Below are 549,661 nucleotides of genomic sequence, written 5' to 3' on the forward strand. Positions count from 1 at the left end.
GGAACACAATCTTTAAATGATACATTCAACAGATACACTTAATTGATATTTATAGGACATTCCATCCAAAACAGAATACACTTTCTTCTAAAGTGCTCATGGAACATTCTCCAGGATAGATCATATCTTGGGTCACAAATCAAGCCTTGCTAAATTTAAGAAAATTGAAGTTGTATCAAGTATCTTTTCCAACCACAACGCAATGAGACTAGATATCAATTATGGAAAAAAACACAAATACGTGGAGGCTAAACAATACACTACTTAATAACCAAGAGATCACTGAATAAGTCAAAGAGGAAATAAAAATATACATAGAAACAAATGAAATTGAAAACACGATGACCTCAAACCTATGGGATGCAGCAAAAGCAGTTATAAGAGGGAAGTTTATAGCAATACAATCCTACCTTAAGAAACAATCATCTAAAATAAACAACCTAACCTTAAACCTAAAGAAATTACAGAAAGAAGAACAAAAAAAAACCCAAAGTTACTAGAAAGAAAGAAATCATAAAGATCAGATCACAAATAAGTGAAAAACGAGGAAATGATAGCAAAGATCAATAAAAACTAAAAGTTGGTTCTTTGAGAAGATAAATAAAATTGATACACCATTGGCCAGATTCATCAAGGAAAAAAGGCTCAAATCAACAGAATTAGAAGACTCAAATCAACAGAATTAGAAATGAAAAACAAGTAACAGCTGACACTGCAGAAATAAAAAGTATCATGACAGATTACTATAAGCAACTCTATACCAATAAAATAGACAGCATGGAGGAAATGGACAATGTCTTAGAAAAACAAAACCTTCCAAGACTGAACCAGGAAGAAACAGAAAATATAAACAGACCAATCACAAGCACTGAAATTGAGACTACAATTAAAACTCTTCCAACAAACAAAAGCCCAGGACCAGATGGTTTCACAGCTGAATTCTATCAAACATTTAGAGAGGAGCTAACACCTATCCTTTTCAAACTCCTCCAAAATATAGCAGAGGCAAGAGACTCCCAAACTCATTCTTCGAGGCCAAAACCACCCTGATAGCAAAACCAGACAAAATGTCACAAAGAAAGAAAACTACAGGCCAATATCACTGACGAACAGAGATGCAAAAATCCTCAACAAAATACTAGCAAACAGAATCCAACAGCACATTAAAAGTATCATACACCATGACCAAGTGGGGTTTATCCCAAAAATGCAAGGATTCTTCAATATACACAAATGAATCAATGTGATAAACCATATAACAAATTGAAGGAGAAAAACCATATGATCATCTCAATAGATGCACAAAAATCTTTCCACAAAGTTCAACATCCATTTATGATAAAAACCCTCCAGGGTGTAGGGAACTTACCTCAACATAACAAAAGCTATATATGACAAGCCACAGCCCATATCGTTCTCAAAGGTGAAAAACTGAAATCATTTCCTCTAAGATCAGGAAGAAGACAAGGTTGCCCACTCTTACCACTGTTATTCAACATAGTTTTGGAAGTTTTAGCCACAGCAATCAGAGAAGGAAAAGAAATAAAAGGAATCCAGACTGGAAGAGAAGAAGTAAAGCTGTCACTGTTTGCAGATGACATGACACTATACATAGAGAATCCTAAAGATGACCAGAAAACTACTAGAACTAAACAATGAATTTGTTAAAGTAGCAGGATAAAAAATTAATGCACAGAAATGTCTTGCATTCCTATACACTAATGATGAAAAATCTCAAAGAGAACTTAAAGAAACACTCCCATGTACCACTGCAGCAAAAAGAATAAATACCTAGGAAGAAACCTATCTAAGGAAACAAAAGACCTGTATGCAGAAAACTATAAGACACTGATGAAAGAAATTTAAGATCATACAAACAGATGGAGAGATATACCACGTTCTTGGATTGGAAGAATCAACATTGTGAAAATGACTATACTACACAAAGCAATCTACAGATTCAATGCAATCCCTAGCAAACTACCAATGGCACTTTTCACCGAACTAGAACAAAAAATTTCACAATTTGTATGGAAACACAAAAGACCCTGAATAGCCAAAACAATCTTGAGAAAGAAAACGGAGCTGGAGGTATCAGGCTCCCAGACTTCATACTGTATTAAATGCTACAGTAATCAAGACAGTATGGTAATGGCAAAAAACAGAAATTTAGATCAATGGAACAGGATAGAAAGCCCAAAGATAAACCAACACACATATGGTCACCTTATCTTTGATAGAGGAGGCAAGAGTATACAATGGAGAAAAGACAGCCTCTTCAATAAGTGGTGCTGGGAAAACTGGGCAGCTACATGTAAAAGAATGAAATTAGAATACTCCCTAACACCATACATAAAATTAAAATTAGAAAGGATTAAAGACTTAAATGTAAAGCCAGATGCTATAAAACACTTAGTGGAAAATATAGGCAGAACACTCTACGAGATAAATCAAAGCAAGATCCTTTTTGACCCACCTCCTCGAGAAATGGAAATAAAAACAGAAATAAAAAAATGGGACCTAATGAAACTTAAAAGCTTTTGCACAGCAAAGGAAACCATAAAGAAGACGGAAAGGCAACCCTCAGAATGGGAGAAAATATTTGCAAATGAAGCAACTGACAAAGGAACATTTTTTTAATAGTTTCTTTATATATATATATATATATGTATATATATAAGTATATATTTTTAACATCTTTATTGGAGTGTAATTGCTTTGCAATGGTGTATTATTTTCTGCTTTATAACAAAGCGAATCAGCTATACATATACATACACCCCATATCTCCTCCCTCTTGCGTCTCCCTCCTACCCTCCCTATCCCACCCCTCTAGATGGCCACAAAGCACCGAGCTGATCTCTCTGTGCTATGTGACTGCTCCCCACTAGCTAGCTATTTTACATTTGGTAGTGTATATATGTCTGTGTCACACTCTCACTTCGTCCCAACTTACCCTTCCCCCTCCCCATGTCCTCAAGTCCATTCTCTACATCTGCATCTTTATTCCTGTCCTGTCGCTAGGTTCTTCATGACCATTTTTTTTTTTTTGATTCCATATATATGTGTTAGCATACAGTATATGTTTCTCTCTTTCTGACTTACTTCACTCTGTAAGACTGACTCTTTGGCCATCCACCTCAATATAAATAACTCAATTTTGTTTCTTTTTATAGCTGAGCAATATTCCATTGCATATATGTGCCACATCTTCTTTATACATTCTTCTGTCGATGGGCACTTAGGTGGCTTCCATGTCCTACTAGTTATTGTAAACAGAGCTGCAATGAACATTGTGATATATGATTCTTTTTGAATTATGGTTTTCTCAGGGTATATGCCCAGTAGTAGGATTGCTGGGTCATATGGTAGTTCTATTTTTAGTTTTTTAAGGAACCTCCATACTGTTCTCCATAGTGGCTGTATCAATTTACATTTCCACCAACAGTGCAAGAGGGTTCCCTTTTCTCCACACCCTCTCCAGCATGTATTGTCTGTAGATTCTTGATGATGGCCATTCCAACTGTTGTGAGGTGATACCTGATTGTAATTTTGATTTGCATTTCTCTAATGATTAGTTATGTTGAGCATCCTTTCATGTCTTTGTTCACAATCTTTATATCTTCTTTGGAGAAATGTCTGTTTAGGTCTTCTGCCCATTTTTGGATTGGGTTGTTTGCTTTTTTGATATTGAGCTGCATGAGCTACTTGTAAATTTTGGAGATTACTCCTTTGTCAGTTGCTTCATTTGCAAATATTTTCTCCCATTCTGAGGGTTGTCTTTTCGTCTTGTTTATGGTTTCCTTTGCTGTGCAAAAGCTTTTAAGTTTCACTAGGTCCCATTTGTTTATTTTTGTTTTCATTTCCATTTCTCTAGGAGGTGGGTCAAAAAGGATCTTGCTGTGATTTATCTCGTAGAGGGTTCTGCCTATATTTCTTCTAAGAGTTTTATAGTGTCTGGCCTTATATTGAGGTCTTTAATCCATTTTGAGTTTATTTTTGTGTATGGTATTAGGAGTGTTTAAATTTCATTCTTTTACATGTAGCTGTCCAGTTTTCCCAGCACCGCTTATTGAAGAGGCTGTCTTTTCTCCATTGTATTTTCTTGCCTCCTTTATCAAAGATAAGGTGACCATATGTGCGTGGGTTTATCTCTGGGCTTTCTATCCTGTTCCATTGATCTATATTTCTGTTTCTGTGCCAGTACCATACTGTCTTGATTTCTGTAGCTTTGTAATATAGTCTGAAGTCTGGGAGCCTGATTCCTCCAGCTCTGTTTTTCTTTCTGAAAATTGCTTTGGCTATTTGGGGGTTTTCTGTTTCCATACAAATTGCGAAATTTTTTGTTCTAGTTCAGTGAAAAATGCCTTTGGTATTTTGATAGGGATTGCATTGAATCTGTAGATTGTGTAGTATAATCATTTTCACAATGTTGATTCTTCCAATCCAAAGACGTGGTATATCTCTCCATCTGTTTGTATCATCTTTAATCTCGCTCATCAGTGTCTTATAGTTTTCTGCATACAGGTCTTTTGTCTCCTTAGGTAGGTTTGTTCCTTGGTATTTTATTCTTTTTGTTGCAGTGGTAAATGTGAGTGTGTCCTTAAGTTCTCTTTGAAATTTTTCATCATTAGTATATAGGAATGCAAGAGATTTCTGAGCATTAATTTTGTATTCTGCTACTTTACCAAGTGCATTGATTAACTCTAGTAATTTTCTGGTAGCATCTGTAGGATTCTCTATGTATAGTATCATGTCATCTGCAAACAGTGATAGCTTTACTTCTTCTTTTTGATTTGGATTCCTTTTATTTCTTTTTCTTCTCTGACTGCTGCGGCTTAAACTTCCAAAACTATGTTGAATAATATTGGTGAGCATGGATAACCTTGTCTTGTTCCTGATCTTAGAGGAAATGATCTCAGTATTTCACCATTGAGAACGATGTTGGCTGTGGGTGTGTCATATATGGCCTTTATTATGTTGAGGTAAGTTCTCTCTATGCCTGCTTTCTGGGGGTTTTTGTCATATATCGGTGTTGAATTTGGTCAAAAGCTTTTTCTTCAACTCTTGAGATGATCATATGGTTTTTCTCCTTCAGTATGTTATATGGTTTATCACATTGATTGATTTGTGAATATTGAAGAATCCTTGCATTCCTGAGATAAACCCCACTTGGTCATGGTGTATGATCCTTTTAATGTGCTGTTGGATCCTGTTTGCTAGTATTTTGTTGGGGATTTTTACATCTATGTTCATCAGTGATATTGGCCTGTAGTTTTCTTTGTCACATCTTTGTCTGGTTTTGCTGTCAGGGCGATGGTGGCTTCGTAGAGTGAGTTTGGGAATGTTCATCCATCTGTTATATTTTCGAAGATTTTGAGAAGGATAGGTATTAACTCTTCTCTAAATGTTTGATAGAATTAACTGTGAAGCCATCTGGTCCTGGGTTTTGTTTGTTGGAAGATTTTTAATCACAGTCTCGATTTCAGTGCTTGTGCTCGGTCTCTTTATATTTTCTATTTCTTCCTGGTTCAGTCTTGGAAGGTTGTGCTTTTCTAAGAATTTGTCCATTTCTTCCAGGTTGTCCATTTTATTGGCCTAGAATTGCTTGTAGTAATCTGGCATGATACTTTGTATTTCTGCAGTGTCAGTTGTTACTTCTTTTTCATTTCTAATTCTATTGATTTGAATCTTCCTCCTTTTTTTCTTGATGAGTCTGGCTAATAGTGTATCGATTTTGTTTACCTTCTCAGTGCAACAGCTTTTAGTTTTATTGATCTTTGCTATTGTTTCCTTCATTTCTTTTTCATTTATTTGTGATCTGATCTTTATGATTTCTTTTCTTCTTCTAACTTAGGGTTTTTTTAATTCTTCTTTCTCTAATTGCTTTCAGTGTAAGGTTACATTGTTTATTTGAGATGTGTCTTGTTTCTTGAGGTAAGATTGTATTGCTATAAATTTCCCTCTTAGAACTACTTTTGCTGCATCCCATAGGTTTTGGGTCATCGTGTTTTCATTGTCATTTGTTTGTAGGTATTTTTGATTTCCTCTCTGATTTCTTCAGTGATCTCTTGGTTATTTAGTGGTGTTCTGTTAAGCTTTGATGTGTTTGTATTTTTTACAGATTTTTTTTCCTGTATTTGTTATCTAGTCTCATAGCATTATAGTTGGAAAAGATACTTGATACAACCTCAATTGTCTTAAGTTTAGCAAGGCTTGATTTGTGACCCAAGATATGATCTGTCCTGGAGAATGATCCATGAGCACTCAAGAAGAAAGTGTATTCTGTGATTTTTGGATGGAATGTCCTATAAATAGCAACTAAGTCCATCTTGCTGAATGTATCATTTAAAGCTTGTGTCCTTATTTATTTTCATTTGGATGATTTGTCCATTGGTGACAGTGATGCATTAAAGTCCCCTACTATGATTTTGTTACTTTTGATTTCCCCTTCTATGGCTGTTAGTATTTGCCTTATGTACTGAAGTGCTCCTGTGGTGGGTGCATAAATATTTACAATTGTTATATCTTTCTCTTGGATTGATACTTTGATCATTATGTAGTGTCCTTTTTTGTCTCTTGTAATAGTCTTTATTTTAAAGTCTATTTTGTCTGATATGAGACTTGCTACTCCAGCTTTCTTTTGATTTCCATTTTCATGGAATAACTTTTTCCATCCCCTCACTTTCAGTCTGTATGTGCCCCTAGGTCTGAAATCGATCTCTTGTTAACAGCATATATATGGGTATTGTTTTGGTATCCATTCAGCCAGTCTATGTCTTTTGGTTGGAGCATTTAATTCATTTACATTTGAGGTAATTATCGAAATGTATGTTCCTTTTATCATTTTCTTAATTGTTTTGGGTTTATTATTGTAGGTCTTTTCCTTCTCTTGTGTTTCCTGCCTAGAGAAGTTCCTTTAGCATTTGTTGTAAAGCTGGTTTGGTGGTGCTGAATTCTCTTAGCTTTTGCTTCTCTGTAAATTTTTAAATTTCTCCCTTGTATCTGAATGAGATCCTTGCTGGATACAGTAATCTTGTTTGCAGGTTTTTCCCTTTCAGCACTTTAAATATGTCTTGCCACTTCCTTCTGGCTTGCAGGGTTTCTGCTGAAAGATCAGCTGTTACCCTTATGGGGTTTCCCTTGTATGTTATTTGTTGTTTTTCCCTTGCTGCTTTTAATAGTTTTATTTAATTTTTGATAGTTTGATTAATATATGTCTTATATATGTCTTGGTGTGTTTCTCCTTCTGTTTAGCCTGTATGGGACTCTCTGCACTTCCTGGTCTTGATCGACTATTTCCTTTCCCATATTAGGGAAGTTTTCAACTATAATCTCTTCATATATTTTCTCAGTCCCTTTCTTTTTCTCTTCTTGTTCTGGGATCCCTATAATTTGAATGTTGGTGCATTTAATGATGTCACAGAGGTCTCTGAGACTGTCCACAATTCTTTTCATTCTTTTTCCATTTTTCCGCTCTGCAATAGTTATTTCCACTATTTTATCTTCCAGGTTACTTATCCATTCTTCTGCTGCAGTTATTCTGCTATTGATTCCTTCTAGAGAATTTTTAATTTCATTTATTGTGTTTTTCACCATTGTTTGTTTGCTCTTTAATTCTTCTAGGTCCTTCTTAAACGTTTCTTGTATTTTCTCCATTCTATTTCCATAATTTTTGATCATCTTTACTATCATTACTCTGAATTCTTTTTCAGGTAGACTGCCTATTTCCTCTTCATCTGTTTGGAGTGGTGAATTTTTACCTTGCTCCTTTATCTGCTCTGTGTTTCTCTGTCTTCTCATTTTGCTTAACTCACTGTGTTTGGGGTCTCCTTTTCGCAGGCTGCATGTTCGTAGTTCCTATTGTTTTGGTGTGTGCCCCTAGTGTGTAAGGTTGGTTCAGTGGGTTGTGTAGGCTTCCTGGTAGAGGGGCCTGGTGCCTGTGTTCTGGTGGATGAGGCTGGATCTTGTCTTTCTGGTGGGCAGGTCCACGTCTGGTGGTGTGTTTTGGGGTGTCTGTGACCTTATTATGATTTTGGCAGTCTCAATGCTAATGCATGGGGTTGTGTTCCTGTCTTGCTAGTTGTTTGGCATAGGGTGTCCAGCACTGTCCTTGCTGGTCGTTGAGTGGAGCTGGGTCTTAGCATTGAGATGGGCATCTCTGGGAGAGCTTTCACTGTTTGATATTACGTGGAGTCGGGACGTCTTTGGTGGACCAATGTCCTGATCTCGTCTCTCCCACCTCAGGCTCAGACCTGACAACCTGCTGGAGCACCAAGACCCTGTCAGCCACACGACTCAGAAGAAAAGTGAGCAAGAAAAGGAAGGAAGGAAGAAATAAAGTTATTAAAATAAATTTTTTTAAATATATAAAGTAAAACAAATTAAAAATTAATAAAAAAAAGAAAGAAAGAAGTGAGCAACCAACACAAACAAACAAACATAAAAAACCAAAATAAACCAGGCAGACAGAACCCTAGGACAAATGGTAAAATAAAGCTATACTGACAAAATCACACAAAGTCCACTGCCTCAATTTTGGGATCATTCGTTGTCTATTCAGGTAATCCAGAGATGCAGGGTACATCAAGCTGATTGTGGAGATTTAATCCGCTGCTCCTGAGGCTGCTGGGAGAGATTTCCCTTTCTCTTCTTTGTTTGCACAGCTCCTGGGGTTCAGCTTTGGATTTGGCTCCGCCTCTGCATGTAGGTCGCCCGAGGGCATCTGTTCTTTGCTCACACTGGACGGGGTTAAAGGAGTAGCTGATTCGGGGGCTCTGGCTCACTCAGACTGGCGGGGAGGGAGGGGTACAGAATGTGGGCGAGCCGGCAGCGGCAGAGGTCGGCATGATGTTGCACCAGCCTGAGGCATGCCGTGTTTTCTCCCGGGGAGGTTGTCCCTGGATCACTGGATCCTGGCAGTGGCAGGCTGCACAAGCTCCGAGGAGAGGAGGTGTGGATGTTGACCTGTGCTTACACACAGGCTTTTTGGTGGCTGCAGTAGCAGCCTTAGCATTTCATGCCCGTCTCTGGTGTCTGCATTAATCCCGTGGCTCGCGCCTGTCTCTGGAGCTCGGTTAGGCGGTGCTCGGAATCCCGTCTCCTCGCACACCCCGAAACAATGGTCTCTTGCCTCTTAGGCAGGTCCAGACTTTTTCTGGGACTGCCTCTCAGGTAGCTGTGTCACACTAGCCCCCTTCAGGCTATTTACACGCAGCCAACCCCAGTCCTCTGCCTGGAATCTGAGCCCTGAAGCTGGAGTCTTAGCTCCCAGCCCTGACTCATCCTGGCAGACGAGCAGACAAGCCTCTCAGGCTGGTGAGAGCCGATCGGCACCGATCCTCTGTTCAGGAATCTCTCCGCTTTGCCCTCTGTACCCCAGTTGCTGCTCTCTCCTCCATGGCTCTGAAGCTTCCCACCCACCACCCACCCCCACATGTCTGCCAGTGAAAGGGCTTCTTAGTGTGTGGAAACTTTTCCTCTTTCATAGCTCCTTCCCAGAGGTGCAGGTCCCATCCCTATTCTTTTGTCTCTGTTTTTCCTTTTTTCTTTTGCCCTAACCAGGTACGTTGGCAGTTTCTTGCCTTTTGGGAAGTCCGAGGTCTTCTGCCAGTGTTCAGTAGGTGTTCTGTAGGAGTTGTTCCGCATGTAGATGTATTTGTGATGTATTTGTGGGGAGGAAGGTGATGTCCACGTCTTACTCCTCCTTCCTCTTGAAGGTCTTTTTTTATCGCAACTGATGGAGGATTAATCTCCAAAATTTACAAGCAGCTCATGCAGCTCAATATCTTAAAAACAAACAACTCAATCCAAAAATGGGCATAAGACCTAAATAGACATTTCTCCAAAGAACATATACAGTTTGCCAACAGCACATGGTTCTGAAGAACCTAGGGGCAGGACAGGAGTAAAGATGCAGATGTAGAGAATGGACTTGAGGACACGGGGAGGGGGAAGGGTAAACTGGGACAACGTGAGAGAGTGGCATGGACGTATATACACTACCAAATATAAAATAGATAGCTAGTGGGAAGCAGCCGCATAGCACAGGGAGATCAGCTCAGTGCTTTGTGACCACCTAGAGGGGTGGGATAGGGAGGGTGGGAGGGAGATGCAAGAGGGAGGAGATATGGGGATATATGTATATGTATAGCTGAGTCACTTTGTTACAAATCAGAAAGTAACACACCAATGTAAAGCAATTATACTCCAATAAAGATGTTAAAAAAAAAATCCCTCTTCATAAGATCATTGAAAGACAAAATTCATTTCTTATAAACACTTACTAAGCATCTATTATATATCAATAATTCTTGTAGTTTCTAGATAAAAACACAATATCCATAAAAATACTTCATTGATTGGCCCAAAGTAAACAATAAATGATAGTGATCCTATTGTTAACATCATCTTCAACTACCCCAAATTATTTTTATTTCTCTCTACTATCTAGTCCTTCATTGGGCACTGCCTTCTATTAGAGTCTTTCTTAGTAAATATAGCTATTCCAATGTAAAACCTTGGAGTATCTGATATCCAGAAACCAGTATCTGATATCTTTCTCTTTTGTTGTTCTTTGTGTCCTTTACAATGTACATATGTATCCAATTTCCATGGCAGGGAATTTTCTTCCTCAGATTTCTTCATTTCTACAAATATAATAAGACATGATTATAAATGTTAGTCCACCTTTTTAATTAATCATGTCCTTTATTGGTGCCTATTATGTACTAAGCAAAGTTTTTTGTGCTTGGAATACCTCAGTGAATGACAACAATAAAAAGAAATCACAAACTTCATAGAGATTACATTGTAGTAGAGGGACATATATCATAAAAATAAGTATAATAAATAAATGTATGTCATAAATATTTTACTGTATCTCCCTAGGAATAAATTATAAATATACTCCTATGTATATCTACTATTTAAGAATCATTTCCATTTTCTACTGTACTAATACTCAAATTTTACACTAAAAAAGAAAAGATAAAATATTAGATGAATATCTAATTTTTCCCCTGCATTCAATGGATTATTTTTCACACCATTTCTGGTTTGCACATGTTGCATTAGAGATCAATTTGTAGTCTATTGAAGATAAAAACAAATATTTGTTTATTAAAAGATAAAAGAATCAGTAAGAAACATTTACAAGTCAATCTTAGCATGATATGCATGATACTTATTTGGTTTATGAACAATTCTATCATAAACAATACCAAACAGAAGTACCACAGAAGTTAGTAATTCAGAGTATTATAAGTGATGGGCTGTCAGTTTTTGAAACCAGTATCATTTTTAAAAACAAATTGCTAAAATTTTACAACCCAACTTTTACAGTTCTAAAGTTAATGTAAATAGATCCATACTCTGAGTTTCATTTTTGCTCCATTAATGGAAAATAAACCTGACTCTGCTTCATACGAATACCTTCCCTGAGAACTAGAATGTGGCTCAATTTGACTATGTCAGAATAACCTATGTTTAAATTGCTATGATGGGATTTTTTGCTGATGCACGTATCACCATGTGTGAAAGTGGCAGTTTTAAGTATTAAAATGTCTCTGAAGTGACATGACCATATTAATCTCAAATTTGTTAGACCTGAAGCAAAAGTCCATGTGAATATTATAGGCTATATTATTATATGCTTAACCCAATACCTTGTGCTAAATATTTGAAAAAATGAAGAATTAGTAAATAAAGACTGATATTCATTCTTGTAAATTACATTTAATTATCAGAGAGAATTATGTTGGTTATACCTTAAAATTTATCTCAGTACCACCATCACCCAGGTCCAGGCCACCAAAACCTCTTGCCAAAATTGAAAATAAAGAATTCTAACTGGTATCTCTGCATCTGCCCAGCCCCTAATCTCAGTTGTGTGGCTCATATGGTCCTTTAGAAACAGAGCCAATCACATTACTCTTGCTCAAAATTAACTAATGTTTCCTTCTATCTCACTTAGAATATAAGCCAACGTCTTTGTACTAATGTAGAAGGTCATATGTGATCTGGTCCGCATTACTTCTTTGTCCTCATCACTTAACATTCCTTTCCCTCTCCCCCATCATAACTCACTCAATTTCTACCTTGGTAATCTTACTGTTACCTGAATTTGTCAAGCACAGTCTTATTTCAGAGTTTTCACATTTGCTGTTTTTTTGTTTGTTTGTGTGTCTGCCTGCCTGGAATACTTGTGCTTTAGATATCCATGTGACCCACTATCTCTCCTCCTCCTGGTCTCCACTCAGAGGCCTCCTCAACCACTTTATATAAAATAGCACTTTTCCCCAAACCATCAATCTCTAACCACTACCCAGCTTTATCCTTCTTTATAGCACTCATCAAGACATGACTTATTTTATGTGTGTGTGTGTATACAGTTACTGTCATTTATTGTTTATCTCCATTATGTTAAAGTATAGTGCTCCAAAGTTTATAAAATATGACTCTCAGACAAATATTAAAAGAAAACATTTCCAGAATGTTATCCTATTTCTTTAAAAATAAGGCAACCAATATAATGTTAAAATCATTTCAAAAGCTTGGGTGACACTAGGTACTTTAATAAAGAAATGTCAGGATAGGATTGCTGGGTTATGTACAGAACTGATTAATGTCTTACAAAGAAATAAAATGTAACCTTTGGCACTATCTATTTCATTGGACAGAAATTATTTGATCTCTTCTGGACAAAATTTACAAATTAACCTCTGCTCCAATAGAGTTGAAAAATAATCTACTTTGATGGTGGGTCAAGCCCAGGACTGCACTGAAAGGACACTTAGTAATCAATTTTGCCTATTTCAAAGTTGCAAATAATTTTTCTGACACTTACAAGGTCAGGTAATTCTTTTTTTTTTTTTTTGCTGCTATATCCCCAGATCTTTCAATAGTAATGGGCAGATAGTATTCTTTTGTCTTAGTTTAGGTTCTCCAAGAAACAGATCTTGAGGCAAGGATTTGAATGCCCATAGTTTGAGAAGTGATCCAGAAAAACTGATAGGAAAGTTAAGAATTGAGATAGGGAACAGAAGAAAGTCAAGAAGAGCATGACATCAGGCAGCTGTCAATCTGAAATATGAGAATTCAGTACCATGGTGTAACATGAGACATAGTGCAGAACATGCCTCAGAGTTATTCCATCCAAACAATGTAGTGCTTGGGGGTATTTTGTCATCAGCTCTGACTGTCATTTATTGAGGGCTGCTTCCAGGAAAGTTAAGTGTATCTTATATCTAGTTTGCCCTGTGTGCAGGCTGATATGCTTCTGAGGCAAAACCAAAATAAAAAAATAAAAAACAAACAAAAATACCTTTCTGGTAGAGAGGACAGAAATACCCAGTAGCAGTTTTTAGCAAGTGAGTTCCAAGGGGATATAGGTGGGTCATTGACAATGTCTGCTCTGGTGCTCCATTTTTTTTAAAAAGTATTGATTGAATGAATATACAAATAAAATGTTTTCAAAGATCTTGTGAATTGCATCCTTAGTTTTATAGGGCCCCATAGAATAAAAGAGATAAGGTAAACATCACAGGAAGTGATATGAAGATCTTGGAAACAAACCAGCTTTTTCTGCCCAGGTGATAGAGCAGGAAAAAAAAAAGCATAGGATTTGTTATGAGACAGACTAGGTTTATTTATGCCATCTAACTATATGACCTCCATCAGGTGACAACTTCTCTAAGAATTAATTTTCTCACCTCTAAAATTCATATAATTAATCTCAATTCTCCAATTATGAAAACATCACCAAAGTTTGAATGCATAGTTACCATAAAAAGATAGAACCTACACTTAAGAAAAGCTATACTCTATTTAAAGAGTTAAAATATCTTAAAAATATGATGAGCTGAATGTTTTGGTCCGTCATAAACACTGAACATTAATGGTTTAGTTGACAGCCCTGTTCCTCAAGTGGGGAAGATAACCTCATACCATTAAGATGAAGAACATTTTCTAAGATCATCTAACTTATTTCTTTGGTTTGACAGGAGACTCAGTAATTGTATTTCTGATTATAATTGTCTTCCAATGTAAATATTATCCCAATGAAAAACTGTGAGTGTCGTTTTCAATAAGAGTATTTTATTCCTAGTCAAAGTTGTATGTTTTATATATTAATAATTTTAAAAACTGCAGTTTTAGCTTGTCCATTAGTTTCTGTGGGTCTGTGAGAGTTATGAACATACAATGCTGAGGATAAGAGCTGAACTTTGTTAAATTTCACCTTGCAAGGAATTTTAGAAGACATTCAACCATTTTTGCCTTGTGCGTTCATTAAAAACTTCAACAATAAATAGACATGGTGCCCAAGAAATGAAGCATGTTCCCAATTTAGAAAAGAATTGGTGAAGGGGATATATAAGCATCCCAAGGAAAAGATGTAGAAAAACCACCAGCGTTATCTCACCTGAAATAAGACAAGTTGTGCTCAATAATTTGGACTTTCTTATTTTGGAGGAAAGCTGAAGAGAAAAGGAGAAAAATCATAATCACCCAGAAGAATCTCTAGCAACAAAGGAGGATCCTCTGCGGAAGGAGGAGGAAGAGGAGAAGGGCAGCCAAAATCTTAGTTTCAGTTTCTTTTCTCAGAGATGAATGAATCTTGGTGCAAGTTATTATTCAAGTATAAATATACTGGATATACATTCTCAAACATTCAAAACTATCATACCCTAAAAAACCCTTGAGCTCTTCCCGACAAAATGAATAAACAAAACAAAAACAAAACAATAAACTACAGATTGACCATAGCCAGGGTCTAATGGACTGATGGTGATCACTGGGTCTACTTAAATGGGGCACTAAGTCAAAATATAGGTAAATATGGTTACAGAAAATAAACATTATTAACGTAGATGATTTTTAAATAAAAAAAATAAAACCAAAACTCAGTATATTAAAGGCTGGAAGAGGGAAGATGCTTCAGGACAATAATTTTCTAGTCTGACTTAGCAGAATTTAGCTGTAACCTGAAGTGAAAGTCAGGAAATACAGGCTAAGTTTGCTATTTAAAATCATCAGCAAAAAAACCGAATGAAAACGCTCTCTCATGGGGGTGACGGGGCTCATATTATCTAAAAAGAAAATAAATTGAGAGTCTTACATGTGCTACCCAAAGTTTGAAAGGTAACTACTATAAAATGGAAAAAATAGATTATATAACAATCCAAATTACCCTTGGAAAGTCACTCAGCTCCAGCGGAAAAGAAACTTTTGTCAGTTTAGTTCATTCTTAACATTGAAGCTCCTACACTAGTATCACCCACAAACAGTAGGTGCTTAATAAATAATGAATGGTGAGTAACAAGGCAAAATGTAAGCAATTCAGTTAGCAAAATATAAAAATCGAGCTATTAAAAAAAGGAAATATAACATGCTAAAATGAAAGGTTTAGAAACATCTTTTTTAACATCTTTATTGGAGTATAATTGCTTTACAATGGTGTATTAGTTTCTGCTTTATAACAAAGTGAATCAGTTATACATATGCAAATGGCCCCATATCTCTTCCCTCTTACATCTCCCTCCCTCCTAGCCTCCCTATCCCACCCCTCTAGGTGGTCACAAAGCACTCAGCTGATCTCCCTGTGCCATGCCGCTGCTTCCCACTGGCTATCTATTTTACATTTGGTAATATATGTATGTCCATGCCACTCTCTCACTTTGTCCCAGCTTACCCTTCCCCGTCCCCGTATCCTCAAGTCCATTCTCTAGTAGGTCTGCATCTTTATTTCCGTCTTACCCCTAGGTTCTTCATGACCTTTTTTTTTTTTTTTTAGATTCCATATATATGTGTTAGCATATGGTATTTGTTTTTCTCTTTCTAACTTACTTTACTCTGTAGGACAGTCTCTAGGTCCATCCACCTCACTACAAATAACTCAGTTTCATTCATTTTTATGGCTGAGTAATATTCCATTGTATATATGTGCCACATCTTCTTCATTGATTCATCTGTTGATGGACGCTTAGGTTGCTTCCATCTCCTGGCTATTGTAAATAGAGCTGCAAAGAACATTTTGTTACATGACTCTTTTTGAATTATGGTTTTCTCAGGGTATATGCCCAGTAGTGGGATTGCTGGGTTGTATGGTAGTTCTATTTTTAGTTTTTTAAGGAACCTCCATACTGTTCTCCATAGTGGCTGTATCAATTTACATTCCCATCAACAGTGCAGGAGGGTTCCCTTTTCTCCACACCCTCTCCAGCATTTATTGTTTGTAGATTTTTTGATGATGGCCATTCTGACTGGTGTGAGATGATATCTCATTGAAGTTTTGATTTGCATTTCTCTAATGATAATGATGTTGAGCATTCTTTCATGTGTCTGTTGGCAATCTGTATATCTTCTTTGGAGAAATGTCTATTTAGGTTTTCTGCCCATTTTTGGAATGGATTGTTTGGTTTTTTATTGAGCTGCATGAGCTGCTTGTAAATTTTGGAGATTACTCCTTTGTCAGTTGCTTCATTTGCAAATATTTTCTCCTATTCTGAGGGTTGTCTTTTTGTCTTGTTTATGGTTTCCTTTGCTGTGCAAAAGCTTTCAAGTTTCATTAGGTCCATTTGTTTATTTTTGTTTTTATTTCCATTTCTCTAGGAGGTGGGTCAAAAAGGATCTTGCTATGATTTATGTCACAGAGTGTTCTGCCTATGTTTTCCTCTAAGAGTTTGATGGTCTCTGGCCTTACATTTAGGTTTTAATCCATTTTGAGTTTATTTTTCTGTATGGTGTTAGGGAGTGTTCTAATTTCATTCTTTTACATATAGCTGTCCAGTTTTCCCAGCAGCACTTATTGAAGAGGCTGTCTTTTCTGCACTGTATATTCTTGCCTCCTTTATCAAAGATAAGGTGACCATATGTGTGTGGGTTTATCTCTGGACTTTCTATGCTGTTCCATTGATCTATATTTCTGTTTCTGTGCCAGTACCATACTGTCTGGTTTTTTTTACATCTTTATTGGAGTATAATTGCTTTACAATGGTGTGTTAGTTTCTGCTTTACAACAAAGTGAATCAGTTATACATATACATATGTCCCCATATCTCTTCCCTCTCACGTCTCCCTCCCTCGCACCCTCCCTATCCCACCCCTCTAGGTGGTCACAAAACACTGAGCTGATCTCCCTGTGCTATGCGGCTGCTACCCACTAGCTATCTATTTTACGTTTGGTAGTGTATATATGTCCATGCCACTCTTTCACTTTGTCACAGCTTACCCTTCTCCCTCCCCATATCCTCAAGTCCATTCTCTAGTAGGTCTGTGCCTTTATTCCTGTCTTACTCCTAGGTTCTTCATGGCATTTTTTTTCTTAAATTCCATATATATGTGTTAGCATATGGTATTTGTCTTTCTCTTTCTGAACTTCACTCTGTATGACACACTCTAGGTCCATTCACCTCATTACAAATAGCTCAATTTCGTTTCTTTTTATGGCTGAGTAATATTCCATTGTATATATGTGCCACATCTTCTTTATCCATTCATCCGATGATGGACACTTAGGTTGTTTCCATCTCCTGGCCATCATCAAAAAATCTAGAAACAATAAATGCTGGAGAGTGTGTGGAGAAAAGGGAACACTCTTGCACTGCAGTTGGGAATATGAATTGGTATAGCCACAGACTGGGAGAAAGTATTTGCCAAAGACACATCTGATAAAGGACTGCCATCCAAAATACACAAAAAACTCTTAAATCTCAGCAGTGAGAAATCAACCTGATTAAAAAAGAAAAACTGGCTAAAGACCTTAAACAGACACCTCACTGAAAAAATAAAAATAAAAAGATATACAGATAGCAAATAAGCATATGAAAAGATATTCCATATCATATATCATCAGGGAAGTATAAATTAAAACAACAGTGAGATACCATTACATATCTATTAGAATGACCAAAATCCAGAACATTCACAACACCAAATGCTGGTGATGATATGGAACAGCAGAAACTCATTCATTGATGGTGGGAATGAAAAATGGTCCAGACATTTTGGAAGACATTTTGGTGGTTTCTTACAAAACTAAACATATTATTAACATCCAATCCAGTAATTACAGTCCTTGGTATTTACTTAAAGGAGCTGAACATTTATATCCACACAAAAACCTGCACAAGGATGTTTATAGAAGATTTATTCATCATTGCCAAAACTTGGAAGCAGCCCAGATGTCCTTCAGTGGGTGATAAAACTGTGGTACATCCAAACAGTAGAAATATTATTCAACACTAAGAAGAAATGAACTATCAAGCCATGAAAAGATATGGAGGAACCGTAAATGCATAGTACTAAGTGAAGGAAGCCAATCTGAAAAGGACACATGCTACATGATTCCAACTATGTGACATTCTGATAAAGGCAAAACTATAAAGATAGTAAAACGATCAGTGGTTTCCAGGCATTAGTGGGGAGGAAGGGATGAATAGGTAGAGCACAGAAGATTTGTCGGGCAGTGAAAATACTCTGAATGATGCTATAATGGTGGATACAAGTCATTATACATTTATCTGAATCCATAGAATGTACAACCCAAGAGTGAACAGTAATGTAAATTATGAACTTGGGGTGATAATGATATATCAATGTAGGCTCATCAGTTGAAACAAATGGACAACTCTGGTGGGGGATGTTGATAATGGGGAAGGCTGTGCATGTGTGGGGGCAGGGGGTATAGAGGATAGCCCTGTATTTTCCTCTCAATTTTGCTGCGAAACTAAAACTGCTTTAAAAAAGTGAAGTCTGTAATAAAAAATAAATATCATTTGATGTTTATCTGATATTTAAATACAGCCATGTGTCCTTTTTTTTGCTTTCATTTAACTGGCAACCTAAATATGGTTTATCTTGGTAAATGTTCTGTGTATATTTGAAAAAATGTTTCATATTCTGTTATTGTCTACTGGAGTTTTGGTAAAAATTAATCAACTTAAGTTTGGTTAACAGTGTTTTTCAGTCTATTATATTCTTAACTGATTTTCTGCCTACTTGTCCTATTAATAATTGAAAGAGAGATATTGAAATCTCTCATTATATTTGTGGATTTGTGTATTTCTTCTTGAAGTCTATCACTTCTTGCTTTGAGTATTTGAAGCTCTGTTATAAGTGCATAAGTGTTTAGAATTGTTGGTTCCTCTTGATGAATTGACCCCTTTATCATTACAACATGAAATTTTTTGCCCAGAGTAATATTTTTTCTCTGAAATCTACTTTGTTGTTGTTAATATAGTCTCTCCAGCTTTCTTTTGATGAGTTTGAGCATGGCATTTTTTGTATTCTTTTATTTTTATTCTTTTACTTTTATCCTATTTGTGTTTAAACTGAGTTTCCTCTAGTGTATAACTTGGTCTTGTTTGTTTATATCCATTATGCCTATATCTTCCTTATAATGGAGGTGTTCAGACTATTTATATTTGATATGATTATTAATATGATTAGGTATAAGTCTATTATCTTGCTATTTGTTTCTGTTTATCTCAGCTGTTCTTTATTGTTTTTTTTCCCATTGATACATTTTATCTTCTGTGTTCCATGTCTTTAACTTATCATAGTCTACCTGTAAGTGATATTATACCATATCGTGTAAAGTATAGGAATCTTAAAACAGTATACTTTCAGATTTTCCCTCTTCTTTTACTGCTATATATGTCATAAACCCAAAACTACATTCTCATTTTTTTTGTTTACCCTAAACTATAAACCCTCTGAAGACAGGTGTTATGGCTTCTGGGCTTACTAGTGAATGACCACTGCCTAGCATACAGCTTTATATGAAATAAGTACCCAATAAATATTTTGGGTATAAAGAAATAACAGAAAAAATAAAAAGACAATATTTTAATTTTAATTAATTTTTTGTACTCTTCCTCATACTCTGAAGGGTTTCATGGACACATTTTTGAGGATATAAAATTCAGTGACAAGAACTATTTTAATATCATTTTTTCATTCTTTCATCTATGTCAGTTCTGGGTCAGTTTTAATTCACTCATTTTTCTGTTCATTATGATTCATATTTTCCTGCTTCTTTGCATGTCTGAAAAACTTTGGTTGTATGCCAGGCATTGTGGACTCTACTTTGTTTGCCACTCCATAGTTTTGTGTATCTATATCTATATCTATATCTATATCTATATCTATATCTATATCTATCTGTATCTCCTTGAGCTTTATACCGGGACACAGTTGGGTTACATGTTAACAGTTTGATCCTTTAGGTCTTTTAATATTTGTTTGGTGGGACCAGAGCAGCATTTAATCTAGGGCTAATTATTCCTCATTTTTTAAGCAAACCCCTTCTAAGTATTCTAACCAGTGACCATAAGTTGTGAAGTTTTCCCCTGTGGCATTTTGGAATGTACACTGTTCCCAGCCTTATATAAGCACTGGATACTCCTCCTTCTAACTCTTTTGGATGGTACTTTCCTCTACTTAAGGTAGTATTCTCAAATGCATGCACTGATTGGTATTCTGCTAATCACTTGAGAGAACCCTCTGTTGATCTCCAGAATTCTCTTTCTGTTAAGCTCTTTCTTTTTCATTACTCTCTCCTATGAACTATAGCTTCCTGGGCTTCCCTGGACCCTTAGTTCTGTCTCTTTCAACTCAGCCAGATCTGCCTGGTGCTGAGTTCCCTCTCAGAGCCCTTGCTTAGGAATTCTCAAGGCAGTAATCTGGGGCAACCATGGGGCTCACTTTGTCTTGTGCATGTTCTGATATAATGGTGTCATCCATCCAGTATAAGTCATTCAGTAATTTGCTTTCTTTACTGAATAATATAACTCCCAGTTTTTCCTACGTTGATATATGTGGAACTAACATAATATTTTAGTCACTGCATCATAGTCTATAAACTGACATAATATAGTCATTTTGCCATTATTTTTGATGAACAGTTTGTTTTTTCCTAATATTTTGCTATTGTAAGCTAGATATGATACATACCTGTATATATGCTTTCTTATGCAATTATGTGGGTATTTCTCTAGGGTAGATAATCATAAGTGTCACTCAAATTTTATAGATTCAAATTATCTGTCATGGTGGCTATATTAATTACACTCCCCCAGAAGAATATAGAAGTACCATTTATTCACAGCTTCATCTCCAATTAATATAATAATTAAGTTTTAAAACTTAGTTAAAATTATGCATAAAATATCATGTATATTTTCTCTCCAATTAAATATATATTCACCTATTTGCCCATTTTCAGTAGGGATGTTTTATTATGATTTTCAAAGGATATATCCTTTCTGTTTCTATATTTCTAAATATTCATGTGTTAAAATTGTTATATATTGCAAATATTTTCATGCAGGATTTCACTTTTTGTGTCTGATTTAAGAAGGTTTTACTTGCTTAAATTTCATAAACATATATTTATTTTCTTTTAGTATGTTTTGGGTTAAGATATATACATTTAAGTTTTGAATACACCTATAATTTACTTTTCTGAAAAGTATGAGCTAGGGCTCTAAATTCCTTTTTTTCCCTTTAAATGTATAGGTAATTGTCTAAATGAAATTAATTGAAAAAGGCATCCTTTCTTCACTGATGTGAAATGTCCCCTTTATTTATGCAAAATCCTCATAGACACAGCCACAGATTTTGAAGGTTTTCATTTACATTCTCTTTGTTTATCCTAGCTGTGGTACTGTGAGGTGAGCTCAGTAGACAGTATTGGTGCCTCCCTTTTCTGTGTGAAGAAACTGAGGCTCAGAATTGTTTGCTTAAGGTCAAACAGCTCTTACCGAATTGAGGAAGAATTTAAATTACAATCTTTGAACTCCAAAGCTCATGCTCTATTCCCTACTCTAAGGTCACGTCCAGTTTGTTTCTCTGATCTCTTGGCTCAGTGATTTTTATATAGTTTCAAGTTCTGGACAGAGTTGTTCTATTTCCCCTTCTGAAAGTACCTAATCTCAGATAACTTTTGATAGCATGTCAAAAAGTCTACATTTCTCTTTAGATTCCACCAATTTCAGGGCATAAAGGCACAGACACAAATCAGTATGCCAGGTTCCAAGTCCTATACATAGAAATTAAATAATAATTACTCAGGGGTTCCTTATTTATGCACATTGTGGATTCTTTCCTTTTCTGTGAACGTTTATAGAACTTGAAAGATATAGCTAAAAGAAGTTGGAAGGAAGAATGAAACTGTTTAACTGCCTCTTAAGACCATAGTCCCAGAAGCTTTAATGAAAGTGCACCTGTAAATGATTATGCATCACCATCCATTTTCACCCATATGTGGCTGATGAGTAAGTGAAATGGAGGTTCATTAAAAATAAAAGCAAAGCAATTAGAAGGACTGCAACACAAAGATCAACACCCATTATCAGACAGAGGATATGGTGTGCTGAAAGAGGTATTTGCTTTTCAACTAGTTTCAATCAACTGCAGGCTATGAAATGATAATCTCTGCTTATTTTTTTGCCAGTAAATGTCAGCTATGTCATTTCTGTTTACAGATGAGTGTGTTTCAATCTTGAAATGTTTATTCTCCACCTCTATTATAGAAAGAAAAAGATTTTTCTAGCTTGCCTCTGGGAAAACAATACTGTCTGCATTTGAATTCTGAACTAGACTAAAGGAAGCATTGAAACAGGGAATTACTCTATGTGTCTGATTAGATTACAGCTTTGGGAGCTGCAAAGCAGATTTCATGCTAATAAAAAAAAGAGCAAGCAAGCGAGAGAGATTATATACTTCTCTACTGTGGAAGAAAGGTAACATCCAAATTGTAAAATGCACGGATAAATTGTTTTCTGCACTGATTTGTGGCTTTCTATCTCAACCGCCATCCTACTACATTAAGTTGAATATCCAACTCTTGGATCCAGATATGGAAATATTTATTATTGTGCATTTTTGGACCTAGATTTTTAAAGTCTATCTATTAAATATCCAGTACTATATAGCTGAATTTGTAGAAAAAGAAAATTAACTACAATTATACTACTGAAATGAATTTTAGTATTGAAAAGATAGTTTTCTCCTGCTAAATGGTAGCATAAGACACAAGCAAATAATAGCAACCATATTGACAGTTATTTTGATATTGATAAATAATTAAAATTCTGGCAAATAAATGGAGATACACCTAATCTGAACTTATTTTAGTTTGCAAAACCCAACCTATGGTTAAATAGTTTCAGGTTTGTCAGGGTGTAGACAGATTACTTGCTTAAGTGTCTTTTATGGATAGACTTTGGATAATAGTATGAAGTATACATTTGCAGAAGGAAAAAATTGTTAGTAGTTAATCTTTTCCATTAATAAGTAATTGGTTTCACTTTAAAATGTGTTTAAACTACAGAAGGAAGAAAAATAAATGTATATGTGATACTATCTTTCAGAAATGAACGCTGTATTGTGGTAAAACTGCTTTAAGTCTGTATTATATATTTATCACTTAGAGTTGCTTAGAAAACTATTTACAATGATAATACTTGCTTATTTTAGCTTGTTTTATAATATAAATATTTTCATGTCAATATAACTTTTTGTAAACCATAAAATATTTCTTTTGTAAACACATAAATATTTTAATGGCATTATGGTTTCTACCAGGAGGATATACTATAATTTATTTGGTCCTTATTTTTGGACATTTAGTTTGTTTAAATAAGCCTCTAACTTATAAATGATGCTACAATAAACATCCCTAATTATAAAAACTTGACAATTTTTTTTTGAATTTTATTTATTTTTTTATACAGCAGGTTCTTATTAGTCATCAATTTTATACACACCAATGTATACGTCAATCCCAATCGCCCAATTCATCACACCACCACCACCACCCACCTGCCACTTTCCCCCCGTGGTGTCCATGTTTCTTCTCTACATCTGTGTCTCAGTTACTGCCCTGCAAACCTGTTCATTTGTACCATTTTTCTAGGTTCCACTTATATGCATTAATATACGATATTTGTTTTTCTCTTTCTGACTTACTTCACTCTGTACGACAGTTCCTAGATCCATACACGTCTCAACAAATGACCCAATTTCATTCCTTTTTATGGCTGAGTAATATTCCATTGTATATAAGTACCACATCTTCTTTATCCATTCATCTATCGATGGGCATTTAGGTTGCTTCCATGACCTGGCTATTGTAAATAGTGCTGCAATGAACATTGGGGTGCATGTGTCTTTTTGAATTATGGTTTTCTCTGGGTATATGCCCAGTAGTGGGATTGCTGGATCATATGGTGTTTCTATTTTTAGTTTTTTAAGGAATCTCCATACTGTTCTCCATAGTGACTGTATCGATTTACATTCCCACCAACAGTGTAAGAGAGTTCCCTTTTCTCCACAGCCTCTCCAGCATTTGTTGTTTGTAGATTTTCTCATGATGCCCATTCTAACTGGTGTGAGGTGATACCTCATTATAGTTTTGATTTGCATTTCTCTAATAATTAGTGATGTTGAGCAGCTTTTCATGGGTTTCTTGGCCATCTGTATGTCATCTGTGGGGAAATGTCAATTTAGGTCTTCTGCCCATTTTTGGATTGGGTTGTTGGCTTTTTTAATATTGAGCTGCATGAGCTGTTTATATATTTTGGAGATTAATCCTTTGTCCGTTGATTCATTTGCAAATATTTTCTCCCATTCTGAGGATTGTCTTTTCGTCTTGTTTATGGTTTCCTTTGCTGTGCAAAGCTTTGAAGTTTCATTGAGTCCCATTTGTTTATTTTTGTTTTTATTTCCATTACTCTAGGAGGTGGATCAAAAAACATCTTGCTGTGATTTATGTCAGAGTGTTCTTCCTATGTTTTCCTCTAAGAGTTTTATAGTGTCCAGTCTTACATTTAGGTCTCGAATCCATTTTGAATTTATTTTTGTGTATGGTGTTAGGGAGTGTTCTATGTTCATTCTTTAAATGTAGCTGTCCAGTTTTCCAAGCACCACTTATTGAAGAGTCTGTCTTTTCTCCATTGTATATCCTTGCATCCTTTGTCATAGATTAGTTGACCATAGTTGCGTGGGTTTACTTCTGGGCTTTCTTTCTTGTTCCATTGGTCTGTGTTTCTGTTTTTGTGCCAGTACCATATTGTCTTGATTACTATAGCTTTGTAGTATAGTCTGAAGTCAGGGAGTCTGATTCCTGACTTTTTTTCCTTCAAGACTGCTTTGGCTATTCAGGGTGTTTTGTGTCTCCATACAAATTTTAAGATCTTTTTTTCTAGTTCCATAAAAAATGCCATTGGTAATTTGATAGGGATTGCATTGAATCTGCAGATTGCTTTGGGTAGTATAGTCATTTTCACAGTACTGATTCTTCCAATCCAAGAACATGGTACATCTCTCCATCTGTTGGTATCGTCTTTAATTTCTTTCATCAGTGTCTTAGAGTTTTCTTCATACAGGTCTTTTTTCTCCCTAAATAGGTTTATTCCTAGGTATTTTATTCTTTTTGTTGCAGTGGTAAATGGGAGTGTTTCCTTAATTTCTATTTCGATTTCTCCTCATTAGTGTATAGGAATGCAAGAGATTTCTGTGCATTAATTTTGTATCCTGCAACTTTACCAAATTCATTGATTAGCTCTAGTAGTTTTCTGGTGGCATCTTTAGGATTCTCTTGTATAGTATCATGTCATCTGCAAACAGTGACAGTTTAACTTCTTTTCCAATTTGTATTATTTTATTTCTTTTTCTTCTCTGATTGCTGTGGCTAGGACTTCCAAAACTATGTTGAATAGTAGTGGTGAGAGTGGACATCCTTGGCTTGTTCCTGATCTTAGAGGAAATGCTTTCAGTTTTTCACCATTTAGAATGATGTTTGCTGTGGGTTTGTCCTAAATGGCCTTTATTATGTTGAAGTAAGTTCCCTCTATGCCCACTTTCTGGAGAGTTTTTATCATAAATTGGTGTTGAAATTTGTCAAAAGCATTTTCTACATCTATTGGGATGATCATATGGTTTCTTTCCTTCCATTTGTTAATATGGTGTATCACACCGATTGATTTGCATATATTGAAGAATCCTGGGATTCATTCCTGGGATAAACCCCCACTTGATCATGGTGTAGGATCCTTTTAATGCCTTGTTGGATTCTGTTTGCTAGTATTTTGTTGAGGATGTTTGCATCTATATTCATCAGTGATATTGGTCTGTAATTTTCTTTTTTTGTAGTATCTTTGTCTGGTTTTGGTATCAGGGTGATGGTGGCCTCATAGAATGAGTTTGGGAGTGTTCCTTATTCTGAAATTTTTTGGAAGAGTTTGAGAAGGATGGATATTAGCTCTTCCCTAAATGTTTGATAGAATTCACCTGTGAAGCCGTCTGATCCTGGACTTTTGTTTATTGGAAGATGTTTAAGCACAGTTTCAATTTCATTACTTATGATCGGTCTCTTCATATTTTCTATTTCTTCCTGGTTCGGTCTTGGAAAGTTATACCTTTCTAAAAATTTGTCCACTTCTTCCAGGTTGTCCATTTTATTGGCATAGAGTTGCTTGTAGTAGTCTCTTAGGATGCTTTGTATTTCTGCACTGTCTGCTGTAACTTCTCCTTTTTCATTTCTAATTTTATTGATTTGAGTCCTCTCCCTCTTCTTCTTGATGAATCTGGCTAATGGTTTATCAATTTTGTTTATCTTCGCAAAGAACCAGCTTTTAGTTTTATTGATGTTTGCTATTGTTTTCTTTGTTTCTATTTCATTTATTTCTGCTCTGATCTTTATGATTTCTTTCCTTTTGCTAACTTTGGGTTTTGTTTGTTCTTCTTTCTCTAGTTCCTTTAGGTGTAAGGTTAGATTGTTTGAGATTTTTCTTGTTTCTTGAGGTAGGCTTTATAGCTATAAACTTCCCTCTTAGAACTGCTTTTGCTGCATCCCATAGGTTTTGGATCGTCATGTTTTCGTTGTCATTTGTCTCTAGGTATTTTTTGATTTCCTTTTTGATTTCTTCAGTGATCTCTTGGTTATTTAGTAATGTATTGTTTAGCCTCCATGTGTTTGTGTTTTTTGCGTTTTTTTCCATGTCATTCATTTCTAATCTCATAGCGTTGTGGTCAGAAAAGATGCTTGATATGACTTCAGTTTTCCTAAATTTGCTGAGGCTTGATTTGTGACCCAAGATCTGATGATCCTGGAGAATGTGCCATGCGCAGTTGAGAAAAAAGTGTAATCTGCTGTTTTTGGATGGAATGTCCTATAAATATCACTTAAATATATCTGGTCTATTGTGTCATTTAAAGCTTGTGTTTCCTTTTTTCATTTTGGATGGTCTGTATTGGTGTAAATGAGGTGTTAAGGTCCCCCACTATTTTTGTGTTAGTGTCAATTTCCTCCTTTCTAGCTGTTAGCAGTTGCCTTATGTATTGAGGTGCTCCTGTGTTGGGTGCATATATATTTATAATTGTTATAACTTCTTCGTGGATTGATCCCTTGATCATTATGTAGTGTCCTTCCTTGTCTCTTGTAACATTCTTTATTTTAAAGTCTATTTTATCTGAAATCAGTATTGCTACTCCAGCTTCCTTTTGATTTCCATTTGCATGGAATATCTTTTTCCATCCCCTCACTTTCAGTCTGTATGTGTCCCTAGGTCTGAACTGTGTCTCTTTTAGACAGCATATATACGGGTCTTATGTTTGTTTCCATTCAGCAAGCCTGTGTCTTTTGGATGGAGCATTTAATCCATTCAAGTTTAAGGTAATTATCAATATGGATGTTCCTATGACCATTTTCTTAATTGTTTTGGGTTCGTTTTTGTAGGTCCTTTTCTTCTCTTGTGTTTCCCACTTAGAGAAGTTCCTTTAGCATTTGTGGTAGAGCTGGTTTGGTGGTGCTGAATTCTCTTAGGTTTTGCTTGTCTATAAAGCTTTTGATTTCTCCATGGAATCTGAATGAGATCCTTTCTGGGTAAACTTGGTTGTAGGTCCTTCCCTTTCATCACTTTAAGTATATCATGCCACTCCCTTCTGGCTTGTAGAGTTTCTGCTGAGAAATCAGCTGTTAACCTTATGGGAGTTCCCTTGTATGTTATTTGTCATTTTTCCCTTGCTGCTTTCAATAATTTTTCTTTGTCTTTAATTTTTGCCAGTTTGATTAGTATGTGTCTTGGCGTGTTTCTACTTGGGTTTTTCCTGTATGAAACTCTCTGCACTTCCTGGACTTGGGTGGCTATTTCCGTCCCCATGTTAGGTAAGTTTTCGACTATAATCTCTTCTCTTCAGATATTTTCTCTGATCCTTTCTCTCTCTCTTCTCCTTCTGGGACCCCTATAATGCAATTGTTGTTGCATTTAATGTTGTCCGAGAGGTCTCTTAGGCTGTCTTCATTTCTTTTCATTCTTTTTTGTTTATTCTGTTCTGCAGCAGTGAATTCCACCATTCTGTCTTCCAGGTCACTTATCCATTCTTCTGCCTCGGTTATTCTGCTATTGATTCCTTCTAGTGTAGTTTTCATTTCAGTTATTGTATTGTTCATCTCTGTTTGTTTGTTCTTTAATTCTTCTAGGTCTTTGTTAAACATTTCTTGTAACTTCTTGATCTTTGCCTCCATTCTTTTTCCAAGGTCCTGGATCATCTTCACTATCGTTATTCTGAATTCTTTTTCTGGAAGGTTGCTTCTCTCCACTTCATTTAATTGTTTTTCTGGGGTTTTATCTTGTTCCTTCATCTGATATGTAGCCTTCTGCGTCTTCATTTTGTCTATCTGTGAATGTGGTTTTTGTTCCATAGGCTGCAGGATTGTAGTACTTCTTGCTTCTGCTGTCTGGTGGATGATGCTAAGAGGCTTGTGTAAGTTTCCTGACGGGAGGGACTGGTGGTGGGTAGAGCTGTGTGTTGCTCTGGTGGGCAGAGCTCAGTAAAACTTTAATCCACTTGAGTTCTGATGGCTGAGGCTGGGTTCCCTCCCTGTTGGGTGTTTGGCCTGAGGCAACGTAACACTGGAGACTTCTTGGGCTCTTTGCTGGGGCTAATGGCGGACTCTGGGAGGGCTCACGCCAAGGAATACTTCCCAGAACTTCTGCTGCCAGTGTCCCTGTCCCCACAGTGAGCCACAGCCACCCCCCACCTCTGCAGTAGTCCCTCCAACACTAGCAGGTAGGTCTGGTTTAGTTTCCCCTGGGATCACTGCTCCTTACCCTGGGTCCCAATGCGCACACTACTTTGTGTGTGCCCTCCGAGTGTGGAGTCTCTGTTTTCCCCAGTCCTGTCGAAGTCCTGCAGTCACATCCCACTAGCCTTCAAAATCTGATTCTATAGGAATTCCTCCTCCTGTTGCTCTACCCCCAGGTTGAGAAGCCTGACGTGGGCCTCAGAACCTTCACTCCAGTGAGTAGACTTCTGTAGTATAAGTGTTCTCCAGTCTGTGAGTCACCCACCCAGCAGTTATGGGATTTGATTTTACTGTGATTGCACCTCTCCTACCGTCTCATTGTGGCTTCTCCTTTGTCTTTGCACATGGGGTATCTTTTTTGGTGAGTTCCAGTGTCTTCCTTTCGATGATTGTCCAACAGCTAATTGTGATTCTGGTGTTCCGCAAGAGGGAGTGAGAGCACGCCCTTCTACTCTGCCATCTTTGTTCAGGGCCCCCCAGACAAATTTTGAGAAATAAAATTACTGGGCATGAGGTCATTGGAAGTTTTAAGGTCCTTGATACACAGTAACAATCGAATTCTACTATACTTGCCACAAGTGGTGTCCACTGTGGCCTTGATCGTGTGACAGCATGAAACTGAGGTTATCCCTGTGGTTTCCTCCCACACGTACTCAGAAGCATCCTTGCTGGAAAAACAGACTGATAGGAGAGTGTATTCTTTGACTTTTCAAAATAACTTTTAAAAACTATCAATGATTATAGTATTGAAAGCCAAAACCTTTCATTTTCAAGTCATGTTTTTTCAGAGAAGGAAATAATTCAAAACAGAACAAAAACTCAGACTCTGGAAAAATAACCTGTAGTTTCCACATATAATACACAAACTACCCAGTCATATATGCGAGCAGGTCCTAGGATGCATATCATCTTACACACACCTCCCTAAATTCTATGTCCTTTTCTAATTATTTTTCTTTGCATTATATAGGTTTTAATCCAGTTTTAATTTTATATTTAACCCAATTTTACCTCTAAGGAAGAGTAGAAGAGGCTCATAAGAATATTGTCCTTGAGCCATTCTCTTTCTCAGGGAGACATTTCCAGGGTAGACAACCTGTGATATGAAATGCCTTGCTCAGGACATCAAGGCATTTGCTCAGATAATAATTTATCAGTACATACTATGAAATAGCATTTCTTTTACAAAAGCAGCTGGTATCAAGGCAGTGTGTATACGCACCCAAAAACTGAAGAAAGGGGATTTAATTTAATAAAGTAGTCCATGAACATTTCCACCTTTAATTGCTAGAGACAGGGGCAAAATTTCTATTTGTGCCTTATGGTTCTGCTACATTGTAAGTGCTCAACCAGCAGAAAATTGTAACAGGATGGAAAACCTCTTTATGACGATGTGGTATAAGTATGAATTTGTTGTTTAAAAAAATGTTCATATCAACGAAAACTCTCATGTGTCTAAATATATCTCCCTTTATTTTTTTCAAAATGAAATCTTTACACAATCTCTCTTTTTTGAATCATATGAATCAGCTTAAACAATAAATGATGTTCATTTCACATATCCAAATATAAAAAACTAAGCTTCGATACTACCATGCATTGGATAATTGGAGATGTCTTATTGGAGATTGTTTTTGTTAAACTGTTGTTAGCATAGTGATTACTAACTTTAAATTTTTCTATAGAAAAAAATATATTTTCATTTGAAAATGTAAAGTTTGAAAGACTAGTATACTGAAACATGACTTAACATTATTGTTGAACTATGGTAATTAAACCAGGGTGGCAGAACCTATGTTGAAATGGATAGAAATTGGAAACTTTGGTTCCTACTTAGAAAATGTTCCAGAAAGCTTATCTGTCTTTATGGTGAATTGACTCTTAGTGAAAACCTTTTGAAGTTTGTTACTGTGTGAATGGCTTGAGAATGCGCAGATTTGACAGTATGTCCCAAACTGAAAATTTTTGTCCACCTTATCCACGAAACCTGTTTGTTTTCCATTGTTTTCCAACTCAGTTAGCTTTAGCAGTCTACCTTTAATAGCTCCTGCCTGCAATTTGACAGGCATTCTGCGCACCTCCATTTCCCTTCCTTCCCACAGGCAAATACCAGTCTTACATTTCCACGAGGGATTCACATCCATCCACTTCTTTATATCCTTGAAATCCCTCTGCTTGACCAGGTCATCTGAATTACTGCACACCTCCTGCCTCTAATTGATGTTCCTCTCTCCCATTTGTGGAATATGACCAGAGCTATTCTGTAACATGCAAACATGATCATATCTTCCTGCTTAAAACTATTTGGCAACAAACTACTGCTCTGAAAATATGCAAACTTCATGTCATGGCTTGTAAAATATTTGATAGCTACTTTCTACCCTGAATTAAGCCCCATCCCTGGTGTTTCATGCAGCCAACAAACCCCACTTCCTCCACACCTAACTTTTACAGCTTTTCTGAACTTCTTTCAGCTTCTAGAATTACACAAACTTTCATGCCTCTGAGCATTTGCACATGCTTTTCTCTGCCAGCAAAACTCCCGGTCCTGCCAGGAAAATTCTTAATCCTCATTTTTGATTACCTAATTTCCATTCATCCTTTTGGCTAGTGGATTTCAAACACATTTTTGGTCATGACCCATCTTAAAAAATATATTTTACATCCAACCCAGATCTCTCTCACACATAGACACAAACTCAACTGAAAAGTATTTCATGAAACAATATTCATACATTTTATTGCAATTCTACTCTCTTCTACTCTAATTGATTTACTAAATTGATTTTACAACCTCAAGTTGAAAAAACACAGCTTAAATTCTCTTTCAGAATTTTCATCATTAGTGTATAAGAATGCCAGAGATTTCTCAGCATTAATTTTTTATCCTGCTACTTTACCAAATTCATTGATTAGCTCTAGTAGTTTTCTGGTAATGTCTTTAGGATTCTCTATGTATAGAATCATGTCTTCTGAAAACAGTGACAGCTTTACTTCTTCTTTTCTGATTTGGATTCCTTTTATTTCTTTTTCTTCTCTGATTGCTATGGCTAAAATTTCCAAAACTATGTTGAATAATAGTGGTGAGAGTGGGCAACCTTGTCTTTTTCCTGATCTTAGTGGAAATGGTTTCAGTTTTTCACCATGGAGAATGATGTTGGCTGTGGGTTTGTCATTTATGACCTTTATTATGTTGACGTAAGTTCCCTCTTTGCCTGTTTTCTGGAGGAATTTTATCATAAATTGGTGTTGAATTTTGTTGAAAGCTTTTCCTGCATCTACTGAGATGATCATATGGTTTTTCTCCTTCAATTTATTAATATGGTGTATCACATTGATTGATTTGCATATACTGAAGAATTCTTGCATTCCTGGGATAAACCCCAGGAAACACTCCCATGTACCATTGCAACAAAAAGAATAAAATACCTAGGAATAAACCTACCTAAGGAGACAAAAAACCTGTATGCAGAAAACTATAAGACACTGATGAAAGACAATAAAAATGATACAAAACAGATGGAGAGATATACCATGTTCTTGGATTGGAAGAATCAACATTGTGAAAATGACTGTACTACCCAAAGCAATGTACAGATTCAGTGCAATCCCTATCAAACTACCTATGGAATGCTTCACAGAAGTAGAACAAAAAATTTCACAATGTGTATTGAAACACAAAAGACCCTGAATAGCCAAAGCAATCTTGAGAAAGAAAAACAGAGCTGAAGGAATCAGGCTCCCAGACTTCAGACTATACTACAAAGCTACAGTAATCAAGACAATATGGTACTGGCACAAAAACAGAAACATAGATCAATGGAACAGGATAGAAAGCCTAGAGATAAACCCACACACCTATGGTCACCTTATTTTTGATAAAGTAGGAAAGAATATACAATGGAGAAGAGACATCCTCTTCAGTAAGTGGTGCTGGGAAAACTGGACAGCTACATGTAAAAGAATGAAATTAGAACACTCCCTAACATTGTATACAAAAATAAACTCAAAATGGATTAAAGACCTAAATGTAAGGCCAAGCACTATAAAACTCTTAGAGGACAACATAGGCCAAACACTCTATGACATAAATCACAGCAAGATCCTTTTTGACCCACTTCCTAGAGAAATGGAAATGAAAACAAAAATAAACAAATGGGACCTAATGAAACTTCAAAGCTTTTGCACAGCAAAGGAAACCATAAAGAAGATCAAAAGATAACTCTCAGAATGGGAGAAAATATTTGCAAATGAAGCAACTGACAAAGGATTAATCTCCAGAATTTACCAGCTGCTCATGAAGCTCAATATCAAAAAAACAACCCAATCCAAAAATGGGCAGAAGACATAAATAGGCATTTCTCCAAAGAATATATACAGATAGCCAACAAACACATGAAAGAATGCTCAACATCACTAATTATTAGAGAAATGCAAATCAAAACTACAGTGATGTATCACCTCACACCAGTCAGAATGGCCATCATTAAAAAATCTGCAAACAATAAATGCTGGAAAGGGTGTGGTGAAAAAGGAACCCTCTTGCACTGTTGGTTGGAATGTAAATTGATACAGCCACTATGGAGACCAGTATGGAGATTCCTTAAAAAACTAAAAATAGAACTACCATACAACCCAGCAATCCCAGAACTGGGCATATACCCTGAGAAAACCATAATTCAAAAAGAGTCATGTACCACAATGTTCATTGCAGCTCTATTTACAATAGCCAGGACAAGGAAGCAACCTAAGTGTCCGTCAACAGATGAATGGATAAAGATGTGGCACATATATACAATGGAATATTACTCAGCCATAAAAAGAAATGAAATTGAGTTATTTGTAGTGAGGTTGATGGACCTAGAGTCTGTCATAGAGTGAAGTAAGTCAGAAAGATAAAAACAAATACCATATGCTAACACATTTATATGGAATCTAAATAAAAAAAAAAGGTTCTGAAGAACCTAGGGGCAGGACAGGAATAAAGATGCAGATGTAGAAAATGGACTTGAGGACATGGGGTGGGAAGGGTAAGCTGGGACGAAGTGAGAGCATGGCATGGACTTATATATACTACCAAATGTAAAATAGATAGCTAGTGGGAAGAAGCCACATAACACAGGGAGATCAGCTCGGTGCTTTGTGACCGCCTAGAGGGGTGGGATAGGGAGGGTGGGAGGGAGACACAAGAGGGAGGAGATATGGGGATATATGTTATATGTATGGGTGATTCACTTTGTTATAAAGCAGAAACTAACACACCATTGTAGAGCAAGTATACTCCAATAAAGATGTTAAAAAGAAAAATAAACACAGCTTAAATACCATTTCCTCTAAGAGGTCTTCCTTCTCTTTTTTTAACTTTTTATTTTGCGTTGGAGTATAGTTGATTAACAATATTGTGTTAGTTTCAGGAGTAGAGCAAAGTGATTCAATTATACATATACATGAATGTATTCTTTTTCAAATTCTTTTCCCAACTAAGTTGTTACAGAATATTGAGCAGTGTTCCCTGTGCTATACAGAAGGTCCTTGTTGGTTATCCATTTTAAATATATCAGTGTGTATATGTCAATCCCAAACTCCCTAACTATCCCTCCCCCTGCACTTTTCCCCCCAGTACCTATAAGTTCATTCTTTAAGTCTGTGAGTCTGTTTCTGCTTTGTAAACAAGTTCATTTATATCATTTTTTTAGCTTCTGCATATAAGCAATATCATATGATATTTCTCTTTTTCTATCTGACTTAGTTCACTCAGTATGACAATCTCTAAGTCCATCCATGTTGCTGCAAATGGCATTATTTCATTCTTTTTAATGGCTGGGTAATATTCCATTGTATTTATGTACCACATCTTCTTTATCCATCTTCTGTCTGTGGACATTTAGGTCGCTTCCATGTCTTGGAAGAGACATAAGGCTGAACACTCTTGGGGCCGAGAGGATTGGTGAGATTGGGTGAGCAAACGCCGACCCTTAAAAGTAATACTGTGGCTACCCATTCCATGGGTCCCAAATCTCCAGGTTCAAGGGAATCTTCCTACAGCTAAAACATGCATAGGAAACACAGAGGATGGTACACCGTGTGATTGGGAAAGGTTTCTAAAACGCACCTCATTTTCATCTCCTGGTGCTCGGGTTCGCCATTCCAGCCACTTAACTAACAATCTCCCCACTTGGAGAATCAGCACCTTTAACCTCCTGTTTCGTACAGTTTGCAGTTTGTCCAGAGGGTGAATGGGAAGAGTGGGGACCAATGAGAGACCAGCTGTAGGTGTTTGGACAGGCACTTGTCACTCTAATTTCCAATCAGGAAGAAGAATTAACCAAAGGCTCAGCCTCCCCCCAGAACAAGCATAGGGCCTGAAGCAATCCTGCGGTTTTATGACCAGCTCCCAAAGAGGCTAGTTGAAAAATAGAGCTCAGGGACGGATCAAAAAAGACATTGCTGTGATTTATGTCAGAGTGTGTTCTGCCTATGTTTTCCTCTAAGAGCTTTATACTTTTCAGTTTCATATTTAGGTCTTTAATTTTGAGTTTAATTTTGGAAGTCTTAGCTATGGCAATCAAAAAAGAAAAAGAAATAAAAGGAATCCAAATTGGAAAAGAAGAAGTTAAACTGTCACTGTTTACAGAGGACATGATACTATACATAGAAAATCCTAAAGATGCTACCAGAAAACTACTAGAGCTCATCAGTGAATTTGGTAAAGTTGCAGGTTACAAAATTAATACACAGAAATCTGTTTCATTTCTATACACTAACAATGAAAGATCAGACAGAGAATTTCAAGAAACAATCCCATTTACCATCGCATCAGAAAGAATAAAATACCTAGGAATAAACCAACCTAAGGAGACAAAAGACCTGTACTCTGAAAACTATGAGACATCGAGTAAAGAAATCAAAGACAACACAAATAGATGGAAAGATATACTATGTTCTTGGATTGGAAGAATCAGTATTGTCAAAATGACTATACTACCTAAGGCAATCTACAGATTCAATGCCATCTCTGTCAAATTACCAATGGCATTTTTTACAGATGTAGAACCAAAAATCTTAAAATTTGTGTGGAGACACAAAAGACCCCGAATAGCCAAAGCAATCTTGAGAAAGAAAAACGGAGCTGGAGGAATCAGGCTTCCTGACTTCAGAGTATACTACAAAGCTATAGTAATCAAAACATTATGGTACTGGCACAAAAACAGAAACATAGATTGATGGAACAGGATAGAAGTACAGAAATAAACGCACACATCTATGGTCAATTAATCTATGACAAAGGAGGCAAGACTCTACAATGGAGGAAAGACAGTCTCTTCAATAAATGGTGCTGGGAAAACTGGACAGCTACATGTTAAAAAAAAATGAAATTAGAACATTCTTTAACACCATACACAAAAATAAGACGTCTTCCTTGAACCTTTAAGCTAGCTTGATGCTCCTGCTCTATGATCCTGTTGGAACTTGTACTTCCCATATTACAGCCCTAGACATAGTTTTCTGTCTTTCTCAATGACAGAATGTATAATGAGGGCAGTCATAGTGTCTGTCTTGCTCCACATCATGCAATCTGCATGACTTCAGTACCTGTCATATGTTAAGTGCTTACAGAATTCAAGTTGAATGATTCAATAAATAAATAATTGAAATTCTGATCTATTTGGATTAACCACACTAATAAATCAAGTTATTTTTTTAAAATTCTAAGTAAGAAACCTAGAGGTGAGTGATTTCCAACATGTCTTTAAGAAAAGAAAGAAGCACAAGAAAGTTTTAATGAAACATTTTAAAATTATAGGCATGAAAATAGAAAACATGTCTTTTTGGCAATTCTAAAGATAGCTATATTTCATCTTGTTTATACTGTCATGTGTGGGCTATGAACTGCAAAATGCCAGCCTACACTTTGAGGATATCCTGAGAGCAATATATTTTCTCTACCTATTGTTCTGCTGGAATGTGTCCCAAGAGAAATAAGGCATGTACTTTAACATTTAAAAGTTAAAACAATTAGTCTTTCTTTTTGTACAAACATCTCAAAACAGCTACATTCCAAATTTATGAGTCAGAGGGTGATCATAAATTTGCTTACTTTTAATTCTGAGTATGAGGAGAAGTATGGCTCTTTACCCAGGCTCACTCTATATTTTGATGTGACCTGCCAAGATTTTTCATACACATTTGTGACCTTGATTTTAGCTATTTATAGCTCCTTCTTAAATTTCTTAAATTTAATAGGGAATTGACTGAGATTAGAAAACAGTTGTGGATATCTTCAGTAACATTTTTGGATATCTCTTTTTTTATTAAAACAATATTTTCTAATCACTTTTATTAGTTTAAACACTAATTTATGGTAAATTTAATCCATATGTTTTTACTTCATATCTCACCAAAATATTGTTGAAAAAGAACTTTACAAACAGCTGTCTCTTCTGCAAATAATACAGTCAGGTTTGAAGAACCGATTTTTTGAGTTAAAATTTTTTGCCACACACCAGGTGCATAGTCAGATAAATCAATACAGTGAAATGGATGCAGTCCTATGCTATATATTTCTTGAAATCACCATGTACAACAATACATGTTATTAATACAAATTTATTTCTTCATATAAAGAAATAATTTGCTTGAGGCCAATTCATATGGAAGATGTATATATATTAAGTAAAATTCTTTAACTTTCAGCTAAATAATAATTTTCCGATCTGTATCACTTGGAACAGTGTCTTCTTAAAGAAATGAAAACTTTGCTGAAACTTGCATAAACAACAGGGAAATGTGTTTATCTCACATAACAAATTCAGAGATAGGTTGTTTAAAGAAGAAATTCAATGATGTTGTAAAATCTTTTCTTTCCTCTCTCACATCTGCTATCTTCCTTCTTTAGACTGGTAGCAAGATGGCTACAGCAGTTCATTCTATGATAATGCCCAGAAAAAGAAGACTCCATCACCGGTTGTACATCTCTCTTAGTAGTGAAGAAAATTTTTCTTAGCATCCCCTCTACCCCAGCAAATTTTTCCTCAGATCTCACTGGTGGCAGTTGGGTACCATGTTCTTTTGTGAATCAAGAGCCGGCAAGGAGAATGAGATTGCCTTTAGACTAATAAGACATACTTTGGTTGTAGATGAAGTAGGCTTTCTCCAAGGGTTATGGCCAACACAAGAGTAGATATCTGAATAAAGCTGGAGATTTGGGGGAAGGAATATTGGGAATAAATGCTGGATAGGCAAAAGAAGCACACATACACACAAATAAGATGCCTGCAATATTGTTCCTTATATACATATCTAAGGGCAGATGAATGTCATTAAGGCTTCAGGTAATAGTAATTACACACAGACTATTTTTTGTAAAATGCCATGAGTTTTATTAAGTTAAGGAAATTATTATCTCCATGTGAGTTTCTTTCTGCATCCTCAAGCCAATTTTTCTGGGCTGTGAGCAGTCAGTTACAAGTCAGAAAGGAGAATAATTAGGTAAGTTGAGGAAAAAAATTGGTGAAGGCACTCAAAGCCCATGGTTAGAAGTTCAGAGTTTATTGCAGAACCGTTACTAAAGAGTATTTGGAGTGGGTATAGACCCATGAAATAGGGAATTTTATGAACTAAACATGTGACTAAGGTGACTTTTGCCATGCTTCCTCAGTAGAGAGACTCATCTTGTCTAATCCACCCATCTGAATCCATTTTTGGCTTCAGTTGTTGATTTTCATCTTTTAATAAGAAAACAGTGAGAACTTTTTGGATGACTTTCTGATTCCACTTTCCTCTCTCCCACTCACTTGGCTAAAAGGATAATTGAAAGTATAAAATGAGAGGGTATTTGCAAGTGTACTGGAATGTTCTTCCTTGTCCTATTAGATTTTTTAGACTATTTTGAATGTCATAGCAATAATAACCTGTTTCTATAAAATAAAAGGTAAATATAAATTTCTTCAATACCATTCATTAGTCCACTGATAGAGACTAAAGCCTATGAAAGAATGGGGGAAGAAAAAAACAGAACTTTAAAAATAGAATGGTCACATCTGTAAAATGTGGAAATTTGATCAAATGATCTCTGTTCTCTTTCAGGTGTAAAATTTGATGATTCCACCTGAGTAGGTCTGTTTTAAAGAAAGAAGGAATATTATGTATTTTCTATCACTTTTATTCTATCTAGAAAAGTTTTTCAAGTCAATTTTGAAATTCACTAGATGATTCACACTTTACATTAAAAAAAAAAGATTTTAGCCTAGTTTCAGTGAATTAAAACTTTACCTAAGAAATGGGAAAAAAATACCTGCTATTTTCAAATTCATAAGATTGTCCCAGTTTCCAAAAGAACTCAGTATAAATAATAGAGTTATATCTGATTAATCATACTTACAATTACATATAGGAAAATACATATTTAACATCTGATTAACATCTATCATAATTTAAAATAAAAAATGCAAAGTGTACTAAGTAAAAATTACTATTCATATTTATAGCCTCATTGTTCTGGAATTGTATCTGTGTGTGTGTTTTTGCATGTACATGTGTGTATTTTAAACAGGGCTTTAAAAAGTAATTATAAATTATTTAGTTTTTTTTTCTTTTATTCTTTATTTTTTATTAATAGTAAAGTCAAGTCAAAATGACCAAGACATTTGCAGGGATATGCCAAATTATCTAAGCATAGAGGGTGCTCGTCACCAATAGTATTCTCAGTTCACCATTGCAATAGTGTTATGCAACTATTGGAAGTAAGAGAAGAAATGTATTTTGCCTGGAGTGCTCTTTACTTCTTATTTCACCCAGGTAAATCCTTATCATCTTCAGGTTTCTCATCATGAGTCTAATTCTGAAGGTTTACACTTATTTGGGAGCTTAACTGCCCCTAACAAAATATCTATGGAGCCATTTTCTTTTTCTTAGCAATTCCTTCTTTGCTTATTTAATTGTTTGGGTGGAATCTGTTTCACCCACTAAGCTCTGAGACAAGCACTACGTCTACTGTGCTTACTATTTTACATACATTGACTAGCATACAGCTTAATATGAAATAAATGCCGCCCTCCCCCAATTTTTGTAGGTGAGGTAAATGAGTGAAAGAGAATATTTTCACTTTTTAAATTAATAATGTCTTTGTGCTGTTCTTCACAAAAATAATCTGAAGCAGCTGATGCACTGTTTACCCCATAAGGCTATAATAGACGTTTTCTAACATTTAAAATCTTAATGTTCCAGCACCCTTAATGCCAAACACAGATATGCTAGTATAAAATAATCTATCAATTTAATATTTTATAAATAAACAAAACTAGTTACCGACTTCATACCTTCCTTTTCACCTTTTATGTATCTCCTCCCTACACTTACCCACTGGGAGTATTCAATCTTTATTATTTCTTTATTTCATCCATCCCCTGCCTTCCCTATTCTGGCTTGCTTTGCTTCTAATCTGGACTCAAAACAAGAACAGATTATCTGATCTCTGCATCTCATTTATTTCTCCTTAATGATCTTGAAATTATTTTACTAAGACATATATCTGTTCAGTATTTTCCCTTGTCTTGCCCACAATTCAGCATGATACTCATAACTGGAATGATTTAAAGACTAATCATAATTTAAATATCTTTTCACCCTCCTCGCTCTCCTGCAAATTTTACATTCTACATTTTAGCTCAAACTTTTCTTTTATTCCCAGATCCTCTTCATTCTTCCAGAACTGTTCTTTCTCCCCTTAACTTTGTTCCTAATACAAACTCCTTATTCCTTAATGCTTTGTTTAATGGTATTTCCTCATTGAAGAGTTCTTTAGAGCAACAAATGACAGGAATAGTGAAGCAAAAATCATATGACATTTCAAACTCTGTACCTATGTGACTGAATCTTAGAAGATTTTTTCTGCAATATGAAACCCAGTTTCCTCACATGTAAAATGGATACTTAAATACAAAAACAGTTATGAAAAATAAATGGTAATTTCACTTTTCTTCTCTGATGTGCTCCAAAGAGAAAAAAATCAATCCCTTCTGTCTCTAAGGTATTTTATTCAATATCTCTCCTAAAGTTTTTGTTACATGTGTAATTTTTTTCTTTTTTCTTTTTTCTTTTTTTTTTTTTTGCGGTATGTGGGCCTCTCACTGTTGTGGCCTCTCCTGTTGTGGAGCACAGGCTCCGGACGTGCAGGCTCAGCGGCCATGACTCACGGGCCCAGCCACTCCACAGCATGTGAGATCTTCCCGGACCGGGGCACGAACCCGTATCCCCTGCATCGGCAGGCAGACTCTCAACCACTGCGCCACCAGGGAAACCCCAACATGTGTATTTTAAAGCCAGTTATTTGTCTGACTTCATGAGATACCTTGTGAAGAAAATCTGTATCTCACACTTGTTTAACTTTTCATTATATGAGACACATAGCAGATATTTAATAAATTATTGCTCAATTTAAAAATGAACAATATCACTAATAATTTGTCCAATCAAAATATTAATACATATTGATACATGCCAAGATGAAGGTAGTCAAACATTTTATTGATTCTAAATTCATTTATATTAAATCACTTTACCATGTAGTTTTTAATGAATTACAAACACCTTTATGAGTTGCAAAGATTTAGGATACTAAATATGCTTTCAACATTACGTTTATTTGTTCTGTTAATGTCAACTCTAAAATCTTCCAAAACTTTCAAAAAATATATTGTTAAATTCATCTGCATAATATTTTCTGAAAAACATTGTCCCCACAATGATATTCTATAAAAATTTATTTGATTTCATGAAATGTATATTGCTTGACTTCATAATTAATACAGTTTAAAATAGTCTCTAACATAATGCAATATACTTTTCAAATTACAAAGAATAGTGTGCAGAGGATTCTCTGTGCTCCAACATAAGTGGAATTATAAAAGTAAAAATAAATATGATTGTTCTGTAAATCAGAAAGAGCGAAAACATCACAAACCTCAAGAAATGGCATTAAAGGGCTTCCCTGGTGGCGCAGTGGTTGAGAGTCCGCCTGCCGATGCAGGGGACACGGGTTCGTGCCCCAGTCTGGGAAGATCCCACATGCAGCGGAGCGGCTGGGCCTGTGAGCCATGGCCGCTGAGCCTGCGCGTCCGGAGGCTGTTGCTCCGCAACGGGAGAGGCCACAACAGTGAGAGGCCCGCGTACCGCAAAAAAAAACAAAAAACAAAAACCAACAAACAAAAACAAAAAACAGTAAGAAATGGCATTGAAGATAGACTTTTAAAAAATTTAGGCCTTCAGGAGACAAACCAAATGCAAGATTTAGATTAATTTTACAATGGCTATAATCTACTATTTTAGCTACTGGAAAAAAAATTAAAACCATGATTGAATTTGGCTGAATATGTACAGTCATGTTGGGTATAATAATAACAATAAGAAATGTTTCTCTCTGAAATGAAGCTGTACTAATTATTAAACAGTGCTCTAAATTGCAACACTGAGAATCTCCTGTATTGCTATTTCTATAACATAAATCATTTTTTCTGACTTTTGTTTGGATGTCAAGGCCAATATAATTTTATGGTCAGTTTAATATATATTATTCTAATATGTGCATTGCCAGCTTACACTGGAGAATTCCTAAACTGACCTGTGCCAACACCCCTAGTTCCTTAGTGTGGGCTGGAGTTATAAATAGAAGCCAGGAAGTATACAGGGAAAATAAAAGAAGAAACACAGAATTTCTGACAAATAACCAGTGTCTGGTTTCAGTTTTTCTTAGTTCTAGTTATATGCCTGTCTTTGGCCTACATTAGCCACTTCTGTATCCTTACAATAACTACTCTAGTTTTCTTAACCTAGATCAAGTTGCTTTCTGTTACTTGCAGCCAGTCATAACTAACATATTCTCTGTGTCAGTTTTTAAAAGGATTAGAGATAATCTATTTAAAATGTTTTTCACATAGTAGATATTCTTCCTTACTGTGGTAATTATTCATATTTTAGAATGTCTACTTTGTGGAAAAGATTAAAGCTAGACTAGAGTTCTGTCTGGATGTCTATCCTAAAATTACCAGCGGTAAAATAAATTGTTGGTTGCTAGACATTCCATGATCCATTAAACTTGGCATTAAAATACTTGTAGAGAAGCAAATGGCAATAGCTCTACCTAGTTTTCCTCAATAACCCTTCTCCTCTTGGATGGCTTGTCTTTCTCTCAGTTTTATGCTGCTACTAAGGGATTTTATGAGAAAAGAAGACAATGATTTTATTTTGTATATTTCCCTTTGCAGTATACAAACCTGAACTACTTTTAGGATCCCAGGGTTCCAGCAATAAGACTGTAAAGGTTAGTGTAGTGACTCTCTGTGTGGGCTTCATGCCTCTGAAACCTGAAAGAATTATAGGTCCTCAAAGAGTCTAGTACAATAGCAAGTGAGTACATAACATAAAACAGATAACATCTAAAATTATTAAAATTTGATTTAGTTAAATATTTGTTAGGAACTTACTATGTGGCAGATGTTTGCTTAGAAAATATGTACAGCTTTAAATATGAATATTAAGAATATTTAAGGACTTCATGGTCTAAATGAGAAGAAAGCTGATAAAAATGATTAGAACGCAATGCAACAATTCTATAATAGAGCTCTGGTCAATAGGTAGTGAAAACAGATACAAAGAAATCAATTTCTGGTAGCCAACAGTAAGTTGATGTTTAAGTAAAAGAATTAACACTTTCCTTACCTATTACTATTTAATTGTATGCTTATGGTCTGCCCTCTAGGATGTCTGTTTGTGGGAATACAGTGCTTTCTATATAGGACTGTTGCCTTCAACTGGTATATAAATAAATATCAAAAGTATAAGCCAGAACACTTGAAGTTGTCACAGGGGAGCAATAATTGGGTTTGAGTGTACAGGGGTTACTATTTTTTTATATAAATGTCTTGTAAAAGTATTTGTCTAATTAAACTATATGCATAAATAACTGATAAAATTACAAATAAAAATTTTTAAAGGAGAGAGAGCCAGTGAAATGAGAATTGAGGGGTGAAGTAGGAAATCAGAACAAGAGGTGGCAAGTGAAAACTAAGAAAAAGTAAGAACTATTCTTTGCCATCCTCAAAATGTTGATGATGATATTGACTTCCCATATGGAATGAGAAATCAACTCATTTTATTTATCAAAAGAAAGGCAATTTCAAAAAGCTATAGGACTCAGGTTGGACTTGCTTATAGTAGTACTTTTCTATAATCAACATATGTCAGGATTTCAATGAATAGAAGTCATCCAAGTTAGATGATTTAAAAAAAAAAATCGATTCAAGTGATTCATGAAAAGTTCAAAGTCTAATTATATGTTTCATTATTAATTTTTTAAAACTTAAAGCCAAAATATCTAGCAACCAGAAACATGGTGAAAAGCAGATGCTGTATGGTGAATTAAAAACAAATTTAAGTAATGCAATTAGACTGATTCAACCAGATTCTGTGATTTTTTTTCTTGTGTTTTTGACTCCATTTAAAATTAGAGGGAGAATTATTTTTTGACACTGGTATCTGGTAGATTCAGATGAACGTAACTTACCAAACTATCTAAGATTCACCTATAGGAAAGAATCTACACAGAATTATGTATTAGTTCTGCTCAAGAAAGAAATACAAAATGTCAAAGTTATTCAACTAGTTTGTATACCAAAATTAATGAGAGATGAAAAGCATTAATGTGGTGTGTTATAAAATAATTTTGGTAAGATCGACATACTTTCATTTAATAAAAATAATTTAGATAGCCATCAAAGTTGATAGTTTTTTATGGTATAAATAATATGTTACTAGTTTCTTCTTTTTTTTTTTTTTTTGCGGTACGCGGGCGTCTCACTGTCGTGGCCTCTCCTGTTGCGGAGCACAGGCTCCGGACGCGCAGGCTCAGTGGCCATGGCTCACAGGCCCAGCAGCTCCGCGGCATGTGGGATCTTCCCGGACCGGGGCATGAACCCGTGTCCCCTGCATCAGCAGGCGGACTCTCAACCACTGCGCCACCAGGGAAGCCCCACTAGTTTCTTCTTATACGTTAATTCTGTTCATATCCAACCCCAAAAAAGATACTGGAAAATCTAATAAAATAAAACTTTTCTAATAGATTAGAAGTAAAATTTGTATTAAAATTAGTAAAAGAGCTTTACCCTATCCGTTGAGTTTTTAAAACTTCCTTATATCTGTTTTTTTAGAATCATTGCTTATTTCCTATTTATGGAGGTAATGCACTGAGAGATGTACTTTAAGGATTAAGAAATTATTTCTGTGCAATTCATGAATAATCATTTTTTAAAGTGCTATAAAGATAACTTGTCTAGTAAAAGAATGCTGACCATGTGAAATAATTTTAATGTTGATCTTTAATCTCATTGTCTCAGCTATGGTAAGGAAGATAAGAATGGAGCTATCAGTTCATGCCTGTGGTGGACATACCCTAGGGTGGTCTCCATGATTTTTGAAACCTAGTATCCACCCTTGAGATTTGGCAGAAACTGTGATCTGCTTCTAACCAGTAGACTATGACAAGGGTGACTGGCTATCACTCCTGTAATTGTGACAAGTTGTAATGCCAAGGTAAAGGGATTTTTTTAGATATAAAAGTTGATTTTGAGGTAATCAAATAGATTATTCTAAGTGGGGCTCACCTAATCAGGTGAGTCTTAAAAAGAGGACCTAGGCTTTTCCTAAAGGCAGAGATGCCAAATGAGAGATATCTTCTCTTTTTATGGTTTTGAAGAAGTAAGCAGCCAGGAATTTCATAGTCTCAAGGAAATGAATTCTGGCCCAAACTGAGAGAGCTTGGAAACTGATCTGTTCCTAGTCCAGACTCCTAATAAGAACATACTCCAGCTGACACTTTGAGAGACCCTGACAAGGGACCCTGCTAAGCTGTGCCCAGACTTCTGACCTACACTGTGAGATAATAAAATGAGTGTTGTTTTAAGTTGCTAAGTTTTTAGTAATTTGTTACATAGCATAAAAAACTAATACAAAGCCTCTTTAAAAAAAACTAAAAAAAACCCAGATGGCCTTACATTTCCAAAGTAACCCTAAGCTTCTAAAATGAACTATTTTAATGTTTCATCAATCCTCATTATAATGTCAAAACAGTATATTTTTGCTGCTAGGCAACCACTTTCCTCAGTAATTTATGCTTAAAAATGTTTAATGCTTTTCAGCTCTTTCTCATTATTTAATGCATATTGGCAAAAAAAAAAAAAGTCCAGAAAAATTTAAAAAGGAGGAAGCTATGGGCAGAACCTCATGGTTTTTATTTCTGTTCCTTTCCCCTTGCCTAGATAAATTCATTTCTAGATATTTCTCTTGTTATTCACCTCAGATTCCCAGCACATCCCACAGGCCATTTCATCTTGATTTTCACTCAGTTTCTGCCAAGTCATTTAGACGCTAATGGAGAGATCTAGGTAATATTATTTTTCTGCTTGTCAATATAAACGAATTCCCATCCATCAATCAATCCTGGGAAGGCCTATATGCTGATTAATCAGACTGACATGATTTTGAGTACTATGCTGGTTTCTAGCCATGTGACCTTGGAGAAATTGTTTAAATTTTTCAAATCTGCATTGGGATAATAACACCAATATCATACTGGTGTTGTGATTAAAATTCACAAAATATTTACCGGTGCCTGACACATATTGAGCTCAATATAGAATAACCATTGCTGAATACTATTTATCAGTCACTGGGCTTGGCTCCCCTCTCCCTCTCCTGCTCTCTCAGTAAAGATGCACTTTTAATTATCACAGTAATTATTATATTAAGGATGCCAGATGAACCTTATATAGATGAAGAAATTGAATCTAAGAAAATGAAGGGTCCTTCCAAGTTGACATGAATAGTGAAGTTCACAACTAAGAAATGAACCTTTTTCATTCCATTTTCATTACAACTGCTTCATGCATGTCCTCTCAACATTTTGAGTCTATACCTCTGAAACAACCTATTTCCAAACAATATTCAATTCTTTTTTAAAAAAAGTACATATCCTAATAAAAATTAACTTCCCCAGGTAACTTTTAAACCTAAAATAAATTTATTTGGAACCATATATGTAACCACTTATTATTGGGTTCTGTTAATTGAGAAACAAGTTAAATATATTGAAGAGACTAATTCAGATCATGAAATCATCTAATGTTTATTTGCTATTAATACATCAGCAGTATTGCTGTTAATACATCATGGTTTGATAGTGTCATCATTCCTGCCTTATCTGGGTCTGGCTCTGATGTGCTTTCTCTGTCTCTTAAAATTGTAGGGTTTTTTGCCTTTTAGTATGCCTTGTAATTTTTTGCTGAAAGGTGAACTTGATATATTGTGTAAAGGGAACTGTGGTAAATAGAACTTTTGTGATGTAGTGGTAAGGTGTGGGGAAGGGGAGTGCCCCCATCCGGGAAGATCCCACATGCCGCGGAGATTAAGTGTGTAATCTTAATCTATGATTAAGTGTGTAATCTTCTGATGAGCCTGTGACCCTGTTCTGTGAACTTCACTGGTGCTTCTCAGTATGTCCCTCCTCCCATTAGGTGGGAAAGGATGGCTAGAGGGGGCTCGAGTTGGGTATTTCTCTTTTCCCAAGTGGAAGGCTAGATAGAGCTGGGTGTTTCCCTTCCCTCAGGTCACGTAGGTTCTGATAAAACTCCAGCAGGTTATTTTCTCCCACGGGCAGGTATAGTAAAAAACACAGAATGCTCTGGTGTATTTCAAAATGGTTATATTTCCTCTCCTCCCCTCAGAAGCATGAGGAGCTTTTCCCTCTGTCTTCACTGTGAGAACAGGTAGAGTTCCTGGAGATAAAACTCACAACATTGTAAGTCACTCCTCACCCCTGTGACTGGGATCTCCCTGGAGCTTTAAATTCTCAGAATTGTCCACACTGAGCCTCTGGCAATTTGTCAGTTACAATGCAGGCTTTCTTACCCTGGAACTGGTTGTGGAGGTTTCTGCTTGTGGGTTTCTGCTACAGTAAGTTATGGTTCTCTGTGTTTGCTTATTTATCTCTCCAGTTTTGGGGGTAGTGATTTGACTTGTGGCTTCACTTCTCTGACAGATCTAAGAAGTGTTGTTCATTTTTCAGTTTTTTCAGCTTTTCGCTTATTGTTAGAATATAGTGGCAAATTCTAAGTTCCTTAAATGCCAGATCAGAAACTGGAAGTCAACATTTACTAATGTTTTATAAATCAATACTTTTAAAATAATTTCTACCATTAAAATGAGTAACAGTTATAATTTATATATATATATATATATATATATAATCTGACATGCAGAATGGGTTCCTCACTAACATCAGGAATTTAGAGTCACCCAATTTCAGTCTTTCACATTTCACTGTTTCCCAGGATATTTACAGTTTTTAACAAAGAAATATACACTTAGCTCAAGGGATTAAAAAAGTAGTAGACAAACAGAAAAGATGCTAAGGTATCCAGTGTTCCCATTTGTAATCTCCCACCTGTTATTCTGAAGTGGAAGAATCTCAAGATCTGAGCCTTTCTATCTGGGATAAATAAGGTTAACAATGGACTCAATGTTGACAATTCTGTTGGACCTATCTATTCTTGGCTGCATATGGACCCCCCATTTTCAGTTGCTGGCTCATAGCAGTTCCAGTAACATCATTTAAATTCCCTAGAGATAATTTAGCATCCCTTATGGTTAGGAACATTAGCCTCCCCCCCATAAGCTGTCCCTGCCACATTCTTCCTACCGGTCTCCATCAGAGTAAGGCTACTCTTAGGGGAATAAGAGTGGGAGATATTTATCTTTGCAGTCTCACTTCAGGACGTTAGATTTGACATTACTAAAAACCAAATATTTCTCTAGACAGCTCATGAAAACTAATACAGAATGGTCTGCTCTTCATTGTGCCCTTGAAGACACAACATACTCTTTGAATCCAGCACGTTAATATCATTATGACTCCCATTTTCAAGACTTGGGCAGGGACATGAAGGGGGAGAATGAATTTAATAAGTTTGTTTAAAGGAAAAAACCCAGGGCATAAACATAATATTTCCTTCACTTCATCCCAACCAGAATTAAGTAGCAAGAAACAGACTGTAGGTAATTTTATCTATAAATTATTATCAATATCTTAGTATGATAACTTGAGTAGATGTTACTACTTTTTTAAAAACAATATAACAAATAAGTGACATAAATTACTTTACAGCTTTCTTAAGGTCATACAATAGGTGGTGAAGTTGGTACTCAAATCCAGATATTATGAATCTAAATTTTGTGTAATTTCTACTATTCTACTGACTTCCTAACACCATTAGTATCTTCTCTTCAAAGTATAATGGTCAAAATGCACGTTAGTAGATGGCTGTAAATATAGGTGAAAAGGTAGTTTCATTTAAATATAACATTTACACAATATACTCTGGTCCATGTCATCACAGTACTCTATGCATACATCTCTTATTGTACTTCTTATGTTTAATTATATCTTTATGAGATAGTTTTTCTCACGTACTGTCAGCTTCTCCATGCAGTAATTGCATCTTATTCTGGCACTTTTCATAGAGGCTTGCACAGAGCAAATGTTCAATAAATATTTGTTAGACCACTTAAATTGTAATTGTCATGACCTATATGGCCACACATCAAAAGTCTAGTTAATGGAATCAAAAGACTTACAGAATAATCTTGACTTTCCTTTTGAGTCGAATAATACTGCCTTCTTTCTCATAAGATGAACAATGTTCATGAGTTGAGTTAGATATTTGTACATTTTCAGGTTAAGAAATTAAGACACATAGACTTTGATTTAAATGCATTTATGTACGGAGTTCAAACACTTTTTGGCACCTCAGTCTTTGTTCTGGACCAGAAAAACTTGGCATATTAAACTCACAAAAGTCATTAAACTATAAAAGCTAAGGAATTAAAATACCTCTCTACAGATTTTCAGAAATGACCAAAAACATATGGTAATATTCAATTTGACAAATATATTTGAACAGTTATTTTTTATTTTTTTTCGGTACGCGGGCCTCTCACTGTCGCGGCCTCTCCCACTGTGGAGCACAGGCTCCGGACGCGCAGGCTCAGCGGCCATGGCTCACGGGCCCAGCCACTCCGCGGCATGTGCGATCTTCCCGGACCGGGGCACAAACCCGTGTCCCCTGCATCGGCAGGCAGACTCTCAACCACTGCGCCACCAGGGAAGCCTCTGAACAGTTATTTTATATGTAACGTAATATGGTTACTGAAAGAAGCCTTTGTCTTTATGGAGTCTATAAATTCATTGAGAAATGTGGACTCAGAAAATACACTCATTACAAAACAGTGTATAATATAGTGCCCAAAGGCACTAATCTATAATAATAATAATGATCTAGTACCCCAAACTACAAATATAAATTCTATAGAAGATCAAAGACATAAGAGATTAGCATGGGATGGAGAAATCAGGGAGAAAATTTGGAGGTTAGAAGGAGAATTAATTTTGTAAGGATACATATTGATGGGGAAAGAAGACATATTTTAAGTAAAAATCCGGCAGTAGTAAGAGGTACAGACAAAACGTGGAAATAGAAATGAATGAGATATTTACAAAAGAAAATAAGAACTTTGAACTTGTTAGGCTGGAAGATTATGTAGGAAGCTTAGCTGGATGTATATTTATAGAGAAACCATGAGGGCAGTTTGTAGAGATCCTCAGAATCTGGCTAAGGCTTTCAGTTTAAATCTTTGAGATATTTGTCTTTTTGCAGCCTGATTACAAGCTTAGTTCATGGGCTTGCTCTGAGGGACAGAGAGGAAAGGAAAAGATGAGGCAGTGATCATAATCGTCAGGCCTCCTAGTGGGAGGGAAGGTGCCTGGATTGTCCCCAAAGGAAATTAGGCTTCACTGAGGAACAGGGAATTGATGGCAGATGCTAATAATTAATACCCATCCACTAAAATGACAATCTGCCTGTATACCTTTCAAGTGTTAGCTTTTAAAGATTGTATTTTTAATTGAGAATATGGATTAATTAATAAAAGACAGTAATTTGAACTATTGGCTTACAACCTGATGAACTGTTCGAGATAATGAGGGATATTTGTAATAACCCCAAATCATTTGTAGTTATTAAAGATATGACATTGTCCACAATGAGGACAGCACCACAACTGGCCAATTAGAAGTAAGCTGCTGCCATCAGTCTGTGAAAGCACAGGCAGCTCTGAGATTGCTCCTTAAAATATGTTTGGGCCCAAACATTGTTTTTTCTTTCTTGATAATTGAATGACATGATCAAAAATCAGTTATAGAAATATTTAAGAAAAACAACCAGAGTGTTTTCACCTTAAAACTGCATAACACTCTGGGCAAGGAACGCATAAAATATATATGTATAAAAAAGTAGTAAGTGTCGCCAGAAACATCCTCCAAATTCTCTTTAAGGGTTACCTTAGAAAATGACACTCATATAATTAGAAGAGATGGGCATAAAGGATCAATTATGTTTAAGGTTAAAAAGAAGAAGCCAAATGTAAAATATTCTTCTATCAACTGATATGCAAATAATGGGCTCTATTTAAGATATAAATAATATATTTTACAATACGTTAGTAGTTACAATTTAGTCTATGCCTTTTGTTGGAGGAGATCATTGAGAGGACTTGACCGCCGGTTGACCTGAGAGCTGGGCTCAGGCAGTGGGAGGCTCCTCACCTCCCTCCCCTGCTCTGCCCATCATTCCCACCCTCGAGAGAGCAATGTGTTGTTGACACCATCTGGACAGTCTACATGACTGAACCCAGTCAAGGCCTCTACATGGATTTTAAAGATTCTGGCAGGCAGGTGTCGAGATCTGCATGTATTGTAGCCACCCAAGACAAGCTGTGTATATAAATCCTCTTGCTTATTAAACTTGCCACCTGTCAGTCTGGAGTCATCTGCTTCTGTCTTCAGTCTCTCCTTGCCCTCTGTGTACAAGGGCCAATTTCAGATTTCACCAGGGAAACTCCCGAGGTTTCAAACATCTTCTTTGTAAGAGTTAGAAGAAGAAAATAGGGCTTTTGCAGCATTCTTGTTCATCAATTGCAGTATTTTTAAAGATATTTTCTATGAAGATAAACCTATTATTCAATCCCTTGATCGCCAAATGAGTAATGTGTCAGAGGGAATCTCTGCAATTAAATTTGTGGCTTCAAATCCCAGCTATGCACTTATCAGCAGAGAAGAGATGGGAATGTTACTTAACCACTTTGTGGTAAATAGAAAAATGTCTGATGTCCAATGTTAGATTTTAATGTGTTTATTATTATTATTATTTGTTTTTATGTCTTGGTGTATGTAGGGGGAGAGTATAAATGAAATAAAGCAGGTGAAATGTTAGGTACAATGGCTCACAAGTAAAAAATGTTAAAATTGTAGCTCTCATTACCATTGAAAGATATTTTCAACAGCCTATGAATTTATCAATGTGCCTGGTATAAAGTAGAAAAAAAAATTGTGGATAAATGGTTATATGGGGCTAAATATATGACAATCACAGTGGAGAAACTGCTAGTGTGTCCAACCTCTTACTTGGCAGTGTTAGAGGCACTGCAAGTTACTTCATCATTCCCTGAGATATCTCTTCTCCAAAGGTCTGCCTCTTGATTTTCTCAAGGTATCCATGAGATGACAAAATAATAAGTTTCATAAAAGAAATTGTATGAATATATATCTCTTCTAAGCAAAATTGTAAAGAAATGGAGCAGGAATTTAAAAACTTGGCTTACTTCACAACACACGAATATATGCTTACTTTGTTGGAAAAGGTACTGGTCATAGCTTTCAAATTCAGAGTTACATTGTCAATTTTCTTAAATGAAGAAAAAAATTCTTCAAAACAAATGGTAAACAACTGGTTATGTGAATTAACTCATTGTTTATCTTAATGACATGAGCAATTAATTTAGTAAATTTTCTTTCATTTTTGATCATCCTCTATCAACAGCTACAAGGCACAATGTGAAATTTTTGTACTTGACAAAATTATGATAATGAAATAAAGTTGGATAGTTGGATATACTGCTATGGTCTTCAAGCCTATGAGTTACCTAAAACTCTTTATGTGTGATGATAATTAAAGCACCCATGATAGAGTAAAAATCATCAATCCACCTTCATCACTAAAAATGTCCCTAAGAGAGAAAATCAAACTGATCAGTGGATCAGAGACATTTTTAGCTTATTATACTATATAAGCAATATTGTGTCAAACCACTGTATTAGCATCATTCTGGACATCTCTCCTTGGTAGGTGCTCTGACAAACTTGAAAAATTATAATGTTTCACTTAATGCCATATTTATAAGGCTCTGGTTTCACAAAATATTGTAAAATTAAAGCAAAGATAAGAAATTCCTGGATAATGGACTTGGTAGGCCATATCAGCATTCTTCAGTTAAGTCTTTTTCTTTCTCCAGAATGAATGCACTGGAAGCTACAGCATCACATCTAATGATGAAGAAGAAAAGTAGAATATGTTTACTTTTTGCAAGTAAGTAAAACATTTAAATTAATATAAACACTTGTAACCCAATTGTTTCCTGGGCTCACTACTTTTATGGCCATACATGCTTATCAGGGCCTGATAATGAAACAACCTGTTGTACAGAAGACTAAAGAGGGAATGATCTTTGTAACTTCAGTAATGAGAAAAGTTTTCAAACAGCAACAGGTACTTAAGGTAAATTTTATCACATCAAAAGATTTAAGGGAAAGTGCATTTAATATAGAAAAGAATGTGTGTTGCTGTGGGGCCATAGACTCTCCACTCTAGTGGGGGGGAGGGGGGGAGGGTCTGTTGAGGATACATGGGAAATAGAGACAGAAAGGTGTGTGATGATGGACAGGAAAGAGTCACATGATGCCCTATTGGGTAATCTGGACCAGAGACTAGGACAATTTGTCAAGGCTGATGATTAACGTAAGTCTGAACAGGTAAATATATCCTCCCTCGAGCTTTCTGGTATACAGTTCATTTTGTTTCCTTCTGAGTGTGACTATAATATTATTTTTAATCTATAAATATAATACTACTAGAATATGTCTTGGGTGTGGAATCCAGTGAAGATATAAAATGATTATTTCTCTCCTCAAATAATTTTCATTGCATCTTTCACCATAAATTATTATACATTATTAAATATTTCTTTAGAAGAAAACAGAGCAAAGAAAATATAGGCAATAAGCAAACTTTTTTTTTTTTTTTTTTTTTTGCCAGAAGAAATCTGTCCCAGAATATTAGGGAAGAACAACAACAACAACAACAAAAACAAAAAGGAAAAGTTTCTATGTCTAGAAACTAAAAGCCTTAACTTGTTTCTAGGACAAATGAATAAAAGGAGTATCTATCTTGAAACACATCTGAAATTTTTAAATGTCAAAAGTAAGGAAATAATTCTGAATGCATCCAAGCAAGAAAAATAAATTACCCACCAAGAACTAAAATCAGGTTAGAAAAGACTTCAGTAAAACAAATTTCATAAGACAGAGAAACAATGTCTATAGAGTTTTAAGGGGGAAAATATTTTAACCCAATAATTCTCTAGCTACAAAGTTATCTTTTCTGAAAAATTAAAAGTTTCTATTAGGCAAGTTGTGGAAGAAAAGGACTGGTAGTGAATGTTGAAATATATTAAACTTGAAAAGATCATGTGTCAAAAGCATATACTACACATAAGAAACTGCTGATATTGATAAACTCAAATGTGAAAATTTATTTGCTCATTCAATAGAAATTTAATGAATGCTTACTATATGTACTATATGCTGGATTATTTTATTATATATATATCTTGGTGTTGCATGGTTGAGCCAGGGATGTTTGATTTATGAATACATAATTAGTAAATTATTATATATTTATTCTATGACATTAATTTTCTTGCCTCCATTATAACAAAATCAATCATATTGTTATTATCAAGATTGTCACGTAATCTGTGTTCTATTGATAATAATGTCAAATTAATCTTCCTTGACTTTGTAATTCTTCGATAATTTTTAAAACTTAATTTAAATTTAGAGAAACTTTGAGACTTCCCTGGCAGTCTAGTGGTTAAAACTCCACGCTTCCGCTGCAAGGGGCGCAGGTTCGATCCCTGGCTCGGGAACTAAGATCCCACATGCTGTGCGGCATGGCCAAAAAAAAAAATTTAGAGAAACTTTGGACCACTAGAGATGAATAAATTCTCAAATAAAACTTGGAAATGTACCAGGACTTTTACATACTGTTTTTAAACATTAAAATGAGGTTGCATAAATTATTTTTATCAGAGCATATGTTGCAAAATGTTAATCTTATCACATAAACTACTACCATTTTTATAACAATTTTTACTGCCTGGTAAAGCAACACCGAGATCTAAAAACCAATGTAAAGTACAGGTAACATGTTTCATGCATATTGCCTCTGGAACAACACATATTCTATTTTAAGAGAAATATGAATTGTTTAATATTATAAAATATTCCTCAGGTACCATGTGCACCTATTGAAAGTATCACATTAATTTTTGAGTACTCTTAGAATTGTAAATTAGAAGAGAAAGAAAAATAGTCAACACTACTATAAAATGATACTTCATTTTATGCAAAATGTATTGCATTCATGTAATCTGAGGGGAAGAATTTTGAGTTAATTAATCTGATTAATTATGAGTTAATTAATCAATCTCTACCCAAAGATTTTCATCACTCAAATTTTCCCCACATTCCAAAGCAATGTCTATTGCTGATGAAGGAAGAAACCCAATCCACACATTGTCACAGTCCTGGGATGCAGTTGCCTTTTTCTCAAAGACATAGAGCAAGAGATATGGAGAAGCATTTTTCTGGGTCCTAAACTATACTAGTCATGACAGTGTAAATTGAGTGCTAGTCTCTACCACTAGAATAAAAGCTCTGTTCAGTAAGACTTATTTTGTTCACTGCTGTCAGCATCATCCATTGATCCAGACAAGAGAGGCCTCTGCTTTGTGCTCTGTACATCAATGTACGTCTGTTGCTTTAAAAAGTCTGACGTAGTTGTTACTTTACTCTTTGAATATTTATTAAGTGAATAAACAAATAGAGAACCAAAGGTAAAAAAAAAAACAACCTTGATTCTCTCTAAGAAATACAAGCAGTTACAATAGAATGTCACAGGAGGTAGATGCACCAAGGGGGAGTCCTATAAGTGCAGTTAATTGTGATATAAATAATTCTTTAATCATTGAAGACACATCCCTTTTCCTCCCTTGAAATGCATAATTGTTGGTTACAATGGGCCCTAAGAAGAATGTGGCTGGATCAATGACCACCAGTCATAAAGGAAAGCAAGAGAAAGTACCTTCCATTGAAAGTGAGACTCTAGATTGGGAAAAGCCAGCAGATAGATTTGTAATGTAATCTGTATGATTTACAATTCACCATAATCTGAGCTCTGTTCGCAATTTTACAATCATTCATCTGTAAGTCTGTTGCTTCCTCTGTACCTCTCAAAAATCTTTTCTCTTGGAATTTAAAGAATCTAAGTCTCGCCACAAAGCCATATTCTGCACATCTTCCCTTAACTCCCCCTGAGACAAAAGAGAGTGCTCCTTCTGCAGTTGTTTTATAGCCAATACAACACATAGCAACATGAATGACACTTGATCTATGTAACACTTTATCTCCCAATATTAGTCTGAAATGTTGTTTTCATATTTCTACCATTGCAATCCTTTTTCAGTGTATAAATATTTGAAAAACATTTATCACATTGGATTAGAAGACAATGGTTGTGTAATTCCAATATTCTCCAGAGGTTTCTGGTTAAAAGTAAGTTGGAACAAGTGTCAGGATTCCAATAACATGACTATCCAAGAGCTATGTAATTGTTGTAATGTAGGGAAATGAAAATCTCGAGAGAGAATGTATACTTTGGTTGTAATAATGAACCATAAAACCTAGGGGGAAAGGGTCATTGAGGATTTTAATACCCTCTTTCTATAGATATGGAAACTGAGGTCATAAAGGTAGGGAATAGGCTAAGACTCCAGGGATCCTGACCCTGTAATCAGTGGTTTTCTCGTCCTACTTGGTCAAGTTATGTGTGTAAATTACTGACAAGGCCCCCAGTTTTAAATTAGCTATTTAATAGTTTGGTCTACTTTGAATTTTTTTCATATTCTGATTATATTCTCTAACTTTAATTGATTAAAGTCATTGTCTTCAGATGTCTTATTTAGATTTTGCAACCACAGAACTTTGTCACTTCTGTATGATCATGACATTCTAAATTTGCTGGGAGAGTTATGGCATTGGACAATAGGATATCTTAAAAATCCATCAAAATTCAACAGCTTTTATTTTTATTCATGTTTTTAAACTGTTCTATTATGTCTAGTTATGAGGAGATTAAAAAACAAAAGGCATATTGCAAAATAGCTTTAAAGAGTCAAAATAACCTACTGTTAATTATGTTAAAAATACCAAGCATTTGTTAACATCTCATTAACATCTTATGGAAAGGAGAACAAGCTCTATTTGCTTTAATACAAAAGACTTTTAAAAATCAGGTATGTGTTTTTGGCACCTTTAGAATAACAAATATTGGTATTAATTAAAATCTTGCTATGACATTCTCTAAATATTAGCAATTCTTAAGTGAAGTAATGCTCTCTGCTAATAAACTCTTCTGCTTATATCTTAGAAAAGATCAATTTCACAATAGGGCCTTAAATTAATATATATCAGAATACTAGATCTGTTGGACAGCCATGATATGGGGTCAATTTATTTAATGTCACATATAAATTTCTCTTAATACTCATTCACTTTTTAGACTTGTTTCAGTCTCTATTCAGAGGTAGAACTTACAGAGCTGGAGGTAATGTGTAGGAAAAAATAAATGTGTTAAAAACAATTTCTCTATGGAAATTTTCAGTAAGTAGTGGTATTCAAAGTGATGAAACAAAGGAAGGGAAATAAGAAAATTTGCTCTTTCTATCTGAGCATGACAATGGCCCAACATAATTGAAACTAAAAAGAGGGCATGGCCACTAAACAAATATTTGTTTCTCTAGCAAAAAGATCACAATTTTCTACCTTATTCAAATATATAGAACTTATGGCATTTTTTCTCTCTTTTGAAAGAGTGACTTACAAATATTTCCTCATTTTTTAGTCATAGAGAAATCCTGAATTTATAACCTAAGCTGCAGTTGATAAAGTAGAACAGAAATGTCACACAAGACAACATATTACATACTTAAAATTTAATATTTTAATTTAATCATTCATTCACTCATTCTCCACAGAGTTATATAAAGTATTTAAGACTGCTGATTTTTCTCTGTTTTTTGTTATCTTTACTCATGATCTGATACCTGTGATACTTTCTCTTCAAACTCAAAAAAGATTTCAACCTAAAAGAAATTTTAGTAATCACTTAACAACTTTGTCAGTTCATATTCTGCTAACATATTTAGGTGAATATACAGAAAGTAAAAACCAGAATTTAATTAATATATTTTTTGCTTATTTATTTACTCAGTGTTAATATTAACACAACTGTTATCCCTTTTTATGAGCTGTTTTCTCCTCTAAAAACCCATGAGCCAAAATATGTACTGTGTCCCAAGGAAAGTTTATCAATCAAGTGGCATTATAACATTTAAATACTATAAAAAGTTAACTTTTTGTGGTCATCCAAGCATAATTGTTTTATCTTCAGTCTTCTAGTATTCTAGAGCTATCCTTCCTTTTATTATTTGGATAAAATAACTTGTGAAGTCTCCCATTCAAAATTGTGGAAAGTCCACCATCCTTCCCAATATCTCCATGGATACTAGGGAGAATTTGCTCTTACAGTTTACCTATTATATGTTGCTTCTTCATCCTTATTTATTTCAGACTGCCATGTAATTGGAACCAGGTTGTTCCAGATACCTTGGTTCTCTTTCATCTTTTTTTTTAATAGCTCTTTTGTGATGTGATTCATATACCATACAATTCTCCCATCTCTTAGTTCTCTTTTGATAACAAAAACATGAGAACAATCTTCTCTTTCCCTGGGGCAGCAATTTCTTGAGGTATAATAGACAGTGATAGAAATTACTGAATAATTTAAAGTACAGTGTAAGATGCCAATTTTCTTAAATATCTGTGGGTATTCCTGCTCTAGAAGAATCCAGTTTGGACCTCGTTTTGTCTGGAAGTTCTAGCTTCCAATCCTGTTAATAATATATGTGCCTTCAGAGAGTCTTAGTTCAAAGAGTCTGTGAGTCTGTTTTGTTGTTTTTGTTATATTCACTAGTTTGTTTTATTTTTTAGATTGCACATATAAGTGATATCATACAGTGTTTGTCTTTCTGTTTGACTTATTTCAGTTAGCATAATACCTTTCTACGTCTAGGTCTATCCACATTGCTGCAAATGGCAAAAGTTCATTCTTTTTTTAAGGCTCAGTAGTATTCCTGTGTGTGTGTGGGGTGTGTGTGTGTGTCTCTCTGTGTGTGTGTGTGTGTGTGTGTGTGTATACAAATCTTCTTTATCCATTCATCTGTTGCTGGACGCTTAGGTTGCTTTCATATCTTGGCAATTGTAAATAATGCTTCTATGAATATTGGGTGCATGTATCTTTTCAAATTACTGTTTTCATTTGTTTTCAAATATATACCCAGGAGTGAAATTGCTGGCTCATATGGTAACTCTATTTTTAGTTTGTTGAGAGACCTCTGTACTGTTCTCCACAGTGGCTACACCAATTTACATTCCCAACAACAGTGTAGGGGGGTTCCCTTTTCTCCATATCCTTGCCAACATTTGTTAGTGTGTTCTTTTTGATGATAGTGATTCTGACAGGTGTGAAGTGATAACTCATTGTGGTTTTGATTTGCATTTCCCTGATGATTAGCTATGTTGAGCATCTTTCCATGTGCCTGTTGGCCATCTGCATGTCCTCTTTGGAAAAATGTCTATTCAGTTCTTCTGCCCATTTTTTAAACCAGGTTGTTTGTTTTTTGATGTTGAGTTGTATGAGCTGTCTGTATATTTTGGATATTAACCCTTTCTTGATCATATAATTTGTGAATATTTTCTGCCATTCAGTAGGTTGTCTTTTCATTTTGTCAATGGTTTCCTTTGTTGTGCAAAATCTTTTAAGTTTAATTAGGTCCTGTTTGTTTATTTTTACTTTTACTTCCTTTGCTTCCAAAAAAAAATATTGCTACAATTTATGTCAGAGAGTTCTCTGCCTATGTTTTCTCATAGGAATTTTATTGTTTCTGGTCTTACATTTAGGTCTTTAATCAATTTAATCCTATTTTTTAAATGTATGACTCAGCAGTTAATCAATTAATTCTCATTGCTATGTATTTCATTGTGTAATTATTACTTGATATTTTGAGCTACATTTATTCACTTATCTTAATTTTTGAAAGAATATATATAGAAAGCTATACATGTAAATATAAACTTACATGTATGAATTTCCAAAAAGAATGAAAAATTATGAAAAGTAAATTTCCTTACCACTCTTGATACCATGGTAGTGTATGTTTTATTTTAACTCTCTAAATCTAATTTCTCTGAGTTGTCTCCCTATATATGTGTTGACTAATAAATGAAAATGACAGGAATTAGGAATATTTTTTATATGACTTATTAACTTGTTACTCCTATATCTGTAACTAAGAATTGGTATTTATGGTTCTTTTTTTTTTTAACATTTTTATTGGAGTATAATTGCTTTACAATGGTGTGTTATTTTCTGCTTTATAACAAAGTGAATCAGCTATACGTATACATATATCCCCATATCTTCCTCCCTCTTGTGTCTCCCTCCCACTATCCCTATCTCACCCCTCTAGGTGAACACAAAGCACCGAGCTGATCTCCCTGCTATGTGGCTGCTTCCCACTAGCTATCTGTTTTACATTTGGTTGTATATATAACTCCATGCCACTCTCTCACTTCGTCCCAGCTTACCCTTCCCCCTCCCCATGTCCTCAAGTCGGTATTTATGGTTCTTGATATGTATGTTTAACTCATTATATTTTACCCAATGTACTAACACATTGCAGTTAACCACAGTACATTTTAAGGATTTCATTTTAATCTGTTGGCTTTTTACATACATCTCTTTGCATTATTTACTATAGTGCCTACTCTAGAGGTTAGAGTATGCATCTTAAACTTTTCACAATCTACTCAGAGTTAATTTTGGACCACTTCATAGAAATGTGAGCATTTAGTATCTATTTACGTCTATTTACCATTTCTCTTGTACTTTATCATAAGTATTTTCTTTTTATATTTTAATTGAACCACACAATAAGCTTGGTTTTCTCTGTATTTTTCCTGTTTGCAATTTGGTGTGTTACTTGAAAAGGTAAATTTATTTTTTTCACCAAATTTGAGAAATTTTTGAGCATGAATTTTTCTAGTATTTGTTCTTTTTTTTTGGTCCAATCCATCTTTGACTCCATTGTACTTATATTAGACCTTTTGATATTGTGTTTCAAGTTTCTGAAATACTGTTTATGTTCTAATGTTTTTCTCTGTTATTCAAATTGGACAGTTTCTATTGATTTTTTAAATTTCATTGATTTTTTTCTGTCATTTCCATTCTGCTTTCAAGTCCATCTGATGAATCTCTTATTTTTCTGCTCAAATTTACTCTTTTTGCATTCATTTCAAGCTTATTTTCCTTTCCTTAGTTATAAAAGCTCTTTTAAAGTCCTTGTCTGATAAGGACTTTATTCAACATGTGGGTCACCTTGGTGTCTCCTTCTGTTGATTATATTTGATATTTAGAATAAGTCACATTTTCCTTCTTCATATTTGAAGAAACTTTTGATTATGAAGGTAAAATTTTGAGAACTTTGTATTACACTCTATTTTTCTGAAGCTTGCTTATATTTTTGTTTTAGTAGGTAATTAATTTGAATAAATACAAATTGCAAAACTAGTCTTTAGAGAATCTGCTCCAAACTTGGTTTAGGTCTTTTATCTTTAGCAGAATCCTTTTGATTATGTTCTGAGTATGTCTAGTTCAGGATTCAACTAGAGAGTTGGCTGACTTTATGCTGAAGCTCCTGTTCTGGCTGTTTTATACCTAGGATTGACCCTCACTTTCTGGTAACTGTGGCTACCCTGTTCTTTGTCCTATGGTTTCTCAGGCCAGAAAGACAGCAGAATTTCTTTGGAATTTCAGTCACCTTGACAACCATAACTTGTCCTCAGGCCAAAGCTTACAAAACATGGTACTTACCAAATGTCAGTTCCTTCTTCCAAGTATCAACTGCCCTTCAAGATATTCTTTCATTCATTTTTGGTGAAATTATCCACTTTAAAGGCCTTTGTTATTAGACAATTTGGTAGTATAAAATAAAATGTATACTATATATATTGTAGCATTCCAAGTTCTAATTAAACTTAGGAATTAGTATTTATAAAGATAAAAGATTTCATCATTGTAGCATTTTAATATTAATTGGAAACAAACCAAATTCAGTATAGGATTGGTAAACTATTATCATCCACACTTAAAATTGAAAACTATGCAGCCATTAAAGTTTAGATAACAGACCTATATTTATTGATGTTTTAAAAATCCCTGATATATTGCTGAGCAAAAAAAAATTAATAAATACTAGGTATCATGTAATTCATATTATGTAAAAGAGCATATATAATTACACATATATTGATGTTCTGAGAGATGAAGAATTTTAAGTGTTGACAGTGGATATATTTGGTTGGTGAAATATCGTGTTATTTTTTATCTCCTTTCAAACTTCTCTAAACTATATTTGTTATAGCCTTTTACAAAAACTATATAGCTCATAAAAACTTTTCTCTTCTTACCTCTACCTTTTAAATGCAATTCCCAATTCTAAGAGTACCCTGTTTCTATGTCAACCTATTTGAATCTCACCCTTTGAAGGCCATCTCAAGTAACACTTCCTCTAGGAAGCTTGCCTTATTTAGGACCACTATACAAAATTATTCTTATGCCTTGCTTCTTAGCTTTGACCATCTCTTCTTCTAAGTCTTTTGAGTACCTAGGCTAAATACTACTTACCTTTTCTTTCCTTATAGATCTAAGTACCATTTATATGATAGACAAATTCCTAATGAAGTAGATTAAAAGTATCATCATGGGGCTTCCCTGGTGGTGCAGTTGTTGAGAGTCCGCCTGCCGATGCAGGGGACACGGGTTCATGCCCCGGTCCGGGAAGATCCCACATGCCGTGGAGCGGCTGGGCCCGTGAGCCATGGCCGCTGAGCCTGTGCGTCCGGAGCCTGTGCTCCGCAACGGCAGAGGCCACAACAGTGAGAGGCCCGCGTACCGCAAAAAAAAAAAAAAAAAAAAAAAAAAAGTTTCATCATGATTTTACTTTGATAAAATAAGCAGAGAGAAAAATGCTTTTCTCAATGTCAAAAATCCAATTGAAAGACCACTAGCAATGGTCTTATATCACAATAAGCCACAATAAAGGACAACAAAAACTTTATAAGATTCAAAACACATGAGACTCTTAATTTGTAAAACATAGTTAGATAAAGGTTGTGTGTGTGTGTGTGTGTGTATATATATATATATATATATATCAGGTTAATTTAATAAAGACACTGGTGAAATTAATTAAGAGGTATATAGTTTAATCATTAGTACAGTTAAAATGGTTTGGGAAACTCCACATATAATAGTTGCAGTTAGTAACTTAGGAGGTATGAGGAGGAATGAAGCTTATCTTTATTATTATATCAAATATAATCATTTCCCTACCCACATTGTGTCATTTAAACATATTAAAACACAGATTGAAACCATCCTAGAGATGATTTTATGATTTTTAAAAGGAAATAAGACATTTAGTTGCCAGAGAATAACTATTTCCAGTTGAAGATGGTTCATTTGTTTTGTCAGTTTGAGGTTGCACTTGATAGTCATAGAATCTAATTTTAGTGCCCTGTAATTCTTTACCAGTTGGGGTTCCTGGTTGCAAAAACAGAAACTAAAGCTGATTAGATTCAATATAAAAATATTTATAACTGGGCTCACAGATTTAATAAAAATAGCCATATAACAGAGCTAAGAAAATGGCCTTGGAAGAAAATGACCCCAGATAGCCAAGAACATAGACTTATTACCCCAGGAGAGTGTCAGTGATAGTTAGACTGTTTCTCTGGTTTCACTACCATCGGACACTTTTATCCTTGTGGCTAGACTCCCAGTTCCACTACCTACCATCACTGCTAGACCAAATATACTAGATTTCTCCACTGGAATAAACCTTAAACTTTCCTTCTTCTTATGACTTCTGTTTAGAACTGAAGTTTGGGGTGGAGCATTCAACTGACAAAACCTATGTAATATGTTTATATTCTTCATGCCAGGGGTTGTGGAGAACAAACAGTTTTCTAATCAAGACTCAAAGGAATGCAGATTCATTTTTCAATCAAGAGGAATTTAATCTTTGGTAGAAAAAATATGTCACAATAATTTTTCATTTTCAAGGTGACATTGTGCTTAAATATTTCAATACACAAATATCTTCATTTTACAATATGCAAACTTATTTTAAGGTCCCCTAAAATAAATTTATTTTGAAAATTTAAAGGTAAGATTTTTTTTCTGTTTAAATTTATATGTAAACCATTTCTGATAAAATGTTACATGAATGACTAAGATTGCAAAATTTTAAAACATATGTAAAAATAACACGTTAAAATATTATTTGCAACAAGTATTAAGTGGTTGTGTTTGAGCCATCAAACTAGGCATTATATATTCTTCTGCACATTTTAATTTTCCAAGTTATATACATATGCCATATACCTACATTGTTTTAATAAAATATAAATAAATTTTATTTCATTTAAAAAGTATTGAGAAAAAAATGAGATAAATCTGATAAAAATACTTCTTCAACATTTCTAAGCAAAATAACTTCATAAGATATTAGGAAAAAAAGGTATTTTAAAAAATCACTTCTAAATTAACAGAGCATGTAACTAAATGAGATAAAATAGAAGGAGGCAGGAGGACTGTGCTTTAAAGGAAGCATGAGATTATGCTATTCTATGAGAAGTAAAATTGTTTTGTAATACCAAATGTATGGATTGGGTTGTTTGTTTTTGTGGCATTGAGCTGCATGAGCTGCTTGTATATTTTGGAGATTAATCCTTTGTTAGTTGATTCATTTGTAAATATTTTCTCCCATTCTGAGGGTTGTCTTTTCATCTTGTTTATGGTTTCCTTTGCTATGCAAAAGCTTTTAAGTTTCATTAGATCCCATTTATTTATTTTTATTTTCATTACTCTAGGAGGGGGATCAAAAAAGATCTTGCTGTGATTTATGTCAAAGAGTATTCTGCCTATGTTTTCCTCTAGGAGTTTTATAGTGTCCACCCTTACATTTTGGTCTTAAATCCATTTTGAGTTTATTTTTGTGTATGGTGTTAGGGAGTGTTCTAATTTCATTCTTTTACATGTAGCTGTCCAGTTTTCTCAGCACCACTTACTGAAGAGACTGTCTTTTCTCCATTGTATATTCTTGCCTCCTTTGTCATAGATTAGTTGACCATAGGTGTGTGGGTTTATCTCTGGGCTTTCTATCCTGTTCCATTGATCTATATTTCTGTTTTTGTGCCAGTAACATACTGTCATGATTACTGTAGCTTTGTAGTATAGTCTGAAGTTAGGGAGCCTCATTCCTCCAGCTCCATTTTTCTTTCTCAAGATTGCTTTGGCTATTCAGGGTCTTCTGTATTTCCATACAAATTGTAAACTGTTTTGTTCTAATTCTTTGAAAAATACCATTGATAATTTGATGGGGATTGCATTGAATCTGTAGATTGCTTTGAGTAGTATAGTGATTTTCACAATATTGATTCTTCCAATCCAAGAACATAGTATGTCTTTCCATCTGTTTGTGTCATCTTGATTTCCTTTTTCAGTATCAGAGTGTTCTGAGTACAGCTCTTTTACCTCTTTAGGTAGGTTTATTCCTAGGTATTTTATTCTTTTGGTTGCAATGGTAAATGAGATTGTTTCCTTAATTTCCTTAATTGTATAGGAATGCAAGAGATTTCTGTGTATTAATTTTGTATCCTGAAACTTTACTAAATTCATTGATGAGCTCTAGTAATTTTCTGGTGGCATCTTTAGGACTTTCTACATATAGTATCATGTCATCTGCAAACAGTGATAGTTTTACTTCTTTTCCAATTTATATTCCTTTTATTTCTTTTCCTTCTCTAATCGCCATGACTAGGACTTCCAAAACTATGTCGAACAATAGTGGTGAGAGTGGACATCCTTGTCTTCTTCCTTATCTTAGAGGAAATGCTTTCAGTTTTTCATCATTGAGAATGTTTGCTGTGGGTTTGTCATATGTGTCCTTTATTATGTAGAGGTAGGTTCCCTCTATGCCTACTTTTTGGAGAGCTTTTTATAATAAATGAGTGTTGAATTTTGTCAAAAGCTTTTTCTGAATCTATTGAGATGATCATATGGTTTTTATTCTTCAATTTGTTAATGTGGTTTATCACATTGATTGATTTGCATATATTGAAGAATGCCTGCATCCCTGGGATAAATCCCACTTGATCATGTTGTACAATCCTTTTAATGTGCTGTTAGATTCTGTTTGCCAGCATTTTGTTGAGGATTTTTGTGTGTATGTTCATCAGTGATATTGATCTGTAATATTCTTTCTCTGTGATATCTTTGCCTGGTTTCAGTATCAGGGTGATCGTGGCCTTATAGAATGAGCTTGGGAGTGTTCCTCCCTCTGAAATTTTTTGGAAAGGCTTGAGAAGGATGGCTGTTAGTTCTTCTCTAAATATTTGATAGATTTTGCCTCTGAAGCCCTCTGGTCCTGGACTTTTTTTGTTGGACAATTTTTAATCACAGTTTCAATTTCATTACTTCTGATTGGTCTGTTTATATTTTCTGTTTATTCCAGTTTCAGTCTTGGAAGGTTGTACCTTCCTAAGAATTTGTTCATTTCTTCCAGTTTGTCCATTTCATTGGCATACAATTGCTTAGTCTCTTATGGTCCTTTGTATTTCTGCAGTGTCAGTTGTAAGTTCTTTTTTCTTTTTTTTTTTTTTTTTTTTTGCGGTACGCGGGCCTCTCCACGCTGCGGCCTCTCCCGCTGCGGAGCACGGGCTCCGGACGCGCAGGCCCAGCGGCCATGGCTCACGGGCCCAGCCGCTCCGCGGCACGTGGGATCCTCCCAGACCGGGGCACGAACCCGCGTCCCCCGCATCGGCAGGCTGACCCTCAACCACTGCGCCACCAGGGAAGCCCTGTAACTTCTTTTTGATTTCTACTTTTATTGAATTGAATTCTCTCCCTTTTTTACTTGGTGAGTCTGGCTAAAGATTTATTGATTTTGTTTATCTTCTCAAAGAAGCAGCTTTGAGTTTCTTTGATCTTAACAATTGTTTTTTGCATTTCTATTTCATTTATTTCAGCTCTGATTTTTATGATTTCTGTCCTTATACTAGCTTTTGGTTTTGTTTGTTCTTCTTCTCTAGTTGCTTTTCGTGCAAGGTGTTTATTTGAGATTTTTCTTGTTTCCTGAAATAGGATTGTATTGCTATAAACTTGCCTGTTAGAACTTTGTTTGCTGCATCCTATAGGTTTTGGGTTATCTTGTTTTCGTTGTCATTTGTTTCTAGGTATTTTTTGATTTCCTCTTTGATTTCTTCAGTGATCTCATGTTTATTTAGTAGCATATTGTTTAGTCTCCATGTGTTTGTTTTTTACATTTTTTTTTTCAATTCAATTTTTTTTTTCAATTACTAAATCAATTAGTAATTGATTTCTAATCTCAGAGCATTGTTGTCAGAAATGATGCCTGATATGATTTCAGTTCTCTTTAATTTACCAAGGCTTGATTTGTGACCTAAAATGTGATCTATCCTGGAGAATGTTCCATTTTAACTTGAGAAGAAATTTTATTCTGCTCCTTTTGAGTGTAATGTCCTATAAATATCGATTAAGTCTATCTGGTCTGATGTGTCATTTAAAGCTTGTGTTTCTTTATTAAGTTTCTGTCTGGATGATCTGTCCATTGCTGTAAGTTGGGTGTTAAAGTCTCCTACTATTATTGTGTTACTGTTGATTTCCCCATTTATGGCTGTTAGCATTTGCCTTATGTATTGAGGTGCTTCTATTTTAGGTGTGTAAATATTTACAATTCTTACATCTTCTTGGATTGATCCCTTGAGCACTATGTAGTGTCCTTCCTTGTCTCTTGTAACATTCTTTATTTTAAAGTCTATTTTGTCTGACATGAGTATTGCTACTCCAGCTTTCTATTGATATCCATTTGCATGGAATATCTTTTTCCACCCCTGCACTTTCAGTCTGTATGTGTCCCTAGGTCTGAAGTGGGTCTCTTGTAGACAGCATATATACAGGTCTTGTTTTTGCATCCATTCAGCCAGTCTGTGTCTTTTGGTTGGAGCATTTAATCCACTTACATTTAAGCTAATTATCGAATGTTCCTATTGCCATTCTCTTAATTGTTTCGGGTTTGTTTTTGTAAGTCTTTTTCTTCTCTTGTGTTTCCCACGTAGAGAAGTTCCTTTAGCATTTGTTATAAAGATGAATTATTGGTGCTGAATTCCCTTAGCTTTTGCTTGTCTGTAAAGCCTTTAATTTCTCCACTGAATCTGAATGAGATCCTTGCTGGGCAGAGTAATCTTGGTTGTAGGTTTTTCCCTTTCATCACTTTAAATGTATCCTGCTGCTCCCTTTTGGCCTGCAGTGTTTCTGCTGAAAACTCAGCTGATAACCTCATGGGAATTCCCTTGTATGTTATTTGTTGGTCTTCCCTTGCTGCTTTTATTTTTTCTTTGAATTTAATTTTTGTTAGCTTGATAATATGAGTCTTGGCATGTTTCTCCTTGGGTTTACCCTGTATGGGACTCTCTGTGCTTCCTGGACTTCGGTGGCTATTTCTTTTTCCCTTTTTGGGAAGTTTTCAAGTATAATCTTTTCAAATATTTTCTCGGGTTCTTTCTCTCTCTCTTCTCCTTCTGGGACCCCTATAATGCGAATGTTGTTGCATTTAATGTTGTCCCCGAAGGCTCTTAGGTTGTCTTCATTTCTTTTCATTCTTTTTTCTTCATTCTGTTCTGTGGCAGAGAGTGCCACCATTCTGTCTTCTAGGTCACTTATCCGTTCTTCTGCCTCAGTTATTCTCCTGTTGATTCCCTCTAGTGTATTTTTCACTTCAGTTATAGTGTTGTTTATAGCTGTTTGTTTGTTGTTTAGTTCTTCTAAGTCCTTATTAAGCATTTCTTGTATTTTCTCAATCCAAGCCTCCATTCTGTTTTCAAGCTTTTGGATCATCTTTACTATCATTACTCTGAGTTATTTTTCAGATTGTCTATTTCCTCCTCATTTATTTGGTCTTTCTTGTAGGTTTTTACGTTGCTCTTTCATCTGTAACATATTTCTCTGTCTTCTCATCTTTCTTGATGGGTGGGACTGTGTTCCTGTCTTGCTGGTTGCTTGGCCTGAGGCATCCAGTACTGGAGCTAGCAGGCAGTTGGGTGCTTGGGTTTGGTGCCGAGATGAGGACCTCCAGGAGATCTCACACTGATTAGTATTCCCATGAAGTTCTCTGGTAGTCCAGTGGCTCGCACTTGGTGCTCCCACCACAGGGACTCAGGCCACATGGCCCGCATGGCAAAAAACAAACAAACAAAAAAAAGACAAACAAAGCCCAAGGCAAATAATAAAAACAAAACCGAACAAACAGACAAAAAAAAAAAGAAATGAAAATAAACAGAAAAAAAAAAAACCCAAGACAAATAAAAAAAACAAATCCAAGCAAACCAGCAAGCAAACAACAACAAAAACCAACAAGGAAAGCAAAAATCAAAAAGACACCCAAACAAACAAGAGAGCGTAAAAGCCAAAACCAGTAATAAAAACGAAACGAACTTAAACAGAAAACAAAACGAAAATTAAAAAAAAACTAAAAGTAAAGCTAAGTGAACAAAAGCCCAATACATAAAAATGACAAAAAGAAAAACAAAAATTAAAAATACAAAAAGAAGATAAAAACAAAATAAAAACAAAATGACACAAAACAAAGCAAAAATGTCAAAAGAACAAACCAAAAACAAAAACAGACAACAAACAAAAAAGAACAGAACAATAACAAGAAATAAAAAAATAAAAGTAGAAAAAGAAAAAATATATTAGCAAAAATAAAAATGAAACAACAAAGCAGAACAACAGCAAAAATAAATAAATTAAAATAAATTAAAAATAAAATAAAGAAAAACTCCCTAGTGCCTCCATTATCAATGTCCTTGCCCCCACGGTAATCTACAGCCAGCTCCCGCCTCCCCAGGAGGCCCTCCAAGACCCCTGGGTAGCTCCCTGGACCCACTTTGTCAGCCCCACCTTTTCATGTGTTCCTCTCACCATCATCTGCTCCTGAAGCTGGCCCAGAGCACACATGCCCACATAGGCCAGCTGGGGCTCAGCAGGACATCTGGGGCTCCTTAGATGTGGCCACAGGGCCCGGGGCAGCCAGAGGAGGCTTTGCTGGGAGCAGAACATAGGCCCAGGACCCCTGCAGGCTTTCCAAGGGCTGAGTGGGTTGGGAAGAACCTGGCTTGAGGTGTGGGCAAGTCTTACCAAGGAGGCTGGGCCTGCAGTTGGGGTAGAGCATTGCAGTGGTGGCTCTGCCCTTTTCAAGCCACTCAACAATGGGGCCTCAGTTCCATGGTGGCCTGGGCTTCCTCCACAAACTTCCTGGCTGTGGAGGCCTTCCCTCCTGCTGCCTCAGGCTGTCTCCTCACCGCCAACAGCTGCCCCCTTCCTGGGTCCACTCTCCAAACCCCACTCTCCAGCACCCAGCCCTCCTCTGCACCAGGAGACACACAGTTCAGGCTGGGGTGCACAGGGCTGCAACACGAACTATGCACATAGGTCTTATTCTGTCGTGCCTTCTACAGACCAGTTGCTGCATTCCCCTCTGATGCCCTGATCTCCTGAAGGTCCTTCTCTGTCTCCACTGACCCCCCCGCCATGAGTGGGCTTTTTGGAATGTGGTAACCTCTGCTCTCCTTTAGCTCCCCCTCAGGGGTGCTGGTCCCATCCCATTTCCACTTTTCTTCCCCCGTTCCTTCTTTCTTTTATTGTACCCAGTTGCATGGGGATTTCTCTTGTCCCCTGAGGTGTCTGAGGACCTCCACTGGTGTTCAGTAGGTGCTCTGTGGGAATTCCTCCGATACATTCTCAATGTACTTGTGAGGAGATGTGAACTCCATGTCCTCCTATTGCACCATCTTGACTCTGCCCCCATATCTAACCATTTCTAATCCTCAAAGGTTTACCATTTAGTTGAGGAGATAGATCATATAAAAACTTCTCCTAAGTTGAAAGTTTGGTGTTACTTTTAAAATTCACACAAAAGAGTGGTTAGTCTGCATTGGGATAGTCAAGGAAAATTTCTCCTGAAAAGCATTAACTTGATCCAAAACTGGAAAAAACAGGGACAAAGATATTCTGTGAGGAAGGAAGATAACATTCATTGAAGGAAAGAATCATAAGCAAGGGTGCAGAAGATAAATGGTTTATCTAAAAGAAGAGTATACAGTTTTTTCTATAACATAAAAAAAGTACACTAGAGGGACTTGTTCAAGATGGTGGACTACAAGGAGGTGTGCTCACTCCCTCTTGCGAGAGCACCAGAATCACAACTAACTGCTGAACAATCATTGACAGGAAGACACTGGAACTCACCAAAAAAGATACCGCACATCCAAAGACAAAGGAGAAGCCACAATGAGCTGGTAGGAGGGGTGCAATCACAATAAAATAAAATCCCATAACCGCTGGGTGGATGACTTACAAACTGGAAAACAATTATAACCACAGAAGTTCACCCACTGGAGTGAAGGTTCTGAGCCCCAGGTCAGGCTTCCCAATCTGGGGGTCTGGCAATGGGAGGAGGAATTCTCAGAGAGCAGTGACCCTATAGGAGATTGAACTAGACTTACCTGCTAGTGTTGGAGGGTCTCCTGCAGAGGCAGGAAGTGGCTGTGGCTCACTATGGGGACAAGGACACTGGCAGCAGAAGTTCTGGAAAGTACTCCTTGGCATGAGCCCTCCCAGAGTCTGCCATTAGCCCCACCTGTAGCCACCAGTGCTAGGTCGCCTCAGGCCAAAAAACCAACAGGGTGGGAACTCAGCCCCACCCATCAGCAGACAAGCAGATTAAAGTTTTACTGATATCTGCCCACCAGAGCAACACCCAGCTCTACTGACCACCAGTCCCTCCCATCAGGCAGCTTGCGTAAGCCTCTTAGGAAGCCTCATTCACCAGAGGGCAGACAGCAGAGGCAAGAAGAACTACAATCCTGCAGCCTATGGAGTGAAAACGACATTCACAGAAAGGTAGACGAAATGAAAAGGCAGAGGACTATGTACCAGATGAAGGAAAAAGATGAAACCCCAGAAAAACAACTAAATGAAGTGTGGTAGGCAACCTTCCAGAAAAAGAACCCAGAATAACGATAATGAAGATGAACCAGGACATCGGAAAAAGAATGGAGGCAAAGATGGAGAAGATGCTTAACATCTTCTTTGTTAAATGTTTAACAAAGACCTAGAAGAATTAAAGAAAAAACACCTAGAAGAATTCAGGAACAGAGATGAACAATGCAATAAATGAAATGAAAACTACACTAGAAGTAATCAATAGCAGAATAACTGAGGCAGAAGAACGGATAAGTGACCTGGAAGATAGAATGGTGGAAATCACTGCTGCAGAACAGAATGAAGAAAAAAGAATGAAAATAAATGAACACAGCCTAAGAGACCTCTGGGACAACATTAAATGCAACAACATTCACATTATAGGGGTCCCAGAAGGAGAAGAGAGAGAGAAAGAACCCAAAAAAATATTTGAAGAGATTGTAGATGAAAACGTCCCTAACATGGTAAAGGAAATAGCCATCCAAGTCCAGAAAGCGCAGAGAGTCCCAGGCAGGATAAACCCAAGGAGAAACACACCAAGACACATAGTAATCAAATTTATGAAAATTAAAGACACAGAAAACTTGTTAAAAGCAAAAGGGAAAAATCACAAATAACATACAAGGGAACTTGCATAAGGTAAACAGCTGATTTCTCAGCAGAACTCTACAAACCAGAAGGGAGTGACAAGATATATTTAAAGTGATGAAAGGGAAGAACCTACAACTAAGATGACTACCCAGCAAGGATCTCATTCAGATTCCATGGAGAAATCAAAAGCTTTACAGACAAGCAAAAGCTAAGAGAATTCAGCATCAAAAAACCAGCTCTACAACAAATGCTAAAGGAACTTCTCTAAGTGGGAAACACAGAAAAGAAAAAGGTCTACAAAAACAAACCCACAACAATTAAGAAAATGGTAATAGGAACATACATATCGATAATTACCTTAAATGTGAATGGATTAAATGCTCCAACCAAAAGACACAGGCTCTCTGAAGGGATACAAAAACAAGACCCATAAATATGCTGTCTACAAGAGACCCATGTTAGACATAGGGACACATACAGACTGAAAGTGAGAGGATGGAAAAAGATATTCCATGCAAATGGAAATCAAAAGAAAGCTGGAGTAGCAATACTGATTTCAGATAAAATAGACTTTAAAATAAAGAATGTTACAAGAGACAAGGAAGATCACTGCATAATGATCAAAGGATCAATCCAAGAAGATATAACAATTACAAATATATATGCACCCAACATAGGAGCACCTCAATACATAAGGCAAATGCTAATAGCTATAAAAGAGGAAATAGACAGTAACACAGTAATAGTGGGGGACTTTAACACCTCACTTACAACAATGGACAGATCATCCAGACAGAAAATTAATAAGGAAACAAAAGCTTAAATGACACAATATACCAGAGAGATTTAATTGATATTAATAGGACATTCCATCTGGAAACAGCAGGTTACACTCTCTTCTCAAGTGCTCATGAAACATTCTCCAGAATATATCACATCTTGGGTCACATATAAAGCCTCGGTAAATTTAAGAAAATTGAAATCATATCAAGAATCTTTTCTGACCAAAATTCTGTGAGATTAGAAATCAGTTACAGGGGAAAAAATGTAAAAAACACAAACACATGGACATGGCTACACAATACATTACTAAAAAACCAAGAGATCACTGTAGAAATCAAAGAGGAAATCAGAAAATGCCTAGAGACAAAAGACAATGAAAACACGACGACCCAAAACCTATGAGATGTGGCAAAAGCAGTTACCTAAATTTACATGTAAAGCAACTAGAGATGGAAAAACAAACAAAACCCAAAGCTAGAACAAGGAAAAAAATCATAAAGATCAGAGCAGAAATAAATGAAATAGAAACAAAGAAAACAATAGCAAAGATCAATAAAACTAAAAGCTGTTTCTTTGAGAAGATAAAATTGATAAACCTTAGCCAGAGTCATCAAGAAAAAGAGAGAGAGGACTCAAATCAATAAAATTAGAAATGAAATAGGAGAAGTTACAACAGACACTGCAGAAATACAAAGGATCAAATGAGACTACTGTAAGCAACTGTATGCCAATAAAATGGACAACCTGGAAGAAATGGACAAATTCTTAGAAAGGTGTAACCTTACAAGACTGAAGCAGGAAGAAATAGAAAATATGGACAGACCAACATAAGTAATAAAATTGAAACTGTGATTAAAAATCTTCAAACAAACAAAAGTACAGGACTAGATGGCTTCACAGGTGAATTCTATCAAACATTTAGAGAATAGCTAACGCCCATCCTTCTCAAACGCTTCCAAATAATTACAGAGGAAGGAACACTCCCAAACTCATTCTACAAGGCCACCATCACCCTGACATCAAAACCAGACAAAGATACTACAGACCAATATCACTGATGAATATAGATGCAAAAATCCTCAACAAAATATTAGCAAACAGAATCCAACAACACATTAATAGGATCATACACCATGATCAAGTGGGATTTATCCCAGGATGCAATGATTCTTCAATATATGCAAATCCATCAATGTGATACACCATATTAACAAATCTAAGAATAAAAACCATATGATCCTCTCAATAGATGCAGAATAATCTTTTGACAAAATTCAACACCCATTTATGACAAAAACCTCTCCAGAAAGTGGGCATAGTGGAAACCTACCTCAACATAATAAAGGGCATATACGACAAACCCACAGAAAACATCATTCTCAGTGGTGAAAAGCTGAAAGCATTTCCTCTATGATCAGGAACAAGACAAGGATGTCGACTCTCACCACTATTATTCAACATAGTTTTGGAAGTCCTAGCCATGGCAATCAGAGAAGAAAAAGAAATAAAAGGAATACAAGTTGGAAATGAAGAAGTAAAACTGTCACTGTTTGCAGATGACATGATGCTATACATAGAAAATCCTAAACATGACACCAGAAAACTACTAGAGCTAATCAATGAATTTGGTAAAACTGTAGGATACAAAATTAATGCAAAGAAATCTCTTGCATTCCTCTACACTAACAATGAAAATCAGAAAGAGAAATTCAGGAAACAATCCCATTTACCATTGCAACAAAAAAATAAAATACCTAGGAATGAACCTACCTAATGAGGTAAAAACCTCTTCTCAGAAAACTAAAAGACACTGATGAAAGAAATCAAAGATGACACAAACAGATGGAGAGATATACCGTGTTCTTGGATTGGAAGAATCAACATTGTGAAAATGACTAGACTACCCAAAGCAATCTACAGATTCAATGCAATCCCTATCAAATTACCAATGGCATTTTTTACAAAACTAGGAGAAAAATCTTAAAATTTGTATGGAGACACAAAAATCCTGAATAGCCAAAGCAATCTTGAGGGAAAAAAATGAAGCTGGGGGAATCAGCCTCCCTGACTTCAGACTATACTACAGAGCTACAGTAATCAAGAGAATATGGTACTGGCTCAAAAACAGAAATATAGATCAATGGAACAGGATAGAAAGCTCAGAGATAAACCCATGCACCTATGTTCAACTAATCTATGTTAAAGGAGGCAAGAATATACAGTGGAGAAAAGACAGTCTCTTCAATAAGTGGTGCTGGGAAAACTGGACAGCTACATGTAAAAGAATGAAATTAGAACACTCCCTAACACCATACACAAAAATAAACTCAAAATGGATTTAAGACCAAAATATAAGCCCGGACACCATAAAACTCTTAGAGGAAAACATAGGCCAAACACTCTTTGACATAAATCACAGAAAGATCTTTTTTGACCCACCTCCTAGAATAATGGGAATAAAAACAAAAATAAACAAATGGGACATAATTAAACTTAAAAGCTTTTGCACAGCAAAGGAAACTATAAACAAGATGAAAAGACAACCCTGAGAATGGGAGAAAATACTTTCAAACGAATCAACGGACAATGGATTAATCTCCAAAATATATAAACAGCTCATGCAGCTCAATATTGAAAAAACTATGCAATCAAAAACTGGGCAGAAGAAGCCCTAAATAGACATTTCTCCAAAGAAGACATACAGATGACCAAGAGGCATGTGAAAAGATGCTCAACATCACTAATTATTAGAGAAATGCAAGTCAAAACTACAATGAGGTATTACCTCACACCAGTTAGTATGGGCATCATCTGAAAATCTACAAACAACAAATGCTGGAGAGGGTGTGGAGAAAAGGGAACCCTCTTGGAGGGGATATGGGGGTATATGTATACATATAGCTGATTCACTTTGTTATACAGAAGAAACTAACACAACAATGTAAAGCGATTATAGTCCAATAAAGACATTAAAAAAAAAAAAGGAACCCTCTTGCACTGTGGGTTGGAAGGTAAATTGACACAGCCACTATGGAGAACAGTATGGAGGTTCTTTAAAAAACTAGAAGTAGAGCTGCCATACGACCAAGCAATCCCACTACTGGGCATATACCCAGAGAAAGCCATAATTCAAAAAGACACATGCACGCTAATGTTCATTGCAGCACTATTTACAATAACCAGGTCATGGATGCAACCTAAATGCCCATTAACAGATGAATGGATAAAGAAGATGTGGCACATATATACAATGGAATATTACTCAGCCATAAAAAGGAATGAAATTGGACCATTTGTAGAGATGTGATGGACCTAGAGACTGTCATACAGAGTGAAGTAAGTCAGAAGGAGAAAAACAAATATTGTATATTAATGCATATATGTGGAATCTAGAAAAATGGTACAGGTGAACTAGTTTGCAAGGCAGAAATAGAGACACAGATGTAGAGAACAAACGTATGGACACCAGGGGGCTAAAGTGCAGGCAGTGGTGGGATGAACTGGGAGACTGGGATTGATATATATACACTGATATATATAAAATAGATAACTAATAAAACCTGCTGTATAAAAATAAATAAAATAGGGCTTCCCTGGTGGCACGGTGGTTGGGAGTCTGCCTGCTGATGCAGGGGGCGTGGGTTTGTGCCCCAGTATGGGAGGATCCCGTGTGCCGTGGAGCGGCTGGGCCCGTGAGCCGTGGCTGCTGGGCCTGCGCGTCCGGAGCCTATGCTCTGCGGCGGGAGAGGCCACGACAGTGAGAGGCCTAGGTACCGCAAAATAAATAAATAAATAAATAAATAAATTCAAAATAAATAAAAAGTACACTAGTGGTAAAAAAATAAAATTAAAGTGAAAAAATTATTTTTCTGATTTATTTATGGTTTTGCAGATTTGTATGAGCTGTCCATTGATAACAGATGAATTCACTGCTAAGTTCTATGATTATTCATTAATTATACAATCATAGGTTTTATGCTTTCAATTTAAGCATCTGATATATTTTGAAGTATAGAATATCAGGGATAAATATTGAAAACAAATCAATAATGAGAAACAAATTCCAATTTTTAATGATGTATTTAATTACCTGTTATTTTACTATACACTGTGAATAATCTACCTATGTATCACCTAAAGAGAATACCTTATAACTATGCTCCTTGTTCACACTAACCCTTCTGATACTTACCATTCTGAACCCCCTCACCTGTTCTCACCGTGCATCTTGCTCACACATACCTATGTTCTTCTAGCTCTTGACTTCTATCTTGGATTCTTATTTTTAACCTCTCAGATTTTGTATATGTTAAAATATCATGCTACTGATCCTTAATTATCTTCCAGTATCATATTTTTAATCTTACTCTAATGTCATTTTCATGATACACCTCACTCTGATCCAGCCTTATAATCTGGGCCGCTATTTTTCTCTGTCCTTTGCAGAAGAAGTATCAAAAAATTATAAAATTGGGGTTTCCCTGGCAGTCCAGTGGTTAAGACTCCACGCTTCCACTGCAAGGGGCACTGGTTTGATCCCTGGTCAGGGAACTGAGATCCAGACTGCCATGTGGCATGACCAAAAATAAATAAATTAAAAAAAAAAATGCGCCCCCCAAAAGAAAACTATAAAATTCACACTATGCTTCCCTGACCATGTAGTTCTTAAATTCCATGCACAGTAATATAAAGAAGTGCCTTGGGCTTGAATTCTGGAGTCAGCCTGAGTTTGATAGCAACTGTGCTACCTGTAAACTGTGCATCCTTGGACAAGCTACTTAATGTCTCTTTGTCGCTCTCCTTCAGTAAAATGGATTTAGTGATATTACTGATCTCATAGGGTTATTGTGGTATTAATTGAAAAATTCAACATAAATTTCTTATTAGAGGAGCCTGACACTTTCACATATCAGCCATTCAATAGGATCAAGATTACCAGTCTTGACCAAGTTCTTTTAAAGAAAAGACAAGCTCATTTGTAGTTTTGAAAGAATTCGTCACAGAAGAAAAATTTATGGGATCCACTTAGAGCAATACATCTTTGTCTTTGATCCATGCTGATACTTTAAAATCTCAGTACATTAGAACTTGACAGAAGATCTAGTTTCTGTGCCTTGGTAACTAGAACTTTATAGATCCAAGGGATTTTTCAAAAATATTGTTCTTTTTAAGGGATTGTACATTGTGAAAATTCAAAACTCCCTGCAGAAGAAGGTTTAAGAACAAACAGTTCTGGAAAGTTTCTTGTCCAGCTGATTAGCTTTGCCCTTTAATAATTTTTCTCTTACATGTGTATTCACACACACGTTATGAATCGTCCCTCACTGGTCGCTTTTTATGCACTAATTTTCTAAATTACTAAAATAACAGCCAGCATTAACACAATTACATATGTTCATGGTGCTTCAGATGATTACAATAATCATTTTTTCATCCTTCTAAAATATTAATAATCCAACGATTATAATCATCATTAATTACTACTAACTTCATAGTCTACCACATAACCCCAGATAATGCAACACAGAAAGATGACAAAGAGAAGACTGCTCTGGATTCTTTTCTTCTCCAGAAGCTTATTTTAGTGGTTTAGAAGGAAAACATATGCATGCTAACTGCACTGAAGCTAACTGTTCAAGTTCTCCTAGGGAGGTAATTTTTTCATGCAACAATATGTCTATTATTAGTTCTTAAACATTAGCCCTTAGTAAATAGTATTTATTCTGTCTGCGTATCTTGACAATGACTTCTCCCTACATTTGCAGCCACCCACTGAGACAATCATTGCCACCATTCAGGCACACAACAAACTAAGGTTTTATTACTTTAATTTTCCCAACAAATTGCACCATGCTAAATTACAACACATGGAAATAATTTTTAAAAGACAAAGAGAGCAGCAGACTTTGCATTTTTATTAACTGAGCTATCTGTAATTTCAAATAATGGCATATATTAAGTATTGTCCAAATGTGCACACACATATGTGTGTGCTGAGTGAGTGTTTTAACAAGCCTCAAAATTTCCTGAACCCTTTTGAAATTAAATGGAGAGAACTGTATAAATTATTCTTATTCTGGTATTTTTATAGCTCAATAAATTTGAACTTAAGTAACAGCTGGTAATCTCAAGGTGTGTGCATGCTCCAATAGTATATTTGTGTTTGGCAATTTAGAATCCATATATACATACATATATGCATATACATTACATACACACACACACACACACACACACACACACACATTAGTAAAATCCCTAACTTCAAACGATAGGATGCACTTTTTATTTTTTACTGCTAGAGCTGTAAAATAGTCTCACAAAGACTAACAGAATTGGTCCTGAAGGATTATTTGATATTTGAATTGCTACAGAACAATGTTAGATTAAGAGTTCAGATGTACTCTGAAGATTAACAGTGGGAGATTACACTAATATCAAAGAGCCCAAAACAGAAAATTTCCTTTAACAAAGTTTCTACATTTCTCCAGTACTTTTAAGAGAACGGCCCAAATCTAGGGTAAGATGACTAAGTATACCATATACTTTTAGGTTGGAGAAATTAGGAAAATGTTGTCTAACCATTATCATTCCAGTCACACTAATTTTCACGGTGTTTTAAGAACAAGACTCAGCTTTGGAAACAAAACAGTGGGAACTTTTTAGGATACTAATTCAAATGCCACCCAGCTGAGTAATGATCTGGTTGTTGTTACCAAACTTATTATTTCAGGGCTGCTCTGTGAATAATGTCACTTGAAATTACTATATCCTTCAGTTCACTCCCATATGGACAAATGCCACCATTCAAACATCATCATCATGTTACCAGTTTGTCCTGAGAAGCTATTGAATACTTCAGTGTTCTCTTCATGTTTAATGAAAGATTGAAAGAAAGAGGGTTTCTGATGTTATTATTTATGCCCCATGAGAGCAACTGAATATTGCTAATTTTCATGCCCCTGTAGTGTCCATTCAGTGGTTGATTTCAGGAAAACTTAGAGCAGCTGGTCCCAATTCTGGCCCGTATCTGGAACCACCTAGGGAGATTTTAAAAATATATTTTACTGGGCTTTAACCCAAAGCTACTGAATAAGAATCTCCAGGGGTTATTCCCATCAAGTTATATTTAAACATGCTCTCTAAATAATTTTATTGAAGCTGTCCGTGGACTGACCTTTGGGATCCATTGACTGAATTTTGAAATCAGCCTCAAATTTTAGTTCTGATGTTTTTAGCTGAATGATCCTGATCAAATCCAAATAATCTTGAACTTCTACATCTATAAAATGGAGATTATGTCCATTTTAAGTTGTAAGGACTATATAAGAAACACACAGATTCTGTCTAGCACAGTTCATAGCACACAGTAGGCCTACAGTAGGCTGTGGAAGAGACCAAAATCCATTGCCTCTTATTTCTGGACATGCAACTAGCTTGCATTTCTCAGCACATCTTGTGGTTAGTTGTGTTCATGTGACTAAGTCCAAGCAAAAGGAATGCAGCAAAAGAAATGTGAACCACTTCCAGATTTAGACCATAAAGACCTCCACAGTGAACCTATAGTGATTGTTTCCCCTCTGGAAAACTAAATAAGATGACCTACAAAGTGACATTGGAATCTGAATGTTGATCATGGGAATTCCACAAAATGGACAAACCAGGGTTCCTGAATGCTCATGTAGAAGGCTATCCACCAATAAACTTCATTTTGGCATCTGTGATTTGGGGTTTACCTATTATAGCAGTTAGTACCCTATGTTTGCTGTTCAATTATTTTAGTTTTCTTTTTAAAATAACAGTAACATTTGAAAGATTTTTTTTCTCTCTTTACTTATCTATTGTGATATTGTCCTAATTTATCAATTGTGGAAACTGCCAGGAATTTCAATGTTCATGAGATACAATGAGCACTTTCCAGATTCCTGCAGCAACAATAAGAACCCTCTGTGTCAAGGGATTGTCCTGTCCTTTAAAGATGATCATGTGCCACCGGGCACCATGCTGCATGATCCCAGTGCATCTCTCCTTCAACTTTTAGAAAGAGCAAGAAAAATACACATAGTAGATTATATTTAGGAAATTTATTAAAATTCATAAAGGATACTATACTTGTTTGGGTTCCAAGCCACTACAAGCACCACTCATCATCATCTATGTGTCATTTATCTATGAACGACTATTCATGAAAAGTTGATCCTAAGACCACAGTGATTACATTCCTCTCTTCACCATTGCTCTTTGGTATTTCTTTCCCTTCTCCTCTACCTACTACTTCTAAGTAGCCCCTACATTTATATCAACTCTAATATCCTAATATTACACAGGGCTGGTCAAGAAGGATGTTACTTTGGAACAAACAGGAATGACTTGGAAGAGAGTGTATAGGGGAGAATAAAAATAAACTTAAAAAATATATTCTCAACGCCTCTCCTCCCCACCTCCAAGTTCTCAGGGTAGCATCTTCAATTCCCTATACTGTTTCTCAGTTCACTCATACTCCCTCAACATTTTTCTACATCCTGCATTCCCTCATATTTGGCTCATTTGATGCCTTAGGAAGACAGAGCCTCTGTTTTTCTTCTTCTTCTTAGAGTTAATTAAATCTTCAGTCCTTGGTATACTCGAAAACTCATTTTCGTGAATTTCTTGATTTGATTTTTCCCATAGGATCTATGTTGGAGGTCGCAAGTATAGTTCACCTCACTTGCTACCTGAGAAATCATTAGTGACTCCTTGGAATGCTATGTTTAGAAAGGCTTGACACCAGTGCATAAGAAAGAGCATCCTCATCAATTAGGGATGTCTTTCCCAGTTGCAGGAGGAGAAGCAGTGGCATTCATGCAGGAGTTTGTCTTTCAAAAAAATAAAATGAGGAGGATGAACATTATTAGGAGCAATTCTTCTTGTTTTTAGGAGTGGTGGGGTATGGGCATGCCTTCTCAGAGTTAAGAAAAAATCAGTCCTCAGGCATACTTTTGAGATCCAAGTATATTAAAAACCAAGGAAGTACAAGACAATATTAAAAATATGATATTTTAAATGTTTAAATTTAACAAATAAAGGTTTCTGAGTGCCATCTTTCAGTCCTTTCAATGTGTTCTCATGACTGTATGCATAAACTTATTTGATGATAAAAGTAGAAGTCAAAATTTGAGGTCTTTCATTCATGGAGACTTGGCCAAATGGCCCTTGAATTTGACTCTGAAAATGGGCTATATAATCAGATTGATTTCTTTCCTCCATTGAAAGAGAGAATGAGAAACATTTGTCAGAAGGAAGAGTGAAAGAATGAAATAGGGAACATCAGGCCAATGTCTAAAGCAAGTGAAATAAGAGAAAGGAGGTGACTGCTAAACTATTTCAAGATGTAGACACATGGTATCAGGGGTCCCTGAGACTCATAATTCCTTAGGCCTTTTCTCCTATAGCCTTCTTCTTTGATGTTTTCCTTAGGTCCTCTTTCATCAAAGGGTTGACCACTCAAGCTGCTAATTCTTAAGTTACTTGCTGGATTCTTAACCCCAGGTGTTGTCAGTCACTACCAGAATCTGTAACTGGAGATATCTTTCTCCTGGTGCTTGATAGAGACAGAGGCTGTGGACAGAAGTTCTTGACCCATTGCTGCAGGCGTGTTTAAGTGTGCCCCAAAACTAAAATTGATATCATATGGCATTGATTTTCTGGTAGCACTTTCATAATTTGAACAGAGGTCTAAACTTTGGACCCAAGATATGAATTTAATAGACTTTCCTGTGCTGAATGGGTAATAACCATTGCATATAACATTGTGTCTATGGAAACATATCTGTCAAATTCCAAATAACTGACTTCCAAAGAACATTTGCATTGTACCAATTTGTAATTGGTAAGCTCATTTCCCTGCTTTCCTTTTTTCAGTTATATAATGAAATTGAATGAAACAGATGTCAGATCCACATCTCCCCAAACACTCATTTTTACCAGTTCAGAGAATAAATAAAGAAATGAATTTAATGATGCAAAGGCACTGACTTAGTTACATGTGTCCTATCAGATCCTAATAATTTCTCACACTAATGCATTTCTTTATCACCTTCATATTGCTTAAGAAGAGACAGAGCCAAGGAGTGAGTAATTGCTTACTAGATCATGAAAGCTACAAGTTTGGCTACAGGTAACTAACACAAATTTCTTGTTTCATGTTCTCAAATATCTTTTTAATGAAAAGGTGACAAAAAGGGAGCTTTTCTCTAAATGTACTCTATGAATAGGCCTAGCTAACCTTGTCATCTAACTTTATTGTGATTTTACTTATGATTTTGGAGAACTGAGGAAGTGAAGTGCTGTGTATGATATAAGGTTACTAATTTAAAGCACATACAACACAACGTGATTATGAATGGTATAGATATATGTAGTAACAGCATAAAAAAAATCCACAGAAAAGGTACATGCTGATATCAGACTGTAGTTCCCTCTGACAAGGCAAAAGAATGGAGTGCTGGGAGAGGCTTTTGTTGTTAGCTGTATTTAGTTTTTGAAGATGAGATGCAAGTATGAAATATATTAACATTTTGTCTGTTATATTTTTTGTATATTTAAATATTTTAAGATTTTAAAAATATATTTTAAAAATGAATTATAAGATTACAAATATTAACAAGTTCTATTAACTTCTTAAAAACTTTCAGGCAGTAACTATTATATGTGAACTGAATCACTCAGTTACTTAATTTAGGTTTAAAAAATCCTACTCACTTTTTGGAGCTAATTGTGAGTTGAATAATCTAACTTTCACACTGTCTTACTATTTTGACTCCACTTCATCTCTCTTAATAGGGTTACATTTGTTACTTCATGTAAATTTATAAATTTTAAATATGAATTTTAATACTAATTGTCTTAGTATTTTTAAATTTAGAAATAAATTATTTCACTGTGAAATATACATATTAGGGCTCTTTTTCATGTTAAGTTATATCAACTAAAATGATACTGAGGGTGATAAAAGTGGATTGTCACAATTATATCACTGCATCATTGTAGAATAGCTCTTATTTCAGTTAGATTCCATAAAGGCATTATGGTTATTTAGGAAAAAACTTGGAAAATCCATGAAATGTTTTTCAATTTCTTTCCTTTAGAATAGACTTCAGGTAGTTTAGAAAATTCTCTTAAAGTATGAAAAACACATTAAAAATTGGTACCTGACCTTTTGAGGACAAAAATTATAATAGAAAATAAAATTAATACAAATGTTAGCTTTTTCATTCATATAAATGATGATCTTTAATAGAAAGCCTCCAAACTTCCAATTAGCCAAAAACATTCAAGGACTAAATAAAAAATCTTTCAGAGTTAAAATGAATCACACTCTATCTTGAGATCTAATAAAATGGTGTTTTCTTTTAATTTTAGTCTAGGTGTAACAAAAATTGTTCAAATGCAGATTTGGAACTTACCAGTGTTCATATAGCTTAAATGAAAGTTATAATCAGAATTCCACTGATTTAGTACATTGCTATAAGCAACTGATTAACATCTACACTGATTTAAGAAGAGCTTTAATTGCATATGTGGCTGCATGAGATAAAACAGAAAGAAAACCAATTAGAGCAATTACCAGCATCTTCATCATTATGCTCATCTTTATCATAATGATGAGTAACATTTTTTTAACTCTTCACAGATCGCAAAGTGCTTTCATCGCCAGTACCTCTCAAATGTTGTAGACGCCTTGAGAGTGGGTAGAACATGTGTGATTTATTCTCCCTAGAGTTGGAAAGCCTGAAAAAATACAGAAAAATGAAAAGCAATGATAAGAAGACGTTTATGTTTTTTCTATGTCAGGTAGCATTTTTAAGAGATGAATGCAGAAGGGTCCATTATGGGGGAAGAAAGTCAGGGAGATGTGTTGTGAGCTCAACAATTGAATTATGTTTAACTTAAGATAATTCCCCACAGATCTCTAATGTTTGGTTAGAAATAGCCCAGATGACATTAAAATACACGGAAAACTATATATTTTAACTCATTATTATGAAAACATTTGAATTGTTATAAAAGAGAATGTTATAATAAATTCACATATATCCATCACCAATCTTCTTTCCTCTACATCCCCACACTCTCCCCACATAACCCATATTATATTATTTTGAAGCAAATCTAAGACATCATATCATTTCATTTAGGAAAACACAAATATACTTTATAAAAGAAAACTGAGTCCATTTGAAGTGAATATGACTTTAAACGGAAGAAATTATTATTTGATTGACTCAAAATTGTTGTTTTTCTTTGGAGATTTATTTATTTTCAAACTCCTGGATGAATTTAACCCTTCTTCTGTGTGAATAACACATTCTGCCTGAAATTTCATAGTCTTGTAAACTCTCCCTGGGACCAACCAAAAATCTTGTACATTTTTATTTATCTGACATAACCTCGAGTAAAAGGGGTTCAGATAAATGTCCACTGGACGACTGATTACATGGATAAATTGATTTAAACATGGCTAATTTTTGGTAGATCATAACAGCAAACAGATGGTCATCTTACAGTTTCAATGGAAAGGATTCCTATTAGCAAAGACACCCAGTTTTTAACACTGCCTGACAGAATGTGCTTTGTGATCTTGAGCAGGTCAGATAGCTTTTATGGATCCTTTGCTCTCACTAATAAAATAAAGGGGTTGTATGTTAGATTACCTCTAAAATATATAGATAACATGCTATTAAACTGTCAGTTGTGTTATTCTATCTCTGAAGTACTTCATTTCTTACTTCCATTATACACATTCATCATTTTGAGGCCAGGAATCCATGTTCAACAGTGACTCTTACCTTATTTAAACCCTATGCAAGATAGGGCTGCCAAATCTAGAAAAGACACAATGATGAACAGAAAGTTGGCAGTAATTATAGTGGCAAATCAATCTTCAAGGACAAAACTTGAACACTGAAAGCAAAACCATTATATTGATCCAGTCTGTGGAGTCACATAATTTGAGCTTTCTTGAAATGTTGGGTAAAAATTGACCCTTATTAATTTATTTGGTAATAACTCATTGTAAACATCTGTATCATTTTATTAATATTAAACTATAAATTTTTGAGGTTGATAAGTGAGCTTTTTATCTTTTTTTTTGAGTAGACATTTTCCAATTATTCTCACTGCTGAAATCCAATGTGAAATAGAAACATTAAAAATATGGAGAGATTGGATTTTAGAATTATTTTTAGAGATTGTTTTTAGGACATATTGTTTTTGAAGAATCTATTAGTTTTTGAAGAATCTATTCAGAAGGAGAAGCCACCTATTGCCTGAAAGTTACTTTTAGGAAAGAGGCTTAGCAATACTGAGTTACATCATTGCCTTTGATAATGAAAGCCATAATGCTTCCTGAAGGACTTTGAGCATCCATTTATTAAATACTTATTTAACATATATTAAAACATTTAAAAGAAATAGGAAAATACTTTCAGTGCCGTAAATAACATTAGCTTTCATCCATGTTAGTTTTACCTGACCTAGTAATCAGTTACTGCAAAAATCATTACACTTTGCCATATTTTCCTGTATGGCTAAGAGTCCTAACACCAAACCTCATTTCCCAAGAGTTGAGAATAGAGGATGTAAAAATTAGTGAAGCCAGAACTCCTGAAAATACTTTATACACCTACAACCAAAAATTCCAGAAAGGAAATGTTTCCCCTTTGGAAACAACAAAACAGATGCATATGTGTACTCAAATACACACATGGAAACGCACACACACACACAGAGACACATATATTTCTAACTGCAATTCAGCTGGACATGCTTTTGTCTATAAAGAGAGAGAAAAGATATAATTTGATAAAAATATTCTTGGTCTCTGACTTTAGTGTGTCTCTACCATGCAGACATGATACATTGTGCTAAAAAGTATCACTAGGTAACTTTTGAGGGATTTGAGCGTGTACTAAAACAGTTATTGTGGGCAAATATAATATTTTGAGCTCCTTTAATATAATTTAAATTATAGAGATGTAAGACATGGCCTTGACATTTTAGCATTCAAGGTGTAATCTTAGGCCTCTCGAACTTCTGTAGTAAAGACTTAAAAGACCTAAAATGTCTTAAACTTGAATGTAAAGACTTGAAGAAAAAGACTTTTGCATCAGGTAGGTTTTATCAGTTAGCTGTCTTAATGAGTTGCATCTTTGATATTATTTCTTGTATAACTTATAAAATTATTTTAGCCTTGTGTAGAAAATTACTCTTATCCAAAAAAATAGCTTTAGACTGAATATCCTATATGTAACAAAAGTGAGGAATTACTTTTAAGAACATTATGAAACCATCTTTTTTAAAAGAAAGAGTGATGTGGGCTAATATTTAGGAGATAAACTTTTAAGGAAACATTTTATCCCAGTTATTTCCTTTTCAATTATTTAAGGTTAGGTTGTATTTTATAACTCAAGTTTGAAACTTCTCCCTGAACTTTAACCCAAATTTTCACGTAATAGTGCATTAAGGCTCTCTGAGTACTACAAGAATACTTAATCACTTTATCATTGAAATAACTTGAGGGAAACATCAAAAAGTCTTTTGAGAATGACATAATAAATTGTGGTAAACAAATGACATCTTTTATGATATATGTGAAAATCCTAAAATGTTTATTTTATGAGAATAGTGAGAGAATTAGTAGATGACAGTGTTGAGGTATCTGCCTCCGTACCTGAATTCACAACACTTGTCTAAGAAGTCTGAGTTACTAAAGATACATCTTTATTGAAAATCCATTGTGTACAGAGCTTTGTAAGAAAAAAAACCTATGATATTAAGTGCTTGCTGAAGTCATAGCAATGCATTTATGGTGGCTATATGAGTAAGGGCTAAATGACAAAGCTAAAATCTGCTCGAACCCTCTGTGTCTATCAAACATCTAGAAACGAAAAACTGGATGTTGTCAGCTAATGGCAAATTGCTTTGAGTAAATAAATTAAAGCCACATCTTGGTGACTGCATTTCTATCTCATGGGACTTACAAGACCCTGTGTCTATCAAGTTTTTCTTCAAGCTTAATCCTATTTACACCATTTTCCGTCTACCCCCAATATTTTCTTACCTCCGAAACCTGGTTAAAATAAATGTGAATAGCCAACTTCAATCCAATAACCAAAAGGCAGTAAGTAGCCTGAGGGAAGTGTTTTCTGGGTAAAACAACCTCATTCCCTTGGACTTGATTACCGTCATAAACCATGCATCCTAGTAGAACTATCTAGTACTACTGACAGTAGAGCTAACTACTGGCTTCATTTATTTCATTAAGTCCTTGAGTTAATTCAATTTCCTGGCCCTGGAAATGGCTTCAGTTGACCATGGACTGGTGGACAGGCATAACATGCTTTCAGCAAAATGTTCACTTAAAGAAGACTACCTATATAGCTTCAAAAGAAAATAGTTAAAATAATAAGAAAAAACTTTAACTTGTAGCCACATTATGAAATAATTGAAAAAGGATAAGGGAGGTATAAATCCTCTTTACTAGAGCTTCCCCCTCCTTCCACTGACACAGTTACTTAAACCTGTCCAACTCTTGTGTGCATATGGACACTCCTTAGAAAGGAATAAGGAAAACACACCCACATACACTAGATAATACAGTCTTTCTTAGCAGTGATATTCCTTTCTCAGGAAAGGGGAATAAGAGCCAAGATAATGAAACTACAAAAGGGTAAATGGCATTGTAATATCATTTATAAGAAATATCTATTTGGTCTTCATCCACAGTTCATTTTTTTTAGCTCCCAAAAACCTTTGAATATCCTAGGTGTCAAAAGTGATAAAGGTGTCTTTGTCACATTTGTCTGCAGCACTTTATGTTAGCCAGGTGACTTTTGAAAAGCACCTATGGATGGGGGCTGGTTGCCAGAACCAACTTTCAGTTCCAGCCCCCGATAGCCAGGGAAGGGAGAGGGCCTGGAGGTTGAATCAATTGCCAATAGGCAATGGTTTAATCAGTCATAACTATGTAATAAAGCCTCTGTAAAAACCCAAGAGGACAGAGTTTGGGGAGCTTCTGGGTTGGTGAACATTTAGAGGTACTGGGACAGTGGCTCCTGGAGAGGGCATGGAATCTCCGTGTCTTTTTCCAGTGCCTTGCCCTGTGCCTCTCTTCCATCTAATTGTTCCTGAGTAATATCTTTTTATTATAAACTGGTGATCTAGTAAGTACAATGTCTCTTTGAGTTGTGAGCCACGCTAGCAAATTAGTCAAACCCGAGGAAGGGGGCATGGGAACCTCTAATTTATAGCCAGTGGTCAGAAGTACAGGTAACAACATGGGCTTGCAACTGGCATCTGAAGTGCGGGGCGGGGGTGGGGGCAGTCTTGCAGAACTGAACCCTTAACCTGTAGAACCAGCTGCTAACTCCGAGAGATAGTGTCAGATTTGACTTGAGTTGTAGGATATGCAACTTGTGTTTGAGAATTGCATGTTGGTATGGGGAAACCTCCACACATGCACATGCACACACATTGGACTTGGGTCCAGGAACCTAATTTAGTTATGCTAGATCAGGTCAGTGATTTTCACCTAGCCCTCGTATTTTTTAAATGTGGGATGCGTATTCTTGGTTGTATCTGAAATTGACAACAAAAGACATGGCATTAAATAACGTTGACTCACATAGTGAGGAATATTCAATTTTCTATTCTCTTAATCCTTTGGTTGACCTCATAAGTAGACCGTGTATTTTTTATATTTTGGGAATATATAGTTAATACCTCTTTATTTAATATTTTCTAATTGTCCTTTATAACAATGAGAGACCTCAGCTCAGAATCTCCTTCAGGCAATGGCATCCAGTTAGAATTTAATGCTTCAAAAAATAATTATTTTAGTTACAGTTTTCTATTTATTTTACTGACTATACACAATCTTCTTCAAAATAAATAAGTTGGATACAGAGGAACTGGATAATAAGTCAAGACTATATTGACTCTTCCAAAATGCTGACTTTTGAGGATGTGAAATATGAATAGTATCCTGACTTTACTGGAAAGATAATAAAAAATAGAAGCTACCTTAACCAATACTAATTATTTCTTAGCTAGAAATCCTATCTTATATTATTTTTTCAGGCTAGAAATGAATATTTTTTAAAGTCTCGTTCTAGTTAAAAACTTCAAGATTTGTAACTTGTATATCCAAGGTCTTAAATTTATACCTATCTGGTACTGAATACTTAAAAGTCATCCCTCATTTGCTTTCTTCATCTTCTGTAGCACCTCCCAGTGTGTCAACTAATAGCTGAAATGTCTATGGGAAGAACCAGAAAGCTGGGACTACTGGAGATCAGGAATAATCCCATTCATCTAGTCAGTCATTTTTTTTTTTCAATCAGTCAGTATTTATAAAGCCCTCTTATGTGCCAGTTCTATGTTATAAAATTAACTCAAAGTAAAATATGATATGTGATCCCAAGGCTGTAGTTGTTGTAAAACAAACTCATTTGACTTACAAATATATTTTGTTTGCCAAGGAAAGCTATAAGAAAAACTGAGTATCAGAGTTTTCCCTGAAGGATGTGCCATGTCTAAGTCCATAGCTCTCCACCATTTCCTGTTTACTACACCTGAACTTCTACTAGTTGTATCCCCTTCTTGTCCCCCTAAAGGCAATGAACTGATTATTCCCAGTTTAGAATATATTGGAGAGTCTTTATTTTTGGACTCTTTGTTTAATTAAACAAATTGAATAAATTGGTCTGCACAGAGCACTGGGTACTGTGGGAACATGCAGAAGGGCATCCTAGTGATCTTGGTGTAAATTAAGACTGAGATAAATTTTGAGAAGCAAGTAACTGTTATCCCAGTGAAAAAGAAAATAAAGAGAAAAATGTTCCCCAGGCAAAGGGAAGAACACATGAAAAGATGTAGCAGCTAGAGGCAGATAATGTTGCAGCAGAGCACATAATAAAGTTTTATGAGAAAGAGAGGCAAAAAATGAGATGAAGTCTGAAGGAGAGAGTCTGAAGCCAGATTAAGAAAGGCCTTTTACACCATAATAAGAAATTTGGAACTTATCTTTAAAATAGAGGGTTGGTACAACTGGTAACTCATATCTTCCCAGGTAATAGCTAGCTTGAAGATAATCAAGGGTTTGATGATGACAATGTCTACTGCTCTGGGTCCAATCCTATTTGGTTTGCAGGACCAAGTTCCCCTAGTCCTTCATTTACTTGTAGATCCTGAGTTAATTTCATACTCCCCCCTGAGCATGTGCTCTCTTGGGCTTCTTTCTCTGGCATCCTTCAAGTGATTCATCCTTAAAGTGGCATCCATCCCGCGGGAGGGGAGCACTCCAAATAACTGAATCAGATATCTTGGCCTCTAAGTTGCTTTTTCACACCAAAGCCCTGGAGGCACATTGAAAATTAGATAAATTAAGGTTCAAGGTGACTGTGATTCCCACTCATTTCTTCCTTCTCTTTCTCTATTTTTCTTCATATTTTCTATCTACCTACTATTCATGGAGGACTAGAAGGGTTTTTACTCTATTTTTGTAATCAGCTGAGTGCTCTTCCAAGGTACAGCATTTCAAAAATTGAATTGGAAAAAAAAAAGAGCATGCTGCCAAAACCGAAAGAGATGATATGCTCCATTATAAAATAAAATATTCAGAGTATCATTTATATGTTTAAATTATTCATTACAATGACAGAAAATTAAGATGATTATTTTCTTCCTGTGGTGCATGTCATGTTTCTCACAACAAGTGGAAAATAAGACAGTCAGTCCTTTCTGTGTCAGGCCTGAATTGTTTCTTCTCTTAATGGGTTTAGTGAAATTTTATAAGCAGTTGCACTGATTTTAAGCACCCTGAATAAAAGATTAATAAGAATTAGGAAAACTGTCACTTATGAGTGTACCGTCACAGCTCCAGAAAGTCTTCAAGAAACTCACAAAATGTATGGGCTTCTTTGTCATTTTAGAATAATATTTCATTTGTGTTAATTTAATCTCAAATTTCCACCCCCTGGCTTGAAATCTGTCATTGGTTCCTCATAAACTTCAAGATAGACATAAACTCTAACCACGGCATATAAAGGTGTAATGACTCATTCATTCATTGATTTAGCCATCACTCAACAAGTATTCATTGAGCAACTATTATATGTCATACTCTTTACTAGTTGTATTGCCCATCTGGTTTCTAGTTAGCTTTTAGGCTTTTATGCTGCCATGTTCCCTCTTACACTCTTTATGACGGCCATCCTGACCTGCTTGCAACTCCCAGAACAAGCTCAACCTAGTCACACTTCCGCATCTTCCCTATCCTATTTCCATGCCAAGAATGCCCTTTACCTCTCATCTTTCTAGTTCAGTGTTTCAACAATACAGCTCGTCTTCAAAATCACATGGGAGATTTAAAAAATACATTACAGGTACCCAACCTCAAAGATTTGGATTCAGTAAATCTCTAGTGGGAACTGAAAATCTCATATTTACAACAGAATCACAGGGGATTGAGATAATCAGGGTGATTTTGAAACACTTGACCAATTAATATCACCTTACTGTTTATGGTTTGACTTAGGTGCCATCTCTATTAACAATACTAGTTGACCTCATCTGTTTACTTATGTGATCCTATCATGTATTCACTAAACAGCATTTGTATTCCTCAAATTATACTCAAGTTATTCATATTTTAGGGTTGTTTTTCCTAGACTGTCAGCAATTAGAGTATCTTTTTCATTCTTTATTCTCACTCATAAGCAGTGTCAGGCATGCAGAAGCCTGGATCAATGTTTGTTCAATAAGTGAATGAGTTTAAAATCAATTATTTTTATTTACATTAAGGATGCCTTGAAAATAGGGAAGACTTTTCAGTACCTAGACAAATATTACTGACTTTTGTGGCTTAGAAGTACAATTCCCATTGAGCCATACCATTTAATACACTGTAAAATTATATATGTATATATATAAAATTATGTTATATATAACAGAATATATAAAGAATTACAAATCAACAAGAAAAAGGCAATCATCTTAAGACCAATGGTAATAAGAGAAATTACATATTAAAACATCACAATGAGGGCTTCCCTGGTGGCACAGTGGTTGAGAGTCCGCCTGCTGATGCAGGGGACACGGGTTCGTGCCCCGGTCCGGGAGGATCCCACATGCCAAGAGCGGCTGGGCCTGTGGGCCATGGCCACTGAGCCTGCACGTCTGGAGCCTGTGCTCCGCAACGGGAGAGGGCACGGCAGTGAGAGGCCCAAGTACCGCAAAAAAAAAAAAAAAATCACAATGAGATATCAGTTCACACATTTAAATTAAAAGTCAAAATATCCAGCAATGTCAATTGTTGGGAGATAATGTGGACCCCATGGGACAGCTGTACTCTTTGGATGAGTGGAAAGTAACTTGTCACAATGATTTTGGGGAACAATTTGGCAATGTCTAGAATACTTGAATATGTTCCTATCTTACAACTGCATTTCCACGGCTAGACAAAATTTTGCATGAGTACACAAGGCGATATAAAAAAATATTTATAACAGAGTTGCTTATAACAGCAAATTTTGAAACAATATGAATAAAAGAATGCATAAACCATTTAAAATATATTATACAAGATGGGACGCTTTAAAATAGTTACAGAAATTAATGTCACCCATGTGACATCAATTTGTACAAACTTCACAAACATAATCCTGAATAAACAAAACTAAATTGCAAAAAAGTTCACATTAAGAAAAAAATATGTAAAAATGATAATGACTTTACATGCAGAGAAGAAAATGAAAATACTTTTCAGCAGTATATATAACAGAATGTCAGATGGACTTTAAATCTCCTTATACATTTAATTACATGGACATAAGCCAAATAATTTTTTGTGACGCCTCCAACTCATCCGTACTATGTTTTTGGCAGCACTAATGGGAGCTGTTTTATGAAGAATCCCATCAAAGCTATATTTTTTTTTTTGGTTCTCTCTCAGGTTTGTTGTGAAAAGCAGAAGTCTCCAAGCCAGGAAACTTTTTATTACGATTTTCATCTTTGGAATGCCTAAATTGTTCAAGAAAATTAAAACCAAAATATTGTCAAGTAATTCACAGTAAAAATAAAGAAAAACATTATTAATGTGGAGAAACTGTTTTCCTTTTTTCAGAAGTTAACTACCCATTTTTATTTCTGCAAAAACTCAATATAAAAATTATGATTATCTCTTCTCTTTTAGTGTTTACATTTTAAAAATTAAACTTAGTGAGAATACTATGCTTCCAGACACTTTCATGATTTTATTCATCTTTATGATAGATTAAATAAGACCACAAATTCTTTGTAGCAACTAGCATCAAGAGATGAAGTCTAATTCCTCATGCCTTGAATATTGGCTGGCCTTGTGACACCGTTTAACCAATAAATTATGCTGGAAATTATGTTGTGTGAGTTCAGTAGCTATGACCTCAAGAGGATTTACAGTATTTGCCTTTGCTCTATTAAATTACTGCTCTAAGACCATTGTATAAGGAAGCTGGTCTAGCCCAAAGAAAGACAAGAGACAACTGGGAGAACCAAGTTGTCACAGAGGAGAGACAGCACCAACTTTTGGATAGGTGAGTGAAGCCATCTTGTACCTTATAGCTGAAGGGTAGCAGAATACACCACCCCCAAATATGCCACTTTGGCGTATTGATTATTTTGAACTACAGGCACTTGAAAAACAGCAAATGCAGAGATAGCCTTACTATGAACTCCCCTGTCTAAAGACATATGTTTTAAAAGGAGCTCAGTTTTCTTAAATTCCCTCCCTGGGAGTTTAATCAACCAGAAAAGATTGCTTCTTATCACACCAGAGGAGACTAGAAGTCTACACCACACCCAGAAAAACTGTCACAAACTATCATGTCTTCCATCTGTTTTTCTGAGGGTCCATTTATGTTTCCAAAAAGTCATTTTCTCTCCCCTAAGAGGCCTACATATTTCCTTTCCTTTCTCTCTTAAAATGACATTTAAGTCTAAATTCTGAGCTACCTCTTTGAATTATTTATTTTTTCTGGGTATCTCCCAGGTATTCATGATGTATACATTTTCATAACCTTATATTCATTTTTCCCTTTTTAATCTGTCTTTTATTACAGGGACTCAGTAATAACTAGAAGGGTAGGTGGAAAATTATTTTTTCTCCCTTACACAGCCCAGTTTATCCTCCAGTATCCATTGAGGTCAGCCAGGTAAATCAGCAGGGAGATCACCTGCCAACCCACAGGTTGATGAGAAATGATAAATATTTGTGGTTTATGCCACTCACTGAGTTTTGGTGTGGTTTGTTTTGTACCAATAGTTAATAGTTATAGAAACTAGTACCTAGAAGTTGGGAGCTACTATAACAAAATCTTGAAATAATTGTGCCATTGATTTTAGGACTGGGTGACAGGAGAACTTGGAAAAGCAGCGAGAAATCTGTAAGCAAAGACAGGGAAGATGGCTGGAAAAGGTACTGTTGGAGGCTAGAGAAAGGGTAATCCAATGTGATGTTGTGGAAGAACAATTAACAAAAATATTGACTACAGGAACTGAAGGTAGAATATATACATAATAAACAGAAAACGATAGAGGACAAATACAGACAGAAAGTTGAGAATGCAGATTGGTTTAGAGTGCATAAGATATTGAAAGACAAAAAGAGCTGAGGGAGGAAATGATTTGCAATTAAAATTTAGAAACAATATAGAAGTCCCAGAGAGTGTGCTGGGTTGGAAGTAGCTGCTTCCATTCTGCCTAGCAGTAAAAAATCCTCAACATAAAATGAGCCCAAGGGACAAAGATGTCACCATGGCTGTGCCTATAAGATTTTTAAGACCTCTGAGAGATTTAAATCGGTGCCTCATTTACCTTCTCAGTCTGCCAAAAGTGTTTCTAAGGATCTTGAGGGCATTGTATCTCAGCAGTTTCAGACCCTTGAACAATGGGCTAACCTTCTGACTTGCTTTGGCCAATAGAAAATGATTCCAAGGCCTGGGCCTTAAGAGTGTTTGCGGCTGCCACTCTCAGCTGCCATGAGAATCACCATTTAGAAGCCAGTCAAAAATACTGTAGGATGGAAGGCTACATGGAGAAGAACTAAAATGACCCAACCAAAAGTCAGCTCTGACTGCCTAAAAATTAAGTTAGGCCATCTTGCATATTCTAGCCACAGCTAACCGTCCACCTGAATGCAGTTGCTTAAGAGAGCCTGGGTGAAATATCAAAGGAGCCACCAGCCAATTTACATATCACTGCAAAATAATAAAGTGCCTTTTTTTTTTTTTTTTTTTGGTATGCAACTCAGGATTGGAAGGGTTTGTTACAGAGTACTAATTGATAGTTAATAGTCTGATGTGATCTTCATCCCAGAAATCAGTGCAATGACTGCAAATGCAAATGCTAATAAGTTAACACAACTGGTAGTGCTACCGACACATTTTTCTTTTTGCCTTTTTTTTAAACATCTTTATTGGAGTATAATTGCTTTACAATGGTGTGTTAGTTTCTGCTGTATCACAAAGTGAATCAGCTTTACGTATACATATATCCCCATATCTCCTCCCTCTTGCATCTCCCTCCCACCCTCCCTATCACACCCATCTAGATGGTCACAAAGCACCGAGCTGATCTCCCTGTGCTATGCAGTTGCTTCCCACTAACTATTTTACATTTGGCAGTGTATATATGTCCATGCCACCCTCTCACTTCGTCTCAGCTTACCCTTCTCCCTCCCCATGTCCTCTAGTCCATTCTCTACTGCTGCATCTTTATCCCTGTCTTGCCCCTAGGTTCTTCAGAACCTTTTTTTTTTTTTTTGGATTCCATATATATATGTGTTAGCAAACGATATTTGTTTTTCTCTTTCTGACTTACTTCACTGTGTATGACTGACTCTAGGTCCATCCACCTCACTACAAATAACTCACTTTCTTTTCTTTTTATGGCTGAGTAATATTCCATTGTATGTATGTGCCACATCTTCTTTATCCATTCATCTGTCAATGGACATTTAGGTTGCTTCCATGTCTTGGCTATTGTAAATAGTGCTGCAGTGAACACTGTGGTACATGAATTTTTGAATTATGATTTTCTCAGGGTATATGCTGAGTAGTGGGATGGCTGGGTCATATGGTAGTTCTATTTTTAGGTTATTTTTGTTGTTTTTTTGCGGTACGTGGGCCTCTCACTGCTGTGGCCTCTCCCGTTGCAGCTCCAGATGCGCAGACCCAGTGACCATGGCTCACGGGCCCAGCCGCTCCGTGGCATGTGGGATCCTCCCGGACCAGGGCACAAACCCGTGTCCCCTGCATCGGCAGGCGGACTCTCAACAACTGCACCACCAGGGAAGCCCCTATTTTTAGTTTTTTAAGGAACCTCCATACTATTCTCCATAGTGGCTATATCAATTTACATTCCCACCAACAGTGCAAGAGGGTCCCCTTTTCTTCACACCCTCTCCATCATTTATTATTTGTAGATCTTTTGATGATGGCCATTCTGACTGGTGTGAGGTGATACCTCATTGTGGTTTTGATATGCATTTCTCTAATGATTAGCGATGCTGAGCATCCTTTCATGTGTTTGTTGGCAATCTATATGTCTTCTTTGGAGAAATGTCTGTTTAGGTCTTCTGCCCATTTTTGGATTGGGTTGTTTGTTTTTTTGATATTGAGCTGCATGAGGTACTTATATATTTTGGAGATTAATCCTTTGTCAGCTGCTTTGTTTGCAAATATTTTCTCCCATTCTGAGGGTCATCTTTTCATCTTGTTTATGGTTTCCTTTGGTGTGCAAAGGTCTTAAGTTCCATTGGGTCCCGTCTATGTTTTTTTTTTTCCATTTCTCTAGGGGGTGGGTCAAAAGGATCTTGCAGTGATTTATGTCATAGAGTATTTTGCCTATGTTTTCCTCTAAGAGTTTTATAGTGTCTGGCCTTACATTTAGGTCTTTAATCCATTTTGAGTTTATTTTTGTGTTTGGTGTTAGGGTGTATTCTAATTTCATTCTTTTACAGCTAATATAGCTGTCCAGTTTTCCCAGGACCACATTTTGAAGAAGCTGTCTTTTCTCCATTGTATATCCTTGCTTCCTTTATCAAAGATAAGGTGACCGTATGTGTGTGGGTTTATCTCTGGGCTTTCTATCCTGTTCCATTGATCTATGTTTCTTTTTTTGTGCCAGTACCATATTATCTTGATTACTGTAGCTTTGTAGTATAGTCTGAAGTAGGGAGCCTGGTTCCTGCAGTTGTTTTTCTTACTCAAGTTTGCTTTGGCTCCTCCAGGTCTTTTGTGTTTCCATATAAATTGTGAAAATTTTTTCTTCTAATTCTGTGAAAAATGCCGTTAGTAGTTTGATAGGGGTTGCATTGAATTTGTAGATTGGTTTGGGTAGTATAGTCATTTTCACAATGTTGATTCTTCCAATCCAAGAATGTGGTATATCTCTCCATCTGTTTGTATCATCTTTAATTTCTTTCATCAGTGTCTTATATGTTTCTGCATCCAGGTCTTTTGCCTCCTTAGGTAGGTTTATTCCTAGGTGTTTTATTCTTTTTGTTGCAGTGGTAAATGCGAGTGTTTCCTTAATTTCCCTTTCAGATTTTTCATCATTATTGTATAGGAATGCAAGAGATTTCTGTACATTAATTTTTTATGCTGCTACTTTACCAGATTCATTGATTAGCTCTGGTAGTTTTCTGATAGGATATTTAGGATTCTCTATGTATAGTATCAAGTCATCTGCAAACAGTGACAGTTTTAGTTCTACTTTTCCAATCTGGATTCCTTTTATTTCTTTTTCATCTCTGACTGCTGTGGCTAAAACTTTCAGAACTATGTTGGAAAATAGTGGTGTGAGTGGACAACCCTGTCTTGTCCCTGATCTTAGTGGAAATGGTTTCAGTTTTTCACCATGGAGAACGATGTTGGCTGTGGGTTTGTCATATATGGCTTTTATTATGTGGAGGTAAGTTCCCTCTATGCCTACTTTCTGGAGGGTTTTTATCATAAATAGGTGTTGAATATTGTCAAAAGCTTTTTCTGCATCTATTGAGATTATCATGTGGTTTTTATCCTTCAATGTGCTAATATGATGTATCACATTGATTGATTTCCGAATATTGAAGAATCCTTGTATTCCTGGGATAAACCCCACTTGATCATGTTGTATGATCCTTTTAATGTGCTGTTGGATTCTGTTTGCTGGTACTTTGTTGAGGATTTTTGCATCTATGTTCATCAGTGATATTGGCCTGTAGTTTTCTTTTTTTTGACATCTTTGTCTGGTTTTGGTATCGGGATGGTGGTGGCCTCGTACAGTGAGTTTGGGAGTGTTCCTTCCTCTGCTATATTTTGGAAGAGTTTGAGAAGGATAGGTGTTAGCTCTTCTGTAAAGGTTTGATAGAATTCAACTGTGAAGCCATCTGGTCCTGGGCTTTTGTTTGTTGAAAGATGTTTAATCACAGTGTCAATTTTAGTTTTTCTGATTGGTCTGTTCATATGATTTGTTTCTTCCTGGTTCAGGCTTGGAAGGTTGTACTTTTCTAAGAATTTGTCCATTTCTTCCAGGTTGTCCATTTTATTGGCATATAGTTCTTGTAGTAATCTCTCATAATCTTTTGTATTTCTGCAGTGTCAGTTTTTACCTCTCCTTTTTCATTTCTAATTCTGTTGATTTTAGTCTTCTCCCTTTTTTTCTTGATGAGTCTGGCTAACGGTTAATCAATTTCCTTCATCTTCTCAATGAACAAGCTTTTAGTTTTATTGATCTTTGCTATCATTTCCTTCATTTCTTTTTCATTTATTTCTTTTCTTATGATTTTTATGATTTCTTTCATTCTGCTAACTTTGGGTTATTTTTGTTCTTTTTCTTATTGCTTAAGTGTAAGGTTAGGTTGTTTATTTGAGATGTTTCTTGTTTCTTGAGGTAGGATTATATTGCTAGAAACTTCCCTCTTAGAACTACTTTTGCTGCATCCTATAGGTTTTATGTCATCATGTTTTCATTTTCATTGTTTCTAAGTATTTTTTGATTTCCTCTTTGATTTCTTCAGTGATGTCTTGATTATCTAGTAGTATATTGTTTAGCCTCCGTGTGTTTGTAATTTTACAGATATTCCTATAATTGATATCTAGTCTCATAGCATTGTGGTTGGAAAAAATACTTGATATGATTTCAATTTTCTTAAATTTACCAAGGCTTGATTTGTGACTCAAGATATGATCTATCCTGGAGAATGTTCCATGAGCACTTGAGAAGAAAGTGTATTCTGTTGATTTTGCATGGAATGTCTTATGAATATCATTCAGTCCATCCTGTTTAATGTGTCATTTAAAGTTTGTGTTTCCTTATTTATTTTCATTTGGATAATCTGTCCACTTGTGAAAGTGGGGTGATAAAGTCCCCCACTATGATTGTGTAACTGTTGTTTTCCCGTTTTATTGCTGTTAGCATTTGCCCTATGTATTGAGGTGCTCCTATGTTGGGTGCATAAATATTTACAATTGTTATACCTTCTTCTTGATTGATCCCTTGAACGTTATGTAGTGTCCTTCTTTGTCACTTTTAAGCGACTTTATTTTAAAGTCTCTTTTGTCTGATATGAGAATTGCTACTCCAGCTTTTTTTGATTTCCATTTACATGGAATATCTTTTTCCATCCCCTCATTTCAGTCTGTATGTGTCCCTAGGTCTGAAGTGGTCTCTTGTGGACAGCATATATATGGGTCTTATTTTGGTATCCATTTAGCCATTCTATGTCTTGTTTGGAGCATTTAATCCATATACACTTAAGGTAATTATCGATATGTATGTTCCTATTACCATTTTCTTAAGTGTTTTGGGTTTGTTATTGTAGGTCTTTTCCTTCTCTTGTGTTTCCTGCCTGGAAAAGTTCCTTTAGCATTTGTAGTAAAGCTGGTTTCGTGGTGCTGAATTCTCTTAGCTTTTGCTTGCCTCTAAAGGTTTTAATATCCCCGTTGAGTCAGAATGAAATCCTTGCTGGGTAGAGTAATCTTGGTTGTTGGTTTTTCCCTTTCATCACTTTAGATATATTGTGCCACTCCCTTCTGGCTTGCAGAGTCTCTGCTGAAATATCAGCTGTTAACCTTATGAGGATTCCCTTGTATATTATGTGTTGCTTTTCTCTTGCTGCCTTTAATATTTTTTCTTTGTATTTAAGTTTTGATAGTTTGATTAATATGTGCTGGCATGTTTCACTTTGGATTTATCTTGTATGGGACTCTCTGCGCTTCCTGGTCTTGATTGACTATTTCCTTTCCCATATTAGAGAAGTTTTCCAATATAATCTCTTCAAATATTTTCTCAGTCCCTTTCTTTTTCTATTCTTCTTCTGGGACCTCTATAGTTCGAATGTCGGTGTGTTTAATGATGTCCCAGATTTCACTGACTGTATCCTCAATTCTTTTTATTCTTTTTTCTTTATTCTGCTCTGTGGAAGTTGTTTCCACTATTTTATCTTCCAGGTCACTTATCTGTTCTTCTGCCTCAGTCATTTTCTGCAACTGATTCCTTCTAGAGAATTTTTAATTTGATTTTTGTGTTGTTCATCATTGTTTGTTTGCTCTTTCATTCTTCTAGGTCCTTGATAAACGTTTCTTGTATTTTTTCCATTCTATTCCAAGACTTAGGATCCTCTTTACTATAATTACTCTGAATTCTTTTTCAGGTATACTGCTTATTTCCTCTTCATTTGTTTGGTCGGGTGGGTTTTTACCTTGCTCCTTCATCTGCTGTGTATTTCTCTGTGTTCTCATTTTGCTTGCCTTACTGTGTTTGGGGTCTCCTTTTTGCAGGCTGAGATTCGTAGTTCCTGTTATTTTTAGTGTCTGCCCCCAGCGGGTAACGTTGGTTCAGTGGGTTGTGTTGGCTTCCTGGTGGAGGGGACTGGTGCCTGTGTCTGATGGATGAGGATGGATCTTGTCTTTCTGGTGGGCAGGACTGCATCTGGTGGTGTGTTTTGGGGTGTCTGTGAACTTATGACTGCTCAGGGGTGTGGTTGTGTTCCTGTCTTGCTAATTGTTTGGCACGGGGTGTCCAGTACTGGAGCTTGCTGGTCGTTGAGTCGAGCTGTGTCTTAGTTTTGCGTTGGAGATCTCTAGGGGAGCTCTCTCCGATTGATATTATGAGGGGCCACGAGGTCTCTGGTGGACCAGTCCTGGACTCAGCTCTCCCACCTCAGAGGCTCAGGCCTGACATCTGGCCAGAGCCCCAAGACCCTGTCAACCACACGGCTCAGAAGGAAATGGAGAAAAGAAAAATAAATAAAATAAAGTTATTAAAATAAAAAATTTAAAAAGAATTATTAAAATAAAAAAAAAAGTAATTTTAAAAAAGGAAGAGAGCAACCAAACCAGGAAACAAATCCATCAATGATAACAAGTGCTAAAAACTATAGTAAAAAAAATGTACAGACGGAAACCTAGGACAAATGGTGAAAGCAAACCTATACAGACAATATCACACAAAGAAGCATACACATATACACTGACAAAAAGAGAAAAAGGAAAAAAGAATATTTGTGTATATATATTAGAAAAAGGATGAAAGCCACCAAATCAGTAACCAAATCTACCAATGATAATAAGGTCTAAATACTAAACTAAGATAAACATATAAATCAGAAACTAGTCAGTTGCATACAGCAAACCCCAAGTCTGCAGTTGCTCCCAAAGTTCACTGACTCAGTTTTGGGATGATTTGTTGTCTACTGACATATTTCCCAGATGCAGGGAACATCAAGTTGACTGTGGAGATTTAATCCGCTGCTCCTGAGGGTGCATGGAGAGATTTCCCTTTCTCTTTGTTTGCATAGCTCCTGGAGTTCAGTTTTGGATTTGGCCCTGCCTCTGCATGTAGGTCGCCCTCTTGCATCTGTTGTTCACCCAGACAGGAGGGGGTTAAAGGAGTGGCTGAATAGGGGCTCTGGCTCACTCAGTCCAGGGGAAGGGAGGGGTATGGAATGTTGGGTGTGCCCGTGGCGGCAGAGGCCTGCATGAGGCTGCAACAGCCTGAGGCGTGCCGGGGAAGTTGTCCCTGGATCACAGGACCCTGGCAGTGGCGGGCTGCATAGGCTTCCATGAGGGGAGGTGTGGATAGTGACCTGTGTTTGCACACAAGATTCTTGGTGGCTGCAGCAGCAGCCTTAGCATTTCACGCCCATCTCTGGTGTCTGAGCTGATAGCCGTGGCTCGTGCCCATCTCAGGATCTCATTTAGGTGGTGTTCTGAATCCCCTCTCCTGGTGCACCCCGAAACAATGGTCTCTTGCCTCTTAGGCAGTTCCAGGCTTTTCCCCGGACTCTCTCCTGGCTAGCTGTGGCACACTAGCCTCCTTTAGGCTGTGTTCACGCAGCCAACCCCAGTCCTCTCCCTGGGATCTGACTTCCCGAGGCTGAGCCTCAGCTCCCAGCCCCCACGTGCCCCGGCAGGTGAGCAGACAAGCCTCTCAGGCTGGTGAGTGCTGTGAAAAGGAGACCCCAAATGTAGTAAGATAAGCAAAATGAGAAGACAGAGAAATACGCAGCAAATGAAGGAACAAGATAAAAACCCACCAGACCAAACAAATAAAGAGGAAATAGTCTACCTGAAAAAGAATTGAGAATAATTTTGGTAAAGATAGTCCAACATCTTGGAAATAGAATGGAGAATATACAAGAAACATTTATCAAGGACCTAGAAGAACTAAAGAGCAAACAAACAATGGTGAACAACACAATAAATGAAATTAAAAATTCTCTAGAAGGAATCAATAACAGAATAACTGAGGCAGAAAAACAGATAAGTGACCTAGAAAATAAAATAGTGGAAATAACTACCACAGAGCAGAATAAAGAAAAAAGAATGAAAAATAATTGAGAACAGACTCAGAGACCTCTTGGACAACATTAAACATACCAACATTCGAATTATAGGGTACCAGAAGAAGAAGAGAAAATGAAAGGGAGAGAAAATATTTGAAGAGATTATATTGGAAAACTTCTCTAATATGGGAAAGGAAATAGTCAACTAAGTCCAGGAAGCACAGAGATTCCCGTACAGGATAAATCCAAGGAGAAACATGCCAAGACACATATTAATCAAACTATCAAAAAGTAAATGCAAAGAAAAAATATTAAAAGCAGCAAGGGAAAAGCAACAAATAACATACTAGGGAATCCCCATAAGGTTAACAGCTGATCTTTCAGCAGACACTCTGCAAGCCAGAAGGGAGTGGCAGGACATATTTAAAGTGATGAAAGGGGAAAACCTACAACCAAGATTACTCTACCCAGCAAGGATCTCATTCAGATTTGACGGAGAAATTAAAACCTTTAGAGGCAAGCAAAAGCTAAGAGAATTCAGCACCAACAAACCAGCTTTACAACAAATGCTAAAGGAACTTCTCTAGGCAGGAAACACAAGAGAAGAAAAAGACCTACAATAACAAACCCAAAACACTTAAGAAAATGGTAATAGGAACATATATATCAATAATTACCTTAAATGTAAATGGATTAAATGCTCCAACCAAAAGACATAGACTGGCTGAATGGATATAAAAAGAAGATCCATATATATGCTGTCCACAGAGACCCACTTCAGACCTAGGGACACATATAGACTGAAAGTGAGGGGATGGAAAAAGATATTCCATGTAAATGGAAATCAAAATAAAGCTGGAGTAGCAATTCTCATATCAGACAAAATAGACTTTAAATTAAAGACTATTACAAGAGACAAAGAAAGACACTACATAATCATCCAGGGATGAATCCAAGAAGAAGATACAACAACTGTAAATATTTATGCACCCAACTCAATACATAAGGCAAATGCTAACAGCCATAAAAGGGGAAATCGACAGTAACACAATAATAGTAGGGGACTTTAACACCCCACTTTCACCAATGGACAGATCATCCAAAATGAAAATAAATAAGGAAACACAAGCTTTAAATGATACATTAAACAAGATGGATTTAACTGCCCAAAAATGGGGAGATGACCTAAATAGACATTCTCCAAAGAAGATATACAGATTGGCAACAAACACATGAAAGAATGCTCAACATCACTAATCATTAGAGAAATGCAAATCAAAACTACAATGAGGGGCTTCCCTGGTGACGCAGTGGTTGAGAGTCTGCCTGCCGATGCAGGGGATGCGGGTTCGTGCCCCGGTTCAGGAGGATCCCACATGCCGCGGAGTGGCTGGGCCCGTGAGCCATGGCCGCTGAGCCTGCATGTCCGGAGCCTGTGCTCTGCAACGGAAGAGGCCACAGCAGTGAGAGGCCCGCGTACCACAAAAAGAAAACTACAGTGAGGTATCACCTCACACCAGTCAGAATGGCCATCATCAAAAAATCTACAAACAATAAATGCTGGAGCGGGTGTGGAGAAAAGGGTGCCCTCTTGCATTGTTGGTGGGAATATAAATTGATACAGCCACTATGGAGAACAGTATGGAGGTTCCTTAAAAAACTAAAAATTGAACTACCATATGACCCAGTAATCCCACTACTGGGCATATACCCTGAGAAAGCCATAGTTCAAAAAGAGTCATGTACCACCATGGTCATTGGAGCACTATTTACAATAACCAGGACATGGAAGCAACCTAAGTGTCCATCGACAGATGAATGGATAAAGAAGCTGTGGCACATATATACAATGGAATATTACTGAGGGATAGAAAGAAACAAAACTGAGTTATTTGTAGTGAGGTGGATGGACCTAGAGACTGTCATACAGAGTGAAGTAAGTCAGAAAGAGGAAAACAAATACTGTATGCTAACACATATATATGGAATCTAAAAATAAAAAATGGTCTGAAGAACCTAGGTACAGGACAGGAATAAAGACGCAGATGTAGAAAATGGACTTGAGGACACATGGAGGGGGAAGTGTAAGCTGGGACGAAGTGAGAGAGTGGCATTGACATATATACATTACCAAATGTAAAATAGATAGCTAGTGGGGAGCAGCCACATAGCACAGGGAGATCAGCTCGGTGCTTTGTGTCCACCTAGGGTGGTGGCATAGGGAGGGTGGGAGGGAGGCTCAAGAGGGAGGGGATTAGGGGATGTATGTATACATATAGCTGATTCACTTTGTTATACAGAAGAAGCTATGACAACATCTTAATGCAATTATACTCCAATAAAGATGTTAAAAAAATATAAAATAAAAAAAATAAACATTTCCCGCAAAAAAATAAAAAATAAAATGGTACTACAAACAGAAATGAGCTTTTTGAAAATAGGGCTTATATCACATATTTACAGTTGGATTTCTCTGACCACTCTTCAAGATTTAAATAGTCATGAAGGACTGAAAAAGTCTTCCACTTCTGTGTTTTTCTGCTACTTCTTTGTATTTCCTGCTAATTTTTTTCATGTAAATGATGATAACTTATTGAGGGAGTAAAATTCCTTTACTATATACTCTTGTAATTCTGATGATATATCCATTGTGATACAGTAACTTTGATTTCATGCATTTGGCTTTGATTTTGATTGCATTCATGCTTGTAAGGCAGAAATCACACCTTCACCAAATTACACTTGCAACCCCCCTAAATTGTCCATGTATTTCATGTACATAATTTTATTTTGTATATAAAGTAAGCACAGTAATTCTTATGCACACTGAAGTTTGATAAACAGTAATCTGAGAAAGGAACAAATTATCTCTTTGCAGATGTTCAAGTAATCAAACCATTCTGCATTCAGAATAACCTTCAAATTGCAAAGGAGTATGAGGATGGGTGGAGGACTTCAAAATGTTTCTGTGTGCCTGCAGGGTGAATTTTATGCTGTTTCAGTGTTAATCCTATATAAATATTTTTTAAAAATTAACAGTTTTTTTTAATGAGACATTGGAGTACATCTTATGGGAGGTTAGCATCTAAAGGTGTCTCCTGAGTTAAATGCTCTTATGATAAAACTCCATGGAATTGTGATCCCCGCATTCTTTTTGTTAGCTTTTTCCTATTGTATTTTTGTCCAACCTTTTTTAGAGAGCTTTATTATGAATTTACACTAAAAACAGTATATATATTTAAAGTGTTAACTTAGATACATATATACATATATGAAACTTAATGAAAGGATCACCACCATCCAAAGAATTTATATATCAATCACCTGAAAAGTTTCAACACCCTTCCCTCTTCCTCTCCGCATAGCCGGGCAACCACTGCTCTGACTCTGTCACTATCATGTTTACATCTCCTGTTATAACATGTACTTAATTTTGTCTGTCATTTTTCATTCAGCATAATCACTTTAAGTGATTGTCATTTCATAATTTTCACCAGTTTCACTGGGAAATACGTCATCGGAGCTCCTCACACTGTCAACCAGAAATGGAGCTCTTTCCTTCACTGCTTAAAGCATGGTTTCCTTTGGTTTTTTGAACATATTTATAGTTGCCTTGAAGGCTGTCTCCTAAATCAGACATCTGGCCCTCTCACATGCTCTTTCTGTTACTTGCTTGTTTTTCTCCTATGTATGGGTCACATTTCCCACTTCTTCGTGCGCCTCATAATCTTTTGTTGAAAACTGGCTGTTCAGATATCATGTTGTAGTAACTCTGGATGCTGATCTCCCTTGTTCAGGACTTCTTGTTGCCCTGCTTGCTTGTTCATTTGATTAGTGTTTTGGCTGGATGATTTTAGTGAAGTCCGTTTCCCTGCAATGTGATACCTCTGATATCACATCTCAGAGAGTGCAGGCTTGGATATGTACAGTCAAAAATGACAGCGTCTTAGCAGAGCTCTCTTTGACTCTTCTCCAGTTCTCTGTGTTAAGCTATCTGCCTCTTTTGATATTACACCCAGTGGTTAGGCTCCCTAATTGCCCGCTGATTGCTCTAAATTTTTGGCAATGCCTTACAGTATAAATTGCTCCATGGTCTGATCCAATTAAAAGCAGGTCCCTTTTCAGAAGTAGTTTTTAAAGGCAATTTTGAGGTTTGTTCTGAAACTAGAAGAGATCATTTTAGCTGTTTCTTTCCCTGATAAATAACTGGCCTATGTTTTACCAGATTGCTCCCTTAGAGCCTCCAGCCTCCTTTTATATGCTAGAACTCCAAATCCCCATTGATTTTAAGAGTGTAATTAGGCTTGAACTTTCTCATATTCTACTCCCAATAAAGTCAGTTCACCTGAAGGGAGTTTTGGAGCCTTCTGGTCTTATGGCTTGCCTCTCCCCATGGGCAAACTCTGAGTCATTGTCCCAGAACTGGGGGAGAGGACAATGGACCACTTCTCTTGGGGTGACTCTTCTACTTTATGAGCAGGATGCTCAGTGAGCATGGTAGCCTCTGTTTTTCTCAGCTTTCCTCTACCAGCATGGAATCTCTGCCCCATGAGCAAGCTGGGGCAAGGACTTATATTTACAGTATTAACATATGGGGTCCCATTATTCTTAATCTGCCTTGCCTGGGTAGGGCCTCCACCCTATGAGCGAGAGCTGAATGGGGGAACAGAGCCCTCTACCTCTTGGCTGCATTTGTTCAGAATTCAGCTTCTGCAAGACAGAACTTGGAAGGATGAGAAATGCTTGCTGACTTCTCCTCCAGGGGAGATACTGTAGTTTCTGATAAAGATCTGGAGCAAGATAAAGCCCCATCATCTTGGCCACACCTGACCAGAATGGAGTTTCTGTTATGCTGAGCTGGGATTGGAGAAAGAGGAAACAGGGCATGACTCAAGTGCCACCAATGCTCATTGTTCTTACTGACATTTAGATTTTATTAAATAAATATTTATTTAGTTTCTGTATATCCTTAAGACAGTTTCCAGTGAGTTTAAAAGATAGGGGTTTTTTGGCTTTTATAATTTTTACCATTACAGATGTTTCGTTGAGGAACAGGTTCACAAAACTGTCATTCTGGAAGTCCTGTCTCCAGTTTTTGACTATTACATAGAAAGCTATAAGAAATTATTGTACAAGTCTTTTGTTTGGGCATATGCTTTTTCTTCACCTTGGGCAAATATCTAAGAGTGGAATGACTGGGTTATAGTCAGATTGTAAGGCAGGTCTGTGTTTAACTTTTTAAGAGACTATCAAACTATTTAAGGTGTCTGCAATATTTTACATTCTCATCTGAAGAGATTAAGTGTACTAGCTGCCTCACAGTGTCTTCCATACTTGGCATGGTGAGTCTAGTAGTATCTCACTGTGGCTTTAATTTGAATTTTCCTAATGAGTAATGGTGATGAGCATTTTTTCATGTGCTTACTTATTATCTTTATATCTTTGGTTAAATGTCTTTTCAGATCTTTGGTATATTTTTTTAAACTGGGTATTTGTTTTCTTATTAATATGTTTTTAGAGTTCAGAGTCTTATTTTTTTGTTCCTGTATTTTTATGTTAGTTAGGTACGTTGCTTTACATTGTGAATTCTTGCATGCATCATGTAGTTCAAATTTTATTTTAGTTTAATTAAAACTTTCTTCTTTCAATAGCTGAGCTTAGTTCATTTTCTTATAAAAAATAAAAATAATACACAAAAAGCAAGTAGGAAATCCAGTTGTACAAGTTTGTACAAAAGTACTTGTGATGAAAGCCAATTTCCCCTGTCCTTCCTAACCCTCTGCATTCTCAGGCCTTTTTTGTAAGAGGCAATCCCTTTAACCATTTATGACTTTAGTTGTAATGAGGGGTCCACACGTATAGAGGATTTAGATGAAGCTTTATTTTTATTGACTTATCTTTCCTTTTGATCTTATCTATCCACTTTCTGTTGTGCGAGTTGAGAATTTAGCTAACTTTCAAAACACATTCACAAATATTGACAATTAAGTACCTTTTATTTGACATAGTTATAGTTACAATACATTTAAATTTCTATTTCTTGATTTCTTAAGTTCTTATTTATAAATATTTCCCAAATGAAGAATTTTCCATCTCTAGACTTTTGTCAATTTTACCAAAAATTTGTGTTAATATCAGTAACACATTTAGCTTCTGGCAAAATTGGCAAATGAATCCTCCTCTCCTATATTCCACCAACTTCCTCAAGTAATGTCTTTTCTAGTTTGCATCAGCTAAAAGTGATGACTTTCTTGTATAATTATTTGTGGTAGAGTTGGATATTTCTTACTGCCTTTCTTTTATCTTACTGGGAGAATAAAAGGAAAATAAAGCATGCACATTCTTTACTCTGTTACTAATGTCTTCCAGTTTCTTAATCATTTTTCTGTTGCTTGGGACACATTTTTGAAGAAATCCTTCTTAGATTCTTGAAGGCAATTTTTTTCCCACCATGTGACCAGTTACTTCACAAAATACACATCTGTTTCCTTGAACTTCACTGTTTCATAGAGTTTTATGCTTTTTTTTTTTTAAATTCAAGCTTTTGCTCTTTCTTGATTTACTCATTTTACTTGAGTACCTCATCAAATGAAAAAAAAAGGTGAATGGGAGCTACAGTAATACACGTTACTTTGGCTATGAGTAAACGTTAATTTAACTCAAATTGTCTAAAGCATAAAGGAGAGTTATGTATTAGTTCAAGAAAAGTCCAGGAAGACCATATTTGTGTCCAAGGTTTTAATAATTTCATATAGCTCAGTCTCAATTTCACTTTCAAGTTTGGCCTTTTTAAAACAGTCTGTCTTCTCATGATGGCCACTGAAAGATCTAGACTTATAGCTGTCCAGGCTTAAGTACAGAGAAAGCTTTTCTCAGTAGCAACCATGTGAATATGTAAAAGCTACTAAATATGTCTCATGGCTGAAGGTGGTCATGTACTCACTGCTGATCGAATCAGTATGGGCAAAGAACATTAGCCCCACCTCATGGAGTTGGGACTTGTGCATAGAATCACCCAAACCATTTGAATGGAGCTTGGAAAAAGAGTAGTTCCCAGATGAAAATCTCTTTGCTAATAATAGAACAAAGCGGAAGTGAATGCTGAGATTACAATAAATTTCCTCCTCATGGGGTAAAAGTCCTTTTTATGTATTTTCAGTTTTGCTATGGTAATAAACAGTCAAAATCTCAGTGACTTACAACAGCATATATTTATTTCTGTCTCACATCGTATGAAGGCTGTGGATCAGCTTCAGCTCTGCTTGACTCAGCGTGGCTCAACATGGCTCAGCAGCTCAAATCTTATCATTCAGAGCCTCAGCCTGATAGAGTATCCCCTGTTTAGGATGTGCATTCTCACAGCAGAGGGCAGGGATGCAAGGGTGATGTCAAACCAAATCACACAGTAACATGTAAAGCTTCCAACTCAGATCTGGCAAATACCATGTCCATTCACATCTCAGTTGCCAAAGCACATCTACGTGGTCAAAATCTGTGGTCAGTGCCATGGCAACATATGCTCAGAAAAATCACAGGTCGATTGATAGGGATGTATAATCCTATTATGTGGAGAGAGTGAATATTTTTCAGTCACTATACAATCTACCACAAGAGTATAGAATTCTAGATTACAAACTATTTCCCTATAATTTTTGAAGGTGTTTCACTTTTTTGGCATCTATTTTTACTGATGAAAAATATGAAGTTGATCTGATTATTATTCTTTATAGCTTATTGTATTTCCTTTAGAAGTTTTCAGGATAGACTCTATCTCAGTTTGGTGAAGTTTTCATTTGCATTCTTATCAGATGTTTTGTTCTGCTTCGAGTATCTAAGTCTAAACATTTTATGTGTGTGTGCGATTTAATGTGTGTATCCTTTATTTTAATTGGTTTTGCTATTCTTTCCCTTCTATCTTTGCTAATTTGGAAGGAATATAGTGTATTCAATTGTTCTTTTCTAAATGTGAGTATCTCCATATCTTTAAATTACATTGCCTAAACTTTTCTAGTTATCAGCTACAGAGAGTAAACGATATCCTTTGACTCCCTGCTGTGGAAAATTAAGGACTATTATACCCTTCCCTGTCTGGCCAACTCTCCCAATTTTGGGCACACTCTGGGATATTTTTGCCTATTATTTTTCAATGTATTAACTTTTATTTCTATAATTAAAACACATTCCGTTTTGCAACTAGTTTTTATAATTTTTAAGATTTAATGGTATGCTTACATGGATTCAGAATTCTCTTCTAATCCTTTCATTCTTTGACTTGTTGATTTATTTTTTTAATTTTGATTCATTATGTATTTGACTGCATTGCATTTTCATATAGACTTTTCAAAAAATGCTATATATATTAAATTCATTTATATTTAAAAATGTCTTTTTATTTTCTTTTTATGTGAATGCTGCCCTTGTTTAGAACATATTTAAAATATTTCCCCTGAACATTAATTAGATAGTGATCTTTGTTCTAAGTACTTTAATGTGCTGGAACAGTCTGGGTGCAAAATGATAGCTGCATATTATTTTACGTTTAGAACATATACCAGTTTATGTCTTATTCTCAGGGGTTCTGTATTTCTTTCTTGTTTTTTTTTTACATATGATAAACTCTCCATCCACATAACCAAGATTTGCTTTGCAGCAAATAGCTCCTTCTATGCTTTATATTCTGTTTGTTCTAATTGCTTTATTAGGGATATCTCCCTTTATATTTGCTCCTACTCTTTTCAGTATGTTTTAATTCTAGCAAAATTTTGCCAAGAGTTATTCTTTTCTTTTAAAGTGTTAATTTTTCACATGTTTGAAAAATCAATCTTCTTTGCTTCTGATAATTCCATAGGCATATATTTCTTTGGATACCACAAGAATATAACATAGTAATTCAGTGTTACATTGGAAAGGATCTTAGAAGCTACATAGACATAGTCCTCCCTTTATAACTAGGACCAGGAGGAGTTCAGAATGAAGAAGTTATTTACATATGGCCTCGCAGTCTACTACCTCCTAGCTGGGTCCAGACTACAAAGACACAAACCAGAAATCAACCAATGAGGAAAGGAGAGTGGTTCTTTATTACGCCCTTCTGTTTGTTCCTTGTCTTCAATTATCAATATTTATCATAGTTTTAATTGATGGGGAGCATGGCATCATGATAGCCACTCCTTATATACATAGTACATCAAAGAACCAAGTGAATTTTATGGAATAACTATAGCAAATTTTATTTCCTCAAATCCTTTCCATATAAATACAAGTTATCCTGAGTGAATATTGTTAAGAGCTTCCCTGAATTCATTATCTTTCAAAATGGAAAATATAATCTAAGTTATAGCAAAAAGCCAGGAAACTTAGATGACTCAGGCTTAAGCCACAATTTCTCCAGCATATTGTAAACAATTGGTTCTCTAGTCTATCTCTGATATTTATTAACAAGATAATAAAAATGGGGAAAGACATGGTTTGAGAAAATGCTTTGCTTCATATTAAAGAATTTTAGTCATACATGTGCCAGTTCAGTCTCATCAGAAGGAAATTAGCCACATAAGTTTCCATAAGGAAGATTCAACATTTTTTAAAACGTGGGACCAAGAACCTTTTTTCATTCTTCAGTTTATGGAGCCAAACTGACACATTAAATAGTTATCCTGAAATTGTTTCTTCTTTCTCTGTTCATCAGCCAATCCTCCACTGGCTCACTTTAGTGGTAATCCTGGATAAATCTTTGCAACACAGCAACAAAAAAGGAAATGAAGTACATATATATATATATATATATATATATATATATATATATATATATATAACATGTGATATGTGTGTGTGTTTCCTCTAAAACATATATTAAAATGTCAATAATAGAAAATTCAGTTTATGGAATTATGGATCATTAGATTTTACTTTTTCTTCTCTGATAAACCCTAGGAATTATTAAAAGTGCAAATAATTATATTATGAATTAAGCTTATGCCACATAAAATCACTTAAAGAATTATTAATAATTACTGTTACGAGAGTACACAGCTTATAAAACTTAAGTTTATAAGAAAGCACCCAAACTTACTTTTTTTTGCTTTCTTTTACTTTTAAAAACAAGGGTTGGCTTAGATATTTGGCTTATACTCAAATATGTCCCTCTTAAAAAAATGACTGTATTATACTACTTTATTTTCTTTGCTGGATAAAATACCATTTTATTGGAGAAAATGATTTGATTCTTATGATTGCTGGAAAATAAATTTGAATTATATGTGAAGATATTTTGGACTATTTCAAAAATATTTTAACATCATTCTAAGCTTCTTATTTAAATGGTCATGGTGATTTACAAAATAAACATCCAGTCAAATATGTTTCAAGAACATTATTTATCCATTCTCCCAAACACTATATATCAAAATGTCCTATACACCCATGTATTTACCACAGTCTTGGTGATCAGCTTTTCCACAGCAAAACATTGCTGTTGCCAAGATGTTGGATTAATGACTGTGTTTACCTTCACAGTAGTGGAAAATATTAAACAATGCAACATCTTAAGCTTGGAGGTCTGACTAATGCTGTAGAGCTAGTTGAAATTTGCTTAACTCATGCAGTGTGTATGAGAAGAATAACAACTCTGAGTCTTGTTCTTTGCCAGTCGGTGTCAGTAAACATATTTTGTACAAGCATGACTATTTTTGTCCTTCTTTGTATACATTAATTCTATATTTTTGGGGGGATATGCAATGTAAAATACAGGATTTCTTTAGATATGATCATAATCTGAGCATGTTTAGATATGCCGAGTTCTCAGTAACATGAGCAGTGGGGTGGGAGAGAGAGATTATTGGGTTTGTACAGTATCTAAAATAAATGTGTCCTCCCTTAGCTGGCTTGTTTAAGGGCAGGTTGTTATGACAGTGAGCCATGTACAAAGGGATGAAAGTTCAGACCTAGTCTAGGCAGGTTTTGGTGCATGAGAGAAAGATCTATTAACCAATTAAAGTTGGCTTTTCAGATTATGGCTAACACTCAAAGTCAGTGGTGACTTTTTCAAGGAGGACCCTAGTCAGGCATTGGATAATGGAAATAGGCCTCAGTTCCTGGGAGTGACAGTTTCTTCTGGTTACATGGTTTTAGGACAGAGTTCTATTCCTAGCATATCATTAAAGGATCAGGTAGAAACATGGAAGAAAAAGTAATAGTCATATAGATATGTCCACCCAGTTGGTGAGGGAAGGAAGGAGAGAGAAGAAGAGAAAGAGAAGTTCTGGTGATATTTGCAAAGCTAAATAAGAAGCTCATAGGTAACAAGAATTTACCTAAGATATTGGCCTCATTGAAGAAAGACTAATCCTAGACTATATCCTCTAACAGAGGTTGCTAATTTCCTTTTGTCTTGCTCAGAATTGACTTAAGAATTAAGAAAGACTAATTGGATAAGGGCTGATTTGAGCAATTCTAACTATGATGAACCTAGGAAGTCAGGGGGAAAAATCAATAAAAATATCCCATCTACTCTTGTGATATCTCATTAGGAGTGGGAACATGATGATTTATAAAACAGCTAAATCTATTTTATAGGCAATGCATATGTGGGTTTGTTAGGAGTTAATGAATTGTGAGATAATTTTCCAAAGTTTGCATTTAAACTCTGCTGTAAAAAATAGATTCTGAACTCTACTCAATGTTCTGTAATAACTGATATAGGAAAAGAATCTGAAAAGGAATAGATATATGTATGTGTGTAACTGAATCACTTTGCTATACACCTGAAACTAACACAAGATTGTAAATCAACTATACTCCAATATAAAATAAAAATTAAAAAAAAATAGATTCTGTAGGGAAAAAAGCTTTGTTATAAAGTATCAGTTTCTTTTTTGTGTGTTTTTTTGGTTTGTTTGTTTTGTTTTGTTTAGTATCTATCAAGTCTCAGTAACTTTCTGTATTTGTGCATCTCACTGCCATCACTAAGCACGATCTCCATGAAAGGCTGTCTTTTTCAGCTGGATACTCAAAACCAAGAACTGGTTCAGAAAAAAGCCTCAAGCAAGATGTGTTGAATCAACAATATCCCATTACATGCTTAGGATGACTTAGAGTAATGGGACTTCTAGGCATTCATCAAATGCAAGTATCTACGTTAAAATTTATGGTTGCAGCACTCTCTTGGGTATGCATAGATAGCCACCTCTCCTAGCCCCCATGCCTTTAGTATAGTACTTAAAATTTCTTTCTTTATCCCTATAAATAGTATTTCTCAAGGCGTTAAAACTTTGTTTTTCATTCAGACTTCTTCACTCCTTCTCTTACTTACGTGCTCTAAGGCATAAATAAATTTAAAACTTAAAGTATATTTGGAAACAATTATTTTCTCTTTTCTGTATTTGTCATTCTTGTTCACAAATAAATAGAGAAGTAGATAGATAGAAACTATGAGCTTTCTGTATTGGAGATATATTATTTTCTTCATCACTCACACACACGCAAATGGAGAATTCATTAGTCTTATATTAAGTAATATGCTTTGTTCTGGGAAGAGTGATATGTTCTGAGAATCCCAACATTAATTAAAATCCACTTTCTTTAATCAAAGAACTCACAGCCTGGTCAGTGAAACAGAATTGTAAAGAGTAAACAATAAGATAATCAGATAAAAACTAAAATAGAAGGTTAAAAAGTGTTAAGAAAGAACTGATTCTGTTATCTAATGCTCCACAGTCCTACTACACCTTCTATAAATTTCCATTTTGTGATTTGGTCATTCGTGATCAAAGACTCCCTTATTAGTCAGTAACAATGGAATTCAAAAGAAAAAAGTCAGTTTGCTATGCAAATATTACTTGTTTGATTTTCTTTGGCAAGTTGTCAATAAGTTATAACACACTTTTAAATAAAAGCAGTTAACCCTCCCCTTTCCTTATTTCTTTGAGAAGTCACTAAAAATGATCATCAGACCCGAAGTGGGAGAGTTGATTATCCATATGATGCTAAGCTCTTATTGTAATTACTACACAGCATGTGAGAAGTCTTTAGACAAAGTTATTGAAATTCCCAGGTCAGTGACTGCAGTAAATGTGTACATACTACACACGTTGTTAAGAGAAGCACTAATTACCCACTTCTGCCTCAATAGAGTTTCACTGCATTGCCCAGGTATAAAAATATTAAAAAAACACCTCTGGGTCTTTCTTCCAGCCCTTACTTGACCATACCACAGACAAATCAGTAAATTATCTAGCTGGTAGAATTAATAAAGTCTCATCTCTCTTACTCTCAATGTCTCTCTTTCATTCTCTGAACCCATCTCTTGAACTAGTCTTCCTTAACGAACATAAGCCCTCTCTATTCCTATACTCCATGCAAAAAGCAACCAAGCAAGATCTAATTGTGTAAAGCTGTAGTCGTGTGATTTCTTTGCCTGAGGTAAAATTATGAAGTAATTGGGCCTTCGGTCCAAGCTGGGTTTTCATACTCCAGTCCAGCTTTCCAAGTTATTATATTACTCCTGTGTTTCTATCATAATTGGTTCTGAATTCAGAAGAGAGCAAGTTATGATTTGTCATCTAAACATCAACACACTTTGATGTGAAAAAAAAGTTAAACACTGAAGTGTATACAAAGGTTAATTCAATATGTGCCTTCTCAGAGTCTGTGATCTAAATAGGGATAAAATTTTTATCCACAGTTATTACCCAAATAGCTGCAATATCAGGACAAAAATGTCTAAAAGCAGAGAATATAGGTTGTTACAGAGACTGCAAGTTGCCTGCTCCAGTTTCCAATCTTCCCTTTCGGAATGTTGACTGTCAAGAAGGAAGTTTACATTTCCCGACATCCTTTCGGCCAGGTGGTGTCATTCGCCTAAATACATACTAATCAATGAGTTGGAAGTTGCAGTATTATGTGGATCTTTCAGGTAATTTGTTTAAAAGAGAACCAGAATGTGTCTTTTGTCTTTCCTCTTTTCTCCATCTTACTGTTTAGGATGCTCCTTCTGTACGTGAGTCTATTTTGGTCTATGGGGACCTGGGTCACACCCTAGTTTTAGTGAAACATGAAGCTAGAAAGTCATCATTCCCACCCTAGAGACTGCTCAGATCTAGACTTCTTACGAGAAAGGTTTAAACTTTTATCTTTGTAAAGCACTGTTTCTATGATTTCTGTTAGGCACAGCCAAACTGACCTTTAGATAATAAATTATGACATAAAGGAGAGACATTTTGAGGATGATGACATATGAGATAAGAATGAATGATGGGTAGGAATTATATATGATGCTAAATTGCTGGCAGGAGAGTGTGTTGTGTTTCGGATTAAGGAGAGAGCATGTGCTAGAGAGCAAAGTGGCTTTTCAGGAATTTTAAGAAATAAAAATCATCTAGCTTTATGAGAGTGGAGATGTGAAGAGGGCCAGGGTCTGGAGGGCCTTGAACCCAGACTGAAAAATAATAGATGATTGAGTAAGCAGAGGCTGTTAACAGGTTTTCGGATCAGGAGAGACCTAATTATTCCATGCTTTAAGAAGGTAAATATGGAACTCACGAGTGGATGGATGTAGAAAGGGAGACTCAGCAGAAATGTGACAAACAGATGTGGGATGGTTGCACAACTAGGTGAATATACTAAGTCCACTGACTTGTATACATTAAAAGAGTGAATTCTGTGAAGAGTTTGGGGGCACATGAAAAGGAGTCCAGGCAGCCTGTAGGAAAAGAGAACAGCTCCCAGCTCCCAGCCAGCCTGGAAAGAGGACCTCGGAGCCATAGCCATAAGAAACTGGATTCTGCCAACAATCTGAATGAGTTTAGAAGCAGGTTCTTCCCAAGAGCCTCCGGTTGGCGCTACGTGGCTTGTGAGATCTTAGTTCCCTGACCAGGGATCAAACCTGCTCCCTTGGGACTGAAAGCTCAGATTCTTAAACACTCGACCATCAGGGAATTCCCCAGAGTCCCCCACTTCTTACCACCTCTGCCACCCTTGTCCAAGCCACCATCATCTCAGGTTTATCCACTGAGAGGGACTGGGGGTGGCAACATACCAAAGCAAGGAGCCCACTTAGCAACTGGATCTTAGATTCTGAGTGCTAAGAAATCTAGCAGAGACCATCTTCATCAAATGAATCAAGAAAACAAAGTTAACATCACAAGGAATGCAACAAATTGAAATTGTGCATGCCCTGATAGGATGCAGTAGGAAGAACACAGCATCATTGCGTGATATTCCTGACAAAGTGCATCACTTGAGACCTGTGACTGGCACGAGTGGCACCTCCAGTAGAATCCTGTGGGACAAAATTCATTTTCCATGTGGATAGGAATTATCAAAGCAAAAACTGCACTGGACAAAGTTAAAGAGCCATGTGGCTGACAGGGTCTTGGTGTTATGGGCGGGTATCACGCCTGAGCTTCTGAGGTGGGAGAGCCAAGTTCATGACATTGGCCCACCAGAGACCTCCTGGCCCAATGTAATATCAATCGGCGAGAGCTCTCCCAGAGATCTCCATCTCAATACTAAGACCTAGCTCCACTCAATGACCAGCATGCTCCAGTGCTGGACACCACATGCCAAACAACTAGCAAGACAGAAACACAGCCACATCCATTAGCAGAGAGGCTGCCTAAAATCATAATAAGTTCACAGACACCCCAAAACACACCACAAGATGTGGTCCTGCCCACCAGAAAAACAAGATCCATCCTCAACCACCAGAACACAGGCACCAGTCCCCTCCACCAAGAAGCCAAAACAACCCACTGAACCAAAATTACCCTCTGGGGGCAAACACCAAAAACAACGGGAACTATGAACCTGCAGCCTGCGAAAAGGAGACCCCCAAACACAGTAAGGTAGGCAAAATGAGAAGACAGAGAAATACACAGCAGATGAAAGAGCAAGGTAAAAACCCACCAGTGCAAAAAAATGAAGAGGAAATAGGCAGTCTACCCAAAAAAGAATTGAGAGTAATGATAGTAAAGATGATCCAAAATCTTGGAAAAGAATGGAGAAGATATAAGAAATGTTTAACAAGGACCTAGAAGAACTAAAGAGCAAAGAAAGAATGATGAACAACACAATAACTGAAAATAAAAATTCTCTAGAAGGAATCAATAGCAAAATAACTGAGGCAGAAGAACGGATAAGTGACCTGGAAGATAAAATAGTGGAAATAACTACCACAGAGCAGAATAAAGAAAAAAGAATGAAAAGAATTGAGGAAAGACTCAGAGCTCTGGGACATTAAATGCACCAACATTCGAATTGTAGGGGTCCCAGAAGAAGAATAGAAAAAGAAAGGGACTGAGAAAATATTTGAAGAGATTATAGTGGAAAACTTCCCTAATGTGGGAAAGGAAATAGACAACCACGTCCAGGAAGCACAGAGATTCCCATACAGGATAAATCCAAGGAGAAACACGCCAAGACACGTATTAATCAAACTATAAAAATGTAAATAACAAAGAAAAAATATTAAAAGCAGCAAGAGAAAAGCAACAAATAATATACAAGGGAATCCTCATAAGGTTAACAGCTGATCTTTCAGCAGAAACTTTGCAAGCCAGAACAGTGTGGCAGGATGTATATAAAGTGATGAAAGGGGAAAATCTACAACCAAGATTACTCTACCCAGCAAGGATCTCATTCAGATTTGACGGAGAAATTAAAACCTTTAGAGGCAAGCAAAAGCTAAGAGAATTCAGCACCACTAAACCAGCTTTACAACAAATGCTAAAGGAACTTTTCTAGGCAGGAAACACAAGAGAAGGAAAAGACCTACAATAACAAACCCAAAACAATTAAGAAAATGGTAATAGAAACACACATATAAATAATTACTTTAAATGTAAATGGATTAAATGCTCCAAACAAAACACATAGAGTGGCTGAATGAATACCAAAACAAGACCCATATATATGCTGTCCACAAGAGACCCACTTCAGACCTAGGGACACATACAGACTAAAAGTGAGTGATGGAAAAAGATATTCCATGCAAATGGAAATCAAAAGAAAGCTGGAGTAGCAATCCTCATATCAGACAAAATAGACTTTAAAATAAAGACTATGACAAGATAATGAAGGACACTACATAATGATCAAGGGATCAATCCAAGAAGAAGATATAATGTAAATATTTATGCACCCAACATAGGAGCACCTCAATACATAAGGCAAATCCTAACAGCCAGAAATGGGGAAATCAACATTAACACAATCCTAGTAGGGGATTTTAACACCCCACTTTCCCCAATGGACAGATCATCCAAAATGAAAATAAATAAGGAAAAACAAGCTTTAAATGACACATTAAATAAGATGGACTTAATTGATATTTATAGGACATTCCATCCAAAAACAACAGAATACACTTTCTTCTCAAGTGCTCATGGAACATTCTCCAGGATAGATCATATCTTGGGTCACAAATCAAGCCTTGGTAAATTAAAGAAAATTGAAATCATATCAAGTATCTTTCTGACCACAATGTGCTATGAGACTAGATATCAATTACAGGAAAAAATCTGTAAAAAATACCAACACATGGAGGCTAACCAATATGCTACTAAATAACCAAGATCACTGAAGAAATCAAAGAGGAAATCAAAAATTACCCAGAAACAAATGACAAAGAAAACACCACAACCCAAAACCTATGGATGCAGCAAAAGCAATTCTAAGAGACAAACATATAGCAAGACAACCCTACCTTAAGAAACAAGATACATCTCAAATAAACAACCTACCCATACACCTAAAGCAATTAAGGAAAGAACAACAACAAAAAAACCCAAGTTAGCAAGGAATCATGAAGATCAAATCAGAAATAAATGAAAAAAAATGAAGGAAATTATAGCAAAGATCAAGAAAACTAAAAGCTGGTTCTTTGAGAAGATAAACAAAATTGATAAACTATTAGCCAGACTCATCAAGAAAAAAAGGGAGAAGACTCAAATCAACAGAATTAGAATGGAAGAAGGAGAGGTAACAACTGACACTGCAGAAATACAAATGATCATGAGAGATTACTACAAGCAACTATATGCCAATAAAATGGACAACCTGGAAGAAATGGACAAATTCTTAGAAAAGCACAACCTTCCAAGCCTGAACCAGGGAGAAATAAATAATATGAACAGACCAATCACAAGCACTAAAATTGACATTTTGATGAAAAAATCTTCCAACAAACAAAAGCCCAGGACCAGATGGCTTCACAGTCGAATTCTATCAGACATTTACAGAAGAGCTAACACCTATCCTTCTCAAACTCTTCCATAATATAGCAGAGGAAAGAACACTCCCAAACTCATTGTATGAGGCCACCATCATCCTGATGCCAAAACCAGACAAAGATGTCACAAAAAAAGAAAACTACAGGCCAATATCACTGATGAACATAGATGCAAAAATCCTCAACAAAATACTAGCAAACAGAATCGAACAGCACATTAAAAGGTTCATACACCACGATTGAGTGGGATTTATCCAAGGAATGCAAGGATTGTTCAATATATGCAAATCAATCAATGTGATACACCATATTAACAAATTGAAGGATAAAAACCATACGATAATCTCACTAGATGCAGAAAAAGCTTTTGACAATATTCAACACCCATTTATGATAAAAACCCTCCAGAAAGTAGGCACAGAGGGAACTTACCTCCACATAATAAAAGCCATATATGACAAACCCACAGCCAACATTGTTCTCTATGGTGAAAACTGAAACCATTTCCACTAATATCAGGAACAAGACAAGGTTGCCCACTCTCACCACTGTTATTCAACATAGGTATGGATGTTTTAGCCACAGCAATCAGAGAAGAAAAAGAAACAAAAGGAATCTGAAACAGAAAAAAAGTAAAGCTGTCACTGTTTGTACATGACATGATGCTATATATAGAGTATCCTAAAGATGCTACCAGAAAACTACTGGAGCTAATCAATGAATTTGGTTAAGTAGCAGGATACAAAATTAATGCACAGTAATCTCTCACATTCCTATACAATAATGATGAAAAATCTGAAAGAGAAATTAAGGAAACACTCGCATTTACCACTGCAACAAAAAGGATAAAATACCTAGGAATAAAACTACCTAAGGAGACAAAAAAACTGTATGCGGAAAACTATAAGACACTGATTAAAGAAATTAAAGATGATACAAACAGATGGAGAGATATACCATGTTCTTGGATTGGAAGAATCAACATTGTGGAAATGACTATACTCCCCAAAGCAATCTACAGATTCAATGCAATCCCTATGAAACTACCAATGGCTTTTTCACAGAACTAGAACAAAAAATTTCACAATTTGTAATGAAACACAGAAGACCTTGAATAGCCAAAGCAACATTGAGAAAGAAAATTGAGCTGGAATAATCAGGCTCCCTAACTTCAGACTATACTACAAAGCTACAGTAATCAAGACAGTATGGTACCGGCACAAAAACAGAAATATAGATCAATGGAACAGGATAGAAAGCACAGAGGTAAACCCACACACTTATGGTCACCTTATCTTTGACAAAGGAGGCAGGAATATACAGTGGAGGAAGGAAGCCTCTTCAATAAATGGTGCTGGGAAAACTGGACAGGTACATGTAAAAGTATGAGATTAGATCACTCCCTAACACCATGCACAAAAATAAACTCAAAATGGATTAAAGACCTAAATGTAAGGCCAGACACTATAAAACGCTTAGAGGAAAACATAGCCAGAACAGTCTATGACATGAATCACAGCAAGATCCTTTTTGACCCACCCCTAGAGAAGGGAAAAAAACACAAAATAAACAAATGGGACCTAATGAAACTTAAAAGCTTTTGCACAGCAAACGAAACTATAAACAAGACGAAAAGACAACCCTCAGAATGAGAGAAAATATTTGCAAACAAAGCAACTGACAAAGGATTAGTCTCCAAACTATACAAGCAGCTCATAGCTCATGCAGCTCAGTATCAAAAAAAACAAAAAAACCAATCCAAAAATGGGCAGAAGACCTAAATAGAAATTTCTCGAAAAAGATATACAGATTTCCAACAAACACATGAAAGGATCAACATCACTAATCATTAGATAAATGCAAATCAAAACTATAGTGAGGTATCACCTCACACTGGTCAGAATGGCCATCATCAAAAAATCTACAAACAGTAAATGCTGGAGAGGGTGTGAAGAAAAGGGGACCCTCTTGCACTGTTGGTGGGAATGTAAATTGATACAGCCACTATGGAGAACGGTATGGAGCTTCCTTAAAAAACTAAAAATAGAACTACCATATGCCTCCGAAATTCCACTACTGGGCATATACCCTGAGAAAACCATAATTCAAAAAGAGTCGTGTACCACAATGTTCATTGCATCACTATGTACAGTAGCCAGGGCATGGAAGCAACCTAAGTGTCCATTGACAGAAGAATGGATAAAGAAGATGTGGCACATATATACAATGGGATATTACTAAGCCATAAAGAGAAACGAAATTGAGTTATTTGTAGTGAGGTTGATGGACCTAGAGTCTGTCATACAGAGTGAACTAGGTCAGAACGAGAAAAACGATTACCGTATGCTAACACATATTTATGCAATCTAAAAAAAAAATTGGTTCTGAAGAACCTAGGGTCAGGACTGCAGTAAAAATGTAGACGTAGAGAATTGACTTGAGGACACATGGAGGGAGAAGGGTAAGCTGGGATGAAGTGAGAGAATGGCTTGGACACATATGCACTACCAAATGTAAAATAGATAGCTAGTGGGAAGCAGCCACATAGCACAGGGAGATCAGCTCGGTGCTTTGTGACCACTTAGCGGGGTGGGATAGGGTGGGTGGGAGGGAGATGCAAGTGGTAGGGGATATGGGGATATATGTATACGTATAGCTGGTTCACTTTGTTATACAGCAGAAACTAACACACCATTGTAAAGCAATTATACTCCTATAAAGATGTTAAAATAAACAAAAACAGATCAAAACAAAATAAGGAAGTGAATCACTTGAATCTAGACATAAGATAAACCCAGATCAAGGGACATTCTACTAAATAACTGGCCTGTTATCATCAAAAGTGGTCATGAAGGTCAAGGAAAGACTGAGGGTATGTTCCAGGGTAAAGGTAACTAAAGAGGGATAAAAAATCAAAAGCAAGGTATAATCCTGGGTTGGATTCTTTTGCAAGGACAATGTTGGGACGACAATTGTCAAAACTTGAATGGGCTCTGTAGGTTAGATTGTAGTGAAGTGTCATTGTCAATGTCCTTGTTCTGATGGTTGTGTTGTACTTCTTGCAAGAGAATATTGTGGTTTGTAGGAAATACACACCGTAAAGTATTTGTATAGGTGACAGGGCATATTGCTGGCAACCTACTCTTAAATAGCTCAGGACAAAAAAAGTTCTGTGTGCTAGTCTTGTAATTTTTCTGTAAGTTTAAAATTAGTTTAAAATTAAAAGAAAGGTAAAAATCTTATTTTAACCCCTGATACAATGGGGGGTAAAAAAAACCCATAAAACAAAACTGCACAGGTAAAAATAAATATATAAATAAAAGAGTGAATTTTATGGTATGTGAATTATATATGAATAACACTGTTATTTAAAACAAAACAGAGGGTGGTAGACTACAAAATGGGAGAACAGCTTTAACTTGGGGCTTGACAGTGAGAATGGAAAGCAGATACACATACAATAATATCTGACATTATCAAATGTATTGAAAGTGTTTTCTAAGGTAATATCTCCAATCCTCATAATCACCCACTCTTTAACCCTTTATAGTTTTGTTCCAGCATGCCACTGGAACTCCTCTTATTTAAGTTACCATTGATGAAAGATTATTATTCACTGGTCTCTTCTCTGTTGCAAAATGTAGGGCTTTCTGTAGCATTTGACATTGTTGAACACCTAATACGTCTTGAAACTCCATCAATGACCTGGAAGGTAATCTCTCCTGGGTTTGTTACTACCTTTTTTAGCCATTTTTATTAGACTCTGTATTAGGGTTCTCTAGAAAATCAAAAACATTAGGATATGTGTCTGTGCAGTGTGTGTGTGTGTGTGTTTGTGTGTGTGTGTGTGTGTGTTGTAGCTTGAGTCTGAAGGCAGTCTGGAGGTAGAATTCCCTTGTCGTCAGGAAACCTCAATCTGGTTTCTCTTAAGACCTTCAACTGATTGGATAAGGCCCACCCATATTATGGGGGATAATCTGCTTTATTCAAAGTCTAGTAATTTAAGTGCTAATCTCATCTTAAAAAATATCTTCACAGAGATATTTGATTGGTGTTTGACCAAATATCTGGGTCATAGCCTAGCTAAGTTGATACAAAACATTAACCATCACAGACTCCCTCAATAAATATGCTTTTGCCCACCCATCAGAGTAAGTCTTTTCTAGTTTTTACTCTTTAGTTCTCTTTGTTACCTAAATAATATTTACCTTTTATTTAGAAATCATTTGTATATGTAACCCTTTAATCAGCAACTGCTTGTATAATCACATATCTGCTATATTAAAGTTGATTTCTGTGTTATCTGCATTGAAGAGAGAGATGAGGTTAAGATGTCGATAATATGATTATAGAGAAGTAAAGAGCTTCAAAAACAAAATCATGGAGGGAAGCCAAATTTGGAGAATAGGAAGATAAAAATAGCCATAACAAACAAGAAGGAAAGGGAATAAAGGCTGATGAGTCAGATGGTGACACTAATAAAATGAGCCAACTATAGTGTAACTGGGGATAGTCTCAGGAGTAATGAATCAGAAATCTCAGAGAAGACAAAAACTGAGATAAAGGTAATCAGATTTGGTGACTAAAAGATAAATGGGGATATTATTGGAGGGAGGAATGGGTGCATTGAAATAGAGATGTATAGGGAAAAAAATGGCTTCAAAATTTAAAAACAGCAACAGTAGTTGCAAGGGTGGAAAACTTCTAAAATTATAGTGCTTGGATGACATACAAGTTAAATCATTCTGCTTATGAGCTATAAGAACTTGAGCAAACTAACAAACCACTCTTCCTCAGTTTCCTCCTCAGTAAAATTAGTATATATACATATGTATATATACTTATATATATATTAAGGTGGGTATTTAATATACATATAATTTGTATAAATGCATATTAAAGGATTGTAGTAAATAATAAAATAAGGTCCATCAATTGTTTGATACATAGTGGGACTACCTAGTCTATTGGCCACTTGGGATGATGGGATTTCCTATGCAGTAATTTTCTCCACAGAAATACAAGTGAACTTTCTCCACACTGTCCCTATTCTTTCTGTCACTGAAGCTAAAAACAGCAGTCAGCTGTTTTACTAGTCATAGAGATATGTATTAGGTGAAAAATATCTGTGTATTATGTGAAGTGAAGGTAGGATCTTCTTCCATCCAGAAGACTGTGCTTGTCTCAGTCTTCTGTGTACCAACTTGGGCTGGTGCATGTTTGTTTCTCAGATCAGGACTTGATGACGTATAGTTAGGATCACATTGGTTGAACACCTCACAACAGGATACCTCAGTTTGTAAACTATTGACATTTTGGGTTAGATAATTCTTTCTTGGGGGAAGGGGAGGCTGCTCTGTACATTATTTAGCAGCATACCTGCCTTTACTAACTAGATGTAAGTAGCAACCCCCTTTAATGTGACAATCTGAAATGTCTCCAGACATGGCCAAATGTCCCTAGAGGTAGGTATAAAATCTCTCCTCCCCCTCAGTTCAGAACCACTGCTCTGTAAGCACTCAAATGCAGTGCAAAACTATTCTTTGCATGGCTTCATTTTATGGATGCTTGTATGCATGTATGTATGTATGTATGTAGCCAGTAGAAAGCATTTTGCCTTTGGTTTACTCAAAATTCTCTGTGTCTTTTTCATTGACTTGTCTGGCTAGTTACTAAGAATATCAGTCCATAGGTAGTGATGGGGATCGTAGTACCATCTTTATTTTAGTAAAGCATTCCATTAGCAAGAACAAATTAAGATTTTCAATTGTGTGAATAATCTCTTGCGTCTCAAATAACTATATTCAGTAAATAATCCCTGAGTAGCATTCCCAGAACCATTTATATTACCATCTAATGGTAGTTGCCAGAAATACAGGAAACTCTTTCTTAGGGAATCCCAGACTATGGTAGGACCAAACATATCCTACTGTGTTTAGTGATGGTGAGTATCACACTCTGTGATATTTCTGTAATAGAAAGACTGAATGTGTTGAAAGTCCATTAACAAAATGGCAAAGGATGCCCAACAGGTTCACAAATACTTCAGCTTGTATCCAAGCATGCCCATGTCCAAGCATATCAGCTTCTCTATACCCTCCAAAAACTCTTGAGATATATTTGTAAATTTTTTTTTTAACAAAACAACCTGTAATAAAAGAGTTTATTCTATTCAACTTCCTAGTTCTAAATGCTTTCCTTTAGGAACCTTGAATTTTAAAGTCTAGATTCTTACAGGGATTGGATATTAATTCTTTCAAAATAATTTAAAACCCATAAAAAACTAAAAAGAAGATTATTTTTAAAAAATCAGTTTACCTTCTTCAGAACCTATTGTTCAGTGTAAGTTGAAAACCTGGCAAGTGCTGAAATGGTAGCAGGATTACTTTCTGTTCTTTAGTAGTATTAGAGCAGGCAGTCATGCAATTACCCTGGCTGAAAATCCTTCTCTGACAATTCTCCTTCAAGATCAAACCCATACACCGTTCTTGGGGCTCTTAATGACGTGCCCTCTATTTGCCACATTTCCGTTCTCACTTCCCTTACTCACCACACTTCCTTTATATGTTACACTCAAGCCACCTACTCTACATGGTTCCCTGAACCTACGGTGCACCCCATGCCTCAGTGCCTTCCCAGTTTATGTCTTCCCTTTCTTCTTCATGGAACTAGCTCGATACAGATTCATGACACAACTCTAGTGTGAGTTACTCTGGAGAGTCCTCCCTTGTTTCAGTTCAACTCTGGATCCAGTGTGCTCCTACTGGGTGGCGGCCCTGAGGCTGTGTCTGGCAGACCTCCCACTGCAGGGAGCATCCTTGACTTAGAATCCAGCTGCTGTGCTCTATAATTCATAGCTGCATCTGTGCCAAGGCCACACCTCTCATAGGCCATGTCCAGTCAATGACTGAGCAAGGTAAGATGAAGGCAGACCCATCCTGGCAGACACAGGACCCTTCAGATTCTGGCTTTGCCTCAATGACTCTTGTGCCTTGTTGGACCTTCCTTGGACCACACAGAAGTCCAGGAAACTTTCACCCACTCGTCCCTTCCTCTCTTCTTCGCTCAGGGTCAGACTTGCATCATGATCTGACTGCTTCTCAAATTTCTCTGCTTTCTCCTTGTGTTCTCTCACAGGCATTCCCCTTAGGGAAATCTTTGCACATTTAATCTTGTCTTAGCATCTGCTTCTTGGAGGACACAGAGTAACACATCCACGCCCCTGTGTATATCTCTAACTAGGCACCCATTAGGCTGTATGGCACTTGCACATTTACCAGTTGGTCTTCTGCACTAGACTGTCATCTTTTTGTCGCTGGAGATTGGGCCTTTTTTTTTCTCTATCCTCAGGGCAATATTTAGTAAGGATTCAATATGTGTTTGTCAAATGAAAGACTAAATCACTCCCTTTACTGAGCTTTCAATCCTACAGACAAATATGACTAAATTCATTTTAAAAATTGACTTACTGCAAGGCACTCTGGTTGCTATAGGATACAGAAAGCTATTAAGAGTTCCCCATTTCTCAGCTTATAATTTTAGATCTGGAGACAGAAAAATATAAATACATTATGTTCATATAAAGGCATGTGTGTGTGTGTGTGTGTGAGAGAGAGAGAGAGAGAGAGAGAGAGAGAGAGAGAGAAATGGTGCTCTAAGAGGTTCAAAGAAAAGAGAATTCATCGTAGGTTGGGAAAATTGCATGTTTCCTCAGGGATAGTATTTTACTTGGCAATGTACAGATTGGTAACCTAGGTGAAGAAAAGAGTATAAAATAGACAAGGAGAATGAAAAGAATAAAATCTTGAAGATGAGAGTGCTATGGAATCTTTTGGCATGAGCATAGTGTTAATTGACAGAGTGTTTGTAGAGGGTGATTAGACTAAGGATACCTTTAAATGCCAGGCTAAGGAGTTATTTTATAAAATCTTTCCCCTCATTTTCTGTACAGTAGCCACCCACACTGTCTTTCTTGCTGTTCCAGGAACATTAAGCATGCTTCTGCCTCATGGCCTTTTCACTTGCTTAGCCTTTAGAATCATTAACTTTCTTTTTTTCCAGTTTTTACTCGAGTCACTTTCTCAATATCTCCTTCCCTGGTCATTCTACCCGAGGGTTCAAACCTCTTACAACATTTTCTCTCATGCTCCATTAGCCTCATCACTAATATTCTATATATTGGACTGATTTAATATTTTTATATATTTTTTAAATTTGTTATATCTCCATTAAAACGTAAGCTCAATGGAAATGGAATTTTGTCTCTTTTGTTCACTATTATATTTTTCACTCTCTGGATTTGTAACTAGTACATACTAGGCATTCAGGGAATATTTTATGAATAATGAAAATCAAGGAATTTCTAAAGATTCCTAAATGAGGGTGGGAATATCATGTACAATATTGTGAAGCGATGGCTGAAAAAATTCCATGAAGCTAAAATTAACAGACATTTGGGGAGACTTGACATGTGAAAAAATAGTAGTTCCATTGAAAGAAATAGGGAAATATTGAAAAATAATTAGAAGGGGAAAAGATAATATTGTAAAATCATATGATCACCAGCTTATCTATCTCTATTCTTATGTATACACACATTTATTTGTTAAAATTTTTTTAGTGTTGTACAAGTTTTTCCAATTAAATTAATTGTGTTTGATCTATTTGTTGAAAATCAAAGTGACAAGTGATGCAGATCAGAATATTTGAATACTTCAGGGCCTCCTGTCATCAGTTTCCCAAAACTTAGTGATATTTAAAATCATCTGAAGCCTAGTAATAGCTTTTGTCAGAGCTCCATGATCTTCATAAGATATTTGGTATTATCTTAGATCTGAATTTTTAAAGATGAGAAAGATATCCGTGAAGAATATCTAAACCAAGATATCTAGTATAATATCTAAATGACAATATTTTACCAAGAATCAGGGAACTAAGGTGTACTCTCAACAAATATTTAAAGAGAAAAAGGATTTGAGTAGAAAAAATATCTGTTGCATTTTCCATTATAGACAGAAGCTAAGAGAAGAAAACAGTAAGAATCCCATTGGTATTTTTTCCAAGTTTGAGGATATTGCTGTCAAAAATATTTATAGAAATTAATGGAATTCCACAGGCTCAAGATTGTTTGGCATTACCAATGGGAAAATCAGCCAGAAAAAAAAAAGGCCTTTCTGTACTCTGAGTTTGTTATTTTCTCTATGATTCTTCTGAACCTTAATCAATACTTCAAACCTCAAACTTCAGTAGAATCTTGTCTCCTTATCTTGACTCACCATTTCTATAGATGTACATAATAACAGTTATTTTAGGGACCATTCTTTCTAAATGCTCATGCTGCTAAATTACCATGGAAATAATTTAATTCAAAGAGTGGTTTCACTTAGAAAAGACAGAGTGCTCAGCTGGCACTTATTCAAAAGCCTACTGTAGTAACTGCTTCCTTTAGTTCCCATTGTAATCCCAGGCTCCTCACATATTTTAATGGATACTGGAAGTAAAATAAATATAGGTTTATTTGATGAGTGCCTGCTTGGAATTTTCAAATGAAAAGAACAAAAAGCATCCTAGTTTTCATTTCCTCATCAACTATTTCAAAAAGCATACAGTGAATGAGATGGATGAACATGATTCTTTTTATTGCAAAACTGAGCCATTATTGTTTTTGGAATATTAGCTTTCCTTTCTCATAATGAGTTTTCACACTGAATTAAAGAGGAGCATTTCAATTCAATTTCATTGATTTATTTAACAGGTGATTTTTGTTGTCCCAGAAAATTGCACTCTTATATTCTGACTCCCCCAATCTTATTTTTTTTTTTAAGGATCAAGTATTCTGAGAAAAAAGTTTTGCTTTATATGCCTAACTAAGCCTCCTCCAAGAAAACTTCAGAGTCATTTTCCTTTTATCAATACTTAAAGAACCAAGCACAGAAACAAGTTCTACAAATCTTCAGCCCTTAATATACCAGGTTATAGGGGAAAAAAAAAAAAAACAGACTCGCATGTCTGTGCTCAAATGTATAGACAGTGTGCTCACTAAGAGCAAGTCACCCCATCTAAGGACAATTTGCAGTCATTCTATTTTCTTATATCATTTTGAATCCCAGGCAACAGCCTTAATTATATATATATTGTTTCAGTAATGAGAAAGGAGATTTGAGAAGAGAACAGATAAAATGCTGCTTCTCAGAGATGTCATCAGCCCTGGTTGCTAAGAGACATTCAGTTTTTCTTAAACTACCAAATTAAGTGAAGTCTTGGCCAGTTATAATCTTTACAACTAAAACAATTTAAAATAAAAACATAATTCTGACACATAAGTGAAAAGTTTCCCAATGGATCAAAAAGGACTAGACATAAAAATAAATTTGCCATTGTTGGACATGAATAATTACGACATTAAATTTTGTTTTTAATTTTTGCCTGATTTCTCTTCCCATATCTATTATCTAATAATCCTAACCTTTACTGAGTGCTTCCTTGTGCCAGCATATATGCTAAGGACTTAATGTACAAAATTTTACTTGATATACAAAATTACCTAGTGAAGTAGGTACTATTATGATTGCCACTTTACAGTTTAATTTTTGCCTAAAATCACACAGTTATTACAGAGGGAAGCTTTAATTCAAAGGGGGCAGTCTATTTCCAGAATTCAAATTCTTAATTACTTCATTATATTGATCAGCCTTGTGAAGATATACAGAATTTTATAGTAACTTTATTTGAGGGTGATAAAATGATATAATTATTAAATAAAAGTTATTAAATTGCAAGAGAGCTGCTAAATAATAGATATTATTTTACCTTTGTATTATGCATTTTAAATTAAATTATGTCTTTTCCTTTAAAAAATTAAAACATTGCTATGATGAAAAAGCCTTCTTTGACCATGCTTCCCTGAACACGTTTAGGGTAAACACTTTATCTGGTCAAAGGTCTTGTTAGTAGGAATTCTGGAGACACCTGTGAAATTTAGGAATGTACCCACACTGAATTGTCCTAGCTTGGTTCTTTCTTGGTTTTATTGTGTCTCCTATCTTGCTGTATACGTTGTGTACAAGGGCACACCATCAAGTACTCTTGACCAATGTGAGGTGGTCTCTGGTAAATATCTAGACTAGACTAAGTACAGGGCTACTTTTACTTTACCTGGCTTGGAGGCAGAGATTTATGCTTCTGAAGGTCTGGAGTTACTCTAAGTCATTCAAACATTATCACTTGCAGTTGTGTACTTGCTGGTGAGGTGTTGCAACAAGCAATTATCCTGACTATGCTAATGTCATAAGTTATAAAATTTACTAATATCCTACTATATAGCTGATATGTGCTTTCCAAACACACAGGGAAAGATGACATTTATCATCATTAAATCTAAGAAGTTTTTATCAGAAGAAACTGACAAAAGTCAAGTATCAAGAATGTGTAAATAATTCTCACAAATAAAGAAGCTTCAAGAAAGTGGCATTCATTAATCAAAATGCAATAAAATTGGAAACAAACCTCAAAAAGTAGAATTAATTTATGTAATTGATAATTTTTAAAAAATCTAGATAACTCTTTGGTTACTGAAAAATGATGTTTTAGTAATTTAATTATAATGAAAGAAATATTTCTTAAAAAGTCTGCAGGTTGTAGTCAAAGAGTTAATCAGACAAATACAGAATTCTAAATATAATTATTAAAATAATTGAAAAAAACTATATTTTGACATAAATAACTGGAGCAATACAATAAAAGTGTTAGCACATGTGAGATTATCAGTGAAAAACATAAAGTTGAAATCAGAAATTAAGACAAAATAAAGTTGATTGATAAATTTAAAAGGTATAAATTTAAAATTGATAAATTTCAACTTCTTTGAAAAGACCAGAAAATACATATGTTCATCTCAATAAAAGCAGAAAAAGTCAGCATCCATTTATTAAATAAATAAATAAAACTCTTAGAAACTGAACAGCTCACTTCTAAATAATCCATGGGTCAAAGAGGAAGACTCATGGTAATTAAAAAATGATACATTAAATTGAAGCAAAATTTAAAAGGAAATACATCATAACAAAGTTTGTGTGACACAGTTAAAACTACTTAGATGGAAATTTATAGAACTAAATGCATACACTAGAAAAAAGGGAAATCTCAACTCCCACTGCAAAAACCTAGAAAAAGAAGCTCAAAATAAACCCTCCCAAGGAAAAGGAAGAAAATAATAAATATAAGAGTTGAAAACAATGGAGTCAAAAAGAGATATACAAAGTAAAAATCACTAAAACAAATAGCTTGTTCTTTGAAACGATTAATAAAATTGACAAACTTTTATCAACATTGATAGAGAACAATAGAGGACACAAATTACTAATATCAGTAATAAAACAGAGAGTATCTATACACACTGCAGACATCACAAGAATAATCAGGAGTTATTATAAACTCTACACATATAAATTTAACAACATAGAGGAAATGGACCAAAGCAACACAACTCATTGAACTGAAATGAATAATTTGAATACCATAATAATTAAGGTCATTGAATTTATAATTTATGAACTCAAAAACAAAAGGGAAAATATCCAGGTTCAGATGATTTCAGTGCAGAATTCCACTAAAGGTTTAAAACATAATTAACACCAGTTTTACGTAAACTCTTGTAGAATATCTATTGGGAGAAATCCTTCCCAATTCATTCTGTGAAGCAGGTATTACCCTCATACCAAAACTAGCACTAAAGCAAATAAATTACAGACCAATATTTCTCATGAATATATACACAAAAAATCTTTAAGAAAATAGCAAATAGAATTCGGCAATATATAAAAAGACTTATACATCATGACCAAGTGGGGTTTATTCCAGTGACACAAACATAGCTGGCTCAATATTTGAAAATTAATCAATACAACCTACTGTATTAACAGACCAAAAAAGAAAAATTACACAATTACAACACTTAATGCAGAAAAGGTATTTGATAAAATTTAATACCCATTCATGATAAAAACACTCAGAGGCTTCCCTGGTGGCGCAGTGGTTGAGTGTCCGCCTGCTAATGCAGGGGACATGGGTTCGTGCCCCAGTCCGGGAAGATCCCACATGCCGCGAAGCGGCTGGTCCTGTGAGCCATGGCTGCTGAGGCTGCATGTCTGGAGCCTGTGCTCTGCAACGGGAGAGGCCACAACAGTGAGAGGCCCGCGTACAGCAAAAAAAAAAAAAAAAAAAACCTCTCAGAAAAAAATAGAAATAGTAGATAACCTCCATTCTTGATTAAAAAAAACATTTACAAAAAGTCTACAGGTAACACTATATTTAGTAGTAAAAGACTAAATTCTTTCCCTTTTAGATCAGGAACAAAACAAGGATGCCCACTCTCACCACTCTTATTCAACATAACTCTGGCAATTCTGGCCAGTGCAATCAGGCAAGAAAAGGAAATAAAAGCTACAAAGATAGAAAAGAAGAAATAAAATTCTCCCTATTTGCAGGAGACAATAATTCACAGAGAAAATCCCAAAGCATCTACAAAAATGTACTTAGAATTAGTAAATGAATTTAACAAGGTCACAGGATAAAAGGTAAACATACAAAAATCAGTTGTATCTATAAACTAGCCATAAACACAGGGAACTCAAATTTATTTAATTAATTTATTTATTTATGACTGTGTTGGGTCTTCATTGCTGTGTGCGTGGGCTTTCTCTAGTTGCCGGGAGCACTGGCTACTCTTCATTGCAGTGTGTGGGCTTTTCACTGTGGTGATTTCTCTTGTTGCAGAGCACGGTTTCTCTAGGTGTGTGGGCTCAGTAGTTGTGGCTTGCGGGCTCTAGAGCATAGGCTCAGTAGTTGTGGCAAACAGGCTTAGTTGCTCCGCAGCATGTGGGATCTTCCCGGACCAGGGCTTGAACCCGTGTCCCCTGCATTGGCAGGTGGATTCTTAACCACTGCACCACCAGGGAAGTCCAGAAACCCCAGTTTAAAACGCAATACCATTTACAACCACTGAAAGATGAGAGAGAGTGAGAGAGAGGAAGGGAGAGGGAGAGGGAAAGAAAGGAAAAGGAAGAGGGAGAGGAAGGAGGGAAGGAAGGACGGGAGGAAGGAAGGGGGAAAAAGGCTTAGATGTAAGTCTAACAAAATATATATAGTGCATTGATGCAGAAAACTATATAATTGATGAAAAAATCAAATAAGACCTAAAAAAATAGTCATATTGTGTTCGTGGAAGATTTAACATAGTAAAGATGTCAATTATCCCCCAATTAATACACAGGTTTAACGTGATTCCTATCGCAATCCAGGAAGTTTTTCTTTCTTTTTTTTTTTTTGTAGACAAAGAAAAGATTATTATCAACTTTATACGGAAAGGCAAAGCAATTCTGAAAAAGAATAAACTTCAAGGAATCAGCCTACTGATTTCAAGGCCTATTTGTTATATAGCTATAGTATCAAATTATTAGCATGGGGATAGAAACATAAATCAATAGAAAAGGATATAGAAGCAGAAATATACCACACAAATGAGCCTAACTTCTTATTGAAGGCAAACGTGCTAAAGCAATACAGTAAAGGAAGGATAGTCCTTTCATAAATGTTGTGGATCAGTTAGACATCCATAGGCAAAAATGGGCCAAAACTTAAGTGTCACACTTTATAAAATGATTACCTCAAAAGGGATCACACCCTTAAATATAAAATGTAAAACTATAAAGCTTTTAGAAAACATCAGAAGAGAAAGTCATTGGGATCTAGGGCTAGGAAAGTATGCTTGGCTCTCAGACAACACCAGCAGCACAATCCACAATAGGAAAAATTGATAATTTAAACTTAATCAAAATTAAAAATTTTGTTCTATGAAAGATCCTGTTAGTAGTATAAAAAAAGACAAGCTACAAAGTGAGAGAAAATATTTGCAAACCACATATCAAACAACACCTAGTATCTAGAATATGTAAAATCTCTCAAAACTCAGCAATTTTTTTTTAAATCTCACTAAGTAATGTACAAAAGACATGAAGAAACATTTTACCAAAGAGAATATACAGATTTCATATACAGATAAGAGAATATACAGATAAGCACATAAAAATATATTCAGCATTATTAGCTATTAGAAAAATGCACATTAAAACTGTAATAAGGTATCACTACACAGTTACTACAATAACTAAAAGGAAAAGAACACAGCAACAACACCAAATGTTAGCCAGGATGTGTAGAAACCAGATTGCTCATACATTGCTGGATATACAGGATTTACAGTGGGATGTAAATGCCAGAGGTACTCTAGAAAACACTTAGGCAGCTTCTTAAAAAGCTAAACATGCAACCACCATGTGACCCAGGAATTGTACTCCTAGGCATTTATCCCAGAGAACTGAAAACTTACGTTCACACAAAAACCTGTACACAAATATTTATAGCAGCTTTATACATGATAGCCACAAACAATACAACCCAGATGTCCTTCAACAAGTAAAAATACCCATAACCATGTGACAACCTGGATTAACCTTGAAAGGATTATGCTGAGTGGAAAAAGTCAATCCCAAAAGATTACATAGTGTTTTATTATATTTATATTATGTTATTGACATAACAAATATAGAAATTGAAGATAGATTAGTGGTTGCCAGGGATTGGGGGGGAGGGAAGTGGGTGTGGCCATAAAAGGGCAGTATGAGGGATCCTTGTAGTGATGGGAATTTCTGTATCATAACTATACCAATATCAATATCCTAGTTGTGATATTGGACTATAATTTTTTAAGATGCTACCACGTAAGGAGACTAGATAAGTGTATACAGGATTTCTCCGTAAAATTTCTTAGATCTGTATGCAAATCTACAATTATATCAAAATTAAAAGTGTAATAAAATATAAAGATATAATCCTCTCAAAATTATTAGTGACATTGAGCACTAAGATTAATCAATGTAAGTGTCTTAGAATAATATGGTTATAAAACTCAATGAAACATAAATCTTTATAAAAGCAGAGCAATACCATGAAATAATTGATAATGTAATAATAATTCTATAAACATAAGATTCTAGAATTATTAACAGAGCATTAATTGTAGTAAGGATGGTGATGGAGGAGGACAGAATGCTCTGATTCCTTATCTCAGGTAAGACTCAGTAGAAGATTCTCCCTCCCATAATTCTGAGAATAAGATTTCAGAAAGTAAATATAATATTGAAAATCTTAACAGTATTCGCTGGTTGAATGAAAAATAAGACATATGCATATTAAATACCGAGTAATATAAAATCAGATAAAGCGAACCATATAGAAAAAGGTGTAAACACTGTAAATAAGAATAAAATAAAAAACAAAAATCATAATAACTGTTAAATGATATTTATTCTGTTCTAAATGCTTTACATATAATAATTCATTTAAATCTCACAATATCTGTATGATGTAGGTGTTGTTACTCACCTCATTTTACAAATGGTAAAATGTACAGTTTCATTTACTTACCTGAGATCATACACTAGTAAGTGTTGTAGATAGGATTCAAATCTAGACAGTTCATATTTTGATGCAGCCTCCCTCTCTATTATAGAACAAGATGATGGACATTAAACACTTTATGCTGATTATAATAAAAATGCTAATAATAAGCTTTTCCAATTAAACTAAAGTCCCTTAGCTATAATTACAAAGCATAACTAAACAAAATCATAGGAAGAACAAAAATTATAAATATAAAACATCATGCAAAATGATTTAAGGCAAATGTAAACAAAATAGAATCAGACAATGATTACAATAGTTATACTAAGCAAAATGTAGTCAAGGCAAAAAATAAAGATGATTGTGATTAATATTTTGTAATAATAAACAGTAAAAATCACAACAGGGAAATAATTGCCAGAGACTTTTCCAGTGTAAAGAACATGTCTTTGAATCATATAAACCATAATTAGTGGAAATACAAGAACTGAACAAAAAAATTGTAAAGCTGGAAGATATTGCATCATATAAATAGGCAAAAATAAATAATGGTATAAACCACTGCTTTCATACGTTTTAATTCAGAAAAATCCCAATATTCTTTTGCTCTCGAGGAAAATGTCATAGTTGAGCTGATGCAAACATCTGGTCTCCTTAAAAAAATTACATTTTTGTAAAATACTTAATGGGAATTTTGGTTACACACTTCAGTTTTAATGACTGTAAATCAGTCTCTCCAACTTAAATCTACCATGGAAAGTAGTTAAACAACATTTATGAATCTGCACAGGGAAGTATAAGTAGCTAAGGTACATGTCTCACCATTATGCTATTATGTGACCAGCCAGTTACTCCTCACTGCCTCCTTCTCAACTTCTGTAGAGCATATTTAATTAAAAGCTTCTAGGAGTTTGTAAGAAAGACTTATCCCAATAGAGAATTTCAGAATAAATTTTTTACCTATATTTCCTTATTTATCATAGGATATTCAATCAGTTCCCTTACTGTTAGGCTTTGGTTTGTTTTCAGACTTCAACATCTATAAATAGTGCTGTATTGATTAACCCTGAACACACATTGTTTTATATTTTTCCAATATCTTTAGTATGACATTCTTTCAAATTTCTGGAATTTGCTGGGTTTTATTAGAAATTTAGAATACATTTCAAAGGTATTTAAGATAACCTGTTTAAGATAACCTGTTTTTGTTTGTTGTAACATTTCCTCTTAAATGTTATACTTCTTTTTCTTGATGGCTTGGATAAAAAGGAATTGAGTCCAAATAAGTAGATTGACGATAGTTAGGTAGATAGATAGATGGATAAATAGGTTCATTATTCCACTCAAGAGCCTGTGGAAGGCAAAAATAACAACATGAACTGTCACCTATGGAAGAGGTCATCAGCTACTTATAAAAACCGATTTATGGGCTTCCCTGGTGGTGCAGTGGTTGAGAGTCCACCTGCCGATGCAGGGGACACAGGTTTGTGCCCCGGTCTGGGAAGATCCCACATGCCGCGGAGTGGCTGGGCCCGTGAGCCATGGCCACTGAGCTTGCACATCCGGAGCCTGTGCTCCGCAACGGGAGAGGCCACAACAGTGAGAGGTCCATGTACCAAAAAAAACAAAACAAAACAAAACACATTTATTCTTCTTACAGGACATAAAATTAAACTGTATTTTCCAGCCCTCCTTGCAGGAAGATAGACCTCTTGCCTGAGTGATGTTTAATGAGATAAGTAAAAGTATTATGTGCTATTTCCAGGACTGGGCCATAAAATCCTTTCAAGTGTGATCACCATGTTTAATCTCCACTTCAGTGGTTCTCAAATCTGGTCCCCAGATGAGCAACAGTATCACCGGGACATTGTTGGAAATGCAAATTCTTGGACTTCACCCCAGATCTGTGGAATCAGAAACTCTCAGGGTAGACTGAGTGATTTTGTTTTAACATACCCTCTGAATGATCCTGATAAACACTAGTTTGAGAATCATGGCTGTCTCATGGGCTGAATGCAGAGGACTATGGGGACCCTAAAGGAAGGCAGATCCACAATATGGAAGGTACCTATTTCTGAATAGTATACAGAAGACCTTGCTCTAATCAGGAACACCTTTATCTGTCTTTAATCTTGGCAAGAGATATTGTATGACTTCTAACAAAAACACTTGTAACAACAGGAATATATTAGTAATCAAAGGTCCTCAGCCTTTTGTTAACATGCCTAATCTCTTATTGTCTGTCAACAGTGTCCCTTTTTGATATTGCAGTATAGTTATAGATGGGGAACAGCCATCTTAAGTAAAAGAACAAAAATGGCTAAATCTCTGAAGATTAGTTGACATGACAGACAGAGCAACATAGGGTCTTAGTGATCCAGCTATTTTTTCATTTGCTAATTTTCTTTTTCTTGTTTTGAAAGTTATTTCTGTGTAAATGGAAAGCTTCTCCTAGCTACTATATATTGGTCACTCCACGCAGATGCTGTAATGTCCCTGCTATTGGTAGGGAGATGTAATGATGTCAGCTTTCCATTGGACTGAGTAGCAGGCTGTTGCCATTTTTAACATTGATTGACATTACAAGGATGCCTGATGATATAAACCGAAAATAATAATGATAACAATTATTAGGGAGCAATACAACTAGGGAGCAATACAACTCTGTTCTTTATTTTTTGCTAAAATATACTTTGGACCAAACCCCGGGTATATTTCTCTGGGTATAAATACAAATTTATGCTATGAAAAGTGAGATAGACATGCCATCAAAGAATTTACAAAGGCAAATACCAAACTTTGTTAGGTGTGTGCAAACTTATATATTCCCTCTTGCACGTGGTTATTTTTTTCTTGACTATCTCAAAAATATTGGTATTGTAGGTACGTTTTCTTTTTTAATAAAAGGCTTTCATCTGTCATTGAGTCAGAAAGTTCTGTACAGGACTGATTATCATGGATATTTAAGTATTGGATTCAAATTATTTTTGGTTCAATAATTACCCTCTTCTGGGGACATTTGGTAGAACATGTCATTCGTATAGTTAATGGGCATTTCATACAATCCGGTGAATTTAGTCGTGTTTTTCATGATGATGTACTAATCACTTTTAATCAGTGACTCAGGAATATACTGTCTTATTACGTGCTAAGTGTAGTGAGACACACTACCTCTCACTTAAAAGTAATTATCATTAATCTTCTATTCAAATCAGAAGGGGAAAGGCCATTGCCATAGAGTTGAGAACATTTAAAATAAAAATGAACAACTGAACTATATTGAACAAAGAACTGTTGAATGTTCATTGTAAGGTGTATTGTTTGGCTTGGTTGCCAGGAAATAAACTCTTGAGAAGTAATACATTACAATTAGCTTGTTAATCCAAGGAGCTCTAATATGCTCTGCTATGATTTATATAATTACATTAATTAAAGCCAAATTTATGTAGAACTAACTGCACTAAATACCCAATATCATTATTTTAAAGAAGTCTCCTGAAATATCTGCATTCCTCACAACTGAAGACAAACATTTCTATAGTGGAATTTGAACCTGCTATGTGTTCGATAATTGTCAAAGACAAAATTAGAACAAGACTGTTAAGATAAGAAAGGCTAAAGACCTTCCCTCTAAGCATCACCTGCTTTGAAATAGAAAAAAAATCTGTATATTTTTCTAAGGCCAGCTTGAGAAAATAGTACTCCAGGGTCGTGTTTGCAAGGAAATTCTAAATTTTCTTTTCAGACATCTACAATCAAAATGAACAAGGTGGTCTTCTTAACTTGGATGAGATAAAACTCAGTAGGGTATATATGTCCATCCCACTCTCTCACTTCTTTCCAGCTTACCCTTCCCCCTCCCACCCCCGTGTCCTCAAGTCTATCCTCTACATCTGTATCTTTATTCCTGTCCTGCCCCTAGGTTCTTCAGAACCATTTTTTTTTTTTTTAGATTCCATATATATATGTTAGTATATGGTATTTGTTTTTCTCTTTCTGACTTCCTTCACTCTGTATGACAGTAAAATAGATAGCTAGTAGGAAGCAGCCGCATAGCACAGGGAGATCAGCTCGGTGTTTTGTGACCACCTAGAGGGGTGGGATAGGGAGGGTGGAAGACACAAGAGGGAGGGGATATGGGGATATATGTATAGGTATAGCTGATTCACTTTGTTATACAGCAGAAACTGACACAACAATGTAAAACAATTATACTCCAATAAAGATGTTTGGAAAAAATAAAACGAATATGGGATAAAAAAAAAAACTCAGTAGGAAGATCTTTGTACTTTTGAAACTTACTACATTTGCCTAGTATCCATTCTAGGTAAATTTTCTTCACAACATTGAATTTGGAACCAAGTGTTCTTCAAAGAGACATTGTTTTTTGTACTCAGTGTTTTCTAGATGTCTTGTGCATCCTAAAAATTATTATAAAGTGCTTCGATATTTCACTAATGAAAAACCAAAATCCTTCAGCACCTAAAGAGCTTGCTTTCTTTCTTATATTAGGATCTGGTATTTGGCTTAAGTCTCTCTAAATTCTGTGTAAATCTGGATGGGAATCATTAAATCATAAAACAATTCTTGAAGGCATATTGCAAGATGATTGTCTATGATGGTACATTGCATCAAAAAATAAAACACAAGACAACTGTTAACCCATCAATTGTTTTTTTGTTTTGTTTTTTACTAAATGCTTTGCATTTCATGGAGACATGTTATTAAGAATTATTCATTAAACAAAATTAAAAGTTGATACAATTTGAGGCAGAAAGCTGGTGTTCTCTGTTTTATTAGTAGGATTCAAAACACGTAATACACTGAAATGGCGAAATTGCTAACTGAAATAAATTCAACAGAAAACAATGAAGGAAGCAACAGAAGGAGGGAAAAAACCCTAAAACTATACGGAAGAAAAGCATCAGGAGTAATTAAATAAAAGAAACACAAATAGTTCATTAGTAGGCAATAATTTTGGAAAAATTTTTCTCATTTGTAGATTATTGAGGACCTCCTTTAATTTATGTCATGCATTTCGCTTTGTGCACATCTTTTCATTCCAGTAGTGTAAGTAGCTTTTTAGTACAACAGATATTTTTTTTAAATAACAATCCCTTACATTTTTATAGCAGGTTACATTATACCCAGTTCTTTCATGTGCTTAACTTCATCCAATCCCCACATAGCCATGACTGAAAAAATGATGAACTTTTATTGAAATGTTTGTTATTATTGTTTTTAAATTAATATTCAGTTTTCATCCTGACTGATGACTGTTTTTATCTCCCTAAACACTCAGATCCTACCAATAACAAATACAAAATGACTGATAGGAATAGGAAATTTTTCCTAGCTTCTTGTTCTAGTCTTACATTTCTAACTTAGTATATCCATGTATATATAGCGAAGAAATGTCATTATCTCTTCTTTAATTAGAAAATTTCAGAATATGCCTTCCTTAGTTTTCATTAAAACACTGATAAATTATTTATATATTTAGCAGGTAACAAGCACATTATTTTTCTGTTTGTTAATTACCTCATCACATTTTTTCTTTCTCTTTTCTTTTTTTTTGCATTTCAGTTCTTATGGTTCTGAACTCTTTGAGTCAGACTTGGATTAATTTAGATGAACAGACAAAGGGTATAGGAAGATTGTAGTATGCAATACACTTCCCTTGCTAATCTGATAATATTTTAGATCTCTGTGCAAAGATTTGTGTTAATGCACAAGCAGTCAACTCCTTTTTACATTTCTCATCAACATTTCTCCCTTATAAACATGAGTAGAACATCATCATAAGGATCAGTTCTTTCTCCTGTTTTAGGTATTAAGAAATAAAACTATTTCTGTTCACAGATGACATGTATGTCTATGTAGAAAATCCCAAAGAATCTACAAAAAACTCCCAGGATTAATAAGTAAATGTAGCAAGGTTACAGGATACAAGTTCAATATATAAAAGTCAATTATATTCCTGTATACCTAAATAACTACATTCCTGTATGCCAACGGAGGGCAGTGGCATAAATGTGAGAAAATGCATATTACTCTGTAATTTCTTTTTACTTCATGAAGTATGCCTCGCATAAAAAATTATGGAGACTAATGTGACAAACACTGGTGTAACCCCTCAATTCAGCTCAAGATAAAATATATTACAGATTCAGCTGAATTTCAAGGTGTACTCCTCCTATTTTAACCTGTCTCAGAGTTGATCACTATTTTAAATTTAGAGTGTGCCATTCCCACATTTTTAAAAATAATTGTACACATGTTTCTTCACAAATAACTATTTGTGTTATTTTACCTGTTACAAAACATATATAAATAATATAATTTATTCTTTTGAAAATAATTTTTTTTAAAATTCACTATTATGTTGATGAGTTTTACTGATATTTATACAGGTGGATTTTGTTCACTTATTTTAATCAGTCTATAGTATTTATTTGTATAAGTACACTACAAGTTGTGTACCTATTCTAGAAATGACCTTTAAGTTTGTTTCCAATTTTTCACTATTGTAAATAGTGCTGCAGTAAACAGTCTTTCACATATCTCATTTGTACATAGGTAAGAGTTTCTCTAGAGCAGTGCTTCTCAAAGTGTGGACCCTGGACCAGCAGCATCAGTAACACCTGGGAACTTTTTAGAAATGGAAATTCTTGGAGCTAACCCCAGCCTTACTGAACTAGAAACACAGGTGGTAGAGACAACAATCTGTGTTTTAGTAAGCCCTTGAATTGATTCCGATGCAGGCTAAAGTTTGCTGACTCCTGCTTGGGAGAATATATCTAGGTATGAAGTTACTTCATCAAGCATGCGTACTTACTCATTTTATTAAATATATATTCTGTAGTTCTTATCGATATTACATATTTACACTCTAACCAGTTATATATGAGAGCCTCTTTTGCTCCATATCATCTCTAACACTAGTGTTTTCATATTTTAAAAATTACCACTTTTTTTTTTTTCGGTATGTGGGCCTCTCACTGTCGTGGCCTCTCCCTTTGAGGGAGGCTCCGGACGCGCAGGCTCAGCGGCCATGGCTCACGGGCCCAGCCGCTCCACGGCATGTGGGATCTTCCCGGACCGGGGCACGAACCCGTGTCCCCTGCATTGGCAGGCGGACTCTCAACCACTGTGCCACCAGGGAAGCCCTAAAAATTACCACTTTGATGTGTGTGTGAAATGGCATTCCTTTTAATGTACATATCCCTGGTTATAAGTAAAATAGAGCATTCTCTTAGGTATTTGTCATACATGTATGTCACATATTAGTTTATTGATGCTTTCTCTTATGTGAATAATTAGCTCATATTATTTGTCATATATTTTAAAAACTAGGGTTTTTGTGTTTTTCTAATTGATTTGTAAAGATCTCGTATAATTTGGATACTAATGTGTATTCAGTTATTTGTGTTATACATATCTTTTCTTAGTGTGCTGTCTTTTGTCTTTGTTGGTGATTTTCTTTGTTGGTGGTTCTCTTTTCTCATATTTTGCTATTACATTTGGTCTCTTATTCTTCATTATATTACACACATTTCTTTAAGCTAAAATATACAGATCTAGTGCACTTTATGGGTACAGCTATGTTAAAATTTATTGAACCATTTTCTTATTGATAGATGTATCAGTCAAGATCCCAGCTGGAAGTAGATGGCGCACACTCAAGCTGAAGATAATTTAATAAAGGGGCTATTTTTAAAGGTGTTAAGAAAAAAAAATAGGGTGCTAGTAGCAACAGGGAGCTAGAAACACCAGGGAACCACTGACACCAGAGAGCTTGAATGGACAAGAAAAGGGAGCAGATATTAGAATTCAGAGAAATAGCAGGAGGAAGAGTGATTCTTGACAGGAATCACTGGACCTGTGGCCTTTGGTCAAGGGAACTAACCAATCCATGGCAGTCTAGTGGGGAATGAATCTGTGAATAAATATTCTGGGTTTATGCTCCTCTTTTCCTTCCCCTCACTATCTAAACCCAACTAGAAACTTCTCTCAGAATGCAAGGGAATTCCTGATGCAATTTGTACACATCAGCCTCCCAGGTCAACAAGCAAGTAAAAAGATTGGTGAAAGGCACTGGTGTTCAAATGACCACCAGTCTTTTATATCTATTCTTCGTTATACAAACAACGGTGCAATGTGCATTCTTGTTCATTTATACAATGTATTGGTACTCTTATATTGCATGATTGATCCCCAAATTTAGGATTGTGAGGTCAAAATACATTATTTTTCTCTGTTTCTAAAGACGTAATGCCAAGTTTCTTCCCCAAAATACAGGAATTCATACCCCATAAGCAATGTATGAGAATGTTCTAAATCTTTGTGATATTTCAAATTTTACTAATCTAAATAAAGACTATAGGCACCTCATTTTTAAAATTTATACATGATGTTGACCATAGTTTATTGGCTATTCACATTTCTTCTGTATTTACCATTTCTCCTCTGTAAAGATTCTGCCTAGATACTGTTTTCAGTATTTTTTTTTTATTTCTGAGATACACATTTTAAAGTAATAACTAGAATCATGACTTATAACATTATAGCAGAACATGTAAGATTTTTAGAAATTTCACGTAATGTCTGAAACATTTATATCAACATATTTCCATACAAATAACCCAAAGAAAGTTTAGTATTAGTTGTTTTTTGTTTGTTTGTTTGTTTATACTGCAGGTTCTTATTAGTCATCAATTTTATACACATCAGTGTATACATGTCAATCCCAATCGCCCAATTCAGCACACCAGCATCCCCACCGCACCGTGGTTTTCCCCCCTTGGTGTCCATACGTTTGTTCTCTACATCTGTATCTCAATTTCTGCCCTGCAAACCAGTTCATTTGTACCATTTTTCTAGGTTCCATATATATGCGTTAATATACGATATTTGTTTTTCTCTTTCTGACTTACTTCACTCTGTATGACAGTCTCTAGATCCATCCACGTCTCAACAAATGACTCAATTTTGTTCCTTTTTATGGCTGAGTAATATTCCATTGTATATATGTACCACATCTTCTTTATCTATTCATCTGTCAATGGGGATTTAGGTTGCTTCCATGACCTGGCTATTGTAAATAGTGCTGCAATGAACATTGGGGTGCATGTGACTTTTTGAATTATGGTTTTCTCTGGGTATATGCCCAGTAGTGGGATTGCTGGATCATATGGTAATTCTATTTTTAGTTTTTTAAGGGACCTGCATACTGTTCTCCATAGTGGCTGTATCAATTTACATTCCCACCCACAGTGCAAGAGCGTTCCCTTTTCTCCACACCCTCTCCAGCATTTGTTGTTTGTAGATTTTCTGATGATGCCCATTCTAACTGGTGTGAGGTGATTCCTCATTGAAGTTTTGATTTCCATTTCTCTAATAATTTGTGATGTTGAGCAGCTTTTCATGTGCTTCTTGGCCATCCGTATGTCTTCTTCGGAGAAATGTCTGTTTAGGTCTTCTGCCCATTTTTGGATTGGGTTGTTTGTTTCTTTAATATTGAGCTGCATGAGCTGTTTATATATTTTGGAGATTAATCTTTTGTCCATTGATTCGTTTGCAAATATTTTCTCCCATTCTGAGGGTTGTCTTTTCGTCTTATTTATGGTTTCCTTTTCTGTGCAGAAGCTTTGAAGTTTCAAGTTCCCATTTGTTTATTTTTGTTTTTATTTCCATTACTCTAGGAGGTGGATCAGAAAAGATCTTGCTGTGATTTATGTCAGAGTGTTCTTCCTATGTTTTCCTCTAAGAGTTTTATAGTGTCTGGTCTTACATTAGGTCTTGAATCCATTTTGAGCTTATTTTTGTGTGTGGTGTTAGGGAGTGTTCTACTTTCATTCTTTTACATGAAGCTGTCCAGTTTTCCCAGCACCACTTATTGAAGAGACTGTCTTTTCTCCATTGTATATCTTTGCCTCCTTTGTCATAGATTAGTTGACCTTAGGTGTGTGGGTTTATCTCTGGGCTTTCTATCTTGTTCCATTGATCTATGTTTCTTTTTTTGTGCCAGTACCATATTGTCTTGATTACTGTAGCTTTGTAGTATAGTCTGAAGTCAGGGAGTCTGATTCCTCCAGCTCCGTTTTTTTGCCTCGAGACTGCTTTGGCTATTCGGGGTCTTTTTTGTCTCACTGTTTTCATTTTTACATTGGATTTTTTTTCTTATAATTTGGTGGATGTGCCGGTGTATTATTGATAGTAACATAGTTTGATTGCCTTAAGAGGTGCACATATTATCTCCTAGTTTATTGTTTTGCTTTATTTATGGTGATGAATGTGTGGAAGTGCAATATTGAGAAAGAATATTTACTATGAATACTTTAGGTGATTTTTTTATCGCTTGGACTTCATCTATATATACGCTTCAGTGGTTTAGTCCAACTCTGGCCTACATTACTGAGCACAATAAAGCTTTGTAATATTAATGAATGACACCAATTCAAACTTCATTAGTAGTGTAGTCTACTAATGTGTAGTGGGCTCCTCTTGAAATGAATAACTGACGTGATAAAGAAACTCACAGAAATTTTCATGTATGTCAAGAGGAAAGCATTATTAGTATACATTTTTTTTGCATTCTGAGGGCATGAATACCAGAGTAATTTGTTCTATAAATTAGACTTCAAACTAATTCTTTCAAAATGCAATTAACAATTGACAGCTTAATATGGAACTATGAAGATATTTTATATTATTTGTGGTATATTTCTTGTTTCATTGTCTTACCTGTAATTTTCACTGGTGTCAACAGGAGCTATTAGTTTATTGATGTGGAAAGAGACTTAAATGTCTTCACTCACTAAGTTCTCCAGATCTTGAAATTGTCATTAATTTACTGAATGTATTAATATTTTCCCCTCTCCAAAGCATTGAGTCAGTTTATAACAAAGTATAACAATAAGGTTAGTTTAAATAGAAATTATGCTAAAAATCAGAGGTAGTGCATAGATGTGAATATATTTTGTTGTAGCTAACACACTCCCCTGTATTTTTGCTTTTGAGATTCCTGATAACCAGGGCAAACCAGAAAATACAATTAATGTAAGGCACTTAGCATATGCTTTGGAAAGACAAGGATTTTCCTGTGAGATCATTCTAAATAACTATGAGGTGGACTTTTTCTAGCCAGATTGAACATTTAGCACTGGCCCAAAAAACTATTTCCATTTTAATTTTATGCCTCAATAAAACTGTGGAAATATTTAAAAATCCCAAAGCCCATCTTTTATTTATCTAACAAACATTAGGATGCCATTGGTTTTTTTCCTGAGTTCCTATTAAGCTAGTTCAGTAATACTGAGAAGGAGACAAGATTAGGTAATGTCAGAAATGCATTATGCTTATATAGTTGTTGAGAAGATAGCAGAAGTAGAACAAAGTACAAAACAATAATGATTTAATGCTATAAATAAATTTTCAAGTAAAATGTATTTGTCTTAATGAAAATATGTTGCAGTATTATGCTCTTTATTTGAGTCATTTTTCAGCTTTTTACACAATTTCAATGTTTGCATTTATAAAGAGATATTTGGAAGTTCTAATTGGTATTTCTTAACAGACAGCCCAATAAGCATACAGGAAAGCATTAAAAGATTACAGAAGAATGAGTTTAATGTTGAGTTAAATTACATGGCAAGAGGTGAAATGAAAATAAAAAGACAAACACATATGGATGAGGTGGGAAGATTAAGCATTAGTCAGAGTAAAGGTGTTTATAAGCCAAAAACAGAACAGGAACAGAATATTTGTACATAGTAGCAACCTATTCACACTGTATTTTTAGGTGGCATTGTCTTTGATCATTATTTTCATAATACTCCTTAAAATAAGTAAAGAAAGCAATGAATAATAAAGGGTGATATTATCTTAGTTATTATGTGTCAAACACTTTTCTTGGTGATTTACATGCAGTTACCACACAATCTTCAAAAATCCCTATGAACTGGGTGCTATTATTATACTAATTTCATAGAAAAAGAAATTTAGGATCAGAGAGATTAAACCACTTGTTCAAGATTGCACAGATAGTAAGTGGTAGAGCATGAATTTGAACTAAGTATACCTGATTCCAGAGCCTAGGCAGTTACTCACAATGCTATATAGGTTTTGCAAGCAACTTTTCCTGGCCAGAGACTGTACTCCACATTTCAATCATATTATCTTATTCAGTGCTCACAACTCTGGCAATTGCACATTTCTTTCAATTTTATAGAAGAGAAAATTGAATATGGGTCATTTCTTTCATGACATAAATCATGCTAGATAAGCTATAAACCCCACTTATATCATAGAATAACTATGGAATATATGTCCATTGTTCTATGCTCACATGGAGATAACAAAATGAAGCAAGATGTAAGAGGGACTTTACTTACTATTTCTAATTTGGACTAAATGACTAAATAGGGAAAGTTGACCCAAGCCAAATAAGTTCTTATTCCTTTGAGCTCCCATAGCAATTCTCTATATATTACAAATATAGCAATTAAACTGAATTGCAGTGGTTTATTTATGATTCTGGTATCATGTAAAAAAAATAATGGGAAGTACCATACTTTTTCCAGCTGTAAATTCCAGAATACGGTAAAATGCCTTGTATGTATCAGATTCTCTGTAGTGTTGCCTATATACATTCAGCTCAATAAATTAATGAATGACAACCTCTGGGGTAAATATATTGTTGAGAAGCAAAATAAGAGAAAGAAACTGACATTCTCCATGATGTTCCTATTGGATATGTAAGGTTTTTATACTATATTATCAAAAACTAAGACTGGATAAGCTGATGAGACTCTTAGTGGGTAAACTTAATGCAAGCTTTAGTGTTTACAAAGTGTTCCAGTAAGATCAAGAAACAACCTGGGTACATTTTAGGCAATAGAAATTAAAGCAAATTTTAGATAGGAGTTCCCAAGATGACAGAGTAGAACGACCCTGAGTTCACCTCCTCTCAAGACCACACCAAAATTACAAATATTTACAGAACAACTGTGGATGAAAAAGACTGGAGCCTACCAGAAAAGATCTTCTACAACTAATGATATAAAGAAAGAACCACAATGAGATGGGTAGGAAGGGGGTCGCTATATATTCAAGACCCATATGCCCAGGTGGATGACCCACAAATGGGAGAATAATTACAATTGCAGAGGTTCTTCCCAAGAAATGAGGGGTCTGAGCTCCACATGGGACTCCCCACCTGGGGGTCCTGCACCAGGAATATGAGATCCCAGAACATTTGGCTTTGAAGGCCAGTGGAGCTTACTTTTGGGAGTTGCAGAAGGCTGGGAGAAAAAGGGGCTCCACTTTTAAAGGGTACACACAAAATCTCACATGCTCTTGGACCATGGGAAGAAGCAGTAATTTGAAAGGAGCCTGGATCAGACCTACTGGCTGATCTTGGAGAGTCTCTCGGAGAGGCAGAAGGCAACTGGAGCTCAATCTGGGGACATAATACTGGCAGCAACCATTTTGAGAAACTCAGTCTACTGCGTGAACACTGGTGCTGGAAAATGCCATTTTGGAGTCCTCCTTCTAGCTTATTAGCCTCAGGACCCAGCTCTGCCCCCACCCACCAGCCTGTAAGAACCAGTACTGGAATGCCTCAGGCCAAACAACTAACTGGGCAGGGATACAGCTCCACCTACCAGTAGACAGGCTGCCTTAAGAATCCCTGAGCTCACAGCTGCCCTTGGACACAGTCTGGTCCACCAGGGGGCCCAGGACTTGGCCCTACACACCAGTGTATGGGTACTGAACTTGGAACTCCCAAGGCCCTGCAGCCAGAGACCCTGGGACCCAGCTCTCTCCATCAGCAAGCCTACTCTAGCCTTGAGACCAGCTTTCACCCACTGGCCAGCAGACAGCAGCCCCAGGACAACTGTAGCCATGGCAGGGCCCAGTCCACCCACCAGTAGTCCAGCACCAGCCCTATGACTGGCTTGGCCAGCCCCACCCACCAAAAGTCCAATGCCAGCTCTGGGACCCCTGGGCCCTGCAGCCAGACCCCAGGACCAGGCTTTGCCCACCAGTGGGCCAGCATTAGCCTCATGACCTGGCTTGACCCACTGGTGAGTGGGCATCAACCTCAGGATCTGCTGGACACTGACTTCACACCAGTGAGCCAGAAGTAGCCCTGGGACACCGCCCCCTCACAGGGTTCCACAGCCAGTCACCTTATGACCTGCCCCACCAACCAGCAGCCAGCAGCCTCCACACAAGGCAGAGCCTCGCAACAAACTGGACCACGGATGAGTCATGCCTACCGGACTGCCCACAGTAATCAGCCTGCCACAAGAGAAGGACCCACACAGCCCACATTGGGGCACTACTAGAGCACTGGGGGCACCACTAAAGCATATAGTTCTGGTGACCAGAGGGGAGTATGCTGCTGGGATGCACAGTATGTCTCCTACAAAAGGCCACTTCTCCAAGGGTGGGAAATGAAACCTACCTACCAGATACATAGAAATAAAAACAACAAGTTAGGCAAAATGAAGAAACAGAGGAACATATTCCAAAGGAATAAGATAAAATTCCAGAAGAACTAAGTGAAGTGGAGATAAGCAATCTACCCAAGAAAGTGTTCACGGTAATGATAATAAAGATGATCAAAGAACTTGGGAAAAAAATAAATGAACAGAGTGAGAAGTTAGAAGTTTTCAACAAAGAGTTAAAAAATATAAAGAATAACCAAACAGAGATGAATACAATAATGGAAATAAAAAATACACCAGAAGAAATCAATAGTAGATAGACTAAATGATACAGAGGAATGTATAAGGGAGCTGGAAGAGTAGTGGAAATCACTGAAGCTGAACATAAAAAAGGAAAAAGGAAGAAAAAGAAATGAGGACAGTTTAAGAGACCTCTGGGACAACATCAACCATACTAACATTTGCCTTTTAAAAGTCCCAGAAGGAAAAGAGAGAGAGAAAGGGACAGAGAACATATTTGAAGACATAATCATTGAAAACTTCCCTAACTTGGGAAAGGAAACAGACATCTAAGTCCGGGAGGTGCAGAGAGATCCAAACACGATCAACCCAAAGAGGACCACACAAGACACATTGTAATTAAAATGTCAAAAATTAAAGATACAGAGAGAATATTAAAAGCAGCAAAGGAAAAGCAACAAGTTACATGCAAGGAAACTCCCATAAGTCTATCAGCTGACTTTTCAGCAGAAACTCTGCAGGCCAAAAGGAAGTGGCATGATATATTTAAAGTGACGAAAGGGAATAACCTACAACCAAGAGTGCTCTACCTGGCAAGGCTCTCATTCAGATTTGATAGAGAAATCAAAAGCTTTACAGATAAGCAAAAGCTAAAAGAGCTCAGCACCATCAAACCAGCTTTACAAGAAAAGTTAAAAGGACTTCTCTAAGGAAAAAAGAAAAGGCCACAACTGGAAACATGAAATTTATGAAAGGAAAAATCTTATTAGTAAAGGCAAATATACAGTAAAGGTGATAAAGCAACCACAGACGATGCTAGTAAATTAAAGATGTTAAAGATGGAAGATATACCGTGTTCATGGATTGGAAGAATTAATATTGTAAAAATGACCATACTACCCAAAGCACTCTACAGATTCAATTCAATCCCTATCAAAATACCAATGGCATTTTTCACAGAACTAGAACAAATAATTTTAAAATTTGTATGGAAACACCCCGAATAGCCAAAACAGTCGTCAGAAAGAAGAGCAGAGCTGGAGGTATCACAAAAAGACAACCTACTGAATTAGAGAAAATATTTGTAAATGATATGACCAATAAGGGGTTTATATCCAAACTATATAAACAGTTCGTACAACTCAATATACATATATAAAAAAAGAGTAAAAAAATGGGCAGGGGGCTTCCCTGGTGGCGCAGTGGTTGAGAGTCCGCCTGCCGATGCAGGGGACGTGGGTTCGTGCCCCGGTCCGGGAAGATCCCATTTGCCGCGAAGCGGCTGGGCCTGTGAGCCATGGCCGCTGAGCCTGCGCGTCTGGAGCCTGTGCTCCGCAACGGGAGAGGCCACAACAGTGTGAGGCCCGCGTACCGCAAAAAAAAAAAAAAAAAAAAAAAATTGGACAGGACCTGAGCAGACATTTTTCCAAAGAAGACATAGAGGTGGCCAACAAGCACTTGAAAAGATTCTCAACATCATTAATCATCAGAGAAATACAAATCAAAACTACAATAAGGTATCAGTTCACACCTGTCAGAATTGCTATTATCAAAAAGATCACAAATAACAAAAATCAGAAAGATGTGGATAAAAAGAACCCTTACACACTGTTGGAAGGACTGTAAATTGATGCAGCCACTGTGGAAAACTGTGGAGGTTCCCTAAGAAACTAAAAATAGAACTAAAATATGATCCAGCAATTCCACTCCTGGGTATATATCCAAAGAAAATGAAAACACTAATTTGAAAAGATACATAAACCCCAATATTCCTAGCAGCATTATTTGCAATAGCCAAGATATGGAAGCAACCTACTTGTCCATCATCAGATGAATGGGTAAATAAGATGTGGCATATATATATATATATATATATGTCAAAGAATGAAATTTTTCCATTTGCAACAACATGGATGGGTCTGGAGGGTCTTATGCTTAGTGAAAAAAGTCAGACAAAGACAAATACTGTGCTGTATGTTATCACTTATGTGGAATCTAAAAAATAAAACAAACGGGTGAATATAACAAAAAAGAAGCAGACTCACAGATATAGAGAACAAACTAGTGGTTACAAGTGGGAAGAGGGGAGGGAGTGGGTAAGATAAGGGTAAGGAATTAACAGGTACAAACTACTATGTATAAAATACATTAGCTACAAGGATATATTGTACATCATAGGAAATATAGCCAATATTTTACAACTATAAATAGAGTATAATCTATAAAAAATTTGAACCATTATGTTGTGCACCTGAAACTAATATAAGTCAACTATACCGCAATAAAAATAAATAAAGTGTTGTCTCAGAATGAAGGAACTATAAATAAGGGAAAGCAGAGAAAGTGTGCAATTCTCATGATTAAAACAAAAAAATCTGGTTAGCAGACATTTGGTCCAGTTCAATACTTCCAGGTTCTTTTAGCATGAACCAAATATATTATGAACATTTTGGGTAGGACCAACTGTCCTGCAAGGAGAAACAGTCTGCTTACCAGATGGAAGAGGCATTCAGGAAAAATAATGTCCAAGTGAATGCATACCAAATGAGATGATATTGTTTAGTACAATTACTGTGTGGAAATGGATTTGAAATGATCTCATATATAGGATATAAAGGAAGAATTAGATAGAGAGTTATAGCTAATGTGGTTTATAATATAATTTCTGAATGATTATTTTGTTCATTCATTCATTCAATAAACATTTAATTGAAGGACTACTTTGTCCCAGATACTATTCAAAATGTGAGGGATATAACAGTGGACAAAATAGCAAAACAAGAGAATGTCTCATGGTTTTAATTCTAGCAGGGAGAGATGCACAATAAAAACATGTGTAAGGAAAATATTGGTATGTTAGGTCATGATGGATGATATGGAGGGAAATAAAGTAGAAGTAGATAGGGAGTATTGGAAAGGTGATTCTAATATAAATAAGATGTTTAGGAAAGGCTTCAGAGAGGACACTTGTGAACAAACCTGAATAAAAAAGAGAAAGCTAGCTGTACAGCTATTTGGGAAGACTTACCAGATAAAAGTTTAGTAAGTGCAAAAGTCCTGAAACAGAAGTTTGGTATCTTTGAGGACAGGAAAGGAGTCTGAGCTGACTGAGGTGGAATGAACTTGGAAAAGATAAGGGGGAGATGAAGCTATCAGAAAAATGAAAGACAAATCCTGTAAAAGCCTGGGAAAAATTGGATAAGAGGCAGGCTTGTTATCCATTCTCTCCTTTTATCAGGGAGCACCTGTGGGGAATAAAAAAGATGAACCAATCAAATATGATTGTAAACCTGCCAATAACAAACTTTCTGGCAAAGAAACTATCTGTATTTGCTGATGGGACAGTCTTTGTTTATGGAATCCTTCAGCAGGATATAACTGGTCTACTTAGGATTGCATATGATAAATTCAGAATTGATGGGTTTATAGGACAGAGGTCTGGGGAAAATGTCATGAACCTGAGAATAAAGAAGAGATATTTCATTACCAAAAACATAAGCCTTTGAGTAAATATTATATTATAGCTACTTATAGTACTTACAGATTTTGTACGTTAATCTGTACCAGATCAAATCCTGATGCAGGGCATTGTATCCTAAACCACCCACTCTTTTCTTTGCCTGTCCCTCATGATTACTTTTATCCTTGAAATTATTAGTAAAGCTTGGTACTAAGAACTTTTATTCACATGAGTCTGATTTGACAATTATCTAAGGACCTTATAGCAGACTACTACTCTTTCTCTGAATGAGATGTGATCACTGGACAGTTTTAAACAATGGCATAATATAATATAACTTGAATTTTAAAATGAATAATAGACTGATTGCAGAGGAGCAAATACAGAAGCAGGAAAAGAATATTGCAGTTGAGAGCCCATAGTGGTTTGGATCAGACTTATAGCAGCGTAGATGGTAAGGAGTGGTTGGTTTTTGGATACTATGACATCAAGAATGACAACACTCAAATTATAGCTCCTTAGGAGAAGTCTATAGGAACTGTTATTAGGTGATTCCAGAGAAGCACACAGATGTAATGGTTAGGTAGTTAAATCATTAAGGTATGGATGACAATAGATGATGTCGCTAAAGATAGCTAATTTAAAATATAAGTAAATTCTAAAGCTCTGCATTGGCAAAGCTCAAATAGCATAATTGAGCAGCAGATATGAAGGTAAATTCTGATTCTACGATAGGTTCGCTTTCTCTTTGCCCACTTTCTTTATGTGTGTGTGGAGGGATGGCATAAGGCAGGTTGGTACATGTGAGCTTAAAATTAGAAGAAGCAGAACTATATGTAAGTGAAGGGAATTTCTTTTTATTGCTGAATATGCCATTGTATGGATATACCATAATTTGATTATCCATTCATCTGTTGATAGACATTTATGATACTTTCAGTTTTTAACATTATAAATAAAGCTACTATTAACATTCATGTACAAGGTTTTTCTGTGTGTGTGTGTGTAGACATATAGGATATATATCCCTTTTCAAAATAAGTGTTCTAATCTATGACTCCTTTTTGGTATTTTTTTTCACTTAAGGTAGGCTTTCATTGTTGGTAGCTGTTTTAGATCAATCTTAGGCTAAGTCTCCTTTTCTCTCTTCTATGCTTTTTTTCCCTAAGCTGCACTGCCTCTCCATGTGGGAGAGGGTTTCATGCATAATTTGAAAATTCGGTGTTCTCTTTCTCTTAGTTATGCTGTGGGTGTGGGCTTTGCTTCATTTCTTCTTCTTCCTCACGTTTTTAAGGAGTTGTTGGAAGATTTGAATTAAATGGTCAGTATTACTTTGGCTACCATCAAGATGTAAAGAGGAAGAGTGTGACAGGCAAAATAATGCTCCCTCAAAGATATCAGGTCCACATAGAGGAGAAAGTGATGTGAAAATAAAGCCAAAAGAAATTTCAGGATGTTGGCCTGGAAGACTAGAGTCCAGGGAATGTCACAATCCAAGGAATGCCACCAGCCACCAGAAGCTGGAAGAGTAAGGAATAGATTCTTCCCTTAGAGCCTCTGGAGGGACTGTGTTCCTGCTGATACTTTGATTTTGACCCAGTTATACTGATATGGGATATCTGGCCTCCAGAACTGTGAAAGAATGCATTTCTGTTGTTTTAAGCCACCCAGGTGCAGTAATTTGATACAGCAGCCACAGGAAACTAATACAGAGATTTTTTTCTTTAACTTTACTGTGGGTTGAAGATAGTGAAGTCTAACTATAAAGCAAAAAAGAAAGACTTAAAACATAACTTCAGATACAGCTCCACTAAATGGCCAGTAGATGTGTCCATTCACAGGGCAGTTATTATTGGCAATTTTTCTCTTTAGTCTATATGTTGAAATTATGTTTCCAGGACCCTGTTCTACCCAACAATAGAAGATCAACATGTATTTGAAGGATGTAAAATGGGTCTGTGCTCTTCTGGTATAGTCTCTTACTTCTATTCCTGCAGTTCAACATTACCTCATTGATTACTCACATTATCAAACTGCACCCCCCAGAGAAAACAAGTTTGCATGATAGTAATCTCTTCAAAGAGATACCATTTTACCAGTGAAGTGAGCTATTAACATCATCATGTAGAATGATGGATTTACTAATCTGAAAAAGCCATACGTGGATTATTTTACTGACTCAGGTCTTCTTCAAGTAATGAGTAATGAGGTGGTATTATTATTATTTTTTTTTGGGTTACGTGGGCCTCTCACTGTTGTGGCCTCTCCCATTACGGAGCACAGGCTCCGGACGCGCAGGCTCAGCGGCCATGGCTCATGGGCCCAGCCGCTCCGCGGCATGTGGGATCTTCCCGGACCGGGGCACGAACCCATGTCCCCTGCATCGGCAGGCGGACTCTCAACCACTGCGCCACCAGGGAAGCCCAGGTGGTATATTTTTAGGCTTAATAATTCAGCCTCCACGAGGATAAAATAAAGAGTCTATTTCAAAGACAAATTTTAGTTCCCACTCTTAGAACTAATAAGAGATCAGGAATGTTCTAGTCTAGCTCCACAAAAATCACAAAAACATAATGAAACATAATGAAAGCAAACAAATTGTAGCTAACATGCAAACAATTGGTCAGTAGTTCCAAATTACTTTAAAAATATGGGAAAATGTAATCATCTGGTATTTAAAAATAATTTCCCTGTAGATAGTGTTTTAAGTTGATCCTTTGATTATCCTGAAAACTCTCCAAAGGATACAGGACTGTTCATAGGACAGTAATTTCACAGATGGAAAAAAAAATGAAGCTCAGAGTAGTTTGGCCTGAGATCACAGAGTGGTGTAGCTCCCTTAATATTTACATGTCTAATGTTCTTTGCACTTATAACATCTTTTTGTGACAGGTCAAATTTAGCCATACTAACACTATGAACTCACTTGAGAAGAGAGGAAATAATTCTAAAACAATTCAAAATTAGTATCCGTGCATTGACTAATGTATTAAAATTATCAATCATATTTAAATTGGACTAAAACTACCATTTTTGGAAAATCTACAGCTTTCAAATTTTAACATAGCTTCTGAATATTTGATCCTATAAAAAATTATTCAATGTGAACTCATTTTTTTTTAATTAATTAATTTATTTATTTATGGCTGTGTTGGGTCTTGGTTGCTGTGCGTGGGCTTTCTCTAGTTGTGGCGAGCGGGGGCTACTCTTCTACTCTTTGTTGCAGTGTGCGGGCTTCTCATTGCAGTGGCTTCTCTTGTTGAGGAGCATGGGCTGTAGGCACGAGGACTTCAGTAGTTGTGGCTTGCCGGCTCTAGAGCGCAGGCTCAGTAGTTGGGGCTCACGGGCTTAGTTGACCAGGGCTTGAACCCGTGTCCCCTGCATTAGCAGGTGGATTCTTAACAACTGCGCCACCAGGGAAGCCCGTGAACTCATTTTAATAAGAGTTCAAGTGTGTCTAATCATGACAATTAGTGGAAGTAGTATTTTCTTTATTAATATTATAAAGCAATATATTTTATGAAATTAATTTTTTCTAGGTCTAATGGCTTTGCTATAAACTAAGTATTCACTTAACTTTTTTTCATCTTTTCTCACAAAATGAATTAAATTCAAAATATAGACTTAAAAAATGGACACTAAGATTTGGTAACCGTAGAGAATCTGCAGAAAACTTTTCTGTTTCTTCTTTGCTTAGGAAACCCAGAAAACCGATATGAGCACTATCTACTCTGTGATTTACATTCATACTGCAGTGCAATGACTTTAACTGTTAATTGAAGTTTCTCTTCCTGAGCTATAGAATAGTAGACTGGAAAGATGTCTTTTGCCAATTGTATTGTGTAATGCAGAGTTGCTCTTGAATGCAATAGTACACGTTTTACTCCTTGGCGTTTCTCCTATTTTTTTCTTTAGCATTTCTAAACAAATAAGAAAGAATATCATAGCAGCTATTGTATGCATAAATGGGATATATGTTCTGAATATTCTTGATGCCAACAATGGAAAGGTTTATTTATTCATTTAGTTTCTTTTTTTGTTTCATTTTTGTGTGGTCTGGCATGAAATCAAATGAATCTATATCTTCACTGAATATGAGAATATTCATCCACTTATTTATTCAATAATTCACTTATTTCCAATATTTTATTCAATTACCAGTTAGTGATTGCCTACAAGTACCAAGCAGCCTTCAAAGTGCTAGAAATATAAATGAACAATTTACAGCCCCAGTTCTCAGGAGACTGAGTTTATTAGGCAGATAAGGGGACCTAATTCTATCACATAGAGTGCCACGTCAGAGGCATGTTTTGTTTGATAAAAGGGCGCTGAGGAGAAGCTTCCAACTTAACCTGAGTGTTTCAGGAAAAGTCTCTGAGAAGTAGTGTTTGACAATTCCTTAATGGTATTGATTTTGACATCAACACCACCTGAGGCTTATTTTATAGGCAATCTCATTTCATGAAATTCTTCCGTAAACAAAGAGCTGATATCCTTTGAATGCTCTTTCCGGAGGATATTTTTCTTGTCCTATGTTCATGCTTTAGGATGATATGTGAGAAACGAGAATTGAGAGGTGGAATTACTAACAGAATGAATACCTGTCTACCTGTGTTCCCAGATGGGCTTAACAGATGAAGACAGGGGAGGGCCCCATGTAAGTGACTATACAGTTCAAGCATTTTTTTTTAATTATAAGGTAAATATGTTTATATATATGGTCAATGGAAAAGGTAGCTCAGTGATGACAGTGTTCATCATAAAATATCATCATATTTAAACCCCAAAGGCACTGCCAAATAATTGATTTTAGAAACTGAAATCTAACACTTGAATTAATCATTATAATTTGGAAAGTTCATACCAATTATTGTCCTTGGCTTTTAGGTAAAAATAGATAATTTTCAGTACTCTGTATAGATCTTTTTATTTGTCCTTGGTTACAGTGTTTTGGTGCCCTCAATGACCATTCTATACATGCATTTTCCAGCACCTTGTTCAGTATCTTTGTTTGTTTCTTCTAGAGAAGATAGAGGAAATTGGGTATGAACTATCTCACCTTTCTGCTATCCGTGCATACAGACATTGATGCTGGAGCTCCCTACTTCCTTTCCTCCAGTCTCTGATGATAATGTTTCCTTCATGTCCTATTCAAGTTAACCCACCACCAATTTGGATGTTGATTCCACTCCTCTCCTACTCCTCAGACTTTGCTATGTCAGTTATCTCTTCCTCCTGCAGAATCTTTAAGCTCCCTTTTTTTCTCTTCTGACTTTTTCCCTTTGGCACTTGAACCACCTTTTTCATCCTAACAAAAATCAACAATAAAAATCACTTAACCCTAAATAAATACCTCTGGCTAAGATCCAGGTATTTTTCTTTTTTCATTACATGATCAGAAATCTTGTCTACTTTTGCAGTCTCTGTTTCCTCACTTCTCATCATGCTTAACGCCCCCCCTCCACCCGCGGTATGGCTAAAGTCCCTGTTGATTGTCATATTGCCAAACTCCATATTATGAAAATGAAGCTCTCTCTTGTATTTGGCAACCTTGCTCATTCTCTCCATTAACTGTATTTTCTGTCCTTGAAACTTTACTTACTTTGTTTCCAAGACAACTTTGTATTAACCATAAACACTGCTGTAGTAGCCTCTCAACTCTTCTCTAATTTTTAAGGCCCATACATGTCATCTCCTGAGCTACAGGAGTAATCTAACTGAAATGCAAAGCTTACCAAATCACTCCTGATTAAATCAATCAGAGACTTCCCATCACCTAAAGAGTAAAATTCTTATACCTTAAAAGGTAAAAGTCAAGTCCCTCTGGATTTTACTTTGACTCTCTCTCCAGCTTCAGCTCCTTGTTTTTCTTATATTTCTGGCTCCTAACTTTTGGTGCTCCAAGAATTTCATCCTTTATTTCCTATTTTCCTTAGTCAACCACTTTCCTGAATGACCTTATCTACTCTTACAATTTTTACCTTTTTGATAATCACTTCATAATTATTTAAAATTCACCATGTCAAACTGAAATGATCCTTTTCCATCTAAATATGTTCATTGTGGTTCATTTTTTCACTTATGTAAGTTATGTAAGTTAATTACTGTTATTAAAAACAAACAACTAATTAAACATAATAAAGTTCAATACAGGTCAGTAGTGAAGCTTTGCTTCTTAGGGTAATTCAGGGATGCAGTCTCCTTCTATCAAGTGCTGGGGTCTTGGAATACTTTCTCAGAAACCTATGCATCCAAAAGAGTGAGAGAAATAACAGCAAGATTACAAAAGGTTTGGATGAGCCAGGACCAGAAGTAGCAAATAGCAATTCTAGCTATAGTCCACTGGTCAGTACCAAGTCATAAGGCCACCTTAACTGCAGTAAGGGCTGGAAAATGTAGTCTGTCCATAAGCCTAGGAGGAAAAGTAAAGGGGTATGCTGAACACACAGCATCTTCTCTGCCATAATGGCTGCCTGCCAAATTTTTTTTTTTTCCTCCTTTACTTCTTGAATAAATTTCAAGTCTGCTACCACCTCTATCTTTAACCCAACTAAACCCATTCTCATGGGTCTGACCTCATCATTTCTCAAAAGAACTACTGCAGTAGCCTTCAAACTGCCTTCTGGTTGAACCCTTCCTATGTATCATCTACACAGCTACAGGAATAATCAAGTAAAATGAAAATTTTACCTATAAAACTCCCCTGATTAAATCCCCTTAGTGACTTCCCATTATGTACAGAGTAGAAATATCATAGAATAGAAAAATAATGTCCTCCTGACTTGGAATCTGCCTATTTCACCAGCTTCAACTCCGGATACTCATTGACTTTTACTTTACACTTGGCCAAGACTGAAACATTTCTTGTACGCTGAGCGCTCTATTTAGTGTCTTTGCTCATTCTACTTTCTAATCTGGAACACCTTTCACCTCCCTACTCCATAATCCCTCAGGATTAATTAGCTGCCTCTCATCAAAACCTGCATAATCCTGGTACCTTTATCAATCAATAATGTACTTGATTATACACAACCATCTGTGCAAGTGCCTAAATAATTCATTAAACTATGAGATACTTGAGAACAGGGGCTGTGTCTGACTTTTCATTCCCAGATCTAGCAGATACTTGGCTAATAGTAATCATCTATAAATATGTCTCAAATGAACAAACTGCTTGCGTTGAAGTAAGAGAGACTTACCTTGAAACTCAGTTCCTTTTCCTGTATCCCTTGAACCCTACTTATGTCTTGCCATTCACTTGCATAAGACTAGTTCCAGACCTTCCCTAGGCTGCTGACTGGAGTTTGGTTTTGTATGACCAGATGATACAAGATAATAATTATCACTCTATTAAATTCCCCACTCTTGTACCCTGCTCATATTATTGGATATCCTGGCACTACATAAACATATGACACTTGGGCAATATGTTATAAGCTGAGGGAAGCCCATCAACCTATTTGGAATTGGTCCCTCAAACCAAATCACTTCTTTTAGCCCATAATTATCTTGAACAATAGATTCCTGCTTGTAACCCCAGCAACCACTCTGCTCATTCAAGTAACAAATGATGTCTCACAACCAAGGCTGTTTCATATTCTAACGATAGACACTTAAAAGATGTGCATTTCTATTACACAGTGGGATCAAGAGTGTAACTATGATAATAGTGCAAAACAATACAAAGCAATTCAATTGGAGAAACAGAAGAATGTGGGCAGCAATCTAAGTGGAATTTCCTTTTCTTCTCTGAATTCTAAAATCATTGGCACCAATTGTGAATTGTATTTTACAAAGACAAAACTGAGTGGAAAGTGCTCTCCACTCAATCTTCCTCCATTAAGTTTTAGTCTCATTTCAAAATGGTAGTGCCAAGGCTGCTTCCTCCAGTACCTTGATTGATAGCTTTCAAATTATGATTCAGGACCAAGTACATTAGTAGTACTTGTACCTCATAAATAGTACATCATTTTTCATTAATTAATGCCATTGAATTAACTTGAATTATTGGAAAAAAGGAACACAAGTACATGGCTTAAAATGTCCATATGTTTAAATAAATACTGTTTAGAGGTTAAGTATCTAGAATTCTTGAATTTGAAGTAAATTTGATACCTTTTCTGATATGTAAAGAATGGATAGAAATTATTAAAATATCTAAATTTAGGAATATTTTGGGAAAATATTATTTACTTCGTGATTCACTTTTAAAGGAATGTTTATACAGTTCAGCTGAGGTATTTTTCATAATAGACAACAAAATAAAACAAAAGAATGTGTATATATGTACATACATATATATAATATATATGATATTATACAGATATTTGATATATATTATACCTATACTACTTCATATATGTCTTTGGAGACTTGAAAAATATTTTTTCTTAATCCTATTTGATTATTTAAGAATACATATGGATATAATTATACTTTTCTTTTTCAAATTATGAATTTAATAATTCAATATTTGTTAAGATATAATAAATAACTCTACACTGGGGCAAACAAATAGTATGTGCTTCATATCAAAGACCAACAAATCCATTTCCCAGGCTATGCATCACACTTTGGTCAGTTCTGCCACAGATTCTAACATTGGCCATTAATCTTCTGTCAATTATTTTTATAAATACCGTCTCTTCCGGGATTTATAAACAAATCATTTAAAACCAAAATAACCCAAGATTCATTAATTCTGTCTTGTACATTATAAACTACCAAAGGTAAATAATCATTCTTGAATTAACTCAGAAAAATAGAATATAAGAAAAAACATACTGTTTGATTCTACAGGAAAAGATCTTGCTTAATGATAACTCCGAGTATTAGGAAATAATTTGTCAATGTCAGTGTTTTTAAATCTCAAATTCCCCTAAGAATTTAGAAAATGTTCCATCATGTTTATTTTTGTACCCTCTAAACACAAACAACCCCCCCCCCACACACACAAACACACCCTAAATTATTCAAGGCTGTTAGTCAGAACTCAGAAGACATATACTCATGCAAATCGTTCTAGACTGCCCAACACAAGATCATTTTATCCATACAATAACTAAACAAGAATTAGTTGAGAGCCATAGAGCCACTTTGAGCTCTGTGAGTTCTTGGGAAATGGAAGGAAGATGGAAGCAGTGCTGAACCTCCAGAAATTTTATCCTGAAGAGGAGGGAAAGAGGATGGGGAGGCCCCAGAGTGTCTGGTTGCTTCCATAACAAAGGGAAGGAGTAGTTTCAAAAAAAGGAAGCATCAGAAAACTGTGAACATTGTTATTATTTTTACAGACATTAAATACTTACTTATAAGGCTTCATAAAATTCTTCAGAGTGTAGTCCAGGTGTCATCTCCTCTGTCAAAGGGCCCTAAATCTCCCAACCTGAGTATGAATTGACATTGATCTCCTGTGTATTTCTATAACAATAATATTTTAGGAACATGCTGCTTTAGAACACTTATCACTTCACTGAATTAAAATTCTGTGAAATCTGTCTTCAGAGATTCTGGGATCCTTGAGAGTAGGAACTGTGCTTTTTTCACCCTTTTATCACCTTTACTGGTGCCACCACCACTATTGCAGTTTGTAGCACCATGACTGGCATTCAATAAAACAGACACTAAATGAATGACTGAGACACAATCAGAGGACATTAAACGCATGTCAGGCTGAGTAATTTAATCATGGACTGTGAATAATGGGAAGCCAAAAAAGCAGGTGTCACAAATTCAGATTCCTAGTAGGTTCCCAAGAAGGTGACAAAAGTGTTACAAATTTTAAAAAAGAAAAGAAATTTTTTTCTAGTATTAAAAAGTGCTACAAGATAAACTATAAGGTTGATGACAAACCCCAATCAATAGTTGGTCCCAGTATCAGGGACACAAGAGGGAATAATGTGTACTGTGGGAATGCATTCCCTGGATCAAGAATATGTCTCTCTCATTTCCAACCTATTGTGGCAACAAGGAAATCTGGGTTCAGTATTGCTAGATGTACCAATTTATAAGAAAAGCCAGAAATTAAGTGTTTATATTTACTATTATATGACATATCACAGTATTAACATGTTGGCTTTTTTTTTTAAAAGATAAAGTGTGAGCCAAACCAAACACACTCTGTGAATGTGAAACAGAGACCACCAGAGTTTTAATACCCTCTAAGTGCTCTTTGCAGGATTGACAAATCTCCAAAAGTATTTTAGGAAGTTTAGTTACATGCCAGGCTGTCTCAGCAGTCCAGGCTAACACATAAGCATATTCAAATCCGGTTCCCAAGGTGGTGAGTCCAGAAGCATGGTGACAATAGCTTATATAAAATAATTTTATAATCTTCCACTTTGTTTCCTGTATTTGACTCTCCTGAGTGAGCACAACAATGGCACAGCCAAATCAGTTTAGATACTAGAATCTCTACATTTCACATGTTATTGTCCCTTCCTTTTTTCTTTTATTTCTGGTATTGAATTACTATTTCCTACTACATTTCCCATAATTCTTCAGCACGTTCATTCTACCCAGCCAGCTCTTTTTTTTCAAACTTCCTAGATTCTGACAAGCCACAGAAATACCTGATTTCAAAGAGATGCTTGCATTCTATACTGATACCATCTAGGAGTGTAAATGCCTAATGTCACACTGCTGAGAAAGGTAAGAAAAATCATTACAGGTCTTTATATCTTCTAATCTTTTAACATTTTTTTTGAAGAGACAGAAATGTTTTATTTTTCAACCAGTATCTTAGTTACTTATTTTTGTTACATCTGTGCAAATCAAAATGCAATAAAATTTTTGAACGATAGAGCTGGAATGTGAACTCAAAATGTGACCCAATAAGATTGCAAGGACTATTTAAAGAAGTCTTCCATAAATCTGACAATGACTCTGACTCCAACAGCGTGGATTTGAATATAAATTTTGCACAAATAAATGAACTAAGAAAACAATTAAGCTGCTATCCTGTCTGATTGATATGCCATTATAGCAATGCAAGGACAAATTCATTTAAGTTAGGCTAGAGGCTTAATTAATTTTTTCACAACTATCATCAGAAACACATATTAAGTTTCTACTCTCAAATCATTTCATGATATGATTTTTTTCTCAAATTTTGCAAATAGGGAGTCAACATTTAAGTCAAAAATAAACCCCAGAATATACAAAGAAAATTTGAATTGGCTAAAGCAAAATTTAGTTACTCTGGTAGTAATAGGATTTTTTTTTTTTAACTAAATGTGAGTGTAATCTGATAAGCCTGTTTTCCAACTAGTGGATATCATGGTTCTGTATTAAATGTATGCAGTTGAAGAATATGTTTGATTGTTTACTGCCTGGGATTTATATAAAACTGGTATATTACAATATGCCATGTGTGTGGTTAACCCAGTTGCAAATCATTAAACCATTATGTAGTAATTAGCAGTGTTATAAAAAGAATGAGATATACGCATCATTTATTTTCAATACAGCTTTGCATAATTGGAATAATATGCAATTTGATCTATTAAGATACTAATTAAATTCAAAACACTTAATATGTACCAGAATGTAGTGCTCTGAAATTGCATAATTGTCCATTGTGTGGTCATTTTCTTCACTATCCCTTTCTCCAAAGCATGTGAGAGTAATCCATAAATTACATTCAGGGAAAAGGTAATATTAAGAAACAATGAGAACCACAAAGAAGTCTTGGTCAAAAGTGTTATACTTCTCCAGGCAAGTAGAAAAATCTAATTTGTTTTATATCTCCATTCTAAGCCCCTATTCTGTGCCTTTGAAGATGTGTATACTTAATAAAATGGCCCCAAAAAGAAAAAAGGGGAGCAGTTTAAGTGCATAAGTAATTGAAAAATTGGAAATTTTAAATAAAGTATTTCTGAAAAACCAAGAGGTGGTTTTTCTGCAACTTCTAATTAAGGAGTCTGTCTTTATGAAGATTCACATCCTGGCAAGATATCAAAGTCATATATTCTTATTATTCTTTTTCAATTTAGCTTCAGTGTACTATCAGATGAAATCTTATCACTGTATTCAGAATTTATCACTTAGCTGAAGAATTTAGCACTGTCTACAATGTCAAATCCAACCTCAAACATTTCCCAAGGCCTTCACATATTAGCCCTTGCTACTTTTAGAATAGTAAGGATGATGGTGACAAAAATAAAAGCTAATATTTTTCCTAGGTATTGTGCTAAAAATGTGCCACATTATCTCATTTAATTCATAGAGGATAAAATATATGAGCAAACTCAGGCTGTGAGAGGTAACTTAAACTTGGTTTGAGTCTTACTGTTTCTGTGTTCCAAAGTTGAGTGAAATCTGAGGTTGTGTGATTCAGAAGCATTGTTCTTAACCTTTCACTATGCTACAAACTTCACAATATTCCAACACTCCTCAAAACCTCTTCTGTACTTGCTCTAAATGAATCAGACCAGACTCTTCCACGTACTTAGTATTGCCTTATTCTTTTCTCAATGCCTTAGTTTATGCTGTTTCCTCTCTTAAAGTGTGTACTTTGTCACTTAGCCAAGCATCCCTCCTCTTTCAAGGCATGAATCACATGCCTCCTCCTCCATAGCTCTTTCACCTCAAATGCATACCTCAGATCTCATTTGTATTCCCATAGTGCCTAGTATAGAGATACAAAGGTGATTATCTCTCAATAAATATATTTTCTGAAAGCATTAATAGCAAAGACATAAATAATCCATTATAAAACAAAGAATGTTGTCATGCACATTTGATTCCTTGTTATAAAAGATAGATTTGCTGCCAGACGTATTTCCTGTGCCAGATTTTCCATCATCAACAAAATTTTCAAAAAGATTTTCATTCACTTTCTGACTGCCCTTGGCCTGTGTCCAATTTTTTTTTTTTAGAGCTTCCAAATTTAATTTTAAATTCAAGTGCTACTGCTGAATACAAGCAGTATAGAGCCAGAGAAGGAGTTTTCCTTGAAGAGAAATGGGATCCATTTTAATTTAGAGGCAAATAAGGGAAGTATCCTGAGGTTGCCCCGTTACCAGGAATGGTCAGCTCCATTCCTCTGCTTTTTCACCCTGGTTTTCCTGCTCCCTTTACCCTTAGACTCAGGTCCATTCACACTCTTGGGGTAAGTCCTGCCTTGCCCGTGATAATAAAGGAGAGCTCTTCTTGAGAATGTGGTGGATTCATTAAAGCTCCAGCCAATTTTATCACATGTTATTCTGATGTCTTTACCAAAATCCTAACCTCATGATGGCCAAACCTCCTTTTGTCTCTCTGGTATTATTGGCAGGGCATGGATGTCTGCCAAATCGTCAGGCTAGTGGCAGGAAGGGCGGCTGCTTTGGACCCTAGGCTGGCAGGACCAGGAGGCACAGTTGCCATTTCTTTAAGCTAGCCAACATTAGGCATATAGGTATCATTTCAAGGGTGATAAGTTAGATTTGTGACGTAACTCTACTTACAGAAAAGGCAGTATGGTGTAGTGATTGAATGACTCTGGAGCCAAACTGCTTAAGGTCAAGTTCTAATTCCGACACTTGTAAGTTGTGTGTGACCTTGAACAACCTTGGACAACTTATTTGATCTCTTAATAACTCAGCTTTTTTCAACTGTAAAACAGGGATAATGATAAGTCCTACATAACAGTGTGTTTGTGAGGATTAAAAAGAATTAATACATGTCAAACATATAGAGCAATGATAACACTCAACAGTGTTAGCTATTATTGTTTAATATTTCTTCAGTAAGTAAATGAATAAAAATAATAACTTTATTGTATAGTAAAGTTTTTTTGCTTGTCTCTTTCTTCCTCAAGACCAAAAACTCCTGGAGGGCAGAGAGCAGTTATTAATCATCTTTGTACAGCCTCAGCATTTTCCAGGAGGATGATTCATTATTTGCACACAATGACTATTTGTTGAATGAATGCAAGTTGTAGTCATTAGAGAGAAAATGTAAAGTGAAGTAGAGCTTACCATTGTAAGAGTCCAAATTATTTAGGAATAATGAGACTATGATGTTTGTAGTTTTGTCCCCTTCAGTGTTGAAGTCACACCCATAGTAATGGCAATAAAGTGGAGAGGGGAATTGTGAATCAGATGTCAAAGTTCTCAAGAGAGAAAAAAGTATGAACCTACCTATAGAAGGAAAGGAGAACTGTAAGGCTATGAATCAGATATGAGACTGAGGTTTTAAACTGGAAAAAGCTAACATTTAATAAACAATATTTACCGGAGAAATATGGAATCTTCCCAAGAAAGGATTAATTTACAAAAAACAAATTCATCAGAAAGCAGATAAGAAAAATATTCATATTTTTATACCATACATTTGATATTTTTAATACACTAGTTACAGCTTATTGGTTTAATGTGTATGATCCACGTACTCGTGTGTTATCTCTGTATCCACAATGCTTACAACAGTATCTTTAATAGAGTACAGATGACTGTGGGACTCTGCATTTTGGGTGGTAGTTGAGAATAATGAAATGAAAAGAATAGAGGAAGAAGCTAACTTTGATGTTATAGGCATATTCAGGCTGAAAATCAAGTATTCAGACACCTGGTATGATTAATCTATACAGCAGTCCACTCAAAGTCCTAAAAGAGGTTTTTCAGAGAAGTTCTTCTGCCCAAGAGTTCTTAGGATAAACATTTGAATAACTGACTAGCACTGAGGATGCTTCTTTCCAGTGGAGTCAACAGTGAGAGGCCTCCAATGCTAAAACTGTATTGTGATCAGGGGTAAATGAGCCTTGAAGACAACTCTGCTCAGGTGATTGAAGGGAGAGTTGTACCAAGAAGCTCCCTCCTCAGAATAATTGACAGTGAAGCTTTCTGAAAAAGGACCAACCAAGATGCTGTATAAAACGTAAAGCTCAAACCATATGTGAGGCAGTAATAAGTGTATATTATCATTTTGGTGCCTCCTTTACCTTCCATGCTGCCCTTTAGCGGCAATATGAACTGATTTCTCCTGTGTGGAAATGTGAGGGGAAAGAAGACAAGGGTAGATAGATGAAGTAGTGATAAAGACTGAGGGTCATCTCAAGGGAGTGACCCTCACAAGTGCTTACAGGAGCCAGTGACCATTCACCTGCTGCGTAGAGCTACCCATGGCCAATCACGGTTACCAGCAGTAACACCAACAATCAACAGAGAACTATACCAATGGCCAGTTAAGCAAAGAGATGCCTGCCTCTCCCCACATTGATTTTCCTCAGATTCTTCTGCTCTTCAATGGAAATGTTTCTGACTAGTGAAAACAGAGAGGGAAGATGATGAGGGATGCACCTGTGAACACAATTGATCTTTCACTCAAACACCTTTTCTATTCAAAGTCTTTTGATTTAAAAAAATCCCATTTCACAGTGCCAACTTTTCTAATATACAAAGACTAACTACAAACTTTGATGTCTCCAGTTGAAATGTATAGCATAACTTTTTTCTTTATTTTTAATAGCTTTCAGTGGTCTCATTTTTTTTCAGCAATCCCTTTTATGTGTTACATAGAAATACAGCCAGATAAATGAAAGGCAACTTTTCCCCCAGAGACATAACAGGAAGGCTCTAATTTAAAGAGAATGTTAGGGTATGTACTCATGTAATTGACAAACAGAGAACCTACTCTAAGATGTGGCTTTTAGTATAAAGTCTATTAGGCAGCATCATGGAGGAAAATGCTTTCATCTGTGATATTGGAGATTTCCATTCTAATCCCAGCTGAGCTGACTATTTTTTTACATAAATTCTGGCATGTGTTATATCTTCTCTGGGCCTAAGACATATAGAATGAGGAGGTTCATCTAGAAAATATTTAACATCCTTTCCAAATATGAATGTCTATGACCACTTAGTGTTGGGAATGACCCCAGACTATTAACAGAAGTAAAGAGCCCTCTGACCATTGGGCAATTTCTCAGTCCATTGTGAAATCCCTCTAAAGGCATTTCATGTCAGATTGAAATATAAAAATGTTTCAAGATAGAACAAGCATCAACCTAAAAGGAGTATTTTAAACTTTTATTCCATATAGGAAAATACATTACAGAGAAAGGGCAAGGACTAAGTCTGTCTTATTTATTGCTCTCTTTCCAGTGCCTGGCTCAGAGCAACATGTAAGCAGCAATCAAATAACTATTGGTTGAATGAATGAATGCAGATAATTTGCTACAGTGAAAAAAAAGTGTTTTTTAAAAAAAAAGGAAAAAAAAAAAGGATAAAATACTTCGCTAGCTTCCTTTGATCCCATGTCATCTCTACCCTGTGAGGATGTAAGCCAGTGCAGTTATAAGGCAGAATGGATGTACCAATGTAGTCTCTACCTCAAAATCTCGACAGCCCAAGGCACTACGTCCATGAGTGACCACTGCATTCCTACATTGGATCCCCAGTCATTGAGTAGGGGCATTTAATCCCTGTGCTGACTACTAGGTTTCTGCATTAACCAAAGCTTAGCCTCTTTTGCTGATAATTCCCTCTAATGCCTTATTTCAGAGCCCGAGTCTTCTATCTTCCTATTATTATGAGCATCACTCAGATTCAGATTTCTGCCTTGGTCACTGCTATAAATTCTGATTTCAGTAAGTTGCCAGCTTCCACCATGTCCCAGTTGTAATTGGGGACAGGAGTAGCATTTTCAGATTCCTATAACTGTGTATAGAAGCCCATCACTTAAATTCCAATTCAAAGCAAGGCCCTGTTATCCATGGTCATCAGTTTCTTCCTTCTAATATTTATCTTATCTACCTAGAATTCTGAATATTACATACCTGCCTTTTCCATCCTGTGGCTGTTTTTGGAACTCCTTCCTATACATCTCCACTTATAGATAGGCCTGACATGAAAACCAGCTTAAAACTTCCACAGCTTGGTATAAATAAATCATCACATCTGCCAAGTTGTCCTGAGCTGTAACATTGGTTTCACCTACTGAAGCAATTAACAATGCTTTCATTTTTGGATCTATGAGAACATGATCTAACAAGAATAATAAATTAATAAATAATAAACAAGACCCTAAATTTTGAAATTAACAACATTGAGGAAAATGTTATTAGAACTTCTGATTTTACCACAGAGAAGTTTTGCGTCATACTATTTTTGAAACAAAAAAAGAAAGGAAAATAAAATTCATCCATGATCTCCTTCTTTAAAATGGTGTGAAAAAGAACTGAAAGTTTTTCCCTCTACTATTGGCTATTGCCTGGAGAAAGTGATTGTTAGTATTTATCAAGCACCTATCATGTGCTAGGAACTGTTATAAGCCCTGAAGATATAGAAGTAAAAAAACAAACAACAAAAACACTGCCTCTTCATGAAGCTTATATTTTGATTGGGAAAAAATACAAATAAAAAAAGTGAAAAAAATAATGACAAGTGGTAAGAAGAAAAATAACGTTAGGATGGAGTATAGGAAGTGTTAGGGAAGTACATACTGAAATTTTAGATTGTGTAGCTGGGAAAATTTGACAGAGGAATTGATATGTAAAACCATGCAAACCTCTGGAAAAGAACATTCCAGGCAGATGAAGTAGCAAGAATGAAGGCTTTGAGTTGAGAGTGTGACTTTAATTTTTGAGGACAGCAAGAAGACCTGTGTGGATGGAGTGGAGGGTAAAGGTAAAACAGAAATGTTATTATAAGCAGGTGGGAGTGGGGTGGGGGAGGACAAAGGATATATGTCAAAGTACTTTTGAGTTTTATCTGAGGCTGGTGAAAGATATTTTGGAAGACTTTGAAAAAAGAGTGACATAATCTCAGTCTAGTTTTAAAGGGTCATGATGGCTGTGTTGAAAAAATACTAAATGAGGCAAAGGGTGAATGAGAGAGACAACAAAAATTTACAGTAATTAAGACCAGAAATGGGTTCAGACTAGTGTAGTCCTAGGAATCCTACTCACTGAATTTATTTTTTAATAGATCTTTATTGGAGTATAATTGCTTCACAATCTGTGTTAGTTTCTGTTGTACAATAAAGTGAGTCAGCCATATGCATACATATATCCCCATATCCCCTCCCTCTTCAGCCTCCCTCCTACCCTCCCTATCCCACCCCTCTAGGTCATCGCAAAGCACCGAGCTGATCTCCCTGTGCTATATGCTGCTTCCCACTAGCTAACTATTTTACATTTGGTAGTGTATATATGTCAATGCTACTCTCACTTCACCCCAGCTTCCCCCTCTTGCTCCCCCATGTCCTCAAGTCCATTCTCTATGTCTATGCCTTTATTCCTGCCCTGCCACTAGGTTCATCAGTACCATTTTTCTTTTTTTTTTTTTTTTTTAGATTCCATATATATGTGTTAGCATACAGTATTTTTCTCTTTCTGACTTACTTCACTCTGTATGACAGACTCTAGGTCCATCCAACTCCTTACAAATAACTCAATTTCATTTCTTTTTATGGTTGAGTAATATTCCTATGTGCCTCGTCTTCTTTATCCTTTCATCTGTCGATGGACATTTAGGTTACTTCCATGTCCTGGCTATTACAAATAGTGCTGCAATGAACATTGTGGTACATGTCTCTTTTTTTTTTTTTTTTTTTTTGCGGTACGCGGGCCTCTCACCGCTGTGGCCTCTCCCGTCGTGGAGCACAGGCTCCGGACGCACAGGCTCAGCAGCCATGGCTAACAGGCCCAGCCACCCCGCGGCACGTGGGATCCTCCTGGACCGGGGCACAAACCCGCGTCCCCTGCATCGACAGGCGGACTCCCAACCACTGCACCACCAGGGAAGCCCCATATCTCTTTTTGAATTATGGTTTTCTCAGGGTATATGCCCAGTAGTGGGATTGCTGGGTCATATGGTAGTTCTATTTTAGTTTTTTAAGGAACCTCCATACTGTTCTCCATAGTGGTTGTATCAATTTACATTCCCATCAACAATGCAAGAGGGTTCCCTTTCACCACATCCTTTCCAGAATTCATTGTTTGTAGAGTTTTTGATGATGGCCATTCTGACAGGTGTGAGGTGATACCTCACTGTAGTTTTGATTTGCATTTCTCTAATAATTAGTGATGCTAATCATCTTTTCACGTGCCTCTGGGCCATCTGTATGTGTTCTTTGGATAAAAGTCTATTTAGGTCTTCCACCCATTTTTTAATTGGGTTGTTTGTTTTTTTGATATTGAGCTCCATGAGCTGTTTGTATATATTGGAGATTAATCCTTTGTCTGTTGTTTCATTTGCAAATATTTTCTCCCATTCTGAGGATTGTCTTTTCATCTTGTTTATGGTTTCCTTTTTTGTGCAAAAGCTTTTAAGTTTAATTAGGTCCCATTTGTTTAATTTTGTTTTTACTTTCATTACTCTAGGAGGTAGGTCAAAAAAGATCTTGCTGTGGTTTATGTTATACAGTGTTTTCCTATGTTTTCCTCTAAGAGTTTTAGTGTCTGGTCGTACATTTAGGTCTTTAATCCATTTTGAGTTTATTTTTGTGTATGGTGTTAGGGAGTGTTCTACTTTCATTGTTTTACATGTAGCTGTCCAGTTTTCCCAGTACCACTTATTGAAGATGCTGTCTTTTCTCCATTGTATGTTCTTGCCTCCTTTGTCATAAATTCAGTGACCTTATGTGCGTGGGTTTATCTCTGGGTTTTCTACCCTGTTCCATTGATCTATATTTCTATTTTTGTGTTAGTAACATACTGTCTTGATTACTGTAGCTTTGTAGTATTTGCACATTTAAGTATACTTTGTAGCATGTAGTCTGAAGTCAGGGAGGCTGATTCTTCCAACTCCATTTTTCTTTCTCAAGATTGCTTTGGCTATTTGGGGTCTTTGTGTTTCTGTACGAATTGTAAAATTTTTTGTTCTAATTCTGTGAAGAATGCCATTGGTAGTTTGATAGGGATTGCATTGAATCTGTAGATGCTTTGTGTAGTATAGTCATTTGCACAATATTGATTCTTCCAATCCAAGAACATGGTATATTTCTCCATCTATTTATATCATTTTTAAATTTCTTTTATCAGTGTTTTATAGTTTTCTGAGTACAAGTCTTTCACCTCCTTAGGTAGGTTTATTCCTTGGTATTTTATTCTGTTTGTTGTGATGGAAATTTGAAGGTAAAGCCAGCAGGATTTGTTAATAGTTTAGATGTGGGGTATGGAACAAATAGGGGATTCAAGGATGCCCCCAAATTTTTGAGTCTAAAGAACTGGAAAGACAGAGTTGTCATAAAGTGAGATGGGAAGACTGTTAGAGCAAGGTTGGGATGGTTTAAGAATCAGAAATTCAATTTTAGACATATTAACTTTGAGATGATTATTGTTGTTCAAGTGGGGATGTAAGTAAGCAGTTGGATATGAGTTTTGAGTCAGGGAAGAAGAGATTCAGAATGGAGCTACAGGTCTGGGTGTCATAAGAATTTAGATGGTATTTAAAGATAGAGAGTGGACTCAGTCACCAAGGAAGTGATTGTAGATGACATGAGAATTGATTTAAGGACAGACTTTGAAGTTTAGATAACTGGAAGGAGTAGAGAAACTAAGAAAGGAAAACAAGAATAGCAACCAGAGATTTAAGAACAATACTAGGTGAATATGGTAGCCTGTAAGTTAAGAGTAAAAAGTGATTTAAGGAATTGATCCTATAATTATATAGATCATATATGTGTAATCAAATATATATAGTTTTATATATGCATATGTGTGTGTCTACATGGGAGGTGGTTTTTATTTCATAAAATGAGATCATGCTGTACCTAATCATCCAAAATCTGCTTTTTTAAAAATGAATTCATTATGGAACAATTTTTTTGTATCATCTTTACTCTGAAGATTAAAGATGTTTTATTTTCAAATGTTTGACTTTCCAGCATTATTAAAACAGAATATCATGATGAACTTTAAAAATAGACATATACACAGTACAGTGAAAATATTAGCTGTGAATTTTTAAAGTAACACTTGTTCTTTTCTATTTAGCAAAAATTCCCTTTGTAAAATTGAGAAACCAAAGGAAAAAAAAAAAAAAACAAGGATAAGGGAGTAGGAGCCAAATGGGAAAAATGTCAAATTGTTCTTATTTCTTCCAATTTCTATTAGTTCATATCAGTGCATGCTGATTCTCTCTTATTAGAATGAGGAAGTAAGCTTTGAATAGAGCAGAAAGTTTCATGAAAAAAAAAAAACAACGAAACAGCTGTTTCCGCTCATTCTTACCAGAGATAAAAGTAATGTTTTTTCTAAGATTCTAACATCATTTGGTTTCACAAACTCTATGGCAAATCACCTATGTAGGGGCAGCATGATTTTCATTAGACAGGAGAGATGAAAAAGGAGTAAATTAACAGTAGTTACAATGTGTTACTATTTGCACATTTAAGACAGGAACAATATGGTGCATTATGCCACTCCATCTGGAAAACAATGAATGAGTTGAAGACATTCTATTAGAAGATCTGAATAGAGTAATCCCTCAAAGACTTCTCAATAACACCCAGATTTCCCCCATATGAGGGCAGTTTTCAAAAATGAATTGACTATGTCACAAGATATTTCGTCTACTAAAACACAAGTGATAATTAAACAAACAATTATTGATCATTGACTACATACCAGAAACTGTGGTGGGTACTTAATATTCTGTATAATATTTCAAATAATTCACTGTTGCTCAGAGAGTGGTGTATAGAAATATTCATTTTAAAGTAATTCTCTCAAAGAGAAAACAGAAATCTTATAGTACATATTTTGACTTTGTTAGTTGGAAGTAAGTACACTGGCCAATACAGTTTTTCAATCAACAGTTCTTATGATTCAAGTGTTATAATGAATTAGACATGTCATTTACAAATTTCTGAGTATTTACAGTAGACGTAAGAACAACGTTAAATTTTCCGGTATGTAAAACTATCACTGAATAAAAGCCACCAAGGTGGGAAAAGTTCGTCTTTTTGTTCTTTATCAACCGCCTACTAAATGCAGTTCTCCTTCTTCTTCATTTATATTTTTTATTTTGGGAAAATCAGCTGGGTTAAAGTAGATTTCATATCCAAAATTGTTTGTTGAACAGATTTGGAATAAACAAGTAAGAAAGGATTGCATACTGTGGAAAAATTTATGAACGAACATTCATTTGGACCAGACATATAATCTCTGCTCTGCTTCTAATTGACTATTTAAACTTGTCATTTAGGTATGCCCTCTGTTCCACTCTTCGTAAAATAAAGAAAGCAAACCATGACTATGCTTTCACTCATGAGAACAAGGCAATGGGATGCTGAGATGCAACTTCTAGATTAGAAGCCAATTCAATTAGAGAATCCTATTGTGTGTAAATACAGAATATTTTTCAGTAGCCTTAAAATTAAGAAAGAAAGTTATCAGGATATGTGAGCCTTGTTTCTGTTTTTAGGAATTATAGTTACTGTGTATAGACTTTTTTTTTCTTTTTTTTCCCTACAGAAGTAGTTTTTCTTTTTTTTTCTGTTTCATCTAAGGATTTATGTTTGTTTTCTGATTATACTTTGCAAATATTTGAATTAAGATTGCTATTAGTTTCCATTCTCTTTCCTTGCTTTTATATTTTTGTCCTTTCCCTTTATACTTCCTTGGAATTGACTCTCTGCAGCATCAAGTGCCCTTTAGCAACAATTACATATTTTAATTTCTTATATTATTTTTGGAAATAACTCTGAAATTTTTGGAATCAAGTTGTGTGTGTGTGTATCTCCTACATCACAATAAATATTTGTTGAATATTTATTCAACTTTCAGCCCTGTCTCCACTGGTTGACTTATGTTTCTTTTCTATAGATGCCAATCTTTCCCATGCAATTGATATTCTAAATTGTCATTCTAAATGTCCTTTTCCTTTCAGAAAACAATTTTCAAAATTAAGCTCTTACTCTAATTATTCATGAGAGTTCTTGCCTTTTCTAGGGCCTCATTTCATTTGTGTGCTTGGTTTTTTTTGCTTGTTTGTTGAATATTTAGAAACCCTTGGATGGGTTGTGATGAGTTTGGATCTAGAATTTGGGGGAGCTGAGAATTTCAGCCCCTTCACTGTGTACTTATTCTGCTCTAGGGTACTACAAATGTCCCCACTCAGATCTAGACCAGGAGGCCAGGTTGATGCAGAAGGATCCTAACTCACTTTGTGATATCCAGTAGAGATTTATTGAAAGTGGTGCCGGTAGACTGAGGTTCAATCTCATGCTGGTTTTTCTGACCTGGGAGATTTCCTGTTCTTTTCTATTGAATTATTTTGTGCTGGTCTCAGCCTGTCTATAGCTAATGTTGTGGCTGAACCAGCCCTTGTGGTTCTTACTATGATTGCAAGATGCCCTCAGTGATAGCCATTAGGAAACTTTGAAAGAGACAAGCTTTATTGCTTACAAGTCCTGAAATTACATGGTACACCTGGGGCCACATAGTGAGATTGTGGGGAGAGAGAGTGAGAAAGTGTGCCTATGGGCCTGGGGTTCTGCGTTTATTAGAGTCAAGGATGAGGGCCTAGGTTTTCAACGGCTCACTCTTTGTTGATGAATTTAAAACATAAGAACGGGAATTTAAAGTGCAAGAAGAGAAACAACAAGTGGTCCAAATGGTCAGCTATTGAAATCAACAAAGATCTCTCAAATAAAGGTGCTTGTAGGGGGTGGTGTGGGATTGTGGCTGACTCTTTATCTAGACATGCGGCTGGCAATGTATTTATTCAAGATAGACATTTCTGAAGTGGATGCCTCTTTGAAGTGGATGCCTTAGTAATTAAAGCTTAAGTTAGGCACTTTTATGAAAACAAAACAACTGTTAGAGCATACACTACAAGAATAAAGATATGAAAACACTATACCCCAAGCCGTTGCAGTGCTTCTGATGCTCTTCCTATCTGTCTTTCCTGACAACAGTTACTTCTTTGGCAATTAAGTATCACATGTTACGATGTGTTTCTATGTCTTATATCCTAATTCCCATCATGTCACCCTACTAGCTGTTATATCATTGAAGGAGTCCAGGCAGAAAACGGCTAATAGAAATGGATGAAAGTGACTGGCTCTGTCTGCAAAGATATGTGAACAAAAAAGGAACAAAGAGGGTTGCTCATTATTCAGTTCTACAAGGGTTAAGTTGCAACCTACTGCAGTTGCCCACAACAGTGTACCTAAAGGAGAATTCAGGAGGAAAAAAACAAGAGGAGGTACTCTGTGCTTTGTATAAAACATCCCTAGATAGTTAGATGCATATCTCAGGAAGAATTTCAATGATCTCAGATTCTTGCATCTTCCCATACGTAGAAAAGCGCTAAAATCATTAACTTGAAATATGTGTTCTCTGTGATTAGCTGTAATCTTTTGCCAAAATGTGTGCTTGACTACATGTATTTCCTATCCCTCAAAATTCGTATGTATACTGGCTCCTCCCCTACCTCTTCAGAGCAGTTCCTCAGAGCTGTCTCACTGGCTATTGTCCTCAGTAAGACCCTGAATAAAATAAAATCACAGCACTTAGGTTTTGTATTTTTCTTTAGATCGACAGTTTGTTCCCTCCTGTTTGGGAGTATGAACAATTTTGTGTGTCATAGAACTAGAGGGGTCAACAGGCAAATATCAGCAAATTGTGCTGAGATCAATATCTTTTTCAGTCTCTCTATTTTTAGGTTTGGGGAGACGGGTTGGGATGAGAAGAGAGGTGCTTCTCTGTTGTGTTCTATTTCAGGGGATGGTGGTGTGGTGAGTATTCCAAGGATATTTTTCTCAACACATAACCATTGATATGCACTAAATAGGAATAGATCCCTAGACTTTGCCAAATTGTTTTCTTTTACATTTAGTTTACTCTGCTGTTTTCAGTTCTTGACATTTTAGTCTTTTTGTATATTTTCACAAATATTTACTGTGAAGTTGCGAGAAGGCTCATCATGCACTACATAATGTTTACATGTGAACAAAAGAGCATTTGAAGCTCATCTGAAATCAAAGCCACTATTACAGTTTGCTGGTTATATATGCCCATATTTCCTCTAAGCTTTCTGTGACAGTTATTAGATTGGGCTGTAAAAATTTGAGAGTATATTGAAAAACACATAAAAGAAGCACTTTCATAGAGAAATGCAAGGTCATAGCTATAAAGAATCCAGGTCTCAACTTTTATACTAGTCTACTTCTAAGTTCTTAAACAAAAATATACCATTCCTTCTCTATAAAAGTTAAAAGACAATGAGAATTAGAGAAATTCCTTATTTAAATTTTCAAGGAATGATTTCCAAATTTTCACATAATCACGTTATGTTCTGAATCCAACTATAAATAAAGCCTTATATTATTATAAATAAATACATAAATATACTAGGCAGAGAAAAGAACTTTGAGCTTGAAATCAAGAATTTTCCAACTCCATCACCAACTACATTGTGATACTGATCATGATCATTAATTACAAAACTATAGAACTTTAAAAGTTCCTTAAAAATCAGTTAGAATAGGGGACTTCTCTGGAAGTCCCGCTGCAGGGAAGACTCCGCACTTCCACTGCAGGGGGCACGGGTTCAATCCCTGGTTAGGTCCCTCATGCCGTGAGGTGCAGCCAAAAAAAAAAAAAAAATCAGTTAGAATAATGGTTCAGTGTACTATAAGCTTTGTCTTCTTTTGATGAATTTGAAAATGTGATATTCTCTCACAGAGTATGATAACTCTTCAATGGGATATTTCCTGCTTTATATTGATAATTACTGGAATATATTTTCCTATTTAAACTACTGTAGAGGTAGTCAAGTTTTAATACACATAATTTATCTTTGGAACTGTGAGAACATAATATTGAACATACAATATAAAACTACAATCTAGAAATTTTGACATTCCATCCTCTCAGTTAAAAATATATTGTTTAGATTAACCTCTTGATTTTAGACATAATAAAAGTTGTGGCTTGATGTACAAAATTATAAAACTGATTATAAAAATGATATATGATGAACTATGAATTATGGATCCACACAGTGTTTTGTAGGAAGATTTCTAAATTCTGGGAAACAGTCATTTCTCCCAATATTTAAAATTGTTTCATGAAAGAGATGCCCAAAATAGTATGGAGGATGAGCTATAGTTTGCTAGAATAAATCTGATGAACTGATGTTCAAACTGACAGACCATGATACCCTTCAATTCAGTAATCACAGTGGTTGCAATAGGAAAGAAGAAACTATAGTAATTTTTTTACCAACATTAGTATACTTATACAGATATATAGTAAATTTATATGATATATTGCATATGATCAATAAAATTTTAAATAAAAATAAAGTGAAAAAATAAAATTGAATTTCTAGAATAGCAATATTTTCTAGGATGGGTAAAGTATTTAAGAACACAGACTCAAAACTTCGATTACACAGATTCAACTCCAGCTTCTTTCTCTTACTAGCTGTCATCTGGTAAGGCTGCTTGTGTAATACCAGAGGATAAAATTTACATTCTATTGAATATTGTATTCTTAGGAATGTGAATGTCACTTCCAGGCATTGTAAATAACTGATGCTTACGTGTTCTGTGTCTCGGTATTGTCAACTGTAAAATGGGTGTAATCATAATACTTTATCTTATGAGTTTGTTGTGAGGATTAAATGACATAATACATGTGAGGAGTTTATTAAAGTACCTGGTATATAGTATGTGTTTACTTATTAAGTGGTATTAGTAAGTGCTTCCTCCATTAGTAAAATAAATATAGACCGCTAGGTTCAACATTTCCCAATTTGTTTCCATACCATCTCTAGCCTTTCCTTCATCTTTTTTTATTCAAGCTTTCATAGGAAAAACTTTTCTCTGAATTTCCATTTGAGACCAGACATGAATCCATTATAAATATCATTTTATGTGGTATTATAAACCACCCTCCTCTATTTTATGGAACTTCCATTTTAACTATATCTGCCATGAAAAGTCAAAGTTATGGCAACCTGTTTTGGTATACATGAAATACTTGGGAACACCTAAACCCCAACCTAAATCCTTGACGCTTGTAGGTAAAGCACACACACACACACACACACACACACACACACACAGCTGCACGTGCACACATACAGATATGTATACACACATACACACTGCTTGGAAAACACTTTTAACAAAAAAATAAATTAAGTTGACAGAAAATAATAGCAGATGGCTCGTGTGCAGTAAAAATGGGTCATGCTATCAATACTATAAGTGTACTCCACCTAAATTGTACTGGTTAAACAGGTAAAGAGTTTGCCTGCTAAAATTTTAACCTAAAATTAAGATTTTTAGTATCCTACTAATATCCCCCCAAATAATCCAATCTTTACTCCACGGCTTCAGCTATACGCTATACATCTAGTTCTTCTAGGCTACCCCTAAAACTGGTGCATTTTTTAGTCAAATGTTAGGATATCAAATGAACAGATTGGTGAAAAATAGGAACATATAAAATGGGCTCTTATATTTGTTAAGTTTTGACAATTACCTTTCTTAAATGTAACTATTAAATAATTTCAGAGAATTAAGAGCTGTTTTCTATGTATAAAATTATATTTATATATATTATGTATACAATATCTATACATAAAGATTGTGGAAAAAACATAGCTGAAAAAATTAATTTTCTTCATGTGCTTTATTATTATCTCAGAAAAATGACAATTTTATCTATTGTATTCACACAATCTCAGAAAAGAGAGCAATGCAGCCATTGGGATATTTGAGCATTAATTTTTCATTGCATGCAGTAATGAAGTAATACAATAATGCAATTGTGCAATGTCTTAATGTAATTTTTCATTACATTATTGACATCATTTTTCCTATTCACACTTAACTATAAAAACTTGAATTTCATTGCTCTGACAAAATATTGATTTCAAATATTAAATTAACAGTAGCTGGTATTAATCAAGAGCACATACATTTTCTGATCATTTTTAATGGTGATTCTTTTAACTACAGAAAGAATGTCAATATTTTCATCAATGTTTTAGAGATGCTAGAAATATTATAAATGAATGGCTCTTAAAATTCTTAAATTCTTTCTCCAAAATAACTGAAACAGCTTTAGCAAACTACATTTCTTGAAGTTGTGCATCACTACTTAGAGTAGAAGGGAAATAAGGAAACCTAATCTTAAATTGAGAGTAAGAAAGTTAATGAACCTCTTTTCTTTTCTAAATTATGCTGATAGTATGAATTAAAATTAGTTTAATAGTCTGTGCAGAATATGTAGGTACAAACTCATAAAATCTATTATTAAAAATCCTATAGCTCATTAAAATTAGTCATTGAATAAGGAAACCAGGGTTTACAAATCTGGCAGTGGTCAAAAACAACAAAGATGAGCATATAATGCAATTGTTATTAGTGCTCCAAAATACTAAAATGTGTGTGGAGGGACCTTGACCTAATGCTAGATCATCCAACCAATTCAAGAAATCTCACATCAATAGATGTAGTAGGCATATCATATCTCTTTAGAATAGTTGTTGTAACTATAAACAATTTTTATATATCAAATCATATACTGTTTTAAACATTTTTAATCAAAAAAACCTTTTTCAGTAAATCTAAGAATATTAAGCCCAACATTTTTTCAACAATTTCAAAAATATAAAGCATAAGTTAAATCTGTTTTTCTCACATAATGTTTGCTGACAATAATATAAAATATTAAAATAACCTGATTAAAAATAGAATTTTCCAACTAATTATTTGGTTTTCAACTAATCATACCATTTAGGAATGACTCAGTGTGGGAAAAGCAAATGTTAAATACCTAATGTGGAAAAAGGAATGTGCTGATGCAATAAATAACTACACATGGAATGAGAGAGATGCAATTTTTTTGTTTGCATGAAACAGTATTTTAAAATACAATGTATTCTATCAGTACTGAGAGTTTGGTCCTGGTGTTAAATTAATTACTTAAATGTCATGGCTCTAAAACCAGTATTTTCATCTAAAAGGCAAACTGATTTAAGTGAATACATATTCCTGAGTACTGTTCTAAATTATCAGTTTTATTTTTCCTGTTATACAATCCAATATGCTACTGAAAATGAAGCATGAAGTATAGCTGATCAAAAAGTTACTCTTAAAGTTAGAAATAAGACTTGATTCTTGAGTGCTAAAGAGCAAGAAAAGAAGGAAATGAGGCATATAAATGAGCTCATATGCCGAGTTCTTTCTCAGACATTGCAAAGCCTCTATTGAATAACTGGGCACCTAAGCATAATAACATCACCACTAAAATCTTTATTAAAATTGAATGGCATTCTGTTCTTCTGAAAAATAGGACACCACCAAAGTTCAATTCTATCTGCTGTACTGAACAGAGAAACCATTTACAGGATATAATGAAGCAAGAACCTCTTTAAAAATACATGAAGGGCAAATGTGTTTTCTTTATGAGCTTCACAAATTTGATGCACGTTCTAATTTCTTTCTGTTGTAGCTCCCAGGGTTCCATTGATCTTGTGGCGTGGGAGGACTGTTGCGGTATGAGTCTGTTACCAGGAGCTATATGACAGCATTAATTAAGTTGTGCTTTGGGAAAATGAAAGCAAGCAAGATGAATATTTGCCTTTCTGCCAATAAATGCTTAAGTGTAGCAATATGCAGGAATTCCTGGTACGTTAATCAATTTGATTTTTCTTCTTTTGTTGTGTCTTTTATTCTTTCTTTTTCTTCCCCCCTCTCTTTCTTCCTTCTTTACTTCTTTTACTTTAGTGATGGCTTGTACTTTTGTAATACAAGGGCAGTTAGAGGGGATATATATTAGACACGGATGTGCTACAATCCTAAATTCATAGAGAATTTTAAGAAAAACACATATAATAAAATTGAGTTTCAAGAACCACTGGGTCCAGGAGAAACTTTCTTAAATACTCTGAATTTGTTATATGTGTACGGTGTTTTGTTTGCTTGTGTTTTGTTGGAAGGAGAGAAGCTGTTCTTTATACAGGAGTATGTCTTTATGAAGGATCATTTAGAGTCACTATTTTGAGGAAGGTGATCCCTCTTATCATGATCATCTGTCTAAATGTCTTTCTTCTATTCTTACTTTTATTTCAATGAGAGCTTTAACTTCATTTGCCAAGTTGCTGTTCTTTGGGAATATCTTCCACAATCTTTTTTTTTTTTTTATAAGTTCAGAGGTTTTTAGAAAGAACTGTATTTGTGCAGAGGGACAAAGCATAAGGTTTAAACTTCTTCTGTGTGCTGGCTTAGTCCTCATTTAACCCCCTCCCCAATTTTGTGTCCAGCCCTTCCTCTACACGAATTACTTATATACTGTGCTGTTTACCTGTGATGTTCCTCTTGATATGCTGTTTTCTTTGCCACATTCCATCCTCAACCTCCTTGGGGAGTCTTTTTCAAGTCTCATTTTCAAGTTTTATTACATGTGTCTCTCTTCCTCAGCCAACTCAGCCTCTCTCAAGTGAATTAACCTTTCCTTTTATTTTTGGCTATTATAATTTGTTAATGCCAGCATCATAGAACTTATCATATTTTATTTTTTCAATTATTAATATATGTCTCTAGTTGGGCTGTGAGTTGCATAAGGATAGGGTCCATGTTTGTTTAACTTTTAAAATAGATATTCTTGTTGTAATTGTTGTCATTTTACCAAGGAATACTTGCAAAAGGTTATTTCCTACATTTTTCTCCATCTCCCTTGCCTTATACTTCTATCAAAGTGAAAAACAGACATGTTCTGTCCTATGATTGTATCAAGAAATATTTATTGAGTGCCTATTGTTTGTCAGGGCAGGCACTGCTCTTGGTGATATCCACAGAGCAGTGAAAGAGACTTTCTGTCCTCCAAGAACTTCCAATTTGGTGGGGTAAGTCTTCCTCACTTGGGGATAAGTTATTTATTGAGTATGAAAATAGTTTTTGCAATATCGGGTATATCCAATATTGAACTTCTGCACAACTAGTGGAGTGCATTTGAAGAGAAGAGAAATCTCCCTTGATATATCTGTGTCACTTAAATGAGATACTTTAGTTATTAAAACCAAATGCATTATATTTTCCTATATTTAATCAGTTTGCTAAAAATAATGATACTTTTTTTACTTCTTATTTGGATCATGACTTTCTAAAATAGTTGTTTATTTTTCCTGGAATTACTAATTCCCCTTGGTTTTCTTTTGTTTCCTGATTGTTTATAGAATAAGAAATAATTACCTTCAATAAATCACTAAGTTGACCCATTGCTTAATAATATATTTGTTAAAAAGGACAATAATAGGAAGACTTCTTAGGCTTCATTAAGTCTATAATCCAGAAATTTTCTTTAATTGCAGTTTTGAGACCTTTCCAAAATTTATTGATCACTTGAGTTATTTTTGGCTTTGCTAAAGTGTTTCTTCAAATAACAATTTTTAGAAGTGTGCAGACTTTCTTATTCTTCAAATTCTAAAACTGTTGTTATTTTGCTCAAACTTGATAGTATAGCTGGGAATGGAATTCAAGATTCAAAGCAGTTTCAGTGAAGACACTGAATGTATTTCTGCATTTTCTTTAAGTGTTCAGTTTTGCTGGAGAGAAATCTGTTGCCCTTTTCTCCCATACCTACCTAAATATTAATTAAATCCTCCCACATATTCTTACCTCTAGGAAAGAAGGAATTATATAGCTCATACATTTTTTCTTAATGGTGCCTATCATGGTATTTGTGTTGGAATAGGTGCTCCAAAGAGTGTTATTGATAAGAAGATGATGATAGTAATATGTATGATTTCTTATCAGTGTTTAAGATATAACCACAAACCTTTTCCTCATCCACTCCTCCCTAATTTAAAAATTGCATCCACTCAGAAACCTGTTAATCATTCTACATCTTGCTTACACATATATCAGTTCACTTAATTTGTTAACATTGATTAAGTACCTTCTCTTGTGTGTCAGGCACAATCTAAGAGTTGGGAATAAAGTGGGTAAAGGAAAAACTCCTTACCTCATTTGAGCTTACTTTCCAGTATCCTAGCAATAATAACGCAAAAGTATCTTGAATTATATACTTCTCTGCATCTCTATAGCTGCTATGGGCTTAATGTTTGTGTCCCTCCCTCCCAAATTCATATAATGAGACCCTAACCCCCAAAGTGATAGTATTTAGAGGTGGGGGCTTTTGCAAGGTAATTATATCATGAGGGTAGAGCCATCGTGAATGGGATTAGTGACCTTATAAGAAGAGACAGACAGACAGACATGATCTCTTTTATTGCCTCATGAAGAAAAAGCAAAAAGTCATCCATCTACCAACCAGGAAGAGCGCTCTCACCAAAAATTAACCTTGCTGGCACCCAGATCTTGGGCTTCTAGTCTCCAGAACTCTGGGAAATAAATATCTGTTAAGTCACCCTTTCTATGGTATTTGTTATAACAGCCCGAGCTGATTAAGACAATAGCCGTTGTCATCTCTCACCGATAGTACTAAAGTAGCCTTCCTACATATTCCCTCCAACAATCTTCAGATCTCACTAGAACTTACAACTCATTAATCTTACCATCCTCTCACTATTCCTCTTTTACCTCTCTACCTCCATTATTCATAGTTCTTAGTTTGCTTAATTTCAGTGGTGATCCTGTTACTAACCCAAAGCGTATATCCTCTTCTCCTGATGTGACAAACTTCTGGCTAAGTCACAACTCTGGTTAAAGTTCACCTATCCACAATTCTCCTGGTACACCCATGCAGCTGAGCATGGCCAGAGACTAACACACAACTCTCGACCTTGCCACACTCATTGTCTTTCTCTACTGCCCATAACTTTCACTGTATTTTCTTACTGTTTTGGGATCTTTGTCCTATTCCCTTGACCTGGCATCTCTTCCCTCACTTTTTTATACTACTCATTGCTCTTCATTCTATAGCTCTCAGTTCAAATATCCACTTCCTGCTCAGCCCCTCTCTGGCTGACATTTTAAAAATAATACATATATATATTCCTTTATATTGATATATTTTCATTTCATATAACCATTCTCTTTCATTTTATTCTTTGATTTCACAGAATGAAAGACATGGGATTATAAAGGAAACAAAGTATATCAAAATGATTTTATTATGGTATTTAAAGAAATGTTGATGGAGTAATATATGTGATTCTTTATTAATGCGTTTAATGGAATGATCTTGCTATGGATCTAATAATTATCATAATTGCTTGGGAGTAAATGACAGCTTGAAATATCCATAACAACTACTATATAATACAAAAATACCTGTGATTTTTATTGGTGAAAAACTCAGAGGTAGTGCTGATATGATTATCAGTTTATTCACAACTGAAGGAAAAGCTAAAATTCAATTTATTTTGGAACATAAAGATAATTTTTCTCATTTAATTTCATAATTTCCATGAAATTTTCCTGAAGACTCTGTAGGATTCTATGGTGCCCTGGTTAAAAACCCTGACATGTCCAAATCCCTCATTTTGTGGATAAAAAACACTTTTTACATCCTATGGATTTGTCTATGTAAGTTAGGTGAGAAGGGAAACGTACTCTCCCTACCCTTATTCCAGTGCTGAAAGGCCAAAACACAGTCTCTGAAGAAAGTCACACAGTAGGTACAGGAAGGGCTATACATTGAAATACTGTTGGACAACATCACATATAGCAGTGCTTTATTAGGTCCTTAAAGGAATCTAAAAATTGCAAGTATTACCTATTAAATTAAGTAACAAAACTACTTGTACCTGCTCCCACCACTGTTATACTCCATCCCTCTCCTTCTACTTATCTCCTTGGGCCACTTATCACTAACTGAAAAAAATGTAGTATCTCTAATATACTAAATATCATATTTCGTGTTTTTGTTAACTGTTTTTACTGTGTACCCTACTAGACTATAGGCTTCATAAAAGCAAGGACTTTCAGTCTCTCATACCATTGTATTTCTTGCACAAACAATGTTGCCTGGCACTTAGTAGGTGCCAAAAACTGCTTGTTGAATAAATTAATGACTGAATTGACCAGAGTATAAAATCCACTTTATACAAAATGTCCTTTAATTTGCATTAAAACTGTTTTAGGGCTTCCCTGGTGACGCAGTGGTTGGGAGTCTGCCTGCCGATGCAGGGGACACGGGTTCGTGCCCTGGTCCGGGAGGATCCCACGTGCTGCAGAGCGGCTGGGCCCGTGGGCCGTGGCCGCTGGACCTGCGCGTCCGGAGCCTGTGCTCTGCAGCGGGAGAGGCCACAGCAGTGAGAGGCCCGCGTACCGCAAAAAAAAAATGTTTTAGAAATTCAAAAATAATATAGAATGACATATCAATGAGTAAAATTTAAGGATTTTTCATTGCTAGCTAATAAGGGGGTAATGCAAAAATCGTGAACTATCCTAAAGCTACTAATACAAAAATACGGTAGTAGAATTTTTATTCTTAATTATAAAGGATGAAGATTAAACTAACAAATCATCATTATATTAAATGATAAGAAGAGTTTCATGATTTATTAACACTCAATTAGGAAGTGTATTCATTTATTACTTGCATTTAGAAGAATATATATAGAATATTGGTCTTGACTGGAAAAGCAAACTTACCACTTTTCAGAGTAAGTTGGCCTGGGAAAAAATGTATCTATTTATGTACTAGTAGTTAGAATTCTCTAAGGGAATTTTCAAATCTTCATGGAGGTAGGTGGAAGATGCACTTGTTTAAAATGAAGGGAGACATTAGAAAAGCATGTAGGAGGAATGAGTGAAATGACACAGGCAGGAGCAAAAGCACAGCAGTGGGAAAGAGAGATACTCGACCTTGATGTGGGTGGTGAGGAGTAGGCAGTGAAATGTGTTATGGGAATTAAAAATAAGAGGTACTTGGAAGAAAACTGAGTTTTAAAAGACCCAGGAATGTCAAACACATGAGGAAACGACACTAGTCATTGTTCCCAGCTCTGTGAGAAGTGCTGCACACCCGTTGACCTCATAGCAGGCATGAAGAATTTGTCTGCCATTGTAATTTAGGGCAATGAGTTCATGGACCTCTCCTTCCATGATGGGCACTTTATGAAATGTAGAATTATTTGATAAAGACTAAAAAACCATGCTAGAGAAAAAAACTCTCTTCCTTCTATTGTTTCTTATTAAAGCTCCCTCTTGATTCTAATGATAATGATTAGAGTGGTTAAAAGAATAGACACTGACCTATATGGGAAAAGAATTTGAAAAAGAATTGATATATGTATATGTATAATTGAATCACTATGTTGTACACCTAAAACTAACACAACACTGTAAATCAACTATACTCCAATATAAAATAAAAATAAAAAAAAAAGAATAGACGTCGAAATTAGATAATCTTGGCTCCAGTTGTAGGTGTCCCATTTACCAGCTATGTATCACTGTCCAAGTACTTAGCTTCCCTGAATCTCAGTTTTTGCTGGGATAAAATGAGTCAATGTAAAAGCAAGCAGGGCTAGCATCAGGCCCAGCACATAGATATAATCCCCCAATAAACATTGTGAATTATTATTCTTTTTATTTTTATTCTTTTTATTATTATTCTGTGCCAGATGCAAATCTACTTGATTTGATTTGGTACAGTTTTTCTATTTTATTCTAAAAAATATTTGCATAAACTCCATGATTTTTTTGTTCAAATACCAAGAAACTAATATTTTATATAATGCTATTTTACTTCATAACTTGTATTTACGTCAGAATGGCCAAATATGTCTTTATTTACCTGAAATTCAATAATATAGAGGTTGAAATTAGTGTACTAAATATGTAGAAACAGGGCTTCCCTGGTGGCACAGTGGTTGAGAGTCCACCTGCCGATGCAGGGGACACGGGTTCGTGACCCGGTCTGGGAAGATGCCACATGCCGCGGAGCGGCTGGGCCCGTAAGCCATAGCCACTGAGCCTGCGTGTCCGGAGCCTGTGCTCTGCAACAGGAGAGGCCACAACAGTGAGAGGCCCACGTACCGCAAAAAAAAAAAAAAAAAAAAAAAATGTAGAAACAATATTACTGAATATACAGTGATTCAGGCATGTATAATGACAGTTAAGCAATTAAGTTGGCTGAATTTTCCCTATACGTAATCAATTACTGGTAGTTTCTTCCTAATCTCCATTATATTTCTAACATGACTCTTAGACACAGAAATATCTTGAAGATGCAGACTTAATTTCCAGGACTTGATTTTCCAAAAACTTCATGTGATTTCAAGCAAATAATTTCATATTTTAAAGAGATAAGTATGCTAAAATAATGATAAAGTATAATATCAAAACAACTGATCCCATTCCAAATAAAAATCCCTGCTGCTCAAAAGATGAAAGAAACAATCTCTGAATCATGAATTAATCTCAGGTGTCCAATATCCAATCTATTTTGTGTAAGAGTACCTACTTTTTTCCTGAAGATGCTCTATAAAGGGTTAGAAACTACGATTTAGTTGTTCCACCTAAATTATTGTAGGCCTTGCAGAAAAAGTATAATCAACATTTTTCAGACAGCCTGTTTGTATGACTAATTTATTTATTTATAAGTCACCTTGTTCCAAAAGAGCAAAGTCTATAATTAGGTGGAACCAAAATACTATCACTGAGATTTACACTGATAGATAGGGTTTTTTTCTGCAAAACTATGAAAACAATAAATTAAAGATTGACTGAGAATCAATTGAAGATTAAGGGTGCTCCTGAAATGGCCTCTCAACTATCAGGTGACTGCCAATTGATACCATGTATATATGAGCAGAAAATAAAATAAGTGAATACATGGATGTGTGTAAAAACAAATTCATGGTAGAAGAGGCTACAATAAAAAGTGTAAAATGTTTATCAGTATACTCAAGGCATTAAACTGCCCTGTTTAATCTGGTGGGGAAAAGAAGTTCCTTTTAAAAGGACTTAATTTATTTAAAATAACTTTTTAAAATAAAATGAGGTTTTGAAAGTCTACATTAGGAAAATGCATAAATTCCTAAAAGACAGGTACAAAATTTTTCATAATCTTACACACAATGTCCCCAAACTAGAAACAGCCTAATGTCATCAAGAGTAGTGTTTTAAAGAATGGGGTTGTGATTTGCGTCCTCTCCCTTTTTTTCTTGATGAGTCTGGCTAAAGGTTTAGCAATTTTGTTTATCTTCTCAAAGAACCAGGTTTTAGTTTTATTGATCTTTGCTATTGTTTTCTTCATTTCTGTTTCACTTATTTCTGCCCTGATCTTTATGATTTCTTTCCTTCTACTGACTTTGGGTTTTCTTTCTTCTTCTTTCTCTAGTTGCTTTAGATGTAAGGTTAGATTGTTTATTTGAGATTTTTCTTGTTTCTTGAGGTGAGAATGAATTGCCATAAACTTCCGTCTTAGAACTGCTTTTGCTGCATCACATAGGTTTTGAGTCTTTGTGTTTTCACTGTCCTTTGTTTCTAAGTATTTTTTTATTTCCTCTTTGTTTTCTTCAGTGTTCTGTTGGCTATTTAGTAGCACACTGTTTAGCCTCCATGTATTTGTGTTTTTTACAGTTTTTTTCCTGTAATTGATTTCGAATCTCATAGCATTGTGGTTAAAAAGATGCTTGGTACGATTTCAATTTTCTTAAATTTTCTGAGGCTTGATTTGTGACTGAAGACATGATCTATCCTGGAGAATGTTCTGTGTGCACTTGAGAAGAAAGTGTATCTGCCACTTTCAGGTGGAATCTCCTATAATATCAATTAAATCTATCTGGTCTATCGTGTCATTTAAAGCTTATGTTTCCTTATTTATTTTCTGTTTGGATGATCTGTCCATTGGTGTAAGTGGGGTGTTAAAGTCCCCTACTATTATTGTGTTGCTGTCAATTTCCCCTTTTATGGTTGTTAGCATTTGCCTTATGTATTGAGGTGCTCCTATGTTGAGTGCATAAATATTTATAATTGTTACATCATCTTCTTGGATTGATACCTTGATCATTATGTAGTGTCCTTCCTTATCTCTTGTAACAGTCTTTATTTTAAAGTCTATTTTATCTGGTACGAGTATTGGTACTCCAGCTTTCTTTCGATTTCCATTTGCATGGAATATCTTTTTCCATCCCCTCACTTTCAGTCTGTATGTATCCCTAGGTCTGAAGTGGGTCTCTTGCAGACAGCATATATATGGGTCTTGTTTTTATATCCATTCAGCCAGTCTGTGTCTTTTGGTTGGGGCATTTAATGCATTTAGCCAGACTCATCAAGAAAAAAAAGGAGAGGATGTAAATCAATAAAATTAGAAATGAAAAAGGAGAAGTCACAACTGACACCGCAGAAATACAAAGGATTATAAGAGAGTACTGCAAACAACTATATGCCAAAAAAATGGACAACCTCAAAGAAATGGACAAATTCTTGGAAAGGTACAATTTTCCAAGATTGAACCAGGACGAATTAGAAAATATAAGCAGACATATCACAAGTAATGAAATTGAAACTGTAACTGAAAATCTTCCAAAAAACAAAAGTCCAGGACCAGATGGCTTCACAGGCAAACTCTATCAAACATTTAGAGAAGAGCTAAAACACTTATCCTTCTCAAACTTCCAAAAAATTGCAGAGGGAGGAATGCTCCCAAATTCATTCTATGAGGGCACCATCACTCTGATACCAAAACTAGATAAAGATATCACAAGAAAAGAAAATTATAGACCAATATTACTGATGAACATAGACGTAAAAATTCTCAACCAAAAAATAGGAAACAGAAACCAACAACACATTAAAAGGATTATACACCATGATCAAGTGGGATTTATCCCAGGAATGCAAGGATTCTTCAATATATGCAAATCAATCAATGTGGTATACCATATTAACAGATTAAGGAATAAAAAACATATGATTATCTCAATAGATGCAGAAAAGGCTTTGGACAAAATTCAACACCTATTTATGATAAAAGCTCTCCAGAAAATGGACATAGAGGGAACCTACCTCAACATAATAAAGGACATATATGACAAACCCTCAGCAAACATCATTCTCAATGGTGAAAACTGAAAGCATTTCCACTAAGATCAGGAACAAGACAAGGATGTCCACACTTTCCGTTTTTATTCAACATAGTGTTGGAAGTCCTAGCCACGGCAATCAGAGAAGGAAAAGAAATAAAAGGAATACAAATTGGAAATAAAGAAGTAAAACTATCACTGTTTGCAGATGACATGATGCTATACATAGAAAATCCTAAAGATGCCACCAGAAAACTATTAGAACTAATCAATGAATTTGGTACGGTTCCAGGATACAAAATTAATGCACAGAAATCTCTTGCATTCCTATACACTAATAACAAAAAATTAGAAAGAGAGATTAAGGAAACAATCCCATTTACCATCGCAATAAAAAATAAAATACCTATGAATAAACCTACCTAAGGAGGCAAAAACCTGTACTCAGAAAACTATAAAACACTGATGAAAGAAATCAAAGATGACACAAACATGTGGAAAGATATACCATGTTCTTGGATTAGAAGAATCAACATTGTGAAAATGGCTATACTACCCAAAGCAATCTACAGATTCAATGCAATCCCTATCAAATTACCAATGGCATTCTTCATAGAATTAGAACAAAAATTTTTACAATTTGTATAGAAATGCAAAAGACCCTGAATAGCCAAAGTAATCTTGAGAAAGAAAAACGGAGCTGGAGGAATCAGGCTCCCCAACTTCAGACTACAGTACAAAGCTACAGTAATCAAGACAGTATGTTAGTAACATAAAAACAGAAATATAGATCAATGGAACAGGGTAGAAAGCCCAGAGATAAACCCATGCACATATGGTCACCAAATTTATGACAAAGGAGGCAAGCACATACAATGGAGAAAAGACAACATCTTCAATAAGTGTTCCTGGGAAAACTGGACAGCTACATGTAAAAGAATGAAGTTACAACACTACCTAACACCATACACAAAAATAAACTCAAAATGGATTAAAGACCTAAATGTAAGACCAGACACTATAAAACTCTTAGAGGAAAACATAGTAAACACATACTTTAACATAAACCACAGCAAGATCTTTTTTGACCCACCTCCTAGAGTAATGAAAAGAAAAAGAAACAAATGGGCCCTAAATTAAACTAAAATCTTTTGCACAGCAAAGGAAACTATAAACAAGGCGAAAAGACCACCCTCAGAATGGGAGAAAATATTTGCAAATGAAGCAATAGACAAAGGATTAATCTCCAAAATATACAAACAGCTCATGGAGCTCAATATCAAAAAAAACAAACAACCCAATTAAAAAATGGATGGAAGACCTAAATAGACATTTCACCAAAGAAGACATACAGATGGCTAAGAGGCACATGAAAAGATGCTCAACATCACTAATTATTAGAGAAATGCAAATAGACATCACCTCACACCAGTCAGAATGGCCATCATCAAAAAATCTACAAACAATAAATGCTGGAGAAGGTGTGAAGAACAGGGAACCCTCTTGCACTGTTGGTGAGAATGTAAATTGATACAGCCACTGTGGAGAGCAGTATGGAGGTTCCTTAAAAAACTAAAATAGAACTACCATATGACCCAGCAATCCCACTACTGAACATATACCCTGAGAAAACCATAATTCAAAAGGACACATGTACCACCGTGTTCACTGCAGCACTATTTACAATAGCCAGGACATGGAAACAACCTAAATGTCCAACAACAGATGAATGGATAAAGAAGAAGTGGTAAGTGTATACAATGTAATATTACTCAGCCATAAAAAGGAACGAAACTGGGTCATTTGTAGAGATGTAGATGGACCTAGAATCTGTCATACAGAGTGAAGTAAGCCAGAAAGAGAGAAGCAAATATCATATATTAACACATATATGTGGAATCTAGAAAAATGGTACACATGAACCTATTTGCAGGGCAGGAATAGAGATGTAGATGTAGAGAATGGACATGTGGACATGGGGGTAGGGAAGGGGAGGGTGGGACAAATTGGGGGATCAGGATTGACATATATACACTACTGTGTGTAAAATAGCTAGCTAGTGGGAACATGCTATAAAGCACAGGAAGCTCAGCTCAGTATTCTGTGATGACGTAAACGAGTGGGATGTGGGGTTGGGAGGGAGGTCCAAGAAGGAGGGGTTATAGGTATACATATAGCTGATTCACTTCATTGTACAGCAGAAACTAACACGTCATTGTAAAGCAATTATACTCCAAAAAATATATGTATGCAAAACAAACAAAAACCAAAAAATGGGGTTTTGAAATTTACACAATTTAAAGAAGAGTAGTATAGATAAGTGAATTGTAGTTTATTTTTACAATGGAATACATACAGGATTGAGAATATATACTAATACTCAAAACAATGTGAATAAATCTCATGAAAATAAGATTTAATGAAATAAATAGGTTGCAAAAAGCATGTGTGATTTATATAAAGCTCAGAAACCTGCACATGATAACATGCATTTAGAAAATCTGTGTTCTTAGAAGTTACACCATAGGTTACCCATTACCCTGAGGGTAAGAATGTAGTAGCTGACAGGGGACAGGAGAGGGCTTCCAGGTTGTTGCTTATGTTTTGTTTATAATCTGGGTTACATAGATCTGTCCACTTTGTAAAAATTCACATAGCTACACTTACAATTTGTGCATTTTTCTATATGTGCATAATAAAAAGTACTTCAACATGAAAAAGGCAGTGTAGGGTTATTAATGCTTCCCACTGAAACACCCACCAGTGTAATATGCATTATTGCCTGTGGAAAAACTGAAGGGCTCCAGACTTCTAAATGTCTAGCCTGTTCAGAGTAGGATGACCAGATCATCTAAACTAGGACTGGTTGACATCCTAAACAAAATTGGCATCTTCAATTGACTCCTTTCTGATGATTATAATATTTTAATTGACAAAATTACTTCCTCTATAGGTGCTGAGATAACTAGCAATATCAGAACAAATTCTGTGAAATGAAAGTTCTTTTCAATTCTTAATTGTTTTCTTTTCAATTGAATGGGTGAACATTCTAGCTCATGAGTTTTCATAGGTACTGTATTTTTGACTCACTGAGTGCCTTTCTTAGACAAATAATTTTGCAAGATAAAGTTCATTAGATAATATCTCTATTATGTTTATTTTAATTAGTTTGCCAAATTTAGGTGCTGTGAAATTGTAAGGCTTCTTAATTTCAGTTCCTCCCTTTACAGTATATAAATTTATCAAATTAAAAATAGGAATGCAATCAAAAGAGACTTGTACAAGTGGAACTATTCTAAAGTACAATTCTGAAATTAAATCTTAAGCACCGTGTAAGCTCTCATCATCTAATTTGTTCAGTTTCTCCCTTGATATTTTGGATATACATTTTAATGTTTGCCTGTTTTATTTTAAATAAAGTTTTGATTGAATAAAAGCTTTAAAAGCCAAAGTTATTTGGTGCTCCATTTGTTAAATATTTTGATTAAATATTTCAAAGAACTTTTATACACAATGTAGAGGCCTGATATACCAAGAAAATTAAAAATTATTGCAGTACATGTAGGTTGATTTACAAAGTCAATTTCAAAAGCTCATATATGTTTAAAACCAAATTGATGAAAGGAATTTAAGTCAGAAAGCATACAACATAAAGCTGAAGTATTCTTTTGTGTTCAACATCAATTTCACTTCAAAAAAGTTACTTTCACCCTGTATAGATAAAAATTGTTGTATATTTTGTCACTTCAACTTCTTTTTGGATTGGTATATTACAGATAGTTTCTACACAATTACAAATTAGGTGTTCATCAACATCAATTTTAAGTGCATTCCTAATTTTTAGATTTTTCTTAATTAATAAGAACCTGGTTTTGCTTTACAATGTACTCCACCCAAAATTGTATCCACACTGTCACCTCAAAAAGAAAAAATCATTTTTGATTTCGAGCATTAATTGAGTTTATGTTAGCATTCAAAATAATGTCATATTTTACCTTTGAACTAATGAATACCCTAAAACTTTACTTAGATTACATGAATTGTGTGAAACAATATCACATTTATCAGAATTAATTTTTTTGACATTCTGTTTGAAGTATCTGATGACACATAAAAATTATATTTTTTGAGTGTTTGTGAAATTCTGTTACTGGAACTAACATAATAACAGCTATTGCTTCAGTTTCCATATGTGCACAAGAAAACTTGGAATTGAAAGCAAGAAATTTGACCTAAATTCAAAATCAACCTTCACAAAATAAATTGTAAACATACTTGCTGAAGTTGTCTGGGTTTTTAAAATAACTCCTAACTTTTGAAGTAGAATGCTGAGGCTTTGCAGCAGTTTCTGGTCTTCATATGTTCAGCAATATCACTGTGGGTCCCATAGTAATTGGTCAACATCAGCAAACATTTTGTGAAAGTTACATTTTTATTATCAACTTTCTGGAAAATTAAAATGAAGTAGACATTTCACTAGACATTGACTTTTGTTTGCTTCACATTCATTGTTGCCAAAAGAGTTTACTGTAAAATAAAGATATGAGTGTTGCCAAACCAAAAATGAATAAGTATTTGTAAATTAAGAAAAATTGAGAAAATCACTGCAGCAAGGGCATCAAGCTTTTTCTCTGTAGACTGTAGGACAGGACTGCTCAACCTCTAACCTCTACATATATTCAATATACAATTCAAAAGTATAGTTTTCGCGTATTTCCCATTGGCTTCACTGACTAGTGACCAAGTGACTTAGTGAATCTCATAGGGTACAACAGAAGCCACAGCTAAACTGGTTTGTATACAGCAGGGGCAATGGAGTCAAGAATTCCTAATCCTACCTAGACTGGAAGGAATAGTTTTATCTGGCTGCTTAATTTTGAGAGCACTTCATTTATCAGCTCGCACCCTAAACACTGTTCTTAAAAAGATGTTAGCTACTTCACTTTTCCCTAACTTAGAAAAGTTTCTCTGGTCATCATTCAGGTTTACCTAGTTAAAATAAAAACTGTTCACTGTACATGTATCTCATGCCACTAACTCAGACCATGACCAAAGCTGCAGATACGTATTGTTGATCTATACAACACATCCTGTCTTATCTTAATACAACAACTAATAATAATATTTCATTGAAAAATAAAAACTCTGGGACAGATGCTAAAGTGCATGGGATCCTGGAACACCAAATATCAAGTTAAGATCTCTTTAAAGTTCTTATGTTGGAATACACATAGTCATTTCTTAAAGAATGAAATTTTCTTGATAAGAGCCTTTATACACCAAAATGTATCCCAATGGTCTCTATCAATCTCATTTTTTAGCCATTGTAGCAAATTTTTACTGTTTCACAGTTCTACTCAACATGAAAGTGAAAGAAAATAAGACACTTGAAAAGATAAATAGCAGTCCCTGAAGAAACATATGCAGATCAATCTTAAAGTCAGCCAAAATTTCTAAGTGGGTGGTAGGATAATTAGAAGGCTAATGAACTTATAATACTTTTTTTCTATTGGATGATAGATGCCATATTGCTTTATTCTATTAAAATTGACAGAAATTAATATCTTAACTATTTGATAAATGGTTCTCCAGACTGCTTTCATGGATAATTCAATGATTCTTTGGTCTCCACTTGGATCTGGTAGCTTTTCCATTGATTTAATACTTGGTGTTCAGTTATACAGACTTATGTTCCTTAGGGAGATTCTATAGTGTAATATCCTATGTCTCTTGTACCTTTGACTTGTAGGGTCAGCATAACCAACCACCTGTTGACATCTTACTTAATCTGACTGTCTGTATAGTAAAATAGACATATGGCAAAGCTAATTGTCTTCTAATAGAATGGCTCAACTATCAGTTATGATTTTTCCCCTGTGACCTCAACAATCTTATTAGTAATAAAAGCCTTTTTCTTGGCAGTGGTTTTGAGACCAATAAAAAATGCCCTATAGTATTCTAAAATATTACAAATAAACAAAAATCATAGTCTTATATTGTCTTCTGTAGAAAGAACAAACCTGATTCCCAAACTAGACAACTCTTCAAAATATATTAAGACAGTTTTTACATTTTCAGAGAGCCATTGCTTATTACTCTCATTTCCTCAGCCTGGTCCCCTCCATATATGTTCCCTACTGAAATTTAATTTAAGCACTTAAACCAATACATATCCTGTGTCTACCTTTATTTTTCAAAATGATTTTTATTTCACGGCTGTCATTATAACATGTGCGAATTAAACTGTGAATAATTGAGCATTTTGTATTATAAAAATGGCAATAATATTGGCTGATCATCACATAATCATTTGGCTTGTTCAGTGAAGTCTAACTATTAAGATGGGGAAAATAATTCACAAAATCAGTTAATTATTATTTTTTCCAGCAACCTAGAAAACTAACTAGGGCCAAGTATTTTTAAATTACTGCTTTAAACATATATTTTAAATAAAGTTTTAGTATGCTTTTTCAACATGTAAGTTGCTTAAGGTATCTATAGGAATTGGTGGAGGAGTCATGCAGTAGGGATTTACTGGGAAACTTCAGGGGAATAGATGGTCACAAGAGCCTTGGGTCAACGTTCTGATTATGCAGTTAATTTGTTCTATCATTTGAGGTAAGTCATGTCAAGACTGAGTCTCAACCATAAAATGAGGTGTTGACTACGCTCTCCAAGGTACATTCCAGATTGACATTTATCAACTGAGGTCTGAATGAGAAATTGATGTATAACTGAAGAAACTCTTAAAGTCTTAGAGTGCTCTTTCCACCCAATATAATTCCTCTTTAACTGACTAATTCTTTCTCAACCTCCAGGTCTTAGCTAAAATACTACGTCCTCCCCTTTGCCTCCTCTGTTACTTCCAAATGAGATTGGTGTTCCTCCTATGTGCTCCTATAGCCTTCTGTGCTTACTCCCATCACAGAAATCATCGGTCTCAATTAACTGCCTTTTTACTTATATATTGTCTTGAGGACAGGACCACGCCACGTCTTATTCATATTGTGTCTCCAACATCTAGCATAATGTTCAGCATTAATAACTGCACAATAAATGTGGTGAACGAATGAAATATTAAAGTCTTTATTTGTAAAAGCAGTTTTTACAAGTTCTACTTTATTTTTATTTTATTTTTTTTAACATCTTTATTGGGGTATAATTGCTTTACAATGGTGTGTTAGTTTCTGCTTTATAACAAAGTGAATCAGTTATACAACAAGTTCTACTTTAGAATGAGTACCAAGTGCAATCCAAGTAAAGTGAGTAATTTTGTACCAAATGCAAATGAAAAATTTGAATGTTACTCTTATACAGTAAAATAAAACTAGTAAATGTTGCTACTTAAGTATGCTTTCCTTCAGTTTTTTGGTTGTTTATATTGAATATATGTGGCAAAGATAAGTGAGCAGAAATTTTGTTATATTTGGGTATATCGAATGGATGCTTTCTTAGGATATTTCAAATGAACAAAACATATTATCAAAAATGACTTGTGTAAGGTCGGATCTTAACAAACGGCACCGCGAAACAGAGGAAAGCTTCAAGTGAGCTTTATTAGGGAGCGCTCCCGGGCGAGGTTCACTGGTTCGAGAGAAAGGGGCCAGAGAAGTCGCACCCGGGCGAGGGTTGGGCAAGATTTTATAGGGGAAGAAGGGAAAGGGGTGTGTTGAATCTGGGAGGGCGCAGGGTATTCCTTATTTGGTGGTCTTTTTGGGTATCCTGGGGGACCGTTAGCCCCGCCCCTCGAAAGGCGGGAAGGCTGGTCTGGGTTCAAAGTCCCCAGGTCAGTTCCTGGAACTGGGTGGTCCGGAGAATTTCGTTCTGATGCAACCTGTGAATCTGATTGTGTTCGCCTGCCTCGGGCCAGTTGGCCTTACAACTTGAAGTTATTTTCAGTTAGGAGATTTAAATGCATACATGCAATGCTTATATATTCAGCCTGAAGAATAAACTAAATACATTAGAAGTACATAGCAAGAAAGTTACTTGTTTAATTATTCTTATCTTCTGAATAATAATTAAGATGACCAGAAGAATATATAAAAACAATAAGAATGAAAAATCATGCTATTTATCTTTGTAGTAATCTAAAAATTACATAAGGCATTGACTGTAATCTATCCATAAATAAATCTGCTGGGAAGAAGATGTGCTATGAGCCTAAATATATATTTTGTTCAATTGTATGCATGCTCACAATGTTTCTAAAAATCTTTTTTCAATGTATAAAAGATGACAAGGCACCATAATTTCCCTTGCTCGATCTTTCTTGAAGTACATTCTTTATATATCAAAGGTCAAATTCACTGGCTTGCTCAGCACAGGAAATGAAAAGCAAGTTCTAAGAAAATAGGTTACCAATGTTAAATGCCTCAGGACATGAGGCATGCCCCAAAGGAATTTCCTAACAAGATTCAAGTACAGAAACAAAGAAGGAGACAATGTAAATAAAGTAATCTTAATCAGAAACATTTATGAAGGAGTCTTCCCTTGTATGATATAAAAACCTCACATCTAGAATTATAATAAATTCCTTTTTTTCTGAGAACAAAATATAAGAAAATAATATCCTCCTTATACCCTATATTTAATCTATATCTACTTTCTCGGGCTCGAATCAAATATATAATTTGCCAAAATTTGAAAAAACTTTGTATTACTATAAAGCAGACCTAGTTATTGAGTTTTCCATATTATCTGAACTTGTTATCAAATAATACTAGGAAATTCTGCTGTGCAACTCCACTATAACAAGACTCGTAAGCAATTTCTATTCTTAAACTGTCTTCAAAAGGTAAAGATAGTTATTCTAAGTGAAATGTGTAGTCAAAGTCTTAATGGCAGCCTAGTTTAAACCATTTAAGACAATTTAAATTTATTAATTAATAACCATATACTTTCTTAATCTTTAAGAAACGTAATATGCAAAGAGGAGCTAAAGACTTTTAACTCCTGACTACTCAAACACACCCCTGTAACATAGGTGAAAGCATTGAAGCAAATTTGAGTTTCTTTTGGAAAACAAGCACAGTCATTGACTTTTGAGAGTAACTGTTGTATAATGGAAGGAGATTGGTGTTGGGAAGCAATTCCTGAGTTTGCATCGCAGTCCCTCAATTTACTAGTTGTGTGATCCTGAACAAGTTACAAGATGTTCTTTTCTAAATATTCCCTATCTGAAAATGAGGATAAAACAAATGAAGCAATATATAGCAAAAGTCCTCATTCAATTTCCTTTCTTTCCTTTCATGTGCAAAAACACTACATGATTTAAATTTCTATTACTGAGGCATTAAACCAAAGAGTATTATAAATTTTAGTGTTGTAAATGTTTTTAAAGTTCTATGAATCCAACTCCATCCTTTCATATATGGCATAATACAAACCCAGGATAATTAAGTGGCTTGGCTAAGGTCACAAGTAGTGTAACCAGGAATAAAACTTGTTTCACTAAACTTACAGTCCCATGTGTTTCCCAGTTGCACCTTCTTCTGAGTTTGTATTGTCTTTGTAAAATTCCTGCATACAGCTTCCTACTTAAGCAATTAGTCTATCCAACAACACTGTCTTGAAAATACTGTTTGGATTTTTATTTTCATCCTCTCACTGGTTTATCCAGCAATCAAGTTCAGTCAAAATTATTTATGACCATCTCTTCTTCTCTAACATAGAAATAAAAATGTTGGCTTTTATAAGAATTCATTCAAGTTTTGTATTCTAGAGCTATGCACCGCATGCATCCCCAACATGGTAATGACTGGGAAAAAAATGAAAAGAGAATAAATGAACTTCAAGATTGAAATTAGAAATGTCAATGGACTGAAAAAGGACACATTAAGGAAATTCTTTTGGATGAAAGAGAAAAAATAAAATAGAAAATATTATGCAGCCAACCTAAGAACTTTTTTCTTAAAATCCCAAAGGCATTGACAGCACCCTGACATTAAGCTCTTTTTGCCTAAAATCCAGTTTTGAACTACTGCTTTGAAACTACTTATTAGAATATTGAGTATTATGTAGGACACAGCATGCAGTCTTTTTATTTTTCATGCAACTTGGAGATAAATTCTCTTCAAGCTGATTTATAGAGTCTACTAGATTAAAACTTTCCCTAAATTAAAAAAAGAAATATTTTAGAAAATTCTATCAATTATAACACACATGGTAAAGTTTCCATGGGGTATTTCTTTGTGCAAGATCGCCTCAGTTTTTCCTATATAGAATGCCCTTCCATAAACAAGACATCATTTTCTTAAAATGTACCTCTCTCCATAATATTTCATTAAAAAAATAAATCATGAGCCAAGTTAAAATATTTAAGATCTAAAAAGAATAATACAGAGTCAATCATAAGAGGGAAGAATGTGTGAAGAACATATTACAAAACATAGAATGCCCTCCACTTCTCTAAGTTTCTGGATTTAAAGCTGAATTCAAAAAATATATCCAGTTTTATGGTGATTAAATGCCAATTTTAATCTGCTAGTATGATTAGAAATGTGTGTGTTTTGTTCCAGACAAACTCTAAAGCTTGTTGAGAAATGGGAATAAATACAATAAAGCACCTTAAAACACAACAGAAATACCAAAATTTTGAGGTCTCACAGTTGAAATTATAAGTTGAAACTCAGGAGGACAAGTTTTATTCATTTTTCATGTTACTTTGGGCAAGTGGTTCCTCTCTAAACATGTGAATTTGTAAGTCTTTTTTTTTTTTAACATCTTTATTGGAGTCTAATTGCTTTACAGTGGTGCGTTAGTTTCTGCTGTATAACAAAGTGAATCAGTTATAGATATACATATATCCCCATATCTCTTCCCTCTTGCATCTCCCTCCCTCCCACTCTCCCTATCCCACCCCTCTAGGTGGTCACAAAGCAGCGAGCTTATCTCCCTGTGCTATGCAGCTGCTTGTAAATCTTCTTAATCCAACACTAACGTGTTTCCATTATAATGACATTCTTTTAACAAGTAATAATGATTAGGAATTGCATTCTCTACTAATTGTCAGGCATGTTTTTTACATTTATTTAATTTTCATCCTCAGAACAGTCCTATGAGATTTGTATCATTATTTATATTTTATAAAGGAGGAAATCAAAGCTGAGTGATAAGTGAATTATTAATATTTGCAGAACAGAGTTGGGATGATACCCAGTTCTATTGTTTTGATTCTTTTTTTATGAGCTATTTAAATTGTAATTTATTTCATATGGACATTAATTTAACAAATGTTCATTTAAGTATTTTCAGTATAGTTAAAAAGCAATCTAGTATTTATAACATGTGTATTTTCTTTTTTCACTCATTTTATTGAGATATAATTGACATATAACATTGTGTAAGTTTAAGGTGTACAACCTGTTGATCTGATACATTTATATAGTCCAATATGATTACCATCAGAGCTTTAGCTAACACCTCCACAGTGTCACATAATTCGATTTCATTTTGAGGTGAGAACACTTAAGATCTACTCTCTTAGCAACTTTCAAGTATATTGTATGGTGTTGTTAACTATATTCCCAATGCTGTATATTAGATTCCCAGAACTTACTCATCTTCTAACTGGAAGTTTGTACACTTGGACCAACCTTTCCACATTTTTCCCATCTCTAGCTCCATGTTGCCACAATTCTACTCTATTTCTATGAGTCTGGCTCTTTTGGATTCCACATATAAGTGAGATCATACAATATTTGCCTTTCTCTAACTTATTTCACGTAGCTTAATACCTTCAATCCATCCATTTATCTCAAATGGCAGGATTTTCTTCTTCCTTCTGGCTGAATGATATTCTATTGTATATACATACCGTATCTTCTTTATCCATTCATCTATTGACAGACTGTTAGGTTGTTTGCTTATCTTAACTATTATAAATAGTACTGCAAGGAACATGGGAATGCAGATATCTCTTTAAGATCCTGTTTTCATTTCATTTAGGTATATACCCAGAAGTGGGATTGCTAGATCATATGGTAATTCTATTTTCAAGTTTTTGAGAAACCTCCATACTATTCTCCATTGTGGCTGTACCAATTCACTATGCACAAGCATTCCCCTTTCTCCATATCCTCACCAACACTTGTTACCTCTTGTCATCTTGATGACAGCCGTTCCAACAGGTGTGATGTGAGCTCTCCTTGTGGTTATAATTTGTATTTCCCTGATAATTAGTAATGTTGAGCATCTGAGCACCTTTTCATGTATCCTGTTGCCATTTGTATGTCTTCTTTGGAAAAATGTCTAATTCCACCATCCATTTTTTAATCAGATTGTTTGCTTATTTGTTATTGAGCTATATAAGTACTTTATATATTTTGGATATTAACCCCTTATCAGATATATGGTTTGCAAATATTTTCTAACATTCCATAGGTTGCTTCTTAATATTGTTGATTGTTTCTTTTGCTGTGCAGAAGCATTTTAGTTTGATATAGTCCAACTTACTAATTTTTGCTTTTTCTTTTGATGTCATATCCAAAAAATCATTATCAAGATCAATGTCAAAAGTTTTCCCTATGTTTTCTTGTAGGAGTTTTAAGTCTTATGTTTAAGTCTTTAATTCATTTCAAATTAATTTTTGTGAGTGGTGTAAGATAGGGGTCCAATTTCATTTTTCTCCCTATGATTATCCAATTTTCCCATCACCATTTATTGAAGAGACTACCTCTTCCCCATGGCATATTCTTGATTCTCTTGTCAAATATTAGTTGACTACATATGTGAGGGTTTCTTTCTTGACCCTTGATTCTATTCTGTTGATCTATGTGTCTATTTTTAATGCTAGTACAATGCTGTTTTGATTACTTTAGCTTTGTAGTGTAGTTTGAAATTAGGAAGTGTGATGCATCCAGCTTTGTTCTTTCTCAGGATTGCTTTGGCCATTTGAGGTCTTTTGTGGTTTCATATGAATTTTATTTTTTTTTCATATCTGTGAAAAATGCCATTGAGATTTTGATAGGGATTGTGTTGAGTCTATAGATGACTTTGGGAAGTATGGACATTCTAACTTCACTCTTTCAACTCTATACTCTTAATATTTTTTGAATTATTATTTATGAGACATAGTTTGAGGCCAGATCCCTATGCCTTAATTGTAGATGTTAGAGATTACTTTACTAAAAATCTCGTTCCCAAAAAGTGAGAACAGAGCTAATTTCAAATTCTTGTGAGTAAATTGGCAAGTGTAATTGATGACCTGTTTCTAACAGGATAAGTGTATGGTGATACTTAGTATTCCTCCCATCCTTCTTTCTTCATTGTTGTTAAGACATATCTTTTAGTAACACTGCAGAATCTTAGAGCTGAAAGAGATTACAGATTCACCCAATCCAATCTTCCAAGCAATGTGAGGAATCTTCTCTTCAATCCCTTTTTGCCTTAGTTTAGTCATCTGAAAAAATGAAGAAAATATAATAATACCTACTTAGATTATTTTAGAATGATTGAGTTGTTTATGTAAAATGCTTAGAATAATTTCCGTTATGTAGTATGTACTTTAAAAGGTTATTTTTCTCTAGTTTAGAAATATAAATAGCCTTCTCCAAGTTGGGATAAAATTTTAAGTAATGCTGACTAAATAAAATTGGAAATTAATTGAGATTTATTCAATGAACAAACCAGTTGTATAGAGCTAACCTTAACACTTCTAATATATTTAAATGGTTTTCTACTGAAAATTATCATTGCTTGGTTCAAGGCCTGTAATGTCAAAATATTGATTTTTGACAAAATTCAGACCTTATCTTTCCAGAATTAAACCATGTTTGGCTATGTACCCAAATCAGGAAATATACAGAAATGTTTAATATACAGAAAGTTCTGCCATTTATTGATTATACTGATGTGAACTGAATAGCTTCAATCTGAATGATTGTTTTATAATAGCGTACTTCCAATATTGCAGGTTAAATAGTTTTCAATTTTGAAAACTACAAAAGAGAAATGATCAAAAACATAATCGAATGAAAGTTTAAAGTTCAGGAATGGGGATTTTAAAAGCAAATTATGATCTTATTGGTGATTTTACAGTTAATTCTGGACATTTAAATTGCAATGATATAAACTCCCGGCACCAGTTAAGAGTTTTTTGCCCCAGGTGTTCCAACCAGAGAACAGCCAAGAGAAGCTGGCCTTCCCAAAAGCGCATCGTGAAGTTCTCTTAAAATAAATGAATAACCAGGCCTCATTGACTAATCTGAGCAGCGCCTCTATCAGCAGCTTTTATGTATTTCAGTTTCCATAAGGAATTCTTGCTTGTCTTCTGATGATTTTTTAAATGAGGATATATTTTATATTTTAATATATTTTATTGTTTTGTAAACTAGATTCTATTCAGTGTGGATTGTAATTTTATTCTTCTTTCTATTCTTTTGACTAGAGTGAGCCAGCCTAAAAATGGCAGTTTCTGTATTAGATATGTTCACAAAAAGGAAGATAGGATGTCTTTTTTTTCTTCCCATGGAATAACTCATAAAATTTTCTTTTACTCCCTGGAAAAAAGTCTTCTATTCCGCTCCTAATTTGTGACTATAAACATAAAGATTGACACCTATTGACAACTACACAGAAACATGTTAAAACTTCTCCTAAGGAAGCATCAATAAATAATTAAATGGAAGAATAAATTAATATAAATAAAATTAAAGACTAAAGAGTTAAAATATGAATATAGTCTGTCATTTAGTTAATAGTATTGTACCAATCTCCCAGTTCTGATTATTGTATTATGATCATGTAAGATGTTATCGTTGAGGAAAGATAGGTGAAGTGTACATGGAAGTCTGTACTATTTTTCAACTTCCATGAAGAGTTTAAAATTATTTCAGAATAGAAAGTTTTTGTATTCAATATTAATAAGGGGCCCTACACTTGAAACTGGAATATTTTACCCTTAGGATGACTTAGTCTACATGTTAAGAAATAAGGTCATGGATCACTGTAATATTCATGATTTTCAACACATGTCTCTCGTTAGAGCCACCCCCCCCCCCGATCAATACTGTAATTAACTGAGATGGAGGTAGGTAAAATATGGTATACCTGAAAACTATGTGAGTAATATGTTGTTGTCTTTAGTTCTAGAAAATAACCAGGTAGTCCAGAATATCTCACTGAAATATTTGGAGAGTGTAGCACGATGATGTTTCTTTAACTAAGCTCTTAGGCCTAGTTTTATTTTTCTGCCTCAAAATAAACCTAATTACATTACACTCACTTCCATTGAGAAGGCATCAAAAGGATTCCTCTAGTGCATCATTTTTTTTACAAAACACTTTTATCAATGTGAATATCAAGAACAAGAGTTATTTTAAGGATCACATAATATGTATAGATGAAAACACTTTACAAATTCTAACGCAAAATATACCTTAAGGGGCTTCCCTGGTGGCGCAGTGGTTGAGAGTCCGCCTGCCGATGCAGGGGACATGGGTTCGTGCCCCGGTCCGGGAAGATCCCACATTCCGTGGAGCGGCTGAGCACGTGAGCCATGGCCGCTGAGCCTGCGCGTCCGGAGCCTGTGCTCCGCAATGGGAGAGGCTACAACAGTGAGAGGCCCACGTACCGCAAAAAAAAAACACACAAAAAACTATATATATATATATATATATATATATATATACACACACCTTAAGATGCTGTAATCCTTTCTGTTTGAATCGTTCTAACCTTGTCTTCAGAATGATTCTGAATGTGATAAAATGAAAAGTACACGGTCTCCTAGAGGAGATAGACAAGGCTTTGCAGTAGCTAGATAAAATCTGACAAACTTCAATATGCTTAAATCTCAGTTTCCTGTGAAAACAGGGATAAAGTATCTGGAATTGTGAAGATTACATTACATAATTATGCTAAATTATTAGGTCAATTTTAGAGCATATAAGGGACTTGCTTATAGCGAGTTTCACTTCCTGTCTTCCCTACAAAATGCAGAAATTAAATTATTCATTGAAAAATGACTGCAACATTCCTTGACAGAATGTGTTCTGTCCATTATTAAGCTCCAGTTTCTTGATCAGTTTAAAGATGGTATTTTGATTATTTCTGCACTGACTAAGGATTAACAGGAGCCCTGAAGTTCTGGAGACGAAATAAACAGACCATAAGTAAACCAGAAAGCCTTATAACTACACAATGATGCATTATATTTATTTGAATTTTCACTATTCTAAATTGTTTTGAGCATAACATAGCTTTCATCGAATAACAAATCTCTACTAGGTTCTACTAGCTTCTGATTATTTCAGCACTTTGCACAGTGCCTGACATATAATACTCAGCAAATGTTTGTGAGATGAATAAATGCTAAATGAGTGAAATATATTTCTAATGATATTTTCTAATGTATTTGTGAAAAATAAATGATTCAATGCATTTCTTTTATGCAACTATAAGAACAAGCAAAACATAATTATTAAGATATGTTGTAGAGTTTTATAGAAAACTTTCAAAGATCATCACTGAACAGGTCATCATTTAAATCTAGACCACATCTGTTTAAATTTATAGTCAACTTCATTTGTATGGTTCTAAGTTATTAATTTATACATACAGAAGACTGATAGCAGAAGCATGTGCTAACAGTATTAAAAAGGAAACAATTTGCTCAAAGTTACAAATGAATCTTTTTTAAAAATGACAGAATTAGATTGACTTATGTAAGACCTTAGAATTCAACACCAAATGCTTGCTAGAGAAATGAACTTTCATGTGAGTAAGTAATGAAATATTGATTCATCCATTCTTTCCCAAGATTTCATCATCAGTCTTCTATTTATACTTGCTCCTGGCTGCCACAACTGTAAAACCAACACTCCTGTTCCAACTGCAAAACCAATGCCTGGCTCTTCAGGATTTGCCCACTGAGATCTTCAGTTGCTGCTTGCTCAGGTGTCAGCATCTCCATCACAGGACAGAATAGCTGTCCTCAGGTATATAGTAACCAAGTGACTAGCCAGGCTAACCAAGAAGAAAAGAGAGAGGACCCCACAAAAAAAATGAATCAATAAATAATGAAAGAGGAGAAATAACAACTGATACCACAGAAATACAATTTAAAAATCCTAGAATAATACTATGAACAGTTATATACCAACAAATTGGATGACCTATAAGAAATGGACAAGTTTCTGGAAACATACAGCCTGCCAAAAAGTAGTCAAGAAGAAACACAATTTGAACAGACCAAACACTAGAAGTGAAATAGAATCTGCAATTTAAAAAATATTCCCTTCAAACAAAAGTCCAGGAATGGACAGCTTCACAGTTCTATCAAACATGCAAAGAAGAACATATATCTATCCTGCTCAAACTATTCCAAAAAATTAAAGAGGAGGAAACACTCCCAAATTCACTCCATGAAGCCACCATCACCCTGATATCAAAACAAGACAAAGACACTACAAAAAAAGGGAAGAAAACTACAGGCCAATATGTTTGATGAATATAGATGCAAAAATCTTCAAAAAAATTAGCAAACTGAATCCAGCAACACATATAAAGGATTGTACACAATGATCAAGTTGGATTCATTCTAAGGTCACAAGGATGGTTCAGCATACACAAATCAACCAATGTGATACACCCCATAAACAAAAGGAAAGACAAAAACTACATGATCATCTCAATAGATGCAGAAAAAGCATTTGACAAAATTCAACATCCATTCATGATACAAACTCTCACCAAAGTTGGTATAGAGGGAACATGTCTCAACATAATAAAAGCCATTTATGACAAACCTACAGCCAACATAATATTCAACAGTGAAAACCTGAAAGCCTTCACACTAAATTCAGGAATGGGACAAAGATGCTCACTCTCACCACTTCTATTCAGCATAGTATTGGAAGTCCTAGCCACAGCAATCAAGCAAGAAAAAGAAATAAAAGGTGTATAAATTAGAAGAGAAGAGGTAAAACTGTCACTATTTGCAGATTACATGATACTGTATGTAGAGAACCTGAAACTCTCCACACAAAAACTATTAGAACTAATGAACTAATTTAGCAACGTAGCAAGATACAAGATTAATATACAGAAACCTGTTGCATTTCTTTATACTTATAATGAAATATCAGAAAGAGAAAATTTTTTAAAAATCCTGTTTAAAATCATGCCAAAAAAAATATACCTAGGAATAACCTTAACCAAGGAGGTGAAAGACCTGTATGCTGAAGACTATGAAAAATTGATAAAGGAAATTGAGGATGAGGCAAAGAAATGGAAAGGTATCCCATGCTCTTGGATTGGAAGAATTAATATTGTTAAAATGGCCATACTACCCAAGGCAATCTACAGATTTAATGCAATCCCTATCAAAATACCCATGACGTTTTTCACAGAACTAGAACAAATAATCTTAAAATTTATATGGAACCACAAAAGGCCCAGAATTGCCAAAACAATTCTGAGGAAAAAGAACAAAGCTGGAGGCATAACCTTTCCAGACTTCAGACTATACTATAAAGCTACAGTAATCAAAACAGTGTGGTATTGGCACAGAAACAAACACATAGATCATTGGAAAAGAACAGAAAGCCCAGAAATAAACCCACACACCTGTAGTCAATTAATCTACAACAAAGGACATAAGAATACACAATGGAGAAAAGACAGTCTCTTCAACGAGTGGTGTTGGGAAAGCTGGACAGCTACATGTAAGTCAATGAAATTAGAACACTCCCTCACATCATAAACAAAAATAAACTCAAAATGGTTTAAAGACCTAAATATAAGATATGACACCATAAAACTCCTGGGAGAGAACATAGGCAAAATGTTCTCTGACATAAATTGTAGCAATATTTTCTTAGATCAGTGTCCCAAGGCAAAAGAAATAAAACAAAAATGAACAAATGGGATCAAATCAAACTTAAAAGCTTTTGCACAGCAAAAGAAATCATCAACAAAATGAAAAGACTACCTATGTAATGGGAGTAAATATTTGCAAGTGATGCAACCAACAAGGGGTTAATATCCAAAATACACAAACAGCTCATAGAGCTTAATATAAATAAAAAAGAAAAATAACCCAATCAAAAAGTGAGCAAAAGATCTAAATGGACATTTTTCAAAAGAAGAATTACAGATGGCCAAAAAGCACATGAAAAGTTGCTTAACATTGCTAATTATTAGAGAAATGCAAATCAAACCCACAATGAGGTGTCACCTCATATTGGTCAGAATGCCTCTCATCAAAAAGTCTATAAGTAATAAATGCTGGAGAGGGTGTGAAGAAAAGGGAACCCTCTTACACTGTTGGCGAGAATGTAAATTGATGCCACCACTAAGGGAAACAGTATGAAGTTTCGATACAAAACTAAAAACAGAGCTACCATATGATCCAGAAATCCCATTTCTGTGTATATATCTAGAAAAAACAAAAACTCTAATTTGAAAAGATACATACACCCCAATATTCATAGCAACACTACTTACAATAGCCAAGACATGGAAACAATCCAGTGCCCATCAACAGATGATTGGCTTAAGAAATTGTGGTAGTATTTATATATTTTTTCTTATTAGGTCTAGCATTATTTTTATAGATTTCCTAGGAGTTTCTTTGGAAACAATTATTATCAATTATGAATAAAGACATTTTTCATTCATTCATTTCAATCTATATCCTAGTATGGTAATTTGTATCTTCTCTCCTTTTCTGTAGGTAACTATGGAAAACATTGATTTTTAAAAAGAACCAAACTTTGGCTTTTAAACATTTTGTCTACTGTTTTTATGCTTTCTATTTCATTGATTTTTGCTCTTATTTTATTATTTATTACCTTCTATATTTACTCTGGGATTAATTTGCTCTTCTTTTCCTGGCTTCTTAAATTAAAAACTTAGATCATTGATTTAGTCCTTTCTTGCCTTCAATACAGGCATTTAAAAGTATAAATTTCTAAGAAATGCTTTAGCTATATCCACTAAATCATAATGTTTTATGTTTTCGTCATTGTTCAGTGAAAATAATACTACTTTTGGGTGGGTTTTTTTGATGCATGGTTTACATACAAGTGTATTACTTAATTTCTAAATATTTCCGTATTTCCTAGATATTTTATTGTTATTGATGTTTAATTTAATCCTATGGTTGTTTTCAGATCAGAATCTGTAAGATTTTAATCTTTGAATTAAATTTATTTTATGGCTGAGCAGATGGTTTATCTTGGGGAATCTTTCACATGCACATGTAAAGTTTATATAGTTTGTACTTGTTGAGTTAGTGTTCTAATAATGTCATTAGATCAAGATGTTTGACAGTGATGTTCAAATTTTCAAAACTGGTACTTATTTTTTCTAGTAAACTTTCCCGATTCATAGATTCCTATATCCAAATGACTGTTACACATATTAACTTCATTGTCTAAAGTATATTTTAGACTCAACAAGAAACTGCTCAAATATGTCCCTCACCAAGCCTCCACTATTTCAGTAAGTTTTAACACTATTCATCCATTTGTCCTTTGCTCAAGTCAAACACTAAGAATAATTTTCTTTACATCTTTTTTTTCTTACACACTACTTCCAACCCTGTTCTACCTCCAAACATATTAAATATGACAATTTATGAACATTTCTATGGATAAATCTATAGTCCAACCATGATATCTTTCACTGACTGCCCTTTTTGCCCCCCTCCTCCCCTCATAACTTCACATCCCAGCTGTCAAAGAAGAGACAGAAAGATCTTATTAAATCCTCCATTGGCTCTCATGTGACCAGAAAAACATATAACTCCATATCATGGCCCACTGGCCCCTGCATGTGTCTCAAACTTACCTCAAGCCACTCTTCCCCTTCTTCATTATTCTCCACACACAGTGGCTTTTGTTTTCCCCTTCATATGTGAAGTCTGAGGGTTTAGCACTTCCTGTGTCTTCTACTTAAAACAATCTTCCCCCAGATTATCTGATTCTCTCAAGGGTGCTTCCTCTCTCTGCAGAAATCTTAACACAGATATCAACTTTTCTTATGGGACTTCCTTGACTTCCCCAATTCATGTACTACCCACCATCACTTCCTCAATATTATGCTATTTTATCTTCTTCATTACCGCTTTTATTACTTGAAACTATTTATTTGTTTATACATTTATTATCTCTTTCATTCCTGGAATGTGATATTGTAAGAGGAGGAATTAGGTAAATTGCGTTCAGTGTAAATTGAGTTCAGTGTTTCTGTTGTATATCCTGTCTCTAATACAGTGCCTGATACACAGTACCCACCTAATAAATATTGATTAATTGGTTGACTGATTGAATAACTGCATTTCTCTCAGTTTAGAAAAGAGACCTAAGTGTTTAGCTTAATTATCAATGATACATATTCACAGATTTCACTAGGTACGTGACTTTCTCATGGAAAGTCATGAAGGGGATGCTTTCCATAAGTGATTCACTTTTTTAATAATCCCCACTTTTTCTGTTTAACCTAAATCTCTCCATTGTATTTTAAATCAGTTCCTCCTGTCTCTACCCAGTATGTGATGAAAAACAGCTGGTTGCCTCTCTTTGAATCCTTTCTGTCATTCAAGACCATCTTGAGGCCAGGTCTCTTTCTTCTTTCCAGGCTAAATAATTCTGCCATTTTTAACACTTCCTGAAATTCTGAGTGCCTACCCCTGAAATCCTTTCCAGGACTCTTGATTTACAGTCTTGTCCAATAGAACTTTCTGCCACATGGAAACGTTCTAAATCTGTGCTGTCCAATGCAGCAACCATTAGCCATATGTGCATAAGGAGTATATGAAATGTGAGGAACTGAGGGACTGAATTTTTAAATTTTATGTAATTTTAATTAATTGAAATTTAAATATCCACATGAGATTAGTGGCTACCAAACTAGCACAGCTCTTTTGGAAGCTGTGGAATATGCTATATGCTCCTATGCAGAAGCCTATTTTATTTACTAGTTGAAGACTCATATTAAATATGAAACAGGATATTTTTAAAGTTTGTTGTTAAAAAAGTTCCAACACAGTATTTAAAGAAAATTTTGGATCTAAGTTGTCTTAAACTTGACTTTAATTATAAAATTGACGTTAGAGCATTGGTTAGCTACGTAAAAATCTTTTTATTTATGGAAGAAGCTAACTTTAAGAACCTTAATTTATGGTATGGCAGATTTATTGTAACAACTTCTATGATTTTCCTCATATATGACATTTCTTTCTGATGAAACGAAACGTACAGAACTATTTGATTTTTCTAACTTTTTAAGGTATATGCCATTTAGACTAGCTTTTCCTCAGATACTATATATGATGCTATGTTTAAATTTCTTAATACTGATGACACCCTCTGATATTAAATTTATTTTCAGATTTTAAGGTGAGAGACGTGTATTAATTAGGGACAGCAGGTGGTATTTGAAAGTCAGCCTCACATATCTGGGTCATGGTTATGTCATGACATCTAGTGCACTTTCTGATTGAAATAACTGTGTTCATTAGACAAGTAAGTGAGATTTATGCCAAATTTAGCTATCAAACATGTTTTTGTTTCTGAATTTATATGTCATCTTTCACTTCTGATTTGGGGGATTAAAAAGAGTGTTCGCCTTTATTTTGTTTTTTACAAATGAGAAATATCTTGATTTAAGAAATGGATGTCGATTTTTTTTAGCTTATTTAGTTGAGCTCTCCTTAATACATTTGAGACTCCAAATCTCATTTATGCTGAATTAATTGAATATCAAATATAAAACCAATGTGCTTTATATTGAAATTTTAGTACTGCTGCTAGTCACAAAGCATACTTATACATTTCTATTGATATATCACTTCTAATATTTCAGCTTTATTTAAAGCAGGAATTTTTAAAAAATTAAGGGGAGGAAAAGCCTTCCAGATGTCATCTGTGCTATATCTCCCCTAGACAGGAAAGCCGAACATATGGTTCACGACTGAAGGGAATAATGGATCATCATATTTTTAGGATTCCTTGAATATACCATCTCAAGACTTCTTTTATTTTTCCTTCTTTTTTCTTCATAGAATCTAGCTATTTCTGACTCAATGTGAAAAGGTTTGACTTTTTAAAAAAGCTAGCAGTAAAGGAGATAATTCTTCAATAATATTGAAATATCATTTTGAATTCATCACATGCTCTGAAATCTTAATGAGCTAAGGGTCACATATTTTACAACCATTTCTCTTTGAATCTCTCTCTGTCTGTCTCTATCTCTCTCTCTCACACACACACACACACACACACACACACAATGTGCCTATCAGCTTTTACAAAAGTCAGTCTACTTACTTAATATCTAATATGGTCTTCATTTTTTGATGGTAGAGAAGAAAAACTAAAATCTCAATAAAATAAACATGTTATGTGGTTTTTGTAAGGCAGGAGTCTTCATATAAGTGATTCCCCCCCCCACCAACTCCCCAGTACAGAAGAGTGTACTGCTTAAAGGCCACAAATTTCATTAGTGGAAGGATAATTGAAAATTGTGACTTCAGTGCTCATAAACTGTGAGACATTTTTCACCTCCCTTCTTTAATGGTGCATGCAAATGCTAAATTTCATATATCGTGATGAATGCGATCGTGATGAATTTCATATATCATTAAGCATGCGAATGACTATGTTTGCTACTATCAAAGGTAAAATTAAGAGATTTATTAGAAAGCTTTCCCCATGAAAGTTCCAAATTTAATTAAATGCAATTCATTAGAAAGTATGGCAAGTCCCCCCCAGACCCATTTCCCACCAGTTATGTCTAACCCATTATCTGTGCTTTGTTTATATGTCCAGTTATGCTGTTTAACACATGGAAGTATGCTTTTGACATCTCTTTATCGAACCCTTAATGAATAAACAAAATAAGTAAGAAAAATGAAAAAGAAAAAGAAAGTATGCCAAAGACATTACAGAAGAAAGGAGCAACTAGTGATATATATACATATAGCTGGTGAGAAGAAGAAATAACCATATATGTAACCACACATGCACACTTTTTTAAACTTTTAAAAAAATACCTTAGACTTGAGAATTCACAAACGTCAATATCATCCTTTGCATGTACTAATATATGGCATGGCATAATCTTTGTTTTATCCTGATACTCTACACATATATAAATACACACACACACGTGCACACACATACACACACAGAGCAACATCTTCATCTTTTTCTTGCTGTAGTTCTTACATTTTTTGCCTCATATGGAAAAAAATTTGAGGGCTTCACATCTTTCTTGAAGTTTGACAAGGGACCACTCCTTAGGAACTTGAGAGAAAGAGCTTTCAAGCATTTCACTATAACTGGCACACTCAGAAAAGGTTTATTGAGCTGAAATTTTTTATCTCCCAAATAAATCAAGCTAATGCATTTTCCTCTAGACAGTTTTAAACTTAAGAGGTCTAAGGAGCAGAAATCTAAAGATAATTTTTCTTTTTGGGGGGCAAATTTTATTCTATAAAATTTAGCTTCCATATTGTTAGTCTCAATTATATCTTTAAATGCAGAATATATCTAGACCCCATGATATGTTTACATTTTATTGAGCAGAAACAGTTGTTAAATGTTTCCATATTAAGAATTGAAAGAATATAGACATTAGCTAGTAAAGCCCAGTGCAGTATTTAAATTACTCCCCAAAGGTGTATCTGTTTCTTAAAATTTAGGGTGATTTTAAGTCTTTATTATTCTTGCCAAAAGTTTATTGATCTTATTTGTCTTTTTAGTGAGCCAACTTTTGACTTTGTTAAAAATCTCTATTCTACTTGCTTTCTATATCATAAAGTCTGTTCAAAACTTTATTATGTCATTTATTTTATGTGTATTGTGATTTTTCTAACTTTTTAAAGTAAATTTTACTTCATTAATTTTCAGAAAATGTTGCCTCATTCTTTTTTCCCCTTTTCACAAATTAATATTTTTAGCACAATAAAAATAAAGACAGAAGCTAAAATTTATTTGTTATAAGAATTTTGTAAGGAGAGAAAAATATTAAACAGACACAAGAAACTTAAAACATAGTATTCCAAAACAGTTCAATAATTAGACGTAGACTTGTGCAAACGTAGATGAATTTCTACAAACACCCAATTAAGAAAACAAAAAGACATCTTCAAAAACCAAAATTTAAAAGGGCCTCAGATTTTTCTTCCAAAATAATAAATACCAAAACACAACAAATAAAATATCTTCAGGCATTTGGGAATCTCTTTATCCATTTTATAATCAGAAAAAAAACTAAGATGAAATGTAGTAAAACAGAGAATGATGACAATGAGCAGAATGAATAGTATAAAGAAATAGCAAAGATGTAGTGTTACAAAATAAATCAATCTACTAATTTAAGTTGGAGATAATAAGATCTAAACTATATAAATAGTAGACATAGGAAGAAAAAAACAACTTTGGGAGTCACTGTATATCATGAAATAGTGTCATATGGAATAAAAGGGTTAGCATAAATTCTGAATTATAAATCATTTAACTTAGCCTTGGCATATCCATCTGTTAAATGCAACCAAACTCACAGGATTATGATGAGGTAATACTGCATCTTATTTACATATCCATTTCCTCTCCATTTTTTTTTTTTTTTTGCGGTACGTGGGCCTCTCACTGCTGTGGCCTCTCCCGTTGCGGAGCACAGGCTCCAGACGCGCAGGCTCAGCAGCCATGGCTCACAGGCCCAGCCGCTCCGCGGTATGTGGGATCTTCCCGGACCGGGGCACGAACCCGGTCCCCTGCATCGGCAGGCGGACTCTCAACCTCTGCGCCACCAGGGAAGCCCTCCTCTCCATTTAATGAGATAATGTGTGGGAGGAAGCATTATAAACTTCTAAGCTATATTCCAAAGTCAGGTGTTATTTACTATTGCTTTTTTTTTTACTAAGCTAAGTCTGGAGTATTTGAAAACTTCTTTTATCTGGAAGGTGAGGAAGAAACCCAAAAATTATTCCAGGATTCTAGGTCTGAATGATTGGAACAATGGAAATATTTTTTTTTAAATAACAGAATAACTGGACTTATCATTTATTTCCCAAATAGACTTTGCTTGCCCTTGAATTCAGGTTTATGTTCAAGGTATTTGTAATAAAAAATGTGGATATATGAAAGACAGGCTGGATTAGAGAAGGAAAACAATTCATTAAACTATGGATGTGTTAACACTAAGAGCATTTTATGCTAGAACATTTTAGTAGAGATAGAAATGCTAAAGTAAGCAAGCAACTATAAATTTAAATGTGGAACTTGAAAGACAAGTTGGATTTGTTATTCCACTGCCATAGAATTTTTAAAGGTCATGATTACTTAAAGATTTAATCTACCTTCTCACTTCATAGGTACAAAGCTTAGGTAAAAGAGCAGACTTAAGAGATAAGAAAAGAGGCTTCGTGAATAAATGAAACAAGATGAATGAAATATAGTTCTGTGTGAATTTGTCTTGAAGTTGGATGTTTTTCTTATTGTTGTTTGTTTGTTTTGATTTTGGAAAACACTGAAAAGTGAGGATAGGAGATCTAGATCAAATATTAGGCAACTTAGCTAGGTGAGTCAGTCAAATAACACCAAGGAAAATAAAATGAAGCAGTTGTAAAGGCTGGAGTACAATCAGTACATTATAATAAACAAGGCAAGGTGGCAGAGTTGCAAGGACATGCTCAAAAGAACCAAAAGTAAGAGGAAAGTGAAGGAGAAAGAGAATATTAAAAATTTTAAAACAACTATTTAATTTTGGAACAAGGAAACCACTGGCAACCATTGAGAGAACAATTCCAGTAGAGCAGTGATGTTGGAAGCCAGTTGGCAGAAGGCTATGACAGTAGAAAGTGGAGAGGAAACAAAGGCATCAATCCTTGGAGAAAAGTGGATAATTTTTCAGGTTTGTGTTCTAAGGGCTTATCACATTCCCTGGCATTTAGTGGAAATACCAAAAGCATCTGTTGAAATGAAATGTATTTGAATGTGAGAGTTCAAGATGAAGAAACTGGTTAAAGGCTAGGAATGCAGAAAAAAATTAGGGAACAGAGTGGGAAAGGGCCATAGAAATGGCAGGAGTCATATTTGACATAGACCTGGGATCTTGAACCAAGTGTTGATATATCAGAGTATTATTGCATAAGGAATGTCAGAGATTGAGGTTAAAGGTGATGTAAAGACCAAAGGTTCCAGCAAGAATCTGGACAACAAGTAGAGGGATTCCCCCCAAAGTGGTATTATGCTAAACTTCTCCATCTAGTAAATTCTTTATATCCTTCTTCTGTACTGGAGCCAATCCTTACACAGTAATAGACAAGACTTTTAGAGACTTAGAGATAAGAACAGATAAATGGTATGCTTCTCAGAAAATTGAGTTTAAAGAGAAAAAAAGACCAACAAAATTTGGATTTAGTAGAAGAAAAATGGTGCTAGGAAGGGGATTTATGAATGGTACTCAGATCCACAGAAAATCAGAAAGAAATGGAATAAATATATGAAATGAAGCACTAGCCCTAGAGAGAATTTTCTTTTTCCTAGAGCCTAATGGGGAAAGAGAGGGGATAGGTAAAGAAAAAAAGTTGTCGAGTTGATGATGAGAAAAAATGCTGAATTCATGTCCGAGAACTTAAATCTTTTTTTTAATTGAACTATAGTTGATTTACAATATTATGTTAGTTTCAGGTGTACAGCATTGTGATTCAGATATTTTTTCAGATTATATTCCATTATAGGTTATTACAAGATATTGAATATAATTCCCTGTGCTATACACAGAGAAGTTAAATCTTCCTGTAGAAGTAAACTACTGAGTCTTCTGATAAAGGTAGGTCAATGGAAAGTGACAGAATTGAAGATATCAGATCAGAGTTGCTCTTGTGGAAGATTCATGAAGTAAACAGTAAAAGAAAAACTAAATGTTTTTCCACCATTAAGATAATGAGCAAGGAACTATTTTGTATCATGTATACATAGTGGACTAAAGCTATAGTGTTTTGCATCTCCTTAGATTATGGCAAGTGAACAAAGCAAGCAGTGCAAATGATCCAAGAAGGAGATAGTAAAGAAACACATTGTATTTGTGTTAGTCATGTCAAATTAGGTCCTAAATAGCTAAGTATATCCAGTATCTAAGGTTTTCATATTGGTGTCTAACTGTACCATTGTCAGTTAAGCTTCCCACATAAAATCTATTTACAGGATAGAGACTTCCAAATATGAAACTGTTGCTCTCTGGTAGTTCTCAACAAATCAACTTTTCAAAAAGAAGAGAATGGTAAAATATTCCCAGTCATCCCCTGGACAAAACTATATGATATAGATCTTCATTTCAAAAAAGTCTTACTATGACATTTGTCTTACACAGAAGTTCTACATCTATAAAGTGATGCTGTAATTTTAATCAAAGTGACTCCTATTTTAAATTTTATTTCAAACTTTCAATTTTCTTTCTAAGCTCTTAATTGTTTTCTTCATTGACATTAGGTTTCTTACAATAAAGTTTTGGTGTACTAGCTCTCAATAACTGTTAACTAAGAATTGGCATGATTTTGTTACTTTGCTTTTCCAGTTTTTTAGTTCTATGTATTTTATGGTTTGGGCTTCTTTTAAAAAATAGATTTCATAATATTTGTGCCTTAGTTCTATGTGCAAGAGATCAATAGTACATAAAAATACATAGAATTCCAGACCTCATGGACCTGTCTTGTAGGAAAGACAAATATTAATGGCTTAATAATATAGTCCTATTTACATTGAATAATTAAAGGAAGGAATATCAAAATTTTCTTTTTTGATCTCCTGAAAAGATGATAAAAAGAACATATGAACTGTTAACTACAATGGCTAATCATGTCATAAATTGCACATATGATATTTAAGATCTAAACTGATTTATATGCATAAATAGCTATAATACAGTTAATAATTATACATAAGTGATATGTGATAGATAAATTAATTTTATATGTACATGGGTAATTGTATATATAGCTATAATGTATCATATATGTAACATAATAGATAAAATAATGTTATCTTCTGTATGGGTATGTGCATTATTTATATAGACATACATGACATTAATTTAGTCTAAACTGTGAATCTTTACCTTTATCTCTGTATAAATACTTTCAGTATAAATATCCATTTCTACCTTTTACTCAAATTGAAATATTTAATACGCAAACCTCGACAATAGCCTGAATCTTTTTTTTTTTTTTTTTTTTTTGCGGTATGCGGGCCTCTCACTGCTGTGGCCTCTCCCGTTGCGGAGCACAGGCTCTGGACACGCAGGCCCAGCGGCCATGGCTCATGCTCTGCGGCACGTGGGATCCTCCCGGACCGGGGCATGAACCCGTGTCCCCTGCATCGGCAGGCGGACTCTTAACCACTGCGCCACCAGGGAAGCCCTAGCCTGAATCTTAATCAGGTTATTCTTATACAAGGTCTCAAGGCATTGTCTCCTGTTCCTTATATCATTATTACCCAGCTAAATTGCTACCCTTATTGTCATTTATTTTAAAACCAGCTTCTTTAGCATATGTTGCTTATTCAGAAAGTGCCCTGCACAATTTCATCCACAGTTATAAAAACCAAGGTGTGACTCATTTGTGTCGATTCGTAAATAAATGTAACAGTTTGGCAGAACAGGCCCACCTGTTCTGGTAGGTCCCAATCCCACCTCATATCTTCTGCAGCTTCTTCTTTTATAATATATTCCAATACATTCCCACCTTTTTTTCTTTAATTCTTTTAAAATGTAGGCACTTTATTAACACTATTATTTTTAAATTGCTGACTTTATCTCTCTTTATTTTATCTTCTTGTCAATTCTTAAAAATATTGACCTTAGAAGATATTTACCTTGAAAGAGTCACTTAACTTCTCTGAATCCCAGATCCCTCGGCCTGTAAAATGTGAATAGAGACATCTACTTTGGAGGAATATCTTGAGAATTAAGTTAAGTAATGTGTGTAAGGTGCTTAGTATAATGCTCAACATTATGGCCGTGGTAACTATCTGGTTTTTATATTTCAAAGTGGAGCTTCTTCTAGACTTCCAAGCTATGTCCCCCTTCTCTTTGCCATTTCATGTAAACTGCCTACAGCATTTCAGCTATTCTTCATTAAGTATTTCTTGTAGGACCTGACTTGTATTTTGTCCTGTATTTTGGAATCTTTAGTGTTTTCTTTCTGGGATTTTGGCCTGAATAAATATTGCCATAGCAAAATATCATCATGAACCTGATTATTTTCTTCTTGGGCATAAACTAGTGTTTCCTTAGTTTATTGACTTAGCACCTACACTGGTTATCTTGTTGTGTTAGAGTAAGGGCTAAACAAGGCAAAGACCAGGAGTTCCTTCCCTGTTTAGACCAGTTGGGGTTGCACTGAAAACACATTTCTTTCATGGCCACAGATGTGCCCCTAACCCTGACCATCTGCTTAGCAAATGAGCAGGAGGGGCAGGGTAAGTAACAGTAGTCTGTATTATACAACCCAGTCCCAGCACTAACATTGTATGCCACTAATCGCAGCATCATCATATTTAAAGACTAGAGCACAGCTGAGCAGATGTCTTGGGTGTGATCCAGGAACAACACCAATGAGGGGGGAGAGTGAGAAAAATGAAATCCTTAGACAAAGTGACATCCAACAGGGACCCTGAATACACTGATTTAGATGTACCTGTTATTACAAATTATTTTAAAAGAGTGAGCAATTTTTATCTTTAATGATTCTTCAGTTATCCTCTACAAGAGGTTCAGGCGAACATCTACTTGAAATTTTTATCCTCAAGCCAATTTTACATTGTAAAATATTATATATACATAATACATATAGATTATATTATTTAATATATATATGTGTGTGTGTGTGTGTGTGTGTGTGTATATATATATATATATATGTATATATATACGTATGTATTTGGCTACAATTTGAGTTTCAAAGTGGTGTGTTCTTAGTTGCCTTGTCATGATTTGTCTGATTTGGGTAATTTTAAATAAAATTTTCATTGAATTAAAGAATTTGAAGTATAGCCATGAAAGGGAGATTTTGGCAAACAGTTTAAAAGATCTCCAACCTCTCATTGCCTTCTGAATTCTAATTAGGCAAATATAAATTGGTTCTCTGTCAGAGCAAGCTGCCCAAAAGACAAAGCTGCACTATTAAAATCAAATGGCACAAACGTCAGCAGTACGCTGAGACATTGGGATTTCCAATGAGAAAAAACTTCATTAAAAGAATGGTGCTTTCCTCAGAGTTCTATTTTTATCCCCTGTCAGAGAAAATGATGAGAATCTCTGTTTTTTCAAAGGGAGAAAAAGGTGTTCACAGATGAATAGCATTTATATATTGGACACTTTATCTTCCGGGGACAGTTTGATCAAGTTACTGGTTTATTAGCTTTGAAATACTAATGAGATTTTTCCTTACAGAGGAAAGTAGTCTTTGTTCATAAGAAAAAAGGAATGATTCATTTATCAAAGCATTTGCTCCAGATGCTTACCTTTTTTTTTTTCATTTTTTTCATAAAAGTACATACTGCTTTTAACATTTAACAATTAAATCAATAGTCAGTGACCTTTGGGTGTGACATTCCAAGTCTTTATTTGTTCACTCTAATTTCAGATTTCATGAGCCAGCAATGTACTTTAATGATTAGGAGATCTATTTATATAGTGTAAATATTATTGCAGACAAGCAGTAATGATTTAAAAGAATTGTTTATGAAGGTTTTTTTTCTTAATTAAATGAGAGTAAAGCAGTCCACATGATCCTTGATTTTGCTTTTCTTTATAGAAGTTGCAGGAGAAAGATCACCTCTTGTGGGAGTCATTATGAGTCATAATTCTCTGCTCTGTTATTCCTAGGACAGCTGTTGGGAGCAGAGGCTGTCAAAAGGGAGCATAATGCTGTATTTGTTGGAGGCAGGTACTGTTTTATTTCATCTTTGCATCCTCTGTGCCTGGTACATAGGAGGTTTTAATAATGGCTGTTCAATAAATAAATCCAGTTTGGAAGTATCCTTTTCAGATATGTTTGTATTGAGGTACTATTGTACTGAATTACATTATTCTTTCATTTCACTATTGGCCTATTTATCTTTGCAGTCCCACCTCCATGGAGATATGAGTGAGGCCACCAATCATAGCTTCATTTCATAAAACATCTTTAATCTAACCTAATGTCTAATCATCTGCTAAAGCTCATGGATATGTCTTTAATTAGAAATACAGAATATTAACCTTCCAGACACTCACCCTAAAAATAAACCATAACTCTCAAATGTCTAGTACGTATGAAAATTCTAAATGTGAAATAAGTACTTGGGAAAGATGTGTATATTAAATTTTATTTTCTGATCAAAACAGATAACTAAAAGAATTTTTTCATGGTTTTGGCCCCAATATCTAGAAAAGCTGTAATCCTTAAAAATATTAAGGGCATTATAATTTTTAACTGTATCTTTCTGTTACTTTTATTCCAATTTTAAAATCATTTTTGAATTTAGATTACTTCAAAAGAATTAAAAGGATTATTCTTTGTATTATATATGAATTTTGTGACATATCTCAGATCCTATGGGCAATGAAGATGCTATAAATGTTCATATAGAATTTAGGAATTTTCCTTTTTGCTGACTCTGTATGTAGAAGAGTGCCTAGCACATACGTGTTCAATAAATGGTTTATAGTAGATCTGAACTAACTCAGGAATTCTATTTCTGAAAATAGAATAGAAGGGCAATTAAGTGTTGGAAATACTTATTCATAGACTACAATAAGTAAATGAGGGCCTCAGTACATAAACTCTTGCATTAAAGTATAATCCAATGGTGAAAAAGGACAGGTAAGTGTACTTTCATTAGTATGACCATCTCATTTTGAACTGAGATGAAAGAAATAATGTATTAAGGTAGCCATATCTTGCTTTAGAAGCAAAGTTGGAATTAAAAAGCCCATTTTATTTGGAAGATAAAAGTAAGTGAATTAATTCATGAATTCTAAAGGAATAAATTAGTTAAGGATTCCTATATTGTAAAATATTCTGGTAAAATTTTTTACCTTGAGTTCTTCCATAGCTGGGTGATGATGTATTATTTAGTCATCATAGTTTAATTTTGAGTCATAAATTCTGACTGTATCAGGCATGATTCACTAATAAAATCAAGTTAGAGTAAAAGGAGATCTTCCAGCTTTAATGGAACCATGTCTCAGGCTCTACAGGTAGTTCAAGGAAGTTTCCAAGTCAATATAAGATTTTGTTGTATAATTTTTTATGTTCAACTTTTCAATTATTGATATTTTCAGAAGAAAATAATTTAAACTGAAAATATATTGCCTTTTTGTAATACACTTGAGTCTATAAGCTAGAGAAATATTTGATTCTTTCCAAATATTCATGATTAAATAAATTGATAAATGTTGTCCTACTTAGTTTAAGGTTAATATTTTGCAGCATAGACAAAGAAGGTAAGGAAGTCTTAGTTTAAGAGAACCCCAGTTGAAACCATTATCTCAAAGAGACATCTGCATTCCCATATTCATTGCAGCATTATTCACAATAGCCAAAGTATGGAAACAACCTAAGTGTTTATGAACAGATGAATGGATGAAGAAATGTGATTATGTATATATGTATACACACAATGCAATATTATTTAACCTTAAAAAAAGAGGAAATCCTGCCATGTGCAACAACATGGATGTGACTGAAGGGCATTATACTAAGTGAAATAAGCCAGAGAAAGACAAACTCTGCATGGTATCACTTACATGTGGAACCAAAAAAAAAAAGAAAGAAAGAAAGAAAAAAACAAAAGTTCAATTTGGGGTACAGGAAATAGGGAGAGGCTGGAAAATGATGTTGATTCATAACCTCAGGAGTTCCCTGGTGAAATCTAAAACAGGCTCCAATGCACAGAGAGCAAGGGGAGACCAAAGAGAGAGCAGACCACTCCAGATTGGTAGGTCGCGGGTTTAATAAGCAAGGGAACTTATATATGAGGCTTATCTTGGGCAGCTGCAAGATAAACAGATCTCTGCACCTACCTGCCAGAATCTTAAAAGTTTATATAGAGGTCTTAACTGGGTTCAGTCATGTATACCATCCAGATAACCTCAACACACATTGCTCTCTCAAGGCTATGTCCCTGAAAACGGCTCCCACTGTGGGAACGACATGTACACATTCCAAGGACAGGGGAGGGGTGAGGTGCCTTTGACTGCCTGGGTCCAGCTCTCAGGTCTACCAGCACGCAGGTCCTGTCCTCTCAATGACCTCCTCTAACAAAAGGGTACAAACTTTGTTATAAGATGAGTAAGGTGAGAATCTAATTTACAACACAGTAACTGTAGTTCATAACACTGTATTGTATAATTGAAATTTGCTAAGACAGTAGAATTAAATGTTCACACACACACACACACACAAAAGGTAAATATGGGAAGTGATGGATGTATTAATTAACTTGATGGGGAGACTCCTTTCACAATGTATATATATATCAAATCATTATGTTGTATGCTTTAAATATCTTACAATTTATTTGTCAATTATATCTCAATAAAGCTTAAAAAAACCTCACAGAATCCCATGATCTACTTGATAAACCTCAGAAATATGTCACTCAGCGGTACAAACAAAGCAATTACAAAGGAAAAACAAACAAATGTCCACTTTATACTTTTACAGTTTTTCTATGGTAATTAAGTAGTTCTTATACATTAATATGAATTAAGACTCTGGATCCATGGGGCTCTGTTAGAGTACAACATATTTTCAGAAACATTTATTTACAAAGTCACCACACTAAATGAACATCTAATTGTGAAACTGAAATGATCCTTTATTTCTGAAAGCCTTCTTTTATCTCATAGTCTCTTAGCAGGAACAGAATTAAAATAAGTGTGTAACATCTTCTTTTTCCAATAGAGGATGTTTGTTCAAATGGTTAGAAGTGGGATGACACTGACACTGTCACAGTTTTGAGTTTCTCTTGAATCAACCAGGTTTGCTTTAAATTAAGTAATCACAGTCTCCATCCCTACCTAGGAAGCCAAAATCCCCGTCGTTGAGGTCTTATAATAATAATGTTAAAACTAAAAATAAAATTATAACATAATTAAATAATAAATAATTATTATAGGCTAATCATTTGCTTCATTTAATCCTCATAGTAATCGTATGAAAATTTCATACCCATTTTGCAGATGTAGAAATTGTGGCTTAGAGAAGTTAACTGCTAGCTGTTATGGGGCTAGAAAGTATCAGAACCAGGATTTAAACCAAGTCTTCAACATCCAAAGGCCATGAAATTAAGCTGTATGCCAGTGTTTCTGCTACTTAAAAGTTTGCAAGTATATTCTCATGAGTCTGAGAATTCTATCTGAGTAAGCTTGTATGGCTGCCATTAGTTCAGTATTTTCTAGTGAATAAAGCAGCAACTGGCCCCCATCTGACATCGTAGTAAAGATGAATTATTTTACTTTTACTATTCTCCAAGATATTGATTGATCAGAATATGCCAGTCACTCTGCGGGGAACTGAGGATAGAGGAGAAATTTAGCACACAAAAATGCCTGCGCTTGAAGTGTGCATTTTGGTGAGGAAAGACAGATAATAAATAATGAATAAATAAAAATGCATAGAATGTAAAATGGTGATAAGTGATAGTGAACAAAATAAAGCAGTGCATAGGGAGGAGATGAGGCAATCTCTGAGGTTATCGGGTTACAATTTAAAAGTGGGTGGTAAGTAAAGGCATCATTGAGAAGGTAATAGTTAATCCTAGAATTGATTGGCATAATCAAATAGAACAGAGTAATCCCTGAAATTATCTGGGAAAAGAACAATCCGGGAAGAGTCAGTCTAAGTAGAGAGCCTGAGCTGCAGGGTACCTGCTGTACTCAAGGACCAACAAAATGGTCAGTGTGCTGGGGCACACAGACTGAGCAAGGGGAAAGTAGTAGGACAGAAAAGGCATAGAACCAGATTAGGTAGAAATAAGGAGGCCACCGTATAGATTTAGATTTATTTTGAATATGATGGGAACCACATGGGCTCTGAGTAGAGGATTAAAGAGATGTGAGATATCTGGGGGAAAAAATCACTACTTGCACTGTCAAAAACAGTGAAGGTCCAGAATAAGAACAATGGTCAGTTAGGAGGTCAGTTAGGAGGCATATGTGACAGCATGAGTGTGGAAGAAGAGACTGAAATTCTGGATAGTGGTTATAGATAAGAAAGAGCATAGAGATGACTGATCCCTAGAGCTCTAATTTTAGAGGTCAGGGAAATTAGATAAATCAACAAAAGAAAGTGAAAAGGAGCTGCAAAGAGAGTTGGGAGGAAAAACAAGAAGAGTATGGTATATGGAAAGCCAAGTAACAAGTATGTTTCAAGAAAGGCAGTCAACTGTGGTAGATGTTGCTGGTTATTAAATACGATCAAGGTTAACAACTGACCACTAGATTCGCAATTTGGGGGTCACTGTTAACCTCAACAAGCAGTTTCAGTTGAGTGGTGGCTTCCAAGCCTGATAGAAAGACCTTTATGTAGTGTAACATATTCATTTCTTAATTTATCTAATAAAACAAAAATGTGATTTGTTATCACAGACACATTTTGTGGGTTACATTTTGGGGCACACTATTAGATTGATGGACTTGTCAAAATAGCAATTATTATATTTAAAAATTATCCATTGTACAACAAGCACAATACAGCTTTGATAATTTTATAGATTTGTTCATTTTTAATTTGAAAATCTGGTTTTACAGTTTTATTAGATCTGTAAACAAAGAGTTTATACCTAGTTTGACCATATTTACTTAAAATTACAATTAAAGAAAATTAAGTCAATATGAATGAGTGTCTGAGAATTGTTTTCTGTGGGAAGAGAGCAGAACATTGCTCAATAGTGATAAACTCTTTACCATAATATACTGCCTCTAAACAGGCACCAATCTAGGTTGGAAGGAGAGGAAACTATTATTAATGTCAACTGCAAAACTTTACAGGCCTAGTAATAAGTTAATATAAGTTTTTAGAACATAGCCTGACCATATGACAAATGTCATATGTTTGCTATTATTATTACTGAGAATTTTGGAGATATTGAGTATTCAGAGGACTTCAAAAATTATTTTACATTTAATTATTTAATAATATAATCCTAACCCTGTCTTAAACTTTTACTTCCCCTTCTTATTTTTTTTATAAGCAAAGTAAAACAAGTAGATCCTCGAACAAAATTGTGGGGTATAACAGATCCTGAACTCACTTTACAAAAAATTATATATATGTATTCTAAGCTTGGGACTCTTAACATCTTAATTTTTATCTTGATTTCTGACTATTCAGGTTAATGAATTTTCATGACTATCTTAGTTCTTTCTGTTTTATATTTCATGCCATTATATGAAGAAATCGTTTTTGTGTGCCTTAAAGTGTAAGAAATTGGCATTTGTTAGTAAAATATACATGTATTATATATGTATATTTTATAGACTTATATAACATATATGCACACATGTAACATAATATATAATATTATGTGTATATTTATGCACATATATGCATAATGCATAGTATATGTATATATATATACACACACAAATTGTGAGTGTGGTGTGGGAGGATATGATTTTGAGTATGAATATATTGTATGTTTATTTATAATCCATATGTGTCTATTTATATATAAAGTATTTGGCTTTTAGTATTATATGAAGTATAATTTTTTAATATAATTTTTTTGTGTAGATTAATGGTAAAACTTAAAAATTATAATTAAAAAAAAAACGCATTATCCGTGGTCTCTTTACTAGAGATGCCATTAATGATATCTGATTTTTGCCACTGTGATATGTTTCCCTTAGAATATAAGGTGAAGTATTTTAGATCATATAATCTATAGTATGTTTTCAGTTGTGAGTCTGAATATTTACATGGGATTCCATTTCTCTTCCCCTACAACCAGGCTTTCCTAATTATACCTTTAATGTATTTTATTTGCATATTGAAGGATAGTGTAGATTGAGGTCTTTGAAACAATTTCAGCTTCAACTCTCTGTCTCTACATTCTCTGTATTTCATGGACTGCTTGAGGCCAATTGTATGTGAAAGACTCCCAACTGTTATTACTTTGTTGGAAGAAGCAAGGGGAAAAAAGAATGTCTTAAATTAATTTTTCAGATCATACTTAGTCCAGATTTTCTTTCTTTTCATATTCTCTTCTGCTTTTTGGTATTATTGAGGTTCTTTAAACAAGGCCTTGAGCTATTCACTGCTAGTGATTCAGTAAGTGATTAACTAAAATTACGTTTTGTTAAAGGATTTCATTTTGGTTCAAGGAAAAGCAATCTATGAAACTGGCCATTCTCTTTGGAAACACCGTGATACCACTGAAAAACAAACAAATGCAGGTTTTAAACATTAAAAAAGTTTAGGTAAGAAAACATATTGCATAAAAAACTTTTTTGTTTGAAGAGTTTTCAGCCTCCAAGTCACTATGCTTTTTAGGTAAAAATGTATTTCATTTCCCATGCTTTCCTATTCAATCTTTGGGATTTTCCCTGTACAAACCTGGTTTTGTAAAAATTGTGTTACTTTAATATATATTTCCTTCAAATTAAATATTTAACAATTCCAAATCCCCATTCTGTTTTTTATATATATTTCAATTTCAAAATATGTTCTTACTCAACACAATTGTGTATTTTCTTTTGGATATCTCATATTAAAAATCTCAAACTAGCACATATACTTTTAACCTGTTTTGTATCCTGTTTCATTTGGTCTTGTTTTCTGAGCTGAGCTCTGGCACAAGCACAGGGTAGTTCTTGTCTCACATGCTTCGTACATGTGTACTGCTTTATTCCCATAAATGTAGCAGAAATGTGCAGTCAGTGTTTTAGCCCTTCGGGCACTCATCAAGCACCGATTGTTTACAGAAGTGAACTGGGTAGAGAGAATTTAAACTGCCTTGAAATCTTTCGATGATTAGCTTTCCCTTGAGTTCCATGTTACTCTGAACAGGCTTTCTGAAGGGCCCATTATATTCTTCTTCCCCTGGTACTGATCAAGGAAAACAAAAATAGAAACATCATTGAGTGCAATGTTGATTTTGAGACAGGCATTGTTTAAAAAGAGAATGGTAGGAAACTGCTATAAAGTACAAACATTTATCCAGGCATAATAGACAATGCTGATTGTTTTGCCTCAAAGTCCAGAGCTTTTTAAAAAGTCCCTTTTTCAGTGAATAAAATCTCAAGAGAAATTGCTGAGATTATTTCTCTAAATGATAAGCACATGGATGTAAACTAGTAAACTCACTTTTTCATGTGAAAAATGTTGAACGTGTTGCTAAGTGATGGCAATACTGGTTTTATGAAGCAAATAAAACTGCATGTGAATAAAGGCTGATTTAAAATTTTTATCAGTAAGAGTCTACTATCAATATAAAAAATGACCAGGCCCGTGTAACCAGTCAAAACTAGAAATAGGATCAACACTCATTGAAAAAAGGTCATAAATACAATGTGGACATTTATCATTTATTGCAATATTCTCTGAATATATGCATACTGATTATTGGATGTAAAATACAAAAAGAGAAATTTTAACTACTTACTGTAATGTTGGGCTTGTATTTGTAGTTTGGGGGCTTGGATAATTAAGCTTATATTACAATACCATTAAATGGAATCCTTTTTTCTTATTTGTAAAATAGGTGTTCAAAGATCATCAATCATTTTTTTCCCAGTAGTACTTATATTAAAGTCACTTTTAATACAGCTTCTTCTCAGTGTTATCCTTACAAATGAGAAAAATGTCCTTCAACCACCCAAATCTTAGAAAATATACAGAAAGAAATATATATTTGTTGTCCAAGAAATGAGAATGTGCTGCTATTATCTGTTGCTTAGGGTGGAATAGTAAGGAACGGTGGTTGTTAAGAGCTATTGTCATTTACACAAATGCTATAGATCACAGAGACTTCCCAGAGCCTTTTATAGGGCTTATATGTCATTTAAATATTTAATATTTTACAATGCGATAAAAGTCTTATTTCTAAATGAAGTCCGTGATCATTCCGGATACTCAGTGTAATTCTACCAGCTCAGGCTTTAGTAGAGAATGAGAACAAATGGGACCAAGAAAAATAATAGTCTCGTAAATTTTAGCCAAAAAATGTTTTTTTATGATTGTGTTTGTGGTTATGATTGTTGTCATTTTTGTTGAGCACCCACTCATGTGGCAGCTCTAAAAAGATTCTACTTTGGGACCAAATTTCAAATTATGACAATATTTAATTCAGTGATACTTGAACATATCCCACCCGTAAATTCAGTTTTCTTCCACGGGGTAAAAACTAGTTCCAATGCCTTTTGCATTTTTTGACAAATGTACTTCAATGCCTGTGAATTTCAGCCAAAAGTCATAGTCTGCCCAGCTTGTTAACTGCCAGATTAACTGAGAGCTCCAAAATCCTGTCCCTGAAATGGGAACTTGCACTTAAATTAACTTATCTGTTTATTAGTTTGTCTATTTCCTGCAAGAGTAATGGGATGAAATTTAGCTGATGTTTCCCATTCTATCAGGTGCTAGTAATTTACCAAGTAGCATTTTTGAGGTCTATTAGAATGATATGGAGAATAGCTAAGAATTGGGACAAAAGTAGATGTTACAGCCTGACTAGCTGCTTCCCTTTTTCAGTCATTGCCTCCCAATCACGCAAATAACCAAAAAATTATGTGTATTGTTGGGGAGGAAGAAAATTTCCTCTACCCTTCTAGATTCTCTGGCTAATCTAAGAATTAACGTGAGACAGATTAGCAGGAGAAAATCAAACAAAGTTTAATAACGTGTATATATGGGAGAGACCCAGGAAAACTGAGTAACTTGCCAAAATGACTGAAACCCTCACTTTATATACCATCTTCAGCTAAAGACATAAGAGGATGTTTTGAGTGGTGGTTTGGGACTTTGAAGGGAAGGAAAACAATTCATATGAAGATGGAAAAGCAAATGTTTGGTAAACAAATGTTTGTTGGGCAGGCAGAGACGATGGGACACAGAGAAGGATTTTAGCAGACTTTGCTAAGTTCCTCCCTGTCTACCACACTGTGTTCATACTATAGTTATCTGTGGTGATAGCTCCCTTCCTGGAACAGGTCTTCTATCTATATTCTTTTATTTTTATTATTATTATTATTATTTTCGGTACGCGGGCCTCTCACTGCCGTGGCCTCTCCCGCTGCGGAGCACAGGCTCCGGACGCGCAGGCTCAGCGGCCATGGCCCACGGGCCCAGCCTCTCTGCGGCATGTGGGATCTTCCCGGACCGGGGCACGAACCCGCGTCCCCTGCATCGGCAGGCGGACTCTCAACCACTGCGCCACCAGGGAAGCCCTCTATCTATATTCTTTAGGCAGTTAGAGGGAAATTCAAAGGTTCTTCCTGAGTTTTCTGGGTCTTAAAAATAATCAACCTAAATTAATCCTCCTGCCAAAGAGACATTTTGGGGTGGCAAGTTTTATTCCCTTACAGTATAACATTAGGAAACTGTCATAAATCTTAGTCTATAAGAAGAATTTTCTAATTGGGCTTTGAGAAATCCTAATGTTTCTGAAGAACGTTTTTTTCCAGCTTGGGTAGAAAGAGCAGGAACCAAGAGACAAACAGGCAGCCCCCATTTCAACCCAAGCAAGTCTACTTCCTTCTTTTACACCTCAAGCTATAGCTGCTTCAAATATTTGTTTGCTTGTTATGAAGTTAGAGAGAGAGAGAAAGAAAGAGAAAGCGAGAAAGAGAGAGAGAGGGAGAGAGGGAGAGAGGGAGGGAGGGAGGAAGGAAGGGAGGGAGGAAGGAAGGAAGGAAGGAAGGAAGGAAGGAAGGGAGGGAGGAAGGAAGGAAGGGAGGGAGGAAGGATGGGGCTCCTAATCAAAAACCAGTTGTCTAATATATGCTTTAAAATTTTTATTGATTAATTTTATTGGAAGTTTAAATTAATTGGCATACTTGGATCTAAAATCTAGCTTGTGTTATTTTTTACACATTTGATCTTTGTGTTTGTCCAAGAGCCACATCTCACCATCTGAAAAAAGAAATTAAAGAATCCACTTACAGGGCTTCCCTGGTGGTGCAGTGGTTGAGAGTCCACCTGCCGATGCAGGGGACGTGGGTTCGTGCCCCGGTCTGGGAAGATCCCACATGCCGCCGAGCGGCTGTGCCCGTGAGCCATGGCCGCTGAGCCTGCGCGTCCGGAGCCTGTTGCTCCGCAACGGGAGAGGCCACAACAGTGAGAGGCCCAAGTACCGCAAAAAAAAAAAAAAAAGAATCCACTTACAGTGAATCCTTGGATGGTGAATGAAACATTTTGCGTAATCCCAAGGACTATATCAAACCCCAGACAGTGAAAGAGTTAGTCACTGTGTACTTTAGAGAGAAAGTTAGCCCATTAGTGCTTTTAAACTAACATTGTTTTGAAAGTACATTAATGTAATTTTCTATTTTTAAAAGAAGTTATACAGAAAAAAGCTGAATTGGAGAAAATCATAAAAATGAATAAGCAAACAAATATTACTGTTGCAGGAAGTGGGACCCCTTCCAGGTCCTGAGAGTGGGCTCTTGTCTAACACTCAGAAATGAATTGTCTGAGGAGACACACGTACAGACAAAAAAAAAGACTTTATTGGGAAGGGGTGCCCAGGCAGACAGCAGCAGGGTAAGGGAACCCAAGAGGACTGCTCTGCCATGTGGCTCATAATCTCAGGTTTATGGTAATGGGGTTAGTTTCCAGGTTGTCTCTGGCCAATCATCTGGCTTGGTCCATATTTCATCTGACCCAGGGTCCTCTGTGGTATCGTGTGCATCTCTCAGCCAGGATGGATTCCAGCGTGAGGGTTTCTGGGAGGTTGGCAGGACATATCATCTCCTCCCTCTTCCTTTTGACCCCTCCCAAATTCTTCTAGCTTAGCTTTACAAGACATACTATGGGCTGGCATGTCCTCCCTCCTTTCAGCCCTTCCTGAATCTTCCCAGTTAGTTTCGACAGCAGCATGGTGTTCTTTATCAGGACTTCCTGTTGTGAGACAACTCAGGCAAGCAGTTATCATTGTGCCTAGCCAAGGCAGGAGGTTTCAGTCAATGGTTCCCTAACATCACCATATGAATATACTAATATTAGATTTCCTAAAAGCAAAACTATATTCTAAATAAAATCATAGAAGCAGAAACTTGTTTACTAGTCACCCAAATTTTTTATTATCTGCTTATAGAGAAATAATTTTTATCCATACTTGAAAGAATTTTCCTATCTTGAACTTTATAAAATTTATCTTTTTGAAATCAGGAATGGAGAAGAAATAAACTTTCAGCAGCCTTTTTTGGCCTACCAACTTATCAAAACTTTCCAACAGAAACACCCAGACTCTTTTCTGCTGTAATCAGGTTCCAGTCTAGCACATGTCTTTACTACTTGTAAAAGTGATATTGCCAGGAAGGAAGAAAAGTTTCCTCTACCCTTCAAAATTCCTCTGGCTGGTCTAAGAATTAAATTGACATAGACAGATTAACAACAGGAAATCAAATTTAATGACATATGTACAGGAACCCCACATGCATGAGCAAGTTAGAAACCCCACTTATATGAGAGGTTTAAAGACAGAAAGGTAAAATGAGGTATATATGCCATCCTGAGCTAAGGAATGGTATAGGGGCCTGGGGCTTCCAAGGACAGGAGGGTCATTCACAGGACAAGAAGAAGTGAAGATGTTTGGTAGTTAGATATTTGCCCTGCCATATAGATGGGGACACAGATAAAATTTATCTCCAGTAGTAATTCTTTTTCTGAGAAAAATTCCCAATTTAAATTGTTCTAGGTAGTCAAGGGAGTGGGGAGCAGTATTTTCTCTTGAGCCAACAGGATCTCCATTGTCTTTAGCTCAAAATAATCCACATGCCCAAATGGCACATCTTCTGGAGGCCTGTTCTGAACCCCTACAATACTTATAGAAAATCTGGAAAACATAGAAAGGCATAAATAAGAAAATTAAAACCCACGAATCACAGCACTTACCAATATTTTAGCTTATTTACTTTTTCTAAGTCATTTTACTGTGCATATGTTTTCAGTATATGTATGGACATAAATATAACTTGATTTTTGAGTTAATCACTCCTTAGTGAAGACAGGCTTAAATTGAAAATTCTTGTCAGCTGAAAACTTGGCCTCTGTGCATCGGTGCCAAATCAAATCTCAGAGACAGAGTTTTGGGTAAAGTAGAAAAGAATAGCTTTATTGCTTTGCCAGGCAAAGGGAGTTACATGTGTTCCTGCCCTCAAAACTGTGTGTCCCAGACATAGAAAATAAACATATGGATACCAAGGGGGAAATGGGGGATGGGATGAATTGGGAAATTGGGATTGACATATATACACTATTGATACTATGTATAAAATAGATAACTAATGAAAACCTACTGTATAGCACAGGGAACTCTACTCAAAGCTACGTGGTGACCTAAATGAGAAGGAAATACAAGAAAGAGGGGATAAATGTATACGTGTAGCTGATTCACTTTGCTGTACAGTATAAACTAACGCAATATTGTAAAGCAACTATACTCCAATTTAGAAAAAAGCAAAACCGTGTGTCCCAACCTGGGGAGATTTAATAAGGAATTTTATAGCGATGGTTCAAGGGCGGGTTTGCTGATAAGGATCAGTGTGTGTGCAGGGCCTCTATTCCTTTAGTCTGGCCTTAGGTGGCCTCCTGATGAGCTTCTGTGGTTCTCAAGGTTATCAAACTGTAACCTCTCTGGAATGAAGAATGCTTCATCAAGTAGTAAACATCTTCCATTTGTTGGGGGTTTTAGTTCTATGGAAGAGCCCAAAGATATTGTTATGTGTATCTCTTGAGGTGGCACCAGGACCCTGCCCCAAGGCTGCACTATTGTTTTGTTTTGTTTTTGGCTTTTTTGTGGTATGCAGGCCTCTCGCTGTTGTGGCCTCTCCCGTTGCGGAGCACAGGCTCCGGATGCGCAGGCCCAGCAGCCATGGCTCACGGGCCCAGCCGCTCCGCGGCATGTGGGATCTTCCCGGACCGGGGCACGGCCCCCTGCATCGGCAGGCGGACTCTCAACCACTGCGCCACCAGGGAAGCCCTGCACTATTGTTTCTTGACTGCTCCTCCCACTGTCTCTGCATCCCCTCCCTCCCCTGATTGGCAACGATTTGAACCTGCCCTTTGGAACTCAGAGAAGGTAATGGAGATTGAAGCCTATTCCCTATAAACAAGAAATGGGGGCCATAGAAAGACTTTCATGCCCCGGAGCCTCACAGGGTCCTGCTCAGTTTTACTGTTACTGTTTTGAACCATTTCACATCTCATAAAACATTAAGGATTCATTCCCAAGAATACATCTCAAAGCAGACATACTGTACAGAAGGAAAGCAGCCATGATTATACATGAATGTATCAATGCCTACAAGCTAGAGACTCTTGTTCATAGAGACTCTATGAACAAGAAGCAGAGGGCTTAGGCATAAGAGATTTGCAAAGTGACAGAAAATTTGTTCTTACATTTTATTTCCTTCAACTTCTGGCTTAGGTTGAAATTAGCTCATGTCCTTCAGAATTGTCACTGCTGCTTTCATACCCCAATGGACTTTTAACTTCCTGATCATTAGAGTGCTCATCGGAATTCTTGACTCAATTATAAAGTGTATCATGTCTTGTGGGGAGTTAGCATTACCCCAAAATTGGGTTTGCCTCTTGATGAGTGTCAAGCCAAAAGACACAGCCAAGCCAAAGAGCAGGAGGAGGAAGAATTTATTACTTGCAGCAAGTAGGAGAACACAGGGGATCTTTCCCAAAGCAGTCTACCCGAATAGCAAAATTGGGGAAATTTTAAGCTAAGGGTACGTGCATATTCCTAAAGGGGCTTGGGTGGAGAAGAATTCAGCAGAGAATTGGATCAAAGGTTGACAGAGTCCAAGCTGTAGGTGATTGAAGTCTCAACGATCAGAAAAAGTCAACATCATCATCCTTTAAGTTCCAGTTGATCTGGTGGTTTAGTGCTTGAGGGGGTTTAAATTCTGCAAAACAGCTCAAGAAAGTGCTTTAAGTTAAATAATTCTGTTAACAGAACTGGGAGTCTTTATAACTGATTCATCATCTTTGCTATTGTTACTTCTCTTGCCTGATAACAGTTGTCTGTTCTTCTGTTCCTTTAAGATGTTATTGCTGAGACCTGTTCAAAGGCAAGCATTGTGGCCAGGCTTAGATCACAAAATGGCTTAGACTTAAAATGGCTTCTCTTATGTCAAAAAGCTATGCTTCGTTCTTTTCCTCCGGGGACTCCCTACCTTATCTGCTTACAGTAGGGTAGATATTAAAATCTTTATGGAACATTTAGGCATCACCTAGAGTTCAGTCTGGAACCCAAGTATCCCAACACCAAAGTGTGTGCACTCTTTACTTTTTTGTGTTACCTCTTTTATAGGAAGAACCAAAGTCTCCCAATAGATAGCACATCTGCTTATGTGCTAAACCAAATAAAATTAACATAAACTCACTTCAAAAGGTACATTCCTTGAGCTTGTTTATTTCACCAGGAAAAGAAAACTGATATAATTTTCTAACAATTTTTACAATAGACTTCAAATATTTTAGAGTGATAGATATTTCAATTAGTGTTACATGACTATGGAACACAAAACAGAATTTCCTTATTTTTATTTAGTTTATATTACTAGCACAGATATTGAATAGTCAGAAGTGTCAGAGGAAGATTTAATTTGTCTCTTGTGTGCCAAATCAAAAAGAAAGATGCTTTAGCAAGATAGACCATTCCTCTCAAAATATTGCTATGCATAGGGAATCATTCTGTTTAATTTCTGATTAGCCTGATAAATCCTATTTGAGGGTGTTATGTTCTTAAACTAAATTGGAAATGTTGATTCCTGAAGGGGAGTAGAATATGCTTCCCCATAATATGCCTCTTTGGCATAAGGATTATTTTGAACTGGGTATTTTTTAAAAAAGAGCAGTCATGAAAACGGAACATGTTACTTTTTGTAGGAGACATTTACATGTATAACGAAAATCACTGTTTGTAAGGGTATCTCCTCTCTGTGCCAAAAAGAGGAGGAAGACAATCTCTAGAAACTTAACAAAGAAGGCATGGACTTAAATCTACATGACAACCATATCCTTGTTTACTGTGCTTTGCCTGATAACCTCCCATAACTGACTCTCCCCACCCCCAACATATTTCTTTTGTCTTTAGCTGGAGATAGTATTTAAGGTGATGGCTTCGGCCATTTCCAGGAGTTAGTTTTCCTGGGTATCTCCCATGTATAAAGGAGGTATATAAGTTATTAAACTTCTGTTTTGTTTTTCTCCTGTTAATCAGTCTTTGATTACAGGTTGTTCTCAGCCAAGAACCTAGAAGGGTAGAGGAAAAATTATTTTTCTTCCCTGACAACCCTGACCCTCGGATTCTCCATGGTTTGTTGCAGATACTTATAAATCTCCTCAAGCCCCCTCACTCAGATTAGGTAAGTTTCCCGCACATTTTCACAGAGTCTGAGGCCATGGGAAGATTAGGTCTATAGTTCCTCCACTTTTTCAAGACACATATTTTCATCAACACTCCTTCTTCTCTTAGCTATAGTGGGAGTCTCCTTCTTTCTCCAGGATTATTCCATAAATATCATATTTTTCCTATTTTAATCTCTATTTTTTTACATTTTACCTTCAGCTTAGATTGTCCAAACTCCTCTTTTGGTTATCAGTGCTTCATTCTCTCTGTGTTCTTCTCCATTTTCTATATCTTCTCTCTGTTACTTGAAGTCAGTCTTTTCTAGATCACCTTATCATCTGTTTTACCTTGCCTTCAACTGACATGGTAAAACATGTCTGGTGTCTTTTCCTAATTGAAATTATATACTTGTCTTTAAAAAGTTGTCAAGTAGGATCAGGGTGGGCCTCTGGGAAAGGGGATATGGATCAGATTCCTTAAACCTGTAGAGGAAAAAATCTATTACTCAACTCTCTTATTATCACACTCAGTTTCCATGCATGTTTAGAGCCAAGTCTGAGCTAATAAGTTTGATTCCATAACCCCCATGATTAACTACTATGCTATACTCTCTGAGCACCTAATTAAGGATGTTGAGATTCTGGCCATCTTTATTCGCTTTCTTTTCTTTCTTTCTTTCTTTTTTTAATTGAGCATCTAGTGTGCTTTTGCCATTTAAAATAAAAATATATCCAGGGGGGCTTCCCTGGTGGCGCAGTGGTTGAGAGTCCGCCTGCCGATGCAGGGGACACGGGTTCGTGCCCCGGTCCGGGAAGGTCCCACATGCCGCAGAGCGGCTGGGCCCGTGAGCCATGGCCGCTGAGCCTGCGCATCCGGAGCCTGTGCTCCGCAACGGGAGAGGCCACAACAGTGAGAGGCCCGCGTACCACAAAAAAAAAAAAATATATATATATATATATATCCAGGGGACTAGGTATTTGGGCAAATTTGCTGAGCTAGGATTTCAGCAAATGCAGAAACCTCAAACTAAAAGAACAGTTGTATTTATTGAATACTAGTACCCTACACTCAGAGCATGTCTTTAACATTGAGAAAAGATCTTGATCTCTACTGATATTTTGGTATTAACATGAATAGAACTTACTGTGGAGTTAAAGTCCCGATTGACAACTCCATGCTCTAACAGGTTCCACTTATCCTGGAAAATGTAATCCTCTCATGTAGGGAGAGAACAGCATTTGCATTGGCATAAAATCTTAATCAGCATTGATTTGGAGCCAAATTCTTAGCTAATAAATATATATATATATTTGCTTAAAAAATATGCTTATATAGAAAGAAATATGCAATAATAATCTCATAATAAAATAATTAACACACATTGAATATTTATTATGTGCCAGATGTAACAAACAAGTGAGATAGGAATAATCATTTCCTTTAACTTTATATGTAAATGAATTGAGGTGCCGACTGGTTAAGTGATATTTGAACACAAGATGCCTAACTCCAAAATCACACCCTTAACCATTATTATACACTGTCTCCTTGACAATAGAAAAACTGGATCCAGAATACAGTCCTGATATCCTCTTTTATTAACAATATACCTCCCTCCATAAAGCAAAATCAACTCATAATTGATAAATCAATTACAAAAATCCCTTTCCCTTTACACCAACTCCTTTTCAAGCTACTATATTTTTTATTCTATTATATTTTTAGACAAACCTTCTGAAACATGGAAGTACATTTTCTGTGTTCTTCCTCAACATCTATTTATTACTTAATGCATAAAAACTTGAATTTTTCTTCAACCACATGCCAGAATATTATATTAAGGTTAACAGTGTCCTTCAGTTTTCTTTGAGAATCTTTTTCATTTTTCTCATCTACCAATATCACTGGAGAATTTGGCTCTCTTGTCTGCACCCACTTTCCCTCTTCTTTTTCTTAAAACTCTCTTTTCATTAATTATTGCACTACTTTCCTTTACTCTGTGACTTTCTTCCTCAGAATCCTTTGTTGGTGTCTCATCTTCAGGCTCTCTGTTAATGTTGCCATCTTTTAAATTAAAATCTTTTAAAAAACATTTTGTCTTCTTCTATGACTTGAACCAAGTTGATGATTTCACATATTTATTTACAGTCTAGATCTTCCTCTTGAGCACCTGAATCATATTTATAACTGTCATGTTGGCATCTATCCTTGGATATCCCACAAATACCTTGAAGATGAACATATCCAAATTTCACTCATTATCTTCCCTGCCATACCCATCCCACTTATAAGACATATTTTAGTTAATGGTACAGTTAATTACACAGTTTCCAAAACCAGAATTTTTAGCTCCTCCTCATTCCTCTCCACACTGGTCTTAATCACATACGTCAATATTACTTTAGAAGTATTTCTAAGAACAGTTTTACTACCACCAATCCCCCCATGGATGATCTTACTTCTAAGTCAGTATATTATTCTTAACTGTTCTCCCTTTCACCTGTCGACTGCAGCCCCATCCTCTTTTCTATCTGTTGACCTTGATGCAGTCAGAATAGTTATTTGCAAAAACTAATTTAACTGTCATATTTTTTTCTGAAAATATCCTCATTGCCTATAAGGTAAAATCCAAGATTTTTATCAAATATTAATGCTCAGATCAGTTTTCCTGGTTAAGATTTCTCAAATTTAATGAAAATGTTAGCAGTTGAGTCCAAAAATGCTAATATCTCAGAAACAACAACAACAACTATTTTCCCATTTGGTCTATGTCTGGAAGAAGGAGTAAGCTGCAAAGCACTTCTGGAGTCAACCAAATAACTTAAAGAAGTCTGTAGACTATTTCATTCCCCTCTGTAAGGGAGGAAAACTTCCTTCTATCTTCTTAGGTTCTACAGTGGGCCTAAGAATTCAACTGACATAAGACAAATTAATAGGAGAAAAAATACACATTTTATTTAATTATTTAATGTGCACACAGGGGTCTTCAGAGGGAAAATAAAGATCCAAAAAAGTTGTTAGGGCCAATGTTTGTACACCTTTTTACACAAAGAACAGTGAATTGCAGGGATGTTACAAGATAAAAGGTCTCGAATGAGGGGTGGTAATCTGTGGGACAGTGACCAGGAAATATATTGTGTCAGGGGTGTTGGTACTAATGGATGATAAGGGTTATTTTAGCAAGTTTGCTCACACAGGTTCATTCTGGTGTCAACTCCCAGTCTCTGGTGATAGGAATGTTCTTCTCTTCCTAGCAGAGAAAGGGCGTCTTTCTCATGGGAAAATTTATAACTGCTTTTAGATAGAAAGGGGGAGGTCAGAGAGCCCTTTATGCATTTGCTGTTTCTCCAGCACCTTCGGGAAGTTGTATATGCATACCTTGCCTCCATGTCTCCCTATCAGTTCCTCTCAGATTGGGTTGAAATTTTCATAAGACTTTGCAATTTAGCATGAAAATCCCTCTTGAAGACAGCATATACATGTATATTCCGGTAGCCCTAGATTGTTGGTTCCTATGCTCTCTACAGTGAGGCTGGATGTCAGTCATCTTCTAAAAGCATAAAATTATGTGATTGAATTCATTACTCTGAACCATTCAGAGGTCTGTTATTGATGACTGTTACTGGTTTACCCAGCTTAGAGCCTGTGTAGCAATCTTGCCTAAGGTGCAAATTCTTCATGCAAAACCTCAGTGCAAAATAATAGTCTACCAAGCCTTCCATCCCCAGAACTCAACTAAAATATTGACCTTCACCCCTATTGTCTTACCCCAAATCAAACTTCTGATTACAATAAACTACCAAAACTCACCTCTTATTGCCTTTGCTATGAAGCCTTTCTCTTGCACAGAGTTATTAGACTCTTCTGTTTCTTCAGCATTTGGTTATTATGTCTATTATGGCCATTATGACTTTGTATTTTAATTAGTTGCTTACATTTCTGTCTCCCAACCTAGATAGACTTTGAGTGCCTGAGGATAAACTCTGTGTCCTTTAATCTCTTCATCTCTAGCACATAGAATAATCCCTGGCATACAGGAGACACTTATTATTTGTTTAGTAAGGAAAAAAAGAGGTTGAATTATTGACTACGTGAATGAATAAAAATGACCTTGTATGTTATATTTACTATTATTCCACTTTGGAGCTGAGCACATCTTCTGTTTACAGATGGCCTTACACTGTTTAAACCTCTTTCAAAATCACTTGGTATTCATAACCTCACTATGGAGCAGACAGACCTGATATTATTTGTCTTATTTTAGAGATGAGGGCATTGCATTTAAGAGCAAAAAGATACTAACTTCTCTGATATAAAACTAGACCAGAACTCAGGTTTCCTGACTTCATGAATAACAAAATATAAAGTGAGGGCTTCCCTGGTGGCGCAGTGGTTGGGAGTCCGCCTGCCGATGCAGGGGACACGGGTTCGTGCCCCGGTCCGGGAAGATCCCACATGCCGTGGAGCAGCTGGGCCCGTGAGCCATGGCCGCTGAGCCTGCATGTCCGGAGCCTGTGCTCCGCAACGGGAGAAGCTACAACAGTGAAAGGCCCGCTTACCGCAAAAAAAAAAAAAAAGAAAAAAAAATATATAAAGTGACCTTACATTTTATGCTATCTATCACATATGGATGAGGAGAAATTGAGAGGTCTACTATGAAATAAGGTGAATTATCCATCTTGAATTTACAGTAGAGAAAGAAGAAATACAAAATAATATGGAATATATCCCTGCAGGTTAGACTCAAATTGTAAATATAACAGTGAACTTTCAAGAGAATAAATTTTAAACTTTTTTGAACAGTCTGTTATCTGTGGGCAACATATCTTCAGAAAATCATTAAAATGATAAAATCATTTTAATCCATATTTGCTTCATCCTACACAATTACCTGTTGTTTCAGAATTCTTTCTAAATTGGAATAGAAGTAGGACATTAAATCTATAAACATAATTATTAGTTATGTTCATATCTCCATATTAAGCCTTATTTTGTTTATCTCTGATGATCTTCCTTGAAACCACAGAATTTAACAAGTCCCTGCTCCAGATAAATGTTGGAAGACCTAAGTCAGGATAAATCTGTGCTAAACTAGAGCTGAGAGTTCATAGAATAGGCTATAAGGAAGAATGGATAAGGTTTCAGGATAACAACAATTGATAGCTGTTGTTCTTGATTTTTTTTTTTCTGGCTGTGCCAGGTCTTAGTTGTGGCATGCAGGATCTTAAATTGCAGCCTGTGGACTTCTTAGTTGTGACATGCAGACTTCTTAGTTGTGGCCTGTGAACTCTTAGCTGCAGCATGCATGTGGGATCTAGTCCCCGACCAGGGATGGAACGCAGAGTCTTACCCGCTGGACCACCAGGAAAGTCCCGTTCTTGATTTTTTTAATTTTAGTAGATCCAAATTTCCTAAATAAGCAAATTGCATTGAATGTTGAATTCCAAAAATAATGGAAAGGATTTTTAGAATATCAGTGAGCTACACCATCAACTCTTCCAGCTGCATCATAATACACTGGGAAATAATAACAAGTAAACTGCAATACAGCAAAGGTCAGGTGGGGGGTTATACACTAAGAAGTTTCCTTCTGGTGTTCTAGAAGGAAACTAGAACTTTCCAATTAACTTCCCAATTAATTTTCTGTCCAATCCCACTTAATTTATTGTTTAACTGCTCAATCCGTCAATCAAAGCATTAATGTATGTCCCCCAGAAATGCCTGGCTCTCACTGGTTGCCCAGTGTAAACTGTTATCTTGCCTGAAGAAGGTAAGCTTTTCTATATATAGTCCTACTTTGCTGTCTACGTTTTTGAAAGCTATGTGGCCCATATCCCATTTCAAAGAGCATGCTTTCTTTTCTGGCACTTACCTAATCAATAAACATATTTCTATCACTGTCTTAAGGGCTAACAATTCTTACTACTGGAAAGGATTAAAATATGAAAATGATTAAGAATGAATTTGAATTGATATTTTCACTAGAGATACAATTCCTTTTTTTTTTCTTCCAGTTTTATTGAGATGCTATTGACATACACCACTGGATAAGTTTAAGGCATACAGTGTAATTATTTGGTTTACATGCATTATGAAATGATTATCACAATAAGTTTAGTGAACATCCATCATCTCATTTAGGTACAAAATTTTAAAAATAGAAAAAACATTTGCTTTCTTGTGAAAACTCAGGATTTATTCTCTTAGCAACTTTCATATATAACGTACAGCAATTTTAATTACATTGATCATGTTGTATGTGACATCCTAGTACTTATTTATCTTATAACTAGAAGTTTGTACCTTTTGACACATCTTCATCCAATTCTTCCTCTCCGCACCCCGACACCCACTGCCCCACCTCTGGTAACCACAAATCTGATCTCTTTTTCTATGAGTCTGTTTGTTTTTGAAGTACAATTAACCTACAGCACTATGTTACTTCTTACTACACAATAGAGTGGTTTGATATTTCTGTAGTTTCAAACTGATCATCATGGTAAGTCTAGTTAAGATGTGTCAACATACAAAGATGTTACATAGTTATTGACTATATTCCCTACATTGTAGAATTATAATTCTTAATTACAATAGATTTCATTATTAATTTTTAAGCTTTATTTATTTACAAACAATAAAACTCTCCCATTTAGATGTACAGTTTTATGAGTTTTGGTGATTGTGTACAATTGTGTAACCACTACCACAATCAATATACATAACATTTCTATCTCCCCCCAAATTTCCGCTTCCTCTTTTGCTGTCTGTTCTCAGCTGCTGGCCTTGGGCGCCACCAATGTGCTTTCTGCCATTATAATTTTGTCTTTTCTAGTATTCCTTATAAACAAAATCAAACAGTATATTCTCTTTTGCATTTACTTTACTTACAGCAATGCTTTTGAGAGTTATGCATGTTGTTGTAAGTATCAATATTTTTCCCTTTTTCATTACTGTTATATAAATGGACCAAAGACAGACCCTGTGTATTGGCTCCTAAATTGTTTGTTTCTTCACAACATTCTGAAATCTATTAGCTCAAAAGCCCACTGGCAGCAAACTCAAATTTTCACACATTCAATTGTTTTAAAAACAACCATGCTAGCAGGTTTTTAGCCATTTAAAGAGTCTGCTTGTATTATATACCCTGGGAAACTACACCCAGCATCTGCTGACCATTAATAAGATAGAGCCTATGTTTATAAGAACCCAAGACCCTATTGTCATTCAGAGGTCACTGGTCACTGATCCAGAGACTGCTCACTGTGCTGCTGAGAGACGTCACCTAGTTGGGGGAGACCTGTCTCTGATCCCCTGTCCCCTCGCAGTTCCTTGCCCTTCTCCCCTTCTGGATGGTAGACCCATCGCTGCATGCCTCAGGACAGTCTCGTGCTGGGAAGGATTTCTCACAGACAAACCTTTTAAAGAGCTACCCAATAAAGATTGTTGTGGTCATATATTTACTGTCAGATTTTTTACCTTGATCAACTCCCAAATCCTTTAAACCTCCTAAAATTACAAAGTACTGAATATTATAGATATTATCACATTTTATTCATTAACCAGTTGACAGACTTTTGATTTGTTTCCAGTTTCGGCTATTATTCACAATCCTGCTGTTAACATTTACATATAAATCTTTATGTGAGCATATGTTTCCATTTCTAGTGGGAAAATACTGAGAGTGTGCCTGAATCATATGGAAGGTATATGTTTAACTTTAAAAGAAACTGCCACATCTTTTCCCGAAGTGGCTGTATGCTTTGTATTTCAGCAAGAATGCAGGTTTTAAGTGTTCTACATTGTTTCCAGCACATGCCATTGTCAGTTTTGTTTTTGGTTTTGTTTCAACTTTAACAATTCTTATAAGTGAGAAGTGGGATCTTATTAAGATTTCTATTTGCATTTCCCTGATGACTAGTGATATTGAGTATATTTTCATAAGCTTATTGGCTATTCAGAGATCTTCTTTTGTAAAGTGCCTATTCAGATAATTTGCCCTTTTCAAAATATGTTGTTTGTTTTATTATTGAGTTGTATAAACTTTTTGGTTGTTTTTTTTTTTTTTTTTTTTTTTTTTTTTTTTGCGGTACACGGGCCTCTCACTGTTGCGGCCTCTCCCGTTGCGGAGCACAGGCTCCGGACGCACAGGCTCAGCGGCCATGGCTCACGGGCCCAGCCGCTCCGCAGCATGTGGGATCTTCCCAGATCGGGGCACGAACCCGTGTCCCCTGCATCGGCAGGCGGACTCTCAACCACTGCGCCACCAGGGAAGCCCCAAACTTTTTGGTTTTGTTTTTGATTTTTGTAAATATATTCTGGATGCAAACTGTCAAATATGTATTTTACATTATTTATTTTCTTATAATACCTGGCATGCATTTTCATTTTCTTAACTGTATCTTTTGAAGAGTATACGTTTTTAATTTTAATGAAGACCATTTTATCAAATGTTTTCTGTCACATTTTGTGTTCTTTTAATGTCCTGTTTAAGAAATTTGTGCCTTACTCAATAGCACAAATATTTTCTACCATGTTTTCTTTTAGAAATTTAATAGTTTGGGGTCTTATGTTAGGCCTATGACATATTTTAAGTTAGTTTTTGTGTGTAGTGTTAAGTAAGGGTCTAAGTTCATTTTTTTTTTATAAAGATAGCCAATTGTTCTAGCCCCATTAGTTGAGATGACAATCTTTTTCCTAATGAATTTCCTTGGCACATTTGTCAAAAATTAATTGGCAACGTAAGTATGGTTTGTAATTTTTAAGTGCCTTTTCTGACTTGACCTTAGCAATCCATTCTGTCACACTTATCCAAATAAAAGACAGTATTATCATATGAAGGGTTTCAGAAAGTGACACCCAAAATATTTTACTTTGGCATGTTGATTATTTTGAACTGAAGGTACTTGAGAAATAGCAGATACAGGAAGAGCTCTCTGACTTCCCCTTTTCTAGCTAAAAGTAGGTCATAAAATTTCCCTCGAGAAAGGTGCCCTTCCTGTACCAAGAAGGGGAGAACATTTTCAGAGACTGGGAGCCAACACCAGAATGGACCTGTGCAAACAAACTCACTAAAATATTCTTATTATCCATTAGTCACACTCCCTGTTCTCCATATATTTCCTAGTCCCTGCTCACAATATACTGCCCCAAGCCCTTTTGTTTTGTAACATCCCTACAATTTGTCCTTCTTTGTTTAAAAGGGTATTTAAGTTTTGGGGCATAACAGCTTCTTTGGGTTTTTGTTTTTCTTCATTTTCGTTTTGAAGACTCCCACGTACACTTAAAAATATTAAGTAAAATTTGTATGTTTTTTCCTGTTAATCTCTTATGTTAGTTTAATTCTTAGGTTCAGACCTAGGAAGGCAGTGGGAAGAGTTCCTCCCCTACATATGTCATTTTCCTACTTTTAATTCTTCAAGATTCTCTACTCACCATGGAATAAATCTGACACATTCACATTCTTTACTACTTTTTACAATTTTGACAGATAAAGGAGGGCAGAAAAATAAACATAAAAGTATATGATGTGCAAGGATGTAGAAAGTTTTAAAAAGTATGATAATTTCAGAGATCTCCAAGTACTTTTTTTTTTTCCTTTTAACATCTTTATTGGGGTATAATTGCTTTACAATCGTGTGTTAGTTTCTGCTTTATAACAAAGTGAATCAGTCATACATAAACATATGTTCCCATATGTCTTCCCTCTTGCGTCTCCCTCCCTCCCACCCTCCCTATCCCACCCCTCCAGGCTGTCACAAAGCACCGAGCCAATATCCCTGTGCCATGCGGCTGCTTCCCACTAGCTATCTATCTTACTATGTTTGTTAGTGTGTATATGTCCATGACTCTCTCTCGCCCTGTCACAGCTCACCCTTCCCCCTCCCCATAACCTCAAGTCCATTCTCTAGGAGGTCTGCATCTTTATTCCTGCCTTACCCCTAGGTTTTTCATGACTTTTTTTTTTTCTTAAATTCCATATATATGTGTTAGCATACGGTATTTGTCTTTTTCTTTCTGACTTACTTCACTCTGTATGACAGACTCTAGGTCTATCCACCTCATTACAAATAGCTCAATTTCGTTTCTTTTTATGGCTGAATAATATTCCATTGTATATATGTGCCACATCTTCTTTATCCATTCATCCGATGATGGGCACTTAGGTTGTTTCCATCTCCAGGCTATTGTAAATAGAGCTGCAATGAACATTTTGGTACATGACTCTTTTTGAATTTTGGTTTTCTCAGGGTATATGCCCAGTAGTGGGATTGCTGGGTCATATGGTAGTTCTATTTGTAGTTTTTTAAGGAACCTCCATACTGTTCTCCATAGTGGCTGAACCAATTCACATTCCCACCAGCAGTGCAAGAGTGTTCCCTTTTCTCCACACCCTCTCCAGCATTTATTGTTTCTAGATTTTTTGATGATGGCCATTCTGACTGGTGTGAGATGATATCTCATTGTAGTTTTTTTTTGTTTTTGTTTTTTTATTGTTTTGTTTTTTTTTTGTTGTACGCGGGCCTCTCACTGTTGTGGCCTCTCCCGTTGCGGAGCACAGGCTCCGGACGCGCAGGCCCAGCGGCCATGGCTCACGGGCCCAGCCGCTCTGCGGCATGTGGGATCCTCCCGGACCGGGGCACGAACCCGTGTCCCCTGCATCGGCAGGCGGACTCTCAACCACTGCGCCACCAGGGAAGCCCTCATTGTAGTTTTGATTTGCATTTCTCTAATGATTAATGATGTTGAGCATTCTTTCATGTGTTTGTTGGCAGTCTGTATATCTTCTTTGGAGAAATGTCTATTTAGGTCATCTGCCCATTTTTGGATTGGGTTGTTTGTTTTTTTGTTATTGAGATGCATGAGCTGCTTGTAAATTTTGGAGATTAATCCTTTGTCGGTTGCTTCATTTGCAAATATTTTCTCCCATTCTGAGGGTTGTCTTTTGGTCTTGTTTATGGTTTCCTTTGCTGTGCAAAAGCTTTGAAGTTTCATTAGGTCCCATTTGTTTATTTTTGTTTTTATTTCCATTACTCTAGGAGATGGGTCAGAAAGGATCTTGCTGTGATTTATGTCATAGAGTGTTCTGCCTATGTTTTCCTCTAAGAGTTTGATAGTTTCTGGCCTTACATTTAGGTCTTTAATCCATTTTGAGCTTATTTTTGTGTATGGTGTTAGGGAGTGATCTAATCTCATACTTTTAAAAGTACCTGTCAAGTTTTCCCAGCACCACTTTTTGAAGAGGCTGTCCTTTCTCCACTGTACATTCCTGCCACCTTTATCAAAGATAAGGTGTCCATATGTGCGTGGGTTTATCTCTGGGCTTTCTATCCTGTTCCATTGATCTATCTTTCTGTTTTTGTGCCAGTACCATACCGTCTTGATAACTGTAGCTTTGTAGTATAGTCTGAAGTCAGGGAGCCTGATTCCTCCAGTTCCTTTTTTCGTTCTCAAGATTGCTTTGGCTATTCGGGGTCTTTTGTGTTTCCATACAAATTGCAAAATTTTTTGTTCTAGTTCTGTGAAAAATGCCAGTGGTAGTTTGATAGGGATTGCATTGAATCTATAGATTGCTTTGGGTAGTAGAGTCATTTTCACAATGTTGATTCCTCCAATCCAAGAACATGGTATATCTCTCCATCTATCAAGTACTTTTGTATTACTGTAATATAGGCCATGAAGTCTGATGTATATTCATCCAATTAATAAATTTCTCTCTCTTTATTGTTTGTAATTAATTTTCTCTTTTACAAGTTTCCTCTGTACATCTTTGTAGTTTTATCTTAGTGCTGTGGTCTAGTTCAGTCCAACTCAAAATATTATTCTCTTGACAGGCATTATCAGCACTGCTTGGTAGACTGTTAGAAACACAAATCTCTGGCCACACTCTAGACCTACTTAATCAGAATTTTTGAGGGTGAAGTCAAGGATCCATGTTTTAACAAGCCCTCCTATTTATTCTTATACATGGTCATTGTTTTTGTAAAAACAAAAAAAAACAAAACAGAAACTTCAATTAAAACAGAGTTGGGAGACCAGCTGGGGGAGAATTCACATCCTCGATGATAGTAGAGCCCAACAGGAAGAAGAAAAACTTCCTCTTCTTGCCTGCAAGAGCTCAGCTAGTGAGAGACTGTCACAATTCAGCCAATGAAAAGCCACTATACTTTAAACTCTCAATTCCTCCAATGGACTCTTTGTTTACTATAGCCCTCCCAGTTTTAAAAGTCCTTATTTCCTTGTTGTATAGGTACTTTCACAAGACTAACCCAAATTGCAATTCTTTGTTGATCTGAATAAACCCATTTTTTGGTGGAGAAAAAACTGGCAGTTTCTTTGCTTTAGATCAATATTTTGTAAGACATGTCTTCTGTTTCTTTAGTGTTTGTTCTATGATTTCTAAGATTTCTTACACATGGTCAGCCGTTTTTACATCTCTTAAAATAATTAATACCTTCAGAAAATGTGCATTCAGGGAATATTCAGAAATTCTTATCTATAGTTATGAACTCTCCAGTATTAACTTTGCTAAATTAATGTGTAGTTTTCACTCAAGTACTGGATGCTTGACTGTTAATTTACTAGAGTTGGAAAACCATACTGTATGAATTCTTGAGGAAACACAGAGAAGAAAGAAAATGATAACAGCTGTGTTTTAAAAATGAGTATCATGTTCTAATACACCCTTCTTTATTTTTGAAACTTTGACAATAATGATACAAATTTTCTACTTTAAAATGTTACCCTGTGAATTACATTAGCGTATTTTCTAATGTTAAATGATTCCTAGATGAGCTTTTCTTGGCTACAATCTATTGCTACTTTTTTCTATTATTCTGTTGAATTTTATTAATTTAATATATGTAAAGTTTATGATTGGTTAGTATATTTATGTGATTCAAAGACAAAACTTTTAAAAATTTATACTGAGAAACCTCACTCTCATCTTTGTCCCACCAACTCTTTTCACCATTTTTATTAGTTTCTTATTCATTTTTTATGTAAGTAAAAACTTGTTTATACTTATCACCTCCCTATCTTACAAATGGTAGCATAAAATATACACAGTAATGCATCTTAATTTTTTCCTTCTCTTTACAGAAATATTCTCAAAATCTCTACCTATTTGTACTTAGAAATTTTCTGATTTTTTTTTTTAAACTGTATCTCTTTGCAGTAAAGAAGATAGTTTCTTTAGTTGCTTATTGCTGGATACTTAAATTGTTTCCAATTTGTTATTCTAAAGAATGCCACACTTAACAACATTGTATATATATTAGAATACTCCAATTGTTACTTAGATGACATGAGATGGGATTCTTAGGTCAAAGGGTAAATGCATCTGTAATTTCGGTAGATATTGCCCGATATTTACTTCCTTCAGAGGAGCTATTCCACTGTTTATGTGCTGGCCTCACAGATATAGTAATTTTCAAATTTTTGGATAATTTGTCCATTGATATTTTAGAATAAGTGCATTCCTCTTAATATAAGTAAATTTTTATACCTTTTCATACATTTGCCCAATGTACTATCATATTCTTTGCCTAATTTTGAAATGGGTTATTTGTGGTTTTTTCCACATAGATTTCTAGGAGTGTTTAAAATTCGAGTGAGACTAACCCAGGTCTTTGACTTAAACAACTCAGCAGAGAAAGTTTGGGGAACATGAAGGTTTAGGGAAAAGGGAGATAGAAATTAAGAGTTTGATTTTTGACATATTAAATTTGAGATATCTGTGAGACATTCAAAGTAGATGTAAATTAGGCAGTTGGGTGTTCCAATTTTGAACTCAATGGAGAGAAGTGGGTTGCTGATATAAATTTGGCAGTCATTAGCATATAGATGGTAATTAGGGTTCTGGGAATGGATGAGATCATCTAGGAAGAAAACGTAAAAGAGAAGGGAAAAGAGACTAGGGCTATTCTCTAAGATGTTCAAAAATTTAGAGTAGCCAGAGCAAAGCTTCACTGATTCCCTCCCGTATTGGATTAGCCAGACTGGGCCTGGGTCTGCTGTTTCCCCTAGGCTGTTGCCTCTAAGAGGATGAAACCACATTAGGGACTCCTCCAATGGGAGTTAGACTAGAGTGGGGTCTGATAGCCCACTCCACGGTCTATACAACTGGGAAGCATTGTGAAATTGCATGGAATTACTGATCCACCATAAAGGCTGAAAGCAGTTAAGGAGAGGCTTGACTACCCGGATATCTATCATGGCAGCTAGTTGCAGTTTATAACATTGTCCCTAGTTTGGGCAGGGTATCAGCAGAGTTCCTAGAGTAGTTCATGTTCCAGTGCCCAAGGAGCCAGATGCATAAACCAAACTTTGATCACTCACTACATCTTAACAATCTCTCTCTCTCTCTCCATATATATACATTTTTTACTTTCTATGTGCTCAAGCATGTTCTTAACCAACTTGATAATACCACAGATAACAGCATAAATTCTTAAAAAACCTAAAAAATAAATACTTAGAGCCTCTGGAGAGTGAACAAAACCAGGCAGATTCCAGAGGACAGCTGAAATTTGGAAGAAGGAAACACAAAGAGCACAAGGTGTGAAATTTTTTTTCTTTTCTTCTTCTAATTTTAGCCTAAGGGAAGGAGGTCATGGAGTCTCAGATGTGGCTAAAACTGGTAAGCCACAGTCTTTCTGGATTGAAGAACAAAACGATTCCAGAACAATCACATCTATTAGAAAGTGAGGGAAAAAAGAAATCCAGAGAGGAGGTGCCCCTGTGTTTTAAATTCTTTCCAACACTTTGGTTGAACCCTGAACTACATAAGCATGAGGCGGATTGAAAAAAAGCCCAGCTAAGGGCTGGGGAGAGGGACTGAATGTTTAAGCTGTCACCAAAGAGTTAGAGTTCACAACTTGAATTCAATCAAATTAATTGCCTGCTTGAAAAAGTATCAGTATCCTTCAGAGTAGTATAACAGGATCCAGAGTCTCCACGATATGACATTCAAAATGTCTAGTTATCAATGCAAAATTACTCAATATAAAAACAACCAGGAAGGGCTTCCCTGGTGGTGCAGTGGTTGAGAGTCCGCCTGCCGATGCAGGGGACACGGGTTCGTGCCCTGGTGCAGGAAGATCCCACATACCGCGGAGAGGCTGGGCCCGTGAGCCATGGCCGCTGAGCCTGCGCGTCCGGAGCCTGTGCTCCGCAACGGGAGAGGCCACACAGTGAGAGGCCCATGTACGGCAAAAAAACCCAAAAAAAAACAAAAAAAAACAGGAAAATGTAACCCATTCTCAAGGTAAGATAATCAGTGGAGACAACACAAAGTTGATACAGATGTTGAAATGATCAGACAAGGACTTGAAAGATGCACCTTTAAAAATAAGGTGCATCTATTGTAACTAAGCTCAATTAGATTAAAAAATGCACTCATAATGAGTGAAAAGACAGAAAATCTTGGTTGAGAAATAGAAAGTGTAGTAAAAGTGTCAGATGGAAATTTTTAAATGAAAAAGTACAATATCAAATCAAATTTATAATAAAAACATGCATTTTGATCTCTTTCACAGAAAATAAACAAGTAAGCAAATGGCAACAACCACAGAACCAAGTAATAATCTAAAGTTACATAACTACTTCAAAATTTAAACTTCCTTCTGACACCACAGTCCTTGCTACCAACATTTTGAAGAGTGTGATTTATTTAATAGAGCAGTACAATGAAGTTAATTTACAAATATTCAGGAAATAAACTTGTATCTAGATGAAAATATATGCCAAAGTTTTAACAGCAGTTTTCTTGGTTGAAATGGAATGTGATTTTCATTTGCCTCTTTTTGGTTATCTGTATATTCTTTTCTTTTTCTAGTTGAAAGAAACTAGAATATGTGACCCTAAAATATGCCTCTTTGACATAAAAATCATTTGAGCTGAAGGGAATTAAGAAACAGCCAACCTAGCCAAAGCTCCCCCTTTTTTGCTCAAAGGCAGGATACAAATTTCATTTAACTGGAGACAGACTCTTATCAACACAGAAATGGCACCAAAGGAACCTGTAAACAAAACTTACTCCCTTAGTTTCCTCCCATATATTTACCTTCCCACAGCTTGCTGCCCTTGGGAGCTTAAAATGGCTTTCCTCTGTCCTGTCACTTCTCTACAAACATATTGTTCTTTGTTAAAGATACTATAGAAGCTGGAATTCTAAGTCATCATTTTGAATAACTTTTGGTTTAGGTTTTTCCTGAGCCATGGACAATAAGTAAACAAATGTGTACGACTGTGTTACCATAAAACTTACTCTATGAATGCTGAGTTTCCTGTAACTTTTACATGTCACAAAATATTCTGCCTTTTGGACATTTTGCCCAATCATTTAGTAATGTATTCTGTGATGTGTTCTGCGTGCATTAAAAATTACTTGTTTTTCTCTTGTTAATCTTTTTTGTATAAGAATTCGAGCTGAAAACCTAAGATGGGTAGAGGTAGTTTTGTCTCCTCTGTGTAGTAATAAGCATATATTACACATGTAAAGATAGGTTATTTTTCTTTACTTAAGCTAGCTGAAAAAGAGAATTCAAAGTGATGTTTACTGTCTGTAAATATGATTATTTCCCAGACTTAAAATAAGTTATAAACAAAGTGCATAACTTAGATTTAACTACTCTATTAGCCTAATTTGTGTCTCATGATTATAAGTTTTGCTATTGGAATCTTTTAAAATATTTTTTGTTAAGGTAAGATTTTTCTTCTTAATTTGACTCAGTAGAAATAGCTTGCTGTTTTTATTTTGTTTTCCATTATTGGCTGTGACATTTGGATCCATTTGCTATTTAAATGCAAAAAAAAATTCACACAGAATTACCTTAGTTAAAGCACAGCTTTAATTAATTCAATTTTATTAGCCACCTCTTGACCAAATCACCTTACCCTACTAGGAGGTGATATTACAGAAATGTAAATAATTTTCCAAAGCACAAAGATCATAAAGTGATTTGCTGGGGGCAAAGCAAGGAGCATGCTGGAGTTGTGAGGGTGGGAAGAGCTTTTCCTAGTGGTTATATAAAATAACAAGGATCAAAATGTGCTTCCTTATGCTTGACTGCTTGACTCTTTCTTAAAATCTAACTTTTCTAAGGCTTAGGCACCTCATTATAATTCTTATATATATTGTTCTCCAATTGCCTCTCTTTTGAAACATCTCATTACTTCTCTTCATTTATATATTTAACTATATCCCCATAAATTATGTACATTTCATTACGTTGTAGTCAAGCTTGACCTTAACACCTCTGCACCTCATTTGGCTTGCAATGTGTAACTCCTGTTAATAATTCCTTTCCATCTGTGTCATTTATTAAACATTTAAAGGCATAACTACATATAAAATTTGCCTTCATTTTATAGGTTTGCCTTTTCAAATGTAATAATGAAAAGCCTGTTTATTTACACCTGAGTATTTTGTCTACAACTTGAGTGAGCTACCACCATGTGGTGTTTCACTAGATAGTATACCAGTAAATTTGCCTGAGTCATAAGCTGATGCATAAAATGTATGGATTGTCCAGTTACTAACATGAATAGGATAGATCCAGGCTGATGTTAGTCCATAAAATGATTAAGATTAAAATTCGTTCCCTCGCTGCAAGATGACTTATAGTTGTTGAAGAGTAGGGAATGTGTAAACATTTAAATGGATAATTAAGGGACAATGAAGGTAATGCACTAATGGAGGTTTCTTATATACTATATGATCCCATAAACACCAGTATACCACGTTTACAATCTAACTTCTCAAAATACCACACATATGGCTTCTTTAACTACAAAATTAGAACATACTGGACTGTAACTTTAAACTTCATTAAAACGGATACATTGCAAGATGTTAAAAGGGATATAAAATTATTTCTTTATGCTCCTTATTCCAATAAGGTGTCCTCAAGGATTAAAAATATATGTTATATCAATAGGTAGTCACTTTGTTTCTCATTAAAATTCAATTATTAACATTGTATAAGCATTCCCTAAGGCATCCTTTGAGAGATTACAAGTGTCTCCTTGAAGAAACTTTTTCATAAAATTCAGACATAAAAGTAGTTAATGATTGGATTCACATGATCTCCTGAATGGAAGTTTCATTGGAATGTACTTGATAGATCTCTATTAATTCCTGATCTGGGTAGGTGTTTTGCAATAGCACCATCTCCAGCTTAGCTCCAGAAAATGTGTATTATTGGGTACTGATAGTTAATAGGAGAAATTCCTGCTTAACCAAGGCATCAACATGATATTGGTAGTCCCGTCTGGAGAGCCCTGCACATTCAATGCTATTCAGAGCTTCCTGAGTTTCCATGGTTATTGTCAACCCCTCTCATACTCCATTTTTCTGTCCCATGCTCCTCAATAACTGTATCAGAAAAGATAAGTGAAATGTCAGGCCTTTTGTCAATTCCTAGTCTCGTATCCACCACATCCCTTTCACTTCTGCCCCCAATAATGGCTTTCCCTGATCCTTGGTTTTAAACCATCAAAACAGATTTTTCCAAACAATGGGAAAGGCTCTTTTCCATAGTATGATCCAGGCATCAGCTTCCTAAATCTCTGCGTGTGCTTTTGCAGGTAATTAGTTCTGGTTAAGGTAAATTAACCCATATGGTATTGAGTGTTATTTACAATTATGACTGAAACATCAGGTGCTATTTTGGGTAGTCCTTAGGACACTCATTATTACATTTGGACTACCATATCCTGGAGCAGCAAACGTAGAGCCAGGCATGTAATTCTTGCCAGAAAATTTAGTCTACTTTCTTTAAGAAATTCAGTAATTCAGGTTCATAACATATACATTAAGAGCTAACTCAAAGAGTAGATAGCTTATCCCAGATCTAATTTTGGAATAAGAGAGGCTGACCCAGTCTACAGAATTCTCCAATCTGAGAACTTTATGACTATATAACCACATCTAGAATTAAATATGATGATCTAAGACCAGTAGTAAGAAGAGTCCTCTGTGATACAACTGAGCAAGATCCAGAGCCATTCAGAGATAACCCCATGATGGGGAGAGAGCAGAGAGCTGTTCTACTGACTAGCATGCTGGTAGTAATGCCACCCTGGTGGGACACTAGGCTGTGTTCTAAATTTTAAACATAGTTTACATTGACTATTAATAGCCCTATATCAGACCTGTGAGTTTCAACTTTCTGAAGAGAATGGACATTGACTAGTTCACTGTTATATACACAATGTTAGACCACTGTTTAGACCAGATATTAATGATATTTATTGGCTGATAGTATACACACCTGTGATACACACTCCCAGGGCAAAGACTTCCCAGTAGACTGAAATACTACTACATTTAATCGTAAACCCAAACACCCCAGAGCCAACCAGTATATATTTCATTAGAATATCTTCTTACAGCTCTACCATACTCTTAGTAAACAAATGTTTTCAGTGAAGTGATGGAATTACTGTCATCAAATTCTTATTTTCTCCTGTAAAGATGTTCTTCTTTTTAAAAGAATGTTCCTCTCTGCCAAGCCAAGCACTTAAAACACAACCAATATTCTCAATTTGTATTTGATTTAGAAGATAACACTGAGAACTTTTCATGTCTAAATATACCACTGGACACCCACAGATCAATGGCCAAAAGGAATGTTGCATCTAAATACCAGAATATGTGAATAACTAAGAACTCTTACAGTTTACTCTTATAAACTCTACCTGGTGTAATGTTTGTCCATGTGTACCTCATTTCCTATGCCTTCCATAGTTAATACAACTACTCCATCTACTCGATCAAGGCTAAATTTGAATTAAAAGGGGGAAAAAGCTCACTGAAACCCCCCATCCAGAATGCCTTATTTCTCAACCTTGGGATTATTCTTCAATATGTTTCCAAAACTTTCAGCCCTCAGTCAGTCCCTCAAGAGGAGAATCAGAACAAATACTATGGCAGTGTACAATGACCTCACCCTCCATCCATAAAACCAGTGTTCAGTCTCCATAATTACGAATAAGGAGCTTGAGAACATCCATAAAGTGCTTTAAGATTCATACTGACATGATAGTCACTTCTGGTGCTTTGTGCACTGGGAAAGAACTAAACCTGGAGAAAGTTCCCACTTCAAAACATTCCAGTACATATGAAGTTCTCAGGCCTGAGGAGGTTAAAGAAGTTTGGTGTTATCCACATCTTTCCTGGCTCTTTTATCATAGTTGACAAGCCCAAGCATTAAAGTTTGTGGAGCTTTTAAGAGCAGTTGAAATTCTTGGATATCTGAAGCTATCCTCCTATTTGTCTGTTTGATGTAGCCAACACTTTGGCTTTGCATTCCAGATCCTTGTATCTGTCTAAGGCACCTTTATTTTCTTACAATTTTACTGGATTTTTTTTTGTTCTATCAATATTATATATTCATTCTCTACCCAGCTTCACTCTTGATATCATGTACTTTCTTAATGCCAATAGCACCTGTACTTCTGGGTAGCACATATCTTCTACACTGGCTTCTTTTATACATAATGAGCTTACCTCATTCAACTTACCTTACTTCCTATTCTCACCAGAAAACAGAGAATGAAATAATTATAGCTAAGCTGTCAAAGCCACTGGGAGGTCAGTAGGAATTTTCAACTGTGTGTTGACTTCTTTCATTATACAGAAACCTAAAAATCATAACCTGAACACATTTTAAATTTTGCTGGAAAAAGGAATATCATCTTAAGGATCTTTCCTTTACTCACAGTTGCTATCTATCTTCCATCCAGTATATTCCTCCATTCTCTCCACTGCTCCCTCTCTACTGCTGCCCTGTGTAAAGCACACAGCATTTTCTCCAGAGCTAAGTGACTCTTAGCTTTCCTCGGAGGCCTTCACTTTTGAACAGGTTCTCAGGGTACCTGCTGTCTTTCCTCTGATATGTCAAGCAAATTGTAAGTTTGCTGAGTCCTGTCAGTTTATTATCAAATTATAGGATTATAAAGCCAAACATGATCATGATTCATTAGCATGCTTAGATTTTAAATTCTAGACATTAATAAAGCCTGTAAAAAAAATTGGGAAAACATGTACTTATAGAAATACTGTTACTATTCAAATGTAAAAGATGTTTTCAGAAAAAAAATTTTCATAAGACAAATATTTCATTTTAATTATACTAAGAGAAATTATGTTAATTATCATTGTGTTATTAAACATTAAGCTAATGATAAGAAAAATATTATTGTATTTGTATATTCTCACAAATACAGTAATCTATTTAAATTACCACCAAATACAGATGTTTGTTCATATGTATTAACTTTTCAATGTTGCTAATGTACTGTATTCCCAAAAATGGTACCATACTTTCCAAAGATGACCATTTCTTATAACTCATTGGTTACTATTCCCATAAATTACTCCCAAATGGTCTTTAAGCAGATTGGATGTGATAATAAATAAAGCTCACAATAATAATTCCAGATGGAACCTTTTTTTCCAGTATTATTATAATTCTAATTGACAATTTATTTTTCATATAATTTCTGTTTAAATTTATACTGAGAAGAAAATTATAAGTCAATATCCTGTTGATGACCTAAATAAAATTATTTTATTTAAAGCTTGCATGTACTTTAGTTTTGATATTATGAGAAAAAATAAACAACACCTCCCTTGATTTATAAATTCTATTTAATATACACATTACTATTTTATGAATCTTTTACCCCCATTTATACAATATTATAAAAGTGATTTTTTTAATGTATCTCCACATTACCAGTAACCTTTAATACTAGAAAAGAGGAAATTAGTGGGCTTTAAAAGATATTTTACCTAAGGCTAGCATAATTTAAAGTATAAAATCCGTTTTTTATTATCATTTCTGACAAGTAAACTTTAGGAGGGCAAAACAATTTTTAACAAGTGAAAAAGCTATTTATACAATATTGAGGGAAAAAATTCTGCTGAGGTATTTTGTTTATTCTTCAGTTTGTAAAGTGTCATTATCATTAAGCTTGATACACTTGAAGCAAGCAATATTTTTAAAGGGCATATTTCAATGCTTCCTAAACATATAAATGAACTTCTGGAAGGGATTACTTGTTCTACAAATAAAGGGCTTTCCTATGTGAGATACAGAGTAACTTACCTAAACATTCCCCTTTATTCCTTTCCAGATAGAAATGGTTAATTTTCTAAGCTTCATTGATGAGAAGTCATTAATTCTAGCCATCATAATATATTTATTTGCTTAATGACATGTAAGATAAAATTTCACCATCACTTTCCTTGTCCTTGAAAGAATGCCTGGTCTCTTTAAAGCAGTATTTCAAAAGTAATTAGTCTGCTTTTTGACAAGACACACATGCATTTATTCTGAATAAAAGTTTCAAATGAGATTTTAAAAAATGAGTTATTTAGAATTCTTCTTGTACTTTCTATATCCTGGCAACCTTGATGACATTCAAGACTAAATCTCCAGCCATAGTTATAAACAAAGACAGGGCCCATGTTATTTTTAGTATTTTTAACATTAAATCTGTTATTGTATCTTAGTGTGTGACTGTGAACCTTTCCATACTCTCTAACTTGAACTTAATATTTAGTAATTAAAATCAATCATTATTCATTTAACTTTTTATGCATACCAGTATACATAGACTGATAATCAATATAAAATAGTACTTAAGGCCATTTCTGAGTTCCTCAAAAGGCTCAGCATTAAATACATTGGATTGTGTTATACAGGAATCATGTTAATGAGTCTTAAAAAATTAAATGTCTTAATGGAATTTGGTAAATATAGTGTAGTCCCTTAAATCAGTTATTAAAGAAATACTTGTAAAGGATGCTTGGGAACTAGTAGAAATTATTATTATTCACCAACTATTTATGTTTTGCCCCAATCATATCTATCAATCTGCATGTCTGCCTATCTATCATCTATCTATCTATCTAAACATGTATATCATGAACATATATACTCACCCTCAAATTATTTAGAAAAGTTTATATTCTTTGCAATATATATTCTATACATTTATATTTTCAAATATGGATAAAATTGATAAAACTTTAATTAGACTGACAAAGAAAAAAAAGAAAAGATAAAAACCACCAATATCAGAAGTTAAAGAGGTATAGCACCACAGACCCTACAGATAATGAAAAATAGGGGAATAATATGAAGAACTTAAACACATAAATCCAAAAACTTACACAAAATAAAGCATTTCTTTGAAAGTCCCAAGGTATGAAAATTCACACATGAAGAAATATGTAAACTGAATAGTAATAATTAAAGAAATTTTAAATAAAATTATTTATTTATTTGTTGCTGTGCACAGGCTTTCTCTAGTTGCAGCGAGCAGGGGCTACCATTTGTTGCAGTGCACGGACTTCTCATCGCAGTGGCTTCTCTTGTTACGGAGCATGGGCTTTAGGCACGCGGGCTTCAGTAGTTGTGGCTTGCGGGCTCTAGAGCACGGGCTCAGTAGTTGTGGAGCACAGGCATAGTTGCTCCGCAGCATGTGGGATCTTTCCAGACCAGGGCTCGAACCCCTGTCCCCTGCATTGGCAGGTGGATTCTTAACCACTGTGCCACCAGGGAAGTCCCAAGAAATTTTAATTTGTAGTTCAAAACCTTCTAAACAAGATGGTTTGTATTCCCAAATAGTTTTACTGGAAAATTTCATAAAACATTTTAAGTAAGATATGACACCAAGGCTACACAATCTCTCCCAGATAATAGGAGAGAATACTTGACAATTCATTTTATGAGGTCAGAATTATCTTGCTGTCAAAACCCCACAAAGATAGCACAAGAAAAGAGAACTACAGACAAATACTCTTTGTGAACATAGATTCAAATAATTTTCAGCCTAATACTAGTGTGCATCAAATTCAGAAACATGTAAAAGGAATAACACCACAACCAAGTGCAATTTATCCTGGAAATACAAGATTGGTTAAATATTTGAAAATTATTCAATGTAATCAATTGTACTTGCAGACTAACAACAACAACAAAAAAACCCCCATAGGATCATATCAACTGATACAAGGAAAGCATTTGCCAAAATTCAACATCCATTTATAAAAACAAAAAACTCAGCACAGTAGAAACAAAAAGAAACTTCCTTATACCATTTGCAAAGACATGGTTGAAACTTGAGGGCATTATAGAGGAAGACAAATCAGACAAAGGAAGACAAATACTGTAGTATCTCACTAATATGTGGAATTTAAAAAAGCTGAACTTATAGAAATGGAGTAGATTGGTGAATTCCAGGGGTGGGGTGAGGGCTGGTGATGAGGAGATTTTGGTCAAAGGGTACAAACTTCAGTTATAAGAGGAATAAGTTCTGGGGATCTAATATATAGCATGGAGTAATAAAACAATTGCATACCCTGTGATTGTGATAGTAGTTATATGAAGCTATGCATATGTTAAAGCTCATAAAATTTCATGTCAAAAACAACAAAAAATAAATTTTAATGTATGTTAATTTAAAAAATACAAACACATTCAGAGATACTGTTACCTATGTTTCATGGTTATGTACTCACTCTAACTCAGTAATATTTTTTAATAAATAAGAGGACTCTCTATGCTTTCCCTTACCTCATTTATTTTTCTAAATATCTTTAGCCAAAAATATTAATAACAAGGTTCATCATGACTTTTTTATTTAAGCAAGTTTCCAATTTCTCTTTTCGTTCATAGATATTGTGTTACAAAAATTAAATCTAGCTTGGTGGTGCTGAATTCTTTTAAGTTTTGCTTGTCTGTAAAGGTTTTAATTTCTCCGTCAAATCTGAATGAGATCCTTGCTGGGTAGAGTAATCTTGGTTGTAGGTTTTTCTGCTTCATCACTTTAAATATGTCCTGCCAGTCCCTTCTGGCTTACAGAGTTTCTGCTGAAAGATCAGCTGTTAACCTTATGGGGATTCCTGTGTATGTTATTTGTTGCTTTTCCTTTGCTGCTTTCAGTATTTTTTCTTTGTATTTAATTTTTGTAGTTTGATTAATATGTGTCTTGGCATGTTTCTCCTTGGATTTATCCTGTATGCGACTCTCTGTACTTCCTGGACTTGATTGACTATTTCCTTTCCCATATTAGGGAAGTTTTCAACTATAATCTCTTCATATATTTTCTCAGTGCCTTTATTTTTCTCTTCTTCTGGGACTCCTATAATTTGAACATTTTTCCATTTAATGTTGTCTCAGAGGTCTCTGAGTCTGTCCTCAATTCTTTTCTTTCCTTTTTCTTTATTCTTCCCTGTGGTAGTTATTTCCATTATTTTATCTTCCAGGTCACTTCTCCATTCTTCTGCCTTATTTATTCTGCTATTGATTCCTTCTAGAGAATTTTTAATTTCCTTTATTGTGTTGTTCATCATTGTTTATTTGCTCTTTAGTTCTTTTAGGTCCTTGTTAAACCTATCTTGTATTTTCTCCATTCTGTTTCCAAGATTTTGGATCATCTTTACTATCATTACTCTGAATTCTTTTCAGGTAGACTGCCTATTTCCTCTTCCTTTGTTTGGTCTGGTGGGTTTTTACCTTGCTTCTTCATCTGCTTTGTGTTTCTCTGTCTTCTCATTTTGCTTCACTTACTGTGTTTGGGGTCCCCTTTTTGCAGTCTGAAGGTTCATAGTTCCCGAAGTTTTTGGTGTCTGCCCCTAGTGAGTAAGGTTGGTTCAGTGGCTTGTGTAGGCCCTGGTGGAGGGGCCTGGTGCCTGTGTTCTGGTGAATGAGGCTGGATGTTGTCTTTATGGTGGGCAGGACTGAGTCCAGTGGTGTGTTTTGGGCTGCCTGTGAACTTACTATGATTTTAGGCACCCTCTCTGCTAATGGGTGGGCTTGTGTTCCTTTCTTGCTAGTTGTTTGGCATGGGGCATCCAGCTCTGGAGCTTGCTGACCATTGTGTGTAGCTGGGTCTTAGCGCTGAGATGGAGATCTCTGGGAGAGCTCTCACTGATTGATATTATGTGGGCCCAGGAAATCTCTGGTGGTCCAATGTCGTGAACTCGGCTCTTCCACCTAAGATGCTCAGGCTTGACACCTGGCTGGAGCACTAAGACCCTGTCAGCCACATGGCTCAGAAAGGGAGAAAAAAATGAAGAAAAAACGATTTAAAAAATAATTAAAATAAAAAATTTTTTAAGAATTATTAAAATACAAAAATAAAAAAGTAATTAAAAAAAAGAAGGGAGCAACCCAACCAATAAACAAATCCACCAGTGGTAACAAGCGCTAAAAACTATACTAAGGTAAACATAAATCAGGAGCAAGTCATTCGCAGACAGCAAACCCCAAGTCTACAGTTTTTCCCAAAGTCCACCACCTCAATTTTAGGTTGATTCATTGTCTATTCAGGTATTCCACAGATGCAGGGTACCTCAAGTTGACTGTAGGGATTTAATCCGCTGCTCCTGAGGCTGCATGGAGAAATTTCCCTTTCTCTTCTTTGTTCACACTGCTCTAGGGTTTCAGCCTTGGATTTGATCCCCCTCTGCATGTAGGTTGCCCTCAGGCTTCTGTTCCCACCCGGACAGGATGCGGTTAAAGCAGTGGCTGATTAGGTGGCTCTGGATCATTTATGCCAGGGGAGGGAGGGGTATGGTAGTTATAATTGGAATGTGGGGCAAGCTTGTGGTGGCAGAGGCCCGTGTGACGTTGCAACAGCCTGAGGTGCGCCGCGTGTTCTCCCAGGGAAGTTGTCCCTGGATCACGGGACCCTGCCAGTGGCGGGCTGTACAGGCTCTGGAGGTGGGTGTGGATCGTGACCTCTGCTTCCACACAGGATTCTTAGTGGCTGCAGCAGCAGCATTAGTATTTCATGCCCGTCTCTGGTGTCCAAGCTGATAGCCGCAGCTCATCCCCGTATCTGGAGCTCGTTTAGGTGGTACTCTGCCTTCTGTGGGCAGACAGAGAAGGAATCCCTTCTCTTCGTGCACCCCGAAACAATGGTCTCTTGCCTCTTACGCAGGTCCAGACTTTCTCTCGGACTCCCTCCCAGCTAGCTGTAGTGCACTAGCCCCATTCAAGCTGTGTTCACGCAGCCAACCCCAGTCCTCTCCCTGGGATCTGACCTCCCAAGCCCGAGCCTCAGCTCCCAGCCCTCACCCGCCCCGGCGGGTGAGCAGACAAGCCTCTCAGGCTTGTGAGTGCTGGTCGGCACCGATCCTTTGTTCAGTAAACTCTCCGCTTTGCCCTCTGCATCCCTATTGCTGCACTCTCCTCCGTGGCTCTGAATCTTCCTCCACCTTGCCCACTCCCCATCTCTGCCAGTGAAGGGGCTTGCTAGTGCGTGGAAACTTTTCCTCCTTCGCAGCTCCCTCCCAGAAGTGCAGGTCCCATCCCTATTCTTTTGTCTCTGTTTTTTCTTTTGCCCTACCCAGGTACGTCGGGATTTTCTTGACTTTTGGGAAGTCTGAGGTGTTCTGCCAGCATTTGGTAGGTGTTCTGTAGGAGTTGTTCCACATGTGGATGTATTTTTAATGTGTTTGTGGGGAGGAAGGTGATCTCCATGTATTACTCCTCCACCGTCTTGAAGATCCCAATTTGTAGATTTTTTTAGGATGTTCATTCTAATTAGTGTGAGATAATACCTCATTGTAGTTTTGATTTGCATTTATCTAATAATTAGTGATGTTGAGCATCTTTTCATGTGCACTGTGGCCATCTGTATGTCTTCTCTGGAGACGTGTCTATTTAGATCTTCTGCCCAACTTTTTGTTTGGGTTGTTTGTTTTTTTCATATTGAGCTGCATGAGCTTGCATTTACCATCGCATCAAAAAGAATACAATACCTAGGATTAAACCTACCTAAGGAGACAAAAGACCTGTACTGAGAAAATTATAAAACACGGATGAAAGAAATCAAAGATGACACAAACAGATGGGGAGATATACCATGTTCTTGGATTGGAAGAACCTATATTGTCAAAATGATTATACTACCCAAAGTAATCTACAGATTTAATGCAATTCCTATCAAATTGCTAATAGAATTTTTCACAGAATTAGAAGAAAAAATTTTACATTTTGTGTGGAAACACAATAGACCCTGAATAGCCAAAGCAATCTTGAGAAAGAAAAACAGAGCTAGAGGAATCAGGCTCCCTGACTTCAGACTAAACTACAAAGCTACAGTCATCAAAACAGTATGGTACTGGCACAAAAAACAGAAAGATAGATCAAAGGAACAGGACAGAGAGTCCAGAGATAAACCCAAGCACCTATGGTCACCTAATCTATGACAAAGGAGGCAAGAATGTACAATGGAGAAAAGACTGTCTCTTTAATAAGTGGTTCTGGGAAAACTGGACAGCTACATGTAAAAGAATGAAATTAGAAAATTCTCTAACACCATACACAAAAATAAACTCAAAATGGATTAAAGACCTAAATTTAAGACCATATACTATAAAACTCTTAGAGGAAAACATAAGCAGAACACTCTCTGACATAAATCCCAGCAAGGTCTTTTTTGATTCACCTCCTATAGTCATGAAAATAAAAACAAAATTAACAAATGGGAGCTAATTAAACTTAAAAGCTTTTGTGCAGCACAGGAAACCATAGACAAAACAAAAAGATAACTCACAGAATGGGAGAAAATATTTGCAAACGAAGCATCAAACTTTTCACAGTACAGAATAAAAACTCTAAAAATATAGGGTTTTAATAATATATTAAAATTTGGCATATACGTCACTTTCCAGTAAGATAGATAGCTATAGAGAGAGAGATAAACATAGTGCATCTAAATTAATGTGTTCTACAATTATTATTTTAAAATTTTAATGTCTTTATAATGAAAACATAAGGCATGAAACCATAAAGTTAATGAGTCCCTTTCCCCATATTTTCCTTCATATATTTGTACTTCTTCCCAGCACAAGCATCTTTAGTCCTCACCTTGTCTCTCATGGACCTCCTTTAAGCCAGTGTAGCTCCCAAGGCCAAGTCCCTTGCTCTAGATATTTCTTGACTACTCTTTACATCAAATCATATTTATTGTGTGATTTACTCTCTCCCAGCACTTGATCCCAGCTTGCTGATAGGTAGTAAGTAAAAAAAAAAAAAAAGCAAACAATGATTGAATGTTTGTGTCTACTACTTAACACTGTTATACTGTTTTTTTGTTTTTTAACTACCAGTTTAATCTTTGCCAGCACACCTGCAATCTTATCAACTGCAATTTTATCATGTAATCAATACATACTCGTTAATGATTGCCTAGTACCCTAGCTTTATTTATGTTCCCCACCTGGCATTGAACATTTTCCCATCTTATCTTAGGATTGGTGGCTCCTGACCCGTTATCACATCTTGGGAATAATATTTACTTAAGGTGTTTGATCTACCTATTAAAGATTATTTTATTACATTGAATATTTCATTTTCCTTTTCTGTTGTGTTCTACACTGTACTTCAGGTTGGGTCTACTTCTGTTGCTCTAAGAAACACCAATCCAATTAATCCCCAATGTATACTTTAGGAAGTAATATTTTGGTGTGAAATGGAATCAAATGGGAAGATTTCTATTTTCTCTTTTTAAAATCAGGTTTATTAAGTTATATTATACATATGATAAAGGTCATCCTTTTAAAGTGTACAGTTGGATGAATTTTGACAATTGTACATAGTTGTGCAACTACTACCAAAATCAAAATATAAAATATCCAATGGCCCTGAAAAGTTTCCATGGGTCCCTTTGCAGTTAATCTTCTCTCCCCACTTTAGCCTCTGGCAATCATTAATCTGCTTTTATCCCTATACTTTCATCTTTTCTCAAACATCACATACATGGAATCATAGTATATAAAATTTTGTGTTTGACTTCTTTCACTTAGCATAATGCTTTTAACATTCATCCATTTTGTTGAATACCTCAGTATTCATTCCTTTCCATTGTTGAGTGGTACACCATTGTATGGATGTGCCACAGTTTATCCATTCACTAGTTGATGGAATTTAGTGTCTCTTCTTGTGTTTGGCTATTATAAAAACAAACTTGCTGTGAACATTAGCATATTTACTTGTGTGAACATATAATTTATCTTGGATAAATACCTCAGCTGGGTTTACTTTAAGTGTATTTATAATGTTAAAAGACACCGTCAAACTGCTCTCCAAAGTGGCTATATCATTTTACATTTCCTCCATCAATGTGTGTTTTAGTTGCTCCACATCCTTACCAATACTTGGTGTTATCAGTTTGTTTGCCTGTTTGTTTGTTTCAGCCTTTCTAGTGTTTATACAGGAATACCTTTGTGCGGTTTTAATATTTATTTTACTAATGACTAGTGATGTTGAGCATCGTTTCTTATTTATTATCCATATATCTTCTCTGAGGAATTTCCTGTTGAGATATTTCTACCCATTTTTAAGTTGTACTTTTTGTGTTCTTCTTGTTAAAATTTAAAAGTCTTTAAGTATTCTAGATTCATGTTTTTTTATTATATATAGAAGAATTTTTTGCCAATATTTTCTTCTAGTCTGTGCCTTGCCTTTTCATCCTCTTAGCAGTGTGTTCCAAGAGCAGAAGATTTAATTTTAATGAAATCACATTTATCTTTTTTTTCCTTTATGGTTTGTGGTCTTTATTTCTTATTTAAGAAATCTTTGCCTACCCAATGTCACAAATGTTTGGGATTTTTTTACTGTTTCCTTCTTAAAGTTTTGTAAAAGTTTCATCTCCTATCTTTAAACCTGTGGTATGTTTTGAGTTTCATTTTATGTATTATAAAGTTTAAGGTTTTACTTTTCTGCATATGAATTTCCAAGAGGAACAATTGACTATCAAATTGTGAATAACTTTCTATTGACCATATAAATTCTGTACTCTATTTTGTGCTACATTGATCTGTTTGCCAACACAACACTGTCTTGATTTCTGTAGCCTCAGATTAAGTTTTGAAATCAGATGAATCCTCCAACTTCATTTATCTTTTAAAAATATTGTATTATCTGTTCTAACTTGTTTGCTTTCCATATATATTTTTGCATTAGCTTTCAAGTTTCTAAAAGCTGCCTGGAATTTGATTGAACTTTTGTTGGTTTACAGAAGAGTTCAAACACAGCCTCAATCCAAAGGAATGCCTTTAGTGATAAAAATTCAAGGAATTACCTAATTAGAGAGCATAAGGGACTACCCTATTAGAGATGTATGAGAAACATGTGGGAATTATGTGGGCTTTTCATTAACTGTAACTAACAATAGAGTCAGCTTTTGTGTAAAGGTTAAGGTAGAGTACAAACCTGACATTTATAATCAATTAAAGAAGCTTGTCTTAGGAAATGCTAACTTTCAACAAGGTAGCTTTGTTTGCATGTTTATTCCAGCATAATTGTTAAAGAGACTACCTGTTCCATTATGGACCATGTGTTTATGTAGCCTCCAGATACCATTACATATATTGGCAAATCCCTAAAATGTTTTTAGAAAATGGAAGGTTTATTGATTCTACAAGCAAAATTTATTACTAAATTGGAATATCTTTAACATTTCTGTTGGCATGACTATTGATGAAACATCCTTGAATTTTTTTTTTTTTTTTTTTTTGCGGTACGCGGGCCTCTCACTGTTGTGGCCTCTCCCGTTGCGGAGCACAGGCTCTGGACGCGCAGGCTCAGCGGCCATGGCTCACGGGCCTAGCTGCTCCGCGGCATGTGGGATCTTCCCAGACCAGGGCACGAACCCGTGTCCTCTGCATCGGCAGACGGACTCTCAACCACTGCGCCACCAGGGAAGCCCTCATCCTTGAATTTTTATGCTCTTTTTCTAGTAGTGACAATTCATGAAACAAAGAGGAAGTGCACAAAGTTCTACTTTTGCAAAAATGTTTAATTTTTTAATAATAGGAGAATTACAGAAATGTTATTTTTTGTATGCTTAAGAATCTTTTGAGTAATTATTATTACATTGTTTCTTAGCAATATATAGTGCTGATGTCTCCAGTGGGATCAAATACTAATTTTCTACCTTTATTCAAATGTCCAAGTAATTGTGCCAAAATAACATATTTTAATAATAGAATAAAGTGACAGGGTCAGTAGTGTATTATGCTAGTGGAAGGGAATGGTGATGGTGGTGGTGGTGGTTATAATTAGCCATGCCAAGTATTAAAATTATAAACCAGATATATTAGAGTAATAATTCATTGTAAAATAAATGGTTAGAAGTTAGATACTAACAATTTCAGTGTTCAGAGTTTTCATCAATTTGTTCATTGCTGGATAAAGAGACTCTGAGTTTAAAAAATTTAAAATTCACATTTCAGTACTCTAAGTTCTTTTTCCTAATAAGATATATTGTGGGGTAAAAAATAGAATGATTTGACATTTGCCTATATAGGTATCTTCACTTTTGGAAAGTTCACTTTATGCCACTTGTCTTTTGCAAAAGACCTACGTTAGTACCTTTTTTGCTAGCTGAAAGAAATCCAAAGGGGGGGTTAGGTTTTACCAAAAAAAAAAAAAAAAAATGTCAAAAAGCAAAAATAACGTTCAGCAGCAAGCCTTTATAGAGGCAGCACCAAGCACCTTCCTTGGGATCTACAGTTAGCATCTCAATATCAAGCTGCCATAGGTTTGGAAAGTGTCTGTGACCATCCGTGTTTTACCTCAATTTGTTTTGTGCATCCATTAGCAAGATATGTTTTAAGGTACTTGCTTCTTTGCTTTACAGACATTTCAGCTTACAAAAGTTTTCATAGAAATGCTCTACTTTGGGGTAGCAGGGTAAACCTGTATTCCAGACATCTATAATTTGCATTTACATTTAGCAGATGTTAACTGGACTCATATAAATCAATATTCTTTTTGTCAAGGATCCTATCTAATCATCTCATAAGATAGTTCTCTTCGTGAAAGATTCAACCCAACCAACTTGGTTCCCAATTCTCTTAAAGCATGAAGTAATTGTATGATTTTTTTGTCATTAAATGCCATTTGCCAAATATTTCTACTTCTCATACAACTGAAATGATGCTGAGGATGACTCTTTGTGAAGTTGCTTCAGAATTTCTAATTTCAGCATCTGGTTGTTCTGATATTGGTTGAATTCTGTGGTTTTATGAGGAATTATTATGTTTTAAAACTGTGTTAACAGTATATAAGGAGACAATGACCTAAGCAAGTGGACTGGAAAAACACTTTTAGTCATCCTGACTATAGTAACAACTCTTTTTTGTCAGAAACAACAGACTTAGCCATTTTTATATATCATCTTTTTGTGTTGTTGTTTGACTGTTTGGTTTTCTGTTTTTAAATGGCTTGTTTGGTCATCAGTTTTCCCATACAAAGCCAAGTGATGCTTTCCACTTTCTTTTTTAGTTCTCTACATCAATTTGTCCAAAGTGTGTCTCAACTTTAATTGTTCAGCCAAATACTGGCATTTTGATGTTGAGAATGCAGGGAAAGAAAATGATGAGCTATTATCGCATTAGTGAATTAGTTCATTTAACTGAAAAATAAAAGTTTCAACATTACATTATTCTTTACTTGATTCCTTTGGCATTTTAGATATTCATCATAAATCAGAAAGAAAATCAATTTCCAAAATAATTTTGTAACATGGCAGAGCTCTTTCATCTTAGTAAACATTATCCATACGAGGTTTTCTAACAACCGGTTGGACTCAAATTACAGCTTTGTAATACGACTTGTTCTATTGGATTTGCCTGTAACATTATTTTTATCCACTGCCATATATAAAAAGAACAATTTGACACTAGGTAATTGATTTGTATGATTTATATAACAAAATTATTGTTCAGAGGAACATGACTAGGTTATTTAAAAATACCTTTTAGTTTTTAAAAAAACAAATTTAATGAAATTCAAGATGAACAAATGTATTTGACGTTTAAATTCAAAAAGGAAAATATCTCATGTGCTAAATGCAAGTTTCAAGAGAGTTGATTAAAATGTTAATAAAATGCCTACTAGTTAGTAAGAGGGAAAAGCTGTCAAGTGATATTTATTTTAAAATAATTTGAAAAAAAAAAGAATATGGCAATTTACCAAGTGCTTCACGATGTTGTGGGATATATGATTACTTAAAAAAAAATATCTGTAACAGGGCTTCCCTGGTGGCGCAGTTGTTGAGAGTCCGCCTGCCGATGCAGGAGACACGGGTTCGTGCCCCGGTCCAGGAAGATCCCACATGCCACGGAGCGGCTAGGCCCGTGAGCCATGGCCGCTGAGCCTGCGCGTCCGGAGCCTGTGCTCCGCAACGGGAGAGGCCACAACAGTGAGAGGCCCGCGTACCGCAAAAAATAAAAATATAAAACTAAGAGTCGGGACTTCCCTGGTGGTGCAGGGGTTGGGAGTCCACCTGCCAATGCACGGGACACAGGTTTGATCCCTGGTCCAGGAGGATCCCACATGCCGCCGAGCCACTAAGCCCATGCACCTCAAGTACTGAAGCCCACTTGCCTAGAGCCCATGCTCCACAACAAAGAGAAACCACCGCAATGAGAAGCCCACACACCGCAATGAAAAGTAGCCCCCTCTCACCACAACTAGAGAGAGTCTGCGTGCAGCAATGAAGACCCAACACAGCCAAAAATAAATAAATAAAATAAATAAATTAAAAATATATATAAACTGAGGCATATTAAACATTTAAAAAATTTTAGAAAAATGAGTCATGCTTGTTTGTCATAAACTCATAGGACAGCTAGTTTTTAATTTCAATTATTTTTGCAAATTGGAGTTTTAAAATTACGTTAGCAAAACTATGCAACTCAAACTTCTGGTTTCCAGCTCCATATGTAAGGATTTTGGAAGTTGCCACTCCATCCTAACAGCAAGGAAAAAACTGAACAGACTGAAAAATCAACAACTCTTCTTGGATCTATAAGAGAGGAGAGAACACAGGCAAACTATACATATATATATATATATATATGTATATCCTCTCTCCTCACCCAGTTCCTCTTAGTTCTATCATCTTGATTAGTGTGGTACATTTTTTACAATTGATGAGCAAATATTGGCACATGATTATCAACAAAAGTTCATAGTTTATGTTAGGGTTCACTCTTTGTGTAATACATTCTATGGGTTTTAACAAACATATGATGTTATATATCCACCATTAGGGTACAATATAGAATATTTTCACTGCCATAAAAATTTCCTATGTCCCCTCCTATTGTCTTACTTAAGGAAAAAAATCTGTATATCCTTTTAATAAGTTTTTCAGGCAGTTATTAAATATTTGCTTTTATCAACACCCTTCTTCCGACTGCCTCTGGAAAAGCCAACCAGATATGATATATATAGAAAAGAGTATGTGTGTCACCTGGTGGAGTGTGGGGAGAGAGTGTTTGTTTGTTTGCTCTCTTACAACTGGACAATTAAAGAGCCAAATGAAAAATAAGCAAAACTTATTAACTGCTCATAAAAGTATGAAAGTATTAACTACAAATAAAGTATCATGGAGGTTCACTAAGCCAGGTAGAAGCTAGAAATGACATCTGGGAAATACTATGCAAGTTTAACATAATTTTATAGGAATAGAGCAGTGACTCAGGTTATTAGGTTATATGTTTAAAACAGCAGTTCTCTATCTTTATTGTGCATCAAAATCACGTTAGGTACTTTTTTTTTTTTTTTGCGGTACATGGGCCTCTCACTGTTGTGGCCTCTCCCTGTGTTGCGGAGCACAGGCTCCAGACACGCAGGCTCAGTGACCATGGCTCACGGGCCCAGCTGCTCTGCGGCATGTGGGATCTTCCCGGACCGGGGCACGAACCCGTGTCCCCTGCATCGGCAGTCGGACTCTCAACCACTGTGCCACCAGGGAAGCCCAGTACTTATTAAATTTAAACTTTGTGTTCAACTCTCAGAGAATCTAAGTATTGCTGATGTGGTGGCATCCAGAAATCTGCTATTGTTAACAAGAAAGTAATGATTCTGATTGAAGTAGTCCACAGACCAGACCAGGAGAAATAATCTTGAAAATGGGGCCAAACTTGAGCTCTCAGGCAGCTCTGCATAATTGCCCTGTGTAAAGGAACATATTTGTGCTCACTGTCAAAACAGACAGGTAGACATCACCTCACCAATTGACCCTGGCCTACCCACTCACTGTGTATATGAATTCTAGATTATTTTACTGATGGTTTCCAGGAAAGTAAAGCTTCCTCTCGAAAGCTCTTCCAGTATATAATTGTCATTGTATTCAAGAAGTTTTCATGCTTATGTGAACTCTATTGTATTTTCTATGATTTGTCAATGTGTGCCTATTCTGTTTTATTTATGACTCAGTAATGACTAACAAGTGACCTCCATTCTCCATGTCAAAACAATGATGGAACCAATTCCAATCATTTTCTTCTTTCAGATTAACTCTCTCCCACCACTTTAACCTTTCTTCAGAGTGCTTCTCCATCCCTTGACTCATTTTTATTATCCACCAGATTCTTTTCATCATCTTAAAGCTATTGAAAACTGACACAATAATCTGATTGTTACTAATGTAGAATACAGTAGAATGATTCTAGAACTCTGTAAGGGCAACTTTCAGACTGCTACTACTAGTGGTATTTAAATAGGGCTGTGTGGTTTACAAAATGTTTCCAGGTGCATTATTCTATTTATTAGATAACTCTGTGAGGTGGACTTTAGTACCTTAATTTTATAGATGAAAAATATCTAGTCTTAGAAGTGGTGAAGGGCTCGACTCCAATTTATACAACAAATATGTAACATGCAAAAAGTTTACTCAAATTCCCTGCACTCATTACTACTCCTGTATATTTCATTTTAATATGGGATAGCAGGAGATCAGTGAAATGGCAGATCTGACTGGGTGAGCGTCAAGAACAGTAGTTAAGTTTCATACCTCTCCATGAATTATTCTAGAATGCAAGCCAACAACTCTATTCTCACCACAGTCCTCCAGATGAAGTTTTGTTCAAGACTGTACTTGATCTTGTGCTATACTACTGCAATGGAATCACCTCTAATTCCCAACCAGGCTGCAGATTTATATTCTTGCTGGTCATCTGTCTTTTTTTAAAATTAATTAATTAATTTATTTTTGACTGCGTAGGGTCTTCGTTGCTGTGCACGGGCTTTCTCTAGTTGCGGGGAGTGGGGGCTACTCTTTGTTGTGGTGCACGGGCTTCTCATTGTCGTGGCTTCTCTTGTTGTGGAGCATGGGCTCTAGGTGAGCGGGCTTCAGTAGTTGTGGCTCACGGGCTCTAGAGCACAGTCTTGGTAGTTGTGGTGCACGGGCTTAGTTGCTCCACGGCATGTGGGATCTTCCCGGACCAGGGCTCGAACCCATGTCACCTGCATTGTTAGGAGGATTCTTAACCACTGTGCCACAGGGAAGTCCCTGGTCATCTCTTTGAATGCACTGGGTAACAGAGAATTTTAAAGTTGTGTCTGAATTTAGTTCCACAGTGATGCACACTTTTTTCCTTCTCTGAGTCACTGTTTTCATTGTTTTAGTGAGGTTTACCCAGATAGAATTTACATACATAAAATTGTACTAAAATTCACCTTTCTTTGTGTGGCCTCTAATTAGTTTTGACAAATGCATGTAATAATCTAACCACCACAACAATCAAATGTAGAATATTTCCATCATCTCCCCCTACATCCTCTTATAACCCTTAATTGTCAAACCTCTGCTTTACCTCCACCTCTTGGAAACTAGTGATCTGATTTTAGCTACTATACTTTTACTTTTTTCAGATGTTACACAAATAAAATATGAAGTCTAATTTTTGAGTCTAATTTCTTTCACTTACCATAATGCTTTGGAGATTTGTTTGTATTATTGGGTTTAGTGGTAGTTTTTTTTTTAAACTTCTGAGTAATATTCCTTTACTGATGGACACAGTTTATTTCCGGTTTTTGATGTTATGAATGAAGTTGCTATAAACATTCATGTATAGGTGTTTGTGTAGACATATATTTCTTTCTCGTTCAAAAATAGCTATGAGTGGTATTGTAGGATTATCTGGTAAGTGTATGCTTAACTTTATAAAAAGCTGTCAAACTGTTTTCCAAAGTATCTGTACCACTTTGCATTCCTACCAGCGATATAAATGAGCTCCAGTCTCTCATCACCTTCACCAACACTTGTATGATTTGTTTTTCTGGTTTTAACTTTAGCCATTCCAGTAGATCTGTAGTAAACTTTGGTTTTAATTTGCATTCCCCTAATGATAAGTGATGTTGGGCATATTTTCATGAGTTTATATGACATCTATCTCATCTTTGGTGAAGTGACTTTTCAAAACTTTTGTCCCTTCTTTAGTTGAGATTTTTTTCTGAGTTTAGAGTTTTAAAAGTTTTTATACTAAATACAAGTATTTGTATCAAATATGTATGGCAAGTATTTTATCTCAGTATATGGTGTAACTTCTTTACTTTCTTAATAGTATCTTTCAAGGAGAATTTTTTTTTTTTTTTAGTTTTGTGAAGTTAAATTTATCAAAAAAATTTTTGGCAGTTCATGATTTTTGTTCTCTAATATATGATTATGTTTTCTTCTAAAAGTTTTATTGTATTAGTGTAGCTTTGTGATATATTTCAAATTACCTTTGTTTTGGCATATAGATATCCAATTTTTCCAGCATCATTTTTTGAAAAGACTATTCTCTCTCCATTACCATGACATCTTTATTGAAAATCAAGTGATCATTGTGTAGCGGGGTGGCCCTTATTTCTGGATGCTCTCTTTAGATTTATTGATCTACATGAATAGCCTCTCACCAATACAACACTATTTTGATCACTATAGCTTTATAGTATATCTTAAAATCGGATAATGTGAGTTCTTTCATGTTTTGACTATTTTTTATTAGTTCATATGAATAAATTGAACGTGGTGAAAGAGAAAGCACAGAACAAAAGTGCAATGCAAAAAAAAAGTAAAAATGAAACAAAGGAAAGACTGTTAGACAAGAAATACATCTTCCCATTCAGTTGAATCATATTATGTCAGCTGTTCCCCCCTGATTTCCAAGGGTCCTGATACTTAATCTGTATTATTTTCTGATAAATGCCTCTGGACAGTTATTTTATCTTAGTAACTTGGAACATCTTAATAAAGCTAAGTTAAAGAACTTAGATGGAATTAAAAGTGTACGGTTTATATAAAGCAAAAGTATACCTTTTATTTCAAATACAAAATATATAGAATGTTCACGCATTAACATTGTAAACCTGTAAGACACCAGTATTCTTCATTACTGCATGTTCTTCTATTTACCTGCTATCTGTGTACGACATGTCAGGACAATGCTACCATGACACTGTTACTTAACAGTCAAGATAAATACAACAAAGATGGTGGGATTCTGACAATCTGAAAACAGTCTTACTGTTGGAGGAAAGGAATCCTTATGTACCTTTTCAGTATTTGGGAACTATTTTACACATTTGAGGAAGAGGTGGCCAGAGCAGAGAGGAGAAATCACTAGTGTCCTGTAGTTATTCCTCAATGGTACAAGTGGGACTTCTTAATGTCTTTGAGGATGTTTCTGATCATCAGTTAGGTTTGAGAACTGTAGACCCTCTGCTAAGGCCCCATTACCCTTCCCATCTTGCCAGTCTTGTAATGTATTCACTTATTTATTTTTATTCAAAGAAAAACAAAATTATATAAACAAATATATGTTAATGCAACATTATGTGAAAATATGCTCATAGCTCTTTGGATTCTAAATACAGATAATGCAGCGTGAATATTCATGGTGTAGTTAACTGGACTGCATATTCTTATTTGCACTGAAAATTGATGGGGATAAATGAAACAGCCTTGCATACAAATTCTTTTGACTACTTGCTTTCAACATCCTATTGCTTTCCAGCCCTATTTAGCTCCATTTATATTGCCTTTTGCATATGAGTGAAAATCATCCACAATATTGTAAATACATGTTAGAGATATAATCCATTAGTCCATGCCACAAGTGAGGAAGAGGAAAACAGATCACAAACTAAAAAAATGCATCAGTGGACATGAATCCATTAGGAAGGTGGAGGGTGGGGTCTTCTTATGACTGTGAAATGTACAAAATCAATGTCATTTTTTTAAGACTAGGTAGTCAAAATGATGCATTTTGACTGATGCATTATAAAGATGAAGTCCAAGTTGACCAAAATGTAACCAAAAAAAAAAAAAATCTTTGCCAGTAACCAAACTAAAAGCTAAGTAAGAACTATTTAGTCTTTTTTTTAAACATGAATTTTGTCTGTTTTATTTGTTCTTACATTCCCACATCCAGAACAGTGCCTTGCATACAGAAGGTGCACAATAAGTATTTTTCTAAATGAATCCAGACCTGTTTTATTGCAGATAATGCTTCTTTTCATTGCCTCCAGTTATTCTATTTACAAAGTATTTTCCCAAGATCTCTCCATAACTCTCAGAGATGTCATTTTCATTTTAGAGTTAAAGTTCAGAAGAGGAGAAGTGACTTACCCTAGGTCATTCAGTCAGTGGCAGAGCTGAACTTCAAACCTAGATCTCCAGGGCCAGAAAGCCTCAATGTCCACAACACTCCCAATAACCTGTCCCACAGTAGGAAAGCAGTGAAGAAGCCAGTCCCACAACGCAGAGCAGGCCGGTTCCCAGAAGAGTTACTCTGCATGGACACCAGGTGGCGCCCATCCACCGAGTAGTTACCCTAGTCTTTGATAGCAACTTGATAAGGTAAAAAAAGTTTATCAGAAACCAAAGTTTGAACCATCAGTTTCATTTGCTTCCAACTGCCCTGCTTTTCCTTCATTGACCACTCGCTCTTTGGGTCTCAGTTTCCCTTCTGTCAAATGTAAATATTAACAGGTACTTCCTAACCAGGCGATACGTTATGGTGCCCATGCACAGCCCATATTCAACAAGCACGCATCCTACTTCTTCCGATTGGGCCCAGGGTAATCTCCAGCTGTACAAAATTCTTCTTAGCCCTGCACATTGCCAGAGAATGATTTCCAGCAGGAGTGAGAAGGAAATTCCTTTTTGTTGATCACCTACTGTGGTAGGTGGGAAAATGACCCCTACATCCTAATCCCTGGAGCCTGTGAATGTTACTTTATGTGGCAAAGTGTGTGTGTGTGTGGGGGGCTCCTTTGCAGATGTGATTAAATTAAGGATCTTGAGATGGGGAGATTATCCTGGATTATCAGGTGGACCCTAAATACAATCGCATGTATCCTCAGTAAGAGGAAGACAAAGGGAGATTTTACACAGACAGAGCAGAAGGCACAGGTGTGGCTTCAAATCAAAGAATACCAGCAGCCACCAGAAGCTAGACAAGGTCAGGAACAGATTATCCCCTAGAGCTTCCAAAGGGAGTGCAGCCTGGCCCACACCTTGATTTTGGTCCAGTGAAACAGGAGCAGAACTGCGACCATGGGGCAGAGGCAGGGCAGAAATCCCACCTATGAACTGGGTTCAAGATATGCTGGAGGCAGGGAAGGGAGCACACTACTGGGGACACCCAGACTTTAGGTCTGCTCACCAACCATGGTGATTCCAGAGGGTGCTGTCTAGAGATGTCTTTGAGTTCCTTTCACACACACAGAGACTGTCTTGCCCCAGACTCTGCCAGAAGGAGTGGAGGGGTTGGTAGGGGGGCAGGTGAACTCAGCATCTCTGCATCCTCTTTCCCGCGGCACCGCTTCCTCCACTGCTGCAGATCGGAAGAGGACCATCATGCTGTGGGTCAGAGGTCTGCTTAGGCAGGAGATAGATCTGAGATTTACCAGTGTGTTATTTTGGGCTACTTAAGGAACTATTTAGTCTTGATCTTTTATTTATTTATTTATTTATTTATTTATTTATTTATTTATTTATTTATTTATTTATTTTTGCGGTACACGGGCCTCTCACTGTTGTGGCCTCTCCCGTTGCGGAGCACAGGCTCCGGACGCGCAGGCTCAGTGGCCATGGCTCACGGGCTGCCGTCCCGGACCGGGGCACTAACCCCTCGGCAGGCGGCCTCTCAACCACTGCGCCACCGGGGAAGCCCTTGATCTTTTATATTTAATACCTAGGTAGTTGAAACCCAAATGTTCTTTTAATGGTTTCTTTTATAATTCATGGACTTTAACCTTGGATTGATCCTTCTGAGTCAGAGAAACAATTTTTTATAAATTTTGATTTAAAAAATCATCCTTAAATAACCTTCTCTTAATTCATTTCCTTCCTATGGTTTGTTACATTGACTTTAAGATTATTCTAAATTATTTTTATAAGAAAAGGTTTCAAATTGATTACATTTCACTTAGTATTTCATATTTTTGCTTTAAGAGTCTAAATAGTGTATATCTTTGATTATCTTCTTGCAAACAAGTCAAATCCTACCCTAGCTGGCTTAGTATGCATTATAGTGATGGAAACATAGTCCAGGTTTTTGTTAAAAAACAACCTATTGCTGTCATCTACGGCAAGTATCAGATAAGCAAATGTTTTTCAGTGTCTTCAAGAACCACATACTACTGGAATCACATACACATTACTGGACAGAGCAACATGAAAGATAGGTAGGCCATTCAGCCTTTGAAAGTCAGAATGACTTTCATCATGAACCATATGGTTACTGAATTTCAGCATATCACACTTTCCTTTCAAAATGATTTCTAAGTATTTCTCTAAATGGAAGTAATGATGATTCCAAATTGAAATTCTGTAAAATAAATTAGAGCTTTAAATAAATTTATTGGACTTTGGAACTTATGATAATGGCTTGGCTCAGGTTTAAGACAAAAATAAGAATCTGTCCTTTAAGCTATGATCTTTGAATTTCTGTTTTATTTAGATGCGTTCAATTTTCACTCCAAAAGTAAATTTAAAGGTGCTTGATTTTTCTGATGTCTTCCTGCTTAAAGATTACTAGCATTTTCAGCTGAGGAAAACACACTGGATTTTTCAGTTTTTTGCCACATCTATATTATTTTTTAAATGAAAACCTTAAAATGGAAGAGCAAAACCAAAACAAAGCAACAACAAAAAAAGACTTATTATTAGATGGGTGATTTAGCCAAAGGTTTGAGTAGAAACTTAAGGTTGATGGATCATCTCTAGACTATTTTTCCTTAGATATTTCATAATCTGGGACTATATTCAGGCCTAACTGCCCTACCTAACTTCCATACCATTGACGCAAATATTCTAACTAAGAAAAAAATGAAATCAGCTGCTAAAAACACATTTTAAGAGCAAGAAAAACAGTTTCTTCTCCCTTTACTGAAAATGTAGTTGGAGCCCACAAAATCCCTGGCTTAATAAATAATAAGGAAACTTCAGCAATTCTACAGGACTAGTGTCAGTTGGGACACAGTGAATGACCTTTATCACTGACTCTTGAATTCAGGCCTACAAGGTCTTAGAGAAAACTTTCTTTTCACCTTCCCAACATTCTAGAGCACTCTTATCTGTACCCAGTACTCTCTATCTTCCCTCTTGCCTTTTCAAAGTCCCTAGGGTAAGGTATCATCTAGGATTTCTTTGCACTACATATTTCCCATTAATGTTTCTTCTTTCTACTTCCCCTTAACATTGAAAGGCTAGTTTTTGTAATAATTCTTTCACTCTTTGGTGGTATTACTAAACCTGGTCTATGCATTTTTCTATCATCCTATCTCATTGATTCTAACATGCATATTTTTTTCATTTAGTAGCTTCTGAATTTACATCTTATATTTGATGTGTATAATTGACATAGTAATGTTTTGTTTTGCTCCCCTAAATGACGTTACTGTGTCAGTTGTGTTTCTTTCAATGGTATTATGGAATAAAAGAAATATGTTTACCTAAATATTATTTCTGTAACACTAGTGGTATACGAGTGATTCTAGATGAGGCATTAATGAGCATTGTATTTCATGTTAATAGCTGTGTGTGGATTTTAATGTAGGATAGGAAAAGTAAAAGATTCACTTGAAACCCTTGACTTTACAGGCATTACTACTTAGGGTAAAACTAAGTTAAAAATTGATTGGATTCAAAGAAAAACCCAAAGTAAGTAATACTACAGAAACTACAGATGAGTCAGGAAAATCATGTCTCATAAGGACAAGGGATGTGCCTTATTCATCTTTGGATCCCTGGGGCTTCATAATTAGCACAAGCTTATTGAATTTCTTTGAAGACTGAATATTTATCTCATTGAAGTTAGATTATGTGACAAAAAATTTACCCCAAAGACTGAGGTATTTATCCTATGAAAATTGTTTTTCAGGAATAGATGTGTTCTAAAACAGAAGCTTATGATTCTGAATGATTTTAATTAGTAGATAAAATAAATATGTGATATCTAAGTGTGTGGAAGGTGTTGACTGTTTCCACCACCACCACCAGCTTTGCCCATTCATTCCTCTGCACACCTGAAGACAGAAGTCATTCTCATTGTACTCCTTTTGTAGAAGGCCTGCTCACCCCTATTTAAAAACCTGAGAATTAGAGTAAAGCAGAAGTGTCTAAACTGTTATGTTTCATAAATGCCTTTTCACTATGTGATACATAGAGTAGAATACAGGTTTAACACTTGGGTTGTTTGTTAGGGTTAGGGGTTTGATTTCCCTCTACCTTGGCACTTGTCTCTCCTCACTCTGTATATAGGGTTTAATGCCAAGGGTTTGAGCTCCAGGAGGATGACATTATGGGTTGGTATGTTTTTCTATCCCTTTGGGAATCTTGGCAAGGGACTATAAGAAAGGATTCTGGAAATACTCCCCGTGCATCTGCAAGTTTCAAGAATACAGAGAGAACCCAGTCTCAGACCTGGGTGTAGAGAAGGGCTTTATATTATACCCGTGTGGTGAGAAATTATTGTAAGCAGTAAAATAAGCACCAGGCTGGAAGTCAAATGTCCTGTTCTCATTTATACCATCACTGTTTTGTTCTAGTTTGTTCCTCCTTTCTTCGTAGCTCGTTTTTCTTTGTTGTAAGAATAGAGGCTTGATCTAGATAGATGATTTCCGAGGCTCCTTCCATCGTGAAGTTTCCTTGATTCTATCACAGTTAGCATAATTAGACTATAGATGGGATAAGGAAGGAATATAAAATTAACGAGTTTAACTGTCATTACCCACCTGCATGAATGTTTATTAGAAAAAGAACAACCCCCTGCATGTCATCAAAACAAATGATTCACTGTTAATTCCTTTGTTGACCTCTCCCACTTCCTTCCAAAGTGATTTATTTCTGTTTTATAAACAGACTTAGATTATGAATAAAAATAACCAGAGTGATGGCCTCCATAGGTTCCCTTTGAGTGGCCTGAGTGTTTATATGGAATTACAAAGAATCCTTACAACAAAGGAAATGTTAACCATAAAGAGTACCAGTGTGCAGTACATGTTGTATGAGTGTGTGTGTGTGTGTGTGTGTTTATCACAAAGTTGTTACAATTTACAGAAAAAAAGAATATGTGAAACATGTTCCCCTTTCAGATGAATCCTTTAAAGTAAACTTTCAAGTAAAACTCCCAAATGGATCTAGATTACAGCCAACTGCCTCCACCCTATCCCCAGTGACAAATACAAGACAGCTGCTAAATTTAACATGCCTTTACTGGAACACCGGTGCCTCCTGCACAATAGCAGGCTATGCGCTGCCAATCCACAGGATGTACTCAGTTTCTGAATTGCTGCACAGCAGCCCTGCTGATCCTTAATCCTTGTGAATACAGCACTGGCATGTGGCCAAGACCTTCAGAGAATTCATTTTTAAAGGAAAAAAAGGAACAAAAGGAAAGAAAAAAGCTCAGAGCAACATATTAAGACACATCCTGTGAGGGAAAAATTTTGAGATGAGGAAAAAATTATTCAATAAATACATTTAAAGACAGGCATCTCCAACAGACAGATAATTTGTGTCCTAAAAGTTCATTTGCAGACCAGCTGTTAGGAACACATTCTCTGTAGAAACAATGTTTTACTTGTCAGCTGTGTTCTCAGGTAAGGCCATAGAGTCCTATTTAATTAAGAGTGTTTCTGATGTAGGTAATATACAAATGATATTGAATCCATGACTTATATCAATATGTCTGTCGAAAAAGTAATCAGATATGCATCGTGTCTGCTGTCAGCCTGATTCATTCATTTGTTCGTTCATTCAGTTGTTCACTGAGAATTAATATGTTGCAGGTGGGAATAATGTGGCTAACAAAACAGGTGTCATCCCTACCTTCATGGAGCTTTTTAAAATCATGATTGATGATGCTTAGATACTAGCTACATGCAAAAAAGGCAAATGGATTTTCCAATATACAGTATTCACAATTATGACTCAGTCATGGGACCTATATTTACAGGTAGGACAAATGGGATGGGAAAGCAGGGGAGTCAATTCAATGAGTGACATAATATATCAGATATGGGTGTCAGAAACTTGGGTCTGAGTGGTCAGGTTACCAGCTAGTATCTACGGCTTGGGAAAAACTGTCAAAAGGTAAATAGGTTAGAGTATCATTAGTGGGAGAGGTATTTACCTGCATGGTAGTCATCTGTCTCTAGATTAGAAATATAACCTTCCAGTACTGATATATCAATAACTTCTTATGCCTGTCTTAAGGGGTTAAGGGATTAGGCCCTGAAACTCATTTATGTCTGTGTGTCTTGGACCTGTTGAATTTGTCTGAAGCATAGTCATTAGCTAAGATAAGGATGATCCTTTCTTTAGATGAGACTTCATTTCTTTACCTATTTTCTTCAGCATCTGGGTCCAGCATCTGGGTCCAGTCTCACTTGCGAGCATGTGGCAGGCACCATCATCACTGGAGCCCATTTGCTTTTTATCAGCAGTTCCAACATCCTTCAGTAGACAGGATATGCTTCAGAGTCTTCTGTTAGACCTCCCCCTAAGTTCCTGTAGAAGGCTCTGAACCCTGTAAACAATCAAGCCCTCTGTGCTTGACCCACCTTCTCTGCCTACTTGTCTAAATTTCCACTGATGACTGAAACCCTTTCCATCTCCACGTCTCAACCCCTACCATGAAAGTGACCTTTTAAAGTATTCTGACAACTTTTTCATAATAGAAAAATGTTCTGCACATAAAAAAGCAATACAGTAGAAGTAGACATCTACTCAAGCAGAGTTGTTTGTTCAAAAGGCTCAAAAGAATTTAGGAGTGTGGTTGTGTGTGGAAGGTCTGGACTTCCTGTCAGTGTGACTTCATAAGCTGACTCCTGCTAAGCCATGGCTCCCTATTACCACCTTCATGCATCACAGGAAGCAGCCTGCATGATTTCTCTTTTCAATTCTGTGTCTTTCCTTCTCTGTCTTATTGCTGGTGCCAAGAATAATCTTGGAGCTTTCTTCCTACTCTGTAATCCCCAAATTGGTCATTTTGGAAAATTTAAAGGACATTTCTGGGAGTTTAAAGGTCCCTACATGTGTACTTTTTCTAATTTTCTTTTTTTTTACTTTGTTTTTAATTGAAGTATAGTTGATTTACAATATTGTGTTAGTTTCAGGTATACAGCCCAAAAATTCAGATATGTGTCTGTATATATATATATGCATATCAGATTCTCTTCCCTTATAGGTTATTACAAAATATTGAGTATAGTTCCCTGTGCTATACAATAGCTCCTCGTTGGTTATCTATTTTGTATATAGTAGTGTGTATATGTTAATCCCAACCTCCTAAGTGAATATAGCCTTGTAGATATTACTTTTGGAGAAATTTTATCAACAAAGGGGATCAAAGAATTTGGTTTACACTTGAGAGGTTCAGATTCAGTATTTTCTTAAGATGAAGGACGTAGAACATGTTTATATTTTCATTGTAAATGATTTGCTAAATAGAAATACCATATTTCTTCAATTCTAGGATCACATTTTAATGATTTCGTGAACATGTCTCATAACCCATTAACTGAAGTATAGAATATTTGCATTTGCTTCTACGAGTTACCTTGTGTCCATATTCACCAAACTCCTCTTTAGGTTAAATTTTTTACTTGAGGTCTTTAAATATCAGTGGTAGCATGAATTTAGACTGGCAACTTGCTTGAAGACTGGCTTGTGTTCAATTCTTGGGCCAATTTTTTTCTCTTCTTTGCATTCTGTGTCAAGGTTGAGATTGACTCATTCTATTGATGTCTCTTTCTGCCTAATGGACTTTTGTCTTCACATATCCTTATACTGAGGATGCAGGCCTTTGTTGTCCCAGTGTTTGGGAGTTTTCTGATAAGATTTCCTGTCTAAGTGTATATAGTTTTTTCCTTAAAATTGTACATAAAGGCTATTACAAAAAAAGAAAAAAGAAAGGAAGAAAAGAAAAGAAAGAAAAGAACAAGGGTTGACAAGAATGTGGAGAAATTAGAATACTTGTGCGTTGCTGATGGATGGGTGAAATTTTGCAGGTGCTATGGAAAGTGGTATGGTGGTTCCTTAAAAGATTAAACATAGAATATGATCAGCAATTCCACTTCCAAGTATGTTACTGAAAAAGTTGAAAGCAGAGACTTGAATAGATATTTGTTCACCCATGTTTATAGCAGCATTATTCACAATAGTCAGAAAGTGGAATCATGTCCACCAGTAGATGAACAGATAAACAAAATGTGGTATTTTCATGCAATGGAATGTTATTCAGTCTTTAGAAAGGAAGCAAATTCTGACCCATGCTACAACATGGATGACCCTAGAAGACATTATGCTAGGTGAAATAATCCAGTCACAAAAGGACAAATATTGTATGATTTCACTTATAGAAGGTACCTAGAGCAGTCAGATTTATAGAGACAGACAGTAAAATAGTGGTTGCCGAGGCCAGGATTGGGGTAGGGGCAGAGAGTGAGGAGTTATTGTTTCAACTTGGAAGGATGATAAAAGTTCTGTAGGTGATGGTGGTAATGGTTGCACAACAATGTGAATGTACTTAATGCCACTGAATTGTACATTCAAAAATGGTAAGTGTTAAAATGGTAAATTTTATTTATGTATGCTTTACTACAATTAAACAATATAAAGTACACAAAATAATGATGCAACCTACAATTTATGCTGTTTTTATTAATAGATTTGATGAAATGTTAATAATTCCAAAGGAGGAAGGGACTAAAATCTTTGAAAGGCTGAGATGGGGCTGGGATTTAGTTCAGAAGCACAAGGCCCAGTTTTTTATTGGAAGAACAAAGAGTCTATCACTGTGCGGGGGAGAGGGAGGTCAGAAAGCTTCAGGGGCAGTTATGGTCACAAATTTATGTGTGTGAAAATAAGGGAGTTTCCTTTCTGGATGGCATCTTACTTCTAAATGATGTTTGAAGGGAAGTCATCAGGTGAGAGAGAAGTGAGGAAAGGGAGGTGTGGGAGATGAAATAGTTGTCTTGAAGAGTGGGAAGTTAGCCCTGGTCAGCAGTCCAGAGTTGCCCACTTGAGAACATAAACTAATTGAAAGTGAAATCAGTCTAAATAGTTGCACTGTTCATTCCCACGATGTTTGCCTGTTTGGGTGCCATAGGGAGAAGACATATGCCTGGGTTCCCCCAATGTCAGGGCCATGCAGGGTAGAACAATGGTGAAAAGGAAGCAGGTATGGGTATTGAGAATCATTTGCAAAAAGTAATAAATAAAAAGTGATTTAAACGACTGACCTTGTGAAATGGGAATAATAATAGACTGTATCTCATAAGGTTGTGGTGAGTTGAATGTAACACGTGTAAAACACTGAGTAGTGTGCCTGGCACTGAGAAAGTACTCAATAAATGTTAACTTCGATACCATCATATTACTTACTATGGATTATAACATCTCTGTTAGACAATGCAGGAAGTGAAGACAGGTGAGAACTGGTGAATAATAAGAAAGTAGTGGATTAGAGATTTTGGTGAGAACAAAAAATAATTATTCTAAGGACTCTTGAGCAAATAAAGCAGAGCTAAATCTTTGAATGAATGGAGGGTTTAACAAGAGATTGGTGGGTAAATCAATGAGGTGAGGGAGTGAGCGGTGTAACCTGATAGCACACGCTTCAGATGAGCAAGGTGTTGGCAGAAGGAAGAGGTTGTTATCTTTGGAAGCCATCAATGTAGAGCAAGGAGGATGTCCCCTTCTCCTCCTGGCCCTGAGGAATATGAGATGAGAGAGAAAAGAAAAACAGCTTTGATTCCATTTGAAGAGAAGCAGTTTCCTCAGGGGACAGTTCAGTTTCAATAAAAACACAGATGTGAAGGGAACAATCAGAAGAGACTAAGAATTTAAATAAGCTCACTGATTATGGATTTAGAGTTCAAAAGGGCAAAGTGGTGGGGTTTTAAGAGAAGGACTTTTCCTTTTCTTTTTGAGAGGTTGAGTTCAGATCAGAAGAGGTACATCAGAGTATGGGGTAATTTGGACTAAGAAGATAAGGATCTCTTGTTTTGACTACTGTATATGGGAATGTGATAGAGGCACTTAGTTTTGCTCTCTAGACAGGGTTAAATGCTCAAAACTGATGGAAGTACTCAGGAGTCTGGGGCTGCTCACTGGAGTCAGAGTAATTATCAATTCAACCACACACTACTTTGTGCTATATATGTTTTGCCTATTATATTATTTTAAATTCTGCTTGTATTCATGTCTGGTCTTCTTGAATAGACTCATACTTCCTGGGGAAAGATGCTTTCCTTTTAAGGTCATCATACTTCATTAACTAAATTACTGTATCTTGTAAAGGGTAGGTACGCACTTTTTTTCATAAATTGATTTTTTGAATTACTTGAGCCATAGAAGACCTGTTATTATCCGGTTTAAATTTATACTTAACTGTGTATAGACAAATAGTAGTTTTAGGAAAAGAGCCCAATATTCTCTATTCTTAATCTTGGTACGACAATATTTTATGTTCAATGGGGAATATGGGATAGAAGAAAATCCACGTATCAGACTACAGATGTTAGCTGAAATGAAATATAGAGTATATCGTGGTACCTGCCATGTATAGTTGTCTTTTTTTTCTTGCTCTTTTTGAATACTTTACACAGTCCATAGAAGTTGGAGAGGGAAGCAAAAAAACAAGATTACCTGGAGATTGTTTTCTTCTCTAACCAAATGGTTCCTATCAGACCTTTTAGCAACTAAGGTACTGCAAACAATTTTGTATAAATGCCTTTGCCACTAGATTTTCCACAAATCAAATACATTCTTGGATCCAAAAAGAAATAAGAAGGAAGAAGCATGTGGCAAAGTGGAAAAACCATTTGTTTCATCACAGGAATTGAACTTGATACATAGGTCAGAGATAATTTATTCATGGTAATGATTCTTCCTAATGTCCCAAGTAACTTTTTGTCCCAACTTTAGCCCCTGGATTACTTCTAATTCAAATCTTTTGGAACTCTATCCCCTTAACCTCTCCTGAGCAAGGAATATAAGCATCGACGAGCACAGCACAATAAATGGACAAAATGTGTAAAATTCTTAATATAAATATTCCTAGAATGATTTAACAATTGTATGTCGGAACACCCTGTTCACTTATCATTGCACAAGACAAATATTAATAAGAGCCTTTTACAAACAGATTTGATCACTTTATAAACCTTATCTGAATATCTGGAGTATTTTTGACATTTGTCTCTTTGTTCTCTTTTCTTTAATATTAAAATAGTATGTATCAAAGTCTTATGATTGACATTTTATTTTTCTCTCTATCAAAAGAACTTGAATATAACATCTAGCAATCTTTATTATTGCCTTCATTTTTAAGAACACTTTGTTACTGATTGCTTGCAAATTTTACTTAAATACCACATATACCCTTATTCTCAGTGGGTATAAAATGTATTATTTGAAGGAACAGTTATATTTCTATTTCCAGAGTACAATAAAAAAGTATTAACATCAACTACCAGACACTTTATTTTTTAAACTATAACAAAAATAATCTAAAATAATTGAATTACTGTCTTTAAAAAAAGTTACCTTAACCCAGGACTGGCAAAATCATTGATACTTTAAATCAAATCATAGTAAAATTTCACCACAGATTTCACTTCATAAAATAGTAGTTTAAGAAAATTAACTGTATAACTTCAACTCTTTTAAGTCTTATGAAATTATTATACATTAAGGATTTCATTTTAGGGTAGCAGTAAACCAAGTAGTTCATGTTATGTATTTTATAGATAAATAACCCAAATTTTCTGCTAGAAATAAATGATAATTAATAAATACTTCCCCAAGCTGTCAATTTTTCTGCCATTTAGAATCTAAAATCTGTATTAAAACCTCAGTGCGAAAATGGCTATGAACCAGCTATGATTCTGTGAGCTTAATTCGGAAGTATAGTAGTCCCCCCTTATCTGTGGGGAATACGTTCCAAGACCCCCAGTGGATGCCTAAAACCATGGATAGTACTGTCATATATATTTAAAAACACATATAAAAACATTATTTTATCTCTATATATAATGTTTTTACCTATACATACATACTTATGATGAAGTTTAATTTATGAATTAGGCATAGTGAGAGATTAACAATAATAATAAAATAGAACAATTATAACAATATACCATAATAAGTTATGTGACTATGGTCTCTCTCTCCCTCAAAATATCTTGTACAAATTTAATGCCTTTTCCATCTTACCCAAGCAGTTTTTATGCACTGTGGTCATAACTTTTGCAGTTTGAGGTACAATGGCAAAAGTAGCATGGATTTCTGTTTCTTCACAATTTCATGGATAGAGGATTTGTTCTTACCATAGATGTTAGCAACTTCAGCATATGGTTGTTTTCTTTTTTTATTAAGTCCAGCACTTTCACCTTTTCACTTAAAGGAAGCACTTTACAGCTTCTCTTTGGCATATTCAAATTACTAGCCTCTCTCCTCTTGTGACTGGGGCAACTTTAAAGTAAAATAAGGGTACTTGAACACAAACACTGACATACTACCATAGGTAATCAGATAACGGAGGTGCCTACTAAGTGACTGTCAGTTAGGATATGCTGGACGAAGGGCTGGTTCACATCCCAGGCAAGATGGAACTAGACAGCATGAGATGTCATCACTCTACTGAGAACACTGTGCAATTTTAAGCTCACAAACTGTTTGTCTCTGGAATTTTACATTTAATATTTTTGTGCCATGGTTTACTGCTGGTAACTGAAACCCTGGGAAGTGAAACCACAGATAAGGTGGGACTACTGTACCTTCATGAAGTGCCTTGAACATTTGATTCTTGTTACTTTACTTAGTGAATATTTAAATGGGTTTTTAAATGGCTGAATAGCTTTGGGAAAAAAACTGAGGCTCTTTTATTTTCAAAAGCAAAATGCTTTTCCTTCACTTTAATAGACACTCATACAACTGAAAAGCAAGCTTAAACCCTCAAGATGAGCATTCAGAAGCAAAGGGAAACATTATTACAAAATTGCTATTTATTAAAACACAATTATATTTTAGACTGACTTCCTGAAAGCTCTGCTACAAGATTACAGGCAAGACTGAAGGGAAAAATCTTTGGGATATTGAAAAAGAAAATGCCTGTTACCCATAGATAGAGTTGAGTTGCAGTAACTTTTCCAAAGCCACACAGCTAGGAAGTAGCAGAGCTGTATCACAGGTTTAGTTCTGACTCCTGATGCCCTTGTTTCTTTGCTACTACGCTGAGTCCCTTTCTATAAAACCTACCAATGTAGAACATGGAGCAAGCTACACACTGTCTGAACGTGGAGCACTGTGATCAACAGAGAATCCAGTAACCAAATTGTGAAGATTAGAATTTTATTGCATAAGTGTTGGATAGTGAGGCTATTGACACTGTTCTTGTGTGTCATCATATGGTTCCTCTACATGCCTATCAGCAAGAATGTTATCTGAAGTCAGCAGTTCAGCACTGCACAGAGCCAGTGGAAGAAAACCTGCCCTGTCTCAACAAGCCTGCTCTCTAGACTTTCTGTTTGACAGTATTTACTTGAAAGTGACCTCTGCCAGATATACAACAGGACTTGTTCAATGATAGGAAACTCGACATTAGACTCATCTCAGAAAAAGTTACAACAGTGGTCCCAGTCCCACACAGACTGTATTTCCCCAACTCTTTCCAATAAAGCAAACCTCTGACTAATGTAAATTTTCTTGTTTATGTATTTGTTTATTTTTCTTATCATGTCTATAAATATGGCCTGTAATTTAAAATTTTTATGAATTGAACACAATTCTTACCCTTAGTAGAATTCAAAACCTATCTTATATTTTGTTGCATAACACACTAGGCCACACCTTAGTGATAAAACAACCACTACCACCATTTTATCAGATATTACTATTTTGGATACGGAATTCAATTAGACCTGGCTGGGTGATGTGGTGCCACACGATATTGATTGAAGATATGTATGCAGTGAATGTGTGGTCTGGTCTGCAGCTCCATGATGTTTTTACTGAAATGCCTGGCACCTTGCTGGAGAAAAGCAGAAAACCGGGTTCAGTTGGGTCCTTCTATCTTTCCATGTGGTCTCAGAATCTCTCCATCTGCACTCTCCAATCAGGGAGTCAGACTTCTTCCAGAGAAGTTAAAGACTCCAAAGGGGGAATGTTCCAAGGGCTGTACGTAGGAAGCTGAAAGCCTTGTCTATCTCTTTTGCAACACTTCTAACAACTGTAATTAAATTATTGCTGATTAATTGTTTAATGTCTGTTCTCCTGCTGTATTATAAGGTCCATAGAACAAGGATCATGTTTGACTTGATTCTACTGTGTCCCAAATACTTACTAAGGTATCTGGCACACAGTAATAATAAATAGCTGATGAATGAATGAATTCAATATGAATGTTTTAACAATAGTAGTTGGAAAGTCTTTCACTAGCTATTGATTGTCCTTTGAACAGGGTCACTTTTGAGACAGAATGAAGCAATTATTAGTTTTTTTCATGATAGAAGTCATAATTTTTACTAAGGGTCTGCTATGTGCCAGGTTTGTTACAACAGGCCATCTCATTTATTCCTAACAATAACCCTAAAAGTTAGGTATTATTACCTTTGTTATATAAATAAGGAAACTGTGACTCGGGAAGGTTAAAATGACTTGTTTAAAGGTAAATAGATAGAGCTATTCAAAGTAACAGATTCTGGACTTCTACCTGGATATAAGATATTGAGGGTGCATTAGAGGTGGGTTTTAACATTCTACAGTCCAAATAGAGTGCAGATCCTGGAGGCTTTGCTTTCTATATCCCCAACAGCTCTCTGCATCAAGAACCCAAACCACCAATTTTAGAAGTTTTTGAGTGCCCTTATTCATTGAAAATGTAGTAGATAGTTTTTTATGGGGCAGGTAGAAGAGGTTTGACATAGTCTCAGGGCATAAGGAGGTGTTCATCTGGTGGACATTCCCCAAGACAGCTTTCAGTAGAAGACCCACATCCAGAGAGAAGACAGGAGGAGCCCAAAAGCCAGATGACTTATTCTGGTCCCTAAGTTGGTTAACAAATGATCTACAGGCACTGGCTTAGCTCCTCCAAGTTTGCTGGCACAGCCTGCCCCAGTGCTGAGCAGTCATTGATGTTAATTTGGTTCCTCTCTATGTGGTCCCCTGCTCTGACCTTGTCTAACATCATGTCTCACCCCTGTGGCCCACTCCAATCCCCAGCTCTCCAGTCCTGGTCACCATCTTCCAGGAGTAAGAACTGAGGTAGTTACAGCTTCCTTCTCATCTCTGTCCAGTGTTACAGTTATAATGTAGAATGTATGCTCTTCTTTCCTCAGGCCATCTCTTCTGTGTCTCAAAAGCCTATTTTAGACATCAAAGAGTAATGGCTGTTTCTTTATATTTTTATTCCTACTATAATAATTCTACCTCTCTGCCAAGCAATGTGGATATTGCTAACTGGATAAGGGAAAGGTTTTATACAAGAAAATGAGGAAAAGCTAAGCATCACTATTCCAAGATACTATCTGGAAATATGTATAAACCCTTTCCACAATCTGACAAGTATGACTCTGAATGTTATTTTCTAACCCCTGACTGCCATCTGCTTAGTAATATTTTTCTGGGCTTTTGCTACTTTTTAATTTAATAAAACTGCAATTGTTTTCTTTTCATCACAAAATTCTGGGCTACCTTTTTTTTGTACTAAATGTTTAAGTTTGTTTGGAGCTGTAAATGCTAATAAAAAGCAGTTCAGTTGACTATAATATAAAGGAGAATGTATCAATTTCCTTACTCCTTTTCCTTTCCTACCCTGTTCTGTTTCTGTCTAGAAAAAATTATGTCTTCAGACATTAGGTAGGGTATAGCAAAGTAGGTGTCCAAGCTGGTGATGGAAAGGGTGTGGAGGGGAGGGTTATAGTAGTCTTGAATGGGGTGTCAAAGCCCAAGTGACTTGAGGATTCTTCTACGTAGGAGGGCTGCTTGACATGGAGTGTGAGAGTCTGTGCAGAGTGAGGAGGTATCCATGTGAAGCAGAGAGTCATCGCCTGAACAGGGGATGACTGTGTCTACATGGGGCTGTGGGTCAGTGCAAGATGTTAGAGCTCAAGCTGAGACAGGAGGTCATCTATGTGAGAGAGGAAGTGGAAGTGGAAATGTAAATTACATATAGATAGATTGATCAAATAAATAAATATATTAAGGATGATGAGAGCCATGTTACTTATGGTCAGAGAAGTAAGTTACAGGTGTAGATAGGGAGTAAACTAGAATACACCCTGTGGTTTGGGTTTAGAATTCATGGTATTGTAATAATCTCCTAGGGCTGCCATAACAAAAATAGTGTAGCAGGTGACTTAAACAATAGAAATGTACCTTAAGATTGAGGTGTAGGCAGGTTTGAAGTCTTCTGAGGTCTCTCTCCTCAGCTTGCAGATGGCTGCTTTGTCACTGTGTCCTCACAGCACGGTCACTCCTCAGTCTGTGGGCTGTTTGTGTCCTAATCTCTTCTAAGGACACCAGTCAAATTGGATTAGGGCTCATCTATATGACAACTTTTTTCTTCATTACCTCTTTAAGGTCCTGATCTCCAAATACAGTCCCATTCTGAGAGACTAGGGATTAGGACTTCAACATACGAAACTGAGGGAGACACACTTCTTCAGCACACAACAGCTATCAGGTGTCAATGTAAACTCATCCTCTCTCTCTCTCTCCCTCTCTCATATATATATATATGACGTTGTTCATTGAAAGGACATGGAATCAGTGATACTTCAAAAGCTATGAACACACCTAGCACCATATATTTGTTGCTAAATACCATTCTGCACTTAAAGGAACCTGGATTCTTTGGATTAATGGGTCATTTAAGATCTGGAACAAAGAGAAATTATGTTTCTGGTATGGCAGAGTAAGCATCTTCTAAACCAGTGGTTCCAAAGATAACTATAAATTCTGGACAAAATAAAAATAAGCCAACCAACCAAAAAAAAAATTTTTTTAATTAAAAATCTGACATGAGATTCTAGAGGAGAGTCAAGTCTTGGAAGAAGGGTAAATTTCTTGATTTAGTGGTGTAGGTCAGTGAGGCTTCATGAAATCAGTGCCACATGATGCAGCTAAAACTTCAATAGAAAACCATAGACTTTCTGGATTGCAGTACAGAGTTTGGACAACCAGACCTGTTAGAAAGTAGGGGGTAAAGAGGTAAAGAGGTAGAGCTTTGAAAATTAAAACGTTAAGAAGAGGAAGCCCCAAATTATGTAAACAAACTGCCAAAACCTCTAGCTGATGCTTAACAAATATAAGGACAAATTCCAGCTTAATATTTTAAAGAAACTAAAATTTGAGCTGCCTCTTCAAAAACAGTTTACAGTTTCAGTGCAGTCAAGCTAATTGCCTATTAAAACAACAACAAAAAAAAAACCAAACAAACAAAAGTCAGTGCTCTTTGCAAAAATATAACAGAATCCACAGCATAATACCTGCAATCTAAAATTAACCAACACAAAGAATCGGGAAAATCTGACACATTCTCAAGAGAGAAGATAATCAACAGATGTCAACCCTGAAATAATCCAGATGTTTTAGTGAATATGCAAGGATTTTTAAAGATATTATAACTATGCTTAATCAGGTAAAGTTAAATATTCTTATAATGAATGAAAAGGTAGGAGATTTTGGCCGAGAAATAGAAACGATAAAAGAGAATCAAATGAAAATTCTGTAACTTAACAATACCAAAAACAAAAACCAAAAAAAAAAAAAAAAAAATCACTGAATACACCTAAGGAAATAAAAGAAGAAAATATCTATGAACTTGAACACGGATCAATAAAAATGATCCAATTTAAAGAACAGAGAAAAATGGAAAGAATAAATAATAAATACTCATGGATTTGAGAAATAGTATCAAATTGTCCAATATACACTTATTTGGAGTTCTGGGAAGAGAAGAGATAATGGGACAGACTAAATAATTGAGGAAATAATAGCCTAAAACTTCCTAAAACTAATGTGAGGCATAAATTTACAAATTAAAGAAGCTTTCCCAAATAAAATAGATACAAAGAAAACCACATCTATCCATATCATAGTCAAAATGCTAATTAGCAAAGAAACAGAGAAAAACTTTAAGGTAGACTTTCATCATTGTTGCATTACATACAGGAAAGCAGCAATTTAAAGGACTGCTAATTCTTCACCAGAAACTATAAAACTACAGAGGCCAAGAAACAGTAGGATATGTTTAAGGGGCTGAAAATAAAAGAGAAAAAAAAAAAAAACTTTCTACCCAGAAATCTATATCCGGCAAAATACCCTTTAGAATTATATTAGTCCGCTCAAGCTGTCATAACAAAATGCCACATACTGCATGTTTTAAACAACAGAAAATTATTTTCTTTCGGTTCTGGAGACTGAAAATAACATTACAACTTTCACCGCCAAAATACAGTCAGGAGAGCCTACTATGAACATTTATACACCAATAAATTGAATAACCTAGGAGAAATGGATAAATCCTACAAATATGCAACTTATGATTCTAGACTGAATCATGAAGAAATAAAAAAAAAAGAAAATTGAACAGACCAATAATGAGCAAGAAGTTTGAATCAGTAATAAAAAAACCTCCCAACAAACAAATGCCCAGACCAGATGGCTTTGCTGGTGAATTCTACCAAACACTTAAAGAAAAATTAATGCCAATCCTTCTAAAACTCTTCCAAAAAATCAAAGAGGAAGGAACACTTCCAAACTTATTTTAGGAGATCAGAATTACCCTGATACAAAAATCATAAAGACATTACCAGAAAAGACAATTACAGGTCAATATACATGATAAACAGAAATGCAAAAATCCTCAACAAAATATTGGCAAACCAAATTCAAGAGCACATTAAAAAGATCATACCGTGAGCATGCAAAATTTATCTCTGGGATGCAAGGATGGTTCAACATACACAAATCAATACACTTGTTACACAACATACACAAATCAATACACTTGTTACACCACATTAACTGAATGAAAGATAAAACTCGTACGGTCATCTCATCTCAATAGATGCAGAAAAGGCACTTGATAAAATTAAACATCCTTCCATGATAAAAACTCTCAACAGATTAGAATAGAAGAAATGTACTGAGCACAATAAAGGCTATATATGACACACCCATAGCTAACATTGTACTCAACAGTGAAAAGCTAAAAGCTTTTCCTCTAAGATCAGGAAAAAGACAAGGATGTCCACTCTGGCAGCTTCTATTCAACAGCATGGTACTTGGAAGTCCTAGCCAGAGCAGTTAGGCAAGGAAAAGAAGTAAAAGGAATCCAAACTGGAAAGGAAGAATTTAAATGGTCTCAGTTTGCAAATGACATATTTTTATACAGAGAGAAATCCTAAAGACTCTATCAAAAAATGGTTTCAGCTAATAAACAAATTCAGTAAAGTTGCAGGATACAAAACAAACATGCAAAAGTCAGTTGTTTCTATACACTATCAGAAAGGGAAATTAAGAAAACAATCCCATTTACAATAGCATAAAAAAAGTAAAACTCTTAGGAATATGTTAGGTCAAGGAGGTGAAAGACCTGTACACTGAAAATTATAAGACAATGATGAAAGAAATTAAAGAAGAAACAAATAAATGTAAAGGCATTCCACGTTCATAGAGTGGAAGAGCTAATATTGTTAAAATGTCCATACAACCCAAAGCAACACAATGCGATTCCTATCAAAATTCCAATGGCATTTTTTACAGAAATGGAAAAATCCTAAAATTTGTATGGAACCACAAAAGACCTTGAGTGGCTAAAGCAATATTGAGAAAGAACAATAAATCTGGAAGCATCACACTTCCTGATTTTAAACAAAGGTATGTAATCAAAACAACCTGGTACTGCCATAAAAATTGACTCATAGACCAATGGAACAGAATAGGCAGCCCAGAAACAACCTCCCACAGATGCGTTCAATTAATCTTTGGCAATGGTGCCAAGAATACACACTGGAGAAAAGATAGTATTTTCAATAAATGGTGTTGGGGAAAATGGATATCCAGATGCCAAAGAAAGAAATTGGCCCCTTATCTTTCACCCTACACAAAAATCAGCTAAACTGAATTAAAGATTTAAATGTTAGACCTGAAACTGTAAAACTCCTAGAAGAAAATATAGGAAATAATCTCTTTGACATTGGTATTGGCAAAGATTTTTCTGGGCCAAAAACCGCCAAAAAGCACAGCCGATGAAAGCAACCTTCAACAAGTGGAACTATATAAAATTAAAAAGCTTCTGCAGAGCAAAGTAAACAATCAACAAAATGAAAAGATAATCTACAGAATGGGAAAAAATATTTGCAAATCATGTATCTGATAATTAATATCCAAAGTATGTAAAAACTCAAATAATTCAATAGCAAAAAAGCAAATGAATCAATTTAAAAATGGGCAAAGGAAGTAAATAGACATCTCTCAAAAGAAGACATACAGATGGTCAAAAGTTACATGAAAAGGTTATCACTAATGAATGATCACGGAAATGCAAATGGAAACTGCAATGAGATATTTATCTCACACCTGTTAGAATGGCTATTATTAAAAAGACAAAATTATTGGTGAAGATGTGGAGAAATGGGAACCCTCATGCACTGTTTGAAGGAATGTAAATTCGTACAGCCATCATGGAAAACAGGATGATTTTCTTAAAAAATTAAAAATACAACTACCATATGATCCAGCAATGCCATTTCTGAGTATATATCCAAAGGAAATGAAGTCTATCTCAAAAAGATCTCTGAACTCCTGTGTTCACTGCAGCATTATTCACAATAGCCAAGATATGGAAACAAGCTCAGGGTCCATCAGTGGATGAATGGATAAAAAAGGATGATATATCTTTATATGTATAGGTATACAATGGAATTTTTTACAGCCTTAAAAGAGAAAGAAATTATGACATTCGTGACAATGTGGATGAATTTAGAGGATATAATGCTGAGTGAATAAGCCAGACACAGAAAGACAAATATTGCATAATATCGCATATTATATGCAAAATCTGAAAAAGTTGAACTTAGATAAACAGTAGAAGAGTAGTTGCTAGGAGCTGGAGAGTGGGGGAAATGGGGAGATGTTGGTCAAAGGGCACAAACTCTCAGGTATAAGATGAATAAGTTTAGAGATCAAATGTACATATGTACAAATGCATAATTATAGTTACTAAAAATGCATTGTATACTTGAAATTTGCTAAGAAAGTGAATTGTGTTCTCACCACAAAAAATTGTAAATATGTGAAGTGTTGGATATGTTAGTTTGGTCGTGCTAATCATTACACAAGGTATACCAATATCAAAACACTGTACACCTTAAATATATACAATTTTTGTTTGTCCATTATTCCTCAATAAAGCTGGGGGGGGAGAAGTAGAATCCAAACCTTCAGGTCTCAGAGACATACAATTCTACTAGCAGACTGTGAGAGGGGGAAAGGGCATTCTGATGGAAAATTATGAGTCAGGGGAGATCTTCCCAGTGATCATTGCAATCATCTATACCCTAAAATAAATCTCTACCATCCATTCCCACTCCTAACACAAACACAGTTTCTGAGCCAAAACAAGTAACATGCATAGCTCTTTGTCTAAAGAGGACTTCTCATTTTAAAACAAGCTGAAATGATTAAACTTTTAATATTTTATTCAAAAAGTTCTTGTGGCATATTTTTATTAAGTAACCACAATGTACCAGACACACTTCTAGGTCCTGGAAATCCAACTGAAAGCAAAACTGACAAAGTCATTGACCCATGCAGCTTAGAAAGTAGTAAGGGGAGGTAGATCATAAACCAGCAGACAAATAATAATAATAATTAAAAACCCATGGGTTATATATTGTGAAGTGTTGAGACCATAACACCAAATGATGTCTTATTAAAAATTTTTTTGGTGCAAATGTTATTAGCGAACACTTCTACAATGCTCACTGTGTGCCAGGCACTATTCTCAGCACTTTATATGCATATTTGATGTGTGACACGAAGTATGTGAAGGAGCAAGTCAAAGCAGAATTTTGGAGAAAAGCTTCTAAACTCAAGGATCAGCAAGGGCAAAACATCAAAGGCAGAAAGGAGCTTAGCATGTTTAAGGGTCTGAAAGAGAAGGTGGCAGGGCTGGGAGCTTGTGGGGTGTAGTGAGGAATCTGGACTGCATTTTCAGTGCAATGAGAAACAAGGAGAGAGTTTTAAGCAAAGCAGTGATATAATTATATTTACATGACAAAAGTCAATCTGGGTACTTGGAAAGAAGGGATTAAAGGAAAATAGGTGTGAAATCAGAGTGATGAGTCAGGAGGCTATCGCTTTGGTCCAAACAGTAATTGATAGCTGCTTGGAATAGGATGGTTGTGGTAGAATTTCAGGCTGACTGAGATCTATTTCTTCTCTGAACTCATAAAATTTTGTTTATACCCCTGCTTTGTGCTATAATAATCCTGTACTTCAATTTTAGACTCTTTTGGTGGCAGGGAGGAAATCTTACTCATCTCTATTTTTTCTCCTGGTTTTGGGCCCTTCCTTTAGAGCATGTAGTCAATGATTATTTTATTTAATTCAAGTAAACAAAATTATAATATTCTCTTTGTGCACCTGTACTTTTACATAATGTATTTGGATAACAAAAATTCAGGACAAAATACTTATGTTTTAAGCTTTAGAATGTATAAACTTTTAAAAAATTTGGCTAGATTTTCCCCCCTCTTATAATACTGCCAAGTGTGAAGTTTAAATCTACTTTTGTGTTAAACCAGTTCAAATAAAGCTTCAAGCAATTTTTAAGGGGAGGAAAAAAATTTTTTTTGCTGTCTCATAACTCAAAAATAACTGAGCTAATTTAATTTACTCTTTCTAAAATGGGGGTGTTGGGGGGAGAAATGGTGGCCAGAAAGTGGAACAGAAAGTGGAACAAATAAAAAATAACATCTCTCATTAAGACTAAGGCTGTAAAATTTCAAATCCAAACAAATTTCTTGGGATGTTGTAACAAGTAAAGATGGAAGTTGAAATGGAAATTCCTTTCACCTTTAAAGGAAAGCTTCTGCATTTTGACATCAAAGGTCCTAGACTGAAATAAATCTTTTTGGTTTTTGAAAGGAAGAACATTTCAGGAAAACACTGCTTGAGGAAGACTTGTGAATATATCTAATACACCCTTGGCAAGAAAAGATTGTGAGAACATATTGTGAAAAAAGAAATATAAAAGAAGAGGTTGAATTTAATGATCTGTATTTGTGCTTATTTTTCTTCTCTACTGATTATAACTTCTCATCATATTTCCTATCCCCTTCCACTAAACCTATCATATATAATAAGGTTGCTTTGTCTTGTGTGATAAGTATCACTCCATTATACACACATGGACAAAACCAGAAAAAAAATCACATAGGTTCCTTAGAAACACTCAACCTTTTTCAATTTCAGATGGAAGGAACTAATAAAAAGATGGAATATAGAGGAAATATTCATGAGACCTGAAACCTCCTGAAGAGATCTCTGCAGAAAAAAAGACACTTCATAAGGATGTGAGCTAACTCTTGCCCAAGTGGGAGAAACAGGAAGGAAGTGCTTATCTGAGATTTGTGTGAGGACATCTGGCCAGCAGCAGCTGAAACAAACCCCAAAGAGATATTTAATACTGTATTATCAAAATAGTCTCTTCATCTCCCATCAAAGTCATCCTACCATCCCAGATGATAACTTACCATCTTGAGCCCATTTTGAGAACCACTACTCTAAGTTAAGCAAATTTCTGCTCTGAAATTTAGTTACACCAGAATGTATCTCCTGCTTATTCTTCAGGTATTGCTCAGCAGAGCTTTACTGACCAGGAGAGCTTTCTTTGTTATATGCTGTCTTGGAACTAAGTTCCTGTCCATCTGAGGATATGTCTCAGGTTTTTACATTCCTTACCATGACCTTTGATTGATGCCTGTCCCACTCACCAAAGTGGTAGATTTTGGCTCACAGTGGTATCCTCAAGGCCTAGTAGTAGGCACTTTAGAAATAGTTGTTGAATGGGTGAATAAAGTGAGTTTGTGACTTGAATATCTTAGCTAACAGCAATATTAGGATTTTTACAAAATTAATTAGTTAATTTATTATTTAGTTTTGGCTGCGTTGGGTCTTCGTTGCTGTGCGTGGGCTTTCTCTAGTTGCGGCGAGCAGGGGCTAGTCTTCATTGTGGTGCATGGGCTTCTCATTGCGGTGGCTTCTCTTGTTGTGGAGCACAGGCTCTAGGTGCGTGGGCTTCAGTAGTTGTGGCTTGCGGGCTCTAGAGTGCAGGCTCAGTAGTTGCAGCACACAGGCTTAGTTGCTCTGAGGCATGTGGGATCTTCCCAGACCAGGGCTCGCACCCATGTCCCCTGCATTGGCAGGAGGCTTCTTAACCACTGTGCCACCAGGGAAGTCCCAGGATTTTTAATTAATTCTTTTTCTACCATAAAACCACCAAAAACAGAAGAAATAAAATAAACAGAGATTCTGATAAAATATATTTATGTTCGTATTCATTGTGTTGAGAGTTGGGCTTACAAAAAGAACAGTGTAGGGAACTTGGGAGCCAGTCAAGTGCCTGTGTAATATATCAAGATAGACCATACACTGGGTCATAGAACAATCTTCAACAAATAAAAAAATCGAAATCATACAGAGTGTGTCTTCCAAACACAATGGAATCAAATTAAAATTAATAACAGAAAGAAAATTTTTAAATCTCAAAATTCTTTGAAACTAAGCAATACATTTCTAAATAATCCATGGATCAAAGAGGAAGTTTCAAGGGAAGTTAAAAAAAAGCAACAACAAAAAACATGTGGATCTCAAAATGGATTATAAACTTAACTATAAAATGTAAAACTATAAAACTTTTAAACATGAGTAAAAATCTTTGCAGTGTGGGACTAGACAAAAAATTATTAGACTTGATGCTAAAAGCACGACCCCTCACAGAGAAATTTCATAAACTGGACCTCATCACAATTTAAAAGTTTTGTTATGTGAAACAGTCTGTTAAAAGTATGAAAAGATGAGCTATCAACTTGGAGAACATATTTGCAGACCACGTATATGACAAAGGACTAGTATTTAAAAAAATATAAAGAATTCTCAAAACTCAACAGTAAAAAAAAAAAAAAATCCAGTTAGAAAATAGGCAAAGATATGAAGACACATTTCACCAAATGATATACACAGATAGCAAATTAGCACATAAAAAGATGTTAAACATTATTAACCATCAGGCGAATGCAAATTAAAACCCAATGAGATACTATGACACACCTATCTGAATGACTAAACAAAACAAAAAATACTGACAACATTAAATGCTGGTGAAGATGTTAAAAAGGTGAATCTCTTATACATTGCTGGTGGAAATGTAATGGCCAGTCTGGAGAACGGTTTGGCAATGCCTTTTTTTTTTTTTTTTGGTGGTACGCGGGCCTCTCACTGCTGTGGCCTCTCCTGTTGCGGAGCACAGGCTCCGGACGCGCAGACTCAGCGGCCATGGCTCACGGGCCTAGCCGCTCCACAGTATGTAGGATCTTCCCGGACCGGGGCACGAACCTGTGCCCCTGTATCGGCAGGCGGACTCTCAACCACTGCACCACCAGGGAAGCCCTGGCAATTTCTTTTAAAAAAATAAATAAGCAAGTACCATATGACCTAGACGTTGCCTTCCGGGCATTTATTCCAGAGAAATGAAAACATATATTCATACAAAAACCTGTTTACAAATGTTTATAGCAGTTTTGTTAGTAATAGTCCTGAACTGGAAAAAAAATGCAAATATCTTTTATTTTTTAATTAATTTTTATTGGAGTATTGTTGCCTTACAATGTTGTGCTAGCTTCTACTGCACAGCAAAATGAATCAGCCATACATATACATATATCCCCTCCATTTAGGACACTACAGTGCATTAAGTAGAGTTCCCTGTGCTATACAGTATGTTTCCATCAGTTGTCTATTTTATACATAGTATCAATAATATATATGTGTCAATCCCAATCTCCCAATTCCTCCCACTGCACCCCATTCCCCCTTGGTATCCATACGTTTGCTCTCTACGTCTGTGTCTCTGTTTTTGCTTGGCAATTAAGGTCATCTATACCATTTTTCTAGATTCCACATATATACGTTAATATACGATATTTGTTTTTCTCTTTCTGACTTACTTCAATCTGTCTGACACTCTCTAGGTCCATCCACATCTCTACAAATGACCCAATTTCATTCCTTTGTATGGCTGAGTAATATTCCATTGTATATATGTACCACATCTTCTTTATCCATTCTTCTGTAATGGGCAAATGTTTAAAACTGTAGTACACCTATACGATAGAATACTAATAAGCAATGAAAAGCAGCAAGCTATTGATAGTCAACTACCTAACTCAGTCTCCAGAGAATTATGCTGAGTGAAAAAATTCAATGCAAAAAGTTTACATACTGTATGATTTCATGTATGTATCATCCTTGAAATGACAGAATTATAGAAATTAAGAACTGATTAGTGATAGGGATTAAAGAAGGTGTGGAAGTAAGAGGGAAATGAATGTGGCTATAAAAGTGTAACACGAGGGGTCCTGACTCCTCGAAAATGTTCCGTATCTTGACTGTATCAATATCAATATCCTGGTTGTGATAGAGTGCTATGTTTTGCAAGACATTATCTTTGAGAGAAACTGATTAGAGTACATGGGGTTACTCTGTATTATTTCTTACTACTACATGTGAATCTATAATTATCTCAAAATTTTTTTTAAAGTTTAATTAAAAAAAACTATGAGATGGGTATAATCATTATTCCCATTTTTAAATAAGGCAATCGAGGCAGAATGAGTTTAAGTAACTTGCTCATTGTGAGATGATTATTAAATGATAGAGCTGGGATTTGAACCACCTGGATTTTGAGACCAGAATCCTCACTTTTAACCATGAAGCTTTATTGCTTTTACTTTTTTCTGGCTGTATGAGGCCCACAACTAAGCAGGAATTTGCCTATGATTAAACAAATTATATTTCACAATATAATCCTGTAACATTCCAAGATAACCAAAATTGAACACAAAAAGCGAGCTTTCTTATCCATACTTCATTGTAGATTATTTTACATAACATAGTAAAGGCCAGTATTCAAAGGCTCATAAATAATGATTATGACCATATGACCATAACAAATATACATGACCTAATATATACATGCAAAAGTAAATTGTTTTATAAACTAAATTAAGGGGCTATTCTAATTTAAATTGTGTGTAATATCTTATAATGATTAATCACCTATTTATGAATGATTCCGGAAAAGCCCACGTTTTTCAAAGAACTGCTTAGAAATCAATAAAGTTCATACAGGTCTTATTAATTCGTCAAAGAAACTTCCTTTATTAAAAAGTGTCATCGTATGAAATCTATCTTAATTCTTAGATCTTTAACAGGATTTTTTTGTTGTTGTTTTAAGACAGCAGCCCTTCATTAGAACTATTGTGACCTAACATGGTAAAAGACTGTAACTTTTCTGTGAATTAAGATTTAAAGATATTCTAAATCTCTTCATTTTAATGTAATATAAATGATCATAATTATTTGAAGTTATTTTCTTCTCAACTGTTTTTTTCCCATTTTATTCTCATAGCCCTATGAGAGGAGAGAATATGATCAACTATACGTGAAAGTTGCAGAAACTGAGGCAGAGGGAGGAAATTTAATTTGTTCATGCCCTTCTAATTAATAATCCAAGTGATTCTAACAATTTCATATGAAAGTAGTATTGCCAAAGACCAGTGACAAAATAATGATTCGATGATAAAATAATACTATAATCTAAGTAGAAAGTTATCAGTATAAAAATCTGGTCCAGAACTTATTTATTTAAGTATACCAAAAATGAGAAGTTTTGATCAGTGATAAACTGTGTATTTGTGGATTTAGGAAACAGATAATGTAGAGGGTAGGCACACACCAGTCTTCTGTATCAGATTGTTACTCTGAATTCCAACATGATTATTTTCAATAGGCAAGTTACATAATCTTTCTCTGCCTCACTTTCCTAGAATATTGAGTGGAGAAAATGCTAGCTACCACCTATGGTTACTGTAAAAATGAAATAAGGTACTTTACATAAAACATCTAGTGGCATTCTGGCTCAGTGCAAGTGCTCAAGCGGTGGTAGAGCAGTGAATGATGGATTCATGACCATCACTGAACAAGAAGAGCTTTATTAATGGAAAGAGGGGAGGGAAACTATTATCAGTAGGAAACTCAATTGTGACAGGTGTTTATACTCAGCATGTCATTAATGCCAGACAAGGACAAACCTCAAGTTTACAAATGAAGAATGGGCATTTTGCCCAATTTTAGCAAGGCATTGAATGAGTTAAAGCGTGTAGAAGGTGTTTCCAGGAGCTCCTGACTTGCAGTAACTGGTCAGTAAGCGTTAGCTGTTGTTAACATCACTGTTACTATAAAGTAGTGAAGAAAAATTAGAACATGTTCTGTCAGACACAAGAGCATCTTATACATCATAGGGTCATTATAAATTAGCAGTGCTTTTGTATTTAGGTTATAAACTATCTCCAAAGAATAATAAACATCTATACACAAGTGGAAGCTTCTGAGTAAAATGTAAGGCTCTTTAAGCTTTTTAAGCTTTCTTTAGTAAGTAGGATGAAGAAAGACAGCATGAAAGACATGCCTGCTGCTCAGTGGAAAGCAGCCCTGATGTGGCATTACTGGGGCACATTGCCAGCATGTGATGGATAAATGACCTGCTCTCTATGTGAGAGTGTGACTTTCTAGGTGACTGGAAAACAGGCATCCTTCAAGGACACTGAGGGAAAAAGATTAAGCCTATACCACTTGTCTTAAATTTGTCATCATTAAAAGAAGTCCAATTAACTTTACTAAGTTAAGGGCTGATGGAAGACATTTTCATATATTGAAGTATGGGGAAGTCATTCTACCTTATACATGATTTAACTTAAACTTTATGCTAACTAGGACAGCCTGTTTTGTGGCCTATTAAGCATACATTGTACATCTGCTTTAAACTATTAAAGAAAACCATACATTGCCCAGAAGTAAAAAAATGTTCATTTTGAAGATAGAGATAAATGTCTCCCTTCCTGGGATGTAAGTGCTAGTATTCCTTTGAAGATGAGGCTCCCTTCCCAGGTGCCCAAGTGGGAGGCCATACTATACTCTCTTTGTACATGCTGATCTGCCTTTTTTGAAACCTTAAGGGAATATACCTGTCACGTTTGATGTTCTTTGTTCTGACAAGATATAAAACAGTGCTGAAAACCATGCTTCTTTGGAACAGTTCCTCAGAGCTATATGAGGGGCTGTCTCCCAGGCCATAGTCCTCAGTTTAGCTAGAATAACATTCTCTTCTATTCTTATTATAGACTAGTTATTGGTCATTTCCGTCAATAGGGCCACACCACAAATGGGTATGGAGATTCAGAGATTAATGTCTGCTCCCTCAAGAAGCTCATGCGTCCATACGGGAAACCATCATATAAACAATCTAAAGCAATGCTGCAATTACATTAAAATAGGTATAAAGGATGACGAGATAGTATATAATTGATTAATTCTTCCAGAAATCAAAGAAGAAAAACTGCAAGGAAAATATTATAGTGAAAGTCATTTCTTTGCTTCTTTATTTATTCATTTTAAGTGTACTTGCAAGTCAGGCCATCACATTGTTAAGTAAAATAATTATTATGTATATTATAAATATTTTATATTATGTACATATAATACATACATAATATACATTATAAAATATATGTAATAATTACTTTACTTGACCCAGGTGTTTAGTTAGAAATCAAACCAAATGAAATTTGTTACAACCCAGAAATTAATCTGGGTCTTTCATATTGGGGTTATCTCTGACATATTTGTTACATTTAGAAAGATGAATAATATTCCTTAAGGTTAAAACACTGAATTTAACTGCAAAGTGTATATTAGAAAATTATCATCATTCATCTTATCTCTATACAGTATTATTAATAAGAATTAGTCCATGAAAGCAGAAATGTCATTGTCTTAAGTTTCTTAAAGTCAACTTGTTACCTAGAATTAGACATAGTATAGTAATAAATGTATGAGAACATTTTCTACTGAGTGCTTTTAGTAGCATTATGTTTGAGATGTTTATATTTGTCTCTATAAAGTTTAATTTCTGAATATGTCAAAGAACTTTATTATAAGGCATTCTCATCCATAAAGTTGTACCATGGAAGTTACTCCATTCCTTACAATGAAAGGAATGCCTTTTTTCAATCGCTGTTACACTGAGTAGGTTTTAATATTTTTTCTCTTTACCTTCACACATCAAGTGCCATTGTAGCAACTATGTTGCATAATAATTTAAATAACTATATGGAAAAATTATGGGGCTTGAGATGGTAGAGTCTTCTAAGGCAATAGTTTTATCTGTGGAAGAAAAATTTTTAAATTGGACCTGGCTCAGTGCATGAAAAAAATGAACATATTGTTCAACTCAATAAACAAAGTGACAAGGCAAAAAATATATATATAATTTTAAATAATAAACCAGTCAACTGAAAAAGATAAAGATGCAAAGTAAAGAGAGAGATAGAAGCTCTGTGCCCTTTCCCTATACCTTACCCTCTGCTTCTCTTCCATCTGGCTGTTCTTGAGTTATATCTTTTAATAATAAACTGGTGATCTATTTTAAAAAAAAAGATGCAAAGTAAATTCAGATGTTTGTTTACTGCTCCTTCACCACCACCATTTACCAAATTAAGGTGCATTCCATTGGCCCTCTAGTGGTGATATATTAGGATTATAGATTCTTACACTCAAAGGGTAAAAATGCTCTCTTCTTCCAGAACTACAAAAGTGAAACATGTTCCTGTAAATGCCAAATTCTAGGAATATATTTTTAAATCTCCGTGTGGGATGTAAGTAGAAAAATTTTCCTCAGCCAATGTGGGGTTTCTTCTTGTACCCCTCAATAAAAGATATGTCAAGTGAAGATGACAAATCAGGATACCACATGGTACATCATAATAATGCAGTACTTTTGCCACATCAAATTTTGCAAAATGTTGCAGATGAGTCATAGAACAAAGTTCTGCAAGAGCTGCCGCATCTCTGTCTATTGCACCTTAATTCTTTTCAGCAAGCCTCCTCTTACTGGAGCCCTGGCATTTTCTTCAAAAGGACTGCCAATTGTTTTAATGTTTCTAAAATGTACAGAAATGACTCTGAAGTTTCATACCGAAAAGCAAGTGCAGTCACCTCCTGCATTGCCTTCCTCCTAGCAAAGCTTCCTGATTTTTCCTACAGAATTGCTCCTGAAAAAGTCCTCCCTCCCAACGCTGAATGTATTACAAAGAATACATTTTATTTTATTTTTTTTATTTATTTATTTTGCGGTACGTGGGCCTCTCACTGTTGTGGCCTCTCCCGTTGCGGAGCACAGGCTCCGGAAGTGCAGGCTCAGCGGCCATGGCTCACGGGCCCAGCCGCTCCGCGGCATGTGGGATCTTCCCGGACCAGGGCACGAACCCGTGTCCCCTGCACCGGCAGGCGGACTCTCAACCCCTGCACCACCAGGGAAGCCCCAAAGAATACATTTTAAATTATCTGACATTATTTGATTCTTTTCCATAACAAACTGTGGTCCTTAATGGGGAGGATGCTGCAGCTCCTTTGGCACAATGAGAGACTTGATGAACTTAGTTTTACAAGTTAATGCCCAAATGTCCAAAAATGAATCATCAGCATTTAGAAGCTTTACCATCATTTGTCTTAAAAAACAAAATCAAACAAACAAAAATCTTTGCTACAGAAGAAGAAATCTATGATCAGTATTTAATCAATTCAGCTTCCAGCTAAAAGATGGTCCCAGAGCTCTGGAATCAATGGTACTGAGAAGGAGTGAGAAGTTAGACATCGTGTGTGCTTACTCACTCCACAACTTCCTGCTGCACAGACCATGGCGGTTACTGTGGACAGTATTGGTTCACAATAAACAAGTTAGTACTATTGAAAAGAAGGAAGAACGAGGGGATGAATGGAGAGAGGGTGAGAGGGAGGAAAGAGTCAGTTGGTCCTGTTTACATGAAAACCTTATAGAGCACAATACTTCTTCAAGGCAAACAAGAAAAAACAAGTCACTTTCCTGTAATTTACTCTGAGGTGCTAAGATCTTTTCTTTTTTCTTCTTTTCTTTTTTAAGGTAAAAATCCAGATTGATAATCAAGGTTAAAACGCCATGAGATTGTAAAAGTCAAATATAAAATCAGATGATTTTTTACAACCAACATTTCCTTTACTGTATACAATTAAGAGAGTTGTGATAATTATTCTGCTTCACTGTAAAAACAAATATCACTCGATATCAGCAGTTAGGGACAAATTATGTTCACTTTAAATTCATGGTTCTAGCATCTTTCTTTCAATTTCATTTTTTAGAATTTATTTTACTCTAGTTTAATACCTAGGACTGTACTAAAGAATATTGATTTTCTAATTTTTATAATATTTAATGCTTTTTTGCATTTAAAAAATGTTCCTTAAAGAAAATATGATACTACATATATGCAATAGGTAGGTTTGTAAATGTGTATGTACATTATTTATATGCATGCAATATGTATGTGTGAAAATATATGTACTCACACACACACATATGAATCTTGAGATATTTAAGTTTTTTCTCAGTATAAACTTTATTATATATTTTAGAAATGTGATGAAGTTTGAAGAGAGAAACTTGAAAGAGAGAAAATGCACTATATCCCAAAGCTAACTAATAAAGATTTTTCTTGCTATCTAATGTAATATAATTGTACAATAAGACTATTTTTGTACTTAAAAATTGTAGTAAAATCATCAATGTCATGCATACAAATAGGGCTACAATTAACCACACTCAGACTGATATAAAAAAATGCTTTGAATAGAAGAAAACTGCATTCTTATAGGGTGTGAAATTTTAAGTTGGATATTTTGTCTAATTTTTTAGGTCCTTTGAGTCCTGAGTCTTCAGAGATGCTGAAGCAGACAGACCTACCTAAGCTGAATCCTAGCTCTGCTATTTAGTACATGTGCTTTTAATTCAGATAGTTCAGTTTCTCTGAAACTCTTTTCCTAATTGTAAAATACTACCTAACTTCAGGGTTATTCAAAGGATTAGAAGAGACAAAATGTGCCGAGTGCTTTATTTTGTAAGTTGAAGTACAGTTGATTTACAATGTTTCAGGTGTACAGCAATGTGATTCAGTTACACATACATATATATATAATCTTTTTCATATCCTTTTCCATTATAGGTTATTACAAGATATTGAATATAGTTCCCTGTGCTATACAGTAGTTCCTTGTTGTTCATCTATTTTATATATAGTAGTGTGTATATGTTAATCCCAAATTCCCAATTTATCCCTCCCCGCCCTTTTCTCCTTTGGTAACCATAAGTTTGTTTTCTATGTCTGTGAGTCTATTTCTGTTTTGTAAATAAGTTTATTTGTATCATTTTTTTAGATTCCACATATAAGTTATATCATATGATGTTTGTCCTTCTCTGTCTGATTTACTTCACTTAGTATGGTAATCTCTAGGTCTATCCATGTTGGCGCAAATGGCATTAGTTCATTCTTTTCAATGGAATTAGTTCATTCTTTTCATAGTATTCCATTATTATGTGTGTGTGTGTATATATATATATATATAACACCTCCTCTATCCATTCATCTGTCAGTGGAAACATAGGTTGTTTCCATGTCTTTGTTCTTGTACATAGTGCTGCTATAAACATTGGGGTGTATGTATCTTTTCGAATTAATGTTTTTATCTTTTCCAGATATATGCCCAAGAGTGGGATTGCTGGATAATATGGTAACTCTTGTTTCAGTTTTTTAAGGACCCTCCTTACTGTTTTCCATAGTGGCTGCACCAATTTACATTCCCACAAACAGTGTAGGAGGGTTCCCGTTTTTCCACACCCTCTCCAGCATTTATTATTTGTAGACTTTATGATGACGGCCATTCTGACTAGTGTGAGATGATACCTCATTGTAGTTTTGATTTGCATTTCTCTAATAATCAGCGATGTTGAGCATCTTTTCATGTGCCTGTTGGCTATCTGTATGTCTTCTTTGGAGAAACTTCTATTTAGGCCTTCTGCCCATTTTTTGATTGGGTTGTTTGTTTTTTTGCTATTGAGCTGTATGAGCTATTTTAATGTTTTGGAGATTAACCCCTTGTCAGTCTCATCTTTTGCAAAATGCCAAATGCTTTTGCACAGAAGATTTTATATAATACAAGCTTGGTAGATGGTGATACGTCATCATCATCATCATTACATCAGAAGAATGAGTATGGCAACAAGATAATTTGGTGCAAAGATGGGGGAGGGAGATGGAAGGTCAGGGGAAAAGAGGGCAGGAAGACTATCTGCTTTGTGAAGAAATGGTATATTGGAGAGATTGAACTCATTGAATAATTTCTAAACTCTCCATTTCACTTTGTTATGTTTGGTCACAGCCTCTATGAGTTTTGTTTTGTTCATGGACTTTTTATTCTCGAAAGATTCTATGGTGAGGGAGGTATAAATGTAGATAAAATGATTGAAAGGGCATTCAAAAATTGTTTACAGTCTTATGCACTCGAACAAGAGAGACATGGAATCTGACTTGAAAAGTAATGTACTATATTCATTAGCAAATTCAAGTGTTAAGTGTATGCATGCAAAATGAATTATAGTTATCAGCTTCTGGAATGAAGCAAACATTTGGTTCTAGAATGATTCTGCCAAAATGATACAAAAGATGAAAAGGCTCAGTTATCTCCCTGCTACTGCATCCCTTTAGCAATCTCAACCTGCTTTTCAGTACACAAAGTAGAATTGATTTCTAAATATCTTTAAATTTCTCCACTTCTTAGATCAAGCAGCTTCCAAAAATGAGCAGTATTGCAAGCTGATTTCATCAAACATAGGAAACCGCTAAACAGCAGCTTGGAATCCCACAACCCAGGAATTGTCCATAATTCCCCTTCCCTGCTTCTATAGCATTTTGGCAATCAATTGAAATTCACAAATTAAATTAAGATGGAAGACTCCAGTCTAAACTGAGAACTAAAATATGCAATAATCATAAAATGATTTCCAAGGTGATAATGTTTTACCTTGAGAGTGTTACATATATACTGAAAGCAAAACCTTAACTTTAGGAGCACCATCAAGTTTGGGGGAAAGAAATAAATTCCAAGGCTTGACTGAGTCCACAACCTAAAGGTCAAAAGTGACATGAAGTGAATGTTTGCAACACTGCCTTTCACTGAAATAATTATGCGAAGATTAACCTGGTAGTGATTTTCTAAAGATAAAATTATATTCAAATGCATTATTTCAGTAATAGTGCTAATTGATGGCTTATTCATGAGTTCTGTAGAAACTAGCTGTGTTACAAGATGAAATTTTGCAAGTGAATGTTGCTTTTAAGGGTTTAGTAAGGTTTTTTTCTTCTAATTTTTTGAGTTTCTGTGAAACTGTTATTTTCTAAGTCTATTTATTACCTTTTCCTCTAACCTTAATTTACATTCATCTAATACTTTAATAACCTTTCTTTGCTCAGGTGCAATGAAGGACTATGTCAGAATAAGAAAAGCATAAATTACATCATCTGTAGACAGAAATTTTGCTCTATTTGTTTTATTATCTGCATATGGACAAACAAAAACTGGGAAGAGAAAAATAGTAAAAGTTGTGTTACAACTACTGACGATGGAAGAATTTCAGTGAGTACATTAGAAAGGTCATAAATTATGCAAATCAATTAGAGATATTGGTAATCTCTAGCAACTGTACAAAATTGCCTTACACACAGCAGGAAATATGTAACAGATTAATCTCTTGGAAGATGGTAGTGGAGAATAGAGTTTAGGCTTGAACAGTTGGAGAATTGATATCCTAAATGTCTTGCTTATCTTTATTACCCTTTCCCCTATAATCAGTCACCAAGGCCTGACAATTATACCTCCTAAACATGGCTTAAATTAATTTCCTTCTGTCTGTTCTCACTGACACTGCTCTGGTTCAGGCCATTATCTCCTTTTCCTTGCAATATTCATTCATTCACATTTTCTTTCAGTCATTTATGTATTCAAGTATTCGATAATACCACAGACCATTATTAAATACACATCATATGTTCTAGATAAGTGAGTGGAAATAAAATCAAAACACAATTCTTACTCTCAATGAATCTTCAGTGTAATGGAAAGAAAAAAATAGATACTGGAAATTACAATTCTAAAGTTGCTCCTGATGACAAATATAGGTATGCACAGGCAACTAGGGAAGCACCTCAGAGCACCAAAAGCCAACTTAGAGTCAGTGAGGGTATCTGGAAGAGGCGACGGCTGAAATGAAACCTATAGAACCAGTAGGCAAGGCAAGGAGTGATGTACTGTAGATAGCATTACTGGCCGCAGCACTCCTCCCTATGTCCACACCTTTTGCCATATGACTTTGCCATTCCTTCCACAAAAGAGACAGAGTATATTTACCCTCCTCTTGACTCTGGATACCTACATGTTATTTACTTTGGCCAATTATTAGGCAGAATTTATGGTAGTCCAGTTCTGAGACTGTGCTATAAGGGGTCTTACATGCTTCCACATTCCCTCTTGCACCTCTCCCATCACCATGGAAAGAACGTGCCCACAGGATAGCCCACAAGCCCCAAGAGGAGGAAGAGAGACACTGAGGAAAAAGCCCAGCCTAAATAAGCCAAATCCTAGCTGAATCCCAGATGTGTAAATAAATACCACTCAGATTTTGTGGTTGTCCAATAAATAGTGAAGCAAACTGATGCAGGAAGTTTGGTGGTGGAGATGGTATTTCAGACGCATAGAAGAATATGTGTAAAGGATTGAATGGCACTTGGAGAACTATAAGTTCTTTAAATTTATTGGCGCTTAACTAAAGTTGGAAGCTTAATTAAAATGATGGAATCATTAATACGGGGTTGATTATTAAGGGCACTATACACCACATAAAAGATGTAAGTATCCATCCTTAAGGACATAGGTGAACAAAAAAAGTGCTTTAAGTTAGGAGAGTGACAAGCTGAGATGTTCATTTCAAAAAAGTCATGCAGACTGCAGTACGGGGAACGGATTGGAGAAAGTGATTGATTAGACTAAGGATGACTAGTTAGGAGCTGATGATGTTGGTAAACACTGCATAAACAAACAAATAAACAAAAAATACTTAAATTAAGGGATGGTAATGGCAATGGATCTGGAGAGGAGGTGAGAAATCCAAAAGATGCTAAGTATGTATATATCTGTATGCTCTAGGGAAAAGACAAATATGGGTGAGAAAAATGCTAGAAATTATTTCTACACTTTTGACTTGGGCACCTGAGTATATGTACCTTCAGTGGTACCATTCACTGTGTTTTGTTTTGTGTTTGCTTTTGAGGGGAAGGAGGAGGAGAAATTAATCCATATTAAGCTATGTTGAGTTTCAAAGCCTATGGACATTAAATGTAGATATTCAGCAGAGGTGAAAATATGGATCTGCTACTTAGAAGGCTGGATTTAAACTAAACATTTGTCAGATGGTTTAGAGAAAGATAAGAAAGTCAAAGAAAGATAGCATCAAGATTTGTGGTGGTGATTGGGACACAAAGAAAACGGGACAGGGCTTAGAAGGAGCTGTCAGAGAGGAAGAAGGAGAAACAGATAAAATGGTATAACAGGATATAAATAGAAGACAGATATATAGTGATAATTATGTGACAGGCACTATTCTAAGCAGCCTTATGAAGTAGATACAATGATTATCACCATTTTACAGACTGGAAATCGAGGCACAGAGAGACTAAGTGAAGTGCCTGAGGTCTCGCAGTTCATCAGTAATAGAGACGGGACTTGAGTCTGAGTTCATTATCCACCACCCTGGCAAGGGAAGATACAGTTCTGAGAATGGGAATGGTCAGCAGGTTAAATACAGGGAGGAAAGAATCTCATTAGTTTCAGCAACAAGGATATCATTAATAACTTTTATCAGAACAGAGTCAATGAGGAGATGAAGACAGAAAAGCAGGCTTTGGTGTTGCCCATTGACATCCTCCGTGGCAAATTTTCTGACTTCAGATCCCCCAGTCCTTCTACACAGGTAGGGATTTTCCAGAATCAAACACTGAGACCATATTTAGGATGTGAGCTGTATATCACAGATCTGCTGTGCAAGAAAGAGGGAAGAAGCAATATAGGAAAAAATAAAAGAAGTCAAACTTCGATGCAGACCTGAAACAGTTTTAGCCAATCTGATAGGGAGATCTAGAGGAATTGTTGAGTATTAAAGTTGTTCTACATTGGGTTAAAATAGTTCAACTTTATAACCACTCTTTTTAAAAATTTTAATTTTATATTGGAGCACAGTTGATTAACATTGTTGTGTTAGTTTCAGGTGTACAGCAAACTGATTCAGTTATACATATACATGTATCTATTTTTTTCAAATTGTTTTCCTGTGTAGGTATAACCATTCTTGGCTCAGTTATCAGAGGTGGCTGTTCCAGGAATAGCATGACCTTGGATGAGGGTGTGGGTGGTGCTCGAAACTGAAACAGTCCTTAAAATGATGACAGCCTGAAGCTGTTTGCCCACCCAAATATCTGCAGAACTTCTTTGAAAGAGAATGTCTACCACTCCTCCCAATAACTTTCTAAGCTTCTATTTCCTTATATTAAGTGTTCATATTTGGGTAATTAAAAGTGGCTTTTTCCACTGACTGATACATAAACCTCAAGCAATTTTTGCATTATATTTTAATTATTTCCTTGATATCTGTCTCTTTAATAGAACAGTAGCATCTTAAGGTCAAGGAACTTATCTTTTCATCTAGTTTTTTCAACATCTAACACATCAATATGACTCATAATAAAATGTGTTGACAGTTGAATAGGAGGGGCATTTGAAATGGGTCTTAAAGGATGACTAAGAGTTTGTTAGAGCACAGGACCAAAGGCTAAACAGCTTGCGTGCCAATTAATCTTGCAGTCACTATTCTATTTTTCTTTGTATATTTTTTAAATATATAAATGAATAGTTTCCATTTATTCACTGCATTGTAAAAGCTTATGCACTTTCCTAAGCAGAAGTGTCTCCAAAAACAATTGGAAGAATAAGTAAAACACACTTATTTTCAGTAATTTATTTAAATGTAATTGTTTCAGTGTGTGAACCATTCAGTGAATTTTTGAAATGTTTAAATTGCATTTGTAAATTTTATAGGTTTAAATTCAATATAAGATGAGAAAATTAAGGTGATTTTTTTCAAAGACTTTTAAAAAATACAAAACCATTTTTCTGTTTGTATTATATAAGATGTACATTATTTTCTGCCTAATTTTGTGTGAGTTTTACTCTATGTTAGGTACTGTTTCAGTTCTTCTCCTATAAATGGGATAATAATTTATAGATTTTTATCAGAATTAAATTAAATAAGATCTAAGTTATCTTGGGTATAATAGATCATAAAAGATGCCTTATTTTTTGTACCTTAATTATCTCCTTATTTGGGGAAGCAATTGTCTTTCAGCTCCATATTTTCAGTATCTAGTACAATGTTTGATCTAGAGTATGAGCTAAATATTTCCTGAATCAATAGAAAACCAATGAAAGCAGGATCAAAATTATGAATAAGAATTTTAAACAATTAGAAATCAAAGAAAAAACTAGTCTGAAGAATATAAAGTAAGCATTTAGAATTTCTATTGCATTGTTCTTTCTTCAACTATTAGCTTACTTATAATGTTTCTGCATCACCCAAACAAATTTTCATTCATAAAGTCTGAATGATGACTCAGAAAGGAAATCTGAGATTATCTACCCCTCCTTTTCAGATGATAATATTAAGGTTGTACAACTGCATTTGCGGTAGACTGAGGGATGGAAATTCAATCTCCAAACATACAATTCATAATCATTCTTTCTCAGTCAAAAATATTGATGGTAATGCTACTACTGTTTCTGTCATCTACTCTTATAGGTTTGTAAAGGATAAAAGCACAAAGTAGGTTTCTTTGAATGGTCAAATTATCTTCATGTTGTAATCCAGCAAATATTTATTTGGTGGCTCTGCAATGTGTTAAAGTTCTTTTTGCATCAGTAAAGTTCTTTTTGCATCAGTAAAACTTTAAATCGGTAAAACTACTTGCATAATAGATCCATTGATGCAATGCAATATAGTCAGTCCATAAACACTTCTATTGACAGTTTACCCCACCGCTTACCTAAAATACTCATTCCTCTTGTCATCTAAAGCCTGCCCATCCTTCACTACCAGGTGCCTAGGATATTGAAAATAACGGTTCTCTCGTTCTGGGTCACTTCTAACTTAAGCTGCATTATGGGCTTGAACTCTCTTTGTGTATAAAACAAGGGTTTATGTAGATGATTTCTAAGTTCCTTTCCTGTTTAGAAATTGTATGGGCCACAGAGCTCTTTGCCTTATCTTACCCTTTCTTTTCTGATTTCCTACAACATTCTAGACCTACTATCATATAACTTGGTGCTTGGAGGTTATATGTATGTATGTTTGTCTTTTTTTAGAAAAAAAGATTGCAAATTCTTCAAGAAGATGCTGTACTTAATTTCCTTTAGTCTTTTCTCACTTACCGATTAGTAATACCAAGAACACACTTGATACTTTCTGGTTCCTTTAATAAAGCCAACGTTTAAACACTAAAGCTTGGGAAACAATTAGGTGATGATTATTACTATTATTGTATAAAAGGAATCCATTGCTTTACTTCATTCATTGCAAAGTTCATTGCAAAATGATCCATTGCAAAGAACTGATATTTGAGAGATGTATGGAACTGTCAGAACTTTCCGTAGCTTTTTCCAGGTAGACAGACCTGACCAGAGAAGGTTCCTAAATATGCCCATCATGCTTCTCTGCCTTCTGTCTTTTTTTGGGGTTTTTTTTGCGGTACGCGGGCCTCTCAGTGCTATGGCCGCTCCCGCGGCAGAGCACAGGCTCTGGACGCGCAGGCTCAGCGGCCGTGGCTCACGGGCCCAGCCGCTTTGCGGCACGTGGGATCCTCCCGGACCGGGGCACGAACCCACGTCCCCTGCATCGGCAGGCGGACTCTCAACCACTGCGCCACCAGGGAAGCCCTGCCTTCTGTCTTTAAGAACTACATTTACACATACCTACCCTCCAGGAAATGAATAAAGTTTGGACTACCAGTGCACACTCCTGCGGGAGGAAGAAAGAAGAAACCAGTTGGGAAAATGGCACTTTGATGACAAATGGTGTGTAAGAGTTCTTTTCTTTATACCATCTCTCCTTCTGCCACCAATTAATCTGGAACAGTCTCCTTGTTCTGAGTATGTCTTTCTTTCTTATCTCTTCCCCCACCTGAGCATAAGGCTCGAGAAATGATTTTTCATGTGCAGTCTGAATGGCACTTCAGAGTTACAGTCTCATTTGATCTGCCTAAGAACTTTGTGAAGGTTCTATAGAATTCTATAGAATTTAGCATCTAAATGGTGCAGAGTGAAGAAATTGAGCATTGAGGTGAATGAAAGTGATGGAGATGGGTTCAGAATCTAGACTTTCTGAAACAAATTTCTTCAAGTAACTATATAAAACCAGGAGGCAAATAATAATAACATATTTCTCTACTTTTTGTATCCTAATTTTCTTTCTTTTTAATTTTAGTCCTTAAATTTCCTTTCTACTACACTGAGGTTGTTTAAATATTAAGTAATAAATAGAAGACACTAAACACTCTGAAGATAAAAGCTGAGGCATAGAGCAGTTTTCTTTTAAAAAAAATCATTATATCCTTCATTATGTGAATAAAATGAATAGACAGATTATATACTGTAATGTGAACAATACCTTAATATAGGATATATGTGAATTACATTAATACAAACAGTTCTTAGATGGGTAAAATTCAGAGGGAGGGAGCTTATTTTTGAAATATTAGGGCCAGTTTTCTCTCTTGCCTCTGTCTTGGTAAGTGGTTTTCATGGGGATTATGCTGGAACCAGTAGGAGAGTATGGTGAACTCTCCTTTCTTCCATATTCTTGACTTTGGCTTCTTGGAGTATCAGATTTTCTTTTTAAACACTCTGCAATAAATCAAGTATCACCAATTTAAATTTAAAGGATATATGCCAAATATTTCCCATAAAAATTTTTGTGATGTTATTACTGTGATCTGCAAACTGATCAACTTTGCCCTTTTCCTTTTCTTGTGAAAGCCTGCAGGTAGGTACCAATCCATTCCAATTAATATCTAATGATGATGTTAAACTAAAGACAAAATCCCAGCTAACAGCTTCCATCTGCGGTTATGCATAAAATATCTGCTTCTGGCAAGTGACGCTATATGCAAATGTAAAAATTTCAGTGCTGCAGTAGTTACATAATGTATTCATATATACCTAAAATAGAGATTTTCCCCCTTTTCACCACCTTTCCTTTCTTTCATGTTCAGGAACTCTATAAACACAGTTAGAAATACATTTTCATCTTTATTTCTTTTTGTTAGTATGTTTCTTTTAAAATATTCTCTTGTCATGGTTGCCAATACCAATGAATGCGTAATATTTTGGCTCTCACATTAAAAAAATATTTTGTAAAATATGTTCAATTTAACTAGTATTAATATTAAAAAATTGGCATTGCTTTTGGCATCACTGTAACATTCTTAAGGCTGGTGGCCATATGTAAGTAGTGCTATGTTCCCCTAGGACCTAATATTTAGCATATACTTGCTACCTTAAGGCCTCTCTGTATTTGCTACCAGCAAAATTGTCCATCCTTATGAGTTACTGTACTCAGACTTAAAAATGGATGTAAGCAATATATTCCACATGCAGCTATACAGAGTATTAACTCCTGTATTTCAGAAAGGAAATTGTCTCGTCCCCCTCATCTTTCTCCCTTTCTCTCTCTCTGTAGGAAGTTCCTGGTTGGTTTTAAGTTGTTCCAGTTTTGATGACCATATATTTATGTATTAGTCTAATATTAATTTCAAGACAGCATCAGCCTTAGGGAACCCTGTCCCTAAGAATGAATTGTAAAATTAATAAATTAACGTGACATTAAATGGATGGTTCTTGATGGTATCCAAGGGCTCAGAAGGAATGTTAGCAACTTAGGAAGTCTCAATGACAAAACCTCTTAAAGCCAACGTGCTCTTTATGAATGTATTACTGTGACTGTATGCTTGATGTCAAGAAGCATGTGTGATTTAACAGTACAGCTCTGTTGTCTGCTAATAAGTATGCCATCTTACATGACTTGGAGCCAGGTAAACTCTAGAAATTAAAGAAAGAATAGATGTAAAAAGTGAGGAGAAAAAAAAAAAGTGAGGAGATCTCTTTTTAGGCATATGAGAACACATTATATAACCTCTACAGCACTTGATTTTTTTTTTAAGTCAAGTGGGAGATAGGAAGATAAGATTCCATTATCTTTTGATGGGCCAGAACAAAGTAGTTTTGGGTTTTTTTAAATCTTCCTGTGGAAAAGTATGTGTTCCTCACATTTCATTAACTCCTGAAGCAGGTACTTTAATTTGTAAACCACGCAGGCTAATTCTTCTCTCACTTGCGGGATTCAATCACAAAACATAGTGAGAAAAGGAATTCTTAAGGTGTCTTTACATAGGTATTGTGCAGTGTTTGTGTTGACTTTTATTTTGTTCTTTTTAGATATTCACTGAGTTTAGCTGGGCTCTCTCCAAGGTATTAGAATGATGGCTATTTCATGATCAGTAAATGGTCTAGGAGTAGAACATCTTGAGTTTTGAGAAGCATGGAAAAGCAGGGATGTTTATCCTTTGGGATAAGACACATAATGAGGAATCACACTGGGCAATTTTTTAGTCTATGAGAACTCTGAGAGGAACAATTCTCACAGCCAGATAGATGTTGGGGGTAGCGATTCTCTGAATGTGGAGAGGGTGGCCCTGGATATGACTAATCAAGAATGAATGAATATAATGTTACAGGGATTAAACAAAAAGATATTGGAAAAAATAACATACCAGAAAAATGGTTTAGGCCATATACCTACTAACCTTCAGAAGGTAGAAATCAACCAATCATTTTGACCTAGGCAGAAGTGCTACTTTATTGGTGAACAGAACTCCACGTTCAATGTCTTATTAAGCTTTGTAGCAGACGCTTTTGGAAATACTGCCCAGTTACAACCACAATTTCTTCATCCTGTTTCCTCCACAATGGCCAACCTTGGCACCCATTTAGATCAGTACATCCCTTCTGCTTATAGTCTTGATTGATTAAAACAGAAGCCACTGAGAGTCTGACTGAGAATATGTACATAGAAGAGACTGTTGTTTTGGGTAACTAACACAGTAAAGTACAAGTACAGGAAGCATAAAATGACCATATTTTATCAGACATATGAACTAGAGAAGCCAAGAGGGAAAAATAAAGAAGAATAGAGAAGAATATAAAAAAATAGAGAAGAACAGAAATGTGAAACCAAAGTCAAGATGGCATGGCAGTCCCTTATTTCAGCATGTTTCTGAGGCCTGCCTGAGTTCCTCCCTTGAATTCCCATGAGACAGCCCTAATCTAAACCACTTCTGCATTTTTTTCCCCATAAGCTAGTTTATATAGGTCACTGATAGCTAAATCCTAAAGCTTAACTCAAGTATTTCATCTCTTAGGCAGTGAACTACTCACATTTTTACATTTCCTAATGAATTACATTATTTCTATTAATAAGTAGAGTCTGCAGAAGCAGACAATATCGCTTAATTACATTCAAAGTGAGAAATCTATTACCTGTTATTAACAAACAGAGATGAAATGCAGCAAACAAAAAAATTATTGTGGTTGTTGCTATGACTCTTTACTTCCCTTTTATTACTGATTAATTTCAAAATTAAAGCTACTATAAATTACATTTAATTTTAATGCTTAGTATTAAACATTTAAAATACAAAAAAATCAAAATTATGATTTTAAGAAGACATATTTTTAATCCTATAAAGGAAGAAAAAAGTATGGATAATTAGATTCAGAAATTATTTATTCAGTGTGGTTAACCCATCATCACTTTGATGTGTAGAAGCACTGGAAAAGCTTGCTAAAAAAATGTAGAGTGTGGGAGTACAGGTTAACAATTCTGATACTGCTATAAATGAACACTGGAGTTGAACAATTAAATAAATGGATGGTGGGTGGTAAGATTCAGGTTTCTCACTGTTGAAGTGAGAATTTACAGGTAAGCAAGGAGAAAAAGAATGATTCATGTAGTGATGGAATCGAGTTGAAGACATCAGGAAAAGCTCATGTTTAGTTTAATATAGTTAGCTTAATAGCTTAAACACAGATGGTTACATACTGAAATACTTATAGATATGTGTATGTACACAGGTTAGTATAAACATATATATTTTCTTATTCTGTCAGCTGAGAGTACCTATAAAAAGCGAGACCCCAGATGTAATGAGCACACCTAGCACAGAGATCTTGGTGTCTAATGCCATTCTGCAATAAAATAAAACATGGCACCTCAGAGAAATGGCTGATTCTACACTTGGGACAGGAAAAGTGAGCCCAAGAGCATCTCACACTGCCAGAAAGTAAGAAAGTGCTAAAACTGAATCCTTCTTAATAGAGACTATCAAAGGGGCTTAGAAGACAACTGAAAGAGCTCCGAATGGCCAACACTGGAATAATTTGATCAAACAGAATAAAGTCATATAAGATTATAGCCCAAAGTATAAAATAAATGTTCATGAATACATAGTGATATAAATAAATGGTTGAATAAAGTATTAAAATCGGAGAGAACAGACAAATCTCCCATGTATCACAATTCCAAATAATTTATGTAGATACTCTGCCCTAAAAGGAGTTGTGGGCTTAAGGGTGGTGTGAGTATAGAAACTTCCTTCCAAAGAGTACAGTATGAAAAAGGGGAAAAAAGAGTAACATAATAAACCTGATAAACACTGCCTCAGCCAGGTGATCAAGGTCAATATCAACAATCATAAAGCACGTTGATAATATGTACCCTTGATCTGTGACGTAAATGGAAATTTATCTCTTCCATTTTCTTCCCCCAAACCCATAACCTTAATCTACTTATGGGAACAACATCAAATAAATCCCCAAACTGCCAATGTTGGTACACTGTACATAATACTTTACCAGTATGCCTTAAATTTGTGAAGGTCATCAAAAATAAAGAAAGTCTAAGAAACATTCACTGACAAGAGGAGCCTAAGGAGATGTGACTATTAAACGTAATAGGATCCTGGAACAGATGAAGGACATGAGGTTTGAAAGACTAAAGAAATCTGAATAAAGTATGAACTTAATAACAATGCATCAACATTGGTTCATTAGTAGTAACAAACATATCATACTAATGTAAGATGTTAATAATAGGGGAAAAATATGTGAGGTGTATACAGAGACTTTCTGTACTATCTTCACAATTTTTCTGTATACCTGAATCAATTGTTAAAAGATAAAGTCCATTTTTAGGGGAAAAAAGTAGATTCTGAGACCTCCCCAAAAGATTCTTATGTAAGAGGGCTGAAGTGGATTACTGATGATTCTGGTTCCTTATAACCACATTTGAAGGAACATTGCCCTAATGTGTGGTGTTTTTTCATGGTAGGAACAGTCTTGTTCATTGTTGTAGCTCCAAGCATCAGGTGTAAGTATGTATTAGGCAACCAGTAAATATAGTGTCTGCTGACTGTTGATTTAATTTGTCATTAATAAATATATTTCAGTTACATCTCTGTTTAAGACAAAAACAGATAACTACCTTACTGTGATCATCACTGTTTCGCAAGCTTCTCTTTATAGTTTTCTTATCGTTTTCTTTTCCTATATGGCTGTTCATTTCAGGTACATCTCTATAATGCTCATGTATATTAAATTTTAATTTCTTCCCATAAACATTCATGGAACTATTGATAACAGATTGATACAATTTGTCACATTTATACTATATACATTAATATAAAAATAAGAATATTTAATAGAGATCTAAATATAAAAATTGCTATTCAAGGAATCTGTATTCTCAGATTACGTCCCTTTCTTTTGAGGATACGTGTGGTCCAACATGTAATCCAGGATAACTTCTCCATCTTGAGATGCTTAACTTAATTCTATCTGCAAAGTCATTTTTGCCTTATAAGGTAACATTCACAGGTTCCAGAGATTAGGACATGGATATATTTTGTAATGCTATTATTCAGCCGCAATCAGTTATGAATCTGAAAATCCCTCCATAGTCTTTCTTGCTGATATCATGACATTATATCCTATCTCTTAACTTCAGATATCACATCTTGGTTGAGAGCACCAACATCTTCATATTTTACCCTTTTCTCTCTTCCAAATTCTGCTCTCTCTACTCCAACTACCTACTAATACATTGCTACAAAACTTATTTTATATCTTGTAAAATTCAACTAGCTAAAATCAAAGGCATCAATCATCCTTCAGATGTGCCCACCTACATAATTCAATGTTTTTCTTAGTTTTATTATAATCACAACCTACTTATGCTTCAAACCTTACCCATTTTTGGAATCACAATATATCCAATAAGGCATCCGTCAAGTATATCATTTCTGTAAATTCTATAATGTTCAATTTACATTATATCCAGTCCCCTGGCTTTAAATACCATCTGTATGCAAATGACTGAGAAATGTACACTTTCATCTCTCATGTTTCTCCTGAACTCCAAACTAGTAATCTAACTGCCTAGGCAATATCTCCATTTGAATGTCCAAGAAATGTGATGAGAAAACAGCTGTTTTTAGTTGCTGCTTAGGCATTTTACAGTACGACAACCCTGATTTACCCAGAGTTTGGATCGTTAAATAAGGACCTGAGCTTAGGATTCCCACCACAAGTTCGTTTTTGTTTTTCTTGAGGCACCTTTTAAAATAACCTCTTAGAGGTGAGTCCACAAAAAATTAGTGACCTCCACCCAAACATCTTATAAGTAATAGGTACTTGTTACCCTGCTCCCTCTCTCCTGCTCGATCGTGACTTGGGATGGAAGACTGCCCTTCCACTAGCTCGTTGGATGCCCCCAGCCTGTTTTCTGGAATCTGTAAGTAACAAATCTGGTGACTTGACTTCTTTTGTGTGGGTGTATTGAAACTGCACCTTCAATCAAAATGACCAAGGGGTTTTTACTTCCCAAAAGTGAGAGCTCAGAAGCTGAGGGAGCTGTCTGCCAGCCCTATGTGAGGGGCTTATGCCTCCTCATTTAAAAGTTATAATCTGCATAATCTTAATTTAGTACACAAGTTATGCCCTTCCCCCCTGCCCAACACACCAACTCAAAAGGAATTAAGATCTCACCACATTTTCATAAATGCTCTTCATCAGGTTAAGAAAGTTCAGGTTAAGAAAATCCTTTTATTCCTAATTTGTTGAGTGTTTTTATCACGTGTTTTGTCAAATACTCTTTTTGAATCTATTGGGTTAATCATGAAGCTTTTGTCCTTTATTATATTAATATTGTAACATTGATTGATTTTAGGGTGTTAAATCAACTTTGTATTCCTCAGAAAAATCCCAGTTGGTCATGGTATAAAAACATTGTTATATGCTAATGGATTTGGTTTGCTAGTATTTTGTTGAGGATATTGGTATCGATATTAATAAAGAATATTGGTCTATAATTTTCTTTTCTCATGTTGTATTTTTCCAGTTTTAGTGTCAGATTAATACTGGCCTCACAGAATGAGCTGAGATATCTTCTCTTTTCTTCCATGCTTTAAAGGAGTTTGGGAAGGATTGATATTAATTCCTCTTTAAAGTTTTGGTAGAATTCACTGGTTAAACCATCAGGTCCTGAACTTTTCTTTGTGGGAAAAATTTTTAATTACTAACTCAACATTTTTAATTATTATTGGCCCATTTAGACATTCTATGTATTCTCGAGTCAGTTATGGTAGTTTGCGTCCTTCTAAAAATTTGCTCATTTCATCTACATCAACTAATTTCTCAGCTGTTCACAGTATTTCTTTATAAGCCCTTTTATTTCTATAAGATCAGTAGTAATGGATCCCTTTCCTTCTCAATTTAACTTATTTGAGTCTTCTCTGGTTTTTAATTGGTCAGTATTGCTTCAAATTTGTCAACTCTATTGATTATTTTTTCAAAGAAATACATTTGATTTGATAGATTTTCTCTTCTGCAGTCTTTTTATCTCTACTCTAAACTTTAGTATTTTCTTCTGTCTTCTTCTTTTAGGTTTAGTTTGTTCTTTACAATGAATTTTTAAATTCCAAACCCAGCAACATTTGACACTGCATAACACTCCATCCTTTATACTATACTCCCTTTCTTAGCGTCTCCTACCCAACGTATCATTTATCTTTTTAATTATCTGGCCTCCCCTCCCCTTCTAATTCTATTTTCCTGGCTTATCTTCACATCCTGGAACTTTAAAAGTTAGAGGTGTTCAAGGGTTGGTTGTAGCATCTTTTCTTTCACTTGTGGTGGATGCTTCTCAAATTCAGCATGGTAGGGCCCATTCTCTGGGAATATCTGTCAGAGAGCCCTTGTCTGTTAGAAGAGGATTCATTCAATGACTGGTCTACATAGGACTATAAAGGCCTGAAACCTTCCCTTAACTTTGAACAATTCTGAAATTCTGTTCTGGTTTCAGGTTCTCTGAGGCCTTTTATATTGCATCATAGTGCAACTTTTCTCACTGCCCTATCCTGACTCTTTTTTTTTTCATATTTTTTTGATCCTAAGAATACCCTCTAATAAACTGCCTACATGCTAATTCACATCTCAGAGTTTGTTTCCTGTGAAACTCAAAGTGCAACATTATTGGATACTCTCTCCATTGGTGATTTCATCTATATCAATAGTTTCCTTTCCCATCTATATGCTAACAATCATTAATTTCTATCTCTATCCCAGACCTCCTCCAAAAGCCAGACAATATATCTCACAGATGTCTCAAAATATTCACTTTAATACCTCATAGTCAGCTAAAAATAAACATACCACAAATGGAAGTCATGATTTCTGTTCTGAAACTTTATCCTCCTGCAGCCCTGCTTAGTTTAGCTGGAATATATTCTAAGAAAATCTTTGATTTAGACTTTTCCAAGATCTAGTGACATGTATAGGACTCAATACAGTCACCACAACACTGAAAAGATAAGTAGAGACCAGTAATTCTAACATAGGCATTTTCCTAAGCACTTTACGTGTATTAACTCATTTACTTCTCACAACAACTCTATGAAATAAGTTTTATTATAATAATTTTTTATTTTTATAGAAAAGTACCATACAAAGAGTATATAAATTATTCAAGATCCTAATATCAAAACAAGGTTTTGTATATCAATAATATGTGTCCTAAAATCCCCATGCTAATTATTTTCTTACACTGCCTCATTGATGCAACTGTTGGTTTGAGCTTTGAATGTATTTGGTTGAGATGGATGGGTAAAAGACACAGCTGTTCATATACGTATGTGTTTGGTAAGAACCACAGTGGGCAGCAACATGTGATTTGACAGTGCTATCATTTTTTACATCTTTTGGGATTGTTGAAAAGAATATCAGCTTCCCATGACCAGAAGGGAAGAGTCCTGATCCTAGGGTGCCCAAAGTCTTCCTGAATAAGCTCAAACTATGTTCCTTTCTGTTAGTATGTTTGGAGTAATACTACACAAAATGTAAAACCTATCTAACTATCTAGCGTTTATCTGTATATCCTCATGTGTGTATACCAGAATCAAAGCTTTATCCACACATCAGCTGAGCAAGCTAGAAGCCAAAACTTGATGTTAACTGAAATCTCTATATCGCTCTCACTCCTCCAATGTAATCAATGGTTGAGTCATATTATATTAAAAATGCTTCTAAAAGTTACCTGCTTCTCTGCATCCAAGGCATGACTCTTACCACTACCCCTATAAATGCCCTTAGGACAACCTTTACCTCTACCCTTGAAGTTAGCTTCTTACTCATGAATTCTGCAAGGACTCCATCCCTGGTCTCCCTCTATCTACTTTTGCCTTTCTAATCGCAGTAGCTTAGAGTAGTATTTTTTTTTTGTTAATACAAGTCTGATCGTGTCAATTTCCTGCTTAAAACCTTTCAGTAACTTTCTTTGCTCTTAAAAGAAAAACCAAAATCTACGATAAGACTTGCAAGGCTGCATATGCTGGTACTTCTTGCCTATCTTTTCAGTAGCAACACTCAATTTTTACTCTTCTGCCCAACTTCTTTCAGGTCATTTGGTAGGCACTATGCCCTTTCCCACACCAGGACCATGTACATAATGCTTTTTCCCTGCAGGAAGTTCCCAACTCTGTATCTGAGTTAACTCATATTTCAGATTTCCATTCAATCAACAATTCCTTGAGAAGGCTTGTGTAACTTCCAAAAGTAAATCAGTGATCCCTATTACAAACTCTCATAGCACAGTGCTTTTTTTCCTTCATAGCTAAGTTGTCCAGTAGTTGACCATTAAATACTTTTAAAATTATGGCCTAACCACATATAAGAACAACACGAGAAAACACGCTTAAATATATTTTGGACATCTTTATGTATTATATTCACAAACAACTAAACCCTTTCTAAACTTTTATTCGATTTAATGACTTCCACTGGTTAAAACGTTTTATTTCAACTACACTTGGCTGGGTTCAAGGGGAAAAGCTAGCATCTCAATCAGTTTACAAAGACACCTCTGGATCCAAACTTTCTCTCCATAAAATCAGCCTTGTTAAAAATAAATCATTAATCATGTGAGAAATGTATTTCAGGCTTTAAAAATCTAAGAAAAAAAACCAACCAATGAATGCATTGCCAAGATTCCGTTTGTTGATAGAATTGTTGGACATTTGATTTGTAAAGTATTTTATTTGAAACCAGTATACCTTCCCTACCTATGGAGGCGACTGTGGACTGAGACAAATGTATAAAATAGTTATTAAAACTGAGGGAAAGGGGCAAAGTGTTCATGGATCTGGGTACAGGAAAAGTCATTTAGCTGATATCCTAGATGAGGATCATGAAAGTCAGGGAATCAAAAAGTAAGTGGGACAGGAGTGTAAAAAAAAAAAAGATTGGTGAGACTGGCCTTTAAAAATGACTGAGTCAGGACCTTTGTCCTAAATTGGCTATCTCATATTTCCTATCTCATATTTCCTGGTTCCATAAGAACCAGGTCATGTTGCTAATGCCTGGGAGTAGGTTCTTTTTAAAGTGTCAGTCATATCATTCCCACCTGCCGTTTCCATTGCTGTTGCCTGGCATATCTTGAGCAAAATGTGAAGATTTTAAGGTGTGATTACATCTTATTCTTCTCTACATTCTAAACCATTTGTCTCCTCTTGAGAATAAAATATTCCTCAAATCCAGGAAAGAAAAAAGAAATATTTTTCATTGAGCACCTGGAGTGCCCCAGGACGATATTGTCACATTTAATCCATGCAGCAATCCTGATGCTGGTGGTAACAATCTCCATTTCATAGGTTGGGAAACTGAGGGTCCAAAAGAATCAATGTCATTTCTACATCATAAGATTTCAGAGTTGAATCCATGTCTCATCCTCATGTCCACTTTGTCCCCATTATATCGTGTTAGTCATCTATTGCCTTCCAGGTCTCTTTACTGCCCCCTGCCGCTGTCAAAATGCAAGCCCGTTTCTATTTATTTCACACAATCTAATTCATACTTTGACTAAAATTACTTCACAACAGTTGGTTGCCTAAAACAGGACATATTTATTTTAAACAGGTCCTGTCTCCTTGTGATCTGAAAGAGTCAAAGAATTCCACTTTACTGAAAACAAGCTTCAGACTGCAGATGAGCTGTGAGGGATTGGAAAGCCCTATTAGGATCAGCTGGTTGGCTTTGAAGGTAAAGCTCACTTAACCTCTTTTGAGGGTGACTGCAGGCTGAAAGGAGGTTCCTGCTTCCCAACAGGCTGAGCTGCTATTTGGCGGAGAATGACCTGAGGGCGGGAGAGGCTGCAACTGCTCTAATTGCCTATTTCGGGCCACTCCTGGCTATTGGCTAGCTGAGGTTCCTTCTTCACTGGCTTCTTCCAAAGGGCTTTAGAGTAATATTTTTATAGTTACAGAGCAGATATTTTTTCAGAAACAAAATAATTCCTAAAGTTAGGGTCCAGATATCTGCCTTTTTATCAAGCCCTTAATTTCATTTTGGTAGTGGTGGCCCAAGAATCATGCTTTGAGAAACACTAACTTGCAGACAGTCCTTTCTGACTGTACACCTGCTGATGTGGGCTCTGTGCAGATTTCTCTGCATCTCTACCGCTTTTTGCTAAACTTCCACCCACTTTCCTTTCCCCTCTTTCACCAACCCATTGATGTTATTTGAGTTAGTAATTTATCATTTATTTGTGAATTGTCATTTATGTTTTTCTGCTCTACAGATTACATATTTTTTTTCTGTCTCTGATGATACAGCTCTTGACAACAATGTAGTCAATAGGAGAGTAGATTTTCTTCATTAAAAGAAGTGTTACTCTTTTGGAAAAGCATATCCTCATGCTATTAATACTGAGAGGGGTTCTAAAGTTGATATCAACTGTCATATTAGGATGGCAAAGAAACAGAAAGCAAGTATGTTGGCCAAGAGAAGAGAAAAACAATTTTGGGGTGGGTGTGTGTGTGTGTGTGTGTGTGTGTGTGTGTGTGTGTGTGTGTGTGTGTGTGGTGGGGGGAAGTCAGGCTTGACCTTTATCAAGATGATGGATTGAAATGACCCAAAATGTTGACAGGCTGCTTATGCTGAGATGACCAGATACCACAGTCACCGAAGTAATTACAGCTCAGAAACAAGGCCAGTTGAAGTTAAGCCATTGCCTAATAAAGGTAGAAAGGGAGGCAAGTTGTTGTATTTATTTTATCTTATATGGATCAATTTTGGCAGAATGGTTGAATTAGAGATAAATTATAGGTTCCCTCTTTTGTTAGCCAGGTTCCCAAATAACACCATTACTGTATATGGCATTTTAAAGATAATCTCTGAACAGATTCTCTCTCAAAACCTTTGGCTATAAACTCTCAGGAACATTACCTAATCTCATTTTTTCATGTATCACAATTATAAAAGTGTCTCTCAAACCTATATCTCAGGTCCTTATTCTTTTTTAGGATATAGCCCTGAATTCCCAACACAAATTCAAATGTCCCACAAAAAAATTATCATCTTCTCACAATAGCTCTCTCCACCACTTTTTCCTTGTTTCTTCCCTATTCAGCAAATTCTGGACTCTACCATCGGATTACTATTCTAAATGACAGATCTCATCTTGTGACTCTAAGTTTCAGTGGTTTACCAATATCTATAAAATAAATTATTAACTTTGTGCCCAGGTATTGAAAGCCACTTCTTACTTTTCTAAGTCTATTATAAAGCTCCCCTTTATATACTTTTAAATTCCTACAAATAGTTGTATTAGTTTAAATGATGGCCCCCTAAAAGATATGTCTACCTGGAACCTGTAAATGTGATCTTATTTGGAAGAGGCTATCCTAGATCGGGGTGGGCCCTAAATTCAATTACATGTGTCCTTACAAGAGAAGAGAAGGAGAGAAGACATAGAGGAGAAGGTCATGTGAAGATGGAGGGAGAGATTGAAGTTATCTAAGCCAGGAAACACCAGGAGTCATCAGAGGCTGGAAGAAGTAAGGAAGAATTCTCCCCTAAAGCCTCCCCAGGGAGTGTGGCCCTGCTGACACCTTGATTTCAGACTCATGGCCTCTAGAACTGTGAGAGAATAAATGTCTCTTGTTTTAAGCCACCCAGTTTGTGGTACTGAGTTGTCGCAGTCCTAGGAAATGAACACAGTAGACTTAATCAAGTCTTCCTGAAGATGTCTGTTCCTGTGGTTTCCCTTGATGCTCACCATACCTCTCCACCTACTAAAATGATAGGTAGAATTTTTAAGCTCATATAACATGAGCGACACTGTTTTAAGACTTTCCATATATTAAATTCTTTAATATTTTATCAGCTCTATAAAATAGGTATTATTATGTCTACAAATAAGTAGGCATACATTCTAGATGAGCTGAAGTTCAACAGAAGTAGTCTTACTCTAGAATCCATGCTCTTAATGCCTTCAAAAATGTCTAGGTCAAAGCTCAAAACATATCCCCTCTGTGAAATCTTTCTCCATTACTTGACTAAAGGAGATCTTTATGATTTCCTATAGTTATTTTGGTAAGTACCACTCATGAAACATAGCATACACTATCTCACATAGACTTTATTTATTCACTCAGCTAGATTGTAAAATAAGTGACTATACCATATATATACATACATATATACATATATGTATGTATATATATAAATTTTCTTCTACAGAGGCTGGCATAACATTTTTTTCTAGGTTCAAAATAAATAAATTATTGAATGAGTACATCTGGTAGAAGACAAATCGAATGACCATATTTAAAACAAGTTAAACAGAGGGCGAAACCATTTGTCTGAGGTTATTTAAAAAAAAAAATACAGAAAGAGGCTGACCTTCAGATTTCTGAATCACCAAGGCATTATTCTCTAACCACTGGGTCTCCTCCTACTTTATCTAACAAACATACAATACAGAAATATGTTCAAAATATTTGGTTTTGGGTTCCCTGGTGGCGCAGTGGTTAAGAATCCCCCTGCCAAGGCAGGGGACACGGGTTCAAGCCCTGGGCCAGGAAGATCCCACATGCCGCGGAGCAACAAAGCCCGTGCGCCACAACTACTGAGCCTGCGCTCTAGAGCCTACGAGCCACAACTACTGAGCCCACGCACCACAACTACTGAAGCCCGCGTGCCTAGAGCCCGTGCTTCGCAACAAGAGAAGCCACTGCAATGAGAAGCCCACGCACCGCAATGAAGAGTAGCCCCTGCTCGCCACAACCAGAGGAAAGCCCACATGCAGCAACAAAGACCCACACAGCCAAAAATAAAATAAATAAAAATTTTTAAAAAATTGGTTTTAGTAACCTTTATTAACAATAATCTCCATATAGAAGAAATATAAAAAAAATTAAATCTGGTAAAAATGAGATTTTCAAAATCTTTTAAATAATGTAATAGGTGAAATGAAAGTATTTGTTAATATAATTGGTTATTTGGTTTTATTTTCAAATTTAAATACAAGAAAAATCTAAGAAAGTCAATGCTTTGGGAAAACCAAATCAAGATGCTAAATTCAGTGACTTATTTATTCTGTGCAGGGATGGAAAAAAATGACTCACCTCCCTCTTTCCTTTCTAGACTCAGTCATCCTTCTTGAACAGCAATTTGTGTGAAAGCAGAATCATCGCAAGAAAGATGAGAACCACAAAGTAAAGTATTATTTCATGAATTCTAGAGAAAGGTTTTTCCCAGCTCCAATTCTATAATCTATCAAATTTTGAAAGATGATACAATTGTATGTTTCAGTTCTAAGCTAATCAATACTACACCTATGGAAAAATATCTAAAATAAGCATGATTCTTATTTTTTTTTTCTTTTAGAAATAATGGACATGAAGGAAAGACTTTAACAACACAATTTAAAAATCATTCATAAAGAAACAGTATTAACCATAAAATCTGAGTATACATGAAAAGCATAAAGCTAAATATTTTCCCCTAAGCTTTAGTTCCCCATCACTGAAGAAAAAAATTAATGGAAGTAAGGGCATAAGCAAGGAGGAATGAATAGATGTCACAACAAAGTGACCAAGTGAACACACATGCTTGTATCAGTGAGCAATGTTTCAGCTGCTAGTAACAGAATATGCAAATAGTAACACTTTCAATAAAGGTTTATTTGTTTATGCATAATATGAAATCTGAAGGTTGACAGCTACTGGTGATGGTTCCTCAGCTTAGCAATATCCAGAATCTCCATGATCCTCTTGTTTTTTTCCCATGTTTCTCATCTTAAAGAACAGGAGGCTTTAGTTATCTGTCTAAAAGAGTACAGAACAGATGAGTAAAAGACACTTTATCAGAAAAGCACAGAGCTTCTAGGAAGCCCCATTCAATTTGCTCCCTTTGACATTCTATTGGCCGGAGCTGTGTCAGACGGTCACCTCCGGGAACGAGGCCATGGAGGGTAGGAGTCGGATCATCCAAACATCCAAAATAGTATCTGCTACACGATCACAACGGGAAATGACAGTGATAAAATTGAGAATTTTATAATCATAGTCTGAGGATATGTTTTTCTTGGAAGATAATTTGATTCTATATATTTACTTAAAGAATTTGGAAGCGTTTGATAGTTGAAACTTCCTCAGTGCGGTGATATCTGTAACTGCAGTCTGGGTTGTGCATCTTCCCTTTTTTGGAATCATTCTTCTTGGAATTATCCTCATGACTGAACCCTTTTCAACCTTTAGGTCCCATCATGGGATCCAAACACTTTGTGGCACAATGGTATTCTGAGATAATCCTGACCTACAGGAAAGGATGTCCAAGGCTCTCCTGAGAGCACAGACACCTAGACTTATGGTGCAGACTTAACCACCAAGGCCTAGATTATCTTGAGTGGGGTGGGACTTTGTCCTGGAAAAGTTTCTTAATAGACAGCTCTGCCCCAGTCCTCCCAATGGGGAATGGGAATGATATAGTGCTCTTTAAGGCAGTAACGAAGATAACTCAGTTCTTGACCAGACATCTAGAGTGATGCTACTGGAACAGAATGGCAGGAGCAATGGCTGTGGTATGGTGACTCAGTAGAAGCTGAGATGGTCTTGCTGCAAGGGGCACACCTGATGACTAATGCTACCATGAGCCTGGAGTGGTGGAGTCAGGACAGAATCTTTCATATGAGAAGCAGTGTGTCACACAGGCAAGAGAGGAGGTCACAGGATTAGCAGATGGAGTACTCGTTGTACCATCCATCTTGCAGTTGTGGCTTATTTTACCTCTAAGTGTGATTGCGATATCTGTTAGCCTTAGGTCAATGAATCTGAGACCTGGAGTTAATGTTGAGGCGGGAGGGGTTAAGACTGAAGTGTGAGTCTGAACACTGGGACTTGTAATTCTCTTATGAAAGCTCCCTGAATGGTAGAAAACAAATCTGGTTCATAATATAGTCTATTAACTTTTAAATTAGGAATACTTTAATACTTGGATGACATACATTATCACAAATCCAGTCAATAGAAACAACTATTTGATACAAAATGCGATGCCCTTTAAACAATCACTTATGGAAGGTTCAGTGGCTGAGTGACTGTGCTGGGTCCTTGGGGCAGTGTGCTTTTTCACGACAGTACTCATTCTGCTCGGGCAAAAATGGCTGTTCCTCAAACTCATGAGGGTGCTCCTGCCCTAGGGCCTATTGTCTACACCTGAAGCACTCTGCCCCCGATAGATGGCTTTTGCTGCTTCACATTACTCAAGTCTTTGCTCTTGTGTCACCTTCTAAATGAGGTGAACTATCTCCCTGAACTTCCACTTTGAAAACTGCAATCTTCCCTCCCACACCCTGCTATTCCTTATTCACCCCTCTGTTGCATTACCTTTCTTCAAATCACTTATCCCCTGATGTGCTGCTTAATTAGTTTATTGAATGGACACCCCGACCCTATCAACAAGAATATAAACTCTGTTACAGCAGAAATTTTTATATGTTTCGTTTATTGACATATGCACAAAGCCTGGCAATAAACATTAAATGAATATTGGCAGATGAATGAACAAATGATTACATGAATGAATGAAGGAGAGAATGGGGGAGAACCACTGTAGCATGAAACCTGAATTAATAGGAACCAGGAAGAAGATAAACTCTAAGTTATGGGGCTACAGCAGAGAAAGTGATTGTAACGCAGTAGTGAATTGTTGGGGAGGCATGACAGGGAAGGAAAATTCTACGCTGGTCCACGTAAGAGGAAGTGTTAGAAATGAGTAAATTGTTACATGTGTAGAAACGAAGGACTGAGCTAAAGCACAGATGAACAGTTAGCTGGACATCTGGAGTCTTGATGTATCTAAAAATCAGGTGTACGGGATTGTGTAGTGAGAAGAGCTAGAAAAGGTACATGCATCAGCCAGATTGTTCTTGGCTGTGAGGACTAAAACCGTGAATGAAATTTTACCCTTAAAAACACTGGCATAGGGCTTCCCTGGTGGCGCAGTGGTTGAGAGTCCGCCTGCCGATGCAGGGGACACGGGTTCGTGCCCCGGTCCGGGAAGATCCCACATGCCGCGGAGCGGCTGGGCCATGGCCACTGAGCCTGCGCGTCCAGAGCCTGTGCTCTGCCGCTGGAGAGGCCACAGCAGTGAGAGGCCCGCGTACCGCAAAAAAAAAAAAAAAAAAAAAAACAAAACACTGGCATAAACAGCTAGACATTTACTCCCTCTCACAATTGAAAACCCCTAGAAGGGATGCCTCAGACTGAGATGAGTCAGCAGCTCAGTAATATCATCAAGGACCCAGGTTCTTTCCATCTCTCCATGCCCTTCAATTGTTACATAGGCTTCCTCCTCAGGTTGATTCCAAAATGACTGCTACAATTCCAGGCCTCACATTTTCAACATTAACACATCCAGAGGAAGAAGAGAGATTCTTGTCTCTTCCTGTGGGTCTAGCTTAGAAATAATCAACCTTCTCAGAAGACATTATAAGAAATAATCAACCTTCTCAGAAGACACTTAACACACTTACCCTCACATGTCATAGACCAGAGTTAGACCACGTGCCCATTTCTGAGTAGCTTCTTCGTTTAACAAATGCTTAGTGAGCCCATCTAATGTCACCAAGCACTGTCCTAGGCATCTTTAAATACTACAGCATTAAAAAAAGTAAAACCCTTGCCTCCGTGGAATTTATATTCTGGTTGGAGAAAACAAAAATTCACAAATTAACAGATACAATGTCAGGTTATAAATTCTGTGAACAAAAACACGGTAGTGTAATAGAGAAAGAAGAATAGATATAGACCAGGGGAAGGGTTTGGGCTTGGGTGGGCAGAGAAAGAGTCTCTGAGGAAGTGGCTTTTAAGCAGAGACCTGAGTGAACTGAAGGAGGGAGCCATGTGAATATCTGAGAAAAGCTGTTTCTATACAGAGAGAACAGCAAGTCCAGAGCCCTGAGCCAAGAATGAGTTTGGCAAAGCTCGAGAAACACTGTGGAAGGTAAAGTGTCTAGAACAGGATAAGAAAACTAGAATATGTAAGGAATATGTGAGGTCAGAAAGTTAGCAATGGGGGGAGATCACAATGGGTCCTAGGCCTTGGTAAGGATGCTGGATTTTATTCTAAGGGGGATAGGAAGGCATTGAATGATTTTGAAGAGAAGAGTGGTGTGATGTGATTTACATTGTGAAAAGGATCACTCTGCCCACAGAGAATCGATTGTAGGGGGGCAAGTGCAGAATCAGAGATAGGAGACTAGAACAGAAGTACAGGTGAAAAGAACATTGTGGCTTGGAGAAGGATGATAGTGGTGATGATCAGAAGTGGTTTGGATTGAGAATACATTGTGAAACTAGTGAAATGGCTAACCTCTAGCCAGCTGAGTGGACTACTCCTCATTGTTTAAACTGATCTTCTGGAAGGCATTCATATGGAGGAGTTGAGCATAATGTCCGCTGCAGAGTATATTAGCATCGGATTATGAAGAAACTTCAGCTATGTGCATCTCAACAAATGTTGGCTGAATAGCTAGTAAGCATGTAGCAGGCTGATTTGTCTGAGAGGCAGACACTAAGATAGAGCTGGGGTGCAGGATGATTATTAGGCCATCCCACAGGCTCTACACCCAGAGCAGCTGGAGTTTCTGCAGTGCCTTTCACAGGTATTACCAATGGTCTATCAGGCTGCAGTTTCTGAGTGATCTGGTATGTACTATAACTAGTAGTTCCCATAGTTATAAGCCTACTCCCACTTCTCCTTTGATGTAAAGTGTATCATCCTGGTCTGATTTAATGATATGTGGGAACCTGGTCTGGTTTATCAAGTGTTTGATGATAAACTAGAGATATATTGTTTTTTTACTATCTTGGAGAGGGAAATTTTCAGAGGGTTCTTCTTGGCCTTCCCTAATATGATAGCTCTTACCTCACAGGAGCAGGACTTGATGTGAGAGTTATCCCAATTACCAAGTATGCCTATTCCAATTATACGTTCAGAGAGTGATAAAATAACCACCATCTGTGTCTATAAGCTCAGTGGATCCCTTGTGGTCTTATATTGGCCAGAACCCCATTTATTACCTGGTCCCATATGTACACACTCAAACAGGAAGGCCATGATTGGTAAGTTCAATAGTGCTCCAAATGTACAAGCATCACTCTTTCCCCAGTGCAGTTACCAGAATAAATGGCCATAGTTACCTCTGGGAATAAATGGGGAAGATTGTTACCATGTTCATTTGTCAAAGTATTGCAAGATATTTCCTGCTGGGAAAGATCAATAAGATTGGGTCTGAAAACTGATTCATATACAGGAACTAGACAAACATGAAAGATAGAATGGACCTCTAAAGATGTCCAAACCCTAATTCCTGGAGCCTGCGAATATGTTATGTTAAATGGCAGAGGGGACTTTGCCATTGTAATTAAGGTTACAGACCTGCACCTTAGAATTGGGAGATTGTCTTGCATTATCTGGGTGGGCCCAATCTAATCACAAGAGCCTTTTCAAGTGGAGAACATTCTCAGGTGGAGTCAAAGAGATGTGAAAGAAGAGGAAGGAAAGGGAGGTACAGAAAAAGGGAATGTCCAAGAGAGTCTACAAGTCTACAATGTCCAGCACTGATAAGGATTCAGTGCTGGCTCTGAGATGTGGGAGCCCACATGCAAGGCTCCTACAAGAAAATGCGAGAACAGAAAGTGACTTTGGAAGCTAGGGGCAACCCCCAGCTGACAGCCAGCAAATAAATGACAACTTCAACCATACAACCACAAAGAACTGAATTTGGCCAACAACTTGAATGAGCTTGAATGTAGAGTCTATGGAAAGAAGTGGGGTGAAATGAAAGTCTATAATTCTAGGCTAGCTCATGAAAGATCTGAGAAGATAGGCTTAGACTGCTTACAAGCTCCTCAGAGCAAGACAGTCTTAAAGGGAAGACCATGCCAGGAGCCAGAAGCAAAGAGGGAAAGGAACTAAGAGATGTCCAGCTGAGAAATCACCAATTAAGGGGATCATCTTGGGAAAGGTCAACCAAATACTCCATCTCTGTGGTGAAAAGAGTTTTTCAGACTTCTAGCAAGAGGCCATTTGACAAGGGTCATCAGCAGAGTGCTGGGAAGGTGGTGCTATTACCAGCAGTAAGACAGCAGGTTTAAAAGGCTTTAGCTCTAACTATAGAGGGAAGGCCTTTGGCATGATGAGGAAACTGATAAGACTCTGAATACTGTTGGGAACAAGAGGAACCTGGTAGAGAATGACCCAGAAAGGATCAATGACTATTTAAAATATATCAAAAAGGAGCTGAGTTTTTAAAATCAAAACTGGTTGAGAGTACATATCCTGTTATATAAAGAAAGACATGCATATACTGTAAGCGGAAAGCCATAAAAAGCTCATTATGGCGATCACCTATTTTCTCCTCCCTCGGGTTATATCTGCTTCTCTACACCGCATCAGCTTTCTCATTATTTTATGCTCCTCATAATTTGAGTTTGTATATCAATTTGTTGGACCTTTTCTCTATATCATAACTTTTCACCTTAAACTCACACTGCTCACTGGAAAACATTTCATGTGTTTCTCATTCCAAATTGAAGTTTATAGAAGCAAGAACTAGACAGAACTGAGTCATCTTTTCAAGTCCATAGGGCTTATTGTTGCCTGGCCAGCCTATAGTCAAAGGACCATTTGTGAGATACATGACAGCTCAAGCAGCCAATGTTGTCACAGAGGTAGGCTTGTTTAGAAGTGAGTGTGGTCAGGGAAGGTGCTACAGCCAATGTCTATGTAGCACACTGGCTGATGTTTTCCTATAATGCACTCAGAACTCAGGCCATCCATGGCTTCCTTTGTTCACACACTGGGCATGGAAGGTAGAAAAGCCCATTGGTTAGATCTTAGGAATAAAAAGTATTTCTCCAAAGGAGGAGTTTATATTGAATCCATTCCCTACTCCTAAACACCCTCCTCACCTTTTCTGGAACTCTTTCTAGAATAAGCCATCTGATTAAAACCACCTGAGAGCCTGACACTCTCCAAAGGATACCAAGCAGCTGTCTTTAGGAAGATTGAGCTTTCACTGCCCTCTAGTGGGAGTGGAAGAAGTAGTTCCTTTGCTAATAATTGGGGTGCAAGTTTGAATGGATGAGCAGGATCCATCTTATTGGCCAAAAAGAACCATTGGTTTTTATATGGAGGAGTATAAAAGGAGTATGTATAAAATGCCAAAGCAGTCCGGGAAGAAGGGAAGAGCAAGGAGGAAAGCCTGAATGCCGGGAGGCCCAAGCTTGGAGAGCAAACATAAGTGAAGATGAGACCCAGAAGGTACTAACCAGGGAATGAAGAATTGTCTGAATGACAGGAGCTGTGTGGGAGCAAAGTCTTCATTAGAGGACTGCCTGCATAGCCTCACCTGAAGGGGATCATCTATGCAGAAGTCATCCATTTTCAGCATTTTCAGGCTTTGAACCACCTGCACCCAAGTATGTGTCTAGAATAATGTCAAACCCAAGCCACCTCTGAACTCTCCCATGGGATGCTTCCCCACAATATGCCTTCAGCTCTGAAATTAATGCCTGGAACATAATTAAGTGCTCCGAAGCTGGTTTCATGAACTGTGACATCAACAGGGAAGACTAGACCCTAAGTAGAATGTTGAAAGGAACTTCTGCATAATTATTTGAATAATGCAATAAAAATAGTATGGCATCCCACCTAAGATATTGGAAAATGGATTCCTATGTTATACTTAAAACAAATATTTTTCTTGAAATCACTCAACTAAATATTATTTGTAACTGAAATAGCTGGATGTAGGTAGACCTCTGTACAGACCCAGTGCAAATATGAGGCATACGCTTGTCCTTTACAGCAGAAAAGTATATACTGTTGAATAGCTTACCTGCAAATTGTCAAGCTATTAAGCTACTTAGGTGAGTAAGTATGGATTCATTCTTAAAACTAGAGAGTAAATGCATAGTGATGTATAACTTTAACTGTTGTAACCAAGATAACCCTACATAAACCAGGAAGACCTATTTGTCTTCCATGGGGCTTGTTGTATATTGATTCTAAGCTGAGTACACTGTGTCAGTGGAAGACTGTAAGCTAGTTATTGTGCGTGATGATCTAGCTGGTTATTACAAAAGCATCTACTTTAGATCATCTTATATCATCCACTAGGAGATGTCTAGCCTGTGAGAGTCAACCAAATATTTATGAATAATATGCTGGAGATATACTGTAGGAAAAAAGATAAATTGTCCAGAGTAGTCACTAAAAATGACTCTCAATAACCTGTTCTACTGTTCGAATGTTTGCAGTTTACATGGGCCATGCAAAGAGACTCTGGGAACTTCACCCAGTGAGAAATCAAACTGCATCCCATTGAATTTATGGATAAAAAGAATCCCATTGAACTTATGGATCAGTCATCGAAGCAGACCATAACATTCCCCAAAGGGATAAACACCTTGTACCATAAACAAGACATGGGGAACATAGTATTCATGTCAAATTAGAGTGTTGTTGGCAAGCACAAAATAGCTAAGACAAGAAATATTTTCTCAATTTGGTGTTGAAGAACTAGGCTTGCCTTCTGTGTTTGGGAAGAGAATAATGTGGGATGGATCGTGTTAAATATATGGCATAAATTTCTGTTTAATACTAATTAGTAAATGCAATCTCTTATCCCCGAGGCCAGGTAAGGAGGCCCTGCAAAAGAAAAAGTCCCTATGCCCATGGTTCTTGTCAGTGTACAGCAGCATTACCTGGAAGCCTTGTTCAAACACAGATTGCTGGGACCCCTTGTCCTGAGTTTCTGACGCAGCAGTCTGGGACGGAGCACCAGTATTTGCATTTCTAAGTGCCCAGGTGATCCTGATAATGCTGATCTGAGAAACCACATTCTGCAATCACCCTTTGTAGCATGTTGGACTTAGTATTTTTGAGAACTTTAGGAACAAGAATGTGGAGGTGACACACATCAAGTTAGAAAATGAAAAAGAGGAATGCAGATGACTGATTCTTCCTGTCCCCATTTCTAACCTTATAAGAAAGGGAAAGAACCTATGCTAATTTTTTCTTATGTTCTTTACATACATTACATCATTTAATAGGCACAGTAGTCTTGAGCAAACATAATGTTATAAATATATAATTTAATATATTTATAATATATTTATTTATAAATATATTTAATATATTTATTTATAAATAAATAATAAAATGTATAAAGCCCAAGCATCCTGTGGCTCTTTTTGTCATTTTCCATTCAAAGAAACGTTAGTCTGATATCTAGAATAATTGGGGAAAAATGCAACTTTATGCTAAATTCTTTTTTCAAAACACCAAAAAGTGAACAATGCTCATAAGGCATACCAAAAGTCTTTTCTTCCCATCTCTTTTCCTTTCAATATCTTTCAGAGGCATATGTAATATACAAATATTTTTCTGGAAGACCATGAAAGATTTGGGGCCATAAAAACTTCTATAACCAGACCAGAAGATCTTGTGTCAGCCCAATTAACTGAGAACCCACGCAATGTGATTGGGTTTCTCTTTGGCTCTTAAAATTTGCATTTGAATTACATTCACCAGAAAAAAGAAAAATCCCAGTGAATTGAGGTGAGTTTATTCCTCAGAGTCCTCAATTCTCATTTAGCCCAATCCACATTCTACTTTAAAGATTGCTATATTTAAAATTATAGGGATATCCTAATATCTATCTTGAAGTGGTTTTTGTAGAATCGATTTTGATCAGTTAAAGTGTTGTCCCATGACTGAAACCCAGCCAATCACAGTACCACATTTTGCTTGGCTACAGTGACTGAGCTAGACTGATTAAATTCCCTCCTGGAGCTTTTCACCTGCGAGTAAAGTTTCTATCTTTCCATCAGGATTGCCAGTGACCATTTTGGAATAAGGGAGATAGCATGTTAATCAAGCTAAGAAGAGACAAGCAGAGCTGGGAAATAGACAGAGGATCCTTAGAAGAGACATAGGAATGTATCCTTAGAAGCAAAAATCATGGGAAACACTGCTGTATTTGAATTCCAAATTTTCCACATACCTTGGGAAAGTTACTTAACCTTTTTGAACCTTAGGTTATTCATCTCAAAAACAGGTATCTTGTAGGGTTGTTGTGAGGACTGAATGAATATATATATATATATATATATATATATATATATATATATATACACACACACATACATACATATATATGTATATATAGTGCTTAGGATAGTGTCTCACACGTAGTAAGTACTGTATACATGTTGGATATTTTTATGACATCCTTTGGTCTCCCGTTCTACCCAGTAAAGTGAGTAAATAGGTCAAAATACCTTATACTTGCCTCTACCATAATTAATAAGCACAAAAGATATACACATTTCTCAAACTGGAACTTTAGTGCAACAGTTACTGGATGTATTAAATCCCAGATACCTTGAAAAAGAGTATAATATTTGTACAATGGTATTCTGCTATATGTACTTAAAGAGCTGTACTTCATTTTCTTAAAAGTAAGATATACAGATCCCTATTTAGTCCTTCACCTAGAATATATTGATGTTATGAATTGGGAAAGTATAAATCTGTGAAGAAAAACTATATTATTCAAGCATATCCTATATCCTAAACAATAATTAATTTCTTCTTTGTAAAATGGGGAGTTCAACTAAGTTATCTTTTATAGTTTTTAGTTCTAAAAATTCTCTAAAACTGTAGCTCTTTAAAAACTTATGTTTTCAGAATCATAAGACTTTGTTACAAGAAAACATTTAAGAATCATTGACTAGACTTTTTTATATTAAAGAGAGAGGTCCACATGACTTAGTACAATTTCTTCAATAACATTCTAACAATGGCAGGTGCTTGACTTAAAAGCTGCCGTGAAAAAGAAAAGAGAGAGTTAAAATGAAAATACAGTCAAGTAGAAAAAAAATTTAATTTTTTATAAGGCAAAGAGTGGAGAAAATTGAAGGCAGGTCAGGAACCCATATGAGACTGCTGGAGAGAGCACTATAAGAATACGTTTCTAGAAGGAAGTAGAAAGAGATTGCTTTACAATCCAGGTGGAATGGTGACCTTTATTTTTTATTAGTAGACTATTATGGATTTTGCAAGTACTGGCTGTTGGGGGCCTCAGCTGTTAGAGACTCAGGAACATCCTATAATTTTGTTCCTTTTTTTTTTTTTTTTTTGCTATTAATTAACCTTCAAATAAGCCTCTCTAGTTTTACAGAGTGATTTCCATATTCTAATCCAAGTGAATGGTGTGAAGTATTAAAAATACAACAAATAAAAAGAGAAACTTATATGAAACCACAGCTATTTATAGGCTAAGAACTATTCAGTGAATCTAAATTGAGACCATTGTTCACTCCTCCTAGGTCAATAAAATGTTAATATAATAATAAGTTCCTTGTTGTCTTCTTTTTCCCTTAACCATGCATGGATAACTAAAATCATGAGCTGTCCTGGTGTAAAACACAGCTTTTAAGTAGAGAATATTAAAATATTTCAAGAAATCCTCCATGGACTCATCAAGATCAAACGCCCCATCTGCAAAAAAAAAAAAAAAAAAACCAGTTAGTTAAATAGCTATCTTTGGAGAAATTTTCTCTTATGAATCTGAAGAAAATTTTAAAAAGATATAAATATATGTTGATGCAAAGACATGAGGGAAGAGGGATGAGAGAACCTATGCCAAGGTGCTGTTTGGCTTATTCTCTTCACTTCTTCATTCATATCCTCATCCCTATTCCCTCCCACCATAGGGTTATTTCTACTCTTAGTGGATCCAGTTTACCTCCTGCCTCCTAGAACTGGTTTAGCTCTAGGCTCCTGACCTCATAAGACATTATTTGGCATCAAGATCATTCTTGCTCCTGGGCTCTACATCTACTGCTCAGGCTGTGCTTAGTAATGCTCCCAGTTTCTTTGGATCTGAGTGGTGAGAGTTCTTTTCCTTTGTCCCTCTCCCATGTTCCCAGCCTATATTTTAGATCCTATGTTACGGCTTTTCAGATATTCACCAAGTCCCTCAAGGAGGATCTGTTTTACCACCCTAAACCTCCTTCCTTATGCTGATGGCCTAGAATACTCTATACTCTTATTCCTCAAGTGGAAAGTTCTCAAGCTCTTTGCCTTTATGGACTGCATGCCAATCATCCTCCCTTTTGTATACCCTCTGATTATGTGTTAGAATCATCTTGTATAGTAATTGTTTTCCAGTCCTAGCGTCCTTCAGTTTCATGCAGTAGCATCCGAAGCCCTAGTGTTGATTGTTTGTGGCAAATAGTCTCACCTCTATAAAATAAATCTAAATGTCAACTATAAGGATTGAAGGAATCATGAACAAAAGATGAAACAGAATTTCTATTAAGGTCCGAAGTTGTGACCTTTTCCTAATGCTTATTAAAATTTCTTCAGTGTTCACTAGTATTTTAATTAACTTGTTTTTTGCAAAGTTTATTTCCCCAAACCATAATGTTTTTTAATATTTCCCAGTTCTGTAGCAACAACAATAAAACTCTCTGGAAAAATTCTTAGAAAGTGCAGCATGCAAATTATCTTCAGTAGATTAACTTTTCTAATACACATTTGCATTACAGTTTAGCTAGCACGCAGAACTCTTGCTTTATAGTGGAGCTTAGAAAGTTGTGTTGACTCTGATGTGACATGGTATATGCTGGAGCTCATATACCATTTTGTCCATTTTAAAAAGGACAAAAGTGAAATGTAATGTTAATGGTTCGGAGCTCTGAAAATTTCTCTTGCTTCTGCTGTGTCTCCATTAATGTAACATTCTTTTATCCGCTTTGAGAATTCAATTCATAGGCAGTTAGACCACTGATTTTAGGATCACACCTATTGAGTAATATTTAGAAGTTGCATATGGGCTTCCTGCCTATTGAGTCATGTCCCAAAGGAATCAAACTAAACATTTTTATTATTTTATAAATCATACCCTTACAGATGTGATCGAAATTCAAATATAACCTTGTGGACAATGTTTATCATCTGACTGTGTATGTAATGAAGAGAGTCTGACTGAAAGACCATACAATCTTTTCCAAAACAGACAGACATTAAAGCAGACCCTGGTTTGCAGCAAATATTTGCTGAAGTTGCCATTTATCATGACACTCTTCATGTCTGAGCTGGTGTATGTTGTACAAAATGCAAAGAATACTGGTTGCACTTTGATTTCATATACACCCAGTGCCAGTTTCAATTAAATCTATTCTGATGATATTAACATAGGTATAGCTTCAAATTTGCAAGTGTCCTAATACATTTGCTAAAAGCAAAGAAACAAAGAAACCTAGAGTTATACCATGTCCGTTTGCTAAATTTTATGCAATAAGGTACCCTCAAAGGACTCAGTCCTGACAGGCTTTTATGAGCACAGAGATTTAGCTCAAGTTGTTAATCCAACATCAGCCTGGTCTGGCTACTTGGGCAACACAGGACTAAACATTTGCTTGGGGTATGGAAATCAGAAAATGGTCTCAGGGTATTACATTTGATCTGGAACTTGTAGGCTAAGTAAGATTTTGCTAGGAGTATCTGGGAGGAAGGAGGTTTGTGGGCAGAAATAGCAACACCAGAAAAGTGTCACAGATCTGAACGTACATGGCTGGGTCTGGGAAATGCTGAGTGCCCCAGAGTGAGCTTGGAGCTAAGGATGGTGGGAATGAGACGGGAGGGCACTTTAATGTTGTAATAAAAAAGAAGGGGCCACTGGAGGTGTTTAAGCAGAAGGCCAAAATGTTATAGCCGAAATTTTAAAGATTAGCCTGGCAGATGAAGGGAGCATGAATAAATTATAAGGCAGGAAAACCCAGTAAGAATCCTTTCCTAACAATCCAGATGAGAGGTAATAGGCACCTGGAGTAAGACAAAAGCAAGGAAAGGTCTTTGACAAATAAAAGCCATTTCTACCACCCTCCAGCCTCATTTTCATCCTTCTCATTCTTTTTTGGTGGGTAGGGGGGAGGTGGGGGGATCATTTAAAAAATATTTTTTCTCGATTTCTAAATGAAAGACTTTTCCCCCTCCTTTTCATTCTGTAACAACTGTCCCACAGAATTACGCTGAGAATTCAATAAAGCAACACATCTGAACACATAATTAACAACATACATATGCTATGTATTTTGAAAACATGTTTCTACATTTATAACATACATTGATTGCTTTCACTTTATAGCACAAGGATTTTTACTTTAAAGGACTTAAGATTGTTTCTTGAAGATGTCTTCCAAATAATCAACCCTCTTCCAATTTCCTGCATGATCCATACCCAATTTACCAACTTCCCACTCTTACATTTCCACTTAAATGTCTGTTGGCACATATATCTGGTAGGAAAAGGAATTTAGTTGGTTGCTTCTCCTGAATTTCCTATGACCATGAATGGCTCACATGTTTTTTTAGTAACTCAGGCTGTAAGGCTTAGCTTTCTAGGTGTGAAACCTCTGCAAAGCTTCACGTGCCTGTCCTCCTTTCTGTTTCTCCTGCTCTCACCCTTTCATAGGCCTCAAAATTGCTCAGGAACTATATCCAAATCCGCTGACCTGCTCCATGGACTTCCTCCAGCACACTGCTGTAGGATGACCCTTCCTAAAGTGGGCGCTCCTCATAATATTCCTCTGATCAAAAACCTCCAATTACATTTACAAGCACAGCCTGGTTTTCAGTCACATTTCCTATCTCTTACCTTCACAAAGTCTTAGTATGCCTCATATTTTTCGGGCTTGGAATGTGTTCTTTCCAGGAACATCATCTCCCTTATGAAGCTTTTTTCTGATATCTTTTTCCCCATTACCAACTATGGTCTCGATCACCATTAAAACTCCATAGCATTTTTTTAAGAGAAATTATTTAATTTGATAAAATGTATCTTTGGTTCTTCTTCTTTTTTTTTTTTAAACATCTTTATTAGAGTATAATTGCTTTAAAATGGTGTGTCAGTTTCTGCTTTATAACCAAGTGAATCAGGTATACATATACATATGTTCCCATATCTCTTCCCTCTTGCGTCTCCTTCCCTCCCACCCTCCCTATCCCACCCCTCTAGGTGGTCACAAAGCACCGAGCTGATCTCCCTGTGTTATGCTGCTACTTCCCACTAGCTATCTATTTTACGTTTGGTAGTGTATGTATGTCCATGCCACTCTCTCACTTTGTCACAGCTTACCCTTCCCCCTCCCCGTATCCTCAAGTCCATTCTCTAGTAGGTCTGCATATTTATTCCCGTCTTGCCCCTAGGTTCTTCTGACCATTTTCTCTTTCTTTTTTCTTTTTTTTTAGATTCCATATATATGTGTTAGCATACAGTATTTGTTTTTCTCTTTCTGACTTACTTCACTCTGTATGACAGTCTCTAGGTCTATCCACCTCACTACAGATAACTCAGTTTCGTTCCCTTTTATGGCTGAGTAATATTCCATTGTATATATGTGCCCCATCTTCTTTATCCATTCATCTGTTGATGGACACTTAGGTTGCTTCCATGTCCTGGCTATTGTAAATAGAGCTGCAATGAACATTTTGGTACATGACTCTTTTTGAATTATGGTTTTCTCAGGGTATATGCCCAGTAGTGGGATTGCTGGGTTGTGTGGTAGTTCTATTTTTAAAACTCCATAGCATTTTAATCCCTTCTTTCTATGTGTCTTTAATGTACATTATAGTAAATAATTGTCTTACCCTCAAAAATGCACTAGATTTTAAACTTCTTGTGGGCAGAGGCTATGCTGTCCATAACTGATGCTACTGCAGAGTCATGCATGCAGAAGCAGTTCACTAAGCATCAGATTTATTTAATTTTATTGAACGTACCCTCAAAGCATGTATTTTCCTAATGGGGGTACAGCTGTTCCATTTTAGGTGAATGTGAAAGATTTTCTCAGGCACCTTTCTGCTTTTGGTTATCAACATCACCACCAGTATATTCATTATCAAGAAAGAACCATTGAATGTCTGCAATTTCAAGGCATGCCCAATTTGGTAGAACTGAGTGCTGTCAGCACAGACCCAATGCAGATTTTACTCCCTGATTTCATTGGTGGTGATGGTCAAAGTTAAGCAAGTTTTGGTGACAATGTCAATGCATTTAAATAATGAAATGAGATAGCTACGGCTACTCTTCACATTGATAAAATGCAGACGTTTAGGCACTGCCATGATTTTGTTGGGAGATGGAGCTCACTTCTTGTTAATTAAGTCTTATTAACTGTGAAGCTTATCAAACACACATATCTTCACCATAAAGCACATCACATCCTTCTTTCACTTTAGAAACTCCGGATAGCACTTCAGCACTATTCTTTGGGGCCATTTTAAGTAGCGAAACCACTAACACAAAGCACATGGCACTAAGTAGACCTCGAACAGGATACTTGTTTACGGTATGAGAGCTGAAAGAAGAAGACGGAGGAGTTGCCTTGTTTGACCTCAGCTGGGAATGTGCAGATTGGGTGACTTAAACTTGTCATCACTCTGCAGGTGTCTAGGTAAAAGCACCCAGGTGTTGATATGGGAGTTTCAGATAAATTTTAGCATGTAGAGGAATTCACAAATATGGAATCTGCAAATTATGAGGTTCATTTGTACTAAGGACAATTCAACCACCAGGCAGCCAAAGATTATATAATCTTTTTTTAGTTCTTACTGAAGTTGAAATGATGTTTATTAAGTTTCTCACAGTTCCTCAGCTCACATTTTATGCTAAAGGTAAGGAGCTGTTTATAGTTGCCACATATATTCACTGTTTTAAGCCTCTAAACTTTTAATTATATAGTTCCCTCTGCCTGCAATGCTGTACTATCTTCTTCATTACTTAATTCCCATTTAATCCTAACAGCTCAAGTTAGTATAGCTCCACCAGGAAGCCTACTAAGTGCTCTCCTGAAAGTATGCATTCCTCTATCTTGGCACATGGAATTTAATACATTTTCTGTCTCCTCTATATTGAGAACTTCTTAATAAGGCTTACATTTACCCATTTTGTAGCCTTAATATCTAGCACAATGCCTGGAACATAATACGTGCCAAATATTGCATTGAATTGAACTGAACTAGGAAGGGTGTGGGAAGAAGAGCTAATTTTAAAAACGATGAGAATGTAACTTGAATATGTAGAAAAACAACTTTAAAAAATAGGACTGAATTTAATCAGTTTGAGTGAAAGATAGTACAGTGAGGAACAAAGAAACCAAACTCAATTGGTTTAAGAAAGACTTTGTGTGCTCAAGTACTGTGGAGGTGGGGGGATGGCTTAATCCTCGTCATATAACACAAGTTGATGACTCAGCAGCATAAAGCAATTATTTAGAAAGCTAACATTATGCTGGAATATATTTTAATAGGAGTATGTCAAGCTTATCACAAGTAGTAGTCTTTCTCCCATATTTGGCAATAATCAAGGCTTTCCTGAAGTATTTATGAGAGTTGTAGAGAAATTGGAGCTCATTCAAAGAAGATCAACAAAAATGAAAATGAGACCATTAGAAAAGATGAAAGGGCCTCTGGGGACTCCAAGGAGGTCAGAGAACAGCAAAGAGGATCATGAATTAGAACTTGTTGTTAAGCTCAGCCCCATACTTGGCACAAGGCTCAGTAAATAGCTCATTGATTAATTGAAGTACTCAAGTTGAGGCTCAAAGGACAGATACCAGTGGTCCTGCATTAGTATACTAGCCAAAACTGGGTAAAAGAGATTAAAATTCTAGAAGTAGATGAAAAGTTATTTGAAGGAGAATCTGATGATCCAGTGATTAAACACTGGAACAAACTTCAGCAAAAGATCTTGAAATATTCTTTCATACCTATCTATTAGAATCATTTAGATGACAAACCGCTTTGAATGACTTAACTAAGTCCAGCCTAGGAACAGTGGGCTGGACTCATTGCCCTTTTAACCACTATAACAGAATTATAATACTTACTGGTATATGACATTATTTTTCTGATCTAGAAATCTGTGACTATAGTTTTATTTAATCTATTTAACCTGTGTCCATCATGACTATTTTCATATTTCTCACTTTCACTCTCACACGTATTTTCCTAAGGAAGATGAAGAAAAGTGTCTCCATTTATTTCCTTCTTAATATTCTCACCTGGTAATAGATCTGAACCAAGCTATGGGAAGAAAGACTCTTGATTTAGAAAGTTGACTACATCTCTTGCATAAATAGTAACAGTAATAATTATTTTTGTAGTATCTACTAAGAACTTAAAATGTTCCAGGGACCAGGATGGGGTTTACATGCTTTATCTCATTTAATCCTAACAAAAATTCTCTGAGAAAGGTACTATTATAATCCCTTTCATGGATGAGGCCTGGGATACAAACAGTGTAAAGATACGTAAGACTACCTACCCTCATGGTGCTTATTTAGTGGATAAATGGGAGAAACTGTCAACGTAATAATTTTTTTCCCTATGGCAGATGGTGATATGCTGTAAGAAAAAAAAGTAAAGCAAGGGAGAGGGAGTTCAAGGGGGAAAGTTGGGTATGAGGCAATTTACGTAAAGCTTCATTAAGATTTTGAGACATTTGAGCAAAGGTTGGAAAGAGACGAGGAGGAGATACATGAGGACAGCTGGGGAAAGAGAATTTATGTTGGAGAAAACAGTCCTGTGCAAAAGCCCCAAGTAGGGGCATGACTGCAATGTTTGAGGAATTGCCAGGTGAGGGGAGGGCGTGGAGCTGGCCAGTGTGGCCGAGTCACAGTCTGCAAAGAACAGAATGGTAAGAGATCAAAGCCAAAGAAATAATAGGATATTGGAGCCCACATAATGCAGGAGCTCTGTGACTCATTAAGGACTTTGGCATTTATTCTGAATGAGTTTGGAAGTTAGCTGAGGGTTTTGAGCAGAGGTGTGAATGATCTGACAAAATGTAAAAGGCTCCCTCTTATGTGTTAATAACAGACTGCAGGGAGACAGAGACAAAAATAGGATAAGAGTTAAGCTATTGCAATCGTCCAGAAGAGAATTGGTGATAGCTTGGACTACGGTGGTAAGAGTGAAGGTGGTGAGAGGTGGTTGGATTCTTGATACATTTGGAAGGTGGAACTAAAAGAATTTGCTAATCAAGGCTCCACAACTTACTATTTGGCCTTAAGCAAACTACTTAATTTCTTAGAGCCTTAGCATTCTTTCCTTAAAATATGGGCCAATATGTCTACTCCAGTGAGCAGATTGTGAGAATTAAGTGAAAAAAATATATGTGATGTGCTTGGCATAATGATTAGAACACAATGGACACCTAATAAACACTATTTCTTCTCCCCTCTCTTGTATCCTATCTTTATCCATGGGCTTTTACTTTCATCACTTCATTCGGTCTTTAAAAATGTACTCTAAGGTAACATGGCAAACATTATTATCTTTAATTTATAAGTGAAGACATATAATACCATTAATCTAAATGTTTTATATGAAACTGCAGCAAAAGTTAAAATATCTCTGGACTTAACTTCTATTACAGTGTACCTTCAAGTGTAGAGTGAAGCTTCTTACATGTTGATGTTTGAATCCTTCCAGACATCTCATGTCTCATAAGAAGGAAAATTCACCCTACTTTTGGTGGTTTTTAAAAGTGTGCTCTCCAAATTTTAATTTTAAAGGTTTCTTTTAAAGAAACATATGCTATCCCAGCTGTCTACATCTAATAAAGCAGCCACTGACATAAGGGGAAAAAAAGGAATGGAATATAACATTTCAAGGGTTCTTCAGATGCACTGCAGACTTTTGAACAAAGTGAATGCAGTTAAATCAGGTTGACATGCAAGTGTAGGGATTGTGGAAGAGTGAAACTCCCTATAATGCACATAGAATCCCAGACTTTCAAAGCCAATACTGTTTATTACACATACATTATTAACAACAACAAAAAAAAATCACAGGTTATTAAACAAAAACAAAATGCTGGATGTTTCTGCTATTGATGTATTTAAAATCACGACATGTTTATCTGTAGGATGTTTATGTAAAACTTCATTATGATAGTATTTATAACGTTTCTCTAACTCATAGCACTATGCAAATAATTATACAAAGAAGTCAGTGCATATCTCCATGTGTTTTACTTTCTCATGGTCAGAACAAGAAGTGCTGCAACAGTTTATGGATACTGTTGAAAAATTTTTTAAACTCACAATAGAGAAAAACAGTTTTAAACAAAGGAAAAAAGCATTATACTTACTAATAAATAATACTGCAATTTCAAGTTGAGTCAATAATTTAAATAAAATTATTTTTCATATGATTGGTAGTGAGAGTTGATATTTTATGGTATTCATTGCATGATTTATTTTTCAAAGTCAATTTGGTTTTGGACACAGATCATTCTAATCTCACTTTGCTCTCAAGAGGGCAATAGTAATAGGACAGCCATGGTCCAAAAGTAAAAATGAGGGCTCCCCAAGCTGCCATCCCCCTCTGGATAAGTCTCCCCTTCACCAAAAGTGTCCAAACAAACACCTACAGGAAAGATAGTTATGGAAGTCCAAAGTGAGTGTCACAGTCAGAGTCACTGGGGGAGCTTATGAAACATGCAGAAATCCCATACCACGTGCAGACTTTCCCAAATGAGAATTTCCATGGCAGGACCCAGAAACCCTACTTAACAAGAACTCCGGATGATATTTTCATATACTGAAGTTTGAGAACCACAAATTCTAACTTTAGAAATAACATGAATAAGTTACTGAGCCTCACTTATCCTTAGTTTCTTTATCTGTAAATTGGGGATAATTATATTCACCTCATTCAATCATTGTGAAGATTAAATTAGATAAAATCAAGACAATACATGTAAAGCATGTGATGTTTTGTACTATTTTTGATCATTGTTAACCTAGGGTTCAACCAGTTTTCTGGGCTGGTTCAATGGAAAAGCAAAGGATTTGAGGATATTTTCAAGAAAGCAGTTCAAGTAATAGATCGTGAAATTTAGACATATTACTGATTAACGTGAAGCCAGAAAAGACTTGGCAGAGTGAAAGAAAAATGAGCGTTGGAGGGTCTGAGAGTCTCAAAGAAGTCAAAGAAAAATGTGTAGTGAGCCTACATGGAGAGTTGGCAGGATGGAGAGTGGAGAAGAAAGTGTGTTCCCTTTTCTCTAATTTCTGGAATGGAAGTGTGTGTGTGTGTGTGTGTGTGTGTGTGTGTGTGTGTGTGTGTCTATAATAGTTTGAAATGTGATGACATTATCAAAAGTACATGATATCAACTACAAAAGTTGTGAAATATATGACACAGGATAATTTGATATGGGACAATTTAAAACCCTCAAGACAAAATCAAAAGCTCATTTTGACTGCATCCAAAGAATCGGTTCCTCTCACTCTTTATGAGCATAAGGGGTGAGAGAACAGAATAAGAGAAGAAAGTTGCCAAAGTACAGGAGGTTAAAATTTAAGATTTCATTGGCCTGATGGCTCTCAATTACGGCAAGTCTGAGGATATGACAACAAATTAAGTGACTAGGTGGGGTTGAAGGACAATGGGGTTGAGGCCAAGAGCCCATGAAATAGGGACTGGTGCATGGTTTCTAACCTGGCTAGGAAGATGGCAGGGTTTGGGGTGGAAAGGAAGATTGTGATCTAGAGGCAGTAAATGATCAATGGAAGATGGACAGCACACAGGAGGTTGATGGATGAAGAGAAAGTGTATGGTGGCTACCATCATGCTGTGCACCTCGTTTACATTAGGTTGGAAGAGTAATGGTTTCTGAGTGAGGCAGCATCATGGAGCTGGGAGCTGTGTCTCCCACCCCAACCCCAGTTCCCATGGGCATGTGAGAGTAAGCAGTGAGTGCTCAGGCAGCTTCAAAAGATGCCAAGTTCCTCAAGGGAGCACCAGATTTCAGGAGGACAGAAGGCTCTGTCTGAGAAAACGCTGGGAATGCTGGGAAAGCTGCTCACCATGGCGGGGTCCACTGGGCTTCCTATGTGTGCTCCTAGGGCCCACAAACAGGATCTCGCTCTCAAAAGGGACTCTGCATTCTGGATATCACCTTGAAATTCTTCTCAATTCTATTCCTGAATTTGTGTTTTCCAAGTGAAATCTGATCTGGTGGGATGATGGAGAATGCATAGGGGGCTTAGAACCTCAGCTCACCTGTTATCTTGCCTCCCTGGGCAAGACCTCAGCCACCTGCTCCCCCGGCTCCCACCCCATTGCCCAGTGATGCTGCCACCTCCAGGGGACCTAGCAAGGGGCTTGTGGAGGGATGGGGATTAGCAATGCAAGCCCCACACTCAGACTTGTGCCGGGCTCCTGGGCAAGTCTATACTCACCCCTTGCCTGAGGGAGCTTGACACAGAATGATAATAATAAAACCCACCAGAATGGGTTTAGAGAGAGATCACAAAAGAAAGGAAAAAATAGGTTTTTTCCCCTTGTTTTTTTGCACAAGGAGACCTACATTTTCATTTGCACTGGGTCCTGCAAATTATGTAGCAAGTCCTGACTGGAGGTTTCCAAAGGTAACGGGAAAGATGATAGGAGAGCAATAGTGAGTAGAGGGATTGGTGAGAAGAGGCATCAGTGAGACCTTAGGAGAGGAGGAGGATGGATTGATAAGCTGAGACAACAGGGGATGGTGGACATTGTATTTTGAGCAGTGGCTGAGGAACAGAAAGATATGGAAGCTACCCTGTCACAGATCTAAATGGAACTCTAGGACAAGTCTAGTGTAAGTGGACTGAACTCTAATGCTCAGCTTTATTGCTGATGGCTTCCGCTCAGGGTACCAAACAGAAAGTTGAGAGGTTCTTACAAGCTCGTTCAATAAATCCTTTCCCAGGGGTCATTTAGCTAGAGAAACTGCACTTCATATTGGAAACAGCTCCTCTCGTGGAATATAACAGTTAACTCATGGTATGTGTGGGCAGGTAGAGGCCAGTGGGCAGGTGGAGGCAGTGGGGACAGAATTTGGGTCTCATTGTAAAGAGCTGGATACAACCCAAACCACTGAGCTTACAGAGGAAAAAAGAACAGGCTTTGAGTGCTAAAAAAACCCCCAATTTTTAACTCTGATTACAGACCTTAATTTCTTTGAAGTTTATCTGTAAAATGGGGATAGTGATAATTCCTGCTTTCTGACTGCTCAGGATTGTTTAAGCATTAAAGTATTTAATAAATGTGAAATTGCCTTGCAAACAGCTACATAAATATTAATCGGTACTTTAATTCTATATTCTTTTCTTTTTCTTTTGAAGGAGTATGGGATACTTCAAATTACTCTGTAACAGCATTTAGGAGAGAGATGCTGGAGTCATGCTTCATCATTGCCAGCCCTATGTCTCTTGAAGGTTAAACCTCTCGATGACGAAATGAAAAATTTAAACACAAACCAAGCAAAAACAAAAGGTAAGTTCCAAATCAGATGAAAACTAAGTTTATATATATATGAATGTCAATTGTGAATGAGTGACTGTCCTAGAAGATATATATCAGGGTAAAAAGAATGTGGGAAGAGAAAAAAAGGGTTGTATCTTTGTGAATTTTAGAATATTTTTCACTCCATATCATGTTCTTACATCTAAGTAGTCTCTCTTTTTCTGTGTTATTCTCTCTCTCTCTCTTTTTCAATATAGTATGGAAGAGTCTAAAATGCAAGGGGGCTTAGCCCTACTTACTCACCTTCTCTCACTCACCAATGGTATATCCACAAAAGAGCAACTGTGGACAGTGTAAAAGAAAAAAATAAATTTACCAATCTAAAGAGATCGATGAACATTTCATTAAATAATAATGTCAGGATTTTAGAAAAGGAGTTTTAGACAGTTCAGAAACTAAAATTTGAGTAAAATGCTTCAGTCACCACCTTAGTTAATTAAAACCCCAGCTTAATTCAAACTAATGTTTTTGAAACATCTTTTCTCAAACATGCATTTAAAATTTAAAGTAGGTAACATTCATCTCTTCAATCTATTGAGATTTTGGAGACAAAATTCAAAATCATATTGTGTTCCCAAATTGTATCTTCTTTTTCTCCCGGTGGAGATGAAAATAGCAACTAGATTCGGGTATAAATATTAGGTGCTGGTACCAGCTCAGTTCTTTTAGGTGCAGGTGCAGGCAACGCTTCTTTGAAAAGATCGCCACCTAGGGGAAATTATAAGTCAAAGCAACATCTGCAATGCACCACACATGCTGCATAATACCTGGTGACATACTTAAGAATAAAAACATGTAAAATGTTCTCATATTTCAGTAAATGAGGTGAACCACCTACAAAACCCATACTAACTGGTGGCCCTAGAATATTTGTTTGTGTCTAATTTTATGTTTATTTGTAAGTAACAATAGAACCACATATAGGTTTGCTTATGCATTAGGGCTTGACTTCTAATTTTTTCCTCAATATCTAGAAATACTTTTAGAAAATAGGTATCCTAACATTTGATTACATTGGGGCAAATTCTTCAACTTAAAATTAAAAATGAGGAGGAATTTTAATTAGGACCCTGAAAATGTTTGAGCCTAACATGTCAAAGATTTCTATGTCAATTTAGTCTTAGAAATTAACAAAAACATTTTCTCCTTAAACTCATTTGCTTCTGAGCATTTCTGCCTAAGTCCCAAATCAGAACAAGTAGAGTGAGAGATAATTTAGTTGGTTGATTCAGGTAAATATAGGCTATTTTTCTTTGCTTCAATTTCTGTTTTTGAACCACTGCATTTTCTGAAAGCAATTCAACATGAAATATGATCCATGTGGTAATCTTTATAATCTTTATAATCTTTATAATCTTTATATTCAAATAACGGAATTTGAAAGCAAAAAATCTTCAAGGTAGTTTTGAATGGATGATTTAGCAGCCGTGAGAAATTTATGTCCTGTTTAAAGAAAAAAAAAAAAAAACTGTTACCTTCAAAAGTTAACTCTCTCAAAAAAAACCCTCTTAAAAGTAATTTTGAATTAAATCACATGTTATGAAGATAACTTTTTGTTAATTAGATGCCTCAGGATTGTGAATTTTTAATGCATCAAGTATTATCGAATAGGCAAAAGTATAAACAGGGAGAAAACAACTTTATGGATTATTTGAAGAAGTTTTACTGTCCTGTGTTTACCCTCATTAGGTCAGTTGTCATACTGTTTAGTGACTGGCTATTAACTCCTCCATCTTCCCCATTAAATGGTAAGATCCTTGGAGGCAGAGACTCTGTTTTGTATGCAGTCATTTCCAGGGTGGTATTGAGCCCGTGTCTGTTCTGATTAATTGGTACCCATAGTAAATACCAGTGGTTGAATATTTTGAATATAACCCATACATGTATCTATACCACTTAGAATGTATATAGTGCCTGACATTTAGGAGGTATACAGAGCATAATGGGTAAGTGAATGGCCTCCAAAACTGGACCTACCCACTGCTTTGTGTATGTTTACCGAATGTACCACTTTCCCACAAAAAATAGAAGAACATAATTAAGAAGTTAGTCTACTGTAGAAGGCATAATTAACATTTGTAAAGGCAAAGGCAAATATAAATTATTCTCATCCCTTTTTTAGGTTATCACTAGACTAAGCATCTTTATAGGTAATCAAAAGATAATGGTCACCAAAGGGAACTATTTTATCACACAAAATTGTATTTATATGTAAACATGTATAATCATATAATGATATGTATATATATAAATAATCACATAATTATATATATATACACAAATAAATATAATCTTAGTAGTAACTTTGGTAATAGAATAGAAAAGATTCTTAAATATATTAAGATGGATTATAAATTTATCTACCTAGATAACTAAACTTGACATTTGATCACTGCCTAGTAAAATTATTTAAATTACTTGGTAGTTCACATGTAACACCCCTAAGATATGTTAAATCCATCTAGTATTGATTAACTTCTGTCTGCAGAGTAGATGTGTTATGAGTCTAAACTTTATTGTGCTATATTTTTTTTTGTAAAAATGGCTAATAGTAATGAACACCCTAAATGCTGAAAAATTCTGCATTCTAAAACATACTTGACTTCCAAGATTTTATCCAAATCCTGTGGCTCTGTCTTGTGTATGTAATCTAGACCAATCAGCTTTCTCCTCCTATCCTTCAACAATGCATCACCACATTTGAATCCCCATCAGATCTTATTCTCTTCTACTCCCTACGGTCTCTCTTTCCCTCAAAGCAACAACTTTACCAAACTGAATAAACAAATCCATACTAATATACTAATATATTCACCAGGAGTTATTAATTGCCAACTCTCTCCTGATATATACAGAATCTAATAATTGACTTATAAGGATAAAATTTGTCTTAAGCTAAAGGAGTGGCGACGCTTAAGGTGAGATGTTTAAGCTAGAGAGAATATGAATATGCCAGTGACCAGTAGAAACTATTTTAAAGAAAATAGAGTTTTAAAGTACAACGAGATGTAAACACTCTGTCTTTTGCCTATACTTATGCCTGGGTCTGTTGGTAATCTTAGGGATGTAGGACTTGTAATAACTTACATGACATTATTCCTAGATAAATTCTTATTTCTTTTTATGTTTCATCCACATCTCCTATTTAAATTCTTACTCTAATTCCTGATACTTTCCTTATGGCAAAACTTTCTCAGCTTTTACACTTGGATTCTTCATTAGACCCAGATGCTTTCAACTGACTTCCTGATATTGGTGACTGCTTTTACTTTTTATACTGTATTTAATTTTTTCCCCTAACTGTGACTGCCATGTGTCAGCCCTTAGGCTCTTCTCCTGCCAGTAGCTAGCAACTTTTCATTTCCACCCACTTCCATTAGTGACAGCTGATTCCTAATTTAGAGAATTAAGAATTCTGCAATAAGAGTGAGTTTTATACTTTCACCTTAGAAGAAAGAGGAAAGGGGCCAGGAAACCTCTCTAATGATGTGAATATTCCAGCAGTTTTGCACTCTGCTTCTTTTCTCTCTTTGAAATCTCTCCTCTCATAAGTAATTTATCACAGAACATTTGGACATCAATTACTGAGACTCAGCATTTTTCCAGGACTGTATTACAATATGCAGTATGACTGCAAAAATTTGACTTGAAATATTGACTCAGAACTATATACTTGAATACTTTGAACTGAATTTAAAATTTCATCATACTTCCATCCATTTCACAGAGCAGAGTTAATGATATAAGGAAACAGACTGTGTGGCTTCCAGCCTCTGTCACCTATTAGCTGTGTGACTTCAGGTAAGTTGCTCAGTAGCTGTTAGCATCAGCTTTCTCGTTGGTAAACTAGGCACATGTGCTTAGCCCAGGCCCTGGTAAAGGGTAAGCGCTCAGCAAATGCTAGTTTAAACATGGAATAAAATGTGTTGGCTGTTTTCAATTTCCAAGCCAGGTACTTTAAACTGTAGAACACATTTAAAGTTTATTATAATGTGCACCTAAGAGGAGAATCGTTGCTGTGGGCATTATCAAGGAGGTTCATACTCATGAATCTGTGGCCCAGCAAGTCAGAGCCAAGAGCTTCCCTATTACATCAAAGGATTTTGTGTTCTGTTCCTATAAGGATCTGTCTGTCCATGAGGACCAGTCTGTTGTATAACAGAGAATTCAGGCTGCAAGAGATGTGGTTGGGTACCTGCTACTCTAACGGCTCCTTCCTTGCTCACCCTGCTTTATGCTTTCCTACTGAAACTGGTTTTAGTACACACATCATGAATAAGTCACTATGCTTCCCTGTTAGAGCTACCTGATAATCATAGTTCATTGCATATGATTTAGTTATACCTATTTTTTCATAATATTAAAAATGTTTATTGAGGGCTTCTATATGCAAGACTCTGCACTGGAAGTAGAAAATCAGTTCCTTGCCCTCCAGGATTTTCTAGGCAGAAAAGAGCCACAGTCAACTATAATTGTAAAAGGATAATGGAATTATTAACGGAGTGAGTGTGAAGGAAGTACAAAGCAGGAGTACCTACTCTGGGACAGTTGATGAATGCATTCTTAAGAAAGTTGTAAATGTGGAAACTAACTGTCTAAGGCAGAGCCAGTCCTTAGCACTGATTTATGCTTCCAATAGAAGTGGTTAAGCAGCTGGAAAGAGCTGGAAATAGGGCAGTAATACAAATACAAATTATACCAGACCAACAAATAAACAGGTTTGTCTCTTTCCTTAACAAATTGTGCTCTAATAAGTGGCTGTGATCATTAATAAATTAAATGGTGCTCAAGTCCTAGGAGGTAATTGACTTTCACAAGTCTTGCATTTCAAACTAGGCCAAGGGACATATACCCTCATTTTATTTATCAGGATTAAGATATTAAGCTTTATTTAGTTTAGGAATTTGGATTTAAAATGTAAACATATAAATTCCAGATTTGTTCATTGTCTTCTCTGTTGTCAGTATTAAAAGCAAGACAGATATAATTGCAGATTGCTAATGTTAATTAGTGGAGTTAATGTCAAAGGGAATCCAGAATAGATAGTTTTGGAGTAATGCCTTTAAACTCTTATTAACAGTGAAATTTATTATAAGTATAAAAAGAATAATCCATGGAAATCCAAGGCCTCTTGTGGGTCTATGTTTTCCCTCTTTCCTTTACAAACTTTGATAGTTTATTTTTGTGGCTTAGTCTCATTGGGCAAAAAGATACTATTATTAAACAACACAACGTATGGCAACACATTCAAACAAACAATATAAATATTTTAATATGACCCTTTGTGCCAACACATTTGCAATACTCCTTTTATATGTGTCAATGTATTATGTGTCACCAAAAATGCATCTGTAAATACGACAGGAACACCATGACCATTAATATTTTTATTTAAAGGTTTTATTAGGTTGGCCAAAACGTTCGTTCAGGTTTTTCTGTAAGATGTTACAAAAACCCGAATGAACTTTTCGGCCAATCCAATACCTTTGCCACTAGGTGGCACCTAAATATTAATAGTTGGTGAGCATATGTTCTGCATAAGAAGGCAAAATAGAAAGTAAATGAGAGAAAGGAAAGTTAGTTTTATTAACTTTGTTTTGTATCTAAATATTTGTGTTAGTGTATATTTTGAGGTCATGGGTTTATTGCAGGAAATAGTGTGGGATTCATAAAACTTTTTTTTAAGAAAAAGAAAAACATAAACTATTTTAAGGAAAAATAAAAAAAATCAAGCTTGACTTTGGAAAATCCACTGGGAACAAGGGAAAATGTACAGCCATTTAGTCTTGACCTCAGCTTGTTATTTTATATTATAATCTCTCAGTTCAAGGGAATGCTACAATCAATAGAAAATCACAAAAAATACAGTTATATATAGCAGCATTCTATATTCCATTTGCATTTGGTAGTGCTATTTAATGATAAATGCCATATGAATTATCAAATCTACTAGTGATTTTTGTGAGAATTGATAAATTAACATCAGTTAAAAGTCTTAAATTACTAGAACTAAAAGTAACATGCTAAAATCTAAATATATTCATAGGAGAGAATATTCAAATATTTCATGATAACAGAGTATCAATCATAAAAGTTCAAATGCCATATGAAAACATCAGAAGATGCTAATATCAATAGTTTATCTTTAGGTGTAGCACAAGGCAGAACCTTCAATAATGTGGTAATATTATGAACGTTAACCAGTTATCTTATACACTTATAAAATTACCTACAAATTTTATGAATATTTTCCTACAGTAAAATTTTGATTTTACTTTAATTATAGATGAACAGCACCACAACAGTATCTTAGGCTAATTTATTCCACTCAGGTATTTTTTTCCCACTAAATATGTGTATGTTGGTACACATATACATAAAAATATTAATCAACAATTAATACTTTAATTGTTAATCAACAATTTGTTAGATGGTCATTATATGAATTATATAAGCTATTAAACTACTACTAACAATTATAATTGAGACGGAGATATCAGTATTTCTTCCTTAGGTACCGTTGTTACCGAGCACACACTGAAGAGACTATGTTTTTTTCTACCCTCTTTGGAACTCAGGTTAAGCTTATTAAAGGAAATTTTGTTCCTAGAAAGGTTGTTTTAAATAAGACAACAGGGAGATATGTTCCAATAATACTGTACAGTGGACCCACAACTTTGAACTCAGAATAGAGGCCTTTAAGTCCCGAAACAATTTACTTCTTTAAATTGCAGGTCCTTGATCTGTAAAAGGAAAATAAAGCATTAGTTCATAGTGTGGTTGTATATGATAATGCGTGTTAAAATCTTGCATTTGCTTAAATGTTTTTTGAATTCTTAGATTTCTGTTCTGAATAGCTTTTGTGTTCTGCATAAGTGGCTTATAGTAGGTATTTAATATTTATTGAAATTTTCACTATCTTCAGGTATAGCATAAGACAGAACCTTCCTCTTTAAGCATTTTGATACATGCATTTTGATTTTGAAAAGATGCATTGCCTGTATGGGAAGGAATGATCTTGACTTGAGTGGATAATTCTTAGCTCTAGCTATCAGAGTATTAATGTCAGCCATAAAAAGAAAGGAAATATCATGACCTGGTAGTAAGGGGAGGAGATAAAGGACAGAAAGTGCACTTGGGGAATGAGTTCAGCTCTAGAGATTTAAGTGGTTTTCACAGTCCTGCACAATGAATATATGCAGCTCAAAGTAATGTAACTGACTACAGTTATCCAAGAGAAAACAAGACAGTTAGTGAATTGTTTTGTTAGTTATCTTGTTAGATATTACATTTATACTTGCTCTAATTACTAGCAGGTGACTTTTAGATACCAGATGTCAGTGGTATCATCTGTGCATGAATTAAATACTTATTATTATAACTGGTAGATATTGAATATATCACTGTTCTGAGTGTGTGGTAAGCACTGACCCATTTAATCATCATAATCTCACTTACCACCATGAGGTAGATACTATAGACGAGGAAAATGAGAAGCTGAAATTTCAAGAATATGCCTTAGGTCACACAAGTAGTAAATAACAGAAGTTTTGAACCCATAAGCCACAGTCTCAATCATTAAATTCCCAAGAGGGCTCTACAATGGATCAAAACCCCACAGAGCTTCTAGGTTTTTCACGTGTATGCACATCACTTAGACGTCTTTATACAAAGCAGATTCTAATTCAGTAGGTCTGAGTGATCGGCATTTCTAACAAGCTGTCAGGTGGTGCCCCTAATGCTGGTCCATGGACCACAGCTTCAATATCAAGGTGCCAGGGTACTGCATTTGCACACTTTTTTTTTTTTTTTTTTTTACCAGAAATCAAAACCAAATTTCCAGGACAAGCTGGTTCATGCTTAGTTCAGTTAGTAACAACTATAATACCTAGATATCTCAGTCCAACAAAACTACAATGAGATGAGGTTTCCTGAGCCTTGTTAATGGATCGAGACTGACCTAATGTTCAGAAATTGAAATGATGTAAATTTTGGAGACTAATCCCTTGTCGGTCACATCACCAGCAAATATTTTCTCCCATTCTGTGGGTTGTCTTTTCATTTTGTTTATGGTTTCCTTTGCTGTACAAAAGCTTTTGAGTCCCATTTGTTTAGTTTTATTTCCATTACTCCAGGAGATGGATCGAAAAAAATATTGCTGTGAATAATGCCATTTGCAGCAACATGGATGGACCTAGAGATTGTCATACTGAGTGAAGTAAGTCAGAGAAAGAGAAATATCTTATATCACTTATATGTGGAATCTGAAAAATAAAGTTATACAAATGAACTTATTTACGAAACAGAAACAGACTCACAGACTTAGAGAACGAATTTATGGCTACCAGGGTGGGGGGGGGAAGGGTGGGGGGGGAGAGATAGTTAGGGAGTTTGGGATTGAAATGTACACACTGCTCTATTTAAAATGGACAACCAACAAGGGCCTACTGTATAGAACAGGGAATTCTACTCAATATTATGTAACAACCTAAATGGGAAAAGAATTTGGAAAAGAATAGATACATGTATATGTATAACTGAATCACTTTGCTGTACAACTGAAACTAACACAACATTGTTAATCAACTATACTCCAATATAAAATAAAACGATTTAAAAAAGGAAAAAATAAAATAAATACATAAATAAAAGAAATTGAGATGGTGGCTTTGATTATAAAATGTAATTTTGTGGACAATAACAGTGATTTAACAGTATATAATGAAGTTGTTCCTAAATATTTGGTTATTTGGTCTTCACAATCGTTGTGAGTGGTAATAAGGTAGGACAGCTATGCCTGAGGAAACAGAGACCCAAGACTACCACCACCGCTCTCAGGCAGCAGTGACAACACACAGGTGCCCAAACTCTTCTCTTCCATCAGCTGACCCTGAGGTCGAGCTATGTTCCATTAACTGGCTGAAAGTTAAATAGATGTAGAAAAATGTTAATACTGAAACAGCTAAGATACAGCCACATTCTGATTTTGCTTTAAATACACAGATAATCAAGGCCAAAATGATTCAGAAGCATTAATATTAAGAGTAATTTTCAATTGTGATTAGTTAGTTTGAACCTGTAAAAATACAAACAATTTAGCCACGTATATCATTTTATTATGCTGTTAAAATCGAAATTAAACTGAAGAAGCTATTTTCTCATCCTACTCACTCCCTTGCCCCAAGACCACCTAACGGGTGATATTCATATCATATTCTTCCCAGACTCTGTGGGTTTGGTATAGCTGGGTTATTTAACCTCTTGTGTTTATTTTCACGGAACTAAATATGTTGAAATAACGCTTGTCCTCGTATGCAGATGTTATAAAATTTTATGAAACCATACTCAGAATTCAGAGTTGATCTCTAAATGTCAAGTGTATTTACCATCCTTAGAAGACTAATATTTTCACAGAAAAAAAAATCCCTTTAAGTTACTGTGGAGACAAAGTAATGAAGATAAATCAAGAAACGCTGTCAGTCACTGGAAAGGAAAATACCAGAATCTCTCACGTAAAAACACCTGACAAGAGACGGCAAACCTAGGCCTTGTAAATATATTTATGATTTATTAAGTTATTTTTCTGACAGTTGACAAAGGAAATAATACTTTCATTCTTGAAAGACATGGATAAGTGGCACCTCATTAGCATTGTGTCCACTCAAGGTTGAAATGATTTTGAGAATGAGAATTTTTTAAAAATTGTGAATTTTCTTCAAGCATACTTACCTCTAAAACTAAAGACGGGGTTTATTCTGAGCCATAGTAACACTGATACTCCTGAATCATCATCAGGTGGTGTGGAGCATCTCCAGGGAGCTCCAATCATGCTGAGCAGCAATGCCTAGGACCCTGTCATTACATGGTAGTGGGAGGGTAGGTCTCTGAAAAGTGTAATAGGTGTACTGGGATGTCTAACCCTCCCATCCCCCGACTTGATTTAATCACTTCACATCAGCCTCCAGGGTTAGTAAAGGGACCATCACAGTATCTGGCTAATAAAAAGAAATGAGTTCAGGTAGAGAATCATCAGTGACTAATTGTTTTCTCCTTTCATTAATTTTTTGCTGGTGTCTATTCAGAAGATATGGATAGTGTAGAAACGAGCAGGTAATATGGTTTCTGCCTACCGCTGTCACTTCTCATTGGCCACTCCTTCAGGACACTGTTGTCCTTCTGTCCTCAGTTCCTCAAAGGCACCAAGTTCCTCCCAGCTGTCAGCGGCCTTTAGCCTCAAGGCTCCCTCTGTCCACAGTAAACATCCCCAGCTTCACTCTTGGGTTCCCTTGTCATATATACTTCCATAATAGTGTGTTTCCTTTAGAATTCTTGCAGTGACTAATTTGTCCAACTTCATTTAGTGTCTGTCCTTTCAACTAAACTACAAGCAGCATGAGAGTGGGGATTTTGCTTACTCACCACTGTATCCTTATCACTATTCACTGTGCTTGGCCCCTAGTAGTTCCTTAATTATTTGTTACATAATGGTTCCTGAACGAAACTCTCGAGGCACTCCTCATATTTGCATCCCTTCCAATGACTACTGGGTAATGTCTTGCGTATGTGGAGACAGTTAATGTGTGCTGAATTTTGTAATGTAAAAGTGGAATCTTTTATAAGAATAACTTGAGGATTGTCCTGATATGATTGTGAAGAAATTCAGTCCTAAATGAAAGTGTTTCTTTAATGAGAACTTAGAGATTGAGGATCATGGGTAAAGTATTTTGGGACTATGACTTGTAAGGATTTATTGATCAATATCAGCAGCAGGATTCTTCTGTGCATTAGAAATGCATAATGGGTGGTCAGTTTTATACTACTTTTATAGGTCACTCAAAAATTGCATCTTGTAGAAAATAGTGACTTCTTAAGAGTATAATAAATGTTTGGTTATTCACTGCTGTAGCTTGGAGGGTTTGGTGTGATTTAAAAAATCCCACAATGTTTGTGTTAGTTTTTCTTCTTATGTTCATCCTGTTGGCCACTGAAGTATTGCTGAATAAGAGGTCTGATATTTAAAAAAATAAGAAGTGAGATGCAGAGTAGTTTCATTCAACACTTTTCTTATTTATTTTTTAACAGTTTAAGCTTATCACCCCTGAAAGCTGCAATAAGATCAGCATCCAGGCAAGATATCACCCTACAGTCTTCTCTTCACTAAATACTGAATTCTGGTTCAAACTATACTTAGAAGTATAGTTTGTCAAAAGACGTAATTTTTGAGAAGTGGGGCTCAGATTCTTCATCTAAGAAAATATGCTATGGCTAGAACCTTTATTAAGTTATGAGTATTAAGGGTCCAAGAAAAACGGTATTACTTCCTAAAAATGTTTGAATAAAAGCTGTTATTCCGAGTGATGAATTCTCCGTAGGTAATTGTTTACACATTAGAAACTAGCTCACGCAGCCTTGCACTTAAACATATTTGTTTTACTCTCCTTTATAAGGAAGACAACTGGGAAAGAAATTAAAAAAAAAGATACTCCACCCCCAAAAGGCCAATCATCTTTTTTTTTTTTTTTTTGTGGTATGTGGGCCTCTCACTGTTGTGGCTTCTCCTGTTGCGGAGCACAGGCTCCGGACGCGCAGGCTCAGCGGCCATGGCTCACGGGCCCAGCCGCTCCGCGGCATGTGGGATCTTCCTAGACCAGGGCACGAACCCGTGTCCCCCGCATTGGCAGGCAGACTCTCAACCACTGCGCAACCAGGGAAGCCCGCAATATCTTTTTTTTTTTTTTTTTTTTTTTTTGCGGTACGCGGGCCTCTCACTGCCGCGGCCTCTCCCGTTGCGGAGCACAGGCTCCGGACGCGCAGGCGCAGCAGCCATGGCTCACGGGCCCAGCTGCTCCGCGGCATGTGGGATCTTCCTAGACCGGGGCACGAACCCGTGTCCCCTGCATCGGCAGGCGGACTCTCAACCAGTGCGCCACCAGGGAAGCCCAAAGCCAATCGTCTTTAAAAAAAAAAAAAAAAAATCCATTCTGCAAAAACTATTTTTATTATTCCTGTGAACTTATGACAAGGAATGTATCCAGGAACAAGGCTTCAAAATCTAAGCTATGTTCCACTGTTTGCAGTTTGCTTGGATTTTAACTAGGTGTGCAAGTTGACTTCTGACCATGGGGAATCCTCTACATTCATGGATTTATGGATTGTTGAGGCCATGGCAGATAACCAGTTCCACAGAAGCAACTTCACGCTCTTCTGAGGAAGATCCGTAGCACTGTGGAACAAGGAATATAAATGAGCAATGCCACAAGAGACTGCAAATGGGGTTACCAAGATACAACCCTCAAAAATGAACTCTGAAGGTGGAAAAACTACAAGAAAAAAATATTAAAATAGGCGTTTTAAAAAAGTTTCAGCTATCATGTTAAGAGCACTGATGGACATTCAATAGACACGGCACATGCTTCTTAGGCATGGAATGTATAAATCTGTTATAAAAAGAAACATTTTCAGCACTGCCAGAATTTAAAAACAAAAAATGAAAAACTCAAGCATCTAGAGGGGAAAACACCAAATGAAAAGATTCAAACTGTAGTAATGACTATTTGGCCTTTAACTATTTCCAGTTAAATTATATTTGAAAGCTCTCCCTCCCCCAGTCATAGCCATACACAAGCACACCAATTTTTAAACGTTTTATAATGGCCAAAGAAGGGGTTTACATAGATATATTTGTTAATGGAACTCATTTTTTAATTAGTTTTTAATAAGTTGCTAATTCATTTTAGCCTCACATCAGTTCCATCTCATTCCCCAGTCCCTTTCCTGATGTCTAACAGTTAATGTCCTGTACCATGAGGTCAGCTTCCTGTGGCACTTTGGGAATTATCTGTTTGGGGTTTCAATAAGTACAGTTTATAAAGTTCTCTGTCTCTTCTTCAGCCCCCACTAAGGTTGATAAAGGCATTTCCAGAGACAAACGGTTCTCTTCCTCCCTCTGCTCTTCCTCCTCCAGCCCCTCCCCTTCCTCTTCATGCTCCTCCCCCTCCGCCCCCTCCTCCACGGAGTCAGGTTCTTCGGCCTCCTCTTCATCCTCGCCCTCTGCGTCCTCCTCCTCGCTCTCCAACTCCTTGCAGTCACACTCCTCCTCGCCACACTTCTCCTCCTCCTCCTCATTTCTCTCCTCTTCCTCTACCGGCTGTGGGCTTGGAGACTGGTTTTCCTCATCCGGGTCCGGACTGAAGGCTAGAGAGGGATTCTGCCCAAAGCTATACAAAGTTGCCCGCAGCTCCGCGTCTTCCTCGCCACCGCTGGAGGCCGCATCGTTTCCGAAGGAGCCGGCTGCGGATGCGGTGCCGCCCGCCTGGGCCTGCTGCGCCCGCAGTGCCTCCTGCTGCCGCATATCCTCGTAGATCTGGTTCATGATGAACTGGGTGGTGTTCCGCGGTGCCCGCAGGCCGGGTTCCCGCCACCCGCACAGATTGACCGGCCGCAGCAGCGTGCTCAGATCCTCTGAAGGGCTCCTCTGGAAGGAGCGGCGAGGGTCGCGGCGCAGGCCGCGGCCCCGGCGGCCCCAGTGCTTCTTCCGGGCCGGGGGCCTCGCCCAGCCGGGGTTCCAGGGGCTGCGCCAGCAGGAGCAGCAGCAAAGGCAGAATGGGTGCAGGCCGTACACCCGGATCACTTGCACCCGGCCAGGGGGCTTCCAGAATCCCTCCGGAGGTGGGTGCCAGGGTCCTCCCCAGCGCCCCCAATTAGAACACACGGCCCAAGAGGGACGTCTGGGTGGCTGGAACCAAGGTCCTGAGCCGTGCTGTTGCTTCGGCTGTTTCCTTGGGGGCTCATACTCGGCCTTGGGACCATAGCGATGCCACTGCCTGTAAACCGGAGCGCCCCTGAGCCTTCGATGGCAGGAAGACCAGGTGCTTAATGGGGCAGAGGACGCCCCCCCGTGGCCCAGGTTAAGAGGATCCTCTTTTCTATCGAGGGGCTGGGTCATGATTCAGGGAGCTCTGAGAGGTCTAAACGGAAGCGTCCTAGAAGCTGCCGTCAAGTTTGGCCAGATCTGAGGGTCTGAAGAGCCTCATGTCTCTCTCTCTGCGCAGCACCACGTGCCTGCTGTTGGGATCACGCCTTTCTCTCCAAAAGGACCCCTCTTCTCTGCTCGCTCGATCGTTCTTCCACGTAATCTCTGCCCCGTGGCACCCGGGTTGTCTCGTCCAGGTGAGTTTGGGTGGGACTGGGGCTGGGTAAGGATGGGGGGGAGGAAGGTGTTGGTGGGCGACGCGCAGTGAGACCCGCTCCCGGGTCCCACACACCCCCGCCTCACAGGAGGCTCGGGCTGGGGACGGGAGGGGCAGGGGTTGCGCGTTACCTTGCGGCTCCTCCTCAATCCAGGTGCTTCACCGCCGCCGTCCTGGCTAGACTGAGGCGGGGTGGGCAGCGGCAGCCTTTAAATACCGGCCAGGGGCCCTGCGCGCCCACCGCATCCTTGGTTGCCCCGGGAGACAGCCAATTGGGGTTGAGGTCGTTGTCCCTGGGCGTGGAGTTGGGGTTCCGCCCAGAACGAGGTTGCCCGTGAACGTTCGCAGGGGGCTTGTGACGCAGTTTTTGAGGGAGGTGGCGAGGGGCGGGAGGCTCGATTTGTGCTGCCCACGTTAGGAAACGCTTGAGGCAGTTTATCTGAACCCTTAAACCACCTTGAGGTGCGAGGTTGTAGAAGATGGACCTTCGGCTGAACGCAGAGGTGGGGGTTGGGGAAGAATTTGTGTATCGAAAAACAATATCCTACACCTTTGGGACGGCCCAGGGGGTAAAGAGAAAGCCCTCGGAGTCAGAAAACTGGGCCCCACTCCTTACCTTGTGGTCTGTGCCCACTCTTCTAAATCCTAGGAGCTCTGTGTCAACGTACCTGAAACAAGACGGCAAACGTTTATTGCGTGTGCTTACTGCGGGCAGGTGGGCTCATGGCACATAATCCTCATGCCTACTCAGGCACATAATCCTCATGCCTATCTTATGCAAGATAACAATCTATGCATTGTTACCACATCTCATAGATTAGGAAACGAAATTAATCTACCTAAGGCTGTGGGACTGATGAATTTCAGGGCTAGTAAACCTGAGCCTGTTTGACCTCAGAGTCCAAATTCTCCATGAGATTACTATACTACACTGCCCAGGCACCTTAAATAGGACTCTGGTGATGAGTACAAGGAATCTGTATGGACAAGCAGTTTACTAATTGTAGCATATGCAAAACATATGTCCGTTGATTAAACATTACCAGGATGTATACCATGGGTTTGTACCTAAAAATGCTAGTATGCCAATTACATTTTTCCCTTTGTTAACCAGACAGTGTGGTACCTTGGGAGCTTTTATAGTATTAAGGTTAAGAATATGGGCTTTGATTTAAATAGAAAACAGCCTACCCTGAATGATACTATATGGTGGATACAAGTCATTATACATTTATCCAAATCTGTAGAATGTACAACATCAAGAGTGACCCCTAATGTAAACTATGGACTTTTGGTGATAATGTGTCAATGTAGGTTCATTATTAACAAATGTACCACTCTGGTGGAGGATGTTTATAATGGAGGAGGCTATGTATAAGTAGGGGGAGAGAGTGTATGAGGAATCGCTGTACCTTCTCAGTTTTGCTGTGAATCTAAAACTGCTCTAAAACACAAGGTCTATTTAAAAGTAGAGGTGTTTCCACTTCAACTTACCAATTAACCTCTGGAAGCCTCCAGTTCCTTACCCATACCATGAGTATAGTTATAGTGCCTGTTCCAGAGTTATGTTAAGGATTAAGTAAGGTATTGATTAAAGCACTTAGCACAGGTACCCTGTGAGCACTCAGTAACTGTGAACTATCATCAGTACCATATTTACATGCTTTAGGACTTGTAAAGAAATTGATACAGTATACGTAAAGATAACTAACCCTGTGCCTGATGCAAAAATAGACACCCCCATCCTTGGGTCCTTTTCTTGTCCCACTTTTGAGAAACATCAAGAAAGTGCTACCAGCCTTGATCCTACAGAAAACCACTGAGTATATCTCCTTATCACCTTCCTGTGTTGAGTGGAATTGTGCAAAAATGGAACACTGCCCACTGGGAACCTGAGTCCATACAAGCTTCCACTGAATGATAGAGAAGCAAAATTAGGGGAAGCCCTGTTGCTTACAAAGGTCATTTATGCCTTCCTGCTTGAAAATTGAGAACAGTACATGGATTCCTGGTTCAGCCCTCCACCCTTTGCTGTGGGACCTATAGATTCCACAGGCATCATTCAAGTTCATTTGCTCTGTGGTTTGCTGAGGAGACAAGCCTGCTTGACTCAAAGTGCAGAATGCTGACATTTTTAGCCTCCAATGTCTCTTTTTGGATGGAGACTCATACACTTGGCCTCAGCCTCTGATCTGCTTAACTTGAAACGGAATGGTGATAATCCAGATTTATTTTTCTAAGAATATACTTGGTATATGATATTGAGTTTTAATTAAGAGCTTTAGAAATTGAACATGTTGCTTAGTGGAATTCCCATCAGTTTCTTCTTTTTTTTTAAAAAAGATTAACTCACAGGTAATTAAGGACATCATTTTTTTGAACAGTTGATGTGAACTTTATACCAATAATACTGGCTTTATACACTTTTTTCATGGTGAGATGTATATCTTTCATATTCATCCTCCCTATTAAAAAAAATTAATGCAGGATTGTTTTGTGCTACTCTTAAGAGAAGCAGCAAATTACAATTTATGATTATTGTTTTTTTCAATAGATTGACATTATAATACACATACTGGTAAATCACCCAAGAAAATTAGCACAAGAACATGTTAAAAACCACTGTCAGAAATGCAGCTAAGAAATTTTAAAGACTTTTAAAATTGACCCATACTCTTTAAATGCTGCAAAATGAATTATTTTGATTCAACATTAAAATATAACACACCGTGTTTTTATATATTGTATTCATTTATATTGCTACATAAAAAGTTCCCACAAACTTAGTTACTTAAAACAACATACATTTGTTATCTCAGAGTTTCCAAGGATCCTGGAACAGCTTAGTTGTGCCCTCTGCTCAGGGTCTTACCAGGGCTGTGATCAAAGCATTTGGCCATTTGGGTTCTCATCCTGCTGCTCAATTAGGGAAAATCTGCTCCCAAGATTATTCATGTTCTTGGCAGAATTTGTTTTCTTTTGTTTTCTGTGGCTGTATAGCTGAGGGCCATACCCTTTAGCTGTATGTTGGCTGAAGGAAGCCTTCAGGTTTCGAGGCAAACTACAGGTCCTTGAGGACAGCAGTGGTTCTAGCGGCTGCCCATAGTTCCTTTCCATGGGCTTCCTCAACATGGCTGGTCACCCCATCAAGCCAGCCAAGAGCATCTCCTTAGTGCTTCCTAGCACAATGAACACACACAGAGACACACACACACACACACACACACACACACGTATTATAATCATGGAGCTTGACTTTTGTGACATCACTCACCTTTGCCATATCCTATTGGTCAGAAACAAGGCCCAGGTCCTACCAGCACTCAAGGAGAGAGGATTACACAAAGGCATGAACACCAAGAGGCAGGAAATCATTGGGGATCAACTTAGAGTCTGTTTGCCACACGTTTCAAGTCAATGCAGTAAAATATGTCCTTCGTATTAACTAGTTACAACTTTATTTGGGAGATTTTAATGATATTGTTGCATTTTGAAATTCTGATAAGTGCCATGTGGCAGCATGGGTTTTGCTATGTTTTATGTTATTCAGAGCATTATGTTGTTAAGTTGAAAACACTGCAGTCTTGGTGTTGATTTTTGTGCATTTGGGTGACTTGAAAAGAATGAATCCTAACACTTGATGGCAGTAGTAACTCGTTCAAAATTCAGTCAGTGAAAGTCCTTATATGAAAGAAACTACGTGAAGTTAGACCCTTTATAAATATATTTGATCATGAATACCTTATTTAAATTACTCCAGGTTGCCAATATTAATTATTATTTATTCTAGTATGGTGGCATTGGGTATATTTATTAGAGTTTAGTATTTTTTGACAGGCTTTTGGAACTCAAACCTCAGCTAATTAAACTTGTAAATAAAATTCTTTAGAGAAAAGTTGGATATACCTGATACATTTGGTCAGAGAAATGAAATACAACAAGTATTTCAGATTTATCTTTGTAACCAATGCATTGCTATGTTATACAAAAAATAATGTCAATAGAACTCATTTTATGCACTCTCAAAAACGTGCCTTTTTCCACCGTGAATATAATCATGTAATTTGAAACCATCTAGCAGTTCCAGAGGCTAAATACAAGGTATTAAGCCTTTCTGACTTTTTGAAAGTGAGAAAAAAGGAATTTAAAATAACTCATTGCTTTGTCTAGATAATTTGGGAAGTTGTGGGGTTAGTTTGCAAATTGGTGAGGCATGTTGTGAATCAGGGAATACCACTTCAGTATTTTCAAAACATTTATGAATTCTCATATTATTTAAGTAAATTAGGAAGGGAAAATTAACTTTGTAATGAGATAACTACAAAGACAGTGTTGCTACAGATTTAAAGAGAAGTAAGGATGTGAATTTTACACTCATAATAGTACTATGTGTAGGTATTATTTGCTATCGTCCTTTGAAAATATTACTAACCCTATAATAACTCAGGGTTTTCAGACGATTAACACAACACATTTTAGGCCTGTCATCTGAAAAACCTGTGTATTCAGTAAGAATTAATTAGGAATTTTAAATGGAAATGTTTGCTTATAAATAGTTTTAAAGTACACTGTAATACGGGGCAATAAAATGCAGTGTCCTCCCTTTTGGAAAATAACCTGTAATATTTAGAGAAAAGTAAATGTGTGTAGCAAATTCATAAAGAAAAAAACGTTGTCATTAAAAAAAGGATTGTATTTAATCAGGGATCAGTTTTAGAGTTTTGGAGGCTAGGATGTCCAAGATCAAAGTCTCAGCTGATTTGGTTTCTAATGGGAGCTCTCTCTCTGGCTTGCACATGGCTGACTTCTCATTATGTCCTCACATGGCTTTTCCTTAGTGCATGTGCACATACATAAACACGCACACACACACAAACACACACACAGAGTAATCTCTTTTTCTTTCTCTTCTTATAAGGGCACAAATCCCATCATGAGGACCCTATCTCATGACCTCATCTAACCCTAATTAAACTTCCAAAGGCCCTGTCTCCAAACACCATCACATTGAGGGTTAGAGTTTCAACATATGAATTCTGGGGGTAAACATGCAGTTCATAACAACTTCTCTGTCCAGCCTGTACACCACTTTCTTGTATTATAAAACAGGGAAAAGTTACATTCATAGTATTTGAGGCGGGACAGTGGAGTGGAATAGGATAGACCTTTGGAGTCAGCCCTTAATCCAGGGCAAATTATTTAAGCTCTGTCTCTGATCTGTGACTTGGAATAGTCATTACTATCTCCAGCTCCTAAGATGTTGTGAATTAATACATGCAGAACACCTCAGTAGATGCCTGGTACGTATTTTGTGTCTGAGAATTGGCTCCTATTATAACAATGTATATCCATGTAATGGGCTGGTATGTGTTGTTCAGAATCAGTAGAGCTGTATGTGCCAATATGACAAACATCACCAAGAAATATTTTTAAGTGAAACAAGGAAGGTGCAGAATAGTGATTATCTTTTGTGCTTAAAAATCCATGTTTACATGTACTGATACATACATATTGGTGGTATATATATACATGTAGCAAATGCATACACTTTTCTGTAAAAAAAGGGAAATTATTTATGTGCAAGTTTTTGTTTCTTATGGAAAACTTAATAAAAGTATGCAAGAAACCATTGACTATTTCTAAGGAGTGGAGCTTAGGGTTTGCTGCTGGAAGGAAACTCACATTTCATTGTATACTCTTTTGTTATCTTTCAGTTTTTAAGCAAGTGCCTGTATTATTATCATACATTTCAGAAAGATCAACTTTTTCTAGAAGGTACTCCTCAACTTCTTCCCTACTGTGATTTTCATATCATTGTTTATGTTTTCCATTTTGTATATTTTATTTTTTTCACAGGCACAGAAATATGCCATTGTCAGTTTAGGAAAGGTCTGAAATGAGTTGGCAGGTCTTTAAGATGATAAAATATTTTTCAAATACTGAAGCTATGTATATTATTATGCTTATTTGCATGTTGTGATTATAATGAATATTTTTCCACAAAGCCATTATAATTTTCAAATATTTTTCTTTTCTTCATTTTCTTTCATGAATTTGAAAAAAGAAACATGTTTTAGTGAAAAAAAAGGAGAGAAAAGTTTAATTAAAAACATTTAAATCTTGGCAATATACCTAAAATGTTAATTTTTAATTTTTATTATATGATTAATTTAAAATTATAGAGGATATGAATCCCTAAAACTTGCAGATTACATGTGACATATAAGAATATCTGTGAAATATTTTCTATCTTTTAGTTTTGCACTTTCTGTACATCTTTTAGTTTATTCCTGATTCATCTCGTGTTTTCTTAGATTCCTAAATTGCTATCATATATTATAACTTTTAGCTGTATTTTATGTAATTATCTTTCAGAACACATTTTGAAAGTATCATGCTGAGTTTTCTTTTGGAAGAGAGCAGTAAGAATTGTTTTGTTGTAGCAGGCATCATAACGCTGACCATTATCTGCAATTAGACAAGATTCCCAATAGGCAAACGAGGTAGGCATATGTAGGCTTGAGGAGTTTTGCTGAGATTGATAGGGTTTCCATCCAATCGAATATCCTCTAGTGCCTTACGAATATAAGTCAAATTTTTAACATTGCAGAAGGTATCTTCACGCATCTCCAGAATGTTGTTATTCTAAAAAAGATTAAAATAAATGATTAGACATGATATAACATATTCTTGGTATTGATTAATAATATAGTCCATTTTGCTTCACCCCTGTTTTTACTCTTTCATTCCTTCTCTCATCCAAAAATGCACGTTATGTGATTATTATACATCAAGCACTTTCTAAGCAGTGGGGATAAATCAATTAACATAATACACAAGTACGGAGCTTGTACTTCAGTAATGGGAATATACAATAAGGAGGTGAAAAAACAAATTTAAAGAAAACAAGTTATTTCCAAAAACGATGTGAACTCAGAAGAAAGGATGGTGACTGTGACAAGTTATCTTAAGAGGCAACAGTGGAGCTGAGCATGGAGTGACAAGGAGACATGGGCATGGAAAGAGCTGAGGCAAGAATATCCCAGGCAGAGAGAACAACAAGTTCCAATTCTGAGTAATTAGTATGGAAAGTTTAAGAATGGGAAAAAAAGTCAACATGGCTGAAGTGAAGTGAGGGAGAGAGTGAGCAAATGTCAGGAAGATATAGGTCTGGGCAGGGCCCAGAACTAGATTTTTTTTTTTTTTCTGTACGCGGGCCTCTCACTGTTGTGGCCTCTCCTGTTGCGGAGCACTGGCTCCGGACGCGCAGGCTCAGTGGCCATGGCTCACGGACCCAGCCGCTCCGCGGCATGTGGGATCTTCCCGGACTGGGGCACGAACCCGTGTCCCCTGCGTCGGCAGGCGGACTCTCAACCACTGCGCCACCAGGGAAGCCCTAGATTTTTTTAAATAGCTTTATTGAGTACATTTCACATACCATAAAATTCGCCCATTTTAAGTGTACAGTTCAGTGGTTTTCAATATAGTCACAGACTTGTATAAGGATCACAACAGTTTAATTTCAGGGCATTTTAAACATCCTCCAAAGAAACCCCATAGATATTAGAAATAACTCCCCATTTTCCCCAACCTCTAGCCCCTGACAACTTCTAAACTACTTTCTGTTTCTATGGATTTTCCTATTCTAGACATTTCACAAAGGGAATCAAACAATATATCATCTTTTGTGACTGGGTTCTTCCTCTCAGGATTGTATTTTCACGATTCGTACATGCTGCAGCATGTATCAGTACTTTTTCTTTTATTGCTCAATAATATTCTTCTCTATGGATATGCCACATTTTTGTTTATCCATTTATCAGATAATGGGAATTTGGATTGTTTCCACTTTTTGGCTCTCATGCATAATGCTTCTATGAACATTTGTGTACAAATTTTGTGTGGACATACGTTTTCAGTTCTTTTGCATATGTACGTAGGAGTTGAATTGCTGGGTGATATGATAACTCTGTGTTTAATATTCTGAGGAAGTATTAAATTGCTTTTTAAAATAGCTGCACTCTTTTACACCTCTACCAGTAATGTATGAGGGTTCCATTTTTCTCTGCATCCTAAGCAAAACTTGTAATTGTCTGTCTCTTATTTTAGCCAACCAAGTGGGTGTAAAGTGGTATCCCATTGTGGTTTAGTTCATTGCTAGCATAGAAATACAATTGATATTTTATGTTGATTTTATAACCTTCCACATTGCTGAACTCATTGATTAGTTCAAATAATTTAATAAATTACTTGTGAGTTTCTACTTAAAATATTTGTAGATCAATTTGGGGGGTATTTCCATCTTAATATTAAGACTTCCAAACATGAATATGGGGATATCTTTCCTTTATTTAGCTCTCTTTCCCCCCAGGTTTATTGAGGTAACTTTGACAAATAAAACTGTAGATATTTAAGGTGTACTGCATTATGTTTTGATTTATGTATACATTGTGAAATGGTTACCACAATCAAGCTAATTAACATTTCCATCACCTTACATAGTTACCTTTTGTGTATGTGTCTGGTGAGAACACTAGAGATCTACTCTCAACAAATTTGAAGTATACGGTATAGTGTTATTAACTACAGTCACCATGCTGTATGTTACACCTCCAGAACTTGTTTATTGTGAATAACTAAAACTTTATACCCTTTGACCAATGTCTCCCTATATCCCCCACCCCCCAGTCCCTGGTAACCACCATTCTCTGAGCTTGACTTTTTTAGATTTTACACATGGGAGAGATCATATAATATTTTTCTTTCTATAGCTGACTTATTTCACTTATTTCTCCAGGTTCATCCATGTTATTGCAAATGGCAGGATTTCCTTCTTTTCTCAGGCTTAATAATATTCCATTGTATACATAGACCACAATTTCTTTATCCATTCATCCATTGACAGACATTTAGGTTGTTTCCATATCTTGGCTATTGTGACAAGTGACACCATGAACATGGAAGTGCAGATAACTTCAAGATACTTATTTCATTTCCCTTGGACATATACCCAGAAGTGGGATTGTTGAATCATATGGTAGTTCTGTTTTTAATTTTTTTTTGAAGAAATATCATACTGTTTCCCATATCTGTATCACCTTATATTCCCACCAACAGTGTACAAAGGTTACCTTTTCTCCACATCCTTGCCAACACTTAACTTTGGTCTTTTTGATAATAGCCCTTCTAACAGGTGTGAGGTGACATCTCTTTGTGGTTTTGATTTGCATTTCCCTGATGATTAGTCTTGTTGAGCTCCTTTTCACATACTTATTGGCCATTTGTATGTCTTCTTTAGAGAAATGTCTAATCAACTCCTTTGCCAATATTTTAATTAGCTTATTTGTTTTTTTCCTATTGAGTTGTTTGAGTTCTGTATATATTTTGGATATTAACCCCTTCTCAAATGTATGATTTGCAAATATTTTCTCCCATTCCATAGGTTATCTCTTCTCCCTGTTAATTGTTTCCTTTGCTGTGCAGAAGTCTTTCAACAATATGTCGTAGTTTTCAGTATACAAATTTTGCATTCTTTTATTAATATTATTCTTAGGTAATTTATTATTTTGCGACTATTATAAATAAGTTTGTTTTCTTATTTTACATATTTTCTTATTACAAATAAGCTTGTTTTCTTAATTTTATTTTCAGATTTTTCATTTCTAGTATATACATATACATTAGTATTTATGTATTGATTTTGTAAACTGTCATATTGCTGAACTAATTTATTAGATTTCTATTCTGATCCATGGCTTATTAATGAAGGTGTTGTTTAATATCTACATATTTGTGAATTTCCTGTTTTCTTTGTTGTTGATTTTTATTTTAATTTCATTGTAATCAGAAAAATGCTTTGTATGATTTCAATTCTTTTCAGTTTGTTGAGACCTGTTTTGTGGCTTCGTATATTGTATATCCTGGAGATGTTCCTTGTCACTTGAGAAGAATGTATATCTGCTGTTGTTGGGTTGGATGTTATATAGATGACTGTTAGGGCTAGTTGGTGTATAATGTTGCTCAAGTCTTGTGTTTCTTAGTTGATCTTATGGCTAGGTGTTCTATCCACTATTAAAAGTGGAGTATTGAGGAATCCAATTATTATTGTTGAATTGTCTATTTCCCCGTTTAATTCCGATAGTGTAGTCTTTATAAATTCTGAGACTCTGTTGTTAGGTGCATGTGTTTATAAGCATTACATCTTTCTGATGGATTGACTCTCTACGATTACAAAGTGCCCATGAGGAATAATACAGATTTAGTGCCTATGCACTGTACTATTTTCTTTGCTAGGTAATAGATACACATTGTTAATAATTATCATGCCTCACCTTTAAGTGATACTTCTCATGTATCAGTAAATGCAGTACCCACTTTATAAACTAAAACTGAGACGCAGGGAGGTTTAGATATTTGTCTAATCATTAAATAGTGTCAAGTAGAATTTCAGCCCAGGGAGTCTGATTTTGCCAGAGTTGTCATTCTTAATTATTATACCATATGTTGAAAAACATTTTTCAAATGAATCAAAAAAGGAGATTTTTATATGAGCATTAAAATGAATATAAAATGAAGATAATTTAAATTAAAAACAGCTTTATACTGGATATTGCTGAGGTGATTGTGAAAGAGAAATATTTTAAAAGGTTCACTTAATGCCTTTTTAAACCTTAGAATAGGGACTGTAAAGCCAATTACTTCAAAAAAAATCTTATATTGTATATACAAGCGCATTCAGTTTAAATATAACATCAGAGACCTGGTTACTCTGTAGAAGTTAATATCAGCAAAGACAATAATAATAAAATTTAATTCAGAATTGGAAAAAAATTCCAAAATTTCCCTGAGGATGCCCTTGAAAATCCTCTTCCAATCCTAAACAAGTCAAGAAATCCTCATATTTACAGAAATTCACCCCCAGAAAAAGAGAGACCAAGAGAGAGCCATAGAGAAACAGGACGAGCACCAGAAAGGGAATACACATTAAGGAAGTTAACACAGCCAGAAAAACTCTCAAAAGTGACAGACTCAGACAAGACTCATAGACAGATATTCACAAAAAGACACCAAAAAGAAGTATGGAAAGATATAAATAGGAATAAAAGAAAATTCACAGAGGTAAATAATTACAGGGTCCACAGAGAAAAAAAGAATCAAACTTGCTCTCACATAGCAAAATCACTTCTTGTGATGGTCTATACTTTATTTTTTGCTAAAAGATTGTAATATTACACCATGATATCGTGTCTTTGAGCACATAATGGTTGTGTTCCCTACAGATTTATTCCACAGATGAAATTATTACATTGATTACAGCTGTAGAACAAAAGTTACTCATATCTGAAATAATTTATCTTTCTTTGTTTCAACAACCAAAAACATTTGTTTTAATTGATCATATTTTTAATATATTTAGAAAATATTAGATCATAACATTTTGAAAATGTGTTTTCACTCATTATTTCAGAGATAAAATGTAGCTTAAAGGGATTTAAAATAATGCAAGCTTTCAAATATGTTTGTTTAGAAAAAACTGCATTTTCTTAATCCAGAGAGATGGAAGTCTGTCATCTCTCAGCAGATAGGAATGTCCTAGGATTGAATTTTCCTCAGTACATGGAACCTAAAATCAAGACCTAAAACTGACATTTTTCCCCCCCTGAAAGCTAGAAATCAAATCAGATTTTTCTTTCCCTCTTTTTCTCTTCCATTTCTAATCTTTACACATTTCTTCAGCAGATGAAGCTCTCATTTTTTTAAAAGAAGCTTTGTATGTCAAAAAGATGCATTATGATTTGGCAAAGAATGAAAATAAAGACTAAACTCATCAGAAATAAATCAGTAGAGATAAGAGTCATGAATGTACAATTACCTTGTACTCAGATTGAGAGAATGAATTAAAGACAGGAGAAAAGAAAAGAAAAATTGTCACAGTGTATCAACATGCCATTATAAACAGCTTTTGCATCCCACCTTCACCTGTTTGCTTCTGTTTTCCATGGAGGTGTTGGGGATAACTTACTAGCAGAAGCCTACCTGGAGGTGAAGGGCCTGTAGATTTTCTGGGAGTGGCAGAGGGATGTGTTCCAAGTTGTTATCGGAGAGGTAGAGATGATGGAGATCATACATATCCTGTAAACATTCCAAATGTAGGGTCTTAATAAAAGTTAGTGGTGCTACAGTTGTATTTTTAATTCCCTGTCTGTGAAACTATTTGTGAAATAATACATGCCTGTTCAGGTCTTGTATTGTAAAATTGAGGCAAATTAGTTTTCTGTGTTACTGGACAATTCAAATGAGTTTTGGAAGAATTGATAGCAAGCAAATATCTCTCTATGCAAATGAAACATGTTTCTCAATCTCTAGGCAGAAGCTTTCTTTGCCCACTCTAACTTTCTCTATTTAAGCAAGGCAGCGACTTCCCACAGAAGACACTCTGCAATAGGATTTTGAGGATTTTGGTGAGACATAGCAAGAATTTCCTTCATGTTACAGGAATGGAGAAATGAAAAGTTCTCCCCAACAAAATCTTGCTCCAGCCCAAGTACCAGGTAAAGGGCAGCCTAGCAAGACAGAATAAGTTTAGATAATAACAGGTCTACTCTAGCCAAACATCACAGGACAAACTGTGACTCACTACCACCCATGCCAACAAAATCTGAGTGGAGAGACTAGATTTTGACCTTTGCCAGGCTCTAATGAGGTGCCCTAACTTCCTTGCCCACCAGGGTGGTGTCACAGGAGAGCCAGTGGAGAGACAGGGTTTCCACCATTGCTCAGTGCTAACGGGTCCATGTAACCCCCTGTAGCCTCCATGGAAGTAATGTGATGTCCCTTCAAACAGTAGTTTAAATTTGTTTGTTCAACATATATTTAGAGGAGCAGCTTGAATGGAGTAAGAGTGGGTAAGAAAGCCAATCTGGTTACTATTCTCAGATTCTATGCTGTTATTCCAAGCAAGTCACTCTAACCCCAAACTTGTTTCCTTCACTTAAAAAACAAAATGCATAAGATTAACTGAATCCATTCTCCTTACAAAATAATTTAGAAGGTTTCTACCCTCAAAGGCACCACCCACACTCTGTACAAGTAGTTGTCCTTCCAACCACATAAGATACTTTTGTTAAGTGGCATTTTTGGTAAATACAATTCACCCAGCTTACAGCATTTCCAGGTGCAATTTATAGAGTGGTGCTCCAGATAGCCACGCACTTCTTATTCCAGCTCTGCTTTCTGTTCTTGGTGATTGAGCAGCCTCAGAATGTACCAGAACACAGTATTTCCCCAAAGCATGATACATAGTGTTGTAAAGTTTATTTTAGGAGTTAAAACTCTCATCAAATTGAATCCCTTTGTGGAAATAAAAAGGCTAGTCATTGATAGCAAAGGGAATGGGAAGATGAAAGTCTTTCATATTCAAACTCAAAACTCACTTTAAATGCTTCTTGCTTTATTCCTTTCCTTCCAAGTCTATTGTTGCTAATATCAATAAATGTTAAAGTGGTTGGCAATTCTGGGAGCTGCCTTATCTTGTTGTCACGCAGGACAAGCTCTCGGAGTCGAGGTAGCTTTCTGAATGCATCTTCATCAATCTCAGATATTAAATTTGAGGTCAGATCAATCTTCCTTAGATCATCTGGAAAAAAATGAGGGAAGTAGTTAAATATTCTTGAATATGTTTTGCTCACATAAAAATAGGAATATAAACTTTCCCATATACAAGCAAATATAAATATGAATTTAATTAGCAATGGACAACTAATGAAACAATTATTTCTAACAACTTCATAAAAATTTAATTGTTTCCCCCAAATACTATTCATATTTATGCTCTTATAAGAAAGTGTAACTTTAGCAAAGAAACTGACTCATTATATTTAACTGGTCTTTTCCCTATATTCTTCATAAACTTTGTCTGGATTTTCTATTTAAAACATTTTTCTCATTGATGGCAGATTATTGTATTTTCTAATAGTAATAGATGCATTAGCATTAAAATACAAAAGCATTAAAAAGAAACTTTCGAATGATTAAAACACTTAATGAAGACAAGTACCAAAATTCTTCAAAGTTGACAACAATTATAAAGTCAGAATTTAGGTTTGCATTCATCAGTCATAAAGCAATTGTGCTTTACTGGAAGTCTATTCAAACAAGCCAGATCCTAGTAAATATATGACCATGACTTTCTACTCTTATTGTTACAACATGATAATGAGATTTAACCTATAAAATAGAATTATTTGTGATTTTTCTTTATTTGAAAATAGTTTGAGAGTATCAATAACTATATAGTTTCATAACAACCTTTATAGTTTTCATAACAACCATTTTTTCTTATCATAAAACAAACCTTCAAAAGTAAAAATAATTGATTTGAGTCATATTTTGATATTCAAGTTTCATTTTCAGTACCAACATTTCATAGTGCAAACATTTTAGGAAAAGTCTGTAAAGAGAAGGGTATTAGTGCCATCATCCTTACTTAGGCTTGCAAAATCATTTCTGTTGATCTTTTTAATTCTGTTAAAGCGGGAATAGAAATAAGCAGTGTTCTTGGGCAGCGGAGGAATAGCATCAAGTTCATGGTCATCACAGTATACAGTGGTACTTATACAAGTACACAGAAGGCAGGTTGGAAAGTCTAAAAGAGGCAAACAATATATGTAAGCAACAAAAGCAACTTCTAACAAATTATGTGATTACGAATATTTATTAAACAAGATTCGTGTCTCAGACTATTCTGGCATATTTAATATTTTCTCATATAGTTTTCTTTAAATGGAATATTAAAGTCAAATATACCAACTAAGGCTACCCCAATAATTAGTATATTCTTTGTAATGCTTTAAAATTTTATTTTAAATTACTGAGTGAATATTGCATGGTTGTTGCTCTTATATTTACTGGAAATTCTATTTTCAGATGTAAATATTAACATTGTGGTTTTTATAAATTTAAAACATCACATATAATATTTTTATTAGGTCTTTCGTTCAATATTTAAACAACCCACTGAAACAAAATCAAGAAAAAGGGCAATGATCATTAATATTAATTCACTCAATGTGCATTTATTAAATCTTTTCTTTGTAAATGGCACTGTGCTAGCTGATGAAACAGTGGTGAGCCAAAGAGACAGTTCTGTTTTGTAATCTGCTATGTAAGATGAATGTTAATCACAAATAAATAAAATGATGACTGTGGTAAATGTCAAGAAATATCATAGGAGCATAAACTACAGGAATTTGATTCAGTCTGAGAGTCATCGTTTTCTGAGGAGGTGATAATTGAGTTGAAATCTGCAGGAAGAACAAGAATTGATTATGCAGGTGACAGGGAAGAGCATGCAGGCAGAGGAAGCAGCGGGTGCCAAGTCCCTTCACTTTGGAGGAACCAAAAGATGGTCCCTGTAGCTACAGTACAGCGAGCATTGCAATGCTTAAGACATAACACACACAGGCCTTATAGGCTGTGTTACAGATTTTGTTCCTTATCTTAAGGATGGGCAGGGGTATTACATGATCAGATTTGCATGTTAAGATGTCACGCTGATTGAAGGTAAGCTGGAAGACTGATGGAGGGCCAGTAGGCAGAGAGGAGATGAGTTATCTAGATAAAAGATGACGGTTGCTTGGCTAGGGTAATGGTGATAGAAAAGACAACAGATCCAAAAGAGTTGTCAGGCTGGATTATATCTCCATTTATTAATCTATTTTTTTCTATCACCCCCGTACATACACACTCCTACCCATCCTTTGCACTCTGTTTATTGGTCATGTAGAGGACAGTGAGCTTCAAGGGAGATAGAGAAGAAATGGCCGGAAGAAAAGAAGGACAATAGGATGGACGATGTTACGGAGGCCAAGTGGAGAGTTAGTTTGAAGGAATAGGGAATAGAAAATAATCTAAGCCTCCTGAGATGTCAGTTAAGGACTGAAAAATGTCTCTTGGATTAGTTACTGTGGGGATTATAGGAAACTTCAGTAAACACTGTGGAGTGATGAGGTTGGAAGCTGGATTACAGCCACGAAGGAGGAAGTTAGAGGTGAGGAAATAGTTACAGCACATACAAACCATGCTATTGAGATGTTTGACTGTAAAGAAAAAGGAAAGAAAGATGGTGATAACTATAAGAAGACGTATTTGTGGTGTGTATGATGAGGAAATGGACTAAAGTGGGAGAGATTTGAAGAAAAGAATCCAGAGGAAGAGAGACTGAATATAAAAAGGATACTGAGAGGGCAGCAGGAAATGGGACTCAAAACACAATGGGAAGAATGAAGATTTCAGTTTAATTTAAAATCTGTGGTGTGAAGGACGCATCTGTGAAACCAAGGTTCCTAGCTCAATCCCTGTATGTATCATTTAGTTCATTGAGAGAAAGTTTGTTCTATAATTTGTCAGTTTTCCTAGTTGCTTCTGGTCACTAGTCATACCCTGGAAAAATTATGAATTAATGTAATTCTACCACTGTTACTGGAAAAAGAATGCAAAATTCTGATAATCATAGGTGTAGTAGGGGGAAAAAAACACAATCGGAAGAATTTACATCCCACATGTGGGAGGACAGACAGTTCCTCTGTTGTAATAGGAGTAGATGCATGGATGTAGATGTAGGTAAATTATATGTCTGCAAACAGAAAGACCAAAGAACTGCTGACCAGAAGACTGCATTTTCTTTGTGAAGGAGGCGGCTAAGCTCTCTGATGAGTTTGAGGGGTTTAGGGAGGAGGAGAAAAAAGTTGTGAGACATGAGATTGATGGGGAAAGTGAACTAGCCATGAGAGATAGAAGAAGAAAGTGATGGAAGACTTTCTTGGGATTGCTCAGTGTCAATTCATCCCCATTTAGCTGAGACTTTGCTAGTTTTAGCACTGGAAGCCCCCGGTCTTGGGATCCCTTCACTCCTAGGCAAATCGGGACATCTGGTTGCCTTTGTTGAAGGAGCCATTCGTGGTTTGAGATCAAGAACTGGTAATGCACCTACTAAGGTCTTATTACTGTTGTTAAATAGAAAAATCACGTATAATAACAACTTCAGGAATGAAAACTATTTTAGGAATGTAAATCTAGGAAAAAATTTTAAGGGAGAGCTATGCATTATTTAGTACTTGCTAATTTTTCTAATCACTGTAAATGAGTATTTGCTACTTATCACAGTTTTTAGAAAGTAAAGCATTTTGTTCTATATATTCATGGTCATGCTAGTTTAATAATCACTTAGGGTAATTATATATAGTCACACCAGTTATTATTTAATTCTAGTTTTTTCCACTCATAACTCAAGCCTACTTTATGTGGCTTCAGAATACTATTTCTAGAAATTGATATTCATAGTAACAAATAATATTTTGACTTTTAATGTTTTAAATATTTCCAAACTATTTGCCTTTGATAAATTTATAAGATTTAAATTTAATTTTAAAGTTTAGAATTTCGAGAGATGCTTCCTCTTTGGAAAGTAAAATGTGAATTAAAATTTTAACTTCATTACTTATTCTCAGACTCCTTTAGAGACAAAAAGTTTTTTTAAGTCATAATTTTTCTTATATTGTTTCAAAACTGACATTATTGAGCCATAAGTTTTACTAAAGCTTTTAAAAAGATTGGACATTCTGCTCTTCTATTGTTCCTGGCTCATTAGGTAATGATGCCAGATCAGTCAACTTTTGAAAGATCTGAAATTACTTAAAAGTAAGTAATGTTCTAGAGATATTTAATTTCCCTATTTTGAGGACTTTCTGCTGGATATGTACATTTCCTTCTCACTGTGTGTGTATCTCCCTGGTTCTGTCTGTAGCGTGTTCTGCTACTTCATAGAAAGTTGACTATGTGGAAAGAATATGGTGTCTTCATTAAAGAAAGGGCTTAGTGGCCTCTGTTTTCATGCCAGCGCCCCTACGTACCACTTCCATGACCTTGGACAACTTTTATAGTATTTTGGAATTTTAGTTTTCCTATTTATAAAGCGAAGATAACAGTAACTAGTACTTAGTATTGTTGTATCTCTTCAAAGAGCTGATGTACATAAAACACTTTAGTGGCTGGCGTATAGGCAGCATTTCACAAAAGACAACATTTTTACACTACTTATTGGTGAACAGTTAAAAACTCACAGAAGCAGAGGGTAGATTGGTGGTTACCAGGGACTGGAAGGAGGGGGAAAGAGATAGCTGTTCAACAGGTATAAAGTTTCAGTTATGTAAGATGAATTAAGTTCTAGACATTTGCTTATAACACAGTTCCTATAGTTAACAATGCTGTATTGCACACTGAAAAGTTTGTTGAGAGTAAACAAAAAAGATATACTCTTCGGGCTTCCCTGGTGGCGCAGTGGTTGAGAGTCCACCTGCCGATGCAGGGGACATGGGTTCGTGTCCCGGTTCGGGAACATCCCACATGCCGCGGAGCGGCTGGGCCCGTGAGCCATGGCCGCTGAGCCTGTGTGTCCGGAGCCTGTGCTCCACAACGGGAGAGGCCACAACAGTGAGAGGCCCGCATACCGCAAAAAAAAAACAAAAACAAAAGATGTACTCTTCTATCAAGAATAGAGTATTGAGAATAACTAACATTTATGATGTTTACTGTGGGCCAGGCACTAACTTCATTCAGTTAATCCTTATAACGACTCTATGAGGTAAGATCTATTATTTATTATCCCATTTTTTAGATGAGAAAACAAAGGCAAAAAAATACTGACTGCTTTGCTCAAGACTGTATATCTAGCAAAGTCTCAAAGCTGGGATTTGAATGCTCTTTCCTCTCTTCTGTTCTCAGTGTGTTCTGTACAAACTTTTCTTATATTACCTGTAACATATCACTGTCTCTAAGTTGGTTTACATGTCTGTCTCTATGTACTAGACAGAAATATCTGTGAAAACAGTAGTCATTTTAAGGCAAGTCTTGTATCTCCAGAATTTTTAGTACAGAGACTCTTGATACTAACCAAACCTTTGCAATGGGAACTCTGTACCCCCTCACAACACCATTCTCCAAGTGTGTAATAGTGTTCTGGTGTGAGTCCACTTGAACAGCCCCCAAGGTTGACACTGGCAAATTCTAACATGAAATACCAACAAATCATAGAATCAGGCTCAGCACCAGGAATTCCTTCTCATGACCTAAATAAAAGGCCATGGTTTACATCAACTTCAGGCCCTACTAGATGGAGTCCGATGTTATGAAATACTTTCTTCTCTTTTCCTTTTCCTGCTGCTTCCCAGGACTGAGTGAAAAGAAGCCTGTTTTCCAATAAGTACACAGACAAGAATCAGAACAGGCTTCAAACCCAGTGTGTGAACCTAATAGCTATGTGATCTCTGGAAAGTTCCTATGCTCTCTGAGCTAGTTTCCTTGGTAATAATGAAAAAAATAATACTAATACCTTCACAAGGAGGTTGCAATAGTCAAACGAGATAATGTGAAGTGCTGAGCATTATGGCCCACAGAAAGCATGTGCTCAATCAATGTAAAATAATATTACCATCATCACCATCATCATTATCATCATCGTCGTCCATCATCACTTGATCTCCTTGAACTGCTGGGGCCTGATCTCTCAGACACGGACTCTGATCTTGCTGATAGTGTATCGTTTGTTCTAGAAATGCATTCCACCACAAAGCTTTCTGAGTAATGATGCCAGAAAAATATTTTGACCCCAAATCTTTGGTTATTTGATCATTTCCATCATGCCAAAGCAGAAGTATTAAAACAGCTTTATATTTTAATACCAAATACATGTATATCTCCTGCTTCAAACCTAGCCTATAACAAAGTTTACTCCTTGGGTCATGGGGGCTCCCTGCAGAGTTGGAGCTTGGCAGTTTTGAGGAATGTACAAGTGGACTTCATTACAATCCAGCTTTGATGGACCTGACCTTCATTGGTGTGTGGGCCCAGAACCCCAGGGAATTCAGGCTCCTGTGGAGAAGAGCCGTCAATCAGTCTGGGGGTGGACTCCTCTTCCTCTTCCTCTTCAGCATCCTTTGGCTGTAGTGGCGGGGTGAGGAGCTCTCTGTTCCCCGAAGGTATCGCTGTCGCTATTTCAATCTGAAAAAGAAGCAGAATTTCATCAGGCAACCTTCTCAATCACCCTCTGTGGCAGTTACACAAATGTAAAATGTATCCATCTTTGCCGCAAGAGGTCGCTGGTGTTCTGAAGTTGAACAAGGTGGGACGCCTGCTTGCCTGGGAAGGTCCATGCGGTTCCAGTTACTGTTACTGTTTTTAATTAATTTTGTTTCTCAAATCTTAGTAATAGTTTCCAATGCCTTTTTAATTTTGGTCTTACTGCTCTTTACAACATTAAAAATAACCTCGTTTATTGTTTTCTAAATACCTACCATTGCAAGAATATATTATTGTTGTGAAAGATTCAAATTAATCCAGAAGTGTGCAGAGTAAAATCCAAAGTCCCCTTCATCCTGCAGCCCCAGTTCTACTCTTCTTGTAGACAATAACCAATAAGAAATTGATGTGTATTTTCAAGTCCTTTTAATCCTTGGTTTTCTAGATTGAAATATGCTGTTCCTTTACAATGACTTACACTTCCTTCAATTGCATTTTTAGTGAAAAGTATCCTTTGTACTAAAATAAAATATATGGAGACAAGAAAACTACATGATTTGATTATGGAATGCTATTTCTCATATATTTTCACTATTATTTGAATAACAAATATTACCAATAATATTTGGGTATTAAAATTGACCTTTTTGAGAGCTTTGACAATAGGAGGCACTTTTATAAAATTTGAAAAGCTTCTCAAAGGTTTTTTTTCATGGCTACTGTTTTAGATTACACTTGCTTTTCTCTTCTTACTTGCATATTTTATGTAGTGAGTTGTTGCCTCTAAGAACACTGTTTGCATTTAAAACAACCCGTTACTCTCAACTTTCTTTCCTTATCTCAGTCTGTTCCTTTGTATCCCTTAGTAAATCCCTACCTCCCTACCCCACATTCCTGCCGACCTTGTAACTTTGGGCAGGAAATCTGTTCAAGACAATTAGTTATCAACATGTAGGAACCACCCTTTGAGGCCTAGTTTTTTCATGGCATCCCAGAAATTCCAAATTCTCGCTTTATCACCTTGATATGGCCTCCTGATTCTTGCCATCCTTTATTTGGTTTCATTAAAAAAGCAAAACAGGGCTTCCCTAGTGGCGCAGTGGTTGAGAGTCCGCCTGCTGATGCAGGAGACACGGGTTTGTGCCCCGGTCCGGGAAGATCCCACATGCCGCAGAGCGGCTGGGCCCGTGAGCCATGGCCGCTGAGCCTGCACGTCCGGAGCCTGTGCTCTGCAACAGGAGAGGCCCGCGTACCGCAAAAAAAAAAAAAAAAAAGCAAAACACACAAATTGCTTTCTAACTTTTAATGTCAAAATGATATGCAAGCTATTACTTTCATGTGTAAGATAAGTACATAATTAGGCTAGATATTTTCTGAATATTTTAGATAGATGTTTCCGTTAACCATAAAATTTTAAGATAGACTTATGATTTAATGTCACTTTTATACACTTGAATACATTCCTTCACAAATGAAAATTATCCTTTTAAGGAATGCTAAACTTTTTTTGTCAGTTTACTTTTCTGGATGTGTCTCCTTCTATGCTTCTGTAGTTTCTCCATTTCAGCCCTTCCTACATTGTATGGGATTGATTCCATCAGGTTTCCGCCAACCCAAGCCTACTTGATGGTACGCTTTGAGTTATGTCTTTTATCTTTGTACCTCAAGGCTGTAGCATAGTAGGTGATCAACAAGTACTTACTGAAAATAATAAAAAAAATTTTGCTTGTCCAAAATAAATCTAATTCACAGCTCTATGCTTAATTTTAGAGATTTTGCTGAGAAAAAATCAACGAATGTATTAATGCGTTGAAAGCAAACCAAAAGCACATTACAGTGTATTTGGTGCATTAGGAAGCCATACATGAAGATATTATAAAACGTGTCCAGAAATCTCTGCTTGAGAAGATTAGGCACACTTCCCTAAACAGAGAAACATACGGTTTCCATCTGCAGGGTCGGAAGGAGGCAGTTTCAGAAGGAATGGATTTGCAGAGAGACCAAAAGGAGGCTCTGGGAAGAGCGGAAATTGAGACAGATCTTTCATGGAATGGAGGCAGCCTAAAGGGAGAAACACATTCCAGACACGTTGCCTTGAATCTTTAGCTTTGTAGAAAAATGTTTGCACATACTTTTTACAGATAATTATTTTTCCACCGATTTGACGTGAAGCTGTAAGGTCTCACTTGTCATTCAATATAATGAGGCAAAATAACTTTTGTGTTTATCAAAAGCTGTTTTGTTCATGCTTACTTGCTAATAAAATGTGAATGTTGAATAAATTTTAAGACCAAAGGAAAGGGATTTTTTTTCAGTTCAGCAAAATTACAGAACTGTAACCTCAAAGTACTGTGTCTGGAGAGCCTTTTGTATTGCAGACACCATTTATTCTCACATTGAATAGAAGTGATGTAGGCTTCTGTCGTCTTTTCCTCTTTAACAATTTTCATACCATGATGTGAAGCTGTGAGGCAATGCACGCAGAGAAATGAGGCCAAGGAAACGTGACCACCTGGCTCTCCGTGTGGCAGACTTTTATGCTTATGCTGCAGAAACCTAAATTGGGGAATAAACACAAATGGCCAGAAAATATCCCTGCCCCCCTTTCTCAGGCTACAATTGGAAACACTCAAATGCAAACATCTGAGCCTCTGATATAAGTATTCACTCTTTTGGAGTTTTTCTCCACTCTTTTTCGTTTTGCCGCCTTATTTTACTCAGACTTGCTCCCTACTGAATTGACTTTTTGATCTAAGCATTATATTTCCCTAAAGTTTAAAAACACAATACAGGGTCACTCCCACATGTGACCTTGAGCTTAGCTATCACTGCACTTGCTTATCTTCTTGACCCAGTACCAGCAGGGTACATCTTTGAGTTGATTTTCGTCTCATTCTATTCTCTTGTTTACTGACTGTCCTTTAGATGACTGATGCCATGCGGACTGTGTTTAGAAGCACTTTCCGTGTCCACGAGAGAGGTGTATCTCTACCAGGGATGACAAATGCATAGCGCATAGACAGTGACCTGGGTAGAGTGACGTCTCACCAGATGGCAGGCTGGAGAGATCATAGTGCCAAGAGGAGTCCTCCACCCTGCCTCAGCCTCCACACCCAGCACAGACTTGACTCCACAGAAGCAACCCAGCACCTCAGTGCAATCTCAGGAAAATCAGGGCTGAAATGACCCCGAGGTGTCTTAGATGAAGTTTCTGCTCCTGGAGAAATAAGGAATCTCAATAGAAAGTGAGTCAGTTACAGTTTTTTGTACCAGATGATGTGTACTCAGACTTTTACCGGCAATATTTATATTGTTATTAATAATACTGCAAAAGATTTGAGACTTTTATTCTCCAATAGTCAGCAAAGTTGCCCATAGAAGAATCTTCCTATAAAAGTGCTCAGCAACATTTTAAGTGACAATAACATAAAGGGGGGGGTGGATAAATTGGGAGATTGGGATTGACATATACACACTATATATAACAGATAACTAATAAGGACCTACTGTATAGCACAGGGAACTCTACTCAATACTCTGTAATGACCTATATGGGAAAAGAATCTAAAAAAGAGTAGATATATGTATATGTATAACTGATTCACTTTGCTGGACACCTGAAACTAACACAACATTGTAAATCAACTATGCTCCAATAAAAATTAACTTAAAAAAACAAAAAACAAATTTCAATCAAATCTCCATTTGTCCCTTAGCAAAAAGCACATATAAGTGATCCATACATCCATATTAACCATATTACTACCGTTAAGCCTCTTATTTATCTTAATTTCAGAGTAAAAATATGAAAAATTAGTATGTTCAGAAACAGCAGTCACACTTCTTCCTAACTGGCTCATTCACCACTGATTCCTTCCGTAGAGACCTCTTGTTGAGCATGCGGCTCACACGTGTTCAGAGCAGTCACAAACCATTTGTGCTGTTAAGCATTGTGTTTGAATTAATAAAAACGAATGTATTTTGTTTTTTGATATTTTAATATTTTTTCATCTGTGCATTTAATCTGCACTGTTTCCAATGAGGAACTCAATGAAAATGTAATATATGTGTGATGGAAAGAATGCTATGAAAGAATTTGTTACTCAGATTTGATTCCTATCTTTATGAATGAGTGAAAGGATCACTAAATGAATAAGTGAATTTGTAAATGATGGAAGGTTCACCAGTCTTTATAATTGTCTAATCAACCAGACTGAATGTCTGTGCCAAACATTACACTTAAGTGATGATCAACTGTCCATTTTACCCATCATTAGTATTTTCTAAACATCTATAAACACCATTGTTTTTTCTCCCTATTACCATCACCATAATCTAAGTTACTTTGTTCTCTTGCTTGAAATACAGTCATAGTCTACTTACAGGAAGTTGGGATCTCCTCTACTATATATTCAACCTTCAGTGAGAATAAACTCTTAAAAATACAAAATTGATCATGCCCACCCCTGTTTGAAAGCCTTCAGTGGCTTTTTATTGCTCTTGATAACCAACAGAACAATGGCCTTGAAGAAGCACTGCAACATATTGATTATGAGGAAGTATCCAGACTAGATGAGTTTGAATCTAGCCTCGGTGTTTAGGCAGTTACTTTACCTCCCTGAAGTTCAGTTTCTTTATTTGTAAAATCCTGATATAAATATTACAGCAGTGTTAGGGTGAAATCGTTAATACACATAAAACACTTAGAATAATGTCAGACACATAGTAAGTGCCATGGAAAGGTTTGCTATTATTATTAAAATAAATTTAAAACTCTTTGATTCACAGAGTCCTGCATGATTTGCCCTTCAAGTGTCCTCTGCCTTCAACTCCTGCCAATTGTTTTCTTTTGCTACACTGGCGATCTTTTGTTTCTTATACTCTCCATGTTCCTTCTTCTATAGACATTTGAATGCACTAGTCATCTGCTTGGAACTCCCTCCACTCCCCAGCTTTTTTTCCCTTATTTTATTTTTAACAGCTTTATTGAAAGTATAATTGCTATACAAAGAACTTCACATATTTAATGTGTACAGTGTGATGAGTTTGGATATATGCAAACATCTGTGATGCCGTCATCACAATCAAGATATTAGATAATATCCACCACCTCCCAAAGTTGCCTTGTAATCGCTTATTTGCCCCTCATATCTAGTTCAGGTCTTACTGCCTCAAGGAAACATCTCATGATCTTTGTGACTTAGACAAACATGTTTGATGAGTGGCTCTCAGAGCTTTGTGTACTTCTTTTGGCACATCCACCATTGATTTCATGGTAGATTTGTGTGGTTTTTTTGGATTGTTGCAATTATTCCTTTTCTAAGATCCTTTGCAACATGACTTTTCAACTCCTGCAATCAAGAAGTAGAGGGTCATTTCTCATCCCTTGAATTTTGAATTTAGACTGGCCTTCTGATTTGCTTCAGTCAACAGAATGTATTGTTGTGTCAGTTTTGAGGGTAGTTCTCCAGAAATATTTCATGTTTTCATTTGATCTCTAGGAACCCTGCCCAGTCATCATATGAATGAGCTGGCTCCAGCCTGTTGGAAAATGACAGAGCATATGGAGTACAGGAAAGCCATGTAAGCTGAGGCCCACCTAGTCCATCCATCCCTGAACCAACCCAACAGCTGGTTGGGGATATATGAGTGAGCCCAGTGCAAACTAGAAGCATAGCACAGCCCAAATTGCTGAACTGCAGAATTGTGAGCTAAATAAATGGTTGTTTTAAGCCACCAAATATAATGATGAAAAAACAACAATAAGGTATATAACATTAACCCTCATGGGGAAATAGATATTAGTTAAATAGCCACATATACAGCACAAAAATCTGTACCAATAATTGTGCACATTTAATAGATTTGTAAACTGAGGATGGAAGGAGGGAGGGTTAAATAAACTGCCTGAGGTCACATAGCTTCTATGTAGTAAGGCCAGGATGTGAACTTGATTATCGTTGCCACAGAACTGCACAACGCCCTTAACATTTACTGACTCTGTACTCAGCCAAAAAAAAAAAAAAAAAAAAAAAAATCATGCTGAATAATCTAACTTCTTAAATATCTTCATTCTGAGGAAGAGGAGCTCTGGATAGGAACAGTGAGCATTGTCATCGCTGGGAATGACTTCACATTATAAATTCATAAATGGACTTCCTTGTACATATTTTAAGCCTCACATGATTTTTTTTTTCTTGGTGTCATTTATCAACCTACCATCAGCTCTGATGGTGACTGATCATGTTAGTCAGTTGCTGACCCTGAAGGCTGAACACCCTACCAAGGCCATGTTGCCCGGTGGTAGCACTTGGCAGCCAGTCAGTCCCTGAAATTGACAAGTATAAAAAGAAATCACATAACAGGGCTGTAGGTAGAGTGTAAAATTCCAGCCGCATTTATTATAATTTTCTCTCACTTTTGTGAGAAATAAGTATTACGTAGAATGAAACTCTAGTCTGATTAAGCATGATGGCTAAGACAATTTCATATATTCACCAAATCATCTCGTTTTCCTCCTGGGTATTCAGTTAAAATAAATTTTCCAATTTATTTGACTCTAGCTTGGGTCATTTGGCTAGTTCTAGCCAACTGACGGGCAGAGAAGGTCATGTGCAGCATCTGGTCAAATTCAGTGAAGAATAAGCATACTTTCTTCATATTCTTTCTCTTCCCTTAATCTGTCAACAGAAGATCCACTGTGACAAAGGTGAGGATGGTGACGTTCTAGCATGAAAGATGTTCAAATCCCTGAATAACTACTTGGAAGACAGTAAACTCATTGACCTGCATTGGGTAGTCATGTCAGCAAGATATAAATTTTTATTGTGTTAAGCCATTGGGATTTTGAATTGTTTGTTACAGCTGCTAATGTAACTTGCCCTAATATAGACCTTTTCAATTTTTGTTTTCTTATGTGTTTCCTAATTAAACTGATGGAACAGTTTCTAATATTTTGGGGGTTGAGCTATCTAGCACATATCATTGACATTAGAAAAAATAAATGCACATTTTTTTGTCTCTCTATCCTCCCTGATTTCTCTTTTACAAACAACTGTTCTTTGATCTTGGTTATTTGGTATAGTACTTACTGAAATATTGTATCACTTTTTTAGTGAATTCACCATTGTTTCAATTTATTTTTAAATCTCAGTATTTTATTAAGTCAAAATTAATAAATCTATATAATGAATAAATATCTGCAAGTCAAAATCAAAATTAGTTAATGGCTTTTTGTTTAATCAAAATAGCATATAATAATCATAACATTTGATATTGACTTGCTAAGATATGTATGTATTGACAAAAACATGTAAATGCTTCCTTTTCTTTTAATCTATCCTAACGTATGGTTACTCTTCATAAATAACTCTAAATGGTAATGCTTCTTTGTATTCAGTGCAATGTTTAAGTGAAAAATTTAATGCAAAAGAAACAAAAGCTGATGATTTAAAGTTTCCGTTTAATCATACCCTCCCTAATCTGTGTCTCTTCTGGGACCTCAGCATGTTTTTCTTTGTTCACATGTTTATTTTCTCATTTCCTTTCCTTGTTGTCAGAACATGGCAATATTTCATTTTTACTTGCCAGAAAGATTTTTTACTTCAGTTTTATCCCAGTTTATTCAGGACTCTGTTCACCATCATCCCCTTAGACTCCAGAAACTTAATAGGTTTCCAACATCTTAGTTCTCACAAAATGTATCATCTAGTTCTAATTGAATGTCTCCAAATAATATTGGTAGGGAACTTTGGCAAAGGCTGTAGAAACACTATTTAATAGCAAAGTCAGTTCATGTTCCCTTTCCCCTTACTGCCCTTGTTCCCCAAGTAAGGATGCCAGGACAATTTAGTGTAGGCTGAAATCAGTAATCTCATGAGGATGGGGGTAGGGAGAGACAGTCAATCACAGTAATTGAAAACAAAGAAGTTGGACTGAAAACCAAGATATTTAGAACCTTTCAAATGCTAGCTCTTTATTTTATGGTGAAGTAATTTAGTATTTTTTTTAAGTTTCAATCTTTCCCATCCTAACACAAAGCAAATTGTTCCTTCTAACACAGACTTTATTGAGGCACAAACTGTAACAAGCTGTGCCTTTTAATATGTAGAACTTCTCTGCATACAACTGCTATTCATTGATGATGATGTTGATGATGTATTTATCAGACGTAATTATAGACATTTTGAATAAGAAAACGTGCATTTTGGAGGATGTCCCAGGGAGGAGCAGCTAGTAGCCAATTGCCTTCAAAATAGATAGTTATTACATTATTTTTTTTCCTCATGTACAGTCTCAGTGGTAAAGGCTTGAAAAATTTTACAAATTTAGAAACCTTACTTTATCTCTCAGGGGAAGAATTACTTTAAACAAATTCCAAAGACTGTACTAAACCAGGATGCTAACCTGAACCCTGTTATTGCCACCAATATGTTCTCTGTAGTCTCTGTAGCTTCACTTGGGGGCCTGATTATAATCAGAAGTTTGTAGGAGCAGAACCTGGGTATATCAGCTCTATAATAGCATAATGTAAAGGAAGGGCTGTCTTTCAAGGGTTCGAAATCCTTAGATTTGCTGACTATCGTTAAGTTTCTGCAGTCTAACATGATAGATATCCTCCTGCCAATAGGAGAAGGCTGCTGAATAACAGTTAATTGGCTTTGGCAATATTTCACTCTGTGATCTTCCTTTTTTTTTTTTTTTTTTTTTTTTGCTGTACGTGGGCCTCTCACTGTTGTGGCCTCTCCCGTTGTGGAGCACAGGCTCCGGACGCGCAGGCTCAGCGGCCATGGCTCACGGGCCCAGACGCTCCGCGGCATGTGGGATCCTCCCAGACTGGGGCACGAACCTGTGTCCCCTGCATTGGCAGGCCGACTCTCAACCACTGCGCCACCAGGGAAGCCCTGATCTTCCTTTTTAATCTCAGTACAAAAATGTACGGATCCCCTTCAATTTCCATTCTATATATGTTATAGATTCAATATAGTTATTGTGAAGGATTTTTATCTTAAATGTTCTGTATTTGATTTCTTTCATGTTTATGTCTTTGATCAGAGTTTTGATATCATAACTCCAGAGAAAACACACTTAAAAAAGAGTTGATCAATCCTCAATATCTTTTAGATATATTTTATTTGCTTTCCTCCTTATATGAATTAAGAAATGGAGTGTTTAATATATTTGCATATATACCATTTACCTCTTTAAAGCCCGTTTTGAATGTTAACAAAGATATTGATATGCTGTCACTGTGATTATCCTTTGGGGCCCGCCAATCTGCATCTTATGTGGAGTACACTGACATCACAAGCCAATAATTGTACAACCTGATGGATGACAACATTGCCAAGTAGTAATTCTTGAATTATTTCAGTGCGTGTGTGTGCATGTACCTTAACAGTGGAAGCCTCTCTGTTCCTAGCAAACTCAAGACAAGGTTTACCATAACTTGGCCTAGGAGTGTTAGAATGAGAAATTTGTGGAATTAGGGAGGGTCTAATGAAAATTAGGCATTTAAGAAAAAGGCTATGTAGGGCAATAAGAGGTCAGGTCCCATCTGGGGTTAGAAATTAGTATGGTAGGAGAACATGTCCAGGATAGGATTATCCAACTCAGAAATGTGAAGATTTCCAAAGATTTTTTGAACAATGTTATTTACTTTTGGCAGATTTGTAATTTACTGATTTTTTAATGTCTCTGTGGAAGATGCCACAAGACAAAATCTGGAGGACTATGTCAGTAAAACAAAAATCTGGACCAGAGAGAAAAGAGAAAAAGGCTCTCATTTAGCACACAGTACTAGAGAAGTAAAGGGACCAAATTGAAAAGCATATTAAACTGGTTAAAAAAATAGTACCTGACACACTAAAAGAATAGCTGAGGGACATCAAATACCCCACCTGGGTCCTATCCCCAGAGATTCTGATTTTAATAGTCTATGGTGTGGTCTAGGCATTGAAATGTTTTAAAACTCTAGAGATGATTCAAACATATGGCCGAGGTCAAGAACCACTACACTAGAGGGGAAATTAATTCCGCAGAATAGGACGTGGGAGACAGAAATGCTAATTAAGTCCTGGAACTTTGAAATGTTGAGTAAGGTCTTGATGAGAATATGGTAGAAGGATTGTTTTTTACTAGCCTCCCAAGGACCACAGGCATCAGAAACATCAACAGCAGTTTCAGTTCAGGAATCTGCTGAGGTTGATTCTCCAGCTGAAAAACAAAACAAAACAAAACAAAAACATGGGGAAGAAGTGGAAACTCTCTGGGAGGCGGATTTCTTGAATTCCACAGCCTGAAGCAAGAGTAAAAGCCCCTGCCCTGGGGCACACAGCTTCCAGACTAGAGAAACCCCTGGCTGAAAATCCTTGCTTACAACAGAATCTGTCACTTGACAGAACACATACTCAATGCAACACCAGGTACCAGAATACCAGGGCTTAGCAGGAAAGTGGGAATTCAAAGGCAGTATGCAGAAAAAAAGAGAAGCCTAAAATGGACCTGGTAATTGGGCCTGCCGTCAATCACCTGTGCTAGATAACAGGATGTATAAAAACTGTGCTAAGAAACAGGAATATCTCCAATAATACTCTGAGAGAAGAGCTTGTGTTTGGGGATGTTGTGCTGCTCATACCGTAGGTGCATCAGAATGACATGGAGAGTTTATTAGATCATTGATCACTGGGCCCCCCTCTCGAGTTTCTGATTCGTTAGGTTTGGAGTGGGACCTGAGAATTAGCATTCCTGACCAGCTCCCAGGAGATGCTGACGCTTTGAGAACAGCTGCTCTGATAATGGTAAAACAGTGCCATAATTTAACTCCTGGTGGGAGATTTCTCCCAATTGTACTTGAGCTCTAACTATGCAGACTAGAGACAATGAACATATGGTGACCAACATCTGGATGAGGTCAAACCAAGATTTCTTCCATGTTCCAACTTCTCAGGTACCATCAACTCTCTTCTTGGTCTCTGGACAGTATGTACTGGTTTGGGGAATATACTCTTGCCTAGAATAACTATTTTAGGGACTCAGGATTATCTGGTTTTTAAAAATTTGATGGGGGTTAAGGTCAATAATGTGATAATATTGTATGTGCAATTAATGCTTCATTCCCTTTAAATATCAAGGCCATGGGAGACTTGGTAATGAACAAATAGCAATTTATGTGCCTCTGAAGAACTACATCTGAATCTAGTAGAGGCTACTCAGGTTGTAGTTACTGAAAGAAGCCGGCTTGACCCAAGCAAAAAGAATTCATCTAGCTGGGATGAAGCAAAAGAAATTGAGAAAGGGGAGTTTGGGACTGCATATTCTTTGGACTTTTAAATCACAAGGCAACTAATTCTGACTTCGTACAGCAATATCTTTGGATTTAAACAAGTTTAGACTTTAATATGTAAGAGACATTAACGTGCAGTTTTTAATTTTTCCTCAAAAACTTTATAGAGGTAGGAGAGCTATATGCTAATCTGTGTCCTGTTTCTGGAATTGTCTTATTGGAGTGTATTTACTTAGCATTTCATTTCATTGCAGAAACTCTCATAAACTCTGATATTAGATAATGTGGCTTGATATAATTTGAGGTAGAACGTAGAACTGAGAGTGAAATTTCAATCTTAGGTGCAGAGAGGCCTTTGAGATAAATTCACTGATGTTCTTGGATCCACTTCAGAGTTTTCTGGGGTCAAAATCTACAGACTTCCAGAGGACATCTAAGAGTGCCAGCTGGCATGAGGGCAGGCCTCATGAAGGTAGCAGTGACTGTCCTAAGAAATGGGCTGCTTTTCTCTCTCGACATGGAAAGCTAAACTGAACCTAACGGGCAAGGCTGATGGCTTGAGAGGACACCGTGTTGGGGAGTGGGTGTATCCTCTGTGGCCCCTTTACTCACTCCTCCTATGAGAGGAAGAAAGACGAGGGTAATTGGTGAGTGAGAGGAGCTTGGCCTGAGTGGTTCATCTTCTTCTTTAGGGGAGTCGCCTGCCTGTCAGGAGCATAAGTTCTGGTTTGCCCCTCAGTGCATGCACGAAGGTTTACTGTATTCTGAGGCCTGTGTTGGCCAGCATTGCCTGTGACTGATGACCTAGTCTATTTCTGAGGTTTTGTATTAAGAAGCCCATAGTTGCTTCACACCTAAGTCATATATTACAACCTAGCCTTTATCAGTAATAAAGGGGATATTTTGAATGTTATTTGTCTGAGTCCCATTTCTGTCCCTCAGTTGATTCTAAAGTTAGGTAGGGCATAGCAGAAGCACATATGAGGTTCCTTAAAACCTAACACTATTGCCCAGAAAACTTCAATATTATAAGTCTCTATATGTATCATAATACAAAATGGTATGCATTTTCAAATATGTACTTGGCCCCTGGCTTCATGTTATTTTCTCAACTATTATTTTTTCTTTGCCTCACTCTCCTAATTTATATTTTTATACTATAATGTAATATAACACATAATTAATAATATACAATATAAGATGTGATATGGAGAATATAATATACTCTATATTATATATATATATTATAAACCATTTTATGAGATAATATTGTATGTAGCTTATATTTAATATTTTATCTATATTTATATTTATTATATATATTTATATATCTATTTCTGTATTATAGCTTTTATTCATGTAAGTAGACTTACATACTGTTCAAAAAAGGTGGTAGATAAACATATAAGTAAAATAATGGCAGGTTTGGAGACATAATTTCTCAGCATATGTATATATTTTGTGACTGAACTCATAGAAACCTTATGTCCCAATAACTACTGATCTTGTTTATTCTTATTTTTTCACTTCCTTTATTGTGTTGAAATTGTGTGTTTATAAGATAACTAGACTGAGGGATACTGAGGGACAGGGAAGGACTTGGTCTGATTTACCTGCTTCTGTTCCTGGCTCTCAGCAAGAGATTGGGAAGTGGATGCAAGGTGAACCCATGCCCAGTAGAGTTAGTCTTCATTATAGCGCAAATCCCATCCCTTCCCTGACGGCTTCTCTGATCACCAGTGCATAAGCTTCCGTGGCTGTTGATTCAATGACTGATTCCATGGTAAAAGTAACATTTATTGAATATTTGCTATGTGCCAGGTTCTAAGTTAAACCGTTAAGTTTTTAATTTAATTCTCACGAGTTATCTTATAAATAGGAAGTTGTATGACTGTCCAAGGCCACACAGTTGGTGTGACGGACTTGGGACTCACACATGAGGAGACTGACTCCATAGCCCATGTCACTCAACACTGTGAAAAACTGGCTCTCAAGGATGAATGGGGTGTGCACATGAGCAACACCCAAAGCTAGTGGTTTCTCCCACCATTCTTTGTAGTGTGTGTGGTAATGATTTAAGTGCCCAGGCAAAGCCAGAGTGAGAAGCAAAAGTCCTCATCTGTTTATTTGCTTAGTTTAGGGTCACCACCCTGCCAGTCTATACCTAACCAATAAGCTCAGTTCCTCAGCACATAATATTTAAATTATAGGCCCATCTCCCTTTTTGTTAGTCTTCGAAATCCAGAATGCTATTTGGATTTTTACTCTAACACTAAGTAAGATATTTGTAAAACAAAACAATTTTAAATTTATCTTTCTCCCAAATTATCCCACCACTTGCTACTCAGTCTTGAAAGTGTTCTATGTTGTTATCATTATATCAGAAATTGGTTTCTGAACATGTTAAAAGGCCCTGGGCCATTCGGCCTGAGTTACTAAAGAATATTCTTGTGGGTTCCACATGCTGGCGTGTAGGTATGCTAAGTGCAGTGAAATTGTGCTCTAAGCATAAGTCTGGTACTCAAACTGATTTAAATGATTCATGTTAATTATCTAAAAGAATGTGACCATGAACATTGGCAGTGAAAGCTGTATCTTATTTTCTACTTTATCTTGAAAATGAATGAGGGAGAAATGTGTTTGGCAAAGATTGCTCAGTCCCCATATTTTTGACAAAGCTGCTTTCAGTTCAGAAGGATCATCTGTCCTGTCTCTCCCTTAAATACTTTGACAGCTAAGAGAGATGCTTAGATAGTGTGTTAATTGCAATCACTTGAAAATTTTTTTCTGATTCCTAATAATCAAATTACTTACTTTCAGAGAAAATAAACCTCAATATTGGACACAGCTAAAAGAAGTATAGATGAAAGAGAAGGAACAGGAAAATAATGGAGGTTTTAGTGCCAGGGTCTCTCTAGTTTGACGTTAAAAGAACTTGGTTTAAATTTTACTCTGAAACTTACTAGTTGAATAACCTTGGGCAACATTCTGATCCTTAGTTGTTTTTAATAATAATGATAATAGTAATAACAAGTCTTATTTCAAGGGACAGTTATGATAATTAACTTATATTTGTGGTCTCATAAATAATGTATAATACAGATACAAACACAAACAAATCACTGGCAAATACTATGAATAATTTTCTTTTCCTGTGAGCCTGCATGATTGTACATTTTGGTTGCTTCATTTTTTTAAGGTTTTCAAATAGCTTACCATAAGAATCAAATGGTTTAATGCTGCTTTTGAAAGAAGCTTATGGAAAGTCAGTCAGACAACGGTATTAAAAGATCATCAGCAAAATTCTTTCCTCTCATCCTCCAGAGCATCTTCAGTGAAAAGGGAGGGTAAAGAGAAAGGTTAACTTTTATTTTTTGCCATATCCTGAAAAGAATATTTACTTCAGGCTGACTGACACTTTAACAAGTTACTTCTTCCAGTAAGAGGTATTTTATATGCCAACCATATATTTGAAACTTTAACTCATATTGTATAAATTGGCCAAAGTGAGACATAATTCCAAATATAAAAATAAAAGTATTGCAAGCCTTTTTCACCAGAGGACATAAATTGTAGAAATATCTGTAATTTAATTACTTTTTGCTCAGAAAATGTAAAGATGAGTTTTGAGACAAACTATCCTCTAGCATTAGCAAAGTTCTATACCAATTTATTATACTTAGATAACCTAATTTTAAGATCCTTCTTATATATCATTATCTAAAGTGGATGTTGATTTCTATAAGTAGCCCTAAATTAGTTTGATTCTACTTAAGTAATTTCAGGTGTTACAGACCATCAATATGTATTCTAAAAGAATAATAACATGTGTTGCATAACACCCTGTTATGACAAGAGAAAAGAAATCATTGCTCCATTGTTACTTGATACAACTGCCTTCACTGAGTTCTCTCCCAGTCCTATAACTTCACTAAATTTAATTTTCATCCCTTTGATGAGCTTATAGCTTCTTCATCCATAAATGCTATTTTTGAAGCTGAATGTGTTTATTTCAATGGGAGTTTTCTTTATAGGGTTAATTTTAAACAATCTAGCCACTTGTTCTTTCTGTGAAAGAGAAAAAATGGCCTTCATTTTAAGATCAATGGAGAGTAATAGCAAGAAAAGCATTCCTCATTCAAGAAATTTCCTATTGGCCAATTGTTACTGATGTGGTTTTTTTAAATTAGTTGTTAATGTTATTTACTTATGAATGCATACCTTATCTCATTCCAGAAAGTATATAAGGCAGGTTTTTTTTAACATCTTTATTGGAGTATAATTGCTTTACAATGGTGTGTTAGTTTCTGCTTTACAACAAAATGAATCAGTTATATATATACATATGTTCCCATATCTCTTCCCTCTTGCGTCTCTCTCCCTCCCACCCTCCCTATCCCACCCCTCCAGGCAGTCACAAAGCACCAAGCTGATCTCCGTGTGCTATGCGGCTGCTTCCCACTAGCTATCTACCTTATGTTTGGTAGTGTATATATGTCCATGCCTCTCTCTCGCTTTGTCACAGCTTACCCTTCCCCCTCCCCATATCCTCAAGTCCATTCTCTAGTAGGTCTGGGTCTTTATTCCTGTCTTACCCCTAGGCTCTTCTTTTTTTTTTTTCTTAAATTCCATATATATGTGTTAGCATACGGTATTTGTCTCTCTCTTTCTGACTTACTTCACTCTGTATGACAGACTCTAGGTCTATCCACCTCATTACAAATAGTTCAATTTCGTTTCTTTTTATGGCTGAGTAATATTCCATTGTATATATGTGCCACATCTTCTTTATCCATTCATCCGATGATGGACACTTGGGTTGTTTCCACCTCCGGGCTATTGTAAATAGGGCTGCAATGAACATTTTGGTACATGACTCTTTTTGAATTATGGTTTTCTCAGGGTATATGCCCAGTAGTGGGATTGCTAGGTCATATGGTAGTTCTATTTGTAGTTTTTTAAGGAACCTCCATACTGTTCTCCACAGTGGCTGTATCAATTTACATTCCCACCAACAGTTTTTAAAGCATGTATGGTAATACTTCAAAAAAAATCTCCATGAGGAGATTAGGATGATAGGAAAATAAAGGTGTGGGAAATAATATGACACCAGGGAAGAATGAGGCAACAAGTAAGAGCCATTTTTCTGAGCAAAATGATCAGCACACTTAGTTACAAGGTGTATGGCCCAGAAAATAAACAAATTCCTTAAAACTTGCAACCTGTTCCTCCACATTCTCATGAAGGAGCATTGTGTGGCGTTGAAAATGCCCTCACGCCACCCTACAGCAAATACAATCAAGTGCTTCATGGGACCACAGGGTATAACATTCCTGGTATTTATTGAAGATGCAGGAACAGTGCAGGCTCACTTAAGTAGAGGTAATTATGTAAGACTAAATAATGTGATATAGGTGAGGAGAAGTCTAATTATCTGATTGGAGCCAAGGAGAATTTCCTGGAGGAATGGAAGTTCATATCTTTCAGCAGAACTTCCATAAATATTAATATAGTCACTGAGTACTTTTCTGGGCAAAATAAATTACTCATGGTCAGGACCAATGTTTTTTTAGACCTAAGAGGAATGGAAAATCAATAACCCAAAAACTATAGCATGAAAATGGAAACAAATACCTGCCTTGGTCAAAAACGCAGTCTCAACTTAAGCCACTCAAAGAATACAGAATTTTGAACTATTTAGTTTTTTGGTGAACGTTTTAAGGAAAATAGGGAAATGTTTCCCTGGATCCTAGACTCCCAAATATATCTATATATGTATATATATGTGTATATATGCATATATTCAGGTTATTACTCATAACTTAGATATATGTTGGCAAATACATATTCACAATTATTCTTTCAAGTATAGACTAAGTAGTTAGTCTAAGCCATTTTTTTCTTACAGTAATTAGATAACAGTCAGTTGTCTATAAATGTTACTTCTAGTTCACATTATTCACCCATAGAAGAATGCTTTTCTTTCTAAGAGTGCAGTATAGAATGCACCTGGCATTCAGCTCAACCAAAACCAGTTCAAGTTAAAAGGACAATTACAAAGTGGTAAAAAATGGAGGGAGGATAATATAATCTTTCATTAGTCTGTTGGAAATTATTTTCTGATATGAGAACATCACTGTGATTATACATTATGAATAACTGTAATCTTAGTCAAGTTACTTAACTGCTCTTTGTCTCAATATCCTTCCTCATCTATATTCAATGGGAATAATAATGACACTTCATTGTTTTTGGGGGAGGAATAAATGAGATAATACACATGATATTCCTAGAACACTACTGACACATAAGAAGTGCTCAGGGTTAGCTAGTATTCATCAGTAAGCAAAACGTCTGCATTTTGGTCTTATGGCTTATAACCAGTTCCTATCCATATCATTAAAGTAAAATGAAAGCTCAGTAAAAATTGCAACAACTTTATGTTATGCCAGCAAAGTTATCCACTGGCTAATATAGAACATTATGATGGAATTGTTGGGCCTAAAATCTTTTTCTAACATAGTATCCAGTGGATCCTGGATATTCTAGATCATCAGAAATCACATAAGTCATGAGTCTGAAATACTATTGCTGCATATAATTTTCAAAACAGAAATACTTTCAATTACCCTTTTCCAGCCACTGAGGAGATAATGAATATACTACCACCAATAGAAATCAATAAAGCTCTATTGAAATTCTAACCCTGGGAATCAGGGGTGGTTTGGTTCACTGACTAGATAAATTGTTGGACTCATAAATGGAAGCCTTGCAGCCTTATAGTAATTCAAATTTGGCTTTCGGAAAAAAAAGTTTAAATCATTACATTGTAGTAGTTTTCTGTTGCTGCATTGCAAATTGCTATAAACTTCGCAGTTTAAAACTATACCCATTTTTAAACGGATAGTTTCTGTGGATCAGAAGTCCAAGGATGGCTTGACTGGGTTCTCTGCTTAGAGTCTCACAAGGCCAAAATAAAGTGATGGCCAGGGCTGTAACCTCATGTAGTACTTGAAGTACTTGAAGTTTCTTGTATCTTTAGGACTGAGTTTCTTGTATCCTTATATGCTTGCTGACTGTCAGCTTCTCCTCAGCATCTAGAGAATTCCTGCATTCTTGTTATGAACATAGACCCATCTATTGATATCTTTAAAGCCAGAAACAGTTTCCCTTGCATTGAATTTCTCTCATGCTTCAAATTTTGTCCCTAACCTCAAGACACTGATTTAAGGGGCTCATGACTTTAGGTCAGGCAGACCAAGATAATCTCCCTTTTTAAATTTCAACTGTGCCATATAACATAACCTATTACAGGAGTGATATCCCAATATATTCATGATGGTAACAATTACAAAGATCATGGACACATCAGGGGATGGGCCACTTAGGGCACATCTTAGAATTCTACCTACCACATATATCAAAGGCCTTAAGTATTAATCATTCCAAGTTTAGACCAAAGGGTCTACTCTAGTGGCATAAGATGCCAAGTCTTCGACTTTGAAAGAAAGAAATTGGCATTTAGAAGCAGTTATCCTATAAATTTACAACTTTAGAATATAAAGTTGTCTTTTGTACAGCTGAAATAAATTCTAGGCTAAATTATGCAGAACCATACTCTTGGCATCAAGGACAAAAAACTGAAGAATCTGATCCCATCATTCCCTATGTCTATCATTTACTATGAACCTTTTCATTAACTGGACCTTATATGGGTGTGTTATCAGTGTTCACTCAGAAAGTGTCACATAAGATCAAGAACATGTGCAACCACTGCCTTTAATTTATAAAAACGAGATAAATAAGTTTATTTGACCTTCCAGAATCTGAACTTACAAGACTGCATTCAAGAAATTCATGCCATGTTAACCAAATTCTAGAATCCATTCACATGACTGGAAGTATTGACTTTATTTCATATTTTCCCATAGGGAATTATATGCTAGTTGTTTGTTTGTAAGGAATTTATAGTAATAAGTTGTTGAGATCTGAGTTAAATTTCTGAATTTTTTTCCTTAGGTCATCTTATTTTCTTTATCATATTGATTTTGTTTGTTTTGGGATTTTTTTCCAATAGGTGGTGGGTGAGTACGTTGGTTGATTGATTTTTGCTGTTGGAACAACTTTGTAAATATCTTTAAAAAATTATGTATATTTGATGTTTTCAAATGTGTTATAGTTTTATTATAGCACATGTATATATCTATAGCTATATCTGTATCCATATCTATCATCTACCTAAAACCAGTTTGCTGATGATGACTTCACCACAAAGGATTGTTAAATCAGGGCTGACTTGTATATTTCAGTCAACTACAAGGGATTATCAGTGGCTTTCTGGAACCCTCAGTTGTTAGGGTTTCTGAGTCTGGCTTAGCCAGTAAGAAAATTAGAAATGTTTGCATGAAGTAAGGGCTAGGGTGTGTAAGGATACAATGCCACATATTCAGTACCTTACAGGAAGGTTGTTATTCCAGAATAAGCAAATACTGAGGAAAGGTTGTATAATAAATCATCTTTATATATATATATATATATATATATATATATACATATACACACACACACACACACATATATATACATATATATATAAATAAAATTAAGCTAATATATAATATATATAATTATATATTATATATATAATTAAGCTAATATGTATATATATATTAGCTTAATTTTCCTTGATGGCAGGAAGAACTTCAGACTCTCATGAGAATGTCTAGGGCCTCCTGGGCAACAGAAAGGATCCTGACAGCAAGGAATAGCTTAAAAGCAGTCTGCAGATAAAATTCACTTCCTTCACAGTTTTGCCTAGGGTAGGCTTGGTCTCAAATGGTAGTCCCTCTATTATGCATTTGCTCTTCTGAAGTGAATAAATAAACCCTTGAGTCCAAATTCCCCAGCCCTACTTAAAATAAAGAATTCACTATGGTACTCACCAATCCAATGAAATATTTTTTGGAAGAATGACAAATAAGTTTAAATTAAAATATTTAATTTGGTAGATAACTGCAGATATGCACTGAGTTTTTTTTTTTAAATATTTCTGCAAAATGGAAAAAGGAACAGGGCAGATGAGTTAAGCACTGAAAAACTTTCTTCTTATACTCTACATTGATGCATTAGATTAGAGATACAGAGATCACATATAGCAAGATTGGTATTAATGACTATAAATTCTCAACAGAAAATCCCCTTCACATAATAGAAGCCACACAGTGAAATGAATCAAGCACTGAATGTTGATAAAGACTTAAAAACAGAGTCATAACTAAATGTTCAGAAGAAAAGTGGCCTGCTGTCAAGCCTGAAACTTTACTAAAAAGTGGGGAAGAGAAAGATAGAGAGAGAGAGACAGATGGCAAAAGAGAGAAAAACAGGAAAAGAATAGTGCAGGGGGAGAATATGTAAAAACTACTGTACTGTGAAAATCTAATTCTTGTATTTTAGAAGGCAACATAAACAATAATGAGAATGTTTACTATTTTAATAAAGATGTATCTAAGTCCCATGCAATTTAAATACATGCTTTTGTCTAAATATTTCATTTTCCTAGTTGTCAAAAGTAGTTATTCTAAGAAAATTTACACTTGAATGACTGCCCCAAATATGTTCTGATCTTGTAAAGGTGATGTAATTTCCCTTTCGGTTTATTTGTACTTAATTAGTTTTTGTCAATGTTGTACATTCATTAGACTCCAGCATTTCAAGATCTGCTTGTTTTCTGATTCAGAAAAATTAGTCTGTATCCTTTAGTTATGTAAAAAGCCTACCATTTAATTAGGAACATGTCATATCAGATTTAGGTAACGGTCTGTAACCTTGCCAATGCCTACATTACTGCTGAGGGTAATCAGTCATTTAGGGAAGCGTATTTGTGCTTAGAATACAGTAAAGTTTCAAATCATTGTCCTTTTTCTGCATTCTTTTAGTTTTCTTCTATTACATTTTAATCTCATGTCTTTTTTCTTTACTTCAAACTTCCCAAACTTCCTTATCATTTTGTATGTACTATTTGAATTCACCTTTTCCTCATTGATTGCCTCTTCCCCTAATTTTCTCTGTTCTAACTTGATAGAAACTTTTATTTTTCAATTTTATGAGGAAATATAAAGAAAACAAAGTGAAGTATAAAGAAAGCAACAGAGTTTCCCAATGTTAACCTCCATCACATTGAACGTGTTCTGGAGAAAAAGTTAATATGAAATTATTGATGGAACATCTCCACTTATAAGTAAACAAAAATCTATTTAAAGAGAAGAAACCCTAATAATTCCTCATACAATGCTTTAAAAAGTCTCAGGAGTGGGAGGAATCAGTTACCTCAGCTTGACCCATTGGTATGTTTTCATAGTTGTATAGATTATCCAGGTCTTCTAAGGTGGCATCATAGGTTTCTGAGTCATAGTTGATGGATTCTAGAGTTGGGGCGGTCACAGCAGCATCCAAGATGACAAGTCCCAGAACGAGTCTTGCTAATGTTTTCATTTTTCTAACTTTCCTAATCATAAAATATTAAAACACATACATATTTAATTGATAATAACTTATGAATAGTTTTCACTAAATAGGAATGATAAATCACTGTCAATACTGAGAAACTCAAGCTGGTAGCTTTCTTTCCATGGATAATTTATAAACATAGCACGTGAAATTGTGTGGCTTCCGAGGACTATTGATGCCAGATGCTCAAATGAATTCACAAACCTATCCACATTTTTACAGTAGATATTGGAATTATGGTGAAATTGATTTTATTTTATAGAGAAACATGGAGAAAATGGTATGCAGAAAGACTGTGGTATACTTATTCACAAAAGCCTTCACATTATCTAAGAGTTTTACCACTTACTAAGCATTAAGATTCTTTCATCAACTCTGGGATGTAGGGATGATGAGGATGATGATGCTAATCACTATAACTGTCACATCACTTTACAAATGAGGAAACCAAGACAGAGTTGGCTAGTAATACAGCTAGGACTGTTTCTTGTACATTTAAGTCTAGGGCTTTTTCCAGACAAAATAATGAAGGTTTGTTTTTTCTTTCTTTTACTTCTTTGTTGCCTCTGGGTGTCTTTAATGCATACATAATTTAATATTTACACACATAAAATTAATATTTTATGCAATATTTTCCAAGCTTGTCTTAACCAAATGGAGCAGACAAGAAAATTATTTTTTTCCTTAGTCCTTTTCCTTTTTAGTCCTTAGTGTTTTATTTCAATCCTTAGTGGCTATCTAAAGTTTAAACTCAGAATCAATAGGAATACATGTCTGAAAGTCACCATTTAGCAAGATTTCCTTAGAGGAGGATTTGCACACACATGGGATTAGAGCAATCTTTTGTTTTGTAATTCTTTAATAAACGCTATTCTTAGTTTCCATGGTAACATCATGCTTTGGGGAGATTCAGTCAAGATCTTATAATTTTAATTATTTTAATTCTGTATGTACTCCTTTGCATACATTTTAGTTTAGAAGAAAATCTCTTATGTTTAATTTTAAACATTTAAATTAGGCCTATGAAAAGTGTTACCTAGTGATCATTCATTGAGGAAGCAAAGTATTTGTAAAATTTTGATCAAGCATATCTAATTTTAAAGGTTTTGTATTTTGGATACACTTCTTGGGTTTACTTTAAGAACAGTACATGTGGTGTTTGTACCTATGCACACATACAAAAAGGAATTCATGATAAATATTACTTTCAAACTTGAATGCACTGGCAGACAAATTGACCTTCAGTTACTTGAAAGAAAGTCTTTATGAAGCAGGTTTAGGCAGAAGGATATGAAATTCCTCTGAGAATAGGAAGTAGTACAAGGAGCTCCTTTTTATCCTTTCCTATGCTTTCTTCAAATAAGTTTTTTATTCATACTGGATAAACTAAGCCTCTATTTTACTTGCCTTTGCAGAGGTCTTTGCAGGATCTCAGATTTGGAACAGTTTTATGCAATTATCAACAAAGTCCTACTTAATAAAACAGTGTGATTTGCAAATCTTTCAGAAACCATTCTCCCATATTCAGATGGGAAGCATTAACAGTGGCCACCACTAACCTAAAAAATATACAGATTTCCTTGTACAGTTCTGGCAACATTCATTGTTCAAAAAAATTATGCACTTGCTTATTCTTTTTCTCACTTCATACTCTATGTTTGATTATATATATCTGCATATTAGAGTTTACTTGCATTTGACATATCCCCTAAAGCTATCATCAATAAGGCAGTCTGTGAACCTTAGAAATATGAAGAACACATATCCATGTATAGTTTAAAAAAGCATGTTCCTTCCTTCGAATACTTACATTGGTATTTAATGTAATGTCTTTGTTGAAACTTTAAACATATTGTCCGCTCTATACCATTTAATGACATTTTAATAGCTTATACTTATATAAAAATTTAAAATATATAGCTTAAAAAGACATTGTAAATGGAAAATTGTAATATAATCAGTATATTTTAAACACCTGAAATCTTATCATTTTCTTCTTTTGCATAATATTTCAATCAATAACAATCAATAGTGCCTGTCAATACTGGCAAAGAACGTGTTCCATGTCAGGGCACCTGACTTAAGGAATATATTGGAAACTACTATAATTTTATTGGCATCTAATTTTATTCTCCTGGCTCTTAAGATCAACTATTTTTCTGTATGTTATGAATTCCTAAGCTAATTCAGAATTTTGGATTTTCCAAGAATAATATAAATATAAAAAGAGCAAAAGTAAACCCAGCTGATTGAATCAAAGTTCACCACAAAATATTAAAGCAAGTTGAATTATTTTTTTAAAGGTTATTATAGTAGAGAAAAAAGTGTATAACCTGAGAAGAAAGCAAGTGTAAAAACTTACCTTTGGCTCCTACTTGGTGAAATGGCACACAGTGACTGAGGACGCAGAGCCAGTGGTGTTTGCCCCTGACCAATAGTTGTGAATTCTGGTCTGTGGGAGGTGGAATTTATAATACTCAATTTTCTGTTTGGAAAAGCTAACCTTGGGAAATGCTTCTCAGTCTCTAAAAACTCCAAATTATTTTATAATCACTCAAATTAAGCAGTAGAATTCAAACTACAGAGTATATGAAGCTTTTGAAGTTATGTTAAAGGAGGTATAATTGCAAATATGTCACCTTAAAAATTTTAAATGGAAAAAGTTGGTTTTAACATATCTCATCTATAACCAATTCACCAATTAAGACATTAATGTAAACAGTGATACTGTAGATGGATATTTCAGAAATGTTCTAATAAGAAGTAATTTTCCCAAACCTTGCATATCTTGAATTGTTTTCTTCAATTTTCACTAATGTTAACTGAAGTTTAGTAAATGTTGCAAAAACCTTACCTGTATAATGTTGGGTAAGTAAAAGCAAAAAACAAAACAGAACCAAAAAAATATTTTGATTGCTTGGAAAGCTTCGAGAGCAATCAAACCATGAATCTCTTGCATGAATATTTATGAAAAATGATGCCCAGAAATAATGCATAAATATGATCTGAGTGTTTTGAAAAGAAGGCTCCTTTTCTTCTCTTTTATCTATCAGAGCCAAACAAATCAAATTACATTAAAAAAAATTTTCTCCCAGAGTACAAGATTTGTTTTAGGCTTTTGGTACCTGACATGGTTTGTGAAACTGAGATTTATTATAGGTATGGAGAGAAAATATATTTGTATTAAATCTCCGTTCTTCATTTCCACTCACACTGCAGAAGTTCTAGAGAAAGATAAAACTTGCATTTTGTATTCTGGTATGTGTTATGTAAATCTAGCTCTCACCTGTGCATCAGGAATCTTTCCTCATGACCAGAGGTGAATAGCTTTATGTACTAGACTTCAGAAACAGGTTTGGTCCTGGACAAACTGACGGAGGAGATGGCATGTCTTCAGAACTCTCTTCCCCTTTCTTTTTCCCTCCCATCTTTCCTCCCTCAGACTGCTTTGTCCGTCTATTCAGGGCACTCTCAGTCATTACTCTCATCATCTATACCTGCTTCCAAATAATTTGTTCTCAGTGTGAGTTATTTTTCTTGGGACCAGCTTTACTTGTAATGGAAGCAGTGATACAAGGTAAAGTATGAAATCTACCAAGACCTCTCAAGCAGTAGAGAGGCCATCTTGGAGGCAGCGATTTCCTCCTGGCAGTCCTGCATGCTGGCAGTCTTACCACATCATGTAGAGGCTGCTTTCCGAAGCATTTCTGGAAAGAGGCCTGAATCTGAATTCCTACACTGGCTCTGTTAAGCAGCAATGTCCACACTGTGTGTTAGATGATTTTATACGTTGTTAATTCTTTTAACACATTCTCAATCAGAGTGATCATCACTCTTTACAGAGGTTAAATTATCCAGTGTCACATGTGACACAAAGAGAAAATCGATTGGGACAAGTTCCCAGATGTTACTGGGCCCATCTAAGGGATATCGGTGAACGTCAAAAGGCAGATATCTCTGTTACTTAGATTCGAAAGCTGCTTACCTGTCACTAGTGTTTCAGATCTTTCAAATGCTTTAGAATAAAGATAGATGAATAAAATATCCATGAAAATATCTAATATTTCTTCCTCTTCCTGCATTATTTAGTCTAGTACTCTGCACACATTGTCAGGTGACGGTGAGGTGGGATCTACCTAGTTCCTTGCTTTCTGGAAGGCTCTGGCTGACTTTGTAAGACTATTTCCGGAAATATATAGTCTTATATATACATATATATGTCTTATATATAGAAGTAATACTATATACAGAATTAACATTATATTAAGACAAGTACAAGTCTTAATATAGAATTGAAAGCAGAAATGATCATTTGTCAGTATTCTCTTCTTCCAAATTCTCTTTCCTTATAAAAATGGAGATTGTCATAATGAGTGAAGTAAGTCAGACACAGAAAGACAAATATCATATGATATCGCTTATATGTGGAATCTAAAAAAACAAAAAGGGTACAAATAAACTTATTTACAAAACAGAAGTAGAGTCACAGATGTAGAAAACAAACTTACGGTTTGCAGGGGTTAAGGGGGAAGGGGAGGGATAAATTGAGAGATCGGGACCGACATATACACACTACTATATATAAAATAGATAACTGATAGTAACTTGCTGTATAGCACAGGGAACACTACTCATTACTCTGCAATGGCCTATATGGGAAAAGAATCTAAAAAAAAAAAAAAGTTTGGATATATGTGTAGGTATAACTGATTCACTTTGCTGTACACCTGAAACTAACACAACTTTGTAAATCAACTATACTTCAATAAAAATTTTTTTTTTAAATGGACAATTTAAAAAATAATTTATCTTATTCTTATTTGGACTCTCTCCAATATTTCAAAATCTGTTTTGAACTGTGCGAGCTCAAATTTGTAACCACTTCATGAGGCTCTAATCTCCATTGAACAGTGAGGGAGGATTAATTACCAGTTCTAGCCTTTCATATCCCTGGTAAATATCTTCTAGTTTCATGATAATTTTCTTAATAGAGCCTGAACTTTGTTATCAGACACCCTTGGGAGATCAGTTATTATGACAAGTTGTATTACCTAGTAACAGAGGCCTTATGCCTTTATCCCTTTAAGTCCCCAAACATTTTACAAATCCTTTTGGCTACAACTCTCTACAAAATTAATTAAATACCATCCTACTTGCTGAGACAGAATTCGTTTTAAACAGAATGGTCTTCTGTTAATGATTGCATTCTCTCTGTTCTGTAACAGTGGTGAGCAGAGAGGAGCAGTCGCTCTGAGGACAGTCCGCTGCTCTCTGCCCTTGTCCCCAGCCCCCAAAGGCCACATCAGTAAGACCTGCAGGACGGTATAGATATCCCACTCCACTGATTATAAGGAATAAAACCATTGCCTGAAATGATTAGCTACCCCACTATGAAGAATTCCCTTGTTGCCTCAGATACCTAATTATCAGCAGAATTCCAAAGCTCCAGGTCTTCCAGCATCACCATAAACTCATATACAATGTGCTGCTTGTATTCCCTAATCTTACCCAGTCTCCTCTTCCAGAAACTTTCAAGCCTGATCCGCAACCCAAAAACTCTCCTTTGTCCTCGTGGGCCTCTCACTGCTGTGGCCTCTTCCGTTGCGGAGCACAGGCTCCGGACGCGCAGGCTTAGCGGCCATGGCTCACGGGCCCAGCCGCTCCGTGGCATGTGGGATCTTCCTGGACCGGGGCACGAACCCGTGTCCCCTGCATCGGCAGGCGGACTCTCAACCACTGCGCCACCAGGGAAGCCCTCCCTTTGCTTTTCTTAATCTTAAAAGTATCTGGCTATCTCCTGACAAAGGTTTTGCACTGCAGTCCTTTAAAGTAGTGGCTGTGTTTTCTTCTTCACTCACATAACTCAAAGAACACATTACTGTTCCTTGCTCTACATTTTCTCTTCCAAACAATTTCTTCTTTTTACTCTTTCAAAAAACTCCATCCATTCTGAAACTCATGACATCTGGTTTAATTATCTACAACCCCTTCCCCGTCCCCAGCTGCTGGACCTCCTAGTCGAGCCTCTCCTTGTCAATGACTTTTGCTCCTGCCTCACTCATACTCTCTACCGATGCCTGGTCATCATGTCCGGTGACGTGATTCCATGTGCATAATCCACGTACCGTGGTGGCCTAGGAGTTGCCTTATCTCCTCATGTGTAGTAAAGTTACCCACTATTATTGTCATACCCTCCAGCTTATTACCACCGGGCATTATATAACCCTACTACTGGGGTATTGTTAACCATTTTTCCTTTCACCTCATGAGAACTTCATTCCACAGACTCCATCTCTTTTTCACTATTTATTAAATCTCCTATCTTCAAATCCTTCCTTAACTTTAGTTTTGATGGACCATTATCATAATTACTCCCTTTCAAGCACTTTCTGCTTTCCTTCTTTTTTTCCTTTTATCATACTCATTTATGAAGACTTAAATTTCGGTTGAACACAACACCCAACTCTCTTCTCTCCTGCATCTGAGCAGCTGTATATTCCTAGTAAAAATCATGTACAACAATTGGTGTTACTTTAAATTCTCAAAGATAAGCATCAACCCTAGCCAGCAGATCTGCTGTGTTTCTGATGTTGATTCCCTTTCCAACACTCTAAGATGACTACATTAGAAGATTTTCCTTGTCCTTAAAGTCTTATATTCCTTTTCTCCTCACGGAACATCCACAGAGTGATGGTAGAAGTCATCAGAGAAGTGTTCAATTAACTTTCCACTATAAAATCCACCTGCACTTGTATGTGTCTTTGTTTTCCCTTCTGTGACAGTGCAAGAATTTAGAAGTAAATTCCCCAAATGATGCCCAGGATCTAATTCCCTTTCCTCTTCTCAAGGCCTACACTTCTTTAATTATCTCCTCCCCCTCAGTATCTCCCCTCCCTACTAGGTCAATTCTATGTACATACATGGTCCGTGCACAGTCAGGCAGGCATTCTACGTAACACAAGCGAACTGAATGAAAATACAAAATACAATGGGTACAGTAGTAGCCGTGAGAACACATGCCATTTCTAAAATAAAATTCAAAATCAAATTATTTTAAAACACTCCAGAGTCTAAAAATGTATCTACAGACTTGAGTCATCCTATAAATTCTTTAATGATAACTTCAGATATTATGTCTTATCTTTAAAAAATAATGGCTCTTAGACTCCACATTTTCCTCCTCCTACTATCCCCTCCTCCTCCTATCCCATTTTATGACCCCTTTTACAGAAAAAATTCTCAAAAAATATGGTATGCATTTGCTATTTCTTCTTGCTCTGTTCCCATTCACTCTTCATTGTACTGCAGTTTGGGGTTCTGTATGGGTAATTTCCTGGCTTTGCCTTTACTGCTGTCCCGGCAGCCCACCTTGGTTTCCATACCTCATTGGCTATACCTTCTCAATTCCTTTCTCAGCCATCTCTTTCTCTACCGGGCCGATAAATGTTGGAGTACCTCAGGTTCTAGTCTTTGGGTGACTTTGTCTGTTTCCACTCTAAAATTACAACAAAAACAAAAGTAATTTTAATAATAACTACCATTTTGAATGCTCACTGTGAGCCTGGCATTTTTTATCATCCTCACTTATCGGAGCGGTAACCAAGGTCCAGGGAGATTAAGTGACTTCAGCTAGTAAGAGGCAGAGCCAAAATCAGAGCTGAAGCCATCTGGCAGCAAAGCCCAAGTTCTTAACCACAACAATGAACCACCGCCTTATGTTTAAGTTTCCCAGCATTACATCTCCAGTCTGCTGTCTCTACATACAAAGATATATAGTACAGACTTTTGATGAGAATCTGAGAGAGTTCCATACCACTTAGGACTGCTGGATAGAAGTATAGACAACTCCAAATCAAACTGACTTAGAAAAAAGGTAATTGGGGACTTCCATGGTGGCACAGTGGTTAAGAATCCTCCTGCCAGTGCAGGGAACATGGTTCAAGCGCTGGTCTGGGAAGATCCCACATGCCACGGAGCAACTAAGCCTGCGTGCCACAACTACTGAAGCCTGTGCATCTAGAGCTGTGCTCTGCAACAGGAGAAGCCACCGCAATGAGAAGCCCACGCACCACAGCACAGAGTAGCCCCTGCTCGCCTCAACTAGAGAAAGCCTGCGAGCAGCAATGAAGACAGAACACAGCCAAAAATAAATAAATAAATAAATTTATTATAAAAAGGAAAAGAAAAAAGGTAATTGACCCAAGTAACTGAAAAGTACAAGTTCCTCTCTTTCCAGAGAACTTCCTTTTGGTTGATGTCATAATTGGTGGTCTTCCACATGGAGGTGTTGGCTACATCTGCTCCATATCTTATATCTTTTTAGGTTAAAATCAAATGAGAAAGTGGCAATTTTTTATTCTCATAACCCAAGAAAATATTTCCATTTGTGCTATTGATTCTGATCAAATCATAGGCTCATCACTCAAGAAACAAACACCAAAAAAATAACAATAGATTTGGGAGAATTTGGTGTCTATTTGGTTGAATCTGTACCTCATTTGAGGCTCTGCTTAAATGTTACCTTTCAGTTACTCCTTTCCTGACCACTCCATATAAAAGAGCACCAAATTCTTCATAATGCTTATAACTATATGACAATGCATAAATTATTAGTTTATTTATTTTCTCCACCAGAATGTTATCTCCACAAAACATGGTTTATCTGTTATGTTTATTGCTGTACTTCTAGTACATTGCACTTATTAGGCATTCAATAAATATTTGTTGAATAAATTAATGAGCTGACTTGAACCTTTGGCCAAATGCTTGAGCTTGCAACAGACTGAAAAGGGAGTGAAGAGTAGTTCCCAGAAAAAACTAGTGAAAGAAGGGTGAATTAGTCATGCATCGCAAATTCTTTTAATTTTTGTGCATGGACTTTCTGAAAACTATTTTGGCTGTTTCTTTTGCTAAATTTCTGATTCTTATCTGTCTTGCAAATGAATTGGATGTAAGATATATACAAATCATTGATGAACAAGATGTTATGGTAGTATCATTAAATCTCTGCTTCATGCATAGTTTATGGTATACTATATTTTCCTTGTCATTTTCACATTACTCATGCTTAATCAGTAAAAATTAAAATAACAATTTTAGATACTGTTAATGCTTATTTTATCATAATTGAGACTCTGAATTGTTACATTTTACTTGTCTTTTTTATGTTGAATTTTTATAAAAAGCTTATTATTTTGGTAGAAATTATACATATTCATCATTATGAAAATTCAAGGACTATAATTAAGTTTTGAGAAAAAGGCAAAATAATCATCCACATGCTTACCACCCAAAATGTTATTATCTCTGCATATTTACAGATAAAAAGGGATGAAAGAAGTAGGTGTAAATAATATTACAAGATATAATGCTGTGATATATTTTATTTAAAATATTTAACTTTACTTATATTTAATATGAGAAAAATTTACTGAACTTTAAGGAATTGGTAAAAGTTTGATAGACATTTTTTCCAGAAAATATCCAAAATTATCCATTTAAAGATTAAAAATTATGAAACTTATTGAGTTAAATCTTTTAAAAGTATCTCTAGTTTATATGCACTCATTTACATTTGCACTTTTCACTTTCCAATTTTGTTATATTTTACTTATCAGAGATTGATAATTTTTCTTTTTGTCTGAATACACATGTTTGCTTCCTTTAGCTAACATATTTTGAGGGGTTCTAATGTCTCCTTCACTTTTATTTACATATTATAACACATTTAATCTTCACAACGGCCTCCTGAAATCTTTCTTATTATTAATTTGCCCAAGATTATACACCTAAAATGCATCAGAGTTGAAACTATAAGAATCTGGACCCAGACCAATTATTTGTCCCATTATACAATTATGTGTCTTATGTTTGACCTTAGATATATACACAATAGTATTTAATACCAATGACCTATTCTTTTTTTTTCACATCTGCTTCAGTTTTGAATGTACAATTTTGATGCAACTCTTTTTAAGCTATATTCCTTTCCATCCCTTATGTGCTATGTTCCCTGAGTCCTTGCATTTTTAAAAATGTCTGTGAACTTTTTACTCTAAGGACAAATAGTTTGGTGGGGTATTCTTAGGTAACATTTTTCTTAGAACATTGAGACATTGCTTCATTGTCTTTTTGCACTAAAGGTTGCAGTGGAAAAGTCTGAAACCAGCCTAATTATTTTCCACTTTTTAGGTCACTTACGTTTCCTCTCTGGAGGCTCACAAGATGTTTTCTAGATTTTGAACCTTGATAACATCACGAATGATGGTTTGCCCTTTACAGTTTCATATCAATCTTTCCGGAAGAAGAAGGTCCATTTTTCACTTGCAGGTTAATTACTATTGTTAATTTCAGGACAAATCTCTTCTAGCATACCTTTGAATTTTTATTTCTGTTTAATTAACTGTAATCATTTTTCTGGAATAATAATTATGTTGTATTGAAACTCATTTTGCTTTGTTCCATCACCATCATTTTTCACTCAATTTGTTTATTATTTCACTCTTTTTGTATATTTTCTTAACTCTGCCACTATTCTACAGATTTTAGTAAATATTTAAAAGTATGCCCAAAGGAAACTTAACAACGCCCTCCGTAGGAAGGTACTCTACCCTACCTGACTTGAGAAAAGGGCAATCAAACAAATCCAGGCCCTGCTAGACTTGTCTCTCATAAAGAATGAGAATAAAAGGCTAGGGAATGTTCTGAAGATCACATCCCAGGGACTATTAAAAATCTGATATTTAATTATAAGAATATAGAATTCTTACCCTTCCCAGCACCTTACTGCCACACCAACAGGGTATCAATATAAAAACAGATTACAAGTGAGAGTCACAGACTCTATTTAGGAAGTTCCAAGGGAAATCCAAAGGCAACAGGAGGAAAACAGTCTGACAAGAAAACTAGAATCTTCTGGCACCTACATTTATGTCAAACTTTAAACACAACCCAACTCTTAGCCAGATTAACATAAAGCCTCACACTAAAAGCTTAATTACCTTAGTGCCTATTAACCCCATCGTGTCCAGCTTTCAACAAAAAATTACAAGGCATTCTAAAGACAAAACAAACAAACAGTCTGAAGAGACAAAGCAAACAAAGTAACAACACAACTAAGATATGGCATGAATTTTGAAATTATCAGATAGAGAATTTAAAACAATTGTGTTTAAGATGTTAAAGACTCTATAGGAAAAAGTAGACAACTTTCAAGAACAGATGGGTAATGTAAGCAGAGGGATAGAAACCCCAAGAAAGAGTCAAAAGGAAATTCTAGAAATCACAGACACTGTAATAGAAATGAAGAATGCTTTTGATGGCCTCATCAGTAGACTAAACATGGCAAAGGAAATAATAATTGAACCTGAAGATATGCCAATAGAAACTGCCAAAAGTGAAATGCAAAAAGTAAAAAAAAAAGAAAAAAAAATTAAATAAATGGAATATCCAAGAAATGTGGGAAAATGACAAAACATGTACCATATGTATAATAGAAACATGAGAAAGAAAAGAAGGACAGGAAGGAGCAGAAGAAATATTTGAAGCACTAATAATAGAATTTTCCAAAATTATTTATAGACACCAAAGTACAGATTCAGAAAACTTAGAGAACAACAAGCAGGATAAATACCAAAAAAAACGACACCTAGGCATATCATGTGCAAACACCAGAAAACCAAAGACAAAGAGGAAATCTTGAAAAACTTATTATATGGTAGAGGAAACTTATCTTTAGAGGAATAAGAATAAGAATTACATTGGACTTCTAGTCAGAAACCATGCAAGCAAGAAGAGAATGGAGTGAAATGTTTAAAGTGTGGAGGGGAAAAAAACCCCAAATCCTAATGTATTATGTATTCATTTAACATACTTTCAAAAGTGAAGGAGAAATACTCTTAGACAAATGTAAACTGAGGAAATCTGTTGCCAGCAGATCTTCCTTGCAAGAAATGTTAAAAGAAGTCTAGAGAGAAGAATAATATAGGTCAGGAACTTAGATCTACATAAAGAAAGGAAGAGCATAAGGGAAGTAATAAATGATGATAAAATAAAACCTTTTCTCTTATTCTTAATTTAATAAATAATTGTTTAAATAATCATAGCAATAATGTTTTAGGTGATTATAGCATATGGACAAATAAATAACAGCAATGTTATAAAGGATGGAAGGAAGAGGTTGGGAATACTCTGTTTATAGCAGTTTTATTTATGATCACCAAAAACTGGAAGGAATCAAGGTATCCTTCAAAGGTGAATGAATATACAGTGGTATGTCCACACAATGGAGCATTCCTAAAACAATTTTTTAGAATGAGCTATCAAACCATTAAACAACTTGTAAGAAATTTGAATACATGTTACTAAGTGAAAGAAGCCAATCTTAAAAGTCTACATATTGTATGATTCCAACCATATGACATTCTGGAAAAGGGAAACTATGGAGACAGTAAAAAGATCTGTGGTTGCCAGGGGTGTAGAGGGAGTGAGTAGGGATTAAGAGGTGAGGCAGAGTGAACTATTAGGGCAGGGAAACTAATCTGTATGATACTGTAATGGTAGATACCTGACATTATGCATTTGCCAAAACCTATAGCACTGTACATCACAAGTGGCAAACCTTAATATAAACTATGGAATTTAGTTAATAATTATTAATATTGGTTCATTTATTATAACAAATGTTCCACGTTAATGCAAGATATTAATAATAGAGGAAATGTGTGCAGGGGATGGGAGAGAGTAACATGAAAATCTCTGTACCATCTGTTCAATTTTTCTGTAAATCCAAAACTGTTCTAAAAAAATTAAATATCCAGTCTTTTCATTTCAGACCAATAAAAAGATTATATATTAATGTACTCCCTAATTTGCCTCATTTTTTATGTGCCTATTATATATCAGGCACAGTACTTGGGTTATATGGCTTTACAGAATCCTCCTAATGTAGAAAGAACCTAGACTAAATATACGTATTATACCAGATTAAAGATTGACCACGTTTCATAATGAGGTGAATATTATTATGGGTACTACCTCTCCCACTGTTACTACTTTAATTATGGATGTGTTCCTACATTAATCTTCAGGGATAACCCACATACTGTGTACATTATATACCTATTTGAGAAATTTTGTCTCCTTTAGCAAATATTTGCTAAAGGAAAACATTTGAAATCAAAAGAGGCTTTTATCAGAGCAGGAAACCATATCACACAGTACATTTATGATGTTCTTACTAGAAAATATTTTCTGACGTCTGACTTTTAAGGTCTGCGCAGACATGTAAATGCCAGCAGTCTTAACACTTCATTCCCAAGTTTTCCAAGTCTGATGTTTGTTGGCTCTTGTTACAATTAATATCTAGTCTTCTCTTGGCTGAAGTTACTTTGTGTTGTCTAACTTGGTTAAATCACTTGTTCTGGATTGAATAAGTTAATTCATGTACTTGTTTACAAGATATTATGTTTTTCATCTTGGCCTTCACAGTGGGTGTAGGTGAGTAGGCTTTTTGCTTCAAGCTTGATTCTGATCCCAAAATATCATCCAATTTTCACTCTTTCTGTTTCAAATGTTGATTTTACTCTGGTGTTTGCTGCTTCAGATAGCATTCAGTACAGGTTTTATAAGTTGCTACTAAGATTTTCTCTCCTATTCTCACAGGTTCCCCAGTTATAATCATTTTTTAGACTTTGTTTTTTAATTATTTAATACCAAAACCATTAACAAAAAGATAGATAATAAAAAAGAAAACGAATATACCTAAGACAGAGAGCTAGAACGGGGTTTTAGGAAGTTTATTAATAAGTGAAGAAAAATCTTAAAAGCAACTGTATAGTATACTAGGTGGTATGGACACCAAACCTAAAGATTTAATTCTACTTAGTCGTTTTTATTATGATTTAAAATACCAAGTAAATGCCTCAAAGAATCATAAATGCTTCTCCTTACAAGAGAAAGTATAGACAAACTGTTTACAACAACTAAGGAACTTTTCCATTTGAAGGACTACTAAATTTATATTTCTAATTAATGCATTGGTCTGAGTTTCTTTAAGTTGTCTACAGTGCATCGTTTTACACCGGAGTTACTAAGATAACCCTCTGATAATACGGTTGATATCCAAAATGAAGCAATGACTCTTTCTTATGCTTAGAATTAAATAGAAAAACACAAATATAGCTGAGATATGTTTTCTGATATGGTCTAGTGCCTTTCCAACTTGATCTTATCCTGCTGTGTTCCTTGCTCATCAAAGATTCAGCCACATCAGTCCTCTTTGCCTCCAGTACACCAAGTTCATTCCCATTTCAAGTGCTTCTTCTTCTCCATAGCATCCTGCTTTATTTTACCATATTTCTTATCAAATATTTTGTGTTTACGTACTATCAAATTTAGCTTCCACAAAACTGAAATGAGGTAAATATTGTTATGGGTACTACCTCTCCCACTGTTACTTCTTTAATGGGGGCAAAAATTATGTTTTATTTTCCCACCTTTGGTTACCCATTATCTAGCTCTTTCTCTGGAACAAAGGAGGGCTCCAATCAATGTTTATTGAATAAATAAGATATAATTTCAAAATTTAAATTGTAAGGCTCTTCAGGCCATTCCACTTTATTGAGTCAAGTTAGTATAGAAATACAATACTAATACAAATTAGTACAGAAATACATAGGATCCAAGTAAAGACCACCTGGATCACTGTTTCCTCATATGGTCAAAGTGTCTATTTTGGAAACAGTACTTGGTACTGGTGATTATTCAGTACATCTTGTGTCAGTCCTTGAGCTGACACTTGGTTGAAAGATGCACCATTTTAGCCACTCAGTGGGTAATTACTGTTGAGTTTTCCTAACTTTTCTTCTACTCACCGTTTCATAAGAGCCCTTTTTCATTCAAAAAGTCTTTATCAGTCATGATATGCCAGTCACCCAAAAGTCATAGGGAATAAAAATTAATAAACATGATAAACTTTAGAGCTGGAGAGGTTGGCAGGAGGCAGTAGAGAGACTATGATACCAATTCTTCACTCTGCCTGTGCACATCTAGACCACGTTCTGTGTAAATATATATACACACACGCACACACATGCGCACACACACACACACACACACACACACACACAAAGACTGGAGGGAAATATACCAAGTTATAGATGTTTGTCTATATGGTTTAAAATTACAGACAATACCATTTTTATTTTATCTTTTTTACAACTTTCATTTTTCAAAATTATCATTTAAGTTGAAGAAGTGTTATCTGTCGTTAACCTCCATCAGCTCTGAGCAAAATGTCAATTGAACTATGCTACCTGGAAAAGTCAAAGCTCTTTAATCAGTTTTTATGATTATAATTTGTTATAGTATTCTTATGAAAATTAAAGTAAAATCTCTGGCAATTATTAATTATTTTGCCAATATTACTGATTATTATATCAATAGCAAATGTTACGTTTTACTCTCCTGTTTGGTTAACTCTGTAATTATATCTCAACTGCTAGTGAGTGTTGCCAGATCTAGGAAATAAAAATACAACAAACACAGTGAAATTTGAACTTCAAGTGAGTGACATGTTTTAAAGGTATGTCTTGTGCAATATTTGAGACATATTTATACTAAAAAAGTCATTTATTATTTACTTAAAATTTAAATTAACTGAGTGCCCTGTATTTTATGGTCAACTCTAATTAGTTCAGAACTTGAGCGAGAAAAAGTAAGAGTGGATCTCTTCAAACCCAGCAAGTCATTGCAAAGATCCCACATAGAACCTCAAAATCTCTAAAATGACAGGGAATTTCAAGGTCTTCTAGGACTGTAAAATGTACAATATGTAAATGCCTTTCCTGGGGTATTCAAATGTTTCATTGAAGGCAATCAAGAAGAATTTGGGAGCAAGTGTGTGGAGCCTGGGGGCAGTGGGAATGGGCCAAGGGAGGTTTATTTATCGTTTGAAATCTAAGGTGATATCCTTGAAGTTGCCTGAAATCTTAAAGTCATGTATAGTTTCAAAGCAGCGTGTAGGATTTCTGAAAGTATGCATGGAAAAATGCCTTTGATTTATAATGGCCAGCATGAGTCAGCATGTAACATAAGATGATGCCATTTATGGGTTCTGTTATAACAGTCTAATTTAAGCAGGTTTTTAACCAACACCTTTCCTTGTCAGCGATGTACATGATGCAAGTTAGCGTAGGTGCAAATGCCCTCTATATCTGTCAAGATTCTCCAGAGAAGCAGAACCAATAGAATCTATGTATATTCTATAGAGATTCATTTTAAGGGATTAGCGGAAACAATTGTGAGGGCTTGGCAAGCCCAGAGTTCCTAGGGCAGGCCAGCAAGCCGGAAATTCAGGCGGCAGTTGAGGTAGCCTTGAATCTCAAATTTATAGGGGAGAATGAAAGTTGAAATCTGAGGCAGGATTTCTATATTACAATCTTGAAGCCGAATTTCTTCTTCCCCTCAAAACCTTAGTTTTTCCTCTACGGGCCTTCAACTGATTGGGGAGCCCGTCCACATAATCAAGGGTAATCTCTTTGACTTAAGGTCAACTGACTATCGATCTTAATCACATCTACAAAATACCTTCACAGCAACATCTAGACTAGTGTTTGACCAAACAACTGGGCACATTGGCCTAGACAAGTTGACACACAAAATTAACTATCACACTACCTTATAACTGATATTTATTTACAGGTTTCAGAGCATTTTATTTGTAATACAAGGTAAGGAACATTGGCTCTGGAGTTAGATGGCCTGGTAATGTCATGCTTAAATATATGAATCAATACGGTATTTTCCAAACTTCCCTTATTCTCAGACTACTCAAATGAATTTTGTCATATCCCTATGAACCCATTAAGTTTTAAATATAAAAACTTAATAGTTTTTCAAATCAAATGCAACTTGATTTCTTTAAAAGTTTAGCCTCATACTATCTCATGATTTCTGTGAAATCATGTTTTTGTTATTGTTGTGTGCATATCACATAAAAATAAATTAACTCCCTATGTAAACTGCCAATATATGTATCTCATAAACCACTTGGAAGTGTATCATGCTTTGGGGAAAAATTAGTTTTATGTAGGTAAAAATATAGCTTTTGAAAAGATATTTATGTTTGGGATTGACATGTACACACTGCTATATTTAAAATGGATAACCAATGAGGACCTACTATACAGCACAGGGAACGAGGACCTACTGTGTAGCATAGGGGACTCTGCTCAATATTATGTAACAACCTAAACGGGAAAATGCATAATTGAATCACTTTGCTGTATACCTTAAACTATCTCAATGTTGTTAATCAACTGTACTCCAATATAAAATAAAAACTTGGAAAAAAAGATGTTTCCTGGATTCCTATTGCTTCAACAAATATTTATGAATTATGATGTCAGGAGTTGTTCTATGCACTGCAGATACAGAAACAATCTAGGCAGTCAAAACTGCTGCTTTTGTTGAGTCTACTGTCAAGTGGAGGTGACAAACAAATAAAAAGAAAAATAAATTTTAAATACTGATATGTGTTACAAAGGAAATAAAACAGGTTAAAAGAGGAAAGTTCCTGGGAAGGTGAAACTTTTATTTTAATATGGACAAGTATAATCAACATCCCCCCTCTTCTTCTTGGCAATCATCCAGAGGCAACGAGGAGGATAAGAAATATAAACATGAAGTCCATTAGAAACTAAATAAAAATATATGAATAAAATCTCAGATGTATCAACAAGCAACACTGAATTCCTAAATAGGAGAGAGGACTGTCCAAACCATGAAGACCAACAGGGTTATACAGAGAGGATCCTTGTGGTTGCAGAACTCAATGAAAAAGCCATAAACATGTTTATTCTTAAGTAGGTGGTACAGCTTGAGATTCAAAAGCAACAGTTTCTTGTTTGCAAAAATGGCAACAGGGTGCCTGAAACACGTGGGGAGCTTCCTTGGAACTGGCTCTGTTTTGAGGAAAAGAAGATGGAAAAGGATGAGTGTGAAATCACACAGACAACCTACATTGCAGGTCAGTCCAAGGAGAGATGAGAGGCACTTCACATCATTGTGAGTTGCCTGCCAGTTGCTAACCGTAATATTTTTGGATCAGTAAAAGCTAATAAACTTCTCATGTGCACCAACCTAGAGCATAAAAACATTTCTCACCAGCCTGGAATATAATACTGGCCCATTCTTCAGGAAAACCTCCTTCAGGTAATCAGGCTAGAAAAAATCATTTTATTCAAACATGAGTTATCAGAATGGAACCAGCAACAATATAAAATCTGAATAGACTAAGAACATTCCAGGATGAATATTCTAATCCTAAAGTAATTCTAAAAATATAACAAAAAGGGATATATACAACTGAAAAGTAAATATATAAGTTAAATTCAAAAACATACTCAAATAATCAAAAAAAGAAGAAAAAGGGAATAGAGGATCAAGAAACAAAGAGAGTATAAACAGAAAACAAATAGTAAGATAATAGACCCAAAACTATAGTATCAATAATTCCATTAAAGGTTAGTAAACTAAACAAATAAAAGCAAAGGCAAATGTTATCAAAATAGGTAAAATACAAAAGAATACTACATAGTAATTACAAGGAATGGACTTTTAATTAACACACAATGTAAAGGAATTTCAAAAACATTACTATGAGTGAAAGAAGATTTATACAAAGTGTACGTACACTTTAGTATCAAATTCGAAAACAGGCAAATGAATCTATAATGGAAAAAAATTAGAACAGTTGCCACTTCAGAATTTTAAAATAAAATATTGGATACATGAAGGAATCACCCAACATTTTATGTATTTACTCATCAGAGTTGAGTACTGTTCTGGCCTTTGGATACAACAAATTCTTCAAATCAAGACTCTTTGCCTTTAACACATCATTGAAGTTACAAAAACTCAAAGATTTTTACAAATTATAACAACAGGACAGGACAGAGTTAGAATATTGGAGCTCAAGGTATAAAACCTACCCCCTACCCACCCACCATCAGCATTTATACTGATCTTTCAGTCCTAATTAAAATAAAATCTATGGTCCTTATTTGTGCACTGTTAAATCATTAATGCAATATAAGTTGTCTGGTAAATGTGTTTGCTCTTTCATGGAGGGAATTTTTTTCATTTAGAACAAATTCACCTCTTTAGTAAAAGTCACTGTTTGCAATACATTTCTTTGAAAACTGTTGATGGTTTTTGATTAAAAAACAAAAAAGCTAATAATCCAAGAATTCAGCAGCTTAAAATATCAGCTGTTTATTCCCGTGGATCTGAGTTTGCCTGAGGTAAGAGATTGCTGTAAGTGCAATTGTTCTGCTCTACCTGGGACCAGTAGGTTAACTGGGGTCTGTTCATCTAAAGAATGGATATTGGTTGGGTAACTAACACTACCATAGGGGTTAAGTTTATAATTGAATTTAGCAACAAGTATGACCCCGGTGACACTGGTAAAAAACTGCTTCAGTGGATCAGGAGACAAATTAGAGTTACTGGAGGTAAAGAGAAATGAAAAAGTAGGAAAAGAATGCGAGGACGAAATTTTCATGAAATTTGACTCTAAAAAAAACAATAGCTAAAGAAAGACAGTATTGGGTGAGCTTTAAACACTACACAATTGTATCAACGTGCAATGCTTTATTTTTATTAAATTTCTTTAGGTTTACAAAATTTTGAATTAAATTTTATATCAAATTCTTAAAATATATTTACATATATATTCTCAAGTATGAAAATGAATATGAATATAAATGTTTATATGTATAGACATTCATGACTCAAGTTGTAAGATCTCATATTTCTTAACTTGCACAATTAGAGGAAGAGTCTCATAAAATGATATGAATAGAAGATCATGGTTTAATTGAAAACCAATTTACCACAAATATTACATTGGAGAACTCCAATTCCACAGTGGTCACTGGCCTACCTGTGGAGGAACGTGGTGCATCCTGGAATCGCTTTTTATTTCTCATTTGTGGAAGCCTAGTTCAGTACTTTGCAAATATTATACCCAAGAAACCAAATGATGAATTTGGCACTACTGCTGTTGCTTTAAAAGACTTGTATTGGATACAGCAAAGGTAAAAATCACTGTGAGGAAAGTTTGTAGTGACAGATTTGTCTGTTGCTATTTCTCAAAGAAGGTAAGGGTTGTGGAATATTTCAGACATGTGGAGTTGGGAAGTAGGGTGAACTTGTTTTCAACTTTATGGAAAAATTGTATTTATACAGGTGTTTATGATAGGTGAGTAGATAAGTAAAATCATATCTCTTCCTGTGAGGAATGCAGGAGGAATTTTTAGTCGAGGAAAGAGAATTTCCTTTTAATTTCATTGAGAAAGCTTTAGAATTATTGAATACCAAATTTAGAATTTGCATTTCAAAGTTAAGCCTTTTCCTAGGTTGAGAGATGAAAAGGAAAGGAACATTGATTCTCTTTTGTGTTTTGTTTTCTGAATGAAATATTACTTTTTATTCAGTTTGGTATTCAAATTGTGTATGCTCCAATTGTTTTACTGAAAATACTTAAAGATATGAAACATATTTGAGCCCAGTTGGTATCCTACTTTATATTAAAACCAGGTGATTTGTCTCCTTCTTTAATTTTTCTATACATTTTTTTCTAGACACAGTGTGCTTTGAATACTAAACCATTAAGTTATGAGAACATTCAGAATTTAAGCACATACTGGAGTTTAGTACAAATAATAACATAGACATCATTCTGTATGAAATTTGTTCTACCCCTTTCCATGTCTAAATGTTCATTTTTGCATAAACATTATCTTTGGCTTCAATAAAGATTTATAACCCCTGGAATTGTTTAACTTTATGAAATGAACCACAGTCAAACCAGGGCTTCAAACAGTTCCTTTATAAGAGACAATTTTCTGGTTATAACTCTATTCTTGCCTCTCTAGTCAACCTAAATATTAAACTTAATAAAATTGGTATATGCCAGTATATCTACAAAAATGTCGGGATTTTATAATATTTGTCATTTAATAAGAGTTAGGGCATAGATTTATAGGCATATTAGATGGAAATTTATGAGAGAATAATAATGAATCTTGGTGTTTTTAAGAGTAATGTAACCAACTGACTTCCTTCATCTGAAATAATAGCTAAATGACGATTGCGATGTCTTCCAAGCCCACAAACACTTCTAAGGTAAAACAATTCCACTCAGAGCTTTTATCACAGGATTGCTCTGTACACCTAGTTTTGTACCGTGTGATACTACTCAAAAGCACCTCTGACTAGACAATGACTGAATCCAAGAAGTGTATCCATGCCAGACTATGAGAGTGGCCAGTGGAAAATGCTCTGAATGGCAACATAATCATTGTCAGAAATCTGAACTAGGAACTATTTAGTATGCTAGCTTTCTTTGCGTTTATATCCAATAATTCTTTTCATATTTCTTCTAGGAATATAATAATTTTACCTATTAGAAATTTACTGGGTGTGGTTTGGGAGGGGCTGGCATTCTCCCTGCTTCTACTGCCATAGGTATGAAACAAAGATTGGTTCAGAGATGGGCACATAATATGTTATGTTAATTAGAGTCAATCAGAATACTCCTTGTGGATATTATGTTAAAGCTGTTGGAATACACACTCTCTTTCAACCAGGTCACTAAGAAGATATGATGTAACTCTAGGACTGGTAATGTCAATATGGCCACCATATGGAGCAATCTGGTCTAATATATATGTATATATCTTTATCTGTATTTATCTATCTATCTATCTACCTACCTATCTAGAGAGAGAGAGAGAGAGAGAGATTGAGAGAGAGAAATATTATTCAGTCCCTGTATCAACCATTCCTGAATGCAATGGTAAACCTTTACTTATCTGTTATATACAACAATAAATTGTTTTACATTAATGGTAATTTGCTTTGCATTTTTATTAAGTGCAATTGAAAGTATCCCAATTAATACAGAGAAAATTTATGCATAGGCAAAGAAATCTGAGGCTAAAAAGAAACAGAGATAAAGGTCACCCATAAGGCAGAGAAAAGGAATCATAAAAAAATCAAAGTTATGAGGAAGCAAAAGCTATAAAGAAATAGATTGGTTTGGGGAAAAGAATGAAAAGCAGATGTTTGTAAAAATTCATTAAAGGTTAGTCACTACTGCATTACTTAGAGCTGCTTAGAATCCAGTTTCAGCCTTTGTGATACCAGGCACTGCTATGTTTTCCATTATACCTCAGATCTGATTGCATACCTGAGTGTCATACTTCGTTATATCCACTTGTATCCTTACAGTAAGCCTCCCATTATTTGGTGATAACTTGAATAATTCTGTTTTAATTGCATTCACAAGGGACTAAATAAAGTAAATTATTTTAAACTTTTTAATGAAATAGTGGAAATTTTCACCCTCCTCTTGTACGACCACAGATTGATGCCAGTTATGGGACCATTTGAAATTGAAATGAGGAAATTGTCATTTTCATCTGGAAGATTTTATATGATGGCAATATATAAATAAGGTGAATTTTTAATGTAAAAAATTCTGGATCTTGACAATTTAATTCATATCAATATTTACTAAATTCTTACTCTTTAGTCAAGATGCTTTCAGATAAAAAAATCTGAATCAAATTTATGATATTATAAATTTATGATATTATAAGGTAATATTGCATAATCAACAACTCAAAATCCAGAGGCAAAGTAAGCACCACACTCTATGGTATATCACTCAATAATATAACTAAGAAACCTGGGATCTCTGCCAATAAATTTCACAAAACTATATGAAATAAACAAGTACTTACAAAAGACAAATTATTAAAGATGACCAAAAGAGAGAGAGAGAGCAAAGAAAAAAAAAAATCTGATGTGTCCAATAGCTATTTTAAAAATGTAAACTATTACTAAAAACCTTCCTATAAATTCTTATCCCCATAATGGTAGAGTAGATGGTACATTACTAATCCTAATTCAGATAAAAATTATAAACACTGGGTAAAATACTTGAAGAAATAGTGAACAAAGTAGACAGAAACTGGAAGGAGTTGACCCATGAAAGAAGGAAACTACACTAGCTTTTCTCTTGACGGGACTCTCAAGTTAGTATACAAGCCGTATTTTTACTGGGTTGAGGAGAGTAAGGAGGAAGATTCAATAAAGGAGGGACTAACAGAGGAGAGAGCCCATATCTGTCTATAAACTTTATCCAAATTATTTGCTAACCACTGAACCTCACATGTGCGGAGAGTTCAGATTTCTCAGTGAAAAACACCGCTAGAAGACTGAGATAAATGAGTCATTTCATTGATGCCCACTTCAGGGGAGCCAAAACTTTGAGTTTGTGTCAAATCGATTTAATTTAACTACTAGAATAATAATCAATCATCTTTAGAACAAGATAACAGAATCCAGTTTCTACAGTGGTCATCCACAATGTCCACTATGCAATAAACAATTAGTAGGCAATGAGAAGGAACAAGAAATTATGACCCACACTCAAGAGGAAAAGCAGTCAACAGAAAACAATCATAAAATACTATGAACATGGAAATTAGAATACAAGGACTTTAAATAAACGATTATAAATAAGTATGGGAACTTGAAGTAAAATATGATGATGATGAATAGGCAGATAGGGGATCTCAGAAGAGAACTGGAAACTCTAGAAAATAACCCAGTGGAAATTCTACAACTGAGCAAAACAATGTGTAGTATTAAGAATGTCAGATATGGTGAAATAAGTGGTTACTAAGCTTGAGGAAAGGTCAATAGAAAATATCCAATTTTAATAGAGAACAGAGAGAAGAAAGGTTGAAAATAAATCAGTAGATTCTTAGTGATCTGTGAGATTATATCAAAAGGTCTAAGATATGTGTAATTGGAGTCCATGAAGGAGAGGAGAGGAGAGAAAGAAAGGGGAATAAGAAATATTTGTAAGATATATTAGTCTTCTTGGGCTGATGTAATAGAATATCACAGACTGTGTGGCTTAAAGAGCAGAAATTTATTTTCTCATAAATTTTGGAGGCAAGTCCAAGATCAAGGTGCCATTAGGGTCAGTTTCTTGTGAGTCTTCTGTCTGTCTTGTGGACTGATGACTTTTCACTGTGTCCCCACCTGGCCTTTCCTCTGTGGGCATGCAGAGAGAGAGAGAGCTAGCATCTCCTTCTCTTCTACAAGGACACCAGTTCTAATGAATTAAGGCCTCATCCTTATGATCTCATTTAACCTCTACTACCTCCTGATAGGTCCTATCTCCAAACACAGTCAAGTAGGGCATTAGGATTTCAACATACAAATTTCGCAGGACTTAATTCAGTCCATAACAGAGGAATAATGGCTAAAATTTTCTCAGATGTGGTAACAAATATCTACTAACAGACCCAAGCAAGACAAATATAAAGAAAACACTCCTAGTTTTATAATAATAAAACTTGAAAATAAAAAATAAGGAGACTATTTTAAAAGTAGGCAGAAAGAAACACAATACCTATAGGGCATTATGGAGGGCAGATGACAGTGAAGTGACATCTTTAAAATGCTGAAAGGATGTCTACCATGAAGTTTATATTCAGAAAAAAGAATGTTCAAAAATAAAATTGAAAAGAGAGTAAAATAAAGACATTGTCAATAAATAAAAACTAAGAGTATTTGTATCCAGTAGAACTGGATAAACTCTTATGGGAACTATGACATATGTAGATGTTATATATATATGTATTTGTAGATATATATACATACACAAAAATAGCAATACAAAGGATGAGGGATAAATGGAATTATACTTTTTGAAATATGAATCTAAATTCTAGGCATGCTATCATTTTTTTATTTCCCTCTCCTTTTTGACTTGGGTAATGCTGTACCACTGCCTTTCTGTGTACCCTGGAAAATTTTACTCAGCATTCAAAATTCAACTGATTCTCTCTGAGGAAACTTCTTGACAATTACAGAGTAAAGAAGTGCTTAGGATTTCATTAATAGCAACTATAGGATTACTCCATTTTATTACAATTATCCTGTATGATACTGCCCTGGTAGACCCCTCAAGAGCAGGCTGTATTTTATTGTTCTTTATATCTGCCTTAGCTTCTGCCAACATATCAATCCCTTGTTTGTTGAGTGAAGAGGTAATAAATAAATGAAGCAATGCTTGAATGAATGAACTCGTTGAATGAAAAGGAAATCAGCCTGAGGAAAGAACTTTTAGAGAAAAGAAGTTTGGACATACTAAGGGATCAAACACTATGGGGACTCTGGTGCTAAAGCAGTAATCAGGTAAAGATGTTACAAAAGCTGTGAAATGTGGATTTGGACTATAAGAGAAAGGCAGGATTTGGAGACATAGCTAGTGACCATAAATGAGACTCTAAACTCATTGTAGAAAAACAAAATACAAAAAAAGGGAAAAGGTCCCCCAAATCTCTCAAATGTAACTTTTTGTGCATTTGTCACATGGCCACTAACCTCCACAAGTCTAAGACTTTTATCCTAAAAAATTACGTATTTTGTCCTGTAAAAAAGATTTTGACTATACAAACTATGGTTCATTTTAATAAGTTACAGAGGCTTATTGGCTAATCTGACTTACCCTGACTCATTACTTTCATAAGTTAATGTCCTACTGTTTAAAATGGAAATTTCTCTCTGCATAAGTTCTTTATCTTGTTTTCATGATTAACATCTGGCATCAATAATATGGTAGTTTAGGAAACAATTTTAATCATAAAGGTTTTTTTTTGAAGATTTGGTTTGTTTGGGATTCTAGCTTTATTACTAACACCTGATACCATTCTCTTTAAAATTCACAATTAAACATTGACTAATTTCAAGTCTTGAGGTAACATTGCTTGTACTACATGGACTATTATGAAAATTTGTGTGAGCTATGTTCAGTCACTTTCACAGATAATTTGGTTTCTCCTGAAAAGAGATTTTGTTTTAGCCATGTTAATTTATTCACAATACAGAGGGCTTTCTGACATTGGAAAGGCATTCTATTTTCTATTTAGTGAAAAACCTTCATGCGGCAATGAAAATTTTTAGGATCTGACAAAGAAAAGAGTAAAGTTATTCTAAACATCATAAAAATGCATTTAATCCAAGATTCTTGGGACTTAGAACTGGGAAAACAATTAGTTTCATCAGCAATCCAACCTTATCATTTCTCAAATAACAAAACTCTAAGGCCCAGTCAGAGAGGCAACTCCATTTTGTTATCAGCTAGTGGCAAAGCCAGAACCAGATAAAACCCAGGTCTCTGATCAAATTCTGTACTCTTCCTATGACCAAGACAAATCTGTAATACTGCACAGCACATATTTTTAATATAACTTTTTAAAACTATGCCTATGTTTCCAATTACTCACGGTGCAGTCATGTTCACTTGTCCATTTTACAGAGGTGGAAAGTTGAATTGGTAAGAATGGGAGTAGTTATACAAGAACCGCCAGCTTCCTCATCTCTCACTGGATAATTTTGGGAGATCTTCTCCATAGTTTCTCAGAGTCCGCATAGTGTTGCGTCCCTATTTGCCTCCATGGTGATTGCTTATTAATGCATCCTTTACTGGCTTTTCTATTTCACTTCCTTCTAAATTATTTTCTTTTCTTTCACATCCAGATCTTTGTCTCAGAATGTGCTTTGGGGACAACTGAAATTAGGACAAAGGGAGAATTGGAAAGTAAGTGTTTAGCCTTTCCAGTGTCTATAGAGAAGTGGAAAATAGAAAATGGGAATCAGCAGAGGCTGTTGACATAACCGACCAACCATTTTGCTGTAGTGCCTATTATTAATCTCATTAACAGTTAAGAAAATTAAAGTCTAGATAGGTTGTAGTTGCCTGAAATCATACAAGAAGTCAGTGGTGTGATGAACAAGTATAATCTGTTGTTTACTTGCCACCCATTACAGGATGTGAGAGCATGTTCCCTGTGGCTGGAGTCAACCAGAAATAGAAGTGAGCTGAGCTTCTTTTGCTTTAGTTGATTCTGCAATCTCTTTCTTTCCAGACCGAGAGATAACATCTTTGATTTTTGATTTGCTCTAAATTTTGTTGATTTGTTTGTGCAGTTGAAACTTCTACTATTTATTGCTCAATACATATTAGATATTGTATATTCATAACATTATAAATATATATAGCAATTTACTTTTGCTGGTTAAAAACAGCAGCCATTTGTTTCTTTATGTGTATTTTTCATCTTAATCTCAGCCATAACCTCATGGACTAAATTATCTTCTCTGAGCTGATGGGCTAATAGATTACAGGAAACTGATTCTATCAGGACCTAGGACTCTGCTAGGACTTCTAATTCTACTTTCTAATTAAAATAAAATCTCATATAGACATAGCATAATATTTTTGACACATTATCTTCCAGTCAAATTGGACTGATTAATTTCTTTGCTGTGTAAAGTTTCTTAGTTTTTGTTTGTTTGATTGTTTGTTTGCTTTTTCACTTTAGCTACTCTACTGCAGAGCCCTTCAGACTTCCCTAGACAAAGTACATAGCTTAAGAAATGCTTATTAAAAGAATCATGACTAAAGGCTAACTTTTCACTTAGAAAAGAATAGTTCATGGTGTCTGAATCTTTGTTGCTTTTCAAAGGTACTGTTAGGTGTCACACTCCCAGAAATTAATACTGCTGTCTCTTGCAAAAAATGGGAGGGGAGAAAGAAATAGAAACAACAACCCAAAAAGAAAGGAACTGTAGAGCAGTTACTTTCTTGCAAAAGGGTCTTATGTGCTTGGAATCACACAGCTTTCAATGAATGATATTGTGTAATATGTACCATCTGGAGTTAAAATACTTATCATTTAGTAAAGTAGATAAAGAAAGAACATTTGGACATTTTTACAATATGTTCATAGAATAAGCAATTTATGCAACAAAGATATATAGAAACCATTTTTTTGCCATCATTTATTTTTTCATATTTCTTGCATGAAATATGAGAAATTAAATGTAAAACTAGTTTTCTTGTGAACTTTTCCTTTGGGTTTGCCAGTAAAGAGATGATATAATTATTTCCAGATTTGCATTGGTTTAATTCTGTTGTGCATGTGTATGTGTCTGTGTGTGTGAAAATGTTAAATGAGCTATCATTTTGGAATGTTTATTCTCATTTACCACTATGCACAATTTAAATTTGGTAGAATTACAACATACTTTTGGCATGAAGTCCCTGAACTAATTATGTGGTATTTAATTGCACAGTGGATCAGTATATATTTACATAGCATCTGTAAAGATCATTTCAAATGGGTGTGGGCTTATTTTATTTTCTTGTGAACATGTTCAAATTCATAATTCCAATTCAGAAAGATAACTTGGAATATTAATTCAGTGCCCTCGGTCACAGCTGTTTTCTATTATAAACACAGAATTGACTTGGCAATTCTCATTTTATTCTGTTGAGATCTTTTTCCAAATATTTGGAGAAATACTGGAATATTTGGAATTATTATTTAGGACCAAAAGATTCTGTCAGATAACTTAAGAACTGTTGAACTATCTTGGCCATTTAGTATTGCTAATAATTTAGATTGAGTATTCATTCTTCGTAAGGTTTATTTGCTTAGATTCTGAGAGTACCAATTTTCATCTTCCTAAGCAATGAACTGCTTTCAGAGAACACTAATTAGTTTTATTTCTATCAGAAATTATGCATGTCTATATTTAAAGTTTGATGTATTTTGTAGGGCCGATAACTGAGGGTCGAATCTAGTAGCGATTGATGCGTTTTCCTTTTTCTGGGCTCTCTTGTATGCAAAGATTTTTATAGCAATAGCTACTAATGCAGTCAGATTTTCCTTTAAGCACTAAGCACCTAGCAAATATACCTGTGTATATTAGTGAACAGTAACAGTTAGTCTGATAAAATGTGGGAGAAACACTCACACAATCTATTATTGTGTACCTTTACTAGTTGTTCAGTAAAATACTTAGACAGTCAAGAAAAGAAAATATTAAATTTTCTGAGGACTACTGTTATAGAATGATTTGTGTCCCCAAAATTTATACGTTAAAGCCATAATCCCCAGTACCTCAGAATGGACTGTATTTGGAGATAAATCCTTTAAAAAGGTGAGTTTTTTAAGGTAAATTCTTATCGAATCTGACTGGTGTATTTCTATGAAGAGGAAATTTGAACATCCTGAGTGATACCAGGATTTCATGTGCACAGAAAAAGGACCATGTGAGGACACAGGGACAAAACGGCCACCTGAAAGCCAAGGAGAGAGGCCTTGGGAGAAACCAAACCTGCCAACACCTTGATCTTGGACGTCTAGCTTTCAAAACGGTAGAAAAGAAATTTTTGCTGTCTAAGCTACCCTATCTGTGCTATTTCATTTTGGTAGCCCTAGCAAACTAATACAACTGTCACTCATAAGAATATAAAGATTTTAATGTTTTAAAAAGAGAAGCACATTTAACTGAAAATTTAGAAAGAATGATAATCAACTATAAGTTGTTTGGAGTTCCATAAATTAAAAAAAGAAAAAGAGAGGAGGAAGCTACATGGTAATTTCAATATTTAACTGAAGAACAATATCTTGTAATTAGAGAAAACAGGAATCCTACTAATATCAGGCATACAGGGAGTGAAAGTGTATGGAGACGAGGTGTTGTTGGATTACTAACAGTGGAACATTTGAGCAAAGCTGTTTATATAAGCCTAATAGAGCAATGCAATTTTACTAAAAGCATATACAATATTTACTCTCAAAATGAAATAAGTGCCTACCTCTACATTTGAAAGCCTAAATGTTGTCAAAGGTCATTCAGATTCAGTCACTGCAGTCACGTAACCCAGGGGACCATGCATAATTCCTTTCCCTTCCTGCTGTGGCTCCCTTATGACACCCTATTCTATACACCTTTACCTTTAACTCCCCACTTCCTGACACTTTCCCTAAAACTTCTCCTTCCTGCTTCAAACATTTATCTCATCCCAAGACTCATACACACTCCAGGTAGAAGATTTCAAACAGCTACATGACATTAAATCTTTAGTAGCATAATGATGGACAGGGAAGATGCTGTCTAAGCACACTTGTCTCATGTTTTCCCAGGATCCCATTGAAATCATTGCACAGAATTTTTAAAAGGACTAAATTTATTACAGCAAAGAGGATTCAGGAGGAGGTCAACTGTGGATGGCAGATTTCAACATCTCTTTGGATGATAGTGGAAAGAAAATGAACATGTGTCAACTAGTGTGTCAGAGAGGACAGTTACATTTCAGTATTTGCTGAAGGATGGATACAGAAAAGAAGCCCATCTCTTACCCTAACCTTGGAAGAAAAGATATTTATATACTCACTATACACTAAACTGTCATTTTTAAACTTTCACATTTTAGAATCAGTTTATAGGCAATGCATGGAAAACGTAGTTAATGTTTAAGAAAAGGTAAACTTGAACAACTTTGACCATGAAATTAAAGGAATATTTCACAGAAGATGATGGAAGAATAGAGGAAGGGTTCTCTTTACACATAGAGAAAATTTGAGATAATTTTCTAGAGTTGTTGAAACTAGAAATAGAACTGTAATGTTTTATTTAAGTTTATTGCCTAAGTTAAGAAATACAGATAATAAGATAGCTATCAAAATCTAGGAATAAGGGAGTGGATAGGTGTGAGTATGCTAAATGGTTCTCTATATCAGAGTCAATAAAGCATGCATAAACTTGCTAAATCAAGAATGATAAAAACATGTTCTCAGCAGTATGGAGAAAACTACAAAAAATTAAACCAATAAACGTTTAAAATGTCACTTCTAGAGAACTGGACTGGGTTGAAAGGGTGGGGCAGGAAATCACTGTTTTTTTTATTGGAAGCTTTTCTTCGTTATTTGAATTTTTACTAAGCTCATGTATCATTTAGTTATAAATAACTTAAATGGAAAATATTAAACTGATTATATAGCACTGTTTTCAAACTTTATCAGTTTACATCACTGAAAATATATGCAAAATATGAATGAATTATTAAGAATAGGCTGTAATGCCATAATAACAAATAACCACAAATTCCAATGGCTTAATACCCACCCACCCAAGTTACTTTCCCTCAAATGCTATCTGTCCCTATGGCAGTTAGCAGGGCGGCTCTGTCCCATGTAATCCACCAGAGAGCTACAGAGAGAGCTGACAGAGTGGCAGACAAGACTCACTACCACGGGAACCTGGAGCATGTGTACATTTCTCTCCCTCGCAACAGTGGAATGGAAAAGAGGATTGCACCTCAGCAATGAAATCCTCTGACCTGGAAGTGATACCTATCACTTCCACTCCTTGCCCAGTGGCCAGAACTTATCATATGGCTTCTCTTCTTTCTTTCAAGGAGACGGGAAAGTTTAATCCTTCAGTGTGCCAAGAAAGAGAGGAAAATAGTGTGGGTGAACACTGGATTTCTCCAATACAATAAAGAAATATGCATTTAAAGATTTTGATAGGTTCAATAATATAATTAGTATTTTGGAGCCTCTACAAACCATTAGATTATGAGTGAAAAAAGCCTAACACATTTTCAAGTCCTTTTTCTACCTCTAGGTATTTTTTTCTGAAATTTTATGATAAAAATTTTCAAGCAACAGTATTGAAAGAATTTTACAGTGAGCACCTATATTCTAGGCCTTTTGACTTTATCATTATCACTTTGCTATATTTGCTTTATCACGTATTTCTTCCAGATATATTACTGTCTAAAACTTCTTTAGCATAACTTTGCTTAAGGAATTCAAATAATAATAATACCAATAATACTAATGATAATAATATTTATTGAATAATCAACAAGGTCCTACTGTATAACATAAGGAACTATACTCAATATTTTCTAGTAACCTATAAGGGAAGAGAATCTGAAGAATATATATGTATGTACATATATATACACACACACACACACACATATATATATACATATATGTGTGTGTGTGTGTGTGTATATATATATATATATAAACTGAATTGCTGTGCTGTACACCTGAAACTAACATGATATTGTAAATCAACTATGCTTCAATTAAGAAGATATTTACCAAGCACCTACTGTAGTCTAGGCATCTTAAATACACTATTTCTTATCCTCAGAGGACTGTCATGTAAAGTACATATTATTCTCTGACTACTTTAATTAAAGAACCAATGATCAAAGGGTTTGAGTAACTTGCTCACGTTCCCTTAGCAGATCTAGGATTCAGATCATTTGTATCTGACTCTACATCCTTAATGCTCTTACTACTGTATCTCATCAGCCTTGATTTTAATACATCAGAAACTACTGTCACCTAAATCACTTTCTCTTTCCTCCTAAACAAACAGTGTATAAAAACTGTGTGTTTGATCCTAATTTGCTAATCTTGTATAGAAAATATGTTTGCTCCATCTCTGTTTCCATCTTTCTGAAGTCAATGTTTCTACTTCTCAACCTGGATAGTGTTCCTGGTCTATATTCCCACTAACCAACAGCTTTGTTATGTCACTTTTAATGCAGGCTGGAGGCCAGCACATGGAATATATGGCAGGGCTCTTGCCCTGTTGGAAACAAACCCTGGCACCATTATATACACTATAGATAACTTTTCCTGTGAGTTTTGCAAAAGGCGGTCCTGCTAGCGATTGTACTGTTCTGATCTTTTTTCCAGGATAATTTTAACTTGTCTTAAGAAATCTTTAAGAACTGACAACGAGTCTCTTTTTTACACTTAAATTGTGTTTACTCAGCTGAATGTCACAAAGAAAGTGATATTTTTCCAAAGGTAGAACAATAAATTCAAAATTCAAGATAATAGTCCTGTGATTTTATAAATTACGTGTTATATTTACTTAACAATTTTGAATTCTACAATATGCTGATATTATATATCAGCTATATCAACTATATCAACTATATCAACTATATCATTTTCCTTCTTTTCCCAGTACAGAAATATTCTGAGCAAAGTATTCCTGAGATCTGTCTCAGATGCATAAAGAACAAAAATTTCCTAGAGTTTTTTGGTAAATATGACATTTTATTTTTTTGCTAAATTATAAATTGCCTTCAATACATGCAATGCTTTAGATATTGTGCAAAATATAATTTCATAGTACACAAACTTTTAAACTGGTATTTTAATAATCAATTACTATAAGTATATATGTAATATCTTAGAATAATTTTGTTAATTTTTTTCAACCATAATGGCATATTTTATCATGAGAGGTGGTATAACATAGTGATTGAAAGCAGGAGCTCTGAAGCCAGACTACGTGGGTTTAAATCCTGTATCTGCCATTCGGCAGCTCCATGACACTGAACAAAGATACTTAAAACTATTTGTATTGTTTGAAAGTTTTCTCATTTTGTGCTGACTCTTCTCTGATTCCAGGATGCTAAAATAAACTGGAAGCACTTGCATCTGAGATTCTTACAAATTCAAAGTCCTTTGGTCTCTTTGACCCCAGTGACATTCACTTCCTCATTTTAGTGGTTCCTTTCCATAGCCACACCGAGAAGCTCATGTCTTAGCATTGGGACTCAAGACATTTTAAGGTATAGTCTCCCAAGCTCAGATCACTCATTTTCTTCCAGGTCTTGTATTCTGTAATTCCCCTCAAACCTGTACTTCAGTCTTTTTTTTTTTTTTTTTGCGCTGTACGCGGGCCTCTCACTGTTGTGGCTTCTCCCGTTGCGGAGCACAGGCTCCGGACGCGCAGGCTCAGCGGCCATGGCTCACGGGCCCAGCCGCTCTGTGGCACGTGGGATCTTCCCAGACCGGGGCACGAACCCACGTGCCCTGCATCGGCAGGCGGACTCTCAACCACTGCGCCACCAGGGAAGCCCTGTACTTCAGTCTTATTTCTTCCAATTTTCTTGTCCCCTCCTGATTTCATCTCTTTCACTATCCAACTTCAGTCTCATGGTTCACTGGCCCCACTCCTTAACCCTCAACTCCATTTCATTGTTTACCCTCCCAATGCACTAAAACTTAAAACCTATAACTTGGATCAGTTCAATCATTTTTCTCAGTTCCTTATTTGTAAAATGGTCTGGTTTGGAGAAAATGTGTGCAATTTTGTGTACTGGAGTCCCTACTTATAATAAACTTTCTACCTATCAGTTATCGGGTACTTTTTATGTGTCAGGTGACAAGAACTGCACATCTGTTCTCTCTCTTTTCTCCATAGCAAAAGTGTAAGATCGTAGATATTGTTTTCTATTTTGCAGATGAGGATCCAAAGCTTAGAAATGTTAAGACATTTTCCAAAGATCAAATAGTTAGTAAATGTCACAGGCAGAATTTGAAACTCAATCTTTTTCCTCTAAAGTACAAGCTCCTAACCACTGTACCATGTAATTACCAATATACATGGTAATACATGGCTTCAAATACACTACTTTTTTAGATGCATTCTATTGTCCTTTTATTACTTTTCTCTTCTTGCCTTCTTTTGGACTCAATAAATACTCTTTGTCCTTCTATTTTTCTCTATATTAGTTTGACAGTTATACATTCTTTACCTATATATTGTGGTTAAGTTTATTTAAAAAAATATTCCTTATATATTATATACAATCCTAACTTTAACCAATAAACTTTATACTCCTCCTTGCCAATGCATGGTTCCTAGAACATTTTAAGTTTTAAGTATCTACATATATTCATCTCTCATCTATCTATCTATCAGTATACACACACACACATTTACATTCAACCATTTGGGAGAATTCATTGGATTCTTTGACACCAGTTTTGTCAAAGATGTCATCTGGGAATTTTCTTCCACCATGCCAGTTGTTCTGTCTAGTTTTTTTTTTTTTTTTTTTTTAAGGGAAATCAAATAAAAAATTCTGTTATAAAGTTCTTACTACCAAAAGTCCATCTTTTTTTTTTTTGGCGGTGCACGGGACTCTCACCATTGTGGCCTCTCCCGTTGCAGAGCACAGGCTCCGGACGCGCAGGCTCAGCGGCCATGGCTCACGGGCCCAGCCGCTCCCCGGCATGTGGGATCTTCCCGGACCGGGGCACGAACTCGTGTCCCCTGCATCGGCAGGCGGACTCTCAACCACTGCGCCACCAGGGAAGCCCCCCATCTTTATTTTTTTAAACATTATTGTTTGCAAATACATTTCTCATTATCATTGGACACTGCCTTTTCTCTTTCTTTTTTTTTTGCCTATATGTTCATGGTATTTACATGCAGAGATCATGGATAATGTTGTTTTGTTTTGTTCTGTGTTTTAGTTAGGGCCATAAATGAGGGACTGAGAGTTTATTATGATCCCATCCCATATTATAATCCCATCTCCTATTCTTCTTGATTTTCTTAATAGTCACAATGTATACATCAAGATTTGTAAATTTTAGGGACATTCTAGTAACTTTGTGCATATATTAAAAAATTAAAAATGAAGGAATTGATTTTAGAAAGCTCATTCTATTCCTCATAGCTTCATGTGTCAATGCTTAGAGTTATGTGTGCATTCTCCTAATCCATCCTCTGTCCCTGACTCAGTCTTACCTCATGGGAGCATGGATATTTAAATGCAGAATTCTTCCAAAATTATTGGAAATATCAATAAAATTTAGAAAATTTCTCCTACATGTTTAAATATCTATTCAGGCCTCTCATAGACCTCATTTAACAACTTACATGACATCTCCTCTTGGATAAATAAAAATAATTTCAAACTAACAACGTCTAAAATCAGACTCATGATCTTCTCTTCTAAATGTGTTCTCCTTAGGAAATGTACTGCCATCTATTCAATTATGCATGTCAGAAAACATCTCACCTCCTTGCTGTCTTCCCATCTGTCCAATCAGCCATCAGATCCTAATAATTTTACCTCCTGATTTTCTCACAGTGTCCACTGCTCTCTACTTCTACCACCACAATCAGTGAACTTACACTTCGAGATACCATTTTTTTCTAATTTGTATTAAAATCCTAACTGATCTCCTCATGTCTAGTCTTAGTTTCCTCCAAATTGTTTCACTCACTGAGCCAAGAAGAAACTTTTGTGTATGTGCATAAATATATTGTATATATCTATCTAGTACATATCTCTATCTATTTATATTATATACATATGCACCCAATGATAATAAGAAACACTTATTTATCACTTACCATGTGTTAAGCACTCTTCAAGGCACTTTACATATTGTAACTCATTTAATTCTCACCATAAGGTAGGTATTATTATTTGTCCTCATTTTATAGATTAGGAGAAACTGAGACACAGAAAATTTAAAGATTCTGCCCAGGACCACAGGACAGTGAAGCTGGCATTTGAACTCAGCAATTTTAGCTTCAGTATTAATATTCTTTACCCCACTACGTGATATTACCTCAATGAATGTAATCTCTTATGACTTAAAACTCTTCAGTGACTTCCAGATTGTTCTTAGGACTATAGACTCTTTAAACATGGTATGGAATATTCTCCCCTTTCAGTCTGTGTGGTTAAATACTTCTCATGCTTTATGTGTTTCCTTAACCATTATTTCTTTAGGGAATCCTCCTTTCAGATTCCTTTGCACCATGCAGCTCTCTGTTAATATAACTTATCACAGATGAAATTTTACATATTTTTGTGATTATGTAGCTAATTTGTGTCTCACCCACTGTAGTATAAATCGTGCACACTTATATTCCCTGTGTGTAGTATAGTCTAGTACAGCGGTCCCCAACCTTTCTTGCACCAAAGACCGGTTTCGTGGAAGACAACTTTTCCATGGACCAGGTGTTGAGGCGGGGGGGGGGGGGGATGGTTCAGGAGGTAATATGAGCGATAGGGAGTGGAGGATGAAGCTTCGCTCACTCACCGCCGCTCACCTCATGCTGTGCGGCCCCGTTCCTAACAGGCCAAGGACCAGCTGGGGACCCCTGGTCTATTATATATATGGCACTCAATATATATTTTATGAAATAAAGAAAAAAGACAGGAAGGAAAGACAGAAAGAAAAAAAGGAAGACCTTTTCAACTCTAAATTCTTAGAGTTGAAAAGGTCTAGAAAGAATATTTTACAGTTTTGCTTTCAGATCAGGAATTCTTTTCACATCCTTTCTCTCATTTTTTTTAATTGAAGTATAGCTGATTTATAATATTGTGTTAGTTTCAGGTGTACAGCATAGTGATTCAGTATTTTTGCAGATTATATTCCATTATAGGTTATTACAAGGTAATGGGTATAATTCCCTGTGCTATATCCTTTCTCTTGAATTGTCTCTCTGAACAGTTGCAGTGGTAGGTAACTGTACCTTAGGAAAAGCTGCTTCCATCGCTGGGTGACTCTGATCAAATATTAGAAAATTCTTCCTTAGCTAGCTATGAAATATGGCTCCTTATAAATTTCACTCATATGTTCTACTTACTTTCATTTTGGAGCTTCCTGGAATATGTGTCATCCCCCTTTTCACATAGCCAGTTTTCAAATATTTAAAGTTATTATGTTTCTGTTAACATATTCTTTTCCCCCAGCCTAACAATATCTGATTACCTGTATTTTTATGACATAATTTTATATGACATTATTTTCATAATTTTCTTTACGTGCTTTGAAGTATTTTAAACTTATTCTTTTTCTTAATGTCTTGCCTTCAGCCAGCATTAAAAAACTGTTCAATGTATGTTCATTGTTCTTTCCTCCCACCCCCAAATAAATTTTGGTATGAAAATACATAGGCAATCCTGCACATTATTTTTTCTTCTTGGGAATTCACTTAACAAAGTAACATATTAATTTTCTGAGAAGCCTTGGATTAAAGTAACATGTTGGGCTTTCATTAATGTGGTGATTCACAAATGTATATGATCCTTTTTCCAAGGAAATATATTTATAGAATTTTTCAGAATAATGTCTGGAAAAATATATATAAATAGATGTATTAATCAGCATGGAATATTTATTGTTAATAACATATACCTAACAAAATCAGAAATATAAGAAAACTGTACTTTGTTACTTAACAAAATCCTGTTTTGTTTTGTTTTTGACTCATGAGAAACAGGTATATTATGTCAAGTGATTAGAATATAAATTTTTTCTTGTGTTCACTGGATAAAAGGAAAACGGGTAGGAGAAAATATATTTTAATGTACTCATGCTAGAAAAATGGAACTAATTGTTACTATAACACTTTTTATTAAAAATATATTCTTAATAAGACTTGTGAATAAGCCTCCTGAAATAAATATTTTACTTCTGTTTTGTTGGAAAGCATTCACTCTTTTTATTTCAGAAATCCAAAAAGCACTGGCAAATATAAGACTGAACAATTTGCAATTCAAGTGGATTTCAAGTGTTAAAACACTAAGATTCTGTCAGAAATGTGTTACAATAAATGTAGAACTTTAATTACTAGAGTACACTGTACTATATCTAAGAACAGCAGATTTAAGAAATAGGTATAATGAACTAAAAATGACTATTGCTCTGTTATTTGACATTAAATGACTAGAATTTTCTTGTTATAAAGTATCCGATGCATTTCATACCCATTCTTTTTTTTTTTTTTTTTTTTTTTTGCAGTACGCGGGCCTCTCACTGTTGTGGCCTCTCAACCACTGCACCACCAGGGAAGCCCTCATACCCATTCTTGAGCTAAGTACCAGACTTATACTTACAAATGTTACTTAACAATCTGAATTTAATTATTTCTTTATAATTATGATAAAGAAATATCTCATTTTTTCATTTTCTCTAGAAATTCCTACCTCCTGTTAGATGTTGTGTTTATACTGTGAATATAATATCTGCATAAGCAATTTTGAACATTTGCAAACAAATATATCCTTCCTATTGAATCACAATGTATTTGTATTATTTGGTATTAATAAGCTGTGAGAGAGACAAAAAGGAACTATCTTTGAGCTGATAAACTATCTTAACTCTGTGTCTGTTTTACTAATTAAAGAAAAGCAGTCTGTGCTACATATCATGGGGAAAAGCAACTTTGAATAGACAAAAAGTAAGCTATACAAATAAAAATGGTGGCCATAAGCAATTAGAAAAGTGATTTTTATCTTAAACCTATGAATGGCAACCAAATTTCAGGTCAGAAATATGAACTCATTAAATGAATTTTAGATTGTTGAAGACATGTTTAAATAATGACAGCCTGAAGGAGCCTGAAGCAGGTCATTAAATCCATTGGGATTGGTGGTTTGATTTCATTTCCATCCAGACGGAGGTAGCGAAGATGAGGTCCATAACTGAAGGAATCGTGTTCCGCAGGCAATGTGATAGGAGTGGTAGGACATATTACAGAGACATTCACATCTACGGAGACAAAGAAAGCGTGAATAAATGAACTGGAATACGAGAGACTAAGGATGGGAAGACCAAGAGCTATTATAACAGTCCTATGGAGGGTCTAGTGGCCTGGTCTATGAAAGTGGCAGAGAGACAAACCCTTTTCGTGTAAGCTGGAAGTTATGCATATCTGTTTTATAGAAGTAACCCTGAAAAAATGTGCAACGTACACATAGTCATCTCAGTCCATACTTTGCTATGCTTAATACAGAGCACTAGAAAGGACATATTGTTAAAAGTTGTGATGGAAAAAAGGTGTATAAGATATATCACTTGTCTTATTCCTTTAGCAAGCCAGATAAGGCATGATTTGATTACTGTAGAATGAGAAAGGTAGTATTGGGGCATTAAAGGTGGAAACAATGTTTCAGAGTTGGTACTGAAAGAATGGGTAGGTGCATGGTGGAATGGAGGAGTATGGATGCAAAGGAAGAAAGCCAGTCTATTATTAGAGAAGGTGCTTGAAAGTTACCTTAAAAAAATGCAAACACTCAAACTAGTAGTACATGATGATAAGTTTTTTATAAAGTGCAATTAATATAACTTTACATATGTGATATTTGCAGAAAACAACCTTGAATCTCCATACTTAAGTGTATTTAATTGGAAAGGAAACATTTGCCAAGAACTGAATTACAAAAATTCAAACCAGGAACTATCCCGTCAGCCTTTTCATATGGTTAAGATGTGAGAAATCATGCACCTGCCTTGGATCAGAGGCCTTGGCATCAATGTCTATACAGAAGTTAGGAGCATTCAGGAGAGAAAGCCTCTTAAACCAGCGAAATTCTGACAAGTGTGCATAATAGCTGATCTCAACCATGAATTCATGTACTCTTAAATCCTATTTTGAAACTGTTTTGAGGAAGAGATCTTCCCTTAGAAGATAAGACCCAACTAACTTTGGCAATGACCTTCCTTTTGTGCACACTGACTTGTTCTGAAGGATTTTATGCTTACAGTGAGGGTGCTTTGTTCTGATCTTATGCCATTTTGTGAATTCAACTTGCTAAAAATAATGACTCTGTATAGCAGATTTATATTCATCAAGGTATTTTTTCTTACATATATTATAACCTTATCATGACACAACCTGTATTGGGCAACATTATTATTCTCCCCACCTGGGCATTGCTGAAAGAGTGGTTCAGACGGGTAAGGCAATGTGCACCAGGTATTTCAGCAAGTAAGAGGCAGAGCGGAGTCCCAGCCTCATCCCTTTCCTACTACACAGGGTCCCTTGCCTGCTGGAGAGATTATGTCCTTTCTGATGTGTTATCTCCTATCCTTATCACCCTCATGACCCATAACCCATGCATGTGTGAATAAATAGAATGTAAAAACAAGCATTCTAAATTTAATTATATTTTCATAAATTAATTATAATGTTTCTGAGAGTACCAAGAAGTAACTTGTTCAAATAGATAACATTTTTGTCAAATTTAAAGCCCCCTAAGGTGTTCAGAAGAAATAAGTATTTCCATCATTTTGGACAAGAAAAGTTCACTGTCCTATAAATTCTGAGAACTCTTCATATAAGAGGTATGTTTCTTGGCAACCACTTCATTAACAACTAGACTAGATTATGAGGTAAGAAGAAGTAAGTACTTTAGCAGTTATTATAATGCATTGTGATATAATGGTGAGCCAAGAACTCTTGCCAGGGAAATTCTTCTTTTCCATTTCTTTTCTTGGAATATAGAAATGACCATGCTTGATATCTACATTAAGCAGCAAGTAAATCAATTTCTCTTTGTTGATGTTGTTGCTGTGAAAACGATTTTTACCTCTATTGATAGAAATTTGTCTTAAGTCTCATATTCTAGGCATTGAAGAAAAATGTGCTATGATAATAACGTTGGAGTGGGGGAAAAAACACCTAATATGGGACACCTTAGGTTCAGGTCCTGGCTATTATACTTATCCTTTGTCCTTGGAAAAATAGCCTCACTTAGTTGAGCCTCAGTTTTTCTTTCTTCAGAAATTCCTAATAATAGCACACAAGGTTCTTTTGATGATTAATTTGTGGTTCTTAAAGTGTGGTCCCTGGACCAGCAGCGTCCATACTACCTGAGAACTGCGTGGTTAGACCCCACCCCATACCTGTTAGGTGGGAAACCCAGAGGCTGAAGCCCAGCAGCCTGTGTTTTATAAGCCCTCCAGGTGATTCTGTTGCACATTAAGGTATGAGAATGATTGGAAAATAGAAATATATGAGAAAACTTTGAAAAAAACGCTCTAAAATAAAAGTGGAGGAAGAACAGAGTCCTCTTCTTTGTGTAACTTTGTAAAACTATGTAAGTACCTAGCATAGGTGCCCAACTATGTGTTGAATTTTGCTATCTCACTCCTGAACACTCTCATTCTCAAGTTCCCACTTCAGGGGAATTCCCAATTCACAAATGTGCTCTATGTGGAATCCCTTTAAATTAACTTCCTACATCAAATGTCTATGGGACTTTTGCTGTCAGGTAAGGAATGCACCTGTAGAAGCACAGAACTTTCATCAGGAAAAAAATTACATTTATTTAGGTTGATATTAGCTGCTGTACTATTGGGTTCAGTGCACAGATTCAGCTATTAACATTTTTTTTTCTGTTGCATCTTTTGCTTTAACTACAAGATTAAACAATGTGTCTCATCACCATGGAAAAAACTCACTGCGGTGGGAGCAGCCTGCTCATGAGTTCCTGGATTTTATGCTCAAGTATGCTGTTAGAAAAAAACCAAAAAATACTGAAAAACTGAAGAGTACCCAGTGCAAAATAGTCTATTCTTATAGGTTGGATGTTTATGTAATTATTTGCTTAATGAAAAGTTTAGTGAGTAATAAGCAGGCAGCACAACCTTCTGACAATTATCTGTGTCATTTTCCTGCAAACTATCCAATTGATTCTCATTTTAGGGATGTATTTTATAAGGTTGTTCAGAAACCACTTCAAGATTAGCTTTCCAAAGGGCTTGTGCTAGGGTGGAGCATGCATGGATACTTGCCAGGCTGGTATCATCCCCTGTAGCTGGACCAAGATATCGTCTGCATCTACACCTGAGTCATCCTGGTCTCAGGCATAATTGTGAAGATGCTAAGTTTGCCTGTAACGTCTCCAGCCCCTTCTTTCTATAACCACTTGTTCCCTTCATGGCACCTCTGCCTCCAAGACACTTTGCACTCATCTCTCACACGGGGAGGGGGAAGGGTACACTGGGACGAAGTGAGAGAGTAGCATTGACATATATACACTACCAAATGTAAAATAGATAGATAGTGGGAAGCAGCCGCATGGCACAGGGAGATCAGCTCGGTGCTTTGCGACCACCTAGAGGGGTGGGATAAGGAGGGTGGGAGGGAGACGCAAGAGGGAGGGGATATGGGGATATATGTATACATATAGCTGATTCACTTTGTTATACAGCAGAAACTAACACAACACTGTAAAGCAATTGTACTCCAATAAGGATGTTTAAAAAAAAAGCTATTTTCAGGAAAGGAGTGTATATTCTACCTTGTTGACTGCCATTAGTCCTAAGGAGTTGCCAACTTCCAGGGAATTTATTTCAATTTCAATTGAGCAAAGCCTTAAAGTACAATATTGGTTTCCCATGTATGGTCCCCAGAACATCAATCTCAGCATCCCTAGGAAACTTGCTAGAAATGAAAAGTCTCAGGTCCCACCAGACCTACTCAACCAGAAGCTCTGTGATGGGGCCATCCATTTGTGTACTCTAAAGTTTTGAGAAACCCACTGATCTAAAGCAGACATTCTAACTAGGGTGATTGTAGGCATCAGCTGTCCTGTAGGTTTCAGGACAGAGGTCCCTTCCTGATACCTCCTAAATCATATTCCTTCTATTACTATTCATGAGGTTGCTTGTGGCTGGGGTACACTTTCTTCAATAAGTCTGCCCACCGAGGCAGAAATATCAGAATCTCCTCAGAGTAAAAGAAGATAGAGACATTTAGTTTCTCCAACAGGTAATAGCCCTCTGTAGATTACTAAAATCCACTTTTCAATTTGCAATTTGAACATTTGAACTTCTTGGTTCATCGACACTGTCTGTGAATAGACAAAACTTGAAAATACACTAAAAAAATATCTAAGGGCATGAGAGCTGGAGAGAAAATGAACATTATTGATATTCTTAAAGAAGATATAGAATAAATTTAATAACCATGAATATCTTAGTCAAAGACACACCCTGATGGTTACTTACTTTTAATTTTGTTATGATCGAGGTGAAGGTGCTGCAGATGAGCACTGATTTTGGGGACCTTTGTGAGTTGATTGTGAGATAGTTGAAGATCTAGAATTGATGATACATTAAAACCACTAGAAGGGAGGCCAGCATCTGATAATTTGTTGTGGTTGAGTCTCAGGAAGGCCACTTTAGGAATCACATTAAAATAATTTTCTGGTATTCCTTCAATGGAATTGTTGTCTAAAAACAGCTGCATAGTGTTGGCTGGTAATCTTGGTGGCATATTCCTCAGGGAGTTCTTAGCCATATTTAGCTGCATGAGGTTCTTGAGTCCTTTAAAGGTGTCTCTTTGAAAGGCATTGTCTAATAGTTTATTGTGCTGCAGGTCAAGAAGGGTCAGGTTCTCCAGATTGCTAAAGGTCCCTTGAGGAATTCTGGACACCTTGTTTCTAGCTAATTGTAATTGTTCTAAACTTCTTGGCAATGGAGAAGGTACCTCCTCTAGCTCATTATCTTCCAGAAATAAGAAAAGCAGCTTCTTCAGTTGGCTCAGGGCTCCTTTTTCAATTCCATAGTTGGTTATTTTGTTCTTGTTTAGATTTATCCATCTCAGCTGGGTGGCATTCTCGAATGGCTTCTCAGGAATGGTTTCTATCAGGTTGTTTTCAAGATAAAGATACCAGATCCTTGATGGTATAGCAGGGATTGCTTTGAGAGCCCGGTTTTCACAGTACAAAGCGGTAGGGAAACTGGGGGGACAGAAACATTCCCTGGGACAATGGAAGTCATGCATCATCCAGTCCTCTGGATCATTTGCCTCATAAACCTGTCTCACACTTCGAGTCCATACAGTATCTGTTATGAATAACACCCAGATGATGAAACAGATTGTGGTTGCCATTTTAGTACCTAGAGTAAGGGATACAATTGTCAGATGTTTAACGATCTTGACCTTTAGATAACTGCATGCGCCAAAATGATCCATAAACATTGCTTCTTCAAGGGGGGTGGGGAGGTAAAGACATGTCAGCATTTTATGCATATTTATCAACGAATACCCATCTATTTAGTGGGCACTATCTGCAAAGCATTTTTGCAAACACTGAAACTGACTCACCAACTTGTAACTTTCTGGTTTTAACCCAATCACAATGAAAACCAAGAAAGAAAAAGCAAATTTTAGGAACTCTTAAGTGCTTTTCCATTTCAAGCTATTTAATGCAAGGAAGTTAACTGAAATCCAGAGTTGAACACACGAGTACAAAAAAGTGACCTTTTAATAACTCAAATTTAGAGTCTATGTTGTTCCTAAGAAGTTGGCATATGTTTTCACTTTTACTCCTAAATGAGCAGAACATCTGGATGAGATTTCCCAGGCTCTTTGGCCCTTCAACCAAAGAAATAGAGAGATCAAAGAACATTTTAGCAACTTTTTGTGAAGGAAAATTTTAGGATTTGAAGAAAAATGTGTGATTAATCTCTTGCTCTGTTGCTCAACTTCTCAGGTAAGTTTTATTTTGGGGGTTTAGGGAAAGACTTCTAATATTTTAAGTAGAGGATCAAGTTGTTTAGCCAAGAAATTTGGATTATGAAACTCTCTATATAGATATAGCTATAGATGTTGATACAGATATATATCACACTTACATAAGTAAGCAGTGTTACTATGGTTGATAAGAAACAAAACAAAGAACATGCTCAGGATACAGGTGGATCTCCATATTTTCAGTATGGATGCTAACAGAGCAAAGGTTAACACTTACTGATATGTGATACATTTAAAAGACATAAATCCTCCCCGCTGAGTTTCAACAAGGTTATGGGAACAAAGAACTATCCCAACAGGAAAATAATATGTATCTATATAACAATAATGTTCTTACCAATGTACATTTAGTTCAAACACTTGGTAATAAAGACCAAATAAATTTCACTGATTCCTTAGGAAGAGATAAAATCAGCATCATTTAGAAATGCTGATCTTTCAATTTTGCCCTAAATCGAGGGAAATGACAAGCACAGGGCAGCTTCTGCAAGCTGTCAAATTTCTTGCGATTGCAGAATACTGCTCTGGTCATCTTCCAACAGAGACACATTAAAACATTATTTTTTTTTTCAGAATAGGGATTTGCTTTAGTTATTGAAGCAGTAACCCTGCCTCTGATGAATCATAACTTTGAATTCTTAACTTTAAGAGTTTTGAAAAGCGTAAAATAGTTTACCTTGCTGTCCAGGAATGTATCGCTGAGTCCTGTGTCTGGATCTGAAGTTTGCTAAAATCAGTTAAGAAAAAAAAAAAAAACTTTGACTAGAAGAATTTGTTTTTATTTTATGCTGTCTAGCCTCCTACGAGAAAAAAGAAAACCTCCTCTGACCAGTCACCATGAACACCTTTGATCTATTGTTTCCACTTTGACAGAGCTTCAGAACACCGCTTACCTCAGTTTTCTTGGATCTTCCTCGTCCCTTTCTATTGGTCACTGCTCATTCAAAGTAATGGATTGACCCAGGCTCCACTGTCGTGTTTTGGTGAATCCTCCCTAATATATATGCATCCATGGCTCCAGCTTTAACCCCTCCAACAACCACAGCACCTCAGTACCTAGATAGCCCAGCACAGGAAATTCTGACTTTAATCTCAAGAACCTATAACAAAATTCAGTGCAACTTTCATTCTGAGTTCACAGTCCCAAAGATATTGTAATGCACTGATCTGGAGACCTGATCTAACAGCAAGAAACTAAAAGCAGTTTTGATTTCAACTACAACAAAAAGATTTTAAAGCATTTTTCTCTAGATGATCTTTTTAAAAAATTGGATACAAAGACATAAAGACCAATGTTTTCTGTTTATATGGAAATATTTTATTCATTTTTTTGTATAAAACAGATGCTGGGATTACATTTAGATATATTGTTTTTGGTCAAGGGGTAAAAGATAAAAAATGTATTTGAAAAATTTAAAAGTGAAATCAGGAAAGCTCTACCTGATGTTGGCACTAAATATGGTGTATAGAAATAATTGTTTTATAGAAATAATTTTTGTGTCTCTATTTCATAGTGGAAGCTTTATTCCAAATAATTATTAAAATGAGATTTTTCTTTCCTGCATTATAAAAGATGTTCTGCATTTAGGCCATTATAGGACATTCTGCTGCACTGTTTTGTTTTTTGTTTTTCTTTAACATACAAGTTTAGGATAATATGTCTTCCAGTTCTTGTAATTTGAGGGAAAAAAATGGTACGGTATGCCTCTTAAGGAAAGACAAAAAGTTTTGAAAATCTCATTTTCAGATATTACCCTGCTGATTGATTGTAATCATTTTGTTTTTCAAAATCTATCGTATTCTGGGAAAAGGGAGTTGTATTGATATCACTCATTCAACACTGCCCACATAAATATTATCAAAGATAGAACACAGTGAAGAGGGGAGAGCACTGGACTCAAAAAATTTTTTCTGAACCACTTACTTCTTTTCTCCTAAACACAGTTTTGTCATCTACAACATACTGCTGGGGGCTTCCCTGGTGGCGCAGTGGTTGAGAGTCCGCCTGCCGATACAGGGGACACGGGTTCGTGCCCCGGTCCGGGAAGATCCCACATGCCGCGGAGCGGCTAGGCCCGTGAGCCGTGGCCGCTGAGCCTGCGTGTCCGGAGCCTGTGCTTCGCAACGGGAGAGGCCACAACAGTGAGAGGCCCGCGTACCGCAAAAAAACAAAAACAAAAACAAAAAAAACATACTGCTGGACTACCTCGCAAGGTTGGCCCTAATTTGTTGTAAATGATTAGGAAATGTTAGCCTTTCTGTAGCATTAGCCCTACACTTTCAACTGAAAAATACCTTTAATTTTCAAGGCCTTGATAGCTTAAGATCAAATTCAGACATGATCTCTTAGTAGCCCAACAGGTACACTTCTATCATATTTTAAGAAAAAAATCAAGTGTTAATTTGCTTTTGTCACAATGATCTCCTCTCTCTACTGCACTTTTCCTTTTCTCTTTCTTCTTTTTCTAAACCCTCAGTATAAAACAACAGATGATGTCTGAATCTGCACGGCCCGCTTTAGCTACTCTCTTATTTCTTAATTTTCTTTTTTAGCCAAACTTATTTTAGTCATTTCTTAATTCTATTACACAAATTTTGCTATGTGTCCATTGTAGGAAAATTAGTTGTACATTGGCTGCCTCCAATTTCTGTTTCTTATTCACCATTCCACCCATGATTCACCCGTCAAAATAAGGTTTCTAATCCCTCTGCTTCCCTCACATTGCTCTAACAACAACAACAAAAAAGCAATAACCTTCATATTTACTAATCTGTTGAAGTCTTTTAGTGTTTCGCCTACTTGACTTGTGACTTTTGGCAATGCAGACCCACCCCTTTAATAAAATGTTTCTTGGACTACATTCTCTCCTAGTTTTTCCTCCCCTTTCTTTGTGACTTCTATCTATGTTCTGAAGCTCTCTGTTTCCTCTAACAGTTTTTTAAAAAGCTTTTCTAGCATTTAAGTCTCTTTGAGATTCTAAGATCTCAAAGATTTTTAAACAATTCCAAGGTTTTAACCATTCCCTTTATTATGATGACTCCTGAGGCTCTTTCTTCAATCTAGCCTACGGAAGAAAAACAGCACTCCAATGTGTGTATCCACTTGCTTTCTAGACATCTCCTGTTGCAGGTCTCACAGCCATATATCTAAAATGAAATTCACTATCTCCCTTTAACTGCTCTTGTCACTTTATACTTTTGAGTGATGCTATCATCTTATTCAGTCTCCTAAACCAGAAATCTGGAAATCATTCTCAACTCTTCCTTCTCATTTTGTGAGCATATGATAGCAATCACATTTTAAGGACGCTGGGAGACATGATATAAATTAAAATGATCATCTACAATGCTTGCCAGGTTTGGTATCATTGTTTCCAGAATAAAATATAGGATGTCTTCTGCTGTTAGTATAATCTCTGTTTGTCTATGTCTTAATTTTTCCCATTACAATTCAATCTACCCTTCTTTGATTACTGATTCCTGAAGGATGGGGACTTAACTCTTCATTAGGACTGCTTAAGTGGAAGTTCAATAAATTAAATTAAGACAATGGGGCGAACCTCTGAGTCATGCTAGTTGTTATAAGAATTAATGGAAGACTCTGCCCAGTCTTATCTGACTCTGCTAAGAGGGAAAAATGAAGCCTAATGTGTAACGATGTGGCTTTGAAATTGTCCTTCTAATGACAGACTAATATTTTAGAAGTCCCTGGGGCTTTGGACATGGTAGGTATCCAATAACTATTTACCAAATAAGCAAATGAACAAATAAACGCATAAGGCACATGTATCATTTTGATAATTATGATTTTTTTGATCAGCATAACTACTATGTGAATAGGAATATAGTGAAGAACCTTCAAAATATGGTAAAAAAATGTGAGTTAGAGTCTTCCTGTTGCATCTTACTAGCTGTTTATGCGGGCACAGGTTATTTAACCATCGTAAGCCTAAGTCTACCCATAATGCACCTGTTCTGACTACTATGAAGTGTTGTTTGAAAATCAAAGAAGATAATGACGGTGAACATGTCAGAAGGCCCAGAAATTTCTTTCAGCAGAGAATGTGATAGTTGGTATCTTGGCCTTCCTGAGAAAAGTCCTAGAAACATGAGATGGAGTTAAAGTCTTGGTGGCTTAACCTCTTTTACTTCTGTTAGTACGTTTTGATGTTCCCTGTTTGCTTATCTTGCTTCTACTTCTTAGTAAAAGGGAGGATGCTTTGCTAAACTGTCTTAGACTGGGGAATTTGTCTTGTTGCATTCCTAAAGATCGTTGACATTTAAAAAAAGAAGGCGATGCATAAAGGTATAAAAGACACGAAACTCTAGTAGCATTTCAAATTTGTTGGCATATGTATCTGATGATTCTATGTTAGCAATAGTTGGACTGTTAGGTGCTCCCAGGACCTATGTTTATGTCCAACTGACTATACGTTTACTAAGAGAAATAATTTTCTCTTCATAGATCAATTTTAGCCTGTTTAACTAAATTCTGTCAAAAAATTTAAAAATATAAAAGGAATCCACTAAAATATATAGCTGACACACATGCATATACATGTGTATTTAAATGTTTTCAAAATAATACATTTAAAATATAGCAATGACACATTTAAAAGGTCAAAATTACTACAAAACTGATAATGCACCAAGCAGTCCCCCACCCCACACTTCGGTGTAAGTCCTGCTCCCAAGAGGCCATTGTTTTCAACTCTATTCTGGATTTCTTTTAATATTTACTTCAATATCCTTGCTTGTACTTTTTGTTTAACTTATCAATTTTAAACATCAACTATTTTCTTTTATTTTTTTATTTTTTTTTTTAATTGGAGTATAATTGCTTTACAGTGTTGTGCTAGTTTCTGCTGTACAATGAAGTGAATCAGTTATATGTATACATATAACTCCTCCCTCTTGGACCGCCCTTCCACACCCCCCCGAATTAGATAAAGATTTAGCACATTTGCTCATTCCCACTCTTACCCCACCTGCAACCATTATTCCTTTCAATAACTCCTAATGTATGTATACCACAAACTTTGATTAAATATTTACTGCATGTTATTACATAATATAAATATTGTTTACTGCTGAAGAAAACAGTGCAAAATTAGTTTAATTCCTTCATTGTATTGCACTTATTTGCCATATATATATATATATATATATATACACATACATATATATGTGACGTTCTGTATACATATATATCTATGTCACTAATATTTTCCGAAACAGAATTATTTCTCAAACAGAATTATAAAACCATTTTGGAAATATTTTGCACCCAGAGGGTAGGGTAACATAGTGTGCTGGTTAAAAGTCAGATCTGCTTGGGCTTGAATAAATCTGTCTTATTTACTAGCTGTGAAATATTAAACAATTATTTATCTTTGCCTTAGTCTTCTCATCTGTAAATTAAGGATAACAATAATATAAATAATCATAGTAATAATACTGCCTCATAAGATTGTCATGAAAATTAAATGAGTTAGTATTTTTAAAGCATCTAGAACATGGTAAAAGTGTTCATAAAAAAAAACAGAAATATTAAGTTCACTTTTTTCTCCTGGGAGATATTTCTTCTGGAATTCCATATCCTCCTACTTCAATCTAGTTTGCTTGCTGTTGTAAACCAACCTAAGCAAATTTGGTAAATGACAATTTTTAAGTTCTTTGTGGTACATTTCAGTTGACTCATAATTAATGAGGGCTATAGGAATCTTCCCCTACAACCTACAAAGAGGTGTTAAGTTTGATGAAAATAAGTTCAACTGTATGTTACATAACAGGCCTTTATTTTGCACCAAATATTTAAAAAATTCATGAAGTGAGTCTCCATTATAAGATTTCTTCAAATGTTAACTAAGCTTACCTAAGGTGTCAAAACTAATGCAAATTCAATATCTTATAATCTATAATGGAAAAGAATAGATATATGTATGTATAACTGAATCACTTTGCTATACCTCTGAAACTAACACAACATAGTAAATCAACAATATGTCAAAGAAAAAAAACAAACAACAAAATCAGCTGTCTCTGACAAAGTACTGTCTTTTAAAGTACACTTATGAATAATAGAATCCTTGGTTTCTGGTCCAGTGAGATTGTTGTGGTCCTGGACTTCCTTCAGCCATCTCCTGGGTTAGATCCCTTGTTACTTTCTGAATCTTGTGTTCTCTTCTTTCTTGGTTAACTCCACAGCATTGGGGGAACACAGCTTCTGATCACTTCCTGTGCACGTGAGTTACCTCTCTTTTTTTGTGTGTGTGTGAAGTCACGTTTATAAAAATGTGTTTACTCAGCCCATCCGCTTAACTGATATTTCGACTAGATACAATTCTAATTTGAAATAATGGTCCTTCCAAATTTTGAAGATACTCAAGAAAGTGATTGTCTTGTTGCTTCTTGAGTTGAAATAGAAAAGGTTAATAAAATTTTAATTTTCAGTTTTTAGAATATGACCTTTTTTGCTCTCATTAAACTTTTGAGATTTTCCTTTCATCTTCAGTTTCTGAACTATTACAATATGTCTTGAGAGGGTGTATTTCACTCACTCACTGGGTACCCAGGGAGTCCTTTCAATCTAGAAATTCACGTCTATATGGTCCATCCATTTTTTTCTATTTTCTCTTTTTGAAAGTCTTAGATGGTGCACCTCCTTGTTACACTGTCTAAATCTTTGATCTCTTCTTTTCTGTTTCCATTATCAAAAGATTTTTATGCTTTCCAACAGATTTCCTTAATTTTGTCTTCTTTAAAATTTCTATATCATACTTCATGTATTTACTTTGGAAACATTCTCTGGTTGTTCCCTTCCTAAAGCATTCTTTTATTTTATGTAATTACTACCTTCTCTTTTAATCTCTTCAAAACGAGACTAAAAACTACAAGGTTTCGATAGTATTGTGAGTTTTTTTCTGCTCCCTGCAAGAATTTTATTTCCCTTGATATCTTTTTTTTTTCTTGGCTTGATTTGACCTATAGAGGTATTTCACATTGGAAACATTCCTCACATAGCTGATGGTGCTTTGCTGAATTTTGATACTTAAGAAGAAGCACTAGTAACCTTATTAGAAGATCTTTGAGAATCAATAGCACTTGTCAGCTAAGGATCAGGTATTCTGTCTCTCTTTTATATATATATTACACACATACACACACATATTGGGAATAAATTGAAAAAGTCAACACATATTCTTCTTAGTGTACTTTTTATAACTTTGATTTTTTTATTAAAACTGCTAACATGAATTTTTTTGGTTGTGAGTAAATAGCAAATAACCTTCCATGCATAGTTTAGCCTTTGTATATGAAGCATCCTGAGGCTATGCTGTCCAAAATTTATCTGAAACTAGTAGCACACCCTGTCACTTATAAGCTATTTATGTTTTGATTCAATTTTGATATTTATGACTCTCTCTGGTGCCGGTTCCTCCAAGACTCTACAAGAAGACTTTGAATACCTAATCAAAAAATAAAAATAAAAATATCTCTGTGATTCTTGGGTGAGCTGTGTTACCAACCATCCAGAACCAATATGCTCTAGGATTGTTCTCCTCCAGCTTCTCAAGCTCCCTCCATTTCTACAAATGTTCCACCTTAGCACTATTGGCTTTCAGAGGATACTAAGATAACAGGAAGTGAGCAACTTGAAAGCCAATTAGTTTAAAGCTCGCCTCCAAAGCACTTCAGAAGAGGTCTCTTACAAGAGGCATTTCATCAGAATAGTGAGAATTAGACTCATAATGTCTCCAGTATGTTGAGGAGATCCATTGAGTCAAATATGGATTCTTGTTCTCCTTAGCTTCTTATCGAACTGCCTTCCAGGGCATCCCAATCAGTCCTATACTGTTGCAGCATTTCACTCTCAATTTCTTCCTACATATCGTATAATTTTGATTATAATTTATATAATTATAATTGTATTTATACTCTTCTTAGTCAGCTGGTCATAGAGAAGGCCCCCATGAGCCCCCGTGTACTTGATGAATCAGCACTGCTGAGCAATTGAGATTAGGCTAGATAGATCAGGTAATACTAGGTTTATGAGTAGTTAACGTCAAATTGTTGTTTAGCTTCCCCTTGGGTCCAGTTTCTTAAAAGGATAGTAGTTATTTGCTAAATATAAGCATATCCTTGCTTTGGAAAGCTAGGGTTTTAATTCTCTTACTAAGGCTTACCACACACTACATATAGCAACCTGACCTACTATGAACCCTTTAAATATCATTTAATCTGATGAGTGATAAGTAGCAGGATCACTGTGACCTCTGCTGTCTGGAGAGCCTTCTCTTGCCATGGGACAAACTCAAATCTTACAGCTTCTCAGCACGAGACTCACATGCAGTAACATGTGGCCTCCAAAATTCAAAGAGACTATTCATGTTCCTAGTGGCCATAGAGACATGGTTCAGCAAGCTGTCTTCACTTTAGAGAGCTAGCCCAACTTTCCTTAGACCTCTTAACCTTTAAAATAAATCAATAACTTGACAGCCCTATATTCTTCCATTGTATTTGGCTCCAATGTGCTGGCATTCAAGTGTCTAATTAATGTATCTAGCTAATAAAGTTTACCCTCTAGGTTGTATCACATGATGTTCTGTGAGATGGTATTTCTGCAGACTATAATGTGGTACAAAGCCAAGGAGTTAACACAATCCAGAAACAGTATGGCAAAATTATATTACTGTTCCTGTCTGGTGAAATAAAACAGACTGCTTCTAGTAATTTTGTTTATTGGAATAGAGGAGAAAGACATTATTCAGATCAGTTGCTTTATACAAAGTACTAAGAGCTATAATGATTTGGACCCCATATGGAACAGCAGTTGCAACAGAAGTTGCCATCTAATTAAACTTTGGAAAATCCAATTTTATCTTCTCAAACTATCCTTCCACTACTAAACACAAATGAGAATCCGCTGAGGATCATTAGCCCTGCACTTTTAAGTCACTAAAGATGGCACTAATATTTCTGATTTTTATTGAAGCATTATTGCTATTAGTTTAATATTTTTGTAGGAGTAGAAAGCTCTGCAATTTTCAACTTGGTATTTCCAATCAAAATGTTCCTTTTGCATGGGTTACAGAGCTGATGTAATAAGAATCCATCATATTTTGAAGTCATCTATTCCAGCTGTACAAGAACTTGGGTAATAAATATGGGAAGGATAAAGGTAGCTTCTCCACTTGTCATTTTAACATCAAAATACCCTCAGTAGTGGACTGCAGAAGTGTCCTGTGTCCCTGGGAATTAGTTGTGTTTCAAAACCATGTTTTCTTTCACAGGGCACAGTTACTTTGGTAACGAACTCTGGTTCTTTTAGGCGAAGACTAGGTTAAAAAAAAAAAAATAGTAGCACACACTTGAGATATCATTGCAAAGTACTTATTTAAGACAAGATGCCCTCTCTTTCATTCTGGTGACTCGAGGTCCATGATTTACCTATGTTTTAAAAATTCAGTGGAGGGCAGAAGTTCCATATCATATGTCATAATGACACACTCAAGGCTCTGATGAGCAGTTCTGGAGGGTTATTAATTTCACGAATCAAATAGCTCTACAGAGGACTTCACACCTCTTTCATTCCCAGAAATCTAATTCTCAATTGGCTGTTAAGTTCTTTTTGGATCAGACTATTCTGACTTTGTACTGATCCTGATATCTATTAATGGAAAATGTATCTGTTTTACTCATTGGTAGTTAAATGACACTACGTTATCTCTTCCACTCCAGATTTGCCCTTCCTCACTGAAATCAGGGAATCAATTTTCATTGCTATGCCTTCCACCAACAATTCATGGACATCACTAAAGTCTTTTTAAAGATACTGGTATTCCCATCTCCAATATATGTCTCAATTGGTGAAGATGGATGGGTGGATTATACATGATAAAAACCCATTTTATCATATAGTATAAGAATTCCATTTTGTGAAAATTTTTATTTTGTGCTTCTATACTATGCCAAGGAATCAACTTCATTTAATGTATGCTTCCGTTGAGTTCCATTTTGCGGTGTTTCAGCAAACTAACAGACTCCCAGCTCCTTAAACTATGTTAATGGATCCACAGTCTCTGAAAGTACACTCATATAACTAATTCAGCTTTATCTAATGTTATCATTCTCTCTCCTTGGTTGAGTACCCTCAGAATCCATCCATCTTTTCCAATTTTTAGCCAATATACGTTAGGCAATTCCTGTAGTTCATTTATAACAGTATTTCCATCTCTAGATTTTACTTTCTAATTGATATCCTGTTGCTCCTTCTTATTATAGGTGGGAATCATTGAAGGTTAAGGGGAATGGGGCATGAAAAGAATAAATTCCCTCCTAAAGTTAATGCCTTGAGTTGAGGAACTAGTTGCATCTTCAAAAAGGAAGGAATTGCTTTACAAATCAAGTAGTGTGGGGCTCTTTCAGCAAACAAAGGAGGTTCGGTGGGGCTGAGAATCATGACCACTCCTTCTCATCTGTATCTTATTGTCTAATCCCTATGCCAATTCTTGGGTGGCCCTCTATTTCCAGATCAGTGGCTAACTTTGTTGGACTTATGAACAAATTGGACTTACTAATGTGCTCTTGGAAGGAACTCGTTTGTACGTAGGGGACTTACTGTACGGTTTTTCAAAGCCTTACCCTCAGGAAATGTGTCATTTCCGGTAACTATACAGGGCCCATGTCCCATTTTTGTGGGTCACTGTCATCCAGACTCTTACCTCTGAATAATTTCAGGGTTCTGACTGCCTTTTACCTAAGCTATGCAGATAACCAATGTGAATTCCCCAATATTTCCCAACAATCTGATGTCAATAATGGATTTCTGGTATTGATATCTTTTTCTACTAGACTCCTTGGCTATAAATACCAGAGAATAATTCCGGGTGTTTTAAAGGGTTTCTTTGAAAACGATAGATGGAATCACATAAATGAGAAGAGGGTGGAAGAGTGAACCTGGAAAACAGGCAGAAGATAAGGAAGCTTTTAAAAACTAGATAGAAATCATCTGGCCAGGAAGCATTGCCATTACTGCTGAATATCACTGGAACCAGAGGGTCTTACCAACAGCCTTCACTGGGGGCCACCGCAGATGAATTCTAAGCCAAGAACACGCCTCTCCTTGGCTAAGCCTGCCATAAGCTCCACCCTGGCTTTATGAGGCTGGGAAGAGAAGAGATACTTAGGGGCTACTGAGCCCCACTAAGATTACAATCAAGGGCAGTTTTCTACATATAAGGAAAAGGTCTGGAGGTGGGACAGATGAAAAAGTGACAGACCTTTACTCAGGAATATGTAATTGCCTGATTAAAAGCATGAACTGGACACTTTTCGGCACAGAAGCCTTCATGATCGTCCCTTGCTTACTCCAGAACTCTGTCTTGATGGGTCCCCCACCCTGCATTCACAAGCCCTCTGCTATAGCCTTACCCAGATTTTTGCAGTTTTCTGAATTTACTGTTATATCTTCACTCCAAGCGTTGCTTGTGATGCTTGCTCAACCAAAATCCCCTTACCACCCATCCGTCTGTAGAACACAACAAATACAGCATCATTTCCTCAACGAAGGCATTCAATACTACTCTCCTTTAGAAATAAGTACATGCTCCTGTTAGAACCTACTTACCCAATGTAGACTCAATTCCAGCTAATAATTTGTGATTGTTTCTCTGTCTTCTATGCTACAAGTTTCTTGATGACAGGCAATTCTTTTTTTGTTTGTCGTTTTGGCCTTGGAACCCGATTGAAATTCCCGACAGATATTTATTGCAAAAACATTTCTCTTTATATAACAATTTAATCAGGCTGAGGTGTGATAAGCGGGAAGGCAGCCATTAAACAAGGCTGTCAATGCGGCAGGATCGTCTCCTCCTGCTGATGGGTGTGGCGTAGTCATGGCCGTTCATTAGAAATTAAAGCGGAACTGAAATCCATTTACTGCCTGGTGGCGTGGAGCGCTGTTGTTACAGCTTAACCCAGCGTCTCCCGTATGCTGTGAGGCCGGCATATGTCAAGCAGCCTCCAGCTGTAATTCCAAGAAGGATCACTTTCATATGCTTTCCCTATGGCCCTAGACAGTTAGTTGAGCTCAGATACACTTGATTTTCCTGGAGCCACAGGTTGGAGGCAGCAGGAAGAAGGACTGGAGAGGTGACAGGGAGAAGGGCAGGCAATTCTTTTTCTGCCTTTTTCCCCCATTGACTAACAGCATTGTGCTGGTATATCATAGGGGCTCAACGGATGCTTATATGATGAGGAAGATAAATTGAATTTGGTCAATAGTTCTCATAGCCCTTTTAGTCCAATTTTAACTCCCTAACAAAATAATTTTAAGCTACCTGTCCCCTTGAATTTTAAGCATTTAATTCTTAACTCTTCTCTCCATTGTGAGACTTGGTTATAAAATATTTAATATTGTTAATAATTAGCATATTTATCGTTTATCTCAGTAGGAATTGTCAGTTCTACTGATTGTAACTACTCTCTGGGATTGAATAGTCCAATTAATTTCTTCCCTATTATAGGTTTTTCCTTTTTTTTCTTTTTTTTTTTTTACTAAATACTTTAGGCATTTAGTAAAACTTTTAGGGCAAAAATCACCTATGAATATGGGCTTTTTGTATTTTCCTCAAATTTTAAAATATGTTAGAGAAAAATAGTTTTAAATAAAAACATTGCTGTAGTAATTTCCTCACTGGAAGGTAAATTATTTTTTTAAAGGATAGCTAAAGATAGTATGTAATTAAATGCTAAACACTGACTTCAACTATACACAAGAATTCAGTGAGAACTGGATTATAATGGTTAAGAAAGTCTCCAGAGTCAGGAACCTAACTAGCTGTGACTTCGGGTCACTCATTCAGCCCTTTCCATTAGTAAAATAGAGGCAATGATGACATTACCTCATTGGTTGTTTTGAAAATTAGGTATAAATCAATATATAAAACACATAGAACATTGGCAATCATCAAAGTTTAGCTGTTAACATCACTGCTATTTTAAGGAATAAGAGCGTCAGAACGCTAAAGGGAAAGGTCTAACTGGAATTGTAGTGAAAAGCTGGTTCAAGAAATGTCCCTCGGGGTACTTCCCTGGTGGTCCAGTGGGTAAGGCTGTGCGTTCCCAATGCAGGGGGCCCAGGTTCGATCCCTGGTCGGGGAGCTATATCCGACGTGCATGCTGCAACTAAGAGTTCGCATGCCACAACTTAAGAGCTTGCATGCCACAACTAAAGATCCTGCAGGTGGCAACTAAGACCTGGTGCAGCCAAACAAATAAGTATAAAAAAAGAAAAAGAAGTGCCTTTTTTTTAAAAGTAAGAAATGTGCCTCAAACATACCTTAATGAATCAGGAAACTGGCATTCTGTTTGTTTATTTAGCCAGACTTCAAGTGTGGCTGATTGTGTTAATTGTCCATATAGGCCTCTCTCGTGTTTTGTTAATATTTTGCAGTTTTTACTATTTGCTTTTCTTGTGCCCCTCCTTATGAACAATACTTTTAATCTAATATACACCTTTTGGTTTGTATTTGTTCCTTTAAAATATGTATCTTTATATTAACGCATTTTTAATTTATATAAATGTTATTGGTTATATCTCACTGTTTCTTACTTTTTAAACCAGCAAGTTCTTTTTATGATTCAACCTTACAATGTGTACATCTTGTCCACAACCTGTAATTGAAAGCCTGACTTTTTCTTTAGCAGATCTTTTAAAAACTGCTAGGATGTTGTATAACAATGTTCTTTTCGTGTTCTTGTTGGAATAATCATTCATGTTCCTGACTAGAAGCCACATCCATATTTTCCATATTCCTAACTTTGGATAAGATGCCTTCTTTTTCTACTAAAAGGATGCCATTCCTAATTGAGGCATCAAAAAAAATTTAAGAAACTCTAAAGAAAAAAATGTCTGGTGCTATTGTTTGACTACCATAGCTAAAGTACTGGAGAAGTGTAATACAAACCTACTTTTCTTGAATAAAACCAAATAAAATGTGTTTTTTATTCTATGCTTGGTGCCAGTGTACAGTAATGGAAATTCCAGAGACCACTGTGAATTTCATTTATTGAATCTGAAGAAATAAACTGCACTGGTGGTAATACAGCCAACCTTTCTTCACTCTCTATCTGCTAAGTTAGGGAAGCAGAAATAAAGTGATTGCAGTTGTGCTGTGAAAACCTCAAACAAATGCCCTTTGTTCTTTGTCCAATTTTTAATAAAGATACCTTCTAGTAGTCTGAAGGAAAATTTATTAACTAATTAACTATTTTTGCATTAAAAAATCTCATCACTAATTTTGTACCTCTCAGGACCATACTATTTTTTACAATTTTGTATACAGTGTAATTTCATTTTTTTCCTGGTGAAAATACAAACAAAGTAGTATTTAAATGAACAAAAGAGAAAACAGGAAAAAGAAGCTGTGTGATTCAAGGTCAATAATAAAAAGAATCTTCATCTATTTAAATTTTATTACTAATTACCTATCAGTGTTCAGTGCTTCAGAAAGTTCAAGGAGGATAAAGATTTTGAAATGGTCATTGTCTTTGGTCACTTACTTCACTTGTAATTAATTTAGAATTTGATGGCAGTAACTGATGGCCTTAACATGAGCTGTTTTTTGTGTGTAAAGAAAAACAATGTGAAAGATATAAATAGAACGTTAATATTGGGGAAAGTTTTTGATTATGTGGCTGCTGGATCAAGGTTTTAAGTCAAGAAATGTCACAATATTTCAGATTTAGATCATATCAAATCAAGTTTACCATCATTTACCTTGCTAAATGCTATAAAAGGTACAAACAATATAGAAGAGATAGTTTACCCCACAATTCTTAAGAACTGAGATGTCAAACTACTTCCCAATCCATTTGCCAGTTATTGAGTCTCCCAAAGACTAATTTGTTAAAACAAACCCACTCAAAGTCTCTGTACCATAATTTGTGTTTAAGGCTATTATGAAATAATCATACGCAATAAGTACAAAATGTGTGCTAGGGTATTAGAGGAGCCTGGAATAAATCCTTTCTGCGACAGTTCTTACGTTTTATAATGGAAATGTTACACGATCAGAACTTTTCCGCAAATCCAATTCAAATAGCTGTGTTTCCTCATATTTGGCTTTTCTACTATGAAGATTCTAGGGAATGCTATCTACCATATCATTTTAACTGTGTCTATTGATTCTGAAGAACTTATTTCTAGAATCCTTAATATTTCAGTCGCTCTGTGCTTGTGAGAGAGAGTGTATGTGTGAGATTGCTATTAGTAAAGATGGATTTACCTTATTAAACCAGTAAGGAAAAACCAGTATCAAATTAAAATTTTATAAAAACTTACACTTTCTAATTCTGCCTGGGGAAACATGATCAGCTGGGCCACCTGAGCTATCACAGTGTCAAATGACTGTCTGAAGCCCTTTGGAATTGTCTTTGCACTGTCTGCACACTTAAATCAGACTTAACACCTCAGCAAGAGGACTGATAGACATTGGATTTTCAAAATATCCTTTTCCTTCCCTCCTCAAACTACAAAATAGTTTCTCCACATTTACCTGAAAGTTCGTAGTGAGCTTAAGCATTTTGTTTATAAAGAGATCTGTATCCAATAAAATAAATTTTTAAAAAAAGTAAAAATTTACACATTATAAATCAACCATACTTTAATAAAAAATTTTTTTTAATAAAAATAATTTTTTTAAAGAGATCTGTACCCAAAATGAAATGATTGTTATTATTCTCACATTTGTATATTTTCCATGATAATCAAAGTTATTCTTACATCTGCTTGGAATTTAGCTAAAGACAATTGTTAGAGAAAAAGAAAAATCCAAGGGGAAAATTGAAAAAGCATACACATTTTATAGAAAAGAATTCTTGTGGGCTTCCCTGGTGGCGCAGTGGTTAAGAGTCCGCCTGCCGATGCAGGGGACACGGGTTTGTGCCCCGGTCCGGGAAGATCCCACATGCCGCGGAGCGGCTGGGCCCGTGAGCCATGGCCGCTGAGCCTGCGCGTCCGGAGCCTGTGCTCCGCAATGGGAGAGGCCACAACAGTGAGTAGGCCCGTGTACCGCAAAAAAAAAAAAAATTCTTGTAAAGTAAAGCAAAGTTATTGGAATCTAAAGTGACTTTGCTGGGAGTACTTGCTACTAAGCATTTTTCCCCTCAGGTAGAGTATTGCAGATTGTATTTGAAATATTATAAATCTAAAAAGAACTGGCCCCATAATCCACTATACATTCACAAATTTCTCCCAAGCCAAACATTCATTTCAAATAACGTTTTCAGCCAAAGGACAATAAATACTTTCACTGTTAAATTCATTTTCAATTGCTCAAAAAGCCTCCAAGCTGTTGGCTTCATAAGTTGACAACTCACTCCCTATAATCATTTCTAGGATTTTACCTCAAATTCATAAACTTTATGCAAGAATACGTGATTTTTTTGGCTTTTTAAGTCCTTTAATGGCCACCTAATTGCATTGCTTTTAACTTATTCAATCAATCTATTAGGGAAAGTACCTCAAAGTAATTTTAAATATACATCTTACCCTTCTCTAAATTCTTAGAAGAACAATGATCTAAATTCAGATTTTAAAAATAATGCCTTCCAGGGGTGGCGACACGGATGTAGAGAACAAAAGTATGGACACCAAGGGGGGAAAGCAGGGGGTGGTGGTGTGGGTGTGTGGTGGTGGTGGGATGAACTGGGAGATTGGGACTGACATATATACACTGATATGTATAGAACAGATAACTGATAAGAACCTGCTGTATAACAAATAAATAAAATTCAAAAAACAAATCACGCCTTCTATAAATGATCCAAAAAGAAGCACATTTTTAAATGAAGATTCCTTCTAGAAACTTTCAATATTCTTTCCATACCCTTACCTAAGGGATTCTTAAAATTTAGAATCATCCAGGGAACTTGTCCAATTTTCATGTTCCAAAGCTTTAGTATCAGAGACTCTGACTTAGTAAATTTGAGATGGAACCCAGGAATCTGTACTTTTATCATGACTTCATGGTGATACTGATTCAGATTGTTCAAACAAAACACTCTGAAAATTTTTGCTGTCTATTTTTAATTAAATTGTGATTACTGATCTCAACCATTTTCTTTTTCCTTGTGTTTCCTGGAAGACCAGGGCCTACAGCAGAAGTTTTCAAAGCTGGGGGATTTCCTTTAGCTATATTATAATCGGTTATTAAAGAGTTACTTAAGCTTGAGGTAGAGAGAACAGCATAGAATTTCTCTCTGGCACCTCTGAAATATAGCCTTGTTGTTCTTTAAAATTTAGAACTTTCCATAGCTTATGAGAAGGGAGAGAAAAATAGAGAAACCTTGAATGCACACCCTGCCAGTTGGCCATTATGCCAATGTGGGGACTGTAATGAAAAACCTGCATGGTTTTCTTTCCATTTTCACCAGATGGAATCTATCATAACAATCCATTTTAAAAGCCGCTCAGGCTGGGAGGGGTGTGCTGTAGACAGACTGTCAGCTCCAGCACTGACAGGATCCCTATTTCTAGGCACTGAATCTATCTCTTGGGAAACTTATAAACATCTTTGCAAAAGATATTAATTAGTCTTTAGCATTAATTCATTTTGCTGGCTTCTTTGTTATCATGAGCTTATTCCCTGGCTGTAGAGAAAGGAAACTTTCCTCTTTTCCCACTGGTCCAGCACAAGAGAAGCTTTGGCGCATTTAGCAGACATCAGTTACAGGTGGGAAGCCACCTTGTGTCTGTCCCCCAAGCCAAGAACACTTTTTGGTGAAAGTATTACCCTAGTAATCATTTGAATAAATGGAGATAAACACCTCTTCCATAGAACTCATCTTCCAGACAGGTGGAGAAGAGGTGTGTAAACAAGCTTAACACAAGGTATAAAAGGGTATGTGGCATGAGACAGCAGGGACTGTCATAGAGCTCACCTGAAGAAAAGAAAGAAAGAATTAGAGGTGTGGGGAGAGGGACAGACAGGCAGGAAGTTCAGGGAAAGAGACTGTGATTTGATTTCATGATGGGAGGCAATAATGACTTTACAGAAAAAGTGGCATTTAAATACCCCATAATAAAAGTGTTTGGACATGGAGGTGGGAAAGTATGATGTATTAAGAGTATTGAGTAGTCAGACTAGGTCTTTAAAGGAGCGTTAGAATTATTGCTGATGACACCTGCCCAGATACTACATTCAGTCGATCAGTATTTAGCCAGGGATGTTCTCTAGGGCATGAAATATGGGTTGGAGGGAGCTAGAGAGAATGAAAACAGTTTTCATTGAGCACCTGAGAACTTCTCTTTCTCCTTTAACATTTAGAGTACATGATGATAAGGACTCAAAATTCTTAGCCGTGGTCGGTTTTTTCATGAGATTATGCTCGAAGTTCATCCTTGTCAATAATGTTGATTTTTATTAAAAATGCGTAATCTTCACAATGTCTGAGAACAACTAGACCTGCATCACGTTTTACAACCTAAGTAGATGAATTCATGTACTTTTATTTCTATCAGATTTCTTTAAGTAATATTTTGTCCCCGGTAGGAGGATTCTGCAAGGATTCTTTCCTCAGAGACTAGGGGGAGAGCTGGAGGAGAGAACGGAGAGGTGGTGCAAAGAAATCAAAGATTTCAGTTCAGAAGGAGTAAACTAATAAAAAGAAATGCGCTTTAGATCAGAAAGAACTTGTAAGAAACTATGGGCCCTTGGTAACACCTGAATGTATTTCTCATATTTCTCTTACCTAATCAAGACACTAGATCACAAATTTTTCTTTACTCTCTATTGAAAACATAAAGAGCAAGGCCGGTTAATCTCTGAAAAAGAAGGTTTTTAAAAGAGATTTTGCAGGTGTTCCATTTTTCTCCTGTAATCAGTAAAATTGATTTAAATGTCACAATTTGCTGACCCTATTGTGGTTCCTGTCGGAAAGGAAAAAAAGCATTACAGAGGATCTCCCAAAACAAAGGAAAAAGTTTTGTGTCATCTTCTAGAATTTGTGCATATTTATTTTATACTATAAATGAACTTATTTTATATCTTTGAATGGAATGTCCTAGCACTTTTTAAAAAATAATGTGAGAAAACCTGATGGATTACATGTGGAATAAGGAATCTGGTCTTCATCAAGTTGTTTCTGTTTATTGTATTTTCTGAGCATTTGTCTTTTCTTTTAACTTTTCAATTTCCCGTATCCAAGGAGAAAAAGATATTGAATGATGGCCAAGACCAAGGACTCATCATGTCTCTATCCTGTCCTGCATTCCACTCTTCTTCTCCACCCCAGGCATCTGGAGAATAAATGCACAGAAGTCAAAGCCATACAGATGCACATTTCTTTGAGATGATTTTTTACTCCCAATGTTACTCCGTAACACTGTTGGCCCAAATGGAAAACACTCTTTTTCTAGATGAGGGTCAGACATCAGAGGCCAGCAACACTGGAGACCCCAAGCTCACAACTAAATCTTATTTTTCTATTCTATATTATTAGATAGGTGAGAATGGTGAGCCGTATGTATAAGTCTGGTAGGGAAAATTTTATACTGTGTCATCCTACAAATCTGTCAACTAGAAAACAGGCAAACTAACAAGCAATTTGGCCTTGTGGAAAAAAGAGAGAGAGAGAGACAGAGAAAGAAAGAGAGAGAAAGGAGAGAAGGGAAGAGAAGGGAGAAGAGTTTATTATTAGGAGACTCAAAGTCCTGAGAGAAAGAAGAACGATACCCCAACAGTTTAGTCCCATAAATGTCTATGCATTCAACAAATATTTACTAAGTGACTTATATGTGCCAGGAGCTAATGCTCCAGTAGGCCCTGGAGAGAGAGCATTAGAAGTAAAAGACTAAAATATATGCCTCCATGGAACTTATATTCTATTAGGGGTAAAACAATTAATAAGAGAATGTAAATAAATAAAATATACATATTAGGTGGTGACAAGTGTGGAGAAATGGGATAGGATGTGTGAAGAGATTTCAAAAATTAGTTGAGGGAATTTGAGCAAGGTGACATTTTATAAGGATCTGAAGGAAGCAAACCATTCTGAATCAATTTAGGTTCTTTGAGTTACTACCAAAAGCAACTCTGGCTAGTTTAAACATAGAGGCAGATTCATTAGAAAGATACCAGGGTTATATGCATAAGTAAGGAAGAGAAAACAAATAAGCAAATATGTAACAAACAAACAAACAAAGCAAACAAATAAATACTTTATAGTTTTAGAAGGAAACTAACAAAGAGCTTCTGTACCAGGAGTTGATGGATTTCATCTTTAGCTACCTTGCAATGACCACATTCTTTTCTGTGTCTCCTTTGGAGTTTTTATATTCTTAAGGGAAAGAACATTACTGACTCATCTCAGGTTGTAGTAAAAGCAGAATGACCATAGAAGGCAGAGGAAGCTTATTACAGGGGTGGGAAAGTTCTGCAGAGGTGAGGTCATGGAAAAGGGTAAGTAGAATGGAGTAGGCCTTTGAATTAATGAAAGAGAGGAACCAATTTGTATCTATCTACAAAACTGAGTAAACCTGTTTCTTCTTAAGAGTATAAGAATCAAGAAGAGCCCATGGGTTATTTTCTGCCTGGGGTGTCCTTCTTAGTGTCTCTCAGCAGCCTCCAGGTAGGATAAGGCTACTGGAGATTGAGTGGACAGACTGGAGATTGAGTGGACAGTCTGGAAATCATAAGCTGTAGAGAGACAGCAAAAGAGGCAACAACCCAGGATGAGCCAAAGTCCAGCTTCACCTCCTTTGTAGGATGGCATATGTCTAGCCCTGCTCCCTGCAATTGCCTGGGTAACCTGTGTCATCAAGGGGACCAATAGGAAGAATACTGAGATAGTCAAGACACATGGTGATCCCAAAGTCTTGCTCTGTGGCTTGAATCAGTTAAAACTCATAGACACTTACAGCTCAGTAGACTGTGGGCTCATTTATTCCAGTCTTCTTGATTTATGTATGAAGATAACAAAGATCAAAGAAGTAATCACTCAGCCAGATACTTAGTGGCATAACCATGACTATAACCCAGGCCTCTCCATTCCCACTGAGTGTTCTTTCTGCTCTATAAAACCACCTACTTGGCCAGGAAACTTTGCTTCATTTTCTTCTTTTCAAAAATGGGTGTGAATGTCTACAGAATATTTCACAGTCTTTAGGATGAGACAGATCTGTGTTTAAACCTCAGCTTCAGATCTCACCATCGGTATGAAATTTGGCTAGTTAATATAAATTCCCTGAGCCTCAAATTCCCAGTGTGTAAAATAAGGGCAAGATTTACCTCATGGAACTCTTCTTTGTAGTACGCGGGCCTCTCACTGCTGTGGCCTCTCGCGTTGCGGAGCACAGGCTCCGGACGCGCAGGCTCAGCAGCCATGGCTCACGGGCCCAGCCGCTCCGCGGCATGTGGGATCTTCCCGGACCGGGGCACGAACCCGCGTCCCCTGCATCAGCAGGCGGACTCTCAACCACTGCGCCACCAGGGAAGCCCTCTTTTGATTTTTAAAGGAAGTAATTATATTAGGGTTTTGCATAAAACTGTTAATGATTTTAAAAAATAGCCTATTTGGGTTGTTTTTACAAACTGAATCGTTTATCAGTGTTGTTTGTTTGTTGCCACAGCTTACATACTTACATTATATTGTCTTTGGAGGAGAAGAAGAAGGAGGAGGGGGAGGGGGAGGAAGGAGAAGAAAGAAGAGGAGGAGGAAGAGAGAGAGGAGACAGCATAACAGCTTACATTCCAAGTGAATAACCAAACCTTCAAGTTTTGTCCTCACTCTAAACTTGACATGGAAAAGGTACAAGTGAGAGAGAATTCTTTTATCATAAGCTAAACATTCTCATCCTCTCAAGGAGGGAGATCTTGGACTCATGCTATTGGAATTTGTGTATCTAATACTTCAGCTCAGCAGGTGCTAGATGGGTTTACTTGAGAAACAAAGGAAGCATTTTACTTCTACAGTAAAAGAATTAATTGGAACCTGGCTGACTGCTGCCTGATACTTCATCTCTGAAGCGAGAATTAGATACACTTTAGAAAAAAAAATACATAAATGAAAGGCTTCTCTAGTACTGAGTGTGGTGACATCTATCATGGTTACAAATAGCCCTGAAGTGTGTCTCCAGTTACTTTTTCAAGGTCTAAGTGAAATCTAATTCCACTTGTTTCTTGTCTGAGGAAGGGTAAAGAAAGGCTAGAGATAAGGCAAACTTAGAATGGTTGCCCTGTTTGAAATTGAGAATATTTAAAAATATACCTATTGCAAAAAGATAAGCTAAAATTGCTCTAGAGTTACTTTCTGGCATTCATTAGGCTTACCTTCTTTTTTTTTTTTTTTTTTTTTTTTACAGTATTCCTTTTCAGCTGTTGCTAAAATAGTGGAATGAGGTAAATAGAGGGAAAGTACAACCCTGGAATAGCTAAAACTATGCTAGCAGTCGTAGAGGAAACTCCAACCTTAGCAATATCCTAATCAGCGATGAGAATGGTGGTGAACTGGGAGTTAGAAGTAGTTCTCGAGATTATAATAGTCAAGAAACTCTCCCCCAAGGGCTTTTCAAAATACATATCTGGAAAATAATTTAAGTGGATACATCCACTTCTGAGAGTGTGGTGATTTATTTGCATCGTTGGCAGTCTTTCCTGATAAAATCTGGATGTCTATTTACCAGGCAGTGTCTCTTACTGAAATGATCTAAATTGTGATATCTAAGTCATGATCAAAAAGTTTAGCAAATGGCATTAGATTTCCCATTCTTTTAATTTTAAAATAATCCTATTCTAAGCAAGTCTTTGTTAAGAATTTGGACAAAGCCATTTTCAAGGCTAAAACATCTGAACACCCCTTTATACATCCTAATAGCCATGAAGTCATAGTACTTGTAATTTCCATCTTAGACAAATAAAGGTTATTGTTTTCTTAGAAAAATAAAATTTTAATAATAAACCTAGAATTAAGATGATTATACTCAGGACTAAAGGCCATTAAAAAAAATTGAAATGGAACCTTCCTCCCAGAATTTTTCTGGGAAAATGCCAAGGAATAGAAATGAGAAGACAGATGGAAATTTTTTTTTTTTTTTTTTGCCAGTGAGTTGACAAATCGGAAAAGTGATTGCAAAATCTTGGAAAGCTTTAGTCTTTCTAACTAAAGAGAAGAAAAGCCATGTTCCTATCAACAAAATGCTCAGGTCCCATAAAAATGGCCCTGATTTTTAGACTATGTATTTGTCTGGGGAATAGAAATACTCAAAGGAGTGTCAATCCTTGGCCAATGTTAACTGGCCAAGTGTAATTAGCAGAACAAATGATCTCTCCAGTCCTCTCCCTCATCTTTTAACAGCAATATTTAAAACTGAATTGATGTAGAATGGGAATCTGCATAACACCTAAGAGAGAATAGAATACCAGACAATCTCTGAATAGGTTATTTCGAGCCAAGGAATCTGCTAGTCTATGAGGGACTTTAGAATAAAAGTTTCTTTGGGTATTACCTAGCCCGAATCTTTCAGTGATGTATGGGCCCTTGAAGCAAAGCAACTTAACTCTGGAAACCTGACAGGAACAGTGTCTGAAGTGGTTAAAAATACAGGCTTTGGCCCCTGTCTTTATAGAGACCTCCAAATATGGTTATTCTGAGGTACTGGGGGTTAGTACTTCAAAATATGAATATTTGGGGGGCTTAAATTCAACCCGTAACAGGAAGTAAAAGAGGGAGCAGAAAGATTAGTTAGAAACATTGTAGTTGTTCAGGCCAGATCAACTGAAGCTTGCACTAGGATGGTAGAAGTGGAGATGGGGAGAAATGGACAAATTTGATCTACATTTTGGTGGCCTATTCGTTAGAAGTTGCTGATAAACTGGATGTGAGGTACAAGAGTAAGAGAAGAAGCAAGGATGCTCTCTAGTTTGCTGTCTTGAGAAATCTCTGGATATCATTTATTATCCTGGAAAGTTACCTTACCTCTCTCTTCCTCAGTTTCTTCATTGTAATTTTATGATATATCAAATGCATAGGAATGTTGAGAGGATAAATTCTAAGATATAAAATATATATGAAGTACTGAAATATATACTATTAGATATTATTTTCTCTTGATTTTGATGTATTTTTGAAATTCATTTTTTAATAACATAATGATACCCATGGGTAAAGCATCCAGTCCAAGAAGTAGAGTGTTACCTGTCACTTCTGTGAGCCTATTACCTTCGTGCCTATGCTACCCTTCTAATGGCCACTCCCACCATGAAAACCATTGTCCTGAATTTTGTGTTTATCATTTTTTGGTTTTGCTTTCATAATTATAATTGTTTCATATATATTTATACATAAATAATATATTGTCTTATTTTACTTAATATTGAACTTTATAAAAAATATATCAGTCTTCTCAGATTTGCTTTTTCACTCAATGTTCTATTACCAAGATTCATTCATGTTATTCTGTTTAGCCATAGTTGATTATTTTTACCACTGTATAATATGCCATTTGATACTACATTAATTTTTTTATTGATGCACATTTGGGTTTTGCTACTCTTTTGCTATTTTTTAAAGGACCATTATGGATATTCTATACACATCTCTCTTTGCACATATGCAAAGTTTGTGTTGGGTTTGTCTTGCTATTCAAAGTGTGAGCTGACTGGCAGTGTGGGCATCACCTGGGACCTTGCTAAAAACATGGAATCTTGGCACATTCTTGAAAATTTGCAATTTACCAAGATCTCTGTTGTATGTATATGCACATTGAGGTTTGAGAAACACTGTAGAAAAGGAATTGCTGGGTTACAGGATAAATGAATTTTCAACTTTACAAGATGATGCCAAATTGTTTGCCTAAGTAGTTGTACCAACTTACATTCACATCATTAATAAATAAGAAAACTTATGTCTCCTCCAATGCTTTAAATTGTCATACTTAATTTTTGACAATTGAAGAGGCAAAAATTATGTCTTTTTGTGGTTTTAATTTACATTTCCCTAATTTCTAATGAGTTGAACATCCTTTCTTATTTGGAGGTGGGGAAACTAAAGGGTCACAGTGTTTTCTGTGAAATCTCTATTCAGCATTTTTCCCATTTTAAAATAAGAATGTTGGCCTTTTTCTCATTGATTTAGTGAGGTTCTTTACATATTATTGTTATTAATCCCCTACAGGTTATATATGTTGCAATTATCTTCTCTTAGTTTCTGTCTTTTCATTTACTCCCTTTTATAGTACTTCTTGATAAACAGGAAGTCTTAATAATAATATAATCCAATTCATCAATCTCTTCCTTAATGATTTGTCTTAAGAAATCACTCCTGGGCTTCCCTGGTGGCGCATTGGTTGAGAGTCCGCCTGCCGATGCAGGGGACACAGGTTCGTGCCCCGGTCCAGAAGATCCCACATGCCGCGGAGCGGCTGGGCCCGTGGGCCATGGCCGCTGAGCCTGTGCGTCCGGAGCCTGTGCTCCGCAATGGGAGAGGCCACAATAGTGAGAGGCCCGCGTACCGCAAAAAAAAAAAAAAAAAAAAAAACGAAATCATTCCTGACTTCACATCAGAAATATATTCATCTATCTTTTCTTCTAAGCATTTTAAAGTTTGTGCTTGACATTTAGGTTTTTAATCTATTTGGAACTGATTTTTGAGTGTGAGATGAAGAATCCAAGTTCATCTTTTTTCCTTGTGGATTACCAATTTTTCCAGTTATTTTTGTTGACTTGTTCCTACTCTCCCTAGTGATATGCAACATTGTCTCTCATATATCAAATTTCCATACAAATAGGAATATGGTTATACATTTTGTAGTCTATCCTATGGGTCAATTTTTCTGTGCTTTGCCAATACCATAATATCTTAGTTATAACTTTATATAGTCTTGTAGTTGGACAAGTCCTCCATCATTTATTTTCAGGTGTGCCTTGCCTATTCTTTTTTTTTTTTTAACATCTTTATTGGAGTATAATTGCTTTACATTGTTGTGCTAACTTCTGTTGTATAACAAAGTGAACCGGCTACACATATACTTATATCCCCATATCCCCTCCCTCTTGCATCTCCCTCCCATCCTCCCTATCCCACCCCTCTAGGTGGTCACAAAGCACCGAGATGATATCCCTGTGCTATGTGGCTGCTTCCCACAAGCTATCTATTTTATATTTGGCAGTGTATATATGTCAGTGTCACTCTCTCACTTCATCCCAGCTTACCCTTCCCCCTCCCCGTGTCCTTAAGTCCATTCTCTATGTCTGTGTCTTTATTCCTGTCCTGACCCTAGATTCATCAGAACCATTTTTTTTTTTTAGATTCCATATATATGTGTCAGCATACGGTATTTGTTTTTCTCTTTCTGGCTTACTTAACTCTGTATGACAGACTCTAGGTACATCCACCTCACTACAAATAACTCAATTTTGTTTTTTTATGGCTGAGTAATATTCCATTGTATATATGTGCCCCATCTTCTTTATCCATTTATCTGTTGATGGACACTTAGGTTGCTTCCGTGTCCTGGCTATTGTAAATAGTGCTGCAGTGAACATTGTGGTACATGACTCTTTTTAAATTATGGTTTTCTCGGGGTATATGGACAGTAGTGGGATTGCTGGGTCATATGGTAGTTCTATTTTTAGTTTTTTAAGGAACTTTCATACAGTTCTTCATAGTGGCTGCATCAATTTACATTCCCACCAACAGTGCAAGATGGTTCCCTTTTCTCTACACCCTCTCCAGGTTTTATTGTTTGTATATTTTTTGATGATGGCCATTTTGACCAGTGTGATGTGATACCTCATTGTGGTTTTGATTTGCATTTTTCTTATGATTAGTGATGTTGAGCATCCTTTCATGTGTTAGTTGGCAATCTGTATATCTTCTTTGGAGAAATGTCCATTTAGGTCTTCCACCCATTTTTGGATTGGGTTGTTTGTTTTCTTTGGTACTGAGCTGCATGAGCTGCTTATATATTTTGGAGATTAATCCTTTGTCCTTTGCTTCATTTGTAAATATTTTCTCCCATTCTAAGGGTTGTCTTTTCCTCTTGTTTATGGTTTTATTTGCTGTGCAAAAGCTTTTAAGTTTCATTAGGTTCCACTTATTTATTTTTGTTTTTATTTCCACTTCTCTAGGAGGTGGGTCAAAAAGGATCTTGCTGTGATTTATGTAATAGAGTGTTCTGCCTGTGTTTTCATCTAAGCATTTTATAGTGTCTGGCCTTACATTTAGATCTTTAATCCATTTTGAGTTATTTTTGTGTATGGTGTTAGGGAGTGTTCTAATTTCATTCTTTTACATGTAGCTGTCCAGTTTTCCCAGCACCACTTATTGAAGGGGCTGTCTTTTCTCCAGTGTATATTCTTGCCTCCTTTATGAAACATAAGGTGACCATATGTGTGTGGGTTTATCTCTGGGCTTTCTAACCTGTTCCATTGTCTATATTTCTGTTTTTGTGCCAGTACCATACTGTCTTGATTACTGTAGCTTTGTAGTATAGTCTGAAGTGAGGGAGCCTGATTCTTCCAGCTCCATTTTTCTTTCTCAAGATTGCTTAGGCTATTTGGGGTCCTTTGTGTTTCCATACAAATTGTGAAATTTTTTGTTCTAGTTCTGTGAAAAATGCCATCGGTAGTTTGATAGGGATTGCATTGAATCTGTAGATTGCTTTGGGTAGTATAGTGATTTTCACAATGTTGGTTCTTCCAATCCAAGAACATGGTATATCTCTCCATCTGTTTGTATCATCTTTAATTTCTTTCATCAGTATCTTATAGTTTTCTGCATACACATCTTTTATCTCTCCTTAGGTAGGTTTATTCCTAGGTATTTTATTCTTTTTGTTGCAGATTTTTTGTTGCAGATTTTTTGTTGCAGATTTTTCATTATTCGTGTATAGAAATGCAAGAGATTTCTGTGCATTAATTTTGTATCCTGCTACTTCAGAAAATTCATTGATTAGCTCTAATAGTTTTCTGGTAGCATCTTTAGGATTCTCTATGTATAGTATAATGTCATCTTCAAACAGTGACAATTTTACTTCTTCTTTTCCGATTTGGATTCCATTTATTTCTTTTTCTTCTCAGACTGCCGTGGCTAAAAATTCCAAAACTATGTTGAATAATAGTGGTGAGAGTGGACAACCTCATCTTGTTCCTGATCGTAGTGGAAATAGTTTCAGTTTTTCACCATTGAAAATGATGTTGGCTATGGGTTTGTCATACATGGCCTTCATTATGTTGTGGTAGGTTCCCTCTATGCCTACTTTCTGGAGACTTTTTATCATAAATGGATGTTGAATTTTGTTGAAAGCTTTTTCTGCATCTATTGAGATGATCATATGGTTTTTATTCTTTAATTTGTTAATATGGTGTATCACATTGATTGATTTATGTATAATGAAGAATTCTTGCATTCCTGGGATAAACTCTGCTTGATCATGGCGTATGATTCTTTTAATGTGTTGTTGGATTCTGTTTGCTAGTATTTTGTTGAGGATTTTTGCATCTATGTTCATCAGTGATAATGGCCTGTAGTTTTCCTTTTTGTGACATCTTTGTCTGGTTTTGGTATCAGGGTGTTGGTGGCCTCATAGATGAGTTTGGGAGTGTTCCTCCCTCTGCTATATTGTGGAAGAGATTGAGAAGGATAGGTGTTAGCTCTTCTGTGACTGTTTGATAGAATTCACCTGTGAAGCCATCTGGTCCTGAGCTTTTGTTGGTTGGAAGATTTTTAATCACAGTTTCAATTTCAGTGCTTGTGATTGGTCTGTTTATATTTTCTATTTCTTCCTGGTTCACACTCGGAAGGTTCTACTTCTCTAAGAATTTGTCCATTTCTTCCAGGTTGTCCATTTTATTGACATGTATTGCTTGTAGTAATCTCTCAGGATCCTTTGTATTTCTGCAATATCAGTTGTTACTTCTTTTTCATTTCTAATGCTATTGATTTGAGTCTTCTCTCTTTTTTTCTTGATGAGTCTGGCTAATGGCTTATCAATTTTTTTTATCTTCTCAAAGAACCAGCTTTAGGTTTGTTGATCTTTGCTATTGTTTCCTTTATTTCTTTTTCATTTATTTCTGATCTGATCTTTATGATTTCTTTCTTTCTGCTAACTTTGGGGGTTTTTTTTTGTTTTCTTTCTCTAATCGCTTTAGGTATAAGGTTAGGTTGCTTATTTGAGATTTTTCTGGTTTCTAGAGGTAGGATTGTATTGCTATAAACTTCCCTCTTAGAACTGCTTTTGCTGCATATGATAGGTTTTGGGTCATTGTGTTTTCATTGTCATTTGTTTCTAGGTATTTTTTGATTTCCTTTTTGATTTCTTCAATGATTTCTTTGTTATTTAGCAGCATTTTGTTTAGCCTACATGTGTTTGTATTTTTCACAGTTTTTTTCCTGTAATTGGTATCTAGTCTCATAACTTTGTGGTCAGAGAAGATACCTGATATGATTTCAATTTTCTTAAATTTACCAATTTTCACAAAGTTACTTGATTTGTGACCCAAGATATGATCTATCCTGGAGAATGTTCCATGAGCACTTGAGAAGAAAGTGTATTCTGTTGTTTTTGGATTCAATGTCCTATAAATATAATTTAAGTCCATCTTGTTTAATGTCTCATTTAAAGCTTGTGTTTCCTTATTTATTTTCATTTTGGATGATCTGGCCATTGGTGAAAGTGGGGTGTTAAAGTTCCCTACTATGATTGTGTTACTGTTGATTTTCCCTTTTATGGCTGTTAGCATTTGCCTTTTGTATTGAACTGCTCTTATGTTGGGTGCATAAGTATTTACAATTGTTATATCTTCTTCTTGGATTGATCCCTTGATCATTATGTATTGTCTTTCTTTGTCTCTTGTAATAGTCTTTATTTTAAAGTCTATTTTGTCTGATATGAGAATTGCTACTCCAGCTTTCTTTTGATTTCCATTTGCATGGAATATCCTTTTCCATTCCCTCACTTTCAGTCTGTATGTGTCCCTAGGTGTGATGTGGGTCTCTTTAGACAGCATATATATGGGTGTTGTTTTTGTATCCATTCCGAATTCTGTCTTTTGGTTGGAGCATTTAATCCATTTACATTTAAGGTAATTGTCAATATGTATGCTCCTATTACCATCTACTTAACTGTTTTGGTTTTGTTTTTGTAGGTCTTTCCCTTCTCTTGTGTTTCCTGCCTAGAGAAGTTCCTTTAGCATTTGTTGTAAAGCTGGTTTGGTGGTGCTGAATTCTCTTAGCTTTTGCTTGTCTGTTAAGGTTTTAATTTCTCCATCGAATCTGAATCAGATCCTTGCTGGATAGAGTAATCTTGGTGTAGGTTTCTCCTTTTCATCACTTTAAATATGTCCTGCCCCTCCCTTCTGGCTTGCAGATTTTCTTCAGAAAGATCAACTGCTAACCTTATGAGGATTCCCTTGTATGTTATTTGTTGCTTTTCCATTGCTGCTTTCAGTATTTTTTCTTTGTATTTAAATTTTGGTAGTTTGATTAATATGTGTCCTAGAATGTTTCTCCTTGGATTTATCCTGTATAGGACTCTGTGCTTCCTGGACTTGACTGACTATTTCCTTTCCCATATTAGGTAATTTTTCAACTATAATTTCTTCAAGTAGTTTCTCAGTCCCCTTCTTTTGCTCTTTTTCTTCTGGGACCCCTATAATTCGAATGTTTGTGAGTTTAGTGTTGTCCCAGAGGTCTCTGAGAGTGTCCTCAATTCTTTTCATTTTTTCTTTATTCTGCTCTGCGGTAGTTATTTCCACTGTTTTATCTTCCAGGTCACTTATCCATTCTTCTGCCTCAGTTATTTTCCTATTGATTCCTCCTAGAGAATTTTTAATTTCATTTATTGTGTTGCTCATCATTGTCTGCTCTTTAGTTCTTCTACATCCTTCTTAAAGGTTTTTTGTATTTTCTCCATTCTCTTCCCAATACTTTGGATCATTTTTACTATAATTACTCTGAATTTTATTTCAAGTAGACTGCCTATATACTCTTCATTAGTTTGGTCTGGTGGGTTTTTACCTTGCTTCTTCATCTGCTGCATATTTCTCTGTCTTCTCATTTTGCCTAACTTTCTGTGTTTGGGGTCTCCTTTCCACAAGCTGCACGTTCGCATTTCCCGTTGTTTTTGGTGTCTGCCCCCAGTGAGTGCGGTTGGTTCAGTGGGTTGTCTAGAATTCTTGGTGGAGGGGACTGGTGCTTGTGTTCTGGTGGATGAGGCTGGATCTTGTCTTTCTGGTGGGCAGAACCATGTCCAGTGGTGTGTTTTGGGGTGTCTGTGAACTTATTATGACTTTAATCAGCCTCTCTGCTAATGGATGTGGTTGTGTTGTGTCTTGCTAGTTGTTTGGTATGGGGTGTCCAGTACTGTAGCTTGCTGGTCATTGAGTGGAGCTCAGTCTTGGCACCGAGATGGAGATCTCTGGGAGAGCTCTCACTGATTGATATTACATGGGGCATGGAGGTCTCTGGTAGTCCAACGTCCTGAACTTGGCTCTTCTACCTCAGAGGCTCAGGCCTGACAGCTGGCTGCAGCACCACAACCCTGTCAGCCACATGGCTTTTGGGAAGTCTGAGGTCTTCTGCCAGTGTTCAGTAAGTGTTCTGTAGGAGTTGTTCCATATGTTGATGTATTTGTGGGGAGGATGGTGGTCTCCATTTCTTACTCCTCTGCCATCTTGAAGGTCCTTCCTTGCCTATTCTTGATTCATTGCTTTCCCACATAAATTTTAGAATCAGAGTTGAAGTTCACACACACACAAAACTACACTGGAAGTCCATTTTCTTCTTCCATCTATCAATTTTCCTCTAGTGTCTCCCCTGACAAACCTCTACAGGCAAAGCCATCTAGGAACTAGTTTCCAGAGTCCCATATCCAGCATTACAGAATATAAAGAAATGGCACTGGATCTCAGATTCAATCAGCAAATAAATGGTACTTTCTCTTACTATTTCTAATAATGTATCCATAGACTCTTTCATGTTTTCTAAGCAGTCATATAATCTGCAAAAATTTAGAGTTTTATAATATTCCAATTCTTAATGCATTCCATTCTTTTTCTATTATGCTGGCAAGTTCTACCAAGAAACTGTTGAATAGAAGTAATGATAGTGAATATCTTTTCTTTATCCCATATTTTAAAAGAAATCATCCTTATTCAAATTGAATATTTATTACATTAATTTTCAATTCAGTAACATGATTAAAGGCTATAAATTATTCTTAAATTACTAATATCACAGATTCAAACTCATTCTGATATACAATATTTTCACTATTATTTGTATTATATTTTTAGGTCTTTATTCAGATTTCTTCTTTTTGACCCATAAGTGCTTTAGAATTGTTTTCTTAGTTTCCAAATAAATGTGAATTATCTTCTTCATGGTCAACTTCTGATATATTTTGTGAATTGAGAATGGGACCTATTCTTTGAAACTTGTTAAAACAAATTTGGCTTTGTGACCAAATATGAAATCAATTTTTATAAATGCTCTATTTGAACTTGAAAAAGGTATTAATTCTCTAATTTTTGGTTATAGAATATCATATATGTCCATTAAATCAAGGTTGGAAGTTCTAATCTTCTATATCTTTGCTGATTTTTTAATCTTCTTGAATATTAATAATTAAAGGAGTGTTCAAATCTACCACAGTGCTATTAAAGTTTTTCTCTACCCTTCTTTAGTTATATTTATTTTCTATGTTTATTTTGATACTGTTCATTAGTTGCAAATATATTTTAAATTATTATATATTTTTATATTACATTAAACTTTAGGTTGTGATGTTGTGAACCTTCATTGCTAATGACGCATTTTGTCTTCAAGTGTATTTTGTCTGATATGATTAGAGCTATACCAGATCTTTTCCTAATATTTACCCCATATATTTTCCTACCCTTTTACATTTTCCTTTTCTCTTACGGCTAACCATATTGTTTAACTAAAACATTTGGTGTTATTGTGAAAGTTGATATATTGACACAATTCTACCATCTTAACTTTCAATTTCTATCAGTCTCATTTTTTAAAAACTCTTTCTCCTTTGTGTTTTTAAATTTTGATTTATTGAATCTTTGGGTTTTTTAAGTCAATTTTTAAACTACATATTGTTTTTTTAATTTATAGACTCCACTGATTTTGCTTGCTCTTAAAATTTTACCGTACAAAGTTACCTTAGGAACAATAAAATAAAATAATATGTTGACCTCCTTCTTTAATGATAAAAGGGCTTAAAACATGTTCACCTATCTTACTCTTCCTAATTTACATATGTTTCCTTCTCAACTATATATTTCTACGTCCTTTTAAAAAATTACACAAATTCAACATGATCCTTATAATTTGACACCATGTTTTATTTCTCTAATATTTGTCATTTAATTTGTTTAATTTTTTTCTTACTCTTTAAAAAGTTTTTCTGAGATCAGTTTCCTCCTTGAAGATCATTTTTTGGAATATCCTAAGAGGTAAACTGTACACATCTTTATTTTTAAATAGGTTTTTGAAAACAATTTTCACAAATATATATTATCAGTTATTTACTCTAACTGCTTGAATATATTATGCCATTATCTTCTGGCTTCCATTTTTCTCTTTTTTGTGGAGAAATCTGCTATAATTCTAACTGATGTTCCTTTGTAAGTAGTTTTTCCTTTCTAGATTAATGGATTTATATTTTTTATTACCTCTGAAAAATTCCCTGGTATTATCTTTTAAAATATTTTCTCTCTGCATTTTCTCAATTCTTTCTTTACAGGTCTTCTTTTAGACCTATATTAAAAATAATTATTCTAGCTTCCTTAATTCTAAAACTCACATTTTTTGTTTTCTCTTTATCCCCTTTTGCAGCATTCTATAAACTTTTCCACTTATGTATCTTAAAGGTCATTAATTCTCTCTCTAACTGTATTCAATCTGTTCTGTATTCATGGAAGCTGTTTTTATCAAGTATATCTTTTATTGCTAAAACTCCTTTTTTTTCAATGATTATATATTGCATTTCTAAAATGCGTGCTTCTACTTTCTGTTTCTATGATTTTGACTATTTTAGATATTTCCTATGAGTGGAATCATACTGCATATGTCCTTTTGTGTCTGGCTTATTTTACTTAGCATAATATCCTCAAGGTTCATCCATGTTGTAGCATGTGATAGAATAATCTTCCTTTTTAAGGCTGCAGAATAATCCATTGTATGTATACACCAAATTTTCATAAACCATTCATCTATTGATGAACATTTGGGTTGCTTCCACCTTTTGGCTATTGTGAACAGTGCTGCAATGAATGTGGGTTTGCAAATATCTCTTCAAAATTCTGCTTTGAGTTCTTCTGGATATATACCCCAAGGTAGGATTACTGGATCACATGGTAATCTTATCTTCAATTGTATGAGGATCCTCCATCCTTTTTTCCATAGTGACTGCACCAGTTTACATTTCCATGGACATTGCACAAGGGTTGCAACTGCTCAGCATCTTCAATGACTTTTTTTTTCTCTTCTTTTGAAAGTGACCATCCTGATGGATATAAAGTAGTATATCATTGTGGTTTTGGTTTTGTATTTCTCTGATGATTAGTGATGTTGAGCATATTTTAATGTGCTTATTTGTTACTTTGTATGTCTTCATTGGAGAAATGTCTATTCTTCTGACCATTTTTAATCAGGTTATTTGGAGTTTTGTTGTTGTTATTGTTGAGTTGTAAAAGTTCCTTTTGTATTATGTGTATTAACCCCTTATCAGATATATGATTTGCAATTATTTTCTTCCATTCCATAGATTGCCTTTTCACTCTGTTGATTGTTTCTTTAGACATGCAAAATCTTTTAATTAGATGTAGTCCCATTGTCTATTTTTAAATCTTGTTATCTGCTTTTATTTCACAATCAAAAATCATTGCCAAATCTAATTACCTTGAAGTTTTTCCCTATGATTTTTCCAGGAGTTTAACAGTTTTAGATTTTATATTTAATCTTTAATCCATTTTCAGTTAAATCTTATATGTGGTATAAGATAAGAGTACAACTTCATTATTTAGCATGTGGATATTCAGTTTTTTTCAGCATGTTTTGTTGAAGAGACTGTTTTTTCCCCTATTGTGCAGTCTTGGCACCCTTGTCAAAAACTATTTAGCCACTTGTGCAAGGGTTTATTTCTGGGCTCTCTATTCTGTTCCATTGGGCTGTATATCTATTTCTATGGCAGTACCATATAGTTTTAATTATTGTTGCTTTGTAGTATATTTTAAAATCAGGGAGTGTGAGGCCTAAAACTTTATTTCCCTTCAAAATTGCTTTCATGAGTTGAGTCCCTTGAGGAGTCCATACAAAATTTTCATATGTGGTGATTAGTAAAGGCCACTCTAAGCAGATGTCTTTTTTGACAGAGATCAGAGCTAAGTAAGGAAATAAACTGTGTCTATAGCTGGATCACAGGTAGAGACAAATTCAAGAAACCTGGGCCAAGAATAAATTCGGCATGTTCAATGAACAGGGAGACCAGTGTGTTCGGAGAGGAGTGGGTAAGAAGAGTGATAAGGCAACCAGACCTTGAAGGTCATGATAAGGGCTTAAGATTTTAAGTGTGATGAGAAAATATTTCAGCTATCTAAGCTGGGGTAGAACATAATCTGATTAATATTTTTTCAAGACTCATCCTGACTGGTTTGAGAGTAAACTGTAAGATTCCACTTTTGAGTACACTTTGAAATGCATTAGGAGGTTATTGCCTTAGTTCAAAAGAGAGATGACAGTGGACTGGACCAGTCTAGGCAAACAGTCAGATTTGTGATATATTTTGAAGATGAAGCCAGAAATTAAGTTGACAAATTCACTATGAAGAAATAGATTGATATTCCTATATCCATTATCCCAAGTTTTGAAATAGAGAATGTTCTGTTAAAAATAGACTTTATAGAGAGAACTGGATGAACCCAATGAATTAAAATAAACTGAAATATTTTGCGTAAAGTTAAAGAGACCAAAACAGAAGCAATTGTACTGGAGCTTGCTAGAAAAGGGCTGGGTCAAGATTGACCTCCATGACTTATCCCCTTGTCACTGCAGTGTGATTCCAGTAACCCTATCCAACAATCATATCTTCAGAACTTACCACCAGGCACTGTGTTTTGTCAGGGTGGGAAGAAGGAATTTACAGACACACATATAAACATATCTAAGCTCCTTTTAATTCCATGGGCATCTACCAAGTCAGAACATGTACTCTGACAGTAGAAATCTGTTTTCCAATGAGGGTTACAGCACTTAAAATATGTCTGACCTTACATCTTGGCTTTTCTCCCCTGTTAAGTAGGAATGTACCATATAGGTATTATTTGAGCTAAAATAATACATAAAAAGCATTCCCTAAGGTATCAATACATAATATAATTTAAATAAATATTATTATTACAATTAAGTCTCTTCCGCAGAAAGGCTTTCCTTATCACCCAATCAAAAATCACCACTTCCTCCCCTCCCTCTTATCCCTTCAGGTACTTTATTTTTCTTCATAGCATGTATCACTACCTAACATCAAGTCACAGAGTATGAATTTATCTTCTTTATTGTTTGAATTCCTTATGAACGTCAACTTTGTTAGGGGAGTAATTTGTTGGTCTTGTTCACTACTGAATTCCTGACACTGACGCCATTCCTGGAGTATAGTGGGAGCTCAATAAATATTTATTGAATGAATTAACGGAAAACTTACAGATAGAGGCACAATAGAGGGAACTGTTAGTTCTAGCTCAGAACTTTGATAAAGAATTTTTATTTTTATGATACAGGATTTTCCTATAATGATAAAGTATATTAATTCTGAGGAGGTAAAGAGGGATTTATGGCAAAAGGACAGAGTAGCTTAAGGTGAGTTTGATAGAGTTTGTGTCAGTGTTTCCAAATAGAAGGAGCATAAAGAGATCCCAGGAAGAAAAGACAGAGTTTTCATAGACACCAGAGCAAAACCAGCTGCAAAATGGTAAATATGGTTGCAGCATCAAGTGATTTAACACGGTGCCAGTGGGACCTGGCAAGCCTGGTTAGGGATGAGGCTGTAAAGGTAACCAAGGACCAGATCAAACAGGACATTTGATATCCTAGGTGATTAGTATGCTGTCTTGTGGAGCCTGAGTCTCATCCTGAAAATGATGGTGTATCACTGAATCATTTTAAGCAAGTAAATAATAAAGGACTAGGTTTATATATATTAGAAAAACTCACTCTGGTAACATTGTAGATGATGAAGTTAAGCAAAACATGAGAATCTTTAGAAATCTAGATGAAAATTGAGCAAATTATAAAGTAAAGCAGTGGTAGTGGGAATAGAGAGGGGTTTATTTGAGACATAATTCATAGATAAGGTAGCTAAAGCTCTTGAATATTTTTAAAACATGGAATGTATTCTCTTTTATAGAACAGCAGTTACACTTTAAGGGGACAAGACAAGCATATAGGTGATACTCTTTAGGTCAATCAGAACGTGAAAGAGGAGTTACTACACAGAAAAGTGCAAACCAGGGGTTAACAAAGTGAGCTAAAAATGCATGGGACCTCACTCTTTTTATGTTGCCTAAATTTCTACTTTTCCCTATATGTGTTGTAGTTCAATTTTTTATATCTTATTAGGAAACAAAATCTACTGAATGCATGAGTGAATGAATAAAAATATCTAGCTAGATATTTTAAAGATTCATTTCTGTTTATTTCATATACTTACAGCATGTCTACTTTAAATTTTATGACATTGTTATTTTATATACACCTTTAGTTCCTGGTAGTAAAGTTGCTTTAGAGTTCACTTTAACACAAATGAGCATTTTCTTTTACTTGAGAGTAAAATGTTAAACAAGTTTACATGGTTGTTGCAAAATCCAACCAAAGAAAAATCTAAGGCCATCATTATGATAAAATTACTGCTATAGAAAAAACTGGAACCCAAACTTAAAAAATCACAAGGAAAAAAATTCACAGTCCTTTGTAAAACCAACCTTTTAAACTCTCCAGTATTTCTGAAAACAACTATTACCAGTTGGAGAAGTTTTAACTAAGAAATCAACATTCCTCTGGCTCATTTAGTGGTCTGTCTTCCATCTGTAGTTTTGTACTTATTAGGGCATGATAATTCCTCACAAACCTCAAAACCCAAGGACATCATAGTTCTCCTTCAACATAAAAGCATAACTTAGCCTTGATTTTCAAATGGAGATGTTGAAGGACTTTCTCATTTTCCATTCCCCCTGCTCCCCACGTCCCTGCGCCAAATCAGGGTCGATAGTTAAGTCTCCATGAATCAATCTTAGTAAAAACTAATAATCCACATGCATCAGTGCTTTAATCCGTTCATGGGGTTGTTTATCCAGAAGGAGACAAAATCAGAATCGTTGTTAGTGAGATAGTCAAGAGAAGTTCTTGCTTTAAATTCACCCTGTTTTGACCATTTCCCCTAGGTACCTTCTTGAACATTTAATCAAAGTAAATCCTAAGCCATCTCTCTCGATGGAGTACCTTTTCTTGGAGAGAAAGAGCATAGACAGGCAAGAAGTATCTGTGAAGCAACTCTTGAGTTAGTTGGGTGGCAGAAGTGGTACATGTTATCTTCATGAAGTTAGCTTAAATAGATTAGAATACAGGAAAAATATTATTTTTTCTCATGTACATGTACTGCAAACGACATGCTTCTTTCTATTCCGCTTCCCTAAAGAAAAGGACGTTTCTGCTTTTTAACTGTTTGGGATTTCAGTGGCTGGATCACACTAAGTCGGTGTTCTTAAAAATGTGTATTGTTGACCACCAGTATAAGAATCACTTATTCTTATATTCTCTAAAAATGTGGAATCCTATGTTGCATAACTTTTCGGGTCTGTATATCTGGGGTACTGTGTTTGGTAATCTGAATTTAGAAAATCATTTCAACATGCTGATTATACACTTGAAATGTTGGAAAACGTTACCATAGCTGGGGTGGGAGTGGGAGGGATGAGAGAAGAGCAGATAAAGAATCTTCAATATCCTTTCCTCCCTAAGGCTGTCACCATGAGTGAAAGAGCAAACAGTATCTTCTCTTCTCCAGCTCTGCCCTGGAGAGATGGGGTCTGGCCGCTAGAAAGAGGAGCTGTCCCCAAACAGTATCTAACTAGTGTCTTCCTGAGATGCTTCTGCAAGAAGTGTGACTTTGTGCTTAATTTGGTCCTTGTCAACCAAACATTAACTACAAGGGAAATTGCTGTTTTCAGAATTACATAATATACGTGTCACACATCATCCAGTCAGTGCTGTCTTAACTGATAATGGTCCTTTGATGATAGACCATTTTACCACAAGATATAGTTCACTAAAAATGTTCTGTTAATGTTTTAATTATACTTGAGAGAGATGATGCCCTTCTTTTAGACACATTTGAGACTATATATACGCTCATACAGGGATGAGTATATTTGACTGAACAACATTTGGCTCCATATGCTTTATTGTTAACTAGGTAGGTAGAAGTTATAAATTATATGCCTTACTATTTCCCATTGTATAGAATCATGGATATACTTTTTCTGTATTATAAATTCTAACGTTATGTTACAAATATAGTGGTTTCAATATAAAGTGATATTTTAAATCTCATTTTCTGAAAATTTTATATACATTCAACATTTTCAGTCCTGGGAGTTATCTGCCGTTTTTGCTTACAACCAACTAGTGACTGCTGAGATCTTAAAGCTGCTTTTTATTTGATACAATATCACTGCGTATAAATCTGTAAAACCAACAGGAATGGAAATAATGACAAATATCCAAGGAAGTTGTGAGATTTAAATACTGTAATATTGTGATTTATAAGAAATATATATTTGGTCATTCAGATGATCAAAATATATTTCTTATATATATATTTGGTCTTTGTCCAAGGTTTCTGGCTCACAACTCCTAAAGCCTTTGGAACTTCCTGAATAAGAGCAATAAGGTGTCTTTTATTATGTTAATGAGGTGATTTTGGAAAGCTCTTAGGTAACCTAAGGATGGGGGGCTTGTTGCCAAGAGATCCAACGCATGATTAGAGTGTCTGAACTTTCAGTCGCTCTCCCTCACCTCCTGGGAGGGCAGAGGTACTGGAGATTGAGTTCAATTGCCAATGGCCAATGACTGTTTAATCAGTCATGGCTATGAAATGAAGCCTCCATAAAAACCCAAAGGACAAGATTCAGAGAGCTTTCTGATTGGTGAACCTGTGGAGATTTGGGGAGGGTGGCGTGCTTGGAGAGGGCATGGAAGCTCAGCACCCTTTCCCCATACCTTGCCTTGCATCTCTTCAATCTGGCTGTTCCTGAGTTGTATCATTTTATTTCATTTATTTATTTTTGGGGGAGTGCTGCTTTGAGACTTAGTTGCGGCAAGCGGGATCTTTCATTGTGACACATGGGCTTCTCTCTAGTTGTGGTGTGCGCGTTTTTTTTCTCTTCTCTAGCTGTGACACGCAGGCTCCAGGGCATGTGGGCTCTGTAGTTTGCGGCACGCAGGCTCTCTAGTTGAGGCGCGTGGGCTCAGCAGTTGTGGCGCGCAGACTTAGTTGCACAGCAGCATGTGGGAATCTTAGTTCCCCGACCAGGGATCGAACCTGTGTCCCTGCATTGCAAGGTGGATTCTTCACCACGGGACCACCAAGGAAGTCCCCCGTGAGTTGTATCATTTTATAATAAACGAATAATCTAGTGAGTAAAGAGTTTTCCTGTTCTGTGAGCTGCTCCAGCAAATTCCTCAAGTCCAGGACAGGGTCTTGGGAACCTCTGATGTATAGCTTGTTGGTCAGAAGTGGAGGTAACAATCTGGACTTTCAGCTGGCATCTGAAGTGGGGAGGGAGGGCAGTCCTGTAGGACTGAACCCTTAACCTGTACAATCCGACACTATCTCCAGGCACATACTGTCAGAACTGAGTTGAACTGTAGGACACAATTGGGATCTGCACACTTTTAAGTACATATTGTAAGATGTGTTTAAAAACTCTTTACAGGTGGATGCTAGAAGCAAATAATTTAGTTAATTAAAAATTCTATTTAACATAAGTAAAATATGTCAGGCTAGAGATCTTTTTTGAATTCTAATCTATTATTTTATCTATTTTTATAGGAGAGTTATGAATTTCACAAGAAGTCAAACACAGTGATGCCATTTGCTATGTTTTATTTTGCTATTAGCTTGTTAAACATAACATGCAAATAATCAAAAAGAAACATACATATGACTTAGAGTGAAAAATAATTCTAGAAAAGAAAAGTTTCGTTAGGTAAATATATATTCCTAACACTAAAAATATTGCTTTAATTGTATGTGGTTTCATGAATTTTGTCTAATTTGCAAGATCATTTGTCTCAAAATTTACCATCTATTTTTCAGCTAAACAAATTTGAACATTGAGATAATTTGCTTCAAGACAGTAAACACCCATAGGCATGTAATCCATGCTTTTTGGCACATTAAGTTAAGGTTTAGAAATTATAAAACTTGGCTGACTTCCACGAAACCAGTAGAAAGCTTTTCACATCATTTGACAGGAGATAGGAAAAAACCCACTAAATTTACAAATAAAGCATTCATTTTATTGTCTATGTGTGTGTGTGTGTGTGTGTCTGTATTTTTGATGAAACAGGCCTGCCTTTCATCTTTTCTTTTAAAAAAGTAGTAAAATGTTTACAAAACATTTTCCCTCAGAATTTGAAATGTATGGAAGCAATAAACAGCAACAAAAAATGAATACTAGAAAAACTGACACACAAATAAACATAACCATAAACTGCTGTTCCAGGATATATCTCAGTATAATTGGAATTAGTAGATATCAGTTAACGGTGATCTCATTTGCTACACGTAGACATTCATACATATCCGGTGGCAGACTGGTTTGGGTGATGCGATTGCCATCCAAGCGCAAATGTTTGATCTTGGAGTAGGATAATGGTCCCAGGATCTTACAGAAGCTCTTTACTTCAAACTCTGGAAAATTAAAGAATGAAACACTTCAATCGTTTTTTTTTCTTTTTAGTACATGGGCTTGAAACCATCATTTTTAAAAACTTTCAAATCTATAATAATATCCAATAAAACTTTTTCCCACTTATTTGATGTATCTTTGAATTTGGAACTACTAAAGGAATATTTCAGACTACCAAATAGCCCAGCAATATTTAGTAAAGAATACTTACGGTAGGTCAGAAGATTTAATGAAATGTTTCAAGGAAGAGAACTTTAAGTTCTTGATTTAGAAATACTTGCTTATAGAAGGACACTCAGTGAATGTGTCATATTGTCTAAGCTTTAGTTTGAAATATTAAGTCTAGCCTGAGGAAACCTAAAATTGGTGCTGTTATATGAGCAATCTCACCGTGTAAGTATTCTGGGTTTTTGCCTCTTAAAATAAAAGGGGTTAAATAAATGAACTCTAAACAGTTTTCCAACAACCGCACTTCATGACAAAGATTCAAAACCCCAAAGCAAAAACCAAATCATGGAATGTCCACCATCTCAGCTCATGCCCTTTTCTTCTGTGGTCAAAAAGCTGCCACAAATGAACAACTGATTTAATTTTTAATGGACACTGAGAAGGTTACTGGATAGCATGGTCTGTGTATGTATATAGAAACTGCCTATGGTTGCCCAAGTGTATTTCAGATTAACCTTATCTGGTCCTGTATCATGTTATTTTCTTTCATTCTTCAGCTCTAGCTAACAAAGATTTCAGTGGAAGCCCAAACACACTGCAGTCCTTTCCTCTAAGATGTTGTCTTAAATAACTCATCTGTCAAATTCCAGGGTTCTTGGTTATGGTATCTGCCTCTGAAGTATGGAACAATGGAAAAAACATGGGTTTAGGTCTATATTAGTTTTTCACCTCTGTCGTTTGCCATCTGAGACATTTATCAGGTCTTCTTTTTAGATATATCTATCACACTGTGTGGCATGAAGATTACATTAATTAAGGTATGTAAAGCACTTCACACAGTGCTAGCACATACTTTGTACTAAATAATTATTGGCGTCCTTTTAATTTTTTCTGTTTTCTAAATTGCTTTACACTAGGAAGATCTGTGACTAGCTTAACGCTTAAAGTTGCAAGTTTGAAATATGACAAATTGTTTTTGGCTGGGTATTTCCTAATATTGGAAAAACATTAAGGGACTCTTACTACCTTAAGAGAAGGTGGGCAGTTGGTATGCATAATTATTATGCGGCAAGATAAACTAAGTTGAAGACACACATGCAAAGTCACACAGCAAGAATTCCTGAAATATGTAAACCTAAGTGTCAAGGATAAGGAAGGGAGAAAGGTAACTACTCACTTTCAAATGACTATATGAGCTGGGCATTCGGATTTCAGTCTCAGCTAGGCACGGAGCAGCTGCTGGCATTTCTCGCAGAGTCCATCTGTCCCATCTCCTACATTGGCTCTTCCCTTTTCACTCATACAATGAAAACTGTTTTTTCCACCTTCAAATGCCCCTGCATCTATATCTCTCCCCTTTCTTGTCTCAGAGTAGGAGGTAGTCTTGCTTCTGCAGCTAACCTCCACCCACAAAATCTAATGGATTTCTTCAGCCCTCAAACATCTTACGTCCCATTAGCATTTTGGCCTGTCTGAGTATCCTTCCTCCTGACCACAAATGTTTATAATGTGGGACCATATATTGCCACATAGTGAATTTTGCCCTGGAAACAGCTGTAAGGGTTTAGCTCTGATAGCTTGACTGTGTATTATATGACAAACAAACTTTGCAGACACAAGAAAGAACACATGGCATTGCAGAGTTGGCAATCATGGACTCCTTCATGAGAACACCCCAGCCCTACTAGGAGTTACATGAAACTATTGCAGAATTACAGAACTACTATTGCAGAATTATATTAGTAAGGCACACTGAAATTTTTTTTTCAGATGAGTGCCAATATCCTTACCCAGTAGGACAAGGGAACCAACTGTTATAATATAAAGATGTTCAATTTCAATAGATTATTTTAAAATTTCAATAGATTATTATAAAATCATTTACTATGTGAATCAGTGTTTCCCACCTGAGTTTTCATTTTAAAAACTTCATCTGTGAATTATAGGTTTTTTTCTTCTTCCAACTTCCATTAAAGAATAAGGTAGGGATTGGTGAATGTCAATTTCCCATATGAATCTTTATAGCTTAAATTGAAAAATGTCCCAGGAGACCAGAAGAGTACATAAGCAGCTCAAGTGGAATAGGTCAAACTCCCACCCAGTAGATAAATGAAAAATAAACTCTGGAAGTAAGAGAAAGGAAGGAGAAACTGTGGGAAAATCAAATGAGGTGAAGGGTTGTGTATAAGAAAAGGGGCTTTGTAACTCTAGTAAAAAATATTCCAAACCCTTATCATATTCCTCCTTAAACTTTCTCACAGTCCTCATAAGAACACCATGAAGACCATACACACCAACCATAACAGTGATAACAGAGATAGATGATGGTCATGATAGCGGAGTAATATGTTGAGTCCCAAGTAAAAATGTCAGAGGAGACCATGAGTGTACACGGGCTGCTCTGGGGACAAGCAGAGGCTCTGTAAAAGCCTCTGCTGGTTGTGGACTTGTTGATTTCTCCCTCAGCTACATCTTGTCAAGAAATAAATGTAGACACAAATCGAAGTCATGAAGGAGGCAAATAATAAACAGATAAAAATCAAGAGATAACACAGCAGGATTAATTAGCCCAGAGTATTACATTTGAAGAAATGAGTGCTTAAATTCTGTGACCTTAATGGTTTCTTATCTGGACACTCCAAAGCAAAGCCAGATATTGGATAAATAACTAAGCTAGAATTCTATATTCTAGAGAAATATTTTGTTGGCATTTTCATTTTTTTTAACTGGAGCCAGATGCAGTACTTGTGTCACACAACTTAGGCATTTAAAACCTTGAGGAAACATCAATCAATCATAGGCACAGCTTTCTACTTACTTTCAAGTTCATTGACCTCCAGGTAATAGTTTTCAAGGTTTTCACTGACAGTCGGTATGTTTTTAAGTTTATTATAGGAGAGGTCCAGCTCCAGCAAGGATGATACATTAAAAGAATTTCCAGGTATTCCACTATCAGCCAGTTCATTATGAGACAAACGCAGATACTGCAATCCATTAAAACGCTTGAAATACTCATCAGGGATGTTGCTGATCTTATTGTTGTCTAAGTAGAGAGTTAGAAGAGATACTGGGAGACCAGAAGGCAATTTGGTCATCTGATTGGAGCTCAAGTCAAGGTATTCAAGTGACTTAAGACCTTTAAAAGCAGCTGAAACAGCATCCTCTTTCAGCTGATTGTGTTGAAGGTGGACAAATGTCAGGTTAACCAGTCCATCAAAGGAGCCAAGCTTCGAGATCTTGTTGTTAGTGAGCTGCAGGTCCACCAGAGATTTGGGAAGTGGGCCCACAGATTCTGTCAGATTGTTGTAATTTATATGCAGCTTCTTCAGTTGCTTCAGTTTAGAGAAAACTTTTCCTTTTATCTTGGAATTTTCTAGAAGGTTATGATCTAGAATGAGCCACTGCAGATCAGTTACATTTTCAAAGGCCTTATCATCAATATGGTCAATCTGGTTATTCCTAAGGTAAAGGTACTTGATTCCAACAGGCACCATTGGCACACTTTTCAATTTCAGCTCATCGCAGTACATGGCCGTTGGGTAGCTTTCAGGGCAGTTACATTCTGGTGCACAGTTTGGTGATGATCTCCCATAAATCGATAGGGGGAAATCATAATCCTCATAGTAGTAGCTGCTGCTGGCACAGCCAATTAATGCCAAGAGGAGAGGAAACATACCTAGATTCATTTTGGCAAATGCTTTGAATCCTAAATAAAGTGGAAACATGTATTATTATAAAATAGTATCCTTTCAGGAAAAGTATACTAAGAAGAAAGAAAATGCATTAGCAAATGTGAATTTTATTACTTTATAGTGCTTTTTTTTTTTTTTTACTGCACTAATGATGTCTTGTTAATTTGCATTTGAGGAGTAGGTTAAGGACATATGTTTACAACGGATGGGGAAGTGAACAGATTCCAGGGCAGATTGCATTCACATGCGCCCCCTTCTGGGCGAGCCAGGCCTAACTATCCCAGTCAACTTCTCTAGGTCCTTCCTTAATTAAATATCTTCCTGCAAGAGGTTTCTGGGAGGTGCCCATTAACCACCATGTTAGAACACTGCTTCAGAATACCTTCAAAACCAGAAGAAATGAAAACGAGAAGACAATTGTAAATTGTACCCTCTACCCCACCATTCAACATCATTGAAATGTCTCATTAAGTAGATCCTTACTGAAAACGTGGGCAATCTGTGATGTTGTCTGGAGGAAAGCTGGTCTTCTGTGTGTGTGGAGGGGGCGTGGTGGCAGTCGTGGCATGTTCCTTTAAAAATGTCTTTATGGTTGTTGATTCTGAGGAAGGTGAACAGAAGTCTTGGTGGGGGTGTGTGCATGTTATTTCACCTTTTGTTTAACATTCTATGCTTTTAAGCACATTACAAAACTGTGTTTGAAAATTAATATTTAGTATATTAGGTTTAGTAAAATTAATGTTTACTCATCAAGGAAATGTCACAAACTCTAAACATTTTTTAAACCTAGAAAGAGGTCTAACTGGTAGAGAATGAGATTCTTTTCAAAGATTTGAATGAATGTTTTTCTTTCAATCACTCACAATTTGCCTATGTTCTTCATGTCAAAATTTAAGAAGGCAGGGTTTGCTTATCTGGATTTTAGTGCTTTCACTGAATGTAAGTGGGAGAGATGTGGAACTGAGGAAAGTCTGTATTAAACAGTGGCATTAAGAGCCATGTAGGAAAGGATAAATTTGAGAATATAAATTAAAAACAATTTGGAACAGTGATCTTCTCATATGAACATTTTTCTAAGGAGAGGTTCAAAGAAGTACATTTCAATCGCTTGGGGAAGCACTGGGTCAGCAATTTAGGTAAAGGCAAATAGGATATAACAGTTGGGCTTTTGTAGAATGAGGAGTTATAGCTGAGCAGTTGGTAACTCTGGGAGGGAAATTGTTAATGTGAAGCAGTATCCACATTCCAATGGATACCATAAAATAAAATCTCTTCCTGTGAGAAACATGGTACAAGCTTTTGGATCTAGGTAGTTTGGGATAAGCAGGATTTTCTACTATCAGGAATTTTAAACATCTATGCTTTGCTTTAACTTGGAATTATAAAGCACTTTATTTTAGCAGATGAAACACTCAAAAACGTTGTTAGAGTCACTCTTATAACAGAAATAATGTAGCCAGATTCTTTGTAAATTATTCTCTAAGATTATGATGGAGTCATTTAATTTAGTTGACAGGACTTGGCCATGAGATCTATTACATAGTGCTAATGTAATTATAGGATTCTTTACGAGTTACAATTATGTTAATGTTGTAAAGATTTTTCGTACTTCATTAATAAGCTTCCACCTTAGTTTAATTCAGTATACACTAAACTAGACATGGGAACTATAGTGCGAATAGTAATGGAAAATGCTTCCATATTTTTTGGCAAAGTCAAAACAAGGGCTCTGAATTCAAAGAGAATCTGTAACCGTATAAGGACTCCACTATGAAGCAAAACCACGCTTTACTGTCCCCCAGTTTTTCCAAATACCTGTGGCTATGAAGAAAATGCTTTTTTTTCAAAAAGTAAATCATATTTACCAGAATTTCTTTAAAACATGTTCCTGTTTCTTAAGACATACATCCACAATCCAAATCTTTAAAATTAACAAAATAGAAATAAATAATCCTTTAGCTCACATTTTATAACAGCATAAAATGTTTATGGCAAATTATAACAAATTATAGCAACATACTTGTGGCAAAATATTTTGATGACTGATTGAAATGGCCCTTCTTTGCTCCAAAATTAGGTTCTAACAATACTAACATATTTAACTAATTAGCATGAAATAGCAAACATTTTAAATGCCATACTTTTTCACTGTGTCTAATTTTCTCATTCCAACCTTGAAACTTTTTATAACTTCCTTAGCTAAGTAAGGCATTATAGACTGTATAAAATGTATCTCAAATCCATAAATCATGGAAAGTATATTAAGCAAAATGTGAAAGTAAATGCTCAAAACTGTGGATTTGCTGTTGAATAGCAATTGGCAAAGTTGCTCTGGAATTTTTTCTGTTCCTGTTACAATAAACACCGTCCCAAACAGTCAGCATCCCCAGTGCTATAGTTAAAACAGCACTTACCTTACTGTCTCGACACTGCTTTCGTTAATTCTTAAAGCAGATGCTCTGCTTGGTGGACAAGAATCCACCAATATATGCTGTAAACTCTGTCAGGACGGAACTGGCTGCCAGATTCTTAGTGATACAAGAGCTGAGTGGGGGAAACCCAGCCCAGTCACGCCAGTCTCTGAATGGAGTTATGTCATTGTGGGGATCTTGTGGTGTGGCATGCAAACATTCTGCTCTCTAACGAGGTGCAGGTGGACTTGGTGAGCAAGGACAGCCCAGCTCACTCCCTATGGAATAAGAGAGAGATACATGCTGAACCAGCCCCAATACCATAGCTTTTAATCCCAAATTGAGTACTGCTGCAAATGAGGCATCTCCAGTGAACATTTCTCTTACAAAGCCCTTTACTTCTATAGCTGTGACAACAACTAAATGTAATTCTCTCAGCTAACTATCATGTTCATCTAAAGGTCTCATAAATCAACAGAGTAAACCATTTCAGGAAAATGCAAATGAGCAGACTCAGAAGAATTGAATCATTTTTGCTCATTACTCGTGAAATCTATACTGATTTACTTGGACTCAATTTTTAGCCAAGGGGGAAGCTTACATTAGTTTCTAAAATATTTAAATGCTTCATTTGTACTCTGATACAAGTGATAAGCAACAACATTTCCAGTTTACTTATGTTAAACAGACTCGTTTTATGCTCTTCAGGTCTGGAATCAATCAGTAATATTCTGCCTGTTTCTTATTTTGTGGATTTAATTTAGGAATTCATCCAAAACCTTACTTGGGGAGAGTATTCTATGGCTTATTGCCAAAAAACATAAAAGAACATGAAAGAAATAAATGTGTACTAAAAATATCACAAAGTAATTATTTTTCACTCTGTCTTTGCATGCTAGCAATATTTTTTCAAAACTAAAAATTATGCTAAGTTGTAATCTCCTAAAGGCCTGGTTTGGTATATCTTTCCTTATCATTTCCTGATGCATGCTTCTAGAAAATGAGAGATCTACTCAATATCTTGTCTATTTCATTTTGTGATTGTATCAGCTTTATTTATACGATTTTTTCCCTGCAAAATTTTCATTTCCTCATGTTCATAAGAACTCTTAGAATCAGATACTTTAAGTTGCCACATTGTAAGACTTTTCCCTTTTAAAATAGCTTAAATATGTCACTTTTTAGCTATGAGACCTGTTGAAAGTTATTTAATCTCTGTGGCCACTGATGCATTTGCCCGAAAAATTAAATTAGTGTAAATGTCTCATTTTTGTCAGAGAACTGTTAAAAAAACAAAAGATAATCTTATTGAAAGTAATTCATAGAATGGTAAGGCGATTCATAGCATAACATTTTAAGAAAATTTTAGAAAGGCCTCAGTTTTACAATAGAGGACATGAATAAACTTAGAAGAAATCAAGAAGAGAAAGACAAATAGACCAATCACATATAATTAGTGGCTCATTGTAAGAGACAGCTAAAACAATTCTAAGCATTAACCTTGTGTGTCAAATTCTATCATCTGAGATTTTGTGTGTAAAGTTCCAGCTATATATTCCAAGGATTTTTCTTTATGAGCAATAAATGTGTTGTGGTATCTGTAATAAAGTTTAAATGCATTAAGTTGGATTTACCTCATTGTGAAACTGATATAGTCCACATATAACTTTTTCTATAAAATTAGTTCTGTGAGACCAATAATTGGATAACGTTGCACATTTTAAAGCATATTGCTTGGGCCCACTAGAAAGAAATGAAATTAATATTTATGGTGTATCTACTTTATTCTATGCTTTATTCTCAGAATTTTCACATATTTCACATATTTCAAATTCACATATTTCATGCTATAAAATCCATATAAGTATTATTTTCACATTTTCAAAGAAGTAAAAATGGAGACTCAGAAAGTCTAAATAATTTGCTAAAAGTCACCTAACAACTAAATGGAAGAACAAAGTCATGAGCATCTTCACCCACTGGGAAGAGGGTGGACAGGATGGAGCTGAGACAAGGTAGTTAATCAGTTTAAAATATTTTCTAGGCAATATTATTAGCAGTTTAGAAAAGGCTTAAATATAAACCAGCCAATAGTTTTCAAATGGCAAAAAAGTTAGCTAAGCATCATTTCTTTCTTTGTATATACCACATGCTCACATTCCCACACATGCCCATGTGCACAGGTTAGAGCTTCTGGGTGAGGTTGGAGCTTTCCATCCTGGTGAATGGAAATCAGATCCTTTGTGGTAATGGATGTTGGAGATTTCATCAGAATCCATGTTAAAATGATTAAGTTGCCCCCTCAGCCCATCAGCTGGATTCCCACTGTTACTTGAGACCAGCAAGGATGATGAGGAACATTATGACTGTTTCACCTACCTTGTTCTGAATCCAACCTTGGACTTCTCAAAGCCCCCAGGCTCACTGCAACTTGACTGTTCCCTCTGTCATAAGCATTCTGAAAAGTAGGACAGAAAAGTAGTAGTCGGAAAGTAGTAAACAGCCCAGACTTTGTGGAAAGATAGATATAGATTAGAAACTTTCTCAAGCAACCTATCAGGGGTGAAAATGAAAAAAGTATGTAATTTTGATAGCTTTAGTGTCTTCGTCTTTAAAATGACTGTGATGATTTCTGTAGGAAAACATATGAGCATCAAAGGACACATGTATAAAGCCATTGATGTAGGACTTGGCTTAAAATAAGTGATTAATACATTTAAATGCATAATATTTTATAGCTATTATTAGTTATTATTCATAGAGTCATAGAACCACAGACTTGGGATGAATCTCAGAGATCATCTAATGATGGGTTCTATGAAACCAGTTCCACAAGTTCTGCTGCTGGTCTTTTTTTCTCATATGTAGAGCTAAAGATAATGTGGTAAGAGTACTCCATCCAAATGAGCTGCAATATTGTTTTCCTTTTGTGGTGGTTGGATTGCATGCCATGTTCCCCAGAGCTCTGTGTATGCAGTGAGATACAACTGTGCATCTATGAAAGTGAAGTCATCCCAGAGCATAGAATAGGATGAGCTATAATGACAATTCCCTGCTAATAGAGGAGAAAGTTCTATTTTTATCATTCTATACATTGAGGTTTCAGACTCAACTCTCTTCTTATTATATGTGACATAAAAGTTGTGTGTTTTGGCATATTTAGAAAATGCAGAGGAAAATAAGAAAATAAGAATTTTAGCCCATTTGGAGAATACTTAGAGGGGAAAAATAAAAATATATATTCTAGCCCAGAGATAACTGTCTTTTGGTGATTTTCCTTAGGATGTGACTATGTACACACACAAACCAACAGACATCGGTTTTCACAAAAATATTACAACATTACATTTATAGTTTTATAATCTTTTTCACATAACAGTAAGTTGTGGATACTTTTCTATATATATATTATTAACTATTATTCTCTAATGTCATTTTAATTAACTGCATTAAATTCTATTATATAGAGGTACCATAATGTAGTCGTTATTTTTTAATATTACAATGAACACTTCCTTTCTCTTATAATTTGCAAAGCACTGTCACATGCAATGGAATTTTATTCTTCACATTGGTTGTACCTAATCTGTCTGTTCTGCTTATCTCAATAGACACATTTTAAATGAAAATGCCATTTTAGTAGGTGGCTTATGTTTTCGAATTAGACAATAAAGGAGTGGATTTGAAGTTTATTTTCTCCCCTTACATCAATCTTTTTACCATTCTTAATTTTAGCATTCCTGTTTTTCTTTCTTTTTTTTTTTTCGGTACGCGGGTCTCTCACTGTTGTGGCCTCTCCCGTTGCGGAGCACAGGCTCCGGACGCGCAGGCTCAGTGGCCATGGCTCACGGGCCTACCCGCTCCGCGGCATGTGGGATCTTTCCAGACCAGGGCGCGAACCCGTGTCCCCTGCATCGGCAGGCGGATTCTCAACCACTGCGCCACCAGGGAAGCCCAATTTTAGCATTTCTTATGAGCCATAGAACTATCTTTCATCTGCAGAGTCCTTACATATGGATGTGTATATATATATATATTTTTTTCATGTAATGTCTGAAACATTTATATGAACATATTTCCATACAAATAACCCAAAGAAAGTTTAGTATTAGTTGTTTTTTAGGTTTGTTTGTTTCTTTATACTGCAGGTCCTTATTTGTCATCAATTTTATACGCATCAGTGTATACATGTCAATCCCAATCGCCCAATTCAGCACACCACCATCCCTACCCCACCACGGTTTTCCCCCCTTGGTGTCCATAGGTTTGTTCTCTACAACTGTGTCTCAACTTCTGCCCTGCAAACTGTTTCATCTGTACCATTTTTCTAGGTTCCACATACATGCATTAATATACGATATTTGTCTTTCTCTTTCTGACTTACTTCACTCTGTATGACAGTCTCTAGATCCATCCACATCCCAATAAATGACTTAATTTCGTTCCTTTTTATGGCTGAGTAATATTCCATTGTATATATGTACCACATCTTCTTTATCCATTTGTCTGTTGATGGGCATTTAGGTTGCTTCCATGACCTGGCTACTGTAAATAGTGCTGCAATGAACATTGGGGTGCGTGTGTCTTTTTGAATTATGGTTGTCTCTGGGTATATGCCCAGTAGTGGCATGTCTGGATCATATGGTAATTCTATTTTTAGTTCTTTAAGGAACCTCCATACTGTTCTCCATAGAGGCTGTATCAATTTCCATTCCCACCAACAGTGCAAGAGGGATCCCTTTTCTCCACACCCTCTCCAGCATTTGTTGTTTGTAGATTTTCTGATGATGCCCATTCTAACTGGTGTGAGGTGATACCTCATTGTAGTTTTGATTTGCATTTCTCTAATAATTAATGATGTTGAGCAGCTTTTCATGTGCTTCTTGGCCATCTGTATGTCTTCTTTGGAGAAATGTCTATTTGGGTCTTCTGTCCATTTTTGGATTAGGTTGTTTGTTTCTTTAATATTGAGCTCCATGAACTGTTTATATAGTTTGGAGATTAATCCTTTGTCCATTGATTCATTTGCAAATATTTTCTCCCATTCTGAGGGTTGTCTTTTCATCTTGTTTATGGTTTCCTTTGCTGTGCAAAAGCTTTGAAGTTTCATTAGGTCCCATTTGTTTATTTTTGTTTTTATTTCCATTACTCTAGGAGGTGGATCAAAAAAGATCTTGCTGTGATTTATGTCAAATAGTGTTCTTCCTATGTTTTCCTTTAAGAGTTTTATAGTGTCCGGACTTACATTTAGGTGTTGAATCCATTTTGAGTTTATTTTTGTGTATGGTGTTAGGGAGTGTTCTAATTTCATTCTTTTACATATAGCTGTCCAGCTTTCCCAGCACCACTTGCTGAAGAGACTGTCTTTTCTCCATTGTATATCTTTGCCTCCTTTGTCATAGATTAGTTGACCATATGTGTGTGGGTTTATCTCTGGGCTTTCTATCTTGTTCCATTAATCTATGTTTCTGTTTTTGTGCCAGTACCATATTGTCTTTTTTTTTTTTTTTTTAACATCTTTATTGGGGTATAATTACTTTACAATGGTGTGTTAGTTTCTGCTTTATAACAAAGTGAATCAGTTATACATATACATATGTTCCCATATCTCTTCCCTCTTGCGTCTCCCTCCCTCCCACCCTCCCTATCCCACCCCTCCAGGCTGTCACAAAGCACCGAGCCAATATCCCTGTGCCATGCGGCTGCTTCCCACTAGCTATCTACCTTACTACGTTTGTTAGTGTGTATATGTCCATGACTCTCTCTCGCTCCGTCACAGCTCACCCTTCCCCCTCCCCATAACCTCAAGTCCGTTCTCTAGGAGGTCTGCGTCTTTATTCCTGCCTTACCCCTAGGTTCTCATGACATTTTTTTTTCTTAAATTCCATATATATGTGTTAGCATACTGTATTTGTCTTTTTCTTTCTGACTTACTTCACTGTGTATGACAGACTCTAGGTCTATCCACCTCATTACAAATAGCTCAATTTCGTTTCTTTTTATGGCTGAGTAATATTCCATTGTATATATGTGCCACATCTTCTTTATCCGTTCATCCGATGATGGGCACTTAGGTTGTTTCCATCTCCGGGCTATTGTAAATAGAGCTGCGATGAACATTTTGGTACATGACTCTTTTTGAATTTCGGTTTTCTCAGGGTATATGCCCAGTAGTGGGATTGCTGGGTCATATGGTAGTTCTATTTGTAGTTTTTTAAGGAACCTCCATACTGTTCTCCATAGTGGCTGAACCAATTCACATTCCCACCAGCAGTGCAAGAGGGTTCCCTTTTCTCCACACCCTCTCCAGCATTTATTGTTTCTAGATTTTTTGATGATGCCCATTCTGACTGGTGTGAGATGATATCTCATTGTAGTTTTGATTTGCATTTCTCTAATGATTAATGATGTTGAGCATTCTTTCATGTGTTTGTTGGCAGTCTGTATATCTTCTTTGGAGAAATGTCTATTTAGGTCTTCTGCCCATTTTTGGATTGGGTTGTTTGTTTTTTTGTTGTTGAGCTGCATAAGCTGCTTGTAAATTTTGGAGGTTAATCCTTTGTCGGTTGCTTCATTTGCAAATATTTTCTCCCATTCTGAGGGTTGTCTTTTGGTCTTGTTTATGGTTTCCTTTGCTGTGCAAAAGCTTTGAAGTTTCATTAGGTCCCATTTGTTTATTTTTGTTTTTATTTCCATTACTCTAGGGGGTGGGTCAGAAAGAATCTTGCTGTGATTTATGTCATAGAGTGTTCTGCCTATGTTTTCCTCTAATAGTTTGATAGTTTCTGGCCTTATATTTAGGTCTTTAATCCATTTTGAGCTTATTTTTGTGTATGGTGTTAGGGAGTGTTCTAATTTCATTCTTTTACATGTACCTGTCCAGTTTTCCCAGCACCACTTATTGAAGAGGCTGTCCTTTTTCCACTGTACATTCCTGCCACCTTTATCAAAGATAAGGTGTCCATATGTGCATGGGTTTATCTCTGGGCTTTCTATCCTGTTCCATTGATCTATCTTTCTGTTTTTGTGCCAGTACCATACCGTCTTGATAACTGTAGCTTTGTAGTATAGTCTGAAGTCAGGGAGCCTGATTCCTCCAGTTCCTTTTTTTGTTCTCAAGATTGCTTTGGCTATTTGGGGTCTTTTGTGTTTCCATACAAATTGCGAAATTTTTTGTTCTAGTTCTGTGAAAAATGCCAGTGGTAGTTTGATAGGGATTGCATTGAATCTATAGATTGCTTTGGGTGGTAGAGTCATTTTCACAATGTTGATTCTTCCAATCCAAGAACATGGTATATGTCTCCATCTATTTGTATCATCTTTAATTTCTTTCATCAGTGTCTTATAGTTTTCTGCATACAGGTCTTTTGTCTCCTTAGGTAGGTTTATTCCTAGATATTTTATTCTTTTTGTTGCAATGGTAAATGGGAGTGTTTTCTTGATTTCACTTTCAGATTTTTCATCATTAGTATATAGGAATGCCAGAGATTTCTGTGCATTAATTTTGTATCCTGCTACTTTACCAAATTCATTGATTAGCTCTAGTAGTTTTCTGGTAGCATCTTTAGGATTCTCTATGTATAGGATCATGTCATCTGCAAACAGTGACAGCTTTACTTCTTCTTTTCCGATTTGGATTCCTTTTATTTCCTTCTCTTCTCTGATTGCTGTGGCTAAAACTTCCAAAACTGTGTTGAATAAGAGTGGTGAGAGTGGGCACCCTTGTCTTGTTCCTGATCTTAGTGGAAATGCTTTCAGTTTTTCACCATTGAGGATGATGTTTGCTGTGGGCTTGTCGTATATGGCCTTTATTATGTTGAGGAAAGTTCCCTCTATGCCTACTTTCTGCAGGGTTTTTATCATAAATGGGTGTTGAATTTTGTCAAAAGCTTTCTCTGCATCTATTGAGATGATCATATGGTTTTTCTCCTTCAATTTGTTAATATGGTTTATCACATTGATAGATTTGCGTATATTGAAGAATCCTTGCATTCCTGGAATAAACCCCACTTGATCATGGTGTATGATCCTTTTAATGTGCTGTTGGATTCTGTTTGCTAGTATTTTGTTGAGGATTTTTGCATCTATGTTCATCAGTGATATTGGTCTGTAGTTTTCTTTCTTTGTGACATCCTTGCCTGGTTTTGGTATCAAGGTGATGGTGGCCTCGTAGAATGAGTTTGGGAGTGTTCCTCCCTCTGCTATATTTTGGAAGAGTTTGAGAAGGATAGGTGTTAGCTCTTCTCTAAATGTTTGATAGAATTCGCCTGTGAAGCCATCTGGTCCTGGGCTTTTCTTTGTTGGAAGATTTTTAATCACAGTTTCAATTTCAGTGCTTGTGATTGGTCTGTTCATATTTTCTATTTCTTCCTGATTCAGTCTTGGCAGGTTGTGCATTTCTAAGAATTTGTCCATTTCTTCCAGATTGTCCATTTTATTGGCATAGAGTTGCTTGTAGTAATCTCTCATGATCTCTTTTATTTCTGCAGTGTCAGTTGTTACCTCTCCTTTTTCATTTCTAATTCTATTGATTTGAGTCTTCTCCCTTTTTTTCTTGATGAGTCTGGCTAGTGGTTTATCTATTTTGTTTATCTTCTCAAAGAACCAGCTTTTAGTTTTATTGATCTTTGCTATTGTTTCCTTCATTTCTTTTTCATTTATTTCTGATCTGATTTTTATGATTTCTTTCCTTCTGCTAGCTTTGGGGTTTTTTTGTTCTTCTTTCTCTAATTGCTTGAGGTGCAAGGTTAGGTTGTTTATTCTAGATGTTTCCTGCTTCTTAAGGTGGGCTTGTATTGCTATAAACTTCCCCCTTAGAACTGCTTTTGCTGCATCCCACAGGTTTTGGGTCGTTGTGTCTCCATTGTCATTTGTTTCTAGGTATTTTTTGATTTCCTCTTTGATTTCTTCAGTGATCACTTCATTATTAAGTAGTGTATTGTTTAGCCTCCATGTGTTTGTATTTTTTACAGATCTTTTCCTGTAATTGATATCTAGTCTCATGGCGTTGTGGTCAGAAAAGATACTTGATACAATTTCAATTTTCTTAAATTTGCCAAGGCTTGATTTGTGACCCAAGATATGATCTATCCTGGAGAATGTTCCATGAGCACTTGAGAAAAATGTGTATTCTGTTGTTTTTGGATGGAGTGTCCTATAAATATCAATTAAGTCCATCTTGTTTAATGTATCATTTAAAGCTTGTGTTTCCTTATTTATTTTCATTTTGGATGATCTGTCCTTGGGTGAAAGTGGGGTGTTTAAGTCCCCTACTATGGATGTGTTACTGTCGATTTCCCCTTTTATGGCTGTTAGTATTTGCCTTATGTATTGAGGTGCTCCTATGTTGGGTGCATAAATATTTACAATTGTTATATCTTCTTCTTGGATCGATCCCTTGATCATTATGTAGTGTCCTTCTTTGTCTCTTTTAATAGTCCTTATTTTAAAGTCTATTTTGTCTGATATGAGAATTGCTACTCCAGCTTTCTTTTGGTTTCCATTTGCATGGAATATCTTTTTCCATCCCCTTACTTTTAGTCTGTATGTGTCTCTAGGTCTGAAGTGGGTCTCTTGTAGACAGCATATGTAAGGGTCTTGTTTTTGTATCCATTCAGCTAATCTGTGTCTTTTGGTGGGAGCATTTAGTCCATTTACATTTAAGGTAATTATCGGTATGTATGTTCCTATTCCCATTTTCTATATTGTTTTGGGTTCGTTATTATAGGTCTTTTCCTTCTCTTGTGTTTCTTGCCTAGAGAAGATCCTTTAGCATTTGTTGTAAAGCTGGTTTGGTGGTGCTGAACTCTCTCAGCTTTTGCTTGTCTGTAAAGGTTTTAATTTCTCCATCAAATCTGAATGAGATCCTTGCTGGGTAGAGTAGTCTTGGTTGCAGGTTTTTCTCCTTCATCACTTTCAGTATGTCCTGCCACTCCCTTCTGGCTTGTAGGGTTTCTGCTGAGAGATCAGCTGTTAACCTTATGGGGATTCCCTTATGTGTTATTTGTTGTTTTTCCCTTGCTGCTTTTAATATGCTTTCTTTGTATTTAATGTTTGACAGTTTGATTAATATGTGTCTTGGCGTATTTCTCCTTGGATTTATCCTGTATGGGACTCTCTGTGCTTCCTGGACTTGATTAACTATTTCCTTTCCCATATTAGGGAAGTTTTCAACTATAATCTCTTCAAATATTTTCTCAGTCCCTTTCTTTTTCTCTTCTTCTTCTGGAACCCCTATAATTCGAATGTTGGTGCGTTTAATGTTGTCCCAGAGGTCTCTGAGACTGTCCTCAGTTCTTTTCATTCTTTTTTCTTTATTCTGCTCTGCAGTAGTTATTTCCACTATTTTATCTTCCAGGTCACTTATCCGTTCTTCTGCCTCAGTTATTCTGCTATTGATCCCATCTAGAGTATTTTTAATTTCATTTATTGTGTTGTTCATCGTTGCTTGTTTCATCTTTAGTTCTTCTAGGTCCTTGTTAACTGATTCTTGCATTTTGTCCATTCTATTGTCCATTCTATCTCCAACATTTCGGATCAACCTTACTATCATTATTCTGAATTCTTTTTCAGGTAGACTGCCTATTTCCTCTTCATTTGTTAGGTCTGGTGCATTTTTATCTTGCTCCTTTATCTGCTGTGTGTTTTTCTGTTTTCTCATTTTGCTTATCTTACTGTGTTTGGGGTCTCCTTTTTGCAGGCTGCAGGTTCGTAGTTCCTCCTGTTTTTGATGTCTGTCTCCAGTGGCTAAGGTTGGTTCAGTGGGTTGTGTAGGCTTCCTGGTGGAGGGGACTAGTGCCTGTGTTGTGGTGGATGAGGCTGGATCTTGTCTCTCTAGTGGGCAGGTTCACGTCTGGTGGTGTGTTTTGGGGTGTCTGTGGCCTTATTATGATTTTAGGCAGCCTCTCTGCTAATGGGTGGGGTTGTGTTCCTGTTTTGCTAGTTGTTTGGCACAGGTTGTCCAGCACTGTGGCTTGCTGGTCGTTGAGTGAAGCTGGGTGCTGGTGTTAAGATGGAGGTCTCTGGGAGATTTTCGCCGTTTGATATTATGTGGAGCTGGGAGGTCTCTTGTGGACCAGTGTCCTGAAGTTGGCTCTCCTACCTCAGAGGCAGAGCCCTGACTCCTGCCTGGAGCACCAAGAGCCTTTCATCCACACGGCTCAGAATAAAAGGGAGAAAAAGTAGAGGGAATTAGTAGAAGTATGAGGAAAGAAAGAAGGAAAGGAGGGAAGGAAGGAGGGAAGGAAGGAAGGAAGGAAGGAAGAAAGAAAGAAAGAAAGAAGCAAAGAAGGAAAGAAGGCAAGAAGGAACGAAAGGAGGGAGGGAGGGAGGGAGGAAGGGAGGGAGGGAGGGAGGAAGGAAGGAAGGAGGGAAAGAAGGAAAAACAGAAAGAAAGAAGATACAGTAAAAATAAAATAAAGTATAATAAAGTTATTGAATTAAAAAATTCTTAATTAGAAAAAAAAAAAAAGGGGACGGATAGAACCTTAGGACAAATGTTGGAAGCAAAGCTATACAGACAAAGTCTTACACAGAAGCGTACACATACACCCTCACAAAAAGAGGTAAAGGGGGAAAAATCATAAATCTTGCTGTCAGAGACCACCTCCTCAATTTGGGATGATTCGTTGTCTAAAGGAGGGAAGGAAGGAGGGAAGGAAGGAAGGAAGGACGAAGGTAAAGTATAATAACGTTCTTAAAATTAATTATTAAGAAAAAAATTTTAAGAAAAAACCATGGACGGATAGAACCCTAGGACAAATGGTGGAAGCAAGACTATACAGACAAGATCTCACACAGAAGCATACACATACACATTCACAAAAAGAGGAATAGGGAGAAAAATCATAGATCTTGCTCCCAAAGTCCACCTCCTTAATTTGGGATGATTGGCTGTCTATTCATGTATTCCACAGATGCAGGGTACATCAAGTTGATTGTGGAGTTTTAATCCGCTGCTTCTGAGGCTGCTGGGAGAGATTTCCCTTTCTCTTCTTTGTTCTCACAGCTCACAGGGGCTCAGCTTTGGATTTGGCCCTGCCTCTGCGTGTAGGTTGCTGGAGGGCGTCTGTTTTTTGCTCAGACAGGACGGGGTTAAAGGAGCCGCTGATTCGGGGGTTCTGGCGTACTGAGGCCGGTGGGGAGGGAGGGGCACGGAATGCGGGGCGGGCCTGCGGCGGCAAAGTCCGGCGTGACCCTGCACCAGCCCGAGGCCCGCCGTGCGCTCTCCCGGGGAAGTCGTCCCCGGATCCCGGGAACCCGGCAGTGGCGGGCTGCACAGGCTCCGCGGAAGAGGGGAGTGGAGAGCGACCTGCGCTCGCACACAGGCCCCTTGGTGGCGGCAGCAGCAGCCCCAACGTCTCCCGCCCGCCTCTGGGGTCCGCGCCTCCAGCCGCGGCTTGCGCCCGTCTCTGGAGTCAGCGCCCTCAGCCGCGGCTCGCGCCCGTCTCTGGAGTCAGCGCCCTCAGCCGCGGCTCGCGCCCGTCTCTGGGGTCCGCGCTTTCAGCCGCGGCTCGCGCCCGTCTCTGGGGTCCGCGCTTTCAGCCGCGGCTCGCGCCCGTCTCTGGGGTCCGCGCTTTCAGCCGCGGCTCGCGCCCGTCTCTGGGGTCCGCGCTTTCAGCCGCGGCTCGCGCCCGTCTCTGGGGTCCGCGCTTTCAGCCGCGGCTCGCGCCCGTCTCTGGAGTTCCTTTAAGCAGCGTTCTTAAACCCCTCTCCTCACGCACCAGGAAACAAAGAGGGAAGAAAAAGTCTCTTGCCTCTTCGGCAGGTGCAGGCTTTTCCCCGGACTCCCTCCCGGCTAGCTGTGGTGCACTAACCCCTTCAGGCTATGTTCAAGCCGCCAACCCCAGTCCTCTCCCTGCGCTCCGTCCGAAACCGAAACCCGAGCCTCAGAGCCTCAGCTCGCAGCCCCGCCCGTCGCGGCGGGTGAGCAGACAAGCCTCTCGGGCTGGTGAGTGCCGGTCGGCACCGATCCTCTGTGCGGGAATCTCCCCGCTTTGCCCTCCGCACCCGTTGCTGTGCACTCCTCCGCGGCTTCGAAGCTCCCCCCTCCGCCTCCCGCAGTCTCCGCCCGCGAAGGGGCTTCCTAGTGTGTGGAAACTTTTCCTCCTTCACAGCTCCCTCCCACTGGTGCAGGTGCCGTCCCTATTCTTTTGTCTCTGTTTATTCTTTTTTCCTTTTGCCCTACCCAGGTACGTGGGGAGTTTCTTGCCTTTTGGGAGGTCTGAGGTCTTCTGCCAGCCTTCAGTAGGTGTTCTGTAGGAGTTGTTCCACGTGTAGATGTATTTCTGGTGTATCTGTGGAGAGGAAGGTGATCTCCGCGTCTTACTCTTCCGCCATCTTCCTCTGTCCCTCCGTCTTTTTTTTTTTTTTTTAACATCTTTATTGGGGTATAATTGCTTTACAATGGTGTGTTGGTTTCTGCTTTATAACAAAGTGAATCAGTTATACATATGTTCCCATATCTCTTCCCTCTTGCGTCTCCCTCCCTCCCACCCTCCCTACATATTGTCTTGATTACTGTAGCTTTGTAGTATAGTCTGAAGTCAGGGAGTCTGATTCCTCCAGCTCTGTTTTTTTCCCTCAAGACTGCTTTGGCTATTCGGGGTCTTTTGTGTCTCCATACATATTTTAAGATGATTTGTTCTAGTTCTGTAAAAAATGCCATTGGTAATTTGATAAGGATTGCATTGAATCTGTAGATTGCTTTGGGTAGTATAGTCATTTTCACAATATTGATTCTTCCAATCCAAGAACATGGTATATCTCTCTATCTGTAGGTATCATCTTTAATTGCTTTCATCAGTGTCTTATAGTTTTCTGCATACAGGTCTTTTGTCTTCCTAGGTAGATTTATTCCTAGGTATTTTATTCTTTTTGTTGCAATGGTAGATGGGAGTGTTTCCATAATTTCTCTTTCAGATTTTTCATCATTATTGTACAGGAATGCAAGGGATTTCTGTGCAACTTTACCTAATTCATTGATTAGCTCTAGTAGTTTTCTTGTGGCATTTTTAGGATTCTCTATGTATAGTATCGTGTCATCAGAAAACAGTGACAGTTTTACTTCTTCTTTTCCAATTTGTATTATTTTACCTAAATGTCCATCGACATAGTAATGGATAAAGATGTGGTACATATACACAATGGAACATTACTCAGCTGTTAAAAAGAATGAAATAATGCCATTTGCAGCAACATGGATGGGCCTGGGGATTATCATACTAAGTGAGTAAGTCAGACAGAGAAAGACAAATATCATATGATATCGATTATATGCGAAATCTTTAAGAAAATGATACAAACGAACTTATTTACAAACCAGAAACAGACTCACAGACTTAGAGAACAAACTTATGGTTACGGGGGGGAAGGTGGGGGAAGGGACATATTGGGAGTTTGGGATTGACATGTGCAATCCCAGGAAGAATATATTGATTTTTATTGCATCATAGAATAAAACATTTCAAAATACTAATAATTTTAGACAAAATTTTAAAATTTAGAAACATTTTTGAAAAACAATGTTTTTAAGTATTAGTGCAAAACAAGACCACAAAGTATAATTACTTTCTTTTTGTTCACTTTTATAGACACACAGACAATTTGAGGATTTCAAAATAATTATTTACTGAATAACAGCTACATAAAGGATAGCAGGTGTAAACAAAGAGAAATAGCAGGAGAACAGTATTGTTAGTGAGAACAAACTGGATTAATCTCTAAAAATACATTCATACGGGCTTCCCTGGTGGCGCAGTGGTTGAGAGTCCGCCTGCCGGTGCTGGGGACACGGGTTCGTGCCCCGATCCAGAAGGATCCCACATGCTGTGGAGCGGCTGGGCCAGTGAGCCATGGCCGCTGGGCCTGTGCGTCCGGGCCTGTGCTCCGCGGTGGCGGGGTGGGGGGGGCACGGCAGTGAGAGGCCCGCGTACCAAAAAAAAAAAAAAACATTCATACCCTATCCATATGACTATAGAAAATTCTAGAAATCACAAGTAAACACAAGCAAGTAGTCTATTAGCCACCAGAACGACAATACCACATGTCATGTTGCCTCTGAAAAAATGCTTTTCACTTCTGAGATAATTAATGTGAAACGTGCAAGTAACATCTTAATGTTATTATAAAAATAATTTTTACCCTGTGAGCTCTCTGAACGTCTTGAGGTTCATGATCCACACTTTGAGAACTACTGCCTGAGACCTTTTCCTTGTGGGCTGCTCATCACTTAGTTCTCAGCAGCCTCAGACAGGCTTTCTACCACCCAAATTGAGGGGGTCAGGGACTTGCCTTCACTTATTCTCTATTGCTTTAACATATCATCGTTTGTTGCATTTACCACTCTCTGGAATTATCTTAGGCTGTTTGTTGATTTTTTAGCAATGTATTTTATAACTATCATTTCCACAAGAATAAGGACTTTATTGGTCCCTTAGGGTTGGCACAGGTCCTCCATATATGTTTGTTGAGTGAATGCAATACTTTTCAAGAATACTCCTTGTTGTTCTCAACTTGTCTATTTTTTCAGATGGATTCTCATTTACATTTTTATAGCAAAAACAATACTGTTGGATTTGAATGAGGTCACACTGATTTTTATAACTCAACCGAGGAGAAGTTGACATCTTTACAATATTGTATTTTGACATCCAAGGATAGATTGTCTTAGCATTTATCTAAGTGGTTTTTTGTAACTGTGAATATCTAGCTTTTAACTGAATCTGTACAGTAAATTAATTAACTTTTGAAAACTCCATGCCATGACAGAATCATGGTGGAATATGATTCCAGTCTAACCACTGGAGAATTTTAAATAGTTTATTTTTAATCTTTTTTTCAGGTCTAGTTTTCTCCAGATTATCTTGTCTCTATTACTGAACCAACCGAACCTAGAAGATACAAAAATACTATCATTTACAGTGCTGATATGGATTTTGATTTTTTTGTACAGGATAAGCAAGAATTTAACTTCCCTTTATTTTTCATGAAAGTAGGTAAAGCACAAGGAATGTACTCATGACATTATAGTTTTTTTTAAGTTCAAAGTTTCAACCTAGAAGTTTCTCTGACATGTCCTTTAAAGCTCACAAGACAGATACAAGCCACTGTATGTGAAGCATGTCTGCCAGCTGTTACGGTTTATATATGTCTAATATAATGTATATCATGATTATAGATATTAATTGGATTTAAGTGGAGTGAAATAGGAAGAAGTGTAACAATCATTTCAAATACAAAAATTTTAAAAAATACATCAAGATTGGGCTTCCCTGGTGGCGCAGTGGTTGAGAGTCTGCCTGCCGATGCAGGGGACACGGGTTCGTGCCCCGGTCTGGGAAGATCCCACATGCCGCGGAGCGGCTGGGCCCGTGAGCCATGGCCGCTGAGCCTGCGCGTCCGGAGCCTGTGCTCCGCAACGGGAGAGGCCACAACGGTGAGAGGCCCGCGTACCGCAAAAAAAACAAAACAAAACAAAACATCAAGATTATATTATGACAACTAATCATAAAAAAGTGATGACATCAGGCTTTCTGCCTTCTTCTATCCCTTATTAATCTGTGTGTGTGTGTGTTTACCCAATACGTTCTAGCAGTTAAGAGTGTTCTATAACATATCTGCTGATTCATTTTGAGCAATTCACTTCGCCTCAGTTTGTTTATCTTTAAAATTGGAAAGGTCATGGTGCCTATTTTGCAAAGCTTTACTCATGACCTTAAATGAGTTATGCATGTATAACTTTTAGAAAAATTTCTTGCAGACAGTAAACACTCAATGATTGTTAGCTATTATTACTGTTATGGAGGTCCACCACTTCCAGCATGTATGAAAGAGAGTGACATGGAAGGTGGTGCATTGTGTAGGAGCAGCAAATTCCCTGAGATAGGAATCTTTGCTTCTGTCTCTTCTGTTGTCTGCTTTGCAACTAACTCTATGTATATAAACTCTATGTATTTAAACCCTTTAAATCTCATTTTCCCTTTTTGTAGAATAGAATTAATTACCACCAACATGGGCGATGGTAAAAGGATTAAATGAGTTAATACATTACTTAGAACATTGTAAGCATACAGTGGTTTATTTTGGTAAGCTAAAGCATATAAAAATAGACATAAATTATTAATATTTATACTAATATTAAACATGCAAAAACAAATTAAAAATACAACTTATCAAAAGTATTATAAGGTAAACTAATAAGATGTAATGAAAGAGACTACAAGCACTGGAAAGCAGAGAAAGACTGCCTGTTGGATAAACAAATAATTAAACTGGGTAGGAAAATATGAAGAAGTGGAGCAAAGAGTGTTTAGTGCAGAGATTTCAGAATTTTTTAATGAGGGGTCGATGATAAAAGCTGGGTAGTTTAGTGGCATGGAAATTGCAATTGGTTATGTAATGATGACCAGGTTATGTAGGTCGTCACAGTCCATACTATACATTTTAGATTTTCATTCAAGTGCTTTGGATGCTAATAATTGTAGGTAATTGAATGACAAGAGGAAGCCAAAAGGCCAAATTGGACACAGCAGCATTAGTCCAGACAAGAATTGAAGATGATGACTTGAACTACAGAGGTGGCAATGGAAATGGATAGAACTTAGTACATACAATTTCAGTATAATCAAAGAATGAGTTAACTGCATAAAAATATTTCCTTCTAATGTCTGTAGCTGGAACTTAATTAAGAACTTTAAAGACTGTAAGCACTGAAAAAAAATCTTATGGAGCTACTCTTCAATATGCAATTCAAATTAAAATCAATACAAACCTATACAATGAGTGTAAGACAGTTAGAAAAATTCTGATTTGCCTCTTGAGGGAAAACCAAATTATTCATTTATTGGTCCACACATAAATACCAACCAAATTATTCATTTATTGGTCCACACATAAATACCTATAAAGACTTAGGCACCATATTGCACTACAGACCAGCCCCCTGTCCTCACGAAGCACAGAGTCGAGGTGGAAAAGACGCAAATAAGCATGCAGTTATGATGCTGTGTGGCAAATGCTTCTACAGAGGGAAGAATAAGAGAGAGTAGCAGCAGCTGAACCAGGCCTGATTGATTGAAGAAGATTTTACATTGGGAAGTGAAAATCAAGATGAACCTTTACAGTGAAGGATGAGCTGGGGTTAGCCAAGGAGAGAATAGTTCACATAATTCCGGACAGAGGGAAAGCTTTTGAAAGGTACAAAGGGTGGAAGAAGCCTATAATTTTGGGAATCAACTGCTTTCCCATGACGGAATTTATGAATAGAAGGTCTGTATATACACTGAAAGTTAAAAATAAATTCCTTTTTCTCCTGATTAACTCTATGATGTTTCAGAACATATCGTTTTCCAAGGAGCTAAATTAAACAAGGGTTTAACTATGCACAAACAGCATAAAAGATTAAAAATATTTTTGTCTTAACCTTTTTAAAAATGAACACTTTCCTAGGAGTCCAGGAGGCATATTGTATGACTATAAAGTTTTTGAAAACTTAAATAATCCTGAAGTGTATTTTTAGTACCAAAGTCATGTTTTGAAAATGACATCATATTGACTCATTATAAAACAGGTTCCACTAAAAACAAATTGACTTCTAACAGCAGATGGTATAAGTACTCATTATTTTAATGTTGAAAGCTTTGGTCCTGAAATTTAATATCTACCCTTCATTCCAAATATCCTTCCTCTATTACATGTGCAAGTAAATGGTTGACCTGTAAGATTAAGTAGTTAATAGACTTTCAGATGATACACATTTTCCAGGGCTATATGGTTTCCCCTAAGATTCAGAAGAGAATTTTAGAAAATAGCTCTGGGGTTTTAAAATATAAGTTGTAGTTGACTTATTCATAAACCACAAAGTTTTTTAGGATAATTACTTCAATATTGAAAACTCTAGTGTACTTCTAAGCTTCCCGTCTGCAGAATATATATTTTTAGATACTCATCCAAACCTATTATATTCCAACCGATGCCCAATTTCTTCCTTTACACAACAATGAAATTACCATGTTAATAAAAGTCTTTCTAAAGTTTCCAAGAAGAAAATGGGGCAGATCCATTACAGTAATCTTGGCAATGATTTGTTGATTTAAATATTTCTGTATTAAAAATAATCATGTTTTTTGCCTTCTCTAGTTAGATTTGGCCATAACTCAAATTTTGAAATAAATTAATGATTTCCAAAGTTGGTTGTTGATTGAAATCATTCAAGGAACTTTAAAAAAAAAAAATACAGATTTCCAAGAAATGTCTCTTGGAGATCCTAATTGAATGTGTGTACTATGACATTTACATTTTTAACAAACACCGAAAGTAATTATGATAATCAGATGAAAGTAAGTTATGTTCTATTCATTCCTCTGTTTTTGCTTCTCTATGTAGTAGACTATCCAAGGTTTGGATTCTCCTCATTTCTCTATGTTTGCTTCTCTGTATAGTGGAAGATACCGTCATCCTAAGTTTGGAGGCCTTAGGCTAATATCAGGCATTTGTACTATTTTGTGCTATTGTACAATAAGTGTAAGACAGTTATAAAAATTCTGATTGTACTATTTGTACTTTGTACCATTGAAATGATCTTCTCCTCAGGACCTTAGATTCCAAAAGCCTGATTTCTTATAGTCCCCTGTGCTAATTAAACAGCCCCTTTGAAATTCCTGTGCCTTATCAGTTGTCTTAGGGAGAGAATGTCTCTGTCTTTTTTTTTTTTTTTTTAAGTGAAAAACGTGTGACTCCAATGGAGGAAATTCAGGATTAGTTAATCAGAAAGACCCATAGAGGAAGCGAAGACTTCATCATAGCTTTCTTCATGACTATCTCTTCAGTCTATTAATAATGCAGATTTGAGGAGAGAAGATGTTAAAAGACTGAGGGTCTTCAGGAATATTCCTATTGGTCCAGACATAGGCTCTGGCAAATCTAGAAGCTAGTTAGTCATGGAATATTTATTCATTTTGTGTTGATTGAAAATTGATGCATGGAATTCAGATGGACAAAGAAAATTACAATACTTATTTTTTAAATTTTTTGTTTAATCTCCCTTCCACCACCACTAGATCGTAGGAAATCTGAGCTTAGTAGTTGACATTTTGTTAGTCTCTATCCATTTAAATAGTCTCTTTCAATTTAGATTGTCTCTTTAGCTTTCCAGAGATTAACTCCCTCAACATTATCTTCTACAGGATGGAATCTGGGTGTGGAACTTAATATATCTTCCTGGTTACAGGGGCTGATGAAGGGAAGGAGCAGCTACTAGGATTGGTATGGTGGTTCTTTTGTTCCTTGGTATCTTCACTGATGAACTCCTGCACTGGAGATTGTGGCTCCTGAGTTTGTGGCCTCTTATCTCTGGGGTGGATTGTGTACCCATCAATCCTCTATGATGCTCATCTCTTACCATCTCCGGCTGGCTTTGAGTAACTTCCTGATGTTTGGCTATGACTCCCAAACAAATCCCTGCTTGTGTGGTTGTCTCTGCAATCACTGCAGTAATAGAACCAAGGCCAGAGAAGAGTGAGGGAGGTCAAGAAGGGACTTAGATGAGTTTCAGGATCCGTTTTCCTGTTGCTGCTGTAATAAATGATCACACACTCTGTGCCTTAAAACAGCACAAATATATTATCTTTCAGTTCTGAAGCTCAGAAATCCAAAATGAGTTTCACTGGGTTAAAATCAAGGTGTCAGCAGGACTACATTTTGCGGGGGCTCTAAGAGAGAATTCATTTCCTTGCCTTTTCCAGCTTCTAGAGACATCACTTTTTTTTGTCTCTTAAGTCCACCATCTTCAAAGCTGGCAATGGTCAGTTGTGCCTTTCTCACATCACATCACAGTCACATCATGTTACATCACTCTGACATTAACTTTTCTGACTCCTTCTTCCACTTTTAAGGACCCTGTGATTCCATGAGGCCCACCCAGATAAACAAGGGCAATCTTCTATTTTAAGGTCAACTGAGTAGTGTTCTTAATTCTGTCAACTACCTTAAATCCTCATTGCCATGGAATGGAATATGTTCACAGTTTCTGGGAATGAGGATGTCTACATCCTTGAGAAACCACTATTTTGCCTACAACAGCTTCTAAAACATTTTGGGGAACTATGGGTTCATTTAAATTAAATCTCCAAGGATGTTTGATTAGAAGAAAGTTGTGCTCTTTAGATCCATGACTTCTAATATGTTTGATCATAATTTTTAAAAAATCAATTATAGCCACATCACGTAGTATCTCCTAATTTATACTCTAACATTAGACAATTAGACTTTTTATTTTTTAGCTTTTATTATCCAGCTAGGAAGGTGAGTTGAGATATGACTTTTAGTAGCGTGATTCAGCTGTTATACATTGCTAAATTGTGTATTTAATACTCCCTTGGAATCAGGGAAAATAAAATTATAATAAATTTATTTCTGGTCTGCTTAATGTCCTTTCTGGGAATAGACTTGGGAGTAACTTAAAAAGTACACTGAGACATTTCCTTGTGGGCATGTGGGTTGTTCTTCCCAGAAGTGTTGTTGTATACTAGTCTGGGCAACCAGTCTCAGAAAGGAGGGTGTGAGTGCTCACAAGTGTGCATTTATTTCTGTGATCACCATGGTCATGACTCAGAGTAGAGTCCCTAAATGAGTCATATCTCACTTTGCCACTTTGGAAAAAAAAGAAAAAGATGAGTATCTAAGAGAAAAACAGTTATGTGGTTGTGCTGGATCATGGATCACAACCACTGAAAATACTAATCCCAATATGAGTACCAAATTTCTAATATCATTTTGTCCATGAATTTTATCAGGATCCTTCCTAACACCGACTCCTTCCTTCCCCATTTTCCTGCCTACTTCCCAGTTATATTTCCCTTTACTGCTCCTATGATTACTTTGTGATAAACGCAACACCTGCTATTGTTTTATATATAACGTAAATATATACATAATATGAATATATATTAATATATATTTACATATTTTATAATTATGTTATTTTACATATATAAATATATATAATGTAAAGTAAATGTATATATGTATATATGTAATGTATGTATATATAAAAACATGTTCAGTAATTCCCCTACATACGGACCTTCAAGCTGTGAACTTTCAAAGATGTCCCTGTATGCCCCTTTATGCCAGCTGTTGTACTGTACTACTGTACTTTTCAAGGTACTGTACTGTAATATTAAAAATGTTTTCTTTATTTTTTGTTTGTTTTTTATGTATTATTTGTGTGAAAAATATTATAATATTACAGTATAGTACTGTATAGCCAATTGTGTTAGTTGGGTACCTAGGCTAACTTTGTTGGACTTACAAACAAATTGGACTTACAAACGAGTTCTCAGAATGGAACTCATTGGTATGTAGGGGACTTACTGTATATACATTTAGTTAATATGATTTCCACACAGAAGAAGACTAAATAGAACAGGAAAGTAAACAAGGGAAGGGAGTGTACCATTACTTTTAGATTCACTACTTCAATTTTATTAGCTTTTATATATGATTCTTCTTAAGGAATATGGTTATAGTATATATTTGGAGAACATTCCTTAGAAAAAGAAAAGAAAGGCAAAGTAAGCATTTTTCAAATAGGGCTAACATGTGGTTGAATTTGAGCCCTCTGCTTCCCTTCCTCAATTCCAAATGTTACTTTCTTCCTAAATGAAATTCCAAGGTCTCCCTCTTCAACTAATATAGGAATCTTTACAACTGAAGTGGTGAAATATGTCTAAGACATTATTATGTGTTTAAAGACAGTCACTCTAAAACACCAGATCTAATCAGGTCTCTCTAAATACATCTCGTTGTATACGCAGAGCTCCATAAGCAGTTTATTTTAATTCCTTATTTCTTAAAAGAGTCTTTCATGGTAGTGATATCTAGAGAAATTCACCATTTACCATTCTTGACAAAGGTAATAAAGATCATTAACGTTTTAGTTATTTACAATATAGAGAACCCTTTCATGTATATTATTTGAACTGATCCTTGTTAAAACTCAGTGAAATACAAATTATTAAGTCTGTGTTAAAGATGAAGAAAATCAGGCCTCAGAAACAGGACATCTGCCTCCAAATTCCTTGACTTTTCAGCTCCACCATCCCTGAAAGAGGAGATACTGTCTCATGTTTTCCATTTCCCTTTGGATACTCATTCTCTCACCACCCCTCACGACCACCCCCAACTCAATTTGGATTCTTCCACTGTACATGGTACATGTAAGCCCTAGGGATTTTCTCTCAGCAGGCTGTCTGTCTCAGTTACTCTTTTGTTTCTGTCATAATGTTATCGAAAGTGGGATTTGGCTGCTCGTTGTTCTAAAGCCAATAAAGCGGCAAAGTTGGTGGAAAGGAAAGTTTGCTTTACTTTGGAGGCCAGCAACCAGGAGGGAGGGTGGACTCCTGTCCAAAGGCCAACTCCCCCAATGACAATCAGTGGGCAAGAGCTTTTGTAGGCAGAGGGAGTGTCTACATGCAGAAACGGCACAGTCAGCTCTGACAGTCATCTTGAAGTTGGTCATGCAGTGTTCAGATCAGTGTCATCTTGATTGTTTTAAGTACAGTTAATCTCCAGTTCCAGGATCTATTTGTTCCCATTTCTTTGAGGCCAGCTCTCGGAATTGTGGCAGCTTATGTCATGGCTATAGTCTGGTCATCATGTAGTTAACTTCCTCCTGGTGGGGGTTTTAGTATCTATAAGACAGCTCACAGGACATGGCTCAGAATATTATCTATAGCCCTTGAGGAGGAACTAAAAGTCTTTGACTACGCTTAATGACTAAACTATTAATATTTGGTCTTCTTTGACTGCTTTCCTTTGCTTCTGTTCTGCATTTTCTCATTTTTCTGATTAAACTTATTAAAGTTTTTCTGCAGACAAAGACCATAGGGTCCTGCTCTGCTTCAATAGCACCTATTACAATTTGTCTTTTATTTATTTTTCTGCTTACTCTGTGTGAGTGTGTGTGTGTGTGTGTGTGTGTGTGTGTGTGTGTGTGTGTGTATTTCTCAATGGAGTGAGATCATACTTGCTTTTTATGTTGTTGTTTTCACCATAAAATCTCTAGCATCTATCACAAAGTTCTGCACAGAGTAGGAGTTTAAATATTTGTTGAATGAATGAACAAATACATGAAGATCATGGTTTAATCTACTCACAGCTAAAATATTATATATGCCAAAGGATTCTGAATTCGATTTGGAGTCTGATGAATATCTTTTAAGAATTAAACCATAATGGAGGTAGTTCCGGGATTATGTGAGGTCTTCCAAAAGTCTGGGAGATATCCAAATCTCCCCACACTTCTTAGGCTGTGTCATGAAAGCATTTAAGTTTGTTCCTTTTGCCTCACAGTAGAGTCTTTAAACTTTCACTTCTCAATCAATTTGTGCTTCAGAAATATTCATACTATGTGTCTCACAGATTTAACAGTCTCTCACTGCCAATTTAAAACATGCCATCAACACTAAGTTGGCGTGCAAATGATAAAGAACACAGAACTTGTGGACAGGTGGTGGGATTAGTTCTTTCACTAATTTGCTGTTTTTTTTTCTCCCTGGGGCAGTTTTTTAACTTCTTTGGACTTTACAATCTTTATCATTATAATGAAGTCAGTAAAGTATAACTAGGTAAAAAAACAACAACAAAAGTAATAGTGAGCAGAGAAAATCAGTTACCATTTTAGACCTATGAAATAACATTAATTAAGAAAATTTTTTTCATTGGCAAATGTAATGAAATGTTCAAAGCCGTTGATCCAGTAATCCCCATATCTAGATATCAAAATATTAAGTGATTTATAATCAGAACAATAAGTTTTTCAACTCTACATAATTTTTTCAACATTATGTATTATTTTAGAGTAATAGAAAGTTGGACGAAATTCTAAATTAGAGGAGAAAAAAGCATGTGTAAGTGATTATATGGTAAACTCATGTAATGAAATATAATACATTACTAAAATTATACCAATATTATGTAATAAAGAGGAAACACTTTTATTCAAATAAATCAGTAAAAGTGCAATATATAATTTCATAATCTCTCTTTGCAGTGATATAGAGCTGTATGGTCTTGCATCAGCATACATACCTAACAATGAAATATTAAAGTGAAATCATTGACACAATTATCTCCTTGAACAAAGATATCTTTATCTCTAGTCTCATAATTTTACACAACTTAATATCAAAATAATCATCTTACTAAGAAGCAATTCCTAATAATGAATAATTCCTAAATGCAGATACAGAATTCATTATTTTATGGGTATTTTTTGTAATTATGATCTTATTTATGTATTCTTATCCCAACCAGAAATAAAGTGAAGAGTTTGACTGTCAAACGTATGTGGGAATTTTGGATAAAATCTTGAAAACTTTTTGTTTAATTTTTATACTTTGACAATTATAATAGCTTTTTGAAATGAAATTATACTTTGTATTTCAAATTTGAGAAAAGATAAAATAAAAATTATATATGTTATGAATTTTTTCACATTTTTATTATAAATAATGTGAAAAATATTATGATACATTTTGTCAAGAACATCTTCCCTCATTTTATGCCCATATTTGTTTTGAAGAAAGTACTCTGGGTACTCAGAAAGCATTGCCTCACCTCAAAAATATAGTTTTAAATAAATGTACCGTCTGATGACCAAAGGAGGCTTTTCAGACATTATGCTTCATGTAAACACAAGCCAACCTCAAAAAAACCCTGGCTCAGTTTGCAAAAAGGAATCTTTTAGGTGACTGTTCTTAAACTTCATTAACTCTAATTTTCTGTTTCATCAGTAACGATCAGAATTCCTGAGGACTGTCCCCTAAGGTATTGGTCTAACTCACCAACATTTATAGAACCCAGTACAACAGATGTGATTTTCCCTCATTTTGCTTACTGAAAATAATGCGGTGTTTTACCACAACTGCAGTTTTCTGGTTTCAGAACCCAACCCATAGAATTTCATTTGGTTTTCTAATTTGATCCAGCTGTTGAAATAGAACTTTTCTTTTCTCTTTTCTCCTTCTCTTCTCTTCTCACCTCCCTTCTTTCCTTCCTTCCTTCCTTTCCTTTCTTCTTCTTCTACTTCTCCTCCCCTCTTTCTTCCTCTCTCTCTCTCTCTCTCCAGTCAATTATTCTTTGGAAACTTATGGCTAAATGGAAGTAACATTGTTAAAAAGAAGTGAATTTTCAGCATCACAAATGCTACCGGCACACACCTGTTTCATAAGGCAGATAAAAGGAGTAATGAAGACTTTACTAAATGTGCTCATCTTGTGTCACCTTGAACCTATCCCCTGCCTCCGCCTTCTAGAATCCAAGTTACTCCTTCAGATTCTTCTGGCAGAACCCCTGTTATAAAATATCTCTATTAACTCTTTCACCCTGAACACTCAAAATTAAGAAAAAGAAGGTAAATAAAAGCAGCTAGTTTGCATTATTGAATAATACTTTCAAACCTTCTGAGTAGCTGGCTGTGAGTGTGAGTATAGAGTCTAACCAAATGGTCTCCTTTGCTCTGACATTCGTTCATTCATTTAGTCCTTCATTCATTCACTCAAGATATATGGAATGTCCAACTGTGTGTTTAGAATTAGCCTTTGTTCTTGACAGATAGCAGTGGATAAGATGGACAAGGCCCCTGCTCTCAAGGAATTTTTTTGGGGAAAAGATAATAAACAAGACACTGTCCAAAAATAGTTTAAGTACTATGAAAAATAAAATAAGGTAAAGGGATGGAAAGTGATGAGAACATATGCTGTTTTATAAATGGTGGTCATGGAAATGGAATTTGAGCATAGATCAAAGTGTCCCAGACAGAGGAAAGAACAAATATAAATGTCCTGAGGTAGGACCAAATTAGCATGTTACAGGTGAGAGTTAAGTGCAGAGGTTTGGACAAGGAAGTGTTTGTGTAAAGCCTTATAGATTGTGATGTGGGGTTGTGTAGGAGTGGGGTAGAGAGAGAGGATGAGTGGAAGCAGGAAAATCACTCAGAATATTTCACATCCCAGGTGAGAGATGATGGTGTTGAATTGGTTGATAGCAGAGTTGATGAAAAGGGGACTTATTGAGGATATACTTTGGATGTTATGTTAGTAGTATTTAACTGATGGATTACCAAAAAACTTCCCAGATTTTGGGTGAACTAATCAATGACTGTAGCATACTGACAAGTAACAACGTTTGATTATTTCAATAACATGAAGGGAATGAAAATCATATTACATTCTTTTGGACAACAAAAAGCTAAGAATATTAATAATGATTAGTTGAAAAACAGGTGCACTAATTACTACCTAATAAGTAAAACTCATATTTCTTGTTTAAAATTCAGGGGGTTTATTACAGTACACTAGTGATTTGAAAAGGCTTTCTCTACTATTCCTTCTTTCTTTTTTTGTTTTTGGCTTTCTAAAATTTACACTTATAGATTTTTTTTTTAACATCTTTATTGGAGTATAATTGCTTTACAATGGTGGATTAGTTTCTGCTTTATAACAAAGTGAATCAGTTATACATATACATATATCCCCATATCTCTTCCTTCTTGCATCTCCCTCCCTCCCACACTCCCTATCCCACCCCTCTAGGTGGTCACAAAGCACCGAGCTGATCTCCTTGTGCTATGCGGCTGCTTCCCACTAGCTATCTATTTTACATTTGGTAGTGTATATATGTCCATGCCACTCTCTCTCTTTGTCCCAGCTTCCCCTTCCCCCTCCCCATATCCTCATCTGGTAGGTCTGCGTCTTTATTTCCACCTTGCCCCTAGGTTCTTCATGACCTTTTTTTTTTAGATTCCATATATATGTGTTAGCATGCAGTATTTGTTTTTCTCTTTCTGACTTACTTCACTCTGTATGACAGACTATAGGTCCATCCACCTCACTACAAATAACTCAATTTTGTTTCTTTTTATGGCTGAATAATACTCCATTGTATATATGTGCCATACCTTCTTTATCCATTCATCTGTTGATGGACACTTAAGTTGCTTCCATGGCCTGGCTATGGTAAATAGAGCTGCAATGGACATTGGGGTGCATGTGTCTTTTTGAATTATGGTTTTCTCAGGGTATATGCCCAGTAGTAGGATTGCTGGGTCGTATGGTAGTTCTATTTTTAGTGTTTTAAGGAACCTCCATAATGTTCTCCATAGTGGCTGTATCAATTTACATTCCCACCAACAGTTCCAGAGGGTACCCTTTTCTCCACACCCTCTCCAGCATTTATTGTTTGTAGATTTTTTGATGACGGCCATTCTGACCGGTGTGAGATGGTATCTCATTGTAGTTTTGATTTGAGTTTCTCTAATGATTAATGATGTTGAGCATTCTTTCGTGTGTTTTTTAGCAATCTGTATATCTTCTTTGGAGAAATGTCTATTTAGATCTTCTGCCCATTTTTGGATTGGGTTGTTTGCTTTTCTGATATTGCCTCTTAATTCAATTAACAAATATTTATTAATTGCTTACTATAAGCCAGGTCTTAGGGAAATAACACAAAAGAGTGCATGGACATAGTCACAAAACTTACTGTCAAAATACTGAAAAGTTTGCTCCATGTTCTTCTGTAGTTTAGTGCTGTAGAGAAGTCCAAGGCAGGTGTAATTATTTTCCTCCTGTGGATAGACCCTTCTATTTATTGTTGTTTGTCCCACATTATACCTATATGATGTTTTTGTGGTTGGTGTTATGTTCATTTTTGATATCCAAGTACATTACCAGGTTTCATTAAGACTGTTTTCTTTCCATTAATACTTCATGAGCCCCCTTGTAAGCTGCAGATTCCAGTCTTCAACTCAGAATGTTTCTCCAATTTTGCCTTTGATTATTTGTTTTGCACAGTTTGAATTAGTTTCTTTTTAAAGAACAGCAATTACCCATGGGATGGTTTTCTCCTGTTTTTATTTGTCATCACATTGAAGTATTCACACCTTTGTCTTTTTCCTTTGCCTTCTCTCTGCAGTGTTGATTTACCTCTTTACTCTTTCTGAAACGACCTTATTTTTCTCATAATGTATTTTCATTTCTTTAAACTCTGCCTATCACCCAGATCTCTCTTTCCCTCTATCTCAGTATCTCTTGTGTCATAAATGCTACTTTTTCAATATGTATTTAGAACTTTTCAAAATTTCTGTTTTCTAGATAAATGATTTTCAAAGCAGTGATTCCCCCCACCCAACACCAGTTCAGTTCTCCTTTTTATTGTATGTTGCAGAATATTTTCCTAAAGTTCTAGCTGTTTTAACAATGTTTTCTCATCCTTGAGCGATCTCTACTCAGGCTGGCATTTTGCCCATCAACAAACACTTCAGATTCTTCTTCTTGTCTTTTTCTCTCTTTCGGTTTTTAAAAAATAATCCTTTTATATATTAAGCAAGGAAACTAAGTGGTGTGCAGCATTCTGGTCTTCCACAATGATTTTTAGACTGTGAATTTGCTGAGCTAAGGAGGAAATTCCTGGTTCTATCACCTGGTCATCTTATCTTTCCAGATACAATGAAAAGAGGAAAGTTTCAAAAATAGCATAGAAAAGCAAAAGTGCATCATTTCTGTGGCTCTGCCAAGAAACATAAAAACAAAAAGCCTGTATAAGATGTTATAAAAATGAATTGCCTATTTCCAAACTTACTCTGTTGCACATGGAATACCATTTTTTTTTGGAATACCATTTTTATCCATTTTGCATGTAACTTATTGAAACTCCAATCCCAAAATTAGTGCAAAAAATATTAATTAAGGCATAAGATTAAAGAATATAAAAGCTCTTGTTCTTTCAGAAATTGACTCTAGATAAATAGTAGTGTTGGCTCTTCAACAATGGCCTCAACAATATTTTTTTTAGATCTGTCTCCTCAGGCAAAGGAGACAAGAACAAAAATAAAGAAATGAGATCTGATCACACTTAAAAGCTTTTGCACAGTGAAGGAAACGGTCAACAAAATTAAAAGGTTACCTACGGAATGGGAAAAAATATTTGCAAATGATATGTCTGATAAGGGGTAAATATCTAAGATATATAAATAACTCATACCACTCATATAAAAAAAAAAAGCACAGCCCAATTAAAAAATGAGCAAAGGATCTGAAAAGACATTTTTCCAAAGACATACAGATGGCCATCAGACACATGAAAAGATGCTCAACATCACTAATCATCAGGCAAATACAAATCAAAACCATGATAAGACACCACTTCATACCTATCAGAATGGCTATCATCAAAAAGATAACAAATAAGAAGTGTTGGCAAGGATGTGAAGAAATGGGAAACTTGTACACTGTTGGTGGGAAGTAAATTGGTATAGCTACTATGGAAAACAGTATGGAGGGTCCTCAAAAAATTAAAAATAAAATTACCATATGATCTAGCAATTCTACTCCTGCGTATATATTCAAAGAAAATGAAAACACTAATTTGAAAAGATATATGCACCTCAGTGTTCATAGTGCCATTATTTACAATAGCTAATATATGGAAGAAATCTAAGCGTCTATCAACAAATGAATAAATAAAGAAGACATGTGTGTGTGTGTGCGTGTGTGTGTGTGTGTGTGTATGTGATGGAATATTACTCAGCCATAAAAAAGAATTAAAAATTGCCACTTGCAACAACCTGGATGGACCTGGAGGATATTATGCTTAGTGAAATAAGGCCAACAGAGAAAGACAAATACCATACGTTAACACTTATATGTGGAAACTAAAAGATAAGACAAATGAATGAATATTAAAAAAAAAATAAACAGATTCACAGATACAGTGAACAAACTAGTGGTTACCAGTAGTAAGAGGAATGGGGGAAGGGCAAGATAGGTGAAGGGGATTAAGAGGTATAAACTACTAGGTATAAAATAAAAAAGACACAAGGATGTAATATACAGCACAGGGAATATAACCAATATTTTATAGTAACTTTATGTGGAGTATAATCTGTAAAAGTATCAAATTACTATGTTGTAACCTGGTACCTACTTGTATTGTAAGTCAACTATACTTCAGTTAAAGAACAACCAAACCAATACATTGTACACCTTAAACTTAAACAATGTTATATATCAATTATGTCTTAATAAGAACAACCCGCCCCCCAAAAAATAGTAGTGTTGGTTTCCTTACTCTGACCGACAAGGAACCCGTACTTTTTTGGTAGGATAATTATACCTTGCCACCAACCAAATATGACCATTCCATATTTGAAGAGTTTGTATTAGAAGTCTTTTTACTTTTAGCCATTGTCATAGGTACAGGGTAGCATCTTATTGTGTTTTGTTTGTTTTGTTTTGTTTTCTGTTCTTTAAATTAAAATTATATATATATATATATATTAAAAGTGTACAACATGATGATTAGATAGACAGGTAAATAGTCAAATGATTACTACAGTCAAGCTAACTAATGTATCTTCTCACAGAGTCACCATTTTCTTTTCTTTGTGGTAAAAGCATCTGAAATCTACTCTCTTAGCAAATTTCCAGTATTCAAAACAGTATTATTAACAATAGTCATCATGAGCTTTTAAACAGCATTTCCCTGAGGACTACGTGATCTGTACATGTTGTACATCGTTGATCTTACCATACATTTTTTGGGTTATTTACATATTTTCTTTCATGAAATGTCTGTTCAAAAGTTTGTCCATTTTTTGAAGGTTGTTTGGTCTTACTGAAGTTAAGTTTATGTGTGTATACACACACACACGCACACACACACACACACACTCTGGATAAAAGTTCTTTGTTAAATATATGTATTGGAAATGTTATCTCTCAGTCTGTAGCATTCTTTATTTTTCTTAAAATGTCTTTTGAAGAGTAAAAATTTTAATTTTATTAAAGTCCAACTTATAAACTTTTTTTTATTATGGTTCATGTTTTATGTATCATATCTAGGAAATTTTTGCTTACCTCAAGTTCACAAAGACTTTCTCCTATGTTTTCTTCTAGAAATTTTATAGTTTTAATTTTTACACTGTATTTATGATCCCTTTTGAATTAATTTAATTTTTATGTAGAGTATAAGGTAATGGTCAATTTGAATTGTTTTTCATACCAATATCTAGTTGTTCCGGGACCATTTGTTAAAGTGCCTTTCTGTCCCGTTTCAATTGCCTTGTCACTGTCATTGAAAATCACTTGACTGTATACGTATGGGCTCATTTCTGGGCTCATCTCTCTTTTGTTCAATTGATTTTTATATCTATCCCTTGGCTAATGCCACACTATCTTCACAGAACTTTTTTAAAAGTGTAAATGATCAATTTTTTTCTTGGAAAAAGAGCTTTGTATCTACTCAGTTGTTTGCATTTTCATGTAAAATTTAGAATCAGCTTGTCAATTTCTATATAAAGTCTTATTAAAATTATGATTGAAATTGTGATGAATCTATAGGTCAATTATCTTACAATAATGAATTGTCAAATGATGAACACTGTATATGTCTCCACTGTTAAGGTCTCCTTTGACTTCTTTTTTTTAAAAATATCTTTATTGGAGTATAATTGCTTTACAATGGTGTGTTAGTTTCTGCTTTATAACAAAGTGAATCAGCTATACATATACATATATCCCCATATCTCCTCCCTCTTGTGTCTCCCTCCCACCCTCCCTATCCCACCCCTCTAGGTGGTCACAAAGCACTGAGCTGATCTCCCTGTGCTATGTGGCTGCTTCCCACTAGCTGTCCTTTGATTTCTATAAGGGCTATTTTATAGTTTTTTATGTATATGTCTTACATTTCTCCTGTTAAATTTATTCATAAGTTTTCAAACATGCATTTTATAATTCTAAGATAAACAGAATAAAAAAAAAATCCAGGTTTTTGCTACTGGTAAGCAAAAACAAACCTGATTCTTGTATATTAACCTTGCATTCTGTGGTCTTGCTAAACTGACTTATTAATTTTAGTAGGTATCTTTTATTTTTATCTTAGTATTTTTATGACTATATTCATGTCATTTTCAAATGAAGATAGTTTTACATCTTCGAATCTTCATTCTTTTCATTTATGTTTCCTGTCTACTGCATTATCTAGCACTTTCTGTACAATGTTTAATAGAAGTGGTAAGGTTAGTCTTTTTTTTTTTTCCTGATCTTAGGGAAAAATGCCCCACTTTCTAATACCGTCATATTGAGGGATAGGGTTTCAACAGATGAATTTTGGAATGTCACAGACATTCAGGCCATAACAGAAAGGGAATGGATAAATGAGAGAATGAGGAAGTAAGCCAGGGAAGAGGTGGAAGAGATACCAATAAGAATATTGAAGGAAAAAAGATATTTTTCTTCCCCAGTCTGTTAGCAATGCAACTCCTTGTCCCCTAGCTAATGGATTAGGCCTATGTTTAATTTCATTTCTCTATCAAAGCCTTTTAAAATTACTTATACCTTGTCTCTTTCAGAATATAAACAAATTCCACTGTTGGTCGTAAAACAGCAATGAGGTTATATCAGTGAATACAGTTGTCAACCAAAAGCTGTCATATCAATGCAAAGTATTGCTATTGTCATTATTACTACTGAAAGAAAACCCAGTGAAAGGATATAAACTGAGGGATGTTAACTAAACTTATCGTGGTGATCATTTCACCACTATATATATAGTATGTGTGTAAACACCAAATTATTATGTTGTATAGTCGTCCTTCGGTATCTATTGCAGATTGGTTCCAGGACTTCCCACAGATACCAAAATCCATGGATGCTCAAGTCCCAGTCAGTCCTCTGTATCTGTGGACCTGCACCCACGGATTCCATTAACTTCGTATCACTACATGTGTTCATTGAAAAACATACGTGTATAAGTGGACCTGCACAGTTCAGACTGGTGTTGTTCAAGGGTTAATTGTACACCTTAAAGATAATGTTATTATTTATAGTATTTGTAATAATATTTGTAATTATATCTCAGTAAAACTGGGAAAAAATACATGCTTGCCCATGTGAAAAAATAAGCCAAAACAACTTCAAATCAATTTGCTATTTTCAGAGTCAAAAAGGACGAAGGTCAAGGAGTTCTAACAACCTATGAAAAGACTCTGTTTACATTATTACCTGATTTCCAGTTTTTGCCCACTAGAGCCAAAGGCATTCTTTCTCAGAAAGGAGTTTAAAGTGGACCCTAGATATCTGAGAAAATGTAGGCTTTGTGAATGTGACAGCAACTTTTATATCCCAGCTGTGTTCTACAGCCTGCTCATGAGTAGCTGAGTTTTCTGCACTAACTTTCCCTTTCAGAAACTACGAACTCTATCATCACTCATCTTAGGTAAATAGATTTCTAGTATATTTATCAATGAGAGTTGCTGAAGCTAGGAAGCTATACCAGAGGAAAAAATCCATCTATCAGTCCAGATGTTATGAAAAGGGTCTTAATCAAAATAACAGCATTCATGAACAGCTGGTCTCATAAGCTTTATTTATCATTTCCTAGACCTCAGAAAAAGCTTTGTGAGTTGTAGGTGGCCTGGTATTTCTCACAGTGTTCCAGATGTTTTTCCTGAAGTCAAAGACAGCCACAGGAAATTTGTTTAGCATTATAATTTTTAATCAGGAACAGGGACACAATACTTTTGACTTTCATTTCCTCTCAGAATCTTCTCAGGTATTACCATGTCATTCATTTTTAAAGTTGATTGAAATAATATCTCACTTTCACATCCCACTGTTATTAACTACAGGAAATCAAATATACATTTTTTTTGTTTTTATTTTCTCCAGACCTAGCATAGCTCCTGTCATATTCTATGTCTTCAATAAATGTGTGAATTAAATAAATACGTGAATGAATGATCAAATTAATTAGAATTTTACTTTTTCTCTTATGAGCATGTTAAGATTACAAGAAGATACCCCCTCCATACACAACCCCCACATACATGGTTTTGTGAGAAGATAAGAAAAAGTAAATTATTTCAAGAGAAATGTTTTATATTTTTTTACATATCGAGGCCAGATCAGGTGGCCTCATGGATTCTTCATAAACTAGTGATCCATAGAAGTTATAACAGAATTGTCTATGCTGCAATTCCATGAAATAATGATCAGCTCTGGAATTTATACGTGTTTCCGTGGTTTTCTAGTTAAATGTGTTGGTACAGTGCCTGAGGCCCACCGAGACCTCCTGCAGTTTGAGGAATATGCTTTCTTTATGGTACAGGACTGTTTATTCATAACTGTCAAACCACCAGCAAGTTATCAATCCACATTCAAGGCAGACACCAAGCTGTATTTTTGTTAATGTGAACTCTTGAGAGAAACAGAAACTAGACTGTGTTTTTATATAATTTTTAACTCATAAGAGAAAACACAGGGATTTTTTCAAAAACAATAAAATGCTTTCTCCTCAAGAGGTTTCTTTTCCTGGTATTGTTCAAGCAAGGACTGTTTTGGAAATGCTGACAGGATCTTAGCAAAGGCATCCAGAGGGAAACATATGTTTATTTATCTAAGAAACCACAAGAACATTGCAAAAGGCCAGAATTGGCCCTGTAAAATGTGTTGCTAGCATTATGGTATGACTGCTTAGTTTTGATAAAGTCAAGCCATTTCTGTGCTGATAAAGGAGGGCAATCTATACTCTGACATCTCCCAAACTTATGTCTACAGCCCAACCGTCTCCCTGAGCTCCAGACTCCTGGATCGAGAGCCTCTTGTATACCTCTTCATAGAAACTGAATAGGCATCTTATTTTATTTATTTATTTATTTATTTTGCGGTTCGCGGGCCTCTCATCGCTGTGGCCTCTCCCGTTGCGGAGCACAGGCTCCGGACGCGCAGGCTCAGCGGCCATGGCTCACGGGCCCAGCCGCTCCGCGGCGTGTGGGAACCTCCTGGACTGGGACACGAACCCATGTCCCCTGCATCGGCAGGCGGACTCTCAACCACTGCGCCACCAGGGAAGCCCTGAATAGGCATCTTAAAAGGAACAAATCCAAAACCAGACTTTTGATTTCAGCGCTCTCCACCACAGCCTCCTCAGCGCTTCCCAACTCAGTCAAGGGTGACTTCATCCTCCCAGTGGCTCAGACTAAAATTCGTGGAGTCGTCTCTGTCCCTCTTCTTTCTCTCTCACACCCCATTTGATCTCTCAGCCATCCTTGCCCTCTGTATTTTCAAAACACTTTCATACTATGACCCATTCTCACCGTCTTCTCTGTTACTAACCAGGTCAAAAAAAC

General features: G+C 35.9%; 4 protein-coding genes and 1 long non-coding RNA gene across 7 annotated transcripts; 1 reads left to right on the forward strand and 4 right to left on the reverse strand.

Annotated features, from left to right (window-relative positions):
* Positions 1-168,208: 168,208 nt before the first annotated feature.
* On the forward strand, positions 168,209-378,273 carry LOC117198507 (uncharacterized). 2 transcript variants are annotated; one of them, XR_007470316.1, is made up of 5 exons: positions 168,209-168,317; positions 228,401-228,461; positions 337,300-337,422; positions 363,924-364,074; positions 378,156-378,273. It is a non-coding gene; the product is annotated as an uncharacterized LOC117198507 (long non-coding RNA). The 2 variants fall into 2 exon arrangements; XR_004479704.2 differs by lacking the exon at positions 337,300-337,422.
* On the reverse strand, positions 376,768-378,160 carry CCER1 (coiled-coil glutamate rich protein 1). Its single transcript, XM_004286958.3, has one exon. It carries the CDS (start codon positions 378,047-378,049, stop codon positions 376,955-376,957), a length of 1,095 nt encoding a protein of 364 aa, XP_004287006.2. The 5' UTR covers positions 378,050-378,160; the 3' UTR covers positions 376,768-376,954.
* A 6,031-nt stretch (positions 378,274-384,304) lies between the features above and the next one.
* On the reverse strand, positions 384,305-422,592 carry EPYC (epiphycan). The gene is made up of 7 exons (XM_004285114.2): positions 422,519-422,592; positions 419,977-420,154; positions 398,177-398,348; positions 392,779-392,937; positions 391,727-391,929; positions 390,330-390,425; positions 384,305-384,938 (listed from the first exon to the last, which is right to left on the reverse strand). Exons 2-7 carry the CDS (start codon positions 420,139-420,141, stop codon positions 384,768-384,770), a joined length of 966 nt encoding a protein of 321 aa, XP_004285162.1. The 5' UTR covers positions 420,142-420,154; positions 422,519-422,592; the 3' UTR covers positions 384,305-384,767.
* A 35,772-nt stretch (positions 422,593-458,364) lies between these two features.
* On the reverse strand, positions 458,365-477,197 carry KERA (keratocan). The gene is made up of 4 exons (XM_004285115.3): positions 476,855-477,197; positions 465,902-465,952; positions 463,695-464,588; positions 458,365-459,449 (listed from the first exon to the last, which is right to left on the reverse strand). The coding sequence occupies exons 3-4, from the start codon at positions 464,578-464,580 to the stop codon at positions 459,274-459,276; spliced, it is 1,062 nt and encodes a 353-aa protein (XP_004285163.1). The 5' UTR covers positions 464,581-464,588; positions 465,902-465,952; positions 476,855-477,197; the 3' UTR covers positions 458,365-459,273.
* A 29,184-nt stretch (positions 477,198-506,381) lies between these two features.
* LUM (lumican) lies at positions 506,382-513,638 on the reverse strand. Of its 2 annotated transcripts, none has more exons than XM_004285116.4 (3): positions 513,481-513,638; positions 510,193-511,080; positions 506,382-507,208 (listed from the first exon to the last, which is right to left on the reverse strand). In XM_004285116.4, exons 2-3 carry the CDS (start codon positions 511,058-511,060, stop codon positions 507,054-507,056), a joined length of 1,023 nt encoding a protein of 340 aa, XP_004285164.1. In that variant the 5' UTR covers positions 511,061-511,080; positions 513,481-513,638; the 3' UTR covers positions 506,382-507,053. The 2 variants fall into 2 exon arrangements, with proteins under 2 accessions (XP_004285164.1, XP_033271367.1); XM_033415476.2 differs by lacking the exon at positions 513,481-513,638 and adding an exon at positions 511,550-511,659.
* Positions 513,639-549,661: the final 36,023 nt, after the last annotated feature.

The sequence above is a fragment of the Orcinus orca genome, chromosome 11 (genome assembly GCF_937001465.1).
Source record: "Orcinus orca chromosome 11, mOrcOrc1.1, whole genome shotgun sequence".
Taxonomy (NCBI): domain Eukaryota; kingdom Metazoa; phylum Chordata; class Mammalia; order Artiodactyla; family Delphinidae; genus Orcinus; species Orcinus orca.

Bases quoted from the DNA above. Each gene is read 5' to 3' on its own strand.
- EPYC (XM_004285114.2), bottom strand. From the start codon at position 420,141: ATGAAAACATTAGCAAGACTCGTTCTGGGACTTGTCATCTTGGATGCT. The intron at 398,349-419,976 runs GTAACTGATTCC...CTTCTTTTTCAG, and splicing joins TACCAATGGGTCAAGCTGAG to ATTGAAATAGCGACAGCGAT. The intron at 392,938-398,176 runs GTCAGGTCCATC...TGCCTCTTTTAG, and splicing joins GGGCCCACACACCAATGAAG to ACTTTCCAACCTGCCTTCTG.
- KERA (XM_004285115.3), bottom strand. From the start codon at position 464,580: ATGGCAACCACAATCTGTTTCATCATCTGGGTGTTATTCATAACAGAT. The intron at 459,450-463,694 runs GTAAGTAACCAT...TTGTCTCCGTAG, and splicing joins CGATCATAACAAAATTAAAA to ATGTGAATGTCTCTGTAATA.
- LUM (XM_033415476.2), bottom strand. From the start codon at position 511,634: ATGCCACGACTGCCACCACGCCCCCTCCACACACACAGAAGACCAGCT. The intron at 511,081-511,549 runs GTAAGGATCTAC...CACTTTATTTAG, and splicing joins ACAGATTGCCCACGTTTTCA to GATTCAAAGCATTTGCCAAA. The intron at 507,209-510,192 runs GTAAGTAGAAAG...TTAATTTTCCAG, and splicing joins GGAGGTCAATGAACTTGAAA to AGTTTGAAGTAAAGAGCTTC.
- CCER1 (XM_004286958.3), bottom strand. From the start codon at position 378,049: ATGACCCAGCCCCTCGATAGAAAAGAGGATCCTCTTAACCTGGGCCAC.